The sequence below is a fragment of the Harpia harpyja genome, chromosome 11 (genome assembly GCF_026419915.1).
Source record: "Harpia harpyja isolate bHarHar1 chromosome 11, bHarHar1 primary haplotype, whole genome shotgun sequence".
Lineage (NCBI taxonomy): Eukaryota > Metazoa > Chordata > Aves > Accipitriformes > Accipitridae > Harpia > Harpia harpyja.
The window spans coordinates 45,103,631-45,680,346 of record NC_068950.1 but is presented as its reverse complement, the minus strand read 5'-3'; the positions used below and the strand labels follow the sequence as shown (position 1 = coordinate 45,680,346).

Genomic DNA, 576,716 nt, shown 5'->3' with positions numbered 1-576,716 from the left:
ATTGTATATGGCTGGGGAAAAAGCTAAAAAGGAAAAGGGGCTTGGATGACTCCAAAATCAAGTGTCCCCAAGGCAACATTGCTGTGGCTATTTTTCAGTTTGAAGTGTTTGGGAAGTGTTTCTTGACTGGCTGCTGCTGGCTACACTAATTGTGATAATCTGTTTTGTTGCCTGTTGGTCGTCCCCATCTGCTGTATCTCAATTTGTGCTCCGACCCTGTCCTGGGGAGTTTATGGTCCATCTTTCCGACACAGTGTAGAGTACGCGGTGGGGTCCTGGGTGCAGCTGGGACACTGGGGATGGGTGCAGGATGAATGATGATGGTCCTGGTGAGGATTGGGAAAACAGTGGCATCATATGGGATGCTTACAGACAAGCTGGTTATGTATTAATGAACGCACATGGATGGTTAGCAGAGTAGCAGCAGCCTGACTCACCTACGCACCCAGCACACCATGCCCTTACAAAACACAGCATGTCTTAACCTGCCTTTTTTCCTAAATAGTCTGCGATAAACTCTTGTTGCATAAACAAAACAGTGATGCCTGCTGACAGCCGTGTGTCTGTGCTCTCGTGAGGCTCTCTTTTCTGGGGCACAACGGGTATTTTCAGGACCCCCATTTGACCCTACGTAGACCAAGGTCTTCTGCGTTGGCTGCGACTCACCAGTCTCCGTAACCTTTAGACCTGCACTGCTGTGAGGGGAGGAAAACAAACTCTGGGTTTGCCTTCATTTTGTGAAAGAAATAACCACTTTGGCTCTCATGGTTTTAAGCAGAAATGTACTTTTTCTTTAGGGACATTTCTTTCTAAAACTAAGGGTAGCCGGGCTTTTAGGTCCCAGGAGGGATGGATGCAGCCAGGCTGGGAGCCATTCCCACCATCTGCCACTCCTCCGTGTGAGGGGGTGAAGATGGGATCGAGGGGTCCCTGGTGCCAGAGGCGGGCACAGGTTACAGCAGCACCCTATGAAAAAAGTGTCAGCATCGGTTACAGCCAGTGGATACCCTTTTTTAGCATTGCTGGCCTTAATCATGTAGGGATGTCTTTTAACACCCACGCTCATTTTACGGAAAAAAAGTTCTCCTCTCCCTGTTATTTGTCTCTTTGCTTTCAGTCCTCTCTGACCTACTGTTTTCTTCATGAAACTCAAGTATTTTCTCTCTGGAAGATCAAGGATGTGCTGATGATCTCCTGCCATGCCCACCGTCCTAGGTGCAGTCACACAGAATAATGGGGCTCCCTAGTTTCCGAGTGTTTCTGATCATCCTAATCCTGCATGGACAATAGTAAACAGCAAAATTAAATGTTCAGGATTAGCTGTCTAATGTTCATACATGGCTTTGAAAAGGCTAAATGTTCTTTCAACGTTTATAAGTAACTACTGTCATTGTATGGGTGTTTTACAAGTATAAAGTTTGGCTTTTGTGATGCCGTGATTCATCATCTTTAACTTTTATTTGTGAATAATCTTTTAAAAATGTCAAGATTCCTCTGTCGTCTTAAAAGGCAGAAAGCAATCAGAAAGCGAAAACTACAAGCAAAAGGATGTATTGCAATTTTTTAATGACATTTGAAGCAATTAGAAGTCCATTTAACTCCTTTCTTCGACAAACCCTTTGTCCTAGAATGTTATTGGGGGGGGGGGGGCGGGGGGGGAAATCCCATCTGCTTGAAAGCTGTTCCTTAAAACCCAGAGGCTTGGCCAGCCCTGGGGACAGAGGTGGTGTTGCCTCACACTCAGGGTAGTTATCTGTCCTTTGCTTGAAGAACCATCCAGAAATACATCGTGATTTGTGGGTTTTACCCTGATCCTCGCATACCATGGCATCCAAGGGTGGAAATGGTGGGGATGAACTGCATGAGGGGAATAAAGTGTTTTCTTCCCTGTCTCCAATCTGTAAAGCGAATGGTAAATTTTTCATCTAGTTTGTGATTGCCTGCCACACTCCAGTAGCTTAGCAGGTACATTAATAAAATGTATGAAACGTGACCTAGGTACAATTAAAACACCAAATGTGAAACTGGCATAAACTACATCGAGCCGGAAAGGTGCAGCAGTTGTTTGCTTTCTTGAGTCTTACCTCTATGCAGCCCACTCGGTATTTGTGTTGAAGTGACTTCTGAAACATTTACCAGTACTGTGTTTTAAGCTCAGTACTGAATTAATAAAAAGAGAAAGAGGTCATGCCCATAATTTGTGTTTGGCATTAGGGAACTTGCAGGTTGTCAATAGCATTTTAAATTTTTCTTTCCAATCTATTAAGGTGTTTAATTTCATTTTAACCTTAAACAGTTAGGGTTGGTAGTTGCCACCAACACTAAATTAATATTGCTGTTTTGCAAGTCATTAATTGCTATGGCTGAATTGCAACAGTAGCTCAATAAAATAAAATTCTGATTTTAATATCTCCCAGGTAGCGTATCTGGAGGAATGGATTATGAAGCTGTGTGAAGTCATCTGCAATTAGAACTGAGTGATCTTTATTAACTGGCCTGCGCCACACAAAGCGCAGCCAGTGTCGTTCTCAGGCCTCTGATTTACTGCACTTCATTTACTGAAGTGTGTACATCAAAGCAGAGGTAATTTCCCATAACAGGGGTAGGGTGTGAGCACAATGAAGCCCAGATCGTAAATAATTACAACCTCTTTGAGATGCTTTTGTGCAATGACGTTTTATTGATGTTTCTTCCCGATCGCTCTCTGTTGAGTACAAGAAAAATAAAATGGGCTACCAAATGCCTAGGAAACCATTTCAGAGAGATTATCTGAACATTTCCACGTTCTGTAAATTTGACAGGGTGGTGAATGTGTAAGGGATTGTTGCTTCCAAAGGGAAGGCATCACAGTAAATGATGCAAATTGGCAGGATTACAGAATATAATGAATCCAAAGAAGATTTTAAAATATAATTGGAAAGGGTGTCAAAGAAAAAAAAATGGTTAGTCTGTTTTATCTGTTATTGGGACTTGAGCTTACATCCTATTAAGAAATTTACCCATGCCAGAGAAAAAGATGAAATGTATCGCCGACTTTTGTGAGCGCTATTACTGAACAATAAACTGTGTGTAGGGGTGATTGCAGAATTGTTGTGGGGTTTTTTTATTATTCTTTAATTCCTAAGGGAAGAGAAAATCTGTTTCTTGGAAAATTCTTCTCTGCATTTTGATTTCTTCTGCATTTCCTTATGCTAATCAGCCTCGTGTGATGTGAAGTATGATTATGGAAAGCGAATTAACCATTTCAAGCTGCTGTGTCTTTTGCCTGCAGTAATAACTGCTAACGAGCACCGCTGTGTGCCGGGTCCAGCCTTTCCAGGGGCAGGGAGCCCAGCACCTTTCCTCGGGGCAGCGTGGGATGGGGCTGGGGACATGCTAGTGCGATTGTCAGCGTGTCACTGTGACCAGGGAATAACACATCATCTTTTTCGTTTGGTAGGGATAGACAGAAGCTGAGGATGCAAGTAGCTTCAGAAATCATCACGTTAACTGATGCTGTGCTGCAGAAATTAGCCAAAGTGTGTGTTGCCCATAACAGGCAGACCCTGCAGTCCCTGTGCCAGCTGGCAAAGCTCCTCTTCAACTTAGACATTGGGAGATGCAGATAAAACTGACTTCCAAGATCACCTCCACTGAAGAAAGAGACCCTGCATTTATTCATTTGAAAGGATAAGAGAAAAATCATTTTCTTGTAACAAGGAGACATGGTAAAGGGTAACTAAATGGAAATGCTGAAGGCACTTAAATAATAAAATGAAAATGAAGGCTAAAAAATGTGTCTTGGCGAATTGTGTACTGAATCACTCGGGTGCATGCAGTGTACATTGCTGCTTGCAGCACAAAAGCATTTTAACAGATTAACATGCCTCAGTGGTTTATTTTTAAACCCCTTGTTCTTTAGCTCAGGCCAGTTCTGTGATCTTGTCAGAGAAGAGGGAATAAATATGCAGGTTTTCACAGACAGTACTATTACAGAAGTTGCTGGGCTAGAGTAGAGAAATTGCAAAGTAATTCAAAGAGGGCTTAATCGACGCCTGTTGAGAGTAGCAGTTCCTCTAGACACAAACTCGGGTGCCTCATTCCCAGTAGGTTTGGAAATTGTGTTGGTAGTCCACAAAAGAGGCGGGTGATCAGCTCCTGTCGTGCCCACTGTTCCCTTCAGCACCAACCACACAACCCATCAAAGGTCTGAACGCTCACACTGGTCCTTCTCCAGCTTTGGAGAAGCTGACTGAAGCTTCTTGCTGATGGTTATAAACAAATATAATTCTGGAGAATAAAAGTGAGGCCTTTAGCATAAAAATAAAATATTTTGTGAAGTTTGAATTTATTCTTATTGTTGTTGGTTTTTTTCATCTCAAGTACAGACATGATGTTAAATGGACCTGTGGCCATCTCCATTTCGGCTATGATAATTGTTACATAGGAACTTTTATAGGAACTCTCTATTTTATAGGAGCTTTCCAGGGTTTCATGTTCCCTTTAAAGTTACATAGTTTAATCCAAACCGAGCAGGCAGACATGTGTCTAGTGTTAAAGCAATCAGACCTTTGAAAACCAAGGCAACTTTTTCTGAACATATTAAAACCTCCAAAATTTGTTGCCTGGTGCCACAAAAGTTCCAAAGCAGGGCAGTAGTGACTCAACATGGTTCAGCTGGGCTTCACGCGACCCCTCCCGCGGGTACCCTCCTGCAGCCTGGTGCGCCTGACGGTTCTGATGAGCGGTTTGGATGCTGCCCTACACACGGCGTAGGTGCTGACGGTGCTGTAATTCCCTGCGGCTGGGCTGTCCCTGCTCCGGCACGGGCCACGGCTCCCTGCGGGTGCCCGGCATCCCCCGGCACAGCCTCCCGCGGGGACCATCGCTGTCCGTGGCTGGCAGAGCTGCCTGCCGACACGGTGCTGCTCTCTGGGCTGTAAGGATTTTATTGAAGTCCATTTCCACTGGGAAATCTGGATGAGACTGAGATTTGTTTCATTAGGAAAATACAAATGGAAATAAGATAAACCTTTACAATGTGGATCTAAGTGAGAGATGAAGCACCCTGTGGTCACTGTGCTGGCAGCAGCTTTGACTTGCAGGGATCTTCACTCTCGTCATTTGCAGTCATTGAAATGATGAGTATAATTTATTTTTTAGGTCTGTAAAAATTAAGTATATCTTAAAAAAACATGCATACTATGAACTCAATATAGCAAGACCTGTACAGGGAAATGACACGACCCTAAAGCTGCCCTTTAGGGAGCTAATGCCACTGCAATCCAGTTTTGTTGGGTAGCTGCACCTCTTTAAACAACTGATATATTAGTTCCTTCTTACGTTAACTTCAGAAATATTTTCAGAAGTAATGTCTGTCAGAGTTTTGGTTTTATTCTGTCTGCTCATGGTGCCTAATTCCTCTTCCTTTCCAGCAAAAGTCTTGGGAGAAAGAGGGAGGAGAGGAATAAAGAGTTTTGAAAATCTGTCTGTAAAATTTCTGCTATTTGGCGAGAAGCCGACTATGCGCCCTATAAAAAGGAAGATTTGGATGATGTTCATCAGCTTTGGGGAACGTCGGACCTTTCGATGAGCGAAAGTCTTTCAATGACGTCGGTGGCAGAGTAATAGATAAGAGCTTAGCTTATGTAAAAGGATTTAGCCAATAAAATCAGCTTCGCGAGAGCGTTAATGAAGTAGAAGGGGTGGGGGGAAGCGGGGAATAGACCGAAGCTGGTGACAGCGAACACCGGCCCAGCCGGAGGGGACCAGCGCCCGGAGCCGCTGCAGCCCGGGGCCGTGGCGGTGGGCGAGCGGTGGGAGAGCACAGCCTGCGCCCGCCGGGCTGGGGGGCCAGCGGGGGCCCTGTCCTCGCACAGCGGCACGCCGTTCCCTTGTGTCGGACGGGGTAATTTTGACGAGAAAACGCGTATGTTGTAATGCCAAAAGGAGCTGGTATCAAAGAACAACTCTTTCCCTTTTTCTTAAATAGTTGGGTTGCAGATTGACTTGGGCCTGTTATTCCTGGTTAAGAGGCTGGAAAAATTGATGCCTTACAGCCAGCTTTGCCTTCAGTGCGTAACCTCTGAAGGCGATGTGTAAACCAATGTTTATGTGAAGAAGGAAAAAAAAATAGTGAAACTTGACCCGGCTGTTATTTGTTATGACTGACAGGTAACAGTATTGATAAACTGACAAATCTAAACGGTAATAATATTTATTCATTGTGTTTTCCTTTCTAAACCACCTACCACACCAGGGGTTTAACCCTGACTTGTCTTTGGCTGGGATCATTTCTACAGAGCACAGTAAACCACTTGGACCGTAATTAGCATTGTAACTGCTGCCTTGGAAAAGTTAAAGAAACAAGCACACCTTGTTGCTCTTTTTCAAACAGATCTGGAAAAATGATGTGATCTAGTTCAATTAGTTCTGCTTTTAGTGATTTAAAAGTAAATAATGAATCAAAAGATTATTGCAGGTATGCTGTCACACATTCTGTAGTACGGACTGTTAGCCACAGTGAGTCCCTGCTAGTAATTAGTAATAGTCCTGTTATGTCATTAAACAATGATAAGTAAAAAAATGGAAAACAAAACCCAAACAAAAGATGGAGGCTAATATTTGATCGTGGGGGGGAAGAAATGCTAAGTATAATTTCAAAATTAATTTCCAAGTGACATGTTTAGAATCTCTGTTTTTCCTGGAACCCTTAAAGCAATCCTGGAAACGCTGGGAACGTCCATGAAGCACAAATCCTCGCCTCCGATTAAGCGCTGAAGTAATTGAGAGGTTCAGCCAGGCCGTTCACCTTGCGAAGAGGCACGTACTCAAGCCGGCTCTGCACGAAGCCGCCGTGTCTCGGTGTGAGTCAAAGCCACCCGTGCCAAGGCGGATGGGTCTGCAGTTTGCAGAAGCCGGACGCTCGCCCCTGCGCAGCGTGCTGACTCAGCACTTTCCCCAGCTCTGCCCCGGCGCTGGGCTCCGAAATGGCATCGGGTCAGATCTGATTCAAACCGAGCGCTCGCTGCTATCTGCCTTCGCTCTCCTTTCCCGCACAGCGGCAGGGCTGAATATGCTAAACTGGGCTTAAATGTGCTGTTCATGCAGGGAGCGATGAGCAGCAGATGCCCATTGATAATGGCAACGTCGATGCAGACACTGTGTTGAAAATGTTTCTAAAGTTGCTGAAGAAGCAGAAAAATGTATGTTTCTTATTTGAATGAGTTTTACGTTTTTATCTAGAGATGGTGTATAGCTGAGGAGTCTCTCAAAAATGCCAGGAGCCTGAACGGCACCATAAATAGATTCCTGAATCAAATGTAAATTAAGCTTTCTGCTACATTTCTGTAATAATCCATCCAAAGAGGAGCAGAAGCTAAAAACCATAATAACAACGGGATAAATTATACAGTCCCACAATTTTTCTAGCACTGCTGTTAGCATAACACTAGATTGATGTTGTACCTATTTTTATTTTTGCTGCCGGAACAGTCTTTGTCACGGAGAAGAGGCATCCGAATTTCAATTTCTAATATATTTTGTGAAATATACGGAGTACTGCACTAATCTGACCTTTTCAGAATTTTTCATTTCAATTGGCTGGTCACCCCAGTCCTTTGCAACAGGTTAGGCTCCCCTTTTAATAGGAAGAGGAGGAGTGCAATGGTCAACCACTCAAAATACTGAATATTAAAAAGGTCAACAGAGTATGGCATGGCAATGTGAAAATGAGACAATACAATCCCAGTTACCTCATTGCAGTGACAAAAATTGTAGCAAGAAGAGAAAATGTCACAACATGAATCCATTTCCAGGAAGGGACGGGAGCATGGTGTAGAATGAATCTGTCCTTGCTGCAAAGTTAAGACTGCATTCCTGCAGACTGTAAAAAAACCTTCAGCAAATTGAAGTTGCATGTGTAATAGTCAAAGATATTTCCTCACGATAAAATTGTATTTGTGAAAACGATGCTGTTAAATGGCCACAGAAACACGGCAAATGTGCAAATTCTGTGTTATTCTGTATTTCCTTTTCTCCATGTGTTGTGCTATCCTGGGAACCTCTCTTTCCTAAAGAACAGAGGCAGATGAGCCTAACAGCTTGTCCTTTTCCTGTTTTCAGCCATGGGAGTGAAAATAAAAAAAGATAATAAAAAAAAAAACCAGAGAATAAATTTAAAAAAAACCTAGGTTTAGGGGGGAAAGAACAAATCTGAATGGTTGTAAAATGTAAAATTTTGACTGCAAATAAAGCATGAGCTTTTGCTTTCTGAATCATTCCTGCTCGGGGCACAGCTGGCACAGGCACCAGAGCCTGCTTGCCCCACATCGTACAGCATGTCGCTTGGTCCCAGTACGGCAGAGCTGAAGGCAGCTCCTTTGCTGGAGGCGGTGGCCAAACCCTGTGCTTGCAGGACTCTTCAGTTTAACACCTTTTTTGGTTCGCTTTCTTTTTTCTTTGTCAAAATTCAGCAGGTCTTCATTTTCCATTTAAAACATCTGAGAACCCAAATGATATTTATAAAAATTCACTTGTAAAATTTGTTGGGCTGATTGTAACTGCACAAACACCATTTCATGCATTTCCAGTGTCATAAAAAAGTACTTTGGTAACTATTTATTTTGCCTTGAAAAGATAAGTCAGTATATGATAAACACAGATCTGAGATAGCTGACTTGAGGCACCCTAGTTTGCAAATGCTAGCCGATGGCTACAAGGAATTGCTATTTTAAAAAATTCAAACCCCAGAATTAACATAAATAAGCTTCAATTGAAAATGGGATTTCTTCCCACCTGAGGCAGGAAGTATTAACTCACAGGAATCCTATCCAGCAATAAAAGCGCTTTTCTTTTGCATCCTCAGAGAAAGAGCGAGCATTACAGAGAAGTTAAAGGAAGATGTCCCAGCCATGTGGTTTTATTACAACCTAATGGGATTGCACTGCCAGGCTGTGACAGACCCATCATTTCTTTCAGAGCACTCTGAGCTTGGCTGCTTATATTTTTGCTTGGGCAATTATAGCTAGCAATCATTCTTGATGGAGGTCATATCTTGTCAACATTTGCACGCACAGCTCCTACTGTCATCGGTGAGGTCTGGGTAAAATGGATGGAACATAAAGCCCCAAATTTGGCCTGACTACCCAGCAAACTGGCATAAGCATAGCTCAGTTCATGCTTCTGATGAAGTGCCATATGCAGCAGCCTCTCAACAAAAAAACCCAACCAACAAAAAAGCCCGGCGACACAAGATGCCTCTCCGCTCCCACCGCTGGAAGCAGACCTGCCTGCGCACGCCCGGCGCGGGAGCCCAGGGCAGACCGAGAGAAGGGCGACAGCAACGTCGTTTGGCTGATCTGCTCTTTGTGCTTACAGAACGATTTTGCAAACGGTAAGATCAAAATCGCTGGCAGAAGAGCTCCTAAAAACTTCTCAGCTTTCCAAAGCCACGCTTATCTGACGCCGCGACAAGGAGCCCAGCGGGCCGTTGGTGGTGGCGGGGGTGCAAAACCCGGGAAGTTTGAGCCAGATGTCAGGTTGGGGCAGAGAAAGGGATTTCCTGACGCAAAAGCAAGGGGAAACTTTGTTGGGAAATGGGAATAAAGTAGTTTTGTAGAGATTTGGAATTTAAAATTATTCAGAAAAGGTGTGATAAAGATAAAATACGTGCGCGTGCACCCCGCAGAGAGTTAAACTCACTGCCAGGCTGAGGGGCTGGAAGCGGTCTCTGGATCACTGCCGTGTTGCCCGAGAGCTGGACCTGCAGGGAAGGGGCAGCTCCCGCTCTCCTGGAGTGGGAGCGGGTAACAATGAGTAATTCTGGGTCAATGCAGCTGTGGAAATAAAGAGCAGCGATTATACTTCAGAGTATGGCTAAACGGTGCCCTGCATCATCATCAGCAATAGGTGAAAATTGTACTTGAGCCTCTAATCCCCTTGCCAGTTTGGTTGTCATGAAAATTGGATCTGAAGTACTCTTGGTCATGGCTTTAAACAAGTAAAACTCCCACGAGGTGATTAGAGAAAGCCAAAATCAGATCTGAAACAGCCCGTGCCTGCCTTCACTCGTGTGAAAAATATTTCGGATGGGACACACGCATCCTGCCTGCTCAGGATGCAGAATAACACGGCACCAGGGAGAGAGGCCGGTGCGAGCAGTGCCTCGGGGTAAACGGTTTGAGATGTTTTAGGAATAATATTCCCAGCAAGTGCTGGTAAGTGCAGTAACACTAATCCTTCTTGCTGTTCCAGCCCATAATAGAGCAGCTTAGGTGCTTTTATATTAAATACACTTACCAGGGACTATAGGTTCTCCAACACAGTATTGATAAGTACTGTAAAATCCCCAAAGCATTAAAATAATGACTGAAAGGGGAACTTGGCTCATCACCTGCTGACGCCCCTCTCCCCAAAGGCATGCATGCAGGAGGTACCCTCCGCGCCCTCCCTGCGGGGCTGAGCAGGGACACGCTCCTCACCTGAATCGCTTTGGTCTCTTTAGTGTTTTATGGGACGTAACCAACACTTCAGGGTCCATTTGCCAACTAACGTTCAGAAAATGCACGTCCCCATCTCTCCCAGGCTGCAGCGAGGAGCCCTCCTGGCGAGTCGGATGGGTAATGGCACGGGTGTTTCCGAAACGCAGTCTTGAGAATACAAAACGGAGAGGTTTGCACCCAAAAATAAAGCTAACTAAATCTCTAATCAGATCCAGACACAAAAAAGCAAACGTATGGTGTTGCTAAAGATTGCTGCGTCATCGCTGCAGCAGTGGGGCGATCCCAAGCCAAGGCAGGGATGCGGGCCAGCGGAGCGGAGAGCTGGGCTCTGCCCGTCCCTCAGCCTGGGCTGTCCCCGGCTGCCCGGGCAGCCCCGCTCCCCGCCTTGCTGGCTGGGCAAGGCTGATGGCACAGGGCATCCCCATCATATCTGCTTTGGTACCGCTGCCTAGGGGAGCTGCTCTCTCTTCCTGCACGCATGCATGCGCGGATACAGAAATATAAATATATATATATATATATATGAGCTGACCCTCCCTCTCTCTGTCATATGTAACACAGCCTGCTACTTCACTCTGCCTGTGATGGCAGAACGTATCGCCCGTGTTGTGTTATGAGGGTATATTTCATTCATTTATCACTTATAGATCCTCTACTGTCCCAGGTGCTCCTCAATCCATTTTCAATCCCGTTTTCCAGACTCGGGGCTAACGTTAAACAAGTACTGTTATTTTTAAAACACAATTGCACTAAATGACTCGTCCTTCATTTCCTGTCATCATAATTTTTAATAGTTTTTTGTCTCCATGATAAATGTTACCTGGTAGGGTTTTTTTTTTCTCCCTTTTCAAATAAGGTATTTCAGGCTGCTTTTTTATTTTTTTGACTTTAAAACTCCCATGTCATCAGCCACCATTCAGCTCCCCCGAGAACACGCTGTCAGTTCAAGTAGCTTTGGGCAACTGGAGGAGATTAAGGAAAGCCAGAGGTGTCCCCAAGGAGGGATGACATTTGGGAGGAGCGATGCAGGTGGTGGCAGAGCTGGGGCTCGCGGTCCCACACAGCCCCTTGGCACAAGGGGCACCGGCTCTCCTGGGGGGAACCACCTCCCTGACCTTCTGCTAGCTAATGACGGGAGATTGGTCCAAGCTCTTCACGACTCACTTCACTTTAAAGTAAAATTCCCAGTAAGTGTAGTGGTAGCAGGAGGTACTCGTCACCTCTGAAGGATGCAGCTGTAGGACCTCAGGTTTAGGAATCCAGTTTGGAAGGGGTCATCTGGTTGCAGTGCTCTTATCTTTAATTATTAACAAAAACTCCTTTGAATGTTGCAGTTTAGTGCTGTCTCACGAAGACAAGGGTTGCTGTTAATGGTGACACCGGGGAGCATGGGCCGTGTGAGCCGGCAGCACCGCGGCCGTCCCCTGGCACTGGCGGTGCCGGACGGTTCCTCTTCTCTGTTCTCCTCTGCCTTGACGTGCCTTATATGCAGCTTCTGCTGAGCAGATGCACCCTCCTCGCTTTGCGGGTAGTTCCCAAATGATTGCTGATGGTGGTGGCGGCCACAATATTTGGCAGAGAGAGGCTTTATTTTTCTGCTTTTCAAAATGCAGGATGATGATGATGAATTTTTTGCAGAGTGGGTCTGATCCAAAGCCAAAAAAAGAGAGGAGAGGAGAGGCTTGAGAAGACTTTAGATCAGGCCTTTCTAAACCGTTCCCCCGCTTCTCTGCTGGATGTTAATTATTACAGCTTGCAACTCAAGAATTTTGTTCTCAGTCATATCCTAGTTTTATTCTCAGTATAGCTGAATGGCAAATTATTCATTTGCTCTAATCACAGTGGGGTTAGGATCTTTGGTATGCAAGTGACAATATTAATTGCCTGGCGTGTGGTCTTCTGAAGAACAGAAGTTAGAAAGAATGATTCCACAACCCAAGTCATTAGAAGAACAGTGCAATTCATTATCTGTGCGTTATTATTACTAATGACATAGTAACAGACTCCATACTAACAATAAATATCTTTTTATAAGCTCAGTGTCTTACTTAATAGACCTTTCAACTTGAAGGCAAAGGTTTGTGTCACCCTCAGCTGAAGCCCACTTGCTCTGCCTCTCGCGGGGAGCTGCCTAGAGCACCGTCTCGGGAGCAAACCCTTTATTCTGCAAGGGCTGTGCACCGCTGTCAGGCCACGCAGTGTGGGGTTTTGGCTGTTTCTGTGCTGTGAGAGTTTTGGCTGGTGGTGTGTGCTCAGGCCCTGGCAGGACAGGGAGGTAAAGCAGCCCAAGCCCAGGCTGGGGCGGAGGGGGGCTGCCTTCCCAGTGTCCCGTCCCCCATCCTACTGTCAGCTGGGGGAGCAAGGACCCACTCAGACATACACGTACCAGTAGGGAAAAAACCCTGTCCAGCCTTTGCTTCAGTATCTCCAGGAACAAGACCTAGTGAATAAATTTCTTCATAAATGTAGATATTAGATCTCCCTTGAAAACCCAGGGCGTCGCTGGTTAATCATCCCTTGGCAGTGGCGTTTGCAGCTGATCCGTCTTGAAAATGTTGGTCACCGCTGGCCAGAGCGGTGCTGTGAAATCTCACCGCGGTGGGAAGTCTCTCCTTCATCCAAAGGTGTTGAAAGGAATTAGTCACGACTCCTGTGGATGAGACGGCGCAGTTCATTGCTTCGGTGCTTCTTCTTGCCTGCCCTGGAAGTTTTTCCTACTCGAGAGGACGTATATCAAGATCTGGAGGGTGCAGCACTCATGTTGTGAACACGACGACTCACCAAACCAGCTCATAAATCAAGAGTCATTTCTAGAGGGAGGCACAGCATCTTTCCCCCCCCCGGCTATCTGAGGCTTATGCGAACAAGCTCCCAAGAGCAGGCTTTGGGGGTTGGTTTGGTTTTTTTAAATGACTAACTTCCTGCTTTTAGCACAATTGCGTTTGTATGTAGGGGTGGCATGAGCCTTTCAGAAAAATCATCTTGGGAAAGGTGCTGCCTCAGACACAGTCTACACAATGAAATCAAAGACTGTGCTAAAATTCACACGCTGTGCCAGCTTAGGGCACCGCACAGCTACGGAGCTGGTTGGCAGAGCCCAAATTCTCAAGCCTGTCTATGAGAAAGCTCTTCTGTAATGACATTGAACCTTGCCACTGTCTGAGCGACCTGAAAAAATAGCAGGGCACGAAGCAGACTTTTTTTTCTGGCCTTTTTGCACCGTACTTGGTTTTCCCTGGAGGGGGGGTGCTGGCTGCCACCTGCTCCGGGCGACCTCACGAAGCAAGGAGGGGGAATTTGTCCCCAACAGGGAAGTGAAAAATACAGACTTTATATAGTGAATATTGGTGGATGGTTTTGGTTAGATATGGAGTCATTCAAGGCCAGGACATGTACTTCTCATCTCCCCCACAAAACCCTTAGAGCACAGGACAGACTGCTACGGACACTTGCACTTCTTTCCAGTCTGTGCTGTTTTCAAGGGATCTAGACACCAGATCCTGGCGGAGCCCCAAGCTCACCCGTGGCTTTGCACTCCTGCATTTAAAAGGAGAGGGAGAAGGACAGAGATATTGCTGAAGTCAGGGGAAGAGGGTTAGGTCTATTTTGTTTCCACTGGCTATTTGGCAAGAGGTGAATTTCTCTCCCTTCTGGCATTTGGAAGTGCTTCATGTGGTAAAAGCCTCTGCCGCTGGTCTATCACCAGGGCTCCCAGCCCCGTGTCCAGGGGAGTGGGACACCGTCCTGCTGCTGAGAGCACTGACGAAGAGCAGACCACCGGATTCAAAACCTCTGTCCCAGTCTCAGAGGGAATCTGCTCTTGGAAAAACAATATTAAGAGACATTTCAGCTCTATATCCTTTTATTTCCAGTCACAGGTGTACCAAGACAATTCTGGTGGTGCAGTGGAATACAAAATGATTTATTAATGACAGGAAAATTTGCACCCTTGAATATATCCCAAAGCAAGTTTCAAGTTATTGAGGCAGGGTCATTACCATCTGCTCTATTAGCAAGACCTGGAAAATAGATATTTTAACTTTAATTTAATTTCATACAAGTTGCAACCCGGCCTTTAACAGAGAGGCTTCATTTTAATTTATCACAGACCCAGGCATTTGCTTTAGGCTCTTGGATTTAGTATCCAATGCTGTTGAAGACATTTTACCCCAATTGCATTCTGGCATTGAATGCAGAAACCTCAACTAGAAAATCAGCATGTTTTTACTTTGGTGTTTCCTAATTTAGATGTAATGGTGCCCAGCAGGGTCCAAATGTCTGATGTTTTTTGCCTGAAGTTGTTCAAATTGTCTAGCAGCTAAATTGGTTAAATTGGCTGTTCGACGCTGAGCAGAAGTGACGTCCTGGCGCCTGCCCACGGGTCGTGCTGCCTCGGGGACTGAGGGCCAGACCTTCCTCCAGCGGCCCGAGATCCTTTTCCTTAGGGAGGTGTCCTGTGGGATTCCTGCATGGGAGGACTGGGGTCACGGTGGAGAACGTGTGAGTCCCATCCGTTCCCCGTGCCCGAGCACTGGTCTGAATTTTGGGCGATTGACACGGCAGGTCTCCAGCGCACCGAACCCTGGTCCTGAGTGACTCCTGGATGCTGAGCGCAATTCTCTCTTCTAAATTTCTCAGTTTGCAGGAGGAGGATTCAGACAGGTCTGAGAAGAAATGGGTCAAACTCAGAGGAAATGTGTCGCTGTCACCTGCGGTCTCACAGCGAGCTCTCAGACCATTTTATTGGGGAAAAACATGTCAGAGAAAACAACAGTAAAGGCATGTTAATGCCTCCGTAGAACTATGTCCGGGTCAGCATCCCAAACCGCATTCCACATACCTGTTTATTAACTGTGCTGAAAGCTAGAGCAGGAGCATCCCTCCTTCTGGCCGGTGGTACCCAGCTCCTGGAATCGGGATCAATCCTCACCGCGCATCGGCATCAGCTTCCACTCAGCCTGAGTCCTGGGCTCCTCTACGGCAAGTCAACAGAAATGTTCAGTGTCCTAATAAATTAAAGGAGGAGAAAGGCATGATTCAAACTGAAATCACATGTGGAATTACAGGAGCCGACCGTGCATTTTTAATACACATTTTTAAATTTTGCCGTAGAAAAGCAAGTTAACATTTTAAACATAGCGGAACTGTTTTTAACTTGTTTGTTTAGAAAACAAATATCTATTTCATATTACATTACATTGTTGAATTATTTATTTACAGCTCAAAATACCTGTGTTATTTGTGCTAGCTGCTATTACAAATACTGAATTAATGTTCATTTATTTCTCCACTTATGTTGTGGAGATTGTATTATGACTTTATCAATTGGCTGGGTTTTTTTCAAAGAAACTTATTTCAATCCAATTTCTTATGTCATGTTACAGATAAATGAAAGCAAAGGCCCCCCATATTGTATGTGAAATCTGTAATACCATGGCTCTAGAGTAATGCCTTAAACAATCAAGCTAAATATGTCAAGGGACTTTTTAATACACTGCACTGATGAAGCAAGAGTATTAAATTTATTCAACCATGAAGAAGGCTTTGATTATCATACACCTCAGCTGTGCTGGTATGTGTTGACCATGAGAAAAAAAAAAAAAGAGAAAATGAAATCTGATTAGTTCTTGATGGGCTGAAATGTCTTTAATACGCATAACATGGAGGGAATTCATATTAAGAGCTTCCATCAAGAATTTTTTTTTTTCATATCTACTTCACAACACAATGAATCAGTGTCTCCAAAGTGTGATAACATTCTTATCAATATCTGAATGGAAACATATGGGATGGCGCAATAATTGCTTTTTTATTGTTTGCTCAGTTAAGTGGGACATGTATTGTGTCCATCTCTGAAGCCCTGTAAATAGCCATACCAATTTTTACTCTTGAAAACAGAAGTGATGATTGTTTTCTGCCATTTTTTTTGTCAGTAGATTTGATTGTGCAGATTTGGAAAATCGATTAAGTTACGAGATTTTTCAAAATTATTTTTGAGCTGAAGCTTAACAAAAGCCTATTTTTAAGACCTTAGTAAAAAAAAAAAAGCTGTAATGTATTTGAGTGAGACGTGATTGTAATATGCATAAGCCATTGTCAGTAGATGGAAAAATTGTGAGAAAGTTTAAAAGGCTAATTATTAATCACCTGGCTTTGGCAGCACTATAGTACTCATTTCCCTGTTTCCTAGGCAGATGCCAGATGTGCGGGGCTACAGCGGTGTATCTGAATTATTTTTAAGAAAGGGTGTAGTGCCCGCATGCACAGTACAGATGTTTACAACTGAATTACTACGTTTTGCTTCTCTGCTGCCTTCGCAGTTATTGCACATGTGCTCGTTGTGAGTACCTGTCGGTGAGGAAGCACAGAAATTCCGCAGAACTCGCGAAGAAGTGCGAAAATCGAGCTTAAAATGTTCAGCGTCGTTAATTTGCGGGCATCACTCGTACAGGTAAAAGTGGCGTGATGGTAGAAAAGAAAACAAAGTCCGCGCTGGGGGACACCGTACCGAGGTCCGGCCGCCCCGGGGTGGGGGGGCAGCTGCCCCCAGTGCCCCTGCTCTTCCCGGCCCCCGGCACCGGCGCGGGGTCTCCTTCACCCACCCGGGGCTAAGAGCACCCGTGCCCGCGGGGACCCGGGTCTGCCCCGCGTGGAGCACACCCCTCCTTGGGAGGGCACCCCAAACCCCGGGGAAGCGGAGGGGGAGCAGCTGAATTTAACCTGACCGCACGATCCCTCAGCAAATACGATGCTTTCCGCGCTCGAGGAGGCTCAGCGGGGAAGGAGCTGTGGTCCCCCCACGCTGCCGCAGAGGGTTAGGGGACTTCTTGGGAGCAGGCTCTGCCGTCCCCGCCGTCCCGTGCTGGAGCATCCTCCGGGACGGGATGGCAGCTGGCCAGCCACCCCGCCGCGCCTGGGCAGAGATGCTCTGCTTCTGCCGGCGCCGCGCTGACGCATCGGGCAAGAGCTGCGCTTCGTGAAACCTGCTCGGATCTCACGGCGGTGCCGACAGCAGACTTCACGATTTCTTCGGTTTCATCACCAAAACATCTGCCTTCTGCGAGGAAGGCAACATCCTTCTAGCGTGCTCTCCTATTAATAGCGATGCCTAGGGCAGCCTCTGGCAGAGCCGGGGCGAGCTGGGGCAGCGGGAAGAGCTGGGGGCTGCTGCGGCGGGGAGCAGGGTGCTCCGCGGAGACAGCGGGGTCTTACCACGCCGGGGGGATAAGCAACTGCAAGGGGCAGAAAGCCCTCAGCAGAGGTTGTGTGACAGCAAAAACGGGTTGAACGTGAAGCTGACTTTAAATTTCTGACTCTAGCTAAAAGCCAGAAGGAGCACTTATGAAGACAAACCGTTGGCTTCACCAGCAGAAAGTGTCCTGAGCAATTTGTGCAGAGCCTGCCTGGGAAACTTCCACCAAGGCTCTCCGCCGGGGTGAGCCGGGGCGGGCGGTGCGTGGACCACCGGGGCGGGCTCAGGGCAGCGAAACGGTGGGGTCCCGGCTGCGGGAGCCCCTCCAGCACCGGTAGAGCAGCGCCGTGACGGCGCCCGGGATTTACCATCTGTGATGTGGCGCCGTTCCGGAGGGATTTAGTGCTCCGGGAAACACGCGTGGTCAGTACAGTAAGGGTTTTGGCTGTATTACATTAAAATGTGAAAGTTTAGCTGGATGGGTGATGGGCTTTATGCAAATCATGTAACATCGAGCTGGCTGCTCTCTCTGAATCCCACGTATGACAGATGAGAGAGCTTGAGAACTTGTGTATTTTAATGGCGCTTGTGCTGAAGATGATAAATGCAGTCTTCATCCAGCAACTTCAAGGTTCGCTTTTTTTAAGAGGGACATGCATATGGTTAAAAACAGTTGCAACATTAATAATACTTCCTTGCAAGAAAGATTGATATACGCAGCATAAATACTCACACAGCGTACATAGCTTCTGGCAGACAAGTAGTATTGCTTTTGCCTTCAATATTTGGGCTGAAGATTGAAGTCCAAGTGAGCTTTTTTTTCTTTTCAGAGGAGTGTGCTCCAAAGCTATTATTTCACTTGCACGTTGCTGATGACTGCACAGACACCATGTAGCCCTGTTTCAGAAGACCAGCCCATGAGAATTGTGTCACAGTTTTAGGCCCCGCGGGTATAAAGTCATGGCACAAACTGCTCTTTGCAGCTCTTGAGACAGTGAGAAATTCGGAGGGGCTGGTCTCTCAACAGCGACAGTCCCACCTGCAAGTGCCCTCCGCACACGAGCAGCGGGGTTCAGCGGAGTGCAGAAGAGGAGCGGGTTTTGCAGGACTTACATTGTAGGTACTTTATTTTCCAACGACAACAAGAACTTTCTTTCTTGTGTTCGTGGGGAAGTCATTTAGGGTTTAACGAGGCTGCTGACCCCGGCACACAGTTCTCAATGAGCAGGGGAAGCTAGCACTTCGTTTACTTCTCTTGCCCCTGGGCCGTACTGTGCGCTGCACGAGTACAAACCGCAGCTGATGGCTATTTCAGCTTTGATGCTGAGCCTCGAGGACGAGCACTGGGGAGAGATGCAGGAGCAGAAACCTCCAGCCCCAGTGCCGTGGTGTCCCGCACCATCCCACCCTGACCATCTGGGTGGATGATGCACTCAGGGAAGCCCATACTAACAGTCCTGGCACAGAGACGCAGCCCTGTCACTGCTGGGGGGGATTTTCTCCTCTGAACAAGATATTTGGCCTTTAGTACGCAGGAGACGTTTTATCTCCCAATTTCTTCGGTAGACTTACAGAAGTTGTGAGTATAGAGCTGGAAAAAAACAGCACCACCCAAGGCAAGCATAAATGGAAGCCAAGTCATTACTAGCAAGTGAAATAAATTCTGGGTATTGGAAGGAAACCGGGAAAAGACAAGACACGCTGAGCATAAGACAGAAAAATGGCAAAACATACAAAATGAACAAACCTTGGAAGTGTGGCCTTTATGAAACACTTAGAGTTCTCTGTGCTTTCCGAGTTGAGTGCTGGCTGAAAAGGGCTGGAGCTGCAAGCAAATAAATGTTCTATTATTTGGTTTCTCCTGTGTTCATGGAAACAAAGATTGCATAAAAAAATACCTGACTTCACTATCAATTTTTATTCCCAGTGGAACCACAGGTAGGGCTCTCAGCTTTGGCCTGAACGGGCTTACTGTTTAGTGGTCTGTAAAACATTTCACAGCCTGTTCACTCATTTACCTCATCACTCAGATGCTGGATACCAGGTGAAATATGGGAGTCTTAGATTGTCATAGCTCTTCATGAGGTCCTTCCTCTTTTTCAAGGATTTTTTAAGCGAGAAAGAGTGTCATCCTCAGTGACATTATGAAGACATGCAAAGGAGATGCAAACCATAAGCATGGGAACATCCGTACTGGTTCCCACCAAGCCCCTCCGGCTTGGGACCTGCAGAGGAGCATAAGAGCAGAGCCATCCCTGCTGCCTTGGCATAAACTCCCCACACATCAGGAGCCTGTAGCTTCGAGGTCCTCTAGATCTAGGGCTTGTGTCTTCTTGTCAAACACATCTAATTTCTTTTCTCTAGATGGTTTAATTGCTCTTGGAGATCCCACAGCCTGTTGGCATCCTCCATGCTCTGTGGCTTTGAGTTCCACTGTTTGATCACGTTGCCTTCCCTCTTATTGATATTCAAATGAAACAGAAATATATTTTAAAATCTGTTCTGATTTAATACAGGGTTTTTTCATCTACATTTAAGACTTAGTCTTCATCTTCAGCTTTGTTACAACACAAGAGGAGGCAGAGATAGTTTCGAAGAGATGGTTATAGGTGTTTGCCTCTTTGAGAATGTTTCAAACAAGTACTTTTGAACAAAACCTTTGCAGGTAGTCATTACGTAAAGCTGGATGGCCCTGGTACTTAAAAGAGATGGACCTCTGACCAAGGAGGACACACCTTTATTTGCTTCAGCATGCAGAGTCTAAGGGGAGGAAATGTCAGGAGATGACCCCTTGGGCAGAGATAAAGTAGATCGCACGAACTGGGGAAAAAAAATATGGAAAGAGGATCAGTAGGAAATAGCCTCAAAGCAAAGGCTCAGGGATGGTCATGGTGCTGCTCCCTATTTGAGTAATTTTTATGTATGTAGTAGAACAGCATGAATCTCTTGATTCATGAGAGTGAAACCTCCATGATATTTCCTCCCAGTGCAACAGTAATTAAAGCTGGACGGAGCCAGGACGGCTGTTTCAGAAAACCTTCCAGTGCTCGGGACGGGTTCACGCAGGCGGGCGCGAGTGGGTGTCCTCCCAGGGTGGGCGCAGGAGCCTGGGGCGGGCGATGCCTGTTCTCCTGAAGTCCCCTTGGAATAAATATTAATAGCGATGTGCTGAGCAGATGCTGGATCGCGTGTCATCTGTAAGGAACCCAGTTAATATTTCAGTAGGATTCAGACAAAAGCAGAGATGAAAAAATGACAGATTCACAGTATCATGGAATAATATTTGCTGATTGAGAGGCATACAGCTTTTTTTTAAAAATATGGGGGACATCATTTGCAACTTGTTCTTGTGAAGAGAGAAGTCCCATGACAGATTTCAAATCTTTGGCACAGCTTTATAACTTTATCAAAGAGAAGCATCAAAGCGAGAACTTTGTTCTGAAAAAAAAAGGCAGAAAAATAATCAATAGAAACCACAACAAAATATAAGATCAGGATAATCATGTTGTACCATCAAAAAGGTACAGTTTTTGTGCCTTTTGTGATGTTTTCTTCATGACAGTTCGGTCTCAATGGCACAGTGAAAATAACTTGCTTGTCTTGTGATTGACAGGAAATTTAAATGCCAGGAAGCAAATGCCAGTAGGAAAAAAATCTTAGCTCACATATTGTACACCTTAATGCAATATTGGATCCAACCGGTTTCCTTGTAAGTTAATGGGTAATTGGACCCATATGGCACCCAAAAAAGTGCAAATTTGGGTTTTCAGTGTGAGGAGAAGTTACCTGGGAAACTGCCTACATTTAGTTACTTATCAATATTCAGTGCTATTGCTGAGACAAGATAAAGGAATAAGATGGAAACTTGAGAGCTTTAGATAAAATAGCCCAATAAATGCATCAAGAGAGGATCTAACTCTGCAGCAGTTTCTCCTGATATTGAACCTCAATCCTGACCACCACATCAAAAATAAATGTCAACTGTGTTTTCTGTGTTTTCTATTAAAGCAGCACTGAATAGTCCATATATGAATGCTATTAACATTGTTGCCTTTTTTAGTCTTTTTTTTCTCTCTACATGTTTGATTAAAGAACTTATAAGTATTTATCTTTCCACCCCACCTCTTCTTTTTTTTTTTTTTTTTTTTTTAGTAATCACCTTTCCATCAGTTTGTCTCTGGATGAATTGTCAATGAAGGAGTAAGTGCATCTTGGATGCTGCTGGGAGTTCAGCTGAAAATGTTTGGTACCATAAAGATAGCACAACTGAAGTATGGGCAGCTCTTCCTGCTTCAAGGGTCAGTAGCTCCAAGGAGACCTCCAAGAACTAGAAATGCCTGCTTGGCAACCAATATGTGACCCAAGTGCTGTGTGGGGAGCACTGCTGAACCAGCAAGGATCTAGTTAATGATAAATTGCAGAGGCTTGTACCCTGCGATGTTTTTAAACTGTGATTTTTAGGCAGCAGTGATCTCCGACGAGGGAGCGCACTGCGAGGTGTGCGATGGTGAGCGGATGGAGAGCCGGCACAGCCCGATAACCGCTGGGCTGAGCGCTGGGATGTTTGTCTGCCACGTGGCAGAGGGTCTTCAATCCCCCGGGGAATGCAACACTGGGCTTGCTTCAAAGCAAGTGGCAATGTTGCCAGGTAGGGTCATCGGTAATCCTTAGTTTGCTTAACACGAGAAGGGAAGAGGGAAGGAATAATGCCAAAGTCACAGTAACTTTTAGCTAGTTATCACCACCGAGTTTGGCATTCATTTCTGTGGCAGGCCTGTGAGTAGCAGAGATGGCACATTGCAATGGAGAACGTATACTTAACCTGCTTTCCTAAAAAACAATGATGTCATGCTTTAGAAAAGTGGAGCCAGATGCTCCTTTCCAGCTGCAGGAGTGGCCGAACGAGCCTTTGAGGCTGGATTGTGTACTGGTCACTGAGTTAATGGTGTGCGTCTATGGGATCCCGCATTCGGGTAGGTAGGCTTTTGAATGAGAGAAAAATAATTGTTTTCCTTGTGTATGTTTTGATGTGCTGCTTGCGTGTGCTGGCACAAGCCTCTCATTAGTGACAGACTGTCTGTGACTAAAAAGAATGGGCAAAAATACTTGCTTTCTGCCTACTTTATCTGTAAAACAATAAAAATCTTTAATCATAAAAAGGAAGGGCCAACAGCCTGCTTTTGTGATACAGACTTTTCTTTTTTATTAGGTCTGAGACTGAAAATGGCTCCTGTTAAGAAATACTGGTTTATTGCAGCGGGCTGGGAGATGAGATAAGAGTGAAATACCAAACGCGCACACACAAACACAGAACGTGTGAAAAATTGGAATGATAAGGTCTTTGGAGCGGGTTCCTGCTAAGGTGATTGAGGTGCGACGCTGCATCATATTTGCTGGAGAAGTTGAGGAAAATTGCAGTATAATCAATTAAAATTGGTGCCACTGTGCCTGGACAGAGCTGTCTAAAAGCAAAATATGATAAATAAATTTCTTCTTTACTTTTTGTCAAGGTTATGTGACTTTGCAAACAGACGATGCGGCTGCAGAAAACATACCACTGCCGGCAACCAGGAGGGTACGGCCCTGAAACGACCTGCGCGTGGATTAACCTTACGCCAGGATTAGAAAGAGACGATGCTCCCTTGCAGGGAAGGGATTTGCTCCCCGAGGGGATATTCCTGGAGCGTACACCTCCTCCCAGACGTCCTGAAGTCTTGGCTTGGGGGACGGACTTCCCACCCAGCCCCAGCCCAGCCCTGGGGGAGACCCTGTCCCCGGGCGGGCGGCAGCGACCGGACCCCTGGTGCCGCGGGACAGCCACCGTCGCAGGGAGCTCCGACAGACCCCGCTCCTCCGGCCGAGGACCACCTCACCTGAAGGCCCGGGACGGGTTGAAATATCTGCAACGTTGCCTTTGGGCAGCTCGCGTAGATGCCGGGCTGTGCCAGCCGAGCTGGTGGCACCGGCGGAGCGCGAACCCCGCTTCCCCGCGCCTGCACCCCGGCTTGTGCTCGCCCACAGGCGGTGGCCAGGCGGGCACTTAAATCACGTCTTTTCTCCTCTCTCTGTCTCTCTCATCAGGTGAACTGTCATCATAACTTGTGGGTTTTGTGGCGAGATGAATTGGGTACTTTAGTTAATACTCCCATTATGCCCACACAGAAATGCTGAACAAAGCCTCCCCGTCCCTGGCACTGCACTAATGTTATTTCTCAATTACTTTTTGTTAAGCAAATATGTAGTGTGCTTTAAGTACTGCATCCAATAATTATGTTGAACTCTTCAGTATTGCGTGATGGCTTTCTTACAAACCCTTTCATTATACCTGTCATATGAACTTTAAACACTTGGCAATGCAGTAAGATTGCATTTGAAAAACAGAGATTCTTTTTACACACGCCACCTGTTAGAGAACATTTGGGAGTGCAAAATTGAATGAAATTGAGGCATCCCACGTGGAGAAGATAGTATATGGAATGTCTTCATTAAATAACCTGTTGGGTTTGGTTTTTTTTTTTTAAAGAGACAGAAGTACAAATGTTTAATACATGTACATACATATGTTGTCTGGAAAGTTTTGTTGTTCACACACACAGCTGCAATTTATATGCCAGGAGCTGTTGATGTTAGAAAACCAGTATCTCGGCTCTCCTTATGTCAAGGCACAATTTTAGATAGAATTCTAACAAATAATGTCATTTCTCATTCTCATTTATTTTAGCAAATAATTTTAGGGATGACTGAATTCTTTCCACAGAATGCTGCTACTATATAATGGGACTAATTAAGAGATTTTGGATATAAAAAGTATTCAAATACTTTACAAGACCAACTTTAAGTATACACATGATTTTATGGAGAATTTTCTTCTCTTTTGCAGATACCCATATTACTCAAGGGCAACTCTTCTTCAGAACTCCCTTCCACCAAAGCTGGGAAGAAGTAAAATCCTGGTGTGGTGGGGTTGTAGCCCTTCCAAAGAGGATTGTTTAAGTCTCTGCACTAATGGCAAGGACAGGAGTTTAATTAGCATGGCAATTCTCTCTCATTCCTTTTGACTGTTAGGAAGAGCCCCGTTCCTTAGATAGACATCACTTATTTTTCTCTATGCAGCCTCTAAGTCCTCTGAAGTGCTGACAGATGCAAGGCTCTGTTTATGCCTCAGCTGCAGCTAATTCAGAAGATTCAGGTACTTCAAAGCTTTCAGCTGATTATTTTCTGTATGTTAGTTACATTTCCAAGTCAAATGATTTTTCAGTGAAAAATTCTATTGTCATTTAAATCAGGTTCGTTTTAAAACATCAAATAAAGTTCAATAAAATTTTGTTTTTAAAACACTGAAATCAAGTATTTCAGTAGAGTTGACATATTTCATTTCAACAGTTTTAATGGAACGTTTTTGATCTTCAGTTTCCAAAGAGCTTGTCCAAATGGAGTCATTAGTGCTTACACTTAAAAAAATTAAGACTTTTGAAGATTAACATCATGACATTTCAATTTCATGAAAGCAAAATATTTTTATTAATTCAAAATGACTTTAAAATGTGTTAGAAATGTTGATTTCTTTTAATTCAAATTTGACGATGGAAAATTAATTCATTGAAACAGAAAACCTAGATCTTGCACAGATATTATGTGAATTATCATTTATTAAGTCCAAACCAAATTTTGCTTTAAAGTCAGTGACTACTCAAAACATTAGCCTTAATTAGAGTAAAACACGGGTGATTGAAAACAAGATATGCTCAAATAATTTACTTTAAGTTACAATATTACTAAAATAATTCTGCTGATGATAAGTGGGAATCCAATGGGCATGCAAGTGGGAACAGGGAAACCACATTCTTCAGGTTTCAATAAATGCTTATAGGAAAGGTCATTCCTGTTTCCAGTTTTGAACTGCTTGCTGTTCACCAAAGAGAAACCTGCAGAAGGTCACGCTTTGCAACAGAGGGGTAGAGATGCTCTGCTCCCTTACGGGATGCACGGGCAGGGACACCACGCCACGAGGACGGCGTAAGGCATACCTGTATACAGCTAGGGAGCAGGAATAATAGACTCATACCTACTTGCTGCTGGAATTAAAAAGGACGGTGAAGCAGGCCAGGACGAATGAAGTCCTTTTTCCAGTCTGTATGCATCGAACCAAAAGCCAAACCCTCCTCCCTCTTGCTTGCACCCTGCCCACGCCGTGGCCTCCCGACTCCCCGGTGTGCCGGGGAAAGGGAATTCGGTGAAGGGTTCCCAGTGCACATCTCTCCGTGCTGCAGTCCCCGAACTTAATTTAAACAAGTGTTTCCAAGAAATTTCATAGCAGGAAGGGGCATTCCTCCAACTAAAGTGTTTACATTGGCAGTGTCTGAAATCAGTTAAGGGTTGCTTTGGGTCTTTACTGACCCAATCCACCATAAATCTGCTCCGTTGGGCAGGCAATTGCTGGGCAGAGCTGGAGGCAGGGACTGCTCAGCCTGCCCAACAACCTTGCCCAGGTCTGCTCAGATGAGGGGTGTCTCACTAAGCCTAATATTTTAAGAAAAGTCTTGTGTACACCTCAGGAGAGCACATCGGGCAGCAGAGCAATACCAGCACTGTGCACAAGTCATCCTGGGGTGGTAAGATATTCACAATAAGTGAATTAATTCCAGCAATCCAGTAAACACGATGTCATTTCAATATGATCTTCAAAATCTTGCGGCTGCTTAAATAATAAAAAATTCTTTTAAAATATTATGTCTGATATCTTTAAATAGAAGTTACCAGTATAAGCAAGCTTTTTTCAGGGTTTGGCCTGTGGTTTTTGCTGTTCAAGTGGTATATAAGGTTTATTGATAAAGGTGGGTTGTAAAATTTCAATCAAGAGTTTGTTTACTAAGGGTCTGACTTCTAGATGAAATAGTAGACAGTGTTTATTAACCTGAAATGCCTTTAAAACATTTTTTGTTTGAAAAGAAAGTCAACAGTTCCTCCAGGATTTTTTTTTTTTTCTGTTATTTTTTCTAGTGGAAATGTTGATAATGTTTTTTTTCTTCTTTTCTCAGAGTCACACTATCCCCACAAGGGGAATGTAGTCTTTTAAAATGTATGCTGTGTTCCTGTTAAATACATTTTAGGAACACTATGTGCACATGAAAACACTCCTCTGCACTGATATATGTCACTGTATTATAATCAAGGAAAGGCAATAGTCTCCAAAGTACTAGAACTTGCAACTTCAAACCCCGTTTTTCCGTATTTTAACATGCGTTCTCGTATGCCCAGCACAAACGGAAACACAACCATGCAACTGGTTGTTATATCTACAGAAGGAAGATGAGCACGTGCGTGCAATGGGAGCAGGGGTTGGAAATTTGCCGCGGAGGATGACTGCGCTGCGGGGCCTTCGGCTGTCGGCCGCGGGAGGCTGCAGCTCCCCATCGCCCGACGAGGAGCTGCCCCAGCACCGGTCTCGGCAGAAGCGCTCGTCGGAGTCGGGCTGATACTGGGAATTGATCCCCAGCTTTCCATTAAGGCATTTGTGCCATTATGTAGCTTCCTAACTTAATTAATGGCTTGAACTTTGAGTTCTCAGAACCTCATTGATTTGGGAAAATGTGCCCTCTCGGTTTACAGAATACAAATCACACCTGGCAATGGATTTTACTAGCTCTCAGCAACCTCAAAGCGTACCTTATGCCATGTAAGAAAGGGGAGTGATATGCACGCATCTGGGCTGAAGAGGTGGAAAAGAGCAGAGATTTGGCTAGCAGAAGTGGAGTCTGACCTTTCTCACACACCTGCTGTGTTTGGACAGGTCTGTGTCTCCTGCAGCGAGCAGGGTTTGAGAGATGCTGGAGGACCAGACCTCCTTGTCAACAGCAGCTTGCTGTTTTTGATGCCCAGCTGTTTTGAAAATAGTAATAGTTATCTAAAACGCACAAAGGAAAAAAGTGTCCTGAAAATACTTCAGAATATGATGTCTGTCTTGGTTTTCAGAAAGCCTGAAATAAAGACGTATGTTCTGTTCCTACTCGTCCCACTATATATAAGGTACCTCAGAGGCCTTGAGATTTTGATAGTCCCATAAATGCTGGTAAAGACTGTGGAACAAGTCAAATTTATGAGAAAGAGGCAGAGACCTGTGCAAACAGCTGTGGAAGACATCACTGTTTGCTGCGAATTTTTTCCCAAGGTGCAGCCGACTGCATCAAACTGACTAGAAACTGAGGGTGAGAGAGGACCACTGTCTGTCCCTGCATCCCCCAGCATCCCCCAGCTCCTGGTTTAAAGGTGGGAGAGCCGGCAGGCGTTCAGCTGGGTGCTGCTCCCCGGCATCGGGCTGAGGAAGGCAGGCTCTGCCTTGCCCTGGAATTAACTGACCCACGATCCAGATCTACCATGTACAAACTGTCACCACATCTGGAAAAATCAGTGGAGCTTCCAAAGAATAAAGGAAAAGTAAATTATCCAACTGAGTCTTCAAGTAGCCATGTTTTTGTCACTTGATTACAGCTATTCTGGAAAAAAATATCCAACGATCGCCCCACTTTAAAAATCTTTGACAGTAGTTTTATGAGGAAATTCATATATACTAATGACATCAACTGGATTGATCAGTTCGATAAGGACATGTTAATTATATCGCCATGATCATCAGGCTGACCAAGAGAAGGCCACACAGCCATCTCCCAGGGACAGTGGCAAGTGCAAGGAGGGATGCTCTGGTCCTCATGAGACCTGAGTGACCGGACTGGAGCAGAGCAGCATCCTCTGCATCGGGGCACGCAATGCCGCGGGGACAGAGGCTTCTCCCAGAAGTCGTGCGTTCCTCACCACAACTTCGGTGCCTACACATTCTCCTGCTCCCAGGTAATTCAGTTTGATTCAGTGTTCAGGAGGGGACGTGGTCTCATGTGCTCGCTTTAGTACCTGAGTGGCATGGAGATTTCGCCATGTAGAGTTTCCCATTGGCTGCTTATTTTTTCTACATCAGCATGGGGGAAAATAATGGAATTTGCTGCTGCATTTCATGTCCTGCATTTTTAGTATAATCTCATAGACTCCATTTGTCATGTTTGGCTGGAGCCTAATAGGCCAGGGGATTTATTTGAATGATCCAGACGTTCAGCGTTTTCTTGCAGCATGTTGCCAGTGTCCCTGGACCACGTCTCCATCACCTTCTACTGCTGACCTCCAGCCCCTCTCATAACAGCTCCCTTCTCCTGTCCTCTGTCACTGGCAGCCTCACATCATTCTCTCCCAGATCCAAACCGTTCCTCGTTTGGGGTGGGTGACTACTCAGATATGTCATACGTATAAGCCAGCTGTTGTGACTGAGGAACCACCGCGGATCCTGCAATGGAAGACGAGATCACACCGGAGGTGATGATGTCTAAAGTCCAGCTGTCCATGACACATTTACCTCAGTTTGTTTTAAAGGTCTCTAATGCCAGGGCTTCCCCTGCTTCCCTTTGCTGGAGGCACTATAGGCTGACCATTGGCCTGAAAATATATTCTCTACTAATTTCACCCTGTTACAACTAGTAATTTCTCTCTTGTACCAATGTAAACGAATCTCTCTCATCCTTCATGTTTATGCCCTTCCAATATATTTATATGCTGTTATGGCCCTTAAACATATTTTTCAAGTTGACGCAACTTTCAGGTTTTCACAGTTAAGAAAGAAATGAATGAGGAGTGAGAACAAAGCCTCCTATTATGAAGTAAACTGAAGCATCTGCTAATAATTACTGCACACAGGCATCATGATGGAAGAGGGTGTTAAGTGCCACAAACATGGTCTCCTGCAGCCCCACACGCCTGGTGAAGGAAGAGAGCTGAGGTGAATGTCCTGGTGTCTCCTGCATGGAGGATGAGCACTTGGATCAGTATGCTTTAAAAGAGGTGATGAGGTATAAATGACAGGCAGTAAGACATGCATTTGAAATGTGGTATGGCTAGCACAGTGAGGAAGAAAAAAAAAAGTGTGTCTTTTTGTAAAATTGCACCGCTATGAGAAAATATATTACCGCTTCCCCAATAGAGCACCCTGAGAAATAAATTTTCTCTTCCTCTTCCTCTCTTCCTCACCTCTCAAGGTGTTTTCGTGGCTACAGCTACTGATGTCTCCACTATCTGTTCTCGACGCAGGTGTGATTTTCCCCCCCGTCACACCTTCCCTTAAAGACAGGGGCTCTGACTCGCCTGTCCCTCGCCCCAGGGCGTTGTACCTGCAAAGAGAAAAAGACCCCCGGTTCCAATGTAAAGAAACTTTTGATACTGAGATTCCTTTGTTTGTGCACAGGACAATGCCCACGGGAGCAGCCGCTGCCGGTGTGGACGCAGACCGGTGACCAGTGACCGGAGCAGCGGGCGAGGGGCCAGGGTGCTGCCTGGGGGGGCCGGAGCAGGCAGCCCCCAGCTCCCCCCACCACGGGTGCCCCCAGCCCTCCCTCCATCCCTCTCGCCTCCCCTGCCCGCGGCGGCAGCGAGGGGCAGCCCCAGCCCACCCCACGCCTGCGCCCAGCGTCCGCAGGAATTTCCTCCTGTTTGGCAAATATTGACTCAGGCTTGAGAGAGCTCTCGTACACCTCCTCGGGCTGTGTACGTCCACCCGGGGGGGAGAAGAGGGAGGCAGAGTCAGGCAGCGGCACCCGGGCAATGCCGAGAGAGCTGCAGAGAACAAACACGGAGGACACGGACGTGGCCATGCACCAAGGGCTCAGCTTTCTTTGCGCTTGCACACGAACAAGCTTGCGTTCACCTGATGTGCAGTCAGAAGGGAGAAGTAGAGCTTCAAAATTAAAACTGGGAAAAACGATCCGCTCTTTTAAAGCAAATGGCAAAATTACCAGGTAACACGAAGAACTGAATGCGTGCTACATAACAACTGAGTTACATTTTTAGTGAGTGATGGCAAATACCAAATTATTATTATTTCAAGTAAAAAGAATATTGCAGAGGGAAGAGAGGCAAGTATTGGAAGCCATAGAAGAGAGGCTGTCTCCATTGCTGACAAAATGAAATCCCATCTCCGGGAAGGGCCTGAGAATCCTGTTTGATTTCCTGTTTTTTTTGTAAAACTCCAGGACCAAACAAGGCATGTTTTACCTGAGGGTGGATTTGTGAAGACCTCTGCACTAACACACCAGTCATGTCTGGGTCTCCCGGCTCCGGCCGCGGGGCAGCACCAGCCCTCGTCCCCCAGCTCCCCACTGACATTGGCTTCAGCTGGGGGAAAAAGAGGCGATGGATGCTGTGAGCCATTGGAGGGCGAGCATTTGGGGGGAAAAGACCCAGAGACCCCAGTCTGCCTTTTGCATCTGCACTGGGAGCTATCTATGAAAGGACTGGAGATGCCACCGCACCAACAGGCGAGGGGAAGGCAGGCTCCGCGCATGCTCTGCCAGCGCCGTGGGGGACGGCCGAGTGTCCTGGCAGCCCCGACAGAGCATGGTCCTTCAAAGGCTGGTTGTGCCACGTCCAAAGCCTCCTGCCGCAGCCTGCCTCAGCCTTGCCGTACTTCGGTTCACCCCGCCTGTTGCACACCCGCGTCCATCTCTCCGGAGAGCGCAGCAGCGTGCGGCGACTGGTCCCAGGCGGGAGGTGTCACCGTGGGGGGATGCTCTGACTTCAGGTGGGGTGTTCTGGCTTCTTGCAGCTTGCTGCTGCCAATCCTTACCCTGTAATTTGTTTTTACTGGGCAGCTGCCAAGAAAAAGTGTATCTTAAATGCCTTGTATAGTGCTTCTTGGCTTTATTATTAGCATTATTATTTACCGGCTTTCAGTGCTCTGTCTGCATTTTCCCCCTAGCAGAGTACTGTCCTGGACACTGCTGCCTTGCATAGGCAGGAAAGAACACTGACCTTATGAAATTTCTGTGGTGCCTAATTTATATTATGTTATCGTGACCATTTCACCATTATATTTGCAGATCAACCTTTGCTCACTTTCGATTTCTGTTCCTTGAGCCGGTTTTCTTAATCAATCACTAAGATTACTAACTCATCAAGAACAAAAAGCCCTTTAGTCAACAGCCTATTGACAAAAGATACATTTCATTTTTAATGTAGGCAAGGTCTATAACCAAAAATCACACGATCACTGAATCACAGACTGGTTGAGGTTGGAAGGGACCTCTCTGGACGTCACCTGGTCCAACCCCCTGCTCAGGCAGGGCCACCCAGAGCTGGTGGCCCAGGACCGTGTCCAGAGGGGTTCCGAGTTATCTCCAAGGATGGAGACTCCACCACCTCCCTGGTGGTACTCAGTCACCCTCACCGTGAGAACGTGTCTCCCGATGTCCAGAGGAACCCTCCCGCATGTCAGTGTGTGCCCGTGGCCTCTGGTCCTGGCACTGGGCACCACTGGAAGAGCCTGGCTCCGTCCTCTCGGCACCCTCCCCGCAGGTGTTTATCCACATGGATGAGATCCCCCTGAGCCTGCTCTGCTCCGGGCTGAGCAGTCCCAGCTCTCCCAGCCTCTCCTCGCGGGAGAGATGCTCCCGTCCCTTCAGCATCTTGGTGGCCCCTCGCTGGACTCTCTGCAGTGTGTCCATGTCTCTCTCGCACCGGGGAGCTCAGCACTGCCAGTCTGTAAGCAATTGTCCCAAAGTATACTCAGGGGAAGCAATAACACAGGAGTGGGGTTTTGGGGGGGCTTTTGGTTGGGTTTTTTTTCCTCCAAAAGTCCACACTGTAATTTATAAGGACCTACCATTTTTTTTAATAACTACAGTAAATTTATCATCCTTCAAGTAACTGAGCAAAGAGTAACAAGTTATTTCTTTTAGTATATTATTGGGAATACAGTTTCTATTTTGTTTCCCATTTGCTTAAAAAGTGAAAATAATGGTATAAATTTACTTTCTCTTATGACAGTTAAGTTTTGGATTTGAACCTGGGTTGATATAAGAGAAATGTTGCAATTAGTGCAAATCCAGAGTGCTAACTACATCTTGTCAGAAAGAAGGCAGCTGCCCCAAGCAACTTTTAGTTGGGTGTTTTGAAAAGCAGAAGGAAAAATATTTCTGAAATGAAGGGCAGAAGTTTCTTGCTGTGCCCAAGCCTTCACCAGGCATCAGAAGCACTTTGGGATCCGAGGCATTTGACCATGCTCCAGACAGCGTGTCCCACACAGAACCTCCCCTCCCTGTGTCCATACACTGCTGGAGAGCTTGTCCGAAGGTGCTGGTCTGCTGGGGGGACATCTGTCAGTTCAACATCCATGGCTGACACCTCACTTCATCTGCCTTTGACAGTCTGGCAGAAGATACAGATGCTCATTTGGGACCTTTTGCCTGGGGCTTGTTTTTTCGGGGATGACTTTCTTCCCAAGACTTTTAACTGACTGTGGAGTCAAGAGCTCCTTCCTTCTTGTGACGCTTCAAAACTGTAAGTTGATTGCTTGAATTCTTGGCTTTTATTTTCTTCTTGTACAGCTTCAGCAGGCCCCTTCTACAGACAAGTGCTTCTAGAGGGAGACAATACACATCCCATTTAATTCCCTAAATGGACTTGTTATGCACATTCTTTAACTCTGTCTTACGGATTTCAGTTTATACTCTTTTGATAGGACATTTAACCTTTCTTATTCACTTAGAGGAATTGAGATCAGTGTATTTCTCAAGGAAGGTCCATTTATAGCTTTTAATTTAGGGTGAATTATTTGTGGGTTTGGGGACAAAATGAGTTTGTTCCATTGAGTAGTTTCCCAAGTTTTGACAAGATACTGTTCACACGGATGCTGGATTTCGGATTTCCTTTGCCCCTTCCCACCCTAGTCGGTGATGGGGGTCCCTGCGGCTGCAGGGAGATGGGCATCGTGTCCCGCTGCCAATGGCGAGCGGCTCCCGTCCCTGTCCTGGGGGCACTTGGGGACGGGGGGGTTCAGCCAGGGCTCTCCGTGGGCCCCTAGCCAGGGTGATGCAGATCGGCCCATGCCGTGCGTGTCTGCCTCCCACGGCCTCTGCTCGCTCCGGGGGGAAGGAACACCCCAACAGCAGACTGCAGGGTCCTGGTGGTTGTGGTGAGGGGGCTGGGGCGGTCATTCCCTGAGTGGGCGAGCCCCGAGCGGGCTGACACTTGTCTTTGGCAATAGACATATTCAAAGCTTCTTTGACACGTAAACATGATGCTCTCACTGTTGGATGGCTCGTGCCGGAGCTGTTCATAGCACCTCCCACTCGTTATATGTTTTTCCTTGACAAATAATGAGACTGTCAAGCAATTATTTTGTTTTCAATATAACTACTAGTTAAAATAATTTGGGCAAACTCTGCATTTCTTATATCAGCAGATGATATCTGATGTAAATTTCCACCCATTGGTAGGCTTGGCTTTATTTTTTCCGATAATATTCTGTCTTCTTACGTTATTCAGGAGATCCTTTCTAGCCATTGCAGGTGGTCCCCTTACTGCTGGGACAGAGCACAAGGCAGTGTGCAGGGTTCACAGTCTCAAAGGCTCAGGTTAGGGTGTAACTGGTCCCCCATGCCCTGATGGATCTATAAACTGCTTGTTTCCTTCAAACACCTGAGACTTATGTCAAGAGATAATTCTTCCCTTATCCTTTAAATCCTTCTACCTACAAAAAGTGACAGCTGCTGATGAACTGACAATATGAGCCAACCAGCGATTGCTGCAGGCTGTCAGTTGGGATAACTGGAGGGCTCGGAAGGTTTAATTTCAATTTGAAATGATTTTATATGGGAAAACCATGAGTGATAGGGTTATAACAGCAGCTGACAAACACGACCACATCACTTCATGTTTGTTTCCCGTTAACTAACTCTTTGCCTTTCTTCCTTTTAATGTCACATACACTTTTGGAGTCATGTTTCAGTTTAGATCTTTAAACTTCCTGGGGAAGAGGTACTCCCAATGTTTTCTTTCTGCAGAGCAACAGATACAGAGGGTCACCAGCTGACACTGCTATCTGCAAACTATAATCCACTGGCTTGATTTAATCTCTGAGAAAATGGGTAAGCATGATTGCACACGACATCCAGATTCCCTCTGTTGTCAAATACACCCAGAACATGGTGCAGTTACAATTATCAGAAGGATAAAAGTGTACCAGGCTAGTCAACCTCACCATAAATTCTGTATTTTTCAAAGTTTAATAAAGTACCCTTTGACGATGTCTCATTCAGATGTCCAGGGATGCTTCTGGAAATCAGCAAGCACCACTTCAGCAGTCAGCTCAGGTCCCAGCAAAGCACCTCTGCCCTGATGGGGCCGGAGCGGAGGACAGCAGGACAGTCTGGTCAGGAGGCCAAGCAGCCGGGCTTCCATTTTCCAAGGGTCCTGCCTGTCCCCTCCCTGCCCGCAGCCAGCCGGCAGCGTCAGGAAAGACCTCCAACTCCAGGAGTGCTCCCACAAGGCTGCGATGGCAACGACCCCTGTGAAAGTTGCCTTTCCCGGCTGGTACTACTATGGAAAGGGGGTTTAGGTTTTTTTTTTTTCTTTTTCACTTGAAAGTTTGGTACAGCCACCAAAAAAATTTTCCCTAGATTTAAGTATTACTTGTTTCTGCCCTCTGACAGCAAGCTTCTGTTCTCTCCTTCTAGTTTGGAGAATCCTGCAGATTTTAAGGGTATCTATCTGGTTTCTTCAATTTTCCAAGAGAAGGATTTTGATTATATGGTAGTCTGAGCTCAGGAGGCTTTGGAAATGAGCAGTATTTCAGCCTTCACCACATTTCTGTTGCTTAGAGTGCACATCCCTTTATTTTTCACTTGTGATTCTTTAGCTAACATGACGTTAATTGTGATTGGAAAATGATTGAGTCTGTGAATTGTGAAACTGTTCTCTCTTAACAACATAGCAAGTATCGCTTTGATTAGATTGCTCTCTCCTTTCATTACCGAACAACTTTAAGCTTAAAAAGAAGTTAGAAGTGAATAATATTTGTGTTGAGAGACTCTTTCCCGCTCACTAGTGAATAGATGTATGAAAGACAAACCTGCTCTTACGCACAGCCAGAGCACTGTCTCCTCTGTGATTGCTTTTCAAGAAATAAAAGTAAGGATCTGCTCTCAGGGACTAAGCACAGTGTTTTCCATCAATCTGCCCATTAGGACTCTTCTGTTTGCAGACCCACCATACAACATCTTCCTATTTGAAATTACTTCAGTGGGAAGAAAATGGAAAAAAAAAAAAAAAAAAAAAAAAGCATTGCAGGAGAAAGGCGTTGTGGAGGTGCCGTCCCTGGAGAGAAATGTGGAGAAAAGAGCTGTGACCTGGGTGGGGAGAATGGACATCTCCCTTGCTGGAGAAGAGTGCTGGCTCCCCATTTCTACTGGACACCCAGGGAGAAGCATTCCCCTCTAGTGGAAAGTAACTTTCCTACTAAAAAATACCATCTATCAAGTAATAGCTGTGGAAATGTGTTGGTTTAAATTCTTATCAGTATCTTAATCCTTGTACATTATAGAGGAGCCTATTTAATTTCCTATTAAAGCCCGGGTATGAGATGTAAGACAGGCTTTATGCTGCTACATCTTTCTTACCTTCTGGAGGGATGCTCATCCCAAGCAGGCAATGGCCTTCTGGGGGTCCTCCTCATGCAAGAAGGCAGAATCAAACAATGATTAAGAAAAATCAATTAGAGAACTGTTTGTTCAATAATTTTCTTTCATAACCGTGTTACTTGCTTGTCTTTGTGTTCATCACATTTTCAAACAGTCACCAGTCAGTGCTGAAAGGGTGACCAGACATCTCCAGCGGGCTAGCGCCGAAACACACTCCCAGGGTGCCTCCTCTTACCGTACTTTAATTAGTGCAGATTCTATGTTTTGATGTATGTTATAGGGACTACGAGGGATCCCCTGGAGGCATATTTCTGACACCATAAGACAAACCTGTAGATCCATCCTATGATTTCTTTATCATGTGTAAACTAACAGTACTTGCGCATCTATACATCACCTGCGCAGTGAGCTCTCTTTTAAAGCATGTATTTATAACGAACAGTGATTTTGGAGTAAGATCCTGTAGTCTTTTCTGTTTCTCCAGGTAACATGAGAGTTAAATTATCACAAGCCCATTTGAAAAGATGAGGATCCACCTCTGCATGTTGCAGAGAGGGCTATTTGCTATTTTAAAACTAATTAATGTTAGATAACCACGATAATCTACTCTCCAGAGGGTAAAGATCAGTAAAGCTGTATTTTACTACAGAGCACTACACCAATTTACATCAGGTGACAAGGCAGTATATTGCATGTATATGAATTTGATTTTTTAAAACCATTTTTTTATTAGTGATAATGGTGTCAGTAAGGGAGAAGCTTTCAGGGGAGGACTTTCCTCTGAAGAAGTGTTGCATTATCGCCTTGGTTTCCAATGCATGATGTAGACTAGACACTGCTTTTAATAATAAGATGCATATTTGTGCCCTGTCCTTAATTTGGTGAAAAATCTTTGTAATCCTATAGAGTTCATAATTCATGACCTTGAGAGCTTACCTGCTTTATGGCTATGCATTTCAAAGAGGATAGAGCAGATGTCTTTATAGGGTAAATCCGTCCGAAGCCAATGCAATGCTACAGCTTCTTGCTTTTTAGCACAAGTACTCCTCAAAATAGAAATAATTAAAAATTATTTTTTGTCATACTAAGAGTGAGAGTCCTCATGAGAACTTGTGTGTATTTTCTTAGTGAACCTTCTGGAAAAAGAGTCTACACAGCTCTTCACAGTGTCTCATTACTCAAGGTAGGATTTGCAAGAAGAGGCCAATTCAAAAATAGATCATGGATCTGTGCTTGAACGATCTTTCCAAAAAGGAAAGAGTAGAGCCTCTGCTGCCCACCACAGACATCAAAGTAGATGCACCATATGAACAAACAACCTGTATATCCACCTCCAGTAATGTGGAATCAGCATCCTGAAATCTCTTGTTGTCCAGCCCCAGGAGCCTGGCAGCTGTGACAGGGTGGTCCCCAAAATTTGGCTCAGGCAAAAGAGACAAGTGTGCCAAGAACTAGAGCACAGTTTCCCAGTCAAATTAGTAGTTAATCCCAGTCTGGGGTAACATACAGAGAAATTAAAAAATACATTTCCAAACAATAAGAAAAATAATAATAATACAACAACAAAACCCTTTATTTTAAACCCACTTATAAATTAAGGTAATAAATGAAGAAGCTCATTAAAAATCAAATAATAGCCAATTATTTAGATAATTCCAATTAAAATATGTTTTCACATAAACTCTTAGTGCTAACCCAAAACCAACTTTCTAGTTTTCTCTGGAACGCCAAAACACAAATACAGAATCAATTGTTTCTCCACCATATTTTGCTTCATTGCAAATTAAGGAAAACCCATCAAATACAACATTATTATTAATACCTATGTTTGGCATTCTCCTCTGGAAGTCTACTTATCTCCAGAGCCTGGAGATGCCCACATGGTAGTGAAAGGAGCAATTACTGCTCATATAAATTTACTCAGCTAATTCTGAAGACGCCAGCAGGAGATGGGCAGCAGTGGGAAATTGCAGCAGCATGGGACTCACCACAGGCTGGAAAACCAAGGCATGGATCAGGATAAACACACTTGTGGCTGGCTTGCGTTGTGCCTGGGACGACCATGATGCTCACAGCTCTCAGTTGACTTAAATTAAGTTGGTTCAGTTTTGCTCATGAGCTCTAGGCACACGGTTACCTGCAAGGTATTAAGAGTTCAGAAATTTTGTGGAGGTCACCTCACCACGGATACTAGAGTCTGCAAAATATCTGCTCTGATGTAATCAAAGTTGTATGCTGCAGAATACTATGTAAAATACTTCTTCACAGTCTTGAGTCAAAGTAACTCAACCTTTTTTGCTCTGCCAAGATGAGCGAGAAGTAACACAGCAGCCATCCAGTAGGACTAAGCTAATGCATCCTCCTGCCTCGCCTTTAGAAGACGCGTATCTGTCGCAGTGATTCTCCCTCCGGTCCTCTCTGGATGTCTGAGGATGTGAGAGCCTTGCCTCTTCCTATTCCTGCTGCATGCTCCTGGCAAAACTGCTGCAGACGGAAAGGCATTTCCCGGCACCGTTGGCAGCTCCGAAGAGCACGCTGCCCAGTTAAACCTAAGCCGACACCACGGCCGGCGTCACCACCAGAGCCCCGGGCTCGGCTCGGCCCCAGCCCCGTCTTGCCGGCGCCGGACCAAGCCCTGGCACTGTGCACACACCCAAAAGGCTGAAAACTGGGTCGTGACTCCTGTGGGGGACCCTTAAAAACTCTTCCCACCTGATGTGGCTGAAGTGCAGGGTGGACACTGCTTGTCTTAGTAGATCTGCAGCTACTGCAGTATGGATTGCAAGGAATTGTTTTAAAACACTTTGCTTAGAAAAATTAATAACTTGCCTTTTAAGTCCCTTTTTTCAGAGTCTGCACAAATGCAATTGAAATGATAATTTTAGGAATTTAAATACAGCAGAGAAACAGCAATGACATTATCAAATTATAAGTAAAGATCGCTTATTTTGTTTCAACCTTTATAGTGAAAATTATTTTCTTATTAAAAAAAAATCAAAGTGCTATTACAATTTTCCTGGGTTTTTAAAGAAGTAATGAGCAGTAAACTCAAGCAATTATTCACGTACATTATTAAATGTCACTGTGAAACAACTGCATACTATGAAGAGGAAGAGACATCCATTCATGGAGGAAACGTTGGGCCGATTTCATACTCGCTGAATTCTCCTTCCTCAGTGTGATGCCTGAATAATTTTATGCACAGCATTTCAAATAAAGGTAGAATTTTCTTCATATCTATTTGACTATGAGTTTAATTGAAATGCTTCTTATACCATCTTGTGTGTTAATTCAACCAGCAAAACCCCCTTACATGCTCCTAAATGATAGAAAATTAGATTGCATATCACATTTTAAACATGATATATACTGACACTGAAGAATTTGTATTGCTTTTACCAATTCAATACCTCAGAGTTTGCAGTCGTCTTTATCCCCAACAACAATTACTCCAGCAAGGGCAGTTTTAATGAAATGTCACTCTTTAAAAGCAAGAAACAAGGTCAAATATCCAAGGTGAAACTGCCCGGACTCTTTGGAGGGGGAGGAGAAAAGACACCTTCAAAGTTTTCTGTCAAGTGCTTTATTACTTCTGATAGTACCTAAAGGATAATCAGAGTGGCATCATGTTTTATTTATATTTATTTCCTAGTTAACGTATTGTTATTACTACTTAGAATTTGACATGTTAAACTCCACATTAACAGGAAATAAAAAATGCAATAAAATGGGATGCAGTACAAAATCTTAGAAATCAACATACAACCCTATTTTTTTCTAATAAAAATACAGCATTTATTTTACTTCCAATTCCTAATTTTCTGCTATTTCAAGTCCATCTGTGCAAGAGGATGCGAACTGCTCTCACCCTGGCGCAGGTGTAAGCTCAAAGCCAGACAGCTGTGGAGCTGCTGGGGGAACAACCGAAAACCCGGGAGGGATCACGGGGTTCCTGATAGGGATTTTGCAATAATCGAGGAGAAGAATGGTTTCAAAGGTATGCAGACTTCATCAAGACAATGACACAAAATGTCCCCCCTAAACTGAGGTAAGTCTTAAAAACAAATAATCCACAATCTACGGGTGTGTTTGGTCTGTTTACCAGCAAGAGGTGATTCAGAGATGGAGGAAAGAAGGCGGCAGAATTGGAAGTCGCTGAGATGTCTCGATGGAAACAGAGGACAGAAAGCAGAAGAGTCTGGAATTGTTATTTTCTGAAGTCACTAATGACTCTGAAAAAAATTATGGCCTGAGAGACCACAGATACCAAATCACAAGTGTCTTCTGCTGAGGAACTTCGGTCTGAGGGACATAATTTGGAAATCTCCAGGTACAATTCTGGGCAATTCTAGTACCCCTGAGCAGAAGAGGGAGTTTTCCAAGTAATACAGGGAAAGTTTGTAACAGGCCTCATTTATCAATTAAGGAGAAATTTATAACAACACCTAGCTAGCTTAGATTCAAGTGATCACAGCCTGCTTGGTGCTAGCTTAGATTCAAGTGATCACAGCCTGCTTGCAATAACAAATGTTATTAAAATGAAGTCCAGACTTCATAATGTAAACAAATCATTAAAATTCTGAAAACAGTTATGATCAATTTTATAAAAACATCCTGAAGTCCTTCAAAAGGCCACCGTATGGTATGATCAAGAAAGAAGGCTATACTGCCTAAAGAAATATCAGCCAAAGAAACTGCAACTGACCTACAGGAAAACTGCAGACATTTGTATGAAAAGCAAATGGAATAAAGGGAAAGTGAACAGTAATGAATATGTATGAGGGGTAGAAATCCAGAATAATATTAAGGGAAGCGAAGGACAGAAGAAAAATCAGTATCGAGCAGGAGTGAGAACAGTACAAATGGCTTTTCTAATGAACATTATGAATAAAAATAATTCTAGTTATGGGATTAGTGTATTTTGAGATGGAAATGGAAACTTTTTCAAGCATAAAAGGCAGGAAAACCCAATAACTGTGGGAGGAAGCCATACCATAGGAAGATGAAGCACTTCTCTTTTGAGTATTAACTCATGGAGTATATTAGAAAGATGCTACTAAGCCTGGTCTTTAAAAGCCAGAACCTCCAAATAAATAAAAATATTTTAAAATATTTGGCCACGGGGCTCTCTGGACCCTCGGTGCTCCCTCAGGACTGGTACGGCTTGGGTTGTGCAGGCATGCAATGGGCACACGGCACGGCACAGGCAGCACAGGGCTAACGGACTGCCAGTGGTGCCAGGAAAAATAACGGGACAGCTGATAAGGGACTCAATTAATAAATTGAGGAAGAGTAATATAAATAATGCCAATCAAGTAGGGTGTACTGGTAATAGATCCTGTCAAACCAAATTGACGTCTTCTTTTAATGAGATTATGAGCTTGGTTGATAAAGGTAATAGTGTTGTTGTAATGGATGTCTGTACAGCATTTGAATTGGTACCACATAACATTTTAATTAAGAAACCAGAATAATATAAAGTGCACATAATAAACATGCAGTGCATTAACAACTAGCTAACTAGCGGTTCTCGACACGTAATTGTGTGCTTTCCAGATGAGGTGCTCTAATTCCAGATGCTATGGCTTGGTTGGTACAATAGATCACATTAGCTGCTGCATATGGTCCTTCCTGGCCTCTGATGTCTGTATCGCAGTATTTGGAAAATGTTTTTAAACTTGAGATAGTTGGAGAAGCTATTTAGAGAGGACTGTGCTCTTTCTATCTCAGATGTCATTATCGTACAGAGCTTTTTCTTTCTTTTTTTTTTTCAAAGAACTGTGTGTTCTCTACATCTTGTTGCTTAAACTGCATTATCCTGAGTCCACTAGGATTTCTGACGTATACTACCTGTTGATTTTAACAGCAGAGGATCCACTTTTTTATTCTTCCAGTCGTTGGTCTGCAGATCATTTTATGTCACAGTCACGCAAACGGGACCATCAGATAGTGTTGTGGAAGTAGAAATGGGATTCTGGAAGGAGGCTAGTAAACCAGGACAGAGGACGAGAGCACTGTGCTCTAGGACTGTTTTTCTGATCTGCTTCTAGCACGATTTCTTCATGTTTTCTTTGACCTTGGTGGTTTACCACCTGTCTTGACACCTGTACACACCATTTTTCTCTGAACTGCTGCAGTCTGGAGTCTTCAGCATCTCAGTCCTCTTCCCGTCATTTTTTATTTGCTTTTTGGTCAGGAGCCTAAAATTCCCTTCTCTTGCCAGCCTGCAGCACCCATCAGTGAGAGGGGGATTGTTAGGGTAGGAGTGTTAGTCTTGGTTTAGTTACCAGTGCTATAGGTTTGGTATCGGTAGCTTCCCACAACATAACTATGGGACCACTGCTGTACACCAGAGCCCATGCCTGAAAAACCCACAAATCCTAGACTGGTTGTAGCAATGATTATAGCCTTCAACTTGCTTTAGAAGCGTGAGAGAGAAATTAGCACTGAAGAGAGCACAGGCTCTGCTGGTTACTGAGAAACGCAGGTAAAAGGGGTGTTGTATTCTTTTCCTTGAGAGAAAAAATCTAGCATAGAATATAAAAAGAATACAACAGAGAGGAATGTGTGAGAAATGATAGCGTGGCTAATTTTTCTCTATTTGTTCTGTTTTGTTTTAGGCAGTGACCCTTATCGTACAACATTACGCTAACCATAAAAGGTATTGAATGCAGACAGCTCTTACACAGTTATTTTGATACTGTACAATATCCTTAATAACATATTCATTTAGAGTTTGATTGATGTAAAGTTATTTCATCTTCTGGCTGGATGTTTTCAGATGATGAGTATGAATCTGAATCTATTATTATGGCAATCCATTAGACATACCCCAGCCTTCTGTTTCTCAATTTCTGAATGCTTTTTAAAATATATATACACACACACACACATATATATATATATATATAAAAATACACATATAGCCTTACACACAAGTACTGATGTCAATGCTCAGTACCTGAGGAGCCCTAAGGACTTCAACATAAATACACAAAAAGCAAAGTTCACGGCAGAGCTAACTCTTTTGTCTCCATCTAATGCAATATAGCAAATAAACAAGGATGTATGGGAAGTCTTCTGAATATGTAGGAAGTCTTCATTACAACTACAGCGCATGTGACTCTGCAACAAAATAAAAGTGCTGTCACTTAATGTGGTGCTACAAAAGGTGGTTATGAAACTGGAATGTACATTGCTGTAAAAGGCATTAAATATCTGCCACTTTTCACCAAAATACAATTTACAGTATTTTGCTGCAATAAAAATAATCAGCCCAGGATTTCTAAAAGATGATTAGTAATTCTACCTCGGTGTTTGAGTGTCCAGCTCAAATCTCCTTTACGGTGGCTGATTTGCAGAGGCATTTCTGGAAATCTGAAGTCATTTCAAGCTCAGCATCTAAAAGCTGGAATACCCCAAACCACAGCTTATCTTCATAAATGTTGTCCTTAAGGACTGTGGCAAAAATTAAGCACAGTGTGAAGGTCTAATTTTCTGAATGACAGCATAAATCATAACTGGAGGCAGTTGCTTAATTAAAGCTGTGCAAATAAATGACTTTTCAATGTTCTGGCAGTTCCAAGAAATCCAGAAGTCATTTCAGGTCAAACAAAATGGTTCATTTAACCCTTTGATACTCTGACATATTTTGTTGCAGTTTTACGCTTTCCTTAAGCATTTACCTCTGAAACGAAAAGGTATATTGAAAGACATTTCTTAATCAAAATAATGAAAATATAAGCTGAAATTATTTAAAATCAGCAAACACACACATTTCATTGGTGACTCTGAAAATTAAGTTTTGAAGTTTTGGTCTAACTTTGTAATTTCCTAATGTAAAAATTCAGAAAAGCTGGAACAAGTTTATGACCATTTCATTGTCACCAATACATTTTCTCTGTCAAAACACCAAATGTTCCCATTTCCAGCTACAAGTGTGTGGGGCAGGATGGTGAGTGAGGCTGAACCAGAGTCAGGATGAACCATGGTTTCTGCCACACACTCGCAGAAGGGGAGGTCATCAAGACTCTTACTGGGTGAATAGATAGCAAGAAATAAGTTGAAATAAATTACTTTTTAGGAAGAAAAATGCATAAGGGCTTCTGCTTGAAATATTGAAAATAATTAAAGAAAGAACTGACAACAAGTTTTGGAATCCCTTAAAGTGTCAGTGATGCGGTGGGCTCTAGCACGTCTACCCACCACCCCTCCATCCTCCATCACTGACAGCGTGGCAGAAAATGGCTGCAACTGAAAACGGTGTTCGACCTACTCAGTAATGGCTTTATCATTAAAATGTTGAGATAAAACTGATTTGAAACTGATTGGCAACCTCATTGCACCTAAGTCAGAGAGCACTGGAAGTGGGAGCGAGGTCCCCAGCACTCCTCACTGAAGGTCTTAATGCCTGGCAGACGGGACGAGGACAGCCAGGTCTGTGCCAAGACCCTCCTGGTGTGCCCCGTCTTGCAGGGTCTAGACTTGCCTTTCAAACCTCTTCTTCCCATCTAAGTGCATTTCTGTTGGTGTCAACTATGACTACGCTGTAAAGAATAAAATAGAAACAAGGCAGATTGTCATATAAAAACGAACAGATGGGGAACCTATATTTAGAAAACAAACAAAAAGGGTAGGGAAGGAGGTGCTTGCATGTGAAAGGAGAGATTTTTGTGATGTCTGGCTTAGTAGCGCTAATTATTCCTGGGCAAATACAGTGGCCAGCTAATGTCAGTTGCCTACACTGGATAAAATCTGATTTTAAGATAAATGGTAAATCCTACAAAACCCAGAGACGGCAATAATGCCTCCAGAGAAAGGCCAAAGTGGGCAAGATTCACGTGTGACCCCAATAAACGTCTTGTGATGAAACTGTTGGTTTAGAGCGGTCACATTTCCAGGCTCAGCTGAATGCTTTACTGCCTCTTGGCTTCCTGATGTGCTGGAGAAGGCAGGAGGAATTCCCAAATAACACGCTATTCATTTCTTCCTGACATCGCAGCGCGATGTTTAGTGATCTATCAATCTCCTATTACAGAGCATTATTATATTCTACCCAGGCAGGCTTCCCCTTGCCTGTTATTTAGAGTGGACCTCTGTCCTCTGCTTCTCATAAAAAGCCTTAAAAGGAGCTGCAGTGCTATATTTAGAGCCAGCCCGCCTCCCAGCACCATCTTCACACATGAAAGCACAGTATGATTTGAAGAAAAGTGTTTTCATTTTAAACAGTTTCAGAATCAGAGTTACCAGAATGTGATATCATTTTACACTATAACAGCAGCACTGTGCCTGCTGCTCCTGCTGATGTTTGCTTATCTGGGTTTTATACTTCCATTGGACATGTTAAAAGTGAGGGGCTAATAGGCAGGCTTCTTGACATATAACTGCTGCTAAAATGAAAAGAAGGAAGAGAGGAAGAAAACCCGAATTAGAAAAACGAGAAGGGCTCTGCTTGTGGAGAATTAGCAATTATGCGCCAAGTTTCTGCTAACTACAGGGGATTACTTAATATTTTTCTGATCAGTGATGTTATAGGATTGACCTTGCCTCCAAGAAACTATGCTCCATCAGAAAAGCAGACACATTTTCATTGCCTTTTAAATAACTCTGAACATTTTACAAAAATTATATGCATTGCTATAAATACGTCATACCTTTCTAACATTCAAAGGCTCAATTTTTAAGAGCTTTACACTTTTTTTTCTCCAGAAATCAGTGATTTCAAGGTCAATTTTTATTTCCTGTACACGTTAAGTGAACTCATTCCCTATCAACTAGTTCACACGTGGCTTCACAGCTGACCAACATAATTTTGTTTTCACCTTAATTCAGCAAACTGATTTTTCATATACTTAAGTCTCATTGACTTCAGTGGACGCTAAGCACTACCTTATTAATTATTAATGTATTTAAGTCACAGACTGAAGTGAAACCCTAGTCAGTCAAAGGAGGACTATTGAGAGTCACTTGCACCCTTCAGTTTTGGAAGAATCAGTGCAAATCTGTGGATGTCATGGAAACAAAACTTTTTTTTTCAGGTTATTTTATAGGGGTGGGGTTTTTTGTTCCATTTGGAAAAAGAAGTACAGGGAAAAGTAAAAAGGGGTCTGAGAGATCAGGTCATGAGGCTAATTTTGTGAGATAGTCAACCAGTTTTGCAAAACAAAGAATTTCCAAGAAAAATTGAATGTACAGCCAGGAAGCAGCCAAAAAGCTGAAAGCTGAATTTGTGGTATGTAACAGAAATGTGATTTCTCAATATAAGGATAAATAAAATTTTAGAAAATTTCAGTATTTCTGAAATGTACCCCTACCAACTACACACATTTCATGTTTTCTGAAATCACATGTTGAATGTATACGCTTCAACAGCTAACACACAATTTTTTACTATTTTCATTTTTTACACATTCACGTGATAGCATTGAAATATAATTGCAAATTCATATATCTTTACTACGTCTAACTTGAAATTGCACCGAAAGGAATGACTGTGAAAGATTAATGGCACAAGCACTTGTGGTAAGAATATGAAAAGTGATATCCTTGCCTATATCCCATGTGCATATTTATATGGAGGATGCCATAAATATCCTGGGGAGATGCTGGCTTGTCTGCACAGGCTGCTGTTCCTGGGCCACACAAAATGGATTTACCTTACATCTCATTCACTCCCTCTACCCGCAACCCATGCAACAAAAGCTGACGAGACGCAGAGCCTGTGTGGCTGCACCCTACTCCCAGAGATTACTGTTGCTCCCTGGATTAGTGATTGTGGTTGATGTCTTGTGAACAACCCATGGTTATTCAGGATGAATGGCCAGAGCTGGAGGACACGAGCTCTTGTGCTCTTTATGATCTCAAGACAGCAATGGTGAAATGCAAAAACGCAACAGGAATTTGGCAGAAGTTATCCCACGTGGTGAGATTTTTCCCTGAGATGAACTTACATAGGAACATGAAGAGCAAGACAGACAATCTTGGTTAGCATGCAGTGGCAAGACTTCTTGATAACACAGTCACAGTACAACATTCAGGGCACCTCTCTTGCCTTTGGCCAAGACCTCTGATGAAATCTCAGTCTTCCTGCAGGTACGCTTCTGGTGTATGCTGTCTGTCATTATCCAACATTTCACTGCAACAAAAGAAATCAGCAAGCTGACAAAGGTATTATTATAACATTTATAATTATATCTATGTGCCAGGAAAACAGACACCAATGCTGACAGTGGCTGCCTGCTGTTGAGGTACCAGATTTTGATCTCCCACCCTGGCTGAAGCCTCAAGCCCAGACATTGTCCCTCTTCTGTCTCGCTAGCTTTGTTGACAGGAATCATCACCGACAGGAGCATTACCAGGCTCTGGAGAAGATGACTGCGAGGAATACTGCTCGTGGCAATCAAGCCATTTTCAATCCATTAGTATAAGCTTTTTTACTCTAAACCTCTTTAGCTCCTCTCAGGGAAGGAACTTTTTACTCACAGCCATTTTTTCCTCAAGATGCCTCAAGTTTCCATATTCCCATAAGCATCTGCTCCCTAATCACCCGTTTGCAGCTTGCTCGGCAGGTCCCTGCCCATGCCCCACTCCCAGAGGTCTGGGCGCACTGCTGTCACCTGCACCCCACGCTGCCCGAGGACGGCACGGCCAGCACAGCGGCCCTGGGATTGCTGTCAGCTTTCTCTTCTACACAGCAGGACCTAATATTAGTTAGGAACTGTGACTCTGGCCGGGGTGGGCTACTTTGAGAATTACCAGTGCAACAGAAGCTGCTGCCTGATGTAAACTCCAGGCAGACAACAGATTTGTCACCAAACTGAACACCACCTTACAGGACACTCGGTGCTAAATAGCTGTTTGTAGTGGCCTCTCCAGAGCCTGCTGCTAGTGCATCATCACAACTTTTGCCTTTGGTCTCTAATATTTCATGCTCAAAGCCATTACACAAATAGGGTAATGCTCCTGCTTTGCCCAGGGCTTACATTAAATCACAGTCTTCAAAGACACCTGGCAACTGATGTATGGGAAATACAGTGGGATCAACTGCTGACTTGGACAGGGAGGTGATTGCCCTCTTGGGGTACAGCTATGCTGTGGAGGTACAGAGCAGAGACCCTGCTTTCTGTGGGATGAATATCCACGCACCGAGCCGTGACATATGCCATCTTTAGTTCTTTCCTCTTCCCCACTGATACAGGCTGATGCAGGAGGATATTAAATAAAGACATTACATCTATTTGCTATTTCAGTGTCCAAACACAACAGCCTAAAACTCCAAATTTTCACTATTTTTACCTTTTACGTGAAAAAAATGGGCTGCTCAGCAATACGCAGGAAAAACGGACTGCTCAGAAGTAGGCAGAAAAGAACCTCAGGTTTTGTGCAGTACATGTTCTGGTCCTGTTCACATTGCAAGCAGCAGCATTTTGTCACAAATTCATTTTCCAAAGCATATATTTGCTCCCTATATATTAGTCTTAAATTTAACCTGCTGAATCTAAACCAGACTATTTTGATAAAATTCAGGGGCCAAAAAAAAGTAGTATGAAAAACAACTTCAAGGGGTGTGTGAGTTAACCTAAGCCATCTCCCACTTTAACTTACAACTTCATTTAGCTCCTAGACATGTAACATCAATTTGACCTCAATTAAACCCACTTATTCCTATTACAATTCACCTCTGCATTTGGCTCTTTGTTTTACAATGCAAGCAGATATATTATAAAGAATAACTCCAATTATTCTCTGTGTGTGCTGATGGATTAAAGATGACATATGGCCTGGTGGAGGGTGTTTGGAGGAAAAGGGCCAGATATGGGGAATCTGGAAAAACTCTCTCTATAGTTAAGCACTGTTATCGCTGCCAAGTTGCAGAGCCCAGGCATGCTGCTCTGACTTTAAATGAGCAAAGCGACTGCTGCAAACTCAAATGCGGTCTCAGAGACAAAGTCGGAACATTCATCATGGTGGTAAACATCTGCCAAGCCTCATGTCTTCAGTTGGTTGCAGGACTAGATCTGCACTGGGCAGGCATATACCCAATGTTCTTGTTCAAACTGCTACCAAAACCCAGCAGCACACTTTTATGAGGCCTCTGGGGCTGTGCCGCTTTAATGTATTTCACGTCGGTCTACTTTCACAAATGCGGCAGCAGAAGAGTTTCAGTTTCTTTGCCTACCAAAAAACAGTGATTAAATGCAGTGTCTGTTTGCAGCACCAGATACATAGCATACAGTCCATGATACTTAATTTTTAAACAGATTTCCTACATAAAAATATTTTACTTCTAATAATATATTTTTACACTGATTTCCTCATTAGGTCTTCTGAAATACAGTAACTCTGACATTGTCCTAGCTATAGAAGACATCTTAATGACACAAGCAAATGTAAATGGCTTTTAGAAAACCACCCCAAAGCAGCTTCTTTTGCATGATATAAAGCAGCACAGATCCACCAATAGAGTCATCTTGATTTATGCTGGCTGTAATTCTTGCCCACAATATTTAACAGCTTTTATTAAATATTTAATTATCTTTTTGAATACTTTCCTTGATCTCTGCCCTTTTCTCCTGGGACGGGCTCCCAGGCAGCCAGCACTGACACTACTTCTATAAGAATATTAAATGTTTATAGTGATTTTTATATCGAATGATCTCAAACCGCTTAACAGAGTGGAAAAGATTAGTCATCTTGCCTTTGAAACAGAATACGTCCTCCACTCTGCTCGGAAAACATTATTTACCGCAAGTTTTTCAGGGGAGAACTAAGAACACAGGGGAAATGTAGACAGAGCCAGAGGTTAATTATTCAAGCGTGAATCTGGCCAGGACAGTGAGATGAACCTCCCTCCTTACTTCAGGGAAGATGCCATGTGTACTGCAACTCATCCCAGCTCCTGTTTTACTTCTCAGCTAAAGAGGGTCATTTACATCATTATAGGTTGGACTCTGAGGCTAAACGATGCAATGATGCAACATGCTAAATGTGTGTTTATCCTCCTCCTTTTTCAGCTGGAATTTTCTACTTTGAGTTTAACTAAGTGAGGAGCTTTCTTTTTCTTACAATATAAGCCAACAACTTAGAACAGCACCCAATTAAAAGAAGAAATATTTTGCTGCACTGCAGCGCCTGTGTGCAAGTACAAATGGTGCTGGCAATTTTAAAGGCTGTAATAGACTTCTCTTACCAATGGTCTTTCTGGCTGTTGAGGGGAAACAGCTTAATGCTCTAAGGCAAATAACCAAATGTGTTTCTGATAATGACCCGGTTCTGAAGCTGTGAATCAAGGAGGCAGTTTGCCATGTGCTGTTCTTTCAATATACATGGATTGAGGGATCTCATGTTAAAGTAGTAATTTATTCTTGGCTTGTTTTAGACAGCCTCAGTTTTCCATAGAGTGTTCCAGCATCCCAAGGAGTCTCTTTAGGAACTGAAATGCAATTTGGCACCTGGAATGTCCTCATATTTTATTTAAACAACAAAATGTATCTTAATTTTTTATGTGTGCAATACATATTGATACGCCAGAATACTGAGAAGAAATTGCTTTCTGTTTTTCAGCAAGGAGACTTATGGGTAGGGTGTTTATGTGGGACTTTTTGAATGAGCACAAAACCCTCCCACAGCTATCGGGTAGGAACAATTTTTCATAGTGCCATTGCCAGTTCACCAGAGTTACCGTGGTCAGCCCCCCACATGGCCATGCTCACAAGAGAGAAATCACCACGAGCACTTGTCCTTGTCCTTCGAGATCTCTAGAACATGCCACCACAAAATGTCACAAGCTTTTGTTTTGAAAATGCTGTTGTTTTAGTTAATATATGCAGTTTGAAGCAGAAGAGTGAAATCCCAGCTGAGGTGGAGTCTAACAGCATGTCTACATCTGGATGGAGCCCTTACCGTCAGGTTACCATGGCATTACATGTTGACAACACGGAAATCAATTTTGACGAATGACTTGCTTTCCTAAACCTGTAGCAGTTTAACATTAAAAACATGGGGAAACAACACATGGTGTCAGTCAGAGCCTAACCAGAAGAAATCCAACCAACCATCGCTTCCTGCTCAGAAGCAAACTGATGTTGAATAGAGCAAATGGGTTTTACTTCCAGATAGAAAACACTGAAAGAATAAGAATCAGAGTTGCACAGTGAAGATCAATTGAAATATACTTATTTTCTTCTATGCAACCGTGAGTTTTGACTCTGTATGCATACATAAACACATATTTACTATGCTGAATAAACTCATAAATTATTCTTTAACTGCAAGAAACTATTAGATATGAAATCATGGGAAAGTTATTAAATGGGACCAGCTAATGTTTACAGAACGGGTAGAATGTGCCATTCTGTACTGGTCTGATGTATCAATAGATAAGATACTGATATATAGGAATCATAATAAAAAACTTCTACGTGGACAACAGCACAGCTGCAGTATTGGACCACAGAATGTAGTTTAAACTTCACTCCAGCTTCACTGAAGGGGGCTGATATGCCTTTAATTACTAAACCACAGCAAGCATGCTGATGAACCAAGGGCCTATCCACCCCCTCAGTTAAACTTGGAATTTACAGAGGAAATTAACTTCAATTTTCCCATCATTGAAAGTGATGGGATTATTTTCAGTAATCCCCTAACCTGACTTCCAGAGAGCCATGGTTCAGACCTGGCAAGGTATCTGACTGCCCATGCCTCGGGGTTGCATTATAAGCCCAGACTCTGCACACACGGAGGAGAGCCTAGAGCACCCAGCTGGCTGAGAAATGGGTGGATATTTCTACTTTTGAGGACGTGTTTTGGGTGAGGCTTCCAGAGTGGCTGAGGGGATCTACGTGCTGTGAGCCCCTTGGAAGGTGCCTGGGATGGGGCTCCAGTGGCTAGGAAAAATCCCACTGAGCAGTGTTGCTCCCCAGCTTTAATAAAAGTGGATTCTGAGTTTAAAATTACTTTGCAGTCATTACAATGCTGTTTCATGCGTTATCTTTGCCAGGTTTATACCAATAAATGACCTATACAAAGCTATACTATTCTGAGACAAGTTTCACTGAATTATTTTTAAAATTTAGACTCGCCACTCCATCCTGTGCATATACATGTAACACAATACACGTTACACAGTTCTTGGAGTCAATCAGGCAGGGAAAATACAGTTCAGTCAAGGACATGTTCTTGTGTTTTAACATCTCTCCTTTTCCCGATTCCCATCCTCTCCTCATGTTCTCTCTAATCTTTTTCCAACTCTTAAGCCTTTTGCTTTCAGGAAGGGCTAATTTAGCTCAGTAACGCTCTTGTAAAGTGAGGCAGAAGAAAAATGAAAAAGCCAGTCATAAAGATGGAGTTATATACATTCAATATGTAATGACTATACTTAAGATGTACTTAAAGACAATGGGCAGCACCTTCATTACTGTGTTATTGCTTCCTACAGCAAAGTTACCCCATTACCGACAAATAAATCCCAGAAGCCCATTGTATAACGATTGTGATTTTTCTTTCACGAATATCACAAAAATACCCTAAAAAGCTATGAAAAATTTTGACCAAAACTGCAAATAGCAAAGTGTCGCGGTTTCAGCCCCGCCGGTAACGGAGCACCGGGCAGCCGCTGGCCCACCGCCGCCTCCCCGGCCCGGCCACGCCGGGATGAGGAGAAAACGGGAAGAAAAGCTCGTGGGTCGAGACAAGGACAGGGAGGGATCACTCCCCACTGGCGGGCAACAGACCGGCTCAGCTCGGGGAAGAAGCGAGACCCGTTTACCTTGCTGCCAAGCGACTCAAAACGAGGAGAACGAGGAGTAAACCCCGACCTGCGAACCCCTTCCCCCCAGCCCTCCCTCCTTCCCGCCTCAACTCCGCTCCCGCTTCTCTCTCCCTCCTCCCCCCGGCGGCGGGCAATGGCGGCTGGGGTGCGCTCACCACACGTTGTCTCTGCCGCTCCTTCCTCCTCAGGGGGAGGACCCCTCGCTCGTCCCCTCCTCCGCCAACTTCTCCGGCGGGGGCTCCTCTCTCCCCGGGCTGCAGGTGGGCATCTGCTGCCCCGCTCCCCTCCACGGGCCGGGGGGGGACAGCCTGCCGCCTCCCCGCGGGCTGCGGGGGCGTCCCCTCCTCCTTCCCTCACCTCGGCAGCCGCAGAGGGCTTCTTCGTCCCAGTCATCCCCCGGCTCGCTGCAGGCTCCCCTCCCGAAATCCCTTCTCCCGGAGGGGCTTCTGAAACCCGCCCCTTCTCCCCCAGGTGTTCCCGCCGTCGCTGAGGGGCTCGGCCTGGGCCAGAGGCCGGGCCGGCCTGGAGCCGGGGCAGCTTCCAGCAGCTTCCAGCAGCAGCCGGCCCCGCCGCCAGAAAAACCCGCCACGCAGACCCGAAACACAAAGAAATTCTACATCCAAGACTAGTAACTTGTTCTTCTTGGAAATATCAAGAGATCTTGAAGGCTTTTACTCAGCACTAGAGTGTTTGTCACAGGACAGGGGGTTAGACATGGAGCAGTGGCTTAAGGATTTAGCATTTTTCTTTGATCTATTCCAGTTCATCCCCGTCTCTTATTTCAGTTTCTTTTTCATTTTTAATGTAAATGTGTGCTTGACAGAAGTGTTAAAAATGTCATAGAAATAAATTGTCACTGATACATTTTTAAATTTATGTTTTCTTTAGAAGAACTGTTGGCAGGCTCTGAGATGTTCTAACGCTCATCTCCCTCGTGAAATCCATCAGTGATCACAGTGAAAAGTTGGGACCTTCCATATCATCAGGAATTAGCCCAGCTCTGCTCTCACTGGGGAAGAACATTCACCTTGACTCTGGGGGCGGAGGTAGGATATCAATGGAGACTTCCGAAAACCTGAAGATTAGGGACTGTTGCATGGCATTTCCATGCAAGAAGCATCCGTCCTTCTCCAGGTGCTGGTGGGGTTTTGTCCCAGCAGAAAGGAGTGCAAGGCCAGCACAGAGCGGGTCTGTGGCTGCCGCTCAGGACCAGAGCCCTGCTCGGCCTGTGGCTGCAACTCGGGAGGAAGGTCCGTCCTTCCCAGTATTTCTATGCTTCCTGATGTAATTTTCTTCGTTGAATTTTCTCACTCACTTTCTGAATAAAACTTGTAACAATGACAGAATCCTGCAGTGACTTTAAATCTGCACTGAATACCAGTGGGACTTTTCATAGTAAAAGTTAAGTGCTGGGAGAGTAAGTCGGACGTTGTGTACGTGCGTTATCTAAAAGGCACAGGAACCTCATGAGTCAGGTTTGGGTGCCAGTAGGAACTGCAAAGCTCAGGTTACCCCTTAAGTCAGACATCCCCACCTTGGCAATGAGAGATGGGGACTGACCACAGGCGTGAGCATCTCTTCCCCTGGGGGAAATCTGGCTGACCGCTGCCCCCCCATCACTGTGGGATAGGCTGCTGAAAGTACTGGCACAGCACTGGGGCATGCTCTGATGATTAATGATCCAAAATCACTTCTCGCTACTCCTCTGCTGACTTTACTTCACTCACTGATCACTAATCTTCCATGATACTGCAAAAGCTTGCAAATTTCAAAGCCAATTTGATATTAAAAAAAAAAAAAAAGAGCGAGAAGGAAACAGATACAAAAGCACAGCACAGGAAGGATGATATTATGCTATGATGGATGAAACGAAGCTCCCGTTTTCATTGCAAATGGTTGGACATATGGACTATAATTGGGGGACTTTTAAGCAGAGATTTCAGCTATATCTCACCACAGCAGTTAGTATAGCTGAAATGCCTGACAAATGAAAAATAGCATTGCTTCTCACAACTGCAAGGTCACCAGCAATTGATAGTTTGAATATATTTACATACACTTTTCTCCTTCTCAGTGAAGAAAACGTATCAATACAGAGGTGATTTTTGTGAGGATTTGACGTGTGCTGCTCCTAGAGAGGGATGAGGCACAGGCAGAGATGTCTTCAGCAGCAGGGCAAGACGATGGGGAGGAAATCTGATGCTTTTGTCACAGACCAAAGGCAGAGCAAACTTTGGCCACAAAAACTTGGACAAGGCCATAAATCCAAAGGCAGAAGTAAAAGGCCCATCTTATGACCCCAGCAGGACCAGCAGCAGGGAAGACAGGCTGCAAGGCTGCCCGAGGTGGTGAGTCATGGGGGTCTGGGCAGCAGCTGAGCTGGGGCTCTCCTTCCAGCTTGGTTCAAATGGAACCAAATGCTCCCCATCCCTGGGCTCTGTACATCACTGTTTATCTTACTGCCACTGGGCCCTGCTCCAGTTACAGGCTAGGTGGGAAAGAGGACAAAAAGAAAGATGGGTTATGCCCTTATTATCTAAGGACACAGGGTGGGAAGTCAGGACCTGCCACTCGGTCTCCTGTAACTCCAACAGCTGCTGAACAGGACAAGAGATGTGATGGTCCTGCTCTCCCTTCCAGACCATATGAGGAAATAGAGAAAACATGACACCTGGCTCTAGGTAGGGTGTTATTTCACAGGCTTAAAACATGTGCATGTGTTCAGACTATGAAATCGTAAAGAGTCATGCACACTTGTTCACGCAGCAATAGCTCTGCAGGTGTCTGGGGGGACATGCTTTTGCTGACAGGAGTGTAACCCACCATATAGGCAGTATCTCATTGTCAGCATCTGCATATTTTGACTTAACTAATACAAATATGAGAAGGGTCCATGTCAGAAACAAAGCGAGCTTGTCAGATCTTGGCAAATGTCCTAAAATCTGGCTCTGAAGGCATACACAGGGGAATGGTCGATCTGCAGTTCGTGTGAGTCTTGTAGGCAGGGCTCCTGTGAAATGTGGTCTGGGGCATGCACTGCGGTGGAGCTAGGTCCTGCAGTGCACCCTCCCAGTGCCTGCCCCCACAGACGGCTGTTCCATCAAAAACCTCTCAAATCTGCAGGCCCAGATATGAGATTCTTCTTGTTTGCATGGGATCACAGATGCGATACCTCCCTAAAGTGTAGAAAGATACAGGGTGACATTTTGAAAGGTGGCTTGAATAAGAATTTTGAAAGTATTTGTATGCCTAAACTCATAAAGTGCCAGGGAAACGGCTGCCACGGTCTCTATCCAAACACTTTTTAGCCCAAATCATAATGAAATGTAAAAGAAAGGAAATGAGAAAATTTGAGGAGTGCAATTTGCCTATTGCTTTGTAGCTCATATCTACAAATTGCTTAGCACAATTTTGTTAGTTACACTGGGAATGTGAGTGTGCATGTATTTTACTTGGTTATTATTATTTCTAGCAGAAGAAAGCCCTGCCACATGCAGAACCTGCAAGTCCCAGACGATCATTATTAGTAGATCAAATCCCAGCACTATGAGGAGCATATTAACACCGCAATTTTCAGGTACAGCTCTAATAACACTTACTGAAAGACAGTGCAGTGCACAGAGCTATAAAGTGCTGCTGCTAATGCCCCGATAAACTGCTTCCCAAATTGTTTTATGGAATATTCATCACTCTGTGGAAATAATGCAGCTCTCTGAATATTATTACCCACCTTTTCCTTTTGACCTTCTCCAGGCAGGGTGGTTTGTTTACACCAGTCTGGATCTCAAGGCACCCCTATTGACCATAGACCAGCTGACCAGTTTTTGCAACACACTAAGCATCTCCAGGATATAGTGCATCTGAGTTTTAATGCCTGCAGCCTAATCAAAGAATGAGAGTTAAATGGCACCATTCGATATTTGGACATAGCCACATAGACAGCATGCCAAATATAAAGTAAAAGAAAAAAGTAAAGTGGAGCAGAGGTAGTAAAACAGGTATTAGATGCTATCTGACCTGGAAGCCGTTAAAATCAGACTTCTCCCCGTGTTCCCTTGCTGGAGAAGGGGAGAGGCTCTTTCCATTCATTGCAGCAGAGCCTCCCTCCGGCTGTGCATCCTTTCGGCTGCCTCACCTGCACTGTCCCCTCCTGCGCTCGCCCAGCTGATGCCAACTTTCACGGGCCAGGCTTAGCCCCAGGTGGTTGCTCGTTCCTGCTGTCCTGGCTGGGCGCAGTGGGAGCTACATCCCCGTCCCATCCCTCTCCCCTTCCCCATCCCCATCCCTTGCTCCGCAGCAGCATCCTGCCAGCAGCATTTCAGGCAGCGGAGGGATCCTTCTCCCACCCCTCCACAGCTGCCAGCCGGTCTCTCATTTCAAAATCTTTTTCTGGGCAGGGTTTTGTGTTAATGCGGATTTCCTCTCCAGCTAACAAGGCCCACACAGTGCCACGAGATGTCCTCAAGCTGTCATACCTTTCTCGGTGCCACAGACTGGTGTCCTCGCAGTTTTCATACACCCACCACCAACCCATGCACTGTGCCTGTCCATAAGGCTGCATGTGGGACCTCTGACACATGCTGTGATGCATTGTACTTCTTATTTTCTTTACCTTGAATTTCATTCACTTTAAAAGTTCAGTTTCTTGGCAACTCCTTCAGCTTCTGCAGTTTATGCTGTGGGTGAATTTAGTGCTAGCAGCAGAGACCCCCCAAGCTCTGCTTGCACCCGGGACGCGATGGGCAGGGGCCAGGAAGGCTTCCCACGCACTTCTGTGTGACGGAGCTGCTGCACGCCTGCGATTCAGCTCCCACAGCTCTCTGGTGCAGGGGCTGGCAACTGTGCTGGTAGTGCCAAACACTGCCAGTGGATGTGTGTTTAATCTGAGCAAAGGGGGGATGGATGAGGCCACCAAATGAATTTTCATTTGCAATCAAGATCAAGACCTGAACCCACCTTTTCAGAGACAAAGGACAACTGTCCGCAATCACTGTGGTATCCAGCCTCTGTCGCTTAGTAATTAATATTGTTCAACTGTCCATCAATTACTTGTTGCTAAATTGTTGTAGATTATTTGCATTCCATATCTGCAATCCAAAGCTAGTGACCTGCTACCATGCATTTTCTATACTTACACCCATTAACGTAAGTGGTCACAGAACTGGCAGAAAGGGCTGATTGACAGCTGCCCATCAAAGACGTTGCCCATAATTTGTCTGTTGCAGCAAATAGCTCATCCTGAAGTTCTTCTCCAGAGGTTTTCATAATGTACGAAAGGATTTTATTTTTACTAGATTACTTTTATGTGTCTATGAGAACAGCTTTCTAAAGTCATCAAAAGTCAGAACTGAAATAATCCCCCACCTTAAATAAACTTTGTGAAAAATTTGATTATTTCTCTCTGAAGTGCTGGCATGCCACTGTTGGAAACTGGAGTACTCATGGTGTGGTTATCAAATACAGTTGTCAGTGGAGGGGGGTGGTTTTTTTCTTGCAACACTAGCTGCTAGTTGAAGTACAATGGTCTACGATTCTCTGTTTTTTGTTAAACAGCAACTGAAAAGCAGTGCCTTTGTGACAATCAGAGAGTTTTTTCTTGAGCTGATTGAACATCTGAAGGGCTTTCCTATTAAACAGGATCAGGTAGTTCTTTCCAGAGCTGTAATATGGCACAGCATTACGTAAAGCACGAGTATTTTTGGCAGGGTATGTAATATTTTAGATACTATGGGCCATCAGAGATAGCTTTATAGATAATATCTGCATGTCTGGAGTGACAACTGGAGGATGGATGCTCCAAACAGCTGGGTTTTTACTTTCCCATTCCCACTGATTTATTCCAGTGTCTCTGGGCCTGCCACTGAGTACACTTTCCTTGACTTGTTGAACAGAAATCTGCCTTGACGGAAAATCTCATATGAAAGGAAAGTTGATACAATGTTAGTGGATTTGATCTCATATAAGCATTTGGAAACCCAAGAAGTATTAACATAGAGGCACTTTGAATTGTCTGTTTTGTTTTCTCTGGATACAGAGGCAAAAAATTTAAATAGCAAATGTTTGAGTTCACCGACAAATAATAAATCTACATGCTAGACAAAACCTCCCTTTCTTCCCAAAAGCTGTAGGTAGAGCATTTCATATGTTTTACACATCACTAGGTGACACCCGTTGAAGTCATTCAGAATGATGTGGCATTAGGCAATACACATTGTAATTTATTTATGCATATTTCCCTTGGTGCTAAGTTTCATAAGAGCCTTTACATAAAGTCTTGATCGAGACTTAGGTAAAAAAGCGAAGGGACAGCTCTGGAGGAGTTGCAGTGGGGGTCCCGGAGGGCACTGCTGGCCCCTGGAGCAGGGAAGGGACTCCCTGGTGCAACCACTGCTCACCTGGGCAGCTAAGAGATCAACCACAGAACCGTGGGGTGGTGGCAGGGAGGTTGGCCAAGGCCAAGATGAAATGGAGCTGAGGTGGTTTTACAGAAAATGTATATGAATGAGGAAGATGAAAAGGTACGGGCAGAGTGTGCGTTAGGAGGTGGACGTCCCGAGCGCTGCGGGGTCCCAGGGCATTGGGGAGCCATGGTGCAGGGCACAGTGACCTCCTCAGCACGACGTAAAGCACTGGAAATGCTAAACAGACCTTTGTGCCCCGGTTGGGCATCATTTCCTTGTGATCAGTGAGCCCGTAACTCAATTCTGGGCCGTTTCGGCTGCTCGTTATCCTGGCCAATCAGATCATAACACAGACGATTTGAATGCTTGTCCAGTCCATGCCATTATATAAATTATTTTCTAATATTATCCCAGACAGAAATACAGCGGCATAGAAGGAAACGTGGATGCTTTGTACGAGAGGGTCATGATAGATAAAAATGATAATGGGTACTGTAGTGCCATAATCAAAGTCTAATTGTCTCATTAATTAAGAGCAATATTCGGTTATGTATTGGGTCCTAGAGTGATTATGACTCAAATGCCTACTAAAACGCATGGATTTATCTTCTGGCTTGCAGTTTTCAGCCAGGCAAAGCATTTGGTGGAGGTCAAACAGTTCAATTGCTGCTTTAAAATGTAGTTGAACTTTAGGCATGAATAATCATTGATCTGCTGCTCGGCTCGCCAGCCCTCGGACGCCGCTGCAGCGCGGGGAAGTCGTCACGGAGGCTCTAATTGCTGTCAGCCAGTGCAGGGAAACCTCCTTGCTCCCGCGGCCACATCCCGGTGCCCAGTCACCAAAAAGCTGGCCCAGGGATGAACAACTGAGGCACCTCGAGGGGTCCCGGAGCACTCGCCGTTCATTTATCCACCATTCACAGAGAGTTGTTTAAGTGCAAACACCTAAAATGTCTCCCCCCTCCTCCAATTTTCTGACACCGATCAGGCTAATTTTCAAAAGTTCCCTGCCGAATATGAACCACTGGTAACACTGGCTGTTCTGGGGTAATTAGATCAAGATTCAAGCAATTTGCTGTAGGGCCTGAACTCAGATCATCCTTCATATGTCTCTGTGCTAGATCTGTCTTTAAATTAGATTATAATGAGCTTGGCAGCACTATTAATAATACAGCAAATCATGGGAGAGTATGGTTTTATTTCATTGGTATAATGTGCACAATTGTGCTGCTTTCACTCACACAAAGTAGGTGACTGCCGCAAGTTTCTATCTATCTTTTTTAATCATAAAAATCAAATAGTAGGATACACGAGTTTCTAAAAATTAAAAACACTTGAGGTCCTTTACAGTAATAAAATGGGTTTAACGCAGGAAGTTTATTAAATTATTTCGAGACGGCATTGCTTAGTTTAAATATCATTAGGGTCCTACCTCTGGAGGTTATTTTATGTAAACGTTGTCATTTCTGTCATTAATAAGTGAGCGTTTGCCTCACGTGAGGCAGGGCGAGGTGGCGGCTGGATGGTCTCCCCTGCCCGTGCAGCCCATGCCGGCCGGCCCCGGCCGTGGGTCAGGGCTCCTCGCTCCCGGCCCAGAGGCAGGCGATGTCTGCCGGCTCCCGAAGGAGCCTCGCAGGCCCGGCCGGGTCAGGGCGGCCGTGCCACGGAAGGGATGGGGATCGGGGTCCTGCTGCCCCTCGTCCTGCCGTCAGCACTGGCCGGTCTGGCGGGGCTGGGGGCTCAGCTGTGCCCTGGCCACACAGCTGTGGTGTTACTCTTACTTATTTTCCTCATGGTTCATCTCACACCAGGCGGAAAAAGGATTTTGATTTACATCTGCGTTTCTCTGAGGTTTCCCCCGCCGCAGGATGACAGGAGGGAGGAGGGGCAAAGAGAATAAAACCACTGCTCTGTGATTTTGTGACTATCGCCGCACTTCATGTCATTTTGGTGCCTGTAAGGAGTGCAGAGGTTGCACTCGCCGGCGTGTGGCCGTGCGAGTAGATACCCTGCTGCAAGGGAAATTGCTGGGGAGGATGGGGCTGGGACCGCTCACTTTTCATGAGAGACATCAGCAGTTTGGGGAGGACGTGTGCCAGGTTATGGAAAGCTACCGGGGACCTTCCTCGGGGCTCTTTAATGAGACTTCTTCAAAATTTTGATTAATGACTGGCATAGAAAGAGGGAGCACGCTGAGGAAATTTGCTGACGATGCAAAGTGGAGAGATCTTGTCAATACAGGAGGGGGCTGGTCTATTGCACAGAATTAACAAGATGACCTTAAGCACTGGAGTAACGTAATTGGGATGGAGCTTAGTAGTATGAAATGCAGGAACATGCACCTGGGGTCTGACCCCAGGCACCAGAGCTGCAAGCAGCAGGAGGAGAAGAGCGGGAGCACACCCGCCCTGTGCGAGGCTCTCATTGCGCTGGCCCCAGGCTGCAGGAGCTTGCTGCATCTGGAGGATGAGGGATACAGAGCTTTACTGGGAATAAATTTCTGTAGTTTGAAGAGGACAGGCTGCAGGCACATTGTTTGCAACATATGGCTTCATTAGCGACGATTGGCTTGACTAGCAGTGTAAGGTAAAGCACTAGCAGTCAATTGCAAATCCATAACCGATTCTGATTAGTATCATGCTTCTCAGTTTACATATTATATTCTATAGATAGAAGGGAAACATAAATTACATTGATTCTTCTTCTCTTATTTTATTTTAATTAAAAAAATTAAAAAGGTGTGAAGTTTCATTGAATTTCAACTTTCAGGAGCAGTTGAGAAGATGGTACCATTTCACAAGCTGTTTCAGTTAGCCTGAATCCATGTTGCTGCTGGAGACTGAATCCCACTTTCTAGTCCTTTTAGAGAATCCCCATTTCTCATTGCTTTTCTTCTGATAAAAATGTCAAAAAGAGAAATAGAACGTAAACAGAAATGCTCTTGGTTTTACCCTTCTGTAAAGAGCAAATGTAAATTAAAAAATCAAGAATTTGGATGTCGTGGAAGATAGACTTCACAAGCAGCTCTCTGTTTGTGCTAGGAGGTACGCATGGAGCAGTGGTTTTCAGTCAGGTGATGTGTCTGAACTGGGAGAGCCTGCAGAGAAGGAGCTGCAATTAGGTCAGTGAGGCTGCTCCGAATTTTGAACCCACAGCTGAAGAGAGAGGCTGAAGATGATGGACCTGTTTGTTAGTCTTGTGTTTCCAGTGATCTTCAGTGAGGGTCACAGGAAAGGCTCCATCAGCCTTCAGAACACATCCTTTGATATTGCATGTATTGGAATCAGAAACCTCCTCCTAAGTATCTGGAACAACATACATAAACACCAGCACAAGAGATCTTGCTGTTTCCTTTTTCTCACGTACAGGGATAAATATAGATTCAGTGAGGGTGAGAGACAGTAAATTAAAATTCTAAAAGAAAATGTTTCTTTGCAAGTTGTGCTGCTCATTGCTATGAGAAAACATTGACAGCATCCAATACACGAGACAGGATACTGATCCAAACAGATACGGGACCAGTTCAAGAGCTAGGGTTATTTCAAAAATAGAAAAGCTTCTCACAGCTAAGACACAATTCTGGGGCAAAGCAGGTGAAAGCCAGCAGCGACCCACCCCTCCGCGGAGTGAGGGGTTTGGTCCAGCGCGCAGGTCCAGCTGCCATCACTCCCCGCAGCAGCACAGCACTCGAATAAGGATGCGGCAGAGCGATGTCCTGATGCACACAGAGGGCAGCTTTCAGCTCTGTCCCTGCTATACTTTTATCTTACGTTTCATCATACAGCCAGTAAAAAGATAACTTGGTCTTTCACAGCTTGACGTGAATCTGCAAGACTGGCAGAAGTAAACATCTTCTGATTTCCACTCTGAACAATTTGATATGCAGCTCTGAGAGAGTCTAAAAAAAGAATCCTTTCATCTTAGTTTCCTGAAGTCTTTTTTTTTATCATATTCTAAACTCATAGATAAAACCCCAGACGATTTTATTGGATTAAGAATGACCACAAACAACACAGAGTGTCTCCCCATGACATTAATATGCTCATAATTGATATATTCATTCTGTGTTTTTCTCATGAGGTTGAGATCACTGTACTTACTCTGGTGCAGACTATCTCTTTATATCTCCCTACACGCATATGTGCACACGTATGTGTTTATGTCTAGTGGCAAAATCTAGCAGAACAGTAAACTATACTTCTTACTAGGGAAAAAATCCACCCATAGTATCGTGTTCTCTGATTGCTTTCCTGCAAAAGCAAAATGTGGCCCAAGCCCAAGTTGCTAAGATGATGTGAGACACCCAGTTGCACGAGGTGTCAATGGAGCAGTGCACCCACCATGTCCCCACAGCTGGTACTGGCTGCAGTGCATGTGCTGGAATGCAGCTGGGGGTGGTTCTGGCGCTAACCCAAATATTCATAAGTATTAATAAAAGCTGTTAATTGCAGTTCAGCTGCATAAGATATTTGTCAGCTCATTTTTGAAAAATCAACTGCTGTACTTAATTAAATGCAAAACTAACTCATAACAGTGTATGTTTCTTGACATATTTCTACTTTATTTTCAGAACTTTGAGAAAGTGCTGGTAAACTTTCCTGGCAGTACCAGACTCCTTGTCTACCCAAAATGGTCCTGAATAGCCAGTGATCCTCTGCCCAGCTAAAAATGTCATGTCCATCCCCTTCAGAATAAATAAATTACATATCTGAGGGAAAATTAAAACTCTGGGAAAAAGAGAAAGTATGATAAAAAGGAGAAAAGTATGATAAAATCAGGATAAAAAGTTCTTTATTCAACTCTGCCAGGCAGTAGGTGGATCTAATTTTCACTTTAAATAGACTCTGGCTCTAGCTTTTATTCTACTATTTAAAAACAAGAATAATTAGTATAGTAACCTCACAGCCTAATAGTACTCACTGCCTGCAAAAGGAATCAACCCTATAATTGGACAGGCTGGATCGATGGGCCGAGGCCAATTGTATGAGTTCAGCAAGGCTGAGTGTTGTGTCCTGCACTTGGGTCACAGCAACCCCATGCAGCGCTACAGGCTTGGGGAAGAGTGGCTGGAAAGCTGCCCGGCAGAAAAAGACCTGGGGGTGTTGGTCGACAGCCAGCTGAAGATGAGCCGGCAGTGTGCCCGGGTGGCCAAGAAGGCCAACGGCATCCTGGCCTCTATCAGAAATAGCGTGGCCGGCGGGACTAGGGCAGGGACCGTCCCCCTGTACTGGGCACTGGTGAGGCTGCGCCTTGAGTCCTGTGTTCAGTTTTGGGCCCCTCACTGCAGGAAGGACATGGAGGTGCTGGAGCGTGTCCAGAGAAGGGCAACGAAGCTGGTGAAGGGTCTGGAGCACAAGTCTTGTGAGGAGCGGCTGAGGGAACGGGCGTTCTTCAGCCTGGAGAAAAGGAGGCTGAGGGGAGACCTTGTCGCTCTCTACAGCTACCTGAAAGGGGGTTGTAGTGAGGTGGGGGTTTGTATCTTCTCCCAAGTAACAGGCAATGGGACGAGAGGAAACAGCCTGAAGTTGTGCCAGGGGAGGCTTAGATTGGATATTAGGAAAAATTTCTTCACCGAAAGGGCTGTCAAGCATTGGGACAGGCTGCCCATTTGAGTCACTAACCCTGGAGGTATTTAAAAGACGTGTAGATGTGGTGCTTAGGGACGTGGTTTAGTGGTGGACTTGGCAGTGCTAGGTTAATGGTTGGACTTGGTGATCTTAAAGGTCTTTTCCAGCCTGAACGATTCTATTCTACGATTCTAATTAGACCTGGGGTGGAATAAGGAACAACTTCTTACAAGTAAGTGTTCGATAGGTAGATTATTATTGCTACTTCAAGCAAGAAAAACTGGGAAGGTAAGTGTGATTTTTAATCAGTGACACATCTAGCAGGGTATAAAAAGAACCTTTTAAGAATACATTATTCTTGGGTTGCTTTAACGCGACCCAACTTAATGGCGCATACATCTTCTCAGTCATAACTCAGAGTAGAACACTCTGAAATCAAACTTACCTTGCCTAGGGATTGTTCCTCCTTCCTTTGCTCCCGCCAACACAAAGTGGAGTTCTGCACACGTAGGGGGACAGGAATACAATAACCTCATGAGTTTTCAGCATTATGCAAATATATTACACAACAGAGAAATCTTCTTTGAAGAACCTAAGAAGATCTTTCTCCGAAGCACGCGCAGTCTGATTCACGCATCATCTGCCTCAACGAGGTGACTGGATTTTCTCCAGGTTGAGAGGATAGCTATTGCTTCTCCTCTCGCGTCAAGTCTGCGGCTGAAGTCTGGATCCAGAGTTCCTCAGGGTGGAGAGAAATGCTCATGTTAACTGCAAGGGGGTTTTGGGTCATCTCTTATTCCCTCTAATGAGGGAAGGATTTGGGGATTAATCACAGTGCCTTCCTTGCTTGTCAGCTGTAGAAACAAGGACTTAGGGGAGGGGAGGGGAAAGAACTCCTTTCTGGCCTTTGCTGGTAATTAATCATAAAGTATGAGAATTTGTTTGCCTGCAACCTTGAACAGTGATTGCAAATGATCACCTAGAGATAGGCTTGGGGTTCTTTTTTCTTCATCTTTTTTTACTCAGTAGTAATTTTCCTGGCTAACTCTGGCAGTTGAAATTACATTTGACTTGAGCTTCTTGGATCTCCGCAGTACTGAAAACCAAAGAAAATTAAAGGATAGCAAATTTTGCATAATTTCACTCATACTAAGAATTTCCAATTAGCAAGGCATAAATTGATCCTCTTTGCTTTAATATCTTGGGCTTTTTCCCCCTGCATACAGATAACAGCTGAGTTTTAATTCATTTTAATTCTATTACCATACATAACCATCATGCACTGTGATAAGTATCTCTCCTGTACACAAATGCCTTTGAGAACTACCCATCAAGTACTTATTTAACCTCATTGTCAATGGAAATAATAGCATTTACTGTATGTGTTTATTTTGCCTCATTTATAGAGCAAATTAACTTTTTTACACAAACACACCAGTATTTCTTTTTCCGTTGACATTCTTCCCAGTGAGGCTCCACTTTCTAGGTTGCATTCCCTAAAGGTTTTCTGCATCTCTGTTAGTGTACCACTCAGTGCCTGTAACCAGATTTTTATTCTCAGTATTATTATTAAATATCATTAAAATGTGACAGAAAGTTTTACTGAGGTGAATGGGATTGTATTCTTACAGGAAATGCAGCATATTTAAATTATGATGTGGATGAAAATTCTATCTTTTAGAAAAGAAGTGTTAAGTTGCTACATATAAACGTGTGCTGCATTATATATGCTATATAATGCTGAAAAGAATAGAAGATTTTTTATTGTTATTTTCTGACTCCTTATGACAGCCTCTTTAGGTGTCTTGCTGAAAAATTATGCAAGCTAAACCAAAGTACACTAAAAAATCCTCCAGTGCGACTGGACATTTTTTACTATGGAAATAAATCTCCTGCAGTGGATAGCAATTATAGACTAATGATAAAAACAAGACCAAATTTCTCAGGGTAGAGGATATTCTTACTGTGGCATGAACTTGGAGTTCATGAGGCTGCAGGAGGACGGTAACCAAAGGTGTGATGAGTGTGATTTACACTGTTCCTCATGTCTAAAGGTAAAGAAATGGTCCTGAGCTGTGCCAGAGGCCTGTGGGGTCCTGGTGGGTATCCTGGCACCAACCAGCCATCATCACTGATGGGGCTCACCGCAGACATCCCCTTGAGACACTGCCACATCCAGGTGAGACCGGAGATAATCAAGTGTCTGAGCAGCAACCAGAGCATCAGAAGATGGCCAGCCACCTGCGTGTCCCCTATGGGTAGAAGCATCATCCAGCACAGCTGGGAAGGTGTTAGCCTGGGGGGGAAAGAAAGTCATTCTGAGTCTTTCTGAACAGGTGAAAACTGACGGGATGCTCCTCCGTCTGCCTTGCAATAGTCATTCCCCTCGGTGGCTTTTCGGGTGATGCTGCTCCTGTCTTGAAAGTCCCAGCCCGTTTCTTGCGGCCAGGCAGGATGATATCACCTCATTGCCCTGCGCTGTGGTGTGCAACGTTAAGTAAGGAGGGACCCTTTAGAAGAAAGTATTGTTTTCATTTACTCATGTATTCCACTCACATTCAGCAAAGTTCGTGTCTGTATTCAGGGAGATCATTACCGATCTTTGTGATTAATACCTTGCAATCACAGCACTAGCCTTGCCTAGCTGCCAAAGGAACTGACGACAGCAAATTAGTTAATTATAGATCTAATTAAAATATTAATATCTTCCATGTCAGTAGTGGATGCACTTGTGTTCTGTCTTCACCACCGTTATTGTCCCTGAGCCATGTGCAGCGCCGCGCGTACTCTAGGTGCCACAAACGGCACCTCTGAGGTGTGTGGCTGAAGGGCTCGGCCAAGGACACACCAGAAATGGACTATGTTTTATACCTTTTGGCAAAGAACATTTCCTCCACAGAGCTGGAATGTGCAGCTTGGGTGGCGGGATGAAAAATGCATCTCTGGGATTTGAGCTGTAATGGGAAAAGACTTAACAAATAAAAGTAGATTCTAGTTGTACCCGAAATAACACCTATAAACACTTAAATGCAGTTGAAGAAAAGTAGCATGAATGCAAATACTCAGAGCAGGTACATACCCACGCAATAGGAGGATATAATTCAACTAGCATCTTCTACACATGGAAATGGGAGAGATTGGGCAATCTGAATGTTTTCTTTTTTGGAGACCAAACCCATTAAGCTTTGTCTTGGTGGTGTAACTTTTTCTCAGCTTTTTCTCTGTGTTGTCACTAAGGGAAGAGACTGGAATATAGGTAAGAATAAAACACACTGTTCTTACAATGTGCATTTTTCCCTCTTTTGTTTTCCTACCCATTCTCTATGGCTTCTGAAACAGGGTGGTTTTTTTCCCTTTTCCATTTAAAATTTAAAAGTTTGAGAAGTTTTTGCTGCAAATAATTAAGCATGTTCATGCATTCTTGGGTCTTCACCTCTTGTCACAGAAAAAACAAAATGGAAAATATAACCATATGGAGAAGACGGTAATAACAGGATAAAATACTGTTGACCTCTTATCACTTTCACTTGAAATTAGCATTTATTTTTTTTCTCATTTGATGCACTGTCATTACAGGGTATGTGTGTGTTTTAGTATTTTTATTAATAAACATGGTAATTTAACAACCAGGTTAATGGCGGTTTTAATGAGAAAGAATATTAATTGGACAGGCTGGGGGATCTTTGGATGGCTGCGTTTTTTTCCTTAGAATCTCACTCACCCTGTCCTCGAAAATACACAGCATATGTGCCAAGGGTTGGGGGTTTGTTTAAATGTTGACAGTTAATGCACACAGCTTGTACTATTTTGTTTCATTTCACAGAGCCTTTTGCACAAATGCGGATTCATGCCACCCCAGCCATGGGATTTACAGATTGCTAAATCTTAAAAGGTTTGCATAAACAGGCGTCTTGCTATTGATAAGACAGACAATGTGACCATCTGTCATTCTTCTGCAGCCAAATGAAAATGACATAAAGTATGGGTCTTGTCATTTAAAAACTAGTAATTTCCCAGCTCTTGTTAGCATTAATTTAAGCTCTCGTGCTGCAGCGGGATGCTTGGCAGGCAGTTGCTCTCCCAGTGCAGGCGCACCGAGCCCTGGCACGGCCGTGCCCTGACTGTCCCGGGAGAAGGGCACCGGCACAGGGGCTCCATCCCTCGTCTGTCCCCCCCCAGCAGCGCAGACCGCCTGGCCTCTCCTCCTCGGCCTCCCCCAAACGACCATTGCTCAGCAGCTTTCTCCCACCAGTGCTAGCAGCCTCTCCAAAATGTTCCAGAAAAGCAATTGCTTGGAGCAAACCAGCGCACAGCATGCGGTGCCGATCGATCGGAGCGTGTGTTTTGACGAAAGGCTGAAGGTCAGCCTGCGTCTGTCCCTGTCCTTTTTCCTCCTGCTCCGCAGACAACTTCTTTGCTCATTAGCCGTCTTGCTCCCTGCGCTCATTTTCGACAACACGTGCTAATTGCTCTGGCTGCCATTCAAGAGCAGATCGGTGTGGCCAGGAGGACGATGCTGGTCTCTAGGAGGCACAAGCCCCAGCCTGGAGTTCCGCTCGCTGAGCCAGCAGCCAGCCCGTTTCACCCCAGAAACCTTTACATTCAAAAGGCAAAGAAAAGCAAACAAACAACCCCCCCCCCCCAGCAGATTTATGGAGCTGTTTGTACTTCAGAGATGCTGAACAGAGAGCAGCAAGTCAGATTTGCCATGGAGATACTCCGACAGAAAACAGGTTTTCTCCAGTGGAACAGGAAATCACCAGCTCTTTAAACCAGTTTGCAAAATGAGCAGATTTATGGTGATTGTGTGATAACAATCTACAGTTTATACTGTATAGCAGTTTTTACAATATCGTCTTAATGCAGCTGTCAGAACATCACAGACAATAATGGTGTTTTCAGGCTCTCCATAAATCTTGCATGGCTAATAAAGCAAAACTGAAAATTTACCACATACGCAGCAATTCCAAGCTTGCCTCTGAACTGGTAAGGGCTTTTTTATTATCCAAGTATTGCTGTGCATATGAAATACCAAGGGCCTGCGTTCAGACTACCTGTCATCACACAGGGGACATGGAAAGACCATCCTTCTCCTCCTCTGCCTCGTTATTAGCTGATCTATGTGTTTTGATGTGTAATTGCAGTAGGTGCATTGTGCTGACAAGTTACCCAAACACTAACTGCACCATTGCATGACACATTAGGAGTCTTCAAATTTTAATAACAGTAATAGAACTTTCTACAGGTCCTCTCTCATTCAGACTCATGATATCAGTGCTGGGGCTGACCAAGGGTGTGCAGGTCCCATCTGAGTCTATCCCCTACACACACTGAGCACCTGCAGCCCCTGTGCATTTAAGGGAGAGTTAGAGGGACTTGGAAGCAAAACTCCACAAAATTATTGTTATCTCCAGCTCCAAACGTCGAGAGCAATTGCTTTCCTGTACGCCCGGTGGTGCGTCACGGCTATGCCCGTAGCTCCTGTGGCAGCGATGGGGGTGAGCAGCAGACGTCTCCATAAAGCAGCAGGTAAGCAGTCTCTCATGACAGCAGCACATGAGGCTTTGGCACTGTGTGGCACCAGGCACTCCCTTCCAGACACCTGATTTATATCTTTAAAAACAGCCTTGAACAGTTTGCTAACTTGTCTTCTATCTCACAAACAAAACACAGCACACTGGTTTACTTGCTGTACCCCATGGGTGGCCACTTAGTGATTTATTCACATGCCAGCTCCTTTGGTTGCGTTCCTGAGGAAGAAAAGGTGCTTATCCCTGACACCGTACCCCATGGGCACCAGGCACTGCCCTCTGCCTCCCGCCACAGCGAGTCCCACCGGCCCTGGAATGGACAGAGGGTTTCTACAACAAGTGTTTGGGTTTTGACTGACTGGCCCTGGGATGATGAGGCTAGCACCATGGTCCCTGGGTGTCCTGTGCTCTTTGGGATGCTCACCAAGCACGGTGTGGCTGACAGCCCTTCAAAGGCACATTTTCAGCTTCAGTGTTGATGTTCTTGTTAAGTCCAAAGTAAATCTTATCTTCCTGGTTTTAAATGGTGATGTAACTTCTTGCTACCAGATGCCAGTCTCCCAATATCTTGTAGTACAAAATTCCTCTGTGCTGAAAATCCTTAGTGTAGCAGCTTTATAAAGCTGCAACCAGTAGGCAGGTGATTACATCTTTGGATAAGCAAGAGTAAGTGAGTGGAGCACATGCATTTCTACACAGATAGCAAAATAAATAAATGAATAAAACCAGAATCTTTGGATATGAAAAATTTTGTTATAAATGCAGTAAGGTTCCCAAATGACCAAGCTTAAAGTGGAAAGATCAGGTTTGTCCATGCCATACCAAGAATTCTTTCAAAATGACAGATTCCAGTGATGAGAAATTGCAGTCCCAGGCAATGCTGAGGGATGAATGCACTTCCAACCTTGCAAGGTTGCAGAGATTCAAAGCACTGATGAATAAGGCCGCTAGTTTTCATCCAAGTTCTGTTGAGACCTGTTTCCAGGGATTAATCTAATAGTCTTGCAAGTCTGATTAAGCTATTATGATTGCAGACAGGGCAATGAGAAGTTGTCCTGGAGGTCAGCCATCTGCCAGGAAAGGCAGAATGTGTGAGTTTTCTTCCCGTGGTCTCATGGGCTTCCCCTGCAAATGCAGGTAGTCCATGCCCACCTCTTGCTCATAGGAAATATTAAATAAAAAGATTTATCTTTGAGCTCCACCTGTTTCCCAAGCTAAGGTGCTGTCATTGCTTTGGGGTGCAGAGAACACAGTTTCAGGCAGAGCATGCACCGCTCCTCTAAAGCCAGCACCTTTGTCGTGGTCCTAGCAATGTGCTACCACCTTCCTTCACATTTCAGCCCAACGATTAGAAGACTCGGTCTAGAAAAGAGGTCTCTTAGTTTAACATCTTCATGAGCCCGAAGCTTGACCCACATCTTCCACTTCTGTGCACAGTGCCTGAGGCTGGACGCGAGGTTACCTGCCGTGCTAGGACTAGGGGTGGAACAGAACAAATCACAAGCTCTTCTCTTCTTGTTGAGGCCTGGAAAGAAAATTGGTGGGGCCAGAAAGAGAAGAAGCAAAAGGGAGAGCGGCTGTCAGCTGGCGGTTAGGTCACCCGTTGGGGAAGGAGAGAAAGGATGGGGGCAGCTCCGGGTGCCGGGCAGCAGTGGCTTTCCCCAGCTTCAAAGCCTCCCGCTCTGCGAGCATGAGTTGTGCACAAAGGAATAATGCAGAGGACTTGGAAGACATCCAATCATACCCTGATACTTGCCTCTCCACGCCAAGGGTGTATGAAGATTTCAATGCTTGAAGGCACCTGCTGTCTTGCATGTCTTTGTTTCTTTACACGTGCTTACATTTTCACTCTGAAATTTGTGTCTTTATGGCATCCCACTTTGTGTTTCTTCCCTGCTGGTTTCAGTCAGGTTTTAGAGGGGGCTGTGTGCTACAATGTGTTTCCCTTAACTGATTTTTAAAAGTAATATATGACTTTAATTGCCTAACTCATTCCAAATGGCATAAGACTAAAGGCAATTGTGAATGCAATCAGCTAGAATAATTTAGTTTACTTCAACCTTTTTTTACTCTTCCATTTTTAACCTGTTCTCTTCCCTTTTGAAAAGGCAAATGGTAAATTATATTAACAAAAAGCTGTATGGCACCGCAAAGGTGAGACAAGCACTGTCTCCATTGCAGCCACTCTCTCAAACAACCAGGTCCTGTTAACTGCACGAGGTCTGATTTTTTCAAAAGTAAGGGCCTGTGCAAACTTTTCAGACTGTGAGCTGGGAGGGTAAAGAAAGGATAGGAAAAGGTTTGAAACCTTGAAAAGTACTTCCAGATACCACGTGCAACATCTTAAATGGCAGTTCGTGTCCTCAGCGGGGAGCATGGTCCTGCTCGGGAAAGGGGTGGTGCATCGGCCAAGTTCCTTGTTCAAAGCCAACAGGATGGTAACAGGTCCAGTTTTCACCCTGAAAAAAAAGTCATCTGTCAAAAGCCCCTCCAGAGCCTGCAGACTGGCACCAAAAATACCAAAACAGGATCTAGTGCTTTGTAGGGCAAGCACTAGACCAGAGTTGCCGTGAAAACAGGCAAAACGGAGACAGAGGAGAGGACCCAGACACCCGGGGCAGGTAGGGACGTGCTGTGTCATCCACACCACAATGATAAGGAAAGACAAAAGTGCTAAATGTTGGTGGTGTTTTCTGCCCATAAACCAATGATGTTACCTAAATAAGTGTGTGGAGGGAAAGATACACATTTTTTTCTTCTTGAATAGATTTCTGTGCTCTGGGGGAAATTGTCCAGGGCTGCGCTGATCAAAACTGGGAGTGTTGTGGTGGGCTCAGGGAAAAACCCCAAACCTCTACAAGTGCCAACAAAGGCAGAATTTGGCTACTTTTCCAGGACTCCTGCTCCAGTGAGCCCCTGGGCAGTGCAAAGACATAGGTCATCGCCTAGTTATTCTGGGCAGGATCTGGTCATTTTAGGACAACTGACACAGAAAATGCCAGTTCATCTCCGCAATCTCTACAATTCCTGTACTCTGCGCTGACAGAAGAGCGCGATGGAAACCATGGGTACAAACCCACCTCCCATGCAAGGAGCTCTTGAATGCAGCAGCATGGGAGATACCTGTAATCAGGTAATCTATCAGGTTTTATGTTATAAGTGAATCTTTCTTTTCATCATGGAAGGTTTTTGCTGACTTTTCGCTGTGAATTAAAGCAAGAGAAAATGATTTAATCAAAAAGTAAATGATAAGAAGTCTTCTGAATTCATCCAAAGTGAAGCAGATCTATTTCACTTCAACCTAAACCACATTTTCTCATTTGGCTACAGAGCTGAAAAAACTACTGTTTGCTCAAAACTATTTTAGATCTATTTCTGTTTTCCCCCTCTGTTGAAGACTGCCTCCGTAGCACCCTACACATCTCCCAGGCAACCCAACCATCCTAAAGGAAATATGGAGAGAGAAACTTACTTCTCCAAGACACATTTACACTAGTGCACAAATAAGCGACTTCTTTTCTTCTTTCAGGTAGCAATCCCACACTCAGCATTTGGCATATTTTCCCAGCCAGAGCCTCCCCAGGCAACCCAGCCATGGAGAATCTGCAGGCGACCTCCTGACCGTGCAAACAGACCCGCAACTCAAACAGGAGGCTTGGAAGGTGCACGATCACTTCACCAGCAGAAGCACCAGAAATCCTCACAGCTACAGAAAGTCTTTTGGATATGTAAAAAAGACAAGAGAAGAAAAGGCAACTGTCGAAAAGAAGTTGGTTTTCTTTTTCGCAGGTTCAAATGGGACTTTCTCAGAAATCCGCATTTTAATCCAAAAGAGGATTCCCTTCAAAGCTTGGCTTTCTCTTGAGCTATGTTATCAAAGCAAACTCACAATTTCAGCTGATCAGAAGGCAAGAAAGAAGCTTCAAGTGAAATGCCCAGAAAATTAGATTAATCAGAGTTGATAAGAATCAAGTGAGACAATTCTGCAGCGGGAACACAACTGAAAACTGTAAGATAACTGATAAAGTATTCCAATGACAATATCTGATTAAAATAAACAAGTTATTATTTTCACAATAATTTGTTTAGCAGTGTCACACTATGCTCTGAATGAGAAAAGACAAAAGCATCTTTGTGATCTAATTACTTTAAAAAATCCTATTAACATAACAATTTGATCCAACTGTTTTTGAGGTGTCCCTGTTTAGAGCATTCATCCCTATGACAACAGAACATTTTTTAAATGCTTCAATTATTTTGGGACGGAACATCTTTTTAAGGAGATGTCCTGGTATGATATGCAAAAAATTCAAGAATAATTTAGGAGAAAAATGAAGTTCAGAAAATCCTCTAAAAATAGCTCTGAGCCTGGAACACAAATGTGAGAAATTCCTTCAAGTCTCGGTTACAAAATATGAAAGCATGAGGTACCAAAAAATCTAGTTTTAGCAAACCGTCAAGTGGAAATGTGGCTTTGGGCACTGCCCGATAGTAAATAATGTGACTTCCCTATTTCTCAAGTACATGCAAATTAAGGATGCCTAAGATTTTCTATTCTTATTTTTTCACTTACAACTTCCATGGATAGATATGCCATTGGAAATCTAAAATATGTTGATTTAACTCTTTATTTTGAGGATTTCTGAAGTAAAAGTTCAATTTTCAGGTAAAGATTAATCATGTCAACTCTTTTTTCCAGAAAGACAGAAGAAAAGGCCAAAGCAGCAAAATGCAATTTCCAGCCCTTCAAGTACAAATCCTAAAGCTCGTCAGCTTCATAAAGTGGTACCATAAAATATAATTTACTGTGGAATAAAATTAGGCTAAGCTAGACACAGACCACTCGCATGCTGAACAAAACTCAACGCAGAATTTAAATGACAGCTAGTTTGGCTTAAGAGATAGTTCGAACTAATTTTTCTGTGCATTTCTGTATGGACCAACCCCTAAGAACACGCTCCCCTGGGGCAGAGCACCAGCTGAAGGAAGGCTGACCCCTTCGAGTGTGCAGTGCAGCGGCAGGGTTTCCAACAATAGCTCTGGCAGCAAGGACGGGAGGGATGGAGCTTGGCTATTCGTGTCCTAATTCCAGCTGCAAAGGGGATGATGCTCCCGGCACTGCTGTGACCGACCTCCCCTTAACTCTCACGTTCGCAGGTGCGCAGCTGATGGGGAGTGAGAGCAGCAAACGCTAACGTCTTAATTTTATCCCTGAAGCAGTCACTTTCATAACACTGAAGATGATCATAATGTATATTCTTCCCGTGAAACGTCTGTCTTCTCCTCATGACCTTTTCCACAAATCAACTCTCATTAATTACCTGGAGTTATGATGTGATACAATCATTATTTGCTCTGTTTAGGTTCATGCAGCACATTTATTGTCCAGTCTGTTTTACCAACTAATAGCAAAAGACAGTTCAACTGTTTGCAGCTGAATGTGGAGTGGCATTGTCACATGCATGAAAGACGGTATGAGGGGAAACAGACAGAGAGATGTCAAGCAGTATGCAATCCTTGGGTTTGCATTCAGATTGGGAGATTGGATCCATATGAATTGAAAATAAAAATGTTTTATTTGTTCTTCAACGTAGAGAAAGACTTGTGAAGAGCAAACATAAAGTGAACTGTGAAAATGACCGTAAAATGACCAGGGAAATACCAGAACAAATTAGAGGAAATTCACCAATAAAATAAAATAACCTTTATGTGCATGTTAATATGTGCTACTTTCATTACATGGGCTTAGGAGTGATTTTGGAGCTGTGTTTGGAAACAGAAATTTAAAAACCATCGGACACCGAACACTTTGACCATACAAACCCAGAGTGGCAGAGGCAGAGCCTGCTGCCAGGTCAATGGGGGTCGCAGCCAGGTACCATCTGCAGTAAAAGCCTCTGCAGCTCTGGAAGTAGCAGCACTGTTTCGCTGAAATGTTTTACAGCTTTAATTGCTGTTTGACCTGATGACTAGGTACTGTCCATGATTGCTGTTTGACTCCTCTCTTGTATCTCCTGTATTCTGAACTGTTTGACTTAGAAAGAGACGAGTCTTTTCCTCCTTGTGCATGGGCCTATGACTTTTACGGCATCTCTCCACTTCTGTTTTCTGAATAATTCACAAAGAATTCCCAAAAATGTCAAATTCAAATGCAGGAAAGTATGTTGTTACTCATAAGAGGCTCTTGTAAGCAAACATCTGATTACGCAGGGTGAATCCGAAATAATGCAGAAAACTTAGTTTGTCAGGTTCTTATGGAAGCTCACATCCTCCGAGCACACAATCGTGGGCTTTAGTCCTGGATGAAAAACTGAAAGGAGAAGGGAGCATCATCTGGTACGAGCTGCTCTGGCTGTGGGACGGGGAGCAGGAGTTCAGCGGGTTTCATGCGCGCCTGGTCCGATGGGATCACCAAAACTTCCCCTGTGGGGCGAGCAGCAGCCGGCACGGGGGGATGAGGGGGAAAAGGATGGGCTGAGCAACAGGGGACAGGGGACAGCCACACCAGCACCCCGTCCCTGCATCTCCTTTCTGTGCGCTGCACAGCCTGAACAAGCATCCAGACAGCAGCAGCAGCATCTGCATTCCTCCCTCACTGTGTTCACTTGATGAGCATCTCTCAAATCCTGATGATTTCGCTGTGGCTTTGGGAGATGAACCCGAGTGAATCCCTGTTGCAAGTTTAAGGACCAGCACTATGTATTCACTTTTGCCAGATCAGGTTGATTTACAATGTGCTTTAATGAAGTGTGTTGCTATGGTGAGACTAGTTTCAAGGCCGTCTGTTAAAAAAAAAAAAAGCAGCAGAGGAGTAAATTGTCCGAATCAGATCAATGAGAAACCAGCTTCTAGTGTTGCACCATTTTTTTGCCAGTTTTGGCTTGGCTGAATCAAGAGCAACCCAAGCCGGGAGAGCGGAGAGGAATCCCTTCACAGATTACAGGGGAGGAAACGCAGTGCTCGTGCATCAGAGGGTCAGTAACGGAGCAATGTTAAACAGCCACAGAATGTGAAATTATGAAATATTAAGCCGTAAGGACCCTCCCTCATGGCATTTCTGAGGCACCACCAGCCACCCTGGAGCTGCCGTCAGCAGCCGCCCGGCACCGCAGCCAGTGGTTAATGCTGCAGATTAAGTAATTTCCTTTATCATAGAGTCATAGAATGGTTTGGGTTGGAAGGGACCTTTAAAGGTCACCTAGTCCAACCCCCCTGCAGTGAACAGGGACACCTTCAACTAGATCAGGTTGCTCAGAGCCCCGTCCAACACGATCTTGAATGTTTCCAGGGATGGGGCATCCACAACCTCTCTGGGCAACCTGTGCCAGTGTTTCACCACCCTCATTGCAAAAAAATTTCTTCCTTATATCTAGTCTAAACATACCCTGTTTTAGTTTAAAACCATTACCCCTTGTGCTACTGCAACAGGCCCTGCTAAAAAGTTTGTCCCCATCTTTCTTAGAGGCCCCATTCAAGTATTGAAAGGCCACAGTAAGGTCTCCCCGGAGCCTTCTCTTCTCCAGGCTGAACAAACCCAACTCTCTCAGCCTGTCCTCACAGGGGAGGTGTTTCATCCCTCTGGACATTTTCGTGTGTCCCCTCTGGACCCGCTCCAACAGGTCCGTGTCTCTCCTGTGCTGAGGACCCCAGAGCTGGACGCAGGACCGCAGGTGGGCTCTCACCCGATGGGAGCAGAGGGGCAGAATCCCTCCCTCGACCTGCTGGCCACGCTGCTTGGGATGCAGCCCAGGATACAGCTGGCTTTCTGGGCAGCGAGCGCACATTGTTGTCTCATGTCCAACTTTTCATCCACCAGTACCCCCACGTCCTTCTCCACAGGGCTCCTCTCGGTCCCGTCATCCCCCAGCCTCTATTGATACTGGGGGTTGCCCCCACCCAGGTGCAGGACTTTGCACTTGGCCTTGTTGAACCTCATGAGGTTCACATGGGCCCACTTCTCAAGCTTGTCCAGGACCCTCTGGATGGCATCCCGTCCCTCAGGCATGTCAGCTGCACCACTCAGCTTGGTGAGGGTGCGCTCGATCCCACTGTCCATGCCATTGATGAAGATATTAAACAGTACTTGTCCCAGTACAGACCCCTGAGGGACACCACTTGTCACCGATCTCCATCTGGACATTGAGCCGTTGACCGCTACCCTCTGGATGCGACCATCCAACCAATTCCTCATCCACCGAACAGTCCACCCATCAAATCCATACCTCTCCAATTTAGAGAGAAGGATGTTGGGGGAGGACCCTGTCACAGGCTTTACGGAAGTCCAGATAGATGACATCTCTAGCTCTTCCCTTGTCCACTGGTGTAGTCACCCCATCACAGAAGGCTACTAGGTCCAAGGCTCCTTAATTAATTTTTCTATTGTGTGCCTTGATTAGATTAGAAGTAGCCTCTAGGCTACTTCTCCCACTTTATAACCTCCTTAAAATGCGGTTGCATAGCATTCTAAGTCATATAGTATAATAAAAATTAGTTTTAACAGCTTCTTTCAAGATTTATAACACCTATCTTGCTATACATGACATAAGCAGAGGAAAAACAAGACCGGTTTGTGGTCAGGTCTTGCTGTGACCAGACGCCCTTCCTCATGCCTGCATGGAGGGGAATGTGCGCTCCCTGAAAGACAGGCTCAGCAGCCCTGTTCACGGAAGCCAGGATGAGACTGGTAATAGGATCAATCCCGCCTCACTGTCCCCCTTCCTCTGAATGCCGTAGCCTCTGCTTTTACCTGCACACCACAGCAGGTCTGCTACTTCAGGTGCGTTTATGTGTTGGCATCCAGGAAAGGTTGTAACAAGGAAACGACTGACAGCTGCAGTTAAACAGAGCATCAGCCTCATGACGTACGGAGCCGTAGCACAGCCGTCAGTGTACGTACAACCGATTCCTCACGGCAGGGGTGGAGGTCTCCTTGTCCCAAATCCAAATCATCCCTTCCTGCTCTTTCTCCCAGAGCTGTTGCTCAGTTTTCTCAAGCCAGTAAGAAGTGTTCCTGTGCTACAGGTTTTGGACAAAAAAAAATGTTCTCAACTACTATTTGTTCTGGAGGAGGAGTAGGAGAAGGAGGAGGAGGAAGAGGAGGAGGAGGAGGAAGAGGAGGAGGAAGGTTCTTGCCCCCTGTGCCAGCCAGTGGCACCTGGTTCCCATCTGAGGCACCCAGCCCAAAGGACCTGAGGAAGAGGCATCTCCAAGTTGATGGGTGAAGCTCAATGTCACAGCGCAAAGAAAGCAAAGAAGAGAAATAATGAGCACGGAGCAGTCAGGCAGCTCCCCTACCATGGCCCAAATTAGCTTGACCTTTTTTTTTTTTTAAAATCTTAACTGGATTGCTTTGTTTTCCTTTCAGTTATTTACAAGTTCCTAGAAGGCACTGTCAAGTCTGAAAGTGATTGATGTCTATTTGTTGGGTCTGGGGGGAAGAAAGACCAACTTTCCCAGCTCAAGAGCCAAAACAAAGGCTCTTGCTGTTCATAGCTCTGGCCCAAAACACTGGCCAGCCCTTGTTCTTTGTTGCTTCCCGCCTGCTGCCTGCTTGCCCCCACTCTGGCACAACAAATTCAACATAAATCGTTCCAAACGTGGTCAGGTCCCAAGCACTCTTCTGTGGCTTTAAGCCTAGGAATTTTAGCAAACAATGACACTGTAAAGACTAGGGAAAATGTGGGTGTAACGAATAAACAGAGTTGAAATAAGAAACAGACATTTAAGCAACAAAACTTTTTGCAATGTGATTGGCTTGTTTATTTAGTGATTCTTTGGGGGAAACTCCAGCTCTCTTCCCAGAGCCACTGGGGACACAACGTCTGCCATGACTTTGGCAAGGCAGATAGCAGCAGTGTGGTGCTGTTGTTAAGCCTGTCCTATTCATCTTCTGATGTGTATCTGCTTTTTTAGCAGGTATTTATGCCACCTCTTGATTCAGTGTTCAAACTTCCAGCAGAACTTTGTCACGTGATCAAACTAATTATAAAGATCAAGGCATTTGCAACATAAAAGAGCAAATATAAAGGTCCTTTTCTTCCTGTCACTGCTGTCAGGTAGAGGTCACAGTGCTGCCAAATGGATGCTGAGATTTCAAAGAAAGCGATGCAGCGTTGGTACGGCTGGGTTGAGGCATCTTCCCGGTGCACTTGAAAAAAAAAAAAAAAGAAAGAAAACAAAAGTCCCCAATCCCCTTAATAGTTTCCTTGATGGCTTTCGCTGTGTTGCAGACTTCACTCACCGCTCACACCATTAACAGCCTGGTTTAACCTATGCAAGGAGCAGCACTCAGTCATCGCTTTGGGGTATTTCTGTTATTAACGTTTACTTCTTTTGCTGTCGTTGAGACTTCAGTAATAGCCATATCCTTGACCAACTAATTTGGAAAGGTCAAGCCCAAACTCAGAAACACTCATTAAGGTTTTATTGGCTATCCACTCAGAGCAAAGACCAGGACGAAGCCAAAGAATTGCTCTTGAATGTGGGCACTTGCATGCTTCAGTTCAACCAGCCTCTCTCCTAGAGGCATTTGTTCTCTCCCAGCAATGTATGCAATTTCATCAGGTAAAATTGAAAATCCCACTGATGCATTTGCTACCTTGACAGTATAATTTCTCACTGTTTGATCGCAAATTCCATTTAATTCATTCTGGGCTCAGGGTGGCATGTAGTACACCATAACAGGGGCTGTTTCCAAATATGCCCTTAATACTTTTTTCCCTTACCCCACTGAAGAACTCGGACAGTTTTTACATATTCTCTCTCGTGCTTTCTTGCATAGTGGAACTATTAAAACAGGGCGGATCGGCCCCTATCTAACCTGAGCCTGCCCTGGTCCTCCAGGTGTACCGGGGACACTGCTCGGGGTCCTCAGCCTTTTGCCCTCCCGGTTTCGTTCAGCAGGTGGAAGGTTTCACAAGGCATGCCCGGCTCCTGGAGCAGCGAGAGCCGCTCGGTGACTCAGGGCTGCGTTTTCCGATGCCTTCCAAGGGTATCAGGTTCCTCGAGGTTCGCTTGGCTGCACAAACTGCCTAACGATGATGATTTTCACGTACAACACAATGAATGCACCAAACTGTCCTAAATATTACAAATTCAGGTGATGAATACTTCAAAGTTTATTTTAAGAAATATTAGAAATTGGTGGAGATAAATGGGTATAAAAATCGGGGAGCTCCTATGAGAAACAACATAGGCTCTGAGGATAAATTAAATACTTTATTTGAAATGTATTATCCACTCCTAAACAATGCATGATTTAGTCAGTTGGAGCCTGCGTGCCATGCTACAAAGCTTCCTGCCATGGGCTCAGTTTTTCCTTCGGCTCTCCCTCTGCCGCACGTGGCCGCCCTCTCCTCTCGGCATCACGGCTGTGGCCCCCCCGAGCGATGCTCTCACTCTTCCCCGCCTGATCCCCCTCGCTCCCCGCTCCAGCTGCCGTCCGCCCCGGCAGAGCATCCCAGCCCTGCCATGGGCACTCTTCCCTGGGCATCCCCCCCCAAGCCCCACACGCCTCTCCTCGTCCCCTCCTCAGCTAAAAGCCCCTGGGCTGAGCTGCCTCCGGATGGGTCCCCGGTGCAGCTGGGACTGGGAAGGGACAGATCCCCATGGCAAAAACTTTCTGGGAGAAGAACAGGTTTCCTCCCAATAACAGAGACATCCAAATGAGAGCAAGCGCATAGGAACCCTCTAACTTCTGTCCTTATTTATCTCTGTCATTTTACACAGTTGCACATACCCACTTCGGTGTTTTCGTTTACGATCAGCGTCTAACACAAATCGACACCTTGTTGTCCTGCAGATGCAAAATAGCGAGGCCTCTTGCTAGCTAGGAGTGTAAAATGGAGTGTGCCATTAACAATAAAGTAAGCACAACAAAGGAACAACAATTAAAAAAATGGTAAAACCCCAAAAGCTAATGTTTATTTGGAATGAGAAAATAAGAGCTACCGAACGAAGGTGTTTTCAAGTTCAAGAGCATGGCTTGGAAGTGGGAGCTGCTTTAGAAAACCAGTGTCAGATATCAAACTACTGGAATGAAAATCTGGAAGGTACAGATCTTGGAAAATACATCTCAAATTCAGTAAGAGACCTGCGTTTCCATAAAGCACAATGATTCCTTCACTTAGGGATAATAATCTACATTGTTCTCAGAAAGCAAGATGTCAGTATCATAAACCAAATAGGTAATAGACGCTTCTTAGGTATCATGAGGATAATGGCTCCCAAGACAAAATGAGGCAGGTTATTTATTATCATGAAATACTCCCGAGAGTTAGGCAGTCACCTGGTTTTTAATCCAGACATCGCAGACCCAAAGGAGTTTTGTTTGAGTGTTACAGGGAGTGGGAAAGGTTTCTGTCTCATGAAAATTCATTGGAAATTACATTAGTACTGCTGGGAAGGCAACAGCATCTAGCAATAGTGGACGCAGTGCCTCATCCATACATATCCCATTTACTAAAGTCTGAGTCTATACCGTACTAATGGTCCTAACCAGAAGACGACAGTACATCGAGGAGCTAGTGACCCACACAGCAGTTACGTGCGGGCCAGAGCGGTGCTGAGCACACCCCGTGGCTGCGGGATGGGCTCCCCCGGTTAATCCCGATGGAGGAACCTGCAGCAGATCCCGTGGGCACCGGTGCTTACACAGCCTGCCCAGCCGCGGCTTTATCTTACAGTGAAGCAGCATGTTCTCACAGGAACATCCTTGTCTGACAGTAGAGATGATGGATAGGGTTGTTTTCTCCTAGGAAAATCCTATAAGAGCTCGATAGACCAAAATGCCGAGGCACTTCTCCGCGGATGGGATCTCGCAGCCTGCCGTGCTCGGGTAGGATGTCTGTCCAATGCTGCGACACTCGGCGTCCCAGCTTCTGAAGGGACCTCAGATTACCGTACTATCATCTGCTCTTCCCTGCTAGTGTTAGCTCCAGTAAATAGTATCTTAATCCATACATGATGGAGTCTGAGTGCCTTTGCCAACACCACTGTAACAAACACCTGTACCAGCGTATTACAGGGACTTGCAATTATTAGCATGGAGTGACAGCAGAAAGCCTTGGAAAGCAGATAATCAATATCAATAAACTAGTATTTGAAAAATAGCTTGTACATGCTCGACTCATTTAATAGACCAATGATATTCATTTTTAAAATGCCCATAGTGTTTGATTTGCTGTATTTTCAGGAGAACAGAAGGGAAGGTGGGAGCTCCGGAGCCTGGAGAACGCAGCCTTTCCTCATCTTCCCTGTTGTGGTTCGTGGCTGCGTGCTCGCTGTGCTCTGCCTTCCCTCTGTCTTTACTTTGACCCACACGCTCCCAGTCCTTCCTCAGCCACACACGCTCCAGGCATTTCTGTGCCCGGCGGCAGAGAGGCTACAATCCGTCGGTCGGTACCCGCACAGCTCTCGCAGGAGACAAAAGAAAAATCTTCCCGGTGTGCAGGTCTTGGTGAAAGCATAGTTGGGGTCAACGTCCTTTCAGATCACTCACCATCACCTTTTGTGCCAGCCCTTTCTGAGCCCTGCTAGTCTAGTGGAGGTGAAAAGCTTCCTTTTCTTTCCAAGAAGGAGCCACAGACAAAACCCGCAGACATGCATTAAACTGCAATTCATCCCTATCATGATAGAGTTTATTCTGAACTGAGATAAGGAATTGAAGTAACACTTCCTTCCTTTTTTTTTTTCCCCTGCATTTCTTCACAAAAGACTTGTTTATACCAGACTTTGCTGATGAGATATAGAAAACAATAATCTATTTTTAACCAATGCATTTAAAATTGTATTTGCAACATCCTGCTTAATCACTAGCTTTGTGCCTACCTTAAAAGAAACCCAAACACCATCTGCATATTTAAAGCGTAAGCCAGGCAGCACTCCCATCACACAATGCCACTGGTGACCACTGGTGACCACTGGTGACTACTGGTGACCACTGGTCAGCAGTAGTGGCTCCTTCCCCAACCCCAGGGCTGGGAAAGCGGCAGAACGGGCTGGTGCTGGTGTCCCGCCTTTCTCTGGCCACGTTGTGTCACCCCGCAAAGGGACACAGTGCAAATGAGCAATACGGTGACAAAATCAGCCTTTTAAAAGTAATTATCATTTCCTCTCAAGAGTATGAACAAATGTAAGAAGTGAGGACTTTTGCCCCAGGTTTATGGTAGCGCAGGCACTTCAGCATCTGCTGACCCAGCACCCCGTCCCCCCAGCACCACACAACCCATCCTGCGTCTCGGAGGCTGCCGGCTCTTGGTGTGACACGCTGCAGGCAGGCTCTTCTGCTTGGCCACGGGACCCCAGCCAACTGAGATAGTGCTTGAAGGTCTAATCTTAATCTTAATTTATTTTTTCCTATCATCTACTTAAATTTAAAAAAAAAGTCATATTTTACTATATGAGAATGCATACTTTATTTAAATCAGTACATATATATTTTTTATATAAAGGAAGACAAAAAAATTGAGGGGCTGTACTGCAGATGTCAAGTAAAAACAATCACTAAGCTAAATGCCGTCCAAACGTGCCGTGATTGATAGTGATAAGTCCCAGCATCATCTGATTTCTTGATAAACGAGGCCAATCTCCAAGTGCCGAAGTTTCCAAAGGCAGCGGGTTTGCCCAGCTGTGCAGCCAGCTGGAGACGGCCCCGGCAGAGCATCCAAGGGCTGCACCAGCACAGGAGGGAGGGCGCCGTCCCCACCCAAACCTTCGTCACAGCCAATTAACTCCAGCGATGATTAATACGTATTGGCAAGAGGTTCGAGGGAATTCTCATTGCTGATGCCCAGGCTGTATTTATTCTGTTGATAAAGATGATTCTTCATCCCCCAAGACTATCCATTTGACATCTGTTATGTCTACAAGGAACTTCTGCCTTCACTGCTGCAATAAAAAGCAGCTTTATAATTGACTTCAGTAGAAGTCAGATCACCCTATATCCGCACACACGAATAAAAGATCGAAAAGAGAAGCAATGACCTCAATCTATTCTCCAAACTTTCATCATTACCCTCTACGGCTCGAGTCCTCTTCTTTCAAAGCTTGCCCTGAATTTAAAATTCACAGCATGTGTACAGAAAAAAAACCCCACAAAACCTTAAATGGCAGAAATCAACAAATACAGTGATGCATTATCAAATTAAAGATTAGAAATAGAAATGTTTCTTGTAAAGTATAATCCTCGCCTTGATCCATGCGTTTTAAAAAATCAATAAAATAATGTGCAACAGCCATGCAAGGCTTCTTTTAATGACTTGTGTCTTAATAAATACCATATTCATTACAAACCTACATCAAAATATATTATCTACACTTGCCCATGCTACTTTTCCTTGATTAGAAAGCTTCACCTTGCTAAAGCATGAAAAATGGATAAGAATGGAACGGAATACAAAAGGGCCACTTATTATTTGTCAGCTCGCAGGGTTTGCCCTTTTAAAGCAGATATCAAAATTTTAAATGTGATCTTATAATAGCAGCAGATTTCTTCTGGAGCCATCTGTGACAGATGCTGGGGAACTGCAGAATATTTGGACACTACTGTATTAATATTAGAAATGTTGCATCTGTCTTTCTGGTTTGAGCAGCGACTGCACTGCTGGCTCAAGGAAGACAATAAGGAACACATCTGCAGGAACTAAAACCAAGAGAGGGTAATTAATGCCTTTCTCCAGACCTTTAAAGGTGCAGGCAACAAACCGCTTGAAATTACAAATTACGCACATATGCTTCTACCCTTGGAGAAAACAACAACAACAACAACAAAGCAGCTATGATTTGAGAAGTGGGCTGGAAGTGCCGAGGTGGTTGTCAGGGGATCACGGAGGACCCCCATCCAGGGGGATCCTGTTAAATCTCATCCTTGGGGATCCTGTTAACTTAAGGGAAGAGCTCGTAGGACGTACTGCCTCGTGGCCGGACTCAGTGCACGTGCCTCAGCTCCCCGTGCCCCACGCCCAGACGCCATGCCCGCTGCCATTCCGCCCACACGGCACAGTGTGCAAACCCGTCCTTGCACGGCGGCTGCACTGGGAGTGAGGCGTGAATCAGAGTGGTTCGTGTGCTGGAGACCTCGGGAGACGGCGAGAAGCTGCCAGCCTGGCTGTGCCCTAACGTGCTCCACCACGTCTAGTGTCCCCAGGGGACATCCCCTCCTGGCACCTCTCCCAACACATATTTGGGATCCCTGAACATCTCACCATGTTTCAGGCGCTACGCAGATAAGCTGAGAAAGACATGTCCATATCCAGCAGAAATTCATACAGGATTGCAATATTTGCTGTACAATCTTCGGGATTATCTTCAACCATCAGTCTCGAAGCTTGATGGCAGAGCAGAGCATCCAAGGTTTAAACGTGCCTCCCAAGGGGTGTCCTGGTGATGTCTGGAAGGGAGACAGCTCCCTGTATGTATCCCGTACAGCCCCTTGTGTCAGGGCTGGTGCATGCTTTCCCCATATAGCCAAATCTCTCAGCAGAAAGTTTTTTCTTCAGCAGAAAGTTGTCCCCAAGGGCTGGGCAACTGCAGGCGTGGCATGCAGCCCCATCCCATGCGAGCACCGATGCGATGGTCCTGTCCCCCCGTGCCCCAGCAAGGAGGGTGACGGTGCTGTCCCAGCGACGAGGGTGGCTGTCCCGGGTGAGGGCTCCCTCCCTGCCGCGGCATGGCTCTGATCCAGCACCTTCTCGCAGGGTGACGATAAATTGCCAGGTTTGTGTTTTCACACCGTGCACGAGGTGTTTCTGCACAGCTCCAGGAGTGCCTGGAGCATTTCTCGCTTAGCGTGGTACCTGGGAAAAAATGTGTGTGTACGTGGCTTTTATTTATATTGTTTTATGTGACTGTAGGTAGCGCACTATCCATTACTTGAAATAACAAACTCTCCCTGTTTGATTACCTGAAAACCATCTGACTCTATCTTTCTCTCCTTGATCCATGAGCACAAACACTAGGAGACCTAATTTCTTCAAGATATTTACCAAAAGATTTAATAATGATTGGATTGGATTTATTGAAGAGACAGCTTTTTTTTATCTTAAACAGTACCAGAGACCCTTCTCCCCAGATGCCTAAACCAATTGATCTGATAATAAATTCCACAAAATGAGCAAACAGCCAATATCAACTATGTAAAAAACCCAAACTGCCCTCCTGAAATACTACCATCTAATTAAAATTAAACATTATTGCTACCCACATGATTATTCTGACTTCATAAGCAAGGTCTTTCAGATATGTTCTTCTCCTCCCTGCCCAGAGGACTGCCCATTTTTTCTACAGAAAGAAAACACCCAAGTTTACTATCTGATATCAAATCACTGCCTGACAGCTGAGCCCTGCCTGATCAAGGACCAGACGTTGCTGCTTTGACCTTCGCATCTTGACCACAGCAGGGACGGGGCCCATTTTCTCGCTGCAGTACAAGCTCAGCTGAAATATCTTGAGAAGCGAAAAACGGCTATCTCCTTTGATACCTCATCCCAAAGAGATGAATTTAAATGAATAAATAAGCAGAATATGCATATTTCAATGAAAGCACACAGTTGGCTGTTTGCAAGGAACTACGCGCAAATTCAGTGGAAAATGCAAAATTTAACCTTCAGCCTGCTTTTCGCTTTGAGCAGATTACCCCTTTCATCGGCAGATTACCGCTCCCGTATCAGAGACAGCTACAAAAGTGCGACCGACGATGTGCTGGGGCAGCGTTATCGGCGCTGCAAGGTGAGCGGCTCCGTCGTGCCCACCGAGCAGCACCGGGCGGCCGGCGGGGAGGCTGTGATCCAGACGGGTCTCCCTTAGATCCCCAAACACAAAGCCTCCTAGCACCGCCTCTGAGAGAGAAAAAAACACGCTCAGATCTGTGAGGACGTGCTCTCGATACATATCTGGCTTAAACCTTCTCTAAGGCGTTTTTGAAAAATCTGAAGAAGTCTCCAAAAAAGAAAATGCAAATAAATAAAGGGGTTTTTTAAAGGCAGTGAAGGGGATTAGTGAGAGTCACACCCCCCTTGCTCGCATTTGCATTCAGCATTCTGATGGCACTTGACTCTGAAATCATTCCAGTAAAGCGGAAAATTAATATTCTAATACGTCTGCTTCTCCAGCAACTAGAAATAAGTAAACTGGAAGTAGTAGAGAAGAAATGTTTTAGTATTAACTATGTATATGAATATTTATTGTAATCATTTGCCATCAGACATCTGCCTATCGGGGTGCCTGTTCAGTCGTATGTATTGTGAAACACTGTGGGAGCCACAGCAGCAATTATTTTCATATTGTATAGAAAAGAGGTGAACAATTAATTTCTGATAGTCTTTTGAGTAGCTTTTACCACCATTTCTTGCTTGGGTAAAGTGCACTGCGGGAGGGAGTCCTGCCAGACACCTTTGCTTCCCCCAGGAGCGTGTGTGGCTGCGGGCACGGGCGGGCAGGGCACGGGGGTCTGGGGCTGGGACCCCCCCAGAGCCACAGCCCGGACAAAGCAAGGGGTTTCGCAGACCATGTGCGCCCAGAGCCAGGACCCCATGGGAGCAGACCCCCGTGTCCCTGGCCAAGGCACGGCCATGGGGATGGATGTGGAGACGGGGACAGCCACAGGGACAAGGATGGTCATGGGGACAGCCGTGGGGGTCGGGACAGCCACAGGGACAGCCATGGAGATGTGGACAGCCACGGGGACAGCCATGGGGACGTTTATGGTGATGACCACGGAGATGGAGACAGCCATGAGGACAGCCACAGGTAGAGCCACAGGGATAGGGACAGCCACAAGGATGGCCACAGGGATGGGGACAGCCATGGGGATGACCACAGGGGTGGTCATGGGGAAGGCTGCAGAGATGGGGACAGGAGTGGGGATGGCCACAGAACAGGGACAGCCATGGGGAAAGCCACGGGGACGGCAAAGGAGATGTGGATGGCCACAAGGATGGCCACGGTTAGGGGGACAGCCATGAGGACAGCCACAGGGATGCCACAGGCATCGCGTCCAGGCTCCGAGCTGCCAACTGCCCCAACATCCTACGCCGCCGTGTCTCCTCGGGCTGCGCTTACCTTTAACTTCTGCTATTTGTAGATATAAACGTCTCCAGCAGCAGAGGCATAAACAGAGCGACAAGACCCACCTGCACCGCATCTGTGTTTGCTCAGACAGGAAACCCTGGCAGAGGTCTTCAAACTGCAGTTTGTTACTTGGAAACTTACAGCTACTTGGAAAACACATGAAGTCTCACTTTTCTGTAGGAAAACCAGATGTTTATAAATTAATAAGAATACATAAATTTAAATTTTCACTGATATTTATAAATATTTATGTTTGTTTAGAGCAGTCCTTTTTCTATAACTTTGCTTGCTACTCTTCCAGTACACCCAAAAGCCTAAATATTAACAGTGCTGGTTTGTGTCTTTAAAATTAAGTTTAATGTTCATTTAATGATTTATGGTAAACATGCCATGGGTGTAAATGCTTTCTTACTCATTTTCTTTATAGAGTATTGACTCTGCCTACCTGGTATACGGGTAAGATTGCAGACCTGTTTCTGCACTGGTCTAATTGGACGCTGTTCCATGCAGCCCCTTCTCCACTGGGATGGTGCTGGGGGTGTTTCCTCGCGTGGCCAGGGATCGGGCCAGCTCTTACCTGGGGGTTACTGAGACACCCTGCCCCTCCACAGGGAGTCTGTCCCTGTTGTGTTGTAAGAGAGGAAAGAAAGGGAAAAGTGGAAGAAATATTGGGTACGGTTCGCAAAAAGTCCACGGTAGTGATGGTCAGACTGGGCTCCAGCGGGTACCAGAACCGGCACCGTCTGCTGGGTGGTGGAGCACTGGCTGCCGTGCGCTGATTTCAGATCCCTCTCTGCACTTTTTGGAAGGCAATGGTAGTACGGGAAGAATCTTTAGCAGATGGTGGGAACGCCAACAGCCACCGGTGCCTGGTGCGCGGGCTGCGGGCTCGGACGCCTTGGCAGCGCCAGGGATGATGCTGTACGGGAGCAGGGGTCTGCAGAGCATCGCCGCTGGGTCCGCTCCTGGGGAAGTATTTTTGCAGCTCACCAGCTAAAAGTTAACTCAGCATAAATGCATCAGCGTAGTTCACCTATGTCCATATTTTTGTGTGTTGAGAGAGAGAATTTTGTAAGTAAACAAAATCAGGGATTCACGCAGAAGGAGGGCTGCCATCCAAAGCGCACAGGATGAATAGCAGTGGAGGAGCTGGAGCCCCAGGTAACCCCGCAGCACTGCAGCCTCCTTCGGAGAGCGCTGGGGCTGGTGGTAGGTTTCTGTTATTCATAATACTAAAATCGTACATTGTAGGTGTAGTGTCAAGCACAATGTATTATTTCTCTGTTCAGAAAAGACAAAATCTGCTGGGCGTTCCAAGGCGTCAATGTGCTTTTCTTCTTTTTGCTGCAGCGATCTCAACCGCCCCGGGAAGGACCGTGTCCCGCAGGGCCCGGAGACCTCCTGCAGGACAAACCTTGGTCGCCCTCAGGGCCCTGCCTTTGAATGCACCCCAGCCCCAAACTGCATTTTCATTACAGGACAAAGGCAGAAATTCAGAAGGTACAGAAGCAAAAGGAATTTTACCAAATCTAGAAAATGCTGGAATCTAAAAAATTTTTGGTTGCAGGAGCGGACTTACACCTCCGGGTCAATAAGGCCAGAGAGGAAGTTTTCACACTTTTTTCTTTCCCCAGAGGTTTCAGAGAGCATGGAGAGGTGTGGATGACGGAGAGCAGAGCAGCGGTGCCTCCACCAGGTCCTGTCCACACCTCAGCGGCCGCAGAGTCGGGCACCCAGCCGCCGGCAGAGATGAAGACCTCGAGTGCCGCCGGCAGCGAGTCTGCTTCGCCCGCCGAGCGGGCACGGGCAGCCTGCCCGCGCCCCTTACACCGCAACGCGCAGACCACCGCCCTGCAGCTCCCGCTGGCAAACACCTGCGCTGCATGCAATGTCAAATCTCCTGCCCGGCAGCAGGGAATCCATACGCGGTCCCGCGAGAGAGCCCTGACCCACTTAAGGCAGACTGGCAAACGCATCGCTCACGGCGAGCCGGCACCAGGCACTCTCTTGTTTTGAAGTGAGCTGGCTCTTTTATAAACTCAGGACGTACAATTCACACTGTAAGGTACGTTATAACTAAAATACAATCTAAAAAATTCTGATCTTGCGATGCCATTAAATAATTATGGCTTATTCACATTTTTTTCCATATTTTAATGTCTGCACTTTGTGATGACTGAATATACAGTAGGAGTGAATCACTCATTTCCAAGTATAAAACTTGCATATTGTAAGGCTGAATTATTCATATTATTCCTGTTTGGCCCTATTTCTATTTACATTCTTGATACTGAAAAATATTCTTCAAAGATGAGTTCTAGCAATTAAAATTTAAAGACAGAATTTGACGACACACATTATTAAATCATCACAAACCAGGACAGTAAAAATTAAAAATGTGACTGGTGTCAGCTGGCGGTGATGTTGTGAGTTGGTTTGAAGTGGGTCACCGTTTTCCAAAGTAGACTTAATATAAGGTTTGGCTTTTTTTTTTTTTTTTTTAGTGTCTATTACCTTTTTCGTGTCTATTAGGTGCTTGAGACCATGCATTCACTGCTGCTTGCTATGAGCTGCATCCTGACACTTGCTCTGCACTGCCTGCACCCACCCTGCCCTCGGAGGCAGTCTCTGGAGCTGCTGCAAGCTCCCTCCCTGGCACACTTTTTACATAGTCATTTTCCCCTTGTTTTTCTTGTCCATTTAGATACGTATCCATGCAATAAATCCAGGGGTAGGAATGAAATTATGTTAGCATGCGGAATGTGATCACTATCTGCTGCATTGTCCCGTATTTGTAAATGAAGAGAAAATGCCTGAAATAATGAAGGCATTCCTGTTTAAATGTGCGTTACAACGTGTGCATAAATTATTTTAAAGTTATCCTGGAATATGTAAAACTTTTAAAGTCAAAAACTATCTTTAAAGGCAAAGACTTGAAGAAAGTGTCAGTGTGCTATAGCTCTGATCCCGAGCAGAGCAATGCAGGGCGGTGAGCGAGCACGGCAGTTTGGCCACTCTTGTAACTGTGTTTTCAGGAACTCAAAGTCCCTGACATTGCAGGTACCATGCAGATTTTCCCGCCGAGTCTCTTCTGCCTTTACCAATTCTATGCTAACTGCAGCCATAGCTTCATTTTTAAAGTTGAAGGGCTAAAGATGGTGGGGTTTGATTTTCACAAAAAAGGCAAGTTGACACCCAGATTCCAACATTCATGTTTTGCCCAGAAAGGATGTTGACATGGGGCTGACGCAGAGCTGCGAAAATCAGCGTGTGCACGTTCAACAGTGATCGAACCAGCCGTCTCAGCCCCGCTGAGGAGCTGGATGCTGGTCTGATGGATTTTTAAGGCTAGAAGGGATCATTATGTTCATGTAACCAGACAGCCTGATTAGCATGGGCAAAATAGAATAGCAGGATTAAAAAATGATGGGAAATGATTATATTATGTAAATTCAATCCATATTTAAATTGTGAATGCACAGTTTAAAAAAAAAAGTGGGAAAAGGTAAAGCAGAGCCTGAGACAAGCAGGTTACGTTTTGTTTGTCAGCTACGGAGTTGTGCATGCTTTGGGTTAACAGCTGCTTTTACAACCAAGTGCTCTGAACTGGAACGGGGGCTGCTGAAGCAGGACCGCGGGTCTCCTCCATTCCTGCAGAGCCCTGCTCACAGCGTTGGGGTCAGAGCATTACTGCTTTGCTTTCTAATATACTTCCCTTGCTTCACAGTACTGAAAAATCTTTTCTATATGAACTGCCCTACTGCCATGGGGAAAAACAATGCTGTAGATTGTTCCTTTACATCTGTATTTCTGCCCTGATGATGCAGAGGTGATTTAACCAGTTCTTACCCCTCAGTGCCTCCACACAATCTTGTAGGCTCATGCAAACCTCTGTCTCACTTTAACTTGGAGCACCAGGGCTTGACCCGTCTCAGGACCCTACCCGAGCCCACCAGCCTGGAGCCCAGCACGCCGCACCATCGGGCTGGAGAGGAAACAGGGACTCGGACACTGAGCAGCAGCAGCAGGATCTCACCACGTTCGTGTGATGCAGGCATACATGAACCTGCTGAAATCTTACGTAGATCTCCAAATCCTGCCAGTGTGCCTTGCTCTAGCTTTAATCTCTTCTCTCAAAGAGGAATAAAACCATTCGGAAGTTACATGCCTCTAAAATAACAATAACAATGGTTCACCGCAAAGACTGTGACCTCTAAATCCACTTGGATGAGGGGGAAACCCGGGACCTTGCCATCCTCAAGTGCTTTCTCACGGGCTTTTCGAAGGCTTGCTGGAGGCAAGGCAAGTTCCTCTGCAGCTGGAGATGATCCCTGCTCCCAGAAAGGGTTGTGCAAGAAACAGTAATAATACAGCAGTTATAAAAAGCCATAGAGGGAAGGAGGGTACATTTTATGTAAATTCAATCAAAAACTCCTCAGAAGTAATTGGCTGAAGTGATTGGGAAAATTGATGGTGCATAATAACCCTGGAGACTTTCTGCCCGCTCCTCTCCGGGCGCGAGCGGCCGGTGTGCCCGTGGTGCAGCCACGCTGGGTGCCCGTGCTGGGACGGCACGCTGCCGAAATGCCTCGTCTTCCCTCACGTGAGGCAGTGCCGAGGAAGGGGCTATGTAATTAATCCCCTTCAAGGTGAGCCTTACATTTGCCCGGCTCCTTGCTTATATGTTACCGTGCAGGTGAACAACTTCTGCAATGTCGTGTTGCAGCTTTAAACCCAAAGCTGTAGCTCCCACAGCAGGCTCCGTGTGCGTGGTCTGTGCAGTAAATTGTTGCTTTGTGGACACCTTTAAACTCTCTGGTTTTGAAAGTAACCGGTGCTTGCCAGGAGCACGGATGGAATGGTGCATGAGTCTGCCTCTTAACTGAACATGGAACCTGCTGTACCAGAAATCATTCAGAGCCAGGGAGTCCGAAAACAGATGGATTTTTGGTTTTGTGTGTTTAGTCATATGTGGAGATGCAGAATCTTGTAACTAAGGTTATCCCAGGGAAGAAACTAAGCTTTCTGCAAGCTGAACACAGAGATCTGAGGTGATGCTTCTCAAGAAGGCCAAGTACATCTCTCCAGACCCTCTGTAGCTCTCCTAATACAGCAAAATGAAGCTTGCCACACACTTTATCTCAACAGCAGATACACTTTTCCTTATTACAGAGTGGGGTTTTCCCATGTTTTAGGCGTGCTTTTATTTTACATACACCCCCAGCAAGCCTATGACCACCGTTATATCCTGGGTATTATTCATCTGCAGTCTCTGTGGCCCTAGCTTTTCTTTCAATGCTGATACTAGTACTTCGGACACTCTTCTGTTCGTAAACGCTAAACTGCCCATTCTGTTAGGTTTGGCCGTAACTGGATAACTTTCCTTGACTGGCAATAGCTTGTCAAGGGCTGATGCAGAATTTTTCACCAGGCTGAGTCTCTTCCAGTGTTGGTTTTTTTTGCAGACCCCAGTTATGAGCAGAGTTAGTACCAAACGTGGGCAGTCAGAGCCACACCGCAGCCTTCCTCACCAGCTCTTCCCATACTGCACGGTCAGCTCCTCTCTGCATGAATTAGCTGCCAATTTTTACCAAACAGTAAGTGTTTGTGAACCAACACTTGTCAGCATAGTACAGGTGCCCTTCCCACCCATCCCTGCAGGAGCTGCTGCCTCAGGGGTCCTCTCCGGGTGCGAACACCAGTGGGGCAGCGCCGGGCTCTCCCGGGCGGCTCTGCCCATCTCCCGGTTTTCCCCTGCATCCTGGCCAGGAAAAAACAAATGAAGTTTTCCTGGGGCCTGCACCCAAAAGAAATTGGGTGAAAGGAATAAAAGTGGATTCACTTTACCTGTGCAGGGCCATTGTGAGCCGTATGTGTTGTGACCCGTGGTACCCAAGTGAGCCAGCACACCATCGCTGATACGGACGTGGCTGCTTTCACTTCATTATCTCGCTTCATCTGCCAGACTGACCTTAATATGAAGTGAAGGCTGGGGTTTTTTTCTTTTTTTTTTTTTCCAGAAGTTCAGATCTGAAAAACCTCACTGACATTGTCCCCGCTGTTCTGGGTGGATGGGAACAGGGTGCAGAGGAGGACGGCATGCTGGGGACCGAAGGGTGGGAGCCCTGCGTCCTGTGGCCAGGCTGTGAAGGGGATCAGCTCAGGGCTGCTTTCATGATATATAAAAATACATGTGTATATGTAGGTAGGTAAGTATATAGCATATACCTATATATACACATATGTAATTAATTATGCTTCTCTTCAAAAAAATCGGTCAATGTCATGGTTAACTCTATTAACCTTTTCAGTTGCTGTGAAATACATGTATTCATGCAAGAACAGATTCAAACCAGGAGTGTAGATGGGATTTGGGCAGCAGACAGCAATGCTGGGTGGCAGAGCCCAAAGCCCTTGGTGTGTGACAAGTGGAATACTGCAAACAAGTCCCTGGGGTTTTCTAGTCTCCTCCTCTTCTCACCCAAATAGACTCACTGTTGCGTTAAAGGGTAAAGTAGTTTGGCAGAAAATAAGCCCCCTTGCATTCCAGCTTATCCTCAGATGTCAGAGGGGCTGGGGGCAGCTAGGTTTAAATTCTGAGGGATGTCCAATTCAACGCTCCAAGTCTGGTCATGTTCAATATGTTGAACTATCACGATGACGGATGCACTAATAGCTTGCTACACTCTCAGCTTAGCCACGTTCAACACACGAGAATTACCAGGCTTAGGGAGTTTGGTTGCGTTAACGAAGTATCACGACTAGATTAATGAGCAGTGCAGTTTATTAAAGCAACAGTACAGGTTCTTTTGGATTGATGATAAATACACTGTCTGCAAAGCACGTGCAAATAATAATACAGTCGACTACAAGCACACTAAATTATGGAAAAACTCTATAAAGATTTCTAAGTTTCCCAGGGAAGCACTCGGTATAACTGAGGGTTCAAATCTCACCCAATAGGTGTCCCTGTGGGGTGGAAGAAAGGTTCAGCCCATCAACTGATCCCAGAAGTCAGCGATGTCCTCCTGACTTGTCTATGATGGTGTCTTCCCTCACATTCCTCCTCTCTTAAGCCCTTTTATATTTTCTTATTTTTAAGGTGGAGCTTGAATGACTCCAGTCATACATACCTTTACTTTGATTGGTATAAAGTTCTCTCGCTTTGCTTTTAAAGGTATATGCTAGAGAAAATTCAGAGTGCATGCTCAGTGGGGGGGGGGGTGGTCGCACCTTGGAGGCGAGTAGCTTTTGGGATGGAGGTGTATTTTGGTATTATAATAAGATTAAAATGAGCAAAGTTCACCCAGAGAACATGATTTAGCATGTCACTACTCCAGAACTGGGCACCTACAATATAAATCAGAAGTAAGACCCTAGTGTTGACAGAACCCCCATTGTTTCACCTCCTTGCTTCAGTGGACTCAATGCAGGGACCAACTGTTCTTGTTCCTATCGTTCCAGTGCCCACCCCTGCGATCGCGGAGCCTGGCTGCAGCGTCTCCACTGTGCTCCACCTTCCGTATTACTTCTCAGAGTCAGCATACCAAGCTCCCCTGGTGTTGCTAAGATCTAAGGTTGCAGGTTATGTTGCTTAGGGAATTATTATGGAACAGATTTCATGTATACCCACCACATTCCACCCTGCAGGTTTACCTTCCCTTAAGAGCAGGGGACATATCAATGTCACCTCCAGCAATCATTCCACACTCTCCTACATGCTCCACCTGGTTATTAGCAGCAGGTATTTGCTGCTAATGCTTTTTTTACATCTCCATAATAATGTTAAGAAATACTGAAATCTCTATATTTAAATTGCTCTGGTAAAGTATAATACATTAATCATAAATAATTTATATGAATCTGTCCTTTTTTTCAGCACATCTCAGCAGTGTCATAGTAACATCCTTTCCATATAACATTACTCTGTATTCTCTTAGAAGAGAAAAAGGAAGGGAAAAAAAAAAGAAAAAGAAAACTAGGTGAATATTTCTTTTCTCTCTCCTACTCGATAGGAACAATCCCCAGTAGATTTCCTCAAGCCAGTCTTTTAATTTTACGTAACACTACCAGGTGAAGTAGGGAGAGCTGCTGCGGGCAATTTCAGCTACTGTCAGAAGCATTGCCATTAGTGTATCTTGGTTTATGCTGTTCAGCTTACAAGAATAATGACAGCAAATGCACTCCTGCTTTCAAGCGCAGAGTTGTACCGTACATAGCATTCTACTCCATTTCATGGAAATGACCAGGTGTAATTTTAATTCATTTTCTGCCATTATATCTTTTTTGCTGGATTGTTTATAATTCACTGCTTCTCTACCCCTTATCTAGCCGCCCGTACCGAACAAGGCTTTGCCACTGACACGCCAGCCCTCAGGAACCCATTTGGTCAAGCAATGGAAGAACGCTATCAACTTTAATGATGATTTTCCTGCTATATAAACACCTGTTTTCTTGGCGCACCACGTTAAACCACTCACATCAAGGTCAGTGATAGCGTTTTATCTTCCATCACTGCAAGGCAGAGACATCAATCTGTATGAGCAGTGAAGAGCTGCGAACACCGAGCGGTTGCAGGTAGCAGGACTGGCCACGTCTGCAAAGGCAGAGCTGCCAGGAGAGCCGAGCTGAGGAGCCCTGCTGCCCCCAGCACCCTGAAAGAGATGCTCCCTATCCTGGAAATAAAGTCATTTATAACCCCCCCCCCCCCCCCCCCCCCCAAACCCACAAGACATTCCCTTTCCCTCAAATGCAATCAAAGGTTTTATTCTGGCGTGGGACATTTTCATGGATTGAGAATATTTCTGAAAGCTAGCCCTTCCTTCAGAGAAAAAAATCCAGGTTTTGGCAAGCTGTAATTGCAAAGCATCTACTGCCTTTATTTCACAAAACCTTTGGTGACAATGAGCCCCTGTAGAGAAGACAGGGATGGAAATTTCCAGCAGAGCTGTGGGAAGGGCTGATTTTTTTGTGCTTGTGACTTTCAGAGGCACTTTGACAGACCCTAAGTTGGAAAGCTAAACTTTGTTTTCTTTTTATGCTACCCACAGGAAAAAAAAAAAAAAAATCCAGTCTTCAAATTTTAGGAACTTTTTTTTTTACCAGCAATAGTGGGAGTTGCATACCGAGGTGAAGAATAGTGTATGATCTTACAGTACATTTTAAATAGCTTCTGAAACATAAGCAACCCTAATTAACATTCTTATGGTACTGGAATTATAACAAGAAAAGCAATTTAATCTGTAAAACTCTATTTGTCACAATGACAATGATGAACAGAGGAAGAAAATGTTACGGGGAAAATAGAAGAAGGAATGAAAAAGAAGGAAGGGTAGAGGGGATGCATCTCCAACAGTTATTAAGTGGGTGATAAAAATATTTTTGGAGAATGATGAAGACAAAGCAAAACCAACTGACCGTTGAACTAAGCCAGACAGTTGGGGAATTCCTCTTTCTCCAAGTCCTTTCTTCTGTGAAACGCTTTAATTCAGGTCTGCTTTCCCTTCATCTTCACAGAAACTGAAATAGATAAGAGAACAATAACATCACGATGCAAGCAAACTAAAACAATTCTTTAATCCTCTGGCTCACCTAAATTAATGAACATCTTTGTGTGTCTGTTTATGAAATGGCAGAGTTCACAGCACAGATTTCCTTTATTGGTTTTGAACAGCTTCAAGGACACCGATGGCACTCAAAAAATAGGGAACTGTATCTAAATAGTGATCGTTTCTTCGAACCTCTATCAAGCTTGGCTCCAGTCAGAAAGCCCCGGAGGTGGAGGGTGCGGAGCAGTGGGCTGCAATGATCAAAGCAGCAATCTGAGGGAGGCACGGGCAATTGGAGATCAATTTTTCAACCCCAAGAGGCAGGAATTATAAAAAGAGTTTCTTTTTTTTTTTGTTTTCCCTGAACATGACTTCAATTACTTTTTGCTCTCAGGCTTCTCTGTCCTGAACTTTTTCTCACCTTCTAACTTTTTGGGTTAGACTCCAAAAGGAAAAGCAGGGGTTCTTACATAGACTTTGGAACATTTATCTTAAGTCCAGCTGTAAAAATATACTGAAATAAGCTACCACCTTGGCAGACTTGCAACAGCAGGTGTAGAAAACCAAGCAACTATTGCAGAGCTTTCCCTTAGAGGGGTGTTTCGGGTCTGCGTGGCGGGTTTTTCTGGCGGCGGGGCCGGCTGCTGCTGGAAGCTGCTGGAAGCTGCTGGAAGCTGCCCCGGCTCCAGGCCGGCCCGGCCTCTGGCCCAGGCCGAGCCCCTCAGCGACGGCGGGAACACCTGGGGGAGAAGGGGCGGGTTTCAGAAGCCCCTCCGGGAGAAGGGATTTCGGGAGGGGAGCCTGCAGCGAGCCGGGGGATGACTGGGACGAAGAAGCCCTCTGCGGCTGCCGAGGTGAGGGAAGGAGGAGGGGACGCCCCCGCAGCCCGCGGGGAGGCGGCAGGCTGTCCCCCCCCGGCCCGTGGAGGGGAGCGGGGCAGCAGATGCCCACCTGCAGCCCGGGGAGAGAGGAGCCCCCGCCGGAGAAGTTGGCGGAGGAGGGGACGAGCGAGGGGTCCTCCCCCTGAGGAGGAAGGAGCGGCAGAGACAACGTGTGGTGAGCGCACCCCAGCCGCCATTGCCCGCCGCCGGGGGGAGGAGGGAGAGAGAAGCGGGAGCGGAGTTGAGGCGGGAAGGAGGGAGGGCTGGGGGGAAGGGGTTCGCAGGTCGGGGTTTACTCCTCGTTCTCCTCGTTTTGAGTCGCTTGGCAGCAAGGTAAACGGGTCTCGCTTCTTCCCCGAGCTGAGCCGGTCTGTTGCCCGCCAGTGGGGAGTGATCCCTCCCTGTCCTTGTCTCGACCCGCGAGCTTTTCTTCCCGTTTTCTCCTCATCCCGGCGTGGCCGGGCCGGGGAGGCGGCGGTGGGCCAGCGGCTGCCCGGTGCTCCGTTACCGGCGGGGCTGAAACCGCGACAAGGGGGTTCAGAATGAAGTCGTTAAGGTGCAGATGGCACTTGGTACCTGAAACCAGGGCGGCTTGTCTCATGGTTTGCCGATCTTACGGGTCCATAAACTGGACGTCAGTGTCCCAAAGTTTCAATTTCTATTGCGCCGTCACTGTCAGCGTATGAAGTTGTTATTGAACTGGAGAGTTCTGCAGTCCCTGGAGTTCAGCGGCAAAGGCGAAAAGCCCAGCGAGCGCCTGCTGCACACCTGCAGAGCCGCACGCGCGGTGGGAACGGGCGAACGTACACCGGCAACTTTGGTTTTCTTTTGATTTTGGCTTCTTTGGGCTGTAGTGTTTGTAACACCCCCATCTCCCGTACAACTTCAGCTCACCTTGCAGCTGCTCGGAGATGGGTGGCTTGCTTGGCTACTTTCTTTTTATTTCCCCATGAAACACTTTCTCTGCTTTCCATAAAAACTCCACAGCAGCAGGCTCCGGCTGCGTGCTCCCGTGCTGCCAGGCTGTGTGTCATGCGTCGGATCGGGAGGCCTTTCCTGATCGATGGGAACATCTTGCTGGAGCGCCTGGCTCCGTGTTTACATAGCTTTCTTATTTACTTACCTAGTCTCAATTTGTATTTTATGCATTGAGGTATTCTGCTCAGTTAACGTCGCTCCCCAAGGGCTCTTTGTTCAGGCTCTTTAGCATTCCTACCACCCCGATAGCTTCAGTTTTTCCAGCAACAGGGACTCAGTTTTCACCACTTGCTGATACTGATCCTCTCTGCCCACCTTTATTTATTTATTTATCTGGTTTTGCTTAGCCTATCTGATGGAAACTCACAGATGTAAATGTCCCAATATTTATTTTTAAACTTAATGCTCCACAGAAGGATTTCTTATTAACGGGAGCACCTGGCCATAGAGGCATTGCTCATTCTTCTGAAATACAGATTGATGATGATCACATTGCTTTTGCAGATGCTGCTGCAATGTTTATTCAAGGGATGTCTTCCATGCTCCATGCATCATCTCTAGATAGAAAACTATATTACTCGTTAATAAATATTTTGCCTCTAATGTCTCGGTGTGAGGAGATTTATGCACTGATTATTTCTTTCATCTTATTTGTTTAAGGAGCTCTTGTTTACAGAGCCCCTGACAGAGCTTCACAGATTGCAAACTGCGCGAAACACTCCAGGGTCTTTTATCTCCAGCAGACATCACCTGCACCCGCTCCCCCGGCTCCGCAGCCATCATCCAAGTGCGGAGGGGGCTCCTGTTCCAATACCTGTGCTGGGAAACCTCCTCCGGGGGCTTCGGTGGTGCTGGAGAACCTCCCTTCCCTTCCGTAGGGTCATTTGTGACTTACAGAACTGCCAGCAATAGGAAACACGCATCAGTCAACAGGCAGGTTCTCACCCTGTCTGACATAACACTGTCCCTCTAAATACAGGAATTAACCACTGTATTTCTCTGCAGACAGAAATTGCTTTTAACAGCTACCCTAGTCTGAAAAATGCCTTCCTGTCCACCGGCGGTGGTCTCGTGGTGAGGTCTGTCTCCTGCAAGCTCATGCCGTTATTTCAGCACTTTGTATTTGTTGATTTTACTGCAGATTCAGAAACCTGTTTATTCTTCAATGACAAAACTCTTCAGACTTTGCAAAGGTGTTTAGCCTAAATAAGGAGCGGGGAGCTTGATTTGGAGAGCGACTCCAAAAATGCAGTCTGATCATCTGTATGATTTCCTTGAACATTTGACCTGTTGATTTCATAGAAGTACATGAGATTCATTTCTGAAATGGCAGTCTTTAAATTTCTTCATTAAATCGAGTAAGATGAAGTGTTTAATTATTACAGAAACTTTCGAACATGTTAATCTTCATTATATCCTGTTTCTTTCAATAATGGAGTAGATATTGTATTTCCTATTTTAGATATAATTAAACAGCAAGTGTAACATCTTGTTATGGAACGTAAAGCACAGGCTATACTCATGACACTATGAAAGATGAAATAATTTATTATCAATATTTTTAAATGTACTGTCACATTTAAGCAGTTTTTTTTTAATCCTAACTGATGAAAATTGTTTTGAAGTACAGCAAACAGACAATACGGTACTCTAACATTGAACACAATGAAGAAAAATAAGTTTGTCTTCTGTCATCTGCACATGCCTTCATGGCCTTTGTTGCCTGCTACAGTAGTTGCTGTCCCTACATCTTGGACAGAGGCAATACACAGGGCAGGGATATGGACACACGACTGTGTGTGAAAAACGAATCGGGACCTTTAAAAGCAATCCCCGATACGGCAGTCTGCCAGGGCACTAGGTGCGGTGGGTTTGTGGGTGGTCACACCTTCCAAAGTAAGTCTTCAACCTCTAGCTGCAACGCATGTGAGATAAAAGAGCAGCCTGGCTGCACCCTGGTTGTCAAAGGCTCGGGGGGCCAGACGGTGCTGTGCCGGGGTGGGACGCCCTGCGTGGGGCATGAGACGATGCTGCTGACCCCGCATCAGTGCTTGGCCTTCTTAATTAGCTCTGATGGAAAACAGCCTCTGCTTCACATTTCTGCACTTGGTTACTAGCATGGACTCTGTGTCTCGTGGTTGACTGCGTTTGAGCCATAAACGCGGCATTTCGGCAGAGGAAACGTCCCTCTCTGCTCAGGCTGAGCAGTGCTAGCAATGAGGTCTCGGGGATGAGTGGCAGTGGGACCAGCTCAGCTGTGAAATGGTTGGGGGAGAAAGAACCCCACCTTTATTTGTCCCCCCCTTTTACATCTTTGCTGTCTGGTGGGGTTTGCATTCCCCACCACTTGCAAGCAGGAGAACGCCACAGTCACATTGATGTATTTGGGGAAAGCTGTTCTGACTGAAGCAGCCCCAAGTGCCGTTTAGCCAAGAGGATGCTAGAGTAGAGAGCCCGGGGTCCCGCTCAAGCTACGGCCCAGCTCCCTCAGATACTGCTGTGCCTGGTTTCTGCGAAACCCGCGGGAGGTGGAATCCTGAGGTCCCCGAGGCTCAGGAACGACCTGCGTCCCTGGGCAGTTCATCTTCAGTTTCATCTTCGTCTTCCTGCGATGTCCCCAGAGCACGGGAAGTCTTCCTGCCCCCTCCCTGGGCCGGTCCCCCCCCACCATGGGGGACCCCCGGGCTGGGCAGCCGGTGCCTGGGGATGCTGCTCAGAGAAGGGGCAGTGCGAGATGGTGGGTTGTTGGTGCTCAGCCTCCTCCCCACGCTGCTTATTCCAAGGAGACCACTTTTATTTCTTGGAGCTATTTCAAAGTGGGAGTAGTTTTTTTAGGGGATAAAGCAGACAGGGTAAATCCTGTGCATTTACCACCTCCGAGCAACAGCTCAGCCCCAGCTTATGCTGCAGTTCTCCTCTGAAGTGCAGCGAATGCCACAGCTACTCCGATAAGGAAAAATAACCTGCTTTCCCGTTTCTGCTGGGCAGTGGCAAGCTGTGTGTCTGATAAGGCAGTGGATGATGCAGCTGCAGATCGACTGGCCAAGGCTGCCTCTGGTTTTCTGTCCCCGCGTGTTCTCAGCAGAGTGGAACTACAGGACTCGTGCTTTGAAAAACGGGAATGAATTTTAAGTGTCCGTTGCTAAAACGATAACATTTGTTTCAAAAAGCACCGATCAGTTTGATGATTGCATCATGAGAGAAGGTTTGGTGCTCCATGGGTTAATTACTCAGAGTTTCAGGTTTCATTTAGTGACCACTGATTTTTCTTTCTCATTTACATGTATTGAATAATGTTTGGCAGCGTAAAGTTAAAAGAAAAATGAAAAATTTGGGATATTTTTAGTTTGGCTAACCATGCACTACAGGCGTGATAAGAGCTCTAAACATGCAAGTAATCCCAGGTTAAAGATCTCATTCTCACCTTTGGGTTAATCACATAGACAAAGAGCAAGGCAAATCCTGGAATACTTACTCACTGCTGAAATAGTAGAGGAGTGACAGAGTCGGCTGCCCAGAAAGCCCGGTACAAAATAAAGTCTTCTATGGTGGCACTTTAAAGCGGTACTGCCTTTTTCGTTGGTTTTTCATTATTCATATTTTACTGCAGAATAGGTATCTTAAAAGATTCTTATTTATTGTTTTGTAGGTTGGAAATTAATTTACATATATTACTGCAAGGAAGTCCCTATTGGTAAGGCTCTTGCTAGGAAAAGGTTATTTGTAATGACCAAATTTGTCACTGTTTGGAATCTCATAAAGGTCACAATAGAAGGTTTTCACTTGCTTTAAATAAAATTCTGTATTTTAAAAAGAAATGTGCTTAACTTTCATTTCATAGAAATATCAAACCTGTTTGCACTATAATTTACTTTTTGAGCTCTTGACATTTACCCAGCTGCCTGTCTTTGGAGAACAATCTCTTGATTTGGCTGGGAAGCACTCACAAGAAAACTGTCAATTACAAATTAGAGCGCGATGCTGTGCAAAGCACCCAGATCCTCCCCGGCACGCAGTGACCCGGGGTAGTGCTCGGCCTGTCGTGCGTGGCCGAAGCTGGGGCTGCTCCCTGTGAGGATGACACCTGCACTGGGCAAACACGGGGTCCTTCTGGTGGGCACTGCCTTCCTGCGTAGGAGGAAGGGAGAAAAGGGTGTGTAAACGGGTGAAAAGCCTGGAAGACCTCGTGTTACGTTTCATCTGGGGAACAGCAGCTTCTGTTCACCCCCCAGTGCCAGAGGGACACCCTCGGGAGGGACACGAGCCACCGTCATCTCCCCCTGCCTGGGAAGTCGCTGGCCCAGGGGTGGCTTTTAAAATAATACTTTCTTTTCGTGGCAGACGCATAAAATGCAATGCATTTTACATCTTGTACCAGGTGGAATTCAATCCTCTACAAGTCATCAACTTTGGAGAACTACCGTTTGCTACTTTTGTTATCCAGCTGTTAGGGTCAAGTTTAAATTACAGCTTTTTGCGATAACTGGTGGGTTTACAGCAGATTAAGCATTTTATTTACCTGCCATCATTATCTTAATGGGATACTCACACACTTTGATAGGCCCCTGCTGCATGTAACTCCTGGTAGCGGAGCGGGGGTGCCTCTGGGGGGGGCAGCACCAGCATCCCACCGAGGGGACCAGAGCCAGCGGCTGCTGAGGTGACTTGAGCTGCTCTGCAGCAGCACTTTGCTGTTGGAAAAGATTGCTCTTCACCTGTTGACTGAATTATTTTTCCAGCAACCTGAGCCTTTTAAGTAACAGCCTTTCAAACTGCATATCAGGGTATTGGAGGTGCATGTGTCAGGGTTTAAATCGCATTATCGATAAAGTAATGTGCCTAGGGAGCAGAGCCGTTCACAGTGGAGTCAGTGCTGTGTTAGGAGTAACAGTATTTCAAAGACTAGTGCTGGATTAAGAAAGTGACCGAGTTAATGGGAGGCTTATTTAAACGGCACAAGCAAGTTGAGAGAATGGGCTCAGTCCAATCAGTTCCAGAAATACAACATCTGGTTTCCATCAGCTAAGGAAGGAGAAGACGGAAGCACAATGTCACCACCCTGCAACTTCGGTGCCAAAATACTAGTTATTTTATCAGGATACGTATTGGAGGGTAACTACCAGCAGCTGCTAATTAACCCTTTCACATGCCTACACACTCCGCTCGCTCCCGCCCTGCTCCCCAAAGAGGGGCCCTGCCGCTGCCTGGATGGGCCTCTGCCCTTCCTCCTCCTCCTCCTCCTCCTCCCCCCCCCCCCAGCAAAGCCGCTGACCCAGAGCCACCCCCCCACGCTCGCTCCTGCAAGAGGTGGTGGCACCTCCTCGCCTTTGCTCTGACCCCCTGCCCACCCCGCTCCGCCGGGCGTTACAGCGGAGACCCGGGAGTGCTGGGCAAGGGCCGTGAGAAGGGACAGCCCTGGCCGCGGCGAGCTGCAGCCGGGCAGGCGGAGCTGCCCCACGCTCTGCCCTTGCCTTGTAGCCCCGGCCCACCGAGGAGGGGTCCCTGCCGAAGGGGCAGTATCCCGTGTGTGGCCCCCCCCGGGCCCGGGAAGCCCCGGCTGGCCCCAGGTGCTGTGCATCATGTGCCGGGGCGGGGGGGCTGCCCCTCCCCGGGAGCGAGGAGGTGGGGAGGGGGGCTCGGAGCGTGGTCTGTGCTTTGGGGATCTCAGCCCCAGAGGGGAAGTGGCTGCGGGACATTAATGCTGGTAAAGGGTGGAAGAAGTTGGGGAGGGGTGCGCTGGAGCAGAATGCAACTGTGGAAATGAAGGATGTAAAGTGATGAAACTTGCTCAGAACTTCTGGAGGGTGAGTGCTGTATGTGCTTCTATTTTTTTGTGCTGGCTGGACTGGTCTGGGGCCTCAAAAGGATTCTAAATAATGAATACTGTTCAAACTTTTCCTTGCTTAAAGGAAACTTTTGCCAATGTGCGTGAATGAGAGATGCGAGTAAAATGAAAGCTATCACTTCTTGTTAAAAAAAAAAAAAGGTAGGAGCGAGGCTGTGTTTTAGAATATAGTTGTATTCCATAAACATGTGAGGGACGTGCGTGCTGGCTGAAACGTTGCTCATTTTGCTGGAAGGATTATAAAACGCCCATCTGTTCCTCTCCCGGTTTAACCTGGTGGCATTCAGAGAGATATATTGATTTGAATTTAGGTGATATATAGTCTGGGAGTCACATACACATGTGCTATAATCGCAATTTAGTCATTACGGTGAACATGTCATAACGGATAAATACCTAACGTCAAGCAGATGTATTCAGGATTGATTTGGAGTTGGGTGCAACAAGTGATCCCCCAGTGTTTCATTCACAGTTACTGATGGGTCTCGGTGCAAAACAGGACAGCGCCAGCGTGTTGAAATGAAAACATTGGACACGAACCGATTTTCTGCTTATACTTTCATTGCCTCAGACGATTTTTTTATTCCCCCCCCGCCCGTTCATTGATACAAGTAAAATTCAGGCCGCTCTTCGGCCGCAGGTCCGTGGGAGACCGCAGCCGGGACCCGCGGGGATGCTCCCGGGTGGGCGACCCGGCCCCGGGCGCAGAGAGCAGCCCTGCTGCTGCCCGGGGGGGGGGGGGGGGGGGGGGGAAAGCAGGGAGAAGTGGGTTAGCCATTAACGAGTTATTTACTGAAAGCATGTGGTCGGTTCTGAGGCGGTACGCTTGTTTGTAGCAAAGGTATTTGTAATCTCTGATTGCCGTCGCATAACTCTTTCTGGTTTGATACGTGGTGCTTATGGTCCTCTTCCTTTTGATAATAGAAACAAACAGAGGATGATTTCTGCTCTACCCTTCTTTGTGAGTGTGCTTCCCATTCAAACGGGTATTCGCAATCTCTCTGCTGCAAAGATATTTTTCTCAGCTGAGTCTAATCCTCCCCACTTGACTTTTTGAAATGCCACGCGTCTCGGTGATTGAAGACAAAGCAGCTAGAGGTGCAGGAACCGCTTCTCACGGCTGTGCTTTACCAGCTAATGAGGGACTGTTGCACTATGTATGTTTAAAGATGCATGGGGCAGGGCAGGACTGCTTGGCTGCGCTCGGGTCCTGCTTTTCTGAACGCTTGAAACCGCGCTGCGGCGGGATACAGCAAACCCCGTCCAAACCAGCTATGCAAATGGCCCTACTTATCAACCACAGGCTTCGTGAATAGAGCTATAAAAATAATAGCAAAAAAATGTCAGGAACTTGTTCTTCAGCAAGCTGGCTCAACAAATGAGCAATCTGTTTTCCACCTGGGAGATACAATCTACATCTAAAGAGAGCTCACAATAACGTTTTGAATGTATATCTAATTAGCTTATTCTTTCTCCTAAAATGCTCTCATTTGGGATGGGAGAGATAAACTTTGACAATTCATTTGCTGTTAGCTAATTCTGTGCGTTATCTACCTTTCGCAGATGGTGAGAGAGTGCTGAGGGGAAAATAGTCCTTCCTGGGCTTGCTGTGGGGATCACTGGATGGAAGTCCATGGGTTGGGAAGGTCGAGCGTGGTCTGTTTTGCCTAATTCTAGGAATGGGGCTGAAGCCCTGCGGGGCTGGCAGCCAGCCGTTCCAGTGTGGTTCTGGCAATGCTGGTTTCTGTCCGGAGCTATGGGAGGGGGGAGTGAGAATTGGTGGCTAAACTTGGTGCTTTTAGATGCATTTCTCCATAAACTTTCGTTTGTTGGCAAACAGACTCCACGTTGTTTCTTACAATGCCTGGAAGATGTTGGAAGACCTCAAAGCGTGCTTTGAGAGAAAGGAAACTTTTTTTTTTTGCCCCTGGATTTGGAGCGTGTGTTGTCCACTGCTTGTTCCAGTTAGTTCCTTGGGTTTCTGGCACCTGCCATGGCCGGGAGAGGCAGTCAGTGGGTCAGGTCTAACATACCACCTAAACATTTATCTTTAAAGCCTTACAAATGTTCTCTCTGCTTACCTCTGCAGCAAACTATCAAGCATAGGCACTTGGCTTAAAAAAAGTCTCTGTGTGTGTGTATGCGTAATATACAGAGTGTGTGTTTGTGTGTATTAAAATTATGGCCCCAAAGGTTTTCAGGCACTTGGGAATTTCAGTATAAATATTTAGCAAGTATTTCTCCACTCAGATAAAACAGGAGACGATTCTTGCCACATCACACCCTTGCGTGCGCTGTTATTTTATTTTATATGAGCTGTTAGGCGTCATTTTGATGATAATGAAAACTCTTTTGGAAAAGGTGGGCTTGCTTGTTTTACGGCAAAGAGTTCCTGTGTTCACCTTGATACGCACCAGGAACAAAAGCAAAAGCAAGCTAGCTTCTAACAGAGGAAACCAGCAAGGTTTTTACCATTAGTTTTACTTCTGAGCACCATACACCAGTGAATGGGGGGGGAGAACGGAGACCGGCCTGCCCTCCGCCTCCAGGGCTGATGGTGGGTGATGGTGGGGGCTGATGGACTCTTTTTACCTGTGGTTCCTTGTTATGCAGAGCTCGTCCTTAGGCAGAACCTGCCCCACCACAGTGTTTGAGACATTAACTCTTTTGGTCTCCCACACCAAACCCTGAAGCATTTGAGGGGCTCAGCCTTGGCAGAGCTCTGCCCAGGGCTCTGCTCCATCCATGAGGAAAGCAGCATTTTTAAGAAGACACAATGCACTGATGCAGGGCTGTCAAGCGCACTTAAGACTTTTTTTTTTCCTCTCTAAATTGATATGAAAATCTGGGCTGTTTATAACTACCAAACTATATCTACAAAAAATCTTGACAACTTTTTAATGACATCCTTAATCTAATAATTGTAGGAACAAAGCCAATAAAGAAGAGCTGCTTATTGTTTTGAACAACACAAATTTAATATATTGGGAATTAAAGTTTGAGCTTAATGAAGAAAAGTAATTTAGATGTAAACAACTGGTCTGAGTCAAAAGCCTGGGGATTTCAACAGACCATCATACATCACAGTGAGTGCTTTTAAAACCGACTGAGTTGTCTAAAGGCTTCACAGCAGTTCCCGAAATGACCAAACTGATCTACTTTAGGCTGTGTGCACCTCAACACAGGGAAGCAGAGTGCAGCCTTCCGAAAAGACACCATGCCCTCTGATCTTTGGGCTTTCACCTGATAAACTTCATAGGCTACTTTATTTAATTAGCATAATTAACATAAAATATATAGGGGTATAAATATTCACGACAAAACAAATATAACGTGCTGCTACATTTATGGATCCCTTTTATTTTCAGACAGCCTGTCAAGAGATTGTATTAGCTATTAACGCATGAGCAGCTCCACTTTCCTCTCTCCTTCCAGAGAGGTCTCCTGTGCAGTACAGCTGATAGCAGAGGGACATGGAGGAAGGCCTGTTTTTTCTACAAAGCAATTAAAACAAGAGCAAGGTGAAAAGGTGAATGTTCTGTGCTTAATTACTGTGGGCTGGCATGGGCCTTGTCCAGAGCGGGTTGGAGGTCGATGATCCCGAGCTCCTGTGTCTCTGCGCTGTTGCATCCTGAAGGTGCTGCAGGAGCAGCAGCGCTGGGCGGGTCCTCTGCAGCTCTCGGGTCCTCTGCAGCTCTCGGGTCCTCTGCAGCTCTCGGGTCCTCTGCAGCTCTCGGGTCCTCTGCAGCTCTCGGGTCCTCTGCTTTGAAACAGCACCGGAGTCTGTGCTGCGACGCTGGTCTTACGCGAGCATGTCAGGCTTAACCCGAGCCGTCGCAGGCACCCATGGTGGAAAACACCGCTGCGAGCCTACTAATTCACGCTGCCTTCCCAAATTCCTGGTCCACAAATGCAGGAGTAGACCTGCACTACAGCCGGCAGCCTGACCAAGGTTATTCAGGAGCTCTTCTCTATCCCTTCTGTCAGTCCAGCAGTTTTTCCATCTGTGTACCTCATTATTTTGGAACAGGAAGTTTAGAGCAAATTATGTGCTAATTATAACACTGCTTAGCATCTATGTCTTCAGACTGTTGCACTCAGGAATAAGACTGTCAAAATTATGTTAACAAATGAGAACATGTCACAGGAAAAGAGCTCTTCCTCGTACACATTTTATATAAAATGTGTATCTTCTAAGTCATTATTTTGGCTAAGAAAATGATTCCTTAATACTTTACCCTAAGGAAAAACATGTAAAGATTTATGGCTGAAGTCAATAACAAAAATCTGGATGCCAGGGTGAGATGCATGGTTTCATTAAGTGCAATTCACTGCTGCGTGAATAGCCATCATAAAGCCCGTTTAAAGAATCGCTTCAGAGGAAAGGTGTGAAAACATTGTGTTAATAGTTAAATGGGTCAAGCTGAGCTCATGGTCAACCATGTATTATTCTCCTGGTCACATATGGTCATAATTACAAGGTCAAGGGACACTGGTTCCTGGCATGATGAGATTTTTATTCTTTGGTATAAAGATTGTTTTCTTCCCATCTAGTCAATTGGTTTTAAATTACAAAGTAATCTAGCGAAGAGAAATAGATCTGCATGAAAGTATTAAGATACCTTCAGAACAAGTTAAACTTTTTTTTTTTTTTGTTGAAGTATTTAGACACTGCTGTGGAGCACAGAATTAAATGAGAGATGCTTAATATTGCTCGTGCTTTGAGGTGTTAATATCCACTTCTGATTATGGCTGGTGACTGTCCTGGCAGAGAGAACACGTTAGCCCCAGGGCAGATATCGGAACGGGGATAGCTGTGTTTGTAGCTGGATGTCGACCGGCTCTGCGTCTTGCACTCGAGTCTGTTCCATGGGCAAGAGTCTGCTTGGGGATCACTAACAGTTGCTTTTGGATGAGGGACGTGCTGATTAGGTGGCAGCTCAGTGGGTCCTCTTTACTGCCTGCAGCTGCTTTCCCGCAGCCCACCCCACAGCCATGCAGGTGGGACCTCTGGGTTCCCCCTTCGGAGCAAAGCTGGGAGGTGAGGGGCAGGAGGGAGGTTGGGGAAAGCAGCAGCAGCAGCTCGCCCGAGTATTGATCCCGTCGTGACGACTGAGCCTCTGTCTGTGATCTGGGAAACAAGGAGGTGCAACCTTTACGTGGGTGCCAATACGTTAGACACAAGGGAGCTCGATTTGCCTGCTCGTGCAGGACACCCTAAACTGTAATTCCTTCACGTCTATCGTGGTTTTACACACAAAACCCAGAAACTGTCATGTGAACCAGTTACGCCTTTGCAAATGTTTTCAGCACAGAACGGTGGCATCCAGGGAAAAAGGAGCAGTGTTGCACAGTAACTCCTGACGAGGAGAGTTGCTATCAGTGCAGACGCAGGCGTTTCCCTCTACGAGAACAGGGCAAGGGGGAGCTTTGTACCTGCTACACTTTGTAATGGGAAAGTTGTTTGCTGAGTCACAAAGACAGACCTGAAAAATGTGGATGTTGTAGGCCAGCCTGCCTAAACTTAGTACCAAAGCACATTCTTAGCTGGGTGGTGGATTTCTCAGAATAGAGACACTTATTTTTAATGGGCTCTGATCCCTGCCTGGGACACTACAATGAGAACTAATAGGAAAATGTAATGGTGAAGCTGGGCTGAATATCTCAACTTCTATAGGCTTAAAGTTATGAATTAATATGAAGATGGAAGTTTGCCAGCTGTCTTAAGTTTTAAAGGAGTTTACTTTTTCCTTTTTTTTTTTTTCAATAAGGTGTGTGTGTATGTAATTCCTTCTTTTGCAGACTGAGCACTTGACCAAGACTGGGTCAGGTCTTCTAAATTTCTGCTCGTGTTAATGAGCGAGAATACTATCGGATTGCATAAGCTTTACATAATAAACACAGAAAATAAGCCTGAAGTCATCTAGTCTAGCCCTAAGGCACAATCAAATATAACAAAGCTATTGCGGAGTGATGTCTCCCTAAAAATCTCCAGGTATTATACAAAATCCTTCAGTCCTCCATATCCTTGCAATTTATGCTAGCTACCTTTTTTTTAGAGGACTTTGGAAAAGCATGTATATGATTGGACATTTTCATGTACTTTTGGGGTTGTTTTTTGTAAATATAAATATATTTTTATACCAAAGAAATAATTTGCACGCATTATCAGTATTTTTTATGAAGGCACGTATATGCTATTCAACTCTATGCCGGCGTAATTCCCACCACTGGTGCAAGAAGCAGAGGGTTTCAATTTCCGTTTTTGTGTTTATGGATTAGTATATATGGCTTTCCAGGGGACTGTTTTTATGTAAGTAGAATAAATCTGTACAAATGAGAGCTCTGAATACTTGAAAGACTAAAATATCTTACTTTTCTAAGAGTAGTTTCTCTCTCTGTAAATGCATTTTTAGCGTGTACGCATTCTCCCTGTTGACTTTCATCACATGGCACACATCTCCATTTGCGCAGAGGAGGAGAAGGGTTAATACCCCAGAACACTGCTTGCATAATGCAACTGGGAGCTCACTTAGGATATATGGGTTTGGTTTTTTTTTTTTTTTTTCCCAAGGTAAAGTAAGTACTGCAAAAGGCTTTTATGACTCAATCCCTAGCTCAGCAATCTCATCGTGCACTTAATATTAGTTTACAAGCTGCAGGTAGTAAGTGCTGGAGGCAAAACAAACAGGCACTGCATTAGAGCAGGTGGGAGGGAGCACGAGCCGAGACATCTTCTGAAAGCCACAGAGAGCTTTGCCCTAAACCCAGCATTAACTGGGCACAGCCCCACTCCCTGAGCCTTTGGCAGCTCGTCTGCTGCTAAGTGATGAAAGGAATGATATCTCTGAGCAAAATTCCATCTCCCCTTCTCTATATGAATTTAGAAGAAGATTTCTATCAGGTTTATTGCATCTGATTATAATAGCGAAACTTATTCAAACCAATTCCACGGAATAATTGCAGCAATCATTACTTATTTTGTAAGGCAGGGCTTTGGCACACACAAAACTTTAGGCTGAGCTCTCTTGGTCTTTAGGGAGACAGATAATGCTTGCTCTCGTACAAGTATCTTGCAACTGCGGGTCAAAAGGATGTTAAAACAGCAAAACCCACCGCCAAAGTGGGCCTGGCTGGCTGGGGTGGCCCCGTTGGCCCCACGAGGCCGTGGTCGGCAGTGGGGGTGCTCCACGGCACCCCCCCTAACCCTCCCACGCCGCCCCGCGGGATGCTCGGCCTGAGGGATGTGGATATCACGTGTCGTGCCCCAAAACAAGAACTAAGAGGTTGTTTTACGTAAAGCAAGCATCTGCCTCTTCAGACCTGATATGCCCTGAGAGTTTTGCCATGGTCTGTTTAACTTATTAAAAGCTCATTGCTTTTCATTAGTTTGTTTAAGGCTGCAGTAATCTTCAGCCACTGGGCAGAGAAAACTAACGTCGTATCGGCTCATTTTCCTGAAAGGTGTTAAAGTGCCTTCTAGATACTGAATAAATTTTTTCTGTTCTGACTTATGCCTCATACTGATCCCAGCTTGTACCTGTGTTGCTCAGCTCCCGAGCTTGAAGTTCATAAAAATATTATTCCAAACAGAAATTTTATTTATATACAAATCTGTGTGTGTGTGTATACTTAGACAGGCACAGAAGAGGGTGTCTCTTCAGGCTGTGATGGGTTCTGGAGGCAGCTGAGGGCTGTGATGGCAGCAGCTGGAGATGAGAAAGATGGTGCTGGGAGAGAGGGAGAACAACGCTGCCCGTTCCCCGAAGCGCTCGTGCAGCCTGGGAAGAGAGGAGCTCCAGGAGGGACATGGGTGGACAATGCTGCTCTTCCTTCAGATGCATCACTCCTGATGTTTCTAATGTCCAGGACTGCAGAAAATTGGGGATCGTGGCTCAAAAAGAGTCACGTTGTGTCGTGGCAGTGCCCTGGAGGGTGCTGGGGCAGGGCAGGGCTGGCACACACCAAGCGTCGTTGGCCAGTTACCCCTGGCTGAAGCCATCTCCATCCGCATCAGCAAACGCTGAACCTGCGGAAAAGTTTAAAACAGAATCGAACCTCCAGCAAATGACAAAACGTACAAATTAAACCTTGGGAAAACCAATGCACTTAGAGCTGTTTGCCTAATTCCACAGGCTTTGTTCACAGATGGTTTTATTTAGATCTATGAGTTAGTGTAAAGTGATAAAAGAGAAACACTTGCAGGATAAATCACAGCACCAGAGCTGGGACTGTGTGAACCCTCCAATTAAACTTGACAACTTAAAAAATTTAATCCCACAGATGCAATATGACAATTCCCAAAGTGTAGAATGAACGTGGTATGTTATATTCAGCTGTTTCTTTGTAGGGTTGCCGAGTCGGCATTGTGCTTAAATAGTAGAAGGTGGAGAAAATTCAGTTAACACATTGATACCATATGTGAAAGCCTGTGTGTGTCACTAGGGTGTAAATTAAAATAATTTGGAACTTAAGTGTTTACCAGTGGGCTTTAGTCTCCTTCCATTTTCCTACTCAATAAGGCCAGCATCAGCAAGACTCAAAAAGCCTTGCAGTAACTGACAAACAACTTCTCCTCTTAGCAGAAAATTTCAAGGGAAAAAAAAAAAAAGAAAAAGGAGATTAGTTCTTATCTGATACTGGACAACTGCCACCATTTTTTAAAAGTACTCCTTAATTTATCTCAAGTGTTTAATTTAAACTTTCTAGTAGCTGTGGTTTTGCATTCTCCCCAGGTATTCGAGATGTTCAGTACTGTGATTAATTGGGCAGGCATCATTTCTTGTATTCAGAGACCACTTGAATGTGGAAGTGAGAAATGAATTGCGCCAGAAGGGTTCAGCCTACTTTTATTAATAGAGCAGATTAGATAGATCATGAAAACAGTCTTCTAATTTATGAGAGTCAACCTCGCCTCTTGCTCACCAGGAGTTGTGACCGTTGAACTCGCACCCCTGAAGCGCGCTGTCCTGAGGACCGCCGGGAGGGTGGGCGTGCTGACCGCGTGCTGGTGGGCTTCCAGCGGCGGGTCCCCTACGGAGCATCTCTCCCTGTGCAGGTCGTACCCCAGCCAGCCGGCGCGGCTGCCGGCGACGCCAGCTCTTCTGTCCTGCAGCTGGATCCCAGCCCTCGCCCGTGCCGTGGAGAGGGAGAGGAGGGTTTCCCACAGGGAAGCGGCCCCGAGCCCCGTTAAACTCTTGTCTGGCCCAGCATCAGCATCTCTCGTGCCTGCTGGTGTTCGTCTCGATGAGTGGGACTTGCTCCCCAGACAGACAGAAAAGCAGGTGGAGGCTCCCAGCGTTGTTCTCTTGCTAACATGGGCGTTAGAGTGACACTAATTTTAGTTCACTTCTACATAGACAGGAAAAAAAAAAAAACGGGAAAAGGCACAAAACACCTAGGCGATTATACCATTTATGTGATAAAACCACTTGGGCTGTGCTTGTCAGAGTATTCTAGTACAATTTCTATGGGAAAGCTTTTTTTTATTCTGCATAATACTTGAATATATGTAAAAATAACTTAACTAGTCTTCCCCCCCTCCTCCATCCTGTGTGTGAAGGTTTTGCTCAATGGGAAAAATCAGAGGGGAGATGAAATGAAAGTGTTTAGGAAAAAAAAAGGCGGGGGGGCAGGAACTGTTTCCTGTTATCTAAGTATTATTAATGGGAAGGAATTTGACTCTGTCATTAGAGAGCTGTTCCAGATGCCTGAAAGAGACCACATTGTGAAGGAGTCAACATACCTCTGTGCTGAAAAGCAAAGTGATACCAAAGGCAGGAAAAAGGACCATAGTTTGGTTTTTTATTTTATTTATTTATTTTTTAATGGTTAAGCTACTTCATCTGAAAGTCAAGTATGACAATAAATCACCCCCAAATCATGTATTCAATAGGCAAACGCCTCTAATTTTTCTTTCCTTGTTACATCTTCTCTTCTGTGCTCATCCACTGACTTTGACTTAAATGTAAATATCTTGCAGTTGTTATAAGAAAGGTGTGAGGTCTATTACAAATGCAGACGAGTTAAGCAAGCAGCACTGAAATCTGTATTCAGATTAACATTTAATTTACAGTGAGAAGTGTTGTGAGATACCTGGAGCCCTGTCTCTCTTTTTTCTGTACATTTATTTTAAATCTCATTTGGGTTAAATGATAAGGATATACTTGCTACTGGAAGTCAAGCATAGCAACTGTGTGTCAAAATGAGACATAAAGTAATAATTATGATTTTGCATACTGCTGCAATCTCAAAAATAGTTGCTGAATGCATATCACAACTTGTCCTTTGCATTTTCTGAAACAGCCACTGCTCCATAAAGTAAATATGTGTAACTTGGATAGTATTAGCTTGTTCATCCATCTCTTTATTATAATTTAATTGACGTAGGAATGTTTTACAAATCTCAGATTTAATGACTTAGTAGTAATCAGGATAATTTGCATATTTGGCATGGAGAAACTAAGCTGGAGAACTTTTAAGGTATCCTGGGTTTAAAAAAAAAAAGTTGTATACTTCAAGTGTTTCTAGGCCCACCTTTGGCAGCAAGCAGAGGCTGACTCCTTGTCCCCCAGTTGTGGTTTGGGCTGAGATTAAAATGAGCCAGATGTTATTTACATTTAGCAGAGATGATACTTGTTACATGACCCACTTTCTGTGGGTCTGGCTCAGAGCATCCTCTAAAGCCCAGGCATTAGGGCAGGGCTTCATCTGGTTTTAACTCTTGCAATGCACTAATCCTCTTGCTGAGAGAGCGCCGAGGGAGGAGGTGCCTGCTGCCGTCGCATTTGCTGTGGTTTCTTGAAACTTCATTTCCCGTGCCAGAGCAGACCCGTAATTTGGGTTGGCTTCGGTAATGGGACATTTATCCTCTGGCCAGATAGACTGTTTATTGTAACCAACACCATGTCTTAAAACGGGGCCATGAAGTGATAAATTACATTAATGTAAGGTTATTATGACATCTAAAAATGTTCTGCAATTTTTCATGCTTATTAAATAACTGCAAGAAGTGTACTTTTAAAATTAGTTATTTATCAGTACTTGCCAACTATTTCGAATAACACCAACTAGAGAGTTGTTTTCATTGGAATAAGATGTGCGTGTTTTTTTGGGTAGTGTTTGACAGCATTGTGAAGGTGTCCAGAAATTGGCTTTATTCCTTTCCCTACAGTAATATTTATAGGGGGGAAAAAAACCCCTCTGCTACACAATTTAACAACAAATGCTTAAAAGTAGCAGTAGATGGGGACGTGACACGGCAGAAGAGCACGGTGACAGTGAGGAGGGCAGACCCGAGTACGGGTTCGCCTCGCTCGCTGGTTAGATGAGCTGTAGTCCGGTGGTGTCAGGAGGCAGCGCGCTGCGGCAGGGCACGGCCCCGGCGCTGGGGACGGGGACGGGGACCCCACCGCCGCTTCGCTCTTTCGCCTCCCCCAAAGGGGTGAGGGGGGTCCCAGCGAGCGTCGGCAGCAGAAGGTGATGTCGTTTCGTGGGGTGACTTTGCACGCTTACAAGAGCAGTCTTGTGTGTGCGAGAACGAGCAAGGAGAATGAACTCGGAGGTTAGCCGTGCCCAGGGGGGTCACTCCTCGTTACCCGTGTAAGTACTTGGAGGACACGGCCTCTGGAGGGACTGCTGCCTTTCCTCTTCACTGACGGCAAAAGGAGGAGTAGGGAACCGTTAACTGGTTTGTGAAAGTAAGCCTTTTTATAGGTCACAATGTGTACCGTTTGTTGCAAATCGTAATGAAAAATAGGGAAAATATTGTATATTAGAAAAGAAAATGCTGCTGGATTAATTTCCTCGTGTAATCGTGCTTCCATAGAATCATAGAATGGTTTGGGTTGGAAGGGACCTTAGAGATCATCTCGTTCCAACCCCCCTGCCATGGGCAGGGATGCCTTCCACTAGACCAGGTTGCTCAAAGCCCCATCCAGCCTGGCCTCGAACACCATCTCCAGAAGCCCATTGCTGTGTTTTTGATGGGTATCCAGGGCTGGCAAAGGGCTGCAGCCCGGGTTATGCACCTGAACACGGGTGAGTGACCCTCAGCTCTGTGTAGGGCAGGGACAGGGCTTTAGCATGGTTTGCATGGCTTGGGTAGTGACAGATAATTAAAAAGTAGTTAGAAAAAATGGAGGGCCACAGAGATGCCAGGTAGGTATTAAACCTTGTTGAGGAAGCTCCTGAGGAGAAGCTGCTCACGTAATTGGTTTCTTTCAAACACTTACTGAACTTGCTGGAAGGCTTTGAGGTCTGGATGGGGGACTGTCCGCAGGAGGATGCTACGGCAGTCACGGCTGCTCAGCAGACGGCTGAGCTCCACCTCCGGCGATGGCTGGCATTCCTCACAGGCATTTGCGTGTGCACGTATCTTATGTTCCTCAAGGATGCCACTCAACGCTTACATGACAAATGTCACCGTACCTCGTTTCAGACTTTTAAATCTAAATGTGAGGTTCCACGTTAACCTTGCTCTAAAATCTCCTTACGTCTTCCTGCGGCGCGCTGAAGAGCACGCTGACACACTCTGCGTCACCGGGACATTTTCATGTCTACGCTCAGAGTGATTAATTGCTGTAACCTACACTTTTAAAATGCAAAGGCAATTAAATAAATCTTTTTATGTACACTCCTTTTCATATGAATCAATAGATGTTAAAGTGTCTCTAAAGCCTTATTTATCTTGCATTAAATCAACTGTAATTGTAAAAATATTCTACAGCATCTGTGATCCAAATGTTGTTGCCTGTTTGATCCTTTTCAGTCACTGTTAGGGTGCAAGGCTCTCATTCGGGCATAGTTCTAATTTTCGTGAACCTTATGGATGTATAGCTATAATAGCTGTCTATGTAGCCATTAGCCAAGAAACCAGTGAATAGGAGAGAGGAAAGCCTGAAAATATGCTTTCCCCATTGCATTTTTAAGACCTCATGAAATGTCGTTTATTTGTTTGGACCGTTGATCTAAGTTTTGAGCCTTGCTTCTAGGTTCTTCCCTTTTTATTATCCATCTACCCAGAGCGTGAGGAGGACTAACAGCTTTCATCGAACTGGAGGGTCCTGCTGGGGTCTAGCAGCTTCTCTGAAATACCTGTGTGTTGTACTTCACAACCCATGAAGATGGTGAGGCCAAAAAAAAAACCCCCAAACCTAATTCTCATGTCCTTAGAGCAGAAGGGTGGGTTCATCTCCTATTAGAGCTGTTTAACAGTGCACAACAACTGCCAGAGATGCTGAAAAGGGTGAAATGTCCATGTCTGTGAGCTCTTCGCCTCTCGCAGTGAAGCAGCTGCATTAAAAATATACGGACCCATTTCTTTCCCTGAAGAAGCACGTACTGAAAAGCCCCAGCTTACATGATAGTTTTTTAGAATACGTTCAACCGTTTTGCAAAAGAAAGAGCATGCGTTGGCTTTGACAGCATTAATCGCTATTGGAAAAAAAAATTAACTCTCTGAGTAATTACAGTTAACACCTCCATTACAGCCAGCTTGGTGCACAGGACACACGGAAAGCAGTGCAGAAAGAGAAGGAGAGCCAAAAACTGCTCTGATGGGACGAGGGGATGACAAGAACCAAGACCTGGTGTCCTTGATCCTGTGAAAAATGAAAATGACGTAGTCTTCTCGACTCTGGGGTTTTTTTCCCAGAATACCATGAATGCACTGATAGGCGGGTACCTCACAGGAGGGTGAACTGGCTCTTAACCTGGGAAGGAATATTAAGAACAGTGGGTGAAAGGTGCCACGCAATAATTATTTTATGAGCGCGGCCGTTTGCTGAGCAGCAGCCTGGCGTCGCTCCGGCGAGCGGTGGGAGCGCAGGGCAGCCGGGTGGGACGAGCTGCTCCTTCCCCCGGGCGAGCGTGCCTGCGGGGGCCGGGCCGGCGTGCGGATCGGATCCTGGCTGCAGTGAGGGTCCCTGGGAGCGCGGCCAGCAGGGATCTGCTCCGGTCATCTCTTGAAGTCGGTAGCCATTAGGATGTAAAGGGCGATATATAGCAGCGTCGGCTGCCTCTCTTCCTTCGCCATCTCTGAAAGCGAGGCGTGAAAGCTGGTGAAGATGGTATTGCCCTCAAGACAGAAATGCAAGAGATTTCACATAGCCGGAGGGATTTATACACAGTCAGCTGTTAAAAGGTTGAAATCTTCGGCAGAGCTGTTGCTTCCCAGCTCTGTTCATTTGCACTTTGCATAGCTGAACGCCTCTCCTCCTCGCCCGTGGCTGGTGAAGGCAGCGCAGGACGAGGTGGGGCTCTGGGTGCTGGTTTGCAGATCTGCAGCAGGGCTGCGCCGGCGGCAGCATCTCCTCCGGCTGTGCCCGGGCCGTGCCGCCCTCGTCGGCTGCGCCAGACCCTGCTTTGCTGACCCGGGGTCTCATCTCTGCCGCTATGGCTCGCTGGCCCTGCCCCGGGGCGGCGGGAGCTGGTGCGCTGCTTCGGTGGTGGCTTCTTAAATAACTTGTAGGTAGGGGATATGGGTTTCCTCTTTTTTCTTTTGAACAATATTTTAACGCAAAGTAGCATTTAAGTGAGAGTTTAGTCTGTGAACCGATCTTGGGAAAATCAACACAAGCAGTAACAAGTCCTCCTTTACTTTCCACCCGTCTGTCTTTGGAGACAGGGCTGGGGTTTCAGAAACAAGTACAACAGTATCGAATCCATTTGCCAAATTTTGCTGATGACTCCCTGTTGCTGTTCAACGAGAACCAGCGGGTGTTTCCAAACCAATTGATTAACTCCTGGCCTTCTTCCAGTGTTGAGTGTTGGTCTGACCAGTCTCTAGCTTTCTAGAGTCCCCTTTCTCCACCCCCTGATCACAGATATTTTTGTCTTTCAGTCCTTTATGACCTTCCTTGTCCTCTGCAATTGCTTGTCTACTTCGTGACTCACTCAGGATGAATTTCATTAGGCTCCAAAAGGTGCTTAGTGTGTTTCAAACCTTTATTTATCAAATTCGGCCTTGGGGCTGAATCTCTGCAGTTAAAATTAATTGCATTATGCATCTGGTCATCATCGACAATTCTTTTAAGACGAGTTACCTTTAAAAAAAAAAAAGTACAGATTATTTTGACCCTCTCTGGGCCATCATCCAGGAAACAGTGGACCTACATTTTGCTTCATGATTCTCTTCTAATATGTTCATAGTTCCCAGATAAGTGAGTTTAGGCACCAGAAGCAAAACAGCCACAGCAGTATGGAGCTTAGTATGAGCTGACTCGCTTCCCTTGGCAGGCACGCTGCTCAGACACGATGCCTGCTTATACACACCCCCTATTGTTAAAAGGTAACAAATATTACTATCTAATATCATGCTTATTTTAGGAAAAAAAAAGTCTTAGATAGAAAATACATAGCACTGCCTAGGTCTTAGCAATGATTGACTTCTTCATGTGACACCTACGAATTGATGCATTAAAGATTTTATGAAGAAGAGACACAAATAAGGGCTTTGAGGAGAAAACTGATGGGTTTATTTTATATATGGCTTTCAAATTCAGATTCATTCATGTCTTCCTGCCTGCCTGCTCCCAGCAAGCACTTTAAGGCAGGAGGTTTGAGCTTCTGCTGGGCTCCAGAGCAGAGGTCAGTGTTTAGAAACTGGTATACACATTTTTATATATAGATAGAGCTAATAACTTCAAATGTTATAGGAATGAGGTAATTGCTTTCACATCTTTCCTGATGTTCTTCTCCCAATGAAGGCATGTAGGAAGCTTAGTGAGTGAATTATATAAAAATCTCTAAAATTTGCATAGGCTGACTCATCAAATGCTTCATTTCTTTACTAACGAAACCACTCTGTGTTTCCATGAAAAAGTAAAGAACTCTAATCTGGCCCAGCCAGAAGGTCCAAGTGGCCTTCTTATTAAGCAGTTAATGAGCAAATAATTTGTGGTTAATAATTTACTCAATTTAACCTGAACAAATTATACCAGTGGAACTTAAATGCCCCTTTGAGCGTAGCCACTGCTAAAAGTTACTCAAACCTTTCCTACAAGTAACTGCACATCTGGCAGATGAGTTGGCCTGGTTATTGGAATGTACTGGGTGATTTTTTCCTTTTAATTTGAAGAGAACCATCTGGGAAAAAAACAGTCAGGAGAGAACCGGAATGGCCATGGCTAGCGCACTCTCAGCGGACACCAGTCACTTGGTAAGGGACAATTTTGGATGGATTTTGGAATTTAACTCGCCCTCACCCAGGCTTGCACAACTGGAGGGGCTGAAGGTCATAAACCAAGAGGGGGAAAATCACATTAGCAGGACTAACGTACTGGCTTCCTCCCTCCTTGGGGGTGGACCTTCACACGACGGGAAGAAGCCAGTTAGGGAAATCGGGCTGAAATATCTAGGACACTGCTGCAGAACTGCCCAAACTCTACTGCAGCTGATGACACACAGCAAACTTGCCTGGGTTACCCTACTCTGAAGAAAAGTCCCTATATGAAGGATAACTCTGCACGCAGAACGCTTTGAAATAGCTCTTCCATGTTGCTATCATGTTGCTTTGATAAACAATTCTTTGTTTTTAGGAAATTGTCTGATAACTTTGTATCTCTAGCCTTTAAATCCTGCCAGAGTGGGCTGCGAACTCCTAAGCCTGTTGGAAATGGGGTTAACGTGCAAGACCAGCCAAGAGCTTAAGTCTGAGAGTGTGTGAATTTACTCCATGACAGTAAGATGTTATGTCTTACAGCTTTAGGATGAACATCAGAGAAAGAGGACTGAGCTATAGCAATAGGAATGTCCTATGCAATTTTTCCATGTCTGATTTGCATGAGGGTGTGACAAGACCATAAATTATTTGGGCATGACTTTTCAACCTATGGTTTATGGGATTTAGATCATGAATTCAGCAAGAAACCCAGAAAAGTTTGATTTCTTTGCAGTTCAAACTCTCGGGGGAGTTCTGCTTTGCATTATCATATGCAGTTGTGTACTTGAGGCAGCTGAGTCTGTTTGCACTCTCAACATACATCAAAAATCCTTCAAGTCTGAAATTGGAACCGATAGAAATATCAATGGCTTAAAAAAGCTGCTTATATGTCTGCACTGCTCCATCCTAGATAATAAGTAGGGTCTTGGTAGCAGGAGAGGAATACATGAATATCATGTTCAAATATGCTTTAAAAACGCAGAACCAGAAGACAAAGAAGCCTTTGGGTCCCCACCTCCATTGTGAGAATGCCTAGGCTGGACTGTAGCTGCCCAGATTTCTCCAGTTTATCAGGGATTCTGAAAAATCCTGCTGGATTTCAACCCTCGTGTCCTCCCCGTACATCGCGATAAGCATTCCCAGAGCAGGATGCTTCTCTCCAGTGTTTACTAAAATACTAGGTTTGCCTACATATGGGTGAAAGGATTTGTATCTGTGATCATCATTTCATCTTCCTGGCTAATAAAATTCCAGTTGTTGTTTTTCCCATGCAGTAACCAGTACCTGTGCTTATCATATGCAGTGTCTATTGCTCTCTAGCCAGGCGTCCCTGGGAATATCCCAGGGTCCCTCTGCATGTACGAGCTAGTGCCATCTGTGTTCATCAGGTGAAGGCTTTTTCCTCCTACGTGTGGAAGTAGCGATGCGACAAGGAGGAAGGACGCATGGTCCTGCTGGTGTTCCCACAGGAATGCCGGGGCGGTTTTAGCAGCTGTTCTGGCCCCCGTGAGAGCTGACGGAGTTGTCTGGGAACCGGCGCTGTGCGGGTCCTGGCTCGCAGGAGGGCTGGGCAGGGTGAATGGTGGTGGTACTGCTCTTCTGTTGGACTGACCGGCACACGGACAAGCAAAGGCGGCCGAGGCCGCCTGTACCTCTGCCTGCCTGTGCTCAGCGCTTCTGAACGTCTGGTTGCCTCCGCTCTCACCCTGCCACTGCGTGCTGGTAAGGAGGAGGTCATGAAGTGGTTTCATACATGGCTTCTCACACGGTACATCAACACTCGTTTAGTTTTTGAGGAAACTTTCATCGTTTGATTACGTAAAAGCTGTGCTGAGCAGCATGAGAGATTTGGATAGATTTAAAAAGTCTTCCTACTCCCTGCCTGGGGCAGAGCTGCATCCTGGGGACCAGGTGCCGATGTACCCGCCACCACAAACTGAGATCTCTAGGGGAAGAGATGCTCCACCACCTCTGGACAAGCCCTGTGTTGAGGTGGAACAAACCGTACCTGTGCTGTGCCCAGCCTGGACAGGAGCATTTCTGCTGCTGGAGAGCCAGTCCTTGAGGCTGGGCTCTGCTCGCGCCATCCCTGCTCAGTCACAGCAAGGCACGTAGCTGGGTCGGAGGTCCATGCCAAAGGGAGCAGCACCATACCCGGTACCTCGTGGGTGTTAGTATCAGCCTTCCAACAGCTCCCGTGTCCTCTGTCATGGCGCATTTCCTATAGGAATAAACCCAGCTCCCTCACACTTTGCTGTCTTGCCTAAGTACTTGTAAGACCAGAACTTGATCCTTCAGATTTCAGCAGGTTTTGATGCCTTGAGCCATGGTCTTCACATGGACGATAAAGAATGATTTAACTACACAACACTCCAGCTGGGAGGTAACAGCTGCCTGCCAAGAGAAGATAGGGTCTCATGTGTAGGTCCCTATTGTTTTTTTTTTTTTAATAATGTAGCTAATTAAAAAGCTCATTTTGGCCTTCACAGGTTTAAAAAAAAATAATTGCATGTCTTACTTTAAGAAAAAAAAAAAAAAGTAGTAGAGAGCGCTAAAACTTTTCCAAAAGTTGTTACGTTTAGCCTGTAGACTCTCATCTGTACTGATGGTCACATTATATCATCTTTTTCGAACAATTTATGTAAATGTGACAAGATGCAAATTGTTGCCTTACAGTGCCAGTATAATTCTACTGTATTTCCCCAATTGCATGTTATTCTATACTCTTCTGGAGTATTTTTGTTTGATCTCTTGAATGATAATTACTATCACTTCTTCGTATGTTGTTCATCATTCATATGTGTTTCTTCTTCAAATTTATTTCAGGCTGCAGAAGGAAAAGAGTCTTTTCCCTCCAAAGCTGATGTTAACTAAAAGCCTTATTTAGCTGTCTAAAGCTAAACTGCGTTCTGTGAACCAGTTAAAATCTTTTTTTCTCTTTAAACCAATTTTGAGGAATAAATAATACTTATCTATTGCTAGATACTTATTTTTTTTTCAAACCAACTTGTCAGCTTTCTGCTTTTAGATGTATTTTCCTTGGCTGAAAATTCTGGAGGATGCTCAGATGATTCTGCTGATGTTGTCTTAAACAGTCTTGTTAAAAGCTCACTTCGTATTACAAAAGTGAAAATGCAAGTTAATCTTGCTAACAGTGTAATGTGAAATGGAAGTATTTTGCATTTTACTGAAATTATATGCAACTCCCCAAAACAGTATAGGAAAATAACTGCTCACATTTGAAGAACTTGTTCTTTTCAGCAACTCTGATTCCAAGCCAGGAGTCTAAACTTGTGGTGGCATTGGTTATCTTTTTGGCAAGAGGTGCAACAGTCTGCTAGGAGTTGTCCTCCTCTCCCTCACCCCGAGCGCTTCCCCTTTGCCCCACCCTGCTAAAAAGTCGTTAGCAGGTTCCTGCAATTTTGGGGTGCAGGCGTCCTGGGCTCTGTGTTACTGACTTCGACAACCCCTGCTCAACCTCTATGCAAACTGAAAACAAAATATATTTTTTTCCCTGAAGTGCTATGAAGCTAACTTTAATGCGTACAGACTGTTCTCAGGTTCTCAGGAAGACAAAACCACATTTTGCACTGAAGTGCCTTTTCTTTCTCTTCATCTGTGGTAGGGAGATTGCCGATTAATGAAGGAGAATCCAGACCCAATCCATCCTGCATTCGTGGTCTGATTGTACCGCAGCTTCTACACTTATCTCCGTAGATACAGCTAGCAGCCTGGTTTTTTGGAGAAGGAGGAGGTAGTAAATCTAGCAGGGCTGTCACAACACTAAATCAATTCTGCATTTGGTAAAATAGATCAAACTCTCCGTATGCCTTCTCAAGACTCTGTGCAATGCTGCTCTGGACTGTGTTTCAATACTCGTTGTCCTCTGTTCCTCTCAGTCCCGCTCTCTGCCAGTGTTTGCTGTGCTGGCTCCATCGCTGGCTTCACATGTTTCAAAGGCACCTCTTTCTCTCATGCCTCTGCTCTGCCTTAAACTGTATTCTTTGAGCAGCCCTGCAGCTAGTGCTGGGTTTTCTAAGCAGTTATTGCCAGTGTTTTTGTGGGTTCAACAAAGCAGCATATCTGATGTAAAAGACACGTTGGATTTAAGGTGGATTCTTTCGGGGTCTTTTTTTTTTTTTTTAACCACAGCTCAAGCCAGCGCATTTAACTGCACACTCTTTTGTTGGAGAACAGATGCCCAGCTCGTCACTCCGTTTCACTATGCTCCATGTAACCCTCACTATTGCTTAAGTAGAGTTAACCGTGCAATGTTTCTGTTGGGCTCGAGCCTTCCATGGGACCTGCTGATACTGCACCAGGCAGCTGGGGAGCCTGCTGCCTCTTCCTTCCCGCATCCTCTTCCTTCCCGCATCCTCTTCCTTCCCGCATCCTCTTCCTTCCCGCATCCTCTTCCTTCCCGCATCCTCTTCCTTCCCGCATCCTCTTCCTTCCCGCATCCTCTTCCTTCCCGCATCCTCTTCCTTCCCGCATCCTCTTCCTTCCCGCATCCTCTTCCTTCCCGCATCCTCTTCCTTCCCGCATCCTCTTCCTTCCCGCATCCTCCCCTGTGGCAGCATCACTGGTTAGAGTACGCTGGCTGCTACGCTGTCAGCAGGAGGATGGGGAGAAAAACAGGAGGTGCAAGTGGGCTGCTACTCCTTCCTGGTGTAACAGTGGCATTGCACGAGCACACACGCATGCAAAACCGGGCACGGTAACGGAGTGACACTTGGGCGCAGGGAGAGGTGTGGGAAGAAGGTCGGTGGTGATGTGCTAGGGTAGAGCTGGCTGGCACAAGCATCCAGGACATGTGGGGAAGGTCAGAATGAAATGGTGCAATAAATGAAAACGAGGGCAGGAAGAAGAAAATTGCATTTCTAAGACAAACGTGGGAGCAAAATAAAGGATCTTCCTGTGGGTGGTTTCCAAATCCTCTCAGCAGCCGTCCCATCCAGTCCCCGCTGCCTTTAACAGTAGACCCACCATTGATGTGAATGGGAACAATCTTAGTAATAAGTGAAGACTTCTGCAAATAGCACTTCTTGAAGAGGGATTTGGACAAGAAGAAAGACTCCCCAGCCCATTTGAAGGTCACAGCTCAGACGGGTGGTTTCAATGCCGGGGTTGTGCAGGTCAAACCTGCCTGCACTCCTCTCCAGGGAGCGTTATTGCCCCCAGCCCTGATCTCCAAATCGCTGGACTGCTCCCTGCATCCATTTTCTCTTCCACTGTCCTGTTCCAGAACCTTGCTTTTCTGATCATTTTAAAAATCTCCTAATTCTCAGCCCGAACATGTTCTTGTCTGCCTGTGGCTGTCAGGCTTGTGCCAGTGATATCTCCTCACTTCTCCTTTTCCCTGGGGTTACCTCTGCTGCATCTCAAGAGAGCAAATCCCTTCTCTCTTCCATCCCTCACCTTTTTGTTTGGTTGTCTAAAGAGAGATAGGTTTTTCCTCCTTGCGTACCAGTCATCCCAGTCACCCCATCCCTGCAACCAGGGCCAGGCTCCGGCGCGGGCGGGTGCACCCCCGGGTTTTGCACCGCATGAAGTCGGGGCAGCACCCGGCTCCCACGCTCTGGACGTGCATTTCTGTAAGTCCTGTCTTAAAATGGCTGTAAGGGGTGTTTCCAACAGCCCGCCTGTGGAGGAATCCCTGGCATAGGGAAACACGTAAGGAGTGTGTGATTCCTTTTAAAGGTATCTGTAGTCGTTGAGCAACCTCACATACGGATCGGTAGAAAACAAAAGCAGGTTTGTACTTGCCTATATAAATATAGATCATTTATGAATGTGTTGTTCTTAATCCACGTGGGAGGGACCATGAAAACCAAAAAAAGACAAAGCAAAGCAACCAGGAATGTATAGCAATAAACCAGAAAGTAAATAATTCGTTTACTCCTCTTGGAAATAGATTTATTGTTTTTAAAATGGCTTTTAATCTTGCTTTCAATAAGAAAAACTAATGCTAGCAGTATATGATGTCTGCTGCTCAAAATCTGGACTTGGGGGGCATGGGGCGGGGCGGGGAGAAAGCCATTCATAGGCTTATATTTTATGCTTAAGATATCCCTTGCTGCTGTTAACAATCAAGCCAAATTATAGCCTCGACCAGCTGAAGGAATATTCTGAGGAATATAAGTTTCTCTGCTCTGTATGCATTCTTTGGGCTTTATTTTAAACACTGAGAGCAAACCAGTAACAAGCTAACCCTGTTTTCTCCTGCAAATCTTTACTCTATATAAGTAATTCTTGTTTTCTTTCTCCTTCTTCTGAACATCTAGTATAAAATCATATTTATTTATTTATTTTCACCTCTCGTATCCCTATGATTGTTTTGTAGGGCAGCATTTAAACCTTGAACATGAATAGCTGAATTATGTAAATTAGATAGCACAGTTGTACTCTAGCTCTTCTACTCATGCTTTATAGAAAAGCAGGCTGTCTTCAGCTGAAAATACTGTCCAAACTTTCATATATTTAAATGCTTTCATTTTTCTTATCTAGCATGCTAATTTTTTTGGCCAAGGACAGAACTTATTTTAGTGTGGATCTTTACTTGGTCTATTTTGTGGCCATTTTAGGTCAGTAACCATTATCAGAGTCTATGACTAGTTACTTGGCTTTTTAAAAAATATATATTGTAAAAGTGCATTTTTATGTCTGTGCCAGGGTTCATTGGTAGCCTTAGTGATTATTTGCTGCGAAGTACAAAACAGTAAGATAAAATTTATGCTAAGCCACCTCCAAAGTCTGAAGGCTAATAGCAAGACAGAGCTGTCACAGTAGAAATGGTGTGAATAAACTTGCTGAACTCAGCAGCGGGCTTATTGCATCTGTTTTAGACATTGACCACAAGTAAGGAACACAGCAATTTATTTTCAAAGAGATTTGGGTTCTTTTTTCCCCTAATTAAAATAACTAAATGGTATTTAATTACAAGATTTCAACTGAGTCTTTGCTATACCTCATTAACCGATTTATTTGGATTATCACATATTGTTTCCACCTATGACGCCATGCATAACCAAAATAGATGTGGATCCTGAATTCCAGTGTGCGGTATATAGTTGCGCACACCAAGAAGCTGCTGAGCAAAACCAGTAGCTTGATAGTAAATACAAGAATAGGTGGCATCTTTCAGTGTTCATTATATAACCTACCATCTGTCTAGCATCCTTATGCTTTTTACCTTTTCCATTTGCGTCTGAGCTATATTCAATAATTTTACAAGCATCTGTAGTTATAAACGTTATTTTGAGTTTTACATTCAATATATGTATTTAAGCATATAGACGTCCTCACCTTCAGCTGTGTGCTAAGAAATAGTATCAATTTTCTCTCCTTAGAGGCTTGGTGCCAATGTACTCGCAAGTTTTCACACTGCAGAAATGTTCCTTTTGTAGAAATGGGCCTCAGACATTTTGGAAATGCTTCTCTGCCTGTAGCATCCTGCACATGGGTGAGGAGGAAGATCCAGAGCCTGTCCCTCGCTGGAAAGGTGGCTTCTCTAGAGAGCAAAAATGACCCTTGTTTTATTAATCAGGGTCAACAGAATCTAGTGTAGATGTTGATGAGGAGCCCCTGGCCATCCCCTCGAGTTAAAGACAAGCACCGTGACTGCAAGGGTCATCTCTTCCTCCCGTGAGTCCTCCTCCCCCTGAGAGATGGCAGAATAGAGGCGCGACTGAGCGGAGCCCAACAGAGCTCCACGTTCCTGGGTAACGCTCCACCATCCGTGTGCACAGCGGGGCAAGGGGATCAAGATCTTGCCACTATCTGAATCCGAGAGATTCATGGGTAAATGTATGAGGGAGGTCATCCTAGGGGACTCTGAGCACTTGTTTTTTTAAGGCTGAATTCTTTTCAGAAGCTTCCTTGCCCCCATCACTGTTTGACACCAGTATCTCTCCTCTGAGCTTCCTTACTATGTTTTCCCTCACAATCCCCCTTCTATTTTCTTCCGTGCTGTGGACATCACAGAGAATAAAGTCATCCTTTGAGAGATGTATTACCATCTCCCTCACGTATATTGCTTCTTTTCAGGCTGGAAATTATGGATAAAGGAGAAAGAACTATGCATGTAAACACAGGTACATTTTTTGTTTCCTATTTTAAAGGATAGGGTTTTTTTTTCAGGACTCACATTGTGTTTTGAGAAGATAAGGCTGAAGTGCCTGGTAAAGGCTCAGACGGAACTGAGAACTCACAGCAAGCCTTCTTGGGATTAAGAATAGCTTGAATGATGGAGTTAGGGTCAGAGATGGAGACAATTTTCCATATAGTCTGTCCAAGTTCTTTGCAGGAAGCCTGAGGATGGACAATTTTAGGTTTTCATCTCACTGGTTGGTTGGCTGCTCCTCCTGAAAAATTTCTGGCACTGAGTTACTGTGGCTCATTTGCTACCCGGGACCCGCAGGTTGAAGTTTTTGGATTGTTATTTTATATATACTGCACCTCTGCTATTGCTTTCCTGTTGCTTTGGAGCATCTCTTTATCCAAGATGAATTTAAAGTATTAGTAGTTGAGCTCAGATGACCTCTTCTGTGGTTTGTGTGTGTATGAGTATGTTCAGATGAGAAATGCAGTCAGTATTTGATTCCCCCCCCCCCCCCCCCCCCCCGAAACCTAAGGATAGAGTCTGTCGGTGCCTCAGCCCACCAGTGTTTCTGGGTAGAAACCATATGCCATCCCAGGTATGGGAACTAGCTAACTGCGTACATTTGTAAATTGGAGGCATGCTACTAAACTATTCCCTTCTCTTCAGTATGAAAGGTGCTCAGAAATCTCTTTCAATACCTGTATTTAAGACAAAATCTAAATATATCTGTATCTGTGCATGTATATACATATGTACACATACGCACACGAAAATAGGTATATCAACATTCAAAAAACTATTGCAAATGGATAATCAGTAAAGACTGCTAGAAAAAGGATATGTTCTGATCCTTTAAATCGAGTTCCGATTAGAGTTCATAAAGCAGGAAGGAGTTGAAAGATAATGTCGTAGGAAAAGCGTAACTATGCTCAGGGCTTTAAATGATCAAAGCGCTCTCTTGAAAAGTCTGTTGTCAAATTTTGATGCTGTGTCACAACTCTTTGCGTCAGTGCTGAAGTAAAAACAAAACATTGATGAATTTTGGAGATATGAACAAAATAATCTAAATCTAGAAGTTAGAAACACAGCTGTTTATTAGGAGGTTTTTTCCCTTAAAATATGTATTTTAACTGTCTAGATACAGTGTTCATTACTGCAGGCAAAATGAAATCTGCACATATTGAATTGCCTCTGGCTAGCAAATGTATTTCTGGGGTACATAATATTTTAAGCAGGTAGCACAGAACAAGTCTGCAAGTCAATCTGTCTACAGCTAATCAAGTATTCACAGCATACTTCTAGCAAAATAATTTTAAAGGAAGAGTCACTTGCCAGTCACTAACAAGCATACAGATAAATTAAAGAAGGGATGTCTATAGCAAACCCAAGAGGTTTACAGTGTGATTTCTAATAAAAAATCTAATCTAGCTTGTTAAAAAGATCTCTAGTCCATGCGCCTGCTTGCTAAAAAATCCATCAATTGATTATATTTTTAATAAGGTTATAGATTTGATGACTAGAACTACGGTTTGTAAAGAGTTTTAGTTTCAGCTGACCTAGACTGCGTCTGAATCTGGTCAGGATAAGCATTTTGCTTCATTTCACCACCTGCAGAGTGGGCTTGGTGAAAAATGTTTCTCTTCTGTCAAGAGTTTTGAGATTTTCACAAGAAGTGTTAACAAATACACCTGTGTTTATGAGGGCTGAGCCTTAAATAATGGTTTCTTTCATCCTTCACAAGGACCTTCTTTGAAATCTATTGCACGACAGAACAATAGAGACTAATCTTGCTGTAGTGTGCAGTCCTTCTAAAAGTGCAAATCTTTACCTGTTGTTACAAATCTGTTTTTTTACAATGTGTTAGTCAGCATGACTCTGTGCCAGAAACACATTTGTATGTCCTGGTAACTTCAGAAAATCTCCTGTTTTCCCTGCTTGGGATGTGAAGCTGACATGCCATGTCTGAGTATCATTTGTAAGGTTGAAGAGTGATCCCAATAAATATGGGGGATATTTCTAAACTCACAGAGGGTAGAAGATTAAGTGCAAGAAAAGGGAGTGAATACACAGTATTTGCCTCACGTATGGAGGCATCTCTTCATTCCCTGATGTTCAGATTTCTAAGCTCAGCTCATGGTTCCTTTTCTTGGATGATCATGTAGAAGTGTCTAAAAAGATTTTCTTAAGTATTTAACATACTAAAAAAGGTCTGATCTTCATGGATGGTTGTTGTTTGCAAACTCAGTTATACAACTTCTACAGACTAGTATTTTTGAGATTGTTTGACAACAGCATACACTGCTGTTGGACTGGAGGTTACAGGAGGAAAGTAGATGATGTTGGAGTGTCTTCTGCTCTTATTGTGTAATGTATTCCAGCCATTGACCTGATGCAGCAGACTGCGATCATCTTCAGGGTTTGCTGTATAAGGCAGTAACTTGGTGTTGAAACAATTTTCCTTCACAAACTCTCTGTGCAGGAAGTTTGGATATATCAAGCAAAGCCTCATTTAACTTGTTTTCAAGCTGCTAGTGATCGGGTTTATTGCTACAATCCCTGCATTATAGTGGTTATTTGGCATAACCTAAAGGAAGCCATCAATTACTCCTCTCTGAATATGAGTGCATTTGAATGTCCAGATAGAGCTCCTGGGTGGCAGAAGAGTGATAGGTTTGTCCTCTAGCAAATTTCTTAGATTCAACAGGGGGCTAAAATCCGGAATGAATGAAAACGTCTAGAACTACTGATGCTGAAAACCAACTCTTCTATTCCTCCCCTCCAACTCTTGATGTTCTGATATGGTTCTTGTGACTTCTCATTTATTCTAAATTTAAAGTGAATGTCATTAGAGAATTAAGCTGCAGACGCAGCTCCATGATTTGCTTTCTCCTTGAAGAGGAGCTGATGTCCCCCTCTGGCTCGCCGCGTACACACATGCCAATGGTCCTCTCACAGCTGCACTGAGGGCAACTCTATCTCCTGCGAGCGCTCACTGGAGGTGCTAAGGCACTGAAATAATAAAAGCATAACTTAGCAACATAGAGGTTACCATGCTGGCCATAGCCATGAACACTTCAAAATGCTCAAAATACTCTGGGCTTGAAAAAAAGCCATTATTGTTACCAACTGTTATCCAGCTGCATGAAGGCAGTTGAAAAATGTGTACATTTCTGTTCATTTTAATAAGGATATATTAAAATACTTAGAGGAGACATGCCTTTAACCTGAAGCAATGCAATAAGCTGTGCAGATAGTTTGGTTTTAAATTTAATTGATGTGGCTTCAGTATTGGAATGGGTCAACATTAAAGGCATCTAGAGTTATTAATGTTTCTGGTAAATATATAAGCTTTTCTGCTTTTATCCACACAGACACCGAATATGAAGGCAATCTGTTTTCTAATGCTCTCTTCTCCTGATCTGTTAGTACTCTGCTAAGTACTGGTAGCATCAGAGCAGGTAATGAACTCGACTTCTGAGAGAGAATACTATTTATCATATTGACAAATGCATAGACTTTATGAATAGGTTTTTGTATTACTGCACAACAGCAAAAACATCTTGTGGAAGATCTACTGAATGTTACGCTTGACACCAGAAACAGATGAGTATTAGGGCAATTGGGATGACAGGCTCTTTAGTATTTTGAGAGTTAGAAACGGAGAAAAGCAGGAACATGGAGACACAGCCAACGTGTTTCAAATGACAGCATACTCAAAGAGTAGCAGGAAACACGTGGACTTAGGCTGAGACACGTTTTCAGTTGGCTAAGGGGCAGAAGAGGTGCATTTTCCCCTCATGTCCAGATCCTCAAAGTCTTGCCGAGTTACGGCTGGTGGAGGGTCTGCATTACCTTTACCAGCCCTGGTCCTGGCAGAAGCTCACTTGGTCAGTGCAGTGAAGGTCTGTCTGTGCCTCCTGAGCAGCAGCCTGAGCCCAAAGGATGCTCGAGGAGCCCACGCTGACCCTCTCCCGCTGTTCTGCGCCATCGGAGGGGTGCATTGCTGGGATACACCCCACAGCTCCAACTCTCGTGAGGTCAGCCAAAACCTATTAAAGTATTAATGCACGTCCAGTAACTTGTAAATGGCTGTGCCTAAAGTAGATGCGTTTTACCGTACGACATCCATCGCACAGCAGTGTACACAAGAGCATTTTGTCTGAACCGTTGGTGCGATGCACCAGGGCATCTAGATGTCTAAATACCAATGGGATGTAGTGTCACCAAGTATGTTTCTATAATCCTGTAGTAATAACCTTTCCTTTCACAGTAAACTAAATGGTTAAACTGTTGTTAATTACTATTTAAAGGCATTATTACCAGTATAAATCTGGCTATTATGTAGGCAGTACCTTGCCAAGAGATTATTATCTTCTTCCCCCCTCCCCGCCCCATGCCTCTAGTATAGATAAGGAGATGTTTGTTGCCTCCTTGCCTTCTGAAAGATAGTATTACTGACAAGAAGTCGTTTGTGCAATGCTCCACCTAACACCGAGTTGTTGATCAATAAAAGCCAACAAACCAGATTTGAATTTTATGGAATTAATTTCTAACACCTAATATTAACTGTGCTACTAGATCAGGTCCCAACTTGATTGTTCTGACTGCATCCAAGCTGCTTCTAAGGAAAACAATCTGTGACAGTATTCTGAAGTGATCTTATTTTATTTATCTGCTGTTTTTAATGGTGAAAGAAGTGTTTCTCTGTTCTTTTCTACATTGTTCTCCCCTGTGCAGCTGCGGAAATTAACCTGATCTCTTTGTACAGTTTCTGCAAAGATTCTCTTCATACTCCATAAAGAAATATGATTACTGCAGCGTTCCTTAGAAGGGCTGTCCTGCTGCTGTTGAAAATAATACTCAAAATACAGCAAAGTGGTTTGCTCAGAGAAGCTAAGATTGGCTTTAGTGTAACCAGTGAGAGATCCCCGATCAACATGGTAAATTTCTGGTGTTAGAAATGTAGTATCTAGTACTAGGAATCCAGTGGTTTTCCTTTTTTCTTCTGGGACTGTTTGCGAGCTGCCAAGGTCTCTCTGGCCCTGCCGCCGTGGGAGGGAGGAGATGCTCAAGCACCTTCTGTCCCTTCCTGTGCTCTGCTCTAGGATTGATGCTGCTGCCTTTCTGGTGGGTCAGCCTGGAAAAGAAAGGCACAGCAATTAGGAGAATGCAGTACCTAATCCATTCTAATTAGAAGCAGTTAACTATGTTTACCTCCCCACCGTTGTGCATAGCCTCCTAAAGAAGACTTCAGGAACTTTGATCTAGCTATCGCCTGTCACACAAGTAAGGTGCCGTGTACCCGGTGCTGAGCAGAGAACGTGGCCATGTGCAAAGGCGTGTTCATCTTTGCAAAAGTGATTCTTTCAAAACAAAAAAATAAATTAAACAAAAATTAATTACAATTCCATATTGATTGCTTTCATTTTATTTATTGGATGTCCCTGCAATGAAAATATCATCAATCAAAGTGCTGAACCGAATATAGTATTGGGCTTAATTCCACTATTTTTAGTTTTGCCTCATGAGGATACTTCCCACGTAAGATGGTACACAGTATTACTGAAAAGTCACTCTGATTCTTTCCTAGCTTTTTATAGAAATAATCAAAATCACTGGATTAGATCCTTTATTACCTTTTTTTTTTGTAAAACACTTCCTGTATAAGTTCTCCATCAAAAGAAAGGAAATAACTTGTCACTTAGCTTATTAAATGATGGATTTTTTAAATGGATTTTGCCACTTACTCATGTTTGAAATATATATTGATGCCAAAGATCAAAATCTTTCTGGAATTTGAGGGGGCAAAAAATCCATTTTGAAATTCACTTGTTAAGCATTCATACCTGGTGGGATCTTGAAAACTTAAGAAATTTTCATTTGATATTACATAAACGGCACCTGGGAGAGGCAGGAGCAACCCCCACTGAATCCCAGATGCATTTGGGCATCTCTCCCTCTAGATTTCGAGAGCTGTGGGGTTTTATCCAGGTATCCTGTATCATGATCTTGACATCCAAAGGTATATTCAAAAGGATGATCATATACTCCTTAATGTTTCAGACAGGAAACATGTATGACCTATTCAGGAACAGTAGAACATTTTCTTGATGTCAATCCCAAATTAATGAATGTGAGAAGACAATTATAACAAGATTTAAAAAAAAAAAAAAAAAAAGCATGTTTTTTCTGTTTAGAGACCTCTGGCAAGGATCTCTTGCAAGAAGAGAAATAAGACCAATGGAGCGTAAAGCCAGCAAAATACAATGTTGACTGTATGGAAGAAAACCCTATTCACAGGTTCATAATACAGCTTAGTAAACAAGATTACAGCCAAAAAATATCATTCAAGAACAGAATAAAATTAAATAAATAAAACACCATTTATGCTGGAAGCTGCTAACCTACAGCAAATTAAATTGGCCAACAGAAATCACAATGCATCGAACATGTTGAAATTCTGTCCGTAGCCAATAACGTGTCCCTTAGTGTTTGTATGCCACTGGTGATATACGGTGCGATGCATACAAACTATACGGTCTAACCAATGCAGTGCATGATCAGCATTTATAACAACTGTCCAAAACATTTTTTTTACTTGGAATTATTACATTTTTCCTGTAAGTGCCACTAAAATTTTCAACAATCTTCATCAAAATGTCATTTTTTGTTAAAAATCATTTTCCATAAAAGTGCAAGCCACCTCTATTTTATGTTGGACCTGCTTTTCATTTCTGTAAATTGTTCCCATTGATTTACCCTCTGTGCTCTTCGGAAAAGAGATTTTATTTTTTGTATGTCTGTAACACTGGCTGCTAGTAGTCATAGTTGGGTTTAGCATTTCATAAATACACTGCAGTGATTATATTGCGCTAAGGGTTAGCTACACATTCACAAATGGTAGATTTAAATATCTCATATCAAATATGCTTGAGATTTATTCAGCTGAAATATTAAACAACTACATTTCAGTTTTTAACTGAAATAATGAGAAAAGTAAGAGGTCTAGGTTTTCTCCGGCCATAAAAATCATAGTTAGACCTCTTTTCTTTTTTCCCGTCACTTTGCTTTGGTATTTATATTTGCTTTTTTTAAGTAGTACAACACCCTAAATTAAGGGTTGACAACTTAATTATATGTGATTGATATGCTTATTTTGAGTGAGTCATTACCAGAATGTAAACTGCAAATGCTATTCTTTTTTGCATTTTCTATTTGCAAGTAGAGGCAGGGAAGGAACGCGCTCTGGTTCCAGAGCATCTGACAGGCTCCTGCAGAGAAAAAATGTGAGATGGAATCTTCCTGCAGCAACACCAAAAATGTCACTGGCAAAGTGGCATACCTGGAGACCTCCTCACGCAGCAGAGTCTCTGAACGCGAGTTACTCCGAGCATTATGCTTCTTAGGAACGAAAGTAAATTGGCCTCATAGACATGGGTATGGAAGTTGGGCAGGAGGAACTTGCTGCTTTCCCTAGAAACGTTAGCAGATGGAAACCAGAGCGGAAGGAACAACGTGAGCATTGGTCCTCTGGCAGGGTCTGGAAGCAGCTTGCTACTTCTGAATCATAAACCCAACCCAGTCAGAAGCCCGTCCCGTTTCAGAGAAACGGTGCACAGCGAATGCCAACAGTCCCAAACAGATAAAAAACCCCAAAGTTATCAGCAAACATCTTCCAGCTTTAGTTGAGTGAGCTTCACTGAAACACATTTAACTCCTACCTTTCCGTAAATTCATGCTGTCTACCCAGATTTGTTCAGAAGCTTGTAACTTTTGTTAGATGGTGTTTGTCAGCGGGAGGGTTTTCCATGAAGATTTTTCTCAAATATTTGCAATGTTGTCAGTAAGCAGTAACAGTAAAGACAATACTTCTGCTGAAGGAGAAATGCCACTTCAGAGAAGGGCTGTAACATAATTCTGTAACAAGCTGTATAATGTCTACAGAGCTTTTCCTAATGTTACTGCTTTAAATGTTTCACAGTTTGGAGGGAGACCAAACTACCTGGTCGCTTTAAACTTCACTCATGTCTACTTTAAAATTAACGGATGAAATGTGTGTAGTGGTTGCTGTGGCAGAGTTACAGGGATGAAATTTGGTTTTAAAGTTGATTTGAATGCTCAGTCCACTCTGAAGGCATGTCACTCCTTATCCATCTGATGTCACACGTGGGATAATGTTTGTGACATGGGCTTTATCTTCCCCTGGGAGCAGAGCAGCCAACACTGAAATTTTAGGCATTGTTCCTTCCAATAAATGAAATAGTTCATAAAAAATTAAGTAGCTGCCGCTAAATTGTAAAGACGTTCATGCTTTCCAAGTCTTTCAAAAGGCCTGGAACAAATTTTGGTACCCTGTTTGATCTTCCTTCTAGCCGTCACAAACACAAGAATGAAACGTGTGCCTTTCTCCATAATTCAGGGCAGAATTATTATGTTTCTCACTAAAGATGTACATTATCGTGCAGAGCTGCTGCAGTGTAAAGGGTCACACAACTACTGAGACCAACCGAAGTATGCGTTTCCAGAAAAAGGCTGTGCTAAGTAGACTGTTGCTGTAGGTCACATAGCTTAAATCTGCTTTAAAATTTTCTGTGAAACAGTTTTTGCACTGAAGAGGTTTTTTTTGAATAATATGGTTCTTTGAACAAAAACAACTCAAGCACTTGTTAAGAAAAAAACCTCTTTGACCAAAAATGCTCAGTTGTCAAATGATGCCTTGGATTTCTTTTTACAATAACATTTTCTTTTCATAAATACCAGCAGCACCGCTCACCTACTAGATAAACCGCTGCATGTATAAAGTTAAGACTTCTCTGCGTCAGCCTGTTTTGACTAAAATCAGCAACAATATTCTGATTTCCAGGCCTCAAGAACCACATGCAGGCAGGAGTGGTACTTCTAGAGTTTATAGTTCTTGTGTTCTTTGTAATGATTAATTCAGGCTTCATTTGGGGTGGGTGTGTGTGCTTCACTTGTCTGATGAAAGCATGATAAAAGGTGTCTGATTCCTCCGTCTTCCTTACGCAGCACAGCTGCCGAATATTCTTACTTTCAGTGGGACTTATACCAGCGCGGGAGCAGCTTTCCCTTTGGCATTTTCTGTCTCAGATGTAGAAGTGAGACTCCTTTTTATTTTAACGCAACAAAGGTTAAATTGTCCTAGGGTTAAGCGAAGAGAAATTTCTAGTTGATCAATTTTCATTTCATCACATGACTGGATAGCCGCTGACTATTTGGAGGATGCTAGAATATTAACCTAAATTCCTCTCCTTGCTCAGCCCTCAGTTGTATGCCAAAAGCAGAGCTATTTTTACACGTGCTGCTTAAACTCTCTGTGAAGATGAAACACCCCTTCCATGTGTTTACTCGCTTAGAGCACAGACTGTGTGTAAATTTTCATCAGTTCAATATAAGAAAATACAATGACTGTACAGCTACAAGTGTGTTCCCCTCTGATTTGTTTTTTTCCCCAAATTTATTTAAGTTTCAGAAGTGACCGGAACCGAATCTGAGGGGTAAAAGATGATGTTTTCTGAAGCAACGTACAACTAAATTAACGAAGGTGCCTACTTTAGATGTCCGGTTGCTTTAGGGTCAGTGCTCTCCTCGTGTTTCGGGTCTGTGTGGCGGGGCCGGCTGCTGCTGGAAGCTGCTGGAAGCTGCTGGAAGCTGCCCCGGCTCCAGGCCGGCCCGGCCTCTGGCCCAGGCCGAGCCCCTCAGCGACGGCGGGAACACCTGGGGGAGAAGGGGCGGGTTTCAGAAGCCCCTCCGGGAGAAGGGATTTCGGGAGGGGAGCCTGCAGCGAGCCGGGGGATGACTGGGACGAAGAAGCCCTCTGCGGCTGCCGAGGTGAGGGAAGGAGGAGGGGACGCCCCCGCAGCCCGCGGGGAGGCGGCAGGCTGTCCCCCCCCGGCCCGTGGAGGGGAGCGGGGCAGCAGATGCCCACCTGCAGCCCGGGGAGAGAGGAGCCCCCGCCGGAGAAGTTGGCGGAGGAGGGGACGAGCGAGGGGTCCTCCCCCTGAGGAGGAAGGAGCGGCAGAGACAACGTGTGGTGAGCGCACCCCAGCCGCCATTGCCCGCCGCCGGGGGGAGGAGGGAGAGAGAAGCGGGAGCGGAGTTGAGGCGGGAAGGAGGGAGGGCTGGGGGGAAGGGGTTCGCAGGTCGGGGTTTACTCCTCGTTCTCCTCGTTTTGAGTCGCTTGGCAGCAAGGTAAACGGGTCTCGCTTCTTCCCCGAGCTGAGCCGGTCTGTTGCCCGCCAGTGGGGAGTGATCCCTCCCTGTCCTTGTCTCGACCCACGAGCTTTTCTTCCCGTTTTCTCCTCATCCCGGCGTGGCCGGGCCGGGGAGGCGGCGGTGGGCCAGCGGCTGCCCGGTGCTCCGTTACCGGCGGGGCTGAAACCGCGACATCGTGATACCTGGCTCTGTAAATACGGCTATATTAACAAAGGCTTCTTAAAGGGGTCTGGGTAATCGCTTACTCTATCACTTCTGGATTTACACACTGAAAATAAACTTTGAAAATTTTTCCTACTCGGTGTTACTTATATGACTAAGACAGTAGAAATTTAAGAATTGCAGTCATCTTCAAGTACACGGAAAGACATAAGCAAAGTTAAATGTATGCCAGGGAGGAGTGGAGGCCATAATCAGATAAGAAAAGGTTTCTCTAAAAACTGAAATAAACATATATATATATATATGTATATGAAACTGTGGTGTTTAAGAAAACTTTTGAAAATGTATTAGTGAAATTGTATGTCTGTTGACATTATTTTCTCAAGCTAGTTTCTATTAAAATGCAGGTTGGGTTTTTTTTTTGCTTTTGATGTCAATAAACACTAAAGATTTAGTTTGTATACAGTAATTACAGGAATACATGTATCATACATAACCTAATAGGCTTTATTTTCTTTCCTAGGTGTCCCAGCATATTTTAAATTGGGAAGTGCTTCAATATTCCTTTCCTGGTTTAATTATCTGCTTACCCTTGAGGATAACCTGTAGTGGGGGATGTAAGAAGTGACCCTCCTATTGAGGAAAGGAAAAAATGTTCAATGATGTCTTTCAATACCTGGCTCCAAGGAGGGACTCCCATTCTCAAGGGTCATGGGGTGCTCCTCGGGACCCCTCGTTGGAGAGGCTGTGGATGGCCAACAGCTCTGGGCACAAGCAAGTTCATGCATCTATAAGGTCATGTTCCTAGCAAGATCTGGCACTCTGTGCGTGTCTGCAACATGGAAGAGACGATGGACCAAGACTTTCCATCCCAGCTCATCAACAGCTCCGGGCATGCTGTGGCACACAACTGGAGAGCATGCTGGGGTGCACCAGCATAACTCTGGGCTTAATCTGGAAAGGCCATTTGGTTACTCTGTAGTGCTTAGAAAGCAAACACCTCTTGGAGGAACAGACTGGGAAAGGGAATGTGCATGGCCCACTAATGAATGGAAAGCAACTGTGCGTGGGCCCTTCTTCCGTGGATGTTGCTTGCACAGATAATAAAGAGGAAAAGAAGGAGAGAGCTGGTCCTTCCTGGGCTGTGCAGTGTGAGATGGTGTTGCTCTGTGCAGGTTACACAAGAACACCAAATCTGCTGCCAGAGGACTGCTATCTGATGGACTGGCCAAAGTTACACTGGGAAGGCTACCGAATGGGATGCATAATGGCAAAAAATGTTCAACCCTACGGCAAAGAGAGAAAGATTGGTTCCTGGCTCCAGAGAGGCTGCTGTACTCTGCTTCACTTCTCGCGTCATCGGAAAGGAGACAACGATCGCTATGACTGGCGTTGTGGTAAGGAGGCTTATTTTACTTTCTTATAAACAAAGTATTTCAGTAATGTATAATCACTGCACAGTAGGAAAAGAGCACTGGCAGTACTTCCAGGGAACGCTTTTCTATCCTTGTGCTACTTGTGGGAAAACCTTCAGGGCTGTGCTGCTGGTGTAAACCATTGTTATGTTATTGAACCTCCCTGGGGTCTGCTGAAGCCAGCAGCTTTCGGGAAGCTCCAGCCCAGCCCAGGCTTTTACTCAGCAGTTTCACAACAATTCCTGCTACGGACCAGTATGACGCTGTGAACAGTGCTATCTTCCATACAGTGCTTCCTGGGCTTGTTAAGGAGTTGCTCTGCCGTTTAGTAGTCTACTGAAACTATACCCTGAGGAAAGGTTGTGTTCCTTCTTGGTAGTTGCACAGAATGGAGTTACTGAATAATATGTCCCTCAGAAGAAACAGTCCCTTCTCATAAGTAGAAATGTGGCAGTGCAGTTATGTGGTAGGCCTTTCCTGTAGAAAAATGAAATTTATCCTTCAAGACAATCATCTCTCTTGATTTTTTTTTTTTTTTTTAAACCTTTTAAGAAAAGGGAAAGGGAACAACTTAACTCATAGCAAAACTGTAAAAAAGGAACAAATATGCAGACAACTAGTATACTAGTATAGTTTCATAGTGTGAATGAATTAGTTTTTTGATGGAGTTTTTTGAATTGCAAAAGGAGATTCTGTGTTTTAATTAAAATACAGGTGTGTCAGGAAATCCCAGCCACAGGTTCTTTGGCCATACTCGTATCCAAGCCTGATACACTCATGAGACCTCATAACAAACAACAATTTGTGCATTATTGTATTTCTTTGAGGAAGGGAAATCTTTTGTGGCATTTTATGTCGCCTGTTTTACGTTGTTGTGTGTTGAGGCAGGGGTTTTGCAACCTCTGTGTTTTATCCACATGTACAGTTAACTTCTTTATGTTTCCATTGTTGAAACTTGTTATTTCCTGGTTTTGTGAGATAAATCATTTTGGTAGCATTATTTAGTAGCATGCTATGTTTATTCTAGTGTCTAACATTCCTATTTAGATATTCTCCACTGTCCCCCATGGTTTTGTACCCCATTTCATTACTATCGTTTCTTTGTCCACCAGCTAGTGCACCTGAGTACTGTACCTCCAGATTTTTTGATTATGCATTGATACAGAATGTTTCATTTCTGTAAGAGTAGCAATTTTGTCTACCAGCTAAATTGGTTATTTCATTAATATAGTTACACCCATTTGTTGCAATCCTGGGTTTGGTTTTGTTGTATTGACTTCATTCGATCCACCATTTTAAGTGGAAATGAGTACTCTGATGCCAGCATAGAGAAATCTTGTTTAATGTTTCTTGTTTGCCTGTACCTGGTGGGGTGAGCTGCAGACAGCTGTTGGTAAGCCTTATGCACTGTCAGGAGCCATCATCTCCACTGGCTTTCGTGTTCTCCCTTGCCATGTGCATTAATTTCTCTTCTCTACCTGCATGACAGTTTGTGGGTTTCTCAGTGAAATGGTACTTTCTATTTGAATTTCACTAATAAACATCTTTAGACTTCATGCCAATACATTAGGATTCCTGTACTTCTGGTACACCATAACCTCTGGGAATTGTGTGTGAATGACACATCATTACTTCTGTACTAGAGGTGTTATTTCAAACCGCTATGACTAATTATTAACAAATGATGAGAATTGGAACATCAATTCCCAGTTTTTGCTCTGGGCAAACCCACTTTTCATAAATCTTCTGTGGTTTGTTTCCTGGAGGGGGTCAAATGCTGCCGGCATTCACTGTGGTTGCTCATTGTTCTGCCTTTCCGTGTATACAGATGAGCCACAATTGGTTCTAAGATTTCCAGTAAGCGTTGAAATTATGTCCCAGATTATTTAAAATAATAATTTTTACATTGTTTAAAATGGTTCTGTTCTTGTTGATCTGACTCAAACATTTCAACCTTGTGCACGCACACAAGTAGAATGTCTCTGCCTATACACCAGAAAACTGTATTACTGCTTAAAGTTTACCATTGTCATCACTGTCTGTGATTTATTCTTGACTAGGCTTAGTTCACCTACATATTAGAGTTTACTGTTTATGCTGTAAGTTCATCCTCCTGTTGTGATGCTTTCCAAAAACACTAGTCATGAAAGCCAGTAATACTTCCTTAGAGCCAAACAGGTTAAGTGAATGCTGAATTTCAATATCCCTTCTAATTTAAGTTCATAAACCTATGAAAAAAGTAAGTTGCTGCTGGTTTTGTACCTGAAGACATCCATTCTTGGAATGTATGGGTGGGAAATAAGAAGCACCAAGAGGTGATGCAGCAGTATTGAGACTGCTGCTATAGTACTGATTGCTGTGCCATGTTGCTGGGTTTTATGCTTTAAAATAGATACCAAAAAATTGGAAAGATTTAAGAAAAATTATGACAAAGAATGGTTCAAGGTCTGAAAAACATGCCTTTACAATTACAAGCTTAAAGGTAAAGGTGAAGGGTTGATCATTGCCTACCAGCACCTTCATGGGAAAGATTTCTGATGGTATCATGATTCTTTTAATGAAAGACATACCAGGAATAACAGCAGCAGCAAAGATGCCCCAGCAAAATTTTGAAAATGTTTGACGTTTCCCATTCGAGTGACCTACCTAGGGGCATCTTAGGTTCTCAGACATGCAAGTTCTGTTTGTTTATTTTAAATCGAGATTTAATTTCTTTGTAGGCAAGCCCAGTTTCCCATGACTTTGCATTTCAAGATTGAATTCTTGGTGTCTAATAAAGGATAAGCTCATGTTGCATTTTTCCTCTCAAGTGGAACAGTAATAGAGTGTCTCTGGTTACTTAATTTCATAATGTTGGTAGGAACATATTATCATTTAGACCTTTGTCTTTATGTCAAATCTGATTGAAGTCAGTCAGCCAGTTTCAATGCTGTTCATGGTAGATAGGCACTCAAATACAAACATATCTGATGACGTAAGCCTCATTTTCATTAAAAAAAAGGATAAAAAAAAATCTGCTAAAGCTTAAACAGGTTTATGCTTGATGTAAAACATTTTGCAGTGCTGTGGTCAGGGTTTTTATCGATATTTCATTTTGAAAAAATAGTAATTTAAAAAATTCTAGGTAAGTCAAGAGAGATGTTCACTTTTAGGACAATAATATCTGACTCAGTCTTTTAAAGTTCCTCTGATTTTGAATTTAGATTTACTATTTCAAAATGTGCAAATGAGTCTGTTTCATTGGCAGGTGGTACAGAGGTGATCTTGGAGGGTTTTTTGGAATACGTAAAAATTATTATTTTTAATTGATGTTGAAAAGCTGCTCTTCAAAATTCAGCCTTTCAGACAGATTGCTTTATCTATATCGCCTTCAGTAGTAGTCTCCACGTTACATTGGAACAAAATTTGTTAAGATTACGTCTTTTCAATCTTTCTGCATGAAGCGTATATTTATGTATATACAGATAAGTTATGCACAAGAAATAAGAAGTATGTGCACTGGCAAGGTATACTTTTTTGATGAATTAAGCTTATTTTGTAAGTCTACTGTATCCTAGCAGATTGTGGTTCATTTCTTGTGGTTATTTCAATTTATTTGACAAATACAGTATCTTTTTAAAATGCCACACTGAGGATGGAGTGTGAATATTCAAAATATGAGCCATACTGCTTGCTTGAGATTGGTGAGATAAATCATGCTTCTTAGTGGTTAGTTTGTGGCTCTGTTTGTTCTACTGTTACATCTCCTCTCATACAGATTCTTTAATATTCAGAAGGATAATTGGTCTCTGATAATGTGACCATGAAATTCCATTTCCGTTCTTGACCATAAGCATGGCCAAAGTTGACTTCATTTTCATTGTTTTATTCATGTGTTTTTCCTAATAATGTCATAACTCTGTTCTTATTATTGAATCCAAATGGCGCAGGTGTGTTTTCACTTAACAACCCTGTGAGAAGCGGAGATTGATTTTTCGGGAAAGTGATCAACCTTTCTGATGGCTGGTTTATATCCACCACAGCACTCCTCGCAGATTCTGAAACCCCTGTTGTTAGTGAAAAGAAATGACTGATATGCAAATATTGTTTCCTATAGACTCCAGCAGTGCTGTGATTCAAGCATCAATTATGGAAGTGCTATAAGGCATTTCTTTGTGCCATCGCTCAGAGATTTACAAAGTCACTGTCTGGAGATTCCTCGGGTTTTTAATCTTAATACCTGGGGAGAAAACATGCAATCCACACAGACTTCCAATCTGATATTTTATTAACGAGATTAAATGAGTAAGCTAAATTATACATGTAAATCAAATAGACACTAGAGTAGGATAATATGAAGTCAGCACATTAATCAATTTATCAGGTTGGTTTATTTGATATGGTGTGATCAGTGGTCTTCATATTCTCCATCCAGTATGCTGCATACCAAAAAAAAAAAAAAAAAAATTCCTCCCTACCCCCTTTAAGAACTCATTTCATATCGTATCCCTTCCCCTTTTGCTGCAGGGTAACAGACCGTGTGAATAAAGAAATAGCATTATGGAAATCTACTTGATTTTAGGAAGGTTGGTATTTTCCTGCAAAACATTTTTGTAAAGAAAGCTATTACAAAAGCTAGGGAGATAAAGCTACTCTGGAATGGATGCATGATGGTTCAGAAAATCCTATTCAGTGCAGTTACTGGTGGTCACTGTCAAAACGGCATGATACACTGACTACGTGCTGCACCTTCGGTGTCTGGCTTGCGCTGGTACTGGTCTGAATTTTAGAAACACAGAATGATGATGACTCAGAGGAACCTTTCCAGGCCATCTAGTACAACTTGCTGCTCAGAGCAGGGCCAGATCTGAAGTTGGATCAGGTTGCTTAGGGTTATGGGCTTGCAGTGGTCTCAGTGGTAGAGTAAATTGTACCCAAGTGGCCCCAAGCTCGCAGGGACAATAAGCACTGCCAAGCAGCTAGAGATGTTCCAGAAGACATCAACAAGAATGATTGGTGGGGTATGAGTATAGACTGGAAGAATTTGGTTTGATTAGCCTAAAGAATTAAAGAATAATGCTTTTAGATGAGCAATTTGAATGTGACAAGGTCTCACGTTTCCAGACAACTAGTGTGTACTCTTCAGTGTGCTTTAAAAAGAAAAAACCAAGAGATCCCATAATATTATACCAGAGATGACTGTGTCCCAAAGGAAAGTGTGTGAGTCATGCTCTGGGACAGACACCCCCCCCCCCTTTTTTTTTTTTCTTTCTTTCTTCTGTTTTCTTACTCATAAAATGGTGGGGAGGAGGGTCCCCTTACAGTAATAATAAGGGTAGGGTTGATGTTTGTAATCCTGGTGGAGGCTTTTTGCCCTGCCATCAGGTCTACAACAGGGCTGTTGATCATTGGGCAAGAAAAGGAGAGTGTGCCGAGTTCTGATCCCTCCTGCTTTGCATACGCAGTCCCCGTCCTTCCGTCCTGCGAGGCACATGAGCGTACGGTGCTTTTCTCCCAAGGTTGAAACATTTGCGTGAGATGTCAGAGGTTATTTAGACAAAATGCTCCCTGATGAATAAATGAAATCCTAACATGAAAGAATGATTTGGGCTGCTGAGCACAGATTCACAGATTGTCCACACTTGTTAAGTTTTGACATGTAGCACATCCTGTCTTGTCCAAGTTATAAACTCTGACTGTAATAGTGAGGGATCCCCATACAAGCCATTGTAAAATATGAATGTCTCGGTTAGGAAATGTGATTTAAAATCTGATTGTTTCGGTAAGGACTGTTCTGCACATCTCCAGTCTGAAAAATACCAAAGGAACAACAACGTTTTGCTTTATAAGTTTGAAATACACTGCATACATAATCCTTAGGCTCATAAAATGGTCTCATATTTGCAGCAAGGATACTTGAAAAAACATTTGTGCACTTTCTTAACACTAAAAAAGCATTTTGTTTACAAGCACTACACCACACTATTAAAGTAAGTGTCTTGACTTGTCTCCAGTGTGGAGAGTTGCAAATTGTTGTACCACAAACTCCAGGTTTCCTTCCTCTGCTCCACTTCCAGACCCAACAAGGAAGATATTTCCTCACTATAGAACAGTAACCACAAGAAGATGTTATTTCTAGTAAGGCAGGATGCTTGTGTCTTGTCACTTACTGTTTTTTTCCTCAAATTTATTTAAAGCTACCTCTTTGCATAGCAAACTCTGCTCTTTACCTTTGTGAATCAAAGAGTTCTGAACAATTAAAAAAACCCAACACTTTCCATGCATGTTGGGAATCTGTGTCTTTGCAGAGTTCTTCAGTCTGAGGCTTCTTGGGGATGTTTTCAAACTGCACTCGCTTGTATGTCTTAAAATAGGAAAATGTAGGCTGATCACAAGTTGACAGTATTATCTATGTATTTGGCATCAATATTAGTGAGCTTCTGTCATTCGGCAATTATTTCCATAGTATACCATACGGTGAAGAAAATGTTTTCATTCACCCACATATGACTAAAGTTTTATTGATAGCCTTGTACTGTGTGCAGTCTTATCCCACAGGGGGTTGGTTAAGCCAACCAAGAACCTAAAGACACACGTGCGCTTCTGTCAGGCAGAAGGGCCTAGATTTCAGAAGGAATATCATGCATAAACGTGGCATTTCCATGGTTCTCTGGGGTTAAGAAAGCTAATTTACAAGGTGCTGGGTCAGCACTGCTCTTCCTGATGCCTCTGTAGATGCTAAAGAAGAAATTGTTCCACCTTTTTTTTTTTTTTTTTTTTTTTCCTGCGCCATTGAGTATTCCTGCTCGAATGTTGGACATAAGATGGAAATGACTCCTGCCTCGTGGCTTTCAGTGTGTATCACTGCACGTGTGGCATGTCTGTCTGTCTGCTGTGGTGGAGGGATGCAGCACAAGTCAAGTCTTCTCAAACATGAGAGACTCCAGAGAAGTGACATTATGAATGCCTTGTGTCTGAGAAAGGTATAATTAGAGCTTGTGTTTTATAAATAGGCACCCATGGATTCACTCCTCCTTTGAGAATTCTTTATTATGTGCGTTTTCTGATGTCTAATATGGGTTGGGCTTGTTCTGCAGCCTTGTTCTGTCAATTTAAAAACTCAAATAAGACGACTCAAATCTATGGAAATTAGAGTCCATTCGTTCTGGTGCTAATAGAACTACTGGCTTACAGCTCGTAGGTGCTAGCTTAGGTGATAGCACACCAGGATTCTTCCAGTTTTTGAAGTATGGGAAATAATTTTGTAAAGTATTTTACTGAGCACTTCTGTACATAGTCATGTAATAGACTATGCAGAAAATGGAAAATGCATTTTATGGAGATTTCAGCATTTGCTTTCAATCCTGTTAGCAAAAAAAACCCCACCATAGTGCCATGAATTCTGAAGTTATCTGTGAAAGAGGTACTTATTTAAAAGGAAATTTCTGTTGATTTCAATACTTGACAAAATCACTATTTCCATTTTTCATGTATAAGAGATATAAAAAATAAAATGTAGATATTGGAAAGGAGACATACAAAACCTTTTATTTAAAAATGTGAAAGTGCTGGGTCTGTGTTTTCTGAGATTTATCCCTTCCTCGCCTTTTTCTGCACCCCCCCCATCCCTTTTCAAATGAAATTTTCAGGGAATGCATTTTGTGAAGCCTTTTCATACTGTAACTGATGATCCAGTGGGATTGATCTAGATGAGCTCTTTCACACAGTAGTTCTGCAGAAACATCAGAAATTGCTCTTTGAGAACTAAAGCTGACAAATTCTTTGGGTGCCTTGGGTTGTTCCCATTTTGGGAAACTTGAGACATGTTTTAAGAACATTGAGCAACGGCTGGATGCTTCTTGGAAGAGTTTGCACTACAGCATAGTAATAAAGTGTCGTCCTTACTTATGTGATGTTTTTGCTACAGGAGAGAAAGGCAGAAAGCAGATATATTAGAGAATATTACCTGAGAATGTTAATTACCTGAGAATTCCTAAGCTAATAGAAATTTTTACTTTTTTTTTTTCTTCTTAAAGATTTTCAATTAAAACTGAAAAACTAGTTTTACATCCAGGAATGTTTTATTCATTACCTCTAAGTTTCTGCTGTTCTTTGGCCATTGAAAAAATGTTTCAAAATGCCAAAGTTTTTGTGAATTTGGACACAAAACATGACTCTGAAAATTCAGTGTAGAAGTTTTTTTGTTCTTTGTTTTTTTTTTGGTTGTGTCCCATCTGTGTCCTGTCATCCCGTATGACCTTCCCTCCGCTGTCCCTTCCCAGTTTAAAATGCCTATCATCTGTTTAGGAAGTGGAAACAAAGTTTTTATTATCAGGGACGGTATCATGACAAACCTCAGGTTGTGATTCAGATGCTGTGGATGATGCTAACCAAAGTTACTTGGCAACTAGGTGGAAGTACTTGAACGCTTTCAGAAATATATGTCTCAAAAGCAAACAAATGTATATATGGAAATTGCCCATTTGATTCTCACAGAGCTCTGTACAAAAAGATTTTGATTAGAGCCATTAACAAAATTACAGGACAGAATGCCTTCCATCACCACAGCATGATTGTTTTAGAAGACGAGACATACTTTGAAAATGCTGCTGCCATAGATGATGTTGGGAACTAGACTGCACATGTGCATGTCGTATTTCAATGTTAAAACATGTAGAAACAGAGCCAATTCCTTGACCAACTCTAACGTAGGGGTAATTAGCAGTTGGTAAGCACTGTCCAAAGTACATGGAAAAATGAAACTAACTGGAACTCGACAAGACCAGGAATTAAAAGGAACGTGACTAAAACTGAGGAGCTCATTGAAAATCAGCAATCCAACAACCAACGGTCACGTCAGTGAGAGGGGTTCCCTGAGCAGATTATTCCACCAGAGTCCTGCGCCTGGATGCAGGCAGGACAGGCAGTGTGCCACGGAGCTCTGCCCGCAGGCTGTCAACGACCCATGGGTGTGCTGTGTGCATTGCCTGTTACCTCTTCCCGTGTTGAATGCTGCTGATACGATGCAGATCAAAAGTACCAATTCTCTAAGAGTTTATTCTAGTCATTCAACTTCCATATTTCGTTGCTAGAATGAAGGAACAGTTACAGTAGAGGTAAACACACAGAAGGAAACGAAGCAAAAAGCCAAATGTGAATCAGTCTTGAATATTTGTGCAAACTGTTAAACGGATACTTGCAAACAACAAATAAATTTAGCTTTTCTAAATGGCTCTAAACAAAAAGGTGGTTGAATCGCAAGAAATATCATATGACCTTACCATTGCTATGTTAGAAGTACCTAGCTCTTTCAGGTGAAATGAACGTGCTAAAATAGCCAAATGCAATTCGTAGTAAGCTAGCTAATGTGAAAGAATTCTGTCTTCCCTCCATGGAAGTAATTTTTCTATGTGTGTACACATCTGGTGTGAGTTTTTTTTCCTTCTCTCTTCTTTTTTTTTTTTTTTTTTTTCCACCCTGCAAGCTTCCTAGGCTTGGGAGGAGGTGGGGAAGATTCAGATGAAAGAATTCAGTCTCTAGAGCAACACTGATTGGCATAACTGCTATTGACTCCTGACCTGCTCTTTTTTCCATTGATCTGCAAATAGCATGAAAGCCAGGGATATGAATCTAAAAATGAGCAAAACAAAATAAAAAGCTTTATCTTGGCTATTGTCGACTGAGACTTAGACAGTCTTTTGCAAAATTAACAGAATGTTGCTGAGGAAATGTCTTTTGTCCTTCTTATTCAAAGAGGAGCAAATTATTTGATTGTTCGTTAAGGTCAAGTAAAAACAACATCATATGACTCATTAAAGGTTAGGGAGAGCTCTCCCTAAAATTAGATCTCAGCTATTATATCACATCTCTCTCTGGATGATCTGCGTACTTAATGTGCCAGAACATTCAAAGGGCTTCTTACATGAGACAGCTGTGTGAAGTTTTTCACTTCTAAAAACCGATTCCCATGTGGTTACGTGTCTTCCTCCTCTTGATACCAACACAACATACTAGCAAAAATTGCATCATAGCTTGGAAAGGTTTTTCCCCCAAAGGCTAAGAAATAGCACTGAACATCACAAACACATTCATAAATGTTCTGCCTCAAAAATTAATTGATTTGGCAAATGCTGTCTGACCAGCTGTAATAGAAATACTTTGCATGTCCGTTACAGGAGGAACCACATTTCACTCTAGACTGCAAGTCTGCAAGACGAGAGACTGATCTGATGGATCTGAACTCTCCTTTTTTTTTTTTTTTTTTTGTTATAAAAGAATGGCATTATCTAGTTTGGGTACATAGCATGGTTAAGATAAAAGGAAGAGCAGAAAGCCTTGAGAAACGTGTGGGGTTTTTTGTTTCTTTTGTTTTGTTTTTTTAACTTCACCTACCCAAAAAGTTTAACATGAAAAATAGTGAAGTGTGGACTGATTTGGGCAGAGAGGAAGGACTGCACTACTTATTAGCTTGGCTAAGCCAGTCTGCTGTTATCAGAGGGAAGGTAAGGCAAGTATCAGTTGTTTTGGCAAATGAAAAAAACATCCTGGGAAAAAAAGAAGGAAGATGAAGCCCTTGAGATGCTCTTCTCGGAGCAATGGAATAGAAGCTGTGCAAAGGAGATGGCTATTTCGTTGAATGCAACCTTGGAAGGAAGAAGTGTGGGGAAAAGTGATAGAAGGGTCTTCAGGACCCACTGAAGTAGGATTGGTGCTGGTGTGTTTGTCATCTGTGTGTTGTATACAAAACCTTCTCAACAAATACTTCTCCAAACTTTACTCCTTTGTCTTGCTGCTGTTGTGACAAGGGTATGTTGATGTGTCAGTGCAGGTAGGTAAGCATTTGTTGTCAGGTTGAGCTGGCTGATTTTTCAGACCAAGCTTCCCTTAAACACATGATTTGGGAGAGCATTCAGAGATCTAAACACAGCATCTCAGCTTAGGAGGCCAATGATTTGAAAAGGAGGCAAAGGTTTTGATGACCCTATCTGAGAAGTACAGCATCCACTCCTGCGTAACAGTGATGATGGGAAATGGGTGTCTGGCCTGGAGTCCTAAGGCTGAGTGACAGGAGGCATTTTTTACTGGGTTCTTGTTGAAGAATTACTGCAGTACTTCTCGCTTCGTTTCCAGCTTATACAGACAGCATAAGTCTGTACAGCAGCATACTACAACAGTAGCCGGAAGAGCAGTTTGGTACATTAAGTGTGATAGAAGAAAAGTCCAATATACCTGAGCACTTGAATGGGAGAGATACTATCCTAGGATCCAAAGCAGAGCAGTGTTGTATGTTTGGCTGTAAGACAAACCAGTTGCAAACCCAGTAACCCAGCTGGCAGGGAATGCATCAAAGATGTTGTGGAGTCTCCATCTCTGGAGATACTCAAAAGCTGACTAGTCATGGTCCAGGGCAACCAGCTCTAGGTGGCCCTTTTTGAGGAGGAGGGTTGGACAAGGTGACCTCTGGGTCCCTGCCAACCTCAACCGTGCTGTGATTCTGGATAGTAATACAGAAGATGGAAAATGGCTCTTGAAGCTGCGATAGTGCCACAGGTGAAATGTCAGAGAAGAAGTGAAGACCAAAACCACTGGGCTACTGAGGTTCCTCTGGAAACAAACGTTCTGAGGATGCAGTGTTTGGAGAAGCGCTCTGACACTGCTGACAACAGAACTTGATGCGTGATGGTAAAAGTGATAGCCGAGAGCTACGCAGACAGGACATTTACAACTCTTTGGCATGTGATGTTTTGTGGTTGTTAAGTGCAGGAAGCATACATGTCTGGAAAGGTCCTACAGGAGATTATTGTATATCTTTGAATGTGGAATGGTGACAGTGTGAGATGTGGGACGGCTCCACCTGCTATTAACAACTCCCTGTTGGTGAAAGCGACTGAGGCTTACAGCTGGGGTCTGTCCTGTTGGCAAGCCCGTTTCAAAATGTGTGGCATTGCCTCAGAAATATTCCTAAATGTATTCTTGGTACTAGATGTTCAACAACTTCTTGCAGCAAGTTCCTACTGTTGTGGTCCCAATGGATGGGTACTGCATACTACGGCAGTTGCACGTGTGCTAACGGAGAGAATTGTCTCACTGTGGAGTTGTGTTTAACATTAAAAAGGCATTACTGTGTTATAGTGGTAATACTGACAGCGAGTCTTCCACATCCAAGATTTGGGAACCAATCTCTCTCTCTCTCGTCCCCCCTCTCTTTCCTTATCAAGGAAACTCTGTAGTATTATGTGCTGCAGAAGTAGAGGAAGAATTCCCTTTCGTGTACGCTAGAATTTCTTTCGGCAGCTGAAAAGATCTTATGCAATGGGATGCAGTAAAGAAGGGTAGAGATTACAGGAGAAGGAATACAGGTCTAGCAAAAGAGCAAGCATTGGAAGTATCACGGTTATTAAAGATTTTTTTACTTGGAACGTGCTACTCTCAAATCCTTCTGATGCAAATTGGTGCACCAGCAAAATACGTACTCTGGCAGCTGATGAAAGGGGAAGTACCGCGGGAAAATCGGTGCACCACGTTGCACCACGGGCCGGCAGCGTGGGGTGGCAGAGCTGCTGTGAAGGAACAATTATAACATCGTATGGGCCAGATATGCATGAATTAGTGTGAGAACGTTTCAAACCTGCCCTTAATGTCATAGCAGTCATGCAATTCTTGTTACATAACAGCGCATCGCGTACGCAACTTCTCTCGAACCGACGGGAGGAGAGTGATTCCTGCACCAGATTCAGCTGGGGCCGGAGAGGTGCAACCTGGTGTCCTGTGGGGAGCGGTTGGGCTGGAAGGTGGGCGTTTGGGTAAACAAGCCGAGCAGAGAGAATTCCTCACTTAGTGGCGTTTGTCAGAGGCTGACAACGTTTTGGGTGTGTGTTTAACAGGCTGGAGAAGGCCACAGGAGGAAAAAAGGCTGCTAATTTTTGTGTGTCTGTAGGGAAGTAGTCTGTCAGTGGTTTTTTGCTCCTTTTTCCCTGCTGTCGGTGAGCGTCTGTAGCTATCCCGGTAGAATGTTAGGAAACGGAACTCCCCAAATATCGGAGTGGCCGACCTTACGTTCCAGAAAGGACGGGATCGTTTCTCTGGAAATTCTAGCAGCTCCCGAGGGAGGAGGAAGCCTCACCGTGGAGCTGTTGGTGCGATTTCCAGCACTGCTGCCTTAAGGCCCTGTTTGACTCGCTGGCTTTTGGCAAAGTGGTCCATTTTTATTAAACCTTAGGGGGAGAGCGCGGTACCGAGGAGCGATTTCTGACGAGATGTGGCACACCGCGCTAGGCCCGCGGCGGGGACGGGGACGGTTCTGCCGGTGCCGGACGGCCCTGCGCGCCCCGCGGGCGGCGGCGGGGGGGGGGGGGGGTGTGTGTTCTGCCAGCCGGGATGCTGCCGAGGGGCGGGGACGGCGGAGCGGGAAGCCCGGGAGCAGCGGCGGGGGAGGGCTGGGAAACGGGAGACCGGCCCCGCGGAGCGGCGGGGAGGGCGGCGCGCATCCCTCCGCCGCCGGGACGGTTGCCAGGGCGACGGCTGCGTGGCAACGGGCTGGCAGCGGGGGCCGCCCGCCGCCGCCGCCGAGCCGCCGCCGAGCCGCCGCCGCGGCGCGCAGAGCGGGCGCGCTGCCCTCCTCGCTAGATGCTGCGGCGGCCGCCCGGGAGCAGCCACGCTCCGCGGACGGGCAGCGGCCGAGGGTACCAGGCGGGAGCCGGCGTTAACGGGGAAAACGCTCGGCCGCCGCCGGGCCCAGGAGCAGCGAGGAGCGGCGCGGAGATGGTACCGCTGGTGCGGAGCGCCGGGGGCTCCCACCAGTGGCTGGCGATCGTCTTCCTCGGCCTTTGCTGGCTCCTGGCACCCGGGAGACTCGCCGCTCCGGGTGGAGATTTCCCCGGGGCCACCGTGGACAATCTGGTGGTCAGGAAGGGGGACACGGCGGTGCTTAGGTAGGAGGCGATGGCGGCCGCGGTGGAGGGGGGGGAAGGTTTAGGGGTGCACGGAGCGGACCCCCCCGCCGCCGCCGCCCCGAGAGCGGTCGGGGCGGCGGTGGCGGCTCGGAGATGCCCCGGCGGTGCGGTGAAGTTGTTGCCGACAGCCCCCGGTACCCTGCATCCCCGGAGCTGGAGCGGTCCGTTGGGGTCCCGCTGGGTGGTGGGAAAGTCGTTTCCCGGTTTTAACTCTTTTTTTTTGTTTGTTTTTTTTTGTTTAGTAAAGGACGGTCCGGTGATGGAAAGTTTGCAAATGGGCTGCTGGGTTGAAATGATGCGGTTTGGGTTGCTGGCATCGGGGGCTTTGGGTTCTGCAGCCCGAGCATCGCTGGCAGGGGACTGCTGGGCTGGAACGGGGTGCTGAGGATTACGCCCTGTCAGAAGTATTCGCCTTGTTATTTATTTATTTATTTCTCCTTCTATATTTTCGTATTTCTCAATGGTTACCGTGGAAAGCTAGCTTTTTACGCTATTAGGAGATTCCACGCTTGCCGTAGCTCTGTTACGGCTTTTCCTGAGGATCCTTGCTCTCCCTGTGCTTACGGTATCTCCCTTCAGTCCAGTTGACTGGAGCAGAATTTGTTTACCAGCAGTCGTACACCGTGCTTAATCTACTTGACTCCTTTCTGATTTGTGTTTGTTAATCCTCTGGCTCGATTAGATTATTTTTTTTCCCCGATTCTAACTTTTTATTCATGCGTTGTACTTTTGTCATGATCTTGCTGTACTTCAAGAAAAATACGTTTCCTCCTTATCTGGAATGCGATTGCGGTGGGTTGAACCTCCTTGGTTGTGATAAATCTCCAATTCAATTGGCAGTAGTTTTAAGCTATGAAGTATCTGGCTATATTATTTTTTGTTGGGGTGTCACTCACTTAGGTCTCCAGATTACAAAGTATTTTAGCCACATGCATTTTTAATTATCCTACAATCTGCTGTAAAATACTGCATGAGGTATCTTCAGCAGGAATTTGGAATCATTTCGAGCAAGTCAGCCTGCTTCTGGTGTAGTAGCTACTGAAAATACAGTAGATGTCTATGTAGGGCAGCTGACAAGTAGTTTTTATGTGTACCCCAATTATACTCTGTATTTTGAGCTGTCCTAAGGTCCTCGTGCTTTCTGTTTGCAGATTTGGAGAATCAAAGGCAATTTAAAAAAAAAAAAAAAGTCTATTTTATTTGTACTGTTTCAGACTTAAAGGTTGCAGAGAAGGTAACTTGGTGAGTTTGCGGGCAGTTAAGACAGATACTCAGCCAGTACTAAACGTTATTAGGACGTAAACAAAAATATGTTTAGAACTACCTTATTAAAACATTGTGGAATTACTCTAAAGTTTACCTCCTGGTGGGTTTCAGCTGGCATACGTTCAGTTTCCTAGGCCTAAGATTGTGTTTGAAACTCAGTGTCTGTGCAGCTGGATAGGTTACATAAATGAAATGAGAGCTTTAAGATTAAAACAATACTTTTATCTCACAGGGGAGGGAGAGTATCTGTTTTGTAAAGAGATGCTGCTAAAGGAAGCATTAACAGCGCTACTGAACTCTGGAACAAAGCAATTAGATGGTGAAATAACATGCGTTACATCTGTTTTTTCATTCTTCTTGCTCTATGATTAACTTCTTTCATTTCATGTGCCTTTTGTAGGCTTTCTTTCAAATCAGAGTTTATTTTGTTTTCGGCTGGTATTGCAACTTGAAAGGGGAAATGTAGGATCACTATGAAAGAAAACACTTTCAAAAGAGTATGCAGAAGATGGGTAGAGCTGTTTATCTTGAGTCTCGCTGCACATCGTCACTGCTCCTCCTGAATTTTTCTTCACTGGGTATTTGTAACATAAGTATATTTCACTATACATTAAAATAATGGCTATTGGTATCCGAAGTATCGGAAGCTGGCTATTTATTTAAATACAAATTCCAGTCAGCTGGATAAAGCAATTTGGGCGTTAGTAAAGCAGTTTTTTTCCTTCCAGCTGTGTATCCGTCTGAATTTAGCTCTTCTCAGTTACTGTACATTGCAGCACCCAAAGTTGGCTGTGTGCTGTAGTTCCCAGCCTCTTACGGCAAGATGGCCATCGGCTCCCTTCTGCTGGCACGTGTTGATTCACCTTTCAGCACCAGGCTTCTCCAGTTTTGTCTGTTCTCCGGCAAGGAGGGCTTCAAAAGTTACCTCCTTGCTTTGCTACAAAGACAGCACCGTGCCGAAAGCATCTAGCGTTCCTTGTTTTAATAATTAATGCTAGAATATGGGAGTAATTTTCATGGCTTTGAGTCAGCATTTTCTTGGCTGCAAGAAGACGAGGGTGATTTATGTGATGCGCGTTTGGGTGGAGGCATCCCCTAATGAGAGGGCGTCGCGGGCGCTGCGGGAGCGCTCGCTCGGCACACACCCTGCGCCGGCTCCCAGGGCTGCGGTGACGCTGCCCAGGGCTCTTCCTCAGCTGTGCAGCCCCGTTATGTATCGACCCACGTTTTGAGGTCTGCCAGGAGTGTGAATAAACGGGGTTACCTGTGTTGAACTGAGGATAAACTTTTACTTGCAAGTCTCATTTTGAGCTAAAGTATTCGGGAAGAAAGCACGTAGCCTCTTTCATTGAATAAGGTGGCAGACTGAGCGAGCCAAGTTCCGGTCTCAGTTCTCACATTAAGTTTTCATTGTCTTTAGTAAAGATGAGGAATAAAGCCTCCTTTAACTGCTGAGGTTTTCCAGTAAAAGCCTCTAAGTGTTAACACAAAGTAAAATAAGTAGTACAGCTCCCTCATTTTAAAATAGTTAATTCACATGAAAGTGTAGTTAATCCATTTAGCGTCAAACGCGTGCAGTGTTTTTCTAGTGCTGTAGAAGCAAAGCTGCGAGCATCACTCCCTGCCCGGTGCTCTTGCTTGGCGGGGCCCCCCCGAAGCCCCTCGCTCTCACTGCACAGTGCAGGGTGGGCACACTCCCCGTCCTCGCCGCCTGGACCACTGCGGGGCTGTGCCACGCTTCCCTGCTGCCCGGGCAGCGCTGGGATGCTCCTGGTTGTCCCACGGCCTCCCTGGCCAGCGCTCCCCAGCACTGGCAGAGGGCATGGCACCCTGTGCTTCGCACCTCCGGAGGGACCAGGCGAACAGACGGTTTTGTAAGAATGTCACTTAGCACCTGTTTTGGTACGGAAAGCATCTTAGCAATTCTTTTTTAAAGAAAATATCTCGGTTGCCAAGGTGTTCTTTCTGAGGATGAGTTATTTCTGTAGTCTCGATAATTAAAACCATGTACCTTTTGTTTGTTTTCAATCAGTGATTGATCCGTGCAGTCCCAACGCTATTTGTGTCACTGTTTATTGAAGTTACAAGAAATTATATCAGTAATGCGTTGTTTTGTATGGCAAAATAATTTTGGGAAGCCACTTATTTTCAGAAGTATAATTCTGACCTGCATCTTTTCTATGTTCTTCCCAGTCAACCATTCAAGATTGAATGAGAATGCCCAAGGAAGGAGAGAGCGAGTTATAAAAACGTTATTTTACTGGAAGAATAAATTGCTACATCGTAAACTGCTAGAAATACAGGAAACAGTCTGTATTTTCAGAACTGGATTTCTCTAGTGACCCTTTTCAAGACCTCCTATAAGGAGAGGGATCACCGTAGGTTTGCAGCGTATCCGTAACGCTGACAGCAGAAGCGGCAGTTTTGGAACAGGAGCGTTTTAAGAGAGGTGACAAATGCAGAGCAATTTGCTCAGAGCAGGCACGGGTAACCTATTCTGTTTCCCCCACTGTCCCGTGAGCAGTCCTGGTGCTTGAGGGTTGGGTGCTCAGGGAGTCGAAGGCCACCTCCACCGGGGTGGGGGCTGCTCCGTCCCCTTCCCGCTGGCCGTGCGCAGGGTGACGCAGGGAGGGCAGCCGGAGAGCTCGCCGCTGGGATTGCAGCAAGAGGCGTTTCTGCTTCCGGGAGAAATAAAAGAGAATTTCTCTCTGAGTTTCTGTGCTGATGCTTATCTAGGTTACAGCTGATTTGAGTGTGTGGCCCTCGGCTTTATATATCCAAGAAAACAGGTATATGTTTCTTAACAGTTCCTACATACCTCAGCTGCAATTCGTAAACAAAATCCCCTTAGATATCTAAATGTACAAATCTGAAGATGATCAAAATGGCTTTCTCTAGCAAGCAGGGTTTTTTATCCTGCATTTTATTTTCCTTAAAGCTCATGGATAGTAAAAGCTAGTTTACCTGATGGTACTTCTACATTGTGTAATCACAGTAAATTAAGTTTTAGAAGTTGACACATTTTTAAAAAGAGCAAAAGATTTTTTTACCGCTGTGTGATTATGGGGTAATTTATGAAATACATGTTCTGTAATACGTAGAATAACGTGAATTCTTCGCTGCAAAGACTTAGACCTCAAGCTGGGATCCTTTGGATCAAGGTTCCCAAAGGCTGCCAGTGAAGAGTAGGAGTGGTGGAAGCTGTAAAGCAGATAGCCGGGTCCGGTTGTGATTACAGAGCGGATGTCGGTGCTTGTCAAACCTGGCTGGGAAAACCAGGGATCAGTTCTAGGCCAGCCTTGTTAAGAGGTAGATTGAACTTTATCCACGTGTTTTTGACCACAGTTGTCACTTTTGGCAGTCCCGTGTGAATTTTGTCTGAGGTTTAGGGCAGCCAACAGTCATCTGAGAAGGGTGATTATAGGAGATTTTTTTTTTTTCATCATCAGTAAGGAGGTTTGGGGTTTTTTGGTTTGTTTTCTAAATTTGAAATTCTTTGCATGTAGCCTGGCTGCTTCTCTTTCCACCTCAGAGAGTTTCAGGTCTACATGCTGTCCCCTACCTCGGAGACTTGAGGTAGTCATCAAACTCTTTGTATGAACCAACAGGTAACACAGGATGGGCTGCGGTAAGCAGCCACAGGTGAACGCTGTCTACAAGTATGTTTTACTGGTATGCTTTTACTGGTATTAAAAGCTTTGGGGACGTGGCACACAGCTGATCTGAACCACCATCCATCTCTTTCGGTGGCTGCTTTTAGAGTTACTCAGCTGCTGCTCTTCCATAAGTTTTTCCGCTGGTGGCAGAAGTTGCCATCTGGGGAACGGGAAGAGCAGCTCCTGGTGTCCTCCGTGTCTCTCAGAGTCCTTGTCTGGGAGAGCCGCTGCTTCAGCCCCAAAGGCAGCGAGCGTGACTTCTGCCTCCCCGGAGAGGTACGGGGCTTTTCGACTGTGACACCCCCGGGGTGGCACAGGAGGCATGCAAGGCAGCGCGTCAGAGAAATGCTGTTCCTTGTGCAGCACTGGTGACTCAGTGCTTCACTGTGGCTCCCTTGAGCTTCGCAGAGATCACAGTTCTCACCGTCTATTGAAAACGACTTTCCCAGCTGAGTGTTGTCTTCTTTGCTCCTATTGGAAAATGGGATGCTCCCTGTTCTGCACTGCGGCTCTCCTCTGATGAACATTGATGGTTCAGGGGAGAGATGTCTACTTAACATTATTTTTCTAAACTAGGTCCTTCTAGGGGTACCAAATGCAAGGTCTCTGAAATCAGAGTCTGATATGGGGATGAACTCTGTTTTGGCAGGAGAAGTCTGGCAGCAGCAGCCAAACCTGTGTCTCCTGCTTCTCTGGCTTTCAAAACATGCTGATTTTCAGACCGGACTTTCCCTTTCCTAGTAAAGCACATCAGTGCCCAACCACGGGCGCAGGGGAGTCCTGGCCAAACGAAACCTTGCTGGGACCATATCCAGTTCCTGCTTCTGCTTCCCCTGACTCCAGGCGCTCCAGAATAAAACTACAGCATTATGGTCATCATCATGGATTTTATTTTGTGGGGGCTCCTTGCCAACACTTCTCGAGCTATGAAATCCCATGGATTCCCAGATCAATGGTCCTGAGGAACATCCAGCTGCTCTGGTCAAAATCACTGAAGGTGCCTGTGTGGCTTGAGTGCCTGTGTCACACTGAAGGTCAAGCAGGCTTCAACTCTGAAGCTGTTCAGGTCCTCAGGGATGTAGGTACCTAATTATTATTTAAATTGGGGATTGGGACTTATTGACAGTTTTGCCTTCTCTTCCAAGAAGAACTGCCCTTTATAGCCAATAGTCTTTGCCAAAGGAGCAACAGTGCTCGTGGAAAGCTGATGACACATCTGCCAAATGTTCTCTGTCTGTTGTCATTCGTATTACTGAGAATTGGGCATTTGGAATTGAAGTTTTGCAGTATGAATAGCAGGAGAATATCAAGTGTATATAGCATATTTAAATTTTAAGATACTTTATATATTCTAGCATTACAGTCCTTCTGATGCATGTCCACACACCAGTGGTGGACACAGCTGTGTGCACCCATATATAAATGCAGACATGTCTATGAGAGGGACGGGTGGTGTAATAAATATAAAAAATTTCTTCTTTCCTTTATGATTTTAAAAGGTACATTTCTTGACTTCCATACTCTTTTGGTATTCTTGTGCAGTTCAGGATCATAAATTATTTGACTATGTGAAGCTTTGTTCCTATCTCTCTGAAATGTGACTGTGGTACGTGTAGACATATGTGCACACTTCCCCATAAAATGAAGTTGTTGTTTGGGTAAGACTTTCACATTCCAAATCCCTGCCAATTATTAAACAAGCACATTATGGCGCTTGCCTCTTGTCTGTGCAGTAATAATAAATAAATTCAGAGTAAATTAAAATAATTTATCATTTTAAACGATCATGAATGTTTCAGATGTTATGCAGAGGAACTAACAAAACAAGGAATCAGTAAGGAACGACAAACAGAATTTGTTCCAAAGGGCTGTTCGGTTGAGGAAAAAACAGAGACTTAAATTACTTTCTTCTTGTCATCTTGCGTAAGAGTTGACTGCAGCCGATATCCCAGGGAAACAAGTCTCCGGGGTTCAGGCTGACTCGTTTCACAGGCCAATCAGCGATATGCAGTACTGGCTTGCCACTGTCTCTCCTGGCAGAAATTTGACCCAAGGTTGTGCTTGGAAACTAAAATCTGTGCTGCAGCAGGCTCAAGGAATCAATTTGGAGACGTTTCAGCTCTTTTCGAGACGTGCGGAGATGGGTGGGTACAGTGAAGCTTGCACTCCTCTGATGAAGGCAGGCAGGTCCCAGACGTCGACTGGCATGTCCTGGCTTGGCCAGGCAGGGTTGGGGAGCACTCACGTGCTGGCAGGCTATTGCCCACGTTGTTCCTTCTCCCTGGCGTGGCTTTGGCCCATGCCAACTGCTGATCCTGCACATGTACTGTAGTTTTTTAATACCGCAGGCCATCCTTTCGAAGGATCCTCTCTTGCAGCCCTCCATAATGGAGCCATCACTTTTTGTGGCATGAGAATGAGAAGAGCGGAATAGGTGATGCACAGCATCCTCCCTGCTGCTGAGCCGCTGAGCAACCCACCGCCCCCTTCAGATAGCCCCGGTGCAGCGCGAGGAGCTGCGTGGCCTGGGAATAAACGTGATTTTTTTCAGAACTAGAGGGGTTCAAGCCAGCAGCTGAGTGAAGGCAGGGGCAGGTTAATCCCGCTGGCCACAGCTCTGGATAAATTCAGTGAGATTTTGCAGGTGACAGCAGCGGTAGTGGACTTGCCTGTGATGAGGTAACGCTGCACTAATCGATCAGGTAATTGATCGTATCCATCCGCAGGCTGATGGTACCAGAGCTGCCGGCTCCTTTACGCTGCTTCATCTGTGAGTCAAAATGATCCGCAAAGATAACTTTGAAAGACAAACCTTTGTCTCCCTGTGAGAATGCTGTTCCTCAAGAGCTACATGGGGAGAAATGTTTCTTAAATACGCCCCTGCTAAGGCACTGCCTGTTGGCAGAGGTGGGGGTTTCAGAGTCCTCTTCAGCTCTGGATCTCCTTCAGCCTTTGAGCAGAGATGATCAGTACAAAATCCATGTACTGGCGAGAGCAGAAAGGTCCCACCTGGAAGCAGAGGAAGGAACTCTTCAAATTTGCAAAATTTCCATTTCCCTCGACTCAACCCAGGTGTCAGCTCAAGGTTCATGCTAACTCAGTGACATGCTTCCTTAAGTTTGTAATCATCGCGGCAGTCCCTCCTCTGCCTTTTGTCAGTAGTTGTGCCTCCACCACGCAGTTAGCGTGGTGCGGCCAACCCAAGCCCTCACCGTCGAGCCAGCTCTGGAGCAAAGACCGTGTAGGGGGGCCATGGTGACCCTTTGCTGGGGCTAAATACCTCTGCCGGGCATCTGGGTATTGGCGTGCCATCGCAGCCCGCGTCGCTGGGCTGCTGGGTGCAGGAATGCCATCGCACTGTGTTTGCAGCGTGGTAGAGTACGGCCCGAGCAGACTGCCGCCCTTGGAGCTGGCTGAGGTTGTGGTGCTCTGGTGTTCTGCACAGGCATACCAAATCCCGCTCACCTTTGTCCTACCCCATCGGAAACTATCAGGCTATTTTCTTTTTACTTTTTTCAGATGTTTTTCAACTCGGCAGAAAAAAAATTTCTTCCTCTGACTAGAAGCAGGTTTTTTCCCAACATTACAGCTGCCAGAGACCCCAGAGCAGGCTGGATTCATTAGTGCACCTGCATTTGCATGTAGGTGGATGTGTAAAATAGGCCCAATAAAACGTTCAGCTGTTGCAGTAGTTGTTTCTTGGTACTCTTGCTGTATACGTAACAGCACATGGAGCCAGTAGATGCCTGCAGTAACTCTAGCTGTAGGTCTGGTTTAGTGCAGTGTATTATTTATAACGCCGGTAGAGATTTGGTGGTGACTTACACACAAGAAAAGCCCGCCAGTGGGTTCAACTCCAGTTTTGATTTTTATACCTGCAAAACTGTTGAAAAATATAAGATGAAGTAGAACATGCTTTGTTTTATAACAGAAAAACAGTAAATTTATTTTAAAAGATTTTCCCTTGGCAACGGCAGACAATCTGGTGGTCAGACAGCCAAACAGCTATCATTAGTCATGCATAATTAAAACAAAGAGAGTATCCAACTGTTAGCAGTAACAGTTTTGTCTTGGAAAAAATCTCATTAGCATACAATACTTCTTGCAGAAATCTCCGGTAGTTTTTCTCATGCAAATGTCAATGTAAATGAGGGAAGTTCTATATATTTTTGTATATATGCTGTATTTTTTCTATACTTATATAAATATACAGGAATACGATAACTGTCCAGTTTAGTATAGCATCTGTGATATGCCTGCTAAATTTACATAATGCAGTTCTGTCAAAAGTAGGCAGGAACCTTATTCCCTCTACAAAACATAGGCATACATAATTTACTGTACTGTTGTATGCCTTTGATATTTCACTGCCTTCATGTTAAAAATGTTTTTAAACTGAATGTAATTCACCATCATAAAACAACACTGTAGACTGAAGTCCTCCCTTTCTGACCACCTGGTTTTCACTTGATGCAAATGATTCTGTTAAATTTATTCTGGGTGTGAAGAAGATGATGCAGAAATTTGCGCTTTATTTCCTTGGAAAGGACTGACTGACAGGTTTGTTGTGTTGCACTGCACAACTGTTCAGGCTTGCTTTAGATGCCGTTAAGTACGGAGGAGGTAGGTTTCTTTAGAGCATGGTCCCAGTAAGGAGTTCCAGAGCTTCCTACATCGGTGGCACGGTCCTGCCGTCAGTGGAGAGCCGAGAGGCTCGCAGGCAGGTTAACGGTAGGAACCGGTGGGAAGCAGGCCCAGGTAAGAGTTATAAATAACCAGTTAGAGAAGAAAACAAGGCTTTGAAGCCACGCTCCCGTTTCTTACTAATTGGCGAGGGGAGCATCTGTAAACCGCAGGTCTAGAGGCGCACTGTGGCTTTGCTACCGGCTACAGATTTAGTGTACTTAATTAAGCAAGAATGACACGGAGGACAGTTCTCTCCAAGGAAGCATGATTGAAGAAGGGAAGGGGAAGTTCAAACGAAGCGCTGGTTGATTTAGCGTAGTTAAGGTGCATGTGATTATGCAAAAATAGATGGCGGTTACATCCCGCCTCGCCCCAGCAGCAGAGAGCTGCCAGCTCCTCGGGGAGGCTGGGCTGGGCGCCTGCGGAGGGACCTGCCCTAACCCGCCGTGCAGACCGGCCCTTGCCGGGAGTCCAGGAGCATGCACAGTAGCACGCAGTAGGAAGCTGCGATTCAGTGTATTTATTTTGTTACATTTCTGATACGTGGTGAAAAAGGGTACTTCATCCATCCATCCATCCATCCATCATCCATCCATCATCCATCACTTCATCCATCTGCGTAGTAGCTATTGACTTAGAGGAAAATCATTACTTTTTCTTCAGCACAGTAGCTGAATTTCTGACTAAAATAATATATATAGGCACACATAATGTATTTTTTTATAGACTTAGTGCTGTTTTTTTTTTTTTATATTAAAGCTGTTAATTTTATGTAGAAGTTGTAGAAGAACATTTAAAATAGAACAAACTCCTTACTCTGGCATGCTGGCGTGCCTCCTCAGCAGTACCTTCGGTACCTGCTCTGAAAATGTGCTTCCTTCGGGTTTGGTTGTGGCTGCACGCTGTGTGCGGGAAAGTGATGCTCTTAGCAGCCACAGAGAGCTCCACCAGCTTCTGGGTTATGGTGAGGGTAGATGCCATGTGAAAACAGGAAAGTGTTGCAGAAGACATTGTTTTGTGCTGCTGTGGAACAAAAAATTTGCTGGAGTAAATGAAGCAGTATTTTTCTAAACCATTTCTTCCCCCTTTTTCCCCTCTCTTTCTGCTTGTCCATGCTGGTTGCCTAGAACTTTGTCTTCCACTTGTCTTTCTACCCTGTTGTAAAAAAATGGTCAATGTGCCAGTAGGCTTTCTATGTGGAAAAATAAAGTTCATTGGGATAGCTAAGCTTATTTAAAATCTGAGCAGGTAGTCCGGTACAACCCTTGTGTGAAAACTCCAATAATTTTTTTAGCAGGTTTTAATAAGCTACCAGCTTAAGTGCTGAAATATCTATGAAGAGGTTTTACTTCTATTTTACTGGCTCAGGGTTTTGATAACACCGGTAGAAGTTTGCAGAGACAACATGTCAGAGCACTTCATTCACTCAGGATCAGGAGCAGAGGAACAATATGCACGTGCTTGTTCTCTGCAATTTTTGGTTTGTTTTAGTTCAGGGAAGCTTACTCTCCTCTTTCAAACCAAGAGACCTGTTAGCAGCAGAAGCACTTTCAGGAAGGGTGCACCAGCACAAAGGGTAATTGCTCTGAATCAGCCCGTCCTGCTTCACCATCCCCAGTGCATCTGCAGGTCTGAACTTGGGGCAGCTCCTTCAGCGAGCCAGAAGGAGAGCACCAACCTTCAAAACCAGTGCAGAGCTTTTTCAGCTCTCAGACAGGCTCTGACCAGGACAGGTGGGTACCACTGCTTGCGTACGTGTGGGTGGCTGGGTGGGCACAGGGCGCAGAGTCCCGGGGGCTGCCCAGCGCCGGCGTTTCCAGAGCAAAGGCTGGCATTGCCGCAGAGTGGTGCCCAGGAACCAAAATGCTGCCCTAGGCCCTTGCCTCCTCTGGTCATTTTGGCACGTGTGCCCAAAATTTTAGCCTGCACTCTAGATGTTCATCAGAGGCGCGGTCACTGTTCATGTTGTATGAAGCCATGAAGGGCTCTGATCTGGGGCGTTCAACTGGGCGGCTCTAGTCTCTGCATCTTCTGACGTTTCTTCATGGTCTCCTGCTGGTCTGGAAAGCTCTTTGTAGCTATGAATTACCAGCTGGTGGGCACTCCTCCACTGGAAGGTGAAACCCTGTGTGAAATGTGTAGTGTGTGATAATGAGGCGCGGCGGCAGCGCTGCTGGGAGCAGGGTGCGAGGAGCTGGCTGGGATGCAGCCTTCGGGGGAAATGGTGCTTCCGCGGGCTGGCTTCCTGATACTGAAACGCCAATTTACTAGTTACAATTATCAGAAAGAAGTTTAATGGGGGAGGGTGTAACTGAACGCATTATGTTTGCCCGTTCTTTGTGACTGAGATGCTGCCCACTAGAAATGTTTAACTTGACACAGGAGCTCCAGACATAACCTTAGCTTTCAGTAAATTGTGGTGTCACTTTATTTTAAAATAAAGCTGTAAATGCATGATGGAAAAATGAAAACGTTAAATATTGCAGCCAATACTTCTGGTACATGGTACATTGCAGTCTTGGAATAAACACATTGTGTGTTTGTGACGCAGTTCAAAATGAACTGTATATTATTACTGATGTAATTTAATATCGGATCAGATTCTCTGTATCATGTGTTATAGAAGAGCATGCTGGTCGGAACCTCCCATGATCAGCGGTGGGTGTGAGAGCTGGGGAGGTGCCTGTGCATGGGCAGAGAGCGAGGTCTGTGCTAAGAGCAGTGCTGTGCTCGCTAACAAATAGAAATTGTCGTCACAGCTGTGTACTGCATTTTGGAAGCACGGTACTAGCCTCAGCCCCTTCCCAGTGAAAGACTGGGATGGTTAATGCCTCCACAGTTGCTGCTTCTGCTTTTCTAGCCCTGGACCTGCCAACACTGAGACTCCTCTGAGAGAATATGTGTCCGGGATGCATCTCCTAGGTCTGCAACGCATCACCCAGCCAGTGTCCTGGCTCAGTGTCCTTCACATCAGTGGTACCTGGCTTGTGAAATGGGCTCACAGGTTCTCTGGTGAGGCTTCAGAAAGGTACAGGTGAAGCAGACTGTGAAGTCCAAAATCATGGGCTATGCTCCACTGAAGACTCAGCAAGATGTGGAACTGCTGGTTTTCTCTGAATTGGCTGAATAAAGGTCAAGAACTTCTTCCTGCCAGCAGGTGAGAGAAAGAGAATAACTCCCATGCTGTGACCTATGGGAGCATGAACGAGAACAGCAGAGGTTCGCATGCCTCGGAGGGTGAAGGGATGGATAATTTTCCATATAGCCTTTCTGCCAGTTTCAGGAAAACCAGAACTGAAGACAGCAGAAGTGAGTGATCGCACCGAGCTGCTGGGTTGTCCACCGTGAGGGGACAGCAGGCTGCAGGGCTCTGATGCCTTTGGACTAACAGAGTGCGTGTGGAAGCATTGACGTCTGCCAATGTGATGTTCACCCAATGACCGCTGCAAAAGCTGGAATAGCCTTTTGGTACCCCGTGTTTGGTGTTGGGACTGGTGCTTTGACGCTGAGAGGAAAACGTGGAGTTTAACCAAAGATAAACATTTAAGTAACACAGCTTTCAAAGAGTTTGTTGGTTGTTTTTTTTTTAAATTCTGGAAGTTGCATTGACTCATCTTTGTGTCAGTCCCTCAAATCATGCTTGTGTAAGCATTTCATAATGACTTTTTGGTTTCTCGCATATAAGTGAAGGTAAACTTAAGGAGTAGAAGAAGACTTGCTCTACCAGATTTTTAGATTGACACAACACTTTTAGCTTAATTATAACAGAAATTGGGAAGTGGTCCTAAAAGTGGTTGAACAGTGTCAACACACTTTGAAATAAATTACAGGAGAGGTAGTCCCAGACTTTGAATGCTTAAAGGCTTGAGCAGATTGAATGCAAGTCTCGGTGAAATCCCCAAATAATTTGATATCCTGAGCTGAGGCAATAATAAGTTTCCAAAGGCAGTGAGAAGAATGGATGTCTTGGCAAAAATAAACAGAGAAATAAAAGCACTGTCTTCTGTGTTTGTCTACTGTGTCACAAAATCTGAAAGGCTGAGGTCTTTTCTGCAGGATGAATGAACCCAGCTTTATTGAAAGCATGATTTCAAATAGGTAATTCTATCAGGTCTAAAAGCAATTATTTCAGTTACTCTGTTCCTAACCATCATAATATAGCAGTTTTTAATGAGGGATTTGGATCAGATGAACTAAATTAGTTAAAAAATGAGCGCAACTGCATATGAAGGTCTCAGAAAGGACTTAAATTATTAAATTGACTTATTTTAGGATCTGTGCTTATGAAGTATTGAGTTAGCTTGGTTATGTACTTCGGTGCATGGTGGTATAATATAATATTTACAAAATTACATGCTAATTCATTAAAAGTTGATGTGTTATGTCGTAATTATCTTGAACTTATCATAGGAATTAAATCAGTAAACTGGCAAAATCATGTACTTTTAAATGTGTTATATAGAGAGAAGCGTTGAAGTGTTTCACTGTCTAGCTACTACTTCAGGTCATCTCGATATAAGTTAAATGGTATTGCAACACTTAAGGCACACTTCTAATGATTGAACTCACCAGGCCACTTCTAACTTCCAGTTACACTCCCACTTCAGCAGTGTAATTCTCTTATAATTCTTGTTCAAGACAGTTATTAAGTAAATCTAAAACGAAATATTAAAAATGTCATTGAAATGCTAATGTAAACAGTGAAAAAAAGACTGATTAGTCTGAAGTTTTATTTCGAGTATTAAGGGTCTCTCATAGCGCAGTTTTTGTTTTATGATGTGTAAATAGATTTTTAGGTGCTGTGGGCAGGGATTGTAGGAAGCCACTGTGACCTTCAAAATCTTTTAAGTGTGCTATAACAACGTGTGAAAGCTAACTTGCATACCTCTGCTATAGAAATTACCATTATATTCCTCTCCACAAAGAAAATCCCAACCTTTGCCATTCAAGTTACTTTAATTCTTCAGGATTTTTTCTTTTTGTAAGGCATTTCGGGCTGTAAATTTACATAATGGCTTGAGAAACGTAGCGTACACTGTCCAAATAATCCTGAAAAATTCTTCAGAAGATGTTGGTGTGTTGAATTACACCATGCCCCATTAACTCTGGAAGTCCTTTAGGGCTGTTTCTGGAGAAAGAGGGGCCATGAAGTAAACTGCTGAGTTGACAATTCAACCAGAAATGAGAAGATTACCATTCTGTCCCAACCTATACGAGAATATCACCCTCCAGGATTTTGGGTGCGTCCTAGAAAAAAATGAAAACTTAACCTACTAGTAAGACATTTACCTAGCACTCACCCGGTCTTTCATAGAGAGGGGCTGATTGTTCTTTTTTTATTCATTAACCTCACAGTTAAAGCACTGCCGGGCTGGGGACATGGAGTGAGGGGCTGGAGCGGCTCCGGGTGGGAGGCACCTGGCAGCGCCAGATCCGGCTGCCGCAGGGACCCGCTGCCGGCTCCGCACCAGCAGCGCTTCTCCTGGGTGGGTGTGCGAGTTGGGGCCAGGTCAAACATTGTAGTTGTTTCTGGATAATTACTCAAACATACTCAATTAAATATTTCACATCCTCTGTATAAAGCAATGTTTCAAATTCTTATAGAATCATAGAATGGTTTGGGTTGGAAGGGACCTTAAAGATAATCTCGTTCCAACCCCCCTGCCATGGGCAGGGACACCTTCCACTAGACCAGGTTGCTCAAAGCCCCATCCAACCTGGCCTTGAACACTTCCAGGGATGAGGCATCCACAGCCTCTCTGGGCAACCTGTTCCAGTGCCTTACCACCCTCACAGTGAAGAATACAGAATCGTAGAAAGATCATCTGAAGGACTTTCTGTTATTGGAGAGCTCCATTTGCTTTCTACAGTATTCACGTATGAGACAATTTTGTGTATATATTTACTTTTTTTAAAAAAGTAATGAAATTTGTGTTACTTCAGGGAAGCAATCAAAAAAACGGCTTCAAACTGGCAGCAGTGGTCCAGCTGCTCCTTGCCCCACAATCAAGATTGGATTGCAACTTCTGCTTTTGACAGAACTTTGATTCTCTGCCTGGCAGATGAAAAGAAGGGCACATCTATCTGAAAAGAATATTTACCAATAAATAATCGATACACCGGGCATATTAAGTACACTGGAAGGAGTAAGTCCCCAATGCTGTGAAAGAGAACGGGCTTCTGATGACCGAGTAGCCTGTAGCTGCAATGGCAGGGCGCTGGGTTAGTCCTTCCCTCCTCTTCTGCAGGTCCGTCACCAAGCCTTGCACCACTCCAGCCCTGCGGGTCCGATGGGCAAGCGGGTCCTGGGGCTTCCCACCCGGACCCAAGGCGTCATCCCATGTCACCCAGCACGCACCAGCAAAGCCCCCTCAGGAAAACCGCATATACAGGTTCCATGGTCATGAAAAGCAAACCATCTTTTACATACTTTTCTCTGTAGTTGGTGAACTTTGCTTTTCTGCCTGTGACCTGTGAACAAGTGCGTAGTGGGATCAAAATCAGGTGAGAGGAGAGAAGGTGATGGGAAAATGACCAGTGGTGAAGGAATAGGTCGCCAGTTCACAGGTGCGGAGCGTTGGTGACATTCACAGGAGACCGGGTGATGAGTAAATACGTTATGAAAGTGGCCTAATTATGACGAGCAATTTTCCCCCCTGGCTGGAACAATTGGACTAGAAAATTGTACTAGACTTTTCATTCTGAGACTATTAAATAGCAGAGGAAGAGAGAACAAAATATATCTTTTGTCACAGCTACTTTTTTTTTTTAGTATAGAGTCTTGTACATGGCTAGAAATTAGTTTAAAATTAATTTAATTAATTGTATTTAATTTGTGACTTTTTTTTACCTGCATAAACCTTCTTTATGGTACATTTCTGGTAGTATGAAGGTGTATGTGCTAAAGATAAAACATAGCCTGCAAATTAAATTTGGATAACCCGGTCATATGGGGTGGGCTGCAACTGGGGGCCGCCCCAGGCTGGGGGGGACGCGTTGGGCTGAGCCTCCCGCAGGACCTTCTGGGGAGCCATGCGTGCGGTGCTGCTTGGCTCTGCCTCTTACAGTCCAGCTATGACAGAAGATGGGGGGATTAGCGCAAAGCAAAGGGGGGATAAATTTTGCTTATAACCCCCAAAAAGAGGCGGAGCAGTCAGTGAAAGGGCGAGGGCCGAGGATGAGGAGGCGAGGCATCGCGAGCGCCCCTGAGCCTGTACGTGAGTATCTATCAAACGCCAAAACCTGTTCAAAATCTAAATTAAACTTGGGGCACAGGCGTGGAGTGGAGAAGATCCGAGAGTTTTTAGCATAGATACAGTAGTTGAATTTTCAGATTTTTTTTTTTTTTATATAGAGCTGCATGCTTTTGTTAGGAGGTTATAAAACCTGCAGCTTTCACCCAGGCTGCGATAGCCAGCGGAGCGTGGTCAGAGCGGCGGCGCTGGCAGTGCTGGTGCGACTGCGTTGGGCAGCCCGGCGTGGTCCAGCCCCGCATGTGGGTGACAGTCTGGTGATCTGGGGTATGCCCAGGGTGCTGCGATCATTTCCTACAAATTGCAGAATTGTGTTGGGATTTTTTTTCTTCCTCTTTCATGTATTATATCCAAATACCTGATCATGATTTTTTTTTTTTTGTCTTTGTAATACATTTGTGAATGATTCATACTGATTTTATCAACAGGTGATGGATTTAAAATGCGACTTGATTTTGGAGGTGTAAAGAGTACTTTCTGTGATATTCATCTCATTGAGTGTGGTAGTTCTGTGTAAATATTTCAAGTTAACATGCAGTCTTTGATAAATACCAATAAGGCTTAAGTGGTAATATAAATAATTGATATATTAGGATGCCTTGCCTTTCTAAATATAGGTACCTGGCATACCAGAATAGTTTTACTACCTGCATGTTATTTTTTCCTGTACCTATGGCCTTCTCTCCCCAGCAGTAGTTCACTTTTCCCTCCCTACAATCTATTTTAGCATTAATGTTTACTGCAGTGAAGCTGTTCATGCCCAGGGAACACATTATTCTGTTTATGAAAATAGTAATAACCCCAAACGCTGCATACGTATTTGGGACTTAATTCAAATAACGCTTGAAACATCAGATTTCCAATGGACTGTGCTGATTCCTGCTTTTTTTTAGACTAGCTAGGTAAAGTGAACAGTGAAGGAGATTTTTTATAACAAAATTTATTTCTAATTCAAATTTTGTACTTCTGGAATGACTGTCTTGAAAAGCATACTTTTTGATATTTTAGACACATCCAAATACATTTTCTTTTTAAAAGATTAACCAAGTGAAGGATCAGAAGGAATACTGTTTTGAAGTGTTCATGAAATTAATGCTTGTGTAGAAAAGAAGAATATAATATTAAGGGTGTTTCAGTGCATTTGTCTCTGTGACTTGAGGAAGTCGTAACTCACAGAAGAGCCAAGTCAGTCCAGGAGCCAAGACTGGAGTACTGACTCAGTGGGAGGAGACACTCAGTTGTCCATGGAGTCTAGATGGTATTTTGATGTCAAATGTATGGATAGTTGACCTGCTTACTATAGCTACAATAAATCGTGAGGAGACTCCACTATCTCACTAGGATTACAGCTCATGATAAAATATTTTTGGGATGCAATGCTTAGAATTATAAGTGCATAAACCAAACCCATCCACCAAACAAAACATAGGCATAAAGCTTTAGATGTTCACTAAATATGAATGTGTTTGAAATTCCTGTGATTCTTTTTGGGGAGGCAGGGGGGAAGTGGATAAGCTTAGATTCTTAACATTTTTTGCAAACATTTTGAATTCTTAGATGGAAGATAATACATTGTAATAGTACAAAGTAATATTTTTTATACTAGCAAATGATGTGCAGTATTTATTGTTGATCAAAGTTTATGTTACCTAGAATACAGTTTCTGTGCAAATGTTTGCTGTCTTTGGAGAGGACTTGACACATTATTCATAAGTTAGAAGCAGATACATTACAATATCCAAAGCGTATCTGCTAGTAAAAAGTTTGACTGGGTGCAGAAGAGCAATACAAATATATTCATAGCAGAATAAAGGATTTCTTTTTCTATTTAAGAATATTAATTTGACTACATACGTATGCTGTTTAGTAGTATACATCTTATACCTGTCTGATGGCAGAATCAAGAATGTTCTTTCTTTTGCTTCATCTGGATGAGAATCAGTAGTCTCCATCTAAAATAACAACAGGAATACAGCACACTGATTACTGAAGTTGTCAACCCTTTTATAAAGTTACAGCATCTTGTACATCAGTTAGCGTAATCAGTTGATAATAAAGAGCACCACTCAATTAACAAATAAGGGTCGTTGGCAGTACTGAAGTACAATTTTGGCCATTTTTAATAGGTGATGCCTTTGCAGGACTGGTTGTAGTTATTAGAGGATAATAAGTCTTGGGAAGGAGTGCTGTCAGGAATGTGCAGCTTGAGGGCCTGCTGCTGATTATTCACCGCTGGCGCTTGTCGAGCACCTGACCCGAGTGGCAGCAAGTGCCCTGGGGTGGCTGGGAGACAAGCCTGGGAGCCCAGGCTGACGTGCTGGTGGAAGGCGTGATATTTGGGAGGGACTTTTCCTTCTTACAGCTTCATTTCCTGCATTTCTCTTCCTGTAAGAATCATGTGCTTATATAATTTTTTTTGTTTGTTTGGATGGTTTGGTTGTGGGGGTTTTTTTGGTTTTTTTTTTTGTTTTTTTTTTTTTTTTTACTTGGGGTGGTTTGTTTGTTTGTCTGTTCTGGCAGCAGTGTATAGCATTGCAGATTAAGAGTTATTTTCTGAAAATACTTACTGTAGCTGACCCCCCGCCCCCAGCGGACTGATGTGGATTTTTCCTGTCTAGCAAAGCTTTGTGATATTGTAATTATGAACCTGGTACTGGGGGAGCTGTACTTTTTAGCATTCATCTGTCTTTAACAAAAAGTAGATAGTTCCTGTAATGGTTCCAAAAACATTTTCACTAACAAAGAAGTTCTTTAAATAGTACTCACTGAGTGAAGCCGCTAATTTGCATGACAGCTTGATTAAATGTAACCTAGTTCCACACTTAATTTATTTTGAAACTGTCCAACATTTTCATTCCATCCCATTAATTTTAAATTAGGAGACTAGCTTGATTAGATTATTTAAGAAAAAAGGTAATTTTATTATCTTCATTTGTGTAAGTTCAAATCCATACTGGAAAGTCATCTGAAAGTAGTTATAAATAACAAAACTGTTCGCACCACCATAAAGATCTGTTGAACCTGTTAGTGGTGCATACTGAAATGTGGAATCAGGTCTTTTCATGGTCATCTTTAAGTACAGAAAAAGGTGGGTTGCAAATTTGTCTCCATATTACAGTATATATTCCTGAGTATGTGGGTTTTGGGAGAAATGAACCTGAAAAGATAATAGTTAAGAGTGCATTTTACACAGATCTTCAAGAGGACTCCATTTTCAACAGAAAGTGATTTTTCAGCTACAGGAAGTGCTTTAGAGCTGGTTTTTAATTGCACGTGAGATTGCAAGCAAGAATTGTTTTGAACAGTTAATGATACTGACACAAAGGCTCATATTAGTATTTGTTACTCAGTTGGCTGTCATCTTAATACCAAGTTTTATGATGGCAAACCAATTTGTGTCTGTTCTGCCTGAAGACTAGCAAAACCGCTGCCCTTCATCCTACTGTTTCCAACTTGAGGTTTTCAAATACTCCCTCTTCTCTGCTGCCATGTGGGGGTTTTGTGGATGAAGAATATGCAGGTGTTGAATAGAGAGTCTCAGATATTCTTTGAGTGGTGTAATACTTAACCTTTTGCAGTGGATCTGTTAGAGAAATTGGCTACAGCTCTTTGCTTTCCCTTACGCTGGAGGTGGGATTCATCATGTTCGTACCAAGTCCTGCAGAAAAGGGTCCAGGCAAGATCTTTTAAAATTTATTTCTACATTCATTTAATTAGCTTCTCTTTCCACGGCAGGACTTGTACCACAGTTAAAAGAATATTTCATATTTCTTATGAAAATGGACCCAATAATTTAGGTTATCTACCATCTGTTCCAAAAGGATGTTTTCATGAGTACGGCTGTGAATACTTTTCCTGGGTAAAGATTATATTAGACATAATAAAATATATTCTGATCACTGGTTAGAGTGCTATTGTCATTATTAGTGTCTCAGCACAAGAACAAATAAGTGTTATAAATTATGCTTTCAGAGTATTGGAAACAATAGAGAAGTTTCAGTTTGCAGTATGGCTAAGGATTCATGGACAGTGCTAAATACTTATTTTTTACTTCTTTCCTTCTTTCCATACTAAAATTGTTTTGATTATTCATTGACTATATTAATTTTAAAGGCTTTTTTAGAAGTGTCTTTTAGTTATAGCTTGAAAATAGAATCTAAATGCCATGGGAGCCTACAGTTTATTTTCCAAAGTAATTTTAGCAATTAGGAGCCTAAATATTTTTTATTTTCCTGTGTCCGAGTAATTTCTGAAAACAGGGAAGGAGGGTTGTGAAACTTGTAACCTGCTGATCGGTCAAACGTGCTGAGTCTCTGGCATTGCCATGGAGTGTGGATTGAGCAGGAAGGAAGAACAGCATTCCCAAAGCCAGTGATGGCACTCCAGTTTCTGTCTTCATCCAGCTCATGTCTGTAACTGTAGCAAGTTCGATTTCCAACGTGCAGGACATTTTTCCTAAAAATATTTGTGAACGTACATGTATTTGTTTACTTTGCAAACTGATCCTTGGGATTTTTAGTTGTACAAGACGTCTGTCTAAAAGATTTTTGCAGTTCTTCAAGGCAGCGATGATTTTTAGGTTGGTTAAAGTAAACTTGGTATGTCAAGCGCTGATTGTTGGCTTTTTTTTTCAGTGCATAGTAATTTTCTGTCAGAAACAGTGAAAGTAACAACAAAATATAAAGACCAGATGTGCTGTGAAATATGATTGATATTCATGCTAATGTGTTATATGAAATACTTGATCAGGGTGGGTTCACCTTGCTTCACTGCTGGAGATTAATTAAATTTCCTAGATTAGGACCTTAATCTACTGCTTTAGCTACACTAAAAAAAGAAAAAAAAGAGCAGGTAATGCTTTCAGAGGGTGATCTGGCTGCCTGAAATCTGACTGTGAATGTCTTGCAATGGGTAGGATGGTCTGTATCATTAAACTGAAATAATTTGTAACCCAAGAAAGTCTTTGTTAATTTATGGCCTCTGGGATTGGTGGTCTAAACAAGATGAACCAATCCTAAACCCATAAAAACACTTCGGAGGCAATCATATCCTCCTCGAGTGATGTATGGCAGACATGAAAATCTAAGATCCAGTGAATATTATCTGGGCAAGTAGGTCAGCATATTTCATGGTAACATTAAACCTGAATATGTAGAGGAGAGACATGAGTTTTGCCAAAACATAGTCGGTTTTCTTTTTTTATGATCCGTCATCCAGCCTTAATATCACTAGCTGTGCTCATCTTGAAATCTTCTTCACTCGTGGGTTTCTGTCCTCTTTTGGTTATTTTTTTAAAATTATTATTATTTTTTCCTTTTGAAGAGTCCTATTCCACACTTTTGCTATGTGGGCAGGCTTTGGATCCCCTTGGTTACTCCCTCATTTCCTATCTCTCTGCTCTTAAAAAATTTAACTTCTATCTCCATGAAGATGACACACAGATACACTTTTATTTCAGATTTGCATCCTAGATTTGCAACCTAAAATCTCCATTTTATGCTGTGAAATCTCCTTGTAGATACCTACCAAGGACCTCAAGCATGACATCTTTTAAAAAAGGTCACATATCTTTCATTTCTGCCTGTCTCCAATAAATGCCTTTTCAACTAACCATCACGCTTGTAAACCAGCAGCCTGGTTGTCTGGTACCCCTCTCTTGGTTCTCCTGTCCATGCTCGCTCTAAATCTTGATGATTCTTGCTGCGTAACATCCCTGGGAAATGAAAAGTCCTATTCGGGCTTTTTCATCTTGATTAATGAGTTAGTTTTCCTTCTGATTTTTAAGAAACACAATCTTGCGTTGTGACATTTCTTCAGACCTCTGTAACAAATATTTTTTCAGACTGTCCTCTTGGTATCCTGCTTCAGTTTCCTCTGGTTCCAGCTTCTCCAGCTCATCAGGGATAATGTATTTGTCTTAACATTCAGGTTATCAGGTAGTAATAACCAGCCATGAAAATGAATGTCTTTAATTTGGCCACTGCCCTGGATGTGACAGTGACAAAGACAGCTCATTGCCTGTGCTGGGGAGCAGAGCACTCCATAGGTCTTCATTTGCAGCTCTGACTGCAAAGTTTACGATTACGGAATGGAAAACAATGAAGACAGAGAGGAGAACATTTTACATTTGAATGAGAGGACCAAGACATATGACACTAAATATACTTCTTAAAGATAATTTATTTCCTAAATCACTTTCACTTTTGAATTTGAATGGTAGTTATGGGTGAAAACCACCTGCATTTAATCAGGAAGTGAGTGAGTGTTGAAGAAAATACTATGGGCATGCTAGTAAATATTTATTTGCGATAGATGTGCATAAGTGAAAGATAGAATTCAGCATTCACTAGGGCTGAATCCATCTCATGATGTAATTTACAATTTCCAAATTTATGAATGTATGTATGAATGGCTGAATATAGACTCTGTTGTGAATAGTAGTAGTTGAAGGTCATGCCATATTTCACTGGAAAGCTAATTTTCCTGATGTATATAATAAGGTTTCACATTTGATCTTTATGTAATGATTACTGGAGCATTTTAACATTCTATTATTGTGTAAATAAATGTAAGTACGTAAATATTTTTCTTACACTTGATGAAGCAAGTACTGTTTCTGTTATGTGTCTGAAAGCAGAAGATGTAGCTGATCCCAGTGATGTTCATGTCTATGAAACCATAACAATGGGACAGGCTCATGCCAGAAAGAAACAGTAAGTTGCCTGTCTTTGCATCATTGCTAACATTTTTCAATAACTTCTCTACTTTTGGAAAGAAGTGGATTAATGTCGCTTGGGAATCATTAAATGCTTTCTGAGGCAGATGTTGTATACTTGTCTATGAAGGGTGACCATCTGTGAGCCAGTAGATTTGGATGCTCTGAACCTTGGAGTGCTACAAGACTTGGTTGAGAAGATGACCAGTCCGCAGCTGTTATTCCATAGTAATATACAGTCTAAAATACTTCAGTGAAAAATCCAACAGATTCAAGTAGTTAACAAAACCAATTCAATATATTTTTTTGCATTCCTTTGTGAGGAAGGAACTATTTCAAATCTATCACAATCTTTTGAGATTCGTCTGAAAGGCTATATGTAATAAGCACTGCCTATTGCTGCTGTTTGATTTAGTACTATAAAACCTCGTGTTTCTTAAAAAAAACAAAAGGCAAGCCGCAAGTTCAGTAAGGCTATGTTAAATGGATTAAGATCTGGATAGTTAACAGACCTGAGAAAAATCATCAATGTGGAGTCAGCACCGGGTGGGGTTGGAAAGGGTATTTCTGGTGAGATTCTTCAGTAGTGAGCAAGGGGAGCAGTTCTGTTTGGTGTTTGCATGAATGTTTTGAAATTTGATATAAAATTATTGACGATAAAATTTGCAAATGACTCAGTGATGAGTGGAATAGGATATAATGAAGAGGAAAGCTGCTCAAAGGGAGTATCTTGGTAAGCTGGATCCATTCCAAAAATAGAGTTTACGTTGCATCCTAATATAACACTATGGCAAACCCCGCACTAACAGGGTCCAGAGGTGTACACATTTGGAGTAACGAATAGGAATACAAATGCCTTGCTGAGAAAGGTAGTGAAATATGATGTATAGTTCTGGTGCATATTTTCTCAAAGATGCTGAAATAACAGAAAGATGGCAGAATAGAGTGAAAAATATTATATGGGAAATAAAAAATATTTACAGGGAAAAGCTTAAAGAGCTCAGTCTAATTAGTTTAGCAGAATAGAAATAGGCAACCTCATTGTGTTGAAGAATGTTTTTATGTCAAAAAAATTCAGAAAATTCAGTCTTGGCAAAAAACCCATAATGAAAACTAATGACTAAAAGCTGAAACTGAACAATTTTAACATAAATGCAAAGCAAGTGTTTTATAGGCAATTAACTACTGGAATCGGCTATCAAAGAAATAGAGGAGTTCTTATCTATTGTGGCTGGTTGCCTCTCCAGAAGACACATTTAGGCCCTTTGTTGAGCTGAATAATGTCAGAAAGGTGGCTCTTTCCTTTAACATAGTTATGGGAGATATTCCCTTCTACCCAGGCAAAAGGGGGTGAAGTGTTCTGTTGAACCTCAGCTCCCTTCACTGGCACCATTGTGTATCAGTTAGAGCAGAGAACTGCCATTTGCTAATTTGAAAATTTCCTGCATCTAAACCTTTTTTCAGAGTGTGGCTGGGTGTCTCTGTGAAATTAATTCAGTTCTTTAAGATATATTAAATTAACATTTAATTTTCATTTTAAAAACCTGATTTCTTTAATGACCTAAATAAAATCTGTTGTGTGTAGGAGTGTGATTGAGAATATTTTAATGTAGGTTGTAAGCATGGGAAAAAATACAAAACACGTTCGAGAGAGACTTGACCTTTGCCTTGTCTTCGTCACACCTGTGGCACAGGGTTGCAAAGTGCAACTGTACTGATTCAAGCTGCCTGTGGAGTCAACCTAGGAAACTAAAAGCATTTCTGTGCCTTTTTTCCCCCACAGTTATTTAGCAAACAATTTATTCCTGTGTCCTCTGTTCATAAACCATGAATCTTTTCTATAAGTAAACAGTTCAATTTATCTTTAATAGTCAATTTTATCTTTAGATTGTGGAAGGCAGTACTTTTTAGAACCAGTGATTTCTGCCAGCAAAAAAAATGATGCCTTTATATTCCCATGTGATGGGTTCCTGTTTCATTCCGGAAACCCAGCAGTGTGGACATTTCCCTGCTCCACTGATGCAGCATTCCTGAAGAGTGTTTGTGTAAATTACTTCACTGACATCTTTCAATCCCGTAAGCGTATTAAAATATTGCAAGGAAAAAAAAAACCCGCCTGGAGCAGCAACCACTGCTCTGTTTTTATATTCTTTTTGGGCTCTTCTTTAGCTAGGCTTTGACTTTGTCACCTACCTGGATAATGAACACGGGAAGAGCAGGCTGCTGCTGCCGGTTAGCTGAGCGGGCTAATTGGAGGGGACTGCATTGGTGACAATTAGGAGGAAGAACAGCAGAGCAGATCAATATCCTTGAGAGCAGACTTGCTGTCCTTTGGGAATCTGTGCCATAACAGGGCTGCCATCTTGCAGAGAGATTAGGATATAGCTGATTGCTGTTGGTGATTTATTTGCTTTAACTTATATAACTATCAAGTATCAGATATATAGTTGATACAATAAACGGCATTAAAGGTTCAAGTACCGAATTTTGACTGATAGTCTGCCAGCAGTTTCAAGATGCTACAGTGATTATGCATTTGTATATTATTTTCCTCTGTAGGAGTCTAACATTTACACGCTGGATGTGCTGCTGAGTAGCGTAATTGTTGTGAAGGTGATTGTACATCTGCTTTCGGAGCTTTGGGGATAAGCAGTATGCTGATGTGAGACGGCACCTTCCCGTTTCCCGGGGGGTCTGAGAGGATCCTCCTGGCCTGTGCCGTCACACGGGGGGACAGGTCCGGAGCAGAGGGAGGTGTCCCGGCCGGCAGCACGGGTCAGCACCTGGGCAGGAGGGGTGCTGGTACGGTGCGGTGCGGTGCTGGTGCAGTGCGGTGGTGCTCTCGGAGCAGGGCACAGCCTGCCCGCCCTGGCCCCGGGAAGATGTGGCTGATGACCCCACCGCAGATGAAGCATGCAGGTCCCTGTCCTTGGCTCTGGACCCCGGAGAAGTCCTGCACTCGGTATGTGCAGCAGCTCCATGCTGTGCTCCTCTCCATCTCTTTTATCTTACAGAGCGCCAGCCTTTTGGCTTCTGCGTGAGATGGCTTTTCCCCCTGTTAGGTGGAGCTAGCTCACTTGGTACCCCTTTTTCCCTGCGGTGCCATCTCACACTAGCTAACTGCAGTCCTTCGTTATGGTATCGAATATATAAAATTAGTTAAGTTTGTGTAGAAGCACTCATGTCGTCTGTTCAGGCAGAGACTGCAGGAAGACGCATCTTTCTGCTAACTCCACTGTGATGGATTCACTGTCTTTGAGGCTGTTGGAGATGTATATGAAGCTCTGTTTTTACTGATCTGGTCTTGTTAAAATGCTGGTCGAGAACTGGTTTTCATGGCTAGCAAATTGCTGCTGTGAAGATGAACTAGCTGGGCTGATGGAGGGCAGATTCTTACGTAGTCTGGCACAGAGTGTCAGGTAAAACAGGCTTGAAGCATATTTTCAGAGGTAAAAATATTGCTAAAAGTTTTCAGAAAGTTTCAGCTAATATACCAAGAAGTCTGTAGTGGTAGTGATAAATCACATTGTGGGATCCTGACAAGCAACGCTGGGGTATTTCAAGAGTGATAAAATCTGTCTGCTTAACCGTTCCTAGCATTACCCAGGTTTCATGAAGATATCCTATAATCTTGAGGATCCAATTTACTAACTGTCACTGTTAATGTAATCTCTATAGAAGTAAAACTCCAGCTTTGACATTAACATGGACATAGACAGAATCCATTTCAGGTGAGAGTAAAAATTCAGACTGTGAGGTACCTGTGACTGTCACAGGTGAAAATATTTGCTAATGAAGTGTGTATTAGTCTTAGACAGGTAGAGAACTCCCTTAGTCTCTTAATTTACTTTGAATAATTCATTAGCTAGCACTCTTCATCCATGACAGTCATAGGTAAATCCCAGAGTGGAGCTGCTAATTAAAGTTGCAGGATGAAGGGAAGCTACTAACAAGATCCTAGACAAGTCCTCGAACAATACAGAGGTAATTTTAAGCGCATAAAGTTTTATTGTTGGTTTTCACACGAGGGTAAGGAAATGCTGAAGAATTTACACTTGTTACAACAAATGATTAGGAATGTGTGTGAATGTGGATGTGAGGCTGCATGAGGGGAGCATGCTTCCCCAGGAGCAGCAAGTACCTGTGGCACGTAAATGGGTCCTTAGGGGTCATTCAACATATTGATATGAAAAATGGTTAAATATTTCACATTTAGCTTTTTTTTAAAAAAGGATAAACAACGAATCTATGTGGATTTTATCAGACACATTTATGGATAAATATATCGCAAAAATATGACCTATGTCTGCTTAACAAAAACTTGTTACCTATGTGGTGATCTGTACATGCACTGTTGTCAAGTGGACCTAAATAGTGAGCTTATGGAATGAAAACATATAGATACAGTTTTGGATAGTAAAAATTAATTTTTCTTGTTGTTTCTTCTACAATGTGAAATTTAGAAATTTCCAAATTAATGTTTTGTTGAAGACTACAGAAGATTGCATATATGTTGCTCCTGTTGGCTGGCTGGTTCAGTACACAGAAATATCTGATGTTGCAATACATTTAAATATGTTTTATGTTAAGAATGAGATATCTAGAAATCTGTATGGGGGATATGGAAGAGGATAAAAACACACTTTTAATGATTATTTTCAATATACAAAACACAGCATGCTATTCAGACAAAATCAAATGTGTTAAAGCAGTTTATCTTATTAAAGAAAATGTCTAATAGGAAAATCTGTATTATCAGAGCTTCACTGAACATGGGAAAAGTGTGTGTGTGGAGTGCCTTGTCTAAAGGGAAAATAAATGTAGTCAGTTAGATGCGTTTGCTAATCCTGCTTACTGCATGGCCACAGCAGCAGCTCTGGCACTGCGAGTGGTGGGGCAGGAGTCTGCAGGTTTCAGTCTTTGGTTTCAGTCGTTGCAGACCCAGGTACTGGATGGGTCATAACGTCACGAGACTCTGTCTCTGACAGCAAAACCCACTAAAGGTGATCCTAGTCCCCCCTCTTCTTCTCACCCTACACAGCTTGTGCAGCCGTGTTGTGGTTTGAACTGGGAGCCTGTCTGGCTTTAAAGAAAGAGCAGCGTGTGTCACCTGCCCTGCTAGGTTCTTCCTAAACTGGTTGTTTCTCTAATTCACTGTTCAGCCACCCAAGACGCGATGGCTGGCTTGCAATAAGGCAAGAGCAGAGACAAAGCCTTGGAGTTTGTGCAAGGGCAGGACTGTATTCAGATGCTGCTGTGGCTGAGGACTGCATTTCAGAACACCACGTGCATTTATAAGGGTAAGATCAAAAAGTAACGTGCTACAAGTGTAGTACATGAAGTGTTTGACATAGAAAAGTGCAGTGGCAGTAGTAAGGATGTTAAGATTACCAAAAAGTGCATCTTGTCTTGGTGAAATACTTGGTAAAGCAAACAGAGTTTTAAAGCACTTCAGTTTACCAGCCACAGCAAACACCGTGTTTGGGGCGGCAGGGGGGGGGAGAAACATAAACTACCATATAATTGCACTTAGATCACATGCATTAAAAAGTAAACCTCTCCATGAATTCTCTCTCATTTAGTGCATTCGTGGTTTGCTGGAGGGATTCTGGCTGGTTGTGTTGGCAGCTCCTCACTGAACCCGCCTGTGCCATGCACTGTCCCAAATTATTACAGCTGAGGAGCAAATACACTCCTGATGTGTTTTGTTTTCATCCAAAATCGATGGCCCACTGTGAGGCTCCTGCAGTTGCTAATGAAACTTGGAGTTTGGAGAAGTTGAGCAGATAATATATTTTCATCATTTTTCTGTGTGATACCAGCAGATATAGAAAGTATGATTTTAAAACCAGCATCCTGATGCTATATAATATTTCGGTTTGGGGCTCTCTGCTAGTTACTGTTCGCTAAGTTTGCAAGGTGGTCCAGGAAGGCTTCCTGCTCTGAGCAGTGCCCCAGTGCTCTGCGTGCAGGTGTTTGCTCAGGGTCTAAGGCAGCAATATTCTTTCCAGTTGCACATGAATTTCTCATTTCTTTTGGGCGGCAGGTGATTTTGTACTGACTGAAAGTGCTTTCGACCAAAGCCAAGTTATGATTCATTTCCCGTCTGTATTCCAGCAGGCTCTATTTTTATGCTTACATAAAGAATGGGGTGACTACGGAGAATCTGCATGTTCTCCTGAGAGTGTTTCCAACTGCAGGTGATGGAGATGAAACAACACCACGTCTATCCAATAATGAGACGGCATCCATTTCCCTACCTCAGAAGAATCAACAACACATCTAAAAAGGTGAACAAAATATAGCATCTTCTAAAAAAAGACAAAAAAAAAATCCAGGGTTTGCTTTATATGGAATATTACTCGGGTATTTCAGAGTGTTTGTGCATGAGGGAGTTAAAAATGAGTTTGTTTTCTGCTGCAGTTTTTGCTATGCAGAAAGTTAAGAGAGAAATTCAGTGAATTAAAGAGGAAATTAGCAACAGTTACTTCATGAACAGTGTCAGCAATGCACGATACGTTCATGATCTGGATCTCTGCTGTCTCTAAGTGCTGAGCATCCACTCAGCTTTTATGTTTGACCTAGAAAACTTAAAAAAAAAAAAAGCTCTTGCTAGTCACAAAGATGGTGCGCCCTCTGGTCATTTTAATTCTGGTAAAGATTCAAGAGTTAAAAGCAATGAGTTAAATTTATTACTTTGGGGTTTGTTTGCTTGGTGTAGCTGTAGCTGTGGCAGATTGTTGATTGACAGCAGGGATGTGCCCCACTACTTATTTATAAAGAGATCCCAGAGTTTAGTGAGACCACAGAATAGCTTCTTCCGTCATGGAGATAAATCTGCTTTTCATATGTCCTCCTACTGTTCTCCCACTTCCTCTACAGAAAGTACTGATTTTAAGACATTTCGTATTTTCCAGATTCAGATAATTGTCACACAGAGTATTCTAATAGAAAGAGCAAAGGAAGTTCAACGCCTATAAACTTAGAAAATTATAAAGTACAGTTGTAATTACGAAATGGTCCCAAAAGCAAAGGGAGCCAGATACCTCATGGTGTGTGTAAATGCGTACCTGTGCAAAGCCCTGTCATTGGTCTGAGTGCAAAACTATGACATCAAAACCATTTATTTTGCACCAGTTTCCATGCCTAAAGCCTGAAGTGGTAAAGAAGCAAACTTCCCCACAGATCCCCTTTGGCTTGATGACTAAATTCCCTTTCAACAGAGAGACATGTTGTGGAAACGTTTAAATCATAGAATTGATAGCAATTTGTTCAGGGTTATTATAGCTTTCTTGGATCGCCTAAAAGATGCTGAAATGTTTTCTTTCACTTCAGTCTGACTTTGACTTTGAAGAGGATGAAATGTGGCTGTATGCTTCAGTGGTGACACTGCTTAAAAAGAATCTTTGTATGTAAAGTACTTAATATACAGGGAACGGAGGAACAGTAAAAGGTTTATAAGCATTTAATGGTTTGATGCTGCATGCTTCCCTAAGTCGGAATCAGAGCTGTTAGGAAGGAGCCTCCAGGAGAATTTGTCATCCAGCCACGGCTCTCAGCAAAGCTCCTTGGCATCCCCTTCCCACGGCCCCCCGCTCCGGAGGCTGGGAGCCGGCAGCAGAGCCAGCCTGCGTGCAGGGTCCGGGCCACGGCTGCCTTCTCAGCTGCGGGTAGCAAAATGCCCAGTTCTCGGTCTTGGGAGGTAAAGGCTTCGAGTTCAAACCCACGTGACGTATTTAGCACATGTTACTCTATAAGCTCAAAACACGTGGAAGTTAAGTACAGTGGTGAATGATTCCTCGTAGCATCCCCTTGATGCTGATGGAGTAACTATTAGTTTTCTCTTGTTCATGAAGAGGTTGGCAAAGTCCCAGTGGATGAGGGATATTACTCTTATTTTAAGCCTTGTTTTAGTTCCTCTAGATCACTTATTTTCCAAAAGTAATATTTAGAGGATGTACAAACTCATTGCCTTTTCATCCTACAGCCCTACTTTCCATTTAAACGATGTCTCATCTGCTGAACCCCAGTATTAATGTCTAGTTCCACTTAAGTTGCATGAATTATGTTGTTAAACAGTGAAATAATTCAAACGAGTGCACAGTGCAGTGGTTCTTTATGGCACAGCCTGATGGTATGGACTGGCTTTAACCGTGCCCATCGGTTTTAAAAGTCAGTTTGTAACTTATCAGTTTAAACTGTGCTGTCCCCTGGCAGACAGGGCTCGGGGTAGCAAACTTGGGAAACATCTTGTGCAAACGCTTATTTCCTGTGAAAATGAGAAAACATTAGCATTACACTTTTGTAATAAAGTACATTGAATTGTAAATGAAAAGCACATAGTTGTGATTTAAAATGCAAGCAGCTCCTGCAAATCAATACTAGCTGTAAAAAAAGAGTTCAAAATGATAATACAAATTAATCCTAGAGAGAAATATTCATAGTAGTCATGATACACTGATTTCTGCCAGTCACAGCTTGATTGCATTTACAGTTACATTTGTGGTACTTTTGATAAATCCTTGATTGGAAGATAATGCTTGCATTTGAACCAAGTACATCTTTAAAAAAGCCTTAAGACTATGAAATACAAAGTAAACCCCACGCCTTGCCTCTTTGCTCAGTTCCAGTTTTAGGGATGAGGGTTTTTCCGGGCCTGGCCCAGCAGTGACTTTGCGCTGGAGCAGCGTGCTTCAGCAAATCAATTCCAGCCCAGGGGGAGGGCTGGACCTCTAGCTTCATCTTCCCCAAGGCTTTTAGCCTGCCTTGACCTTGGCAATCCATAAGCGTCTGCTTCAGTTTCCCAGCAGTATATTAAAAAATAATAAAGTCAATAGCTGGAGCTGTCGATGGGAAGGCACTCTGGTGCTGGGAGCAGAGCGGGCTCCTCTGGCCAGCATCCTTGGCCGGGAGAAAAAGCAGGGCTGGGGCGGAGGGAGGGGGCGGCATCCCGGGGAGCCGGGGGTCCAGGCAGCAGCACCCCATGCTCTGCAGGGTGTACCGAATGGCTAGGAGAGCAGCCGTGGGAGTGCTTTGGGTTTCCATCTCCAGAGCTACACAAGCCGTTTTTCACCGATATCCTGTGATGGCAATTTATTTACCTGGGGCTGATCTGAATCGTAACTTCATCAGAGAGAGGATCCTCTCCATAGGGCTCCTAAATCTATTCCACAGGAGAGAGGGACGGCATATATGTTCCTTTCCCATGCCAAAATACAGTAAGGCAACATTTTGATGTGCAGGCAATTTATGAGGCTGTCTCTGCAGTCTGAAAGAGGTAGGGCTGCTTATTTTAGTCAGCTGGTTGCATTACATTGTCACCCATAAGAGCCTTTTAAGGACTGTGCAATCATTCTCATTTCTTCTTGGCACGGAATGGTTTGGTTCATGATCTGCTGCTCTCATGTGAAAAGGAACAGATCTCTGCCTCAGGTACCCCAGGAAGAAACAGTTTTCCTTAATCTGAAATTGCAGTCTTTGAGAGTGTGCCTCTCACTTTCCATGGGCTGTAACTCTCCTGATTTTCTCCTGTTACCTAGAAAAGGAGGTTTTCTATTGGTATTCGTGCATCAAGGGCCCATATTTTCTGCACGTCCCTTAGGACAGCTTCCCTGCCTGTGCATCTAGGGGAGGTAGCGCTTTCATCAGGTGCACATTCTCAGTTTTCACCAAACTGGCATTATTCATGGTAGAAGAAGCAACTTTTAACTTCCCTGCTTCCCGCTGGGATCCCAGTGAGAGTAAAGGCAGAGCGCCCAGCCCGCGGGAGCCGTGAGAGCCCTTCTGCCGGCCGCAGCCTGCGGAGCGGTGCAGGGGAGGAGGTGTTTTTCTGACAGCTCAGTATTATGCATTTTCTTCTTTTCTCACTGTATTTGTTTCATGTGGTTTTAGAAATTTGAACTCTTCTGTGTGGAAGCCACTCTTGTCCTGAAGGTCCACTGATGTCAGCTGTCCATGTACACGTGAATGGGCTGTTACTGTTTATGATTTCTAAATTACCTTTGAAGCACAGAATAGATTTTAAACAACGAAATTGCTTCTTTTTCTTTCTTTAAAGCAAACAAATGATGTTTGGACAATGAATTAAATACTTGCAGAAACCTTAGAAAAGTGTATGAAACTTTGCAGGTGTTTTCTTAAGGGGCTTTTTTGATACGTGTTTTGATATGTAGCATGTTACTAAATTTACACGACAACCTTAAGTGATTTGTAAATCCAGGTTTCACTGCAAAACATGTGCCTATACCAGTACATCTACGAAATTCAACCTCTAGTGAGTATTTTCTATCACATTCTCTTTTTATCACATCCTTCGAAATTACTTCAGCTTACCTCTTACTACGATCTCCATCTAGACCCGTGCTAACATGCTTTCATGTACCTGTGTTTCTGGGGGCATATTTTGCTTTTTTCTCAAGGTCGGTATGTGGATGCAGTAGATCTTGGCTGGCCGTGGCTGCAGGTGGCAGGATGCTCTACTGCAGCAGCCCCTGGTCCACGGGCCCCAGGGCATCACGCTCTGCGGGGCGAGCGCATCCCTGTGCTGCACCTAGTGCTGGGGGTGAAGCAGGGACACCTTTGCCTGGACCGAGCGCGTTGGTCTGTGCTCCTGCCTGCGAGGGCGGTTGCACGGGCTGGGGCATGGTGGGGTTCAGTGTCCATGCAAAAGGAGAGCTGGGAAACAGCTTCCCGTATGTAAGTGCTGCTAATGGTTTTAAAAAGATGAAGTCAGTATCTTCTCGTTCTTCTGTTCTTCTTCTTAATATGAGGATTTTTATTTTGTTGATTCATAGGTTATCTAAATATGAATAAGTTCACATCAATCAGCAATGCTAGTACCACAAAATGAATATAAATGTTGTGTTCAGTACTTCCCTAAAAGAATGAATGTGTGTCTGAAATGTAAATCCACATTCTGCAGTCTTTTCTCATGACTCCTTGAAGCCTAACTCTTTAGGGTTTTTTTTTGAACATTAATCAATTATTTTGCTCTAGACTTCTAAATCGGTTTGCAAGAATTTATGTTATCTGTGGCATTATGTTAATTTCCAGCGGATGGTAACAATCAAGTATTATACAAAGCGTAGAAGTTAGAAATGAGAAATCTTTGCTCATTCCTCCAGATGAACGTTGGAAATGTATACAGTCTGTTAAGATTTTCTATTTATTCAGTGACCAAGCTTTAAATTGCACATGGCAATTTCTCAGTGTTTTTCACACTAACATACTCTGGAGCACTGAGGGAAAATTATGGTGCACTCTTGATAGTTTTAGAAAATGAACGGAAGCAAGATCCAGTGCCATTTTGCACCGTGCGGAGGCTCCAGGCAGAAAAAGAGCCCGCATGCTGGTGCATGTACAAAAAAAAAAAAAAAAATCATGCTGATTTGTAGCAGCTACCATTGTCATTAAGATATCGAAGGTGAAATTAAAAGTTTCCTACAATTCCTAGTTGCAAAAACAGAAAAAAAAAAATGACTCCTTGAACCTAAAACCCTTCCCTTACAAGTCAGGGCTGCTAAGTGCTAATTCAAAAGAAAAAAACAACTGCTAATTCCAGCTTGGCCCAAAGTAGCACCAGATTTACCCCCTCCTGCTCAGATGCCTGCTGTGGTGTCAGTGGGAGATTTCCCTCGGTGACCGGTTGCGGCACAATCCCATGCTTTCTCATTCACCAGCAGAAACCCTCGATTTGGGTTTGGGGGTCACATGCATGCCTGGGGTGCTGCTGTGCCGCGGGTCGGCCCCACCTGCCTGGGCAAAAACGTGGCCTTGATTTCCCAAGACATACTGCATGTGTGTATCACTATGCCAGGAGAGATACTGCCTGAGGAAAATCATCTTGCTACAGCATCTTGTTTATTTTTTGCAATATCTTTACAAATATTTGTATTTAAAGCTTTCTCATTAGAACTAATGACAAGTAATATGCACAGGGAATCATTAGCAGGAAATGTGACTATTGCATCTTACATTTAAAATTATTTAAGTCAGTATTACTTGGCAAATACAGCAGCTGACCTTTTATTAAAAAGGATGATTGGTGTTAGTAATTAAAGTAAGACACACTAAACATAATACGTCTTCAAAGTATCCCTGTATAGTTTGTCTTTTCTTGCCTCATTTGAGGCAAACCTTTTTTGAGGTTGCTCTTCTAAGGGTTCTGAGTAACTGAATTGAAAGAATATTTTCCTAACCTTAACCATAAAAGTTCTTGGAGATACGTGGGCTTCCTTACAATGTGAGAAGTTCACTTTATTGCAGCACTTTTGTCCTTTAAAGATTTTTTTTTCCCTTGGTGTTGTTGGAAAGAAAACTGGTCATAGATGGTATTCTAGAAGTCCAAGAGCTGACACACCGGACTTCCATCACTGTAAAAAAGTGTATTTTCATCTCTCTTGAGCTGTCCCTTCTCTCCAGGACACAGCAGCTGTGTTATGTATGTGGGCAAGTGAGATGCTGCAGAAATCCCTATTTCCAATTAAAGAAAAAGAAAACATGGCTCAATAAGCTGTGTGCACTCTAGGACAAGGAGCTGTACAGCTGATACTATAACTTCACAGATATTTGTTAATTCTAGTTACAAAGCTGTAATATATTTTTAATCAATTCGGCAGTTTGAAAATCTGAAGTGTTTTGACTTCTGCTTCCAAAAGATGGAAAGTCACTGTGATATTTTACTTTTGTGGTATTTGTATGTAAACTTATTTTTCCCATTAGGTAATTTAACTTGTCATAGGTAGAAGAAAGTGTCACTGATACACACTTACTTTACTGATTCTCAAATGATTCTCATTTTGTAAACCAAATACACTTAAATGCGTTTGTGTTCATGAATTAATTCATTTCTATCATAGGCTTATGACAGTGTTATAAAATCAGTATTCCATAAAGTCTTCTCACTTTCTGAAGTTTAAGACGGTCAAGTCTTGATGTCACGGAAGTCAGAGGGGACAGGATTCTGACATCTGATTTTATAAGTAGTGGATGTCTCTGTTATTTGACTTAGAAACCCATGGTCTCTCAGTCTTTAAACAAAAAGGAAAAGTTTTTCCCCTCCTCCTTGTCATCCTTACTGTGAATACACAAGAGCAGTATAATATATGTGCAGTATACGACAAAAAAATGCTAAACATTTTCCTGCCTTCTTCAAGAAAAAACAAATATAAAATGATACAGCTTTAATGCAGACCAGTAATTTTCTTCACATACGAAAGAACTGAATATTTTTTTTGGCTGTCGGAAATTTCTGCTTCCACAACTTTCCCTGCTCTGATGGTCAGGAAGGTAACATGGTGATGAAATCGTGTTATCACCACGTAATTGCTGTAGTTCTGGTGCGGCTTTCCCAGGAGTTCTGTGACACCCCTCTTGCCTTCACGATGGGCAGGAGATGGTCGCACGTCTGCTGGCACGACAGCTCTGGGCTTGTTCAGTAACCAGAGTCAGAGCTCCAGCCGTGACTCTGGCTTTTTAGGGCTCTTCAACTACTCTGCCCTTCATAGATGGAGGCTGATCTCCAGTGGTGTCTTCCATTCTCTCCTTTCTGCCTTCACTTTCATATAGAAATAAGTCTAATTGTTATGGGCATCGATTTAGTCTATAGGAAGGGGAAGCTGGACTAGATGACCTTCAGAGCTCCCTTCCAACCTAAATTATTCAGTGTTCCTAATCCACGTAGCTTTCTATTCCAGCAAACTGCAGCAAATTACTTAGTTTTCTTTTCATGCAGTAGATGCTTATTAAGGTGTTAGAAGTATGAACTCATATTCTGCTTTCATGCTGATGTCCAGGCCTGCTCAGAGTCAGTCACAACATCCGTATGATGTTTCATCAACTGAGATCAAATGTTGTTGCTGCCCTTGGTTAAGTGTTAAAATTCACAGTGCTTTTTTCCAAGAAATGTCCAGAAGACTTTGTCGAGTGCTCTGCCTTTCTGGAAGAGGCCAGTCCTTACCATGGGCAGCAGGAGACCTCCAACGGGTATCAGCAGAGCTGGGATATGCTTCTCAGAGTTATTGTCAGTGGAAATATTAAGCAAGTCCAGAACAGGAAGAAAAACTTTCTTTTGTAACCACATTGAAAACAGTGCAATGAATTATTGAGGAGACTGTGGAAGTTCAGTCATGAAAGTCTTTCAGAGAGTTGGTACATCTTTCAGTGATGCATTATGGTTGGTTTTGATTTTGGACAGGAAAAGAGATCTCTGAGTTACCTCTTGCACTATTTCTGATGAGTTTTCACTCATTCTATGTGTTGATATGAGAACAACATATGGTGAGCACCCTGTATTATGAGTGGCTTTCTATAAATTGAGATTGATTTTCATAGCCTTTGACTTAGAGCTCTTAAAGCCCTAGTTCTCACTGACTTGCCTTTCTGTGGTCCTGCACAGGTAGTAGTGGCCAGAGTTTAAGTTATTTCAGAGTGCCTAAAGATGAAGACAGATGCCTGAGTGACTTTTATGTCTTATTTCAATGAGAATTAAGTCAATATTGCTGAGTGGCCACTTCTTAAATTCAGTGTTTGTCTTTAGGCACTTTAGGTGTCATTTTTAACCTTGCCACTCACGTACTTCACGCAACAAAAAATTTCAGCAGTGAGACTAGCTCTTCTCTCACTTAAAATTTACTGAAATTTGTTCCTGTTTTCCTTGCCACCTGAATTTTCCATTTCCTTCATAGAAATTATGATAGTAAATGTTGGTAATAGAAGTGAAAGTTTTTACTTGTGTCAGAATTAAAGAGAATAGATTCAACTGATCCTTATAATCTGAGCTCAAAAGCAGACTCTTTCTGTATTGTGCAGTGTTAGTGAACCAGCACATCTGACTTTATATTTTCATATTTTCTTGGATTAATTTCTCAAGCAATACTTGAAAGTCCGAAGCTTAGTGCATTTTTGTTTAAGGTAGTAGCTTTTGACATGCACATAAACATTCACCAAAGATCTTGCTCAGTCTAGAGGTGATTGCATTGAATGAGGAACATTGGGTGAATACATATTAAGAGCAGACTCTAAGGGAACTTGATATAGCTTCACTGATGTCAATGAAACTATGGCAATTGAGGTGATTTAGAGGGAGAATAAGTCTAAAACATAAAATAAAGATATGGATGCACCCGCAAATATGAGTAAATATAATTTCTGTTCAGGAAAGTCCTGCCTACTTAGCTGTATAACTACAGCTAGGTCAGATGCTCACATGTTAAACATTGTAAGGTGAAACTTGTGTGTGCCAGTTCCTAAGCAAACTGAAAATGATACATTCAGGTCCTTGGGCTTTGTGTGAGGGGATGGGAGGAGAAGGTGCCCGAGATGCAGTGTGGGAATTTGGTGTGCAGAGCGGAGAGATGCTCGTCACTCAGGCATCTGCTGACAGCTTGGCACAAGGTAGAGGAAGAGATAGCTGCTCCGTTGCAGTTTGGGGGTTTGGCATCCAAATTCACCACCTACACACTCATTTATTTTTGTATAATATGTTTTAAAATATTGCCATTTGAATTTGCTAGCATTTTTAAACCATATTATCTGCATATAAATACATGGGTTGTGGCTAAGATGAAGGGTCCTCAGACACGTTTGCAAGTCTGAAAAAAGACACAGTTTTATTATTGCCTGTTAATATGTTCTGTGTATATCTAAAACCAAGGTATTTGTGCACTTGTGTAGCTTTAAGTACAACATGGGGGCAAAGTTACATTTGGAGATATTACCATGTTGTTTTGAGAGAATCTAAGACTAGCTTGTTTTGCAGTATTTTGGAAATCAAATTACTTCTCTCGTCATATGAACAAAATCCTACTCTTCCTTCTCTTCTTCAAAAGATACATGTGATATGAAGTATAACGGAGTTAACATGTTCACACTTAGAATTACGTATTACAGTTAGCAGCTGGTTTTGCTTATGAAAGTATGCACTCAAGCTTACTTTTACACTCTTAATGAGAAAATCATTCATTTTGCTACAATGAGCTGTAACAGAGCATACCTTTATAGTCCTAAAGGAGGATGAGCTTTTTGTCATGAACAAGAAACGAAGATACAGCAATATTAGGGCAGTGCATTCTGTGTAAAGAAACAGTTAGGTCTTGTGTGCTGCATCTAATGCAGCAGTGCCCAGCTGTCTAACACAACTCTGTCCTGCAGACTAGATTTCTCAAGGCTGTGTGCTGAAGTGTCTAATTTTTAGGCAGTTCAGTTCTGAACTGGGCCTTGTACTTAATTGTGATATTTATCAATCAAGCACCACCAGATATTTTTATAATCTTTTATATGCCTCTCAGCTGAATCTGGAGAGGAATTATTTTTTAAAATAATTTAGGTTCTTCATTAGGTTTCTGCTAAGTTTATCAAATAACAGAGAGCACTGAGAAACTTTGGGGTGTTTTCCTGTAACCAGATCTCCACTTTAAAATGCTGCAATTGTGTTCAACTTCTGCTCACCTTCTGTCTTTGTGCAGCATCTCCCTTGGGTGTGGATGCCTGTGGCATATGGGGACTGTTGTAAGGACTCTCCTTCGATGACTCATTGGATGGGAACGTTGAGCATTCCTGCTGTGCAAATTCAAGTCCTTTCTGAATAGAGTTTGATCAGGAAAAGAAAATGTCATGTTTCGCTGTAGCACAAATGCTGCATTGACTGTCATTTACAAACCAGTTCAGAAATGAGTAGTAACTGTTCATTTGGGGTGACTAGCTGTACTTACACAGCCTTGTGAAAGCACTAGGGAAACAAATCCCTCAATAAATGATTGAGCACTGGATTTTCTGCAGTGAAGGCTTCCCATAAGTATTTTGTGAGATCTTGCATTTGTTTACTTTAATTTTTCCCCACTCAGACACAGATACTTATGATGAGTAAAGGGAGGAGAGCAAGTGATAGCAAGACTATTAATGAGAAAACAGATTTAATTCTGTAACTCTTGCAGCAATGACAGGAGAAACAGAGCAGAGGGGCCATGGCAATCAACAAGGCAGGGCTGAAGTGGAACCACCTTTCACCTGGGCAAGTGCATGAGGAAGCCTGTGTGGGACAGCCCTGGGGAAAGGTCCCTTGTCCTTTCTGGGGAGTCGGCATGCTGGGTGCCTCTGAAATGCCTCGACACTAACCGACACAGCATGGGGATTGGACAGGAGGAGCTGGAAGTCTATGCAGGTGCAAGGCTATGACTTCGCTGGGATCGCAGAGGTATGGTGGGACAGCTCTCACAACTGGGGTGCCACCATGGGGATTCTTCCCCTCTACCCAGCACTGGTGAGGCCACGCCTGGAGTGCTGGCTCTGGTGCTGGGCTCCTCAATACGAGAGACATGGACATACTGGAGAGAGTCCAGCAAAGGGCCACCAAGATGATAAAGGGACTGGAGCATCATCTCCTATGAGGAAAATCAAATATGCAAGACAATGTCTACCTTTACTTGCATTGCAGTCAGTGAAACTGCAGAAGTTTAAAAGGCAGAATTTTGCTTATACAGCTGGATTTTATTTACACAAAGCACAAAGACGTGCATTATATATTACACCAGGACAGACCATCCTTTTCCTGGGCAGAAATCTGGATAGTTTTCACCAAGTCCATCTGTATCAGAACTCAAAAGAAAAAATGCAGTAAGATATACGTCCTTGTGAAAGGCATGCGCCGTGAAGCTTGGAGCACGAAGGAATGTTTTTTCTAGTTGCAGGAGGTACTGTTTTTCCTCCCTCCAGCTTAGCGCTCTGCCTCTTGTGACTTTTGTCTTTTCCCATCACATGGTGTTCGCAGCAAGTATGAATTCAGATGGTGAAGTGTGCTGTGAGGCAGCCGCAGTCTTTGTCTTTTTCAGCTGGCTGGAATAGGAGCATGCTCAAGAACGATTTATCTTAAGAGCAAGTTTTTAAATTACTTTTTGTATTTTCAGACCTTCATCCATCTGATCCTTTTGGATTTGAGGTGCTGCCCGTTTCGCGTGCCTGTTAACAGAGCTGCAGCAGGTTGCTGGTGGGAGCTTTGTGCATGGGCAGGCATGATGTGGGCCCTGAGATAAGGTTTTTGGCTGACACAATGCTTTTTTCACTGTATTGTTGCATCTTTTCCCTTTTCTTCATGAGCACAATTAGTAGATTTCCAAGAGCTTTTCAGATTATTAACGTCATTTGGATCAGTTTTCCTTTTCTGATTGTCAGTCTTGTTTTTCATACCTCCTACTTTGACCCAGGTTTTCACTTATTGCCTAATCATTATTACAAGATGACAACAAAAATGTCTTGTGTTATCTTCCTCCTCTCAGTGTGAGCTCTCTTTAGCTTTGAAGTATTATATAAAAAATAAGGTAAGTTTGTAATTGGGCATCTTTTCTTTATGTGAGACATCTTTTTCTCTTAACAAGATTTGCTCTGCAGTTGTTAGGCATTGCGAGATCCTTTCTAGTTGAACTGGTGATGTTTTCTAATAGTAACCTCTGGATGCCAAAGCTGGTTGCTTCCTAAGGCGTCACTTACACAACCAAGACGAAGGGCAGAAATTCAGAATCTCATAGCTTGTCAGTATTACTACATGTTTTAAAACTCTCTGAAGTTGAGTCGTCTTGTATCAACATTACATTATTGGTCTGGGACTGTGAAATTCCATAAGAAACGGTGTAACTAAGGCTGCTGGAAATGTTTGTGGTCAGGGTTAGGTGGGATGCAGGTGGAGGTGACCTAAGAGCACGCAGAATAAGCCTCTGAGACTAGGGGCCCTCGTCCTAGAGAAAATCGAAACGAATGCTAAGACGGAGTCCTTCTTCCAGGAGGTTTGCAGTGCAAAGGAAAAGACAAGGATACGCCGGAGATGAGAGGGGAAGCAGAGGCACGGGGGGTGAATTGATTGCTCCCGGTGATCAGAAGACGGGAGGGCGAAGCCCTGAGCAGAGCTAACTGCAGAGTCCACGCAGTGGCGGTGGATGGAGGAGAGCAGAGCGGGGACACGGTGGGTGGGCGCTTTGTGTCCTGCCCCGGCGGGATGCGGGGAGGGGGCAGCCGCAAGGGCCTGGGCCGAGCAGCTCCCTCTGGGTGGCTGTGGAAGGTGGCCACGGGGCTGAGGTTTCCCTTCTCCTTCGTTGTCATTCTCTTCAGTTCATCGAGATGCAGAGGTGCTCCCGAGTTGCTCATTTAGTAAGAGCGGGCAAATTTCTGGAAAGAGAGGGGCTCAGACCGCAGGAAGGTTCTGCGCTAGACCCTCCCCTCCCACCGCCTGAAAGGCATGTCGCAGGGACATTGAGTAGGTACAAATATGTGTGTTTAGCTGCAGTTTCTATCTGCTTTCAGTGGTGGGATCCGTGGGGAAGGCAGGAGTGCAAACATTATTTGCTCTCCACAGGGTAAATAGCTTTTGTGTTGCAGGCAGTGGTGGAAAGTTTGTGTGTGCCTTGCACTTACCAGCGAGTGCTTAAATCATGAATGCTGTTAGATTGCCTCTAATTGCCTCAGAGATGCCGTGACTTGTCTCGTTACTGCCAGCTCCTGTTTCCATGGGAGACGGTGACTTCTGATCCCGAGAACTTGAGCTTAGACATATTAATGGTGTTTGGTTATCGTGCAGTAACAACTCCATTAATGCACGCCGGTGCCGCCTGGGTGCAGAGCGGGTGCACGTGCCGGCCGGCCGCGGGAGGGTCGGGCTGTGCAGGACCCTCACCACCCTGGGACGGTGCTGCACCAGGAGATCAGCAATGGAAAAGGTAATATATGCCCTAGGTTGCAGCATTTTTTGGAAAAAAAAGTGGGTTTGTTTCATTTCCACAACAAAGAAAAACAAATAGTTTAAAACTGTCCAACGCTTTCCACGACCATTTCCATAGTTACATTTGGATAATCTGTTTTCTTGGTAGTAGGTCCCAAATATCACAAGCTTTCCTACGCTAGTCAGCTGCATTTTGTTTCCAGCATGCTGTTAATAAGCTTTTTCTTCAAAATTAATGGCCCACCAAAGGAAGTCTGCAGCTACCTGGCTGCAGTGGTGTGTTGGATTTGTCGAGTTTTGATGTACTGAAATTCAGGATTAAAAAGCACCCATAGACTAGCTTTCTGTAAGGGATTTTTTCTCAAGGAGCAAATATTTTTGTGTATTTTTAGAAGAAATTGAAATTTATCTTTTCTACATATTTTTTATTTTCTTCTTTGCTTAAAGCATGATTGATTTTTAAAAACAAAATGCTTTTCCTAGCCTTTTTTTTTTTTTTTTTTAGTTGTTTTAATAAAGCCATATGAAAGAGATGTATTTGAGCTTTCACTATTTGGGAAAGGAAAGCTCCTAATTTATGTGCATGTTTAACGAATGTGCTCCTTCGTAAGGTATGTGAACACCTTATCTATAATTGTTCCACTATAAGTAAAAGAAAGAAATCAAGGAAGAAACCAAACAAATCATATGTAGTATTGTATGCAGAAGTTGTAGGAGCAGAAGTCCTACAACCGTCCCAGTGGTACGTGATCCCTTGGTCTCCGTGGGGCTCTTGGGCAGCAGCTGTTTTATAGCTGGGGTAGGATGTCAGGCTTCAGAAATGGACCAGAGAAAGAGATTTGCTGTTTCTCTTTCGTACTGCAGATGATGAAAATCAGGTTATCCCCACATCCAGTGATGATGTTGCGGGTAAAATTACCTTTTCCGGTTTGTAATAGCAGGCATTACATGTTTGTTCTGACTTTGCGAGATTCCACCATCGCTGAGAAATGACGTGTGAGCGGCTACGGGACAGTTCAGAATCGCTGCCCGCCTCCCCTGCCCGCAGGCAGACGCTCTCTTTCGCGGGCGCCTGGTTCCATGTACAGCCACGGCAAGCCGTGTTTGGGGATCGCAGCTGCTGAGCAGGTGTCGCATGAAGGCAAACCAGCCAGATTTCTGGTGATTTTCCTTCTTCTCAGCAAATAGAAAAAAAAACAAAGGGGAAATTCCTCCCCCCCCCCCAAAGCTGGGGGAATCTGAGGGCATTCTTCAATGATGCATCTCTTAAAGGCTTTCTGGATCCTTCCCTCCCTCCCTCCTTTTCTTGGTGCCAGCAAAAGGAAGCCCAAGCCAAGTGGATGCTCATGGCCTTCACCATCCCGTCTGTTTGCTTTTTTCATCATTAGGCATTATCATTTCTAGGCAAAAACTGCTCCTACCATTCCTAGTGCTGCTGGGTTTGGTCTAGTTCCCAACTTTTCCCAGTGAAAAACTTCAGAGAAGTTTGAACTACCCAAGCAAGCCTGGGGACAGCTAGCAATTAATTAAGGCAGCTGGTGGTTTTACATGAAACTTAGCATAAGGTCAGGTGCATTTTGGTGGTGGTGATTGAGTTCGGCTTTCTGAGTCAGAATTTGATGCAATCTGAATATTGGTTTAAAACCACAAGTGAGAAGTATCTATGCAAACGCCTCTGACACCGCGGCAGAGACACGCACATGTCTGCTGAGCATGGCTCTGCAGCCGGCAATGCGCCCGGCGCTGCTTTGGTAATGCACGGGGAGACATTTGGTGCGTGTGTTTGCCCTTAGATATACACAGCAGGGAGGCCTTTATCAGATGAAGTCTGTACAAGCAAGAACAGAGATATCTAATAAATAAACAGCCAAATGTCTAAAAGCTAAATGTGTCACTGAACTTTTCCGTATGGTTATTTCCTTCTACAAGTCTAGTATTTGACCCGTGATTGTCAGTGCTCACAGCTTCACCAAGAGATGCTGTAGTGCTGGCTCTCCTGTCCTCATTTTTAAATCTTTAGAATGCACTCATTTCCAAAAGTATTTCCAAGTCTGTTACCAAAACAAAGGGAAGAACCACCCGAGCCCGATTTGCTCTTGGATGTGCGGATGCTACGGAGCCCAGCCCCAGGCACAGCCGTGTGCCCTGGGGGGCTGAAGCCCACGGGAACGCTGCAGCTTCTCTCACTTCTGGTTTGTACTGTTGGGAGATGGGTTTCTGACTCCCAAACCACTGAGGAGAACAGCCGTGCCGTTGCCATCCAGCCTGGCGTCAAGTAAAACAGTTCCCTTGCTTCCACATGCACCCCAAATTAATTACAGCTTTGGAAGAACCACAGTGGAATGAAGGCGAGCAAGAAAACCATTTCTTTCTCTCCTTTTCTGTCTCAAAATATTTTTTTTTTGTTTAACTTCCTTTCCCAGCTGAACACTTTAGGAAATTTAAAAGTATTTTCGATATGGTATTCTAGTGAGAAAAGTTATCACCAAATAGCCTGTTCTTTTAGCAGTAATATCGTTCATGCATCAGCACCTGCCTCTCCATCCGTGGTAGCAGCTGTTTGAGATGAAAACAGGAATGAAACCTTGATGGTTTCATACCCTGGACTATTGCGCCTTGCACTAGCACAGCCACTGCCGCCTGACTTTGCTCCCGGGGGCAGCTCCAAGCGCTGGGTAGCTTTCCAGAGGTGGGATAGCCTGTGTTTGTGAGGACTTTGAGCTGCCTTTGCTTAGAGAAGGCAGAGAAGGCTGATTTTTATGTAAAGATTTCAGTGCAAAATTTCTCTAAAATGAATGAACTATCAAGCTGCAATGAGATCATATCATAGCGGGTGTTACTCCGAGCTGTCGGTCTCATGCGGGATGCTGCACAAGCAGCATGTGCTGTGGAGTTTTGTCTTCCAGCTCCATGTGAGACGAGTTGAATGCACAAATCCCTTAGCTGCAGTGCAGTTCAAAAATCATCACATCCCTGTACTTTACAGGCTGTGGTTAGTGCTATCAAAGTACAGTTAAACACTCCCCTGAATGGCTTTGCAACTTTGTTTTCCCTCCTAAAACCCCATAGTTTTATTTTGAAAGAACTCTGATATGCACAGATATAGCCAAAGTGATTTTTCCTCGTTACGGTGAAACCTCATTCCTTTTCCGTTGCTTTTTCATGTTAGTTTTTATAGCTTGCTTTGAGAAGGTTCAGTTATTTTATTCCTACTCCATTAAAAAATAAAACAATGGTGCAAACTAAATATTATTTTGAAAAATAAGATGTGAGGAATTGACTGTGATTGCACAGTGGTGAAAAAACTTTCTATTTTATTGGAAAAATAGTAAGTATGGATTGGTTCTGCTGTAAGGAGCAAGCTAGTCTTATTAAAGCAAACTAACTACATATATAAAAAGGGCAAATATTTGTTGAAATGCTGCAAAGAGGAACTGAGCTTACATTGCCCATTGCTGGCAAAATGTAATTTTTAAGCTTAATCTAAATTCTCTCTCTCTCTCCGAAAAGTGTTTAGTATTCCTTGGAAGCTCTATTGATCAAGGAACCCTACTTAGAGTTGAAAACCGTCTGAGCTGTTTTTATAGACGGGTTTTGTAAATGACAGATGAAATTGGGATGTTGGCTGCCGCCACAGCCACCGTGTCAGCCCATCCGCACCGTTACAGATTTTCCTTCACTTCTGCATTTGCTCACTTATTCATCTTGTGCTGGGGTGGGGGAATGAACAAAATAAATGGTAGTAATCAGTATAGTACAATTTTTTCTACATGTAGCAAAGAATTAAATCTGGCTTGGCGAACAAAGATTTGGATTTTTTTTCTTTTGACAAAGATTTTGCCCGTTTGCTGTCGGCGTTGGGCAGCAGCCCATGCTCCCTGTGCCCTGTCTTTAAATTATAGAGAAGTAGTCATTAAGAACAATACACGTCAGTTAACGTGTGTTAAGCTTCAAGGCTGCGTTCTCGGCAGCGGGTTTCAGTGGTGCCCCAGCAGCGTGGAGCAGCTCCTTAGGTGGGCTTATGTCACCTGCGCACGTGGCTGGGCATGACTCTGCACGTCACTCTGTACCTACCCTGCTAGTAGTTACAATGAAGATATATTTATGAATGAGACATGCAGTTCTTCTGGCAGTTTGCCTAACTCCCTCAATATAAAATATAAGTTTTAAAAGCTAGCGTATTTGCCAAGTGTTAATTATTAAAAATAAAATCTGACTGTCTTTGGATTGTTGACTAAGCCACTAATTACTGATTTAGCTGCTCTTGAAATAATGTCCTTTAAATAAATGGTGGTTTGAATGTGTTCAATAAATCATTGTCCTTTACTGAAAGGTATTATTAATCTCCCATCACCATTTAAATATCAGAATTAGCAGTGAGCCATTCTTGGTATTAAAGATACCGTTCACTTAGTTAAATCTTAAAGCAGGATTTTCTGTTGTGAATACCTAATGTATATATTTATCAATATTTCTATAGTACGTGGCCCTGAAGAACAAAAGCCTGTTGCTGCCTATCGTCCATGTATCCTCCACAAATCCATGACTCGGTATCTTTTTGGAATTCAGTTGTTAGAAATTTGAGAGGAATAGAAAATGGAGACAGAAAATCAGCCCTTGAGAGCATTGTACTTTGAGAATCTATGAAAGGAAAAAGAGAAGTTTGACAGGAGGAGTCAAATTTATTAGACAGATATTAAAAGAAATTAAGACATCCTCTTTGACACAGAAAGGTGTGTGAAGTGTGAAACAGATGATCAGATGCAAGGACTAAATCTGCCAAGCATTGGTGATGGTGTAAGATACTGTCCGTCTGAAAGTGAAAATGCAACATGGTGGTGAACCTGGGTAGCTAAAAGCTTAAATTTCCAATCCAGGCTTGCACTGAATCCTCTTCAAATTGTATTCAATGTTTAGATTTGTCTTTATAATATAGAGTATTCTGCCCTTTTAATTTATAACTTCTTTTTGCCTAAGGTATATGGGCTTTTTCTGTTCTTGCTATACTGTTTATACTATCCCTGACTATGCAAGATAGGGTAACCTACTCATCTATCTGTATTTTACCTATGTGAAAGACATACAGCTGCTAATATAGATTAGTCTTAGAAATTTAGAAATGGTATTATGTTGCCAAAAACGGGGAAGGATCCAGCAATGTGGTAGTTAAAATATTGCGCTGTATTTAGGGGAATTGCTTTATTGTTTCTGCATAGCTTATAACTAATTTTAGTGGAGTTACTGATGTGCTGCATTTGAGGATTTGGTCCTATATAAGTTTGATTATGGCACTAAGATTATGATAATTAAAATACAATGGCTTATTCCTTTAATATAGAAGATTAAAAAGATTTTTTAAACAATAACTTTCTTGATAGACCATACTGTTTCATGCAACGTAACTTTTTAATATGTTTCTATGCTGTATATTTTTAAACCTCAGATTCTTGAAGAAGTTAAATTCTGATGTTGATCTTGTGTCACTATACTTAATGATACCTCTTAGACTTCAGACACATTGTAAGACATGGGCTGAATGGAACTGTGTTGTCTCAGAGCCGGTTTTTACTCTATGTCTTGACCATAGTTGTATGTTGTTCTTACTTGCACGTGCTCTGATAAAAGCAAATTTAGAAGCACTCAATATTTAGATACTTCCCAAAGGTCCACTGGATTTCTCACATAAGACTAAAATACAATGTATGTGCTTTGAAGTATTATATTTAACATCAGAAAAAGAAATCCTGGACTGGGAAATTTGCAATGATCAAGCAGCTCACTCAAATGTGACCTAAAATTTGCCTCATAGAGTCTCAGAAAATTCTGTCCTTTTAATCCAGTTCCCTTTCTCTGCAATTACTTTTAAACAAGGTTAGTGCAAAGATTTTCTATTGCAGTCACTTAAACCACCATCATTAATGGAGAAAGCTCAGCCAGGATTCTTTTTTCATTATGCATTCCTTTAAAAAAAAATAATAAATTGCTTTTTCTTCCCAAGTCAAAGTGTGTCAGTTACAAATTCATGGTATCTTTCCAGGTTGAAAGGCTTGTTCTTCCTGACAGGTGTCAGGTTCACTGGTGATGCAAATTAATATTAAAGGACCATAAATGAATGACAGAGGAAATCTTGAAAACCTTCTCAGCCTGAGACACTCAGCTGTGGACTTTTAATGCCTATAAAATATGAATTGCAACTAGGCAAATTATTGAAGGATTCAGAGCATTGATATGTGACGAGAACAAGAAGATGCAGCTGACAGGCTCATAGAAGATGAACCAAAGCATTTTAGATGCCACCTGGACATGTAAATAGCTTCCATACAAGAGTGGTACTGGTGGTACTTGGGTAGTTTAGTGCAAGCAATAAAATTTCAGTTGTTATTACTCAGTTATTACTTATTACACTTCACAGCTAAATTATTTTATGAACACGTACCTTTAAATGCTACTGTTTGGAAATACAACTTTTCATCATAAAAAACATGGATGTGTATTTAGGACTGCAATTAAACAGAGAAAACTGTGCTAATTACCGAGGGCAATCTAGCATTTTGAGAATGTTTCTGTTGCCCAAATAATTTTTAGCATTATTTTTTATATTTAACATTGCATTTTCACTTTAGCTGAATGGTTTCCTTTACTGTGCTGAGATGAGACAGTGTCACAGGCTTCAAATTCCCTCTTGACCTGCGTGAGGAGTCTCTGCTAGTTAGTCTCAGAGGAGAGTGCTCCCGCAGGAGCAGTCTTTTGCTGTGAAGGCAATGTTTCCTTCATGTGAAATGGTTCCCTCATGTAAGACGTCTGATGCGTTATTGCTTCAAGAGTGTAATAAATACACAGGTTGAATCAGGCTGCGTATACATGCAGGTTATAAATGTGACAGTAAGTGACTCTCCATGATAACTGTAAGACAGGACAGAAGGAAGTACTCATTGCTGGCAGTTATTGTACTCATTGAATTGCTGAGCTCTTATTTATATTTTCTGAAATGTCTTTCCAAGGTGTGGAGAAGGCAGGAGCCATTCCCTGTGTATGTGTGTACGTGTGTACCTGAAATGTGAAAGCAGATTCGTAGGGCTCCCAGATTTCTGCGTGGGACATCATGCAGAGAAATGCAGGAGGGGATTCAGAGGGGTGATGCACAATGTCTGATGCCGTTGGGATGCTGGTTGCCGCCCGGAGGTGCTGGGCTCATTGGACGTGCACAGCTCGCTCTGTCAAAGCGTATGTTTCTTCAGGACTGCCAGGCATCTGGTCTTCTGCCTGACATCAGAAACTGTCAGACATCCACATAGTCAAATTGTGGGTTTGTTTTATTTATCCAAGGCAGATTTTTCCAAGTCCGAAAGGGAAGTTTTTCCATGGAAATCCATATTTATGATGGTTTTAAGACACGATCAAATATCCCATCTTCAACAATTTCTTTTTTTATATGTTCGTAACAAGGACTCATGCTGTACAGATAGCTCTTGTTCCTGGCCACAGGGTGTTTTAAGAAGATTATGAGCCAGGAGTATTGATGATGTTATTCGTGTAATGTTCATAACTGCTGAGCTTTTGGTTCAGTTTAATAACAATGGTAACATAACCTGTTAGATCTTTTACGGATCTAAATGCTGACAACTAAAGCATCTTAAAAAATGGCATGTGTCTTGCTACATTTCCCTCTATGCCATCTCAGAAAAAACAAGTGCAAGTCACAAGAGTGACATGGTCAACAGCCTATGTCATTTTTCAGGAGAAAGGAAGGGTTCATCATCTAGTCTCATCAGACCTTGTTTCACAAATAGATTCAGAAGATCCTCTTAAACTCAGATAATATTTCCTGTACAACCGTGTCATCTCATAAACAGTGTTTGCCTGCACTGCCTCCAGGCTGTCTCACTTGTGTCTGTTCATATTGCCCTGTGCACTTTCCCCAGGGCTGAAGAAAACCAGTGTAACCCAGAGGATTCCAAAAAGTTTTTACGGCACTGCCTTTTTTTCGGTTACAATCCTCAATGTCCAGCAAAGGGAAGTGAATGTTGATTCAGGGAGTGCCAACTGCCACTGGCACAGCTTTTCTTCAGCCCTGCAATGAAAGGGAGCTTCTCTACTACATGTTTCTTCCCTCCTCTGTCTGCCAAAGAGCAAGGACTGAACCCAGCCCTACCTCTGCACGGTGCACAGCTTCAGGAGACCCACTGGTGGTCCTGGTCCACCTTCCAGAAATAAATCTGAGAAGCGGTAATGTGATGTCTGTGTGAAATCCTCCTTCATGGGAAGGTGCAAAATTGCTCCTTGACCTGGCGAGGAGGGTATCAGAGGAATTACTGACTAGGGGGATTAAAACAGACATTTTCAAATTAGAAATTGAACAGACTTTTGGAATGGCAAAGGTAATTATCCATGGAAACAGAGCTCCAGAGAAGAACATTCTCCATCTCTGATTGCCTGCTGTCCAAGCGTAGGTGCTTTTCTGAGTGGTGTGGCAGGGGTTGCCTGAATTCATGTAGAGAGGACTGGGCTAATCCAGTGTCCTGGTTATGAGATGCTCCCTGGAACTGCTTTGATGGTAGTAGTTTAATTTACAGACTACTCCAGTGCTGGTAGCATACATACTTTCATAACAGGGTCACAGCGGTCCTTGTATCCTCACCCATAATTTTGCTCGACGCTGAGCCCAAGTGTGGCCGCAGGCCCGGGATCTCCATCCTGGATAACGCTGGAAGGACAGAGGGATGCCACACTAGTCCACTTTGAACTCTTTCATCATCACCTGCAAGGTATCTCAGCTCTTTTGTGAGCTTTTTTGGTGTGTTTACACCTCTATAGGTTCACAGCCCTTCTTTCATGTACACAAATTCAAGTATTTCCCATCACTTGCTTGCTGTTCACCAGACTGATTACTTGCATTATACCAATAAAGTCATAAGTTAAGGGTCTGTGTGCTGCAACAAAGCATGGAAACAGTGTGGGGAGCAAAAGTAAAGACTTGCATTTAATAATTTGCTATAGTTCACTCCTGGTATTAGACTTAATTGTTCTTTGACTCTTTAATGCAGAGATGCTTTAAAAAGATGGCTCTATATCTCTTACAAAGATGGCTGTCCAAAACCCATTCACAGAGACAGTTGTTACAGTCTTTACATTGATTTGTCCTTTTTTTGTGAGGCACTAGCTGTTTTATGGTCCCATTCACCTTTTTTTTTTTCCTGTGAATTTTTAATTATTACCTCAGTGTCGCTGGGAAAAGCTGTAATTGTCTGAGTATTGGTTATAAAGATTTACTTTTTCTGGAGTCCTGTGGTACTTTACTGCTATAAAATGCAGTATTGTAGAATAGCACAGGGAAATTCAGGTTGAGTAATTTTTTAGAATCAATAAATGCATACATGACTGCAGCTGCAGATATGTTTGAAGGCTTACGTACCACATCCATCATTTATACTGAAACTCAGTCAGATATACAGAGCTTTGTTATCTCAGCTCTCATTGTGGGGACAGGACTGCTCTTGCTTACAGAAAATAAATTTATTGACATCTTAGTCTGTATTGATTAAAGCACAGCTCTTCTTTGGGCATGCATTTTCCTGTATTTTAACAGGAAAATACTATGGATAGTAACCTGAAACAGTGGAGAGATTTATTTAAGTGACAGCCCTGGGCACCTTGCAAATTCATAGGTCCGTAGTGAGCATACTTGCAGGTTTTCATTTAACTCACACTATATAGGTGAGACCAATAAATAATAAGTAACGGGAAGGGTCCCTGTCTGCTGACAGGCTCTGTGACTTGTCCATGGCTATTCCCATACTCTTCCCATACAACAGCTCCCTGTTACAGTGCAGCCCTGTGGGTACTGTGAAACAGAGTACTAGTTTGGTGCATAAATTTCTGTTTCTGTTCTACAAAAGTAATCAATTTTCAAGAAGTCAGTTTTTACACAGTATTACCTATGAGTGTTCTGTTTAGTTTTTCCTTACCTGTTTTTAGTGGCATAACTCTTGAATTGCTTCTGGTTATTAACCCCTTTTCATTGTTGGTTATCTTTTATATGTAATACAATGAATTAGTTATAACAGGCAAAAAGGTCTTTTGAATACAGTTTCTGTATGTGTTTCTCAAACATACCTGTTTAGTGAGACAAAATAAAATAAAGTAAAATGTAATATAAAATCAAATCAAATCTCCCTGAGGGGAGTGCTTTGTTTCCTGGGAAGCTCAACATGAATATGTACACAACTAATCCCAAATGTTAAGAAATAAACAAAAGTAAAAATTATTACTATTCACCATACCCCTCATTCTGCTTTAACAGAATGATACCGGCTGGACCACATTTTGTTTTGGGAATAGTAAAGACCATGGTGGTGAAGTGAGGGGTGCTGCCGTGTGGGCTATGTTCTCATTCTTCTGCTTGGGTAGGTCAGGGTGAAGTTCTTGTTACATACAGAGTACTTCTAGGTATTTGGAAGCACGGTGGTAATGTATATTTGATGCCCACAGGGCGAGCAGTTGTTTGGCTCAGGAAGGCTCCCAAAAGACATCTTAGGTCTGCCTGTTTATCACACCTTCTGGTACAAAAATGAATTATTTTCTCATCCTTATATGTTAATCACACCCAATTTAAAAAGCTTGAGATCTGGATTGTGAGAGGTGAGAGATCAGGATATTGTATTAGCCACATTTCTTCAGCAACAAACTGGTATTCCCAGACAGGCCAGTGAACATATCACTGGGACTTTTGTATGGCTCCTGCCCAGGCTTCGAATAAATATTTGATCTCCACGGCCTTCTTTTGGGGTCCTTTTCTGAGCACTGCATTTATGTTAAACTTTGAGAAGATGAGAGCCTAACGTTCATTCCCTTTCTGCAGTGGACAGACTCTTCAAAATGACACTGAAATTCTTACTGAAGTGATGGCCTCATATTTCATTACACATGCAAATCAGGTAATTACTTGGTGGTATGCAGTTGCATGCACATTTTTGCATGGGTAATTCTGAAAATTGTGCCTCAGGTGTTAAATGTTAATCTTTTTCCACACATGCCACTCATTTATTTTAATGCATTTTTTCACATACAAAAAACTATGTATGCCTTCACACAAGCAAAAAATTACATCCCTTGAAAATTCAACACTGTGTTAGATTGCAATTTCCTATAGGAGGGAAGAATACTTATTTTTATTTTTATTTTTTGATCCATAGTTTGTTTTATAATAGGAATAAGCTCTTAGTAGAATATTTGCAATAAAAAAGCTTTGAGATTGATTAAATGCCTTAGGTTCCTCTTGGCCATTAACCAAACTTGGCAGCCATTTATTGCTTTGAACAGTGCAAGGCAGTAGAGATAATCCTTTAAATATAATAAGTCCCTTCAATATAATGAAGTGTAAATACTAGCGTGGTGATTTAAAAGTTATGTCTTTTAGTAATGACATAGTAATAACATATTACTAGTAACCGATACTCCTAGTTTTTAAATTTCTGACAAGCATAAATTGTTTACCATTTATGTGCAAACAATTTTTCTCAAAAAAGATCTACCCTTTTACCTCTAGTTAGTTAACAAAAAAAAAGAAAGAAATTATTGGATAAAAGGAAAGAGGAAAAAACCAAATCTGCTAGTAGGGGGCCTCCCTCCCCACAGCCCCAGGGACAGGACTTTTATTCAGATCACTGCAAATCTTCTTATGACATTGTTTCCCTCACCAATTTCAGAGAACAGCCCTTTATTTTAAATACTGCAGAGTCTCTGGGATTAGTCATGATTTCCTTTCTGAGCACAGAGGTGCAGCTCAGCAGCTGACTGAATTCTGGCCCTTTGGTAATGGCCAAGACCTACAGTCCCACAAGCAAAAGGTGCCAAGAAACACCATGCAGTGAGCGTGGAGTAATGAGCAGAGCACCGTGATTCATGTGGATGAGTGATATTTTGTGTTGTGTTGTATTGCATTACAGCAAAATGCTACAGAATATTCTTAAGTATGTGTGAGGCTGCATAACAAACAAATTTAAATGCAGATATCCCCAGAAGCTGTTCCCATTGCAGTGTGACAGCGGACCACTTTCTGGGCTCCCCAGATACCTGCGCAGCATCTTACCTTCCTGTTGCAAACTGCCCCAAACTGTCCAGTTTCTTATTAATTGTAGACAAAAAAGGCCTTTGTGGAACATGCACCAGAATTTATTTTTTACTAGAGCTTTGGGTTTTTCTAGTCCACTTGCTTACCCTAAATATTTTTCCTTTCTAGTCTCTGCCTGTTTACTGATAGACCCAATTAGTCAGATTTCAATCAGTGCTGAGCTCTTGGCCCCAGGTTTAATGATGGCTTTCTTTGAAGCCTGCGTTGTTACGTCTGAGACTCAGGCAACTGGTCTCTGTTGCCTGCTTGAAAGAGCTATACAAATTGCTTTACACAAGTGTTTGTTCTCTGTTGTGTTTTATTTGACATCTGAAGGATCCCGCTTCTTGTCCAAGGCATTGGTATGGGGGCTGGAGTCTTGGCGCTGGAGGTCAGACCCTCCGATGGAGTTCAGAGCAAAGGGTAGTTCATGTTGGTACCGGACAGAGGTTGTCCATGACAGCAATTTAATCTGCTTCTGAATGCCTGAAGCGTACTGCACTTCCCAGTGTGACCCCCTGCGTTACAAGAGCGTGGTGGTGAGGTCTGAGCGAGGCAGGCATGGCCGGTGATGGAGATGCCAGTCCCAACGTGGCACCTCAGGCCACGTGGACTTCAGTAGCAGCCAGGACTCAGGTTTTGAGTAGAAGACTTTCCTAGTTTCGATGTGTGCTCGTGGAAGTCAGGTTTGGAAGCCCCAGTGATGTCCACAAATGCTCCACAAGAACTTCTTAAAACTTTACTCCTGGAGTTCTGCTGATTTTTTATTATTATTGGTTTTGGTCTACTTATCTTGATCTGTATGTCTATTGATAAGTATGTTTTTCATTTTGCTCAAACAGGGCCTAAAAGTACAAAATTTTGCCCACTTCCCAAGCATCCTTCTGTGTATGGACACAGGAGACCTCTGAGGACAAAGCACTTGCCATTCACGTTGTTACAGAAGTGCACGTTTCCTTTTCCTGATTACGGGAGTTGCTGCTCCCATGAAACCCCTGGAGCCTGCAGGAGGGCTGCCATGCTGTGTTTCACCACTCACCCCTGAGAGTGCAAGCTAAAAAAACAGCCAAAAGTGACAAGAAGGAGGATGCAAGGATCCATTTTATGTAAATTCAGTCCCAAAGATCATGGCTAACTGCTTGCAGTGGTCAGCAATGCCAGCAGAGTATAACGGCCAAGGAGACTTTGCTGCTGCTGCTTGGCGGAGGCAGCTCTGGCTGGCTGTCACTTCTCAATGCTGGATTATGTCTTGTTCCATAGCTGGGCTGATCACAGACTGAAGTGACTTGCAGGAACCCAAATTTGGCGTGCTCAGCAGCCAAGAGCAGGCTCAAGGGAGATCTCTGCCCAGAGTGGCAAGCCTGCAAGCCATTCCTTTGGTGTCACGTACCTCGTTTATTCTTAGAAGGCACTACAACTTGAAATATGCAGGCTGAGGAATGAAACAAAAAAAGGAAAAAATACCCTCCTCTGGTTCCATATTGTGTAAATATTGCAAATCAGGGTGAGCAAGCAGCGGGGGGTGTGTGATGGCCCTGGCTCTGCAGGAGGTGGGCACCGCTGGTTGACCAGGCTGGCAGGGATGTTTTTGGGGACGCGGTGGTCCCCGTTTGCGGCTCCACACCCCTCACTGGAGGCTGGAGCAGAGCTGCAGCCCCTGAGACCAGCCATGCACAACTTGTCTTGGGCTCTCGGGTAAGGTCACTCGTTTTAGGCACAGTGTAAAATCCTTAATGTAATGGTTAGACAGATAATATGGACAGCGCAAGGGATTAACTCTCCATTAACTGCGTCTGCCCTTGCGCCAAACAGGGGACTCCCTAACAACCTCTGCTTTCGCTGTGAGATCCCTGTAGCAGCACGAAAAGGGCTGCATCTCCCAGCTTGTTTCCCATTGACTTGTGAGTTTATTTTGCCATCCTGATGCCCTCCGAGCTGTAAATTACGCATACCTTGGCTAGCGCCGAGGGTGCGTGCAGCGCTGCTGCGGTGCCGCCGGTGAGCACCGACTGCCTCCCCCAGAGAGACGCCATCACCATCTGTCCAAAATACACGCCTCGCCCTCGCCCCTCCCCGCATGTCATTTGTGGTGCTTTGTCTCACGGCTCAATCTATTTTTTCATATTATGTTTAATTTTGGCTTGACTTTTAGGGACCATAACAATCTTGATTATTTATGGTAGCAGACTGAGCATGTGAGATGTGCAGCAGTTTCAGTGCAGATACATTCCTGCTCTAACAGACAATTTTGCACATTTAACATAAAACTTTCTCCAAATATTTATAACGTTACCAATGAAATGCAAGTCTGAGCAATAATAATTAGGCTGGAAAAAATCATAGCCCTGTGGCATAGATAAACTTACCTGTATTGAACTAAACTTGAAAAGCAAGATATATCAAAGTGATACTTTATTTCTTTGCAGTTATATATTGACAATGGTTGAAATACTGGATAAAATTTTGCATGTTGCAGTTTAGTTTTGCATATAGCAATCTAGGTTCCTCCCTGAAGCTTCTTGTATAAGCTGAGTGATTTCATTTAAGACAAATACAAGAAGAACATGGACCTGCTCGAGCGAGTCCAGAGGAGGGCCACGAAGACGATCAGAGGGCTGGAGCACCTCTCCTGTGAAGACAGGCTGAGAGAGTTGGGGTTGTTCAGCCTGGAGAAGGGAAGGCTCCAGGGAGACCGTAGAGCAGCCTTCCAGTACCTAAAGGGGTCCTACAAGAAAGCAGCAGAGGGACTTTTTACAAGGGCATGTAGTGATAGGACAAGGGGTAACGGCTTTAAACTGAAAGAGGGTAGCTTTAGATTAGACGTAAGGAAGAAACTCTTCACTGTGAGGGTGGTGAGGCACTGGAACATGTTGCCCAGAGAGGCTGTGGATGCCCCATCCCTGGAAGTGTCCAAGACCAGGTTGGGTGGGGCTTGGAGCAACCTGGTCTAGTGGAAGGTGTCCCTGCCCATGGCAGGGGGGTTGGAATGAGATGACCTTTAACATCCCTTCCAACCCAAACCGTTCTACAATGCCATGAAATACTACCTTGAGTAGGAACAGTAACAAGGTTTCTGTTTTCTGAAGATGTTGTGTTCAGGCTTCCTGTATTGTATGTCATCATGGCACCACTGCAAGATGTCAGACAGCACAAGCCTCTTACGAGGATCCATCAACTTTTGAAGATGGTACATATTCCCTCTTCTTTCCCCAAACTAGAGGCGGGTTGTCTGCACACGTCTGCTGTGGTCCAGCGGTTGGAGGGGCTCAGCTGCTGCACCAGCATCCCTTTCTCTCCCTGAACAGATGCAGGGTGTGTGGTGTAGATTTCAGTTGGTTCAGCAAGAGGAACGATGGGTGTGATGGTGCACACTGGGTTTTTTTCCAGCAGCGGTGTCTTCGTGATGGCTGGCGTTGGACTTGGCATGGCTGGGCAGTCCCTAGTCAGCTCTGGGCGAGCAGCTGCCTCTGCTCTTGGGAGGGCTTTGCCTTGCCCATGGCTTTCTTCTCCAAGGTTTAACATGGGAATAACCTGTCCTTTTTAGATAAGTTTTCATAATTCATTTTTTACTCATTATTTCATTGTCAAATACGTTGTTCCCTTCAAAACTTAGTGGTGGCCACTGGCCGGAAGCATGTGTATTATTTTGAAACTTCAGAGATAGAAAATGTCTTGGTTGCAGGTCCAGAAAATACATGGGAAACCTTAGAAGTTATTTGTCTGGCAAATTAAAGTCATCATCTGGAATGGACAATATTTACAGTATCACTCTAGTTTTATTTCACAGCTTCAGTGTAAATCCTTACTTCCACATAAATTTATTATTTACCTTTGTCGCTGGAGACCTTGTCTCATGTTATTTATCATATATATTGTGTATGATTATATTTCAACTTCAAATTATTACTGGCAGATATGACTATTTCTTGGCACCTCTCTTTATTACACTTTGTACTCAGCAATTCATTTTTCCCGATCAAGTCAGTGTGTCAGACATGCAGGTTTCATGATTTATTACTATGCTTCAATACTTTTTGTCTTGAGTATCCAGCTGTTACCCAGCTGTTACTTTAGCATGTGTCTTACTTTTAGAAGGTTTTAACTGTACTGTAAAAGCTCTAATGTAATTCATCTCCATAATCAAATGTGATTATATTATATACTGGTAGTCTTTTTTGCTCCTCTTTTTTGTTTTGGATATGTATATAACCTATAGCAAATGGCAAATATTTCTTGCTCTACTTAGTTGGGAACATCAAAGAAAACTCTAATTTTAGTTCAGGTAGTTTGGAGGTCTAAACAGACAGTACTTAAATATATAGTAAACAGTGAGCAACAGCATTATGTCTGTCATCGGGGAAATTATGTTCATACATAGCACTAGTGCTGGTAGAGGTTTAATAGCAATTGTTTGAAGACATATTAATTGTTATCAGCATTATCAGATATATTTATTTAAGTACGTCTACTTAATTTGGGGTATAATTTTAAAATTTGACTGTAACTTTAGTTGGACATCCTGATTCAACCTGTGATACATTCAAGGAAATTCTTCTATATGAGGAAGGGTATTTTTCCCCTCTCAAAACATTTAATAACTCTGATTACATCATTTCATACACAGTTAAATGCTGCCTAATTTGTGCCTTCACTGAAAACACTGCATCAGAATAATTGCAGATGTCATTTTTTTCTGCCATATTTGATCAAAAAGGTAATTTAATTTTATCTAGGGGCTTTCTGTTAGTTTGTCCCCATGATACTGTTTTGTGGTGTGGTTTTTTTTTTTTTCAGGAAAGTGGGCTTACTTTATGCAATAAAAGAAAACAACCTGTTTTGCAGTGAGGATGCTTGAACAGCAGAACAAGCATCCTAGGTTGCAGTAACCATTTAATGATGTTGGTATTTGGGTTACATGACTGCACGTAGCAAGCAAGGATTTATGTAACGTTACCTATTCATCTTCATAACTTTTTCTGTTCATAACAGTAATGCTAATTAGTTTCAACCATGCAGTCTTTAAAAAAACAAAGTGAGTTTTTTCAGATAGTTTCAGGTCTTGTTGTGAGCCAGTAGGTCTGCACTGGTGTGTCCGGCTGGGCAGGTGCCGGTCTAGCCACAGTTTTTCATTTTTGTGTAGTCCTATGCTGGTCACTGAGTTGGTGGGGAGCGATGTGAGCTGAGCCGCAGCCTGCAGCTGGACACTCGGCCCTTCTTAATGAGATTTGTCCTTGAAGCAGGTACAATGGCCTCACTTACATTTTGGAAAATGGGTTTAAATGCAAATTTATTACATTTTCTATTAGGCAGTAAAAGGTGATTGTGTCCCTTTTCACATGTCATGTAGAATACTCTGTGTTTAACAAAGAAGTCTTCTACAGACTGTTGTGTAAAATTCCCATAGTTCTTTTAAAGTATTTTCTTTAGAATATTTACTATTGACAGATTTTATTTCTACAGCTAGCGTGAAAAAAAATTCCCCCTGTGCGCGATGGTGGGGCTGACCTGGAGGCTGAGCGGGGTGAGCTCTGCCGACTCTGCAGCCGGGAGCCGTGACTTACCGCTGGGTCAGCCAGCAAAGCTGGGTACTGCTGCGGCAGATTTTAGGGGGAAACAACTTTGGCCAAGTTGCATCTGTTGAGACTGTCCTGAGGACCTGATCCGTGGAGTCTGTTCTCAGAAGAGTCAGAGCTCCCTCTGCTTGCAGGCAATTTATGTATCGCGTTAGTTACGTTTACATTCGTATGTAAAGGCATTCGACATGAGTTATGTTTAGATTTGTATCTATTTTAAAGATGGTTACTCTGAATAATAGTGAAAGCAGTGAGAAACCAGAATGCATGTGATCTTTGGAACTGGATGTAAGTATGAAGGTTTCCAGTATATATTAAGGTTTCTAGTAAATTTGAAAAAAAAAAAAGAGAAAGGTACGTAACTATCTGCATTGCAAATTACGATTAATTTCTAGTTTGTAAAAAAGTAATCTATTACTTTGATCAATTTAAATTAGTAGGTGGGGCAAATTCTAGTCTAATGTTAGTTAATGACTTTGGTGATACGATGCTTGATATCATCTTAGGGTACTGTCCAAAATTTCCCATGTTAGGGGCTTTTTCTTTATCTCAAAGCATAAGAGAAAAATATCATGTGGAAACAATCTTCCTGTACCAGATTGGAACTGACTCGTGTATTAAACTTATAAGAGGAGTCTTTCTTGTGCTTTAATTATACAAAGACAATATGTCTGCAGTGCTGTCACATTGTGTTCAGTGCAATGACTTGTCTGGATTGCTATTCCAGTAAATTGGAAGTAATTGAGCAGGGATTATCCATGGCAGTGGAAACACAGCCATTCCCTTTGTTAAGCCAGCTCCACAAAGACTTTTTTTGTGAATAAGCATAAAGTTTTTTAAAAGGACTGAGACTCAAATCCGTAGCCTCTCTGCCAAGCGCTCAAACTGCGTCGTTTTGCATGTGCATGCAAAGGCCCTTCCGTTACAAATAGGGTCCTAAGGGATTGTTAGCTGGAGATGAAGGTTTCTGTATATTCACCAGCTCTGGGATTTCCCATTTGCCAACACTATGAGAGCATTGTATTATAAATGAGAACAGCTTGCCGAGAGCTGTGGGTTCTTCTTGTCTGGGAACAGATGAAGTCAACACGTTCTGATAAATTTGCAATGATATCTAAGAGTGGGTTTATTTCAAATGCAATGCTGCTTCCATGCAGAGAGGAATCCTTCTTTAATTATTACTTTCTTCCTGAGGTAGAGAGATTTGTAAATGTGTTCTTGTGAGATTCTTTGCAGCAACGTGTCGACATCTGAATTTTGAAATACTTTTATGGGGGTGTGTGACAGCTTCAACAAGTTACTAAAAAAGTGCACCTGTGTTCACAATAACCAGCCAGTTTCTCTATTTTGAGAAAGATTAAATAAAATCCTTATAATTATATCATTCTGTGCTTCCCCCCACTAGGACTGTTTGGGGGTGGCACCATCTCCAAAGTTATAAGTCTGTAGAACACCAGTCATTCACGGGGAGAAAACACATGTCCCTTGTTATTATTGTTATTACACACAAAAGAAAAAAAAACCACCAACCCCCAAATGAAAACAAACAAGCAAGTAAAAAAACAAACAAACAAAAAACCCCAAACAAACCAAACCATACCAGACCAACCAACTAGGTTGCTGCAAGCCTGGAGGGGCATGCAGCACACTTTGCGCTCTGCCACTGATGCTGCGTTCCTGTGGCTTCTCTCCGAGAGGGTAACGTGGATCTGCAATGGGACGGGCCGTGTTAAATTAGGGTCATCCGAATCCCTATTTCACAGCATTGAAGTGTTCTGAAAAGTCTGTCAAACAGCACATGGCACCTCATTTAAAGGATACCGTGGGGAATTTGGAAGCAAAATTGGGTCTAAATGTAGGTAAACTGTTGTCTCTGGCTTGAATCTGCTGGGCTTGTGTCAGTCTGCTAGGCTAAGGATCTACGTTCAGTGAGTAAGGAAAGAAACTGCAGTAAATGAATGAAATACTACATGCAAAAGGAAAGTCAAAGTAAATTCATATCTTCAGGCTTAGGAAATAAATACTGTTGAGTTAAATATATCCTTGATTTTCAAAATACACAGTAAGAATGCAAAATACTGATGTACGGTTATGTAAAAGATTTGTGTGATCTGAATAGGTATTTTCCATAAAAGCTGAAACCAGCAGCCAGCATACTGGTAGTGAACTGAGGGGAAACGCCATGCAGTGCCAGTAGGCAGTGCTTCCCTTTCCTATTGGAATTCAGGTCAGGAGTCTGCAAAATAATGGGAATGGGGCATGGTCCAGCGCTGCCGAGCACCACAGGGTGGGAGAGCCGCTCCCTGGCCAGAAAAGGAGAGGGACTGCCTGCAACTCATACCAAAATGTGGAATGCCAATTTATATTCGTATTTATAATGGTTATTAATTGCTCAGTTTATAACCCAATTTACAAAATCTCAGTGGAGTGGTCAGCTTAATTAATCAGGTTATAACTGCTCTGTACTGAGAAAGATTAAAAAGGGAGAGACAGAGGAAAAGAAAAGAAAATGAACAGAAAGATATGTCTTTCAAATGTTGCTGCCTGTAAGTGTTTGAACATTCAGGTTAATGGTGTTGTGCAGCCATGGTGAGCGAGGGCTGTGAGAGGATGCTCATAGAAGTGGCAGTATCTTAATGAGAGACCTGCCAGTAAACCTCCAAAAAAGGACAAGCTTCCCAAATCATCATCCATTCCAGTTAGAAACAGATACTCATATCTGTATAATAAACTAATTAAATACAAGTATTTGGGGCAAAATGTTACCTCTCCTTTTATCTCTGCGTATTCCAAAATTGGTGTGGTGTGCTCTAACTAAAGGGCTTTCCCAGTGCATTCAATTAAGTTTCAATAAACTGAAATTTTGGGAGATTCATCTGGTCTTTGCTCTTCACAGCTCATGGCTCATGTGTGACTGCCTGGACCGAGGTGCTGCCAGGGCTGTGTGTGTACCTACAGCCCTCCAAAGCGAATTTGGGAAGTTTTCGGTGCAGGGCCCAGAGTGACCCTTGTTCCAGGGTGCTGAAGCAGCTTGATCTTGGCAGGATGTTATTGCACGCGGTTCCACCGCCAGGCCAATCACGGGCTGTCAGCTAATGAATCTTTGATGCGTTATCCATTTCTCATTCATCAAACACTGCTGTTCATGGAAAAAGCCCACCTGCTGGAGGGCAGCTTCAGATGTGAAGGCTGAGGGGAAATGAAGTCCTCCATGTCCATTCCCGCTTTGTTGGGTGAAGCCCAGATAGATACGCCTGTTACTACTGAATTATTTTCAGACAGTAAACGCTGTATGCTTTCTAATTTCTGTGGTCTGTGTACCTCAGAGCTGCAGTGTCTTTCTACATCCAGCTGTTGGTTTCTTCAGTCTAAAATACTTTTGCATGCTGGTAGAAACAAGCTGTTAGATTTATCATTGGCTTTTTGCCATCATGCTAAAAGTGACATACATAATAGTAGAAAATATAAGTCTCTTGGAAATGCTGTTTAATTTCCAGCCGCTCTATTGTGACTTCTGCATATTGCATAGATGATTATCCTTTGCTGTGGTGGATTGCAAGAGGGCTTGAAGAAGGCTTGCTCACCCAAAGTACCCCGGCCAGCCTTTCAGGGCAAAGCACAGCTCCTTCGAGAACTTAATGATATTTAACCACTAAGGCCGTAAGTAAGAAAATCATGTAATAGAATGCAAGTGCCTGTAGCCTTTTTTGTAGATATAATGGCTTTTGACCTCAGGTGGCCTTTCTCCTTGTCATATAAGGTTGCTGTATTTTAAGGAGAGCTCCAAGACTTGCATATGGCAGGTCTGCGGGAGGACTTTAAGTGTATTATGCAGGGTACTTCCCTCCCAATGAACGACCTCGAGGGCACTGTGCACCATCTGTATTTCCTCGGCAGACTAATAGAGATCTCACCGATAATCATGAAGAATATCTGATGTGGATCATTCTACTGCTGTTTCCTTGCACTTCTCCTGAGCATGTGGGTTCCTGCGCTCCAGGCGAGCTGTCAGTAGGTTTCAGAGTTGGCTGTAGCTGCCGATGGAGCGTGTGGCAGGTGTGGGCAGAGCAGGGGCTTCCAGGCAAATATGCTCAGTGGTCTGATGAGGAATAAGGTACAGTAACCTAACTAGGTAGGGCTGGTTTTAGGATACAAAGTCAAAATTGCTGAATGAATGTCTGTACATAGAAGAGTGGGAGTTAAAAGAAATACATTGCCTGCACTTTCAGAGTGTTTCTGGCCACTGGCTTTGCAGAATTTCTGATCAGCTCCATGTTTGTTGGTTTGCTCAGTTCATCCATAAGGCTACTCAGCACCTGCTAGGGTGTAGGAAGCCGTGGTGCTGCTCACCCGTGTAAAAGCAACCGATATTCCTCTGTTTAGGAAAGAATGAGAGAAAATGTAATCTACACAGGCTTTGCTGAGCTCAGAAAAGATACGATTCAGGAAACAGTATAGTGCCACACAATAGCATTCATGTTTTCAGTATTTGTAGAACTTAGAGAATTTGTTTTCTATTGTGAATTAAGGAATACATAACCTAAGGCAGTGCCACCTTAGGTTTTTACTTTTGAAATTGCTGTAAAAAATCGAAACGGAGAAGAAAACAACCAAAACAGGAACTTCCATGAAGCCAGGCTGGCTCTGGTGGATGGGTTACTGCTCCACCTTCAGTGAATCTCCTCAGTAAATCATCCCTTCTTCTCTTAATTTTCCTTATACATTAAACATGGTTTTCCAAGAGGAGAGGAGTGTTGCAAGGAGAAATATTAATTGCTTGATATTTCTTAAATAAAAAGGGTTTTGGAAGATAAAATATTTTATGTGCTTTTCCATTTTACAATTATTTTTCAGTAAATTACCTAAACAATTTTTTTCTACTTTCAATTCTCAAATATCTCTGCATGCATTATATAGGATTCAGCCATATTTATTAAAAGATACAGCCTTTGTGTTTATGACCCTTTTGTGGTTCAGCTTCATTTTTCAAAGGCAGAAATAGCAAACACGGTATGCTCAGTATGCATCTAATTTACAGGTGGCTTGTGTCCTCTGTAACTTCAGTCTGGTAAATCCATCCTGATTGCTACTAGGGTTTCGGTTTCTACATCGCACTGCACAAATTTAGATGTATGATGCTGAAGGATGCGGATATCATTTCTGATTTCCAAGCTTAGATACGTTTATGAGAGTCATTTGTGAGGTGCAAAAATGAAATTGTACCAGAACCAAAAGTTCAGGAGTTCCTGAGAAGTAACTTGCTTTGGGTGATGTGAGAGACGGTTTTCTCCCTTATCGTACAAATTACGAAGGAAACGAGATTGAACAATGAAACGCAGCAACAGCAAAGTCAGAAAAGTTTATTGTATCTGCTGCTTCCACAGAAGTCAAAGCTTTCCTTGCATAAAAGCAGTATATTCTGGATATAAATAGTATACCCTGACAGTGATATGGTGTCTGCACAAATACAGAGTTTGATTATGGCACAGTTTGTCGCTCTGGATCTATAAACAGTCTCCCTGCATGCATGCAGAGGTGATAAAAAAATCAGGTTTATATATATATATATATATATATTTAAAATCCCGCTGGAAGATAAATCTGCTGTAAGGAAGCAAAAGGAAGGCCGTACCCTGCAGCTCTGCTGGCCTCTTGCCCAATACACTTGGCGATGGTGCAATACAGGTGTTCCCACGAGCCCGAGCCTCTTGCACGCTTGTACACACTCGTGCACTGGTGCCGCGGGGGAGCAGCAGGCACCCATCGGAGCACTGGGGGCAGGAGGACTTTACCCAACTTGCCAAAAATTGTCTGATTTCTCTCTGATTTGCTGGAAGCATTTAAAAAAAAAATAGCAGGGGGTGAGGATTTTCTATTTTTTGATTTAATAACAAAAGGCACACTGAGGAGCAGGCTCCTGTGGCTGTGTGTTAATTAAGTTTCTCAGGATCTGATTTCACCGGATTCCTTCCTTTTCTTTGCAATAAAAGAGGAGAGTCCTGTGTCTGGGAGAGTTCATTTTTAAACATAGGGGAGCGGTTTTGGGGAGGACTGTTTGGGTGGATGGCATCTTCTAGTGTCCACAGACCTGACCTGCTGCCCCTGTTTCACTATGCCCTTTCCGAATGGGTCAACCCACTTTGTATCTGGCATTTTTTTTTCTTCTGTTATTGGATCTAATTTTAATAAAATATAATTTTGTGTGAGTAGTGGTGACCACTGGTATTTGCCGCACAAGCAAAGAAAGAATTCCTGGGAAAACTTGAAAAATGTCATTAACGTGCTGTATCCTAAACCTTTCTGAGGAGAAAAATCCCATTTTTATGATAGTTTAATTGTTCGCAAACAGGTTGTTTGTGAGAAGGTAGTTCAGCATCAGGAATGACTAATGCAAGCGAATTGCTGTGCTGAGCACAGAGCACTTATTTACCATGGTTACCCCGGGAGATGAAGAAAGGTACAATTATTCTGAGGTACTGTAGATCCTGTTTACTTTTTTATTCTTACCGTCTTTCAAAGGTGCTTTTTCCCTATCTTTGTACAAACAAACAAAAAAACAATGAGGTGTATTTATCCAATTTTGGAGCATAGCGTTTGTAATTAAAAAGCTTACTGCTGGCCCGGGCTCGGCCAGGGAGGGGTGGAAGGTGATGTCTGTGACCGGCCGGGCCGCCTTCTCCCCGGCTCAAGGTCGCGTGAAAGCTCTTCTGCTTTCATCCCGTATGTTCTACTAAACTGAGGAGGATGCAGGTTCTGATCTGGTATTGCAATCTTTATTCCCTTACCAGTTTGCATACGTTGGTTCCCCCGAAACGTGGTGTATTTCAGTGGTGGAGGAACCTTTGGGGTGTTTGGCTGAGAGCTTGCTTTGGAAAATAACAGCTAGTTGGGAGGAAACACATCTTAACCCATTAATACAAAAAAAACCCCCACACCCCAAACATAATGAATCAATTCCGAATTGCTGTCATAAATGATGATAATATGTATTTTTGCTTGGACACTTTCTCAAATTACTCTGAGGTTTAGAGACCCCCAGCGTCAGTTCTTGTATGTTTTCAGGTCTCCCTTTTTGTGTCCAGCCCTTCCACATGGAAGCTTAATGTCTTCTGCTGGAAAGAGCAGCATTTCTGTTCCTTATACCGTCAGCTTGGTGTTAACTGGCAGCCTGGTGTTTCTCCTGTCTTTTGCCTGCCTCTCCCTCCCCTTTCTCTCTCCCTTCCCCTTTCCATTCCCTATGCCATTAAAATCTGCAGACACCTGCCTGGTGCTTCTCATGAAGAGCGGTCTGTCAGCTTCTGGGTGCTCATGGCTGCCATGAGAGAGGCACATAGAAATGCAATAATCCCATAAAAGCTCTCCTATGTGACCTATGTACTTCTTGCTGTTGAATGTACAGCCTTCATTTTGGGCAAAGGCTTCCTAGACTTTAGCTTTCTTTGTCTTGCGCCCTCATTTAGTAGTTATGGGTTTGATCAGTCTCACTAAACATACAGAAATAAAAAGATGCTTTTTTCCCTGAAAGAGAAGAAAAACGTCACCGCATAGGAGCAGGTTAGTGGCAGAACTTCAAAGGAGTTGCTCTCTTTGGTGCCCCTTCTCGTTTGTCCTGAGCATGTTATAGTCAGCAGAACAGAGAAAAGGAAGATAAATTTGTCAAGCAAATAAAAATTATTGGGTCCTGTCTTCTGTTCAGTCAACAGGATGTCGATGGTTAACGCTCTAATTAAGTGACAGTTGTTATCCTTTGGTGTTTCTAAGTGCCTAGGCCATTTCTGTTACAAAATACTTTGAGACAGAATTAAGTAAAATAATAGAATAGGTTGTGACTTTTGCTTCGCTTTTATCTTTTAGAAGTTTTGTTTTAATATTTAACAATATTTTAATATTTAATATAACTTGAGCTTTTATATAAGCTTGTTATTCTAGACCCTCTGGTGTGATGCTAAGAAGCTGCCCAGCTAATGGGATTATTAAAATGCTTGATATGTTGTTGTTTGGCTAGTTAGTAATATACCTGTCTGTGAACAAAGCAAGTCAGACACAGCCAGGTGTCTGCTCTTGCTTCACAAAGTTCCTTTGTCAGTTACCCTTTAAAAAGTTTGGGCTTTTGACAAGAGTCATTTAGCTAGTTATTGTAAGTAAAGATAGGGCATATTATTTTCTTGCTTATCGAAGGCCACTGATGAAATATGCTTCCAGTTGCCCTGTAAAAACTGTAGATGCATGTGGATATTGTCTGCCTGTAAAATGATGAGGACTTGTTCTTCCAAGTATTTTCTGAGCTATATTTCTTCCTGTGCAAAACTCAGACCCGCATATGGAGTTCTACCATCTTTTCCTCCTTAGGAAAAAAGCCCAAGCCCCCTCCCCAAATAACGAAATTTTTGTGACAAGAATAAATGAATTATTAGTAGTTTTGTAGCCATGTTACTCTGGGTATTTACTGGAGTCATGAGATACAGTTCTGCAGCGCCAAACTACACTCAGCTTAGGAGAAGCTAATCTCCAGCTGCTGGCTTTTTGTGGTGGTAAATTTATGGATGAAAGTAACTATGCATCCAAGAGATGGAGCTTAATGAAAATCTTCTTGGCTTTCTTGGTGTAATGTCTTCTGTCAGGTTGTGTTCACACCGATAGGCTTGGTTTGAGGGGGTTGTGGATTTTGTGGGGCTCTTTGCAAGCCGGGTTTTCACACTCCTACCGACTGCTTTTCTCCGTCCTGGTGCCACGGTGGTTTGTAAGTCTGGGCAGACACAGTGAGAGAAAAAAAACCTGAAATCAAATAAGGAAACTCAACCCAGATTTTGTGAAGGATCTATGCATTCCACAAATACTCTCACATTTTAATTTCACAGAGGTATTTAAGTCACCGAGGTATTGAATATTTCTTCAGCTGTATGCTTGAAGGGCAATGCATATTGGCAGGAAGTAGATCTTAGCATCCATATTCTCTGCTCTTCGGCCACCCATACTATGAGCCAGGCAAAACTGGGGATATCCCTCACCCGCGTGGGCAGGCGCAGACGCAGCGAGGTGCAGGACGCAGCGAGGGAGCTTGTTGTTTCTCCCTCCGCACACTCCAGGCTATTTCTGTCCTCCTTCCCCAGAGGATCTTCATGAGTTCCTGTCCTGGTTGCTCCACTGATTCCCCCACTCCCTTTTCCTGTTTTGTTTTCAGAAGCTGCAGGGAGGAGTAGAGTGATCATTCCTTCTGAGACAGACTTTCTAAAAATTTCACCTTCAGGAGCTGGAGTACATTTTTTGGTCCTATTATTTCATGTTTGGTGGAAATGAAAGATAAGCAAAAGCCAATGTGAGCATATATTAAATAAGTATATATGGGGAGGCTTTCCGAGTACCCATCACAACATGTTCCATCAGTAGAGCCTTCTAAAGAATTGTATGGTGATATTTTCACATTGGATGTATTTGCATCACTGCTTGCTGAAATTGAATCTGAGTGGCTGAGCACATTTCTGCTTTTTACTGTGACAGAGCACAACATTTGAAAAATGTGGTATAAAAGTATTCAGGCCTGTTATAGTATATAAAAGATGCATTTTTCTCCTGTGCCAGACCATCTTTGATTTTTCATAGCTTTTCTAATAACTATGACTTTTTTCCATTAATTTATATAGCTAGTGGAGTTCATGCTTTCAAGTGCTGTTGGTCCTTACACTGCCTCCAGTCTAGTATTAGCAAAGCCATGAGCCATTTAAGTATACTTTACTACAGGAAACTCCAGGACCCATCTCCATCTGACATTTTCAGGCTTAACTAATTTCAAATAGTTTAAGCATACATTTTACTCCCCAGCTATGGAAAATAGAGAAAACTACAAACGGTTGTTATTTCAAATGCAACTGAAAACAAAGCTAAAAAAAAAAAAGGAAAGGTAATAGTTACTGTTCACTCTTTGTAAGTATTATGTGCATAGTAGCAAAATAATCTTTCTTTTTAGATAGTTTGCTCATCTTTTCTGACTTAATATTATTGATACTTTGTTGGAAAAATATATACATGGACATACAGATATATACATAGGATAGCATATATAAACACATACATACCTATGAATATATATGATACAGTTTTTAATCTGAGCCTGTTTAAGCAAAAAGGAATGCTTTCCAACATACCTGTGTGCAGGTTGTCTTTAGGGAAGAGTACAGTATGTATATTCCCCTTAGCTGAAGCTGATCTAGCCCAGATGCTGGAAGCAGAGCTCAGCATGGGCTGATTTTATTTTCCATGCAGCAGTAACTAGGTTGCTTCTAAGCCCAAAGCTAGCATGCTCTCCGAACAGGACACACACTCTGCAGCACATCGTATCCCATATGGCAGACAGACTAACTCTCAATATTAGAGGAATATATGTATATCCAGGCAGGTTGTAAGAAGGCTGATGTCTAATGATGATATTAAGGCAGCTAATTGTATCTGGACTCAGAAAAGAGTAACAGCATCAATTCCCAGTGATTCTGGAAAAACATCCCTAAGACCAAGACGGTCCTTTTAGAGCTCTGGAGGTCACCAACTCACCACGAGTTTCCAGTGGCTAAGCATGCCAGCTTCAGGGATGCTCAGGACCCTGGCAGATATAGGAAGGTGCTCTTCTTACCTGAAGAACTGTTTCCAAGATTTGAAAAATTCTTTATGAATCCATCCAATTTTGCTAGAACTCCCCTTATTTTGCATGTCTTACTGGCTTTAATTTTGATAAATTTTTCTTTGCAAAAATTACAATTGTTAATGACTCTCCTATATCTTCTTAGGTTTTGGCACCAGATACAGACTGGTAGTGGCTCCACCCTACTGTTTTCCATTGCATACTCTCTTTGCTTCTCCTCTCCCAAATACAAAATGGTTCTCCTACTTGACTTGTAAAAAGCCATTCTTAAATCTCCCTTCCAGTCAATTAAATTCATTAATTAAAAGAAGATAAAGATCAATGAGTAAAGGCTGAGCTAATATATGCTTGATGCATTGTTATATCATGCTTTGTCAAACATACTAGTAATTGCTCATTTAATTTATTCATTTCAGCATTACTGATTTTTGGAGACAGTTGTCATTTTTTTAATGTCTGCTGTTTGCATATCAAAACGTCAGTTTATTATGCTCAATACATTATCTATGACTTCAGTTTCCTTAAAACCTCTAATTGATATGACAGTTCTCACAAAAATTTAGTCCTGATCTGAGAATTATTTCAATCTTAATATGAAAAGGCAGCTCTTTTTGCCTAGGGGTTTTATTTATATGTCACCTTTGCATAATTGCAATGTCATGGGGACTCTTCCTCTCTCAGCTACTTCACTTTTCAAAGCATTGTTGAAGATAGTCACAGCCTTTATAATATGAGGTCAAGTTGTGAAGTCCTTCAGATAACTTCTCCTGGCATGTCATATCAAGTCATTTGCTTCTTTTGCTCATTATTTGTGTGCAAAGGAACATGAATCACCACACAGCAAAGTAACCTGGTAGGCTTCAACAGCTCCTACTGCATCCAGAGAAGCTAATAAATCTCAAGGGCTATATATACGTTTGGCCATGGGAGAGAGAAATAGAAAGTTTCATGAATGATTTGAATCCTCATGCAACTTGAAAGCAAGCAGAATTGCACTGGCAACTGTTGAATAATAATAATTTGAAAAGCTTTAATTAAATATATAAATTGGGGAAAGATCTGCCTAGTGCTGGAAGAAGAATGTAGGCTACTGAACAAAGAATTAGCTCAAATGCCAAATCTTATCCCGTCTTCAGAAAAAATCCAGCAAAAGCCTAGTCCACAGCAAAAGACTTTACATAAAATGTTAAAACAATTATTTTCACAGGAGATAAAAAAAAAGATGATATATTTGATAAAATGTCAATTTCTTAAAGGTCTTCGGACAAATCGATCGTTGGAGACCAGTGAGTTCAATGTCAGGAGCCAATGGTGAGGAGAGTTAGAAAGGAGGTTTATAACTACAGTCAATCTGAATTACGTATTTTCTCATAAGGTTTTTATAAAAGGATTTGATTATAAACTTCCAGCAATAGGTTACAGAAATTGTATGTGTGTGTACATATCATGTATATATACCTATATTTAAATATGTACAGAAATTATATTTCCACCCTACTTTTTTCTTTAAGAGGATCTGGGGGACTCAAAGGTCTGTACACAGAAGGTTTTGCTGTAAACAACAGTGCACTGAGATGGAGAATATACAGAGAATTTCATCACTATTCTATGCATAGGGTGGCTCTAGAACACTTTCGGTTTTGGTGTTCTGTGAATATTCATCATTTTCTTAGTCTCCTTTCTGTAGGTCATTAATGAAGCTCAAAAAACAAGTGTCTAAACAGCATTCCCTTTGACAAAACAATCAGTTCTTTCAATTGTTTCTCACCGGTCAGGTTTCTAATAATTTTTGCTCTCCTCCAGGTTCTTTCTCATTCATTTTCCTGGAAGCGCAGTGATGCTTGAGCAGCGCAGGCGTGAGCTAGCTCATTGTCAGCCCACTGCAGCTGGTGAGTGGTTCCTAGCAGCTGCAGAGGAGCACATCTGCCCATAGTCTCCCTGGTCCAAAATTAAAGGCCTGATTCCAGAATAACCAAATTATTGAAACATATTGGCCTTTTTTATAATGAGGACACAGACTGTCATATAGTCTTTGACGTCTCTTACAGTACATGCACGTACTATAATACATGAGTAACAAGAAAAGGGTAGGAGCCTTCCCTCTCATTCAGAACAAAATAACAGCAAAACTAGACTGGACCTTTGTTTGTACGCCGTAGAAATGACATTCAAACCAAACTGCACTCTGGTTTACAAGGGGAAACCAGGAACATCTTCCAAACTTGTCTTATTGGTGCTCCCACACTTGCTTGACAGAATTTTGGGGTTTGTGTGAACATGTACCAGCTCCTTTTCTGTACAGCCTGGAAGGGTGGAATGGGGAAAGAGGGGTCAGTTTGATGGATGTGGTTCAGAAAGCTAGAGCAAGTGAAGGGCAGGGAATCAGAAGACAGAAAAAAATGGAGGAATAAACGTAAACTTGAGTTAAATGACAGTCAAAGGGAAGATACTTGTATCTCATCTTCATTTCTATTAATCTATTTTTTCTCCCGTGATTTATATAGTCTGTCTCTATAGCTTTACCTTATTATTTAGATACTGATTTTAGCCTATAAACTTACCTGTCTGATGTTTTTGTATAGCTATATGAAGCTGTAAACCAACCGTTTCCTGATACGGAAAATACCTGATATTCAGTCATTAGGCATGGCTAAATATTTTAATATTTGGAACTAATTAACTATTGAGCAAGGGATTTTTTTTAATAGTGAATGTTGGTGGTTTATTCATTTTCCATTTTTTAAAAGATTTTTTTTTTTCAAAGTACCAAACAAGTCTGGATAAAACAGTTACCAATAAAGACACATATGAGTAACGGTTTGGAAGACTGTCAGTTTTGCTAAAATGCCATATGCCTAGTCGGCTGTGCCTTGTAATCCTCTCTAGCTTTCATCAAAAATTACTTGAGCTGAGCTGTCTTGTTTTGGATATTTACTGATGAATGGACTTGATTTTGTTTATAACTGGCAATGGTAGCAATCAGGAGAGAAACGACAGTCCGGTGCTGAAGATGCTATCCCAAGACTAAATATTATTTTGCAAATGTTTATGACAGAAAAACAAGAAAATTCATATTAAAAGTAGTCTGTGGTGGCGAGAGAAGTACTTGAAATAAGCTTAACCTGAGGTTACCCTGCTTAAGAGCATCGTGTTTCGTAGAGACTGTTAGAGAACAGCAACTTGTGATGATGTTATAAGGGAAGGAACAAACCACTGTCTTGCACTAATTATCACCAGTATCTCCTGCTCCATGCACTGACCAAAGTAGGGACAACACAAGATGTCATGAGACAGTAGCTTTTTGGAGGAGGAATCACTGTATGTCATCCCTTCATGGAAGCTGATGTAGTTGTAAGAAGTTGATATTTATACCCTTATTCTTAACAAATGTAAAAATCCTTTTCCTTTTATCTGTGTTCCTTCCCTTTCTCTTCAAGCCGAGGAAGCTGCTCACAGCAGAGACGGCGAGTGGCAGCAGGGGCAGCCCATGGGGCTTTCTCTTCGGCTGGGCCTGCCTTTGTCTTTTGATAGAGACCACAGGCTAGAAGAGAGGAACGTGAGAGAATGATCAACTGTTACTAAGAACTGTGGTATTAGAGGAGAGTCTATGTATTGATGAAGTTGAACATCAAAATTACTTCTGGTTTTGCTGTTTCTTGTAATACATTTTTGTGTGATGTCAGGTTATGGACAAAGGCAATTCTTATCCAAATGGCTAAAATTTTATATGAAATCTGAGAGAAAAGTTAAGAAGGGGTCACAGGTATATCTAAAAATAGATTGTCCCATGATTGCCTTTGGTTGGATTCCATTAACCTCAGCAATTTTAATTTTTACTTTGAAATTTTCAATTCACTTCTAAGCTTTTTATCATCAACTGTGGGCTTTTTAAAGAAAGAAAACAGTAAGAATAGTGTAAGTGTTCTGCATAATAGTGGTAAGAGTAGTTTAATAAGTTTTGAAAAAACACAGGATAGAAATAAGGGATCGCCATAAAATGCAGAAGGACATTCACAGGTAAAATGCAGGCGGCACTGCTGGTACCCTCTCTTCAAGAAAGTGCAGAGTCTAATTGCTGTGGCTGTAACTCAGGCTGGTAAAGAGACTGTCCCTGTCAAGGTCGCTGATATTTTGCTCTGAATGTCAGGCTTTGATTTATCTTCCACTGCAATATTACTTGAACCTGGGATCGTAAACAATAATTACATCCCGCCCTCTTGGCCACTGTCACGGTAGTCTATGCATATCAGCGTCTTGCAGATTCTTCAGCCATTTGTGATCCACCTCCCATAGCTTTTCATAGTTTGTTTTGTAATAAAAATGACTGATACACTACTTTTATACAGTATTCTTGTTTTTTATATCTTGGAGGTGGATTGCATCCAAGGTCACCCTAGCACTGAAGACTTCATTCTGAGGGAATTCTCTTTTTCTGTTTTACCGTTGGTCTTTTTAATCTGTTTTCTATTAAACCAAAGCATGCTTCCTCTATTGTTGCTTTTTTTGTGGTATAGGTATTGAACTGACGCTGGAAAAATAAGAACATTGAAACATCAACTTAGAAATGTGTACGCTTTGTTCTCTCATCTGCAAACACAATGTGTGTGTTATTTTTGTTCTAATTCTCACTTCACTTCTATTAAGGAACAATTTAAGTGCTATTGCTTTATGTTGCTGACAATTTTCATGGCATTTAAAAAAACCCAAACAGGTGCAAAACCTTGCAGGAGCCATCGTAGTTGGCTAGTGGTTTAAATAAGCTACATGAAGCCTCTACTTATTTCTGGAAATTTTGTTAGTAGTCTTAGAAACTTGGAGAGTCATCCTTCCGACATACGAGGAACCTTTCCTATTGCAGTATTATATTTCTGCTGTGATCATGTTGCTGGATTTGAGCTAATAGTGAATGTATGAGAAAGCTGATTTTCTGATACTAAATTTGCAGTGAACGGCGAAGTGGATACTTTCACACTTCTTCCCTATTTCAGGGATACATTTTGCCAAGTAAGGCTGGTTTCTTACAAAATGGGGTCCTGTGTCCTCTGCCCCTCTTTTTCCCACCCATTGAAACATTCTCAGTTTCTTCCTTGTGATCGTCCTCACCCCCCTTTCCATGAGACTTGCCCGCCGGGAGGAGATGCTGGGACCAGCCTGGAGCTGCTTACCTGCATTGAGTTTTCGGAAAGCCGGACCGTGTTTGCAGCTGGACGCCATCTGTCCAAAGGAGATGGCGAAGGCTGAGTTGCTCCTGCCTTTCGCAGTTTGGAAGCATTGATAGGGTCTCTTTTCTCCTTTCCATGGAGTTCTCTTCCTTGAACCTCCCATCCTTCAGTTGGATTTGATGCAAATGGGCCAGCGGGTTCAAAGGTAACTGAGAGGGATGGGCAGACGGGTATAGCACAATTACCTGCAACCTCATTTTGTCAGGAAATGAGGTGGAAAGGATTCCTACAGTCAGTTTATGTGAACACTATAAAAAAAAAATCAGTTTCTATGGAAATGGGGACAGTTGCAGCATTTCTCCGTTGAGTTTCAGAAAGCTCTTAATTTGTGTTGCAAATTCTTCTGCTTGCAGGATCATGCTCTTCCTTGGTCCACATCTCCGCACAGTAGGATTTGTGCCAGTTCGTGGAAAGAAGAAACGCAGGTCTGACAGTCACTAGATTTGTCTTTTATCTGAAGCCAAGCCATGTGGCCCTCCATTTCCATTCCTTAAAATAGAGAAAAATTGGGTTTATCATCTGAACACAAAGCACCTGAAGAAAGATGCTTCTTAAAGCAATAATGTTTCCGTTGCTACAGAGGTGTGGCAAGCCCTAACCTGTTAATACGGTGCTGCAGCAGTCTGAGATGCTCTGCTAACCTGCACCAATTGCTGGTAATTACTGTTCTTCTGATTCATTTACTGATATTGGATTTATAAGACAGATTGTCTTTGGTCCCCATAATGAATTGTAAAGTGATGCCAATGTCTTTTCAAAAAGATGTGAGGCTACTAATTATATTTAGCCAGTGAGCTGAAATTACTGGAGTGTCTGTTTGGGACCATTTTGGCAAGTTGCTTATTTGTAAGTAATGAGAAATGTGTGTTACTGGAATTTTTCTTTTAAGTTATTCCATTAGAAAGAGAAGTTGTTATAGGATAAAGTTGTTATGTAGGAAAAAAATGAACATGACAGCAGTATTGCAAGCTTAGTGATTGCTATAGATTCGAGGAAATGATAAATGATAGGATGCAGAGTAGCAATTCAAACATTTGACAGTTTTTGTAATAAAGAAGCAGTTCATCTTATATTGAAAGTCTCTGGTAAAATTTTTAAAAGTTCTGGAAGCAAGCCAAGCAGCGTCCTTAAAAAGGAGTGAAGTATCCAATTCATTTGGACGAGGACAGCCATGAAATAAAAGGCAGATGCTGAAAGGTCCATAACACCACCTGCTGCAGATGACATTTTTGTAATGCGAGCACAGAGAGCGCTGGATTTGATGGACCTAGACATAGATTGATGGGGAAAGGGCGCAGTGTTTGGAGATGCAGACAGAGGGCTGCTGTAAGGGATATTTTAGTTCCCACTTAAATTAATGTTGGCCAGTTTGCGTCTGTGCCCTGCCACGGAGACCACGACCGTGCAATCCATTATGTCTTGCTGCAGGACAGGTACAGGGTCTCGTCCTGGCTGTTCGTGAGCCTTGGAGGAGCGCTGCTGCTCCAGCGCTGCACTCGGAGGAGATGGCCATCTTTCACTGACGGCTCTCCCTGCGGAGTTTCACCGTCAGCCATAAAACTCTGTCGCGGACTAGAGAAAAGGATTGGATTTGTTAAGTGGAGCGGGAGGCATCTAAGGCGCCACAAGCCGGTGACGGTGGGACTGCAGGAGCAGCAGCCGCTGGACCAGCAGAGCCTGGGACAGCATCTTCCCGCGCTCCACATCCGCCCCAGCCGCCCCAGCCCCGGGGAGCAGGGCCGTGGCCAGGGCAGCCGGCGTCGTGGGCAGGAGGGGGTCTGTGGCAGCCTGAATTTCAGGCACACGTGGTTAATGAGACTGGAACGAGGGCATGGAAAGGCCAGGTGTGGATTCAGTCTCACTCTGCTTTTCTGGATAAGTGGATGTTTGGGAGCGTGACCAAAACACTGTCAATATTTTTTGTCAATGTTTCTATACTGAAAGAAAATTATTATCTAAGTGCAAAAATATACTTCCGTAAGTCATAACGTGATTTCTGTAGATATTTTGCAAGGTGTGTTTGGATTAGGCCATCCAATCCCGATCAAATAAAACGTGATGTAATTTTGGTGAAATATTTATGACCAGTGAATAACATTTTACATGCTTACATGGAAAAGTTCATCTACAATCCATGGGTTTAAATCACCATGCCAAAGACCTGAATAGAGCGCAAGTTTTTAAACATTACAGCTTGCTCATGGATCATTCATAACCACAGAATAATTGTGGAATTCATTCTCTGATTTGAAATGTTTGCCTAGTTAGCCACATAGTGAGTGAAGTTTAGTATTTCAGATTGAATTGCATGGAGGAATTAAAGATTTAATCCAAAGCAATGTGAAAAATCACACTTATTTCGCCAGACTAGTTTTTAGTATAGTTAGCTAAATGGCTTTCCTTCGGTGTTACAGGCGGTCAAATAATGCATTAAGTGTTTCAATCTACTCATTTTTAAATGAATTACTCTTGACTGAAAATGAGTCTTTTTTGTGTTACACTAAAACAACAAAAAACTGCCTGAGTCTAGTTAATGGAGAGCAAAGCTTGGATTCATCATAGCTGTTAGTTCTAGAATTCATAATTACAGCATTACAGTTATCTTCTCGGGAAACAAAAGCGTCCCTGTGACCAGAGTGCCCAGTCCAAACAGCCTGGCGATCGAAACAGTGACAACCTTTGATGCTGTGAGTTACTTGGTTCTGGAGAGGAGATCACTCTGTGTCAGCCCTTCATGAGCGCTAACAGAGGCTTAACAAGTTAATCTTTTATACCCTTATTCTTAAAGTGTGTCTAAATCCTTTTCTTTTGTCTTTGTACTGCTTTTAGATAGATCTGATGGTTCAAAAATATCTGAAATTTCTTTCTTACAAAGGCACAAGACTTTTAGATTTTTTTTATGTTCTTAGATGATTCTTCTAGAAATGTCATTCTCACCTTCAAGAGGTACAACGAATGGCATGTATATCTCAATTTAAGAAGTAATCCTCAAAAAAGGAGAAGGGCAGACTGAAAAAAATAAGCTTACGATGAACTTGCACAGGTCTTAGCAAAAGAAAATGCCTGATTTGATTTTACACCAAACATGCCTTTGGTCTCAAAGTTGGAAACACACAAAGAGATTGTTGGTGGATGGGCAGAAATCTACGTGATGGTGACAGTCTAGGTTTTAAAAGAGAAAAGATGAAAATATGATAGCCCAGGTCCTGGTAGAGATATGGGTATGAGACACTGGAAGTAGGCTTAGAGAAAAGCTAGTTGGAAAATAGGGGTTTAGGTATTATTTGCTTTAGATACTATTTGATGACTGTTCTTTCCAGGAAAAAAAAACAGATAAAGAGAAAAACAACCCCCAAACTAGTAAGTGCAGTGGTGCAATAGGAAACCAGGTTCACCAGATTTGTAAGAATTTCATCTGTTTACATGGGGGCCGTACAGGCCGACACGGTTATTTCCTTCAACACTGCACTGTTCTGTTACAAAACCCTGGATCCTGGAAACATCAGTGTGCAATTCATTAACAGCTGTGTAAATTTAGTGTGATTGCTTTTGTTTAATTTCAGTGAGACAACATGCTCAGACCTGGCCCAAACACAGGGCAATTATGCTAATGACATACATTAGAAACAAATTTAAAACATAAATAATGTATTATTGACCATAAGATTACACTGAAGCTTAGATTTGATTCCTTCTTCATCATTTTGCTGCTGGGGCAAATTAGCCTTGTGGGAGGTTTAATTTGGGTCCCTTGGGGATCCTGGACTCTGGCAGCAGAAATGAATCAGGCTCCTCAATACCACATTCCCATGCAACTTCATGCATATTTGGTTCGACATAAAGTTTTAGACAAACGCCTTACCCCGCTTGCTAGCCTCAGCAGTGCCGTAACTGCAGAGAGATGCTGAGCTCCAGCTCCGCCGTGGCGTGTCCACACCTCTGTTACGAAGTGGCTGCTTCTGAGTCAAGTTCGCTGAAAACCATCCTCGCTCTCACGTCATCTGGGCCCGTGCCCCCAGGGCTGTGACAGGTGAAATAAGGGTTGAAATTCTCTGATAACACGGTTGATGCACCAGCTCCGTGGGTGTCAGCGTGACGAGTGGACATCGAGACGTGGGTGCAGCCAGTGACAGACCTGGCACCTGGAGGTGGGAATTGCAAATTTAGAATTGAACTAATATCCAGACTTTTGAGAACGTGAAGTCTTGGGGTAAATACCAGGAGTTTGTAGATTTAAGTTGCCTAACAGCCTTGTAAGAAGTTATTTCATCTTTATTATCAGAGGCTCAATCATTTCCATTGGTTTCGGTGGAAGAGCGGTGTTTTCAGCACTCACAGTCCCCAGCTGGAGGTCAGACTTCTGTTTGTCCTGGGCATTACTTGCAAACAAGAGTCTAACTCATGGGCAAAACCACTCTCCTGCTCACGCCAGCGTTGCCCGCGGCTGCCTGGCATGGATAGCCTGTCTTTCAGCAGACAAGGAGAGCGCAAGACTTTTTTTCTGCTTGCTTTTCCTCTTGGTGACAAGGCCAGATTCCTCACCTTTCCTTTGCTTAAGAGCATTAAAATAGTACCAAAACTTAACAGGGGGCATGTGCTTAGCAGGTGGCAACTGGAAGTGGTTTGCTCTGGACCATACAAAATGTTGTTTTTCTGTGTAGGAATTATTTTTTTAAATAACTGATAGGGGAAAAGGTATTACGTTCACACACTCGCAGCATTGTTTTGTTTTGTATAAAAATGTTTATTGGGTTGTATTTCAGTGTTTTCTGTCCTAAGAACAGCATACCTGTGGTGAGTTGCCTCATGACATAAAATTAATGTTCCTTCCTCACTTAGCATTTATTCATTTCTATCGATTACTTGCTGTAAATGAGATGATTAATTTGGTGCTCTTGCCCTGCTGCACAATGTGAGAAGGACACATGAGGTGTTTTATTCTGCCATGATGAGAAAGTTAAGTGTCCATCGTGCAGAGTCAAAAGTTTAAAAATAAGAGGGTGTTCCTTGGTTTTCAGGGAATAGGGAATTAAAATGTGTGTGTGTCTGTGTGCAATGCTTACCCCCCACTTGTATTGCAGTGTCTGCATGCCAGTGGCTCTTATAGTCAACAACTTTACAGTTCGTAATTTTGGATAATATTTTAGTTAAAGAATAATAAATTAGTCTTCATGTTTGATCTCAGGAGTGAGGAACAGCCAATTAATGGACAGGATTGTCAGCGTAATCCTCCCAGAACCGGTGTTTTGTTAGTTCCAAGCTAATGAACACAGAAAGTACATCCCTGCTGCATTGTATTGTTTATTAGAATTGTAATTTTTTTTGCTAATAATTGTAATTATTTATCACAGCTATTTACTTCTGCTACATAGAAATGCACAGACAATCGACTACTTCAGACCGTCAGCCAGGGAGAAAGGGAAAGTGCTCAGGGTGGCTGGGTTCCCCTGTCCAGTAATCTGTGTAATTCTATTTAATTTCATAAAATGCCTGGCATGTACCATGTGAGGGTGTATAATCACGTTACGGAGTCCACTGCTGAAGTGGTGCTTATAACTTAGTCCTGGTTTAGACACGTTTAATTTCAGAGTCTTTTGAAGATGAAAGGTCATGGCTAACTGAGCATCGCAGGCTTTACAAGGCTTCTCCCAGTGTCCTGCATCAAGAAGCGTCTCAGTTGACATCGGTCAGGTCGTCACATTGGCGTTGCTGAGTCTTGTTGAGCCCACCGTAATGCTGAATATTCTGCCAGGAGTATTGGAAATATAAGTTGCTAATTTGTATCAGGAGCACAGAATAGGTCCAAGCTGTTGTCGTCTCTGCCATGGTGGATTCAGAACAGAATTCAGGTGATTTCTCTCAGAGACTTTCTTGGAATGAGAGTTCAGGTTTAGGTGTTACATTTCTGCATCCAAGGAATATTTCAACTTTTCTTGGCTTTCTGAAACTTCTGCTAATAATCTGAAAAGACTTGCCAGTCTTTTCAAATTGTTTGATAATTTCTCCCTACCAAATTGCTTGCTAACAGTATGACCAGTTGAAAGAAAAAGATGAAATTGCAACAAAGATAATTTTCAAAGGCAGTGATAATTTACCCCATCTCTTCCAGGTCTGACTGGAAATCAGATTGTCAGCTGCCATCAACATGCAAAGTCCTCAGGCTGTAAAGCTCACGTGCTGGAATTTGTGCATTTGAAATCAAGGCTTTGCAGTTCTAGAAATGTCATTCTAAACTCCTCTTTTTTGATATTTTCTTTAGGAAAAAGTTCTATTCAAACAGAAATGTTCCAGAGAACAAAAATGAAATGTCATCTTTTATATCTCTTAAAGCCTTATATTGTGAGGATGTACTACAGGCAGTATAACCCTTTAGACCGAGAAGGTTTCTGCACGTCAAGAATTTTACCATGGAACATTGTATATTGTCTTCTGTAAATGTCACTCTTTTTGCACTCTTGCTGGACTGAAAATGGAAATACGAACTTGCATGAAAATGCCTGCGTATTAATATTTCATTTGATGTTCATAGTAATTATAATCAGGATTAATTCATTCAGTCTGAGAGCAGATACTATGCACTTTGGGAATTCTAAATTATTGATTTTTGAGTGTGAGGATGAACACAGCCATGCCATACTGCTTCAGTAAAATCCGGAAAGGGAGTGAAGGTGAGGAAAGACATCTCCACTCCCAGTATCAGGAAGGACATCTCTAGTCCCAGTATTGGGACCATGTGCACTTCCAGTGCTGCTTCCCAGCACAGGGTGCATCCTCCTCCTCCTCCTGCCCTCCATTCCTTATTAGAGCAGTTTGGACCTCACTAACTCTTCCCAGCCCTCCAGCCTCCTGGGAGCTGGCTCCAAAACTGTGTGTCTCTGGCCCCAAGGGAGAGGGCAAGGAAAATGAAATGAGTGCAGCCTTCTCCTCAGGCAGGGCAGGAGCCTCTGAAAATGTTTTGGCTCTCCAGAAAATGCCCTTTTCCGTTGATTAACTAGCAGAGACTGGACTCCCAGCTCGGGCACACAAATGTAGATGTCTGTAATAGGTTATAAGGACATTTTCTTAGCAGGTCTGCGCTTTGGCAAGACATCAGGAAAATGTTGTATTGCACAAAACTCTTCCTGCTTGAGTCACGGCTGATGGGTTGCAACTTCACGGCTTTCTGTGAGTGTTTTGGGAAAAAAAGAAAGACTGAATATGAAATACAGCCATTACAAGAGAAATTTCAATTTTGCAAGGGCTAGAAAGCAGCATTAAGCTATAATTAAAAAGTTATTGGAAAACTCCACAAGGCTCCAATTCAATTTAATTAATGCAGCTCTTCCTCCATCAGAAAGGCAGTAATCATTACAGTAGCATTTCAGAGGTTGCACAAATCTGGATTTTACCTATTTTGAATGCTAGATGTAATTATAATTTTCTCATATCCATCCCACTTTTCTTAGCAGAAGTTAAAATTCTGCAAAACTGGACTTTATAGTGGGTTCAGCATTACTCATTATTGCACTACCCTAATGATGTCAAGGAAGAAAATTTTAAGGCATTATGCACAAAAAAGTTCTGCTAAAAACAGGAGACAACACAACTAGTGCTGGTCTGCATATTAATAAAAAAGAGAAGAAAATGGGCTGTTGAAGCCAAGAATTAAAAAGCACTGTTGATTAGCTTCATCATTAGCAATCAGTGTGTGTTATTTTTCTGTCAGACCTCTTTCTTTTACAGACTTTCAGAGAGTGTTTAATAATTAGAAGAGCAAAGATGGAAAGAGTTTTGAAGGTCTGTGGATAGAAGCACTGTAGCTTTCATGTTGCATGTACTTTTCACGTTCACCTTTGGGCTGTGATTCGCAAAGTGGTCCTTGAGCAAACTTAGCAGCTTCTTTATGCTTAAGTAAAGTAGGTTTTTTGGAGGATTGCGTGAAATTCGGAAGGGTTGCAGTGGCCAGTCCAGAAGGCTGGGGAGCTCCCCCTTTTGGACAATAAGGTTTTGGGTCTCTTTCGTAAAGACATAAAGGTGAATTCTTATCATATCATGGGCTGAGGATGGAGAACAGCATTCTAAAAAAAAGAGCATGCAGGGCTAGCCTTTGTAGGGACTTCGACTTTGAGCCCTTTGTCCGCATAACTGCATTTCACTCTGCAGCTACAGACCCTGGTTAATTTGACACTAGGTCCCAGTTTTCCCCAGTGTCAACATCAGGATACCCCAGATTCCTCCTGGAATCGCCCGAGGCACGGCCAGCTCGTGCCATGAAGCCCACGAGCGCAGAGCTGTGCTTTGCGTCCCTCCTCCTCCTCCCGGGCGTGCGGTGGGTCGTGGTGGGAGGCATCATGCAGGGTGTTTTGCAGACTTCCACTCGGAGCATCTTCTGCCCTGTGGCACCAGCCCGCTGGTGTTCTTTTCCCAGTGTTTGCATTAAGGTGTAAATATGACCTCCTTGCTGAGCCCACACAACAGGACTCTTGCATTAAGCTGAAGGAAAACAAGTCCACAATCAATCTAGTATTTCACTACGACTGGACAGCGTAACATTAAAACAGTATAGAAAGCTTTCGTCCAAAGGTTAGGTCTGTATTGTCTAAAACACCTTTCCTGTCACTGTGAGATATAAAATAAACCTTATTATTTTTTCTTTCAAAAATACTTGCTTTTTGATCTTTTCTATGCAGAAGATCCAATTAATACCCTTTTAATAGGACATTTGTTTGGTTGTTGAGAAAATTTTCCTGGTATGATATTTGTTAAATGCTTCAGAAATAGCAGTTGCGGTTGTTCTAGCAATCTCCTTGCAAATCAGTTGATTTTAACTGAGTTTATCTAAATTACAATAAATTTTTTCAGATCTGGGTCTTGTACAGTTTGTGGTTTTACTTTGCATATTTTTCAAATCAATAATATATGCAATTCAAAGTTGGCAACATTCTCAATAATGAGGTGTGGTTTTAGTAGAATAGATTTTGCTTAAGACCAGCAAATTGATTAAATGGATTCACACTCAGCCTAGGAAGTATTTTAGCTTACTAGGGAAGTGTGGCACAATCCCATATACACTGAATTTAGTGGGAGCATTTTTTATTTATTTTTAATCAGCATTACATTGATGTTAGAAAAAAACTACCTAAAATTTTTATGTGCCAGATCTATGAAAAAGTAATTTTCACTTTACATTATTAATTTATACATATATATGTATACAATCAATGTAACTGTTCAGAAAGTCAGACATAATATTGTGAGAACAAAAAACCTAATCAGAAATATAAACTTTTGTTTAGTTGAAATTGTCAATAAACCTTAGTGAATAAAGTTATTGGGCTTCTTTTTGCATTTGTATTTTTTTATAAACCCGGAAGACCTTATGGCATTTTCCTCCTACAGCTTTCCAAGTTACAAAACTGGGAATACGATCGTAACTTATAAATGGTGCAAAGTACATCTGTTGTGATATGTTTACGCAAGCAATAGGTTTGCCAAGTAGCATACATTTTGGATTTCACATCTTAATTTTTTAGCTTAGCGCATGTCTCGGAGTCATATCCTACTGCTGGAATTTATAAATTAAGATAAAAGTGTCCAATAGTCAATATGTTTTAATAAAAAATATTCACTTACACAGGTGAGCATTTCCTGGAACTGTAACTTTTCTTTCCCTATGCTATTCCTTTGCAGATTTTGTTTTGAAATGGCTATGTTTAGAGTAGTTTGCATTCGGCTCTCCTCACTTTGGTATAACACAGAGTGTCAGTAATCCAGGGCTGATACTTGCTGTCATTTTATTCCCGTCTAGATTCTAAATTACAAGAAAAACACTTTTCAATCCAGCATGATTTTTTAAATCTGGCAAAATAACCCTAGCTGTAATTTTTTTTCCAAAGTAAAAACCTATCAGCATAATAAGAATTTGCAGTACGTTCAGTCTGTACTAAATAGGTAGGTGTATCTCAATGTAATCAGGAGAAGATTTAAAACTTAGCAAACGAATGCTCTATCCTCAGCTAACAGGCGTACAGCATTAACTTTCTCCCTGAGCTCTCTGCACGTGCAGGCGCGTTCCCTCGCAGCAGTGCAACACATGGGGAGCAGGACCAGCCTTGCACTGGTGTGAGCAGGAGCTGTGATACCCGCTTGTGAAGGACCGGTCTGCGGCTTACCATCGCCAAAGCAAATGAAGCTATTGAAAGTGCCAATTCCACAGTATCTTCCTATTGCGATACCGTACAGAAATTCCTTTCTTTAATAAGAAAATGCAAACAGCATTTATTGTACCGCATAAAAAACATCAGTAAGCAGCCCTCGGGTTGTATTTCCCAACATAATAAAGATAGATACATGTTGTTGCTGGCCTCCAGGTACTGGTATAGACTTTCCTAATTGGCAAACCTGAACTATTGGAAGTTCATCTGAGGTTAGTAACAGTCAGCAAAGGTTTTCGTTTTTTTCCAAGTATTGGTATTTCCCAAGCCTAGCACTGCTGGTATTTCCAGTGTTTTTTATGAGTGTGTGTAATTAATTTATAAGTACTTTGGTGCTTCAGTGAAGGTTTTATTTTCTTTTGTGGTAAAACCCTACTCTGTTAGCAAGCGGAAGGTCTCTCTGCAGTAACTCGGAGAGGAGAGAAGAGCCCCGTGCCCGGCCGTGCCGGCACTGGGCTGCAGCTGCAGAGGAGGTGCTGCCTTCGCCGCCGGGGCTGGGAAACAACGTTTGCAGGATAAATGTAGTAGGATAGAAGTGCTGCGTGACTGATGATGAATGTTGTGTCAATAGTTGTATCCACGTCTTTGTGTTTAATAGGCTTTGATGGACTTTTCTTCCATTAATTTGTCTAATTGCTTTTCAGATCCATTTATGTGTTTGGCTCCCACAGCATCCTGTGGTAATGAGTTCCACAGTTTAATTATACACTGTGTGAAAAATACTTTCTTGTCTTTGTTTTGCACCTACTGTCTAATTCTTTTCTGACAACCCTTTGTTCTTCCATTTTGAGAAACAACAAATAATTGTTTGCCATTTTGCACTTTTGCTGCCATACATGATTTTCTGTACATCTGCTACGCCGTCCTCTCTTTCCCAAATTGAATAGTGCTTTATTTTATCTTCCTTTGAACAGAACCTCTCCCAATTAGTTAACCATTCTTGTCACATTTTTCATACCTTTTCTAGGTCTTCTAAAACCTTTTTGAGATAGGATGCCAGATATGCAAACTGTGGCTCTTCCATGGGAGTTTTATTGGCATAATGACATTTTCCATTGTTGTCTACGCCTTTCTGCATGATTCCTGCCTGTACCTTCGCTTCCCTTCTCCCCTCCTGAGCACTAAGCTGCTGTTGAAAAGCACCCATAAAGACTTTTTGCTTTGTGTGTGTCATTAGGGCTGGCTTGCTCAACCTGGAGTTACCTTGCATTTATCTGTAACGGCAGCTTCCTCCGGCCGTTGCAGCAGTGCTCCGTACTGTGAGGCTGGGCTGGAGCTCCTCGCAGCCGGATTGCCTTTATGTTGCTCCACATAGTTGTGCATTGCCGATGAACGGGACTGAGAGTCCTGTGCTGGTGGGCAGTGGTGGGTGGTCTCTGCTCTGCGCTCCGTCGGGGCGGGGTGCTCCCCATCCCTCTTTTCCGCGCACAGCTCCGCTCCTCTGTGTGGCTTCTCCTCCTCAGTCGGGATGGTGTCTGTTTGGGTTTGCTTCCTTCTGAAAGAAGGTTTATTGGTAAATTGTGTGATGGTCAGTCATGACTGGAGCTCCTTTGTTGTGGGTCTTGGCTTGATGGCTGAAACTGAACAAATCCTCATCATGTGCATTGTGTGCTGAGTACAAGCAGCAGATTCAGCTGTCAGAGTGTGTGCAATGTAACAATATGGTTTTTTTCTAGATAAATATAACCCTGCATGTTTATCAGTGCAAATCCACCCCTTTTCCTATGTTTATCAGGTGATTTACTTCCTGCAGGTATCCTTGGTGAAACAGGACCTCAGGGAAGAAAAAAAAGAAACTGGTAGCCACTGTGAGAGTCAGTTTAGGGGAAAAGGCTTAAAGGGAATGATCTGGGGAGGCAAAAAGCTGGAGGGTACCGGGGGGCTGAGAGCGGGGGTGCCCAGGGGGACCGCTGCTGGTGGGAAGCAGCCCCATGCCCACCGGCACGGCCAGCCTGTGCCCTGCTGCGGCAGCAGCCGTGTCCTCCCTCCCATTACCTCCCTTGGAAAGAGAAAAGAAGGATGACTCTGAAACCCGCCTCCGTTGAATGAGATTGTAATCCTTCAGTTACACAGCTCTTCAGCAGGGAGGTGAAACTGTCTCATGCTTTGCTTTAGAAAATACCACCTTGTATCACAGGGAAACAGATCATGAGAATGATTACTTGCTAACAGAATAAACTCTGTCTGTGTTCATATATATACATGCATATATATACCCAGACAGATAAAATAATAGCTATCTATTGTAAGAAATACGAGTAATGCAAAATCTTTAACAGAAATTAATCCTCTCAGATGACAAAGAAATTAAGATCAGGTCACCTAAAATGATGGGATTTCTGCCAAAGCCCTTTAAATGCAGTGTATTGTCCCTAATGCGCAGGCAGGGTCAGTATGTGGCTCTTAGACAGTAAGTGCTAAGAGGTAAGAAGATACCTCTTATGACTGATAAATATTGAAATTATTGTAATGGGATTCATAATGAAATAATTGGCAGTTTTCTTCTTTTCTGTCACTTCTTAGGTGAAAAGTACTTTGTAGAGTTTCCTGTCCATTTTCTAGGGTTAACAGATGGAGTGGAAAACCAGAAGCCTCAAAGCATGGGCTCTGAGGCTCTACATCCAGTTAAAATATTTCAGCATGATGAACTTCAGAGTCTTTCTTTATATTTTTCAAGAAATGTCGACATTTCTATATATTCTGAAACTAAGTTCCTTCTTTAATTTGATGAACTTGCTGCATAATGATAATTGTGAATTTGGTTGAAAATTCTCATCAGTTTAATGACTCACCAAGAGGGACATGATTATCTTAGGAAACCACATAATCTGTTATTTTAACTCAAGGATGCCTTTTAGCTGATTTGTTCCTATACCTGTTTTCTCTTACTCATCTATTACATCTTCATATGTTCCAGCTAATCTAAAAGAAACCATAAACATCGTTAAGGTTCCCGTTTGTGCTTTGAATACAAAGGGAAGCAGGGTAAAAGCGGACCGTGCCTATCCCTGGGTGTAAGCGCTCCGCCTGCCCTCCTTCTCCCGGTCCTCAGCAGGGGCTCAGCCGCAGCTGCTGGCTGCAGCCGGGCTCCTGGGAGGGTGGCTGTGGGAGAGCGGGCGTGAGGGTTGTGGACACCCTCTTCATCCCATTGTTTAACTCTTCCATGAGCTGGAGCACCGCTCCGTTTCACAGGTGTCTCCAGTTCTGGAGTGCTGCTGTAAGCAAAGAGTTAACTGGGTTAACTCCTATTCCTAACTAGACAACCATAAAGAAAAAGTTTATTAAAACTGACTGTAAATGATGCAAATCTCTCATTAAATGTTCCCAGGCAAGCAGCAATATGTAGGCTTACCTCATAAAGATTAGAGACTAAGGTAGAGGGTAATTGTGGTTTGCATCCAAATGTAATAAACTTCTACTGTTGGGGTGGGTGCAGACTGCTGAGCTCTGTGGGAAAGGCAGCTGTTTCTTCTTTCTGCTGTAGTTGAAATGCTTGGATTTACCTATACATCCTATCAGCTAACCTTAGTTTAAAGCTTGAACTTTTAATCTTTTTACCCAACTAGTATCATGAAACACGGCAAAGGAGAGAGCCCCAACTACACTGTAAGCGCTGATGGCTGGAGTCTGCAAGACACTTCTGACATCTGCACCACTGAGAAAACCTGCTTTATTTTGTCTTCCCCCCCTGTTTTTATTTTCTGGTTTTCATAGTTCTTCTTCATTTGACTTAAACCTGAGATAGCAAACGTTGAGAGAGAAAAGGAGGCAGGACAAGTCAATAGTACTCAGAACTAACTTTTTCTTCCCATCCTTTCTTCTAATGATAGTACAGAGAGAAGCTGGCAGACGTACAGGTAATTTCCAACTCTTTGCCTTGAAATCTGAAGTTTCAAAAGGACATCGAGGTTGTTAAGGCTCATATAGTAAAAAACAATTAGTAAAGTAAACTCCATTCTATAACCTAGTCAATATAGGGAAAATCTTTTCGCCTTATATCTGCAGAGGGACAGGGTATCCTTCTGCACTATTTCTAATCCGTATGTTAATCCTTCGCTACAGTTTGATCCTAATGAGATTAGAGACTTAAAACAATGCAGTATTACATTATTTAACATACAAGACAACTTCTGTAACCATGGTTTCATTTGCGTGCCTTTTTCACAAGAAGAGGAGCTTTCTTTTCAATTGGGATAAATATATTTGTCAGGAAATTCTGATAAAGCCTGAATCTCATCTTGTTTGTATTACTGTAAAAACAACCTAAATCCATCAACAAAACCAACAGACTTTTTGTATTCCAATGTCATTTTGAAGCACTGTTTGGTCCATAGTGAAGGCTGAGAACTATTATTCAGAGGGTAGTTACAAAAATAGCATATCCATTGTCATTGAGGGTTTTAGATGTTTAGTATCATTTCTCGAGACAATTAAGCAGTGCGCGGAGATGTGCTGAACTTTGGAAATATTTTTGCTAGACGCAAGCCTGGAGTACCAAATGCAGATGAGGGTAGGAGAGTGGCTTTGGCAGGCTGATGATCAGGGGCCTGGACTTCAGCAGGGAGCACCGTGGCCCCGCTCCTGGGAGCATGCACCATCTTCTGCTTTGGGGTCTCTCTCAGAAGATGGGGGAGATGTCACCCAGTACAAAGGTATCATAATCCGCTCTTCAGTGATTAAAGTGGCTTACAATCCAAGTAGGTAGGTTTAACCCAGGATTGAAAGGCAAGCAGAAGCACACAGAAGCAAAGAATACCATTTTCAAAAAGCCCCATTGACTTAAAAGGTAAATGCATTAGTGCATGAAAATTTTCTCTGTCAGTGCCAGGAAGAGAAGCAAGCCTCGTGCTTCGTGTACCTGACTGCCTGCTCCAGGCTACCTGTGCAGCTAACACACTCATGGAAATTAATGCCATTGTACCTTTTGTAGGGACTGTATTTTGCTCTTCATCTTTCATTCTTCTGTGTTAATGGAATTGCCATTTTCACATTTAATGCATATTTTTACAACCAGAAAAGCACTTCTGGTCATTTCAGAATAACTTTATTTTGCTTTGCTCTTGCAGAGGAGAAAAACATTGCAACTTCTTCCCTTCTAAATTTAAGATCAAGTCACTGTGAAATTGTCTCTTATATTGTTTTCAGCTGTTTACATACAGTCTATATAGCGTAACATAATAGCCTGTTTATCAGCTTGGGAAGCAGGAAGGAGAACAGAGAGCACATTTATCTTGCAGAATTTAGACCAGCAAACTGAAGAAGCTATTTTAACCATACGCGGGAGAAGGTTTAAAAGCACTGTAGAAGATAGGCGAGCAATTATTTTCCAGTACAGGCAAAAGTGCTTCATCCCATCAGATTATGTGAGACAAGCAGAACCTGGCATGGGCTTGTAAAAGCTTAGCTAAGCTTGTTAAGGACAAGGATAGCGCCTTTGCCAAAATCTTAAGTAAATATGGTTGGAAGCTACACAGCTCAGCGAAGACAACATCGAGTAAAAGCTCCCTGGCTGCTGTGCCCCTGTGCAAACAAAGATCCCTGATGCTATGAACCTCGTAAGCCTATCCACATCTGCAAGAGGCAATTCTGTCTGATATGTGAAGTGCACATTTGATTTGTATTGCTTTGATGATCAGAGGGCTGGAGCACCTCTCCTGTGAAGACAGGCTGAGAGAGTTGGGGTTGTTCAGCCTGGAGAAGAGAAGGCTCCAGGGAGACCTTAGAGCAGCCTGCCAGTACCTAAAGAGGTCCTACAAGAAAGCAGCAGAGGGACTTTTTACAAGGGCATGTAGTGACAGGACAAGGGGTAATGGCTTTAAACTGAAAGAGGGTAGCTTTAGATTAGATGTAAGGAAGAAATTCTTCACTGTGAGGGTGGTGAGGCACTGGAACAGGTTGCCCAGAGAGGCTGTGGATGCCCCATCCCTGGAAGTGTCCAAGGCCAGGTTGGATGGGGCTTGGAGCAACCTGGTCTAGTGGAAGGTGTCCCTGCCCATGGCAGGGGGGTTGGAACGAGATTATCTTTAAGGTCCCTTCCAACCCAAACCATTCTATGATTTTATGATGATTCTGTGATATCTAAGTTTCACCATGTGAATTTACTGAAAGGCAAAAATATATTTTTTTCGGTGTTGGAGTAATCTTTGACAGTGGCTACCCATGGATGATAATAGATCATTAACTCAGACTCCAGAGCTTTCAGGTGCACTAACTGCAGTTGGAGCCTGCTCTAACAAGGAATAGGCTAGTTTCGGAGACATTTGTAGTATGTACATTTTCAATGTGTGAAAGACAAACTGGTTAAAATGGCACCTCTCCCCCCCCCCCCCCCCCCCCAAACTACAATGTATTCTGTATCTAAGCTTGAGCTGGAAAATTGAAGAGATGTAGTTAAGTAACGTAGAATGAGAAATACCCAAGAGACACAAAAATGGAAGAAAAGGATATGTACAAGCGAGCTGGTGATCACATGGCTGTTTGGTGGCATTGACCCCGTGTTCACGCAGTGCCGTGGTACCTGCTGCTGCTGGTGGTTGACTTGGGACGTGAAAATCTGAACTTGTGATCTACCTGATCACTGCAACCGCTAAGCCACTTCTGGTACGTGCTTAAGATCAATATGGAGTTTGCCTATTGCCTTCACAGAAATCAACATGGGCATTTGACTGGGGCTTAGGTGTATTTACTTATTGTAGCAGTATTTTTAGACTGCAGTTGATGCCTTATTCCTGATTCTTTTCAATTTATTTATTTATTGAGGGATGTTTAAATGAGAAATACATACACTTGAACGTAAAACTGAAACCAGCCAAAATATTTTTTCCTGAGAAGGATCTCTACCAAATGTTCCCCTCCTAGCGCTGGGTATTTCAGTGTCTGGCTGTTGCAGTCCTGGGGGCTGCTCGGTGGTCTCAGGTTGGGAGGATGCTGTGAGAAAGGCACCCAAAGGCATCCTCTCCCAAGAACCACCACCGCACCCAGCTGCCACTCTTTCCTCATGTCCCGTGAGGAGCACCGCTGCCACCCTCCTCACATTGAGCATAATCATCTCAATGCAGTAAATTTTCTTTCTCTCTTGTTGAAGGAAATATCAAATTACCTGCAGATTAAAATCTGTGGTTGTGGTTCTGTAATTACTGCTGTTGGCCTCTGTTTGGAAGACCTCATCTTTCAAATGAAATGTCAAGAGGCGTCATTTTTTTGTCCCTTATTACCCACAGAGTTCACATGGTTATGGTTGGTACCCTGGGAAGTTTTAAAAGCTTTACGTGTCCATTCTCTAATTTTCTCTACTTCTCTCATTTCGTTTTTTCTCTAGAAAACAAAATTTCACTTGACTAAGCTATAATACCCTTTCTTGTCTAGGTGGTTGTCCTACTACGGCTGTGTATCACTTCATTTAGATTATTGCTTCTCTTTAGAAGGCTTTTAAAATTGTTTTTAGTCTCCAGAAATTGCACTTAAAGACTGTTAAGGACTAATGTCCCTGGAGATTTCAGGACTCCCAACTCCTGTTGTTTGTGGCTCTCCACATGAAGTGTTTATTTCTTCGTAGTGCAGCATAATTTAAGAAGAACAACAGATTCTGAAATATTTACATGTAGACATTTTCTGAAGATGAAAATGTATAACAAAGACTGATCATCCGTGTATCTGACAACTTTCTGTTCCTAAAGCGTATAAGAGAACATGGTAGATCTGGCCAGAGCTGTCAGATGCTATAGTCTTTGTTAATGAATTTTTCATCACTGACATGTCAGCCAAACATTAAGGCTGGATTTCTGAAATAGTTGCAGTAGCTCTCTGGCATATTTTAGGATGCTCTCTTGCATCCTCCTTGTCGTTCCTGGGGCCGTGCTGCTCTCCTGCCCATGCCTGTTTCTCAGAACTTGTGCCATCCCACTACTGTCCTGCTCTTGGGGCTCCCCAGGGTTTCTGATGGCCTTGGCTGCCTTAGCAAGGCCTGGGGCACGTAGGAAGGGAACTGGGGAGCAGAACAGCTGGCCCAAAGGATCTGCTATCCACAGCATACTTCTTTGAGGTGCCGTATTTTGGGTGGTGGTGGTGGTGCAGTCCCACGTGCTCTTGCCCATTAGCTGGTGGGGTGCAGCGCATGCCGTCCTTGAGCACCGTGTCCAGCTTAGTTTCTTCTGGAAGCCACCAGTTCAGGTGCTCCATGACCTCTCTGTGGTGTAAACCAAGAGACAATAAAGAGCTGTCTCCAGGAGATCCTCTTGAATTCACACCTGCTCCAAACTAGACATCTAATGTGGACACGTGAAATATACCGTGTAGTATTGTCATGGAATTGATTTATAGATTTTAAGCCTGGAAGAAACCATTAATGATCATCTAATCTGATGTGCCGCATAATCTGACTGTGTAATTTTTGTATCCAGTCCGCAATTTCTTTTTCAGCTAAAACACATCTTATGGAAAAGAAATCCATCTACCTGAAGACTCACATGTGACACGGGAAACCTAGGATGGACTCTTCCAGTGTTAATTAAAACTGACTTCAAAATCTGTATTGAAACTTCAGTCATTGTATCTGTACATATTTTGGTAGTTTAAAGAGTCATCTCCTTTCAAAAATATTTTCCCTCAAGTGGGTACTTTTTAGGTCAAGTTATATCAGCCCATTCTAATGACAGATTGGGTAAAAGCTGACATATCCATTTTAGATAGGAGATCGTAGGAGTGTTTTTATCAGTGTGATACCACTTTAGCTTAGTAGGCCATCCAAATATACCTAATAACTTTGTGTGTTACCATGATATTCTTATCTGTATACTTGAAAAGAAAGAAGAAACATGGATTAACTGAAGAAAAGCTAAGATAGAGCAAAAATATTAATAATAAGCTGGAAGATTTAAAGTTCTTGAACTTAGTCTTTAGCCTTAAACAAAACAAAATCAAAAATCTGTCTTGATGTGTTGACATTCCTGAGTGGGAGACCTGGAACTGTAAGTGTTTGGCTGGCACAGGCACCAGGAGAGAGAAGTAGATGAGGCATAGTGTCCATTTATATTGGAAAGGATACTGCCCACCTTTTTTTCACCCTGCAAATACTAAGTGATAAATGACATTCCTGTAATAATAGCTGCAAGATACTGGTTTCCGTTAAGAATTAGTGGTTATGAAGTGCCCACTTCTAGTTACTGAGAATTTTTCAGCAGAGCTGGAAACAGAAACTCTAGCATGCTGTATGCTATAGGGGCCATACTTACACTGTTGGAGATTAATTTGATTACCTAATCTAATCAAGTTGTTTGCATAGCTACCTAATTTCTATTATTCTATTAGCATTAGAATAAGACAAAAAATATGCATAAATAAAAAGTTACGTTCAAATAAAATGAAGCCAGCAACTATTCTTTCTCAGTGATCAAAGCCAATTAAAAAGTTAGTCACATGTATTGCTGTATTTTCATACAAGAACTATCTAAAATACCTTTAAAAGTCTTATTTCAGTTCCAGTTTATGTGTTATATTAATTCATTATAAAGCCTTTTAGTTAATTCACTTTATCCTTAAAGGTTTAGGACTTTACAATTTTAATTAAATTTCATTTCATATACTACATTCATTAATATATTCCTTTCAAAGCATTTATAATTCATTGTCTTTATCCATTTTACAGTTAAAAATGTTACTGTAGTTTATATCTCAATAATAAGCAGCAGCTGCCTCTCCAAGCAACACTAAAAAGACACTGAAAAACCTCCAACCTTATCTCAACATTTCTTTTTACTCCTTGCATCCTAATAGTGCTTCCAGAGTTGTCAGTGACTCAACAGAAGAGTTTCTTCATAGCAGGCAGCATCCCTGACCTTGCTAATTCTTCCCATTACCGTAAGCTGAAGTACATTTGGTAAAGCCATCAATAGTCATGCAGCAATGGGAGGTCATGTTTTTTCCAAGCAAAGAATTTATTTAGAGGATTACTTCAAAATTCTGCTTTTTTGCTGAAACAGAAGTGACTATTTTTGAACTAGGTACATTCATGGGAAGCTCTGCTATGTTTGGGGTGGCTGTACAATTGGTCAGGTCCTTACTAGGACTCTATTTGCATTATTAATGTGTTTTTAACAACTGATGTGTAAAGAGCAAGCTGAGAATATTTAGCACAATTACCATTCAAATGAGAGTTATAAAATTTCAGCATCTGGTAGTATTGCCAATGGCCAGCTAAAGACCTCCCACTAAGGCAAATCTGTGCAAACAACCAGAATTCTTTCAGTGGAAAATTAAGTAGAAAAGAAAGAAAGGATGTGCAAGTCTTATGTTCGGTTTAGAAACAAATACCAGAAAGAGAGGATGTGCAAGTCTCATGTTGGGTATAGAAACAAATACCAGAATTTATAGGTAAATTTAAGTGGCCAGATAAAAATATTCTGGTTTTAATTCAGAATTTCATGTTCAAAGGAAAAAGAAAACCAACATGCTTATTTTAGTTTGTCTTAGGGATGCATAAAATCTCCGTACAGATGTTCCCAGTAGATTAGTTATGCCGAGATGGAAAGGCTGATTGACGTCTTTGGAAAATAAAGGAAGTATGAACTACAGAACACAATTAATAACTCCAAATCCCATTTGAGACTGCCTCTGTGTATCAGTTTTATTGAGGGAGTGTGGAGTATGAGCTCCTGAGTTACAGACCAGGTCATGGTGCAGCGTTGCGGTCGGGGTTCTCACTGGCGGTGCAGTACTGGCATGCAAAGCGCAACGTTTAATGCATCACTACTCGGATTTGCCATCAGAAGCACAATCAAGACCTGTAGATTTGTATCCCTGTACTTGAGGGGTAAGTGGGCAAGATGGATTTCCCACAGCCTTTGGAGGAGTGGTTCTTCTGGGCTGTGCCCCCCTTTGCTGGCAGCCCCCTCTCCCCAAGGCTCAGGCAGCAGCCGAGGTTAACAGCTCTGCAGGAGCCTCTGCCACGCTGGGCTCCTCATCCCCTCCAGGATCCCCTTGGGAGCAGGGACCCCCGCTCCCCGCCTGGGGATGTAAACTCCCTCCGCTCTGCCTCAGCTAGCAGTCTCCATCCCCACTGCAGGATTTTCGCGTAGCCTTTCCTTTCCCACCAGTTAGTTCGTTTCTGATGGTCTAGGGTGGGCTTCTATATGGACAAGTGGGGATTAATCTTGATTAATCTTTATGTCTCTCATGATGTTCAGAATCTCGTGATCCCACTCCACGTCTTGCTGCTGTGAAGATACAAAGCTGGGTGTTTCTGTGGCTTGCAGCGGCTCTCGCCGACCTGTGCTCAGCTGCAGAGCCGAGGGACACGGGCTCAGTGGACGTTATCCTGACGAAGGAGGCAGAGACTGGGCTTGGTGGTGGGAAGCTGGGGCAGAGGGGTGCATGATTCTCAAATGTCCCTGGGAAAATATATTCAGCAAACAGTACCATTTTAAGGTAGTCCTTTTTTAAAAAAGATTCACTTTCTTGTCACTTCTGATTATCTCGGCATATAAACAAATGTTGATGTCATGTTAGACTCGCACATTGCCTTAGGTTGCAGTGCTGAAAGCCTAAGAAGATAATTGAATTCCAACAGTGGCATCAATTTGATCAGTGCTCTAAATGGACATTCAAATTAGCATCTTTCCTAACATAGAATAATTATGCCAGAAATTAGAGATGAGATGCTGGCAAGTATTTGCATCATATTTTCAGCCTAAAGGGCATAGCTTTTCTAATGCTAATATTCTACCTTGCTGCATTTGTAAAGGTTTTGTTTCTTACAAGTTTTGGGTATCAACATACACGCACGCTGGCTCTGAATGCTCAGCAGATCCCAACTGAGTATCGAGTAGCACCACTCCACTCCATCAGCGGTGGGAGCACTGTGCTGATTTATACCACTGAGAATCTGTTTTCTGTTTTCTTACATTTCCACCGTATCTTTTATTTCTGAAAAGCCACGAGAGCTTCATAAGCTATTTTTCTTTCACATACCTATCTAGGTAACACTTTCATCATTGCACTTCATAATTTCTCTGTTTCCCTCTGTATTCATGTAACTGTAGAGGAGGGTCTACACCCCGGTATAGTGTAGGTACTCATAGCATATGCTCATAATTGCCCTGATCTGGGTCTCGCTCATGCTGAGGACCACTGCAGTCAACATCAGAATTCATGCAGACATGGATGACCCGGTCTTCGACACTTCTGCATTCGTGTCCCCATGGGAGTGGAGTAAAATGAGCAGATTGAGTTTTCGACAGCAGTAGGGTGCAGCGATGTCAGACAACATGCATGATCTGCTCTTCCTCTTCATGGGCTTGTAGGGTCTGTGATGTTTAGGGACAGCAATTATACTAAAACCTTTCAAGAGAGAGTAATATGCACTCACACTCACCCACTGACCATGAAGAAGTCATCTCAAACACAGTCTAATCTTTTATTATAGAATTGCAATCAATATTGAATAACAAGTAGTTTTGATTTGTGTTAATGTTGGTAAATTCTTCAATGTTAGAGAAAATGCTTTTAAACAGGTTAGAATTTGCTTGTCCTGTAATAAGATGTTTAATAGCAAATAAGTGGTTGCAGTAGCAACAAAGTAAATTTATTTGTATATCTCCAACTGCCTCGTGCCTCTTAGTGTTCTGTATTCTACTCAAAACCGATAAACATCTATTTCTTACTTACATTGGCCTTTCAGCATTATTATGGCTGTAAAATTTTAGGCTAATTTTGTTAGCTAACCCTCTTTCTTCTTCTTTGCAGTTAGATACTTGGAGCTAAGGGATCTATTTCTACAGAAGGAAATTCATAAAATGACAAAATAAAGAGATCAGAATTCCGAATGTCAAAATTCCATGTACCCAAAATACATAGCCTTGTTTCTTACATTTATAGCTGTGAACATGTGATAGTGGCTATAAAAGGAAGTGGATTTTGAGGTATAAAAAGGCTAGCATTGTGTGGTTCTTGATGAAAGTAAAAAGTTACAATTTTGATGTCAATAACTTTTTTTTATTTTACTTTGAGTCGATGATATTGGACAAGTCTGACTTCATCTGCTTCTGAGAAGTGTAATAATCCCATGAAAATTCATTGGCTGGCATGTCTTATTGGTATTATGTAATAGAATGTATGAATAAAATTATGTAGTGAACTATAGGAATAAATATAGGAAAAATGTGGTTCTGTCATCATAGATACCATCCTGAGAGCAGTGACAGATCACGGAGAGCTCTAGCTGTGTTTGCAGCTCGGAGGACATTTCATTAAGGTGCAGCGTTGCCAGAGGTGCTGATGCTTGTTGTTGTTGGGCGGTGCTGGGGTTGTCCTTGGCTCATGTAAAAATAATGGCCACTTCTGGGAAATAATGATCCTTACTTTTTTGAACAAACCATTTCTTTGTCTTTCATGCTTGATGTTTTAAAATATTGTTTACCTTTTCACAGCCTGCTAATTTTCCTTTGTTAAAGAACCAAGGCTCTTTCAAGCTCTGTAAATATTATTTTATTAGTGTGCCTAATGTTCATCTGATTTGAATGCAAAAGTAGGCTGAAGGATGTTCAATAAAATATATGATTACAGGAGAAAGCAGCGCATCCTATGCTATTACAGATTTGCACTGGAATAGAGTAATAACTAAATCAGTGCCATTTTTCAGACTTAACCCTTCAGGAAATAGCGTTTCTTCACCTTAGTTCTAAACTTCTCCATTGTTCTGCCTCTGCTTGGTAAAAACCCAGTCTAAGCCTTTGTTGTTTTGGGGTTGCTGCACTACCTTCGAACTGTAAAAAATACTCATCTTCCTTTTCTAAGCTTCATTATTGCTCAAATTCATTCATTGTTGCTTTTAACAACAATCTCTTGGGTGGAAGCAGGACCAAAGGGTACATCCCTGGAGGTGCCCGTGGCACCGTGAGCCAGGATCTCCCACGCGGCTGAGGCTGGAGCTGTCGGAGCGTGGGGGAAGCCAGCAGTCCGGGACAGCCCCCCCCAGCACGCCCTGTCCTCCACCACCCAGTGCCTCCTCGAGTGCATCGTGTCTTTAACGCTGTGCCTTACCGTGCGGGTTAGCTGGTTATTTCTGTGCATCACTGCAAATGTTTTATATTTTACAGTGCAGAGCAAAGCTGTATGACTTTAGTCCAGGGTGGCCCACTGGTTCCTTGCTCTTGAAGCCAGACATTCAAAAGGAAAATTAGAAAAGGTTCTATGTTATTAGGGTCAGCTAAGGAAAACCTCTCCCTTTCTTTAAAATGGGATTGCAATTCAGCTGTTCCTATGTATCTAATTAGAGAAAAGGTCCACTAAAGTGTGATATCACCTTGCTGGTGATGTCGTGCTTTTGTTTAAATGGGGGTGTGCGATCATGAGTACTGGCTGCTGCCTGCACTGTTGGGCTCAGCTTCACTTACTTGGGTAATTGCTATTCACATAACTAATTCCACAAATCCAGTGATACTTCTTATAAAAGTGGGCAACTCACATAAACAGGATTGTGCGGTGTAGGCTCCCTGCTGCAAATCGTGTAAGTGGAGACCATGGAGGAGGTTGTCTTCTCAGACTGTAGAGTATTTGCTGGAAGACTGATAGACTTCATGACTCTGACTTAATTCTTTTTGTAGCAAAGCAGCATTGAATTGTTTTACTATAACTCTCAAGTGGCAAATTATTTCAACAATTCCATGAGCAACCACATTTGCACAGTCTGATTGGCTACCCTAAAGGCAGAACCAATTTAGTTATGCTAGTATGCTAATACAGAAATATGGACTCACCTTTCAAGACACCAGAGTACATAGTCCTTTTAAAGCAATGAGGTCGGTGTGGTCAGATCTTATGTTAAAAGTGGTGGGTGACAGGTCTGTAATTGTCAGATTTAGCAAGTTAGCAACATTGAGATGCTTCCTAATAGTGATGAAGCATTTCATGTGACAATAAATACCATGCTGAGTATAGCGATCACCATGATGGAGTGTAGTGCAGCTCTGGAAGCTTTCCAGAAGATCAGATTTTGCATCATTATGTGCAATTCCTAGTAACCTACGGAAAATGATCTGAAAATCTGTTGATTAGAAATTCAGTATAAGAACATCTTGCTTGCATCGCTAATAAAATGTACCTGTGAATATACACTTTTTCCCAGGGTGTGTATTTTATTGCTTAAAATGTTTTGGTAGCTTTGTGGCACACCTTGCTGAGAGGTGTTATTTTGTGTCACAATATTCTGGTCAAAAGGAAGATTTGCTCCTAAGATTGCATAAAGAACTATGAGTGCACTAGTGATTAGAACTCACTTCAATTGTTTAACAGTTTTATTTAAAATAAAATTGATCACTACCGTTTATTATTGTATACAGGTGCTTAAGAGTCTTGAGTGCTCACTGAAAAAATGCTTAGCTGTTACTAGTTTTGACATTTACGTGCCTGCGCAGGATTACCCCATTGCCTTTGGCACACATACAGCCCCCCCCCCCCCGCAATTAGTGCTTTTGCCTATTGAGATTTGAAGACAGACCATAAGATTCGAGATGTGGGTATTTAAATGAACCGCTATGGAAGGAGTGGCTGGTTTGTGTTCACGCTACAACTACCGATTTCTTGTGTAACCTCGGCTGTGAGCAAATCACTGTTCCTCTGTTCTGCTAGTGGTGAGAGGACAGGAGAAGCCATAAAGTGAAGTTGTATTAGTATGTGTCACGTTTCTCAGTAAAGCCGTACCATCCACTAAACCCTAATAGTCCTTACTAAATTCTGCAGTGTACCGAACAATATTTTATTACAACTTTTATTCTCACATGAAGCATTTTAAGAAAATTATGGGTTGAACTATCCCAGAGCACATTTAGGGTTTTGAAACTTTCAAGCAAACAGTTCAGAACTGCTTCTGTGAAGCCTGTTCTGAAGTTTGTGGTGTTGCCCGTGGCAGTGACCTGGGTGGACAGACACCTCCTCAGCTTAGCTGTTGCTCTGCTCAGAAACTGTCTCAGCATCCCGCTCCAAAAAGTAGACGTGGTGACACTTACGTCCTCTGCAAGCTGCCAACCTCTATGGAAAACGCTGTGGTTTAGATTATTGATAACAACAACAATAGCATGGCGAGAAGTGGTGCTCGTGCATGCTCACCATGCCTGTACTGCTCCCTTTACTGTAAATGTGACCTTGAGCTGCCTCCACTATTCTTCGTAATGGAAACTATTCCAGTGCCTTTAATCCTTTTGTTTCCATGTTTGTTTTTTTTTTTATTTTTCTGCTTCCCCTTCCTATATTCCCTTTGTCTATCTGTGGTCAGCTGGTGAGCAGAACTGGTATTCTGCGGCGTAGGTGTTGATTGTGAAAGAGAAGCTGTAGCATCCATGAAAACATCCCTTTTCGAGTACCACATCACCGTCTAATAGTTAACATCTGGAGGATGAGAGGCAGCCCCACTGGACTCCTGCTTTCCATGAAATCCTGTCTGACATGGCCCTGTTTTATCTTCGTTATCCCTCTGCTAATCTTTCTCCATGCTCTAAGAAGTGCTGCTCGTGGAGTGTCACCCACTCATTCACCCGCTGAGCAGCATTTCTGTTTGAAGACCCCCAAAATGGCTGTGGGTGTTTTCTGTAATCTCAGCGCTTTTCCTCCCTCTCCTTCCCCATGAACACCATCGCTCCCGCTGGCTACTGGCTCGCTGTCTGCCTGGCGCCTTGTGCGGGGCTGGCTAGCAGTAGCCTTCACAGATGTACTGCGCACACCAGTATTTCCTTCAGCTCTTGTATTATTTCTCATCCCGTTCTTCTCTGCGGCGTCTGAATTCTCATCAGCACCTGCTGAGCCAAGATTGGTGTTTGCCGAGTTGATCCAGATCACCTGAAGGGGATTTGTGATAGAGCCGTAGAACTTATTGGTAGAAAATTGCACCTCTTTACCCTCTTTGTCTTCCTTTTAAAATCTGCTGTTTTGCAAGATGTGTGACACACCTTCCATTGTTTTACCTGTCTGCTTTTAGTGTACTTAAGAAAGACTTACCATAATTGCTATCCCAAATTTGGAGCTGAAGCAATTCTACTAAACCCATCTCTACAAGATCCCCCTCACCCTCATTAAAGATGACTCCTCAAAGGATTCAAGGGAGAAGAGTCAGAGAGCGCAATTAAATAGGAGATTTCTTCTGTGCAGAAGTCACACCATGCCAAATGCCAGCACCAGTGGACCTTGCAGGAAGCCCTTCCCAAGGATGCACTCTGAACAAATGCATCTTTGTGGGAAAGCTGTGAAGTGTAAAGCTGGTCTGTGAGCTCTCTTAGATCCTAGATACCTTACAAGAGAGCTTTTGGATTTATAAAGACTCTCTGACCAGAAGTGAATTGGCATTTGTTGCTGAAGGGTTGGTACAATGATCTCGTGTCTCTGCACATGCTAAAAGATAAGATAAGTACGAGCAGCCTGCGAGCGAAGGAGCAGAGCAGATTGCAGAAGACTGTCTTTCAAAGTGACAAGGTTATTGATGACTTTGAGCAAGTCCAGATGTCAAAGAAAAGCGTCCAGTCTCTTGATTACTTGAACTTGAAAAACATACTTCTGCCAACTGCAGCTAGATGCAATTCCATAATTAGAGACTAATCTTAAATAAATATTTCCATATTTATTCTTATCATCATCCCTGGGGATGAGTGTATCAGCCAGCTGAGGTGTTACTTGTTTTTTGTCAGTGATGGGTTGTCTGTCCATTGCTGAGAAGACCAGATGTGGCAACAAACACATTTTGTATGACTGAAGGTAATACTCTGCTGCCAGAGCTAACCACACTGGAGAATCCTTTTCTAAAACAGGTCAAATTTGCATTTTTTCTCTTGTTTGTAAGCAGATGCAGAACTTTACTCCCTGCACTGGCTGGCTACATTTCACCTGAATTTGTAGTCTTCACTGGAAGTCATGGAACCTGCACTGCTGCTATTTACTCTAATTTGTTTTCATGAACCAAACCTAGCTCTGGGCCCCAGGCTTTCAGTGCACCGCATTTTCCAAAACTGACTTGCATTATGTGGCTCTCTTTTTCTTCAAACCAGCTATTTTATCCTCACTGTGGAAACCTGTGATAACATAGCACGTAGGAAAAATTCTCAGAACAAGCTGTGTACAAGAAGAGCAGCTAGAAATAATGTTATTTTTCTTAGCTTAGTAATTTTCTGTATGGTGCTGATGGTGTTGGAGCTGTGTGTATGTATGTTTAGTGAGCCCATCTGTAAGTATGTCACGGGAATTTTGGCTGAATGAGGAATGGAAGCTTTGGCAATCTTACCTACCTTCGTTTTTAGCCTGCTATGAGTGATTTCTGTGTCTCTGGGGTTTTTTCTCCCCCCCCCCCCCCCCCCGATTTTGTTTTGTTTTGGTTTTTGTTTTCACTATCATCAAACCCCCAGTTTTATAACACTTTTCCCCAGTCTTTTTTGTTATTTTTTCCTTTGCTGCATTAAGATGCAATTATGTACTTTAGCTAATTGCTAGTTACTTAATGTCAAAATGCATAATGTGTCTGAAATGTCCTCTATTTTTCTCTGTCAAAATCATATGTAGCGCAGGAAAAAATGCAAGCTATTAAGGTTATGTCTTGTCGAGAATTTACCTAAAAAGCTAATTTTTTCCTGATGGAACATATATCACATTTTTGGGTAGAATGTTATGATTATAGGCATTTAAAATGTATAAACTATTCCTATTACATATCCTTAGTTCTGGAGGGACTTGATGTGTTGGACTTATTTACTCAGAATTATAAATTCACATTTGGTTTGGCACATACTGAGGGCCTGATAAAACTAGAAACATTTTTACAGACTAATGTAACTGGACAGCAGCAAGTGCCAAAAAGCATTAGGAAAATGGAAATCTGTTCTGTTTCACAGCTGAATTTACCCTTTTATAGACACTGAATGTGGTTGAATATTTTATTTCAAATATGTGTGAGGTAAGTGGAAAAAAGTTTAAATCAATAAATGACATAATTAATGGCAGATATAGTAATGGCACACCTGGTTGAAGTATGTTTTCTTCTAAAAAAAAAAAAAGAGTTTTTATCAATTCGCATTGGAAGACTTGTATTTTTATTTAAGAGCTCTTAATTCACATCATTTTTGGCGCACAAAAAATTATTCTAAAAGAAAATTAGGAAAGATACAGAGTCAGTATTTGGATGAGGGAATGCTGGGAAGAGTGGTCCTGGAGCAGTTTGACATGGACTATTGTGCCAAGAATACATGAAGAATAGTTTTGAGCTTAACTGGAGAAATATTAGTTCTTCATTTAAATAAACTGTATTTCATAGTCCAGGTAACAGGAGGCCAATTTGAGGCTGTGAGGAAAAAGGCAACTTAATCCTGTCATTTTCCTCATTTTTGGAAACATGACTTTGACCCTTAATAATGCAGTCCAAATATTTTTGTGGGAGAACTCAATAGACTGAGTATCTCAAACAGCAGGTTGAGGAGCTCCTGCTCTCACAGCGGGGCTCACCTGCACTATGGTTCGAGAAAAAAAATCAGAGATGGGCAAAAAAGCATCATTAAGAGCCTGTGCACCTGCCGTTCCGCCAGAGGCTGGTGGGCTTTGTTCAAGATTTCTGTTTCAGCATCTTCATGAGGACGATGAAGTTCATACTGGTGACATGCCTGAGCTGCCTCTCTAGACAAATTCTTTGATGGTTTTGATGGGTTTGGGGTGGGGAAAGGTGGCTTTGGGCTGGTGCTCAGCCTTGCAGAGGGGCTGCTTTTGAGGAGGACCAAAAGCTTCTCTCTCCATGGGTTGGAGTTCAGCAACTTGTGGGACTTTGAAAACAAAAGAATTCCCTTTTCTGGCAGTTTACTTCCTACCAGCTGTAAAATCTGAGTCTTAGACAGTAGGGCTGGCTAGAGGTGGTTTTTGTGATGTTCTTTGACTTGGTTTCTCTATAGAAAGAGCAGTCCCTCAGAGAAAATCTGTTTAATTCTGTGGCTTAATAAAAAATTACAGGAAATCTTCAGAATTTGGCATTCCACAGCTTTTTCCATCTGGATTACGTTCATGGGAATTTTAATGAGCAACTTACCTAAAAACATAAACCAAATTAAAAGCACTCAGGGAGTATATTGTGCGTCATACCTCCCTCCATTCAGCTATACAATATTTGCTAATTTTGATAATGTTTGACATCAGAAAATAATAATAAAATGTAGTTTTGTCTACAGCTTTCTGTTATAACCATTATGTAAAGGAAGTATTGAAAGTACAGCTAAGTAGTAACATGAGAGAAAATACTAAAAATATTCACAGATCTTACAATTTGCCTCCTCCCCTTGGTTTCCTCTCACTAAATGTGCCAGTGGGACTGTTTCTGTCCCCTCTAATTTCATGATCTCTAACTGCAGAGAGAAGCCATCCACGCAGGGTATGACAAATCTCTGGTCTGTAGGGGCACATTTCGAGGCTGGTGTGTCATGGGCACAGTGCAGCACCCTCTCAAACTTCCCTGCAAAGTACTTGGGCAGCCCCCGCCACTGCAGGACAGGGTCAGCCCTGTCCTGAACCGTCCTGTTAAATGTTCTCTTTTTACAGCGAGACATTGGCCAGTTAACTTCCATGCAAGCCCACGTCTGGGCCGGGTTTGGGAAGACCATGACTGCATGTCCATTGGAATAAAGGGCAGCCACGAAATAAATAACACACAAGTTCAATTTCTTCAATTTTGTAGGATTTTTCAATCCAAAACATTACTTAATGAGACCAACATATGCACTTTGTCATAGACAGGCAAGTAGGATTTAGCTAAAATAATCAGAAAATGAGAAGACTAACAGCCTACTTCTCCAGTCCTGGTGGCTCTCCCTGCTGTCCCTATGGCTGTCTTCTCCCTTTTCCCAATCTTACTTATTTCTCTTTCAGGCTTGGCATGCCCCCAGAGTGTGTTTGCAGTTTCTCTGCCTACCTTTCCTCTATTTCACTTGAGCTCTCATCTCATCCTCCACGGCTTATTTTCTATTTCCAAGCTCTTTTTCTTCCTGTCTGTTTTACTTTCTCATTAAACTTGTCTTGGCTCTCTCCAGACTGACCCGGCATGTTTGGTTGGCAGGGTACATTTCACTATGCTGCTTTTCGTCTGCTTGAAGTACAAAAATATTGATATTTACAGAGCTTGTTGTAAAAATCAATATTGCACTAGGCAGAGCAGAACAGCTGCTGTGTTGTAAAGCCAGTCCTGTCAGCCTCAAAAACTGATAGGGTTTTAAGAAATCAGGAAAAGAGTGAGCAAACCTACATTTGTGAGAGTTTGGTCTGAAAGCACTGCAGTAGTATGACGCGATTTCTTGTCTTGCTTGCAAAAAGACATGTTGATTATGAAAAAAAAACATTCTGCAAGTATCATTTTTGGCTAATGCTGGAGCACTGGTATACGTCACCTGCAGTTCAAACTTCCTCAGTATATATTCTCTTGAAATTGTGGATGTTAACTGTCTGGTAATTCACACAGGAGAAAATATTAGTAAATTAATTAGCTCATGGGTAAAGCTGGTAGTAGCTACTTCTTTGCTTCAGAGAGTAAAAATTTTCACTTTTACTGTTTTGAAAGCAGGAGTATTGGCTCTTACAGAGCACATCTGGACCTTGGACTATCAATAGTCCAGCAGATTATTACTATTATCAACAGGATAATGCTAACAGCTTGGACACCACTGGCTAAAATAATTCAAAGTGATTTTTTGCCAAACAGAACAAGACAATGACTGGGAGGTGCTGGTCGGTTCCTCAAGCCCTTTCTCCAGCTGCTGCCTTTGATAGCCATGAAGTTCCCTCTTTGCACTTTGGAGTACTCTGGGGATGATGGAGAAACTGAATTGGTTGGCATTCAGTTCACAAGAAATAAACTAGATTTTTCTGGTTGCAAACAAGCTGCCTTTTCAATGTGGCAGAGAAGAGACAAATCGTTTTTGCAAGTGTTATTATCCAGTTCAGACAGGAGTTTAAGCATTTGCTTGGCCCCATGCAGCTGAATAGTCTCTAAACCAAACTACGTGTAATTAAGTACCTTAATGAAATGTAATATTGAGACTGAGATGATTTCACATAATTTTGAATTATTAAATAGCTTAAAAATTAATCTGGGGGGAGGGCGTGTTTGCCTCTAAGAAGCATTTCTTAAGTAATTTTCTAACTTCAGGAGTCTGTTTTCAAAAACATTCTTTTTACATGCCAGAGGAAAAAAGCCAGTAGTAAACAAATCTGGGAATTGATACTAATGCAAATTCCTCATGAATTTCACGGCCTTGTGAACCTCTTAGCTCTTAATAGCCTTTGGAAACTTCTTCATCCTGGTTTTATGTGGCAAATTGTAGTCAATTGTATCTCGTGAATTTCTATTTTCCTAAGCACTAGCTTGCTGTCCACAGATGTAATTATACTAACTTCCTTTCCTTTGGAATTTGAAAACTTTATCCATCATTTCTGTTCCTTGCAAAATGTGTTGATGTTTTCAGTAGAATATGGGTTTTGGTCTTTAAGCTTAAGTTTGGTCAAAACAACAAAAAATTGTCTTTCTTCCCCTTCTGTATTATTAATAATTATCTAATTTTCTGTTTTCTCAAGTAGCTTTTTTGTTATTTAGTGAGGAAATTAGTTTAGGCTTTATTTCTAAGTATCATTTAATAAAACTTAGGAAGTCAATTCTAATGAAACACAGGAGGGTGCCTCTGAACATCAGGAAACACGTTTTCACTGTGAGGCCAACGGAGCACCGTGGAGCTGGTGGAGGCTCCATCTTTGGAGATATCCAGAACCCAGCCGGACACGGTCCTGGGCCCCCTGCTCCAGGGGGCTGGGCCAGGTGAGCTCCAGAGGTCCCTGCCAACCTCAGCAGGTCGGTGATGCAGTGAAACTGCTTTACAAGATTTTTAGCTCATGAGGATGTCAGCAGTGGATGAGAGCAGAGTGCCATTAGTAGAAGTTAGTGAAAACTAGATTACTAACTTCAGTGATGTTGATTTTTCCCAATTTATTTTAACAAAAAGCTTTACGAAAGGAGCTAAGAATTTACATGGGAAATGATTCATTTACTTTTCATCCATATGGGAAAAGGTTAATTGTTGATGAAACATGCTTTTTTTTCCCATTCATATCCTAGAATTTAAAAGGGGAGTGAGAGCCTGGCCTCTGAGCAAATCCTTAATAATTACTAGTATCACAGTATATATAAAATTCAGCCTTCATAATTTGCTAAATAAGTCTGTATTTCTCCACTTGAAGCTGCCTTAGGGAAGCTTGAACTAAGACATCATTTTTTTGTTAATTTTTCTGAAATATCTATATTCAGGGATAGGTACTTGCTCATTTGAGATACCTTATGAAAATTAGATGAAAGTGCTCTAGCCACACTTTCCAGTCTACATTATGAAAATATGATTTATATAGAACTGTTGCCTTAGGAATCAAGTCTTTAAAGTAATAGAAACTGGTTTAGCATTTTACCTTTCTAGACACGCTGTCACCTTGTGGTTGGATCTTGTTAATGCAGGAGCCTCTCTGAGATATTTCACCTATTCCCTTGATTAACTCTATAAAATTTGTTTGCAACTGTAAAATATTTGCTGCAAATTCTAAGCACTTCAAAAAATCTTAAATATTCACCAGTTATGTGCTACCGTATTCTCTATGAAGCCTCCACAACTGGGATTTTTAAATCCTGAAGCAACTTGAATGTCTAAAGTCTGATTAATTCCTCTCTGTCTAAGGTATACACTTGGTAGCTTGCATATTACTGTCAAGGAGCTCTGTGTTTGGTACTTAAAAGCAAGATTTTTTACATCCTTGGCTAGACTTCCAAAAGTAAGTGGTGACAGTAGAGCTTGGCAAGCTCGGAAGTGCTGCGGGAGCTACCAGCTCCACCAGTAAATGCCAGGGTGCTACAGGGATGAATGAGATGTGCCTCCACATAGTACACAGATTTTTGTTTAACTGGATGTATGAAGGACCAATAGATCAGGATTAAGATGAGGATTCTTGGTGGACTCATGTGGCACTTCTGGAGCACATAATTTGAATAATTATGAATTCTAAATGAGCTTAAATTAAAGAAAAAACAGTCAAAATGTAGATAATAGTTAAGTGCTATAAAAATACTACCATATGTTTGGAAACGGCTTTTCTGATTTGTTCATATTTTCTCCTCTCTATTTGGAGCCAAACTATTCTATTCTATTCCGTTCTGTTCTGTTCTATTCTATTCTATTCTATTCTATTCTATTCTATTCTGTTCTCTGTGCTTTATTCTTTTTTCTGATAAATGACCATGCTGTATACAATGGAGCTAGCTTCTGTCTAATAACTGTAATGCATTATTCTAGTGATTTCCATTCATTCAATATTGTTGATGAAGGATTGCTTGGCTTTTTATAGTCCTAAGTACTTGCTAGGAATAGAGTCACTTTGAAATCATCATGGACTTACAGTTCCTGTTGCAGTAAGAAGTACAGGTTAGGTATGAGACATAGCGTGATCATCTACAGCAAAAGGAATTTAGGAGGTTTTGGTTTGTTTGGTTGTTTTCCTCTGTTGATCTTTGAGTCTTGAGAGAGAAGAGGGATGATGGAAGGGTCATCTCTCTGTGTCCACTAACACGACCCTTTGGCCACTAGGCATGATATCTTCTGATATCTTCCTTATACATCACATAGGAATCCAGTAACATAACATGAGAATGGAAGGACTTTTAAATTATCATCATCTCTCCTATTTCAGACAATAACGCGCTTGGAAGAAGTCTGGTAGTAAAAATACAGAGATCCAGCACTGACTGTCAAATGCGGGGCAATACTTCCAAGTAGGCTGTGGGCATATGTCACTACAGCCTTGTTGGGTATTGGATGGGCATCTAACTTTACAAAAAGAAGGTTTGCAAGGGCCAGAGCAAGTTGGCCCAGTGTTGAAGTCACCCCTGCTCCGCGCAGGAGGGTGCTCTGGGGAGCTCCAGTCCCCTCCAGCCCGACTTAGTCTCTGGCTCTGGGACTTGGGCGATTCTGCCAAATAGGAGCTCTCTATTTAATACACGCCGTCCGTCGGGCTGCTTCAGGCAGATGCCTGCAACAAAAGGAGATTGCTCATGTAGGCAAGATTCTGTTTTCTCCTCTCACTTGGGGTTGCCCCCTCTTCCCCTTGCCTTACCCTGTGTAGCACGAGGGCTGCTTCTGCTTCAGCTGGCTCTGCGCTGAGGGGGGGACGGGGCCGCGAGCACACCCTTTGCTCCTCGCCAGTTTTCACCACCTCCTTTTTAACTGTGGAAGTGCGCTTAGATCTCTCTGCAGCTATCCTTTGCCTTTTCCCTGTGGTCCATCCTGTAAGTTTTGAGTGCCAGTGAAGGCAGCGTCTCTTCCCTTTTTAGAGCAATTTCGGTTAGCGGGTGTGAGAAGTCGAGTGGGTCTCAGCCAAGGAGCTGCCAAGTCTGACGGGCTGGCATGGCTAAGGGAGCTAAATGAGACTTGCTTGCAAAAACAGTTTAAATTGTGAACTGGCAGAGTTCTTTGCAGAAAACTCCTGGAAATGGAGAATCCATTACTCCCTTTGGCTTGAAAGGACTTTAAATTTGTGAGAAAGGCAGGTAAATACTACTACGTTAGTGGAAATGGGTGACAGGAGGAAATAAAATTTTGTGACAGTTCAGGTAAAAAAGTTTGACATTTGTATGGTTTTATGCAGAGAAAACTTTTTGATGTGCTGGCGCTATTTGAGAATTTGTGGAATTGCATTTTTAATTATTTGTCAAGGGCACCTAGAGTGTGGAAATGTATTATTTTATGTTTTATAGGTTGAAATCTAAATAAATAAATGTGGTTGAGAGCTCAAATGACTGTCTGCACAGTGTGCAACAGCAGTTAAAATGCTTTGGTGCATTAAAAGTATGGAATATATTACAGCAGCATATTGAACAATGGTACCTCTCATCTGGAGTGATGCATTCAATTTTGTTTGCCTACCCTAAGCTATAATTAAGATTGACAAGGTTATTCAGAGAAGGAGAATAAATATTACAGGAATTTTAGATATGTTGACACATGACTAAAGAACTATAAGAAATTAAATTTCTGGACAACAAATATGAACACAATTAAGACAAGGCTACTTCAGAAAATGTAGGGAATATTAGTGAAGAAATACTTGGACTCTAAGCTCTTCAGCTGATTTTCGTGCCAGTGTGGCAGGGTCTTTGTCAACGCCGGTTCAGCGGCTCCTGCAGCTGAGCGGGGTCCTGAGGAGCAGCCCCAGTGCAGATACCAGTAGCAGCAATAATGGAACTGGTGTCAACTGGGACAGGAGAGCAGATAGACGAGCACTATGAATAGGTTATAGAAGGGCTGGATTTTTTTATTTGTTGCTCTCCATGAGAAAGAACACTTTTTGGTCAAAAATATTACTGTTATAAATATTACCATTACAAATACTTTCGGTGTTTGCAGCTGCCTCCCTGCCCACCTTGCTGGCGAGGCGTTTGGCCACTGCACAGTGATGTCTATGCGAAAGTGCATCCCAGAGCCCGTTGTCAGTCCTGCTGGCACCGTGGTCAAGCAGGCGCAGTGACTGGTAATTGTAGGATAAAATATTCTCCAGCTGTAGCAATTTCAATCTCTGCTCCTCCTGATACTCTCTCTGCGGAGCAATATGTTTCTATTATTTTTTTGCATTAGCCACCTCTGCAGCCATGCTAGGGTTTCCCCAGATTTCGGTGGCAGCTATTCCCAGGTGCGTGTACATGGGCTGATACTGCTCAGCCTTTTAGACAGCGGCCGGCACTTATCAGGTGGATGTGGAAATGTAGCTCCCCATATAACTACAGCTTCTCTTTTCCCCATCTGCTCCTAACTTGTGTCTCTAGCTTATCTGCTGCTGCTTTTTTTTGAACATAGCCAGCATCACAGACTAAATCTTTCATTCCTCTTTTCCCCTGGGGCTAACCACCTACATCCTATTTTAAGATCTATTTTCAGCTCACTCTAGCAATTAACATGTGATATTGCAATAAGTCTGGGCAGCAAAATTATTGGGTCATTTCACTGAAATGCCCATTATAGACAAATATGCAATCAGGCATCTGTGGTGGTGCACGAAGTCAGCCCTCTATTATCCTCCAGTACATGGATAGCCATAAACACAATTCTATATGCACAAACAGAATTTGTATTAAAAATACTGGAAATAATTAAGTCAAATTCTTCCATGCATATAAACACGGGGCTTTCACCGGAGTTAATGTGAGCTGAGTACGTGTAACAGTTAAAAGCTAGGTCATTATTTTTTACAATGGTCTGCAAATATGTAATTTATGTGCAATTATGTACATAAATTCTCTATCTTCTACTAACAAAACCAACAAAGGCCAAACATGCTTACTGTTAAAAAATATGAGGATCCAATTCTCCACTCCTTTTGCAAGTGATGCCATCCCTTTAAATTGGTAATGTAAATCTTCGTAATCAGGCCCATCGATTTTATTCCCACAATATGTGTAAATTTATTGTCAGCATGTGTCAGCGTCCCATCAACACTCACACTTCCCTCTCATCCAACATGTGCGGTGATTTGGAGCGGTTGTCACTTGGATAGTTAAAGCAGGAGGATGTGAAGTGAGGTTTAATCCTCTCCCGCGCGGTCCCGGGCTGGACCAAGCCTCCCGTGCCTCCTGCCAGCCGGGCAGGACCGCCGCCAGCCTTCCCTCCTTCTGCATACGTGGCCAGCTCAAACGCTGGAACACAGCCGCTCCTGAAGTTTGACTATGCTGTCAAAATAATAGCATGGTTTTCCTGAAACGCAGTTCTGCCGCTCTGCGTTTCGTGTTTCGGGTCTCTTCCTCTTACTCGTGGTTTTTCCTTCAACTCCTCCCTGTAACTGAAACAGGGGCTTTGGGGGAATGGGACTGACCTACATTTTTGCCCAGAGAAGGCAAGCCAGCTCTGAAATTTGCAGGATGGCAGTCTCTTTTGCTTTATATGATATTTATTACTTTATTTAATAAATGAAAAAGCCCAACCTTATTGCAGGTACCTCTATATCATCACAGTGAAATTGATAAAGATTTTGACCTCTGAAAAACACCAATTGTCTAGCAGAGCACCATCCTGAAAATGTATATAGCTAAATGAAAATAAATTTTGTATGTGGTAGTAACAAGTGGGTTTGGTCCATTTTCTTGATGTTTTCTTATCCTTTTAGGCAAAAAAATGTACAGTACTCAGGGTATGACCACCTGTAGCTTCAGTCCCATACAAGTTTGAAGATTACTATGGCGGCTTTTAAGTCACCAGCTTAGACAGCGGTGGCAGGTTAGCTGGGGGAACTTGGAGCTTGGCACAGGCAATTTTACCCTGTTTCAGAAAAAGGATGATTTTCCCCAGGGGGTTGTGCAGTGCCATGCCCGGCACAGCCACTGTCCCAGTTTAAAGCTCCCTCGGGTGCCCCGACACCCTGCAGCGCTGGGGCAGCAACGTAGACCTCTCCCTGCTCGCTTTTCTGTTCACATGCTCTTTCTTAATAAGCCAGTAAATTTCACTTAATTAGCTCTCCTATGTTATAAATCAGACTAAATTATTGATGTTTGCCTAGTTGTCCTAAAAAAGAAACTGTATTTTAAAATTTTGTGATGAAGATGTGACTTTAAGGTATGGAAAAGAGGTTAATGCCTCTGTGTGTTCTTTATGGAAATGTTTCTTATTCTGGAGTTGCAGATATTGCTTATGAGAGACAAGCTGATTAATCTCAGTTGTATGTGGCTCTCAAAGATTAATAACCTCATTCTGATTCATGCTATTTATGGTGCAGCTTAAATGTTTGGGGTTTTTTAAATACTGAAAAGATGTAGAGCAAATGTTTTCCAACCATCCCAGCTCACCTCCTAGACTGACTGTATTCCACCTGTTCTTGGAATAGTTGCTTAAAAACATGTATTGATTTCTGGTGCACTCAGCAACAGCACTAACAGCGCTAAGAGTGCATAGGTAGATGTGTTATTGCCTGTGGGGATCAGTCTTTTTTCCTTGCTTTTTTAATGCCATTGCTAGAGTAAGGTCTTTGACCCTAGTCCTTATATAAAAATATGTTTGCTTATAATACATTGCTTATAATAGGGTGGAGCCTTTGTTCCTATTCAGTACTTGTCGAAGCAAAAACGTTAGCTGATGCGAGTCTCCTGGAGGACGAGTTGTGATGTGGGACTGATGTTGGTGCTTCTCCCACGTCCATGTGTACCTGAGGACAACCATTCCTCAATGGCTCTGTGTCTGAGTAGTTGTGTGTTATCTGTGTGTGGCTACTGCATTAATGAAACCAACAGAAAAAAGGAAACCCAGAAATCTAAAAATAGCTCAAAGTGAGTGAGCAGCTGAAACCTCTCTAAGCTCTCTGGCAAGCAGCATTTAAAGTATTTGTCTGGGAGAGAGTAGGAAAGGTGGATTAGCAATCATAGGAAATGTAGTTGTTTTTAATGAAATCACTCTTTGCAAATGTCATGGTTAGGTTCCACCTGTAGTTTCAATTATTTCTGCCCAAAACATGGTCAGGTTTGGGGTTTGTTTGGTTGATTTCTTCTCTTTCCCAGGACTCTAAATTCAGCTTAGCTCTGAGAGTCAAGCTGAATTCTTTCCAGTTGCATTTAATAAAAAAAAAAAAAAAAAAAAAAGCTGCTTTTTATGCTCTGCAGGTCTATAACCCACTGGCATTCAGCAAACACTTCTGTTCATGCTCAGGGTGTAGCAGAGCTGTGCTTGCTGACTGACTCTTGCCTGGCTCAGGGAATTGGAGAAGGAAACATATTTTTGCCGTTAATTTAAATAAACACTGATAAATAGATGTGTTTGTATGTGGGGGATGAATTATTAAGCAAGATAATGTTGCTGTATAGTTCTTTTCAGAGCAGTATTCCCTTTTCTCATCCGAGTTGTTCAAATCCACCAAGAACAGACCAGGTTAGGGTGGTTTAGAGGATAGCAGGCTTTGCAGGCATGAAATCCTGATTACAAACTGCCTTACCTTCCCTTCCACCCTGACCTGATTTCGCTGGCTGCTCCCTTGCAGACTGTAAAACCCAAGTCCACGCAGCGTGCTGCTAAGCTACCCAGGGCTGGGTTTCGGATGAAGCACAGCGTTAATCTCTGCTCGGAGCAGGAGGGGAAAACGGTGGGTTGTGCTGATGCTGGGGAGGGACGGGCCCGCTGCACGGCATGGCCTGGCGGGCAGCTCATTCATCCCCAACTCATCAACTCGTCAAGTGTCGTTGTTCAGCAGCTACCTTTCCATCATTCACAATATATTACCCTTTAATGTTTGTGCTTTGGCCGTAATTGATTTTAGCCTTAATTTAAACACCTTTCTGAAAAGGCATGTGAATCCTACGAGTTTCTAGATGATGATTACACAGTGATTGATATACAGAACATAGAGTCACATAGTTACCGAATGAGTTATGAATTTATATATACATACGTATACATAATGATACGGTTTTATAAACTGGATAGTCACACAGTGATTGTATAGCAGACCATTTTATACTGTTTTGCATAACGCCATATTGACTGGAGTGGAGAAGGGTAGGAAACGAGAGGAGCAATTATTCAGCTACCCAATCTAATTATTTCTCGTGGATTTTTTCTGTGCAATCCAAGCACCTCCCAATATTGGTGAATGCAAATGCTCGCATCACCTGTGAGGAACCAGCTCTCCCTGCTCTACACGAGGGAAAGGGGGGGCAGAGGGCTGCCCCCCAGCAGGACCAAGCTGACCCCCGCTGCTCAGCCCTCCTCATCTCTCCGGGATGTTCAGCATCTTCTTCATTGGTCCCAGATGCCCTTCACGGGAAATAGGCTAAACTTGCATGGGTGGAATATATGCCCAATGTGATTGTAAATACTTTTAATACTATTCCTTCAGCTATTGTTTATAAGACAAATGTGTATTCACTCATCCATTCTCTGGCCAAGAATTATTTTACTTGTCAAAACTGCATAATAAGATACCATTTAATCTAAAAACATACGGAGAAAAGTTTGCAGCTATTCTATCTAAATATGAATTTTGATGGGCACTGTAAGTTTTCCAGTGTGATTACCTCACCTGTTAATACACTCATGTCACAGTAGAGTGACTTAGATCTCTTAAAGAATCACCATCAAAAATATTAGCAAAAGGTGATTTTAATGTGACTTTGTAAAAGTGCGACTTAACAAAGTTCAATGGCAAGGTTCACTCTATTACTTGTTATATGGGAGAAACTTAGAAAGGAAAATTGAATTAGAATCAAGTTAGAATGATTCAGGGACCAGAGATCCAAAAGGGTAAGGGAGACCCTCCCGTTGGGTCACGAGGTTCAGAATGGACCCCCTTGCTTTCTAAACTCCTGATGGAGCTTAGGTGCGGCTAGATCCAATCTTAGTCCCAGGCTTGGTCAATGGTTTATGTCTAATGGAATTAATACAAGGGTAAGGAAAATCTGCTGTTGAATTACTCAGCCAGTTTGTCGGGGAATGAGTGATTATGGATCCTACATGAATTTGAGGTAGCAGCAATTTAAGATTTATTAACACTATTACAGTAAATCACAAGATTAGGTTATATGATTTTTCACAATACTTAATCATCAGCCAATTATCAGAGTGATTTAATAGAATTTGCTATAATCAACACTACGAAGTTTCCTAAATCAAATCACACACACACACAAACACACACACAGATATAGAGGTTAACCTATGATCAAGATTTTTCTCTTTGCCAATTGTAGTAAATAATTGGTATCAAATGATCTTTGAAACTTCGTGAAATCTAACTTTAGTGAATTACTCACTATTCTCCTTCATCAGCATTTGTCAGCAGACAATCTTTGACCCCTTCTTCTTCGTCAGCATCTATCAGCAGATGATCTTGGAAATCCTCATGAAATCTACTCTTTGCAATCCTTGTGAAACTACCCTTAAAAATCCTCACAAAATCTACTATTTAAAATCCTCGCGAAATCTACCCTGAGAGGCATCCCAACTCTGGGGGAGATGCTGGGTCACAGCCTGCTGCGATCCCGGAGAGCTCAAAGAGTCTCACTTAGGATCGCTATCTATAAGATCGCGAGATGACTGACTTTGGTCAGTATATTTCCATTCCGGCCACGATTCGTGTCAGGTAATTCTGGCACCTTCCAGGGCGGGCCATGATCCAGGCAGCAGGAGTTTCAGGTGCAGTTAGGGAGTGCCGAATCGTCCTAACTCACTGCACTGTAGGCAGGACAAGAAGGTACCAGATTGTCCCAGCTCACTGCACTTGCAGCCAAAACAAGAACACAACGTTGGCTGGTCCTGACATCGCAAGGTGGCCCAGGGGGTCTGCACCACCTCAACTCAGCATCTTAATACACCGCATGCAGAGGTTATTAATCATTGATTCATTTTATAAAAGTCTGTTTGTTCTGATGTGAAATTGTTAACTTTCAAAAGATATGATTCTATCTTTCCACCTCTTTTACAAGTAAAATGAACAGGCAACATATTTTGAACATGAATAAGGCAGCTAGATATTTTTTTCAAAGGGAAAACATAAAGGGAAAAGAAAAAAGGAATTCCCACTAGTTGTTACTATTAAAAAGCTTGTTTATAGGTGATGTACTAAAGGAAACTACTCAAGAGCAGTTCCTTGTTACACACAGGTTATGCAAATGTTGTCAGGCTATATGAAACTTTGCCTTAGAGCAGTCGTGCAAGCTGAAGTCATCTCTGAAGAGATTCAGATGGCACAAATGGATTTCCTAATAATTATAGAAATAGTTGCATATAGGTAGTCAGTGAATGTTCGTTTGGATAGGTTGTTCATCCTTCCTCTGTGAGCACTATCACTTATTTCTTCAGAAAACAGCTTCTGCTGAGAAGTGCCATTTTTCTGCACCCAGTAAAGGGTACATATAATTTCTCCGAAATTAAATGAAAACTGAAACTTCAAATATAGGCTCCCTTTCCCATGAAAGGTTGGACCAATCCATCTTTCAAGGTTCCTCCCAACCTGGGCTGTTCATGGTTCTGTGACGTGACTTGCAGTGTCACTATTTAAACTGGTTCGGGACTATGTTGTAAGACAGGCACCAATCCAATGACCCGATACTGCATGTAGGCATCAGGCAGTGTAGTGTTCAGGTGATGGGTTTCACTCTCCCCATAGGCAAGGTGGTTGTACATCTGGGGTGAAATCCTGTCCTTGCTGAAATCAACTGGAGCCTAGGAAAACAGGAAGAAAGATTGAATCTTTTGTTGTTTCCCTTCCAGCAGAAGAGTAATGTAAATCTGGTTTTCCCATGTACAGGAACTCCAGACAGTGCCGATGTGATACTGTCCGCTCTAGTCTTTGTTGGGGTTTTGGTTTAGAGCAGTCCAGGTGAACAACTGCATATTTAAAAGTAATCATCATTCACATCTGCTACAAATCGTTTGCTATAAATTGCATCACCATTTCAAAGACGGGACTTGAATACAGTCAGCGCAATGTAATTATTTACTGCGTGTGCCAGCTACACGTATCTGACAGAGCAGGCCTATGGAGTATGCAGACATAGGTAAGTCGGGTTTTGTGCTGCTTTCCTCAAAGCTAGTCAAATGAGAGGTAGTTGATTCTTTTTAGGTTATAAATAAGAATCCACAGCAACAATTAGGAGCAGACAAAAACTTGGCTACGTGCTTGTTCAGTGGATGTGCTCTAGGACCGGCTCCACAATATAGTGGAAAATAGTGGGAGATTTTGCAGAAAAATCAGCATGTCAGAATCAATAGCTGTGATTATCCCGCAGTAACTACGCTTAATGGTCGTGGGCCATGTTCTTCAGACTGGATTACGGAGGCAAGCATGTGAGTGTCTGCTGCGAGAAGATAAAGAGCACCAGTTGAGTGGAGATGGCGGTTTTGCTAAGTAATCGACTTCTTGGCTGCCTTCTGTAAAAAGCTGAATTCCTCCGGTAAAATTTCTTTTCACAATGAGTGAGTCAAGTGGAAATACAGCATGAGAAATGAGAATAGGCTTCTAAGGTGCGCAAAAAAATGTTCATCCTATTAGCAGTTCAGGGACAAAAAAATAACAAGTCTAGGCACAACATTTGAAGATGTGTAATATCTTTAAGGCATCCTCTCAGGTTTATAACAGCCCATTCGTGTCTTAAAGACAACCATAGACCAGTTCTTATTGTTTTACTTTCTTTGTGACAGTGGAGAGCTTCACATTGCTGTTAGTCTTCCTTTGCTGTCCATGTTGGTCAGGTATGGCATCCTGCACGTACATATGGCAACATATCTGTCTTGGTCTCAACCCAAAGATACAGCAAATGCTGCTTTTGCTGAGACAATTAAAGCACACGGAATTGTCCTTACATTTGGCACCTCTGAATAATAGGAAGATACTGTTTCAGATTATACATGGTTTTCTTCTATAAAAACTAGAAAACTAAGCACCACGTGAACCAGGAACTCAGTCGGGTTTATTATCTTCCAGTGATTTCAAAGCCTTTTTGTTGTAATTTGCCATTCTAAAAGCAAACACTTTATCTGAATCTTTTCCATTATCCTGCACAGTGAGACTTACTTAAATCTTAAATGTGAGTAATATGGAAGGGATTGGATCCAGGATATATCCTTCAAGTGATGGAAATATAGAATATATGAAATGAAATATGAAGACATGAAATTCTTTGGAATGCCACTGTAGCGAAGTGTGTCCTTTATCTGCCTTTTCCTTGCATCTCCATTGGTACTAGTACATAAGCAGAGAGACCAGGACCGCCAAGAGGGAGCTATCAAATGCAGGAGGCCTTGGAGTGGTTATCTAAAATTATTCCATTAGATGCTATTACAAAATACTTGAGACATCAACGCATTGCTTGAGATGCGAAGGTGTGCTGTACACCTGGCAGTGTATAGTGCAGCTGAGGGCCGCCATGGAGCAACCCCTTTGCATTTCAGTTGAGATGTGCAGATCTTGTTCCTGGGAAACTCCAGTAAGGACTGGGTGGATTTTACAGTCCTTTCGAGCGATAAACCCAGCCCAGCATCAGCAGAAGTGTTTCCTGAGCTGCGAGTTCTTTTCCCAAGGTATAGCTCGTTTTCTTGTTACACCAGCACCGTAGAAGCAGCGTGAGGACGGGAAGGACGGCGTCAGCCTCCCGTGACCCCTCTCAGGTGCTGCGCTGGTGGGGTGGCCTGGGGTGGCTGCACCACGCCGAGATCTCCCCCCGGGGAGATGTTTAATAATATTATTAATAACGTATTAGTAGTGGTACTATGGAGCAAGCAGCTGTGAGGTTCGTCCAAAAATCTGGCTATTGCTGGCAAGTGCAACGTGAGACATCTCTGTGCCAAGTTCGTGTATTTACATCAGCTAGCGCAGCTCCATCTGTAACCTTTTCTTCTTCTTTTAAATAAAGAGGTCATTCTTATTTCTCCTGAAAGATTCATTATAGTGAAGGACTGCAGCACAATGAGATTTGCCTGTTTTCTAATTTATTACTAATATTCCAAACAGTAGTATATCAGCAAGCTAAATGTTCTAGGTGATAGGCACAGATGAAATCATGTACCAGCCCTGGTAGCAGTCATATGAAATGAGTTCTTTAGTTATTAGTTTGGGTGGAGCATTCTATTTCATGAAAGCCTTTGAGATTTTTAAATTTTATTTTCATTCTGCAGAGAGATGAAGGTAACTTCTCAAATATTTTCACAAAAATGGAATTGTTGAAATGGCCTTGTCTGCCAGCTGCACTTTCCTAAATGTACTATGTACTGACCTGAAATGTGGTACCACTCCGTGTAATCTGTGTTCTGCCTGACAAAGAGCAGAGATCTCAGCCATAGATCATTCTGAGTTTGGAGTAGGAACTAAACCTGGGTCTAAGGTAATGTCAGAAACTTCAGAGAAATAGGATTCTTCTCTTGTTCTGCCTTGTGGCTTATTTTCATCATGATAAAAAAAGCAACAGTGGCTGGTCACACACAGCACGCTGCCAGGCTGCAGAGGAATTGCTGCAAGGAAATGTGTTATTTGTAAAAATGCCAAAATACCTTACGGAATGCCAGAATATTTTCATTCGGATTTTTTCATAAGTTTTAACATACTTACTTCATTTAAAAGAGCAAGTCAGTACTCAAATTCCTCCAAACACACAAATACTAACCCGTGGCGCCGATCTGCTGACCCGGGCAGGGTACGAGTTAGCAGCTCAAGGACCAAAGGGGAACAACACTGACACCAAAATGTGCCAAGCCCTCAGCGGCGTTGGCTGGGGGTCAGAGCGCGGCCGCTCAGCCCCCCCCGGGACACAACCGTCCCAGGGGCAGAGGGGGCGGCCGGGGGGGCACGGGGTGCAGAGCGTGCTGCGGCTCAGCCCTGAGCCCCGCTCGGCTGCGGATCAGCCGATGAGCAGTTGCTTTGTGCTTTCAAGTCACATACTCCTTTTTGTTTGATTTATACTTGGTTTCTGCTTGCTTTTTTTGCATGCATTTTCCTTCTCTGAAATGCTAACAATTACTCCTGTCTTTAGCGTGCAAAGAAAAGCAAAAGAAACCCCCCTGAAGGGGGGTTGTAGGGAGGTGGGTGCTGGTCTCTTCTGTCAGGTGGCTGGAGATAGGACGAGAGGAAATGGCCTCAAGTTGCGGCAAGGGAGATTTAGGTTAGATATTAGGAAAAATTTCTTTACCGAGAGGGTTGTCAGACATTGGAACAGGCTGCCCAGGGAAGCAGTTGAGTCACCATCCCTGGAGGTATTAAAAAAGTGCGTAGACGAGGTACTCCGTAACATGGTTTAGTGGGCATGGATGATGGTTGGACTTGATGATCTTGAAGGTCTTTTCCAACCTAAATGATTCTATGATTCTAAATCAAAATAAAACCAAGTTGTGTGTGTGGGGCTCTGAGCAGTAGCTGCGCTGGCAGAGATGTTTGAGGTGGTGCTCATGAAATACTTCTCCACAGGGAACAGGAGGCTGGACCCAGTTGGCCTCTACTGCAATCACTGAAAAAGCTCATTCACACCAGCAAGTGCAGGGTTGATCTCTCTCCATCCATGTCTTCACCCTCAGTGTTCACTGGTTTGTACTGGGTGGCTGTGGGAGGAGGTGAGCCCCCAGAAACGGGGCTCGCGGAGCTCCCCCCAGCACCGCCGGTGCCACCTGCCCTCCTCTGCCATCGCTCCTCTTGTCCCGGAGAGGAGGGAGAAGCCCCAAAGGGATGTTACTATTTTTTGTTGTCAGATAAAAGCATTTTCTGATGGTGAGTGTTGCAGAGGAAGAAGAGATTCAAAACTGCATTTTGAATGGGGTTTTGCTGGGGTTTGCGACGAGTACAGGGTCACGGCGGCACTGTACGGTCTCTGCCAGATTTGGTCCCTGCTCTGCCGCCAGCCCTCGCGGCTGCAAGGGCTAACCCTAACCAGTGACACGAAAGAGCTCTTTACTTTGGGCAACACCTTATTTATACTGTAAAGGAGCATTATTGCTTTTCATTATTTTGGGGGGGTGTGATGCTTTTCCATGAGAAACGATGCTGAAGTTTGTTTTTCTGTTGAGAATACACCAACAGTGCGTCTCTTGCCAAGTGGTGGCAAAACAGTGTGTGGATACCCATGGATGCAGGTGTTTGGGTGGGACTTTTGTTTTCTTTGTTTTGCTTTGCTTTGTTTTCACCAAGCTTTAAAATGTTTTTGTATAAGAGGCTGGTTAAACTGCAGGCTAATAACTTAGTTGTCTTGGTTAGACGTGCAGGTACCTCTGTGGCTGGTTATTTATTTATAAACTTGCCGTCTCTGCTATGAAAAGATTTGTAATACCCCAATAATAAATGCATTCATCACCACATCTTCTGTAATCATTACAGTTCCTGAGCTGCTATTTGGCACTCATTAGCTGAAACTCCCATTCACCTATAATTTATGAGAAGCATACAATTATGTGTTATCACTACTTCAAGTGATTACTACACTGTATGTTTTTAAGATAATGGCATGAAACACTCCATGATGAATTACACCTCTCTAGGTAGCTTTGCTTCTGTCATTAACTCTATTATTTTACTTACACCAACCTGGAGAGGATTGCGTTGCAGGGTTGGTATTACCTTCTCAGAGAAGAGTCCCAGGTCAATACTGATCCAATAAAGGACATGACACAGCACACAATTATCTCCTGCCTTGCGTGTCCTATCTACTCGTAGTGTAGATATTTTTATAAGGAAATCCTAAAATCCAACCTGTTTTCACTTGGAAAGAATGTTTTTTTCATTAAGCCTTGTTAGTGAAAAAAGCCTATTCAGGAAGAATATGTGAAACATAAAACCTGAATATGAAGAAATCCCCAGAGCCCAGGCAGCTGCAGCCGGTGTCATTGGTCTGCCTGGGGAAAGGAGAGGTGAAGTTATCACAGCTCCGCTCTGGAGCAGGAGCACCCGCGCCTTTGCCTGTAGACATTTTTTTTCTCGCTATGTTTAATGTGTTTTGTACTTAACAGTTAAGCAGGTAGAGAGGACCTCACCGTTGCACTGATTCTGCAGGCAGACAACATAAAATTTCCCGATGGTAGGAGGCAGCGCAGAAGTTAGCAGGTTCACCGCACTGCATTGTCCCAGCGGCCAACCTGGCAGCAGAAGGGAGACTGCGGTACGGGGAGAAACAGCCGGGGCAGCCAGGACAGCCTCCTCGCCAGCACAAGGGCATCATCTCCCGTCCCTCGGCAGGCTGCCGATAACGGGGTCTCCGGGCAGCGCGACGTGGAGAATCGCCCAACGGAGCACAGGTCTAGGGCGTTTTCCCATAGCGTTTGCCCTCCGTCCCTATCACACCTGCCTTTTGGTTTAGTCTTCTAAAATATTACAGGGGCAAGCGCAGAAATGCAAACAGAGCAAGTTTCTACCAAGGAGGTCCATGCACGTGGGAGCCCGCGTTTCCTTGCCCGGCCGCACGGCTTTCTCCCGGGGACGAAGTCCCGCGGGGCCACCGGGCGACCCCGGGCCCTTCTCCTGGGGTGGAAGCTCAAACTCGGGCAGATATTTGCATTTGGTGTGGTGATTCTCCAGTTTTCTCCTAGACGAAGGGGGTCGGGGCTGCTCTCCGCTCCCCGGGTGCCCGCGGTATCTGCTGCCCGCAAGCCTGTCTCGCTCTTTCCTGTAATGTGCTGCAGCTGGCGTGAGCCCCGCATTGCCATGGTGCTGTATTCATTATCAAATTACAGCATTTGTGTGGATGTTGAGTATAACAGCCATCCGACACTCATTATTTTATCCTGAGTGTCCGTTACTGTAACAGTCTCCCGTTGTAAGCCCTCATTTTTTTGTCAGAGCTTATTGCATCAGTGAAGAAACCTTTGTTTCATTTTAGCATTAAAAATAAAAGACTAAAGTAACTGTTCTGAAACTGAAATAAATGCACTTAATTAGTATCATGGCTGTTTTAATTCGGTTATATATTTCTGGATGCTAAAATCCTTCAATAACATGCTGTGATATTGAAAATTTGGAAAGTAACACTGTATGTTAACGGACCCGATGTTTTCTCATTCTCTAGGCATGATCCTTTGCCTTGCCATGGTCTCAGAGCTTATGTTGCTTTTTATTCCTTTAATTTGTGTTTCAGTGTTGTGTGGCAAAAAAGCAGGGCGAAAAAAATTGCCATCTGGGTTGGCTTTCACCGTCAGAAGAAACAGCTGACTTATCTATTCCTATAAAATAAACATGATTGGCTCTCAAATTTTCAAAGGCCCCTCTCCCTTAAAAGTGCAAAATAATAAAAATAAAACCGTGCGGTGAAATGTTGCCTTACTTTTCTGCACTGGCAATTTCTTCTTCATAATTTCTGGAAGACAGTGTTCCTATATCATAAATCTTTAGAAATTAATAAATATCAAATGCAGCAGCCAGCCCCTTTTTAATATTTCAAATAGTATGATTAAGCTGGGAGTTACTCTCTGAAAATGAAACTAAGACTGTCAGAACAAATAATGTTGTGTGATATTGTTTCTGAGCCTTCAAAGAGAAAATATTGTGTGCTTCCATGAAATAATTAATTAATAGCTAATAATTCTTAGCTTTACACTATACTGTTTTGTTCATTTTAATATGAAAATATATCTGTGGAAAGGGGTGGGAATATTTTCGTATAAATAAAAACAACAAATGAATTTATTGCAGTCGTGATACTAACAGTTTCTCTGTCCCTGCCACGGAAAAAAGCCACTTCTTTGTGGCAGGAGGGAAATACACATTATGGTCATGGCTGGTGGTTATGATGAACGTTAGAGGCCAGGAAACCCCTGTGAAAGTGGGCTTTCACCTGGCTTGGATGGACTGGCAGGACCTGAGGACAAAACCCATGCAGATTAAAGTTCAAATAACGTCAGCTGTAGAGCAAATTACATTTAACATCTGGTAGAAGTAGAACAGTAAACGCTTTTACTATTAATTACTCATATTCTACTGATTTTCCATTTAAAATGTTTCAGATTCAGGGACTAATCCATGTTTTATCTGGAGACAGATTTCCTAGAATAACTTAAAGCATCTCAAGGCAGACGAGTTTATAAAATCAAGAAACTGGAGATGTGTAATGAAGAAGATATATTCCGCTTTCTCTCCCAGTCGTTTTGTCCTGCTTTCTCCCTCTGCCTTGTCTTTTGTTTCATCCGCAGGCTGGCAGGTATCTGGCAACTTTGTCATGGCCAGCTATAGAGCAGAAAATCTGACGTGTTCTCATGGTTAATAAACAACACGTCGATTCTCTGGAGCCGTGGAAGTGGCACAGGAGCAGAGCAGGGAGGTTAATTATGCTAATTACTCATGAAAATTCAGGTAGCACACATCCCCATTTATTTCAGGCAGTTTGCCAAATAAAAAGCTCATACTGTTATCTGCTCCTTTTGGAAGAGTCCACGGGTCAGCAAATATTTAAAGAATTATCTTGGTTTCTCCTTAAGTTTGCAGATCTCCAGTTCTGAGCTGCTATTTTAGAAAGCAATGTAATGGACTGCTGAGAGTCGCAGAAAATAGAGGGTAGTAGGTTTGGAAGAATGTCTTTATTTAAAGGAGGTAATTACGAATAAGTGTATTGATACGGTGCTAAATGAATTATTTGACTGCAAACACTGGGTAGAATGTCTCAGGCGTGGTTAGTCTGTTCAGGTTGGAAGGGGAGGAGATGCTACGACATCGTTAGCTCCTTTGCTGTCAGTGCAAGAGGTTAGTCTGCTGTTTGCCCCAAGGTGCCTTGGAGCAGAGGCTGCGGGAGGGACGAGGCGAGGCTGGAGACGCGGTCGTACCCCCGCGCTGTGCCGGTCAGAGCAAGGAAGGTTTTCCTGGAGGGATCCCCCCTGGGTAGCTCTCCCCTGCCCGAGCAGCGGCAGAGGGACCCGTCTTCTGTGGCATCTCCTGCCTGATGCTTGGAGGGAGACTGGCTTTGGAGACTCTCCAACCTCTACAGGGGAGACACGCTGCATCTTTGAACCTGAAGGGAAAACTTGCTCTGAAAAAGGATTTGGTACCAACTACGGTTTATGGTGCTTAAAAAGCAGAATGCACGCAGAGCAAAGCTCAAAGGAAAAAGGCTCATTTGTGCATGTTAACACCTCAATGTATAATCAGAGCTCTTTCCACCACTGACATGAAAAGAAAAAGAACAACGGAAACGTTGGGACTCGCTGGTTGTGGAGAAGGAAAACTGGTACGAGGGTGCGAGGAAGGAGAAAGGGTTTGACGCTGCAGGGGGTTCATAGGGCAACAAAACAGAGTTTGTGGTGTTTGCAGGACCTACATTAAACGCTGCAAAGTTCACAAATGTTTGCTGTCAACTGGTGGCTGTGCAGAGAGAAAGAAACTGAAATCTGTATTTGATCCATTAGCACCACTTTTCTTTAATCCTGACTGGCCTGGTGCCGTTTCAGAAACGCAGCGCACAGGAATTCACGGTGGGTTTGGTATTTGCCACGAGCAGGAGGGGGCAGGCGGCTCGGCACCTGGCGGGAGTTGGTGCTGGAAAGGTGCACGTTCAATATAAAGAAACCTCATCACATCTCAGCCGAGTGCTGCTGTCATTTTTTAAGCAGAAGGCATTTTTAGATGTAGATCTAAGGACTTTGACATACAAAGGAGATGCCAGGCAAAGCAAAGCTGGTTATTTGTTTTAGGTCTGTTTTGGCTGCTGTGAGACAGAGTTTTGGGGTTCTGATTTTAAACTGTTTTAAAACAACTGCTTGTCTCCCCTGTTTTACATAACTCCTGTTTATCAGACTTTCCAGAAAGCGCCTGTGCAGGTTTCTGTCCCATTCACAACAGAACAGTCTCCCTCTGCAGGATAATTTAACATTTGCATGTTTCATAAATAGTGTTGCTTCTTGGGGAAAAAAGAAAAGGTCTTCCTAAGATTAAGATTTTTAAACTCTATTAAGTCTTTCTTGTTATTAATATCCTATATGCCTGTCTTCCCAGGTGCAATTCCTCTGTAATATTTAATGCTTGCTACACTTCGGAGATAATTTAGCTCCAGCGGCTGCAGCTGAGCGCTGGCCAAGTCTGCTCCCCAGGCGACCTCCCCATCCTTGTGTTCACTCTTCCAGGCCTGGCAGCGGGTAGCACAGGTTAACTCCCTGAGAAAATGGTGAAATTGGGGCTGCAGCATCTTTACACTCCGGATAGACTGAGCTTGTACCGGCGCACGCGCTGCTGGGGGCACATCTCGAGCTTGGGGCACGGAGGGAGCCGGGGCTCGGCGTGCACCAGCCCCGTCACCAGCCATCGATGCATCAGCTCCCTGACGGTCTGAGACTGTTCTGTAAATAAAATCAGAAAAAAGCTGTGATGATAATGAGCAGCTGCACAGTTTTTTTATGCAGAATTCCAAGCTTCGGGCTATAGCAGACATGAGAAAACTCATTTTGATCACAAAAGTAAAAGGAACACCTATAATTGCACCTGAGTTATTTTTATTGTTTGGAGAAGTTTCCTTAGCGTAACAAACTTTTAAGATGTTATTCGTAAGAATCCATGGAGAACCTGGAGAAGACATTTATCAGATCATCAGTAAAAGGGCTTTGCAAAAGTTCTTAGCAGGTTTCTGCTGTGATTTTCTGGTTCTGGAGCTTGGATGTATCATTTTATGTTCTGTGCTTCTAGGTATTTTTCTAGGCTGAACCCTGACCCTGGTGTTTCTCTCTCCCCTTGCTACTTAGCTCAAAGCCAGTCTCCTTTAAAGCAGAAAAATTTTAGCGACACTGTTTTTGCAAAGGTCTTCTATGTTCTGAGGAAAGTGGCTGTAAGTCAATGCCAAAACCAATTTCACTGGAAAAAAAGTTGCTGTAGTAAGCAATAACAACTCTGTTAAGTGCTTCACATCTGCTTCGGTGAACACTCACCCACTGCAGGGCGATAGAAAGGGGATGCTGTCATCCCTTGTGGGTGTTACAGTCAGCTCCTCCAGCACCCAAAGCACCAGCTATATAAAACTGTAAAAATTTTCAAGTCAAATTCTCCTAGGTTTTCAGGGAAAAGAAAGGGATTCCAGGACTTTCTGTAAATGAGATGGAACTTTTAACCTGAACTGCAACAGGATTACTGGTTTTGGAGACACAGCCTACACAGAAATGAGTCATATTCTGACCTGGAATATGTGTCCTACCATTTAGGGGACGTGTTCTACGGAGGAAGCGTCTCACAGTTTGTCACTTGGTGTCTCCTCTCAGTCATGGATGTGTTTTGAACGACTCTGAAGCTGGGCGGCCCAATAGCCCCGGGTGGCCTTTCCCGAACGTTCGGCTCTCCCGCAGCCCCTCGTGCTCACCTCCCACAGTCCCGCCTGGGGAGGGAGCGGAGCAGAAACCGATGAGGTGGGAGCACAAAATGGAGTCTCGTGGGGCTGAACGGGTGTATTTAAAGGGTTGCGTGGCTTGAATTTGCCTACAGATTTATAAGACAGTTTTTAACTTGCTTACCCTTTTGGCTTTGCAATCTGGGTCAAGTGAGTAGTTGCACAAGAAGTGAGGATAATGGTAGCTTTCGGTCCTACTTGAATGAAGATTTTTTTCATTTTAAGTACTGCCCAAGTACTATGCGGATGTAACCCCAGAGAGTGTATTGAAGGCTGTTTGGAGATAGGCATGTGTCAAAAATTCATGCGATATATGGAACATCAGAAAGCTTTGCGTGCAATCCCGTGCGGTTTGTTTCAAGGGCAGTGAGGTGGGCGCTCCAGCCCTGGCTGCACTAGGAAGGCTCTTGTAGAAAGAGACCGTGTGCAGTTTTAATTAAGCAACTGAGAAGAACTGTTTTTTACTAAGATTAATAGGTCTATGTTTTAATTATGGGGAAATAATAGACTAGAGAACTAGGAAAGTGGGAGGTATCAAAAAGAGAGGATTAAAAACTTTAAGGAAGCTGTGTGAGACTATATTTTTCTGTACTTACAAATTACAGAAGATCATCCCCATTAATAATGATCAGAAAAATAATAAAATACCTTCAGCCATATATGACAGCTAACATTAAAATCTATTTTTTATGCTTGTTGGGTAGAGAATTTCTGATTACAATCATCAGTTAAAAAATAAATGGTTCTTTTTTCCAATCTTCTAAGTTTAAAAATAGAATTATCTTCTGACTTCAGCTATAGTTTAATCAATACATTTCCAAGCAATGTAAAGGTGAAAAGAGCAAAAGTCACTTTTATTTAATGATTGTTATGCTTTCTTTAATTGTCCTGCGGTGTTATTATTAACTTCTAAAAATAATTGGTCCTATGCATAGATTTTAAAAATTCCATTGGAGAAAAGGCTGCCATGATGCGCAGGAAGTTTAAAAATAAACAAAATTTAAGGAAAGAGAATAAAGGGGGAAGAGAGGGAAGGCCACTAATATTTGCAGTTTCTACTAGTTGTCATCTTTTCAATAAATTATTTCCCATATATTTCTGTAAGACGTGTTCTGTTGTTGGACTTTATTAAACATCAGCATGCTTTGGCTTGAATTGTCCGCCAGCGATGGGTGTTGACCGACCACGGCTCCCTCAGGAGACTCCTGGCAAGAGCAACTCTGCACTTTCAGTAATGTGATCCCATGGGGATTTGTGTGCGCTGGTCTAGAACTGTGCATTGATCTGGCGTCGTTATTCGATGTATTTACAGCACTTAAAACTGGGAGAAGTTGAGGAGTTGCGCTCTTAGCTTGAGGCTCAGGCTCATCCTGAGGGAACTGTGGTGGAAGGCTGCCTGTTCCTCATGTTCACATGAAATCAAAACTCTGCTCAAACTCACTTCTCAGGTTTGCCGGAAAGTTGTGTTTAAGTTTCCTGAAATGTTTGCAAGACTTAACGGGCAAATCTTTCTGGAGCGCAAACCCAAATTTTAGGTTTTTAGTAAAACTTAGCTTGGCGACTCCTGTTTTAGGATTTGTAACGTACTTTGCTCAGCTAGACTGCTGCAGTCTTAAGGAAACAGAGGTTCTCACAGAGGGCTTTGGTCGTCCTGGGCACGCACACCCCGGGCGCAGAGCGTGGGCATCGCACCGCCCGGCGGAGCTGCGCCCCGTTCCGCTGGGCTCCCGGTGGTTCTCACTGGTCTGCTTTGCGAGGTCTTGCTGGTTTTCCCCCCAGCCCTCGCTCGCGAGATGCCTGGGTTGTCACTGAGGGTGCCCCGATCCCTGCCGGCGCAGCGGGGTGGAGAGGGGCACGGACGGGGAGAGCGTGCATGTGCAGCGAGGCAATTTGTCTTCTCGTCGGAGCGGAACTGTTGGGGGGTTTCCGTCAAAAGAGCCGTTATGTTTCTAGATATGTTCATGTTCGTGCAGTGAAAACAATATAGGGTTATCTGTTATTATCTGTAGCTTAAAAAATAATGTTAAAATACTGTTCTTAGTTAAAATGAAAAAGTGCATCCAGAGGTCGAGTATGTGAGAAATGCAATTGTAGGGAGAAATGCAGAGGTTGCGTACGAGGTCGGTTGTGGTATTGCAGTCTGAGTCCACGCGCACCGGTCAGATCCCGCAGGCTTGCTTGGGGTTCGTATTTTTGTTGTTCTCGGTGTTTATCCTTTGCAAATGTTCATCCATACAAAATTGGTTGGTTAAGTCACACAAAACATATGTGGAAAGACTGCTCTTTCATAGAAAATTATAAAGGTATGGGGGAAAACAAGACCCAGCCTTCATTTAAAGGGCAAAAAATCCTTATTTGTCCTTATTTCTGTTCCTCTGCAATAACTACAGTGCAGAAGCGTTGCCTCCAATGGCCAGTCAACACACATGGGTGAATGTGTAGTCCAAGCTGCCTGCAGAATACTTCTGAGCAACAAATGCATTTTCAGAAATGAGAAGTGATTTGCAAACAGCAAGGGATTAAATTTGTTAGATTAGAAAACATTTCTGAGGTGAATCATTTGATTGCTTCTTCCATGGAGTAAATATGCACTTTATCTGTTGCATCTCATGTGCGTAATGGGAAAATACAGCATCTTGGCTGCTATTTAATTTGAAGGCTATCCTGTGCAAAATATTTCAGTCAAATTCTGCAACATTTTCAAATCAGTTCAGTTCCACAGTGTTAGGGAACTTGCACAGCTTTTGAGTAAATGTAGAGAAAAGACTGCTTTGGGCTATTGAAGGAGCCTGTCTGAGGTAAAATATTTAACCTATTTTCAAAGAACCTTATTTGGAATATCATTTTTAGTTTGAAGCCAATGTGCTTCCACAATACAACATTCTTCTTCAGGGTCTGAACAAGACTGAAATGTTTTCTGCTAGTTACATTTTTAGAAATACCTTTTGTGACTTATTTTTTCATCAAACTTGAAAATCCTCCTCAACAACTAAACATATGTTCCATTTTTAGTCCTTGGTTTTCATGTTTTATACGGCAATTGTAGACTGCATACTTTTTGCTAATTAGTGGGACATAGAAGAAAGTTGGCTTTTGCAGGTTTTCATCTCTGTCCATGATAACCATGCACCTACAAATTAATAAAACAAAATTTATTTGTTTTAGAAAGTTATTTTGAGAAAATACCTTTGTATATCAAATAAAACAGCAAGAAGTCTCGTGTTCGTTTCAGCACTGGTGTATCTTGCCTTTTCTCAGGAGGAAAGCCTTGATATCAAAAGGGCTGTGTTTATATGGGAAGTTTTCGGCAGCCTTTGGGGCTTTCGGAGCAGGTGCCGTGAGGAGGTTGTGAGGATGCTTTGGAGCTGCCGCGACGGCATCCCTGAGCATTGCCCTTCTCAGCATGCTTTTCATGTGCTTCGCTTCACATCTGATAAGAATTGCACTTTTGTCTTTTAATTAATAACCAAAAATTTCAACTTTCATTCTGTCTTTTTTTTTTTTTCTTTAAGCAAGGCTAATTTTCTTTCTTACAAGCTGCACAGACAGCAGGGAATTGGAGGCTGGTTTTGTGTGCTGGGAGAGGAGGAGGCTGGTTTTCTCTTCTGTGGGAAGAAGCCATAGTGCTAAAGCTTTCTTGCATGTTTTTGGATCCATACGTGTGTAAAAACAACAAGGGAGTTAAGGAAAATGGTAAACAGTCACTGAAACTACAGGCTACCTTCAAAAATATTCGTTTATAACTGACTCTATCCAGCTGCTGCAGAAATACCAGTAGAAAAGAAATGCACTGTAGAAAAATGTCAGTGAATCTGAGGTTTCTCTGCTTCTCCCCAGTCTTCTGTTCATTAGAATCAATTTGAAAATGTTCATAAGACTTTGAAAGCGGCTCCTTGGCTTCTCCAAATGGGACCAGACCCCACAAAACTCCTCCTGCAGGGATTCACAGATGTCAGCTGTGCTCTCTGTCCTCAAAGTGATGCTTCCCCATGACATCCCAATTCTCTGCTATATAAACTATGATTTTTTATCCTGTATCGTATGCAGCTTCTTGCAGAATTCTTTCAGATGTCATGTTGAGACCATTAATTAAATGAATGGTTATATTCATGATCCATTTCCGAAGAATTTCAGCCTGATGCTTCTAGTTTCTTATTCCTGAAGGGAATGTCATTTTTCCCCTTAAACAATACCACCGTATGCTTCAGCTATGAAATCGCCATTTTCTCCCACCTGACAGTTTCCATAGTTGTGCTATTTTAATGTTTTATCAAAGAGATGAGATCTATTGCATTCTCTTCTGCTGTTGGATTTTGTTCATGTAAAAAAATGCTTTATCAAATAAAAATGTCTCATTAGTCTGTTGCGCTTTGTATTACCTTCCTTCAACTTCTGAAGTTGTTTTAAAGCCTTAAATTCTATTGTGGGCTTGGTGGTTAGCCTAAAATTTGCCTGATTCACTCTCCACATTTCCTTAAATGTAGATAATACATTTATGATTTCCCAGTCACATAGCATCACTTTCAGTTTGTTTAAAAAAACCCCACATGCTCCTGGATTTGCAGTTTCATGCTCTCAAACGTGACTCCATTAAGGTTCTTCTCTGCCCTTGACTCCATTAGCTGCTCTGCCTTTTCCCACATGCTGGATGTCACCTTCTTTATGGAAAACTGGAGTATAATGCTCATTTAGTTTTTGAGCCATAGTTAAATATCCTTAACCTCAGTCCAGACAGGGTCTGTCTTTATCAGCTCATAGAAATAAAGCTCCTTCTGCACGCTCTGTCTGTTCTTTCATCCCCTCACATCTCAGCCACCGAGAGGGACTCTCCTTGCTGGCCGTTCCTCCTGGACACCCTTCTCCCAGCTCTGTTTTCCCATGCTCTCTACCCAGACTATCACTGTTTTCTTTTGCTCAGGTCTCATCTGTCTCCAGTCCTTCTCTTTTTATGACAAATATTTCTGGGTCTGTGGCAAGGTGGTACTTGAAGTATCTCCAGTGTTTGTATTCTTGTTGTATTCTCATACTTCACACAGTCCTCTGCTGTTTACTGGTTTTCTTCCCATCATTATGTTTTCTTTCCTCACTTGCTACTCTTTCATGAGTTTTCCTGGCTGCTGTCGTGCTTTAACCCCAGCCAGCAACTAAGCACCACGCAGCCACTCGCTTGCTCGCTCCCCACCCTGCCACAGTGGGATGGGGGAGAGAATCGGGGGAGAAAAAAGAAGTAAAACTTGTGGGTTGACATAAGAACAGTTTAATAGGACAGAAAGGAAGAAAATAATAATGATAATAATAACATCAATAAAATGACAATAATAATAATAAAAGAATTGGAATATACAAACCAAGCGATGCACAATGCAATTGCTCACCACTCGCCGACTGATGCCCAGTTAGTTACTGAGCAGAGATTCAACTGGCCAGGCCAACTCCCCCCAGTTTATATACTGGACATGACATCACACGGTATGGAATACGCCTTTGGCCAGTTTGGGTCAGCTGCCCTGGCCGTGTCCCCTCCCAACTTCTTGTGCCCCTCCGGCCTTCTTGCTGGCTGGGCATGAGAAGCTGAAAAATCCTTGACTTAGTCTAAACATTACTTAGCAACAACTGAAAACATCAGTGTGTTATCAACATTCTTCTCATACTGAATCCAAAAGGTAACACTCTACCAGCTACTAGGAAGAAAATTAACTCTATCCCAGCTGAAACCAGGGCAGCTGCTCACAAAAATCATTGCTGTGGCTGAAGTTCAAGAGGGCATCCCAAGGCTGTCGTGCCTAGCAATTGCTTTCACTGTCAACCACCGCAAAGTAGAATACAGGCTGCATCGTCCAAGCATCAGTTGAACGCAGTTAAAATGCCCATGGGATTGAGAAGTGGTCTTTAGCGTCCTTTCTGTCTCCTGCTCTCCCACCTGTCACCAGTGTCACTCCGCTCTTTCCAGACGACAGAGAAGTTTGATGGCTACTCCAAAGCTATCAGTTGCATTAAAAATTAGAGCATCTCCTGGGACCGTTTTTCTCTTACCAGCCTGCGTGCCGCTGAGTGGCCGCTCCTTCAGCTCCAGCAGCGCGCGGGGTTCCTCAGCGCCGGTGCAGCTTTGCACCCTCCGGCATCAGCCCGCTCCCCCCAGCCACCGCTCTGCCCGTCCGAGGCTCAGGAGCACTGCACAGCTCGCCTCTGCGGGGATCCCACCCCCACAAACATCTGCTTTCCTTCTTATTTACTTCGCTGTGCTAAGAAGTGCTGTCAAAATTATTCACCGGCTTCTTACCGCATTTTCCACAAAGTTTTAGTAATTGCGCTTGATGCCAATGCTGTTCTTAGGACTTGTCAGTGACATTTCATAGTAACCTTCGCAGTGCAGTTCTCCCCATCCCAGTGTGCAAGTGAGCAACTTAAGATAGAAAGCTATTTTAGAGAGAAATTACAAATGTTGCCTAATACGCAATGCAAAATATTGACAACAGCAGCATATTGCAGTGCCTAATTACCTTAGTAGAAGGTTATGCTTCTGTTATGCCTGGGTGGCTTTTTTTTTGGTTGCATATCTACAGAAAAGATTTTCAATTAACATTGACCTTTAATACTGCTACTGGTTTTTGATTCTACAGATGGTGAAACGGACTACAAATTAGATTTTGCAATATACCTTGTTCTTTATATTTCTCAACAGATTAGTTTCAGTTTGCAGTACCTACACCGGTGCCTTCAGCTCGCAATTCCCTCGCAATCTACAGTGCCATGTTCAAACCCCCAAGACGTTGTGTAGAAATGCTGTCAAACTCTTCTGATATACATGTTTTCATTCTCCAGCTGTACTTTGTACTCATTTTAAAAAAAACAAAGTCTTTATGGAGGAATATTTTTGAACTAAAATTTAGAAGGAAAGGAATCTGTCTGGGGTGCATTCGCTTCGGATTGTAGGGGTGTTGTTTTTCACCAAGCTCCAATTAAAGTAGCTATTACACCCCAAAGAACACTATTTTTTGTTATTGTTCTGATAATAACTGAAAAAAAGCTAAAGTATGGCATAATAAACAAATCACATTCATTTGAGTCACTACCATACCAAAGATATTTTAAAAAATAGTTAGTAGAACTATGCTATATTTCATTGTTGGCAGAAGGGAAATCCATGCTAATTGAGTGTATGTTTGCTTTAAACGTATGTTGAATGTCTTGAGTATAAGATTAGCAATGACAAATATAATAACCTTTTGAAAAGCAAAAATATTGTTTTGGATACTAAGTTGTCATTAGAGATTTTGGTGGAAAAAGTCCCTTGGTTCCTTAACTAAGCAAGCAGAAGTTTAATGTCTTAGGAAAAGGGTGGTACTTTTGCACAGGCACACATGCCGACTCTTGATCCTTATGAGCTGAAACTGGAGCAGAAGGGGCTGCTCCGATGAAGTCATTGAGTCCAGTCCAGAAATAGCTGAGACTTTCTACTTACTGCTCCACTGACCACTCACAGCAGGAAAATCAGACAGGAAGAACATAGCAGAAAAATATATCTATGTTTGTTGTGTGTTTGTAAGATAGGCTTTTGGTGTTATGATGATTTGTGAATTAACAAATGATTCATGTTTTGAGGTTCAACTCCAATATATTATAGCTGTATTCAGTCTAAAAATCAATAGCAAGTTAATGGTATTTAAAAGCTCCTACATTTTCGTACTTACGGTTTCACCTTTTTTCCCAGGTGTTACTTGGAAGATGGAGCTTCAAAAGGTGCCTGGCTGAATCGGTCGAGTATTATTTTTGCTGGAAGTGATAAGTGGTCAGTAGATCCTCGAGTTTCAATCGCAACAGCAAATAGAAGAGAATATAGCCTGCAGATACAGGACGTAGACGTGACAGATGACGGTCCATACACTTGTTCTGTGCAAACTCAACACACTCCTAGAACGATGCAGGTGCACTTAACTGTACAAGGTATGTGTTTAAACCAATTGCAAATTGTTATTGGAGATGTACTAGAAAAGCCTGTGTTTGTAGATGGGAAACATCAGCTAAGCACGTTTTAAGGCTTTTTTTTCTTTCTTTTCTCTTGGATGTATGTAGCCATAGACTCTATATGCCATTGGCTCTGGGCCCCTGCAAATAGATAATTAGCCCAGAAGGGTCTCCAACTTGCCAAAATCAGCTTTAAATCCTCACTCCTACTCTTCTGGCAATTGAACAAGATGTAAAAATATAAGAGGAAAATAGTCCAGTTCCCGGCAATGGTACTGTGCAGTTATCTGTCAGCGTGGTACAGGTCTCCTGCATGGCTCAGAATTTGGTTGTTTTGCATGGTAATTCAGCCTAGTCACCATGTAAAAGTGAATACTCAGGTGCTGAGTTCACAGAAGGTTACCAAATATTGCCAGAAACATCCTCGTTTCCTTTATGATGCCAAGATGCGTTCAGAAATAGCCAGTGCCGCTACTGCAGCAGGCCATGGAAGGGTCACTGTGGATCAGGACCCAACTGTCCTTGGGGACGGAACATGGCCACCAGACATGCTTTGAAGATCATGCAATAAAAGTATCACATAAAAGACGCCTGATGGATGCAGTGAGATAGATGCCAGAGCACAATCTGTCATACACAGTTTGCAGGTAGCACGGCCATCATCTGCCCCAACAGCCTGGCTCCAAATTTCCTACAGGACTATTTTGATGAGAGTTTTAAAGGAGGAAAATGAATTGGTTTGTGGGCTCCTTCTGAGGCAGTTCCTCAAGGGCAGCCTGGGAGAAAGCACAAAACCGCTTCACCCCACGGTGCTCCTGCGTCGGCGGGCAGGGTGGCAGGTCACTCCTCGGAGAGCTCGTCCCCTTCCCGGCACAGCTCAGCTGCAGGGAGGGATTCACCAGAGCGCTTTATACCCCATCAGCAGCCCCACAGCCCCGAAGGTCTTCTTGCTGTTCCCATGGCGCTCAGCTTACCTGCCCACGTGGATGTGTCCTACCCCCATGAAGCTTTAAGCATGAAGTTTTCTGTAAATTTTAGTGGCATTTAAAAGACGCAGTATTTGAGCACCGCAAGTGTCTTCTCTGGTGTGTGCCATCGCAAGCGTTGTCATAAAAACAAGAATTAACTCATCAGCTTAAAAAAAGCAAAGCTAGAATGCATAAACCAATTTTTCAAACATAGAAATTCTATTAGATTCAGAAATTTAATATAAATTCATTAAAACCAAAATAAACAAGTGAAGACAAAGTAAGCTGATTTTGCATTAAAATCCATAGGTTTTGTTTCTTCCAGAGCAGTTTTCTCACAGAAATAACTAAGATCCCAATATTGTTACTAAGAACAGTCCATTTATTTCCGTGAGACAGTTTTTGTTATAAGCGCTACAGAACAACAGTGCCAGTTTTACATGCGTGGAGGTAATATTTATTGTATTGTTCCAGGGTGAACAATTCTTAGTTTTGATTGTCTTTTTAATAGTTAATGCCCTCGTGCAAGGGGCTAAAAAAAAAGTTGGAAATTAATTGCACGTATAAAACATATAAACAGGAGCTTAAAATTAATTAGGCTAACTACAAGCGTATAGAGAAATAATAACTCAATAGTTAAAAATATGCATAATTATTAAGCGATTGCAGTTATATCTTCAGAAATGCAAAGTATAACCTAAGGCTTTAACTTATTAGTCTTTGGTGTAATCATCATTAACATTTTCTTTTGCATTTTTATGAGTAATAAAGCAATGAATATAAAACAGAAGAATTCAAATGGCAATCTCTATTAATCCATATGGCACACCAAAATCCCTTACAAATAACGTGTATGAAATGCTTCTCAAACTAATTATTCTTAACCACTGAACCTTTAGACCCCAATGGTTTGCAAGAATGTTAGGCTGTTGCTTTGTAAGAGCTAAGTGTATTTGTTGTATAAAGAACGTTATTTTATTAGTATAGCCAAAAAGCCATCACTTAGTCATTTTTATAACCTTCCTCAGAGGCGGCTGTTGCGTGAAGACCCATAAACGTACTCTTTACTTGCGGGGGTTCTTCGGGGATTGCAGAAGTATTTGTATGCTATCGGGCTGGGAAGCTGGAATGAAGAAGCTGTGACAGTATCAATTATTATTTCAATTGGGGGGTGGGGAGGGAGGTAGAGTGTTACACCAATATTATTTCAGTTATATTCTATGTAGGAAGTAGGGACTAGCTCCGTGAAGCATAGCCAGAAGTGAGCCATTTTCAAGATAAAGTTAAAAAAAATCACTCTTCCTGTATTTTTTCCTGTGTAGTTCTCTTAGCACTTAGCAAGAAGGGCAAGCCGCTGAGCTCCCTGCTTGTAGAGAGAGGTCCTGCATCCACTGAGCAGCAGAGCGGGATCAACAGCTCTGGAGGATGCCCCATCCCATCTCGGTGATGATTGTGGCCATTTCTTTCCATCCCAGCTCATATCTTTATGTACATGCTACTACAGATACTAATAATTATCAGCCGTGCAGTGGTTGCTCAGCGGATCGGATGTGAGTCACACCAACCGCTCATCCCACACAGGTGGGATCCCGCCTTGAATCAACATTGGGGTTTGCGCGGTAATTTAGAGCGACCTGCATCACACTTACTACTGTCGTTATCTGTCCAGTGGACCTGAATGGGACTTGTGCGTGTAAGCACTTCTAATCGGGTCGCTTCATACTTACTCTGCTAATAAAGCCATCGCTTCACCTTCCCTGTGCTGAGACTCGGGAGGTAAGGATGCAAGATTCATGCATCCTTTGAGATGGAGATTGACCTGTCTGAGAGTAACCGAGACTGTAAAGGCAACATCAAACAGCTAATTGGTGCTATAAGCTTATATATCCTTTCCTGCTGAATAGGGTTCATAGGGATGATATAATAACATTTTATGGAAGCAGTTTTATGTCTCCTTTCAATATTGTTCATGGCTTTGTATTTCAAGATTAGAAACAACTTCTGCTATTGGGGAGAAATAAATGAAAGGAAAAGCAGATCTTTTGCCAAAGTAAAATCGTTCAGTCAAAGGGCTGGGTTTCCTTTTACATTGTGAATAAATGATCAGCAGCAGACCTAGAGCAGCAGATGAAATAATAGGAGGAAAAGAAAATTTAAAAGCAAAGTCTTAGCCCTTTAAAATTCATCTGCCCTACAGGCTGTATTCTGTCGAGTAACGTTGAAAGAAGACGTTCTCCTGCTGAAAACAGCAGAGCTGGAAGAGCCAGGGGTGTGTGCATTGTGTCACAAATTAAATGAATAAAGACTTACATCTGATCATAAGCTCCCGAATAGGTTCAAACTCCAGACTGCAAAATTATCTGCTGTGAAACTCCACTTTAAAAGCTGTGTAAATCCAACTCCCTCGCTTTATTTCTTTTTTTTGTGTGTGTGTGAGGTCTTTCTATACACACAGATCCAGTAGCTGTCATTTTGAATGTCCTCTTCTCTGCTATTTGGGCTGACAATTTCTGAACATATTCATGTGTTTCAGAGAATAAATACATCTTAATGGGTTAAAGATGCCTTAATTTCCATGAGTAAAACATAGAAAGGAAACATGATCAGTAAATAACCAAGGCTGAAGGGAAGCAGCAGCCTCTCCATCACTGTCCCATGCACAGATACAGGGAACAGTGAGACCTACTGGGGTTTGGCCACAGTCCATCAGGAATCTCTGGCAGAGCTCGAAGCTGAGTTTCAGTCTCCCAAATCCCGGCTCAACACCTTAACAAGACCGCCAAGTTGAGTCTAGATCACTGTTACTTATTACATAGTCACACCTTTTTGTACCAAGAAAATTAATCAAGATAGTTGTTAAAAAAGAAAAAAGCCTAATGTGTCTTTGGCCCACATTTACATCAGTGAAAGAAAAATCACATGAAAGAGAGGAAGATAATCCAGTTAACTTTATTTCAGTGACCTTATTAAAAAGAAGTGAGAATTATGGTGTAATTAATTAAAGTTTAGAAGGTAGGAGTTTGTAATCAACTCAGTCTACCTCAGTGCCAGATGCTTGATCTGCAAAGTCATGAAGTGCAGATGATTTAAACATCAGATGTTTGCCACAGTAAAGTAAAAAAATGAAATACCTCTTACCACACACTGTTGCTCATAATTTTTCTAGCAAAAGGTTGCAATTTCTGCCATTTCTAATATGACATTTATTCTACCAAAGTTTAAATTGCATCCTCCAAGCTGTGTTTCCCTTTCAATTTGCAAAAATATTAAGACATGTTTACCAATGTCCTTGAGAATTAATTTTGCCACAGGGCAGAGCGACAGGTCACAGCCCAAAGTCTCCAGCTCTCTCCGTGTGTCAGGACGCAGTAATGATGTTACTGCACCGTGCGGGGAAAGGGCAGGTCAGGCTGCTTGTTTGTGACTGCAGGGAGATAGGGGCCAGAACAGGGTCTTCAAAGGGACCTCGGCCGCCAGGAGAGGGCTACCAGGATGATTAGGAGAATAAAGAACACGTCTGAAGGAGATTGCTTTGTTTAACCTAGCAAAATGAGGGCTCGGGAAGAATTTTGTTATGCTTTATTAATACTATTGGTGGGGGTCCAAGGAAGGGAGAACAAACATGCTGGCTAAGGGAGAGCACTTTTACAAGATTAGCCAAATATAACTTAGCCATGCGTGAATTTTAATGTGAGGTGAGGGGAAGGTGCTGGTCCCCATCGCGTCGTGGATGGGCTGTCGAGGGAGAGTGGCCCGGGTTCGGGGCAGCGGTTCCCACGGGGGCTGGTGGGGCAGGGGTGACCATGATGCTGCTGAGCGAGGTTTGTGACCGTGGTCTTCCTAATGACGGGATTAAGGATCTGACAGCTCTGTTTGTCTCCTTAAACACGAACAAGGAGCCTGGCGATGCTCCCGGCGACAGCAGTGCCGGGATCTGCGGGCACAGTCTGGGTCGAGGCGGGTTTTTTCAAGGCTGTATTTTGGTCTGTCAGGGATGCACGGCTAAAATAGGTCCATGGTTTAGGCTTTGAGGTGTAGATAACGGGTCTGATTCCCTTTGCCACCCTCTGTCTCCGATTCCCCACCGTCTCTGCTGCCCTTGCTGACCCCCACTGCACCCTCTGCCTTCCCCGTCCCGCAGGGACCTGGCTCCTGCTTACAGCAGCGCTTTCCATCAGTACCAAAACGCTGATACTGGGGAGTTGGTGACACGACAACTTCCTTACGTTAGCTACTTGGCATCGTAATTTTTATTTTCATCTAGCCCGTGCCAGGCACCTTTGGGGCTCCTCCCGGGACAGACCCTGTGCGTGTGAGACGCGGCACTTGCTCCTGTCCTGCCCTCTCTGCGTCGTCTCATTTCTGTACGTACTCTGCACTTGACATGGTGTGCATGTAAATAATTCAGTTATTTATGTAAATGTGATTTATAGATTCAGTCAGAAACTGCAACCTATATTTTTTATTTAAACATGGGTAATATTTCCAAAGTAATACTCAAGGCCCTTTTTCTGTTTAATAAACCGCCTTAATGTCCCCTAAATATTAATGTATTGATTTAGTCTTTGCAATGTTTGCAAAGTCTAATTTGTTTCCTCAATCAGGCCAAGAGGGACTTGCATTTGGAGCTAACGAGATAAATGTTACCCAAATTTATTTAAAGTGGGACAAAATAAATATGCAGAAGACTTCTAAAATCATGTAACAACCACTTTCCAGCTAAAACTGACAATCCATTACTCTTTTAAATTGCTAGCACTCGAGTAGTATGTCAGTTTTCGTTATAAAATTAACTCGCTAGTGCCAGCCACTGTTATCATCTTGTTCCTGCTCAGCACAAGAAGAAAAAGACTTAGAAAAATTGTTCCGGAGCTGGAGGTGGCTGAGTGAGATTTGCTCAATGATAGAGACCCCTCAGTCGAACAAACGACCCGCTCCAGCAGACAGCATACTTGGACTTGCCGTTACCAAGGGCTGCATCCACAATCATTAATGCATCATTAATGACCGATCAGAATGTTTTCTCCAGGATTTGTATTTTTTATCCATTCATTAAATTCCTCCCACATTTGTACCTCTCACGGCATTCAAAAGAGCTGCAGGGGATCTCTCCCTCTAAAATATGTATGAATGGCTTTTCCCCTTCTTTAATGCACTTAAATCATGGAAAATGTTTGCATTAGCAGGTGATCTCATTTACAAGGATGTAAATTAGGAATAGTTTATCTGAAGTAGAACAGGCCTGTACTAATCTGAAAGTCATAATTCTGCAGTGTTCGAGGTGCTTTACAGTCATGGCTGCAACTGAATGTCCATTATAAGCCTGAAATTTCCATCTTCTGAAATCTGCAGGCAAAGGATAATCTCCACAAAATAATCATTTGCTCTCTGGCCCGAAGTATATTAGTTCTGTTACATTTGAATTAAGTTGAACGAGATGTTTTGTGACCTGTGAGAGTCTTGCAAAAGGTGTGTTCAGCAGAGTCCAAAGTGTCTTTCAGCAACTTCTTGCATTATACGGCAACACCAGAAGCAGAAGTAAGGAAGAAAAAATAAGGGGCAAAGCAAAAAAACCCAACAACGTAGGTTAAAGAACATAATAATCTAATGCAACGGGCAAAAATGTAGATTATTAAATTCTGAGCTTTGCATTTGTTAGGTTAGTTAGGTTCTTCATCTCCTCCTCTACCAAGCTAGAGAGGTGCATAAGCTTCCTGCTGGGCACAGCATCTTTGACTTTCTAAAACATTGGTCTGGTAAGCTCCCGCCTTACAAACAGGAGAGCTCCCTCAAATAAAACAAAAAACCTGTTGGAAACGTTGTGTGAAACCCAAGTTGTAAAAAGGATTATGAAACTTTTAGAAAGAAAAAATTTAAAAATTATTTTGGAAAGAAAGCCAATTCAGAATGAGAATTTATCAAAGAGTGAGCTGGCGGCTGCGTCTGATCTGTGCAGTGGGTCTCTTCTGGTTTTTACTGCCATTAAGGCAGATACAGGTCAAATCTATTACTCTGCATTAGAATGATCTAAAGTGGATGATATGAATAAAAACTCTTGGGCCAGCTTTTTTTTTTTAAATTTTATTCCTTTTTAATTAAAGTGCAGATAACCTCCGTAGTCTTTCACATCTCAACGAAAAGGCTTCTGTTAAGGAATTTAAAATCAGGAGTGTTTGACTTGGAAATGTGAAAATAATTTCATGGTTAGTACCACTCGGTGAGGGTTGTGGGTCACCTTACCAAGCGTTTCTAGAGCTCCGACAGCATCCCCCCTGCCTGAGCCTTAGCACTGCGCTGGCCACTAGCAGAGGGAAGGTGCTGACTCCCCGACGTCGTGTGTCTGGCTGCGTTTGTGGAGCTATGGGAGTCCAGTAGCAAAAACTCACTCATAGCAGAATGTGATGTGCGATTGCGTCGTGTAACGCAAGAAATTATCAAGGCTGCCAAACCTACTCCTTTTTAAAGATTTTGTATTTATTGAATATGACTTTTTTAAGATTTCATATCTATTGAATATGCTGCTCCCACCGAACTCAATAGCAAATATCCTGATAATTTCACTCAAGAAAGAGTCAACACTCATTGCAAGACTTGCTTGGAAGACTAAAACTGAAATGCTGTTTTTTCCGTTGTACTACTTCAGAAATACAATTGTCACCTGAAAAGACAGTGTGGCAATGCAGAGATCTTAATTACAATTACTTTATCCAAATGCAATTTTATTTGAACCGATCCTCCAAAATGTTATTTTGTAACTGTAACAAACTGCAGGAGTATTATTTTAAAGACATAAAATTTGGCTTATAGCATTTTTAAGGGTTTGGTTACATGTAAGTACGTGTTCTTCTGACTGCGTCTTCACCATCCTGTTCATTCAATTAAAGGCAATTGGGCTGGCCTGGAAAAACTGAGATAGTAATTATTTTGTTATTCATTGCCATCATTTCCACATTGCAAGTGTTTTTGGAACTCTGTACCCTGAGTAAGCAGTATATTTTATTGAGCTTTCTGCTGCCTGTCACTGTGATCACTGTGATTACTGTGATTTATCTGATTTTTTTTTTCATTGGATTTCCTGTTATTTCCACTTCTGTAGTGTTAGACTGTCAGTTGTCAGGAGAAAAAAAGGTGTCCCATGTTTCAAAGTTTAATTTTTGCTTGGAGTGATGTTAACAAAGACAGTCACTTGGAGTGTGATGGAGACCAATCTCTGCAACTCTTACTCAGAGTGTCATCTTTTTCATCACCTAGATTTAAAAGAGGATGTCAAAAATATCGTACCTGTTGCAGAGTAGATCTAGAACATGGTGGTTTTATCTTGCAAAAAGGGTTTTAATCTAAGTATTTAGTGAAGTCTTGTGAAGGAGGTGCAAAACCACTGTTCATCCTCAAATGAATTCCCAACATATTTGAAAATCCTTATCTTCTGTTTCTCTACGATTGAGGAGAAAACACTATGAAAGTATTTTAGGGTCAAAACTTTGGCACGTTAAGATTTTTAGTAAATTCTTCCTCACAAGATTCTAATTAAGGCAATTCAAACATGGCCTATCAGGAATTCTATTCATTGTAATCAATGAAAAAATAGATCCGTATATGAAAACCGTTGCTATAAAAACGGAATGGAAAGAAACTAGGGAATAAAACAAAAGGACACATCAAACGTTCTGAAGTGGCACGGCTGTGTCCCTTCATCGCGTGACTGAAAGCAGCACGTCTGCTGTGTCTCTGCATGAAAGACTGAGGTCAGCATCTTGCTTTTAGCCTGATTAAAACTAATAACATCTGACGTACTAAATATCCTAGTTGAAATACTATAATCTCATAAAAACCTTTTGTCAAGTCCAGTTAATGTTTAAAAAGCGAGACAAATGGAAACTCTGCTGAATTTAAAGGTTTCCCAAAGAGTGAAACTTTCCCTGCAGCATCCCTTGTCTGCTGATGCCGCTGAAGATGTGGCATCATAACTATGTCTGTATGTACTTTTAGAATCGGTCACGTATTTAAAGTAATAAATATCTTATTCAAGGCTCCAGAGTGCCAGTGATAAACAATTTTACCATATATACAATTAAATGGCACCTCTATAGCATTACCATTTGTTCTGTGGGAATTTTGATGCTTGACTAGCCATCCTTCCACCTCCGCATCGTTAGCAAAAAGCCGTCAGCCCTTTCCTCTCAGGTGCAGGAGCTGTGCGGTGTGCCCCATGCTCACGGTCCTGTTGCTCACTCAGCTGCCACTTATTTTCACTTTGCTTTGGTGTTGGGTGCTGATACTGAATGTGGGAATATCCCTGCTTACTTGCAAGGGATGGTGGAGATCCATGGACATTTGTGGAATTACTGGTCTCCTCATCTCTGGCATGGGAAAGGTGACTATAGAGGCGAATGGAAGGGAAAGTGTTTGAAATATTTATTGATGCTAAGTTCCTTTTTTAAAGAGGTGATGCAACAATGAGATTACAAGGGGATCCAAGCTATCCGACCAGCAAATGCCATGCAAGCTCCTTGACAAAGCTGAAGAGGAAACCTGTCTTGGGCAAGCCACTGTCCTTGCTGCTGCTTGCTCGTCTGTGAATATTTGTTTTCTGCAGTTATTTACAGGGGAAAAGGAGCAATGCTTTGAACATAAACATCTAGTAATTAAAAATTACTTTTTAGGGCAACTCTTTTAGACATTAGAATAATTTCTCAGGGAAAAAAAGGGAGACATACCTTCCATGAACTCCTTGAAACTAGAGAGAAGAGCATCATGGAAACTTCAGGACAGAACCAGTTCTGTGTGTTCTGTTGTGTGACATGGCCTTGCTTGGTTAACAGCAAAGACTTTGAGAATTACACATTCCTTTGCTACAATAATGAAATTCCAAATTACTTTTAAACTGCTTCTCTGGCTATATTGCAGGTTAAGTAACTGTAATTATAAACACTGGAAATATTGCTCCAAGTATCAGTACATGCAGTTATAAGCATATGAATATAATAAAAATGACTCTATAAAAACAATAAATATAACATTTCACCTTTTGAAATTATTAAAAAATAAGTGCAAGTTTTTACAAACTATTTTATTGAAGTGGGATGTGGAATTAGAATGATGTCCTGCAAACCAGGAGTGAGCTAGCCTAACTTCTATTCTGGTTTTGCTTCTGCATCTTTGTCCAGTTCCCGTGACCTGGTTTCCTGGAGGTGTGGCGATCATATTCACCTGCCTGTAAAGGATAATGCCAGCCAGCCTAAATTCACTGATGCCCACAAAATGCTTTAAAAATGCTCAAGCTGGAAATGCTTTATGTTGCTACAACATGATGCATTCTGAGAACAAATAGAAAAAGGAGATAGAGTTAATTATAAATCACAGTGACATGATACTTTCCAGGAAAATTTGCAATAACCAAGATGCAATCCTTAGACGTTTTGTTACTCAAAAGTTTTAACAACTTGGGAAATAGCTTCTGCACATTGACAATGGCTGTTGCTGTGTACCAGCTGTCTCTGTGCTGGCAGGCACGGCGGCACTGAAGCAGGAGGATGGAGCTGCGCTAATGCCTTCCTCCCTGCATCTCCCATCCCCTCTTGCCTTCCACCTCCAGTTTTGCTTCCCATTTTTTATTGCAGCCCTAGAGAGGTGGGTTGGTAATGGGGTAAAAATAAAGAAGCTGGCAGTAATTTCTTCTATGGAAACACTGCTAGAACAATGCAATGCAACAGCAGTAATATCCAAATTTTTTGCTACTTCATCATCAAAGAGAGGGCGGTTTGCTACTGGCTGTAGGTTCCTGTACTCCCAGCTCATGGTGCTCCTTGCTGGACATTGTGACCTTTCTGAATTGCTTGCAATTCATTCTAAATTTAGTCTCTTGCACTGTAGTATTCATACAAGGAATAGTTCATTTATGTTAGCTATAGACTAAAAGCAATGCATTGAAAATAAGTAAATAATGATTTTCCTATTATAACTGTATTCTTTTTAAACTTAAATTAATTTTTTGGAACTATTGCTAAATAGAGAAAAGTATTACCTTCCATTTTGCAAGTGGGGAGCCTGGCAGACTTGAGAGGATAAAGTCAGACTTATTTACGGTCTGAAATGGCCCTTCTGATGTTCAGCAATACGAAAATCCATCCAGTAGGCATTAGTGGAGAGAAATAAAACTGGTGGATGGTCTCACCCACATTTATTTTTAAGTAAAACGTCCATGATCGTATAGCAGATAACTGGCAGGAATAGAAGAGACTTTAGAGTTCTTGTCTGTTTATACTGGCTATCAATAATGTATATGCTGGGGTACACAAGCACATACATGTGGATGTGTATATGCAATTTCCTTGTTGTATATATTCATATTATGGGTCAAACTGTGGCATAATTCAGTATGAATATGCTGAATGTGGAGGCTGAATATGGAGAGATAGTTCATAGTTTGCCTTTTCTTACAGATGACAGCATTCTGTAATTGCAAAGAAGCACTGTTAGCAGTATAGATCTGTAAATGAACAACCATTTATAACTGATAGGAAAAAGATTTGGATCTGTTCACCGCTGTCCGTATATTTTTTGAAGGTAATTCTGCACATATGTTGACCTTTATCTAACAGGTAAAAACTCTGTGCCATAAATCCAACCAGTTGTAAATGTCAATATTACATACTTAAAAAACCTAAAAACATTGAAATTAGCATCTAGAATTTTGAAACCCCATTAAGCATTAGTCTTATTGGAATAATTAGAGAGTAGCATCTGTAGAAGTGTGAAATGTCATTTGGGCTCTTCAGAAACCTGTTGACAAACCTGTTCTAGATTTTCCTTTCTATGAAATTTAAACAGTCGAGCTGTCTTCTTTGAGTAGCAGTGCTGTAATTAGTCTCTAACATTTTATTCTTCCATGTACAGCCTTTGCCTATGTACTTTACTTTGCTTCTCTTTCTGTGCACTCCTACAGAAGCAGAATTGTGTATGCTAACATTTTAAATGGTACTAAAGCAAGGAAAAGCAAAGGCTGAATACAACAGAAAAATGGGACTGGGCAATCGTCTTGCTTTTGAGGGAGCAGTGTCCCTCACTCCTGTGATGGTCTAAACCACTTCTCAGAATTCCTCCCTCCTGCTTACATGGGGGCTTCATAAGCACAGACTGTCTCAAATCCACTATGGCAGCATCATGCTGCAGCTTGTCAAGGGAATACATTATATATCGCATACTCTCCTGCGTGCTTTGTACTGTGAGCTCTAAGGGGAACGCTCCGCACATCTCCCTGAGTCCTGGGTAAATTTGGGCAAGTCATATGCAATACACACAGAAGCTCTGGGGAGCGTTGTTTGCAGCGATCACAAGTGTAAGCCAGGCTAAAAGGGTCTGTCACCCAAAAATGCAAATTCGAAACATCATGTAATTTATGCTGTAACTCTCTGGATTGTTCAGGGTGCCTTGATAAAGTATTGGCAAAGCTCTTACTTTTAATGAGTTAGATCTGCATTCGCAGCATTCTGTTTTAAACTGGACTTATTTAAAAATTCCATTGTCAGCCTTTTCATGCATGCTTTATTTCAGTTGCGCCAAGCCAGATTTTACTGTTCGGACAACATTTATTTATCCCCTCCCACCCCTCCTCCCCATCCCGGTGTCGAGTTGGGAGCTCGATGCTCTCCAGGTGATAAAGCTGAGCTTTTCCCGGCCCGTGCCATGCCACGGAGGACGGGGACCTCGGCGGGCGGGTGCTGCCTTCCTCCCCTCCCATCACCACCGTTTGGCGGGGGCAGAAGCCCACCAGCAGCGGAGCAGACCGGGCACGGGTTTGCAGAGTTGCTGGTGATGAACGTCCAAGGCCAGAGGTTGTGTCAGCCCTGTGTGCCAGCGGGCATAAATCCTCTTAAGAGGCTGTTTGTGTCTAAACTATAAGTAAGATACTGCTTTTCTGGTAAGATTGAGCTTTTCCATACGGTGTGAACCCAAATATCGGGTCTTATTTTGCTTTCATGCCTGTGCTCTAACACAGTCTCACTCTAGAAAAGTGATGAGAAGAAAGCAGAAACCCAACCAAGCCTCACATCTTGCTGCCCATCTCTCTCTGCTCCCGCTGGAAGTTTTTCAAGCCTGTGTTATTAGTGTTAATTACACAAAAATCGGCCCGCTTTCAGGTCACTTAAAGTGTTCTCTGGCTGGGGTAAGGGCTGCCTGGCCCAATAAATGAAAACAAGACAGCAAGGTAGAAAATGTAAGATTATTTGTCTTCTTTATGGCTCATCACTGGGAAAAGATGTTTATTTTCGTAGATGAGAGAAGGTGTTGGGAGAAGTCAGTGGGAAAATGTGAGTTCTCATCAGTGGAGGCTAAATCAAGTCCATAGTTTACCAAATGTCATTACGTGAAACAGGGTGGTTAAATGTAAGTTTGAAGTACCAAAAAAAGAAGAGGAAAATCTCTGTCCAATAAAGGGAGATAGTATTAGGCAATATTTTACGTTGCATTTTAACCACTAAGGGAAAGATTAGTATCTGCATGATGGATCTCCATTGCTGGTCCACTGATTCTGTATTTTTAGGACAGTCATTCAGCATGAATGTCCCCAGAATGAATGTCCCATTCAAGCATCCTGTTCTGCCAGCACGTTTTTTATCCCACAGAATAGAAGGAAGGGGAAAAAAGTCCACTCCAGACTGAAATTTCAACTTTATTGGTCTTGGGTTTTTGTTTTGTTGCTCATGTTTAAAAAGAGAGAAATCCTGAGTGCTGGTGTAGTCGGTAAGAGGCACAGAGTCCTGGGGGAAGCCAAGCTGAGGCATGTTAAAACGGTTCTCAAAAGAGTCAAGAGGAAATACAGAAACAAAGCAGTTCCATGTTAAATTTCATGATAAATGTTTGGTGACAGCTAAAGCAAAAGATTTTTTATACTTTTAGCAGGCAGTTGATGGACCTTTTTAAATAAAATAAAAAGCATTTTGAGTGCACAAGCAAGATAGAGGGGACAATTCCTGGTTACTGTCTGAGGGTGCATTTTCATTTACGATATGACCTTGGTCACTGAAGATGTTCCAGGATGAAGCATAATGACTGGTGATTGAAAAGCTAAACACGAAAGCAAATGAAGTAAAATTAAATGAGGAGGAAATTGTAAGGAACATTCCCCATGTGTCTTTTTACCAGTAAGAAATGGCTAAGTCTAATAATGAAATGTAAAATGACATTAATGCAGAGCATGTCCTTTTTTTTGGTTTTGTTTTAAATGCTTTGCTATTCATTTTTCTACATCAGTCTCTTCCCACACTTTTTTTTTTTCTTTGAAGAAGCATCAGTTATAGGAGTGAAACTAGGCCAAGCACAAGTAGAACTGAAGTTGGAGTTATAAGCAGAGAGAGTAGTAAACTTTGGAGGACTTTGATAGAATATTTGCAATAAAACAAGCTGTATGCTTCGTGCTACATTTCCATATTTAATGCTGGAGAAGCTGATAGCATAGAGTATTTGTTTTGTCTTTTATTTCCTTATATGATGCATAATACTTATATCTGCATTGCATGCTGCTGCTTTGCTTCTAGTCGTAATCTGCTCTGAAGAAATTGTGAAGTAAGCTTGTATACTTGATTTTAAATTAATGACATCCTTGAGAGATGGCATTATTATCCAGAACAGTGTAAAGGACTGTGATTTATATCCTCTGTAGGTAGCTCTGCTTTAGCAAAAGCTGATGCATGACCTCTTAGCATGCCAGACTATTTCATAAAGCTAAATTATACATGGGTAGAAATATTCTACCTCCAGTGACCAGTCCATTAATAAAAATCCATAAACAGGAAGGGATAGAAAGATCTCATTAGGAAAACCAGATGAAAGAGTGAAATGCACAAACTTGAAGTACTTTAAGAACTGGAGACTCCGTTAGAGAAACTGAATATTTGGTCTAAGAAAGAGGAGTTCCCTTTGCCTCAGAAGCAGCCATAGGTTGTACTGGAAAACATGCAGCAGTTTTCTGGAAATACATAGGACTCTCAATCTAGTCTCTTTTATAGTTTACTAACTAAGTGAATATATACACACACAAAATACTAAATGAAGATGGGACCTTTTTTCCATTCATACCAGGGGCAGCATCTCTAGATATTTATGGAAGATTGTATTTGCAAGAGAATCAGTCTTGAAATAAATACCTATATTCACTACAGTCTTCCTTGTAAGGTTTTTATATTGAGACTGTCTCTTCTATCACCGATGCCCAAGGGTGATTCCCATTCATAGTGAAGCCCATTAGGAGAAAAAAAAATTGCCTATGCAACTGAACAACTCACAGACGGTAGTCCATTGCTAAGGATTTTACTGTGTCTGGGTACTGTTTCACGTTGGCATGTCTTCTACTGAGCTATGGCAAACTTTATCTGCATTGCATAGGTGATTTAATTAAAGGAAAAGTAAGAATCGTACATTAGCTCTTTCAATCCCACCTCCAGTGTATGAAGATGTGATTCTTCCCTTTGAATTTAGTAGATGGTACATCTTGTCTTGTTTTTATGAGCTGGGAACTTGCAGAAGGAAAATATTTTGTACTATAAGCTGTGTTGGATTCATGGTTATGGGAGAATTACCAAGAATGAACAAGCATGGGGATGGATTTATTAAAGCAGTTCCTTCTCATATACTGTCTTCTTTTTTGGAATCCTCTACAGCTTAATTTTGATTTTATACCTTAAGAGAGGGTAAGAGAGCATGATGACAATATCTGATACTCGCAAGCAGCCAAATCCACCAGTTGGAAAGAGCAAAATCAAATACGTATCTTTAAAAAGAACTCATAGTGCTAATTTAGGAAAATTTCTGGGAAGGGCTGGAAACAACTGAAAAGTAAAGTCGCAGATTCACACTGTAATATTGAAGTGTAAGAAATCTGAAAGAAAGCTTTAAAGGATATGGATTAAATCTTTCCTGCCTGGAAAATCTCCATTTGAAAAAGCCCATGTTTGATTGTACAGCTTTCATAAAGATGTAAAGAAAAAGATTGTAGGGCAGCAAATGCAGAGGTTACCTAACCTGAGGCATCTGGCAAGGATGGAGGGGTGCATTCTCTATAGGGGAAATAAAGATGCTGCTGTTCTCCATTTTAGCATTTGAAATACCTTCATGCTGAGGTTTAATTTAGGAGGCTCTAGTTTTCTAAATTGGGCCTCCAAAAGAGGAAGCTTCTGCTCCTCTCCTCTCCAGCTGGGAGTAATAAGAGGATTTCACCATCTCCCCCCCGAAGCACGGCAGTCGGGGCAGGCTGTGGCCCCGAGCATCCCCCTCCTCTCGGGGCTGCGCACTCCCACCTCCCCTGCCTCTTGCCCCGTGTCGGGTGCTCGGGTGTCTTCTGCATCTTCATGGCCTCGAATATGGGTTATTCCGTAGTATTTTATCTGAAAATATCCGAGTAGCAGTAATAGGAATAGTGAATTATTTCGGGGAATGGTCTCATAGTCTGGGCAAGTCTCAGTGTTTAGGTAACACAGGAGCCGTTAGATATGGAATAGTGGCCAGAATGTCCTATTTCTGGTGGCTGACCTGGTGTAATCAAATAGCTGCAAATTTGATCTGGAAATTGCCCGCGTGTGGTATGTGAAGCAATAATTACAATATCATTAACAAGTTGTAAAAAACACTTCAGTGGCGACTGAAAGTGTGATTTAATTTGAAATGCCTTAACAGAAGGAACAAAGTAAAAAAAAAATTTAATATCTAACTATGTATTGACATGTGGTAATACTTCGATTTCATTATATCCCATCCAGTAGGCATGAGCAACCAAAACCTACAAAGTGGGTCTCATTGGCCAGGAGTCACTGGTCTTCAATAAGCACATTCATCAGTGGTTTATTAATATCACTAGGCTAGGTTCAATTAGCTCTTGTTTTGTAAGTAAAACTGAAAAAAAAAAAAAAATCACCCAAGTATCTTTCAAGTTGATGGCACAACTTTAAGCAACTCTTGGAGCCGTCCTAGAACTATGTTCCTCTCTTCACTTTTAGAAAAACACAACATTTATGGTAGAGGGTAATCCAAATTATTCTTCTCTTTTCTGTTTGATAATTACAGTGATGATTCAGATTGTTAGGATACATTAACTAAGAAAATATTTTTGGTTTTCCCACCAAGAGATGTTGTCATGTCAAAGGCCAGTATGTCTAAGTCTTCGTCTAATGCAAGGTATTGAGTCCGATCTACAAAGACATAAACCATCTCACACAACGAACTGAATGAATGAATTTCAGAAGAACAGCTCAATGAGCCCCAAACATCACCATACTCAAACACAGCTGCAGACTCACAGGGTAAACTAAATTAGGATACTGTTTGTAGCAAACAGTAAATCGAAGCCCTCTTTGAGGCAATTAGCAAAATCAGAGCATCCTTTGAAGCAAACAGCCATGAAAATGCTGTTCTTGCCCTGATTTTTCAAATGCTTAATTTTACAGCTTTCTGGAGTGTCTTACAGTTTGTGCAAAGAGCAGCAGAACTGAATAACACAACAATGAGTTTCGTGAGTTGGTGGTGGTTTGGTTTTTTCTATGAACTATTTATCCAGCTATACAAGCATATTTTCAGTAACAGCAGTGATGAATGAGAATTATTAAAATAATCCTCACTTATGGGTGAGTTGTAATTGCAGCCAGACACCCATTTGGATTTCCACCTTGCATCCAGTGAGGAGCAATGATGACAAGTGGAAATCACCGTGGGGAGTGGAGAGGAACTGCCAACTGGGAAAAAAGGGGCAAAAGGCGGAAGGATAAAGCCATGGTTTTCATCCACATCCAAAGAAGCCTATAGGTAGTTGTTGTTCTTCTGTGATACTTGCTTCCATTTAAAATATCCAGCAAAACACCTGGTTGCAAAGCAAAAATTCAGAGTGTCCTTTTCCCTCAAGTCATGGTTCATGTGTTCATCCCTCAACACTTTAGTAGAACTTTTTAATTTTTAAAGGGTTTCTCTTCACATTTATGTTTTCATCAGACAATGCTCAGGATTTGAATATATCCAAGTCTTGTGAGGAGCGGCTGAGGGAACGGGCGTTCTTCAGCCTGGAGAAAAGGAGGCTGAGGGGAGACCTTGTCGCTCTCTACAGCTACCTGAAAGGGGGTTGTAGTGAGGGGGGGGTTTGTATCTTCTCCCAAGTAACAGGCAATGGGACGAGAGGAAACGGCCTGAAGTTGTGCCAGGGGAGGCTTAGATTGGATATTGGGAAAAATTTCTTCACCGAAAGGGCTGTCAAGCATTGGAACAGGCTGCCCATTTGAGTCACCACCCTGGAGGTATTTAAAAGACGTGTAGATGTGGTGCTTAGGGACGTGGTTTAGTGGTGGACTTGGCAGTGCTACGTTAATGGTTGGACTTGGTGATCTTAAAGGTCTTTTCCAGCCTGAACGATTCTGTGATTCTATGATTTTATCTTCCTTTGTCCTGTGTGAATAAGAGATATGTTGTTTTCTTTAAAGAACAAGTCATATAACACTAACTGTTCATTTATAGGAACAAATCTTTCACAGAAATGTTCTGAAGAGTTTCCTTAAAGGAATCATACAATGAAAACTGTATGACTTAAATTACTGGGGCTGTATTTCTTGCATATTATAATTTATGAAGCAGTAACAAGGATAATAAATGGTACAAGATCTTTTGCACCACACAAGAAAACCCCATAGCTAAATGAAAACCTTATAGCATTGATTCTTAATACAATCCTATAATATGACTCTAACTTCTATTATACCTACTTATCACAGATCTTTTATCCTAGCTATTCAGATAAAAGCGTAGGAATTTTTGCAAACAGAATAGCCTAGCCCCATAGGTAAATTTTGAAAGCTGTCCTCAAGGAGATGCACATACAAAAACTTCATTTACTACATTTTTTGGCATTCTTTTTTTCCGTGTGATGTTTTGAACATTTGTCCCTTCAGGTTAATATGTTCATTTAAAAGGAAAAAATTAAACAAAAATCTCACAAGAGAGATGTGAACTTGAATTTCAGTGCCCAGATTTGAATGGATAAAGAGGCACTTCAGGAGCTGGATAAAACAGGTGCATTCATAAGCCTGTGATTTTCAAACCTGCCTCAAGGCCAAGAGTGCTGAAGACATTACAGTGAGACAAAATAAATAGCTAAATTTTCGCTTACTTGTAAGGCTTTACAATACTAAGGGCTAAAGTATAGACTTGTAAGATAGTTATTACATTGTCCCCAGCAGATTACTCATTTTGTTGTCTTTAGGATTCAGAAATGTTCTTCTTTTATTTAGGCTGAAATTTTAATCATCCCCACTTTGCATTTAAAATATGATATTATTTCCTCTTCCATCATCTGTAAGAGAAAACTGAAAAATTTCCTTAATAGTTGGCAGATTTGCTTTGTTATGTAAAATAGATCCTTGGCAAAAAAAAATTACAATTAACACAACAGTTCCATTATACAATAAAAGGGTTGTTTTAGAAAAAAAATTCTTCTGTTTGAAATACTTCAAAGGAAAGTCATTGTTTTGTTTTCATAGTGAATTCGATGTAGTTAGCACACTAAAATATTTTGCCCATAAATATTTCAAAATCTCTGTACGTGGTAACAGCAATCGCTAGGTGTAGCGTGCCTCTCTGCTTGTTTGCAGGTAATGCCCCAGGTTTTGCGGTTTAAAAGTATTTGCCATAAGTCTCGTCCTATATCTCTTTTCAGGTAATAGCCTCTCCTTAAGTTAAACTGTTTTCTGCAGAGACACTGCTATATCACTGAAATGTAAACATCGCATTAAATAATATGGCTCTAATTGCTTCTGCCTTTCGGACTTCTCTGCTGACTTTCAGAACGCTGATACAAAGGTGTCCAATTGAATCAGTGTATTTCAGTAAGATATATTTTAAATATAAGACCACTATAGTATTGGTATTGTCCTAAACAGCTTATTCTCTTTGTTGTGAAAAAGGTTGAACAGATTTGAGGAATAGGATCAGTACATAAATATTATAATTAATACTTAATGTAGTAATATTGATATTATGCTATAATTAATATAGATATTCAATGCAAGTCAGTTGAAAAATGCCTACAATTCTAGGTTTATAATAATTGCTCTCTATCATACATACAATATTTTAGTGCTAATGTAGTTTACTTCCTGAGGTTTTATTTAACTCAGGCTTTGTAAGGTGCTGGTTTTCTTCTAATTCACTGTGGACTGTACAATTTGCTTAGGCAAATACACTCTTTTCTCACTGTGACTCAAAACCCAGGAATATTAGAGACTGCAAATTTCAGTTATTTCTAATATCAGACTTCCCCAGCCTATAGAATCTTGGTTTAAAATAAAAATGAATGTATGTGGTATATGTCTTATATCTAACAAGCTTTCCTACTAAAACCAGCTTTGTAGATGAAGTGTTTTTAAACATTAAATGTCTGTGTCTGGTACACTACAGGGAATATTTTAATAATATTGGTGAAAAAACTACAGGTGTGTCTTTTAGCCCAAATTAGGGAGTTGGAAAGGTAAGAACTAAGTTTGGGGTTCACACATATATGATGAAGCCAGGAAGGTTTCACACACAGACATTTGGTCCTTTTTGTCAGAAATAATGTAGTTTTAAAGCAGTTTCTGAAATCCCGATCCCATAAAAGTAAGTATCAAGATTTAAAAGCCATCATCTGAACAGGATCTTACTCATCATTTACTTATCACACGATATAGCCTGAGGGGTGTATCAGGGATAAGAGACCCCTACATGATAATTAGAATAACTCTTTAGAAATCAGCGTCTCATGCCTCAGCTTTTCAGCTGTCCTTTTCTAAACAGCCTTTTTTTTGAGCTAGACAGGATTCTGTAACCTGGAAAAGAAACACAGTGTTTGGGGTTAGATTGAACAAAACATTCATATTTCCCCAAGGAAATTTTATTTTTTTTTTCATTTCAATCCTCAAAACCCAAACTTTCCTTTCTCAGTTCTATGTGAACTGATTTTTTTTTTTTTTTCAAACTTAGGAATTCAGCTGCTCATTAAAAAAAAATCCATTATTCATCTGGACTTACCGTATGAGTTTCCAGATCTATAATGCAATGTTCAGGTAGATTTCAAGTGAGATAAAATGTGACCACAGTGTAAATTCTCAGCCTGCTTTGTGTTCTGACATTGCATATTTTAAATAAAAATTTACAGAAAACTTAAATTACAGCAATAAATGCATCCAATATAACATTGTGGTTAAATTTTCATCAGGTTTCCTTGACTATGTCTGAAGTATTTGAGTGCACACTGAGTTTGAGAGCCCAAAATGAATAACCACACACGTAAACACTGGTTTTGCATCTCTGCGTTCACCCATGCATGCACCCATTCTATGAGTATAATTACATACAGCAGGGATGTTTATACATATAAGTCTGATTCCAGGAAGCAGATGCAAAAATATTTAATTTTATAATAGAATTTCTGTGATAATTTTTTCCAAGGCATTTCCACGTGTGCAGATTTGAAAGGACTCTGGTTTATGCTTCGCAGTCGTGGTTTGGCCTGTTTGTCGGAGGAGTTGCCCCATTTCTGATCATCTCTCCAAAATGCATCTGTTTGGTTCCTCTCATCTGACTTTTCCTTTTTAATTTCCATTTCTAATAGCGACTGAGGCGCTCCGGGAAGTGTGTGCCCAGCAGATTGCTGCACTTCACTGGTGTTTGAAAGCTCTTGGAGCAACCTCCAGAAACACGCTGCCTGTCGTGTTTTATGGCTTAATTTTCCAGACTGCCTTAAATCCCATTCCAGTCATAGTGCATGAGCTATGGTGAATTATTTCCTTCATAACTCTACTTAGAACAGATACACAGAGTCTTTTATGAACAAGAAGTAATTTCTTATTCAAAGTTTCCATTAATTTATGTAAACAAGCAGTTTACTGCTAACTTTCTGTATGGAGATATTCCTCTCTCATTACAAAAGGCAAGATTTTCTTTCCCAGTCACTGGGGTGCTCGGAAGGAGCTCGTTACACCCCAGCGGCAGCTCAGCAAGCAGAATTTGCATTTTACATTAAAAAGGCATAATGTGAGAGGAAGCTATCTCCCTTCCCGTGGTGATGTATGGGAAAGCCATATGACCTGACGTGGGGAACAACTTAACCACAGGGAAAATGATGAAGTTTCCTTCTTAAGACAGGTCAGGTGCTGTTTGGTTGGCAATTCAAGTGTTTCTCTCTTCTTCTGTAGTCCGGTATGGTGGGAAACAATATCCCATATGCATTCTTGGCATCCATGAGATCTTGTAGAAATTGTTGTTTATGTGCTGCATGTTTTTAACTTCCTAAACGCATTTTGATTGGCTTTATTATTTGGGGGGATTTTTTTTTAATAATAATATCATAATAACATGAGAAGAGGAAAATAGTAAAACTATCTGCCTTTCTCTACGTTACGTATTGGTTCATGTATTTCCTCAAAAAATTTTTTCTACAATAATCTGTTCTGGTCCTTTTAAAGTCAACTTTTCTGTCTTTCCACTCTTCATCACAGATGTAAGAAACCCAGTCGCTTCATTATTACTTTATGTCTCATTCGTTATTTGACGGAGCTAAGCTTTCCCTGGGCCATCCTCACTGGCACACATTGGTGTCTGATCCTGTATTTCTTAGCACTGGTCTCATCAGTAACACAGCGACGCTTACTCCTCCAACATTTCCTCTGGCCATAACTAGAGACTTTTGTCATTTTGCCATGTGCTAATTTGGAAACATCACTCATAATTCCTTATCCTTCTGTGGCCAGAAGAATAATCTGTTTGTCTGGCCTGAGTCTTCTGCCCCTGCAAACGTGGCTCCCCTTGGTGTTAGGTGTGAGCTCAGCATCTTCCCTGCCACAACACTGGTTGTCAGCCCAACTTACTGCATTTACGACTGGCCACTGCAGCCAGGAGTATCAGAACTAGACCACCGCATCGCACACTCAAAAATCAAATATTGATTTATTCCTGGGTCCTCACAGGAAGCTATTGAGAGTCCTAGTGAGGTCAACTGATTTCTTCATGTGCTTCATTTAGCGCAGACCCTTTGTGCCAGGGCAAGGAGCCAAGGAGCTCAAAGCTGTGGTTAACTTATTATCTTTTGCTTTAGCCATGATCCCATACTCTTTCCTAAATGAGTTTTAAAAATTAATTCTGTCACAAATAAAAAGTTCCCCAATTAATTCACAATTTTACACTACTATAATTATATCTGCTCCTGAACTGCAGTTGTACAGATAAAAAGGCCTCAACTGGTGAAGAGGTCTTAACTCTGTCAGTCTTCAGTATTTCCAGCATGGAGAAATTGATTAACGTGGAGTCCCAAAACTAATATTTTACAGGATGCTCTTAATAACCTCTGTTGCTATGCAGTGGAAAGAATAAAAACAATGTTGAGTAAATCCTCCAACCCCACATTGCAAATACCTATTTCACCCTGACAGCAGTATACATTGATGATAATGTTTTGTCACGAGGCTTTCACATTGCAAAGGCACCTTTTAACAGCTGGAAAAGTCTCACTATGGCTCGTTGTTGATTAAAATTTAAAACTATGATAGCAACCTCCCAACTCTGAAATGTCCTAACTGTGGAAGGCTTCCTCAGGCACTGGCATCGCCGCTGCTAATTTTTATTTTCATAGGAACAGGCATGTTGATGGGTAGGAGAAACAAGAGCTTTGCCCACTCCATGTTTTTTATCTTTTGAAAAAAGATGAATGGCAGAGACATCGGTAAACGGGATATCATGAATGGCCACAGGGATTTCATTCTGCACACACCCATGATTTCCCTTGAAAATACCACTGAGTGCGACATTTTCCAAGCAGTACTTTCAAGGCTGTAGAACATCAGCAGCTATCTTCTGACTGCATGCTACCGTGTGTGTCCCCCCCACCAATTTCTCCAGCTCCAGTATTCGTCTTGCTCCCAGATCTCACTTTCCTCTTGCTCTTCCACATGCCATCTGCCCTGGGTGACCCTGCTGTGAGCAGGGGTTGGACCGGACCATCTCCAGAGCTCCCTGCCAGCCCAGCTCTTCTGAGCTCCTGTGGTCCCGTAACGTGCTCTGCTCTTCGGCGTTCCTCCTCCTCCTCCCCTGCGGGTACGTCACCGACTCCTGCCAGCACCCCTTTTCTCTGTGGGTACTGCAGGCTCCGGTACAGCATCCAGAGCAGCACCCGGAGCAAACACAGGCTGATCTTGCAGCAGAGCATGGAGTGCATGACCCAGGTTCCTGCTGGTCATCTCTTGAGGGTCCCAAGCAAGGTCTCCGTATGTTCTTTGGTTGAACGTCGAGGACTTGCTCCAGTGCCAGTCTGAGCCGTGCCTCCTACACCTCTCGTGTGTGCAGCGTGAACTCGTGACGGGCGATCGACACTGATGGGCACGCAGTGAAATTCAGAGCAGCGCAGCCACGCTGCTGGAGACGAGCGTCAAGCTGCTAATGGCAAGGGTAATTTCAGATTGTTTCCAGTTTCCCATCTCTGCTGAGTCAAGTTTATGTATTTCTCAGCCTGGGCGAATCAGGTACATGGCAGTGGAGAGCTGTGTCGGCACACCTCCCAGAACGGTATGTGCCTTCCCTTCTGCCTTTGACAAAAAGTTATCTTGAAAAACACAAACACATAAACAAACCCCCCACGCTTTCCCAATTCTCAAATCCGTGCTAAGCCCGGAGCTGGGGTTATTTCCAGGGAGGTGTGTGAGGCAGCAGATCAGTGTGCCTGGCTGGGTCTGTCTGGGCTTTTTTGTGGCTCTCTCCTTATGGAAACACGCTCATCTCCCAATGGAAATACTGGCCAGCTAGGGTAGCAAAGGACACCTATGCGGTTTAACCATGTCTACTGATGTTCAGCCATTCTGCCACTGTGCCTTCTCCCAAAGGGAAACCGGCCTTGCCTTCATCATTGGCTACGCCAACAGAATATGCTTAGTCTTTTTTAACTTTGAAGTACTATAAATTAATCTAGATGCTCGTTCACACTAAGAAATGGTTATTTATTTATGAATCTAGTATGTCACGTAGTTACTCAGCATGGACAAGCTACTGCTGTAATTTTAACCTAAGATGGAAAGTGGTGCTCTGTAATATCAAAGCAAAGTCATTAGCTAGGTGTTGAAATCCTAATTAAACAGGATTTTGAGTACGCAGCTCTGGAAGTCCGTATTAACTGGAGTAAGCTACCTACTTTGAATGGTTATGATCCTTGTGATACTTTTGCATAGTAGGACAGATTTGATTTATTCATTGTTATTGGAGTCTTTAATAATTAGTGTAATTTGTAGGGACAAGTGCATAGAATCCTTTTACATTTTTCATTTTTATTGATTTCTGTAAGCAGAGGCATTCAGGATGGTAATTGTATATTGCAACATAGTGTATATGTCACTGTAACAGTGGAAACAGAAATTGAATCTATTGCTGTGATTCCATGATGAAATTACGGTAAAATTTCCACTTGGACCTTTCTTAGTCAAGTTAAATACCTTAACTGGGAGCTGGCATTCTTTTGGCACTCAAATACTTGCTGGCCTAGCGATTATACTTGAGGCAATACTGTAGGACTTTGCTTTAAAACATTATAAATTTAATTAGGACAATGCTCCTTTCAAAGTGCTGTTTCTCTTAATGAAAAGGCACAGGGTGATCCTGTCATCATCTCAAGGTTATGCTGGACTGAGCATGTTGGTAAAGCCAGAAAACTCACTGCATTTTTCTCTGAAGAGATCTTCTAGTTTACAGGTAATACAGCAAAGGGTGAGAGGCTCAGTACATGAATACTTCAGAACTATAAATGTTGTATAGAGCAGTTCTGTAACGATTTCAGAAATAAAACATCGCCTACTTCTGTTTAGGTTGAACAAACAGTTGTTGGCTGAAGCCTGTAAGATCATTTGGAGTTGGAATAGTTCTAGCAGTGAGGTCAGAACACTTACTTGTTGTTGATACGTTTTCAAAAGCCGCATCAAAATAGTATTAAAGTTGCAAAGTTAGGAGCTTGGAGCAAACTTATTTTTCCCTTTTTGTGCGTGAATGTCAAAATAGTCTCGAACTCACGGTAACAGTGGGCGCCGTGAGCAGGATCCTGCTCCGGGCAGGGTCGCAGCCGGCAGTGCACATCTGCCGGTCCTCCCTGGCCTCGCCCGCAGCAGCTGGAAACTGAAATTCTGTTAGAAGATGCTGCGTGCACTGTCTCTGGTCAGGTATCCAAAACTGTTGGGCAGGTAACAATTTAATTTTAATTTGGTGTTAACTGTCTGTAAAATGTGAATATTAATAATCCCATTAATCCCCATTAATACTAATGCTTCCCGTGTCATTGGAGCATCACGAAGATTGAATCATACCGCTCGCAACACACTTACGTGCAAAGGGGGCAGTTCTGCAGAAACTCGAGAGAAGAAATGAATAATGTGGAAAGCAATTCCAAGTTTAAATGTTAGATAATCATTACTAATTTCTAGGCTATGTAGTAAGAACAAAAATAAATACTGAATAAATACCTACCGACTCACTCAATTCAGGGAACAAGCCTTTATTCATTTGAATTGAGTCAATTCATTTGAAACTTGCTCAGTATATATTTGCATTCAGTATAACTAGACAACCATTTTCCTGAGCAAAAATAGTATGCGAGTGGATAATGAGAGGCATCCCTCGGTGCAAGGAACACGCGGAGGAGTCAGGATGGCACTTGTGATCTAACCTGTCCCAGAGCTGCAGGAAGAAATGTGAGTTGAGCACGATGCTTGGATGGGGCACCTGGGGGTCACCTCCCTGGTGGGTCCCCCATCCTTCCTCTCATCCTCCTATGGTGATGCATCCTCCTCCTCCTCCAACTATGGAGACTGGAGCCAAAAGCAAAGCAGATGTTTTCTCCGCTGGTCCATGTGTGCAGAGACCAGACCTCCCTCTGACCCACCTCCATCAGGGAGCTGGAGAGCGTAACTCCTCAGGAGGGAGAGCCAAAATAAGGAAAGGTCAACTTAAATGCTGAGATGCATCACACAAGCTGGTATAATCACAAACTGGTAGCATTCCTCCTCAAACTTCTGAAAGCAGTCTCCGAGTCCTGACATAATGTTTGGGAAATCTGAGGGGAAGATGAAACCCAGTATTTCGTTTTAAAAAAGCAATCAACACAAGACCCCAGAAAATATAAAAAAGTGAGCTTAACTTTTGACCTGAAAAAAATCTGGAATTAACACATTAAAAAAAGGGAATCTCATAAACAATAAAATGTTAATAGGTGATAAACGAGCAACATTAATTTTTAAAGCAGGCACTGTGAAAGACCAGTCTAATTTCCTCCTCTGAGAAGGTAATTCACCTTCTGGGAAAGGTCAGGCAGTAGATGGGAATCGCATCTTTATGTTACAGTGATGTTCACACCATCAGTCCTGGCTTTCTCTTCCAAAAATTAAAGAAAGACAGCCCAGATCAAATTGCTGTAAGGTGGGTACACAGCTTGTTAAAAATAATACTGAAGGAATGATTGTCAGTAATTCACTGTCTAGCGGGAAGCACATATCGAATGGGTCTGTCGTGATTCCAGAATGATTTAATACTGATTTCAACAGATGAATTAGGTGATATACTAGAGAATACATCTATATAATTTGCAGGTGACATCAAAGTGCAAGTACTTGTGACAACAAGCTTCAAATTCAAAATGATGGATTTCAGAAATGGCCTGGAATCAATAAGATGAAATTCAATAAGGACAGTGCAAGACAACAGTCTTAGGGAGAAATCAAATACACAAATGAGTGAAAACTACATGGGCAGCAGTGCTTCAGAAGAGTTACAGTGGGCCATGTATTAAATCTGAGACAACAACATAAATACTGCAGGAAAAGGGCAGATGTCGCCTGGAGATGCAGTACCTGGATTGGAAATGCTTTGTACCTGTTCTGCTTTATCTGTCCCCGATGAAGTCTTAGCTGGAATGGGTTGCCCAGTTTGGGGAAGAATAATTTTAAAGTTTTACACAAGGTAAAGAAAGTTCAAAGGAGAATAAAAATGAAATGCATAAAAATAAATAATAGTAGGAAATATAACACCCAACAGAAACGTGAAAGATTTCATATCTGTAGACAGGGAATTCTAGCAGGTTAAAACAAATTTTCAAATAGTTGCATAGTTATTACAAAGAGGACACAAAGGGCAGAACAAGTGTTTAAGAAAACCTCCTAGCAAAGAGGTTCAGAGTAGGAGGAAATTTCCAGTTCTGTGGGCAGACAAGAGCCAGAACAGGTCACCTGGGGAGATCTCTGCCATAAGCTACCAACCCAAGGTGGGACTGACACGTCAGAGATGTCTCTGATACTCTTGATCTTCTCTCGGCGCAAACGGTTGAAGTTGATTGATTCTGTTCCTTTCAGCCCCATTTTTAAGATGCTGTTTGACAAGGTACAGAATTTTTTCCTAAGCACCACTGGCCCATTGAAGTCACCCTGACCTTTGAAAGGTTTGACTTTCAGCTTCCCAAGAGTCAACACTTGACAGCATCTTTGAAGTGGTATGACTATGGATGACGGTGTTTGTTATCACTGGGTGAGGTACATCAGCTCTGCAGGCGGCAGGATTCATCTGCTTCAATGTGGAAATTGCATCAGTGGTGGGGCGCGAGGGGTCCCGGCGGTGGTGGTGTCCTTTCCGTGGGGCTCTCCGGTGTGGATGAGGGGAAGGGGAAGATGATGCCGTCCGAGCGGGTGGCCGTGGACACTATCGAAATGCACGTCCGTGTCATAATGAGCGAGAGTGGACGTGTACTGAGGAGTAAAGGACAATGAATTGCTTTTCAGATAAGAACAAGATACTTAAAATGCAAAGTAAGCAGAGACATATGGTTGGGATTCAAAGAAGGGGGAGTGATGCAGTCAGAGAACTGTCAAGGGAAATTATTTTAATAACTATATTGGGAATACAATGTAAATCTGTCATCTAGCCTTACTGGAGAAAAATCGAACCCATAAAATTCTCCAAAAGAAAAAATGCACAGTTACAAGAAAGCATCTTGAATCATTGCAGATCTTTTATATAGTTCATGTGATAGCAAGAGTGGCAACAAGTATATTATTGTTTATCTGCCAAAAACTTCAAATATTCTCATTTGCCTGTAAGGATTACTGATGGTGTTTACCTCTAATTTTCTATTCTAGATTTTTTTTTCTTGGTACTTAGTATGTTGCATAAAATATTTCAGTGGAAAGCTCTATGCCCACTTATGTTTTAATTAATCTTTAAAATCTATGCATACCAAATTTCTGCATCTTACCTGTTTCTCACTTCTCTATGTCCTCTATTTACACATACATATATAAATGTGCACAGCAACTTCAGCGGTCTACAGCCTGCACCCCTCAGATAAGCAGCCTCTCCATTTCACTAAGACTGAACACAACTCTTGCTTTATCTACAATGATATAGAATACGAAATATAAGTTTACTCTGAATTGTTACATGACGTTGCTTTTCTGGCTTGACCAAACTATAATTTTCTCTCTGTTGGTTTTAAATTGAACCTTGCAGTATTTAGCTTATTGTCTGAAAAGAGGAATAGTGGGGTTTTAAGGGAATAATATGTGTATGTCCTCATATAATAACTAGCAACTTATTGACACCTTCTGGAGAAATGAGGACAGCGTAGCTTATACCTAATGGCACAGGAAGAAAGAAAGGATTTTTTGGCAGATTATAATGACTAGGAAACAGGCCGCTTACAGGTAAGACGTTAAGCCATCATACCTTGCACTTTAATGACAGGGAAGGGAACGGAGGGCAGCAGCCCCAGTCGGTTGGCACGGTGCTGCTGACGTAAAGCATTCCCACGTTAGACCTGTGATCTGACTAAGCTGCCTTCGGGCTGGGAAGTAAGCTGCTTGTTTAGGACGCCTTGGAAGGTGTTTAATGGTACTTGACAGATGGAAGAGGGCTATATGCAGATCTATTTATACTTTTTTGCTTGTATGTTATTGTCCTCTTCCAGTCTAAGTCTGCTGAATCACAGAGTTGGGTCTTCAGAAATTTCCTATGGACCATGAGATTTTTGAAGTGTTCTGGCTGTTTTATGCAAATTTATTCAGACTTATTTTAACTGACAAATGTTTATCCTGCTCCACCCCGTTGTTCCTTTCTTACCCTGTGTAAACAATTCCCTTCTTGTCTTTTCTGAGTGATTGTTCCCCTGGAATGCTGGCATATGAAATTAATATGGGGGAGTCAATTTTTAACGAGATAGAATGTTGTATTATTTTTACCTTTGACCATTTTCCTATTTTTAATCATTCTTCTTTTTGGGGGGTGCCTCTTTTCTGTAAAAATGTACCATTAAAATCACAGTATATTCCAGTTGTAGATATACTAAATGTTTGAATTCACTAAATTGGAAAGGATTTTCAAGAATAACCATTGTGTATAATTTTTTTATATATTTTTCATGAATTGGAATAACTTCATTAATCAAACAATATCACTGCTACTGGATATAAGACTTTTGCACTGATTATCTGAGATAGTGCTTTGCAGAATCCTTCCTAAGATTATATTTAGTTCTTACACAGAAGCAGTTGCATGACACGAGTCTCCAGTGCTGGACAGAGGGTTGGGGGTGTTGGGACGTGCGGTAGGATCTGAAGCAGAGAAGAATCCCTCTTAGAATCAAAATGAGAAGTAAATTTGACATAATTTGCCTAGGAAATAATGAAATAAATTGCATATTTAGTGGTCTGTAACATACACAGAAAGAATCCCTGATTTTTCAGAGTACTTTCATATCAGTGTGTGCTAAATTAGCTTAAACAATGCAACTAAAATAGAATATCGTCTGTGGCTCAGACCTTTTACTTAGACAGCAATCAGTCACCAACTGGGAAAACTTTAGTTTTAGCCAGTAGGTTATTGCTTTTTTTTTTTTCCCCTTTTTTTCTTTTTTTTTACATTTACATGATTGAATCCTTAGCAGAGGTTTGATTAAAGAGCATTGCTTACTGAAAGTAGCTTATGATATGTCTGAAAGCTTTTCCAAGTAGTGGGAAAAACAGTGTGAAAGATGGAAGATGGGAGTCCTACTCTGCATCTTCTGTATGCCCAAGGGATGTTTCACCGTCACAGTTCACCTTCTCTTTAAGAAGAAAAGACCATAAAGGCATAATCCCACAGATACAAATCTCATCCCCATTTGCACAGAAATAATTTCCAAATAAAATAATTCTTTTTCTATCTATACTCTTGACAATCTTTATTTTGGACGAGGGATTCTCTCTGAAGCTGGAAGGCATCCCATTCGTACCTGCACAAGGCATGCGTGTATGCTGGTTTATGGGACATGATTGCTTTGAGGACTTTATGGCTTGCAGAAACTTGTTTTCTCATTTCCTTTTATTTCAGTTTTTCATACCAGAAAGACATAACACCGCACCATCCCATTACAGTGCTATTAGTAGCAGGAAACAGTTAGGGGTTTTTTGTAAATCATGTGATTCACTTTTCTTTTTAACCAATTTCAGTGTGCTTAAAAAAGTTAAGAAGAATAATTAGACAGTTAACAAAAAAGTACCTAATTACTCCTAGCTTGCTAAGTACACTGAAATTGTGGTTAAAAAAGCAAGTGTGCTGGTGTTAGAGGAAAATGTACTCAGCCAAAATCAACATCCCTTACACAGGCTGTGCAACTGAGTGAGCATTTAACCAGTCTTTGGAAGATGCTGAACGAGGCAGAGAGCTGCAGTCACCGTAACGCTGGGTGGTTGGAGCCAGCACCCCAGCACCTCTGCTGATCTCCCCCAGCCTAAACGGGGCTTATCCTTCAGGATTGATGGTCAGTGTTTATTTAGCCAGCAAGATTAGGATGGCATTGCTCATCCTAATTGTACCTGTTGCTGGAAACCCAAGACCTGTCAAAGGGGAATATGCTGTTTGGGGACCCAGCGATCTGGCGATGTCAATGTGCCTGAGAATGGCTTTCCACTTAAGGGAGAAAGATGGAAAGCTTTGAAAGAAAAATAAAATATTGCTAGATTTTTGGTTCAGTAAGGTTTTTCTGATTTACAACTCGATTTTTGCAAATCAATTAACAGAAATGGCAACTTTATTTTCTACATTGCTTCTGCTTTACAAAGCATCAAACTGCTGAGAACAAATCCATCTCGAGGCAAAGAATATAGCTTTTCTATTTCTGTATTTTCTCAGTGATAAATTGAGTACAGTAATGAAAAAATGTAGGAGAGTGATGAAAGGGCTGCAGAGAGAACAAGTGCTCGTCCTTTCCCTTCTCTCTGCATTTACCAAGTGAACAAGATGAGTCATAGAAAATAGGGAAAATCTATGGCATCAGAAATTGAAGAATGATTATCTGCAGAGAGTCTGCTTCTTCATTGATGGAGAAATGGTTGCATGGCAAAATAACTGTCGGTAAGAGATGAAGATCCTTCGATTTGCTTGGAAAAAAGAAAGCTGTCATGTTCGTCTTTCAAAGAACTTTCAGCATCATAACAAATTTTGCCCGTCAGCCTTCATTCAGAGCGCATCCTACCCGCCTCGCAGAGCAGGCTCTGGTTGCGAGGTGAAACTTGGGGGCTGCTCTCTGCCTCCCCTCCTGCGGTAACTTTGGGTTTAGGCCAGTGTGCTTGTTCCAGAAGCACCGCGCTTGGAGACACATCTCCATCCCTCCTCAGAGAAGTGGTGGTTTGCTTCCAGTTTGGGGCCGACCTCTCTCATACATGAGATATATATTATTTTGCTGAGCTCTTTTACTTTCAGTCTTTAAAGAACGTGGATGGACCATAAGCATTGGAGGTATTAGCTTAACAGTGTAAAAACAGTCCCTGAAAATCACTGTTAGTATTTAATAACAGAAAAACCCACCTGATATTTTAGCCTGGTTTTTGTTAAACTTTCTAGGATTTACTAAAACATTTATGAAAGAAATACTCAATTTAAGTAGTTCTTAGTTAAATGTTTAGATATTCTAAGTGAAGATCAATCACAGTGATACGATTGATATATAGTTGGTAACATTTTCTTAACCTTTTTTGCTCGTTAATTTTAGTAATAAATTTAGCCCTTTGGTAGTGGCTTCCATTACTTGAAGTTTTACGCAGTGGTACTCTCTGAATTAGAAATTCATTCCAATGCGCATGTTATGAATGGCTTCTTGGCTTGATAACAGTCCTCCACGTATGTTGGAAGCAGCCTGCCCCGCTGCCGGCCTCTGCTCACGTGCAGCTCCACTTCTGCTGGGGCCGTTGCTCACAAAACCTGGGTGAAAGGCTGAACCTGCAAGAAGCGGCGTGTGGTGAGCACGTAGCTGGAAGCACCACGTGTGTTTGGTGTAGTGGCACAGAGAGAACTCCTTGCTTCGATGAATCAATAGCCGAACCCTCACTGACTTCAGCAAACCTCTTAAGTATAAATTCACTTTTTGTTCAGTTCCCATATTCAAGGCACGGCTCATTTTAAGTTGGTTTTGATGAATCCGAATAGATTTACTTATTTGAGATATTGCTGCTGAGGATAAATAAACTATTTTACTGTGACCCTCCCAGAGTCCACAGACTGTCGGCGCACACCGCTGTCGTTAGCAGCTGGGCGGGTGACGAGGCAGCAGGAGGGATGGCACCCATGCAGGTGACACATCTGCCACTGCTGACGTCCTTCCAAGTCTCTCATGCCTTCATAAACTTTTACTGAGGTTAAAATAGATCATTACCTTTGAGAAGTGACGCTGCCACAAGTAGAGCAGGTAAAGACCAGTATTTCTGTGCTGAAATGAATGATTTAGGAAGAATCTTGTAGATGTGAATCCAGCTGTGTCAGCCTTTAACCAGCCAGAGACCGCTTCTAGGAAACCTTCCTGCCCCTGTGACTCCAGGATACTGTTGATAGAAATACAATAGATACAACAGAGAGAATATTTGCTTACACATTTTCACTTTGATTTTTCCTTCAAATTCTGCATTAGCATGTTCCTGTGGCAATGTGGGGGTTTTTTTCTTTAATTTAAGACTGATATTCAAGTTGGTGTAAAATAAATTGGTCACTGATAACAGATAATACATGATAATAAATTTCTGTTTAAAACATAAAGGATATTACATTCGTTTATACAAATTATGGTTATATTGCTAATTATATGAAAGAGGTAAGAGGAAAAGAGATTAATCAAAAACTTACAAAAGTACTACTTTTATGAGGTTTTCCTCACGCTTTAGCATTGACATGAATTGGAAATAAATGCAGAATCAAGATACAGCCATTTTTCTTCACAGCCCACCCATAATTTTTATCAGAACCAGTGTGACGATGCTTCTTCTGCATACAAGACAAAGTGTGTTTAATAAGCAAGAGGTGGAGACATTTAGGCAATGCTCTTCAATCAAACTGCTGTTAAGGAACTAATCATGTAAATGCAAAAAAGAAAAAAAGTATTCTTAGTTTTCCCAGTTGGTGACTGATTGCCACGTAAATGAAGATTTGTGCCACACTAGCACAGGCTGTTGTCTGTTTCTTTATATTATTTACTCTACTGATTTAAAAACTGTATTAACTATACTCTAAAAATCATACACATTTTGGGGGTATTTTGCAACTCACTAAATATTGAGCTCATCTTACTATTTTATTTTGTCAAACGTGAAAAAAATCTTTGTGCAATATCTGATTACAATGGGGGAGCTTCAGCTGGACGAAAAATGATGCTACATGGAGAGTCACCTAGATGGTTACCTACTTTTTTATGCATTCATAAACAGTTAAATTAACCATAGTGGGTGCAGGTAGGGTGGAAGGAGCTTCACTTTGCACGTTATTTCTGCTGGGCTGCACTGAGCTGCTGCAGACAGTGAGCCAGTGCTGCTGCCTACAGTGTCTTGGGAGACTGTCCCACGATCTCAGGTCATGCATTTCACCAAGGTTAATAATCTGTGAGCTGCCCTTGGAGTTACACTTACAACACATGTCTGAAATGCTCCAGAAAATGCAAACTCTTTCTCTTCCTTCCATTAACTCTTCTCAGTAGCCATAAGGAGGTGAGATGCCGTGGGTCAAGACTGGCACAGTAATACAGTTCATAGGCATCGATGTTTAGGAGCGGTAAAATGTTGCTGGGCACGTGGGCAATTAACTGGTTCTGCAGATGAATATGGCTTGAAAAATTCTGAACATCTGTTTTTCTGTAACTTGCAGTTTCCACTTACCCTGGCTTTCAAGGCATTTCCTTCCAAAAGAAAAACCTTATTTGCCCTTGCCTCAAGCTGGGAATTTGGGATGGGACTTCATTCATGAAGGGTTTCTTCTCTGAAACCCAGACCCCTTAAAATGTAGAAATTTGAAATAATTTTAAATGTTTTAAACTCAACAAACTGCATGCCAGTTTAAATATTTGCTGTTGATTTACTCTTGCTTATCTACTCCTGTTTGACAATCTTCGTGTTCGTGGCTACTGTTTCCTGGGACGTGCCCTTCATCGCCTTCACAGCCCTTGCCTGGACTCGCTCCGCTCTCCGTGCTTCTCTTTTCCAAGGGGACCCAGCCCTACAGATGTGTTTCACCAGGGCTGAGCAGAGGAGGATATAATAATATTTCTTGTGTGGCAACTCTAATGCATTCTGAAAAAAAAGTACATAAAAGTGGAGCAAGGTGGTTTTTTTAAGTGTTGACAAATGATTCTACAACTCTAAAAAGCACAATTATCCTTTTTATGATAGATACTGTGGTGCAATATGTTCAACTATAAAAATGATTTTGTTGGAAAGAGTTTTTTTGTGATGTTTATGGTTGGTTTTTATTTTAAAATAAGGTATTTTAGATGTGGCATTTAGAGGTGTTTAGGGGATCAAAGTTGTTTACAGGTCTGAGGATGAAAATGGTGTACATGTTTGCCAGAGAGGTGGAGGATTTATGTAGATATAAATAATTTAAAGATCTTGACAAAATTAAGGGTGTTTTAAAACAATGAAATAGTTTCTTGCTTCTTGGGGCATTCGAAGCAGGCTGATTTATGAGAACTTATGAATTTTGCATTGTAATACCACGACTTTCGTTCACTAACCACTTGACTGATAGTAATCTGCGCAAAGTCCGGCCTTTAAGAGGATTCTTTGCAATCCTGCCCTTTTTAGTCTGAGGTCACAAATATTTGGCATCATCTACTTTCTGTACAAAGCCACTGGTTGGAGGGTGTCCTCTCCCAAACCACACGGAAGCAGGCTTGGGTTTATAGCTGGGCTGGGGACCAAGAGCAAGTGATGAAGCTTCACGAGCACATACAGACACCTCACTGGCTAATTAGCCACTGCGCTGGATTAGCTGCATTAGCTGCTGCGTGGGACGTCAGCCTGTGTAATCTCCTGGAAATAAGTTACATCTGTTTCTGCTAATTAATGCACCTCACAGTAGTCACAGCGGTTTGCGGTTGGCAATATTATTACTTTTTTGTTGCTTGGTGATGGTTATTGATGAGCTCTGCAGACAGTTGAACACGCTGTTGAAGGCTGTGCTAGCTGTTAATGCGGTCACCCTCTTCTCATTCACATACGGTTTAAACGTATTACTTATTCCTAATAACCACATTTTAACCTGGGATTATTTTATCTTTTTCTCACAAAAACTTTCCTTTGATTAACTGTCCTTTTTTTATTCTTCTTTTTTCCCCACATTTGAGTGTTATGGTTGCGTCTGGTTATTTGGTCACTAGTTGCTTCGTCCTTCTGACTAAAATGGGAAGATTAAGAGAAGGAAAGAATAGGAAGTTAGGGTTTTCTTACAAGAAATCTTCGTGCAAGTGCATATGCTAAAATTTATGAAAAGTTTTGGAAGACAAAATAATTTGTAAAGCGGAAGGTTTTCCAGATGCCGGGAGATCTGATGATTGCAAACTGAAAAGTCGTATAGATTCTCAATTAGTGGCAAATGGAGTTCATCGCTGGTTTTAATAACCCTCATAAGCACATTTTAATTTTTCTATGTATTTGTCATAAAAACTAATTATTATGTCCAAGCCGTAAAAAGAAGAACAATAATCTATTTCTTATGTCATGTTAGTGATTTCTAGATATTATACAAGTTAATGAAATCAATATGCATATTAGGAAAGCAAAGCAATAAGTTATTCTGTCTGCAGAGAGGAATCAATGTTTCCCCTTATTTTTTTCAGTAGCTACAGCAGACAGCTGAGGTCACGAAGGTCCCTAGCCTGTCGTTCCCGCAGCGTGGGGTTCGGAGATGCAGCTGGTGGTGACCCCCCGGTGAAGTGCAGCATCCTTGCCCGCCACGGGCAAGCTGTCCCGTTGCCAAAGGGGCGAGACGCCTCGGGGGGCTGTGCCGCTGGCCCTGCCTGCGTTGGCCGCCTCAGAGGAAACGTTGTTTTTCGTGGCAGAGAGGTCTGTCCCGTGCTCCCATCACTGCCAGCCCTGGGGGCGAGTGGGGAACCGAGCCAGGGACCTGCTGCCGTCTGTTTGTGGAGGGAATTGCTAGAGATTATGAGCCCAAGTCAAGACCTGATGAGTTTTGACCACTGATAAACATCTCAAAAAAACCCAAACCAGCCACGTATTTTGCATTTCCACAGCTAAATTTAGATTTTTTTTGAAATTTTAAAGGGTGTCCTGGCTTCAGCTGCAATAGAGTTAATTTTCTTCCTAGTAGCTGGTATAGTGTTATGTTTTGGGTTCGGTACAGAAGAATGTTGATAACACACTGATGTTTTCAGTTGTTGCTAAGTAATGTTTAGACTAAGTCAAGGATTTTTTTAGCTTCTCATGCCCAGCCAGCAAGAAGGCTGGAGGGGCACAAGAAGTTGGGAGGAGACACAGCCAGGACAGCTGACCCAAACTGGCCAAAGGGGTATTCCATACCGTGTGACGTCATGGCCAGTATATAAACTGGGGGGAGCGGGGCTGGTGAGGGGGCTCAGGAACTAGCCGGGCACCAGTCGGTGAGTGGTGAGCAACTGCATTGTACATCACTTGTTTTGTGTATTCCAATCCTTTTATTATTATTGTCATTTTATTATTGTTGTTATTATCATTATTAGCTTCTTCCTTTCTGTTCTGCTAAACTGTTCTTATCTCAACCCACGAGTTTTACCTTTTTTTTTTTCCTGATTCTCTCCCCCATCCCACTGGGGGCAGGGGAGTGAGTGAGCAGCTGCGTGGTGCTTAGTTGCCGGCTGGGGTTAAACCACGACAAAAGGCAGGTGTACAGAAAATATGACAAAATCCGGGTGTGCAGGGAAAAAAGCTGTCTATTCAAAGATGGGCTCTGGGAAGATCTGGAGAGGGTCGTGCCCCTCACCGTGGGGCGGTGCGTGCTGTGGGAGCAGGAGCGTGGTGTCCCCACCGCCTTCTGCTGAGGACGTGCTGCCCACCCTGCCCTGGGGGTCGGCGCCCGCCGTGCCCCCCGCCGCCCCGGGGCTGGGAAGGGCTGCGCAGGCTGCGGGAGCCTCGTGGGATTCATCAGGTCGGTGGGACCACAGGGTCATCTGCTCCCAGTGGCAGATCCGATCAGGAAATTAAAACGCAGGGAGCCTGAGAAGATAATAATCCCCTCCTCTTCTGAGCTCTTTTTTTAGATCTTGGCTGCGAGTGCAGCACAGCTAGTGTTTCCTGACTACTGGTGCTAACAAATTACATTGAGATAGCAGTTTTTGCGCTCGCCGGGGAGTCCCCAGGGCTTTACAAGCTCGTCCGTACATCACGAACAATCGTTCCCCCCCGCAACGATGCGCAGCGAGGTCTCGGCGGCTCACAGCAGCATCGCACCGTCAGGGCGGGGGGCACGAGGGCAAAGCCCACTTTGAGTGCAAAAACCCGTTTGGGCAGCGTTCGGCAGTTCGTGGCAGTTTTTGTGAAGATGGCTGTGGGGTCCTTCACGATGGGAAATGCCGAGTGCCTCCGTTTTATTTGTCTTCAGGGCCTTGAGATTGGGACCGCGGGTTGTTACCACTTACAAGCTGGTTTGGAGCTGATGGACTGGTTCCAATGGATTAGTGCCACCAGGGTGGAATAAAATTGTTATTATTAACGTTATCATTATTATTGCACACTTGGTTTTATAGTAGCTCGCTATTAAGGCTTGTCTGAACTTCGTTCTCATGCCGTTTGTTTTAATTGCTTTTGGAAACAGAAACAAATTTATTTCTCTCTCTTATAAACAGCCCAAGGGAAAATAAACATGTCACTGTGTCCCTCATGCCACACTCTATTGGTATGCACTTCTAATATAGGTGATTAATTTATTTAACGCTGTAGTGGACATAAGCTTTGGTAAATATTTAAATAAAACACTGTGCAAACCAAGTAGGTAAACAACTTTTTTGAGTATGTTCCCTGGTTTTTTGCTATCCTATAATGTTGACAAATTACTTATTAAAGCGGAGTACAATAACTATTCTCAACAAAGAATTGGAGAAGGGAAATAATGCAAAATGCTGAAATTGTCCTACTATTGGTCATCCACAGAAACCTTTTAGAGACTGTGTTCATCCAGACATATGAAGGAAGGGGATGGCGGAGATTTCAAACCGCGTAAGGATGGGTTTGCACATTAGGATCATACTGTAACACTGGAGATGTCGCATTGCCTGCATGACTACTTGTGAGGTCGAATTATCAATTGCTCCTCCATGTTCCTCTTTTGCTCCATATTTTAACCTCAATCAAATTTAAGTAGAGCAATGTAATAAACTGCTTTCTGAACAGAAATGAAGCTTCACTGAAATGTAAATCTTTTTCCAAAATGTTTAGCATCGCCTTAAATTTTCATCAGCAAAACAAAAAATAATCATTTCATTTTTCTCATTTGTTTTAGATAACAAAAAACTTTGGCTTTGATTTTGATTTATTTTGACTCCCAGGAAATGATCAAAGGCTAACATGCATTTAATATTTGATGTGGCACGGGCAACTCTTTACTTCGAAATTTGCAAATGGAGAATCGGTCCCAAATCACTCAAAATATTTAATTGGAAAATCAGACCCTCAGGTGAGTTACAGCAAATCAGTTCTGCGACCTCGCAGCTGTTTGGCCGCCACGTAGCAATGACTCTGCAGTGGTTTCCGTCCGTTGCTCTCCCGCTCCGCTGATGCTGTGCCTGCCACCGGCATTTGGCAGCACCAGGGATCCTGTACCGGGCTGTATCTTGCGGTAACACCCTGGCACACCTGGCACGTTGCACGATTGCACTTCCAGCCCCGTTTGTGCTGCCTCCTGGCAAGGGAGGGATTCCGCCGCTGGGGCCGCCCCCCCAGGCTCCTCGCTCAGTCCCTTCACCCCACTGTCCCCGCAGTAGGGCGGCCTGATAAAACTACAGAAAGCAGAAGATTAGTTTTGATTGCCTCCTCTATTTAATTTCTACAAACAGTCTATGTACCTTGTTCTAAATCAGAAGGTATTCATTTAAAAGCATTTTAAGAAAAAATGTCAGATGACTGTAAAGTGCTTTTCATTTTGGAACCCTGTACAAAATTTATTTGGGATTTTAATTTGTTGTCCATCCTTGCTCATTAGCTTGTTTCTTATGCATTTCATTAATCCGTATACTGCATAAATGTTTATTCGCTGCTATATTTAATTTTTTTTCTGACCTTCACAGTTGCCATGTGGGATGGGTGAAAGGCTGTAGCTGTTGAAATGGAGAGTAGCTCTGCAATGGATTTAGTCTGCACTCGAAGCTCAGCATAGCAGATATTAAAAGATAAATCTGCTCGTAGATCAGAGCCTTTAGAGGCATCGTAAGAAGTATGTATGCAAAATAGTAATTTTTAATTCTTATTAAATATTAACTTTCCATTGTGATTATGCATATATATTCTAGTCATAATTAATAAATTCCACAGGTTTTAGTGATCTGAATGTAATGATCCCTATCAGTCAGTAAATAGAAAAATTAGCAGCATACCAATATACCAGAAATCATTATTTGTCTCAAACTGTGAGGCTCCAGAAACACTTACTGTGGAAGCCAGTTTCTATCATGGGAAAGAAGATCTTCCTAGGAAATCACTGATAAAAAGAAAATCTACATTTTTTCATGAGTACCAGTAGGACGAGAGGAAACGGCCTCAAGTTGTGCCAGGGGAGGTTTAGATTCGATATTAGGAAAAATTTCTTTACTGAAAGGGTTGTCAGGCATTGGAACAGGCTGCCCAGGGAAGTGGTGGAGTCACCATCCCTGGAAGTGTTCAGAAAACACATAGATCTGGCACTTCAGGGCACGGTTTAGTGGGCATGGTGGTGTTGGGTTACAGTTGGACTCGATGGTCTTAAAGGTCTTTTCCAACCTAAATGATTCTATGATTCATGTTGTATCATTTCTGTAATTCTACAGAATTACATTATACAGCAGGACTACACTTCTGTGCTTACCTGTGTGTTATTTTAGTTAATGTATGGCCTGTATTCCTTTATTTTTTAATTCTATTTTGGAAATGCATAAATGATGCAACCTGCTCAGTGTCATTGTAGTAAGACTTACAGATATCTTCTACTTGATTTTATTTAATTTCCCCACTATAAAACCCAGATTAAAGAAGAGCTCAGTCAATTAGAAAATGAACAAAGCATGTACTTAAGAGAAAATCACTTAATCTGCACTCTGTAAGTCTGGAAAATTCTCCATCTTCTACCATGTCACAGTTCAACTCTTCCCTTAGAAAGACTGCAAAATTCCTTGTAAGACTCAAAAAGAAACAAAAGCATGCACACTTCTTCTGGATCAGACGTTCCAGTCTTTAGCAAAATCTGGAGAGGGTTTGTCCACTGGGATCTTGTGTCCCTTGAGGCACGGATGATGGGGTCTGTGTTCTGTACAACGCTGAGTACAGAAAATAACTGGGTATAAAAATAGGGCTCAAACACTGTGCTGTACTCACACAGCTTCCTGCCTGCGATTTCTTCTTTTTTTTCGTATTTAAAGCTCAGCTGTAGTTCTGTAACAGATCATCTAACAGGGCCTGGGGAAAAAGAGTTCACTGAGATACAGACGCAAATACTAAAGTCAGAGAGGAAAGGGCTGGAGTGGGCGGTTGGCAATTACATCAGGAGTCTCTGTGGTGCTGTAATGAAACGCGGTCGCCTTCCAGGGAGTGCCCCGTGCCTGCTGCTGTCGGGAAAACTGTCGTGGAGCATGGCATCAGGGAAGAATCATTACACCAGAGAGTTTCTGTCTCCCTGATGAAAATGCAATAGACCTTACGGGTTTATAACCGTAGTCTCATATGTAGTATAAATGCTATTCTAAAATATCGTACATTTGAAAATTACATACAGCCATTGTGTATTTTGGATATAATGGATGGGGGTGTGAAGTACTGCCAGCGAGGACTGTGTGCACTCACATCCCACAGGCGCCAAACAGCTGCAGGAAGAGAATTGATGGTGGTGATTTGCCCTTTGGGTGAAAATGTCCAGCTCCTGGGATTCCTGGGAAGGAGTACGAAAAATTATTTGGAGGAGCAAATTCTGCATGAAGCAGGTGATTCCTTAGATTCTGGTGGTAAAATCTCTCTTGCCAAACTCCCAGACGTAACACTTCTGAACTTATAATCCAATTCCTCTCTCAGTTTTTGTATGTTCTATTGGGATTGGCTATATTCTGCATATAAAATGGGATTGATAACATTTTAATCTGAAAAGGGAGTTGGCTACCATATGATTTAATAAATGTTACTGGAAAAAATTGTAGTTCATAACTCGTCATCACCTTTATCTGGGCAAACCTTCAGAAGAAACAGAGCTGTATGTCCAGCCACATGTGTTGTAATCTTGATACTACGTAGACTTTGAGTGGATATTTCAACAGGGGGAGACAGTAAGGCAGTGCACATTTTAAGAAACAAGATGGGTGCACTTATGCTGAGGCCCCAGATCTTTTACCTGATAACTCTAAATTGTGATGAAAATAAGACATCCTTTCCCACATTCAAAAAAGCAACAGCAACTTAAAAAGCAGCCCTAAAGTCATTCCCACTACACTAGTAAGCTTTATTATGCTGCATCATCTATGTGCACGCAAATGTAACTAAGAGTACAACTCCAGTCCTTGAAAATGAGAAATGAGACCCTGCAATGATCTATAGATTCAGTGTCAGTCCCCTGCAAAATAATGGCACACATAATTCTGGAGTCCAGGGAGAAGTAGGAGCCAGAGACTCGATTCCTATTAGTATCAACCAGTCAGGCTTCAGGGGTAGCGGATCTGGTCAGACAAAGCAGCTCCTCCAACCAGCCAGGAGAAAAAGCAGGTCTTTGTCAGCCACCGGTGGGGAAGCTGGATTTGGGAAAGCCTGAACAGAGCTGCCCGAAGGTAGAACAGAGGATGCTGTTAGACGGAGCAGGCAGGTCCCTGCTGCGGCAGAGCCCCGGAGACACCGCCTCTCTCCCTCCTCCTGCCGGGGACACCAGTTTTTACCTACAAGATACGCAATTTTAAAGAGGAAATTAAGAGCAGGTTCCCATAGTACTGCTCAGGAGGGACTCACGGGCGGACGTGCAATGGGACCAGGAGGAGCCTCCGGGTATTTACATTGTTGTAGTAGCATACTTAACTGGTATTTTTAACCATGCAGGAGATCCGTGCAGCGAGCCATCCTCATCCCTCCAGTGCCTCCTGCCCCCTCCCTCCACAGCTGGCCATGGCAGGAGCTGGGGGGATAATAGGAATAATGGTCCAGGTGATAATAACTGCAGAGGGAAAGAGGAAATAAAGCTGAGATAAAGTAGTGGGTTTATCTCTATACGCAGTGTTGGTAAGGCTCTTGCTAGGCTATTATGCCCTGTTCCACTGTTCACATTTCGGGATGATTCAGGTATTCCTCAAAAGAGAGACACAAATATTATCTAGGAAGCCTTACAAAAATTAAGCTTGTGGTGCTCAAATCATCTGCAGAGAAAGATGAAGAGGTGATTTATCACGTTGTTCAGGTCCTTAGTCATAGGAAAGCTACTTGATAGTAAGGGGGATGTTCAGTCTTGCAGACAAAAACATCATAAGATCTGATTTCTGAAAGCTGAATTTAGTGGAATGCAATTTTGAACTAAGATGCTATTTCCCGGCAGCGAGGGGGTATTTAGTCACTGAAAGTGCTTACCAGATGTGGCAGTGTGAGCATCACCTGGAATTGCCAGGATAAGACTAGACAGCTTTCTAAAACATATACTTTAGTCAGGCTTCTGGGAAAATTTCTAGAGCCTGTGACTATCTGAGCTCAGACTAAATTATCCTAGTGACCCCTCTGGCCACATATTCCACAAATATGTTAATACAGTTGAATTTTGTTCATATCAAATTCTGTGCTCCATAACCATGGCTTACATGTAGAATCACCAGGGAAAGATTTTCAAATTGTTGGCCATTAGAACATACGGTTTTATCAAAATTAAAATATTTGACAAAATACTATAGATTTGGGGTTTGAACACGGTAGGCAAAACCTACAACAAAGAAGGTGAGACTGACAGCCAAAGTCAGTGGCTATCCTAAAACAAGGAGGAGAGGGAAAGAGCTGGAGTGCAGGAGGAAATCCAGGGCTGGGAGCCTGAGCATTAGGGAAATATGCTGCTTTTTGTGAGAAGAGGACACTTGAAAAGGAGGTGAGTGATAAAGAACAAGTAAAACCTTACGAGGAAAGGCACAGGAGGATGAAGACAACGCTTGCTTTAAGCCGCAGAGTAGACCATGTTGATCTTTGTCTTGGAAAAGAAATCTTGCTCGTCTGTGTGAACGGAATTAAATCCTATTACTTCAGTTCTAGATTCTTGCCTATGGCAGGACTATCAGTGTGTTTTCTTCGGAAATTTGTATTTTTGGAGATTTGATTACAATTGCTTGTATGATCCAGCTTTTCTGCTGGATCCTCATGCCACTGGGCTCACAGGACCTACAGGAGTTGAGCAGAAGGACCAGCAATAGAGCGTGCCAAGAGCTCCTCATTCCCACTGAAATTAATGTTATCGTATTTCTAATCTGGTTTTATCAGTGACACTAGTTAAATCAGTATACTGAACAGTGAGCAGATATTTCACCCACCCATTTTGTGGTGGTGGATGCAGGGGAGAGACTGGACTAAACCTAATCCCGACCCTGGCGCAGCCTGAGCCCCAGGAGACCGCCTTTAGCTTGCTTTTGTTTGTACTGGCCACCCAGTGCCATTGTGGCAGCACAGCAGGCTCCAGCCACCTCCTTTATGCTTAGTGACAAGTTTAAGGCAAATAAAAATCACCTGGATAAATAGCATTAGGTGTCAGGTGTGAAAAATCCCTCTACGGTACTGCTTCAGTGGTGGTAGAACATGAGCAAATCTCTCTCTTTTTCTACCTTCAAAGGTGCAGAACCTCAAATAAGAAGCTTAATGCTGTTGGAAGTCTTACACCGTAACATTTACTTAATCTGGAAGATATTTCCACAGTTCCAAATAGATACTGCGTCAGTCAGTTGTATACATTTACTTGTGAGAAGAACTGGTTTGAGTTATTTGATTCCTTTACTTGACTTTCTGGAAGTGCATTCATTCTTGAAGGATAAAGAAATAAGTGGCTCAGATTTAGGAAGATATTTTTAAAATATTGTGGACTGAATAAAGGCACTGCATATGCCCCATTACTCATGATATCCTGCTCTCAGATGGATTTCTACATTTCAGCTAGAATGATCCCTCACCAGCTGCCTTTAGGAGGTAGCTTTATTTTTCATACTCTGTACACATAAATAAGAATTCCTTTCAATGTTTTCTCTATTGATGAGCTGAAACGTTAATGATATTTAACTTGGCCTGGGACAGGGGAGTGGGGGAGACCTGTATTAACAATGCCCTGTATCAGGGCATGGGGGACCCCGAGGAGGGGTCATGTCATGGCACAGCTGGCGTGGGGTGACGGTACGTCGGTGACGGCTGTTCACGGTCTCCTTTAGGATGGGAGAGACTTCTGCAGGAGGAGGTTGAGTAACGGGTTCATTGCAGGGATTTGCAAAGAAATTTGATTAATAAATTAACCCTTTACGTGGAACTAACTCTTCTGTATGTTTCAGTTCCCAAAAATTGTCTGTAATGACTGCATGCTTTTTCAGGTCATCAACTAAAGTAGGGAGGAGTGGATTGTCCCCTTTGCGAGTTAGACTATGGCCAATTCAGAAGTATATCTCTGTTCAAGTGATTGTGTAAACCTGCTTGAACTTCAAAGGCAGGTAATACTGACCTTCACTGCTTTAAGAATTGGGGAGGGTTCAGCCTTCCCCAGACCTTCGTTTTCCCTAAAGACAAAGTTTCTCTGCTAATTAAAAAAACCCTCTACATAGACTTTTCATTTTCTTTGCTTTCAAATGCATAGCCGCAAGCAAGCACTGAGAATTTCCAGCTTTTTTAAGTCTGCCTGACCCCAAGTCATTTCTACTACTGAAATACTTCCCGTCACTGGACCGGGGAAAGGGCTGGAGAGCATCTGCAGGTGGAGATCCCAAAGCACACAAAACCAGTCTGTGCATATGAAAAAGCTCTGTACTTTCAATGTACGTTGAAGGGATGCTAACAATGTATTCCCGGTTGCAAAGGTGTATGTATGGGCTTAGATGGGGGGATTTTGGCTGTGACAAATTGGAGCAAACCGGTAAGACAAGACTGCAGCATTCAGGAGAGTAAAGCTCCAGTTGGACAGACTTTGGTTAGGAGAATGGAAGATGATGAACATTTTTTTTCCTCATTTTATTGGTACCCATTTACCTTGCAGAGCACTTTGATTTTAAAGCAGTCGTTACAGAAGGTTCTGAAACACCCACATGCAAGATCTGTATCTTTTACAGATATTTGTACAAAATTTGTTATTTATCATATAGAGAATAGTGCTTTTCAGAAACATCATTTAGGGTATGCCTTCTTACTGCGTTGATTTGATTTCTGTATCAAATGTAACAATAAGACTGTAAAGAAATACATATTTCTTTAGAAAGAAAGAATCATTCTGAAATCCAGAATTCCTGCCTTCATTGCTGGGACCCTGAGTTCCTTTCCTCCCTGTGTAACATTACAAGTAAAGCATTCCCTTAAGGGTAGGCCATTTAATGCTTTCCATCCATGTGGAACTCGGTTCTCTTATGCCCAGTTGTATAAATAGTACAGTAAATGTAGTCTAGTGAAGAATTCTGCTGATGAAATGAAAGAAAAAAAAATCTAGCTTATTTTTTCTTAGCCATGTTGCTACTGCAAGCCTAAAAGCAATACAAAGCAACAGAAATAAAGGTAGTTTAGTCTTCTCCATGAACAGATATGACTCTCCAAGTGCACATGGAGTAGATGTAATAGGCATCATTATTTTTAAAAGTACAAGCAAAATTTAATTTCATCTTCTTTTCAAACTGTCACGAGCAAGCTGAACCTTATCTTAAACAAGAGCATCCATCAGTAGCAGTTTACTGGGAACTCGATAACAATACCTGCTTTGCACAAAATAGAGGAAATTGCTGCTTTCTTATTTATAGCATTTCCAATCCATGGCTGAGCTTCTGCAAACGTGATGGAAATAGCTGTGGTCACGCCTAAACGATGTTTTTGCATAGCTATATTTCAACAGCTGAATGTATTTTTATCAATAATGGCAAGGTGGATATCCCAGCTCTCCTCAGGTGTCGGTGCTCTGGCAGGATTGCACTGATGCAGCAGCTTCCCATTACAACTTTCTCCTTGTTTCATTCCAGTTTCTCCGAAGATATTTCGTATTTCGAGTGACATCGTTGTGAATGAAGGAAGCAATGTTACTCTGGTGTGCCTGGCCACGGGGAAGCCAGAGCCTTCCATTTCTTGGAGACACATCTCTCCGTCTGGTAAGTACAACTATCTGTCACCTGGAGCTGTCTGCAACATCTCACCAGTAACAGGCTTTGCTTTTTCAGTTTTCGGAAGCGTGACAGCATCACCTTTGTATGCCTTAAAAAGCGTGTGCCTAACTAGACTTTTAGAAAATAAAAGCTTCCTCAGATTTCAGCTGAGATCAGTGAAAACAGTAATACTACTGTAACAAAGGAACGTAGAAATAAAGGCACCCTAAACATGAGTATATTTTTAAGCCTGTTTTAACAGGCTGCAGACATTTATCAAACAATTCCAATTAAAACCAAAGCAAGGAAATAATCAAGAACACACACAGCTCTCTAGAAGTGGGCATGAAAGTTAAAAACGTTAACACATTGTGCAGTAGGTTTAATTTAATGTAACTACCATTGAACCATTATGCCATGATACAGCATAGTTTATTAGAATGGTTTTATTGAACAAATTAAATTACCTGGGTGAAAAATTGCAAACAAAATGACCTCTAAAAGCATAGTTTCTATTTAATATTTCCATGTATACTTTTAATTCCTCATAATATACTTAAAGGAAACTCTTAGCTAACATTACAGGCATCTGTACACTGGTTGACTTGGTGCAGAGCCACCAAAGCTGGCTCCCTGCCAGCAAAGCAGGATCTGTCTCACTCGGAGGCGGGGGGATCCCCGCTCCGTGTCCCAGACCTACCGGCTTTGGAAATCCTGGTGGGTTTTGTGTTTCTGAAAGGAGATACTCCCTGCTTCCAGCTGCCTGTTGCATGCAAGACTGGTATTGCACTGGTTCTTTTGTAGGGACTCTACAATGATAATTGATTTTGCAGTGAAGGTCTTTCTGTTTGCTCACACAACTTTTATAAAATCCATGTAATTGCAGGGAAGAACAGTTTCATGGACTGTCACAGCTTACCGCAGTGTCTCATAATCCTGAGTAACAGTTTGCTTTACAAAGCAAGATCTGAAAAAAAAAAAAAAACCCAAAACTTTTGACCTTTAAGACAATGACAATGAATTCTGCTTGAAGTGTCCATCAAGGGACTAGGGAAAAAAATTCAGTTGTAGCAGAAAATGGATTTTAACTAAATGTCAAATAAAATTTTATTGGAAACCGTGGTGATACTTTAGAGTAATAGCTTAAAGCATTAGATTGTCTGCCGAAAGGAGCTGTTACAATTTTCCTGGAGAGGAAAAAAGCAGAAAAGGAGAATTAGCGCACTCAGGCTGGAGAAGGGGTCTGAGGAGGAATTAGATCCTCCTCATCTTGAATTCAGACAAAATTAGTGGACATAATCAAAAGGAAGGGCTTTCAGTGAACCCGCTGATTTTGTATCTTGACCAAAGGAGTGAGAATGAGGACTGAGAGGAAAAATGTGATCATTCAACTGCAGACGCATTACATTTACCACAATGAGAACTGAAAATGAAATTTGAGGAAAAGACTACTCAAAGATATCATGGTACAGGGAGAGTCAATCAGAGTGCTCATGGTGCAATGATGATGTGCTCTTGCTGAGCGCCTAGCACAGCAGACTGCGGGCGGACAGGTATGTTTTCCCACCACGGAGGATTTAAGGGCAGGCAGTTACAGCCTCTGCTTTGTTTCCCTTCCCTTGCCCGATACCTGCTTTGTTCTGCATTCTCGGCCCTCTCCGAAGCCTATATGAATAGCGCCCGTAGGAGACAGCAGCGTTCATTTACCATGTGCTTGCTCTTTCATCCTCTCTGCTGGAGCATCTTGACCAAGTAGCTGGCAGGTAATCCTGCAAATCCCATACACCTTCTCGTTTTAGGATTTTCTTTGGGGAAGGGTGGCTTGTTGGATTGGTTTTTCCCTATCCCTTACTCTCTCACCAGGAAGCAGTAGGTTAGATGAAACACAAACATAGGCTTAACAAATTTGGTACTTTAAAAAAAAAAAGGAAAATCACAGAATTGAACCATAGACTGGCTGAGGTGGGCAGGGGCCTCTGGAGATCAGCTGGTCCAACTCCTGTTCAGAACATGTCCAGTTGGGTTTGAATATCTCCACGAATGGAGATGCCACAGCGTCTCTGGGCAACCTCTGCCAGTGTTTGGTCACACTCACAGCAAGAAAGCTTTTTTTTCATGTTTAAATGGAATTTCCTGTGTCTCAGTGAGAGCCCATTGCCTCTTGTCCTGTCACCAGCACCTCTGCGGAGAGGCTGGATGCATCTCCTTTACATCCCCATCAGGTATAGGACCCCCGGAGCCCTCTCTTCCCAGGCTGAGACCCCACCTCCCTCAGCTGCTCTCCAGTTCAGGTACTGTGGTCCCTTCATCACCCCCATGGCCTTCCGCTGGATTCCTTCCAGGATGTCCATGTCTCTCTAGTCCGGGGGGGCCCTCAGTACGTGCATGCATAATTCATTGTAAAACCACTGGGATGTGCACCTACCGCAGGCTTGCTGTCTGGGGTGGCACTGGAAGCATCTTCTCACGGCATGACTGGTCCACTTCACCTCCAGAGGCACTTACACTGCTGCTCATGAACTGCTCAAGCTTGTTTATGGGCAAAGAGGAGGTACACCTGATACAATCACAATAAATGCTTGGTTTATATATGTATATTTGAACTTTTAATTCAAGGATCATTATTAGCCTAGATCTAATATTCCCTGCCCATGGCAGGGGTGTTGGACTAGATGATGTTTGAAGGTCCCTTCCAACCCAAACCATTCTGTGATTTATGACTTACCAAAACAGAAAAAATACTGATGCAGTTAAAGTTTTTACAGACGGACTTAGTTTCTATCCCTTCTGATTCAGCCCCCTCCTGTGGGGGCTGAAGGTTGGTGGCTTCATTCTGCTGGGGGCAGTTTTGGCGAGTTGTCAGCACCCAGGATCCTTCAGGGGGAGGAATGCGATGTTCATGATGGTGGTTTCTTCTTCCTCCATTTAGGAGCTTTTCGGGGTCATTTTGAAGTGTTTGCTAGCATGCTTTTACTCCTTTGCTCTTTCTTCATTGCTCTGCAGCTCCATGTTTCATCCTAATTTACTGTATGTGGTGCCTTCTACGTATGCCCAATATCATTCCTTTGTTCTCCGATACCCCTAAAGACCACTTTGTCCAGCTCCAAATCTGCATTTCTTTAATGGACCATGGGTGAGCTGTTCATAGCCGTGGCAGTCCCTGCCCATCTCTATCCACCCCGTGCCTGCCCTCCTCTACACCATGTCCTGTGTCCCCGCTTCTCAAGCCCCTGCTCCCACACCAGCTTGTGTTTCTCTGCATTGCATCATTGTGTCACAGTCATAAAAACGTCATTGCACACAGAATCACGTCTCGCTACCGCTGGCTCTATAAAACCATGGTTGTACCAAAGGTAAAACAGATTAGCCAGGGACGCCTGCTCAGTTGGAGGAAACGCTGCCCCAGCTGAAGCAGGCGCGACAAAGCTGCAGGCAGGGCAGGACAAGTGCAGGCAGAGATGCTCTGACAAGCCTCAGTGCTGAGGCCTGGCAAACTCATTGCAAACGCTGCATTACAGGGCTGCATCGTTACAAAACCCATTTCTTCCAAGAGGTGGGCGCTGACGCGGCTGTTGCAGAGCACTGGGACGTGCCTTGGGTGTCCCATGGTTGATTTATGGACAGAACTCTGTCCGGAGTGGGAGAACACAGGATCCAAATAACTTTTCGCTCAGAAATCTTCTAAAATGGGATGGAAGCAGACATATAATTTACAGAACATATTCTGTCTGCTAGTCTACCAAATAAAGAAGAATTTTTCCATTTCAGTAACACGGTACCACTCCTGTGCTCAGGTGTATGTTCTGGTGTACAGACTGTTATAAATGGCACTCAAATCCAATTAAATATCAGTCTAGCAAACAAGAAGCCTGGATTTATTAGAAAACAAAATGCAAGAGAGTTGAAAACACCAGATTTCTGTAACGGCTTATATTCTCTCTGCAGCAAATTACCTTTATCTAAACATAAGCTTCATCTGCACTTTATAATTTCTACCAGTTTTCTCCTGTAATTCCCAGTGGCACTAATGAGGCTTACATGCAAGCATCACATCTAGAATACAACACTAAATTATATTAATGAATCATATTTAGAATATTCTGAAATTGTTTGTCAAAGCTGCTACTAAAAGATAAGAAACTGAAATCTCTGAATACAAATGATTCAATGTAGACTAATTCCAAAATATTATCATGATTTGCATCAATGCAGCCTTTACTTGGATAAGGTCGGATTCAATTTTTTTGAACAACAGATAAAATGAACCTTTCGTAGGAATAAAAATAAAATGTATTTAGAGGTGATTTTTAACTTAGTACATAAATTATTGGCCTGGAATCTTTATTGTGCATGTTTAACTTGCAGTCATTATGTAAATGCTTTCATTATATAAATATTCATTATACAAAGCCATTATGTAAATCCACAAAAGCTACACATTCAGTGTAACACTGTAAGAAACATGGGGCTGTAGTTTGTAATCTGAAAATCTCGTATTGTTGAAGTGTCATCTGAATAAATTGCCGGTATTACTTATTTTGTTCTGACATTTAAGAGCAAAGTGCAGCACCAATAGTTTAAGAATGAAACCAGAATTTTAAAGAATTAAGGTCTGCCTGAAACGTAACTCCAGCTTTTGACACTCGTCTGCGCTGTTTGTGTGTGTGTGTTACATTGCCGGTTCTGAAAAGCAAGCTCTGCCAGTGTTGCCAGGAGCAGTAACAACAAAAGCCATTCAGAAATCTTCGGATAAAACGTTACTGCCTTGCAAAATTCGGGTGCTCTGTGTCAAAACTCTTTTCCAGTTTGGTTTTGCAAAACTTTCCGCAGGCGTTTTCCCAGCCTCAGAGGAACCGACGACCCGGGATGCTCGGGTGATGTCCGGCAGAGCAGCCATGCTCAGACCGCTGAGCCGAGCAGGGGCCAGCAGCAGAAGCATGCACCGCCTGAGCGCTTTGCTGCTTAGGACAGGCTTCCCAGGAAAGCCTGACATTTCCTGGGCTTATCGAAATGCAAAATAGGTTAAATTCCATAGTTTCAAAAAGTCTTATGGAAAAACCAAAACTTTTTCTACCTAACTCCCTTAAAACAAAATGACACTTCTTGAAAATTCACACTGTAGTCTAATGTTCGGGATATAGAGGTATTTCATTTGTCTATATTTGAATTAAGCAAATGGAGAGAAGTGGGGTATCTCTCCACATCCCAGCAGGTTGTTTTGGCAGTTGCTGCTACAGCACATGCACGGAGGCATCGGAGCAGCTGCTTTCTCTCCTGGGAAGGACACAGTGAGAGCTAGCAGAGCTAGCAGAGCAGATGGGGCGATCGGTCAGACATGTACGGTTGTGTTTTGCCAAACTAGCTAAATAGCTGGGTGGATGCTGGGGGAAACGAAGTGCTTCAAACGAAGCACAGCTGCATTTAGACAACAGTGACCAGGATGGGTCTGTATCAAATGTAGAGAGAGAGAGACACACATAAAAATAGCGCAAGACTAGCCACACCTTCGGCTTTGTTCAGAGTGCTTGACTTTGCAATCATAATATTTACCACAAGTGTTGTTAGATGAAGTTTCATATGTTTCAAACAAATATTTTCACTCTAGTCGGTTCGTGTTGGCATTGTGTTGTTACCCAGCGGACTCACACGCGAGGCTGGGCTCCGCGCATGTGCTCTGCAGCACCAAGCGTGGTGCAAGAAGTGAGGGCAACCAAGAGGTTCACCTCTAAAGTGCACTGCTGGTCCAAACTAAAACACTGATACGGACGTGCCCAAAGTGCCCGAACTCCATCCCCTCAAATGAAGGAAACCTGGTGGATGCTCTCCTGGAGTGAACCTCGCGTGGTCTTGCCACGAGCAGGAGTTCAGCCCGCACAACCAGGGCAGATCTGCTCTGAAGCGAAACCACCCCAGACCCCCCCACGGTGCACGTTAGGTCCTCAGCGCTGTTTCGATCTCCACATCCACCCCTATTATGCTGTATTACCTGCTAGCGTCGAGACTGAGCATCACGGGCTCAACAAGGAGACAGATGTGTTGATGTACGTTTTGATAGCGGGTTTCACAGCCACTGGCTGGAGGCAAAAAAAAGAAAAAAAATAAGACTGAGACATAGGAATCTCCTGGTTTATTTGTAGTTTTGCGTAGTGTGTGGCAGTGTTTCCTGATCATACCTTCCCGGCTTCTCTGGTTGTTCATATTGAACAGTCCCCCTCTGCCTTTGTAACAGCTCAGCCTGGATCCTCGGCATCATCTCCGGTGACTTCTGGTTTCGTGTTTTGCAGTTCTTCCCCGCTTTCTCGCCCTTTTCTCACAGTTTTATCCCCATCGCTTCCAGTCTAGTTTCTAGTTATTTTCCTAAAACATGAGGATAAACTGGATGTATGTATATGCATGCATTTGGGAGGGCAGATTTTCAGAAATTACGAATTTAGCTGGATGAAGGCAGATTTTCCCGTGTTGAGTGAAAGGCAAATACCTAGCACCAGGACACTCTCGTTGTTCATTCAGTCCTGTTTCCAGAGAATGGTAACACTGAAACATTTCCAAAATAACCCAACAACCCCCCAGAAAAGCTCTGTGAGAACTGTTTAACACATGCAAAATAACAGATTTTTCACTAACACTGAGGAAAGCTACACTTACCCAGAAATTAGCCTGAATTTAGATTTGAACATACTCACATGATGACTCCTCTCCTTCTGTAACACATTTTGTTTGCTGCCGGGGCATGTGTGCATGAGTGTGATATGACTGAACTGAATCTAACGCCCGTCCTATTGTTTCTGGACAGCCCTAAAGCTGTGAAGATGTATTGCATTAATGTATCATCATAGCAATGTCGTTCTGACGATATATTAGTGTAATACATCTTCAGAGCACTCCAGTGAGGGCTGTCTGGGAAGAAGGAGTCTAAGAGCCGATTCAATTCAATTACAGGACAAAAGGCAATGCTAGTCCCTGAACAGGCAGAGTGTGATTCCTGCAAGACCCTTCGTGAAGCAGACTGCTAGAGAAAGCTGATCCTGGGGGTGGGGAGGAGCAAAGAGGCTTTTTTAAAACTTCTGGCTAAATCCTAAGAAACAAACAAAGCTTGATATGAGCACAGATAATGTCAAATATTTTGTTCCACTTGCACTTCTGCTAGAGAACCACGGTTTTTCAGATGTTATCCACAGGTGACAGAAATAAGAAGTATTTTGTTGAAGTCAAGTACTCTGAACCTGTATTTCCAGGCTGAAAATACTTAACTGACATGAATTATTATCAGATTTCCAGGGCTTTGTGTGTCTACAAAGTGTGAGCTCGTCTTTTAAAATGCCCCGTCTCTTGCTTTGAAAATGGTTTTAAAACTGAAAGTTTTAGAAACAAAAGTCTCTGGCTTGTGCTTTTGTCCTACTAGATGCTAAAAATCTAACAGATATCATTGCTGGTGAGGGTTATTTCACACCACTGTTGCCCTCCAGTATATCTGCAATTGTGCATTAGGAAATTTTTGATCTATGAGAAGCTGCTCTCATCCACCCTCTGCTTAGCTGCTGCTTCTGCACAGTGAAGTTGCTCCCAGCACTAATCAAGTTGTGTGAAGGATCTTGCCATTGAAGTACATTTTCCCAACTTCGTAATTCAAAGTCCAATTAGCAGGTACTTCAAACAGCCTGGCAATACTGCCATCCGAAAAGACCTCTTTCACTTGGGCTGCTTTGTCCCAGACAGCTTAAAATCAGTGATTACTGTTTCCTGGTTCATGGGTTTGGGTTTGCAATGCCTGGAGTCACTCTTCTGTAAGAGCCCTAAAGGTAACGGAGGGTTTTCTCATACGGAGCTATCGCTTTGTCAAGGTGACATCCTGCAGGAGACGAACTTTGAGGCCGGAGCCGGTGATGTGCTCACGGAGATCCTGCCCCACTCGAGCTGCGGCGTCCTGAGCGGCAGTGACGTGCAGCCACCTTTCCTAAATGGAGGTAGATTTATTGCTGCATTAGACCAAAAGGGAAGCTAGTTCCCTTTAGGTGTCTAAGAAGCAGAATGTAAAATAATTCAGTGATTTAACCTGATCAGCAATGACAGTGATATGCCTCCCTTATGCCATCATTACTCATCTTGCAGGCAATAGCTTCATTACGGTGCTAGCGCCGTGCTCCTCGGTCAAGTGAAGCATTACCGGACTGAGCCAAAACATCTGTTTCTTGCAACCGAGCTGGAAGTGTTTGGAGTCGAGCCAGGAAACCTTCAGAGATAGACCAAGGCAGGAACCATCAGCGGTGACGGGCTAAGACTGACTGCGATCAGGGAGGTTTTGCTTGTGCAGCAGAGGAGAGAAGATAAGCAGGAGAGTCCTGCACATAGCCGTCTGCTCCTCTGCCACTCCACTTAGCCCCTGGCATCTGCTAACATTGTCTGTCCTGGCTTCGGGAGGAAGGAAGGACAGGGATGTGCTCTCAGCTGTCCTGAGCCACCAGAGAAACCTGCAAATTGCCTCTTGGCTGTGCATTGTGCGTGTTGGCACCAGCTGGTTCCAGAAACAATGCCTTCAATGCCAGCATATTACGCTGACAAAGATAACGTTAATTTAGGGCTCACATGCCTTGGGGCTTTACAAAGCTTTTGTGTCCCGCTCCTAGGCTGGGTTTATGGAGAACACCCCTTCTTTTTCTGCCTTGACATAAACTCCTAATTCTGTGCCATTTGAAGAAGCGGCTCAGCTCTCAGCTCTAGGTTTACAGCTCCATGTTGCAGGACTTTACACAAGCCCACTGCTTTGCGGTTTTTTATTGAACGGGGATGCCTGCTTCTCCCAGCCGTCAGCTCTGGCTGGGACCTCCGGGAGTCAGTAAATCTTCCAGCCCAGTGGGTTGACACGTTTCGCTGTTTGCACCGAAGGCACAGCACCAAGGCTTTGGGCTGCTGCTCCCACCCGCCGGGGCTGGGCGCCTGAGCAATTAGTTCGGTTGCAGAAATCCGTGCTACCCATGCAGCAGAGGATGAGCTACCGCAACACACCCCTCTTGGCGTACAAAGCTGGTTGGGTGGTTGTACGCCCTAAATGCAACAGCTTGCACTGCTGCCTCTTACCCAAGCGCTTCCTCAGCTGCAGACGTGCTTCAAGGAGCTGCTCCTGTGCTCATCCTTGGATGAGCAAGGCCTCCCTGGAAAACACCCAAAGCACGCATCCCCCGCGACACGGGATGGCTCGTGGGGGGCTCGGGGTCTTCCATCAGCCCTTACATGAGAAAAACTATGTGCATGGGACGGCTAAATACCACACCGATGGGCACATCGTGATTGCATAGATGGATTGGTCCATGCTACAACTGTTTGGGGACCTGAAGTTTTGCGATTAATATTTTATATGAATTTAATGGCCTGGCTCATGATCCTGAAGGGAAGTTTTTCAGTTGGTAAAGGCATCGCATGTCATTAAATCAATGGTTCCCTGATATCAAACACACCGCTGGCAGCTTCCCAAGAACTCAAGGGGAAATGGTGTGGAGCTCTACCCAGAGTAAATGAGGGGATTAATTAACATTTGAAGACAGCAGTGCAGCCGCTAGTACCCAATACAAACTGCTGGTTGTGATTCTTTTCTTTGCCTTTGAATAAACAAAAAATAAGGAACTTCCAAAATCACACCTCTCCCGTACAAAAGACGGTGTCTTTTGGTTTCAGATTATGGGACCTTTGGCTTTTTTTTTTTTAACAATACTTGTAAGTACCATTCTTGGGACATTTAGTATTAGGACCTTATTAAGTGACATTCAGTATCACGATCCCTTGCTCTGGGGTCAAGTGACATTACACTGTCTGTGGTCAGGGGGTTTCTGAGGAAGACTTCTCAGAAAAATGTCATTTTTATCAGGACCATCCCAGAAGTTTGAGCATCCCTTCAGGAACAATTAAAGGTACTCCTAGAAATCCTTATGCCTTCTTAAAATCTTTAAACAAGCTGGAAAAAAAAATTCTTGTTAAAATACAGTTGTCAGGAGAAGAATATTTAAACTAAGATGGTCAAATAATTGGGTCTTTGTGAAGGAACTGAGAAACGAGAGTAAGATTACAATCTTAGCGAAATACAGAGTTTCAAACTAAAACCGTACAAAAGCATTGCACAGAAATAAGTATGACTTTTTTGACGATTTTATAACAAATGGAAAGTATTTCTTGCTTTTCAATAAAAGCAGATGAACTCATTAATAACTCATAAAATGCTATGAAAATTAGAATTTTAATACATGCTTAGTTTATTCCCTCAGATATTAGTTCATTTTTATTTGAGAAATACTGCGCTTTCGAGTGAGCAATTTATGAATCATAGAAGATATTTCAGTGAAACAAAATCTTTAATGTTCAAAACCAAACCGAGGAACTGTAGATTTCACCCTCTTTCCCCTTCCTTTGGTATAGTGTCCCTCATGGCTATTTTGGGAGATACTGGTCTTTTTGAAGACAGTGTGCCAATTTTGGGACTTGCACAAATTTTTAGAGAAAAGTAACAGATGACCTCAAAAATCCAATGAGATGCTCCTTTTTTTCTATTTTACTTTTGAAATACTTTTTTTTTAATTCTTTATTATTTTGCTACTATTATTTCTATCTTGCCCCACTGTAGTGGTGGGTGTTGGTACCGAGGCGGTGGCTGGAGCACTTTGTGGCAAGGGTCTTTCAGCCTCTGGGGACGTCCCCTCCAGGAGGGCTGCAGGCAGGCAGGCAGGCAGGCAGAAAACCCCGGCTGGGCAGGCTGGTGAAGGCAGACGCTCCAGGGAGGTGGCAGCGAGCGAACAGCAGATGCCACATTCATCCTGACCATACCTGCAGTACCTCCTGTTTCATTTCCGAGAATCATTTCTTCTGGGCGTTTTTATGAATAAGTCATATTTTAAATGTATTAAGAATTCTTTTTAAGATGCACGTTTTACAAAAAAAATGGTGTTGCTTTTGAGGGATATGAAGAAATATGAAAAAAATAGTCGTCAATGATTCGTTTAACTCTAGTAATGCGTCCAGTTTCAAACTGCAGACAGAAGAGTCATATAAAATGGGAGGGATCAACAAATAAATGTATTTGAGCCAAATAGATAATCAGCAGATAAATAATAGGCTGTCATTTTCAGTGCATCATTTTGAGACAGCAACAGGAGGAAGGGATGTTGTAAAGCCATCAGACAAGCTGTAAGCACTGTCCTTTACCGTGGGGCAAATGCCTGGCTGGCACTGCCTGGGCTCCTCCTGCCCCCCATCCCTCCTGCCCCCATCCCTCCTGCCCCCCATCCCTCCTGCTCCCCATCCCTCCTGCTCCCCATCCCTCCTGCCCCCATCCCTCCTGCTCCCCATCCCTCCTGCCCCCCATCCCTCCTGCCCCCCATCCCTCCGGCTCCCCAGCCCCACAGCTCCCGCACCCGCCGGCTGACCAACGGACCACGTCTCTTCCGAAAGCCGCCACAGGCATGGGGCTTTATTGGGAATAATTAGCCTCTTCCCCAGAGCCAGATCCCCACATTAAGTGCCATGAATTATAAATAAGCTCAAGTGAGATTTAATCATGTAGCTTTCTTATTAATAAGATCATTGCCCTGTTCTTCCCTACACGGTTTTCATTTTTGTTTTGCAGAGAAAGGTGTTTTAGGCTTTTTTCAGACTGAAGATGTTCATGTTTAGCTATTTGCCACAGAAGACGCAGCAGCCTCTGTGTAAGAGGATCCCTTGCAAACCCCTCTCCTGCCGAAGGGCGCTTTGGATGTCAGGATGCAGAGAGATGATCTCCCTGCTATGGGTTGTGGTCTTCCAGTGAAAAAAACTGGCATTTGCAGCAGACTGCACTTACACCCCTGCCTTCCGCAGGCAGCACAGAGTTTTGAAGAGATCCACAAAAATCAGAGTGCAGTCTGATATGCATAAAACTAAATATCCAGAAGACATAACATGCAGATGAACCCACTATCTCAAGTGGGGTTTTTTTCTTCCAGAGTAACATCTGGTGGACCGTATCTTCTCCTCAAGTATTAAAATGGAGCTGGCTCTCCTTTATATTAATACTCAGCTGCTAAGGCAGAAAAGTCAGTCCATATTCTGGAGTATGCGCTGACCCTGTGTTGCCTGGTATGAAGCCTGCAAAGAGAAAATTCAAACTTGCTCCAAAACATCGTAACTCCATGAATCTCAGACACATACTGCAGCATGGCAGCGGTTCTGCGCAGGGACAGAAACTGATGTAACTTTAGAGAATGAGGAAAACGTAACTGTGACGGCTTCTTTTGTAGGGCCAACCTCTACCCTCTACACACAACATCTCTTGATAACTGGCTGAGATTTACATTGCCCCCACTATGAGCATGCACACAGCCAGCTCTCCAAACGCTTCTCTCCGTACCTATATATTTCACATATAGATGTACCCCTGTTTGTCTCCACCTCTGAAACTTTCAACTTTGTCAGTCTATGTTCACATCTCTTTTATCAGCATGCCTTTCTTACAGAATTGCTCCACTTGCTTTTCTTGTTTCTTGTCGTCAGCTGGGAGATCTCCTCCAGCCCTCAATTTATCTGTCAGTTTTGGATATTTATTTTCTTTACATTTTATCTGATTTTTCTTTTCAAACATGGAGTGTGGCTTCTCTAAGGCTAAATGGCCTTCAGCGATCAATGTTTAAACGGTCCCTAATGTGATAGGGCCATTCTCCTAATAGACAACGAGCTGTTCAGATTACCTGCAGTTCCTCTGAGAGGACTATCCAATTACAGCACCTGGTGTAACTTTAAACCCAGAATCCGTAATGAGTAGTAGAAATGGCTTCAGATCATTTTTCTGGGTGAATCCAATTGTTTAGATTGCTCTCGGCATCCCATGGCAAGGCGTCTGCAGGAAAGAAAGGTGCCTCCTTGCGCCCTTGATCCTGTACCTCCACCCAGCCTCTGAGATCAAGAAGGACCTTATGGATAACTTAAAGCATCTGTGGATAGTCAGATGGCATCATGATGACATCGTCGTTGGAGACCGCCTTCTGTTCTCTCATCCTGAGCCCAGTTCTCATCGCCGAGGCAGTATAAGTAAGGATGAGCTGGGATCTCTGCACCTCCTCTCTGCGGGGAGACAGCTCGCTCGGCTCTGCACAGTCTCTCCCGTGCACCATCGAAATGCCCTGAGTCCGCGGCGAACCAGGGCTGGCGTCAGCTCAGCCGTGTGCTCTCCGCGCTCCCAGCCCTACGAGGGTTTTCACTCTCTGCTGAAGGATGAGGTATCTCAAAGATTGGGTCATAAAAGCCAGTCCTGAGCACTGAACAGGTTTTACAGTTCATAAACTGGGGCTATATTGTAGTTATTTAATAGCCTAGTGAATAAGGAAAAAAAAAAAAAAAATCCCCCTTGGCTCAGATGAAGTCCTCAGAGTTTTTCAGAGCTACCCTGGACTTGCACCAGATTTTTCTTCTTACGGGCTTATGTTTAACACCAGGGGAGGAAAATGCTACCCTTGCAAAACTCATCTGTCCAAGCCTTTGAGAACTGGTCCATATGGCAATGCGTACGTGTGCTACACCTGATGCCAGGTACCATATGTGTGGTAAGAAACCACAGTTTTAATTGTGTACTCTCCTGAGGAATAACAAGTGTGATGATTTATCAGGCATCATATCACAAGGCAGTAGCAGAAAACAGGCATTCAAGCTTAGTTTCACAGGTGTTTCCCTTCCTGGCTAGAGAACCTGGTCCTATAATCTAAGATATATCCAGAGCAGATTACTGACATATCATGTCAGTACTGTGTATCAGTAAGTCTAGTTAAGAGATCTTCTGAAATACCCATCAGGAATGGCCTTGGACATGAGGCACTCTCATGTTTATGTTTCTTTTACTTCAGCTTACAGTTTTTTCCCCATCTTTGATCAAAGATCTTAGCTGACACGACCTCAGGCTGATGGACTGGTGCTAATGAACTTTCCAGATTTCTTTTTCTCACATACCAAGTCTGCTAAGTCTTTTGGCTCTACAGCCAGAAAAGACAGCCAGACGTGTTCCTGATATCTTGAAAGGCCCGTAAAATGCACATGGTCTGCAGAAGGGCAGAGCAAGGTGCAGTTACCCCGGGCTGTAAGACACCACAGAAAAAAACAGTGAGAAAACTGAGCTGTCTCCTGAAACTCGTCTTCATTCAGCAATGTCTTCATACACAATTTATTCTCCCTGCTGCTTATGAATGTCCTTTTTTGAGCTGGATGTGCATGCAATGTAACATAAATACACTTACATATACTTACGCATGTATCTTTCACATAACACTATTTAAGTTCTCCCACACAGCCATAGGACGTCTCTAGAACAAAAAACAAGCCGAAGAAGATGAAATACTGTGCAGACAAATAGGAAAGATGAAGTGTGGTATCTCTGTATTCCCTAAGAAAAATATTTATCTCTAATATTTACTAAAAGCTTTCTTATGTGAGCCAGATGCAAAATTTCTGGGGACATGAGGGTTTAAAAATGACTTAATATTTTCAAATGTGTATGTGAGTTGCATAAAATACATGGGGTTTACAGCACTATAAAAATGCATGCATAGTTTGCAGCATAAATTAGGTTAATAGCTCAGCATAAGGTCCCTGTTTGGGGGGGATTTATTGTGGGAACTCCCACCAGGTTTCCCCCCAGCAGCACTGATGCATTTGAGCGGTAGCAATCTGTTGTGCTGCTGCCCTCTCAGTCCTGGCTGGTGTCAGCGCCTGAACGCGCGTTCGCTTTCCCGGCAGACATCGCTCCTGTTGGTATTTTGCAGCCGGACGGATGACTGCTTGCCAGACCTGAGAAGTGATGTTGCTCATGCCGTAGCGGAATTGTGCCGAATACGTAAACCTGTCACTTCTGTCAGTACGGAGTGGCGGCTGTATTGACCCCGGCTGAGGCTGAACCTCATCCCATTCAGGTGGCAAAAGCAGTGCCAGAAGCACAGCTACAATCCAGGAATTGTTAAGAAAGCAAAAGCTGGGCGGCAAGAAACTAGGTTATCCCCTGGTGTTATGTTTGTATTAAAAGTTTAAAGCAGAGAATGTTTGGGTTTAGCTTAACTCCAAAACACAAATAATTCTTACGAAATTCCAGGTACTTGGAGATAATATGTTTTTCTTCTTTTTTTCTAAATTTATGTTGGGAATTGGGATAGGATACATCATAAATAATTCCCAGAATTCAGTATACAGTATTGTGGTACATACCATATATCCAGGGAAGTACTGACATTGGAGAGCATTACAATCTCATAATTTAAAAGTAATTTTTAACCTGACACACAGGAAAATTTTGCATTTTATATCATTTTCTTGGTATTAGAAGCAAAGCAGAAGTCTTGTTGGAAGGTCTCTCCTCTGCCCAGGCAGATGCCCCTGTGCAGGCAGGGGCTTTGCATCCTTCGCTGCTGTTCAAAGCAATAGTAAATAAAATTTTCCTAGAAATTGATTCAACCTGGCCAAAGCGGAGCAGGACAAGGGCCGCGAAGTGAACAGTAACAGAGCTGGTTTGTTTGCAGAAGGGGTTTTTTTGTAATTTATTCCTATGAACAACATGGAAGAGAAAAAAATTCATTCTCATGCAATTTCTGATATCCACAAATTATTTCATTGCATTTTATGAATGTTCACTTCAATTCACAATAATTTTCCAATTTCAGTCTTATCTTTCTACTTTACATAACCAGTGCTTACTTGGGCTCTTTTGCGTGACAGGCATGGTATATTGTGCTTATTAATGAGTGCTATCTTGCTAAGCGATGCACTGTTATAATTGATGTTTTGAACCTTGCACACTTTAAAAGATTAATCCGTGAACAGACAAGCAAATGAAATTCACTGCTGTGATGGACATGAACATAATACTTCTACTTAGTTCTCACTACCTAGTTCAGATTTTTGTCATTGCTCCATAAGTTGCAAAGTTATTAACAGTCAATTAAAAGCTTGTCTGTCTGGGAAAACACTTTCAGCAAATCTTTTTAACCTTTAGGCCTATAATTTCCAGCGTCTGTAGTCATGACTGCTATGATATATTGTTTTAAGATAAAAGTTACATTTAACATTTTTTGGTTTATTATGTGGTGAATGCCTTGTGAGGAGTCTAAAAGAATTAATTTGCTCCCCACCTAGAGTGCACTTCTCAAAAGACACAGAAAGACAAACTTTGACCCAGGTAGCAGTTTTCATCCGAAGGACATCAGAGGGCTCTCTGCAGGGCAGGAACCACAGTAGGGAAAAGCTGGGAGGTGCTGGGATTTAGAAAACTACAAAAATTTCTGTGTATGCTATGACTCCATGTCAAGTGGAGATAAACTAGCTCTCGAATCATATAATTGTTCTTGCTCTCTAAAACAATTAATGTTCTCAGTTACGATGCACTAAGGAGTTACGTACGCAAATATTTCAGTTTGGCCTTCGTTTTGTTTTAGTCAGATAGACCTCTGCCTATTTTCAGTAGCGCTCACGCTGGCTGTCCTTATTTCTGCGTAACAGGGCAAACACTGAGGACCTTATTTCTTGGGTTCTGGTCCTCTGGGAGAGGAGAGCTATTATTTAATTATTAATTAATATGACGGAGTGTTTATTAGGGCACAGGATGAAAGCACCGAGTGGTGTGGCGAGCAAGCCCGAAAGGGCTTTTTCCCCGGAGGTGGGATGCGGGGTGACCCGTAGGGCGCCCACGAGAGGTGGTCCCCTCCGGGACAGGTCTGGCTGTGGCAGCCCTGGGGGTGCAGGGGACCCCAGCTGATGAGGTTTACCATCCTCCACGTCCAGCTGGTGTAGATACAAGGGCGAAGGGTCCCTGGAAAGTGAGGGCACCTGTGATGGGAAGGTGGTGCCGGGGCCAGGGCAGCAGCGCTGGGTCAGCTGCCCCAGGGCTGGGCTCCTTGTCCCTTTGGCTCGCCCTGGTAGCTGGCTTTGCTTCCGATTGCTGCCGGGGAGCGGGTCTCCTCCCAGGTGCAAACCGTAAGCCCTAATGGACGGTGAGACTCTTAAGGCAAGGTTTTGGCTGAGGACTGTGCATTATGTTCTGTGAAGCCCATCAGGTATGGAGCTGGGCTAGCAAATGGCTTCTTGTGGCTCTGGAGGCTGCTGAGCCCGACTGCGGGGCAGGAGAAGACTCTTGGCCAACCCGGGAGTTTGGGGGGTGTTGCAGCCCAGCTTGGAGCTGGGGTTTCTTAGCAAAAGCTGGAGGAGCTGCCCGGCTCCCCTTGGCTGTGTATTATCTGCAGCAGCCAGCAAAACCCTCCTGTTCACGTGTTGGTGAGGTTTCGGGTGTTTTGTGCTCAGCTCCCAGTGATTTCTTTCTCTGATTATTTCATTTCAGCAAAACCCTTTGAGAGCGGGCAGTACCTGGACATCTACGGAATTACAAGAGACCAGGCTGGGGAATATGAATGCAGTGCAGAAAACGATGTCTCAGTCCCAGATGTGAAAAAAGTAAAAGTCACAGTAAACTGTAAGTCGTGTTGTTTTTTAATCACTAAATCCAATGGAGAAGAGGGATGCGGCTGAGAAGAAAAGTCTAATGCAGTGAACTGCTGCTTGTGGTGAAATTGTAGTGTGTTTGGGTATTGTATGACAGTAACAAAATGACCTGTGCTATTTGATGTACGAGTTAGTCTCACCAAAGGAAGGTAAAATGAGATTAAGGTTCAAATCCTCCTTTTGTCTGTCAGGAGGACAGCAGCGCTGGCATGCTGTCACAAGCTTTATAGCAGGTGCTCTCGCTGGGCTGTGGTGTTGAGACTCAGTTTTTGGAGTAATTTTCTGAGTAATTACCTGAGTAACTTCTAAGGACTGCTGTGGTTGTGGGACAGAAGCGTTTCTGATTTAATTTGTTATGGCTGTGCAATAACATAAGGAGATGAGAATTTTTTTTGAAATTATTTGGGAGATTAAATGGCAGTTGATCTCTGTGGAAATTTGAGGTCCTCCCAGGAGAGGCAACAAATAGTTTCATGCGGTTGCCCAAGTGTGAAGGCAAGATGGACTTTGCTGCTGCCCAGTTCTGCTACAGTGATCCCAGATGGAACCGCCAAGGTAGCCTGTTACTGTCCCTGCAGCCCGTCAGGTCAGGTCTGACCTTCTGGGATTCTCACACTGAGGAGGTGTTTCTGACTTGGGACTGAATTTGGTTTAGCACTTGGTATGATGTGAAACATTCAGAACAGTGTTCTTTCTCCCTCCAACCTGTTTAAAAAACAAACAAACAAAACCAAAAAAAAAAGGGAATAACTACTCTGATTCATTTTAACTATGAATTTAAGTGCGATTACCCAGCTTGTAATTTGTAATTGTTCCTGGTTTGAAAATTGCTGTGGTGTCTGTATTGGCCACAATTTTTTGAGATCTCAGCTTTGTGTGTCTCTCCACAGATGTTGTCTCTATCGATACGCTGTAGGTAGCAAAGCCCCTTGTCCCCTGGTCGCTGCAGAGCTGGAGGCAGCAGTCGGGGAGGTGGGTTGCTGATGGGGCTGCCTGTGCTACCGTGGCATTTATGGGATGTTCCCACATTCAAAGCTAACCAGGCTCTCCACATCTATATGGCACCAGGGTACTTGCAGTTTGTGCTGTCCTGGGACGTGGTGGGTCAATGCACTAACGCTTATAGAATAGCTGGATCATACACTGGGTCTCGCAGGCAGTTTTCTGTACTGCTTGGTCACACAGGCTGGTGGTTCTGGCTGCAGGTCTGTGGCCGTCAGTCCTTGCTTCACAAGTCACAAGGACAGACTTCAACTGCAGAGCAGCTCGAGGAGGCTCGTGCAGAGTGCATCGCTGTTCTTGCTCCTTCTTTGCCCTCATTGACATGTTTCCACCTACATCAGCTTTGCTGAATTTCTGAAAGCAGACAGTGCTCTAAAACTATAGACTATGTGGGAGGAAAAACCACAGTGGATGGTGTCTTATGGAACAAACATCCTGGCTTGTATCAGAAATCGTGTGGCCAGCAGGACTAGGGCAGGGATCGTCCCCCTGTACTGGGCACTGGTGAGGCTGCACCTCGAGTCCTGTGTTCAGTTTTGGGCCCCTCACTACAGGAAAGACATGGAGGGGCTGGAGCGTGTCCAGAGAAGGGCAACGAAGGGGCTAATGGGAGAAATAGTGTGTCTGTGTCGAGGGATGTGCAGGCTCAGAGGGTCACACTCCTGTTTGGTGCAGACTGCAAGCAAGGGTTGCTCAGGTTTGACTGCAGCACGCAGTGTAAGGGTACTTCTGTCTGCAGTAAGAAACATGTTACAGGCTGCTAAAGCAACCAACAAGCTCGGTAAATACTTGAATAAAGTGTCCAAGCTGATCTTTGTCCCGATTTGGCTATCTGGGCTAAGCTGGATGTGCCCTTGGCCATAGCGTTATGTCATATTCAGGCAAACTTTGAAGCCTGCAATGGGGACATGCAGAGTGTTTCTTTTTTTGTTTGTTTCTTACAACTGAAGAAGAAAATGGAGGGGACAAAAATAAAATTGAAGCAGTGTAAAACTAGGATCTCACTGCAGCATGAAACAGTTTGTATATGTGAATGGTTTGTCGTAGTCAGCTAATTGCTAATGCACTTCTGTTTGGATTTGTATGTTGTCCCCTAGCCAGTTAAGCGAAATGCAAAAGCGCTCTGAACATCTGCTCGCTGCTGCTGATGCTCATCTGTTCTGACCAGGCAGAAAAATGGCTTGTTGTGTTCGGGAGAGGGTCCTGCCGGAGCTGGGTGATGCTGGGAGAGCTCGCCCTGCTGCCATCGGCCCCGTGGGCGCCGCGTCGGCAGCGGGTGGGACGTGCCGCGGTGGCCGGTGCTGCCGGGGTGAGCTTCGCTTCCCGGCACTTTGGTGTGGGCAGCCCTGTTCAAAAAGGGACGTCGTGCGCGTGATCAAACCGGCAGAACGATGCCTGTTTGCTGTCTGTTGACCTGCCCTGGCAGGCCAGCTTTCCATCAGTAAAAGCCAAGTATTTCATTTAGGAGAGCTGTGGTTTTTCTGCTGGTCACTGTTTACAAGAAATTTTTATCAAATTTATTTTCAAGTTTAAGTCTGGGAAGATCTTAATGAAAGAAATATAAAAGAAGAGAGGAAGCCTTCAGGTCATTTTGTTACCCTGGGTCAGGCGGTTTCCTTTGTCAAGTGTTCTTCAGTCCCGTTTCTTAAGTTGTCTGTTCATTTGTCTAGCAAAGAGCAATGCTTTCTCCCTCCACCCCCCCAAAACAAATCCCATTCCTTTATTTTCTGTGGTTTTGCAAACTTACTTAATTCTCCTGCTGACGCCCTGTTGCGTGGGCTCAGCACCAGCTCCGCAGCCTCTGCTGCTCCTCACCCACGCTGGTGTTACTCCGTGGTTGTACTTCTGGTGCAGGGATGTTGTGCCCATCTGCCAGGTACTTCCACCATGTCTTTAATTGCACTTACTCACGACTCGTTCCTTGGTGAGCGTCACCGAAGCCGTGACCAGCACACCAAACTCTCCTCCTTTAGTCTTACGGGGATCCCGTAACTTCACAAAACGTCTATCGCCTTTCCCACCAGTAGTTCCCACCTGTAGAAAATACTCTTGGAAGTAATGTGTGTGGCTTACGCTTCAAGTCCTGCTTTTGCACCCTTACGATCTGATCGGGTATGGATGGCCGTGTGCTGCAGAAGCATCACTTCATCGCAGAGTCTGAGCAGTCCCTGTTTCATCTCTGTCCCTCCACCATGTGTCATACAGTGACGTCTTGACATACGATCTCCAGCACGCAGAATGATGACGGTACCGCACTACATTTGCATGAATATGATCGCTTAACTGCTGCTTCTGACAATTTTTAATACTGTTTCACTGTTATTAAAAGGAACGTTCTTTACTGCAGACCTGATAACTGTAGAATAAATCAAGGTTTTATTGTGCCCAGTTAATAGAATGTATCAATGAGCCCTGAGCGGTTACGGTGGATATAAGCATAATTTTGAATATGGATATTCATCGCATATAGCGGTTGTTCAGTCATCCAAGCATGTACAAGAAAATTACCAGGTCTAAATTACTTTCTGAATTTCAAGTTTCTTAGCTGGGCAACTTCCAACCATACATAAACAACCAGCTTGCGCTCTGCCTTACAGCACATATATTATAACTCTAATGACTTTACAGGGGTTTTTTTCTTTATACTGCTTCATATTGCATAATTTACATTTCCTACTTTAATTTATGTCTGTCCCCCATAATTTCCCTTTCAAAAATGGTGGCTTGAGAATCCATGGTGCATTTGTCTGCCTGAATTCTGAGGGAGGAAGGCGGGGGGGGGGGGTGAGAAAAAAGAAATTGGAGCTGCAGGTTTATGAAGAAGGAATACTATACCAAATCGAGTTAAAATAGATAAGATATAATCCAATTTCATTTCACAAGTAAATCTTATTAGCATTTTCCATTACATTTTATAAAGCAAATACTGATTTATAGATGATAATATTAAACCCTACTTTGAACGAACCAGTGTCTGGATTAGCAAGACTTTAATATGTCATCTGAAAGCTGGTCTGAAACTATCCATGTGGTGCTATAGCTTTCCTGACTGTCTTCTGGTTTATTAGTGCCATACTTAAAAAGTACTAAAGGCAGCTGCTAAACGCAAGATTCTCTAGAAGTGTTGAGGCTATGCTGAGATGATGCAGAATGGGATGTGTGCATCATGGAACTGGCATTAATTTTAATTTATGCAAAATTGTCAGCTACCTAAATAAATAGCAAACATGGACTTTCAAAGTGGAGCTGTATTGCAGTATTCCTTTCTTCAGACAATATACACTAAGGGTCTGGTCTTCTGTAACAGTATCTTGAACAGCTCTGTTGAAGCTGGATCTTGCAGACTTTACTGAATTAAGATCAGGTGCCTTTGGAGAGGAAAAAAGCCATTCAGTTGAAATTAAAAGACAATAATTTAATTTCAGCCTTTATGAACCCCATCATGCTGCAAATTGAAGGCCAGACTCATCGGTGCTTACCAGGGAGGTGAAAATTAGAGTTCCTGTGCCGAGGAAGCCCAGCTGGCACCAGGAAGCACTGGTGTGGTGTGGTCCCGTCGGGTCTGTCGGTTTGGCTGTCTTGGGGTCTTCCTGGCAGCGCAGGAGGGAGGACAGGTCTTAATTTCTGAGCCAGGACTCCCAAGTAGTTTTTCTGGCACAAGTTGCTTCGAAGGAAATGATGCCTAGTGCAGCCTGGGCTCAACCTCCAGCAGGTCTCCTGCCTCCGATGTGCTGCAGGCTACAGAAGAGAAAGCTAGTCTGCCAAATCTTGTAGACAGTAAATACAAACAATATAAAGATAACTCAAAATATTCTAGCTACCGAGCCATGTCTGCTTGCAACAGCATTTCTTTGTACAGATATTTTTCATTGGATCTCGAAAATATTGAAAGAGGAAAATGGAAGTGAATAGACTAGATGATAACCTGTAAAAACTGTATTAACCTTGTAAGTTGTGCTCCTGAATCGGTGTTGCCAATAGATGTTCGCCCAGTCCCTCCGTAAGGCATCTCCGGTGATGGCAGCTCCATGGGTAACATACTCTAATCTACTTAATCACAGTCCTTAACTGAACATTCGTCACAGTGTCTAATGTGATCCTTCCTTGCAGAATTACAACCCCGTTCCTCACCTGTCCTCCGAGGAAAGGAGAACAGATCAGTCTCACTGTTGGAGACGGTGGACTTGTGCTCCCCATGTTTACCTCCTGATGTTCACCAGCCCTGATTCAGATCAATTGATCAGGGTTGTTTTCAGGGTTCTCGTCTCTGATAATGGTATTAATGACACCCACCACCACCAGTAGCAGGCCCAGGACTGGTGTCCAGCGGAGCAGAGCCTCCCAGACAACACGCGCTGGTGTCGAACGGAGCTTTTAGCCAAGCCCGGCTCGCTTGTGCGTGGGAGATGCGGTCAAGCGCTTGCTGCGGTGAAGCTGTGGCATCCACTGCCGTCCCTTGCAGGAACTGATGACCTGAAACAATCTATTCTTAACAAACCTGTGGGTGATTGCTCATCTTCTTGTTATCTTCCAGGTGCTTTCACATCTTTGATTGCTTGAACAGCATTTATAGGGGGATTGGAGGTAAATGGACTGGCTTGTAATTCCCTGGCTCCTGTTGCTCCCTCCTTTTCTGAAAAAGGTCCGTGAAGGCTGTGTTAGGTACTTGCCCCCCACTTCAGAAGTAACACTGTAGCTCTGCATTTGCTTAATCCAGCTCTTGAATATATTTTTGAAGTTCAGTAGGCCAGCTGGTTTTGTATCAGTTTGGTTTCTTCAGTTACTTGCTGCATTATACTTTCCTTAACCTGAAATATAAAACAATTAATTATGGTCATTGAACTGGTCAAATTCTGTGTCTGGAACAATTCTGCCTCCCTTACCCTTTCCTTTTTGTGCACGTGTTTCATGTTCTTCAGTGAATCATCTAAGTTTTGGTTTGGGGTTGGGTTTTTTTGCTCCTTTCGCCAAGTTTTCCCCTGCCCTGGAGCCCGGGGCTGTGTGCTCAGAGCAGGCGCTGCATCACCCGGGTTGCGGTGGTCCCGCTCGGGTCCAGAGCAGAGGGACCCTGGGCTGCTGCCCACCCCGCCAGGCTCTGGCGTCCGAATTCTGCTGCTGGTTTTCAGCCGGAGCAGTGTCAGTCCTGTGGGATTGGGTTTTCAGGGAGCAGCGAGCCGGTCACGAAAGGTGTCTGCTGTGCAGACCTTGTGCCCCCTTCCTGCTGTGATGGCTTGATAAGATATTTTATGCTGTGGGGGTTTTTTATAGAAGGAATGTGTGAGTTTTTCTTGTATGAATTTTAAGTAATGTGTTTGTTTTTTGCTTGGACAGGTTAGGGTTTTTGCAGAACAGCTTATCTCATTAGCATTTCTTAGAAGTCTGCCTTACTGTTGCTATGGTGCTTTGCATAATATTATGCATAATACTCTGATTTTACTTTGAAATCAGACATACTGTACAAGCCACTCTAACCTAATTATATCTGTAACCTTAAACCTATTGAGGAAAAACATTATAGGACTTCAGTGTTTGTTGGGGCTCCTAATACCTGCACACGTTGCTGTGACTTCATTTTCCCAGAAAGTGTCTTTGCTGTAAACGGTTGCTGACCTACGAAAAACATTTCCTTGGCAAGGGTGTTTATTTTGGATTCAACAAAGACAATTCCCCTCAATCAAGGTGAATGTGTTGTTAAATTAAAAAGCAAAGCCCAAATATTTTCCAAAGATCTCTGTCCTCCTCTGCTTTGGTACCAAGTATGAAATTATTCAGAGCAATTTGTAGTTTTAATTTCCACTTTCTTCTAACATAAGAGAGGGGAGGAGGGGGACTTCTGTGTAAGCATAAACAAATAACTCTGATTCTTTCAGGTTTTAATAGCTACAGGTGTGCAGCTTCATATTTATATCCCTGACTAAATTTAGGACCTGGAGGTTATGGTCAGCATTGGCTTTAGGAGACCAGGAGTCATTTTGTTGGAGAGACCAGTGAGTCTACATAAATGTATTTTGATCCATAAGTGCAACTACTTTTTTTTTTCTTAAAACAGCATGGACAATGTATTGAACAGTTGTATGCATTTGTGTCAGTCTTTGGTTTTGCAGTATTGTTTGTTTGTTGGCCAGCCTGAGAAGGAACATCCTTCCTGTCTGTTGTACCAGAAGTTTACAATAGCAACTGCACTCAGGGGTGCTACATCTCGCAGCCTTAGAGGACCTGAAACTTAATCACAAATGTTTACTGTTGGTGAGGTCACTTCCATCCAATTACAGAGTTCTTTCTTTTAAACCAGCTAAAACCAGTTCTCTGAAAGAACAAAACTGTGGAGGAGAAGTTACTGCTTTTCTTTACGGTGTCATTTATATCAAGTAAATTCGGTCGTGTCAACTCTTCAAACAGAATTGCACCCACATGAGATGAAGTCATATGTTCATATTTGACCGTGGAACAGAAAGACCTTATCTTGGTGTTGCAGTGGTTGATATTCTCCATCTGGCTGAAATTCACACATTTAAAACTGCATCATGTAGGTCGGTCTCTCTTTAATTGCAAAGTATTTCCTGATATTGTAACGACAGAGAGCAATTTGCAGGTACTGAGCAGCCACAATTCCCACCGACTGTTTCAAGAGGTGTATGGAGCCTTGGAAGATTGAACTTTGCAATACCCTTCTGAAGTATCAAAATTACACTCCGAAAAGCTAAAAGCACTCCGGAGTGCGGTTTCACTGGCTTCTGTGAAACATGTTTTCCTAAATTCTCAGGTTACCATTCAAAAATGGGGTTTTGGCTTCAAAGTCACACTGGGGACTCCTGGAAATCTGACTACTGGTTCATATTTGATTCTGTTAATGGATCAGTGGGGCTTATTGCAGTGTGAGCTTTCCAGAACGTGACTCTGTTCTGTTCGAGCCTTCTTGGTCTCGGACGTGTGGGTGAGTGTAATGCTGGTGCACACCACGGACTTGCGTGGTGGGTCAGAGTCTGCAAGTGTAAGAGATGACCCTGGCCAGGCGTCAGCTGTGTCCAAAGCATGACTTCAGGCTGCCCCCTTTTCCACAAATTTTCTGGTTTCTTTGGGAAGAAGGCTGCAAGGATTGGTCCCCTTTTGTTTTGCCCTACCTGGGGAATAGGGGTTGTCCTCCCTTCACTTTTTTCATCTGAAAACTGTTGCAAAAGTTAGAGTTGTGCTAACATTTTGAATTGTGAGAATAGTGCTGCTCCGTGATGTGCTGCTGGGGGACTGTGGACTGACTTCTCAAAGGACGTGTTGGCAGTCAGCAACGCAGGCAGGTCAGGAGTGACGTGGGTGTGGAGGTTCGTGTATTAGTCCATCAGGACCATCTCTTGACTTGTTTTTCCTGTTATTGTTAAATATTACCTAATTCTAAAAATTGGATTCTCTGTGCTGTACGGATGTTGTAGTTCAGTAGTTATAACTTTTACATCTGAGCTACTATTTCAATGAAAAAGACGTAGGAAGGCCTTCAGAGGAACAAGGGAGAGGAGGTCTTTCCTGCAGCACATAATACACAGCCGAGAGCAAGGAAATAACAGTGTAATTAGTTTCTATATCAGTGGGTCAAATATATGAGAATACAAAGCCACCCGCTCTAGCTGAAGGAGATTAGGTGCTAGCACAGCTAAGATGAAAACTTCACTCATGGTTTAAGTCAATAATAGCGGAGCTTGTCTTTGGGTCCAGTCAGCCAGACAAGGAGCTGCTAGCAAAATACTTCAGGTGAAACTAGTGCAAGTAAGAACAGGGATTTTTGCATAAGGTAAAGATCTTTGAAGAATTTTCTGCTATCCTGTAAAATGGAGCTTTTGATCATGCACAATGTAATCAGAGTTGGGGTTTTCTTACTTTGGGGGTTTTTTTGTTATTTTTGGTCAACATTAGGATTAAATTCTTATTTACTTAATTTGCAAGCTATTCTCATCACCAAGATCACTTGTATGAGTTACGTGATGTCCTGTCTCATAGTAACACTTCATGAAAAATGACTTATACCAATTCAGTAAAAACTGGTCATATATTTCAAACCACCTCATTTGGTGGGGTGGGAAAGAATGTAGTTGATTTGAAGAAAATATCTTTCCCCTCACTGGTAGGGAAGGAAGCCTCTTATGAAAGTAATGTTTGCCATTTTATGTCCTTCAGGTATTTTTATTAACATTTCAGAATTCAGATTAAAACAATATAGTTCAAGTTTCTGACTTGAGTGCAATTTGGCTCCTAAATTAACATTGATTTCTTTCTGCGGTGTAATAGTTTACTATTAGGTTCTGCAAACTACTGCACAGTTACTGCACGTTTCTGAAAAACGTTGCTCATATTGAAGCGTGACAAAATTGATTATAATGTTCCTTCATGTAGATGGCATTCTGCTGCCACAGCACATAATCAAGGGCTTTGGCAACATGAAATGACGTCTTGTATTTGAAGAAGTTGGAGTATTAGTACTCAAGATACCCCTCCAACAGATAAGGAGTACATTTGTCATCATCTTAAAATCTCTGCTTAACTCTGCCAAGTGATTTTTTTTTTTCCTCTTTTTTTGGGGGGGGTGGTATTTAGGGGGGAGCGGGCGGCTGCACCCTGTGTTTGCCAGTGGTGTGATGCAGATGTGTAAGGACAGCAGCCTGTTGAGTGGGCTGCCTCTTCTCTCCATGAAGATCTTGGGTTGACCAGCGGCACATGAGGCTGCAGCACAAGGATATAACTTGGCCTTGGAAGAGGAGACGATGCTACAGCATAACACCAACATTGCTGCTGCAATGGCCCAGCTTTTGGCTGCGAAGGCAAATTAAGAGTTTAAGACACCAAAAAACACCTCACTATGGGAGGAGCATCTCCAACACCAGTCTGTGAACCACATTGAGGAGTTAGAGAGCTATTAAAGCATGTGCAAACAAATCCTTTTTCAAGCACTGTTTTCTGGGGAAGCAGCACGTCTGACCTAGCTATTAAAAGGTTTTTTCTATTATTCAAATCTGGATTTTATTGTTTCAGAAGCCTATGGGTGCTGATTATTTGTAATTTCTGCAGTGGTTAATTCTGAGGACTGTCATGATTACCCATTTGAAAGTAATCTCTGCTCCTTGTCCCCAGGAAAACAAGTCCTTGAAATAAAAATAACTGTACTAATTTGCACATATTTACACTCTGCCAGTAGTTACAGGTCCACATATTGTATAATTACGGTATACCAGTAAATGCTGTTCATTATGTTTATGCATCTCTGGGAGACTGTGCTGTAACAAATAATAAAGCATCCATGACACGCTCTCCTAATATCAGTGAAAAATATTATCAACAATATGTTGTTGATGGTTGTTGCGAAGGCACAATGTAAAGGCTTCAGGCTGTTGTTGGTGAAAGTGTGGGGACCAGCTCATGAATTAGTGGGCAAAAAAATTTAATTAAGGTTGGGGTTTTTTTTTTTTTTATAGCTTTGGTGTACTTTTCCACTTCTGCTGCCATTTTAAAGTCAAAATAAGGTTACAGCAGGATTCTGCACATCTCTGTGCATTCACCTCTGAAGCTGCCCTTCTTGCAGTGATCTCTCCTGGCATCGGCAGGAGCAGAAGCGTGCTCCTCTCCACAGGGCTGCCTGCCCAGGGCGCAGTCCTGGCTCCCCGTGGGTCGGTCTCCCGAGGTGCTAGAATTCCACATCTGCAGGGGACGTTAACCCCCTCAAACCTGGTGGGATGGAGAGCGAGGAAGGGCTTGTAGCGACTGAGGAAAAGCACTCCTGGGAAGGCAGTCCTGCCTGGGGTGAAGGCTTTCTCCCAGCTCTGAACTGCTGCTAGCTCTTCAGCCTCCAGGTGATCCCACTTTAAATACCAGCTAAAATACTGTTCGGGAAAATTGAAGTCTTAATAGAAGATGACTCATCTCTAAAGAGCTTATGTGTTTCAAGAAGCAATTTGAAGTATACAGCAGGCTGTGTTAGACTCCAAACTAGAGCCAAAATTAATGGAGAGCTCTTCAGCTTCCAGGAGCGTTCACTTGCCCAGATTGCTCTTCAGCAAAAACAATTACTTAAAATATTTCTGGTAATAGTCAACATGTTGTAAAGCAATATTTCTCCTAGTAATTGTAGTATTCCTTGTTGCTGTTGGTCTAAGTCTTAGTCTTCCCTGTCCCTTACGAGCGCAGTGCCTTCGAGGTGATAGTCTACAGGGGTTTTGAGCACAGCTGGGGATGTCAACCGGGGCCATGAGAAGACAAGTCTGAACAGTGTGTCAGGCTTGCAAAATTCTCAGTCCCCTGATTCTTTTTTTTTTATTATTTTTTCCAGCAGCAGTCATTGCTGCTTTGAAATGGTTCTGCAGAAGAAATCTGTTTAGCATCACTTGTGAGTGTATGGGTATGGCTGTGATGCCATGCAGCGACGGTCCCCGTTGGCTCCTACCCTGACTACACTTGGCATTTCAACGCGACATCCAGTCCCTGATAAGACTGTAATGATATTGTTACAACTTGTTTGTCCCCTGGTGAGATTGCTAAATTAGGTTTTAATAACTTCTGCCGTTTGGCTAGTGTTAGCAAGTGTGTGGTGTAGGCACTAGATCTGAGCTAGGGGAGCTTTGAGAAGTAATATTTCTGCTTTTATAGTTTAAAACAAAGCAGCGCTGTTGACACAAAAGAAAGGAAAAATTGCCAGCATCATTCTTCAGGCATTATAATTTATAAAGCTGGTTCTCTTCATATTTTCTGCCTCTTCTCAAATCAAAACAAACTGTTTTGAGGCTGATGTGACCTTTTTTGGACCTGGGAGTTGTAGAGCAAACACAAGCTCTTGCGGTGAAAGCTCTGACACCTCGCAGGCATGGCTGCACTCAGTGCTGCTTCCCGAGGACAAGTAACATTATGGACCATATTGTTTCAGTTGCTTTGATACCTGTTGCACGCTGTGCACAAAGATCGCAATAGTCATTTATAGACTGAAAGAACTCAGTTCGAGCATCCAGAAAAATTCACTTCAAAATGCTCTGTCGCCAGTGTATTTTGAACAAAACTCTGTTTAGTATCAAATGTCTCAAAATTCAGGTGCTCGCTGCTTCTGCGCATGGTATTACTAATGGTTAAAGAGAATCTCAAGAAATAGAGCAAATCAGGAATTACCTTTCAAAATGGCAAATAAACATTTAAGCGGGGAAACCCCAGTATTCCAGACTTCTCATGTAAAGTCAGGTCTGCATCCAAGTGCTGATTTGTGATCTATTGTCTCTTCTTGAAAAATATGTGACATTCTTTGGAAATGAGCAGTTGTAACAAGAATATTAAACGATCATCAGGGACAAATTGCAAAGCCTGGGATGTTTCTGGTGTTTATAAATGGCTCTCACTTTTTGGCTTTGGTCTTCCTCAGCACAGCATCATGTGTGCTTTGTTTTAAGCAATGATCTCAGAATAAAAGGTGACACCCGTTGTACACAGTTCATTGGCTTTTGTCTGTTGAAATACCATAAAGCTGAGGAGGAGGAAATTACTTTATATGGACAATCTTATAAATAAATACAGACTGGGTGGGGGGGAGGCACCTGAGGTGCATTTGCTTCAATACAATACCTCCTTTACCACAGCCAGCTAATTCTTTGGTGCCACAAGTACGCCGATGGCAGGTGTTCAGCGAAGAGCCCAGGGCACCGCAGAGCCGCTGGCTGTGACCCGAGATGCTCGCAGAAGCCTGCGCCGTGCTTGGCCGTGCAGCGGTGGTGGTGGTTTTGCACAGGTATTTTGAGGGTGCTGCAGAAAGCAGAGGCCAAGGTGTCCTGTCCCGTGGAGCTGCCAGCTGAAACCATTGACACAGATGGAGCGTATAAGAGAAAAGTAAAATGTGACTCAAAGGAAGCGGGTTCTTTTTTCAATTAATATGGATATATCTACCCCAGCAGATCCCCCCTTAGGGCTAGCAGGAGGCCTGGTAAGCCCCTGTCAGAGTTGCACTGGGTTTTATTTCTGTAATTTTATTTCTAAACTTTGTTTTCAATTACACAAGCTTTTCCTGAGAGTGTTTGGAAGCAACTAGTATTTCTGTGGCTTTATTGCTTTTAGCTAGAAAACCCACTTTGGACTTGACTCTGCGTGCGTGTGCGCTTGTCACATATCAGTATAGATTGTCCTGTTTCTATCAACTTAACATCTGCTGCAGATTGCTGGGGAGGGGGGAGAAACCAAAAAACCCTTTATGTAAACTTCACTTCTTTTTAATATAGAGCAATAGCTTCTAGACCTTTTATGGCTCTTTCTCATTCTTCATGAGATACATATGTATATCAGCTATAACACACTGTCAGTGAACAGTGGTTTTCAATCAAAAAGACTGTCAGTAAAGCTGATTCACTAACAAGAAAGCTGTCAAGCTGTGACAGCTGCTGTCTTTGCAACCCCAAACAATCTGTTCAGTGCTAACTCCGACTTATGCTTCCATTTATTATACAGTAGTAATGAGTTCTGTCCTTAGAAATATCATTTTGGTGAGTTCACCTAGCTACTTTGTTATGTATGTAGAATATATCAAATCAGATCCAAGGTGTACGTGATAAGTTTTCTGCAAAAAAGTTTTACTTCTGTCTTTTGAATTATTTTTTTGAATTCCAAATCCAGTTTCAGTACTTACTTCACTTTTGTAGTTAAGCATGAACCTGGAGATTTCATTACTATTGTAAGCTGAGAAGAGTATAATTTATTTTTTTTGCCATTGTGTTGAAAAATGGCATATAACCTTAAACACAATGCTAGTATCTACAGAAGTGAGTAAAGGAATTTGCTGTTATAGGAACTGTTCTGATGCTTAATAATCCCAGGATCTCTGAGACCACAAAAATTCAACCCAGAGGAGGAACTGAGGAGTCAGGCTGATGCTGCTGTCCAGATGCAGGTGCCAGTATTTGAATTGTCAACCTTTTCTTTTAAAATAAAAAAAGAGAAAGAACACCTTGACAGTTTCCTTAAACAATCTCTTCCAGCACTAGCTTACCAGACCTAAATCTCCCTTGCTTCAATTTTGCTTGATTATTGCTTGCCTGGCCCCTAAAGGAGATAGGGAAGAGCTGATTCCTTTTTACTTCTGTCTTGCATATTTAGTGATGCAATGCATCCCTAGTAAATCATCTTTTCCAGCTCCGCCAATCCCAATTCCTTCTGCTTTTCTGGACTTCTGGTACTTCAGCTGAGACCACACTAGTGCCCCATAAGGCAGGTGCTTTGCACTAGGTAATGGGTCCGTCGAGCATCTCTGGGAGGTACTGGCCTCTCTTCCCAGCACTGCGTGTTGCCGGCTGCCTCCCCCTGCTTTTCTGCTCCACCATCTCGGAAAAAGGGAAGGTTGGTCACCTGTGAGCCACCAGGACTGTACGCCAAGAGCAGACAAATAAAGCTTCACCTACAGTAGATAGAGAACAGCCTTCTATAAGCTAATTGTGGTCTCAAGTCATCAGATGAGTATAATAAACTTCTTCAAAGGTCTACATAAAGCAAACAATGATGAAACTGGTATTTCTGAGACCTTAGAAATGCTGGACGAGGTCCTGGGGACCAAGGCCCCACGTGCCTGTTGTTCAGAGGGAACTGGCAGTCGCCTGGCATGTCTCCAGTCCCCAGAGATGTGCTGGAACTGTAACAAGATGTGTTTGTACCTGGGACATAACCTGAGGAGGGTAACAGCTACCATGGATTCATCAACAACAAATCACGCCGTCTCACTAATTCCCATTTATCGCCGGGGAAGGCAGAAGATGTCATGTGGTGACATTCATAAGCTTTTGACATGTGGCGCTTAAGAGGTGCAAGTGTGAGAAACATGGATGAGAAAAAAACGTCCCTGGTGAGGATGCAAAATTATTTAGAAAACTGTCATCAAAAGGGTTCTTGCCAGGCCAAAGGGATGTGGGTCCCCAGGGTTTGGTCTGGGTCCAGCGTTCAGGTTTTTGATTAGTGATCGTGTCGCATTTCCAGGTAGGGTCAAACTGCGATGGCGGTGGTACAGAAATGCACCACCGCGAGTGTTTTGGTGGTCTGGGCACCACACAGGGGTAGCACTGAGCAGCAGGGTAACCTTTTTTCTTTAATACTGATAATGTGCATATGGTATGGCTTCTCATTGCCCTTGATGTCTCATGCCTGCCTTACCTGCTTTTGTGCTTTGGCTTCCTGGATGTGCTCGGGTGGGACTCGAGCAGGACTCTTGCTGCATTTCTGACCTACTCTGAGATGTTTTGCATTTTTGTTGCAAACTTTCTTTCCTTGGAAAACTACCAGCTTTCTTTAATTCACTTTCTCCTCAGCTTTACTGCCAAAAGATCTACTTAGTAATTCCTGGAATTTGTTGAAGTCCATTGCTTTTATCTTCCTTAGAGGGAGAGAAATAGCAAAGTAAAAGCGCTCGTGTTTGTTCACACCCAGGCTGCCGGCCAACTCTTCCTTCTGGATTGGCATCAGATGTAAGAAAGCATCCCCTTTCCTCCTCCTCCTTCCTTAGTACCACTCCAGGATGCTGATACTCACTTTTCCACTTTCACCTCCACACACACGTTTGAATAAATTGCTGAGATAAAGGAACCGCAGCAGAGTGCGAGGGCACGTTAATTGTGCAGAAGCTTTTCCAGTAGGAGCTGCCGAGGGAGGGAGGTTTGCTGACACGGGCGCCTGCCGGGGCAGCTGGTCAGCGTGGCTCAGGTAGGATGCCCGGCTCCCCCGGGCAAACAGACATGACAGCACATCATCCTTCTTCCCTCGTCGTCCTGCCACGTTGGTGCTCCTGTCCCCTGCGGAAACGTCCCTTTCCCAAGCTAGCTCTGGTCCGCTGGCATTACCCAGAGATGTACATTTGCTCCTGTACATGGAGCGCCGCAATATTTAACAGTGAGCTTGCACGGAGTAAAATATCTTTCTTTCCCACTACTTAAGCCTCACAGTTGTTACTTGAGGAGACGGTGCCCTGCCTTTCAGCACAAAGCTCCCCATTGCTGGGCTTTCCTTGCTGCCTGCATGGGGCCGTGTAGTCCCTCTCAACATGCAGAGAAATGTAACTTCATAGAGTGAATGAAAATTATACCAGTGTGCCTGCTGCATGGGAAAAGCTAACCCCAGCCGTTCCCGAGACACCTTCTCCTGGGGGAGATGTGGTCTTGAATTTCAGAGAGATGCCCTTCACCTTGAAATCCCTCAGCCAGCACTTGCAAACGACTCGTTAGGGGTGTCATGCTCAGTTACAGGTTGCTGAGGCTCTGCAACGATTTTCTCGGGCTCTGCCACCTCTCCTCTAGCAGGAGACCTGCCCCCCGTTACAGACCCACGCACCCTCCGCAGCAGCCGCTGCCCCTTGGTGCCGCAGTGCCCGGCTGTCACCCGCATCCCAGCAAAGATGCAGCGGGTGCAGTGTCAGGACTCAGAAGTTGTGCCTCTCGATCTCCCTGCGTACCACGCTGACAGTTTTAAACCCTTTTCTAACAGATCCCCTTCATGTATTTCAAAAAAGACCACCAGTGGTTCTGCTGGGTCCTGTCGATACCATCTTTCATGCCATGAGACATAAAAGTTTGTTCTTTCGGCTTGGGTAATTACAGATGGTTGGCCACCCTTTGCTAATGAGAAAGTATCGATGGCAACTTTTCCCTCAAATTACAGCAGTAAGAGCAATAGCGTATAAACAGAGGGATTACATGACAAGAGTTGTCTTTGTTATGCTAGTGCTCTTTCAAGTTGTGGGGTTCTTTTACTTTTTTTTGTTTTGAAAACTGTGAAATTCTCTTTTATTGTAGATCTTTCTGGGCCTCATTCAAAGCCCACTGAAGTCAATATAAAGACTTTGACTTCAGTTAAATTTGAATCAAGCTGCACTGGCCAATGAAAGATTAAAACCAACTCCACCGTATCAAACAACGCCAAACGCTGAACATTTATATCCCTATTTACGTTTTGGGCATCTGTTCCTTCTAAATTGCCAACAAGTCTCGTATGCAAATGCAGGATTTGTTTCGTGTTTGTTCATCGTGGTTTCAATTACACCCACGGAAAGGGCGAGTGCGATGCTGTCGGACAAACGCAGACACGAGATGCTCCTGACCTGGCTGTCCTCCCCAGCTGCTCTGATGTACGTTACGAGGTCCCCGACCGCAGGGAGCCGGCGGAGCTGAGGTTTTTGTTCGTATCGTGAATTCCTGTACGGTGGCAGGACTTGTTCTGTCGAATGGGACAGAGCTGTTAGCAAAAAGATGGAGAGCTGCGCCAGCTGGGGTGAGCAAAGAGAGCAGGGGAGCATCCTCCGCCGGGGCCAGCGCCCTGCTCTGGAAGTCCAGGGGCTGTTCCCATCCAGGTCAGCGGCCGAAGGGCGTTTGACGTGACGCCGTCACGGCTCACGCGCAAATATTTGTCGGTGTAGTAACCGCGGGGAGCCCAGACCCAGATGCTGGTGCCTGCGCGGAGCTGCCGGCCCCTCGGACGCTGTCGGCCGCAGCGCGAGCCGCTGGAGAGAAGGGTTTGTGTTCCCGCGCTGGACCAACTCTTCTGGCGGGGGATAAAAATACATCTACTGAGCTACCTTAAAGGGAATACAATTAGAAAAAGGCTTTGTTGGCAAACTGAAGGATTAAATAGATGAAGCAGTAAGATAAAATCTGATGGACAGAGACACAAAGCAGTCCTTCCACCTGCGTGCTAACTTGCGTTTTCTTATGTAGCTCCCCAGAGGTCTTTGTTTGCTTTGCTGGTTCGGGGAGGTTTTGTTAAGTTTCCTCCTCTTCTTTCTTGTCACTCAAACACTTGTAAAACACATTGTTAAGAATTCCTGTCTGCTGGCCTAGTATTTATTAAGTATTTTGTGTGTCTGATTTTTTTTTTTTTCCTCCCACATAACAATTACTTGCGGATTTTAAGCTTTCCTCTCAGCGCTGGGAGGTCTTATTCAAAAACATAAATTGCACAGCAGCCAGTGATTTTGATGGTCTGCTATAATGCAATCCATTAGACGGAGCTGAGGGAGATGCATGTTTCATGAAATTCTGATGCACCCTACAACATGCCAAATGACACGCAGGGAGTGCTTGGGAATCCACTCATTTTCTGATGGCTAGCACAAGGTATTTACACAATTGTTTAATTAATCAACATTTAAAGTATACTGGTTTGTAAAGTTAAATTCTGAAAAGGAAAAGCGCAAAAGAGATGCTGGGTTACATCTAGAAATGCAGGAGTTGAATTGAATTCTTACTGATGCCTTGTATGTTTGCATATAAAATTTATGTACATGTACATGTCAAGATCCCACCGAATTCAGTGTTTTTTGATAAGTCATCAAGAAAAGATGGGGGGGGGAGAAAAAGCTTATTAGTTGCTGAGCCCAGTGATTGTTAAAGGCATGTCTCAAATGTTGCCACACACTGGAGAAGTTTCTGATATGAAGAGGCATTTATTAAACCACTCCATTAATTTGGGAATGGGTAGGGTTGCTGCTCTGAGTAAGTTAGAAAAATTAAATAGTCTAGACTACTGGAAGACCATCCTAATTATATAAAGTACAATGAATACTGTTTCACTTGTAAAGATTTGTTGCTTTATTGGTAAAACACTATGTGTGTGTATATATACATATAAATGAATATAGTTGAATATTGCTCATATCTGTTTTTCTGAGGCAGAAAACGGATCTCAGAAAACCTGTTCTCTTACCTGATAGTCTTTATCTTAACACACTGGAGAGCAATTTCACTAACAAAAGACTATGTTAGGATGCCAAATTAAAATCTGATGAAAACTGGAAAAATAAAAGACTTTTTTGACATTTACAATTAATGCCACAAAAATGTTAGTTTAATCAGACAATATGGTTAATCACAAAGGTGAAATTGGAAGTTGCCAGCCCTGAATGCTAGTGTAAAAGTTAATAAATTCAGCTCATAATCATTATGCACATGCTAGTTATAATAATTTACTGTCCATACCAAATCTTTATAAGCATTGTAATTAAATATAAAATGCACATTAGAATTATAATGAGTAATTAGGGCAACATAACTAATATGCATAAAAGTCCCGAAGCTCATTAAAATGTTAAAAGATGAAACCTGTTCTAGCTGGAGCTTTTTTGCATGCTTTCTGTGCCTGTCTGAATGCTGGTGTATTGCATGCATTGTTTTAACTGTTCCTTTAGACATATAAAAGCAAAATGAAAATATTTGGGTAGGAAACCAGATTCAGCAGTACTTTGCATCCTCTCCGTATGGAACATAAGTTGTAAAATTTGGTTTCCCAGCACAAACGCCTGACTCATGTGAACACGCTGGTGATATCAGACGAGCAGAAACTGAGCAGAAAGTAATTATAGAGCTCTTTTAGCGCAGAAGTGGGAGACAAAGATGATAGTTTTCACGTCTTTCTCATTAACACGCTGGGAGAGAGATGGAGTGCAGCGAGTACTCAGCATCATCACATGAGACTTTAATAGGGGTATTTATTGAAACTTCAATTGTTTCACTAAAATTAAAGAGGATGGGCACACATCGGAGTGTGCGTAAGCACTTGATGTAGCGCTCACCCATCCTGAAATCTCTAACAGGTCCCCCCGAGGCTCTCACACTGAACCGAGCAAATTGCCTCATGAACTCGCGTCGTATTTGGTTGTGGGACAGGAATAACTCGACCGTCGCATCGCTGTTCTTGCTGATGCGATGGTGTGCTCCTGTCCTGCCTGGTGCTTTTTTCTGTTACTCCTAAATAAGAAGGAGAGGAGGTAGCTGTGCTTTTCCCATGCTGTTTCAGCAATAGCTGACATACCCCGGACGTGTGCCGGTGTGAGTTGGTGTAGAAGCACGTTGCGCTTTGCTGGGTAAGGCTGGTGACTCCCGTGAAATGATGCCAAACCCGCAGCGAGCAGCTGGGGCAGCTTACATCGCGTCCCGGTGCGCGGCGGGTCCGGTTTGCCTCCTCGCTCGCACGCTTCTCGTGTCAAATCCCTCCGGTGGGGATACATAAATATGTATTTGGTGGGGATAATAAATATGTATTTTGGGTCAAGAGCTGCCTTACCTCCTGAGCCATCTCAGGCAGGGACAAACGCGAAAGGGCGTTAGTAAAACTCCAGTTAAGCCGAGTCTCTGAGCACCCACTTGAAAAAGCCTTTCCCAGCAAAGCACTTACAAGTATTTGAGAAATTGATATTAAGTAAGTTCCAGTAATTTATTTTCAAGTCAGAAATGAAGCATTTATTTTAAGTGCTCTGCTCCACAGGGATGAACTGTGGGAGAGGATTGAACAAGGATCCATCGTAGGGAGAGTAAACCTACAAATATGAGGCACAAAAGCCAAGTGCTGCTGACAGATATATCTAATCTTTTTTTTTTCTATGTTATTTTGTATAACCATTATTTAGGCGATATAAAAATGACAAATACATTTAAAATTATTAGTCCTACATGAGGTTTTTCTGGTTAACATCCCTGTTATATTTTACTGCAGCATCTTCTGTCAGACCACTAACTTTTCTATTTTATTCTCCCCCTTGGGAGCTCTCTGTGGCTCTCGCCCCCTTCCCTCCTCCTGTAGGCTCTTCCAGGTGAACGCTTCCACTCTCTACTGATGCGCTGTACCTTTGAGACAAGTTGTTATTTTCTTGCTCGCTTGTGTGTTTATTATTATTTCTAACGAAGTGCTCTGCACGCACTCAGAAGCACATCTGTGTCTCTAACACAACTGGAATCTCTTCCCACATAACCTGGGGGGGGAAACCTGGTAAAGCCTTCAGTCGTGGAGGCTGCGGAGTTTGAGGGAAGGCTTGCTGGAGCGCTGCCTGCCCCGTACCTCCCTTCAGCCTCTTTCGTGTTGAATCTTTAACCAAATTTTTTCTTGGTTTTCCACTATTTTTCCGGCTGTAATTACTTTGTTTAATGTTTATTAAAGCTGCTCTTTCTTTTGACCTTTTTAAACTTTCATCAGGCCTTTAAGCTTGTGTCCATCTGTATTTATCCCTTGCCTTCTATTGCCCACTCAGGACTTTCGCTAGCATCTGTTTGATCAATCCGCTGAATAGAGCAGGATTGCATTGTTAACGATACTAAACGATATTCTGTAATAGTTTAAGTCATCATTATTAAACTCCTGAATGAAAACATTTTCCTAGATGGCCAAGATTTATCCTTGCTATTGATTCCCTAAGCAGCTGTAAAAACCCGACAGCAGCCGCCCGCTGCCAGGGCGGTGGGTGACGGGGGGATTACCTGCTGCAACGTGGGCAGCGATGCTGGTGTCACTGGGAGCGCTCCTAATGGCCTTGCAGGAAGCCTGCCAGGGGATTTGGAAAGCATCTAATTGCCGTTGGGATTGAGCAGGATTTAAATCCTCCCCCTCAGTAATTCGAGAGGGTCAGATTCCCCCCTCCCTGGGTCTCTCCGCGGGGAGCGGAGCACGCTGCAAGCCCCCTCTGTGCTGCTCATAACACCCCATAAAAGGGTGTCAGCAGAGGTTTGGCAAGTTTATTGGCGATAAAAAGAAAATAAAGCAAGCTGTAAAGAGCTGCGGGAGGATCTAATGAGGTGGGTGGAGGTGATCAGGCAGGGATGATCAGTGCTGCGAAATGCAGAGCCCTGTCGCAGGGGGGTGGAACGGGTGGGGGAAGCGTCGCTGCATCTGTTTCAGGAATTTTCTAAATTCTTGACGTGCTACCTGGGAGGAGAAATCCCGTTATTTTCTGTATGTTTATTACAGCCTCTCCCAAAGGCCTGCCCGTCAGCCCTGGCTGGAGGCGGGATGTTGTTATCCTCCATCCCTCTCTTCTCCTGGGTGGTTTGGCTGATCTTGCACATCCCCGCTGTACTGGGCAGCGCTGGTGTTGGGGAGATTGCTCACCAAAAAACCAATGTATATTGGATCCGGTGAAGGCAGAATTGAACTGAACCTTGTGAGCACTTGTTAACACAACGTATGAGCTTTCCTCTTGCTAATTTATATGTATTTAGATCAATATAGTATTCTTTCTGGTTGTTATAACCTCAAAAGCTTTTACATAGGAGAAAACACATACAGCCCCAGCAGCGTAAGAATGCAGACAACCGCAGCATGACTGACAGCAACAAGACCAAATCACGAATGTCCTCTCAAAAATGAGTCTTTGCTGACTACGTGGAAAAACATTTTAAAAATAGATGAAATAGTGGAGGCCCAAGAATCTCTTCCCATGTCTTTGTCTCCTTCCTTTCCAAAACAAACCTTGGCAGTGAGAGCAGCAGGTATTTAGGTGTGCAGTTTCATCTGGAGTCACTCAGTCTTCCACACCGATGGGAGCAGTAGGGTCTGATGGATTTTTGGCTCAGCACATTACTAATCAGTGCACCAGAAATGTGCGTGCATCACAGAATTTGTCTTTATACTAAAAACAAGAAAATAACCTGACAATGAAAAATCTAAGCGAATGGTGACTCTAAGCTATCTTTGGTTTGTGTCTTCATACCGCTATTAACCAGGGATTTCCTAGAGCAGAGAATATTGATTTTAATTTTTATTCTGAACAAACAGAAGCTGAAAACCTTCTGAAAGCGAGACCCAAGAAAACTCCCTTTTCAGAAGTTTTCCAGTATTTTCCAAACAAAACTCTGCCTCACCAGACAGCAAAGCCCCGAATTGTGATTTGTAGCTGGGATCCAGCTGGCATCCCCTTCCCAGCTGCACCGGGAGCATGGTGCCTGGGGCTCCTGCCTGAAAAAGCATCGGCAAGCTGTGCGTTTTTATGGATCATTTAATTTTAGAATTTATTACTAGTGATGTTCAGCATTTAGTTAAAAAACAAACAGCCAAACAAAACTAAACAACAACAAAAAAAATCCCCCAAAACCACAAAACACCGAGCTAAAGGTGAGCAGGCCACATTGAGAAGCATGAAGGTGGTACTTTTTAGAAGAAAACTTTCCACGTGACTCGGGCTGTTGCTAGTCTTTTATTTGCTCTTTCTGCTTAGCTCATGAGAATTAGATATTGTCAGTGTAGTGTGCACACAGTGTGGTACATTAATTTCAAACTCGGGTTTTTTGCTAATAATCCTACCCACTCTGAATTAGAAAAAAACCAAATATTTTCACTCCCTTTGCATAACATGGAAAAATATTTGCCTCTTACTACAAAGCTTTGCAAGGAGCCATTGCATGGTGATGTGGAGAAGGGGCCAGATAAAGTACTCTTTCCTGCTATTTAAGGGCTTGCAGACCCCGTGGAACCTGCAGGGCCATCACGGCTCTTGTCTTGCACAGGACAAAATCCACGGTCACGATAAATCTTCCCAGTGTCTGTCAGTGCCTGAAAGACAAAACCTGTGGTCGCTGAAGATCTTCCCAGCGTCTTTCAGTGGTGATGGAAATACAGATGTCAATAGCTTAAACTCCCAGCTCATGAAAGCTTGCCCAATGTACAGATCCAGTGCGTTATTCTGGTACCTCTCCCAGAATTTCTCTCCGGTGTCCCCAAAAATAGATTATATCTACTTACGCCTGCCATGTTCAGTTTATTCCAGGTGTGCAGCAAATCTCCGTCCCTCCCTAGGGCAGGTTTCCCAGCTCTGCCAGGAGACTGCCTGCGCAGCAGGCACGGCTGGAGATTGTCTCGACACACAGGAGAGCTGTGACAAAAATAAAAGGTGACCAGTAAAGGAGAAGCGTGGGGTGGCATCCGCCCGCAGGTGAGGGCTTGCACAGATGTAAGATGGGTAATTGGGCTAATGCCACAGAAATCCCAAGGGGCGATGGGGAAAGGAACGCCGTGTTAAGTCATCACTGGGCAGATATCATCGCGTGCAGACGATGCCGTTCCACTTGGCAACGTCTCCCTGGCAGTACTGCATCTCGTGGTGGGCACGCTCGCTCAAGCAAAGTGTGGGTGAACTGGAGGACTTCCAGGCACCACAAAAACCATGCACATTTTGGGGGAAATGTGATGTCTGACGTGAGGGAGAATGAACCGAGTTTCTTTTAGGCTGAGTTTGTTTAGACAAACGAGGACTGAGAGAATGAGTGCGCAAGTCTTTAAAAGGGTAAGAGCTTTCTTCAAAGAGAAATTTAGACCTACTCTTCATATCACCAGGGACAAAATAAGTAATGGTTTAAAACCGCAGCAAGGTGCATACCTGTAACTACGTGGATAAGTGAGTGCCGGTGCGTGTCCGTCCAGGCAGGCTGTGGCTCTCCCTGGAGCTTTGGAACCTTGAGGATGGAGGGGGCCATCGGGACCACCTGGGTTGGGCTGGCTCTGCCTTGGGCAGGCGGGTGGATCAGGTCCCCCAGCAATCCAGAACCACAGCGTCAGACAGGTAAACGGGGAGGCGAGCTGGTATTTCTCCAAACGCTGGGGGTCTGGGGGTGCTCCCCAGGAGCTCAGCAGCACCTTGGGACCAGCCGCAAACCCACCGGCCGCACGTGAACTAGCGGTGGAGAAATGTCCCAGGGGTTCTGTTGCAAGTGTTCACGTCTCTCGTACAACTTGACGGAAGCGGTGGGAACCCCGGCAGGCAGTCCCCGGTCCCGGGGCAGGTGGAAACCCTGTGGGAGAGGTAGACTCCTCCCAGCCATAGATCGGCTTTTGGCAACCTCCATTGATCGTGTGCCCATGCGATAGACTTTCATTGTCTTCCATCATTCAAGTGATGCTTTCGTATGGTTTGTCTCGCACAAGTTTTGCTTTTGTATGGTTCATCTTGGACATTTTCAGTTGTTATTCTTTTGAACGCTTCAGAAGCACAAGCTGAGCTATGAGCTTTGTGGTGCTCCAAGTAGCTGCTGGTGCTACGCGGTGCTGTAGGAGCAAAGGCAAAATGTGACCAATTCACAGCTCTTCACATGTTCAGTCTCACTCAAAGTTTTTTTTTTTTTTAAAGTCTTGACTTCACTTGACGAACTGCTTCATTTCTCAGGGAGGAGTAAGCTTTATATGTTCCTGTTATTTTTATGGAGTAACAAAAAAATCTGATTTTTTTTTTTCCCCCATGCAGATTATGGAGAAGTAGTCATGCAAATTGATTATACGTTTATTATCCACTTGAAATTTTAATGTTACTGGTTGAAAGTTAATGAATTTATGGATGGGTTTGATGTTACCATTGGGAAGAGAAAGTTGAAGGCAGAGGGTGTGTTTGCCGGCTGTGGGAAATTGTAGTCTGTCTGCCTGACTTGGGGTAGGATGTGAGCGATAGGCGAGAGAGAACCAGTTCTGTTTAATCCCACCCGAAATGCACTCGGCCGGTTTTGTTAAACATCGAGACGTGTGTGTAAGTGCTAAGAGTGCGCGTTTGCTTTCCCTGGGCTGTGACAGCAGGACTCCTGTGTGAAGTCCTACGCGTCTGGAAAAGCAGCCGTGGACGGTGCTGGTGAAGGACGGGTGTGCGATGGAGCTGACCCGCCTGTGCGGCGAACCTGGTGTCACCCTGCTCTTTCGTATATCTGACGCTTCTTTAGTGTGGCTGGTTCCCACAAAGGGTTACGGTCTCTTAAAGTGGCGTGCTGAGCGATGGATGAGATGGTGAAAGAAGCAGACAAGAGGCAGTCAGCATTTTACATGTACATAAACACCTTAAAGCAACATCTGGAAAACTGCTTGGGAAAAAATAAACAGATTTTTATTTATAAGTTCTGTGTTTTGGTTTTCATAGTGGTTTTATGATGCACATAAATTACTGTTTAAAAACAGAAAATGTAAAAGAAATTCCAGGGAGAAGGCAATTGTTCAGCCTTTCCTTTGATAATCTCTTTCCTGAGGAATTTGTTGTGTTTTATTTTCAGCTTACGGTGGCCCTTCGCTGGCAACTGGAAAAACTGACAATCACTTTTTACCTTTATTTGTACCTGTTTGTAGTTCTTGGCTTAAAATGTTTATTGCTATTTACAATGTTTACTATTTAAAAAGACAAAATATATTTACTAAAACAAATCTATATCCAGTGTAATACTGGAAAAGTCATGCTGTTACATGGCATTTACAGTTGGCTCGTAATTGCGAAGGTAAGTTTGTTGTTCTTTTAATATGCAAAATGAGATCTCAAAGGCCACCTAAGCCTCTAGGGTTTATGGGGCATTTGCAGAAGACACGATGCAGAAGATAAGTGGTGCTGGCCCTGTCTTTGCTTGGGACCCTGGGCGCTGCCGTACCCCTCCCCAGCCGAGCCCAGCGGGACCCCGCAGCCTCTCAGCCGGCACCAGTGTTGGGGCTTCATGTGCTTTTTTTCCGATTCTCAGGTTCTAAATACATCTTGTACGACGCTAATGCTTATAAGTAGTTATACTTTGTGTTGAGTAACTGAGTTGGAAAAACAGCTTTTTTCAATATGGGATTGATATCTCTCCATGTCTCAGTTGTGTTTTTTACAGCAGATACACAGAATATATATCAGAATCTGCTATGTGGGATAATTTTTACACTGCTGGAAGAAAACGTGATTGAATGTGAATCAAGCTGGAAAACACGCACCAGGCTGAGAGTAACATAGAGCGTGCTGAAGAAAAGCGGCGTTAAACAATTTGCGTATCGAGATGCAAATATCCATTTTACAATTCTTTTTTTTCAGTTGCCCCCACAATTCAGGAACTTAAATCCAGCGGTGTGATGCTTGGAGGGAACGGACTGATACGGTGCGAAGGTGCAGGAGTTCCTGCCCCGGTCTTTGAGTGGTACAAAGGAGAGAGGAAGTAAGTAGCCGGCCCTCGCCGACCCCCTCGTGCCGCTGGGGATGCTGCCCGCCCGCGGGGACCCGGGTGGAAGAGAGAGGAGACCACCGGGCTGGGTTTGTCCCCCGCGATGACAAGTCCGGCAGGCTGTCCTGAAATTAACGCCGAGCTTTAAAGAGCGGGCGCTCGGAGGCGTCGGCTACCGACGGCCGTGCCGCGCGGCTTTTGGGGAGCGTCTCGGTTTCCCTGCGGTTGTAGTTTCTGTGCTCAAAAGTGAGGCGTAAGCAGGCTGGCGGTGGCTGGGCTGTGATAGTGATAATTGCAATAATGAGCCTAACGTTTAAACATGCTTTAGTAATTACAGCCTTTTAACTGTAATAACCAGAAAGGCACTGAAAAAGTCTACTGAAAGGATTTCTTTTTTTTTTTAAATTCATCACCATAGGTTCCCCACTGAGGGTTTTGTGGGTGAGAAGGTTGTTTCACGAACAAGACTTTCAACCAAACCTTAATGTGTGTGAATTTTCACCCGGTTGTGCCATTAGTGGTCTAGGCCACGGGTTTATAGTCCACAGACTTTAGCAGAGCTGCTGCACGTCACAGCATCCGAGAGGGGCTCAGGGGAGCGTGCTCTGCTCGAACCCTAAAAACTGACTGTGTGCTTTGCTTTTGTTTACAGTCAGCTTCCCTTTCAGGTCCTTAGTGCTATGTAATGGTAACAGGCATCTCTGTAGGGTCATCTTTATTTTAAAAAGCAGCTCATTGAACAGGTAGATATTTTTCTTTTTGAATAGGAAATTTAGTTTTACAGCTCTTAGCTTACCTAAAAGCTTATTTCTGTTAGGTTTGCATATTGGCGCAAAAGCAAGCAGATATTGTCCCTTGCAAGCGACTGTCCGTACGCACCTTCTAGCTTCTGGAATTTCCTAGCTTCCAACCATTGGGTTTCTCAGCTTGAACATCCCATTAAACCTGGGAGTTGACATGAGAATATTAATGACTATTTTTCATAGAAAGCCATCTGTCAGCTCATTTCTCACTGGCCAGCTGCTCCCCCTCAGGAGCATTAGCTGCTCATCTTCCTTGGTGACTTTTCAGAGCAGTCATAACTATTGCACTTTGACCATATCCTGAAGCATCCTCTAAAACAATATAATTGATCTTTACTATATGTAATGGTAAATGTTTTTCTTCTGTCGGCAAAATTCATCTGCATCCTGTTTCCAGAGATGCATATTAAATTGTATACGTGTTGGGGGGAGTTGCAGCAGAAACATACTTTATGTAGAAAGTATTGTAGCGCAGGTTTTAGCACTCTGGATTCAATTAGCCGTTTCCAGCGTGATAATCACCTTTCTATTTATAACATTGACCAATTCCTTTCTTCATGAGCACATTCAGTGCCACAGCAGCAGCAGGAGAGACTAAGCAGAGCATTTCAGGACACCAAAGTTGTGCCTTCTGTTTCCTGTTTCAGTTGGTGTGTCAGCTGAGGCTTGCTATAATCAGCAAGAAATGTACTGTCCTGTCGTGTCTTACTGCTCAAGTATTACGTTAGATGTAATGGTCCGTCCTTTTTTGTTAAACTGTTGTTGGCAGATATGCCAGACATATATGACTACAAAGGTACTGGGGATCCCTGAACCTTCACCACTTGCAGGAAAGAGGAAAATACATACACATTGGTTTTTTTCTTCCAGTATATCCCCTTTACCTCTGGATGGTGGAAAGCCAGCACAGAATGAGCTTTGGGCAGCTCAGTCATTGTTTTAATGCAAAACTGAGAAGAGTCAGCTCTCATAGGTAGTTCAGAGTAGCATGTACATTATCCTGCAGATAATTTGCAGATACACTACAAGACTAAATTCATATACTGGGAGTGCCCACCCTGCTATATTTTCTGCTAATAGAATAGAGAGAATCCCATTTTCTTCAGCAAGTCTTGGATTGGGACTTTTTTGTTTTTTTTCATAGATCTGGATGAATTGTTGAATAAATGAACAGAGGGAGCTAGATCTGAAACCCTAAGTGTATGTTCAGTGTCTGAAACAAGCCTTTTGGGCCTGTAAACTGTATTGTTGTTACTTAGAATAATGTAAATCCAAACCCACAGTTTCCAGACTCCAGGGATCATCTCATCATAAAACAGCCATTAAAACTAAACATAAAAGCAGTCGCAGACTACATCCAGTTAAAACTACTGGTCTTCAAGGCAGAGAGCTTGCAGGACTAATTCTACCTAATCACCAAGCTCACAAGAGTCGCCGTTCGTTAACTTCCCGTAAGCGCTGGTGCACAAGCGTGCTTTGCAATATTCTCCCCTGGCCGAGCACAAGGCAAGGAGCCCGAAGCCCGAGAGCTGCTGCCGACGGGAGGCTGGGTGGCTTTCCAGGGCAGGGAGCGGGCAGGCTGAACGCCTCCTGTTGTAGTGGGGAAAGGCGAGAAGAGGTCTCACGGGCGGGTTTCAGATGATATAGCACTTTATCTGTCAAAAGCGGTGCCTTGAACTCCACGCGAGAGCTGTCCGGTGGTGCACGGACCCTGAGCTGAGGTTACCCTGAGACAGGGAGGGTGGGGTGAGCTGGGAAAGGACTGGAAATCTGGGGGAAAAGTTAGTAAAAGCATCTTCAAATTGTAAAAGTGTATGGCTTCTAAAACTGTAGACGGATTCCCTGCAGAGAGGAGAATGGCTTCACTGTGCCGAGTCCTGGTTTCTGAAATTCACAACTGTTCAAGTATGTTATGTTTCGGGGTTACGCAGAAATTAGATCTCAGACATTAAACAGCCACAGGGAAGAAGCCCAAAAGTCACCTATCTAAAAATATTAATTCCCTTATCCTTGACAAAGCAAAGAAGACTTACATTTTAAATAACAAAACTCATTATAATGGCTTAATATATTATAATAATGTGAAGGTATTCAAAAATGAAACCAAAGGTAGGTACCCCTCGGGGCTGGCACTGATGCATGATCTTCTTTGGATGCATAGGCATGTTCTCTGGAATAAAACGGAGATCACTCTTCCCTTTATAACCAGTGGTACAAAGCAGCGAGGTGAAGAAAAGTGTAGGGTGGCTGCACACAACTTAAAATGCTGTTCCAGCCCAAGAAGTAACTTGGTAAAACCCAGACGAGTAATGAACGCTGTGCTCAGTCAATAAGCCAGGCAGAGCAGCACACGGGAGTAATTAATTTAAAAGTAAAAGCATCTGGTTCTTACAACTGCAAATGGAAATCCTCAAAACTGCTGAGTTTATGCTAACTAATGCCAACTCCTCGGTCTGTTGATTACGTAGCTTATTGATATGCGTATCTGTCCGATTCCATTTACTCCACTTCCAGTTCTGGCCCCCCAGTGTCAGCCAGTTCCTAGCAGGGACATGGAGGGAAGGTGATGCCGTGCAAGCTGCGCTGGTGGGAGCGGAGGGAGAGGAGGGAGGGCGAGAGGAAGAAGGGAAGGGGTCTGCGCTGGCACCCACAGCGCTCGTCCTTTTGGCAGCCTGGGGAAGGCAGCAGGTCACACGCATCAAGCAGACACAGTTAATTTTTTGATACAAACATCACCTCTGATGGGGCACAGGGACGGCAGAAATCCCAATGCCCCATTGTTGTCTGGGGGAAGAAAAAAAAGAAAGAGTTAAAACCTTACAGCTGTAACATAGAAATGCTGTACTTCAAGCTGTAGTTACGGGCCAAAAGGATGGAGGTGGCTCGGAAACGGCTGGTAGAAATAAGCTGTGGGTGGAAGCGGAGCCATCGCTCCGGTACGCCGAGGTCCCCGGGACAGGGGCAGGAGAGGGGACGGGGGGGGTTCAAATCCCGAAAGGCATCGGGAAGGGAGGGTGGCCGTGGCTGCAGGCTGTGGCCTCTCCGCTGGGAAGGGGCATCCCGAGGGAAGCGTCTGCCCTGGGGCTGGAGCGAGGACCTGGGGCGTGCTGCCGACGGCTGCCTGCTCTGCCCGCCGAGCATCACCTCCACGGCACCCGCTGCTGCCGCGCCGGTAACGCCGTCGCCGGCTTCGTGTGCTGGCAGGGGAGAGTCGTAGCAGGGTGTGTGTTTTGGAGCGGAGGAGGCTCTCGGGTTTTTCCGTGGGAGAGGCAGAAAGAGGAGGGACAGGCATGGGCAGTTTTAGGAGAACATCCGCCTGCAGAAGCACGTGCGTAGGTTGAAAGGACAAGCTTCTGACTTTCACGAGTCTGGAGAAAAGATGAATCTTCTGACTGGAGTGTTCACCCCAAACCAGGCGTTTCAATCCCATTTTTTTGTTTCTTGCGAAACCGCGTGTGTCCATGGGGTGTGCTATGTCCTCTCCTGGACGATGGGCTGCGCAGAGCAGACCGGAGTCCTTCACAGCAACACAGACTGCACAGGGAAGAGAATCCCCCTGACTGTGCACCAGCATGTAGTGATTAAATGGGAACAGAGGCACTCCTGTACCCATGAGAAGTATTCAGTCCACAATATGCAGAAGTGGAATTAATGATAGACTTGAAATGTTTTTAGACGGAATGCTAAGAGATTGTTTAGACAGAATGCTAAAAGATTGCATTCATTCCCAGGATATATGATTATATCTTTCAATATATCAAACAAAAATTGTATACTTAATCTGGAACTGTGCTCCTTATGTGAAATATAAGGAATTATGACTAATCAACTGTAGCTAGTATTTTAATAATGTGGTTACCCTTCTCGTCTCCTTGTTTGACCAGACATGGTTTACCTACAACAGCAACATTTAAATCGGTCATCTTTCTTTGCCCCAGTGCAGCAGGGGTGCTTCTGACATGGCTTTGTAAGCAACATCAGACGACCTGCAGAGTTCCTATGAAATTTGGGGTGGGAAGCTCAAAGCCAGGGAAACAGAGCTGGGGGAAAAGAGCCCTGATTTGGCTTTTTCCTACGCTTCATTACCTGGTTTCTGTTCAGGTTGCTGTCTCAGGATGCGGTGCTGCTGTAGCACACCTTTGCTAATTGCCAGTCTAATTTGTAACTGTAGAGGCCTGTAAAATAAACTGTGGTCACAACCCTGCGTAGTTGCATTTCTGGCTGCCTAATCCTCACCTGCCATCAGCTGGAGGTGTGTGAGGACACAAGCAATCTCCAGAGTCTGAAAAAACACTCTGAAAGACTTACCATGATATTTTTCTGCCCCAAATAGGGCATTTGCATTTTTAGTGGGGTTTGCCCAATTTAAAATCTAAGCTCTCCATCTGAGAGTTTATATCCTGTCCTGTGGCCAGGCAGGCGGGGCCACAGGTGTCAGTCTTTATTTTCTTTCGACTGTAGGACACAGAGGCAGAAACTGTCCCCTCAACACCCCACAACTCCAGTGTTGCCCATGGCCTCTCTGATCTGGTGCTATGCTAATTTTGCTCGACAGACTACATCGGCAGCTTGCAAACAGCTTTCTGTGCTACCAGTTATGCCTGCAAAGAAAGAAAAAAAAAAAATTTTTTGCTTATGGTATATGAGTTACAGAAATTTTCTTTTTGCTTTCTAGACTGATCAATGGTCAACAAGGAATTACTATTAAAAATTATAGTACAAGATCACTTCTTACTGTTACCAATGTGACAGAAGAGCATTTTGGCAACTATACATGTGTCGCTGCCAACAAGCTAGGGACGACCAATGCCAGCCTGCCTCTCAACCGTAAGTAACGTGGACATGTGGCAAATGTTCATGGTTGTTTGTTTCCACATACATGGATTCAAAAGCCAAAAAATAGTAGTGTGCTTTTTTCCCCTGGTTCTTTCGCAAGTCATATAAATACCATTGTGTTCCTCAGTACTGGGAAATAATACACCTGGTTATTTATTCTGTACTGCAAATGGGTTTCTGTTCTGAAAGTGAAGGCACATTTTGGGGATATCAATGAGTTATGAATCTACAAAAACCCCACAACTAAACCCAACCTGCCATCGTGGTATAGAGGCAGAATTAGCGTGACAGAATCTTCCTGCTCAGAATAGCAATAACAGATCCCTAAGGTACCACTGTAAACAAAAACTTTTCCAGCAAGTTTCAAGGAGTATACAAGCTGAATAACTGGGGTGTGCCAGAGCCCTGCTCACAGGTCAGTTTGTCGGTCGTTGGCCTCTGGTACGGTGATGTCGTGGAGGACTTGAAGTTAAATCTTTTGGAAAAGACAATAAGCATTGTAATAGGTAAAGCAAAGCATTGAGATTTTTAGCATGAAGGTTACCTAAAATGGGTCTCAAATGTCATGCTCAAAAGATATTTTTATCTGTGAATTTGTAGTATTTCACATTTGTTGAATATCTAGCCATCTGTTAGTGGCATCCGAAGATGTTCATAGTTGAACTTTGGTGCTAATCTGTTGCAATAGTGATAAAACTGAAAGACAAAACTTAGAATATATCCTACACACTTTTCTCTACATAAAGATATTCCTTATTGAGTGGAAATGTGGATTTTCAGTTGCTTAAATCCTAGGGTTATTGCCTTCTAGCCGTGAAACTTCCTTCTGAATATACTTTCTATATGACATGTATTGTCAGGGTATTCTAAATTACTGCAGAAGAGACATAATAAGCAGAAAACAGCATGAAGCCTTTGCTGCCATTTTATTTAATACTTGAGAAATCATTAACAAAGTGGAAACAATGTTATGCTTATTTTAAACAGCAAATGCAAGAAGTGAAAACAAAGGAATATTATGCCAGAAGCAGATAGTATTTGGTGTATTTGCAATTCAGAGAAGGTAAAATGAAGGTTTGGTTTAATTTTGAACAGAGCAGAGCTGAATCTGTCTCTTAGCTGCTGCCAGGATTTTATCAGTTTTGTATTGTTGAGATACCATGTAGCCACCCTGAAAAAGCACTTTGAGATGCAGAGGTTGAAAATGTCATATAAGTACCAAGTACATTGTTACAAATTATAAAAATAGGTGTTCTCCATAAGTAAAGAGATGGGATGTGTGAAGAAGAACAGTGTAAGAGAAAATACTGAAAACTGGGTCTGATCCTGACCTCACAGAATGGAATATGGGGGTGATGTTAGCTCAGAGGTTTGACTTCAAGATGAAATGTCTTATTTTATACTATGATTTTTTTGATCGAATCGAAACAAGGAGAGGTTTCCAAAAGGTGGTGATCTAGATTTCAGTTGGGAATGAAGATCATTTGGTGGAGTATTTTCCTTGCTCATAGTCTGCATTAATGTTATCTAGAAAGAGTATCACTTTAAAAAAAAAATAAAATAAAACCAGACCATCACAGGCTAGCAACTTAAGTACGGACTCCTTAATCCTTCAGAGAGAATTTTCTCTTGTGAAACACTACTTACATTTTATTTTGTTGGCAATGATAGCTGAACATATGCGCTGGTTCAGGTATGTGTGGGGGAAGTGTTAGCAGTTAATGGCTGGCTGCAACATTTGATAGCCAAATACAGGGTTAAGTATAATTTGATCATCATGTTACTTGACAAATGTTAAAAATTAGATGTCGATGTCTTATTTCAGTGTGTATTTTAAACTGTTAATTGCATTGGTGCAACACAGTCCGAGATGCAGAGAGGTCGGAAGAGCATCATTAGCACAGCTGCCAGTAACGGCCGCGATTCAGGAGCCCTGCCACGTGCCCCGCTGCATTCCCGTGCACTATCACAACGGGTGCACAGAGACACAGGGTTTTTTATCAAAATGCTGTCACAACGCGCAGCTACAGCGTGGATGCCTGCACACCTCCGCTGTTAGGTATTGGCACCTTGCCCAATATTGCTAAGTAATTGCTAATTGGCTGTTTCTGTCTGCTGTTGGGTTTTTTTAAGAAAAATGTGTATAGTAGAGTTAGAAAAACTGTATTTTCTTTATTTGCACATCCCCGTATAATATATAAATGACATCGTAGCTGTGCACAGCTGGGAGTCTTTCTCAGGGACAGAGCTAAGAATATTCTCCATTATTGGTGTCTGCATCCTTGTACACATATAAAACTCAAGGGTACCAGAAAAAGGATTATTTCTTCTACTACAGAGAGGGCCCTGGCTTTCTGTGATCCATAAAGGCAACCTTGAGCTAATAGGAAGTCATGAAGCGGGTAAAGGGATGTCAGGACAAGGTAAAAGCTGACTTTGTGTGGCTGCGACATGGACTGAGCAAGGGAGAGGGTAGATGAATGGACCTGTACCTGACGGTGCCCGCGGGGTGGATGGGGTAGGAGGAGAACTTGTCTGGGGTATGGCTGATCACCCATGGCCGGAGGACAACCCTACTGCTGCTGTGAGCTGGGGACGCCCAGCAGAAGGTCACCCAGAGCCGCTTCTGTCCTGGGGACAGACAGCCAGATCAGTTTGCAGAAGAACCTCACGTCTGGGGAGTTACGAACATCCCAGATCCCGCAAACGTAAGGAAATTTATCATACCCCTAACGGAAGACTTGTTGGCCATGTCTAAGATCTAGCTATTAATAATAAATTCAGCAGCTGTAAAATAGAAAGACTGAGCCTTGCGGGAAAAATACAGAGAAGCAGTGGTTCCAATAAATTAATAATGAATGGCAATTTACTAATTATTCATGGCTAAGTCCTCTGTATCATCCAAATGTGTTGTGTTTTGTGGGTAAGCGTATGAAGTACGTGATCCTCCCAGAGCACCCGTGTGAGGAGTGCTTGTTGGACAGTCCCATCCTGCCATCTACGGGCCTAATTGATCAGATGTTTAGCACTGCCTACGCTGGCTTTTCCCAGAATTTCTGGTACTTAAGAAGAAGAAGAATGTAGTCCTTCCCTGTAAATAAAGCATGGATTTGCTGATTCATTAAACCCAGGAGATGAGGTGTTACGGTGTGTACCCAGGGTAAGAGGTTCCATCTTCAGGGGCGAGGAGCCAACGGGGAATGGAATTGCCCTTTTTTAATTAAGCAGATTTTGCTCTTAAATTAGCACAACCTTAATTCAAGACAAAAGGCATTTTCCTACAAACAAATTTGCAAGGCCATTGCAAGGGGAGGGAGTTATCATTAACCATTAGCACCGAGGTAGGTTTATTCAACCGTTTTTCTCAAGCAGCCAAAACTGAGATGGTCTCTATTGCTGCTAAAGCGGCAACGTCCTTACCGAGATGTCTCCTGACCTTGTGCTTTCCCGGCCAGAAGCCACGGTTGGTAGTGGATTTCTTGCTTCCTCTGACCAAAGCTGGGTCGTGGCAGAAGGTTTTTCCTACCTTTCATCTGTGAGGATAAAGGAGGAGCCGTTGGTCAGCCCCTGCTCCCGCAGCGGGACGTGGGGTGAGGTGGTCCCACCACAAACCCTTGATGAGCTGCTGGAGATCCTGGGCCGGGCACTGGGCTCTTAGCTCCGCTCCGTGGCACTGAAGGTCCAGGCTGTGTAAGTCGGGTTGTAGGGTGCATCATTTTAGCATCCTGGCTCGGTCAGGGGTGCAATGCCAACCCCACACCTCTGCAAGCCCAGCAGGCACAACTGTCCTCATCTCCTCTGCCTGAGCACTCGTTGAATTAGGGCAGGAAACTGAGCAGCGGTTGAAATCCTGCGTTTTTAATCTGCATGTAGATTTAATCTATACATCTATAGAAACGATAAATCTAGTTAAGAGACTGTTCATAAAGGCATTAAATTCACCACTACGTGTGTGATCTCTGTGTGTCCCCTGAAGATACGTCATCCACAAAAGTCTGGATTCATGTCAGCCATCACCTCGCAGAAGACGGAAATAATCATTACTTCTCTAGTAGGTATGTGTGTGTTTATTCTTAAGTAAAGGTATTATTTTTATTTTCTAAAGAGCACCTCCTATACATTCCCTAGTATTTTTAGGAATGCTATAAATAACTTGTCAGGCAAGTGGTACCTTTCTTAAGAAAACTTGCAATACAGAGGAAACATCCATGTCCATTACTAACAGCTGCCAAAGAGATTACTTCCTTTAAATGGCTGGTTATATGATCCACAGGTGTTACTGATGTTCAGGTTTATACAGAAATCTTAGATATATTGTCAGTAATTATTCAAAAACACAATTGTGAAGAGCTGCAGAAAAGGTCAGTAGTGACATTTGGAAGGAGAAGGAGCATAGCAAGGTGTGTGAGAGATGTGGTAGTATTTTCTGTGCTAAATTAATTGCTGCAGCTAAACAGAACTACTTTATTGCATAAGCATCCAACTGTGAACTTATGGTTAGTGCAACATGCTTGTAATCTTGTCTCAGACATTTCTACGTTCCAGGAAGTGCCAGACCGTGCCCTCAATTTATATGTGTTGATTGCATTGTGTCCTGGTTCCTACATAGAGATTCCTAATTAAACTGCTGTATTAATATTTTTAATACATTGGGTTTCACGTCTGAAATGCAAAAAAAAATCAATATTCTTCCAGAAATTTAAATTAACTTATTGTAAATTGCACATAACATGTAATAATATGCATGTTCCTCAGTGGCACTATGTGTAGTTAGCGTGGCGTTGGCTACATCTGCTGGAACGTCAAAGACACAGAGGTATTGCGGGTATCTGCAGAGTGGTATAATGGCCTTGCCATAACACATCTTTGAAATAAGGGGACAGGCAACCACTTCCCGTGGTAATTTCCTAGCAGTGCCAAGTCATGAAAATCAGAGAAAAACTAGGCTTAAGGGGACTTTGGAGATCACCTCAGTCATCTGACCGAGGGCACGCTCGTGATGCTGGTCGTCATTCCTGGCAGTTGTTGGACTGGCTCCCCTTGATCCCTAGTGACCCTCCACCATTGCCGTCGTTTTATAGACATGCTTCTTTCCTACATTAGTAGCTTTTCCTTTGTATTTAAACCAAACATTTTCTTACTGCAGCTGAAGCCTGTTTCCCCCCCGTCACAGTCACCAGGGGAAGAAGAGAGAGCAGGGTTTCTCAGGAGTAAGAAGAAATGCAATCTGGGCAGAGGGAGGGAAGAGCAGTGCCATGGCACAATAATTGGCTCCAGGTCCATAAAAGCTGTTCCTGAAATGAGCAAGGGAATGACCCAAAATTAGTAACTTCATGTACCAATGCACATATGTGTTTGCACTACCATCGTCAATAATAGTGGGGCCAAGCAGGCTTGCTGCTGGGACAGGTACCCTTCCCTTGCCGTTTTGCAACAGTGGTTTAATGTCTGATGCCGAGGCTGCAGTCATGTTCCTGAAGTGACTCTTCTTAAACCTTAAAGGTTTCTGCATGCACTTATGCCTGCTTTAGCAAGCTTGCTTCCTTTCCTTCTTTCCTCTCCCCTTCCTTCTTTCCTCTCCCCTTCCTTCTTTCCTCTCCCCTTCCTTCTTTCCTCTCCCCTTCCTTCTTTCCTCTCCCCTTCCTTCTTTCCTCTCCCCTTCCTTCTTTCCTCTCCCCTTCCTTCTTTCCTCTCCCCTTCCTTCTTTCCTCTCCCCTTCCTTCTTTCCTCTCCCCTACACGTCTGGGAGCTGGGATGTGAAGTTGTTAAGCTCAGCCGCTCTGGAGCTGTGTTTCGAGCAAAGGCGCTGTGCAGCGCACGTGTGCTGCAGGGACTCGGTGGCAGCGGCTGCACTGCTCGTGTTACCAGTGCCGCGGGTCCGGTGTGCCTGTCAGGCGCTTGGTGTGCCGTGCTCCCCTCGTGCGCGGTGCATGGCCCCGGCTGCAGCCCAAGACCCCCTTCAGGATGAGCGTTTGTTATTCTGCCTGGAATAAAGTTCTCCTGATGCAGACAAGGTCTGGGCTGCATCGCTGGCCGTGCTCCCCTCTCCCTGGGACTGAGCTCCAGCCCTCCTGTGGGAGTTCTCCCACATTACCCTGGTGCGAGGCTGGTGCTGCCAGAGGCGGTCCTTATTATCAGTAATTTACAGAGCTTTTAGTTATCCTGCAAGGACTGCTTGGGTCATCTTCTGTTCAGATAGTTTGGTGTCATCGTTAAACTCGGCAGTTTTGTTTTATTGACTGAGAAATCGTATTTTAGTGTATTTGCATATGTGACAGATTTCTGTTAAGTTTTAGCTCGATAGCTTTGCCTGGCCTACCGAATTTGACATTTCTAGAAAGCAATACGCTATCCAGGGAAATTCCCTTTGTGTCCACAGTTTCAGCTGTTGTCCAGTTACCTAAGAAAGATTTTACTGTTTTGTCTCTCAAATACCAGCTTGCAAAGCAAATCAAACTTAAATTTGCATAGTTTCAGCCAGGCAGGCTGGTCTGCACCAAAAAAAAAAAAGTATATAGATATATCTATATACATTAAAAAATTTAAATGAAAATTCCTGTACACATTAGGAGCCTATTCGAAGACTGCTGCAGTCAGTCAAAAGACATTTATTGATTTAATAAGGTTTGGATCAAGCCCAAAGTCTCCTGTAGACATCAGTGTACAGAGAACTGGTGCCATGAACCTAATTTTTCATGGGGGGCATCCCTTCCAGTCCTGGCCCCGGGGGTGCAGTCATTGCCCTGACCTGCTCCTGCTGAGCATGCAGGGAAGGTCTCTCCCTCCATGTCTCAGAAGGGGTGATGGACAGGGAGCAGATTTAAAATCCATTCTGGGAACTTCCAAATCATTTGTAAAGCGATTGTCACACGTCTGAGCCATCATGCTTTCTTATGGTTTCTGACCGGCTGCGAGGGACCCAGGTCTGCACCTATAGGGTTTCATGGTATATACCCTTTATAAAGGCAAAGACAATCTTTGCTTGATGCATTGTCCCATCTGGAAGCTCAGAAGGTCTGTGGTATACCTCTTCTGTTACGGACTGAAGGTGATTTTGCTTCCCCCCCCCCCCAGCCACATGTGTGCTCTGTTTTCACTGATGGGGTTTCTGGCCTAAGTCCTTGGTTTTGCTTACCACATCCAAGTTGGCCTAATAGGACCGGCTGCTACGGGAGTGGTGATCCATCACGGAAAGGACCTGTCCTGGAGATGGAGACTGGGACAGACACCCAGCTCCTGATCGGTGTGCTGAAATTCAGGGAATTAGAGAAGCAGGATTATAAATCTGGGAGTCGGTTCCTCAGGGACCTTTCTTAAAGATCAAGGTATATTCATCCAGGGCATTTTAATTGAGTGATCATGTTCCCAAGGGAAAACAGCTCTCTGAAAACTTTAAACCATCCCCAATGGCATTCATAGGCAAGGTAAAAACCTTTCTTCTCTCCCTGTTCTCGCACAGGGTGAAATGCAGGTGTACAATGAGGCTGAACAGCACACAACACGGCTGAACAGCACACGACTAAAACAGAGAGTTTTCTTTGCATCACAAGTGCACCTGGGGGACTAATTTCATGAGATATTGCTGAGACAAGGAGCCCGGCAGAGTTAAAAACTCAGCACCTTAAAGTCATACATTCATACAGAGTGAGATAAATGGCCAAATCCTCCATTTATGTAAGTTGTAATAATTCTGTTAGATGCTGGGTTTGAGATCCTTCCATATGGATGCCAACCGCTGCTCCAGGTAGCAATTACTGAGAGTTAAGGAGAAATTTTCTCTAAATCCCTTTTCCAGCTTGAGCTTTATTATGAATTATATGACAATAAGTGACTGAGATGGGACGAGGTAGAAATAACCTGTCTGAGCAAGGCCAGTAACATGTGTTTCTCCTTGACATTTAGAAGAAACTTTAAAGGCCTGAGAGCGTATCTGTGTTTGAGGGCAAAAAAAAAAACCCCAAACAAAAACCCCAGTGATCTTTGCTATGGATCCTTACCGAAGTTGCCTTTATGTTCTGTTTCGTTACATGTTTATATTCTCAAATTGTGCAATTATAACCATAGCTAACAATGTTTAGACACATATTCTTACTGAACTGGATAAGTCAGAGAGGTTGAAGCATGTCTAGAAGCATGTCTAAATGTTCATCTTAATCATCATAATTAACTGATACCTAAAACATTCAAGGTCATCTGTGGAACTTATTTATAGTGTGCCGCTGAAGGCAGCGGCTGCCCCTGCCCTGACCAGCATGAGGAGCACTGGTGGTCAGAGCTTTTCTTGAAATTGTGTTTCTTTTCAAGGGGTAGAATACCTTGAAGTAAATTTAACTTTTTAGAAAAACTGAAAATCCAAAAATACCATGCGTAACAAATGGGATGAAAACTAGAAGTGCTATAATGTGATGATATAAATATATTTTACAACTCCATCTGGAATGCAGACTTCAGCCTTGGCCTCAAAAATTTTGCAGAATGAAGGGGGAGGTTCATAAGGGGGTGATAGGAAACAAAAAATGAAAAAATTCCCATGTCAAGAGATTAAAGATGATTACTGTCTCTCTTCTAAAGGAAAAGGGGCTTATTGAAATATTGGCTAGTCTAGAGAAGGTGTATTAGGAAGTTTTCTCATAAAACAAGCCCAAGAGAGCTTTCACTTACACTAATCAGTGGCAAATTTTAAACTTAATGCAAAGCACTTCTTCATTAAAATATTATTAAGTGTAGAACTTATTTTCATAACAAGTTGTTGAGACCAAAGCTCATGGAGCTTTAAAAAGGAATTAGCTATTGATCGAGGATATCAAGAATTTTCATGAAGATCATAGAATAGATTATACACCCAAGACTTCAGTCCAACAGGTTGGAAAATGCCGTAACTGACATAATTTACCAAATAAATTCTAGGTTATTTAACAGAAGCAGTTGCTTGAAACCAAACAATATTTATCCGAAAAGCGTGTGTGCTTCTATTGTGTCAAGTGTCCTCTAGTTTAGAGATTATATAAAAAAATAGAGATAGAGATGGTCTCCACAGCTTCTATTTACATTTTCCTGAGAGCTGCTACATGTTCTTAAGGATCTGAACAGTTTGTGAACTGAAGAAAATTGGAAAGAAAAAAAGATTTCTTTTTTTGGCTGCAAGAAAGCTAAAAATAGATTCAGAGATTTAAAAATGAGAGCTTTTTCAGCGAGCCCACACTATAAACACTAATTAACCTCTGTACTGAATCACATAATTAACAAAATGCTGAGGCATTTCAATAAGCATCTAAAATAGAGAACTCAATGTTATCTTTAATTCCACCTACAGGTTTATATGTTGAGATTTTGACTGGATTTTAAATAATAAATTGAGTATAAAAGCTTACTCTTCCCAGGGCTTTTCCAAACCTCAGGCGAAAAACATTAGCATCGGATGCTTAGATATTGCTTGCAGTATTAGAAATACTTAGTGAAAAAGACCTATGATTAATTTTTCAGAAATGTACTTTTTTTCCAAACATATTATCACAAGTAACAAAGCTGGTATCTTGACTTTAAAATGTTCTGCTATGAAGCATCTCTAACTGTAATCTAAGTTTTACTGTGCGGTGAGGTGCTATTGCTGTTATAGACCTTTTCTTATAAATTGGTCTGTAAAAAGATATTCAGTTTTTTAAACTAGGCAATATTTAGATTTACTAACTTTATTCAAAGATAAAACACAAACCTGAGAACTTGGTAATTTCAATTCTGTTAATTTACTCAGTTAAAATGCTATTCTGAGAAAAAAGAATAAAATGTTTATAAATTACTGGGGATGTCAGGAAGAAAGCAACAAATCTCATGAAGTAACCACAAAGCAAACTAGGACCCATCACAATATAGCAGTCACGTACAGCTGTTTTTATTTAGCCAATAAAATGTACATCAGGTACCGGTCCCTTTTCTTTGCTAATGCTATTGCTGAGCTTTCCAGAGTGCTGCAAGTAGATGAGAAGATGTCTGTCAGACTGGAGAAACTAACTTTGGAGTCAGGATGTTTTATCTAAATCAATAGAGATGTTAATGTTTTTCAAACTATGATTTTTGCAGCTAAAGGTAGTTCTGTGCATTTCTTCTTCTTCAACGAGGTAATTCACCATTCTTCTTAATCTAGAGCTGAGTTTAAAAAATAGATTCCTGCTAATATCAGAGCAGTATATTGTATAAAGTATGGCTGGTTTAAAAAAGTACTTTTAAATTAATGACTAAGTGGTTGATATTTTGAAGCAAAATAGCACTTTTTGCAAGATAACACAATGCTTTCCCTGAACGCAGATTTCTAAATTAGGATGCAATGTGAAAAAAGGATTAAAGTTTCCCTGCACTGCTTGTCATCATCCTGTCTGAATTTCAGTGTGTCACCCATCAGACACATGGTTTCCTACTACAGAATTTTGCAGCCGGTCCATTTTTGTTTGCAAACAAAAGGCTTACTCTTGACCTTTCAGCATTTACTCCCAACCAGCAGCTGCTGAAACTGCTCCTGGGCTCTGTAAATATTGTTCCACAGTTCAGTGTGCAACCTGAGCAGATAGATCATCATGTCCACAACATGCAAGTGTCAATGCAAGTGAGAAAGGTAGTTCAGCTCTTTACGGTCCTTGTTAATAGTTGTTATATAAAATACCCTGCAAAATTTGCGTTACTTTAAATGAAATTCCTAGTCCAGGGACTGGAACCATCATTCCTCCATTTATAAAAAGTTTTTCCCAGAGTGCCTGGGACTTTTCTTGAACATAAAAATACTTTCCCATGTTTTCTCCTAGCATGTCCGTAGTTACTGACACTGTCATTTCGGAAGGAGGGGAGCGAGGAGGAGCGCGGCGTGTCTGACCCCGTCTCCTCGGTCTGACGCCAGCCAGAGCTGCGGCCGCCCCGGCACAGCAGAACGGGAAGGAGCTCTGGTTGGAGCTCATTACAGAGCTCTTAACGACTCCTGATTCTTTCTGGGTTTGCCCAGGGTTTTTTGGAACTGGTGCCTGGCTGTGGGAGGACAGAGTGAAAGGAAATTGCCCTTGAATAAACAGTTGCGCAGTACCAGTCGAGCAAAGCAAAGGCTGGGAGAGAGTTGTTTCTACACATAAATCAATGCAATAAAGCGCTGCTTGGGAGAATAACGGCTTAGGCTAAGGGATGAAGCTGGCCCAAAAATGAACGGGTGTGAATTCGTCATGCATAAATCCAGGCTGAGAGGAGGATTTCTAACCCTTAGAACAGGTGGGTTCTGCAGCAGTCTTCAATACAGAGCGGTGGGGCAAGCAACCGAAATTTTCTGCAATGAATCTTAGTGAGTTTATCAAAGGGATTTGTCCTCAGCATTAAAGATATGAACCGAAAGCCTCAGGTCGCCATACAAAAAAAAGTCAAAAAAGATGATGTGGCTCTTCGTGTAAAATTCCCTTTCCGCTGTTCCAATGAACTCTGTACTGCAAAGCTAAACAAAACCCAATTTCACCCAGGGATTTAGTGCTGGTTTGAGTTTATTATCCTGTTTAACAAGTAGGGTATGTGGTTGGCATTAATGAAAACAATTGGCCTGGGTCTAACCCTACCTAATGTCCCCTTTCTAGCTACTCATGCTTCTAGATTTCTACAAGGTGATTTTTATTGTTTTGCATTCAAGAAAAGAAGTCCTGTTTGTCTTTTTTTTTGCATGTGAAGATTTATTTCATTCTCCACACATTAGAAGTAGCCAGTTTGTTGTGCATGTTATTAAAGCAGTGAAAGGATGATGTCGAGAGGGTCAGGGCAGGCATCCTCGGTGCTGAGGCGGGACTGCAGGAGGAGCTGGGGCCAGTCCAGGGTTATCTCTGCCAGGTTTAGGTGAATTTGGTATCCAGAAGGATGGAGAAGATATTTCTATTTCCAGAAATAATATGTTCAGTTCTTGTATGCTAATAGTACGTTTATAATATGCTAATAGTAGTTCATCTGTGCAATAAGATTCTAAGCTGTAGCATAACACTTACCTTAATGAGTTGTGCTGATTCTGCATTGGAAGCAGCAGCAGAAGAGCCGGTCTGCCTCTGACCTTGGCAGGGAGTCATCCTTGGTTTAGGTGTAATCTCCTGAGGCAGGATCCCAATACGTAAATAATAGGTGATCTAATATTTTAAATTTCACTACCTTGACCGGGAAAAAGTTACTGGGTCTAACAACAGCTATCACAGCCTGATATATCTAAATCCCTTGCAGGAGATAAGTGAATCCTTTGAGAAGCACATTTGTTGTTTATTTTAACCCACTGATGGTGTGCTTGGAGCCCCTGTTTTCTTGTAGGCTATTTGCAGCACATTTCTGTTCCTTGATCTTAGCTTTTAATAGCTCCCCAGGCAATAAATGCATTTCCTTCCTCTGAGTGTTTGCACAATGACTTGTTCTATAGATTAGCCAGGCACTGTTCGTCTCCTGTTCTGCCTATTTTCCAACACACATCTGTACCAAATGAAAAACAGTTGTACTTCTCTATGACTCATTTGTAACTGGAATAATCCACATTAAGGTTCACTGTTGTGTTGTTCCTCTTTTTTTCTCTGACTTGTAGCATTATGTGGCACTCTATTTCTCTTGGAAAGTTCAAAGTCAAATCTTATAATATGCTCCTTCTTTAATTCTAGATAGAGATGAGCAGCCATAATTCCAGCTTAATTAAGTCTCCTTTTACAGAAACTGTAGACTTTTTATGAATTTCATCATGACATTGGCACATTTCACCATGTAATTTATAAAGATTTGTAATGATTCATTTGATAGGCATTGTCTGTGGATTTCAGTTCATCAGGGATCAGCAGAACTATAATTACACAGTAATTATTAAATAACTTATTCACAAATTGCTGTGCCAGTGAAAGCAAATATCAGAGCAGTTGAACAGCATCTAGTTCTTCGAGGCATGTGTTATATACGTACAAGGATTGCAGAGGTGGGGATGCTTACTCTAAACACAGCAGTAATGCATAGATCGGGCAAGAATGGCATTAAATGAGAATGAGACTGCTATTCTGGGAAGAGTTGGCTGTGCCCGTATTGCCAGAGCCGCAAGCAGCAGGAGAAGACTTTCACCCGGGAAACCCTAAAGGAGGTTGACCTGGAGGTGGTTGGGTCAGGAGCCCAGGTTCCCCCCGCTCAGGGGGAGCATCTCTGCGGGCTGACCCAGGGCATGGTGGACCCTGATGGCACAGGTACTGTCTGTCGGCCCAGATACCGACTACAAACTTTAGCATTTTGGTTAGGTACCTGAAGTCGGTACGAACTCTTCCCAGTCGGCTCCCTGCCTCCAAGCTGCCGCTCCATTGTAACTCAGCCACGTTCCCCTGTTTTCTGATAAACGGGGCGATGAGTTGCCTGGCTGCCCGCTGCTGTTGGGACTTTTCCTTCGCCCAAGGCAGCCCTGTGGGACACGGGGGTCCCGGCCCCAAGTCACTGCTCTGAGTCGGTGAAAGGAGAACAGGCAGAAACGTGGCTCCCGTGTACCGGGACTTGCATCCTTACAGGTGGACTCCCTGTCTGACCCCACGTTAATAATATTTATTCAGAAATTGTGCTCTGCTGCAATGAAATGAACTATTTGTGTTAGCCAAAGCATAAATGCATGATGCAATTTTAGTACGTGTGTGGCTGAGCGGTACCTCTGACTGCACCAGAATAGTGGAATTGGCATTTCTGCACGTGCAGAGCTTTATAGAAAAAAACAGCTTTATCATATAAGTATAATTTGGTGTGGCAAGATATCCCATGGAAAAAACTGGAAAAAATAGAATTACTCTTGCTGGTTACGGAGCACAACATTTTATAGTGTTTCTAGCCCACAGATCTTTAATACAGCCCAGATCAAATGTGCATGTGTCAGAGCAAATGCTGCTGGGCATATTGATCAAAGGTCTTAAATATTGAGGTCAGCTCTCTCTCCTACAGGCTGCATATAGCTTCCACTGCGTGCCAGAAAGAAAACAAGTCTGCCTCTTTTCAAGCTCCAGGTAAAGTGCAGTCAGCCAGCAAGCAGAAGCATTTTTATATGTCACTTGGCCTTTCCAAGAGAAGCCAAAGCGTGGCTTAACAATATACTCCAGCCTTGCGCAGGATGAATGAAAACATGCTGGTGCTGGCAGAGGGTTTAACTGGGCTGCAGGGCCGTGTGGGAGAGGAAGGTGTCTCCTGGAAGATTGCCCTGCACCTAGGCTATGTTTCTTGGAGTTGTGCATGTTCAGCAGTGGGAGAAAATTAACAAACCTGCCTATTATCATGAACCTGGCAAAAACATTTGTTTAACAGTATTCAGTCACAGGCATACCGCTGTACACCCAGGAAGGAGGTACTCCCGTGGCATGCGTCGTATTGCATCCCTAATGTATATTTTGCCTTATTTACTTCCAGAAATATAGCGACAGTTGTGCAGATGTAAAGAATGACCTCTGAGAACAAGAATATAATTATTGGGAGTCAGAGCAGTGCTAATCATATGTTTCTGAACAGCAAAAATGCTAACGGATTTCTAGATCTACATTATTCATGAGCTTCCTATTTATACATATGAATGAAAGACCAAGCTAAAAGGATGCAGACTATTTTGTCACTCTTTCTTCATTTTGTTATAGTCTCAACAGCTGTAAAAATCATTAAAGCAGCAGTTTTTTCTGGAAAATCTGAAATAGGAAATGAGGAGTAATGAGCAAATATTGTTTATCCTTTATAATACTATAACTTGAACAACTAAATAAAAACATTGTATTTCATGTAACTTTTGTGATGTAGACAAAATAAAAATGTTGATAGGAAATAGAAATTCAATAGTTTTCTCTATTTGCTTCACCCTGGTTTTGTTGCCTAAGGCACAGACAGCACACAGGTGACACGGCACCAGGAAAGGGACAGACTCATTAGCAGCCTCGTTAGACCTTTGACAGTAACAGGAGGTCATATTCAGTGTAGCGCCCCTGACAATTGGGTTATCTGTCTTGTCTTTGTCCATTTTGCAGCTCTGTTCTATAAACTTGGTGTAGAAGAGCAACAGGTTGGGAAGGGTTGAGTAAGCATTTAGAGATCACTTTCAGAAAACTCCTAAAATGTTCTTTTTTCTCTTCCATGAAAAAAGGCATTCTTCTTCCTCCATTCATTTTAATTAAAAACATGCAATTTATTTTTAAGGCTTTTTCTTTTACAAGAATCTCCATGATGAGTTACTATGTGCTGATTGATGATCCCTCGACATTCAGGTGTGCTCTCTGCTTTGCAGGGAGCCTGCGTGTCGCATAGAGGGAACCATGGCAGATGCTTACATTTATGGATTGACAGGCAAACCACAACATACCAGTTGAAATGGATGGTCAGGCAACTCAGGGACAGGTTAGATTACAACAGGACACTTTCAAAAAATTTCCCTTAACTGATTGTGGTTAAAACAACGGCTTCTTCTTTTCCTTTTTGGCAGACAGTCTGCTGTGGGTCTGGCTGCAGCCGCTTATTGAGAAATTGAGATGCTTCAAGTGTGCAGGGGAAGGGAATTTCATAAATCATATCCTCAATACTGCTTTTCTGATAAAAGTTATAGGAAAACAAATTGTAAACCATGTGGAAGACTTCATAAATGCAGGTCCTCAACAGAGATTGCAAACTGGTTGTGCCTTTTATTATGTTTTACTTTTGGTAATACTCAACAGTGTCTTGTAACTGGATACACAGTGCTGAGAGAAACGCTTTTCGATTTGACATCAAACGAGCCCTATTGATGTATCTTCTTAGAATGCAAAAGTGCTGTCTGAGGTGTTCTTCGTTTGCAAAAGTTATTGTTATATTTCATAAACTGCCATGGGTGTCCCTAGGCTTTTCTCTGCATCTGCAGGGGTCTCGGTTTCTTTGGAAAAAAACCATCTTATGTGGCTTTAGACAGAGTAAGTAGCATGTCCCTAATACGGGGGTGTCTGCACCGTTTTGATCTCCGTGGCATTTCGGCAGGAAAGCAGAGCCCCCACTGACCAGCAGCTGCTGGTTCCTTTCCCTCTCTTTAAATCCCGAGCATCACTTCTCTCTCGGGGGACGTATTTGCTGAGTTGCGCCTCTTCCCCCGGCACAGGTCATTCAGAAGGCTGTGGAGAGCCCTCCGCGCCCGGGGCATGCGTGGGACTCGCCATAGAGCAAAATATTTCTACTGGTTTGAGAGTTCTTTGCCTTTTCTTGGCTTCTCTCTACACGTAACCTTCGCCACTTCCAAACTACCCGTAACCGTATTTTCTTTGCAATTAATGAATTAATACTTTTTCCTGTCCTGATGTAAGCGACCCTTTGCGCCGTTTGTTTTACGTTTTTCTCTTAGACCCGCTTTGCAGGAGTTTCTTGAGCCACACGTTGCGTGGGACTGCTGAAGGCTGCAAGTGCTGAGGTCCATTCTGAAATCTGTACAGATTTCATTGTTCAAATATATTTAAAATTTTAATTATTCATTTATTCAAATTTATTTTTGTTCCTTGAAATTTGTTGCACTTTTTCATTTTTTAATAGTTTAGTGCTTGCAAATACTGGTGCAAAGATGTACTAGTGATGGGACTGTAGACTAGTGGGTATATTTTTGCGATACTCAAAAAGTAGACTGCAATATGAATGGGTGCTTTGGCCAAAATCCCATTGCTCAGGATAAGTTTCCCTGATTTATTAAATTCCTCAAAGCACAGGTAAAGCCTTGAGCATATACCACCGTGTCATAGATGCAAAATCGTTGTGGTAGCTGGGGATGGAAACTGCATGCTCTTTGTGGCAAGGAGATCAAATGAATGATCTTTATTTCAAATATTATTTTGAATGTTCTTAATGGAAATAGGAGTTTTGCTTGTTAGTGGTTCACAACCCCCTCAGTCAAATTAAATTTAAAACATTTTTTTTCACACTATAAAATAGTTCATTTGACATAAAGTATGATGATTCATTCTGGAATTTATTAAAAATTAAATAAATAAATAAAAACTTTAATAGACTCCAGAAGTAAAACAATGTGTTATTTTAGTATCTATCTTTGATTTTTTCATAAGAAAATCAAATTCCATTAGAATTTTAGGTAAAACTTTAAATTCATCCCATTACTTTTTGTCTGCCAGCTAAGAACATGTGTGGTGCTCAGGCCTGGTACTCCACAGAAATGGATTTACAAGAATACACTAAAAGGTGTCATTAACGTGGTTTTTTACAGGCCTCAAAATATTTGAATATTTATTGAAAAACTCCTGCTATGAAGCAAACCAAACTACTGTAGGTGTAGGGCAGTGAGGATTGCTGAAGGATGGAGTGAATAAACTACCTGGTAATTTCAGGTCTCAAACTCAAGGTTAATAATTATTTTTTTTTATTGCCTCATAGACGTTGAACTATTAAATACTTATCATCCTGTAATAAAAGAACAAACCATTTAAATAAAATAAACCATTACTAGGCAATTAAGGTGTAATAACTCAAACCTGTAAAAGACCTTAAATTGCAATTGCAAAATATTAATGGTGAGTAAAAGACACAGAATAAATTAAGGTCATGTCTCCACCCAATCCACTTACACTTTCCATCCAAAAGATTTATTATTAAATATGTTTTTCTATTTACCCTTGTACTCAAACAGTCTCTGGCTTACCTAGGCTTAAGGACCTTTATTTCAAAATAAACCATTAATCTTCAACATAGCTGATAAAGCCCAGGGGAGATTAGATTAAATAAGCCTGGTTAATTATCAAAAGTCATAAATAAAAGTAGTTATGAGGGAGGGGTTTTTTTTTATTAATTAATGTGTTTGTATTTAATTGTCAGTTGTATTTTGTACCAGTTATTGATTCCTCCAATACATAGGAAGTCTAAATATCATTACAGCAAAATCCAACAATTTTACTGATGCAGACTGAAATGAAACAAGATTTTTGTATTCTCTTGCTAGAAAATATTCTCCTTATGATCTGTAAATGTGCTAGTCTGGTAGCATCATGTTTTGACACTTTCTCAGATCTAGAATTTGAACTCTCATTAGATAGGCTGTTACTGATACTGAGTAAGCACCTACCCCCATCCTATAATAAATGTTGTGCTTTCTCTTACACGGTGTATGTAAATGCCATTCTATAGTAAATATGAATATTTAATCATACCTTTTCAAATCATTTGTATTTAGCTTAAGAAAACTCATGGGATTTTAAACCAAATACATCGAAACCGTTTGGAGTGTTGATGATTAATATCTAAGACTGCAAAATACTAGAAAAAACTAGAACAACGTTAGAAAGAAAAAACTAGAATATCTCCCAATGCTATGGTTTTGTCAAATTAAGTATGTATCTTCTCTTGATTGTGTATCTGAATTCTCAGTCTTCCTAAGAAAATATTATTGAGCAGAATGGATTTCTATGCTCTTGTGTGTGTCATATCCTGAAACGAGATTTCAAGAAACGTAAGTTCTTAGCTCAAGGCAACCTGAGTTTGTTCCAGTAATTATTTCACACTTGGGATCAAAATACCTGAAGAATGGCAGAAACCGATGTTACAATGTTGAGGGCTACAGAAATCAATTAAAATACTTCATAGTTTCTGTTCATCATAGTTATTCCCACTGTAACAGTGAAGAATATAGAGAATTAAATTATATCTCAGACTTGTATAGCGTTGCTTTTTATTCTGAAAAATAGAATTTGAGTGTGGCATATGGCTTTACTCATAATAAAAAACATTTTTCATTTTTAAAAAATGGTATCCTCCTAACATTATCAATTGCGCAGCCAAAACAATTTCATTTTGGACCAGCTGCAGAGTGATAAAATACGCTATCTTTGTAATAGAAAATTGGATCTGTAGCTGTAACTCAAGACTTCTTCTGTAATGGTCCCAGTGACGGGCCGGTGCTGAGCTCCTGCTGGGAGGGTGCTCCAGAGGACTGGAAAAGAGCATCGTCATTTTTATATTGCTGAAGAATTCTCTTTCCCTAATGGATCGAAATGGCCTTTACGGTGGCATCAGCACCCACTGCGAGCTACAGACAAACGCTGTGCGCTGGCTCCAGCATCAGCAGGAACGTGCTCCCACCTCTGCAGCTGAGGAGCGCGGGGAGAAGGCGGCTGGGCAGGCTGGCTGGTAAGTGGGAATGGAACGGTGAAGGCTGTTCCTGTCTTAATGTGGAGCAGTATTGGATTGGTTCCGTGTCGATGAAAGTCTGTGTTTTGTGATTTGTGGTTTTTAAAGACCTTGATTTGCCATGGACATCCTTACAGTCTTCATATACTGGAAAAAAAAAAAAAAATATATATATGGTATGTTTTAAATATTGTTAATATGAAATTAATCACAATATTTAGAGCAGAACTGGGCTTCAGAAGTGATATCCGCAGAGACGCTTTGTTTTCTGTTACCTCGAAGGAGATACTTTTTTCAGAGGCAAAACTATCTCAATAGACTAAGAATGCCAAGTGCTGAGTCCAGTTGCTTGATGTGTCTTGTCATTTCAAATATATTTTTAGAAAAATTAGTAAATTCACTGTATAAAATGCAGAGACAAAAAACAGCAGATGAAGACTGAGGGGTTTGGCAAGGTACCAGAAATGGGAATGTTGTCAAAAGCTCTGTATTTTCTTTATAGATAAAACACAGAAAGCTGACGTGGGGGCACGGGGGAAGGAAGGGGAATGGGAATAAATAATGAGCGCTCTTCTCTCCTTTGTGTTTGTGCCAGGACAAGGCATGGAAAGAAGAGAGAGGAGAACGAAGGTGTACATCTGGCATGGTCCCGTGGCATTCCAGTTTTCTCCAAATGTCACATTTTTTGTATCTTCACCATTGCCTTCCGTTCTTGGATTTAATAAATCTTGAATGAAAGTCCTACCAGTCTGTGAGCTGCGGCTCCAAGGGGGCTGTGTTAGAGACCCTCACCCGCAGCCCGGACTGTGGCAGTGCTAGTGCCGTGCAAATAATAAATTAATTTGCAACACGAAAGTGGTTTCAGTTACTACATCTTCATTAAACACTATGAGCAATTTTTGGTTTTACCAGATTTTTTTTAAGATAAGTTTTATCTTAAACTTGCAAGGTGGGAAAACTTGCAGTATTTGCAAGTGCAGACTGAGATTTTGGTAGTTTTTCTCTTCTTTCCTTCATCGGCAGACCCCTCTGTACGAGACTGCAACATTTTGTAACTGGAAGCATCATGCACCGGTTTGAGATCTGTTACATCTCTTGAATTCTTTTCACAGGCTGCAGTTTAATAATGAAATTGTTCACGTTACTGAAGTAGTAAATTCCACAGGAGAAACTGTATTCTGGAAAATACTGAGCATACTCTTCTTTGCGAGATGTCGTAACGGTTATGTTTCAAAATAATTACACAGAGCCGAGTGTGAGAGTCGCTATACTCTGTCCTAAATGGCTGATGAACTCAGGTCTGTGAGCAGCAGACAGGGAAATGTGGCTTCGTTAGCAGCAGAGAGTAAGGGATTAGTCACAACTTGTGACAAAGGGTGTTTGAACTGAAGTGTGCCGGTATAAGTAGTAACAATGCATCCGTCACTATAATGTCTGTGTATTTTTATGTGGAAAGATAGGAAAAATTTCCGGCACGTGTACCGTGGGCAATTCTGTGTCTGCTTTTCGTTGCTGATGGGTTTGGGAGACGGGAAGAGGAGGTGGGGTGCTTGCCTGCGGGGTTGGTATGTCTTTTATCTGAGAGTCAGAGGCTCGTAGGCTGGTTTTCTGCAGGCAACAGACTGAAAAACATACTGTTTACTTCTGCTGAGTTTTTCGTATTCTCTTGGGGAAAAAAAAGGATGGTTTATGCCATTAAGACGCTGGGACTGGGAGGATGCCTGGGTCAGTGAATCTAATCCCCTTATACTGCAGGCTGCTCCGTCGTGTAATCCCTTCCATAAACTAATCGAGTTTCCTCCTTGAAGGAGTTGGTTTTCTGTTGCACAAGCTCTGATGAGGAGTCAGCGTGAGGACAGCAAGGCTATAAAGGCTGCAGACCCACTTTGGATTTCTGAATGCATTCGCGCTCGGTCTGTATCTATTTGTTCATGCAAACAGGGGTTGATGAATTACTCAGTTCCTTAATCATATACTAGGAAATTTTCTAGGCAAATAATTAAAAGTAATTGGCCTCTAGTAAACTAATAGCCAGTTTTTATTTACTTGCTTATTTTTACCTGCCTATATCCTTTAATTGCTCCTCCCACCTCATATTTTTCTAAAGCCTTGAATGCCATGAAGTTGTAGTTGTTTGTGCTTAACCTCCTTGAACATATCTTTAATTCTCAGTCCTGATGTACCTGCTGTCCCACCCTCCCCCATGAATTTACTGTTGTTTTGGTAATTTTATGCGCAAACGTATTTAAATCCCTCTGACCTGAGTATCTTGAGCTGATTGAATTTTGCTCTAACCTTGGTCTGGCAATTTCCATTTCCATTTTGTTATTCAGATTGCCATCTTTTAAGCTTTTGCTAAAACTGAAGAAAAGAAATTATTTTTAGGTCCATGCTTAGTTTTTCTACTTTACCTTTGTGAACAGAGGCACTTTCATTTTTCTTTGGTATCTATGGGGCTAAAGAGTGTTTTGCAGCAGGTTGGCTGTGGTTTCCTTTCCAAGGCACTGTTCAGCTGGGCATCTGGGCAACTCCCACTTCATCCCTGCCCAGCTGGGTTTCCCGGACATTGCTTCTTTACGGCCAATTCCTTTTGTTCCTTGTAATTTTCCTCCTTGTGCTGTGTAGCCTTTCATGGGGTGGTTTCCCATTTTGTTAAGAGGTTTTCTCTGCAAGCTTTTTTTTCTGCCTGGGATCAGAAAGGAATTTCTAGATACTATCTCTTTCCTTTTGGTAAAAGGCAACATTAAATGTCCTTGATGTTAAACTGCACCTCCTTGTCCCAGCTGTCTTTAGTAGCTTATATTCTCCAAAGATTTCTCTTTTGAGGATTAGAGCTGTAGTTAAAGTCTGCGGGGTTTATTCTTCCACTTTATTTAAACTCACTCAACTGCTGATTCTCTAACACCAGATTATTTCCAGCAGTCAGCTCTAGCATACACTCACCACCACTAACCCAAACTGATTTTAAAAGAACATAATGTTTTACTTCTTTCCCTGACAATGTGGTACAAATACCTACACACCTTTTCCCACATTCCCCCTTCCTTACCTCCGCGAAGTCAGGCTGTTACACCAGGACCTGTAGGTGCATTTCTCTCTTTAAAAACTCTCCAGTCGTCTTTATCAAAATTTGACTTTGCAGATAAATAGATTTCCTTGTGTTGTCCCAAGGAGACTTTTCTCTACCTTCCTCAAAGTAATAGTAACCCAGACACTTTGTTTTACCCATGGTATCATCTTTTGCATGTCTCTACTCCATCATGACGCGGGTGTAGGACACAGCACTCTTCTCGGGGTGCTCTCTACCCCATTCCGCCCCGGCTCCAGCCACAGCTACTGCTCTGCACTGTGCTGCGTTTGGTCACCCTTGCCCCCTTCCAGGACTCTTTGCATTGTTTACAGGCAGGTTTGTTATTTCTCCCTGGCCGTGTTCGGTGTCAGGCTGTGATTTGTACACGCCTTCTGACAGCATCACTTAGCTGACCGCTGTTCTCAGCGGCATTCCTACTTCTTCCATGCACTTAATCCATCTGCCATCAAATACTTTATTTGCTGTCTTGTCTACGTTTACTTTGTTTTCTTTCTCCTCCTACGCACAGTTGCAGAGATCTCTTGAGCGTCTCCTTACCTTCCCCCTTTTTCTTCTTAAAGCTGCCCAAGTCAGGGATGCGGCCTCGACCTCAGAGGGCAGCTGTCACCGGTCCTCGGGTGTACCAGCCCTTCTCCAAAAGCTGCTTCATGACTTCCACCGATTTGCAGTGCGTGGCAGCGCCTCTGAAATGACAGGACAGGGGCTTCTAACTCCAGACTCATTTGTCCCAAACCATCGCTATGAAATTCTGCTTTCTATGGTGACATCTCTGACAGCATCCCCAAGCATTCAACATCTGGTTGGTACGGTATTTGTAAAGAGAGCTGAACCTTAAAAGGCAGTAAAAGGTACACTTGTACACGCTTTAGAAAAAATTAAACTGTCATTTTTCATCAGCTTTTCCCAAAGCATGCTACTCTGTTTTGGCTGAATCTGTTCTGGCCTGCCTTCCCAGAGGAGTCTGGGTTCCTCGAGGGACTGAGCTCTGCCTCTGCAGCATGGTCGCTGCAGAAGCCCTGTTTGAGCATCCCTGGAGCCTTGTGGCCTGGGAGAGATGCCCACCATGAGTTTTGACCTTCTCGCTTGCACGTCCACCAGGTGTTTGAAGTTGATGATGGGAATTTGCCCCGTTATCCCAAACTGGTGGCAGCAGTCAATCTGCGAGTGCAGCCACAGGACTGAAAAGCAGGCAGCCTTCCCAGCTGGGCAGTGAGGATGAAGAGAAGTACAGGCCAGCAGGTAACATTAAGTGGTTTGGGGCATTAGTACATTTAGACCTTGACAGAAATTACCAGTTTTCCATGTATGTTTAGCAGCCAGTGATGCTATGCCAGTAAGCCTATGCCCAGGATGCTCCCATTTCTATCTTTTTGGTCCCAGCTTGAATTAAAGCTCTGCTTTAAAATAACGAGATGCTTTTGGCTCATGCCTGCCTCACCAGAATAGGCGATTCTGAGGATAAAAACAAGGATCCTGCACGCAGCAATTCAGACGGCACCAAGTCTGTAAAGGGCAAACTAGGAGGTGGTGTGAACACATTGCTTTTCCTCTGGTTTATGAAACAAATCTAAAAAGTTCTGCTCAAGGAGAATTCTTCACTGAAGTCACAGAAATGGCACAGAATATCACGTTCTTCCATTATACTTCCATATTTTTTTCCACAACCACCCTCGAAAATTTGAGCAGTCCTGATATTGCAGGATTGGGGTCCCAGCAAAATGAAGTACAGATACTACCACTCTTTCCTACACATCCCTGCCTCCCAGTGTTACTAAGAAGTCATTAATATATTTTAATTTTAATGAACCAGCCTAGCGTGCTTATAGGAAAACCAGCTGGTTTTGTTTTCTCTCTATAGACCTGAACAAATTCATGAATAAAGATTTGCAAAGAGTTTTAGAACTTGAAACTAGAAATATATCCATCTCTCCAATTCCTTGATCTAATAATGTATTTAAAAAATGAGATTTTTGCAAGAATAATACATGATATTACCGCCTTCGCTTCCAGCCTCAATGATGCTACGATTCTGTGACTTTATGCTACCGTAAGCACCTACAATTAAGTCTAGCTCCAACGTTTCCAAAAGAGGCACGATCCTAGTAAAATCCCTGCTGCTTTGGGTATGGTATTTTGCCTTTTATTGAAATATTGTTCTCATTGAGTATGTTGATTTACTTGATTGTTGCAAAGAACGTTGTTGTTCTGCAGCAAGAGGAACCTTTTCCTTTATAAGGAAGCCATAGCAACAAGAAGGATTGACTCCTAAATTCAGAAGAAAAAGATCCTGTTATTTTAGGGTAGCCAGAAAAATAACTTTTGCCATCATTGTACAATGCATTTGAAGCAAAGCTGATAATTATATATGAGAAGCAGGATGTAATTTCTCAGAACATAAAGATTTGGAAGGAATTAAAGACCACTAAATCAAAGCATTATAAAACTTATAAAACAGTTATTAAAACACAAAATTGAGGAATTCTTGATAATTCTTCGTTTTTTCTGAGTCTCTTGTTTTAACACCATTTCTTTTTGTCCTGCTAAAATCATGTTTGCTCTATGCAGGAGTACAACCTTATTTCATAGAGGACGTCTTTTTTCTCTCGGCGGCTGGAAACACTTTGTTGTCTTGCATTTCCCTTTTCCCCTCGCTTTAAGCCTAAGCAGTGCTCCTTGGCTGGGGGCGGCCCCCAAGAGCCCAGCAGTGCTGCCCTACCTGCAGGCTCTACCCCGGCAGGGTCTCGCAGGTTCCCCACGCAATGGGATGTCAGCCAGGACCTTCACTGGGCCTCTCACCTAAGCAAGCAGCATCGGTGTCTTAAGCAGATTGAGTCAAAACCCACAAATACATCGCTATGGCTATTGTGCAGTTTCCTAATCCATGCCAGTGTAGCAAAGTCCACGGATTTTTAAGAATTAGACATTGCTGAAATCAATTTAGTTCATCAGTCTTCACTGCACAGTCATCATTTCTGTAGCTTTGTGTAATTTGCTTTATATCTGTTAAATATGCTGGGAAAAAACCCTGTTTGCGCCGCAGTCGGTTAAGCAGGAACCTTCGTCTGAAGCACAACACAGCCCCTAGAGAATCCTCCACCATCGTTTATGTCCTTCACCGACTTTGTGTCAGGCTCGCTGGAAGCAGCCAGCTCTTGCTGTCCTGCAGCCCAGCACCTGAGTGCCGTGGCATGGTATACAAACTGTACGTCCCCTGGGATGCTCCCAGCTGGAGAGCACCCTCACCTCCACCTTTCCTTTCCCGCTGCCCCAGTTGGCATGGTGGGAACTGGTGAGGGACGTCTGGGGACTGACTGACTGACCGACCCGTCTGTCCACAGTTCTCCCTCTTTCCACTGCCGCATACATAAACTACCCCTATACGGGGGTAGGAAACCTCGATACTAGACTTTAAATCCTTTTTATGTTAAAGACTACTCAAGATGTCAACAACTTTCATGGATTTTAAATCTCAAATGAAATTGTAAAGTTGGAGTAATACAGTTCAAATCCATTTTATTTAAAAAATGTGATTTGAATTTATCAGCAACGATGATGTATTTGTCAAGATGTCAAATAAATATTTTTAAGATTGGAAACATTCATCTGTATTAGCAGAATTCTTAGCATCAGTAATTTGGTATCAAAACTTCATAACTGTTTGTTTGGGAAAATATTTGTCTGTTATTTCACTTGGAATCATTTTTGCATTGTATTAACCTGAAGAGTAATTATAGGGGGGAAAATGCAAAATTGGACAAGTGGAGAGTGTGTTCAGCTATTACCTGCACATCCATTGTTATCAACTGGCTCACATTTTTTTTCGTTAGTTTCTTGTTATAGTCAAGATACGGTCAATGATCTTTTGAGCTTGGTAATTTTGTTAAATCTTTTTTATTGAGAGTATTGAATTGCTACATTGAGATGGTAGCTTGCTTCTGTGCAAGATTGATTGGGAATGGTATTTCATTTTGCATAGCACTATTCAAAGCTAATAAAAAGGCACAGAATAATGAATTTTGAAGCAAAATTATAATGAAAAGCCACAGGTGGTTGTTTCATTAGACTGAATGCTGAAGAATTGTGCTCTTCTCTTAACTTTTTCTATTGTTTGTATTGGTTGCCCCAGATGAAGTAAACATCTTCAAAATGTGTTTGATGTTTTTGAGAAATATTTTCTTCTGGAAAGACTTCAATAATTAAAAAGATGTGCATTTTTAAAAGTTCACTAAAGCACAAAACTATTACTTTAAAACATTCTTTGTTCAAAATTGTTACTTTGACTTATATTCATCATAGGAAATTACCTTCAATAAAATGAGCAAAACCCCCTTTTTCTAGCCAGGTTTCAGTAATTCCCAGGAGAAATGTTTCTGAGCTTGAGAACTCCAAGGGTGGCTTTGCCAAGGTGGCAGGCAAAAATATTTGCATATTCGGAGTGTGGTGGTCCTGATGTTGTATACTGGTGACACATAAATAATGTAGCTGGGAAGAGAAAGACACTGATGTATAGGTCATAGGCACAGAAGTCTGACTGACTGCGTGTTTGTCACAGGCCTGTGATGGCCAGCCCGATCTTTGAATAAAATTGCCGTGTCTGTTGCATGACTGTTTGCTGTCTCATTCTGTATTTGTCTTCCATGTGTGATTAACTCCCAAATGTTCTCTTTTTTTTTTTTCCTTTTCCCTTTTTGTAGAAATTATTGAGCCTACTACCTCTAGTCCTGTCTCAAGCCCAGGTCAGTATCCACATACATTCATGAAGTATGTTTGGGTACTTTTTCTCAGGGACTCATAACTGATGCATTGCCATATCAATAACTGGAATTGATTACGGGCAGCTTTGTTGTGGTAGTGCTGGACTGTCTCCTTCCTGTCTTTGTGCATTCATTGGTTTGTCTTCCCTCCAGGCTTCATATGTTGTCCTCTTCTTAAATTTCCCCTGTTGAGAAAACCCCTCCCTGCATCTCTGTTTTTCTCCCATTCATTCTCTGCCCCAGGGCGATGCAGTGGATGTGCACAGGGCAATGTAGCTGCGCAGTGTAATTACTGTGATTTCTCTTTGTGATAACCTGACTCTTCTCTGGTGTTGCTGTAAACGTGGACACTGGTTTGAGGCTTACAGATTTCTTGCTGTCTCATCGCTGAATGACTCGTAGGATGGATCTAAGACCCCGTTGTGAGGTTCTCCTCATTTTAGGTGCCAGAAAGTGTTCCCGGAGAGCTGAAAAGCCTGCCCTTGTGCTTGGCAGGCGGCAGGAGGTCCTGACCACTTGTGGTGACTCCCCGTTTTCTCGGGGGTTTCCCATTGCCGCTCCCCAGTAGGACACCCTCAGTGGAGCTGGTCAGCCCAGAGCTCGTTAAAAGGTGGCTTCAGGTCAGCCTGTAACAATATTCCCAGCCAGTTCCCAAAGGGTTTGGAAGGGGTAGGTCATGAGTCTCATGTACCATGCTCTAGCTCCCATTGCTCTGTGTTAAACACCTTCCCCGGGACGCAGTTACAGCATCAGACCCAACAGGTTGAAATTATTTCCATGTGCATAATGTGGTAAGATGTGCAATGCTCATGTCTCCTCTAAGGAGGACTCTGGGAAGCGTTCTCAGGATTATCTGGGAGACAAACACAAGCAGAATTTTCCTCTGGCAAAGCCTACACATGAAGTATACTTTTATTTCCAAATTAAGATAAAAAGATTAGAAAGGCTGCACCAGAAAGCCGTAGCAATAGAGGTAATCTACTCCCCAGTTAAAATGCAGATTAAACAGAGATTTACAAAAGAAAAACGAGGAAGCAAACTGATCCACCCACCTTAAAACTTACAGGAGCAGAAAGACAAGTGTATAAATCTTCAGTGCTTTTAATTAAAAGGCTTAGGAAGGGCAATCTCCGGTGTCCTCTGCGGAGATGCTCACTGTGCACAGGCGCTGCCTGTCTGTCTTCCTGCCTGCCCTTCTTCAGCAGGGAGTTTTCCAAAGCACTATGTCGTCTTTACGTGCAAAGGATCTACTGCGTCTGTAGTGCAAAGCCGTTCACAAAAGCAACTGAGCAATTTATGCATCACCACCATTCATCTCAAAACACAGCAGCAGAAGGAGTAGGAGGGAGGGATGGACTCATCCTGCAAAAAGCTGATAGTGCTTGTAATAAAAGTTCCTATCCTTGTGATTTTTCACAGTTGCTTTGGACTACCGAGCAGTTGTAAATAAGCTAAGAAATTTTTTTTATAGCTAACAGAAGCCAGGAAGAAGAAAAGAGTCGCAGATGATATGGCAATCGTGTAAAGTAGTGATAGGAGAACCTCAGTCTATGTGTCGTTTAATGCTGGGTTTTGTAATTGGTTGAAAAGTCCCCTTAGCCTGATACTATCCCAAGCTCTGTTCAGGGAATGATGGTTTATGATGTATGGTTATGGTTGGAATTGACTCTAGTAACATTTTGGTTTTTAATCTCCATAGGTAAGCACTACAACACAGAAGCAGAGTCTTTTCTCACTTTAAAAAATTGATGTTCAAGTAATACAGCTTTGAGGTGTGTTTGAATCCTTACTGTCTGCAGAAATTTATGACAAATGAGCAAAATTATACATGGGGGGGGGGCAGGATGGAGATGGGGAATGGAAGAGAATAGTGTCCTCTTATAACAATCCCTGCCTTAATTCTGAGAGCACAGTGTTAAATAGAGAGGTATTTTTCCAAAGTACAGTACAAAATTGAGAACATGAAAGCCTTTGAACACAACAGAGGAAAAATTTAGAAGAAGCTAAAGTTACAATATATGAAACTACATGAGCTAATCCAACTTTAAATGACTGAGGAAAGGACTCTGAGGTCAGTTTGCAGATGAAAAACAACATCTGTTCCCCTGAAAGACAACAGGAAGGGTCTTTTTTTAAAGAAAAGCTCTCGAAATGGATTAAAATTTAGGATTGAGTTGTTCCTCCTGGAAACCGGCACTGGTATCAGCAGTGGCATTGCTATTGAAATGTTCTGTTTGCCTTACATAATTAAATAAAGCTGTGATAGTCCCTCTACTTTTCTAATTTTAGTCTGGTAAATAGCTAGATAATACCATCACTATTGCTACGAAGTTATACAGCTGCAGAGGCAATTAAAAAGTTTCCAGAGTGTCAAAAACGAGTCCCTCATGTGCTGCAGCATCAGCAGAAAAGACAGTAGGTTGGGTTGGGAGATCGTGGCAAAAAACAGGTTTATTTGTCTGTAGCTGCTTATGACACGACAATAAGATTTGTGATTTTGTTAAAGTCAGCCCAGGAAGTTTTAGCCAGCAGCGCCCATTGGATCTCTGTCCTTCTACCGTGCTTTCCCTCATGTGGAATACAAAATGTGGATAATCCTGTAGAAACTCGTTTTCCTCGTGTCTTGCATCAGTGAGAATACAGAGCATCAGCCTCCTTCTTACTTAATCTAGGCTTTGCAGCTAGTTGGTTAATTGCTACTCTTATTTAAAAGTTCACTTCATTGCAGCTTCAATGGATGTTTTTCCTGGAGAAGGTTTTGCTGCTGGAAGGACACAGATCCTTCTCCAGTGTTTCAATATTGAGCCAAAGGTTATGAAAAAAACCCCAAACTGAGTCAATATTTAACTGCAGATAGATGAGGGAGAATTGCAGGCCAAGGATCTCCCATAAATCAAGGTAAATGACTGATGGGATGTTCAACATTATCATCACTAGTAGAGTTTTCCAGGATCTTTCTTAAAGCCCAAACTAGGAAGTTACTTTTTGTAGAAAGTGAAGAATCTGTAGTAATCCTGAAGATCTTGAAACCACTTTCTGTTGAGATTTTAGTCCAACTCTGAATACACAGTAATTATCCTATTCTCAAAACATCTTGGAAAATTCTTTTCATTGTTACTAGTGTATATGAGTATATGTGTATGTATTTTTGTACATGGAAGGAGTAGTGAAAAGGAAAAGGTCACAGACATCTTAAGATGCTTAAGCCTGGAATTGCTACTGCCTCCGACTCCCACAGGTCACCTTTCTTATCAGCCATGTATTTTCTCAGTGTTGCTTAAGCACTAGTTAGCCAAAGAATACTGTTAATAACTCCTGTCTAAACAGGTGAAGTACTGCACTGATGGTGAGGTTCCAAAGTTTTCTACTCCTCTTACAGTGTGCAAACTCTGTCAGCATTGAAATTGGTACATACAAAAGACCTTTCATCTCACCAATTTTTCTTCTCATATTCAGTATAATTAATCAACTGTTTTGACCTTCTGTTGTTAAAAATTATTTATAAGATGCACGTGTAAAATTTCAGCACAGAAGTTTTGTGACATTTTCTAGATGTTCATAAGCCACGTGACAACATGCCCAAAATGTCTTTCAATGATTATGTATAAAAAACATTTTGATTTAAAAAAAGAAATCCTTAAGGATTCCTTACAGTTCTAAACAATAGGAGACAAACCGTTTAAAACATTTATAAGTAATGCAAAACCGACACTGTGTTTGAAAGCCGTAGTGATATACTTGTGCATTCCTCTGCTGGAGCCTCTTTTTACATTTGGGGGTTTTCTTGCTCAATTTTAAGCAACAATGCTTAAAGCATGTAGAATTAGCTGAAAAAGTTAAAACAGTGGGGCCACAGTTAGTATCTATTTTGTCAGCCGCTGCCAAGAGCTGTAGTTACTTAAAAATCTTTCATCCTTTAGTGTAATTAGTTCACAGGTGGTGTCCTGAAAAGCCTTTGAAGATGCTGCTGAATTCTTAACACTGACTAAACAAGTAAGTGACAGGTCAGAGAGAATAATTGAGGAGTCTTCTTTAATTAAAGATTTCACATGTTATGAGGCACTTTTATAAAAATTGGAGTTGGTGAGAGAAGGACTTTAACTTACTTAATTTTCTCAGGAACAAAGGCATATCTTTAAATGAGCACTCTGGGCAGGTTGGACAGCTCCTTGAACTTCAGTTACTTCTCCCTAATCTGCCTTACTGCATATTTATTACGTTTAATATGCCAGAATACCAAATAATACCTAATTTCAAGCAGGCTCTATTTGTTTCATAGGAAACATGTCACACACACACACCCCCCCATTTTTTGTCTTCTTATGCAGTTGCAGTTCCCATTTTAATCAATAAATGTTTTGCGTAAGGAAAATCTATAGGGTTGGACTCTGAATCTCAGAATTTATGGCATTCTTTCTTGCCATTAATTTTGTCTTTATGTGATGAAAGCACCACGTACCTCAAGCTAGAGATGTTTGCATGTGGGCAGGAGACACGTTGGTACAGCAAATTCTGGAGTAGAGATGAACCCTGAGGCACAAGAGGATGACTGACCAGCCTTGAGAAACAGCCGGTCATTCATCAGCCGACACCCAAACTGTTTTCTTTCTTTTCCCAGTTTGTGGAATTTCTTCCAAAAAACTAAACAAGTATGAAACGATGACCAAGATCTAGGATAACAGAGGCTGGATCATTGCAAGTTTAGTGTCTAAATCACGTTAGAAACAGAACTCTGTTTGTTAAAAGAGCTTTTGACTCTCAGTGGCCACTTCACTGCCTCCCAAATAATCCCACCGTGGGAAGGAAGGCAGGGTCTCCCAGGCCGCCCTCCATCTCCTTCATCTGATGGTTGAATCACCCTCCAACACCCAGTAGAAGAACACCATAGGTTCTTTTGTCCCAGTTAACAGATATGAGAGCATATATAAGGTTACCAAGATTTACTATGAGTAGGTTGGCATCAAACAGGTAAACAGTCTCTAAAGAAAAAAAGATCAATATATTAATCTTATTTGTTAATTATTTTAAAGCTTTATGTTCATAACATATTATGGACATTTCTGTTGCATTTCAGAACTCCAGGCAGATGTGAAATTCCAGCATAGTTCTCTCTGCCAGAAAAAATTAGTTTATATATTCACCCAGCATTATGCATCTACACCCTTTATCCAGTGTGTAACATGTTACTGTAGGAACACGCAGCAGAGCAAGGCAGGTTCTTAAACCAGGAACACTTAGAACTATATACCAGCTGCACTATGGGAAATAACTGCCTTTAAAGTATTCTATTCATCTGCTGTTACAAACAAGTGAACTTTACGTTTCTAAATCATTCTGTGAGAGCTGCATCCTCAAAGTAAAATCTGTGGAATTAGGTAAATGTTTCTGTTTAAGTAAAATGCATGTTTCAAATAACTCACAGTGTGTGCTCAGTGACATTCTGCAATATTTAAAGACTGCATCATTTCAGAAGACTGTTTGAATACAGTAAATCATAAGTATATTATTCACTGCTTGCTGAATAGATGCATCATTTAATATCAAAAGAGCTACTTTCTATCAGCTGAAAAATAGGATTAGAAATAGGTCATTTTTAGTCCATTGATTCCTACTCTCTAAACCAGTATGCAAACTGCAAGAATACTTTTTCTGATACTGTGTTGCCTACATGCCTTCTGTCACGGGGGATTTCAGTCAGCATTAATGAGTTTTTCCACAAATATGAGAAGCCCACTTAAGAGGAGAAGCTGCTCTGACACTCACCGATTTGTTTAACCAACAAAATCCAGGGTTTCCCACAGAAACGAGAGTGCCTGAATATTTCAGAATACAATAAATTGCACAGTTTGCTGATATTTCGCATTTTAACCAAGAAGTGCTCTTGAGAAATGCCAGGAGCACAGTGCAGGGACATCTGTGAAATAATTCCTGTAGTCTGTGGAAAGGGTAGAGGATGTGGAAGGTGGACAGCGATGTTGCTGCTTCGATGCTGACCCTTTCTCCTGCCCAAGTGTTTCTGATGCCGAGTGACGAGCCGCATCGCGCAGGCTTCCTTGGCAGTCTGAGCCCGAGGCTTCTCCGTGTTTCTGGGGGACGCTCGCTGCTGTACGTGATTCCTTGGCTCCAAGGGATCTGTGTCATTAGTGTCGGTGGTTTATCGTTACACAGATTCATTTATGTTACTGTAAATGGCATCAGCATGTGCCGTATGGAAGTGTATGCTGTGTAGGAACTACCGCAGGGGAACGAGCACACCCCTGAGACACGGGGAAAGCTCTTCTCAGCAGAGCACTAACTTCCCCAGTTAATGGGACATTAGAAGATAGATATTGTTCGTTATAGCTCTGGCATCTGTTTATTAACTCTTAATATAGATAAAACATGCATGGCCATCTCAGTCCACGTCCTCAAGACGTCTCCCCATCTCAGTCACGCGGTGGTACCTGATGCCATATGGGTGGTGGGGGAACCCTGGCAGGGATGGACTCCTGGGGACGGCGTGGAGGCACACGGCTGGAAATGTCTGCTCTGAAGGCAGGCTGGGGGTAGCGATCCATATATCTAAATTTTGTTCTTCGACTACAGACGTGATTTAGACCTACGCTCCCAAAGTATGCCAGGAAATGAGATGTTTGCATATCTAGCTTGTAACACAGTAAGTGTGACTCCATTCAGGCTAATCTGAACTGCGACCAAAGCCGTGTCTTATTGTGCTCTTGCAGCAGTGTAGCGTGTTGTGTGTGCAGGCAGCGGTGCCAGTCTGCAGTCCTGCACCAGCTCTGAAAGGGCAAGAAAAATGCCCAGTGCAAATCTTCCAGCTTGCAACGCTGCAAGACATGGTAAAGCTGCTCTGAAAGACCGCGCATATAAGGACATGTTCTGATTGAGAAAAGAGAAGCAGGAGATTCCAGAATGTGATTCATTAGCAGAAAGAGAGCAGTCTTTGTTTTTATTTATCACATAAGGGTATGTTTTATGTGAAGGTTTTATCAGCCAGAATTGGCTGACTACAGTAATTCTTACAGGAATAAATATGCATATATCCATCTAGATGAGATGTGTAGCCATGTGCAGAAATTTAAAATGTATATATAACTATGTATCTATAACTTCAGGGAGGGTCCCAACTCTGTGCAGAATATAAAAGAGCCTACAGCTACAGCTGGTGGGAAAGGATCTGACAAACTTGGGTTGTTAAGAGAGGGAAGGCTCGGGGGAATAGGGGACTTGTCAGAAAATGCCTATTTGAAATCTCCATGAATATGTCAGTTTTAAAGAAATTCAAATAAAAGCCTGTTGAGTTTTGAGTGGAAAAAACATACTGGCTTCCTTCCAGGCTACCCGTCTCATTCCAGGCAACACTTCTTTTCTTGTCTTTTCACTGTCTGAATTTCTCACCAAATGGAAATTTCAGTTTCTTGCCAGCTGCATCTAGAGTATCTACGCAACATGGACATTTTGATGCAGTTGCCAGCAATATCTCCAGCTAGGGAGGAAAACCAACATCCAGAGATAATACCGGATCAGCTATTTCCTTATTCTGAACTTAATGTTTAAAAGCGTATCTTTGCAGCTTTACCTTTTCCTTATTATATACCAGTCGCAAGGCCCAGTCTACCAAACTGGTCTTTAAACTGGTTTTGGTCCTTCTTGAAACTTTCCAGAGGAGCTCTTACGCATGCCATCAGGCAACCCAAGAAAGACTGTATGATGTGGTTTTCTTCCGATAGTCTCTTCAGTGTTAAATGAAATAGAACAAAAATGTGTAGGTAAAAGTATGATAGTTGGGCCAAGCCCATGTCTTTCAAAGAGCGTGGCCATAAAAGGTTTACACAGCAGCTCTGAACAATTAAACAAACATTGTTTTATCACAAGTTGTCACTGCTCCCAGGAGCGATGCCGTCTTGGTTTTAGCCTGCTTTTGTGCAGGGCTCTACAACTACTGGAGACAGACCTTCCTCAGAACAGGAGATGCTTTTGCAGGCACAAATACACCAGTGAGGGCAGTGCAGCAGTCCCTGAACATTCAGGGGGGCTTCAGCAGTCTGAGCAGACAGAGGTCTTTCGCTTCTGGAGTTGAGAGTAACAAATAAAAAAAATGGTTTGCTCAGAGCTGGACCAGAGCTCAGAGTCTAGGCTGTATACTTTATATTATAGACTCAAGCCCCTTGCACAGTGTCCTGCTACACCGTGACCTTTGTCTTCTTCCAGGCCCAGCTGCTAATGAGAATTTGTGACCCGAATACCAAAATTTAAAACCAAACAATCACTTGTCAAGGATATAGGGCAATCCTCAATGTGAGCGTGGCAGGACCAGAAGTTTGTATCTCTGAACAGCAAGTCTTTATATGAACCTCACATCTATTTAGGACACACTATATAGGTGGAAGGAAACAAGTTAAGAACTCAGGCCCAGTTTACTGTATGCTACTCCATCAATCCAGTAAGGTTTACAAGGAAGATTCACTTTGTAGTTGTTCCTGTGCTTTGGCACCTGTTCCTGTACATGATTTTCATTAAGTCCAGATTTTAACTGAGCCTCTGAGTTTTACAGTGCCACAAAAAACTGTGGAGCCATCTGGTTAAAGTTTTATAGATTGTTTTCATTAAGATGAAAGTTTTGCAAAATATTTTACCATTTTTCAGCTGCTGAGTCAGACATTTCCATAAGAAAAAGCTGTTGGCATTAGGCAGCAGAAGACTAACCCAATGGATGAGTGGCAGCTTGCTGCCTCCCACCCACCCGCCTCCATATTGTACCACACTGGGATCGGTGACGTCGGGTGATGCCGGGATATTCGGTGATGCCTGTCATTCCAAACACCGAGACAAAATGATTGACCTTGACATCTTTTGTACGTCTGTCTTCTCATTTTCGAGATACACGCCTCAGCTTGCATTTCTCTCTCAATCGTATTCCACAATGGCAGGGATGCATCTCTTTGACTTTGAAAAAAAAATTGATAGAACTTATCCTTCTTAATATCTCTGATTGCAACAGAAATGATTGCCTGCCATTCAGCCTCCTTATTCAACAAGCACAGTATATAAAACCACACTGAATGAGTTTTCTGCCAAACTGAGGCAATTCAGAGAACAACTTGGTTTTGAAAGCTGAAGAGCATGTTCACTTGAATGAACGGGGTATGGATTTTATAATAGGAAAAGAGCAAATAATTTGAATACTCTGCAGTAAATTGTCAAAGCAAAGCACTCTGGTTATAGAGACATTTCAGGATGTTGTTTGTAAGGCTTCCATACCTACAGTCTCCTATGTCCTCCCCTCCTGCAATGTACAGTCCCGTTTAGTGTTTCATTTTAAACAAAGGAGCTGCATTTTACAGAGAGGTAGAAATCCTACCCAGTTAAATGCAGATTATCACTATCGAGCTCTCATTCAGTTATTCGGAAAGTTCCTTTTGTAGAAACTTGAAGTATTTCAGTAGTTAAGGGGTTATACACAGTACAAACTAGGAAAAAAATTAATTGGTTTTGGAGCAAAATATGTCTTTCTCCCACATGTCTCAAAGACTATCAGAGGCAGTTTTAAAGGCATCCAAGTCCATCTCTGTCTTCCCAAAAGCACAGCTCTTCAGATAGGCATGACGTAGGATACATATTCAAAACAAAGTATCTTTCATTCCCAGAGAGGTTAGAAAAAGGGAAAGGTGAAAAAGGTTTCATCACTGACTGCCAAACTTTACCTACTACCCGGAGGGGAATATATATATCATTGCCCCTTCTGTTACTATTTTTTAAGAATACGACATCCATAACTACTTTGAAAGTTGCTAACATTCCTGCCAAGTGCCACGTACTGTTTTCTGTCTTGTCTTTCTAAATCCTGATTTTGAGCCAAAATCAATGGCAGAAAGAAATTGCCCATTGCCTGACTGGGAAACATTTCTGACAGTCTGTGTGTGCTGCTTTCTCATGAACAGAGGGACACACACGATGTCGAGTTTATCTGATTGCAACCCACAAATACAGCGCTGCGCTAAGAAGAGCTGAGCCGCAGCTCACCTGCAAGGTGATCACTGAGAATATGAAAGAACCTTTTTTTGGTGCTTTTTGTTCTCTGTTTCAAAGTGCATTTTAATGGTGAGTGTAGGGTATTTCTACTGAAGAGACCAAATTCCTGACTTCACAAGGGTGATGAGAAAGGGGATGGAAAGTAACACGCAGAAGAGACTTTCTGCAGCTGTCCTCAGCCACCCAATGGCTCGGCAACTGGTGACAGGGTCAGTACGGCATTGCAGTCGAGGGGCCCTTTGCAGCATGAGCTCACACAGCAGTGCTTGAGCATCGTCCCTGAGTGGTCTCTCTAACCTTCTTTCTTAAAAAATACATCTGTTGAAGTTAACTCATTTTTCACCAGCACGTTTCCTTGCAGTCATGTCGTGTTTCCTCCCATCAGTATCCGTGGTCCTCCCCAGGCAAGGGATGGAGAGGGCACGGTGACACTGGGCATCTGCACAGCAAGTGTTCAAAAGGTGCAGGTAGTGGGAGAGCTGTCCTGAGGATAATGCACTCCACGCACTCATCCCCTACCATTAATCAGCATTGATTGGGAAGGGGCCTCCCACAGAGGCACCAACGCTTGCTTTTTTTTTTTTTGCTACTCCACCAAAATAGCGTACTAATTGATAGAGATTTTCAAAGCCATGAATCTTACCAGGAGTTTCATGCCTAAAGCTCCCAGTTAGCTTTGAAAAATCTCAACTGTTGGGTTTTTTTTTTTTTCTCTTTTGCATAATAACATATGCAAAGCTGAGCCATAATGTCTCCAAAATCCTCCGGATTAAGCTGAAAAGCGGGTGGGGAAGACTGGTGCATGAAAAGCCTCCTGATGCAAAATCCTCCACTGGCAGTAAAAGCTGCAGAGGAGCAGCAGCATCAGCCAGGGAGGTTGGGGGTCTCTGCAAAGGGGCCCCCACCAGCCCCCCGGTTTGGGGAGGCCCAGCAGAAAGCCAACCCAAAGCCTCTCTGGAGGTGAGGGGTTTTATTCCCCTTCGCACATGCAGGAGGTAGCTGCAAAAGCTCAGAGTCGTCCCAACGGCCACGCCAGCTCCTGCTGCAATCCTTCATCAGAAAAGCCCCAAATAATTCATCATAGGGAACAGCGAATAAAGATAGATTGGATGGCGTATTCTAACACGATACCCTTGGTTAAAGGGTGGAAATCTGAAAGTACTTTGGGAAAAAGAAAATCCGCACATTAATGAAGAGTCACAAGTACTTGATTAGATTATATGCGCTTTCTCTATATTCTGTGGATGGACTTTACGTGATGTTTGTTAAGTTCCCTTAGCTCACAAATGGTGAACCCCAGAATTAAAGCAACAGCTTTAAAGCAACAGCTTGTGTCCCTGCACAAGCAAGAGGCCCTCTGCCTCAAAGGATTAAGCCTTGCCACAGATAGAGGAGGATGTACATGAAATTCATATGCTTGCATCAGTGTTGTATAACGTGCACATGCAGAAGACCTATTTAAATTCATTGAAATGAGGACTCCATAGCTAGTCACACAGAAAGGAGGTTAAGAGCTATACAGTCACAAAAAACCAATTAAAATAAACCATCCTTTCTAGAGTCAGTCAACAGATTTACACGGTTTATAAGCTTCTCTTTACTGTCTCCTAGAATCAACATCCTGCGAGTAAGGATAACTGTAGGCACAGAAAAGGTACTTGGGTAGCTGAGTAAGAATATCTACAGGTGTCACTTGTACACAAAAAAGGAAAAAGTAAGTTATTGGAAGGAAAAAATGTGTTTTGCTAAGTGCTGCTGGGAAAAGGGTTTGTTAGAAAGTTAAGCATAAGTTAATGACAAAAGGAAGAAATTGTATTTTTATAATGTGCATGACAGACTTGTTCATAGGAAGCACAGTCTGTTTCACAGAGCTGCACGTACTGCGCAACAGCCAAATTATCTTAATGGGGGGCAAAGTGACAGAGGAGATGGATGCCTTCCCCTTGAGACATTCTCTGATAAAGACACATCGCTTAGCTGCACGATGACAAACTATATGTTCAAAGTGACAAATCATTTAATTAAAATTTACAAGCGGTTAAATACTGTTTGACCCAAATGGAGGCAGTTATCATGAATCAATTTTGGAGGAGGAACTCGACTTTTTAGCAAATCGATAGCTCACAGCTACAGTACCTGGACACTCTCTGCATTTCTTATGTGTGTAGAGCCCTTTTACTGGCTGCTGTAGAGTCTGGTTCAGAAAAGATCTCAATCAAGTTGCAAAGTAGTAACAATTTTACTTAGGCAGTGTTTGAACACTCTCAAGTTTCATGAATAGTTAATGTCACGTCAAGTGTTCGGGAAAAATGCTCTTGTATCTTAAGAGCAAATAGCTCAGATTTTGATGAGTTATGTTTTTTCATTGCATATACAGGCCGGTGGAAATTGCAATCATCTTTCATGAAAAGGCTCAGCAGTTTTTATTATAGGAAAGTAAGGGTGGCCATTGCATTTACTAACTAATGTAGTAAATGTAAAATTGCCAGGGTAACACGCTTTTTTATTTATGCTGCTGAGCACATAATGTGCTGGTAGTTTCATAAAAATATATATTGGAGGAATTTCACATGCCAGCAAGCTGTAGATCTCTTTTATATATATGACTTATCCAGTGTCCTTCTATTTAAGACGTACCCCATTACAAAGAACAAGATTAAGCAGTATTGACATGCAAGGCAAACTCAAGAGATAATGCCGGTCTAGTCAGTTATAATTCAAGGTGGCACTATACTTTAACTCTTCTGGAATTTGTAAACAGTTCGACTTTGTTACTTATTCCATCCATCACCTAATTACAATAAAAGCACTATTGATGATTAATTGATTGGCTATTAGTGCGGTTCAGCAGTAGAATTCCATGGATTATGGCTTTTTTAATACACCTATAAAACGAGAGCAATATATACACTATGCAGAAATATGACCAAGAGAAACCCCAAAGAAGTGCTTAAGAAAATCAGCAGAATAGCTGAATAAAAAACTCATCTTTAGAAATCATCTGACAACCACCTCCATGGAAGATTTGTTTAAAGGTTGTCAGCTCCTCCAGCAGAAAAAGTTCCTTTCTTATACACAGTCATCAAAAAAAGGCAAGAAATCATGTACTAACCTGCTTAACTCTATATCCTTTGTCAAGATCAGAAGAATGATGTTGAAACTGTCCAGAAACTGTAAAGTTCAGTATAAAAAATTATCATTCACAATGCTATATGACATTGCCTCAATGTAGCAGAACCAACAAAATCTTCATGATATATGAGAACTATCAAAGGTTGCCACGGAATACATAGATTTAATATGCTGCTTAATTCAAGAGCTTATTTACAATGTCACACTTCATTTTGAGGAAAATGATTCTGACAACCGATCATTTAAAATATAGAAAGAATGTTTTACAAAAGGTCAGAAGTACAAATATTTTACATATTAACTACTAATAAATTCATTTTCCCTAAAAGTTAGAAGGATCAGCAAATGTCTTCAAAGGTATTTACAGTATTTCAGCACAAGACCCAACCTCTAATTACCAATGTAAGTTGTAAATAATTGTCGAGCATGCAGATGAGCCAAAAACTCTATCAAATTAAAGTAATTAGCTCCCAAGTCAAATTTTTCTGTCACATTAAAATGCTTTTCCTTTTCTCAAATGTGACACTTACAAATGAGGGCAACATTGTCAGAGAAGCAGTTATTGTAGGCTGCCAAAATTATGTGCATAAGTACCCCATGGCACACACCACGCATATTACTTTCTAAACAACCTGTGTTTCTCAGCATTTGACTTCATAACTCCATAGTTTTGCTACAGCATCACACTTCTGAATTGGGCAAATTTATCAAACTCGACCCCTTGCAGGCGACTGCAAGTTACACACTTTGTACGGAAATCTGAGCATGGTTATCTGTCATGGAGAGCCTTGGTTCTTGGCTCTTCTTGGTTCTTCTTCACTGAAGAACATTTCCAGACTTCATGGTTTGGGATACAGATGAGAACTGGGCTACATACTACAACACAGGCGTGGGGGGACGGGAATGGGCGGCTGGCTTGCTTGTCCCAGTGCTTTCTCTAGCACTTCCATGGTCTTATTCTCGATGTCCTCTTAACTAAAGCTCTGTTTACCATGTCCAGTGGAAGATCATGACCCATCCTCCTCTGTTTAATTTTGGACTTCTATGCAGAACCCAGCATCAGCCTGTTCTAGACTTGATGTCTTTATCCTTTGTATATTCTTTTCTATTTAATTTTAAGCTAAACAAGTGATGATTGGTTTTGTTGATTGCTATTGCTACAGATGATAACAAAATCAGGCCTAGATGTGTACTATAGATATGTAGGTAAGAAGGTAGTTCCAGCCTTGAACACATCCCATCCGAAACCAGCAGTATGAGCGGAAAACTGCATAATGTCATGAGATAATACATTATTTATTTGGTCCTTGCCTACAAGTTTGCTTTAAAATGATCCCTTTCTATTGGTATTGCCCTCTGTCTCTACAGTTGTCACTATACCACATCTTCCAGACAAGACAAAAGGGTTTAGACTCAAAAATACAAGCTGGCTTTGTGGTTTTCTTTACCCTGACTGTGCCAAGAACAACGCAGGTGAAGCATGGCTCCTGGAGTGGAGCACATGCATGGGAGGGAAGGGATTTTACAGGGTGAGGGATTCTCTGGTAAGACCTGTAGCTGAAAGCTATAGTATGTCTCTTATGACATAGAGATGTATTCTACTTACCACATTAGCAAGCACATCTGTCTGCCAAGTACTTCTGCAAAATAAGTAAGGATTTTTTACTTTTGACTAATGAAAAATAGGTATGCTACAGCATTTAAATACATTTTTGCAAATCTAAAATGGTCTAGAAAATTGAAAGTTGCAAATAGCCTGTCAACAACAAAAAAATAGTGTACATAAGTGCTTCAGAAACAGTGTGTATATCACACTGCAGATATACAAAAAGTCATCTTTCTAGAGGCAAAGCTTCGAAGATGAATGTGACATCCGTATTTACTCACCGTAGTGTAGCTCCAGGGTTAGGTAGCCATACATATCATGTAAGCCTACAGTACGTGGGACCTGCAATTGCCTAACATGCTAAGATTTCCCATAAATAAGCTCAATATAAATTAGTTCTGATACCAGTTATAAAGAAACATTTTAAAGAAATGGAGGGCTTCAGTAGCTACATCATTTAGAAAACTATCTGAAAGTGATTTCATGGTTCATTCTCAACAGAAGAGCTTTTTTTCTCTTTTCTACAAATTTTGAGGTTTTCCATACATAAACTCAGAAAAAAACCAGTTTTCTCACGAAATCTGGGACAAGAAGGACAGCTTGGGAGTTGTACATTTGTCTTTTGGATCACAGCTTAAAATAGACAATAATTAAGAATAGCCCCAATTCAGTATCTGTTCAGAACTTGTGTCTGAGTCCATGTATGTCTTAGAACTAGGATACCTTTACTGAGCTCCTGGGAAATATGCTGCATCATAGAGTAGCCCAGGTTGGAAGGAACCTCGAAAGATCGCCTGGTTCAACCTTTCATGGGAAGTTGGACTAGAGGAAGTTGTCAATCCTGTCTGCAATTACCATGCACCATCCCATAGAAATACAGTGCAAAGTATTCTTGCATCCGACCGCTCAGACTCTGGTGCACAGTGATGCAGTACCTCCCTAGGGACATAGAACTAGCACATTTTAAATCTCAGGTCGTGATGTTTTACCATATCCTTTCATATCAGAACTAGAATGTGTTACTCGGCGTGATCAACAGCATTCTTTTAAGTGGGAGCAAACATAAGCTGCATTACCTGGCTTTGCTGACTACACTGGTGTTATTAAATAATTTTTCTGCTGGTAGGTAATAGGATCCTCTATATTGTGCTGTCCAGTTTACACAACTCTGTACTGAGGTGTTGCCTTTCTTTTATAAAGCATTGGTAATTCTGAAATCCAATGGCAAAAATAATCAGTTGTGTCCAGTTCTCAGTTCAAGGAATTAATGCTTCAGCCAGTAAATTCAGCAGGCTTCAGATGCCTATAGAAATGTCTTGCTGGTGAAACTCAGGATATTTTCTCTAGGCTGCTGCTTCCTTTTTTTTCTGGCAATGACCAGGAGGTCAGGCCCCCCAGCACACATCACTAGATGGAACAGGCTGGTTACACAAAATGGCCCATCTATTTTAGCAGAAAGATCCAACACCATGTTATTTATTGCATCACCATGTTATCTATCAGCCAGGTTACACAGATGTTGTAATTTTTCTTTCAGTACTATGCAGTTGTGTTCCAGCCTACTAAGCACAGTATTAATGGAAACATCTGCAATTAGGCTAGAGTTTTGGGTTTTCAGCGGGGGGGGGGGGGGGGGGGGGGGGGGATTTGGTTTTAATTTGGGGGTTTTTGCCTAGAGGTGCTTACAGACAGATTGCATTTCTGAAGCCAGCCCTGTAACTTTGCCTGTGTAACCAAGCGGGGGAGACAGCAATATGATAATCTCCCTTGACTTTTGTTAGAATTTTGAGTAGGAATTTTCACCATTTCATGGACTATTTTTATTAAAGAGGCCTTATTTTGCTTATGAAAACCTAGACAGTGTTTCTAGCTCATTAATACATAGTAGTAGATCATATAACTCTGACTATCAAGCTATGCTAGGTTTGCATTTATTCAACTTTTCTCATATATGCTCCAAAGAGGCAGAGTGGTTCTGATTCCAGAAAGCACTCTCTGCTTGGCCTTTGGGCTAAGTAATAACTTTTATTTGAAGGCAAAGTTATTTGACTCACTGAAGATAACCTTACCAAAGAAATTACTGCTGCAATAAAACACAAAATAATATTCAAAAAAATCTTTACTTTTTTTTAGTAATCCTTGGGTAAATTATTTTTAGCACAGCTAAAGAAGGAGAGGAAGGCTTGGCAAACTCAAAGAAAATGGAACTCGGGTTTTATTTCAAGCCTTAGAAACAAGAGTGCCCTTTAACTTATTAATAGCTCTAATGTGGGAACATTAGTGATAATTACAGCCCTTCAGATCTGATCCCACAAAGAAATGGGTTAAAACTGCAAGTTTATGTAAAGTATTTGAATCTGTTGTTGTTCCTATTACACAAAGAGAAAGAAGAGAAAGAGGAAGGAGACTAGAACACGGTGCTTAGTCTAACGAAGGGAAACCACACACAAGCAGCGCCAGTAGAAACCAGGCGGTGAGATCCAGGAGGAGACAGAGCTCATCCAAAGATAAATATGTCCTGGGAATAAGAAAATTCCTACCCATTCAGAAGTGTAGAGAAACCTTCCACTGATTGCTCCCAGTGGAAGACAAGTAACTGCTTTTAAGATAGATCTTAAGATATTTATGAGGGAAATCACAAGGCATGATGCAACAGCAGAACTGGGTTTGATAAGCCAAGAGGCATATGCTAATTATAGGTTCCACAGCTGCGTTCGTTTTTCTGCGAGAATTAAAGATCTGTTTAAAGTTTTCTGTGCAGTCTGCATAAAACAAGCATGTCCTTAAGCCATCAGAAAGAACTGAGAGCCAGTTTCTAGGAGAGGGAGAGGGAGCTGCAGCCCGTGCTATGGATGGGGCAGTTGCTCCAGGAGCTGCAGGCTGAGGTGACTGATGTTTGTCTCTGCCACGAGCTACCCTCCCTTTCCTCCTCTGGAACCTCTTGTACCTCCGGTTCCAGAAAGAAATTCAATGTTTCAGTCACTGCTAATTACGATGCATGCCTGGATTATTATTTTTTAAAGGCCCAAAGAGAACATCTAGAAAGGCCTCTTCCCACAGGCAAGAGAGGTGGTGTCTACTGCTATTTTTGACAGATATTTGTACACACTGCTCTTAAAACTCTGCAGTGACGCAGGTTCCTCGTCCTTTCTGTGCAACCCAGGGCCAAGTTTGCCTTCATAGCTGTTCTGGGTCCTGCCTGCTGCAGACACAAGCAGACCATTCCCTTACCTTCTCCAGGGGCAATCTTTATGGGTATCCCTCAGCCGTTATCGGGACTCCCTCTCCCCCTCGGGTTTTGAACTGTCCTGCTGTTCCAAGCTTTCCTCCCAGGTGAGATGTTCTCGTCGTTCTTCCCTGGGCTGCGTCCAGCCAGTCTGCGCATCTCCTGCCGTGACCCCCCCACGCCAGACACAGCCCTCCCGCGCCGGGGAGAGCAGCAGCACTCCTTCATAGGCTGCACTTCTGTTTACACACCCCAGAAACGTGTTTCTCCTTTCATAGCAGGATAGGATGGGCGATCCACTGTAATCACAGATGCTTCCCTGAGGAATTGTCACAGGGTCAATTCTTGTTCTTCCAGTACATGTGCAGTTGGCTATTTTTGTTAAAGAGCAGGACTTTTGGCCTTATTGAATTGAATTTTTTTTTTTCCTGATCAGAAGATTTCTCTTAGTCACTAAGTTTATTTTGACTTGTAATCTGCCCTCTGAAATGCATGCAGCTCCTTCTCATTACAGCACATCCAGCTTTGAGGTTCTTGCATTAAAATCCCAGCTCGGGTCACCTTGGTACGGTCCCTGTATTGCTTGTCAGTGCTAGAGGACTTGCGGGAGATGGTTTGGGATTGTCGGTGACTCGGTGCACGCTGCTCTTTGTTCTGAGCAGCTATGTTCGGGCTCAGTCTGCTTTGACGGACAGTGCGATGTCTGTCCAGTGCCATCGATGACCTGCTCTGCTTTACTCTCCAGACACAGCGCGTGGCTGCTTTCTCCTGCCTCCTTCACCGGTTACAGGTGGGGATCAGGTGGTGATCAGGTTAAGCATGGGTTCATCCCAGGACTGGGGCTGGTATCTCCTCCGTCTGTTAAAAGTCATCTCAGATGTTCGAGGCTGGTACACATCCGCAGCTCTGAAGTTCCTAAAATATACTTTATTTGTTCCAATATGACCGCTCTTCCCAGCTGTACAAAGAAATTTGAGATAACTTGAGTATAAATGATGATATATAAAGCCAAATTTTATTCTATTCCTTCACAGTAATTTTCCTCATAAATACTTCTTGGGATTATGAAATATTCCTTGCTGTTGAAACCGGGTATGTCAGGGCTGTACTATTTTATCCTGTTAAAACACTAAGGCACTCTGTGTTCAGTGCCTGCTTCATTTATCCTATTAATGTATTAGAAGGATTCTTTTCCTTTGCATTATTTAATGGAAGGGGGTTTTATTTGATATGATCAAGTTTATCTGTGTCTAAATGAAATTCCATTAAAGATATACTGTACAACAATGCATAAGGGTTTAAAATTGTTTTTGTTTTTGCAGCTGCAACAAAAGCAGGTCTGCACTATCTGAAAGATTAGCGTGAGCCTGCTTTGTCTGAGCACCACTATTTTTCTGATTTTATGATACCCAGAGACATTTGCTTGAAGAAATAACTTGACAGACAGCAGCATGTGGGGAATCTATTATTTACACTGATTATCTACAAAACAGGCTTTTGTGTTAGGGCTGCTATTGTTAAGAGTTTCTCCAAATCACCATTGCCCATTTTTCATGTTACTTGAATCCATTGTAAATACAGAAATATGGAGTAACTAAAACAGTGCGTGCCTGGCCCCCACTGAAAAGCCCACACTTACAAACACTACTGAGTAAGAACAACAGCAAGACCATATAATTAGAGTGAGCAATAACTACAGGGATTTTTAGGTACCACCGTGTGATAACTGCCTGCAAATGGGGACTTTTCTACTGGCAACCATATGCTAAAATTTAAAATGCAAGTTTGGAAACAAATCACACCTAGGTAATAAAGTTTTAACAATACCTTTTCGTTGTGAAAACAGTAGCAATATAAAGCACTTACATTCAGATGTATTCAAATGCAGTAATTTGGGTTATACACGTTTTTTAACAACTCAAGGGTGTACGTATACTGAATAGAAAATGTTAATAGCTTTGTAGGTCTCTAACTATCATATCACTAATAATTAGATGCTGAACTCCTTCAAAAAGCACACATTGACACTGAGAACCACAGCAATTCCTTTAGCACGTGAAGTGAAAATGTCCAAAATCAAGATTTTTGAGTTACCAGGATCTTGTGCCTAAGTATAAGATAGCCCATGTGCCTCCCTTCTTGGAGAGGACTTTTTTTTCTGGTATCTTAAACACTGTAACTTTATATATGATCAAATTACCATGATTTTTTTGGAAGTATAAATTAGCTGGAAAAGTTATTCACCATTTATAAGCTTGAAAAATTAGAGAAGTTTGTTTCTTTAAAATAACACCCTTTTTTTTTTTTTTAACATTAAATGTTTTGCTGTGAACAATAACAGTCAGATTTAAAGGTGGCTTTCTACGAGAGGAGTCAGTGACAATTTGGAAAGTAAAACAGTAGATGTTGGAGCTGACAGGAAGGAGGAATGAGTTTTAGGAAAAAAACCCTACAATTGTAGGGTTCCATTTGTTAGCACAGCTTTTGAAAGTGGGAGAGAGGCTGCCGAGAGGTGGTTGACTCAGGCGGGTCTCAAGGCAGCGAAACCGGGGAAAAGCAAACAGGACACAGCAAAAATCTTAAAGGTGACCTGATCCAACAACGCCTTGGCACCGCCACCGCCCCGGAGCACGGCTGCTCCTCGCTGCTGCTCGCCAAAGCTCTTCCCAGCCCCAGGACCGCATTCCCAAATGCAACTCTGCCGAATTGATGGCTAGATCCGTAACTGCATCCTCTTCAGCCTGAGCGTGGGATGCTCTCCTTAGAACAGGGAACGATTCTGTTTGCAAGATAACAGGTTGCCAGGTGAGCCAGCCTAAGGGGGTTGGGGGTGCTTCCATATCCATACCAGATATCTTGAGACGCCTGCACTAAGTACTTTTGAGAAGTTGCTGACTTTGGAAATGCTTTGTTCCAGAGAGTTATTTGAGAACAGAAATTAAGACACTTAAAAACCTTTTGCATATAGTTAACAACCTCCATCAGTTATGGTTTTGCTTTCTCTATAAGCTTAATGAAATGCAGCTGTTAAGCGTTCACTAAGTAGGTCTAGTTTGAACAACTGCAAAATGTGTCTGGCATGCCCCATCACATTAATAAGCAGGCAAAAATCATCTTACTTAAAATTTACATTACTGTGTGTATTTTTAGCTGGTTTTAAATTAGTACTTAGCTGTTTACAATATTCAGCATGAGTTATTTGTCGGTGTGTGAGTGGGTGGAACGGGAAGGGTGACTCTGTTGCGGAGGGCAGAGAGAGAAACATGTCTCTTCTGCTGTCTCCTTGGACGTGTGTTTCCACAGCCAGGGAACCCAAATTCCCAGGCAAAGATCCCCTCAATTATGAAATTACAATGCTGGGTGGCTGAGCTAGTTATCATATTTTGATTGCTTGACTTTCTTTTTAGTCCTGTAAAGATCATATTTTATATTTGAACTCAGTCAGAATCAGAATCAAGAACCAGTTTGGAATTAGACACAGAGAATATCACAACCGGGGTCTTTATGACTGAAACAAGAAATGCTTCTTTCTTATTTTCTGTGCATACACAGAGATACACACAAACACGCACTGGGATAATATTTCATTTTAAAACATTGCTGATGGCATACATATCTCAAGAATTTAAAATACTAAGCTTTAATATTTTAGTGCAACAAATAGTTGGTTTTTGCTTCTGCAGTTATAGCAATAATCTTTTGTTCTCTGTATTCCTATTTTAAGACTCAAAAAATGCTACTTTACTCATTTGAATTAGAAATAAGAAACAAATCAGCATAAGCCACTCATTTTACAGTTTGTGCATCTCACAGCAGCCTTGTGTGAATGCCGGTGAATAGGACCTGACAATACGCCTCTCTTATCAATTCCATTGGTCTATGGGGGGGCTCATCTTCCAAATCTTTCTGCCAGCACTCACATTTCAGAGAACGCTAAAGCCACTCTTTGTCCCTATGGTTTTGTGAGCAAGGACTGGGGAGACAAATGAACACTGCGCGCAGGTGAGGACACGTCCAGTGGCATTGAGCTACCTCGTCTAACAGTTTGTTATACTCAGTGAAAATGTTTTTCAGTGCCCTGTGAGCCATCACATAAAATGTGTTTCACTTTTCCAAAAGCCAGGGCTACATAGCTCTGCACTGGTTTCTTCACTTGGCTGTCTTCGCTGGGATGAGCAAAACATTTTGACCATACATCACTTACAATAATCTCTTGCAAATGTAATCCTTTATTTAAAACATAAGCATTTTGCATTTCAGATGCGCTCTGGGGATGTTGGCCTGGCCAGTGCCTCACGTTTCTCTGTCATTAAAAGGAATTTCAGTGATTCATACCAATAACAGAGGAACATCAGACTGGAGAGAACCTTCTGAGTCACCACATCCAGCTCTCGGCTACCACAGACACAGACCAAACGCCTTTCAACATTACTTAAATTATTAGCATTTTCCAAGTGTTACTATCATGGTCAAAGCTCTGTTTAATTAAAGTCTCCATCTAGCACACACTTCAAAAGGACCTTCTCGTTCAGATTTATCTATTTAACTTCACTAGTGAATTTTCCATCACTGTATATTTCCTGTCTCAGGCACTTAGCCTTGAGGATGATTGCATTTGCATAAGACTAAACAAATCGGTGTCTTTGCTGATTCATTTTTACACAAGATTTTAGGGTTTTGTTCTCCCAAGGTCAAGCTCTCTACAATCCTGCCTGGCCTCCGAGGCACAGAGTGAGGTTTCTTTTCTTGACAAACTTTCCTTTGGTCAAAACACTTGTAAGCCTGTTCTAGCACTCTCCAAGCAGATTAGCTCTCCTATCACAAGCCATTGCTTTCTAATTCAGTCTTTTATAGACTGTCGACCTGCTCCTCCAAAGCCATAAATCCTCAACTAACTTCAAGTGTAACAATATTTAGAGATGTTATCTGTAGGACTCCACTGAGCCTTCAGAGTCCCATTATCTTACAATCTTTTCTTCTAAAAAAACATTTTTGACAGCCCAGTCTTTTTAATCTTTTTTTTTCTTACTGCTTTGACCTTGAGTTAGTTTATTCCTTCCACCTCTGTATATTTTAAATGTTGCACAAAAAACTATTTATTAAGGCTTTCCTATAATAAATCATTAATCTGAATATAGTTAAATGAAATGCTTATTAACATCTCCCTGCATAATCCATTTAACAGAATTAGTCTTGCTTATTCAGACAACCTAAAGAGGTCCGTGCTTTTGTCTACAAGGCATCAGCATTAAAGCTTGTAATTATTTCTGGTTAATGCAGTGCTTGGTGTTAGGAAATGTTGGTTTGCACGTTTCAGCATAGTACTTTTCCTAATCTCTTGTATTAATTAGAGATAGTGATATAATATTACTTTGTTCCTTTCTATTCACCACCAGGAGAGATCTCTGAATATAATCCTATCTGTGCTAAGAGTGTGCTTAAATATTTTCACAACTGCTAACTGTTATAAAACATTAGGATTATGTAGAATAATCATTAAATTAGAAGAAAGGAGAGCTTGATAAGAGCACGTGGACTTCAGAGGCATGCACGCAGGGACCTTGGCTGGCGGTCGTGCTGTGACGGCGGTGGAGGACGCGGCAAGTGCTGACCTTAGCAGGGGTTTCTCCTTCCTCAGGACTGTGACACCGTATAAAGGGCTCCCAGGAAAGATGCTAGATACGGTCTTGTCGAAAGTGAGAAACAGACCTGCTTTTTTCAATAAATAATAACACAGGGAGTTACAAAGCAAAGGGGGGAATGGGAGCAGAAACTTTGCGTGTCTCCGTCCCTGCTGCAACAAGAGCACCCGCTCGCACAGATCTAGAGATAGTTTTGATGTATTAAGGGAGATTAGACAAGCCTGATAACGCTTATGAGGACACGGTGCAATACATGCACACAAACCCCACTTCGGTGACCTACTGCTGTGTGTCAATATTGAGGGTTACTCTCAGCGGGCAGGTGTTGATTGCAAATCCCAAGGAGCACGGGGCTCCCCGCAGAGCTCCCGGGGGAAGGACCATCTGCATGGAGAGGGCATGCCCAGGGACCTGCCAAACCCCGCCGGGTCCCTTCGCCGCTCTTCTGCGACGCCGCCGTGAGCGCGGCTCAGCCGGACGCCCTGCCTCTGCCCTGCCAGACGGGACGCTGCTTGTCGGGCTCTGAGGAAAATTTAACAACTTATCCACTAGCAAGAAAGTAAATTATTATCACACAGTGACTGAAGCTGATATATTTTAAACCTATTGCATCTTCTAAATCCTAGGTCATTTTATATTTCAAACGTCAGTCTTTTCATCAAGCTCATTTTAATCTTCTTCTATATGGAAATTCACTTTCTTTTAAGGTATCCCTACCATGGCTCTGAACTGAATTTGCACTGCCAGATCAGCACAAGGGGAGTCAAATGATTTGACCTTGGTTTCCATTTCAGATAGTTACCAAGACATTGTTCTGGAGGAGAATCTTTAGCCAGATAAATATCTCTCTGCGGCCCAACCACTGTTCTCCTTCCCCTCTCCGTGTACCAAAAGCTTCACATGCTGTAAAATCAGTTATAAACAGCGTGCCTCATTATAATGGTGGTGATAGGTATTATGGAAATGCCCAGGATAGCTGCAGATGTAATCACAGAGTCAAATAATTCATGCTTTTATTTAATGCCTAATCATACATACCTCCACCATTATCTTGCTGTACCAATATTAAGACTGCAAGTGCAAGTGTGTGTGTCTGTATAAAACAATGACATTCAATGCTAAGATCTTACTAGGGAAGAAAAAAGAAGCTGTGAGTTTTATGCTATTTTCAAACATTTAAACCTTTTCATTCATTCCTAAGCTAAGGTTTTTAGTCTGACATAGAGAACCATCAAAAAAAACCCTATGAAAGCTTATTAATTTTTAAGAACTTTTAAGAGCCAAGCACAACATTTTAAACTGTATGCCATCCAGTAGACTTACTGTGACATTGTAATTGATGCAACCCATTTGCCACTAACAGTGAAGGAGGGACATCTGCTTATAAATTCACTTTGGAGACTAGAAACACTTGGAGATTTCCAGAAGTCAAATTGGAGTTAGGAGGCATAATGATCTGGCAAGACTTTCCCAATCATTAAGTCACCATCCATCGTACCTGAGACAACCGGGTGTTCCCCAGCTAAAAGCACAGGCAGCGTCCTGCCCATCTCTGCCAGCCGAGCTTCCCAAAGGGTGCTCTAATTCAGGCTGCTAATTGTAAAAGGAGACTATTAAAACAACCCCCAAAACAGTCAGGCTTTTTCCACCGCCGGATGAATTTGAGGGTTGAAGAAGCGCACTATGATGCACATGCTGAATTGCTGGTCCTGTCAGGCATATGGCAAATGTTTTCCAGCTACCAGTTCCTGTTTGAATTAAATCAGCATGTCTTTTTAAACCTGCAGCATACAGTTCCAAAAAAGCCCTTTAAAGCCAACTTCTGATCAGTTTGCCTGTTGGCATGCCATAGATTTTGGGGACATTTCCACAATGACAGCAATTTCCTTGTTCGGGGGGACTCTTGGGGGCATGTGGACGCAAATGTGAATAGCTTCGGGTTTATTTTGGTTTTCTATAACAAATGCCACTGCAGGTCTCACTAAGTGAAACTATACCCAGCGGACATTAATCAGCAGACCCCAATGGCAGCAGGCTCGCACCGGTTTGCCCTCTTTAAAGGAATCTGAGGAAATGGAACAGGTAGTAGAGGGGCTGGAGAATAATTTTAAATTTCGGCTCAAGATCTTTCAGAGCATCAGTCCCAGTGAACCTGGGAGCCATGCAGCACAGCTGGATTTCATTCATTATTGTAATGCCAAAGACCAGTTTAAAGAAACTCAGGAGCTTATTAAATGAAAATCTTGTTTATCAGACCCGGACATAGCTCCAAAACCCTTGCTCCACAGTGGGGGAGGCGTGGGACAGGGTGGGATCAGGGATATGGCCCATGGACCAGCAAAACCAGCCCCTGCACTTGCTTGGCATCCTGCACCTCCCTATACCACATGAACTCAGCCCTCAGGGCAGTTTATTCAAACCCAGCAGAGTCCAGTGGCTTAAACTTCTCCGGATTTGCTTCTCCTTCAGGTTTCTTTCACATCAAATTCTTCTGGTTAGCCAGCTTTGGGAACCATAACTCTTTTCTATTATCTACCCAAGTCTATGTATTTTCCCCCATTAATTCACCTAGTACCTTTGTGCTGAAACAATCCAGATATGATTTAATAAGCTTTAGAAAGATAGTACTGGTTCATATGCAGGAAATCAGATTTACATAATTTTCCACTCGCTTTTATAGCCACCATAGTTCAAATTATCTTTACGTTGGGGAAATTCTTTTAATATGATAAAATGGAATACCACCTACGCTATGCTTCAGCTTGCTAGCCTGTTTTTTGTAATAAATTAAATGTTGATTTGTCATACCAACTTACCACAGAAAGTTCCTTTTTAATGAGAAGAGAGTGCCCTGTCCTGCAGTTAGTCATGGTTATAAGTAAGTCACTAAACTAAGCTTCAAAATCAAGCTTCATCTTGTAATTTTTTTTTCATTACCTGAGCCTTTCTGCAGGGGGGGGAAATGAATGATTTTTGGTTTTATCACACACTCTGCGCCAAATAAAATGTCATACATTGAAAATGGACCCGGTAGCACATAGCACAGATTTCTGTATAGAAAGAAAAGGGATGTTTATGTTTCAGTATTTGGACTGAACAAAACTTGAAATTCAGGAGACTGCGTCTTACAAAAGCAAACAGGATTTGGTGAAACCCTGAGGTTTACTTTATTTTCTTGGGTGATTGCTGCAGTCTCTCCTACTCGTCCAGACAGGCTGTGATTGTAGTGAAATCCCCCCTGTTGCTTTATTGGCATCGTTCATCTCGGCGTGGGGGGGCTTCCCGTGCAAGCCAAGTGCTGGGTACCAACCCCACGGAGCGAGATCCTGCTCTCCTCCCTGGGCTCCATCCTGCCCGCACCAGGCAACCCTCCTGGACACCCCGGCAGCACGGCTCACGCCTGCCATCAGGGATGCTTTACTTCTCTGCCCAAAAGGGAAGCACGTGGGGATTTGGAGAAGTTTGCTTACTCCGAAGCACGGCATGCGCCGTAGCCTGGTGTCTCCCCTGCCAGAGGTGGACTTGGCACCGGTGAGGGGCAGCGGTGCTGTTGGAGGCGGCTCATTCCTGGGCAAGGCGGTGGGACAAGCTTTGGCTTGGTCCCAGGAAAACTGTCTTCTGCACCGTTGGTACCTGTTCTGTGTAGCCATCTCCCGTGTATCTGCGGAGTAGAGCTGTTGGCTGAAGTCTCGTCTTCAGACAGTCTCTTGGTGTTCTTGGTCCAGATAGCCCCATGCCTTGAGGACACCTCAAGACAGCAGTGTAATGGGGTGGAAGGAGAGACCCTGCAGAAGAGGGAGGATCCTCCACATGGTATCCACCCCCACACCAACCCAAGGCTCCCAGGCAACCTCTCCTCTTCGTTCACACATGGCTCCCCTGTTTTTCGCAGTAGCCACATTAGTGGCTTCTCCCTTTTGCAGTGCAGACTTTGGGTTGAGCATCCCCAGCTCAAGAAGGGTCATCAGGAATGAGCTTCCCCTCCTGCCTTTCCAACACCTCTGTCCTCTGCGAGGAGAGAGCCTTGAGCACGAGGATGCGGGCACCAAGCTGGCTCAGTCTTGCTCAGCATCCACCAGCTAATCTCCATCCATGTTTCTGGCAGACATTGTCCAGTCAAAAAAGCAAATTCTGCAACTTGTATCTAAATAAAGCGCCATTAACATAAGCGATGCCTGCTTGTAGAAACAGCACTCGATACAAGACTTGCATAGATTTTATGTTTTAGAATGATCAATAGTATATTCATATAGTCTGGAAAGCAAAACCTTTGATACCAGTGTTCAACCAAAGAGCACAGGATGCTGCGTACGACTATAAGAGGTCGGGGTTTCATGCACTTTCTAAAAGAAAAACATTTGATTTGAGAGAAATTTTTTACACAAATCTGCCAGCCAAAGTGAGCCTGCAGTGCTTAATTAGCAGCTGAACATTCCAATAGCATCATCCTGCTAGCTTCAGCTCAGCGCAGGGTGAGGTAACAGGTCCTTTTCATTCCTCCTGCCTGTGGCTCTACAAGACCCGAATCGTCGGTTTGTGCCCGGGGTGCGTTCCCGTGCCGCAGGCAGGATAGCCTGCAGACAGCCTGCTCGCCACTGCTGCACACGATTGTCTCCTCACTTGTTTCTCAGCACTGTTTTCTTGTATTTTAACTCTCTTCGCATGCACTTACTGTAATATTTACTTACGAATTTGAGAAAGACTTTGTATTAAAGCAAGTAAATACAATTTCTTCAAAGAGAGTGAAAATAAATATGAATGTCTTTGGCTAAGCAAAATTGTCAAACTTGGACTTCTAAAGTTAGGCAGAAAGTTGTTTTCCAACGGAGGCAAATATATTCACCTCTCATTGATTTCAGTGAAGATCTTAACCCTCAGTAACTTAAAAACAGATAAATTATTCAGATGTTTAACCATGAAGCGCTCATCTGATGTTAAGTACTCACATTTTTAAATGCTTGCCTTAATGACGATTTATCCTCTCTAAAACAAAAAGTAATATTCACTGAGCGGTGTAGCAGGAGGGCTTGGTTACTTTTGCAGCATTTTCTCCAGTTTTCAGAAGAATGCTTTTGCTGCTCTAAGAGTTATCTTAGAAGAATTAATGAAAACTAAGAATTTGGGGGTCTAAGAGTGGAAATTTTCACTTAAGCCCTTTTTCTTCTCTTTGCAGCTCCCAGTACAGCCCAGTATGGGATCACCGGTGATGCTGAAGTCCTCTTCTCCTGCTGGTACCTTGTGTTGACACTGTCCTCCCTCACCAGCATATTCTACCTGAAGAACATCATTCTGCACTAAATGTAAAGACCCATAAAAGGCTTTTAAGGATTCTCTGAAAGTGCTGATGACTGGATCCAATCTGGTAGAGTTTGTTAAAAGCAGCGTGGGATATAATCAGCAGTGCTTACATGGGGATGATCGCCTTCTGTAGAATTGCTCATTATGTAAATACTTTAATTCTACTCCTTTTTTTGATTAGCTGCATTACCTTGTGAAGCAGTACACATTGTCCTTTTTTTAAGACGTGAAAGCTCTGAAATTACTTTTAGAGGATATTAATTGTGATTTCATGTTTGTAATCTACAAGTTTTCAAAAGCATTCAGTCATGGTCTGCTGAGTTGCAGACCGTAGTTTACAAAAAAAAAAAATATTGCAGTAAAAATGTGCTTCTTTAAGGCTGCAATACAAATATTCAGTTCCCTTCATAAATAGCATTCTATCCACATTTACACAGAAACATTTTTCTTTTTTGATAAAAAAAATCAAATAATATTGCCTTCAAAATATTTCTTCAAAATATTACACATATCTAGATTTTCTTCTAGCATGATATTCAGGTTTCAAGAATGAGCCTTGTATTATAACTGCATTGTGCAGTACTGCTTTCTGTTTTCTTTCCTTTTTCCTGCAAATTCAGCATGGGTGTGCCTTCATAAAACACTACTTTCCTCTTCCTCTCCAACAAATCTGGAATGTGTTTTGGGAAATGCTAAGGCATCCTTTTGAGCATAAGGAGTCTCTAGTCGAGGGCAAAGGTGCTATTGGCTAAAAGGAAAACCTCCTCTCCCATCTCCAGGGGGTCATCGACCTGCTTCAGACTTAGGTTTTCAGGCAATTAGTCAAGGATAGCACCAACTCCTTTTTATGTTTTCCATCTACCACCACTAACCAGTAGGTGATCTCTGTAAAAACTAGTTTTCCCATTACAAAAGAGAACGCAAATTATTTTGAGACATCTTCTGAATGTAGGAATGTTTCCCTTAGTCATTCTAAATCAAAATTCCTAAATGGCTGTAAATGTGAGAAGCTGAATAGTCCCTTTTGTATTACTGGCAAAAACTATGTGAATTGGTATTTTTCTTGCACTTAATTTTGTACTGGTTTGGCTAATTTAGCAATGATAAAGGATGCTTTTAAATACTAGATATCTGAAAATACATGAAGTATCAAGCAGAATTTTATATATATACATATATATATAAAATACATATATATATTAAAACGAGGTTGCTCCAATAACTGTACTGAAGTGCATGTTGCCGTCCATGATAGAATCATCTTTACAGACAGGACTTCATTACCAATATACTAACACTGTACAAATATCTTACCACAGCAGTTAAGTCCTCACACACAATTTCCTAGTACTGCAGTCTATCAAGATAATACTCTCATTTCACCCAGTGAAGGATCAAGTTTCAAAATAGCATATAATGCTACTAACTTTTTTTTTTTTTTTTTTTTAAACAGCCCCGGACAGCATTAACACAAAACATTGCTCACAGTTTACAGCTGAATTTAAAAATGCCATCTGTGAAAACTGCTGCGGCATGAGTCTGGCCAACAGCCCTTGAATGCAAGATCTCCTGGTGACCCCAATAGATCTTGACTTGCTTACAAAACAGCGATTGATGACAAGAATAATAAAACCATTATCGACATTATTATTCCCCTGTTTTGTATATGACCTCCAGTAGGCGACACAATTATTATACTATAACATTTTTTCCTCCTAACAATAGGTTTTCTTAGCGAGCAATACCAGCTGAGCGCTCTGCATACTCAGCAGTTCCAAATTCAGTTCAGATACCCCAGGTTTTGAAAAGGCAGGCTCCGAGTTTCGCTAGTCCCAAGATACACTATCCCATGCTAATGTGTAGACAGAGTATGCAGTGAATCTGTTGTAGTTACTGATAAGCTCAGACGCAGGGTATAAACAGAAATATGTTGAATCCGAAGTATGGCAATAAAACCTCCTAGGTCACTCTGCGCATGTTCAGTGACAGATTGTACTATTCCTATCATATTATTTACAGCCATGTGCTAAGCAGTTACTCTTTTCAGAAATGTGGCATTTTTTAAAACCTTGAATAACATGACAAAATTCATTCTTTAAGGAAATAGTATAAACCCAATTCAAATTATACTATACACAGTCCTGATGTTCTGATCTCTCTTGTATTGCAGCTTTAAAGTGCTATATTTTAGAATCCATTCGCTAGAAACAGTGGTGCTGCAGAAAGTATCATGTCAGTACAGTTTTTTGAAGAAAGGAAAAAAGGATACGCATAGCCCAACTCATATGCCTTGTCTCATGTAAAATTGAGAGATGTTTCTATCCTGTGGCTGGATCAAATTGTATGTTTCAATGATATGTTTCATTTCAGTGATTCCTGATATCTGGATCCTGATATTTCCAGCAACAGAATAGAATGAACAGCAGCTTTATTAAATACAAAACCATAAATGAAGTATGGCCTGTTTGCATTTGTACCAGACAGAGCCACCGGATAACATGGACAAGATGCTCAGTCCCATCTCTGAATTTTCACTTAAATTTGGGGGGACGTAATTATTGTCAAGTCAAAAAATTAAACAAACAAACAAAATCCCCAAACATTTCTAGGTGCCAGTGGCGTTTCCTTAGATGAAATAGGTATTTAATATCAGTCAGACCTGCGTGTTCAGCAGTGGACATGTGTGTATGTGTGCGTGTGTGCGAAGCGCAGGGCGAGGCGCGCTGGGGCTGCGCACATGCTGCTGTGTGCTCTCGGTGTCTGTAGGGTTAGTCTCCCGAAGGCTGCGTATGAGACTCTGCCCTCTCAGCCCTCCAGTCCTACAAAGAGGTACAGCCGTGCTTAACTTTATGCACCGATTAATTCAACAGACATAGTACATACAGCCAAATGACCTTAATTTTTGCAGGATTGGAGCTGTAGGCGGTGTTGATCAAATAAAGAAACTTGGTTCTTGGTGAATCTGTTCCATGCGGTAAACTGGTAATTGTACAGATTGGGACTTATTGGGGCGTTCTTCCAAAACGGACGGTGCAGACTGCTGCAAATTGAACACAACCACATTTTACGAAATCCACCCACCCTGTAATTTGTGGGGTGTATTTGCTTTAGGCAACTGTTTGAAGGTATGTTCTATGCTTCTTCAAAGGATTAACCCATACTGTTCATATCTGTCGGGCAAATATTATTATATTTATTCCTACCTTTCAAACGTGAAAAATAAATGGCTTAGCTCCAAGCAGTATAACTGAATATTTATATCAAGATTGTTGTCCACATTGGAAACCCCAAAGTCTGTAACACCGTAAGTTCCTACTTGTGCAATAACTCAGGTCTGCAATTACCATTGCATCGGTGACGTACATAGAAGCAATGATGCTCCAATTATACAGTTGCTGATCGTGATATTATACTAATACTGAATTAAAGGATGTCTCACAACTTCTTGAACAAATGCAGTTTCTCAAGGGTTTATAACTTGGCAGGAAATGTGTCCTTCATAGCTAGACAGCTTTTTTTAAACTTTTCAATATATATATTTTTTTTTTAGAAACTATGCTGTTTTTAAGACACAGGAGTGTTAAAAACCATCACCAGTAAAAGCTGCTTTTTTGCACGTTTTCAGAGCTAGCGTTCTAGACAAACAATGATAAATGTTATGGCTACCAAAATCTCCGCTTAGTCCACATGACTGTGTTATAAAGAATGTGTATACCAAAATATGTATTTACATGGACAAACAATATGCCTTAAAGACTAAATACACATTTACTTCTAAGACTGGATCAGACTTGTGCCCAGTCTGGAGGTAAATAATACATATTTCATAGCCTGCCATGGAAGGTTTTGTTTCTTTGGAGAAAAAAGAAAAAAAAAAAAAAAGCGTTTCTTTTAAAAGAATCTTAAATAATTTTGAAATTCTTGCATAAACTGACATATGTGAGGAAGTTTAGGAAAAGGATAAATTTTAGCCCGACACTTCAGCACTGGCAGTGCATCACCTCGCTCACGGGGTTTGCTGGGGGGGGGGCTGGCAGTGCTGCGGTTCTGCCAAAGGCTCATCACCTCCCCTTCCACGTCCCCTTGTACGCTTCACGGCCTCGGGTGGCCCTGAGCCCGGGCAGAGCAGGGTGTCTGGGTGCCCCCTCCTCCCGCAGCACTGCGGGAAGGGGGGGCCACACACCCGCACCCCTCCAGCCACGCTACAGCTCATGCCGCGAAATTCTTTAAAAATTCTTAAAAAAAAAAAAAAAATCTTAAAAAACAGGAATTAAAAATTCTCCATTCAGCCTTAATATTGAGAGTAGGTAAAGAAGCATTGACATCAAAGGGAGGAATTTACTTTCAATTTGGCCGACCTTAAGGACCGCCGTTGCACATGCAGGGATGCTGCAAACACGCTTAGTTTGGGTTGGCTCTGGTTTTTGGTCCTGGTTTATGTTTCTCTGCTGAGCATTGAGGGCAAGGGAGGGAATTTATTCTGTGATCAGAAAAGTCCCTAACATAACTGAAAACAGCCAGATCAAGGTAACGGCACAAGGGTCTCAGGATGATTTGGAAAGGATTCTCAATAAATCCTGCTCCAAAAATTTTGTAGCAGCAAGGGCAGGGGAGATTTTTACCAGGGCACTTTCAGTGCTGAGCACATACCTATTTGTTCCTATTGCTTTCTGCCCACTTTATGCCTAATTCATTAAGTGCTCGAAGGTTCCTTTATATTAAAAGATTCCCATGTTTAAAAATGTAGAGATCAGCATATTTGCCACCTCCCACAAACTTAGGATTCAGTCATTCATATTTTAGGGCATATTAGGCTTTCCCATCACTTGGTAGGATATAAATCTGCGTTATAGGACAAGCTGAGGGCCCAATTCCCACCTGCTCTGGCTGCTTCATTCTTGTCTCAGACGGAGGTGCGGTGAGGCCATCAGGTCTCTGCACAGGAAGGCTGCTCCATGATGCATAATGGTCATCACCCGCTCCGCATCACCTACATCCTGATGTCTCCGTAACTGCTGGCTGGAATTATCCCTGAAGGCTTGCTTTAATTTATGCCGACAGCCATCCCGGTGACTGGAGAAATGCAGGAGGGACCTTCTCCTTTGTTCTCACTCCACACATACCCGGGGAAGAGCAGAGGACTCGGTTGTCCCACTCAATGAACTTTGAACCCACCTGCAAACAGCAATGAAAAATAGCACAGCTGAAAGTCATTTTACTTGCAGTCCCTTTCCTTGCCTCAGCCCCCGGGGCAGCTGGACAGCAGGTAAACCTTAGCCCCCATTAGCAGAATAAATTACATCTGTGCAGCAAGCCAGAATGTAAAGGTGGGGGAGGAGGAGGAGATGGTACAGTGCTACTCTGGCCACTGCGGCCACAGGAATTTCCCCTCTTATCTGCCAAATGTGAAAGTACTCATTATTCCTCCAGTACCCTTTTTTTTTTTTTTTTATGCTGCCAGATAAAAAAATGTCTGTAATGATGATCTATATTATATTTGGTATCTAGAGGGCAAAATCTGTTCTTTCCTAATGCACATCCATCCTTCTCTTTATTATTTTTCAGCCAAAACCAAAACACAATTCGCACATTACATGATGCGATTTATGTGCAATAACATCAGCTTTTCCACTTATCAAAACCATTATAGTCATAAGCACATAACTCCCATTAACCTCAACGACAGCAACTTAAATGTGAACCACAAGTGAGAATAAACCTTAAAGATGTGATTGAGCAGTAGCAGCCTTGTTTTCTGGTAGGTGTCTAATGGTGAGATGGCAGGACCATTTCTTCCCTCCCCCCACCTTATTTTTTTTTCTTTTTCGTATAGGAAAATAGACTTTCCTCTTCTACATGGCAGTTAATTTAGGCTGGGAGGTGCAGCCATTTAGATGTGCTTAACATTTTTGACGTGTCACTTCAGGTGGAGATACTTCATCAGGGGCGGCAGAGGCAAAGCATCCCGGGGAGCCGCAGCGAGCTGGGCAGGCTGCTCCCACTTCATGCTAATGAGACAGTTTCTTGCAGGAATTTCGGCTCTGTAGAAGCTGCAGGAGGTAGCATGGTTCATTAGGCTACAAAAGCTTTAAAATGTTAAAGGAACTGGTTTTCCTCTCTAATTTAAGTGAATTGCTAAAAGCACTGGGTTGTTCTTCCACGGAACTTCAAATTCACTATTTTCTTCATTAACCTTGACCTTTTTACATTTATTACGATAAGGGAAAAAAAAGTTAACTTTGGAGTAAGCTGCTGCAAATTCACTCCCCCCCAGGCTTTTAAAAACAGAGAGCCTGGGAGTTGGAGCCAGGGGAGCAACAAATCTCGTTTGCCACTATTTTCTGTATAAAGAGGATTTAATGTTTGCCAAAAATTAAGGATCAGAAGTCCCTGTGAATAATTTCTAAATTATTTTTAGCAAGCTAGGTGCACGTATCCTTCCTAGCTATGTGTTTATTAGTAGCAGAAAGACAGAGTGAGGGGACGGGACACCTTCCTGTGAGCTGCTCCCCGGAGCCTCGGCTGTCGGGCTGCTTTGCTGGGGCCAGGCGAGGGTTCCTGTATTGCTCTCAGTGAGCTGGAAAATAAGCTAGTGAGGCATCCAGGTGGAGTTAGAGGTGGTGCAGAGCTAAATTAGACAACATGCTTGATGCAGGCTTTGGAAGTTTAGTTCTGGGATATTTGCATCAATCTTTTGAAACCGCCACAGATGCAGCCTCGTGCTTTAGCCATTGGTGAGCAACAAGCCTGAGTCGGGAAAGTGGTAATTCCATCCACCCTCCTCCAGGTATCCCTGGAAAAGCGATCAAGTAGCATCCTCCTCTGCTTGTGCGTTTTCTAGTCTCGTAAGGGTTTTTTTCTCCTATTCATTTAATTGCAAGGCTGCCAAACTATGCTCTTAGAGCCCACAGCAGCTATGCTGTCTAAGAGGAGACGCTGGGCATTCTGTTTCAGGCTCAGCTGTCAGCGGAGGGCTGCTCTCCCCACGCACCAGCCACGCTCGGCATCATCTCCCCTCCCTGGGGAAGGGGCTGCAGCACGGCGGGGGCTGGCACACTGCTGGCCCCAGCTCTTGGTCCCCTTCTCTTGGTCCCCTTGTCTTGGTCCGCTTCTATCCCCAGTCCCAGGCAAGGGTGAGGCAGGGGAGTGGGAGGAGGAGGCTGCAGCTTTCAGACTGAGCTCCTAACCCATAAGACGGACCTTAAAAACAAAGTGTCAGACGCATGGTCAGCTAAAAATACAAAGATAGAGCGTTATGCCTTGCACGCTGGGGTCTGAGCTCCCATCTTCTTCTCTAGCAGGGCTCTGATTTCAACTTAAAACAAACCTGAAAGCTCCGTGATGTTTTTCCAATTCAGCAAAACCTCCTCCTCAACTTGGACATGCACGTGCTGCTGTCCTTGAGCGTGGGGTTCAGTGGTAGAGTCTTTCCGTGCAGGCATAGCTTTATATAGACACAGCAGAGCGGAAATGTCTCAATGCCGGTTTGCCTCCCCTGCTGATGAGACACGTAGTGGAAAAGATACCTGAGTTTTTACAGTATATTCATTTTTGTCATGGGAGTTTCGATAAGTGTCTCGGTCTTTGTTTCAGTGCCTTAAGCACCTTTTTGCAAAAGGCCGCGATGTAAGAGAGTACATTTAAAAAATTAATTTCCCAAAGTTAATCACCGTTAGTAACTTGGCTCCCCAGCACAGTCGTTCCCATGTCAGATGTACCACCGGCTCCTCAGGAAGCGAGACGGCAGCAGCGCCAGTCAAGAGGCACTGATGAGTGCTTCTGGCGTGGTATTTCTCTCCAGAAGATTTTAGATAAGACACTTAGTTCTTCTGAAAAAAAATTCAGCTAAGGGCTTTGACCTTATATTTGAATACAGAATTAGCACTCCGGTAAAGGTTAATGAACAGAAGAAGGGAGTAGAGAATTTTTGACCAAAATACTTCTGAAATGGGTTTAAACACATGCAGGTCTCCGGGCAGGTCTGCTACTGCAGAAGGACCTGCTCCCCTCGCCCCAGTGCTGCGGCCACCGGGAAGACCTGCTCTGAAAGGGGGACGAGGAGGAGGAGGAGGAGCAGGTCTGCTGGTGCTTGGTGTGCAAAGGCACACCAGTGATGAGGCATTGGGCTCAACTGGCTCCAAGGCCAAGAGACAAAGCAGCTCCCCCCATGGCAGGGCTTGTTCTGGCTTTCCTGGCGTAGGATGGAAAGGCTCGGGGTTTGACTGCAGGTCTTGCATGCAGCTGGCGTGGCTTGGGCCTTGGCTGAGACCCCTAAGGAGACCACAGGATCTTCCTCTGAGTGTTTAAAATGTGTTCGTTTTTCTGACAAACTGTGATCTTGAAATACAATTTTTTCCTTTGCTTCCTCATCAAGTTGATGCTTGTGAAAAGTAATTATTTTACCATATGGTGAAATGTGCAATGATTACTGTTAGGCTCTTCGTCTAAGACTAGCTCCTTTAGCATGGATCTCCTTCATGAGCACTGACAACCAGGGATTTGGCCAATTCAGGCAAAAACCAAACCAACCTTCCCCCCCGCCCCAACACTGTCTCAATTTCTAATTCCTCTCCCACCCAAAAATCATGGCAGCATTGCTGTAAATGGCAAATAATAATGGTAAATACTGGGATGGGGTCTTAAAATGAATTGCAAGAATTAGGGCTATTATGATTTAATAATCACTTTAAATTATTGAGTTAATGACTTCTGTCATCAAAGCATTTTACCTATAGTTAATGCTGACACTATTAGCAAAACCTGGGAGTTGTGGAAGTGCTTTAATATTCCAATAAATTAAAAATATTTTGGAAAGAAATCCCTTCCCACCTTCCACAGGCTGAGCCAGAAAGGCAAAAACTGAAACACACCCCACCAGTTTGTGGTGGAGGTACTATTCAGTACCAGGCCAGCTACTTAACACAGCGCCAGCACTTTTGGAAGGGTTAATAGGAGTAAAACAAGTATAGGAAAAAAAAAAAATAACAAGGAGTCATTTGTGTTTGTTAAATGTAGAGAGACACCATCTGAAAACAAAAGCCAAGCCTCTTGGAGGTAGTGAGCCAAATCTGTGTGTAATTATCCTTCTACTATTCAAAATATTGTTATTAAAATAACTCTCAGCTCAAATTCCAGCGCAGCTATCACACCCAATGTGGAAGACTTCTAAAGAATATGTATTCGGTCTATAGCGGAACGTGTTTGCACTGCTCTGTGGAATGACGACAGCTCCTCTGTCAGCAGCCGTAGCTGCGGTGAGGTCCCTTTTCGGAGGCTGGTGGGGCAGCTCCTGCCCCCGTGCCGGGGGGTTTGCTCTGTCCCTGCACCTGCTCTTTGCCACCACGCACAGGGGAGACACACCGTTTTTTCTGCAGAACCACATCCCTTGGCAGAGCTTAGGTTTGAGCATTGGTGACCAAGGGGCAAAGAGCCACACTGCACCTCAAGGATGGCTCAGCCTGGACCATAGCGAGCCTCAAGAATGAGCCTAAGGAAAAATGCTGTCTGCACTGGGAAGGGCTGGGATTGCCCATGCAGCTCAGCTCCTGCCCTCCACCTATGTCACCGGGGCTTCTTCCCCTTTTTTCCCCCCTCCAGGATAAGTACCTGGGAATAACAGGAATAAGATCCTGTTACAGGGAACATCCTGTATAGGAATAACATCCTGAATAAGGAATAACATCCAAGTGTCAAATCCATGTTTAAGGATAGGTATCCCATGCCACTGGAGGCTGGAAATATATCTGATGAATTTGCATGTCCCTCAAACTGATGGGCTGAAGCCCACTGGTTGCCCCTTCTGCCAGCACAGGGCTCTGCAGCAGCAGAGTGTCCCTGCAAACACAGCTTGTCTTGTCCCCTACCTTCTCAGAGAGGAGGGGGTGACTGCTCTCCAAGACGCAGCACCCAGCTCTAAGTCAATAATATATGCAAATGCACTTAGCAAAGCACTCCTGCAGATGTTCTTAATTAAACCAACCTAACCCAAGCCCAGATAAAGTAATAACCCCCAAAAATGCCTTCCCGCTCTCATATGTTCTGAATCACTGCTGCAGAATACAACAGGAATATTATTTTTATAAGAGTAAACCATTTGCTAAATAAGCCACCTGTTAAATAAACACTCCCACTCTCCAAATATTGTTATTTTGTTTTCCAGACTATGCACAATCTGGATTTATTTTAGATGAAAAAAGATAATCACTAAAGTAAAAAAAACAACAAAAACCAGTATTTTGACTCTTTGAAACTATCCATCTTGTGTGCACATCTGCTCCTTTGCAAGCTGGCAGAGCTCTTACATTCAAAGAGAATCATGGTTACTTATTTAGCCAGGAGCTAATGAATTTCCATCATCAGACCTCGGCAGTCTTCACTTTTTTAACTTTTTCAAGCCTTGAATTATTCCTTATTCACCCGGCTTCACTTTCTATGAGGTATATCTTCTCACAGGGACAAATCCCAATCCAAGATTGTGTTAGCAAAGTTGACACAGGAGCAAAAACAGAGTTCGCCTCAGGTTTCGTTATACAATCACTTTTTCTGTGCTTTAAAAGCCAGGTTCCCCATTGTCCCACGTCAGGCCTGTCTGTACAGGAACATGCTGCTGCACACACCTAACGCAGTCAGTTTAGTCTTTAGGACCCCTCTTTCCCCACCCACTTCAGCCCCTGGAAAACATCGGATTAGTTCTACAGGATGGACATCCTCTCAAAAACAAGCCACACAAAAAATAGAATAGAATAGAACAGAACGGAACAGAACAGAATAATAGATTTCAGTTGGAAGGGACCTACAACAATCAACTCATCCAGCTGCAAGATGTTAAATAGCTAACACTGCCATTTAAGATCATGTCTGGCCTCTTTTCTCCATTGTAATGAATAAGCTAGATCATATCCCTGAGCCCTCTCGCCCCCCTGCAATCCCCAGGTACAGCTCTTGAGCTCAGCAAGAGCCAGCAAGAAGCCGAGGTCACGGCGTGGCAGCCCCCAGCCCTGCATTTCTGCCCCCTCTGGCGGGTCTCTTGCTGCACCTTCACGGGCCCTGTGAGAAACCAGAGCACTGGAACTATTCAGATTAATCATAGAATCGTTCAGGCTGGAAAAGACCTTTAAGATCATCAAGTCCAACCGCTAACCTAGCACTGCCAAGCCCACCACTAACCCATGTCCCTAAGCACCACATCTACACGTCTTTTAAATACCTCCAGGGATGATGACTGAGCCCCTTCCCTGGACAGCCTGTTCCAATGCTTGACAGCCCTTTCGGTGAAGAAATTTTTCCTAATATCCAATCTAAACCTCCCCTGGTGCAACTTGAGGCCATTGCCTCTTGTCCTATCACTTGTTACTTGGGAGAAGAGACCGACCCCCGACCTCGCTACAACCTCCTTCCAGGTAGTTGTAGAGAGCGACAAGGGGCCCAACACTGAACACAGTATTAAAGAGAGAGAGAATAATTTGATGTCAGACCCCAGGGTTCTGTGTAGAGCATGACCACAAAAGTTTAAGGTGATTAAGTGAAGGGAGCAAAACCAAGTATAAACGAGGAGGCTCTGAGATGGGGAGAGTGGTGAAGCACTCGAGCTGGCTTTGCTGCTTGTGCCAGATTATCCTGGGCAGCAGCTCATGCAGTCTCTGAATCAGTGAGCTAATGTTTAGAGGGTTTGGCGTTTACTTTTGAAGGGCTTCTCAGAAACTGTAAGACTCAGAATATGCAAAGCTGCAGCTGAAGAACAATGTTCTCCAGGCGCTTTGCTGCGTCCTTCTGCCATCCCAGATGAGCACTTCTACACTGGAAAGTAACGCTTTAGAGATGCTCATGCCCTGTTATCCAGCCTGACATGAACACTAGTGCTATCGACCAGACCCGACAGAGTGCAAATTTCTATGGTGTGTCATTTTTTTAGAGTTGGGGCTCAAATAGAGACCCCAACGACACACAAAACACTCCCACCAAACATTTCTCCAGGGTTCATCAATAAATGTGGGGGCCACAAAGAACACTTAAAATCTATTGCTAATGCCAAGGACCAGTTACAAGCAGCCACAAACATCATCTGAGCGTGAGTGTGCAGACTTTTAACAGGGATTTTAAATGGCTTTACTGATTTTATGCCCTCATATCTGAAAATAATATCTTGTTGTCACAAATAAGAACGCAGCACAGACAGAGGCTTGGAGATCAGTGGCGGCATCCTCATCCTTGCCATGTTATACTCGCACATGAAGTCCGGTTAACATGGGGAGACTACTTGTGCATGCTATTATACTTTGTGAATAACGGTACATGATACCAGGCCCATGGAAATCAAACTGATTGGCAGTAAAATCTGGGTAGGTGAGCATCTAAGTGCATAAAATGTGGCCATAAAGATGCACCGGTATTACAAGTTCATATAAAATTGCAAGCACAATACTGGACAAAACTGCTTTTCAAAATCAGCCCCATTATATCCTGTTCTCTTTCACAGAAAGCCTTTGTGATAATAATTTTGCATGCTGCTATTTTACATGTTCACACATATTGTCTTGCTCTTTGACACTCAGCACCTAGCAACTTGGCTCCATCGCCTTTAGATGATATTTTTCCTGTGCCTTCTGAATAGGGCAGCCGCAAAATCCTCCATGCAAGTCTCATACCCTGTTCTTAAAAAGAACCCTTTTTTTTTATCCAAGACAAATTCAGTTTTCATCCAGCTACAGGCTTGCCTATATCTTTTAAACACTAAACCACATCAGCTTGTGATTTTTTTTCCAAGTGCTTTTATGCATCTTGACTCTAATGTAGATTCTTAGGAAATTTCACAAAGCCTGTATTACTCATTTCACTTTAAATGCAGTTCACAAATTAATGGTGTCTGTTAATTAGGCAGCTAACCACCACCCCCACCCCACCCCCCCAAAAAAAACCCTAAAAAAATTGTAAGGCTTCTAATTTGAAGGTACTGTGCTGTAAAACATATTAAAGATATTTTAATAATTGAGACACTTTAGAGCTGATATATGAACTGAGTAAGCCCTACAGTGCCCAATATATTCACATACATATAATACGTGTTTTGAAAACAACAATAATCTGGAATTCATACATGAATTAGCCTCGTGGATGAACCAAAACAAATGGCACCTTATGTCCTTGTGCAGGGAGGACGCAGACACAGCCCTTGCTCCAGGCAGCTCCCCTGGACCCACCACCACTCGCTAACTAGCTGGTGTTGCACAGGAGTGACCTGTTTTGCATCAGATCGGTAAACAAACTGTGCAAAGATAACGTGTTCATTCTTCACCCGCAAAGCACCCAAGTAACACAGACTTCTGTCCAATTTACTGCCCAGATCTATGTGTCTTTTGTATTCTGTGGAGCGCCAAAGAAAACAGTCAGCACTTCCTCAGCATCACATCTAATTGAAAAATGGTACAGAGCCTGGGACACAGCGCAGTCCTGGTACTGCTTGATGGATGAGCATGATGCAGAAGACCCAAAACAGTCTGCTGCTTTGGAGAGACTGTGGTCTTTGATAATTAGCAGAAGGGAAAGAAAAGTATTTTGCATGCCTGAGCCTATGTTACTTTAACAACACCAGTGCAAAAAGAACATTTTGATTTGGAAATATTGCAGTGCCCAAACATCAATAGGAAAAAAAGAGAGTTGCATCCTTTTAAGATAGACCCTTTCCTCACCTCTCCATCTCAGCCTCTTCCATAAAGAAATCCAGGACTCATTTTATTCAAAGAATAGACTTTAAATTCCTATACTCATGTCAGGGTAGCATTAAATATTAAAGCAAGATATTAAAATTTCAAAGAACCTAAATTAAACCTGAGGTATTCAAAAATAAGTGTTCCTGAATATTTAATACTAAAGATTTCATAATTAACTTTAGAAATCTCTCACATTAAGAAAATGAGGGGCTACTTAAAAAAAGGTGACCATCCCAGCGACCTTCCAGAGGGCTGCAGCAGATGCTGTCAGTCCACAGAAAGACATAGGTTTTCTTGGGCCCCGTTCTCCACTTTCGCCCAGCAGACAGGGCTGGCGGGGGATGCTCCGTCCCCAGGACAGCGCCCGCGGTGCCATCCTCCTTCCATCGCCCTCCACCACCACCTCGGGCTGGGGATGAGCTTCAGTGTGAGCCGGGCGGCTGCCTTGCTGGGGCCGGAGGACCACTCTGTGTCTCCTCTGACACGTGCCACTGGCAACCGTGGCCCTTTTGTGTAAAATTTTTTCAGTTTCTTTCCTCCTCAACTGGTTAAAGGAGTTTCTTGGGCTCCATGACATCTTTGTGGCTTCCTGTAGAAGCCTTGCCAGCCCTTCATCTTCTCTAAGCGGGGACACCATCGCAGCATCACAACTGTCCTGTCCCTCATGCAATAAATAGACTTGCATGCAGGACCGAAAGGGCCATGACTAACTAGAGCAGTTCACCAACCTGAGATTTAAGAAGTGCGATGAGATGTTATTACGGTTCTTTTAACATCAAATGTACTATGAAGGACACATGATTTACTAGGGAGGAAAAGCAAAACAAACCAAAACTAAATTGGATTTGTATGCCTCTGTAAGCAGGTGTTCCTCTGTTATTCGTAAGGACAGGCTGACTTCTGAGGAGCAGTTAAAGGTGGCTTTCCTGTTAGTGTCCTCCAAAGATATTCCAGCTGGACCACTCTCAGTTTCCCACCATCATATGATTGTAACCTGCCTGTCCGCTAATACTTATAACATCTGCTCCTGTATGCACATAAAGATTTGGGAGAGAGGTCCGTACCAGCACAGGATCTGGCCCAATTTTTCAGTGTAATCAGGAGGAAAAAATCTAAAAAAAACCCCAACAGATAATATAACAATTCAAATGAGGATGTCTGAGCTGGAGAAATTATTCTGTACTAAAATGGTCCGAGAAGATCTAAAAAAATAGCAATTAAAAGAGGTCCTCTTGATTTAGCTCTAAAATCAGTGCAGCAGCAGCCTGCCTCTCCTCCCCGAGCATCCCCTCTCCTCCTGCCAGCCCTCACCCGCTTCCTCTCCCCTCCCCAGAGGGGCTCTCCGCACCCCCTCCCTTGGTCAGCATGCCAGGCTGCGGGGAGAAACGGCCACGTGAAGCCCCATCCTCGGGCTCAGCCATGAGCAGAAGCGCCCCAAGGGTGGAGGGACGGTGCCCACGCAGCGGCCCATCACCGTGCCGTCCCTCGGCGGTGTCCTCCCACCCGTGGGAAGGGCAGGTCCCCGCACCCCGCAGCTGCAGGGACCACTACTTCATGGTTCTCACACCAGCCAGGTGGGGCGAGGGATGCTTAGAGCCCTAGGTGCGCAAAATGGATGGGTGGCAGTGGTGGTGATGGTGATGATGGTGATGGTGACGGTGGGGACAAGGCCAGAGCCAGTGGGATGGAGAAGGGCTCAGTCTCCTTTGCTGACCAAGAGCACCTCCTCCATGGGGCAGCCAGCTGTCTCTCACAGGTGGATTTCAGAACAGCTCGTTAATTAAGCTGAGTCCTGAGTCAGCAGGGACCTGCGAGGGGTCCTCTGCCCAGCCAAGCCCCGTGCCCAGGGCAGGGCATTAGGGTATTTTTTCCTCCCTTCACCCAAGTTCTCAGGGCTGTGAAATAGCTCTAGTTATAATGTGCTTCATAGAAATTGAAAGCATTATATAAGCATTAGAATTTATTATTCTAATGACTCCATCCCACGTGCATTTTTATAAATGGAAAGTTGCTTTAAATCGACAGTATGCCAAATTTTTAGCGCGCTCAGAAAATTTGAGTACAGCAAATAAGGCCAGTGATGTACAGCGCAGCTTGTACGCAGTGAGACATCTCTAGGTACTGTCACAAGTAGCCAGCTGATAGTCTGCATGTGTTAAGGCTGTGGACTAAGCCTCAACTACTGTTTAAAACTGCATAACTAATCATACACAATTAGGAATACTCTTCGAGGAGCCTGCTCCCTGGCTTACGAGCACTGTGCTGCCTCTATACAGCCTACATCAACAGATAAGGCTGATCCTACAATAGGAGCCTCTTATATCAGTGGAAATCAAATAGAGATCAGTGTAAATAGAATATAAAAAGTTGGTTGTTGCCTTCAATCACTGTGAAGAGGTTTAAATGCCTTCCCAAAGTAGAATATTGGTCTACAATAACGGGCAGAAGAAAAATAGCAGATTCAATGGTACAGACTGTAATTTAACATTCACAATTTGTCTAACCAAAGTAAACATGCCTTTTTGTACGCACATACAAAAGTCACTGAATTAATACGGTAAAGAGAAAGAAAGTCATCAACTTTGTCAATGGTGACACAAAATAACTACCAACCTTCAGCAGTTAACAAGTATAACGCTGCGTATTACTGGGGCTTGAAGCCATCCCTGAAGGAAATTGCAGTTTGAGCTGCAGCTCAGGGCATACCTGGGAGCACCCTGAGGCCCCGGGGAGAGGCGAGCACCTCTGCCCGCCTTTGTGCCACCTCTCTAACAGTGCCTTGAGGACACGGCTGCAATTCTAGTTACCACTCCTGGACCTTCTCTAATATGCTTGTTCTCACAAAATGTCTCGTGGCTCCCATAGAAAAGGCTTAGCTAAGCCAAAAGCAGGAGGTGGGGTGCCTGGGGAGTGCCAGACCCAAGGAAAGGGGAGCAGGCTTGTATGGTCAGGGCATGCTGTGCCTTGCAGGCTGTTATTTTTTATGATGTCTGCTAATTTGCAGGACTCATTTTTAGAGCTTCGCTCAGTAACGTACAATAGACATCACAACATTCGCTTCAGCAAAATGTCAGCTTATGGATGGAAAGGAAGAGAAGGGGCCTGAAGAGATAAAACCATATACTGACAAAACAATAAAAGAAAAATCAATCTTTATGACAGATGAGCGAGTGAGATTTACAGTGTAATCAGAAAGCACAGAGATTCATGGTTTGCCGGGAAGGGTATCCAGGCAGCATTATTCTATAGATGGAAACACAATCGCGCTTGCAGGATCTGTTTGCTTATTTCTGAGCAAATCTTCCAGCACATTTTGTTGAAGTGGATAGCTAAAATGCACAGATCTTAGCACTCCATCTGTATTGCTGCACCTCTCCTTTCACCAAGCGCCTGAACTTCTCAATCCTTTGGCTTTTTTGATGCGATCAGCCAGTACAGAACATGCACTCAGAAAATTGCTGGAGATAAGACACAGCCCCAGAGAAAGAAGCAGTGCCACGCAGTCCCCGCTTCCCCAGTCAGAGCATCAATTAGAATAACAATCTAGGCAGATCTGCTCTAAGAATGAGCTTCTGGCTATCAAATGATTTTATTAATTTCTGTTCAGTGTTATATAGTGTCTTTTATATATGGTCAAAATGACCAGCCAGCTCGTGTTTAAAAAATTACCAGTCTATGACTTTAATACCATGTAAAGCTTAATACATACTTCAACCTGAACCAGTTTAGATCACTTGGTGCTTTTTTATCTAAAAAGTGAGAATCACACAGCAAGACCCTCAGGTGGTTTAATCATCCATTTACTCCAGTGGAAAAACAAACCCTTTCTCCTTTTTTTCTGTTTTTGTAAAGTCTCTTCTGTCCTGTGATGGCTATCCATTCCTCCTCCTCAACAAAATCAATGGTGATCACTTACAACGGGTAAATCTAATCTCATCATCTCTGCATATCCCAACCCATGGAAAGGGTCCACAGCACTTCAAAAGCCTGGGCTCAGACAACACAAGTTCACAAGACCTATTACTGGGTTGGATAAGCTATTGTAGGAACTGTGATCAGATCTCTTCCCAGGGCATTGTTTAGTTTTGTTGATGTCTTTTACTTTGCATTGTTAAACTGAAGCCAAGCAAGGCAGAATGGCATCTCCCGTTGGCTTCTGCCTTCCACCTTGGGGAGGTACAGCAGACTGGGCTGTTTCCCTAATGACCTGAGAAATGTTGATTGAATTAATTAGTTCAGCCACATACTTCAGAATAGTTCCTGAAGACAGCCTTTCAGGACCTAAGGTTTCTCAGGGAGGTGCAGCTATCCCCCTCCCTACCTAGGGACCTCGACACCCTCGAGGCTGAGCAGTTCGGTGGAGCAGGGACATGAAAGCTTTGTTTGGTCATGGTTGTGTTCCCCTGAGATGTGGTCTCCTTCCTGGCTGTAGCATCCTGTGTGCTGTTGCTCATGGCTCCACCTGTAACATTGAACAGGCAGCCCAGGTGCTACTGGCCAACACCTGGAAAAAAACAGAGCAGAGCTCGCCAGCTCTGACTTCGGGAAGGGAGACTTCTCCTCTGCCTTCATCCACTCTGTCTTCAGATTTCCACAGCATCAACTGCAGTGCCTCCTACACCTACAAATTAAATCCATTTCACACTCCTGCCCCTCACTCCCAACCCTTAAATCAGGGTCATCAGGAGATGACGGTGAAGAACATTAATCAGCTCAAGCTGGGCGTTTTCAGAAGCAGAGCAGATCCCCCACGAACCAGCATCCCCTTTGTGTCCTCCCACAAGCTGCCAGGTCATGGCCAGTGCGGGACTCGGTCCCTTCCCCAAGCTCCACAGCTTGCTTCTCCTCGGTCACACGGAAAACGTTGGCATTAAAGCCCCAACAGCACCTGCCAGACCACCTTTGCCCACCATACTAAAACATTCTTTATGGCTTTTTTTTGTTGGTGATGGTGGTTTTGTTGTCGTGCCACCTAGGTGAAATTCACAGTCAGCTCAGGATTTGTGGCAAACCCAACAAGATGAGAATTAGTAGTGAGACCTGCAAAGACCAGCTCAGACTCAGGCAGGAGAAAACATGATGCAGAAGCTTTTTTTCCCAACATCTCTTAAAAGATCTCAGAGGGAGGTTTCAAGAGCAGCCCTATAGGGAATTTGCAAACCCACACACAAGAGTCCCCTGGCCCATCCAACTCCAAAACAAGGCATGCACAAGAGTTAAACACAGGGACCAGTCCATGGCATACATGTAGTTTGCATAACGCTATCACCCAGTCAATAATTTAAAGAGAAATTGATGTAGAGCACCAGAAAAGATCAAAGTAAACCAGCGACCCAGCAGGCTGGTGGTGAATCTTCCAGACCAGTCCCAGTTTGTCACCAATAACATCACCACAGAGCCTTGGCTGTAATATAATGACACAAATTATAAATTATATGAATGTTAACAAAATAGTGTAGCGCTATGGCAATGCCCAGCATTGCACATGGGACAAAAGTGACTATGATATCCAATATGCTAATATCGGATCGATGAATTAATTCATTGTTCATGCAGGTCTGCGCCATGACAGCAATAAATCAGTTGTCTGATAAAGGCAGCGGCACTAAAAAATTACGTGATCTTTTGCCCTACTGTCTCAGTCAAGAAAATTACACAGGCTGGAAAATGTATCACACACTCTTGGTCTCTGTCTCCCTCCAGTCCTCCGAAGCCCTGGTTAGTGCTTGCAGTGCTGCCTTTAGAAAGGGGCAGGGGCAGAAATCAGAGCAGAGAAAAACCTTGAAGGCATCAGGTTTATGCCACGCTGCAACAAGTAACAGACGACTGAATACGCTCCTTAATTTTCCTAAGATAGTTTCAAAACAATGAGTTTATCATTTGCAAGTCAAGCCATTTGTTTATGCCCTTTTCTCCTTCATTCTCAGATGGTGGGCAACTATGGTTTTATTTTACACAAAGTTCTTTTGCTAATATTCATCCATAATCATCAACAAAATAATATATGTAGGCGACTATAATGACAGTAAATGCTGTGTAGGAGGCATAATATATGCTTCATTGTCAATGCTTGCATGCTGAATTAAATACCCTGTTCTGGTCAAATGCTAATACATTCTATGAGCACTTTTTCATAAACAGATTTTTAAAATGCAGTAGAATAAAAAGGTGATATGAATAATATATTGAAATAATCTGATAGGCGCGAGTTTAAGAACCAGTGTTTTTCTGTAGCATCTTGCTTGATATTGGCACTGAAATGATCTACATGAAAAAAATATTCAGGATAGCATCACTGCCGCCCTAAATATGGTACGCCCGTCAGGACTGAAGTAGCATCAAACCTCATTTGTAAACAATATGTTCTTTTTTAAATGGACTTTGCCACAGCTGGCTGCCCTGGTGGAGCCAGAGTCGTGGAACGCATCACACTTTGACTGCTGATGAAAAATTAGGTGAAGTACGAAACAGGTAGGATTTAACTTTCTACAGATCCTTAGCATTTAAAGCAGCTTCAAGCTCAGCAGCAATTCTGTCTCAAAAATGGCTTTAAAATCAATGGCAGCCTCCGTGCCTAACTGCATTTTGTGTAGTTGGTGCTATACTGGTGTTCTGTGTCGGAGCATGGGACAAAAAAGGCACTGCAATAACATGGTTTGTTCAGCAGGCCAAAACCACAGCAGCTGTAAAGACTTTGGATTGAACCTTTTATTGGCTTCAGCAGCAGCACTGAGGGGTCGTGCCAGGGAAGGGCCACTAGCTTCAGGGGACATGGAGCATCCAGTGCCTTCTGGTTGCAGCCTGGAGCCATGCTTCTGCTTGCCCAAGCATTGCAGCAGCGATGCGGTGGTCTCCGCAAATTATAAGCAGTGGCCAAGCGCTTTGGAAGCACTTACCCCTGTGAAGGACAACCCTCGTGTCAGAACCTGTGGGACAGAGCAGGGGCAGTGGAGCAGGTTGTGCCTCCTCAGCCCCCAGAGACAAGCGCAGCCGGGCACACGCACCAGGGACTGGGCTGCCCTCATCTTTCTGGTTTCCTTGGGATGTGTTTCCCATCTTCCTGAGACATAGGCCAATGTTTGAGAAGCGAACAGGAAAGAAAAAGTTAAGGCAGAGTGCAAAACAACCCCACGATGCTGTGCAAAGGCAAAGGGACCACTCTGTCTGAGTTCACTGGGCTGTCTGGTAGCACCGTGTGGTACCAACAGAAGACAAACATGCAGACCTGCCAGAGCATCATATGAAGCGAGGCAGACTTGGTTTGCCTTGGAGCAGTGCTAGTGACGACCCCACCAGACCAGATTCACACCTTTTTCTGTCTGCAGGAGCAAGGTGTGCCTCTCATCTGTCACCAGTCCGCTGGCCACCGCGTGCTTCAGAAGGATGCCAAGCATGCCGGCGCTCTGGGTGCCTTCACGTGTCCCAGCCATGCTCGGTCTGGGCAGGCTTTAGCCGTTAGCAATCTAACTAGGGTTGAGGGAAAGCTTTAGCAGAGCTAATGGTAGTTCTTCCAGCATTATCGTCGGGTATGGGACCGACAGCCAGACGAACAATGCCACAGACCAGTCGGCTTGATTATTTATTCAGTTCTTCTAGATCAGCAGTTGCAAGATACATTGCTCCTCATTACAGGCTTTTCAATTAAAATGTATAAAGCACTGAACTGGGAGTATATGTATTCCGTACAATCAAACTCGGTTCCCCAGGCAATAAAAGGTTAGCAGGGTTAGCTTGGTTCAGCCAAATGTTCCTGTACGGCACGGCCCCGTGCAGCCCTGCCTGGCTGAATAGGATACTGCAGCGCAGAGCAGGGCTGAGCATGCCCCTTGGTTTTAATAAGTACTGCTTTACCTTTGATAGCTTGTAACTATTGATTATTCCTCTTCCCTGACAGACTTGTGATTTTTCTCTCCTGTTTTACGTTGCAGCAATTGGGAAGCCTAGGAATGCAATGTCATATTGAGCCCTGAGCAAAAATGCCCCAGGTACTAGTGCATCTGGCTTGTATTACCCTACTAATACAGGGAGGATTTTACAGAGCAGTAAACAAACAGCAGTACCCTGAATAATGCCTTGGTTCAGCGCCATCTGTTCTTCATTCCACAAATATATTTTCCTTGGTGATCCAGAGCAAAAGGCTTAGCTCATTATCATATGATAAGACAATTTAAAAGAACAAATAAGTCCTGCAACACAAAGCTCAGTATTAAAAAGCCAACATGACAATCATACCTGAATGATACTACGTATATTAGAGCTAAAAATAGATTAGAAAAACAAATATTTCCAGACAAGTAATGAAATCCTGTTTTTAAGGTGATTTATTAGGAACTGTGAAGCAGTCCTGGCTTTGTGCTGAGCTGTGAACAGTGAAATTGGAATAAATAAAATAATCTTCCTGCATTAATAACTTGCTCTAAAACCACACGTATGTATAATATGCTCACTGGTTGCCAAGTGAGGACCATGACTTAAATGATAGATTTTGTTTAAAATCTCTATCTATCTAGAAGAAGAAATGAGTCAAGATACAGACCCTGACATGCAGGGAGAGGAGGGGTGCCGTGGCAGCTACTTGGGGCTCCAGGCATGGTGCTGCAGGAGAGAGGTCCCCCTCTCTGGGGCAGGAGCTGGCCATCCTGATTTGGAGAGAGTGAAACGCAGGTGATGAGATTACTGAGGGTACAACAGCAGTATCAGGGAATACATTTCTGGAGGGCAAAATTATAAATCAGAACTTTCTACCATGTGAAATATATGGTATTTGCACAACTGAGGGAATAAAGCTCCATTTTTCATCCTTCTCTTTTCAAGTAGATCCCTGCCTGTCACACCACAGAGAGCCAAATTGTGTATTAGTGATCTGTAGCTTCAGCAGCTGTCAGTGGAGTTGCTTTATGCAATAGAAGGACCTGGCTCATTGGTTTGAAATAAAATAAAATATATAAAATGAAATAAACAAAAAACCCTCTCTGCCCAAGATCAGGTTTAATGTGCTGGTGGATTTCCACAGATCACATGGCTAACGCCCAAATAATGACACTTTGGAGTATTTCAAAGGTGCTTACTCTTAGTTACAAGCTTTTGCTTTACTTGCAAAGTATGCCACGCTTAATGACATGTCTTTCTAATACCTCTTGGTCAGAAAAATGAACCAAATGCTAATCTGCTAGACCTAAAACTTAATGTTTCACTGGTGGAATTTAGTAACAGAAAGCAACTACAGCGTAGGTCTACTTCTTGGCTGAGGACCTGCGGTCCATCGCAGCCCCGAGACTCGGCTGGGCACAGGAACCAACTGAACAACACAAACTGGGGATGGCCCCAAATTTCAGGGCCTCACTTGTTTCAGAATCAGCTTTCCTTTCAATCTAATGTCAATACTTCATGTTTGAACTCTGATGGCTCTTTGCCAATTACCATCAGTGTCTTTTGTGAAGCAGCTTACCCAGGCTTTTAAAGCGCGGTTACAAGTGTGCTTTAGCAGACAGGATGCCTGCTACATTTTTATATGCTGAAAATAAATACATAAATATGACAAAGTAAGACTTTTATTAGTAACGCAGTTTTAGGGAAGAGTATAAAACATCCCTTAGAAATCCTGTTAACAGCATTGGTCATTATGACAAGAGGGAAAACAGCTTTCCTAGGGATTTGATGCCTTTTTTTTCTTCTTAATGGGTACTACTCTTTCACCATCATCAGCAGACAATGTTGTCTATTAACATTTACTCAGCAGTTATCATTTTGATATTTCTTCATAACCATAGCGATTTAAATAGTGTTGTTGCTCCACTCTTGTATCTTTCCTTTGATAACTATGGATAATGATCCAGCACCAAAGAAGCCTCTGCTCTCAATGATGTTGCAAAAGTTGCCAGGTAGGGTAATTTGGCTAACTCAATCCTGTACCGTACTCAAGAAAAACTATGTTTCAGCATCATCAGCTAGGAGTTTGCAAAACAGTTGTTTCTCAATTTTTCTTCAACAACAAAATCCAGTATTTTGAGAACCTCCAATGTGTTTGCACAGTGTAGCTCCTCCCCAAGAATAATATAGCTGTGTCTACAGCAGACTCAGCTGAGCAAGGTTGTTTATAATACAGTTTCACTCTGTAAGGACAGAGCTGAAAGACAAAAGTTGTAGTAACAGGAGACTCAAGTATATCTGTTTAATACCTACATATTGTATTTAATTTACCCCCTGTGTGCAGTGCAAAATCAATTACAGTGAAACACCAGATTTAAATATGTCAATCCAACTATGCTATTGCAGTTTGATTTGACCTCTGTGAACCAGGGTCAAATGGTATTAGAAGGGAATGAAGCAAGAACCAGCCTAGACATTTCCAACTAAAACTGGAGTAGCAAATTATTAAAAAGGGTCTGAATTATTTTTACCTGTGCAAAACGAACAGCAGATAGGATGAGTTCCGTAAGAGACAGACTAAAGCTCATTTCTAGGACAAGAGGAATGAATTACGAACACTTATGGACACAGTAAAGCTACTGTGACCCACTTATTCTTTTTTCTCACAGAGCAGGTCTAATATATAATAGTATGGTCTATTTTGTATTACACCCAGGGAGCAGAGTGTTGTCATATCTGTTAAACTTATTTGCATAAGGGGTTAGGATATGAAGCCCATATTCAAAACCTAATCTCCCTGTTAGCTTCTAAAAGCTTAAAAAAGCTTGACAGATAAAACCCAATCTTAGCTATCAAGCACCAGCTCTTGATTACACGTCTCGAAAAACAAGATCAAAGCAAACATATAAGCAAAGTTACTGTGTTGTTAATGCCTCTCTTTCAAAAAATTAGTGCATACGAGAGAGGAATTGACACAGGTTACAAAGCTAAAGCCCATTTTAAGCCACGTGCATGAGCTTCATCACTGCAGTACACTCTCACGCAGCACATCTACAGCAAATAATTTGCTTACCATGGCAAGTCCTAATTTCTAAGCTAATGAATGGATACCGTATATATGCTGACTTTGGTCTTCTATCTCCTGAGTCCCACACACATGTGGCCTTTGTTTTGACAGGTTTGATACGTTTGACCTTTACACGGCATGAGTTCGCTATTTAATTATGAGATGGTACTAGCTGGACTGCAAAATGGAATCACTCAGTAGTAAACCCTGCATGTAATGTAATGCTGCACACTGTGAGATCTGGCAAGTATTACACAGTAGGACTCCTCTTGCATTTGGGAAATCACTCAGCAGAATTACAGCTTTTGATGGCAAAGCTACTTACAGGCAAATAAGGTCAAAAAAGCATTAAGGAGCATGAAGGGAAAGCCTAGCATTATTCACCAGTTCAGAACATAAAGCTTCCATGTCAACTGCTAGAGGTTAAAGTAAACATTTGTACAATCCTTCACCCACGTAAATCTAATCAATGCTAGAGAATTATTGCTGGTTTGTAATGCGATGACTTCTCTGCAAACAATGACCGATGAAAGGCCAGGTGGGATGCAGTGCCTTCTCGGGCGACACTTTCCCTGTGTGGCAAAACAAGCGGTATCGCTGTTTCACCCGTTCAGGGATGTATGGAGTCTAGATTCTCGTTTTCACCATCTAATCCCTTGCAGGCAAATGAAAGAGTTTTCTGGTGTTCTTAATTGATAAAGCGTAGTGACAGTCCCTGGCACACTGACAGAGGGAGTCTTTAGCTTTCCTATTAATGCAGCGTAGCCTGTGAGATTCCCACGTGGAATAATCTGAGTAAATGTGAATTGAAATAGTGTTTATGAAAATGAACCTTAAAAAAAAGAAAAAACACGTGGAAAGAATTCAGTATGGGGATAGTTGCCCCTTTGTTTTTTCATGGGACCCCACTACATCATGGTGCCTCTGAAAATCTGAGAGGGGGGTCCATTTTACATAAAGTTGATGAATGAAAACAAATGTTTTTCCATTCATTTTAATATCTTAAAAAGAACTTTTTGCAAAAGACTGGTATTCTTTTTATTGCAGAATAAATTCCTGAGGTGAATCCTCGGTGTTATTTAGCAAGTATAAAACTATTCTTTCAAAAAGAATATTTTAAATGGAACTTGCCAGGTTTGACACGTATGATGTAAGAACTAATGACCCACAATAACAAAATGCTCTTATTAAAATAAATACAAAATCAAAAAGATTTAATGAAAGTACAAACCCCTTTATCCTAAGACCAAAAGAAAGGAAGATCCAGCTTTTGGGAGCTTACATGTAAAATTATGATGCATATGGCAGAGGGGTTCTAGAAAGCATCTTCATGTTATTTTCTCAGTACAGCTCTTCCTCTGTAGATCTGTATATAACATATTTTCTCTGAGAAAACAAAATCCATTTCCTTAATGGATTTTCCATTGGAAAGCAAATTTTGCTTTTATCGTGTCAGTGCTGACTTCCCCATGACAAATTTTGTCACCTTTGAGCTAGGTACGTGTTTTTGTGCAGCAGGCATTTTTACCTGGCAGCATACACCTGGCACCCAGCGGGGTTATTCTGCAGAGCTGCTCTACCATCTCTGCACGTGCAGAGGAGCTATATGCAATGGATTTATGATACATGCTACATTCTGCCATGGCTTCAGCTTTGCAGTCAAGTAACAGCAGTGGTTTAAATGAAGTAAACCATTCTGAGATTAGCAGAACAGAAAGTGAAAGTTTGCCCAGTGTATTTACTTATGAATCTCCATAATGCATTCATGGTAAATCCTGGACTTCCCTTCTCATTTCCACTCTACAGAACGTGCAGTAGAACCATTACATTAAAACATGTAAAAGAACAAAAGTCAACCTACAAACGGAGGTGTATGACTGTCATTCAGGGGCACAGTAAATTAGACAAGTTAATACTAAGCAATTATAAAATGTTTCCCACAGTTGACCTTACTGAATGAAACGCACACTACTAATCCAAAGAAACCAAGCATGCACTGTGTGTTCATATACTCAGACACAAAACATGAATATAAAAAACTACAGATATGATTATATGTACAAAGGATATCCCATACACACACCTTAACTGTAAAAGAAATCATTTTTTTTATACAGTTCCCCAAACCTCAGTTTAATTTAGATTAAGTAAATTTGTTCTAGTTTTATTTATGATCAGCCTGAGCAAAAATCAACCATGACAACCTGCCTAATGAATTTCAGGACTGTAAACATTTAGCTGAGGTATTGGCAAATGTCAGCAAATAATGCTGTGTTTTATTCCAGGACAAATAAAGTAGCATACAGATAAAAGAAAAGCCAACTTCTGCCCCTATTTGTGCATGGGCAGCTTCCTCACAAGTAAATTGTTGCCTAAATTACATAGTAAATCTAAGAATAATGCCGAGTGCAACTTGGAAGTGCTTCTGTATAATGTGCAATTCACATAATTTCAGAGCCAGATTTCACATTATGGATGATACCCCTCACACTTTTATCTGTCTTCTGCTGATGAAATTTCTGCTTTGAGCCCAATGTACAGTATCTGTGTCAAAAGATCAGATATTGTATTTGTTTGTTTTCTAGCTTGCTTATAGCTGATAACAGTATAAGCCAAGCAAATCCAAGGAAATATAATTCATCACAGTACACTGGTCACCCTTGCACTGCTGCAAAAATGTATTCCCATGACTAGTGTGAATCCAACTGCATCAAATTCTGCTTAAACATCATCAATCAGCAGCACAGAAAGCACTTTCCTAAAGCTCCTACAAGGGTTGATTGAGTGAAACCAGACTGCCTGCGTTGGCTCAAGCAGCAGCCAGGTCAATGCATTTCTCAGCTACCAAACCCAACGCCAAGAGCACGTTCCTGTTGCGTCCATCCCTCTCTTAACCTGACAAAGCCACCATGTGGATCCTCAGTTACAGTAAGGATTTCGTCCTACAGCAGAGTTGCGGCGCTGTGGTGTGAGGCTGGGGGTAGTGCAAAAACGCGGCGTTTCCTCTCTCTGCGTGACCACTAGCCACAGAGAAGATAAAGCCATCTTAATATGGTAAATGCACAAATAATGGGAGATGATTGAATTACTTTTCCCTACATTCACACTGCTTCTGTTAAGGATTGTATTTTATTCCAGAATCAGGTTGCAGATTGTACATTGTGTTACGATTAGAAAAGGATACTTATATATATATATATTACTCTTTTTTATTCATTTCTAAATAAATCATCTCAAGATGACAGGATACAGTGAGGATTTTAGTTTTTAAAAAGTGGTTTACAGTAACTAAATTAAACAGATGCCTTATTTATGAGGATTGAAGGATTTTTTTGAAGAGAAACAATCCCCTATCCAAAGGTACCTGAAGAAATCCTGGCAGGGGATGTTCTCCCCGGCGAAGAGCTAAGGTAGGAAGGGTGTTTCTGTGTAAAGCTGGCCTGGCAGCAGGAGGGGAACAACCTGTGCAAAAAGAGAAGCTGATGTCTGAAAGGCGCCTTGAGATACCAGGCTTGGGTTGACGGTTCCCAGACTCTAGCCCTAGCCCGACTCCTCTGAAACCTCGGGCACACCAGCCGCAGCCGCGCCGCGGCAGCTCACACATCCCACGGGAGCTGTGGGGCTCAGCGCCGGGAAGCGGCCGGTGCCTTTTGGGAGGGACTCAAGCCGAGAAAGAACATTACAAGAACAATGCTACAGTACATAGAGTATCTGTCTCAGTAACCAGGCAGATCTTCCTATTTGCAATTAAAGAAAAAGCCTCTTTAAAATACATGGAAAAATTTTTCCAAAGCCACTCAGTAACTTCCTTGCAATCTTACTGCTGTACAATGGGTAGGGAGAAAACCGCTTTTCCATAACTCATTTGTTAGGTTAACAACAGAACTTCTCCCAGGATTAAAATATAGTGACATTTTCTTTTTCTATGTTTTTTTAATTAGTTTAACCTGAAGTTAACAGAGTCCCTAATTCTTTCCAAATCTCAGCAGGAGCCTGTAGGGATGAGTGTATTTATTTCCTGCATCTGTTCTCCAAATTAAATCAGAAAATGATTATGAAAGAACAGTTCTTGGTAGTCCCCGGGGAAGCTCTTATGGAAACCTTACATTATAGAGATGCTTGCTGCCAGTGATCTCTCTATTGCAGCATGGCTGGAGTCTTTCTTCACGGAACTTTTTTCCCCTCCTTTTATATTGTACTAATTGTAAGGGAAATATAACACCACTGCAGGGTTAAAATCTGGTTCCACTGAAGTCAATGGCAAGATTCCATTTATTTCAATGGATCAAGGATTTCATTTCAGATGTTTATTATGCTGTCAGAAGACTGAGCAGACTGTGTGTCTGCAAGGCACACGGGGCATCAAATGATCAGCCGTGGTGTTATATTGCAAAATCATTTGCGTTTGCTCTGGCATTAGGAACATCATTCGAGGGGTTTTTAATTGCAGATGTGAACAGAAAGGAAGAGTCAGTGTGCCATTAATATAAAGTCAATGTTTAACACTCACTACAAAGAAGTACCGTGTGGAACTAGGATCAAATCTGACAAGTCCAAACTTTAAACGATGTACAGCATTTTATGATGCATGTAGTATTTTTAGTAGCAACAGACTATGACATTTGAGGGCTGCAGCCTAGTAGGATATACCAGTGTTTCTCGCTTCTATGTAATATTTTGTATGGGTTTAGAGAAGATGGCCTCTGTTGTGCATTGTTTGTGAAATGTTTCTTATCCCAGAGAGGTGTATGATGTAAAATACGTCAGTGAAAAGTGTATATTTTATGTGAGAGGAAAATACATTTTAATAAAGGTAAAGCTTTGTTAGCTGTAAAAATGGCAACTGTTCAAGTGTACAGTAACTTCTTACTAATGTATGAAAATCTGTGATATTTTTGATTTGATTGTATTTGTATTGCCCAAATAAAACATTTTGGCTGTATTGTTCCTAACTGTTACTATTTTTAAGGGGGAAAGTGCATTTATTTCACAAGAATGTACATTATACCGAAAAAAATCCAAGGAATTAACAAATTTTCTGGATGGTGCCTGTACTGAATTAGCCAGTTGCCCTGAGTGAAAGTCCATCTTGTATTGTAACATGCAAAATGAATTTCTAGATGTATTCTTCTGCACATTGCTATTTAATGGTAAGAAAGAAATAATTCTTCAGCACATGCTTTCAACAGAGAGCTATTGGTAGAATAAGGCTAAGAGTCCTCAGAGGACTCTGTGAAGGGACCCCTGCAGAGCCAGAACTTGAGATGAGAGGCAATATATATGGTGATGGTGGCATTTAAGCCATCATGGCCTTTTTCTCTTTCTTACTTTTTTTTCTTTAAGGGAAGGTATAAATTAAAAAGATTCAACTAGAACTCCAGGCAGCACAAGTGAGCTGTATCCAAACCTAAAACCATGAAAATGTCCATGCCAGGGAAAAAAAAAAAAAAAAGAAAGGAGTTACCATTATCTTATTAGCATATCAGAAAACTAAGCTCCTTTCAAAAACACAAACAAAAATCTGATGCGTCGCCTGTCTAGCATGTCTGTTTGGGTGCAAGTTTAATGCTGAGGTTTCATTTGTCTGCCCATCTCCTTGCAAAATTGAGTAGGGCGAGAGGAAGGAACAAAATGAGCTATATCGATTAAATGCTCCTGTTGTATGTTGGGATGTGTAGCTACAAAACTGTTCTACAATTTTCAGCATCCTTGTAAAAGCACCCTGTGAACTGAAACTGTGAAATGCTTGTTGATGAGGAGAAAGGTACACCAGCAAAGGCAAAGGGAAATATTTAGCAGTGCACAGGAGTACAAAAACTGTCCGGAGAAAGAGAGCAGGCAGGTATAAAGAGTATAAAGAACTGCTGCTACTGAGCCAACCAGATTGCTAGCACTGGCAGCTAGATCAGCAAGCAAACACAACTTGATAAAAGTTCAGAAGAAAACAAGTTGACCTGAGGTTGCCTGGTTATCAGTAAACCATAACATGACAGTTTCTGGGAGGCAGCAGGGAGATAGAGGCAAGAGAGGCAGCAAGCTAAGGAAGACGGGACCCCATGAGAAAGCAGCTGCCTTCCAAATGAAACGGAGCTGATGAAGTGTCTCCGCTGGTAACCTACCAAATAGCGAACTGCAATCGTCTGACACAAAGGTACTTTTTGTAAAGCATCAACTACATCAAGCATCTTTCCGAGCCAACCCTGCCAAGACAATACTCATGCTTTAAATGTTTCCGTGGAAGTAGAATAATAATATAATAATAGGTCTTGTAAAGCCTCTTTCGTTTCAAAAGTGTCTAAAAACATTTTAGAAACATTTGCACACTCAAGAATTGTTTCACCTGATGCTGAACTGCAGCTGCCTGTGGGGTGAAACACGGTGACCAGGGAAGAGCACAGAGCACGCAGTGGCAGTTCAGAAGACGAGATGAAGAATATCACAATAACTGCATGCTGCTTTAGTAGGAGCTTACGGCAGGGATGTGGGAATGAGGTTGCACGCTGAGATCTGTAAGACCCCAGGAGACGCAGAGCAGCTGCATCCCAAATGAGTCTAGCTTGATAAATTGATAGTTCAGAGGGAACTGAGGCAGACTGAATACAAAATCTCGTAGGAATTAGCACAGGATCTGAAGATCCTGATGTTACACTTTCCCAAGCAGCTGTACCTTTGATAGACTGCACAATACATCATAGCATTAATTATGTCTAGAAAATGCTACACAAAAATAGTGAGCATTACTTTCTGCAGCATCTTTGGTTTTCCCATTGAAGGCTGTGGGGTTCCTGCATCTAGTCCGGTGGCAGCACAGCTCCAAATATGATGACTCTCCCACTGTCTTAAAGAGATTTATCAAAAGCTGAGTGAGATATTAATCATGGCAATGCCAGTGGGCGTTTCCTTAAAATTTTCTTGATCTGCTGAAAAGAATCTTCTCTGTATCAAATTGCCTGGTTTCTGCCCAAAGTCACCAAGTTAGAGGTGCATATATAAGCTTAGGTTATGTGTAATAGCCAAGGGTTGGCATTAGCAGACAACTGAGGTACCCACTGGACTCTTGCTTACCTGCCCTGAATTCCTGCTGAAGACAGCAGCAGTTGATTCTGTCCCTGCTGAGCGTGGCCACTACCAAAAGGAGAATTAAGCTTTAGAAGAGGATTAAAAAAAATAAGGCCAGGGATACATTTTCAAAGCAGGGGAGGTAGCCCCTTAAGTGCAGAGCTACTAATGGCACTTCAGAGTATACATAACTTTGAAAGTCTCTTTTGAAAATATGCCTACTCCCGCAGCCCCACGTGTCCACTGCAGAGACCGACGGGCCCGTCCTGCTGCCAGCCGGTGGGGTCCCACACAGTCAGTCTGAGCGTGACAGTCTGAATAAGACAGCTTCCTCACAGGACAAAAGCATCCTTGCCACTACAGTACCAGCTCATATTTGTATATTATACATACAAATGTATGTAAGCATTATTGCTAAGTGTTGGGGAAATGAATTGCATTGAGTACTGAACCTTAAAACACTCCTAGTAATGACATTACAGCAATCCCAAGAATTAATTTCTTTCTGTCTTCAGGTTAATGAGTTGAAAACAAAAATATATGGTCTCAAGCAACAACAACAAAAATATTTGTCTAAAATGCCCAATCCTTCCAATTGTCGGATATATTTTACTCTTTTTACAATGCTAATGTGTAACGTCAGGCTGTTTATTTCAGGGAGAAGCACAAGGTCTATTTTTCCAGGTCTGAATCGGATGATGTCTTCATTTAATTCTGTTTGTTTTTCCCAGAGTGCATTCACCCTTACCTGCTGAATGGAGTCTTCTAAACTACGGAAAGGGAAACAAATTGAATTTTAATCAGTGGGTTTCTATTCTGATCACTGCTGGTCTACTTTCACTTTATAGTTACCAATAAAATGTTAAAGAGAGTATCACCGATGGATTTATTTTGATTGATTGCATCTGCCCACTCTCTTGCATTTTAAGGTACCTCATTACTGTATGTTCAAGAATTTCATTTCTTAGCATGTGTAATAAGCCTTAAACTTTAGATAGCTAATTGGTTCAGCTGGCGTTTCTGTCCCTTAGCTGAAAAGCCAATAAAAAGAAGCACGAAAAAGAAGAGTATTAATAGTTCCTACTTTGTAAAGATAAGCTTAGCAGCCGGTTTATGCTTTAATTAATACATGGAAAGCAAAGAATGCTGCCTTAAAAATAGAGATTACCATCAGATTAAAGACTAGCTTGCAATCTTCTTTTTTTTTTATCCCACACACATTTAGCTATTCATGTCCCTTATAGATTCTTTACCTCTGAGCTTGCGCGCTGTGAGAAAAAGTCAACTTGTACATTAATTCTGTAGGAGTGAAAAATGTACAAGAACACTTTAATCATCATCTTTTACTAGAGGATCCTCTCTAACAATTATCCTTACTAAAAGTAAAATTTATTGTTCAATTTCTCTCGCCAAAGATATTCACAATTGGAGAAAAAATAAGGCAGTGTGGGTTTTGACGTTCTGAGGATTTTAGTGGCAGTAACTAAAATATAGTAGTTTGAATACCTTGGTCTACAGCAAGTTAAATGTTGATAATACACCACCAAAATATAAGAGAGAATTTTGCTGTAAGATACTTTTAGGCATTTTTTGCTTCTCGCAGGTAGTGATTCAAATGAGCATCTGGCCTGGAGTCAGCAGCTCTTCTTGCTACTTCTCCACACACCGGGAATTTCGGTCTGGGTATGTGCTCTGCAGTCAGAAATACTACTGCACCTCATCAAGCTACCGATAATCTAAACGGCGCTGGGTAGGAAGAGAGAGCATGTGCAGATGGGCAGAAATCCAACTCCTGGTATTCATGGACCATCTTACACGAGAGACCAAGCAACAGATACAGACATGTCAATCTCACACAGTATACGTACGAACCATATATCTGCACCCTCTCTGATGCTCCCATGTCATGCCACAAGCAATTTACACATTCCCAAACCCATGTTTTCTCTTTTCCTCCCTGGACACTCTGCCAGGCACAGATGATGAAGCCTGCTGACAAGTTTTATCTGGCATGTGGACTCACAAAGCAGGAATCATTAGCTGTGCACCATTCCCTCGCTCCAGCCGCCGCCGCACGTCACATAACCCTGGTGAAAGGAAACATACACCCCTCTGCATGACCAGCCATGGAGGGAGGAGGACGCTCTCCTAAAACACAACCCATGCGACATTTGGGCTAAAACACAATTCCCACCCCCACGCCTCCCAGAAAAACAAACCGCCCCTGCCTCTGCTGCCGATTCCTGTCCTGGCCATAGGAACCATACATCCAGCACTGCAAAGGCACTGTGCCACAGGCATGCCACTGCCTGCTCAGAGCCGGGACAGTTTTCTATTGGGACTCCTGCCTGGAGCACCTCCAGGGAGCTGAGATTTTGGGGAGGAAAGCATTTCTTCTCCTATTAGAAGTAAGAAAATATTATTATCTGGATTGGAAGTGGCGCAATGACCCACACTAGCCTGTGACCATCCTGGGTGGCTAAGGCCAGTCCTCCACACCCCAACACCTCGCAGATGAGGCAGTCAGCATCAGGAGCTTGCTGGTTAGGCCACTGGGGAAAAGCTTCTGTTAGATTTGTTTCTAACAAACAACCCCTCTGGAAAACATATTTTCTTGGTTTTCCTACCTGGAAATGCTAACTAGGATTTTTAATGGGATATTTGACTTGCTTGAACAAATGCAGGCTTCATTAGTTGTTATTTTTTCCCACAGATAGGCAGTGGTAAATCCCACACTAGACTTCTGTGACTGTGTCTGATAAATGTTGCCTAGAGCCCTAGTGCTACCTTTTAATAAGCACAAATCTTGCTGCTACACTGTTTTCTTGTTCTTTCTTCCAAAAAAGAAATATCTGCTGATGTCTTATGCTTCCCCCCATCTTTCCTTTGTTGGTGGAAAGGCTCATTTTTCTAAGATACCTGAGCTGAACAGATATTATTTTCTGTGCTTTAAAAAAAGGAACCAAAACAACACAAAACAAACTTTGTCTTTATTAGCTGACTCGTTTCTTAAGACACCATAGTGACAGTAACTGTAACACTGGTGTAGCCCAGAAACCCTGCTCTCAACACAATAGGCATAAAATGTTGCTTTGCAGTGTCTGTGGATCATTATACCTTCTTACATGCTGCAGGGTGGAAGTTACTGATGATTCCTGTCTACCACCTAACGTCAGAGATCACCTCTTGAAAGCATATTTCTTTCTCTAGTGCTCTATAGTTTTATGGACTGATACACACTGGGAAAGTTCCAGAGGGCAAATCTGCAATATTGTACCACTTCACAACTGAACAAAAATGTGCCTTTTCCCTCTTCCTGCTACGGAAGTGTTAGAGAACTGTCTTTTAAAAATGTGAGCTCTCCAGAGCAGGTTTATAGGACAAAGATGAGAAGGATGAAAGTTCTTATTGACTGCAAATAGTCTTCTGGGTCCGTTTTGCAAAGAACGTGAATTTTTTGTACATTTACGTCATCCCTCAGAACACAAGAGAGAAATAAAACTTTGGAGAAAAGTGGTGAGTCCCATCCCTCTAGGCAGCATTAGTGAGACAGTCCTTACAGTAAATTGGGCATGTTCCTTGCCTTTCACTGACCCTTTCACTTTGGCTTTTCAGTGGCACTCAGTTATGCTCAACCATAGTGCAAGGCTTACAAGTTCAGCTTTTCCTTGGTTGGGAGAAAAAGAAGGCAAGCCTATCTCCAAATGTCACTTACCTGTGGCACTAAAATGAAGCATCTGTTAAAGTAGACGATACAACGATGGCCCTTGCTATGATTTAACTTATCACCACCTGGCATTTTTGTTGACACCTGCCTGGGAGGCGAAAGGAGGCTCAGGTACTGCCTGCAGCCTTAGGGTGGCACTGACATCCACACGCTGCTCCTCCGCAGCACAAGCAAGACCCCGCGGGGGTCTCTTCTGCACGGCGGGTCTCTCTGAGCTAACTCAGGAATCACAACACCCAACAGTACCTGGGTACCCGCCTGCGCACCTGAGCTTTTCTGAATGTGAATAACAACCACATATATATAGATTCTTCGCCTTACAGGTCAGCATTGACTAAACAGAAAAGCAAACAATCGAGCTATCTGGGAATATCTAAGGAATATAACTTTACAAATGGATTAGCTTTTGTACCTCAAGTATTGACATTTTGTGCTTCGTACCGGCACTGCCAGATGTCAGCAGGTATTTCGTTGAAGCGAAGTGTCAGGCGATGACGCACGGCCCCACACCCCACAAAGCGGGTAAATACGCCCAGAGGAGGTGAATGTTAACTCACCATGCTAACTAGCATTTGCATCTCGTTTACAGCTGGCTTAGGCATCGCTGCACAACCCTGCACTACGCTGTGCAGCCGTGCCCCTGATCTTCTCCAGGGTTCCTTTTGCAGCTCCTGGGGCTTATGCTGGCAGAGACAGCAGGAACCGGTCGCCAGTGAACTCCACCAGGTACCAGTGCCTCTGCACTGAACTACAACTATGGTTACGCGCTTTTTGCTACCTTATTTCCTAATGGAGGCTGGTTTATGTCATCAGAGGGCGGGGGTGTGCCTGTCTTCATGCAACAGGTGAACACTCTGAGTGCATTCAGGGAGCTCCAGCAGAGGTTGGAGCCTCCCGCCACAGCCGCCACAGCCAGCGGACATGGCAGCCCCGCTCCCCTCAGCCAGCCAGGGCGCCGTCCCGCCCAGCCGCCGGGGAGCGGTCACCGTTGGCCAATCCCAGGCCCTACCTGGCCACCCAATCCGAACGGACACCACGGCCACCCAATCAGAACACAGGCGGGAACGCTGTGGCCATCCAATCGGAGCAGGCGACGCTGCCTGGGAGGCAGCGCAGGGGCGGCAGGGCAGTTCCCTCAGCAGGCCGAGGCGGGGAGGAAAATCCTCGTCTCCTCAGCTCTCGGTACGTTTGTAGGTCGGGATTTTATGCCAGCGCCACTCAAGTCTTGCGAGAGTTTTTGGCATCTGCTGTGACCACCACTTCCATTTCATCTTTGCTTCACAGCCTATAGAGGACCACAGAGGGCAACAGATCAACACGGCTGCGATAAACAGCGAGTCACACTGACGTGACTGTCATGATTCACACAACAGGGTAGTTTTATAACAGATCTTAATTCATTACCGTTCTTTTTAAAATTAAAACAAGACTATTACTGGGTAATCTGACTATTACTCATTGTTGATAGCCTTTGAGAAATCTTCACTTCCTAGATTGAGGAGCCTAAAAGAATAGCCCGTGATTCAGATGTGGCGAGCTGAGGTAAACACACACTGTCACCGTTCAGCACCTTTGGGAGAAATCAAGGTAAGTCAGGCTCTAGCATCCTCTGAGCAGCCTGCCTGATCACCCCGGAGGGGCAGGTCTCTGCCTAGTGCTCACCTGCACTGCTTCTTGACAAAAACAATTTTTAATCACCTACCTGTCCTGCATTAGTAATTATTCATAACAACTGCTCAGCTGAAGTTGGTAGGACTACAAAAGCTGTAGGTATTCACCACGTATCTTAAAGGAAGTAACATTTGGAAGAAAGTAATGCATCCTCATATTGGCTTCGCTTGTCTCGTAACTTCCACGAACCTACTTCATGCTCTTTCTTGCTTTTTATGCAACCTTTTTTGCAAAAAAACAAAGTTCAAGCACAAGGTCATCCAAGCAGCTGTCTTTATAAATGCGTTCTCTGGACACACTGGAGCAGAAGCTACCTCCAGTGAAATCTAATTTAATACATTAATGTGGATCCATAAAACAAGAAGTCACACGTTGTGCAAGCAAAGTTATTTATGGCACTGGAATCTTACTGATTACAGCAATAAATAATACAATATGTATCACTGGAAAATAATATAAAATCAGTTAATCCACAGGAGCAATGAAGAGAATTGGAACAATTCTGCTATTACTCTAATGCAGTGATTTCATAACGGCAGCCTTCACAGTTTCACGTTTCAAAGCATTAAGTCTCTACTCATTTGGTGATAATTTGGGGAAGATTCCCTCCTGCTATTTATCATGTGAGTGAAGCTGCCCCTTGCTAGTTCAAACCAATGGGATTATAACTCCTCAATAGTCCCACCATGACACTAGCAAGATTTCAGCTTAATCTGGGGCCACAGTTCAGTCAGTACTGACCGCTCCAATTTCCATTGCAGTTTACTCAGGCTTAACACTGGCAAAATGCCGCACCCTCGCTGCCTGAACCTGATTACACCACTTTGGCAGCATTACATGGAAAGCAAATTCCACAGCTCTCCCTTACATGACTGTTTTACATAACACAAGCATAAATCAGAAGGGACAAAACTGCTACTACTTAAGAAGAAAAAAAAATAAAAAGCCTCTCAGAGTGCTTGCTGGCCAGCTCATTTATCGCCACTGCAGCTACAGACATTTTCCTAAATTTGAGAGGAAAAACCTCTCAAAATACATATTTATGTAATTTCTGGGCACAGGCATAACTGGACCAGGTCCTCTACCTCTCCCCACCTCTTGTCATTGATGTAGGATCCAGGCTGTTTTCCCCTAATTTAGAGCTGGATTATGACACTGATGTGCAGGCAGGTTTTGGATTATCAGTAGCCTGGAAAAAAACTGCAAAACATTATGCTCAATGTGCTAATTACTTTCCCAGGATCTGTAATGTGCAGGTGAACAGTTCCCCCTGCTGCATTGAGCTATGCTTATGTCTCCTCTAACCAAACACTTCTCCGGTTTAATAGGCTATCTGGTAGAAGTACTGGTCTGGGAATGTCTTTGCATTAACTTATGGCAGTCTACTCTAAAGATACAGCTGTACCTAGTGACATTTAGATAGTCAAGGGGATAGTTTCCTTGCATTTATTCCCTTCAGTCCTGCATTGCTAGGCTAAGACCAAACATGATCTAGAAGATAATATATAGTATGCCAGCATTCAGTGTATCTTGCCAGGAAATGATCACATATAAAAATATTCTCTAATGTTTTAGGAATCTGTTCAGTGAATACTAAATTTAGAATTTCTAGAAGCAGCTTTTGTGCTCACACTGAGAGGTGAACTTAGCAACATGAAAAGATGTGGCTGCAGCTGTTCTTTTCAGGTTCTGCAGTAGTTCTGCAGTATCTGCCTCAAACTCAGATCAGTTTAGGAGCTCAAATATGCAGCATTTGAATTTGGAAAATTTTCCCAATTGTCAAGCTCAGAATAATAGGACAACTGTTTCTAGTACTAGGTACCTTGTTACTTCAAAATATTCTGTATATTCACAGTGAGCTGTGTGATTGTGGCAAGAGCTGTGGGACTTAAGTTACAAGTGAGCGGTAGGTATAAAAATCAAGTTTGCTCTTCAGGTATAATTGTGCTGCAGCTGGTTATCAGGGCTGCACCCATATGCACATCCAGTGCTCTTCAGTCGTCAGGCAGTCCAGGAACTCCCCAGCCAGGCATCTGCACTATGTCCAAGTTTTTGTGCAATGTGATGAGGGGCAATGAGGAAATAAAGGTAGACTTTCCTCATCTCCTGGTACTTTGAATGCTCTTCTAATGCTCTACTGACTCTGTTGTTGTTCCTCTCTAAATTCAGCAGCCATTTCTCACTTACATTCCCTTGTGGAAGCAAAGCACCAAGGAGAATGACGTTTTGTGGTGGGCTCATGCAGTTATTTCTATTTTTTTAATGTCTGAATACAAATTCAGCAGAGATATTAAGCAGATGTATAAACAATGCCACTCATTTTACACAAATGTGTGCAGTTTTGGCACTCTCTCATTGGAGCAGTTACTATTTGTAGTGATAGAAATAAAAAGAGCTCAGTTTGCATTCAACAACGGTTTATATTTCCTCTTTAAATAGTGAGGCTACATAAGGGCTTTTCTAATGCCATTTTTTCTTAGTGAATCATATTGCTTTTGTTTTCTCTCTCAGGGCCACTGTCATTACGTGCTTGACGAACAGGATTTGCTTTAACCATCCTGATAAAACTTCATAGAGTAATAAATGCCATTCTTGCAAATAACCAACAAATCTGAACTGTTCAGAAAGCAAAACCCTTCATGGACTGGAAGCACGTAACCCAAAATTTACACCGACATTGGTTAGTAGAATAATCAGATACTTATCAGTAGTTTCAGAAGCCTGATTGTTGCTGTCTCAAGTTCTCCTCCTTCTGACCTTCAGAACTCCCAATGTCAAAACCTCTCATCACTAGTATCAGCATTTTTCTGTTTACCTGTATCATCTGCAACTGCCTGGACCTTCTAATTTGGCTAATTGTCCTCAGCTGGGAAAAAAAAAACCAGCTACTAAAAACCCCTTTTGATAGCAGCCTGCCTGTTCATCTCTCAGAGGTTTTTTTATGCATCTTCTCAAATAATTGTATTTCATTTAAGGAACAGAGAGGAGTGCTTAGGGCCATGGTGAGACAAATAGGCACCCATGGGAGGATATTAATTTGATTTTCCTCACCTGCTGAAAGAAGCTAGAACAGGTAAGTGAAAAGGCCCCCCACTGCAAGCTTTGGATTAAGCAGAGGATTTGCCCTGTTGAGAAGGCCTCGCTTTGATCAGATCCTCATATTTATACTGTATTTCCTGCCCTTTGGTATCCCTACGTTGCGCTTGCTGTGGTCTGTGTGCTCTCTCAGCTTTAACAGCTAGCTTCCAGTATGGAATACAGCTACTCTGCTACAGTAGAAATGTGAAGAGAGCATGTTTGATCTAAAAAAGTTAAAGTTCTGTTATCCAAATAAAAGTGTATTGTTTAGAAAAAACTTTGAGAGCTTCAAGGAGAAAAATACCTGGAATTTTATTCCTTCTCTCTCCTGCTGTGGATTAAGTTTTATACTCTATAAATTGTCTAAGAATTGGCCAAAATAAAAATGCAGCTATTTCTGTTAGTATAGAACTGAAGATAAGGGGAATGTGTGGAAAGCAGAAGGGGTTGTATACTATATTATGAGAGCTACCTAAACTTATAAAAGGAATGTTTGTTAGTCACACTTTGTCAATGGAGTAAGGGAAATGGAGTTTGTTGGATGCACACTTCCAGAAAGTGTGAGAATGCGTGTGGCTGCTGCACACCTAGGTGTGCTTCCGAGCCCACAAATGCACCAGCAGAAGTGTAATTTGCTACTGTGGTTTGCTTGCTGATTTCAAATGGGCTACACTAGCTGCTATTCCATAATCACGTTAAACCACTATTGCCACTGAAAAAAATGTACTTCCTTTCTTCCAGCACCAGATATTTGTTCCTGCTCTGTTTCTTACTTGTGGTGGTATAACCATTTTTCTGGCTATCTAGGGAATTAACCTGGAGAACTAATCCTGGTTAAAAGTAACCCTTTTTTTCCCAGGTAATTTTAATCAGTCCCATTTGCTCAATCCAGTTTAATGTTACAAAAATACTGGTCTGTATTTGCATGATCAGAATTTGTCTTTTGCAACATGAAGTAATGGAAATGCTTCAATAATTATTAGTAATGTGTATCCTGAGATATTTTTCAGGGAGCGAAATTTCAAAGGTGGAGGAACATGACAGATGTTTCAGTTCATATCTGATTCTCAGGCTTCATCAGAGGGTTTCAGGTGGGGCTGCCATCATTAAGGAACCTGCAAACTCTAGAATCCTTCTGAAAATGCAGAGTAAACTTTGCTTTACTATTAAGTAAATTTAAATGCACGTTTACCTAATTAAAGGTTGGCAGCGGAGTCAAAAAGAAAGTTCGCTGTCACTAGAAACAATTTTAGAAGGAGACAAAACTGGATTCAGAGCTCATGCAGACATTTGTAACTCCACTGCCATTGATTAAGAACCATCTCAAGCTGTTTCTTCGAATAGTAAAGATTAATGTGATCAGAGCGATGTTTACTTGCAACCCAAGATGAGAGCAGCAAGAAGCAGTCTCAGACTGATAAAGACTATGACTGACACTTGTCAGGAAATGTCTCCCACAATTAAGAATGCACATTTTATGCCTGGTTCATAATTTTGGAGGATTGTTTTAATGCATAGGTATATGCTTTTCCTCCAATTATTTTTTCTTCCTTTTTTAATCAATATATTTTGCTTTAGCAATCTGAAACTCCTGTTTTTATCTTTTACAAACAGCCTTACAGAGACATGCTGGATTCTGAGTGAAAATGATAAAACCACAGAAATTCATAGATAATGGTAAAATTTGCCTTATGTATTTTTATTCTTCTCCCTCTGCCAAGTTTGAAATGCAAATTATGGGAACGTGTACAGTGTAGTGCTTAAAGATAAACAAATGCAGTTTCAAGTACAAAATCTCATAAGAGACAAAACATGCTACAAGGATTCCTGGGCTCAGTCCATGCGTCTTGAGCTCTGAAATGCCAGAGAAGGCACAGCTCTTACATTTTGTCCAGAGTGTGACATGTCAGAACAATCTATGCAGCGAATTAATGCACGTACTTGCTACGTGACATTTATCTGAAGTGCCTAGTTGCTAACTGGCACTTTCTCCCCCTTATTATTTTCTGTATTCAGCATTAATGAAATTCCCGATGTTTTTGACATTATGCATCTCATTTTATTTCAGCCACTAGTCTAGGAATTTCTGTTAGTGATTTTTTTCTCAAGATTCCATATGCCAAAAGGTTAAAGGTGAAATGAAAGCCATCACCTTGCTTTCCAAACCACATCCACTGCTTCATGAGAGGCAAGAGGAATTGCCTGGCTTGCCTGGGTCTACCCCTTTTGGCAGACTGTTGAGAAAAGTTGCAATTTTTCTCATTTCAAAACTTGGAATAGTTTTCTTCAGAGGAGCAATTCAAACTTTTTTATCTGTTGCTGAGTTCTCTGAACAATTTGCCGAACTCGAGTGTAAGGGAGAGGGGAAAGTTCAGGACAATGCCTGCTGCAACAGGTAGGTCTCACCTTGCAGAGTCGGGATGGCAGAGTGCAGAATCATTTTGTCCCTCTCCTGGCACGTTCATGTCCTAAGACTGCGAAGATCTTGAGCGTGGCCTAGGATCACTGGGAAGTTATTGCCTCTGGCAATCCCTCTGTTACAGAGGTGCTGCTCTCACCAGGGAAACGTGCTGAGGATTTGCATGGTTCCATTCATCTTCTCTCTGCTCAGACATCACTTGCTCTGGCAGAGTCCCAAGTAGATTTTTAGGCTTTTCTCTACAGTGAAAGTCCCTGATATTGCCTGCCCTTCCCTCTCTCACATCATTTGAAGTTTTCAGCAAGTTGGCCAGAAAGCTGCTCGTGAACTGGGGAGCGTAACGCAGCTCTTTCCCGAGTTGCGTGCCTACGCTGCCCTCAGGAGCGGGGACTGCAGCATATGCAGAGACAGCAGCAAAGCTGGGGCAGCAAAGCTTGTTGTGGTGCTGGGTGGGTGAATTCTGTGCTTCTTGTCACTTTGCTGCTGACAGCAGGTGAGTGAGCTAACTGCGAGTGCAGATACCTCCTGTACGTGCATTTCAGAGGATGGGCATACGCAGGAGCTTGGTGCCTTTGAGAGCAGTTACATACCATGAGCTGAAAGGATTCTGAAGTTGGCTGTTACATACAGAGCTGCTTGTGAATACTCAGTATGTTAGTGGGCAACATGCAAAACGGAGTCATTGCTTTAGGTATTGCTGCTATACAGGGCATAAGGTCAATAATCTTGACAATATGTACTTCAGACTTGCTTTTGTCTTCTTTCTCTCAGGTGGCTGTATTGCCCTAAGGGCCCTCTTGTCTGGGTGGGTTTTTTGCAAGTACACAGGCTGTAAGTGTATGCTTGCATTTTCAGAATGTTAATAGGTCAGGGACAATTGGTTTCATTAGATTACTGTATCTGAACAGCTACTCGATGCTTGTTGGACTTGCTTTCTTTTTTGTATGTGTTATATTTAGCTGTGACCTTGAATTTTGTTTTCTTTTGTTCATTTGTTCCAGAAAAGGATTTTCTCTCTCTCCCTATCTTGACAGTGACTAGAAATGGTTTGGTTTTTTTTTAAAGCTCATACATGAGCATAATACATTTCCTAACAAAATGTTACGAGTGTACAGCACTGGGCTGTCCATCAAGGAGTGTTATCCTCTTTCTTATACTGGCTACCTAATATTCACTTTTTCCTTTAGATGGACTGGTCCTTGAACACGATTTTATGTTAAACAGGGTTGCTCTAAAAAGCCACAACTGAGAAAGTATAGAGTTCCCTTTTCCTTTACTGACTTTCTTTGTATTTTGCATTCTTTTCGTTAAGGACTCGGTAAGTGCAGCAAGACAGACTTGTAGGGTCCCAGGCCTCAGCCATGAGACTGGCTCCACATCTGCACAGTGAAGTCAGGAAATGCAAGTCTGCCGAGGACCTGTAAGAGACTATTTCCAGTAGTGCGGGGTGGGCCGCAGCAGCTCTCACTGCACCGGTGTTCCACCTGCCAAGGGGCTAAAATGCTTCTTAACACTCCAGTGTCATCTTCGGATAGCAACTATAACATAGAAAATGTTTACTCGCTGTCCAGCTTTGCTTCTCAGACTTGCCCTGAAAGGTGGCTTCTTCTGGAAGGCACTCCAAGGTTGGTGTCAGGCTGAGTGGGCTGTGAGGATTTTCTGCTCCCACCTGCTCTATATTGGGTCAGACTTTACACGTTCAGTCTCCAAACACAAGAGAGCTCAGAGTCCGTGGTCAGGGCCCAGAGCTCTTGCTGCTCTGCATCCCAACTCCCCAGTGGCGAGGGAGCAGTTTTCACCCTCTGCTCCTGGCTCACCTTCCCCGCTGACCTCCCCAACCACTGTTCTTGCACTGCAGAGAAAGATGGTTCCCAAAGCTCTGCACAGCCTTCCTGACCCAGGGGCATAAATCAACTCAATATATTTTCTTGATTGAATAAACTCCAGAATTTTTATTTGAGTGAATGGGCTTAGTGCTTGCATCAATGATTATGATGGTCTATAAAATTAACTTCCAGTATTTTATTTCCACTAATGTAAATAAGAAATCATGTGAGACACCCAGAAGACATAGTGAGAGCTCAGCTACAATCTGCCTGCCCAGTCTGCTTGGGAAAACGCAGAGCAGACCCCAGCTGTGACTGTATACGACAGTGCTTGTCCTCCTTTGCCCCAAGGAGAAGTGAGCTTGTTAACCTGTTGCTGGCCCTTCTTCAGCAGCATGGTGGTTAATACTCAGTCTGCTACTGGAACAAGCAAATTCAGGTACTGGAAACAGTCTGAATGTGGAGGCCAAAGCTCCGTACAGGTTAGATTTCCCTGCTAATTTTCTTGCTGTCTGGCAGTCAGTCACCTGTAGCTCAGGTATCTCTGCACTCCCTTGCTGTGTGCGGTGAAACACGTCCCAACACAAGCAGCCTGAAGATTCTAATAAAAATCACTCTCATAGTGTATGTATAAATATATACAGTAATAGTCTTTATTTCTTGATACTCTAAAGTTGGAGGTTTTGATAATCATCTACATACTCCAGAGGAAACCTCAGTAATTTCCATCACTGATTGCAAAGCTTTTTCATCACTGAATTTCTTATTTTCCTTAACAAGTCTTATACATTTTTAACTTGTTGGTAGACTATAAGCCTGGTATGACCATATACATCAAGGCAAAGGATACAGTATGAATCTTTATGCTTCTTTCCCTTCCTAGCATAGTGGAATAGATATTGGGGATGTGCTTCAAAATCTCCGCAAATCCCAGGATGTCTGTCACCATCTAAACTGAAGTGAGGAACCCCCTTCGCTACGGGGGTTCAAACACTCAGCAAGAGATGCGGATGCCTTACAGTCTGCATAGATAAAACCAGAGCAAGCGCAGGTGGAGGCCAGACAGATAAAACAGCTCGCCTGAGGTCAGCCGGAGCAGCACACAGCTGCAAGAGCCGGGGTCCTCCCCCCCGCCAGCACCCTGGGAAGCGTTCTCCTCTCCCGCTCAACAAGCAGACTGGGGCCGTGGGTCCAGCCTTTAGCCACTGGTGCTTTGCTTGGAGGGGAAAATGTTTAACCTGCTGCTGCCAAGAAAATGCATATAACGTCAGGCTAAATGACAGGCTTTGAACAAGAATTTACGTCTGACTTCCAATCCTGGATTCTGTTTCAAAACTGTGATGGCATAAAGGTCAAAAACACAGCTCTTATTTTCAGCAGACTTTTGTTTTCCTTTAGAGATGTAATAGTTCAACCTTAAAGCTTTCCCCACACCTATATGATTCCATCTCCTTTTATAATGTGCATATACTTATGTTCAATAAAAACAAATCAAATTTCTCTTAGTCAGCCTACAAGGTACTGCTATTTAGAAATACTTAAGAAGAAAGGAATCATAAAGTATTGAATATATCACACAAAAACTGTGTGTAGGACTCCAATCACTCTGAAATATACTTAATTTTTTTTCTCTCGAACAGAAACTCATAGTAAGCAATAAGAACATAAAAGGAGCAGCAATAGATAACACAGAGCTGAAAAATTGTTTCTCTGCATATTACAAGAATGTACCTATGATAAATGATCCCTCCCTAGTATTGTCTGCCCCAGAAAAATGGTATACCAAAGCCGGTTAAGTTACTTCTAAGATTTTTCTTATCCAGCCTTTTCTCTAAACCAGAGCTCCATGAAGATACTGCCAGTCATGTTTCTCTGCATCCTGTTTATACTGCAAGATATGGATACTTTGGTGGTGCCCGCTATTTTAAGATTCTTCAACAAAAAAGCGTAATGGAAATGTAGCGTCAGTAGCTGTTGTTGTTACACATATGTAGCGTAAGGAAGTGGAGCGATGCCACTCTGCTGGCTTCAGGTACAGTGTGAGTCCTGGGCACCTAAGTACGACAGAAGACATGTGAGGTACTTCACACAAGGATGACAATCACACGTATCCTGACCAACCAGCATAGCTATGTCAGCTCAGGGATGTTCTGCAATCTATTAAATCCAGTAGTGGACCATCAACCACATCAATGTCCGTCGGAGCAGCCATGAAAGTGCTGTGCTCTCACACTCTCTTCGCATGAGTGAAGGCTTACAGCTGAGAGTTAGCTACAGGTATTATTTTTTTTCTCTGAGTATCTTTGGCTTGGTTGTAAGTGCAGAGAGCTGGAGGCAGATCCTGATGAAGAATTCCTGCAGCCCTGTGGCACCTGATTATCTGACACAGTGCCATCAATGAATCTGTAAAAAGCATCATTTGTCTCCCATCACCATAGCAACCAATAATTTTGATTCATGTGCATTCATGTGCATGCGTGTGTTTGGCACCCGTGCTTCCGTGGCAAGCCCACCACCTCGCCTCATGCAGCAACGGGAAGCACCCCGCTCTGATCCCGTTCACCCACTCCGCCGTGCTGAAGCAGCCAGGCAGCAGGTTTCTGAGAAACACGGCGCTGTCAGGCTGATGGGAGATCTTCAGATCTCCTGCATTATCTCACCCAAAACTGAGGAGTAGTCTGACATTTTGCTAATCTTCGGTGCATGGTGCAAAATATACGGAGCAGAGGTCCGCAGAAAGTCAAGATTCTTCTTCAGTGTGAACACAAGTCCAGGAGAAAAAAAAAATGCATAAACCTCAGGATAAAGAAAAAATAATTCTAAAAAGATCAGACAATTCTTCCTTCCTCTTTCTTTCCTTTTCTTGCTCTATAAATCATTTTATTTATGTAATGGAGAACAATAAAGCAAGCCAGATTTAGAAAACATTTTTTCCTGTCAAAGAGTAGAATGATTGATGCTGTGCAAAAACAGTATCTAAGTAAAAAAAAAAAAAGCTTTCAGGGATGATTTACCGAAATCCACTGAAAGATTGTATGTGGATGCTGAAAAATACCAACTATTCAGACTAAATTAATTAATTAAATATTTGGGACTGGCCTTGAATAGTTAGAACTGAAGAAAAAAAATAGCATAAGATTGTCTTCAGTTTAGACCCACTCTCTGTATTATAAATAGAAATGATTTGAGAATAACAATGTAGCCCAAATATCTCAAGACAGAACAGAAGCCTTCAACTTAAACAGTGGAACTCTTATCAGGCTGCCTCGGCATTTGTATGACAATGTATTAGCACGGCACCAGAATAATAATTCTTTGCTGATTGTAAGCAAACCATTTTTCTAAGTCTTGTGTTCCATTCTCTTTTTAAGATAAAGCCCTGGTGAAGTACCGTACAATGAACATGTATTGCATGAAGTGTCTAATAGAATTTGGATTTATACAGTGCCTTTCGTACTCACGTTGTCCCCAAGTACATTGCTTTAATGCAGTAAGTCAGAAACCGGTGGTGCTGTGAGCATGTAGGCAAGCATCGACTGTCATTATGTACCAGCTATGGCTCACACGGAGGATTGAGTATCTTTTTAAAAATGAAAATGAATAAATAAACACCAGCTTTGGAGCTGGCACTGGAAAGGTGCTCATGAGTTGATATTTCCATATAAAGAATCAATTCTGTAGACAGTTACTCCCCCGAGTCAGTGTTACCCGTGTAGGCAAGAAGAGGCAGCGTTAGATCCTGGGACTGGCACGTCCCGTCTCTGCTGAAGGACATAGCCAGGTTTTGAGCTCTCATCTGCTGAGGGACTGAAGTGTAAATCTGAGCTTTCCCTTTAAACAATTTGTTCAACTACATTCATGTCAGCTTTTGCTGTCCCAGTTTAGGGTCTTCCTGCGGTACTGGGACTCGCTTGGTCTGACTTCGAAGCCAGAGCTAGCCTGAGCTCTGCTGAAATCCTCAGCTTAAGGTCTTCTTCCATCAGGGTGCAAATGATGGAAGAGGGAGTGGGTAGCAGTGGTCAGCTACGTAATAAGGGACAAACCTGTGAAATGCCTTCTTCTGGCTTCTCTCTTCATCAGGCATTTCTGAGTATATTTGTTACGTCCCTCACCCTCCCACCTGAGCAAGTTGTATCATATTGGTTTAAATGTGATATAGATTAAATCCTGAACATGATTAGATTGACTGTTGCTGCTGTGATGGAGTGGAGGTTTTCCTTAAAAAAAAAAAAAAAAAGAGATCGAGAGTGGTATTTTTATTTTAAATGCCAAGTCTTGTGCTCAAAGGTCTGTAACGCTGGCACTCACTGGCAGCATGGGCAAAAGGCATGGAGGAATGGAGACGGAAAGGCTGGCCAGAAGCTGCACGTCCTGTGGCAGGGCAAGGGCTGTCCCCTCACTCAGCCAGGCAAAGGGGAGAGGCAGTTTTGCCTTTCCTGAGAACTGGTAGGGATGCTTATTGAGATATTTCTCCTTGGCCGGTTGAAGTATAGATGAGAAATGTGTGCCTTACCACTTTGCTGTGAATATTTTGGGACTTGCCTAGCCTGAAATATTTTTTCTTTTTCTTGCTCAGATTTGAAGCCTTGGCAACACACAAACACTGCATTTATTTCCATGGATCTTGCCTAGTTGAAAATATGTTTCATAGGTTAAAACATAAACTAATTCAAAGTTGCCAGCTCTCTGTTTGTTGTGACCCAAATCATTCTGTGATGCTCCTACTGCAACAGATCACACAGATCAGCACACTTCCAGCAGGAACAATGCAAGCACGCCTGTTCAGCATGTTGCTGCATGCTTTTTGCATTAAACCCCATCCGTCCTTACTTTGAATCGTCTGTCTCTGATCTTCGCACATTTCTTGCTTTGAATCCAGCCTCAGAGGTGGTGGCAACTCTGTCGTGCCGAACACAGCAGAATGATTTCAGAAAAGTCTGGGTGAGTTGCAAGGTGGTGAAGTAAAATATTGTAAACATGTTTTCCATTTTTCTCTGTTGTAAATCATCACATCGAATTATATTTCTATGTGGAGTGAGGCGCTCCTGTTCTTCGAGATACTCAGCTATGCCTCATTCTAGTGAGAAAAAAAGCATGAGATGTGATCAAATGCAATGCTGTTGGTGTAGAACATCAGAAAGCGCTTACAAAACTGAGGGGGCACAAAGATGGTGAATAAGCTTCAGTGTAGATAAATGCAAGCTAAGGAATATAAAGAAGAAAACTCTGGACATGGTGACAGTATGGTGCTGAGCTCAGAACCGGCAGTTACAATTAGAACAAACCCTTACAGCCATCTCTGCAGTGCTCTGAAATCACTGCCTGGCAATATCAGATAAAAAAGCCAATAAAATGTTGAATGTCATCACAACGGCTGTGGCAAACATGGCAAATGCATCCTTTGCCATTATATGTCTCCTCAGTGCACCCACTTCTCGCGCACTATGTGTAGAGCTGGTCTCTACATTTTAAGGCTGTAGAGGACTTTGGGAAGGCACAAAGAAGGGCAGCAGAAAACATCAGCAGAGTAGAACAGGGCACTAAAAGGCTGGGGGTCTTAGTCTGCCTCAGGAGAAGGCAGGAGGAGGATGTAGCTGAGGTTTACAAACACTGGCAGGCAGTGAATAAACTGAACGTGGAGCTGTTGTTGAGTCATACACAACGAGGACTTGGAAGCAGCCAGTGGGACTACGAGGAGGTTGCTTTAAAATAGATGAAAGAACATTTTTCTTCAGGCAGCAGGTCATGAACCTCTGGAACCTGGTGCCACAGGAGACTCTGGAGGCCAACAGGTGACTCTGGAAAAGATTAGACAAATTCATGAACAGCAGGTCAATGGCTACTAAAGATATCAGGAAGGGATTTAACTTCTATCATCCCTAATACAGCTCTTCTGTATGCTGGAAGAGTACAAGGCAAATGGGCAGCAAAAATTGGTAAGACTCAGATGCTCTTTTTGACTAGCACTGCCCATTGCCACTGCAATAGACAATATACTTGGCTAGACAGACTGACCCAGAAAAGCATTTCTAACAGTGTTAAGTTTTTATCTGATTGCTTAAGGACTGGCTGAGCCTAAATTTTAAATGCAGGTCCATCCTACCCAACTTCAGACACTGATCTTAGGTAAGGAAGAATCACCTGCCACAAGCACCTATTTCTCTTCACTGACTACAATGCTCATGTAGACTAGACAACCAACTTTCAGATGGTTAAAGTTAAATGAGATAAATCCTACTAATTGCACCAGTTCCAATGTATGTGAACCCATCAATCAGTCCCTAAAGATCATTAGATTAGTTCCCAAATTGTCCCATACTTTCCCAGTCGTATACCTCCACCTCTTCCCATCACCCAACATGTTAAATCTCCTGTGCCAGGTTTTCTGGTGTCTCTCGCATTACATGACTTTACTTGCAGGAGTGAGGTCAGACAGCTCCATGCCTTACTGTCTACATCTTACTGCACATCTACCAGGACATCATCCTTGCAGACCTGCCTCTCACATTTCACCCCGGGTAACCTCTAAATTGTCAATAGACTTAAATTGTTCATAGAAAGCTCCACACGTTGACTAGAGAAATTTTAGGTATCTGCAAACTCAAAAATTTTAAGACGTTACTCTTGGTCATTGGTTGGGTAAAAAGGGATGGGACAGTAGGAGCACTGCACTGCAGAATTTCAAATCCATTATTGTTGACTTTGAGCTTTGGGTAAGGTACGTACTGTCCTTTCCAGGCTGCAAAAGGCAATGTGACATGTTCCATCCAGCAAGGTAGGGGAACGGTTTTGAGTTGTTCCGCATTTGGCACAGAAGGTCACAACATGAGTAAAATTACAAGCTGCTGTTCTAAAGCATTCACTGTAGTGGAACGTGATAACCTTATTAGAAAAATCCGGTAGTCTCCTATTAAAAGGAGAAATAAAAAAAGGTATTCGCTGTTAAATGCCATGTATTTTTAAGCTCTTTATTGATTTTTGTAGGAGTTTCTAAAAGCTATTGGAACTACAGCTTTAAAGGAATGAGGCGTTAACTTGCATAATCAAAACAATAATTTTCTGAGAGTCCATACCTCCTATGTTCACTTTATGTAATTCAGAGAGTTTGGTCAAAAAGAAGGGGAAGGTGGAAAGGAACAGCTGAAGTTGATATGGGACTGGATGCAGATTATTACTCAGCATTTCAATATGCAAAATGCATACTGTAAACTGCTTCTAATGCAGATTACTCAGCATTTCTATATGCAAAAGGCATACTGTAAACTGCTTCTAATGATAGCTAATGAACCAGGTTGAGAGAGGTAATGCAAACAGTAAACAATGCTGTTACAGCAATTTATAAATACCTTTTATTAAACATTAAAAGCAGCTATTTAATGATAACATTATTATGAAGTGAGTTGGAAGATGAATTCCCAGTTCAGTTAGTTTGCAGCTTTTCTTCTGAGGATCTTCCCGGGCATTCCCAAAAGCATAGGAGTGTGGATTTTCTTCAGAAAAAACTCTTTTCTCATCCTACATTAGCCTTAGAATCATAGTATCATAGAATGGCTTGGGTAGGAAGGGACATTTAAAGATCATCTAGTCCAACCCCCCTGCTAAGGGCAGGGGCATCTTTCACTAGAGCATCTTTTACAATACAACTGTACAGTACGGTTGCTGGACAACTGTAAATATATACAGTCAAATTCCACTGTGATTTGTGCTCCATGGGATTCTACCAAATATCTCTCAGACTGCATGATTATAGAATCCTAGAATGGTTTGGGTTGGAAGGGACCCTAAAGATCATCTCGTTCCAACCCCCCTGCCATGGGCAGGGACACCTTCCACTAGACCAGGTTGCTCCAAGCCCCATCCAGCCTGGCCTTGGACACTTCCAGGGATGGGGCATCCACAGCCTCTCTGGGCAACCTGTTCCAGTGCCTCACCACCCTCACAATGAAGAATTTCTTCCTCACGTCTAATCTAAAACTACCCTCTTTCAGTTTAAAACTGTTACCCCTTGTCCTGTCACTACACTCCCTGATAAAGAGTCCCTCCCCATCTTTCCTGTAAGCCTCCTTTAGGTACTGGAAGGCTGCTGTAATGTCTCCAAGAGCCTTCTCTTCTCCAGGCTGAACAACCCCAACTCTCTCAGCCTGTCCTCATAGGAGAGGCTCTCCAGCCCTCTGGTCATCTTCGTGGACCTCCTCTGGACTCACTCGAGCAGGTCCATGTCCTTCTGATGCTGGGGGCCTCAAGAGCTGAATGCAGGACTGCGGGTGGGGTCTCACGAGGGCAGAGTAGGTGGGGAAAGTCACCTACCTCGACCTGCTAGCCACACTTCTTCTGATGCAGCCCAGGATACAATTGGCTTTCTGGGCTGTGAGCGCACATTGCTGGCTCAGATTCAGTTTTCCATCCACTAGTACAAATGATACAAACAATACAAATCTGCAGCTGCTGAGCAGTAACTGTGTTTTCTTTATAGCATGGCATGAGGATCCAACAGACCTGGAAGTCACTGCATTGAGAGGAAGAGAGTGAACAGAGACTCCAGCTCACCTTCCTCTGTGTGTTACTTTAAGATCTTTAGAAGAATATGCTATAGAAGCAGCACACATTATTGTTTCTGTGATAAACTCCTTACTTCGGCCCTTACAAGCCATGTTCGTCCACTAGACTTGCTCTTCTAGAGCAGGGTTTCACACTGTATTTTTACTTTCAGATGCCCAGGGAGGGGCTTTTCCCTATCACGAAACGGTCACTTGGAAGAACGCCACAACGCTTCGGCCGTAGGGAGGAATCGCTCCTCGGCAGGCCTGCCTCTCAAATGCAAAAGGCGCGTTAGCGAGCTCCACGCCGACGGCAGCTCCGACATGGGCACCACTGGAACACTAACGATCCCTTAGATTCACCTTGGACTGCAAGGGTTTGGTTTTTTTCCTCCTTAGCGTGTGTTTTAGAAAAGGATTACGTGCTGTTTTTCCATAAGATTTATACACAATCTCTATCTCTTCTAGGTAAAAAGAAATAGCTTTGCTTTACCTATATTATCTGATGTGGATATTAATCTCCAGAAGTATCCACACAGAGTCTATCACCTCCAGGTATCTACTGTTAATATACAGAGCATTGAATCATAAGCGGCTAAAATCAAAACACACTGAAAATAATCCTTTTTTCCCTTCTCATTCATTCCTTTCCTCCTCAAGCTCAGAACTTTGTAAGGCGTTATGTGTCATGCCTTTGAGGAGGACTTTTTTGTTTCTTATAGGTCTCCAATTTTCAGATTTGTATCTTCTGACTTCTGTGAGAATGAAGCTTGAAATATAAAGATTTCTTAAAGGGAGGATTTATATTTTTTAACTAAGACCCAAAGAATAAAACCTACAGTTTCTTGGGGATAAATGACCTCTAACTTAAATAATTCATCAGGCTACATTTGAAGAACGTACAAACATTTTCCAGAAAACTATTCTTGTGGATAACTGCCACGCCTAGCAGAAGTCTTTGGATTTTGTTGAAACACATTCATATTTCATTGCCACAGATGCCCAGGCAGCTGTGTAGAAATCCATCAGCGGTTGAAGCTGTTGAAATATAACTGACAATCAGTCTGCTGGGAAAATAAAATAAAAAGAGCTAATCCTGGAATAAAGGATATGCAGATGACTTTCATTTTAATGAAAAAATACAGCTAAAATGAAACAACAAAAATATAATACATAGCAAAGAGAATTAATAAACGTTCTGAGACATCTTTTCAGAAGTCCAAAGGAGCAGATTTAGTCTAGGAAATGGATTTACTACTGATTACTTACTCTTCAGAGGTGTTTTATCCAGTGAGATAAGAAGGTTTCTCTCAGCATGACGGGACAGAAGTATTCATTCTCCAGCAGTCGTCCGGCTTGGCCATTGGTATTGCCTTAGCCTGAAAGGAGAACTTCCAACCTTTCTCTCTTCAGCTGCAATGATACTCCGGTGAGTATCCAAATGGAAAGAGAGGTTGGATTTAAAATAGTATATAAGTCTCAAAGATCCAAGTTGGACTAACCTGTTCGTATATAAATTGATCACTGACTGGGAATTTTCACGTTGGAAGCTTGTTCATCGTAATTCTGACCTGATTCTCTTAAAACAGTCTGAGCAGGAATACCGCCCTCTCCGTTCTCCTCAGCATTACACTGTGCATCTCTTGGGGATGGAAACGGAATCACAGGAGGGCCGGGGGGGGCAGGGACCTCTGGAGATCGTCTGGTCCAAGCCCTGCTCGGGCTGCCCGGGACCACCTCCAGTCGGGCTCGAGTATCTCCAACGATGGAGACCCCAGAGCTGATCTGGGCAACCCTTTCCAGTGTCTGACTACCCTCACGGTAAAAAATGTGTTTTCTAAACTTTAAGTCTCACATTTAAGCCACACACACAGAGCCATACAACAGAATAATGCTTTATATGATGAAAAATACAGATTTTCTTCATGTATCTCTCATTCCTATATTTGAATGCCCTCAGTTTATGATAAATTTCAATGCATTATTTAAAAATAGATTCATTATTCATTTTAACTCCTTTCAACACATCCTGGGACTTTTTTTAATTAATTACTAAAACACTTTCCCTGTACAACTGAAATGTGCTCATATTTGAAGCTCACCCATAATACAATCAACATACAGCAGATTGTTGCAAGCAGCTTATACAAAGAAAATGGCTCTTCTAGTGCTGTGTTTGAGGTAGGACTGACAATAATAAATTTGCCAAGTTTTAAAAAACTAAGAAGGTAGCAGTACAGGTCTCTCTTGTTACATGCATTCACACATGCACACATCCACATGCACAGTATTAAAACTTGTGCTACGCAGTCTTTTTCAGACAAACAGTTCATAAACTTGACAATTTATTTATCAATTTCCACCCTTTCAGTTATGCTTAGGATCTTCTGGAAACAACATTTATTTTCATTTTTTATTAATTTCTAGGCAATATAATGTTTCCCAAAGTTAACACTAGCAGTAGCAACTGCAAATGATGATGCATAGTAAAAGTTCAACCCATCTGATTTCTGTACATTGAATACATTTTCCTGTTCTCAGTCATGACTCAGCCCATCACTGCCTTGACCATAATCAAGTAGCTAATGGATTAGCAATGCAGTAACAGCCAATTACTGGAACATCAGTATTTTCATGCTTTGAAATATTAGAGGTCAGAGAGAAAACACAGAGAAATATATGTGCTTTTAAATCAAGGCTTTGATTGTTATCTCATTTGAAAGAGTAATTAATTATCAGTATGTGTTAGTATACATAATAATAGTTAATTATGGTGTATGTATCCGTAAAACTTCTGTTACATCAAGACAGTTCACTTTAACCATGCAGCACTTTGCTACTGCAATCAAGTGATCTTTCTGAACAATTGTAGCTAATACTGTGGTACATATTTATTGCTTCCACAACAGCTACTGTATCATTTTCTGTATTTTCTTCTTAGTAAGATAAATATTTCTGGGAGTTCTGCTCTAGCCATACGAGAATTATTTCTGAGATTCACTCCATTTGCATGATGTCTTACATCTGACAGCCCACAATGAATAACAGAAATTTCTTCTGCATAAGCAACAGTAAGCCCATGGCAATTATTGCTGTCTTTATTGATACACACTAGATCGTTTCCTCAAACATGCCAGAAAATACAAAGCTTTCTGTGGGGGATAAGAGGGACATATTTTCATTATTGATGAAAAGTGACTGTAATACAATAAGAATGTAAGTCAGCCTACAAAAAAGTACCTAAATAATAGGTAAGCTTGTCCATAAATCATGATTGTGCTCTTTGCCCACATTAGTATACTGAGCCACTGTACCCCAGCTTTACCCCACAAAAACCTATATGGGTTAAAATAAGCGTACACAACAAAATATAAAAAATAAAAAGTAAAATTTACACAGCAAAAGGGCTGAGTATGTAGGATATTTCTAGCTGAAAATACTTTACTTAGACTAGAGTTATTCTGAAAATAACTCTTTTCAAACTTATCTTTGCATTTCAATGGCATTGAAGTCATTTGCATATAAAGTTTGTAGAAAAATCTGTGACAATTTGACTTTTAAAGTGTTGGTTATTGTTGTTTGAGATCAAGTATACAGGGTTTGATCTTAAGAAGCAGATGGTTTGGGGAAATGCAACAGCTTTTATCAAAGATGGGTCAGGGTCAGGTCTGAAGTTCCTTCCAAATGTGAATAGTATTTCTCTGTCGCTCCCAGTTCTTTGCCTCACTCGAGCCAGATCTTCTGTCTTCCCTGAGTCATTCCACAGACCTTCTCAGTGAATCTCTGCCCCCTGTTTAGCAGGAGTCATCTTCTGCCTTGGTTCTCCTCCAAAACTCTCCGTCCTCGGAGCTGTTCATATGGAGGCCACTACCTTCCCTAGCATCACCGCATCAATCAGAAGCTCTTCCCACAGTCTCTTCAGCAGCACGGTCACCTCCAGAAGGCTGAAGTCCTCCTTTAGACCACTGACCTCAGGTTAAAATTTCCAGAGAGCTCTGTAAACCCCACCTAAATACATCTTTACCTGAGACTGTCAGACCCTGCCAGAAGACCCTGCTCTGCACACAGTACTCACTGCACCTTGACAATAAAATATATTCCTGACCATTTCTGTGAAGTGTCTGTTGCACATAACCATTAATGACTTCTTCAGAAAAAATCCATGCCGAGAGCATCTCACCCGGGGGTACCAGCAGGTAACATCTTCACAGGCAGAGTCTGGGATGTGGCACCATGTCCCCGATCCTCACTCTGATTAAGCAGTTCAGTACGTTCCAATCAAGCCAGAGCGTTGGCGCGAGAGCGCACAAGATTTCCTCTTTAAGCTTTATAATTAGCTTCTGTTAACTTCACTCTGAGAACAAGGTTTAATCAACTGTATCACTGCTTTGTGTGGCTCTTCATAAGTATGGCTGATTGATTGACTGATTCATCCTTTTCTTTATTCATCTGACAAATAAATGAAACAGGCACAGCCGCCGTAATGAGAGATGGAGGATTATCCTACAGGACCAACCAGAGATGTTGGGTAGGGTTGACCATCTCATGTGGAACCAACCTCCAGTTCCCACAGTCCTTCTCTTCCAGGCCACCGTCCTCCAGCTGGGCAGGAGGCTGTTCCACCGAGCTGCTCTGCAGGACTCCACCGTCTGACGATCAGATGTCAGCGTATGACTGCCCAGCAGATAAGGACAATCTCCCACCGGGTCTTGTTCAGTACTTGTTGTGGTTTACAACAGTTCTGACATTAATCTCAGTGGAACCGGATCAGGGTCAGGAAATTGTCCAGCCACGGGAGACATGGAGGTTCCTGTTGGAGTAGGAGAGGAACCCAATCCCACCCCACAACTGCCTTTTGTCCCCAGCGGCCCTTGACACAGGCAGTGGCATCAGCAGCTCTTCGGGCAGCGTGCAGGCTAAACTGCTGCACGCACAGTCATCTTCTCCACAGAGAACTGAAATATTCACTTGCACCCTGCAGACTGACTGCATATGGCATCTATTTGATGGGAGGTTTGGACAAACAAGGCTCATCGGGGGATTCTGCAGAGGAGACAGAGCATCACCATTTTCCAGCAGCCATAGAGGTGAGAAAGGCTGGATGCATATTTCCCAGTAATCACCGTATAAACCAGGGCAGACGCTGCCCAGTGCAGACAAGGGAGGACGTAAGGCCTTGACCAGTATTGTGTCCAGCAGCTGGCTGCTGGCTCTGTGCCCATACAGCCTCATATGCACCATATATTCCACATGATGTCACCTGCGACTTAAGGTAAATGGGGTAAATTCATCTTTGCTTTCCAGTAAGTTTCGCCCACTTATACTAGCTTTGAACTGGGAATGCTGCATTAGCTACAGATACAATTATTTCAGAGAGCAGCTAATCAAATTATCTTTATTAAGTAGCTTTTGATCAAAATACATTTGTTTATAAAATCTCAGCTATCACAAATGTGAAGGAGCGGAAGATCTGGTCAGCGTGAAAGTTTCTGGTAGAAGTCAAGACATCCGTTGATTTCATTGGTAATTGAATCAGATCTGTAAAGCACAAATTGATCTAAATATTGGAATTTTACTGTATAAATGTCAAGACTGCTACAAATGGTAGCCAATGAAAGATAAGATGAGGACTGGGGGGTGTTGTAGAGGCATTATGGGGAAATAAATGGAAATACTTGGCATTGTTTTCCAGTAAACTATACTGAGGGAAGCTGATGAGGTACTTGGCTCACATGGAGATGTGGCAGCATTTCCCTTGAAATCAAGAGCTGCTCTTGAAGCATAAGGAGCTATAGGAGCTAGGGGAAAAGAGAGGGGGGAAATGGAAACAAAGGAAGAATAGGCCAAAAGAAAAAGCGTAATTGCTAGCAAGAATTTTACTGTAGGGAATGGAACATGAAGAACTGCACGGGACAAGTGTTTTTGTTCTGAATGTACTCAGATGAAACCTAAAATTACTCAAATATTTACATTTTTATCAATGCCTTTAATCCATTTTTCCATTTAATTGTACAAAGCCATCTTCCACAACAAGAGTATCTGTACTTTTTAAAATAAATTGTGGTTTTAAATTAAAAAAACCCAACATTCATAAAAAGCTACAGATGGAGTTTTTATATGCAATTATTTGCTCAGTAGATAGAATATTGAATCCTTCACCCATTAAACATATCCTCACCACAGATTTGTTGCACCTGCTATTTTACATCTCAGTGTATCCGGTACTGAATATTTATGGTCCATCCCCAAGAAGTGCAGGCAGGGCTGGAGGGGACCGTCACAGCCCAGCAATGACACCTGCTGGAAGTGGTCACCAGTGCCCGGCCTCAGCCGCATCCCCACCAGTGGCAACAACTGCATCCCACCTGCACATGCCCAAGGGGTAACAGACATACGGAAGACATTTTTTACGATGAGGGTGGTGGAACACTGGCACAGGTTGCCCAGAAGAGGTGGTGGATGCCCCATCCCTGGAAACCTTCCAGGTCAGGTCGGACGGGGCTCTGAGCAATCTGGTCCAGTGGAAGGTGTCCCTGCTCATTGCAGGGGGGCTGGACTAGATGACCTTTAAAGGTCCCTTCCAACCCAAACCATTCTATGATTCTATGACATACAGCAAGACATGCTGCAGGTGCTTATAACCATTTTAACAGGTCTTTATTCACAACCCAAGTAATCAAAGACACTTTGACATTGTACCAAGGAGACACAAAGTCCTCCATGGACCCACTCAAACACTCTGCTTTCACCTGATCTTCCCAGGCTGGAAGCTGGGGACAGTAATGCAAACCTACGATGAGCTTGATTTGCTTAAAGCCCCTCGTTTGCAATAGGCAGGAATTTCTCATGCCCACGTGGACATCAACTGGCACGGGTCTGTCCCTCCGGGAGGCTGCTGAAGTGACTGCCCTTGGCTAGCTGAGTCCCTGGGGATGGCATCACCCAAGCTGCATCTGTACGTTCACCCTTGCCCCTCACCATGGTGGGATCAAGATCTGATTCCTGGACCCACACTTTCCCCTCCCTGTGAGCCACTGTGTCTTCTTGCTTGAGGAGCAAACTGTAAAAGGACAATAACAGGCATTTTTATAGTTGTTTGCCCAAAGACAATTCCAAGTAGTAAGCAAAGATGATTCATAGTTCTTACGCCTGGCAGCCTGCAGCATCTCGGGCACTGGAGTCCTTTGTAGCACACAATCAGCTCACGTTTGTGTGAGGGGACATTTTTCCTGGTTTCCTTCTGCAGCACAAGCTGCAGTAACCAACCTGGCTTTGTTCTGAGAAATGTGTCAGCATCAGCAGAGTCTGCAAGGCAAGACCAATGCCCTGAGACTCCCACTCTACAGGAATGACTTGAGGTGGTGTTCTCCATCAATTAAAAAAATTCAGAATAAAAAAAAAATTGTTTAAAAAAACCCCAGGAGTTGGAAGAACAACTTAAAAAAGGAAATTGTCAAGATCAGCCAAAGCTGAGAAGGAACTGGTCAAGTGCAGAGCAGAGCAGATGAAGAGGCAGTGAGAATGGGAGTGCACAATACATAGGAATCCTTGAAAAATTCAAAACTTGGTAACATTTTCCAGTGTCAGCGGACTTACTCGTTTCACTCAGGAGACTTTAACCTTAAAGAAACAAAAACCCCACTATTTTACCTCAGAAATGAATCAGATTTTCAAAGCCATATGGGTGTTTTATTTTTGTCTTGAGCGTGTTGCCATGCAACTTAGAGAGGCATCAGCTCCCTCGCAATGATTGCCATGAAACTTCCATCCAATTCACTTCATTGTGTTACTTGATATGAGTTTTGAATGACCTCATATCCATCTGCCTATATTCCATTTAGTTGTCTACTTTTAAACAAGCAAACCATAACATCCTGGCCTTTCTTCTATAGTCACTTCTCCTCAGCAGTGCTATTGAAGGCAATGGAGTTAGACTAGTACTTACAGTGGCTATTAAATCTCAAGAGCACTCTTGGTTCTTATTTTATTGACATTATAGCAGCCTGCCACATAAACCAAAGAAGAGACCCACAGGGTCTTTGGGTATAAAAATTGGTTTTCTGAGATATTTGGATCTAACAAACAAAGAATAAAGACCCAGTAATTAAAATATATATATGACAGCATGCACTTCTGAAAAAAAAGATAACCATTGAAACAGATTAGCAGATGTCATTCTCCATCCTCAGAGGCCTGTAAGTCAGAACTGGATATCTTCTTACAAACAACTGCACCCCCAAAGACAGTGTTTCGATCGGACGCAGAAATCTGTGGACATCTGTTTGAACCCTCTGGGTCAGGAGTAAGGCTGGAGAACAGAGCGGTAGAGCGAGAGGGGTGAATAGTCATTAATAAAATGGAATTATATGCAGCACCCAAGCAAAGACAGACTACTGAAGTTTACATGAGAAAAATATTTGCAGGAAAAATATTCTTCAAAGTTAAAAGTATAGGAGAAAAGGAAAGCTAATTCTCTGGTAAAGCCTTTCTGCAATGATCTGAGATCAAAGGGCAAACTGCAGCGCATTAAGCCCTGCTGATCGTTGCCATTACGCTCCTGAATGGGATCTGTACCACTTCATTCAGCAGTTGTGAAGAGAAAGACATAAGCAGCTATCAATTTGTTAATTGGGGCTTTAAATGAACAGGTTCAAGCACAATATGTTTTGTTTCATAAAGGACTCATTGGGGACCTGCTATAACAATTTATGTTTGTGGTCCCATGCAGAATACTAATTCTTCTGCATATAGCCAATCTATGTAAACAGGTACAACCGACACTTTTTTCCCTCCTACATTTTAGGGGCAGAAGGGAAAGCTGTAGTCCTGCTGAAGGTAGAAAGCGGCTCCATAGTATCCCAACCACCTCACCCCACTGTCCCACCAATACTTGAGCAATTGCTGCAATCGAGCAGAACTTGAATTTGGGGAGGAAAAGGGCTTGCAAAATAAGGTGCATGAAGGAAAAGGAACTTTTGCCTTGCAGTAAAGAGATTTACCAAAATTAATAGCAGGGTTTTGCTCACATATCCGATGTCTTGGCTTTCTTACCATGGGGATGTGGTAAGAGATGCAGAACAAACTAGTCTATAGTGAAAGCCAATGGAGGCTCAGGACTTCGCTGCTAGAGACGGTGCTGGACTGTCCATGGCAGGGGATGGCACAGAGGACAGCTGTGCAGCTGAGGGAGCTAAAAGGAACGTCCCCCATGTCCCGGACAGAAATACAGGTGAACGACTGAAGTAGTTTAGGGAACTGGCACTGCCAGGCGAGTGCAGACCAGCAGCCCCTGGCAAAGCAGACTGAAACTGGAAATCTGCATTACTGCAGCTAGTTGGTGCGGTCTGAGAGCAGGCTTTGGGGAGAGATCTCAAAGCCCTGCAGCCCAGGGGCTTCTGTTTCTGGGCCATGCAATAATTGGCAGATATAAGGGCGATGCCCCTTCTCTGTATTACTTTTGGGGGACAAATGAGGTAGAACAGAAGGCAGCAAACATGCCATGCATCAGCTCTTGGCACTGCCACTGCTTATGCTTTGTTTCTCGGGTTTGTCTGAGCACCTTTCCCCAGTAAATCTGGGACAGCGTTGCTAGGTTTTCTGCTTCACTTGCACCTTGGAAGAGCATGGTGTTATGCTTAATAACCAAACACTCCCGAGTTATGAAAAACATGTCATGAATATACAGAGTGTGTAGCTTAGAACTACAGTGACTCGGTGATGATGCACTGCTGCTTTCCCAGTGGAGAGAAGTCATGGGTCACACCATTGATACTACTGCCTTTGTCTTTTTCTAGGGAAGAAGGCACACGAACAATGCCACCTCCTGGAGCCTTCACTTCTTCTATTTCAGTAATTTTTTTTAATATGAGATGAAAGTCAGACTTAACTGTCTCTCTAAAACATTTGTATGGGAGCAACATCACAGAGTGATTTTCAGGATGGTGGGCAGCCAAGTGAAGCCTGTATACAAGTGTGGTGCATCTGCAGAAAGGACATGCATACAAGAGAATAAATCTCCGGGTTGTCATTTATTATAAATTCTAATGAAAATATAGAGAGGAATTTTTATTTCTTCCTTCTGAGCATATGTAGAATTTTAACATGAGCATTTTATTAAAAAGCAGCCTGAGTTATGAATCATTCATAGCAAACGACTGACTCCCACACGTTGGCAGAATGACCCGTGGTTAGCTTATTCGCTGGCAACAAATAAAGCTGTTCTTAATGAACCCAGACAGGTTATTCTGAAGGCACCGAAGAAGCAAAATCAGGTGCATTTTTAGGATTCAAAAAAAGTTATGTATTTTGTCAGGATCTCACTGGGGTTTTTTTCCTTTTTTGAATAATGAATGAAGTTGTTTTAACGTAGTGTTAATGCTGGGAGTGCTGGGTGAAGAAATTCAATTGAAAGCCTGTCACAGGACTTTCTTGTTTCACTGACAAGAGTTGTCATGTTCCTGTGACACCTGATGTGCAGAGCACCAACTGATAAATAGCTTAAAGATGAAATTGTCAGTCTCCATTACCTCGCAGCAGCAATTACCCAGCGCGGTGGGCTGGGGTGCCGGGTCGGAGACCCACGGGTCCTCCAGATGAAGAGGGAGGGTGGGAGCGCGTGGGTGCAACATCTCCTCACCCGAGGGACCAGAGCAGCAACTTCACAGCCTGGTGCAGAGGGACTCTTCGCAGGTTTGTTGGTAAGGATGATTCTGGGGATCGTTCTTCCTGCTGCGCTTACAGCAGAGAAAGAGCCAGAGAAGACTATGAACATGCAGGGTAAAAACCAGTGAAGGAAAGAGGGGAGATAAGAGAATATGTGGATAGCTTTAGCTTCGGGGAGAAAAAACTGCACATGCTTGTAGAAATTAGCCCCAAAGTTTTAAGTTGGATACCTCCCGGGAGGTAATTTAAATTGAAAAGTTTCCAGCTGTAAATGAATTTTGTACTACTTACTTAGAACTAAGACGATGGCACTAACCTAGTTTGCCACCTTCATTCCCCACTGACAGCAGGAGAAACATCTGAAAACCCCATGCTATTGGGAATTGCTTTCATAGTGTCCCTTGGATTTTTTTGATTTCTGGCTACTTCAGGGAGAGTCTTGGAATGGCTGTGCTATAACCATAGCAACGCAGAGATTTTGCACAGCACTCAAAATTTCTGTCATTAACAAAAAAGCATAGCTGCTAACACAATAAGGACAAAATTCATTTCTACTTGCATTAAATGGAGCCAGATGTGTTGAACCAGCACCATTTTGCTTTTGGCCGAGGCAGGGTTTAGAGCTGCAGGAGCAAGGAGAGGAGGCTGGGTGGGACCGGTGCGAGCCTGGGAGCGTGGCTCATGCATGCTGCCAGGGCTCATTTTGGGGGAAACACATTCAGGCTTTGGCAGCATTCATAAGGCAAGACTAGCGGTCTGTGGTGAGGACTGCACCTTCCCCGAGGTCCCCGGGAGGGACCGGTGGGGTTTTATTTCTTCTGGGGGGAAGGGGACGTACTGGGCTTTGCTGTAGGGTTTGGGATGAAGCTAGACAAAGCCATGGCTGGCCTGATCCCATGCTGGCGATAGACCTGCTTCAGGTGGGAGACCTCAGAAAGCCCTTCTGCATACCCCTCTGCTTCACTCAGCATTTGGATTGTCCACTTGACAGCAGTTTGCCCTGAATTCAGGATCTGATCCAACCTCATGGAAAAGCATGATGAATACATCTCAGAAAGCTTTGGGGAAAAAAAGTTCTGTCTTGTGGAGGTGCAGAGCACTTATCTGTTGAGTTGTCAGCCCACTGACATCTCTCTAGCTTCCGACCAGGAGACCCAGCGCATCTCCGGAGTGGGCTCTGAGTCTGGATTCACTTGACTTCATTTGGTTTGGTGTGGCACGTTGGTTTGAAGCACGACGTGAACTGAAATTGTACTTCGAACTCCTTATTCTATTTATAATTGCAGTTTAAGGAAAAACAAAGTTTACTCAAGAGTTTTCTTCTACAATAAAAGAAAGAAGAGGGGGGAAAAAAAAAAGAATTCTTCTCCTTTGTGGCCATTCATTTCTCTGTAAATAGGACACTTGTCAAAATGACTTTGTGTGTCTGATGTTACTGTAATTGAATGTTCTGGAAAAAGAGAGACTGTCTTCACTGAAATGTGCAAATTTGTAGCAGAATTGGCTGTAAAAATGAGGACACAAAATTGCTTTTGCATCCTGGCTGGTAAGCAGCAATGTATGAGAATTCACAAATTCTCTGGCAGTGAAGGAACACTCATGGTTGTCCTTGGACATCCTGAGAATCAGGTCACAGAGATGCACCTCTAGGAAATGACAGAGCAAACCATGGAGGACCCTCCTGATAATTCACTCTTTGGGTTTGTTCAGTTCCTTACCTAAACCAAATTGTTAAATTTTTTTGTTTCATTTTCTCAAAACAGAATTTGGAGAAGCAGCAAAATATTTCATGTCAGTAAGATGCAAAAATCAAAGCAACAGCAATGAACTACAAGTGTAAGGACACCATTGAGAAACTGGAGGAGAAGTCAGCAGCCTAACTCTGACTTCAGAGTCCTAAAAAGGTACAATTCAATGTTCAAAAATATAGCTCAAAATAGTAATATTGTAGCTAAAATTAGTACAAAAACTTTTAGGTGCAGTTTCTTTTGGAACTTTTCCCTACTCTTTAAATGTACTACTGGCACATTTCCATCAACTGGGACACATGTGAACAGACTGTATTACTTGTGTTTAGAGACAGATTGCCAAAGTAAGTGATACTTTGCCAAATACATTTTACTTACATGTACACAGTAGAAAATAATGATTAAAATTGACTGGTACAAAAGGGGTTAATTATTTCTGTGACCAAGTTACACTTTTGTCTACTTAACATGAAATTTCTAGGAGTAAACACTGATCTGCAAAATCTTCCACGCAGTGCTGTTGATTTCAACAAGGGCAGAATCTGCGAAAAGACAAATGGAAGATTTTGACGAAGCAAAGAAACACCCCCACAAAGAGCTGGAAACTTCTGAAGCCCTCCAGGTACATCTGAGCGAAATATCCCTGCTGTGCTGCTGCAGACGGGTGCTTTCGCAGCAGCAAGGTGCTCAGATGCCATGGTGATGAATGTTCCTCGAGAGGGTGAGCAGAGGAAATCTAACAGATCCTCCTATCGCACCGATTCCAGCCGCACGCTAATTAGTGGTGATACCATGCAGCGTAAGAAAAGCAGGGGAGGACAAGCATGGGAAAGGTTAATCACATCTTGTTTTGCTTGACAATGACTCCTTAAATGATGAACCCTTTCCAACCTGGCTTTTAAAAAATGTATATTAGGTCTTCTTTTTACATGCCTCACCTTTCTTTCTACTGCAGTTGCCCATTAAATGCTTTTGCTCAAACAAATTTGTCTTCAAAATACGCTTTTTTGAACCGCAGCAATTATAGCTGTCACTTAGCGCATTATTTATTCTGCATGTCACCTACATGGTGTTCAAATATACCTTTTGAAAATTATAAATATTGGCCTATTTATGTATATTTTTCTTAAACGCATCTCCTTCCTTTAAGCAGCAGGTTTAGAGAGTGTGTCTTCTGCTTTTCCTGCTGGGAGTCTTAATCCTTCAGTGACACAGGAGCACAGAGCCACTACTTGCGCAGAGCCCTTCAGACATCATCCTTCTCAAACATGACACACGTGTCATCATTATAACCAGTCCACCGCTCACTTACACCGTCAGGTTTGAATACTGGAAATGCCTTTTGTGTTTTCCGGAGACACTGAGATACCAGAGGAAAGAGGCTGCGGTGTCCTCATGTAATGATCTGCAGAGACCATGGTGCACCAGCAACTTGCTGAAAAAGGAACAAAGGACAAGTCTTCAGGTTTTTTCTTGTGTGACAGACTACTCTGATTCCAGAGAGAAATCCTTCAGTCCTTTCCTGAAAGACGTTGAAGTGGGTCAGTAAAAAGAGGAGCGGACCAGGAGAAAAAGTGAGAGAAACCCAGCAACTAGCAGCCACAGAGCAGTTTCTTGGGTAACCATGGGGTAAGCCACCCTCATGAGAAGCTGTTGCTGTCACACAGCATGTCCCCTGCAGAAAACAGAGAGAGTCGTGGCAGAACGAATTCGGTGGTGGACTTTTTGGTGCATTGACTAAAGATTTCCTAATTCCTCTAAACTTACAAGCAAATATGCAAAACATGCGCTATGAAATACAAAGTTATGGAAGTTGCAAGAACTTTTGCAATTGATCCAAAACCAAAAAACATAGGGTGGAATATAGATATGCTGGCTATTCAACCATGTCAAATCCTGAAGGCTTTACTCTGTGAAAGCAACCAAAGCAATCCTCCAAAACTAAAAGCAAATTGAGCAACTTTTCCTGCTGACTCCAGATCTCATCATCATCAGTTAGTTCTTCAGAGAAAGCTGGGAGAAGCAGCAGCCACAAAGCCTCCTGCCAAGGAGGAAAAAAATACTCTGGGACCTCCACAGGTGACTAAGGGGAACCCTGAGCATCACGCTGATACAGCACCATGTAGTGAAAACAATGATCCAGTCACCATTCCAATTCCCGGGATAAGCCAGTGTATGAGATGCTCAGAAACTCTCATACCACAGACAGAGCTCCCCCTGTCCAGTAAGTATTCTGTCAAATCAAATAACCCTCTCCTTATGTTTACCAAGCTCCATCTTAAGTTATTTAGAACTCTTCTTCCCCAATTTTATTTGGAAAACCATTACAGACCTTCATTCTTGGATGGCTAGACTCTGTTTCCTAATTTCTATCTAAGTGTATTCATGATTAATTCATAACTATTTGATCCTGTCATTTATCCTCCAAGTCAGAGAATCCTTATCCTTCATTGACATTTACCATCTCTGAATGTATTAACAAGGAATCATCACTGGTCCTCTCAACCTGTACTTGGCTAGGGCATGGCAACTGGTGTTCTTCCAAACTGGCTCCTTTTTAAAAGAAAGTCTTGGGAAAAAAATGTATAAATTTTAAATTTAAAGAACATCTATCTTAGTTGCTCTTAGAAAAAAAACTATATCCCTGGATTACATCAGCTATGACATCTACTTGTCAGATCTAGCTAGCCACAGAATATTTAGCTGCTGCATTAAAAAGTAAGTCTTCCAATGTTTTGGAGATGATACAGTGTAAGCTCTTGGATGGCGTCACTTTTAAATGTACCCTTTCACGTACCCAGAAATACACCTTTGCTGGATAGGTTACTTCTCCTAAATGATGATGAAAACGTTACTTTATTTTACATCTGCTTTGGAGATTAAGATTAAAAACCTAAACCAGACCTCCTGTGGCTCTAAAAGAAAATCCTAACCTGTAGTGCAAATGTCAACTAAACTGTGGGCAAATACATGTTTGGATTTTCCTGTCAAAAGAGTGAAGTGTATCATGACTCCTCATTTATTTCTGAGAAGAAGCACTAGAACTAAAACAACTGCCTGACAGGTAAAATTTGCTGGAGAAAATAATGCATCTGTATCACAATTCTGATTGCAGGAAAGGCTGTTGTCAACAACAGAGAAATCTCGGTTAGAGAATATATTGTCATTGTTTTGGAGTAAAAATTTAATGATAAAATATGATCCATCTTCATTGTCCCTGCACATTTGACTATTGAAACTCCATGTTATTTCTATATTACATGTTGATGGTGGATGTGAAGGCTCATACGCAAAGCACATCAAGGCAATGAACATGCACGCTTTTCCTTTTAAAGCTGAGGTGGTTTCACACACACTGTTCAGGCAGAGTATTTCCCACTACTGGCTTACTAATGACATGTAAAAATGTTTAATATGTGGCAGAACAGCAAATAACATACCTAGTACCAAAAAATATACAAGGTTTATGTGAAAACAAAACTTCCATATCCAACCTAAATGATCCAATGACTCTGTGATTCTATGTCATTTCACTCCGTTCAGCATCTCCACCAAGCAGGAGGAAATATCCAGGTATGATCTACCTTCACTTGAGAAAAGCCTGTGACCTAGGCTGTGTGACATGCATGTGCACAGGTTAAGGAAATGCAATCCAGATTGAATCAAAAATGAAAATCAAAAGAAATTTGAAAGACCGGTTAAGTATTCGGAATTACCTTGGTATTTGGAGAATTGATCTGAAATTAATAAAAAATAAATTCAACTCAGACCACATGTAAAGTACCAGACTTCAGAGGGAGAAATCAAACATACAAGTCTCAAATAGCGAACAAGTGGAAGAGCAACTGTACTGCAAAAGACATTGGCCTATGGTGAATCATAAACTGAGCATGTATTCATGATATGATACTCTTGGGAAAAAAACTAAGTATGATTTTAACATGCACAAATATTAGCACTGCACAAAAGCAAAATGAAATAGTTCTTCTACTGCACTCACAGTCCTCAGCCAGAGCGCGGTACGCATCTGTATCCTCACACTGCACCAAGGGAGCGGGGTCCGTCGGTTGGGGATAGCCAAGAGCTCAGCAACAGCAATGATCAAAGATCTAGAAAATAATGCCAAGGAGGAAAGTTTTAAAAATCCGTGGTTTAAGTACGGAGAAGAGTAACAGTCTCTTCACATGTTCCAGAGAATGTTAATAAAAGAGAACAGTATCAGGCCTTTTCTATATCAGCTGATGGAAAGACAAAAAGTAGTCCCCTTAATCTGCAGAAAGAAAGATTTAGGTCAGAAGTATCTCTGATTGCTACTTGTTGCTTGGCTATAAAGGACAGAGGCTGGATTACAGGGCGGCTTACAGAGCACGGACGGGGAGTGCCTGGTCTGGGATTAAACCGGCAGCTGTCATCACTGGTCTCTTGAACTGACTTTGCCGCTGAACAAGGGCAGAGGACTAAGCGACCTCTTCAAGGCCCTTTTAGCCCCCTGTTTAAGTGATTTAGTAAGTATTTGCCAACTCTACTCTTATTAAACCAAACACATTTAAACTATTATTTAAAACATTTATTTTGTGATTTTATGTACTCTCTGGAGGCTTGAATCATACTTTAACTATTAAATTATTAAATGACAAGCAATGTCTAACCTTCTGTAAAGGTCACATGTTGAAGAAAATCTTTCCTCCAAACGCATGTCAGTTTGAGTGACATGTCAGTACCCATCACTTGCTTGAAAAACTCTATTACCAAACGTCTGTCACACTTGAAAATTGAAACAAACTTTGAAAGACCAACTCTCCAAATGCTATGGTACATCCTAAAACTGCTTTCCAGCACAGCAGTCCTTGTATTTCATGGTAAATCACAAACCTGTGAGTGTCTTGAATGGTTTATGGCATTTGCACTTTCTAACATAGGCACCACATTTTCACTATTTCTTGTTTAAACAAGTATCTGTCAAGTTGTGATGCGCTTTGAAAAACGAACAGTCAAACACTATTTTGCAGTATAATTTAGTGTATTTCAACAGAAATAGGTTTTCATAATAGTTAGATTTCACCTGATGGAAGCATGCTGCACTCTTTTAACTCATAGATCTGAAATTATTATTATTATTATTATTATTATGTCTTGGAAAGCATCAACAAAGTATTAAGTGCTTTAAAGTGATGCTTAAAAATGTAGGTGCCCCAAGTTGCTTAATAAAGAGCATGGCATGCAGACATCATACCAGGAAGGGACATGAAAACCAGAGTGAAAGAGCTATGAAGCACAGGCAACCTTCATTTAATTACCTGACTTAGATCTTGCTGGCCTTTGTACCATTTAGTTTTTCTTCAGGAAAACTGATTTTCAGGGCTTGTTGGTAGGAATTGGCTGTCTAGAGACAGGCCAATTAAATAGTTTTCTGTACATTTTTTCATTCTCAACTGTTCGGTTTCATTATGTTAAAATGATGGGTGATGTATTTCTCATTTACTCGGTTATTATCAATTCCTTACCCACATTTGAAGCCAGAATGTATTGTGATAGAAACAGGAATCCAATAAAATTGTTCACAAGCTATTCTAAAATGGGGAGTAGATATTTAAATGAAACTTTGTGTAAGAAACACAGGAAAAGAAGATCAGCATATCAAAAATCTTTAAGTAAAGCTAACTGTTTATTAAATAAAGGGAATATCCTGTATAGTCACTGAGTTGAACACCAGATTGTGTCTGGTCACAGCGTCCCTCCAGACTGTAGAAGATCTTGTCTGCTTGGGCCTTGCTTTTATTCATAAATTAAAAGATAAATAATTTTTTTTTTCAGTCCCCAGTTGGCTTTTCAGCTTTTAATATATCTGTTTTTTGAAGTAAATTGAACAAACGGAAGTTACAGAAACACCCCCTCTGCACATACAGGGAAAGGTCCTGGTTTCAAAATGCAGTTGATCACTTCAAACTTCTGGCTGCAGGTGCCTGGCCAGAGACTCCTCTGGGAAGTTTCCTTTAGCAGAAAACAAATGCCACTTAAATATTCTTCTCATTATATTTTAGTAACTTTTAAAATATTTAAGCCTGAAATTATTATCAGGTGAATTGCAGTTTTGCCTGCGCTTATTTTTAAAATGATGTGTATTCTGTTTCATTTCTTAATGTAGAAAGTAAGTTTTGCATGCCTTGATTTCCCTGAAGGGAAATCCAGGGATTGTGAACAAATTCCTCTCCTTGAAATGACTGTTAAGGGGTTTTTCTTCTGACCTGAACAGCATGAGGATTTTATCATTCAAGGTAAAGAGAGGTATCCTCCAAGCTCATTTTAAATTTTGTTCTGTAGAAGTCGACCCTTGTATCTGCACAGAAGCCACGCGAAGGCTGTGACTTCTTCTGCACAGGCTCTGACCCTTCTTCGGTGTTTCTGCAGACACCAGCATGAGAGAGACCCAAATTCTGAGAGTATTGTAACGAATTCACAAGCCATGATTTCCATAGGAACCGGGGATTTCAGAACAATGCCTCTCCTCAGTGCGCTGAAGTTCAATCCAATTCTTACTAAAGTCAACAGATACCGATTTTCTTCTAACATGCTAGCTTTGGACAATATTTTTTAATAAGCAGAAGGATATTAAAGATGAAGAAAACCTTCCCTCACACATTAATTTGTGCTGTAGGTCTGGGTGGTTTTTGTCTCCCTGATATTACACTTTATGATTGATATTCCTGTTACTTATGAAAGGTTTCCTGAAGGTACACAGGAATGAATTAACTTTCAGGGCCAACTTCTGGTATTGGTTACTCCCTATAATCCTACTGACATAAGCAGAGCCTCCCCCAAGCAAATCAAGGGAGCAGCTGGGTAGTGCCTATTTCTCAGGAAAAGGCAGGTGATAGTGGAAAAATCCTGCTTGTAGGAGGTCTGAACGGAGATGCATACTACAGGACCTTGATGCACTTTGCCAACTTCATGTTCTGTATCATGTGCAACTCAAAGATAATCTTGCACTCAATTTCCAGTGCCAATCATACATGGTGACAGTGATGCTTTTTTTTTTTTGAGTTATCAATACGTCGATATTTAAAATATCTCCGCTGAATTCCATAAAAAAGCAGGCTTTTACTCTGCAGTAACAACAGTACCTGGAAAAATGTATGTTACTGAAGTGCCACCTGCTGTACTGACTAAAACATGGTACAATGGCAGGAGTGGATTGTACCAGGCACTCTGGGCTGCAACTGGATCCTCCAGCTTTTTTCAAGCTCTTTTTTATTTACCTCATTTTAAAGATCGGCGCTGACAAAGTGACCAAAGATTTGTTGCCATCTACTACAGCGCTAAGAAGCTGGTATCTCGTTTAAGCTTACATTGATTATTCAGTGCCATAAAGGAATGTCGATTGGAGAAAAAAATTACTAATCGAGGTTTTAAATTTTGCAGGCTGCACTGCCTGTCTGTGAAGCACCACTTCTTAAATAGGCTGTGTACACAAACACCAGTGCAGCGCAGGACCTGCCGCTGGTGTACGGGCAGTCCTGACCGGTGAGCTCTGCAGCAGCTGCCCTGCCACCGCCTCCTTTTCATCTGGTACTTTCCCCTTGTTCTTCTAATTCTGGGGTAGAGAAAAGCAAGACTTTTCACAGCCCTTGTTCAAAATTCCAGCACAGCCCTTCGCCTGGGACCTTCTCCGGCTGCAGGAAAGTGCAGGTTTAGTCCTCCCTGATTATTATGGGCATTTTTTAAGTGGGAATTTGTACACAGCCTTCTGCGGCAGACAAGCCAGATGCCCCAACACATCTTTCCAGTGCACCCACGCTGTTTTATACTTTTATAAATAACTAGCAATAACACTGTCATCTTGCCTCATGACCTGGAGAGTGGATGTGATAAAAACCAGTCCCGTAACCAGATTCCAGATAATTTTTCCACAGGATGTGGCTACAGCACGGGAGGGAAAGGGATTAAAAACTGCCAGGAAAATAACATTTGCTATAAATATTGCATGTACTTAATTAGGTAATGCCGGTCAACCTAAGCGCGGCAGATCTTGCCAGATCATTTCCAGTCCAAAAAGAAAAGCGAAAGGGGATCGGAGGCAGTTTGAAAGAGGAGTCACCAAGAGAAGAGCCGTGCCAGCACTGCTCTGAGGCAGCTGCACTCAGCCGGCACAGCCACGGCCACGGCCACGACCACGGCCACAACCACGGCCACGGCCACAACCACAGCCACAGCCACGGCCACGGCCACAACCATGGCCATGGCCATGGGCACCCCGGTCACTGAGCAGGAAATGGAGGGCGAAACACAGCCACCAGCAAACCATGGAGTGGTTTTGTAATCCTAATTTAAAAAGTGGGGTTTTTTTTAAATAATGGATTTACTTGAACACTCTAACATTAATATTCATACCGGTGCTCTGTCTTGTTCATATTTAAAACGCTCTGTGTGTTCTTATGAGGATTTCCTTGAGGCCGTCACACCGAGAAGCCAGTCTGAACCTTGCATGCTCTCTCATCTGTGAAAGTGAGACCCTATTTACTTTCTTTTTCATTCTATACCCGCAACTGACAGTTTCTCAGTTTGTTTTACTGAAGTGAAGGTGTACACGCTGGCATTCTCCGGCTCCCGAGGAGGAGCCTGGGCAGTTCTGTCCCCAGGATGTCGGGGTGACAGAGCCACAGCAACAGCTGGAGGAAAAGAAACTGCCACGAACAAATGAGCTCATCCACGAGCGGTCACCACCCTTCCAGGGCTGACGAAGGCTCCCTCGCCCCGCCGGGCCGGTTCCCCGGCACCCATGGCGGCTCCCTGCCCGACTCCCGCCCTTTCCCCTCAGGCACACAGCCCGCCCATGGCGGCCGCCGACACCGGCGCCCCGCACTGCGCATGCGCCGCCACCTCCTCGCCGCCGCAGGCGGCCCTCCAGCCCGCTGGGGGGCGCGCTTCCTTCCCCATCCCCGCCCCTTTCCCGCGGCCGGGCTGAGGCGTCCGAGCCGCTGCCTGACCAAAATCCCCCCCCCCCCGGCGGGCGGCCCCGCTCGTTGAGGCGGCAGGGCGCAGGCGCGGCGGACAGCCCTCCCAGCGTAGGACCCCGGTCCTCTTCCGCGGCGGCGGCGGCGGCGCTGGGCGCTGGGCTCGGCGGGGCCCAAGATGTCGACCAAGAATTTCCGAGTGAGCGACGGGGACTGGATCTGCCCCGACAAGAAGTGAGTGTGGGCGGCGGAGGGGGGGTGTCCGTGTGTCTGTCCGCCGTGGGGTCCGGGGCAGGACAGTCCCGCGGGACAGCACCAGCTCCGGGCCGTCCCGGGGGAACCGCGGCCGCCGGGTCTCCGGGGGCGGCCGCCCTCCCTCCCTCCCTCCTTCCCTCCCTCCCTCCCACCCGAGCTTCCCTGCAGGGTCTCACAGCTCCTGGCCCCCACCGCCCAGCGGGTCCGGCACCGGCCGTCTCCCCCCCCCCCCCCCCCCCCCCCCCGCCGCCTCGGGCACGGCCTGAGAAACTTCGTGTTTTAATTTGGAACAAGTTCAGTTCGCAATATAAAGGTGTTTTTCTTTAAGTCTGGTGTGTGTGCGCTTTCCAGCGTTAACTAGCGTCTCCGTTCTCTTTCTGTTCTTATTTTCAGGTGTGGGAATGTTAACTTTGCTAGAAGAACCAGCTGTAACAGATGTGGAAGAGGTGAGTATCTGAGAGGATCTATCTCTTTCATTTTACAACAAAAGAATATTAAATCTCTTTAATTAATCGTGAAGCAAGATGTTTGAGAACTGTTTGTTTTTTGTCGTTGTGTTTGTTTTTTTTTCTTTTCCAGAAAAAACGACAGAAGCCAAAATGATGAAAGCTGGAGGGACTGAAATAGGAAAGACACTTGCTGAAAAGAGTCGTGGCCTCTTCAGTGCTAACGACTGGCAGTGTAAAACGTACGCCCTTTTAAAAAATGCAGAGTGTTTTCTTAGAGCTGCACAACACCACCACACCTACAATACGATACTTAATTTTGTCAGTATAAATTTACTTGTGCTGATGAGGGGAGTGATAAAAACTCACACCTGTTCCACTAGTAGTGTGTTGCTGTGAGGATAGCATTCATTTTTGTTTGCTGGACAGCAGTTACTTAATTAACATGACTGGAAAAAGATTGAAAAAAATCAAGAATAGACAGGTAAAAGTTCACGTTCTGATAAGCTGAGACACTTCTGAAGTTTGGAAGAAACGCGTAGATGGAAGTAACACCTTCATTGCAGTATATTTTATTGCTAATGTTCACTAAATATTTAACGAGTAAAGTTTAGCACATAGCTAAATTCTTAGCTGTTTCCCCAGGCCATCAATTGAGAACATGAAGATCTAAATTAGGAAAGAACTACTTCAATGATATGCTTGGATTTTTGAAAGGTGCTTTCAGATTTTCTGGAGCACTTTTAAGGTTTTCCATTTTTGCCAATTGAGTAAGCTGTCTGACCGGTGAAATCTGGGGGGGGGGGGTTTATTTTTATCTGTCAGAACTTAGCTTCATTCAGCCTGATGGGTTTCCATTTGCACTGTTCTGCAGCACGAGACAGGCAGGTTTCCCAGGCAGCGCCATGGGTCCCAGTGTCTGAGGGAATCCACTTGATGCCACGCTTCAGGATTGTCGCGTCTTTCCAAGTTCATAGCTAGGCTGTGTCTTGTGGACCTCCTCCTCTCCTCTTTGGGACTGAGCAGCATTCTGATGATAGTGTTACAGATGGATGAAGTACGAGTGGCCTTTTAGGATGCTGTAAGATAGAAATACAGCATATGCGGAAGCATATAACTAGCTGTGCATCAGTGGATGACGGTGACTGCTCATGAGCATTATTCCCGTGGTAGCTTCTTTGTTAACTCCCCTGAACTGTGAATGCCACTAGTGGAGAGTAGTGAGGAATTATAACACTTCTTGTGTAGTCTTACTTCTGTTAACTTCTCTGCCTACCTGCCTATTACTTTTACTTCTTTCCCCTTGATTTATACAGTATGGTCCTCTTCCCATCATCCTCGTGCTGGTGAAATACCCATAGACTCTCTTGCAGTTCTTTGTGTCTTGGTGACTGTTGGCCTTGGAGTTAATTGTGTTGTACTGGTGACTGCAGATCACGGCTAAAACTCGGCAAATACATTTTTATGATTTTTTTTTTTAAGTGTTGCCTCAACACAAACTTTTTTATTTGAATGAAATGTTTCTTATTTCTGTTTTCTTTTTTTTGCCTCTGAAGATGTGGTAACGTGAACTGGGCCAGAAGATCAGAATGTAATATGTGTAATACTCCAAAGTATGCTAAATTGGAGGAAAGGACAGGTAAGGTGTATATGGTTTTAAAATACTGAAATTACTGTACGAAAACTTATTTTTATAAATCACAATGTAATTTAATTAAAGGGATTGTTTCCGCAGCAGAACTAGCAAAGTTGAATGATCTTCCATATGTAAATAAATCTGTAGGTTCTTAGACTTGATTACTTTTAGTAGTGTGTAAAATATGTGATGGTTTCATTTGGAAAGTCAATGAATATCCGGCTTAAATTGCCTCTGTGTTTGATTTTTATACTAAGGCATTTGGAAGGAGTAATGCAGTGTTTTATTAAACTCCAAAAGGTCTCGTGTATATATTGTGTCTGACTACGGAGGACTGAGCAGTCACAAGAACAGCATTAAGGGCTGTATAGATTAGACTGTTATCTCTTAATGAGGTTTGAGGTTTGGTCACACTGTGACACGTTTAAAGTTCCTCCTGCATTAGCAATGAACCCGGTGGTAACTAGAACAGAAGATATCCTTACAGGGCGGTCGTAGCTATTTATACTGTTACCTCTGCAAACGGGATCAGGCAGAGAATGTAATGCATAGAGTGTAACACTAATGCATAGAAAAAAAGCAGCATGGAGAAGAGCACAGAGCTTATTATTCAAAAGGAAAAAGAATATTTTTAAATATTTTTATTTAATATTTGGATAATATTGAAGAATAATTGTATTTCCTATAATATTTCATAAATTGAATATTTTTTATAATTAATTTTTCAAGTTCTCGTGTCCTTCAGAGTAAATTTACAGTCATGTGCAGGACACCTAGCATGTTGCACACGCTTGCAGTAAATTACAAAGTCAGCTGACATTAAAATGAGCCATTCAAGTTTTCCACTTACGTTAGGAATAGAAAGATTCTGAAGGCAGATCTTGGCAGTTGTACAATTCAGTGCAACTACAGGATGCTTTTATTCCTATTGCTCCCTGAGGATATATACGTGACTTGTATGTCACAGAACAATTACGATATGGGAGCAGACTGGCATGCCCAGAAGCCACCAAGGAGGCTGCGTGCACGTAGGACCTGGCTGTGGCAAAGAGGCTGCAGCAACACCAGCAGCTGGGAAAGCAGTTTGCCGGTGTTGCCCTCACCTCACGTTTCATTGCCTGCTTTCCCCAATTGGCTACTGGCTGCTCTCAGAGGTGGGAATTTGGTCTTCAAGGGCAGTAGCCTTTACTCTAGCCCTTTGGAGACGTTCTTGTGTTTATCCACACCAAGGCAATTGTCAGGCACTGCAGCCCCGCCAGAGCTCTTCTGGGAAGCTGGTTGCTCAGCACGGCTGTAATCCTGAATTTTTTTCTTTTTTTTTTTTTCCCATTCTTTTAAAAGCTATTGCTTCTGGGTTGTTTATGTGTCTTAATCCATTTTCTCAATTAGGTTTCTGAAGAACTATGTTTAATAAACATCTGTGGGAACAATTCATGTTCCTCTTGAGATCGTGTTACATTCTTATGGCATATATTTATAAATCTACTGAAGGCTTCCAGAACCTGTGTGAAACTTTATTCTAAACTTTGTGCTTAATGTAGCTGAATTCGGTGCAGCTCAAGTGATTGTCTTGTTTTACCCCTTTTTAAAGGATACGGAGGAGGATTTAATGAACGAGAGAATGTTGAATATATAGAACGTGAAGAATCAGATGGGGAGTATGATGAGGTAAGATTAGGTACAGGTGTTACTCTGGAGAGACGCATGTTGTGTGATTTGTGTTTAGGATGTGTGCATTTGCATTTCCTTAAAGGGAAGAGCGTGAGTCAGGAATACATTGTGATGCATCTTTTTGTCAAATGCTCAAGTGTGAAAGTTTTGAACTGAAAGTGAATGCATCTGTTTTGTCTTTTTGGGGGTTAAAAACTTAAGAATGAGTTCAAATTAAAGTGGTACAAGCTGAGTTCATTAAACTTCTTAGGGAGCTGGCTTCAGGGTCATGCATGTTGTTTGCAGCCAGATGTTCAACACTTTTATAAAGATAACCCATAGACATGAGTATGAAATACTCTTTTGTTAAATTCAGATTTCCATTAATCTTGTCTGTGGGTACTAATTGTATCTAAGATAAGTATGTCTTTAGGAAGTTTCTTGTTGCTAATTGGTTTCATGATACATTTCCTTCCCTTTGAGCAGTACCTTGTTTGAAGTTGATGTATATTTATTTTTCTCATAGAAGTTTTATCAAAAAATACAGTTAGAAGTTACTTTTGATTAAATTGTATTCTAATGGAATAAAATTTCTTAGTTTGGACGCAAAAAGAAAAAGTACAGAGGGAAGCCGGTTGGTCCTGCATCTATCCTGAAGGAAGTAGAAGATAAGGAATCTGAAGGGGAAGATGAGGAGGATGAGGATGAAGATCTCTCTAAATATAAATTGGATGAGGTAGCATGTTCTGTTTTTTTCCTAGAAATTATTTTTTAATTATTATTACAGTGCTGTTTAGTATTAGTAGGTAAGGTTTCGTCTGTATTTTGAGCTGCCTTTAGAGCAATGTAAAGGAGTAGCTATCAGAGTATTGCAGTCTACAGCTTCTGTAAAGTTTGTGCACAAACTTCGTTTTGTTCTAAATACCTGCATTCAAAGATGTATAATTTTTTTTAAACCATAAAAAATTAAAAGCTTATCTGAGATCAGAATCAAAAATTTTGAGATCTTTATTTGGAGCCTGTATGTATGGTTACCATATAAAGGGAATGTTCTTGAATTTTATTCTTAGCCTTTTAAAACCACATCAGATTTGTTTTTTATAAAAGGGAATAAAATATTCAGAGATTATTTTCATCTTTCCTGAAATACATGATCATCACGTACTGGATTGTCCACATCTTTGGACAACAGTCCTGCAGAGACATGCATATGTGCTTATTTTTAACGCAGCAGTCACCAAATTCTGCATATGAAACATGTCTCTGCAGAGTTATGCTATGGTTATAGAGTTTGAGCCTGAAAATTCTTCCAGGCACTCATTTAAAATAACTGGTAAAAATGAATGTCTGTATTTTCATTAACGTCATTAAGTATCAGAAAATGGGACTTCAGATGGGGGGTTTGCAAGCTTTTTAATAGTTTGCTTTGAAAGACAAATTTTCAGTCACTCTTTACTCTTAAAGTTTTTGGATCTCATTAAATGCAATAACAACAGTATTTTCAAAGGTTGAAAAAAAAACACAAAATAAACCACAGAATAAGTAAAAAACACTAACTGAAGAAAACAATCAAAATATTTCTGAAGTATTTTTTTATATCTGCATTTTTTCAGGATGAGGATGAAGATGATGCTGACCTTTCAAAATATAATCTTGATGCCAGTGAAGAAGAGGACACTAATAAGAAAAAGAAATCCAATAGGCGCAGTCGTTCTAAGTCTCGATCTTCCCACTCACGATCTTCATCGCGCTCATCCTCTCATTCAAGCTCAAGGTCTAGGTCCAGGTAAACGGGTACAGGTCACGGGTAACGCCAGGCAAAATGTCAGTATCTAACTTCTTTATTTACTTTTTTTTCTTGATTGCCTTACAGTTTTAGTTTCATAATGTTAACAATTCAATGTACAGAATTTACACAGGTAGATAATGTTCTTTTCTGACCTTCTGTGGGCCCTCAGTAGGGAGGCTTCATATGTCTTGTTGCTTGTTTTAGTAAATTTAAGTTGGTATTTCAATTGAGTCCTTCAAAAAAATGTAAAAATATAACTTATTTTCAATTTTATTTTTAGGCTTGTTGGCCATATGTGATTCAATGGGTGAACTTTTTTTAGCAATGTTAAGTAGAGTTGTTGAACAGAGAAGCAGAAGGGTGGTATTGTTCAAGTGGGAGGAGGTGGCAGAAGAGGGCAGTGATGATGCAGTTCGGACAGATTCAGTGAAAGGACAGAATGGAAAATATCCTGGAAATAAAGACAAGAAACTTGAACTTAGTTTGTTGGCAAGCAACAAAGCTTTAAGTACAGTGGCAATGTTGTCAGAATAACACTAAAGGTTTATACTGATCATGGAGCCACAAAAAAGTTTACTGGGTAGATTTAAGATCTCGCATTATTATTTAAATTCAGTAATATATGAACAGTTCAATAAATGTGTTGTAATCACGTGATATAAATCATGTAGCTTTTTAGCTGCCTTACAACTAATACAAGGATGATACTGATAAGTTTAAAACCTCAAATTGGTACTAGCTCATAGGGTTATACATAGAGTTCATATACATAAAGTTCAAGTTTCTTCTAATCTTCCTAGCTGTGTAACCGCCCCTCTCTGCTCTCACCGCTGGGATCACTGCCCTCATTCTTCAGACCCTCATACTAACCAGATGTCAGCCTCTGTCTCGGTTTTGTCTTTCTCCCCATTGCTGTCATGCTTTTTTTCATGCTGCCTCTTCTATGAAAAATTATGTTCTTCACCATATGTATTGTCAGCCTCCCCACTCCTTCAAATGCCGTCTTGAGATGTATATTTGCGGCCTGGTTCCAAGGAGCAGCACTAAGTGAATAATAGTGACTAAGCTGACCGGCTCTCAGCATTTTTTGTAAATGAAGTGAGATGTGGAGCAAGATCTTTGAGGAAGTGGCTGTATTGTCCTGTGTGAGGACAGTATGCTGCCAGTATGGGCTGCATTTGAGTATAATTCTTAGGTTTAGGGGTGGGAAGGTCAAAGACGACAGAACTTCATCTGGCCCTAACTTTGTTTGTTAATTCACAAATGTTAACAGGGAGGTAAAAAGTAGCTCATCATAACTGACATTTGCTAGGGATCTTTCAACTTTCTGTTGAACTTTTTGCTTCTAGCTACAGATAATTAATTGGAAATATCAGTTGCCATTTGTGGATACTTCTTTGTGTTTTTTAAAAAAGTTTAAATATATTTTCTGATTAGCATGTGTTCATACCACTTCTGTTTTGCACAGAAGAGTGCAAAGTGAGAAAGACATGGTAACAATATAACTGAGAGATTGACAGCACGTATAATACATTTTTCCTGGAAAGACTATTAGAATTTGATTGCAATGCCTTCTTTTTACAATGGTTACTGCAAGTCCGCTACCGTTTTTGCATATCTTTTGTGGTTTGTGCTTTAAAGAAAAACCATCAACATGAAAAATTTGAAAATTATTTTGACTAGTTACAAGTAGTGTTAGATATGTCTGTATTTTAGCTAAGAATTAACTACTACTAAATTTTTAATGCAGGGGGAAGTCTTTACGAAAACTTGAAACTGCTTACAAAATGCTTGTGAGAACTGACTTGGGGAAAATTTGAGCTAGCTAGTCCTAATACTCTTACCTACTCTGCTTTTCAAAGAAACTGATGGTTTTCAAGTTAAGGCACAAATTAAAAGCTAAGGCATTGATTTCATGAAATAGTTAATAGATATGCAGTTGTTTCATTTTGCCAAATAACTGCAATACTGTTTAATTTTTGTGCTTTGTTTTAGGAAACATAATAAAAAGCTGACTATAAATTTTTTTTAATGCACCATCTTAGTATGTTAAAGTTTCTGTTTTAAAATGTACTGTGGTGATAGTGGGGGAGTAGGAGGAAATTGTCACTTCTTTAGTGACTCTAGGCCAAATCGTATTGATGCATCGTTGCCTCTACTCCTAACAGTAGTAGTTACTCTGCTAAATAAAGTCAGACACTGGAAAAAAAATCTTCCATGTTGTTTCAGGTCCCATTCAAGAAGTTCTTCCAGTTCCAGATCAAGATCTCGTTCCAGTTCCAGAGAACACTCTAGATCTCGTGGGTCGAAATCAAGGTGAATGAGGTAGCACTCTCTCCTTGCAGAGAGAAAAAAGGGCAGAAGAACCAACCGCTTGTTGATTTCATCGTAAAATTATGCTGGTCAAAAAACATTAACTCATTTTTATCTTGGAAGTCAGAATTCCTGGGGTCTCTGCACGAGGTTGTTGCCACTACAGATGTGTTTCTTGAGAATGCGAGGTTTTGGTTGAAGAGTTTAAGTCTGATCTAAGCTAGACAAGTGGACGCCACAGATCTTCACTTTGAAGGAAGAAGAAATTGAATGCATGTTTACTTGCTTCAGTAATTTTTGCTGTTTTTACTATTTCCACTTTGGCTACTTGATGTGGAAGAACGTTAGAAAATACGCTAGACTGCTGGTTTTGTGTTTAGTGATAACTTATTTAACATATCTAACTTCCACTAGATAGTGCTGCCATTGTCTTTATAAATGTGGGGGGGAACGTATAAAAATGTTGATAGCACATCATGCGAGAAGCTGACAGGAGTTTGAGCTAGCTGACCTTTTCTGTATAGCAGTTACTGACCTGTGTGGGGAAAAGTAACAAAAGCACCAAGTTCCTTGAGGTGTCCTTTGCACAGGCATCCTGTTGGCAGGACTTTTCCTTTTGCGATGGAATGAAGAACTGTCCCATCTCCATGCATGCAGAGAATCTTAAAACTGTAAATAAGGAAGTTTGAGTTGGGAAGACCAATCACAAGTGGTGCTACTGCCCTTTGGCGGCAGAAATGTGCTATGGATTGCTACATGAGGGTCAGTGCGAGATGGAATCGATACTTTTAGGAAGAGAAAAAGGGTGCCTGTGCCCCCACTAGATGCTGAAGTGACTCGTCAGCTGAGCTGGGTTATTTGCTTGTGCCACACAGCATCCACCGAGAGTCCTCGGTGTATTAGCTTATGTGAAATAAGACTGCTTTGTTATTTACAATGAGAACCCTGAAAATATTTTACCAACAACATGCACTGTGTTGTTGGGGTTTTTTTAATGTTTTATCCAGTTTACTGGGAAAAAAAAAAAAATTCCTGTTGGGTGTTTTTATATAATTTTGGAATTAGAGTTTAGGAATTTCTAGCTCTATTACTTTTTCCACAAGTCTTTTTTTTCTTGGTTTTTTTAGATAACCAAAGTGATCTTTGAGTGCTTGTAAGTGAAGCTGGTTCATTTTCTTTTTAAATGCCAAAATGACTGTATTCTAAGAGATTTTTTTAAAATACTTTGTTGTAGAAGGTCTCACTCTCTACACAGATTTATTTTAAGATTTGAAATTTATCTTCTGAGGGTTTTTACTATTCTAGTAAGATGAACATTACTTTACAACTCTCCAGTGTGAAATAGCCATTAATATAAAGTGAAACATTGTTAAATCAGCATTACGTCTGTGGTTTTCAAGCCATTTTGCTTTGTGAATTTAACTGCTGAGGAAGGTCCTCATATAGGCTACTTCCTGTCCCAGTCTCCCATCGCTTCTTTGTCAAAATGTGTCATTCTGGTGAATGCTGGAAAGAGGTTTCCAAAACATTGGCGGTCTGTATATCAAGAAACATTATTTAGCAAAATTTATTAAGAAAACTACCACGGCAGTAGAAGTCTTTATTGGCAGATAACTAAGGAGTAAGTATTAAAGCATCCACACATTTATTTGACAAAACACTGACGTAACTAGAGTAGCGAGTGTTCATGAGAACTGTCTCTTTTTGTTCTTTCTTTGTTCTTTCTATATTATACCAGAATTAAATCTGATTTATTTCTTGATCAATAAAGATCCAGCTCCAGGTCCTACAGGGGGTCTTCCACCCCAAGAAAAAGATCTTACTCAAGCTCTCGTTCATCATCTTCCCCTGAGAGAAGCAAGAAGCGAAGTCGTTCTAGATCTTCTTCATCTGGTGATCGCAAAAAAAGACGATCGAGATCACGGTCACCCGAAAGGTTTGGGTTTATGTAGAATAAGAATGGGTGTATTTAAATGTGTGATTTTTTTTTTTTCCTGAAGGACTGAGATTCACTGGGAAAGAATTGAATCTGATCAGTTATTCTGATATTAAAAGTAGTTTTCTCACTTCCCCTACTCTTACTTCCTATTAAAACCTCTGTAATTGCTTTTTTCCTGCCCCCCACCCCAATGAAACTTCCTCCTGGTAGGAGCATGTTCCTTAGAAAGACCTGGGTCACCATTCTTTTCAGTGTGTGGAAGTGTTAATGTGTACATTATTGATTTATTTTCATAAGTAAATATTGCATTTAGAAATTGTATTCTGCTTTCAGTCTTAAACTTACATTTTTAGTACTAAATTCACATTCATGAGCTTAAAGTGGTTTTAAAGTTATTTCTATATTCTTATAAGGCCCCTATCAGATATACTTGGCTTCCAGCTATTATAGGATACAGACTACTCAAAGTGGATGCTAAAATTAATTTCAACTTATTTCTTTGCATGCTTTCTCCATTTATATCTTGCAGACGCCGCAGATCGTCATCTGGATCTTCCCATTCTGGTTCCCGTACAAGTTCTAAAAAGAAATAATGTATTAAATCTCACATTTAAAAAAAAAAAAAAAAATTCCAGTCAGTGCATGAGACATTTTTAAGAAGTTGGTGTCTTACTTGGTCAGAAGTGCTAAATCTGCTAGTAGAGATGCATGTCTGTCCTTGCTTTCTGGAAAACTGCAGCTTTGTTCATTCATGAAACAAAAAGTGAGGTAGCATTTTAAGCCATAAACTCCCCAGAGCAGGTGTGAAGTTTTATTATTTGAGTAAGGGGCAGGTTTATTTTTAAAGACTCAGTTACTCGATTCCTGGCTCTCTTACATGTATGAGCAGGCACAGGTTGGATATGTTCTAATACAACTCTGCTCTTTGTGTGACAATTACGAAGCAGCATCTGAGGAATACAGGAAGAACCCATGAGCTTTCTGCATCCAACGCCTGAGCTTGTTTGATGTAGCTCGTATGGGACCACAAAAGATTAGCGTAGCTGTAGGGCTGGTGTTACCCATTGGATGACAGTAGTGAGTACTTGGGTCTAATTATTTTTTGTTTTTCTGTGTTGAAGTAAAAGTATAGATGGATGCCCCTCTCTTTAGCTATGCTCAGTGCGAAATAGCTGTTAAATACCCAGTCCATCATATGATTTGGTAGAGAGTGAATTAGACTTCATTCCGTCGAAGCGAGGATGTTTGAGACATTGGGCGCTATCCTCTCCATTGCTCGAGTCTCATAGCTGCCAGTGCCTGTCACTAGAAATTATTTGCTGCAGTCAGCAAAGTGCCCTTTCTGCAGTGGGTACTGGCTATGGTATTTTCACATGCATGGACCCGGGACTCTGCGATCCTTTCTTGCAAAAGGATCATTTAGGAACTGCTCTCGAGATGGAGGAATATGGAACTAGCTTCTCGGAATCAAGTGAAGCTTCTGCAGGCCATCTGTAAAATTCATTTGGGGCTGACTAAAATTTTCAAGGTATCTGAATTTTATTTATATTTAAAAATGAGAATTAATAAACTGTAGAAAGTTCTGACATCCTAAATGTGTTCTTCATCAGTCATTCTTTTTCCCTTAAATATAATTTATGGCTTAAAATGCTTTATTGAATCTATTTTACTAGCAATATCACATTAAAACTTGGTCTCTCTTGAGCTCCGTTTGGTTAAGAAAAGTTTAAGTATCTTCAGTGCCATGACAAGGTAAGTATGTTAAGGAAAATTCTTCTTTTTAAGCAAGTAAACAGCAATATATCTGCATTTATTTCAGTAATAAAACTTCCAAGCCCATATTTGACCACTTTCTTTAAATGAACTGCACAAAAACAAACGGAGCAAAATTTAAAAACTACATTCTGCTTTCTTTTATTTTTTTATTTTTTTTTAAGACACTTCTTTTGGACTGGTATATAAGCAAAATGTTTTTGTTGTAGAAATATTTTGATAATCTTTTTGCAGAAAAAAATGCTCTGCAGTTTCTTCTTCAATGCTTTCTTTTATATCTAATTTCAATGCTAAATGTGTGTAGATTGCACAAGAGCAGGTTAGTCTTGTAACTGTGCCTCTGACGACTTCAAAGTCCAACTACTAAATTGTAAAGATCAGATCAAATAGATGCTATGTTGTTAGCCTTTGGGTTTTTTCTTGTGCTTTGTATTAAAATTGTTGCTGTACTTAACAGATGAAAGTTTTTAAATTTAGCAAATGATAGGCTACAGACAAAGGAAAATTATGGTTTCTTTTGGCTTAGATAAAATGTAAGGCAAAATGATTCTGTAGACAAGTGTAAATAAAACCTGTGAGTCAACTGTGCAGTGAGTGCTTTATCTTGGAAACATAAGCAAATCTTTCTTTATACTAACAGTTATTTTGTTGTTATTCTCTGTTACAGCAGTGCAAGAAGGGCAGTATGTGCACTTACCTGGCCATATGTATCATACATTTTCAGATTGTTTCAGTTCTTTAAGTACTGAAAATATTTGTGGATTTAAGCAGCAGCATGTTTAAAATGAGCTTTTACAAAACTTCCAGGTATTTTCTTCTGTATGTGTTCCATATCTCCTTTTCAGAAAGTTTTTAGAGGAAGCAGTATGTTTAAATTATTTTGATTTCTACATTTTAAAATACAACAGCACATCAACTATGGTAGTCTTTGCATGCCTGTTATAAGTGACACACAAACCCCTCTTTGTAGTTACTGGATCGCAAATAAATTAGAACCAAGCTATTAGAACTAAACATGGTCCACCTCTGTTAAGACACAAAGCTAGATTAAGCTCAGGCAGCAAAAAGGTGTGGGTTTACTGTAGTAGGGGGGTTGTGTGGGTTGGGGTGGGTAGAATTATCTCCAGTGGCCTAGCAGGAAATTACTGTTTCACTAGAAAATATTTCCCTTGCTGTCAGTTTAGCCATTGGGGGCAGATAAATTGCTGCCTATAGAAATAAACTGGTATTTCTGTGCAGCTTTATCAAGGATCAGTGAAATTGGTCATGGCAAAGGAGGAAGTGTTGATTAGGTTAAGTTTAGGGCTAATGTGCTTTTCTAAGGAAAATTAAATGCATTCGTGAATAGTGATGGTGGGTTTGCATAAGCATTTTTCTGTAGTAATTGACATTTAGAAAGTGATTCTAAATAAAGGCAGACTAGCCTTTAATTTTATACAAGAGTGAAATCCACTGCTGAAAAATGCTTCTTTTTTCTTCAGATAGGTAGCCAATTAATAATAAAAAGCATTAAAATGTACATGTTGGTACATCTTAAAACAAGATTGCTTCATTTCCACACCAGGTAACTTCTGTATGCTGTTGTCTGATAGAAGCAACTGTGGTGAATGACCGGAGATTAAATGGACACTGTGTTAGGTCTTGCTTCTCACTAACCCCCCGAAACTTAAATTTAGTTGTAATGAACTACTGCAAGTTGGTTGTTATGCCTAGGACTCTGCAACATTTTCATCCTTTTTGGTGCATTAGGCATTTGCTCATTTGCCATGACTTATTATATTGGGGGGGGGGGGGGATGTTGCAGCATGGGCTTGTATTGATGATTAGCAGGCCAGTGTTTTGAATGTTGTCATTTTAAATTCAGTGGCCTATCATCAGTCACCTTTAGGGAATAATTAAGTGTAAATAACATTTCAAGAGGGTTGTGGCTTAACCCCAGCCTGCAACTAAGCCCTACACAGCTGCTTGCCCAATCCTGCCCAGTTGGGTTGGGGGGAGAATTGGAAGAGTAAAAGTGAGAAAACTCATGGGCTGAGATGAATACAGTTTAACAGGGAAAGCAAAAGCCTTGCACGCAAGCAAAGCAAAACAAGGAATTCACCACTTCTCGTGGGCATGCAGGTGTTCAGCCATCTCCAGGAAAGCAGGGCTGCACGGTGCGTAGTGGTGACTTGGGAAGACAAATGCCATCACTCCGAACATCCCCCCCCCTTCCTTCTTCCCCCAGCTTTATATGCTGAGTGTGATGTCATATGGTCTGGGATATCCCTTGGGTCACTTGGGGTCAGCTGTCCTGGCTGTGTCCCCTCCCAACTTCTTGTGCCCCCCCCAGCCTGCTCGCTGGTGGGGTGAGGAGCAGAAAAGGCCTTGGCTCTGTGTAAGCGCTGCTCAGCGATAACAAAAATATCTCTTCCTCATCAACACTGTTTACAGCACAAATCCAAAACATAGCCCTGTACCAGCTACTGTGAAGAAAATTAACTCTCTCTCAGCCAAAACCAGCATAGAGAGTAATGAAAAATATAAACATTGATGAAGATGCTTACTTGAAACCTTTCCAATTTCAATGTAGCGCTGCTAGACAAATGTTGAAAAACAATTCTCAAGTATGGCAGGATAACTTTAAATAGTAATAGTGTATTAGACCTGGTGCCTTTCATTCAGGTGTCAGAAAAGGCTTCTTAAAAGTAAATTTTGAAAATCAAGAGCTGACCAATGGAGTTTGGCATTCCCGGGACGGTACAGGATGTGAAAGGAGGGGTTTAGAGCCGAAGTTTTGTTCTCTGTAACCACCTCACTTTAGCTGGTAACCGTGATGTTTTGCTGTTGTCTTCCGAAAGACTTAATGCTTGAGTCCTTTCCAAGTCAGATATCAGCTGAGTTACTAAGATCCTAAAGTGAATATTCTTGGGCAGTATGAAAAAGATATTTTAAATGGGAAAAGGGTTTGACTGAAGCTGGTGGAAGTTTTAAGGGGCAGGCTTGTCGCACATCCCCTCCAGTCCCGGTAACACTTCCTTCACTCTTCTCAGTCAGTGGCAACACCTGAGGATCAGCCTGTCTTTACAATTCCCTCCTGTGTGAGGAGTTTCCCTGCTAGGGATGCTACCTCTGCTTGAGTCCCTACACTATAGCTTTCACAGGCTTCTGGGGAAGAAACTCCAGCTACTGTTTCTAATTGATTCTGTAGTTTGTTCTTGGAGCATTAATCAAAATGTATCACTGGCTATAGAATTTTCTGTCTAGAATTCCTTTAACAAAAAGGAGGTTTCTGTTCTTTATTCAGAAATAACATGAGCTAATAGGGTGTTTGTTTTGGGTTGGGGTTTTGTTTTTTTTTTTAAAGTATGAAAGTATAGATATTTGTGCAATCTTTTGCAAAATTTGGGCAAGGGAGCAACAGGAGGGAGTAATGCTCCTGTGACAGTTCAATTATGATGACAGCTTTGAGCAAAGTCCTGCACAATTTACTAACTTTACCTGTCCTCCCATTATCAAAATGAGTAGTCTTTTTATTGGAAAAAGAGGTTGCTTACACATGCATTTAAGGAAAAAAAAAAAAAAAAAGCCTGTAGAGTGCTTCGTACTTCGTTTGGAAAATGGAACTAATAAATTGATGCTTTCTCTCATAGGCTGGTTATGGACCCCATCCAGAAATAACCCACAACCAAGCTAACAGGGAGCATTCCTGCTGAAAAACTGTGGGGCACAAATATCAAGCACAGTACCAAACGATGGCACACAAACTTTCCAAATGGCAGAGGGGGGGCACAGAAGATGTGTGCTCAACTCACAGTAGCTCCAAATCAACGACTCAATGTCAGAATTGGAAAGGGGGGGGGGGGGGAGGAGAGGAAAGGATATTTTCCCCTCACACTTTCCAGACTTTCTACTTTAAGCTGTGTACATCTGAGTTTGGTGTGAATATTGTTCCCAGCAGTGGACTTGCTCCGCAGATGGCATCCTGCTGTACATCTGCAAGGTTAAAGTCTGGATTCCTTTGTTTAAGGACAGGTTGTTATACATGTTCTAGAAAGCCGAGCATTAACAAAGAAGCCACAGCTCAATAACTTATAAAGCAGGCTGTAACTTCTACTATGGTTCTTAATTATGAGAAATGTGGCTTTTTCCATTTCATGATGTAGCGTGCGCACACTCGGTCATACAAAGTAAAACCTGAGCAGGGCAGCATTTTAAACTAGACTTTGTTAATAGCACTTTGAACCCATAAAACTGTTAAAACTTTTTAAAACTGTTAACTCTGCTTTCACAGGAAAAACGACTTAAATCCCTAGCGGTAGCTGACTCCATAGAGCAAGCCTGGAAGTTCCTGCTCATAAGCAAAGAAATTATTGTAGCACGAAACAAGGATTTGTAATGATAATTAGCGTGGGTTCTCGGACTCGTCGTTACCTGTGCCGGCGGCAAAGCCGGGTCCCACCAAACTCCCGAGACGGTGAGGACGTGGGAACGGCACAAAGCTAAAGGTGCTCCAGTGCGGTGGGTGTCGTGGCTGCTCAGGAGCTCTCCCCCCTAACAGCTGGCGGGGGGGGGTTCATTTATTTATTCCCGGTTAACCAAGCCAGTTTCTGCCCGAGGTCAGAGACACCGCTTGGTTGAGCCTGAACCGTGCTAAAACTCAGCCGTGGGAGTTAGAGCGGGAGAAGAAAGGAGAAAAAGAGAGCAGCCGTCGCCTGCGTTGCCCCCTCAGGGGACGAGGAAGGCGGCGGAGCTGCCGCGCAAGGCCGCCGGCATTCCCAGGGCCGCGGCCGCCGCCGGCACCTCACGCCGCCCGCCCCGGCTCGGCAGCGGTTCAGCTTCCAGCGGAACACCCGGGGTCGGGGGCCGGGGACAGCCCCGGTGCCGCCCGGGGGCAGCAGAGCTCACGGACCGGGCTCGGCCAGCGCCCGCCGCCGCCATGGCGCTGGGGGACCGGCCGGCAGCGTCCCCGTCCCGCCTCCCTGAGGGAGCCATCCCCGCGGGGCCCGTCCTGAGGCGCGGCAGCGTCCCCCAGCTCCGCGGCTGGCTGAGGGCGGCGGGGCGCCGGCAACGCTCCGCGGCCGGGCCGGGCCGTGCCGTTCCGCGCCGCCTCCCCGTTCCCCTCAGGGCGGGAAGGGCCGTCCCCCTCCCGCCCGCCCGCCCCCCGCCTTATAGCGGCCGCCGGCCGCGCCTCGCCTCGCCTCGCCTCGCCTGGCCGCCGCGCTCCTCAGCGCCATGGGCCGGCCGCTCGGCTCCCCGCCGCCGCCGTAGTCCGCCGGGATGAGCCGCTGGCCGCAGTGCCAGGACGACCCCAACGGCACCGAGGCCGGCGCCATGGGGCAGCGGGACAACGGGACGGGGCGGGCGGCGGAGGGCTGCAGCGCCGTCTCGGTGGCGTTCCCGCTGACCATGATGATCACCGGCATCGTGGGCAATGCCCTGGCCATGCTGCTGGTCTCTCGCAGCTACCGGGCCAAGGAGAGCCGGCGGAAGCGATCCTTCCTGCTGTGCATCGGCTCCCTGGCGCTCACCGACCTGCTGGGGCAGCTGCTGACCAGCCCCATCGTCATCTCCGTCTACCTGTCCGACCGCGCCTGGGACGCCGTCGACCCCTCGGGCCACCTCTGCGCCTTCTTCGGCTTCAGCATGACCTTCTTCGGCCTCTGCCCGCTCTTCATCGCCAGCGCCATGGCCGTGGAGAGGACGCTGGCCATCCGCGCGCCCCACTGGTACGCCAGCCACATGAAGACGCGGGTGACGAAGGCGGTGCTGCTCGGCATCTGGCTGGCCGTGTTCGCCTTCGCCCTCCTGCCCGTCGCCGGCCTGGGCCAGTACACGCTGCAGTGGCCCGGCACCTGGTGCTTCATCGGCACCGGCGACAGCCAGCTCACCGGGAGCCTCTTCTTCGCCTCCACCTTCGCCGTCCTGGGGCTCCTCTCCCTCGTGGTGACGGTGGCCTGCAACCTGGCCACCATCGAGGCCTTGGTGTCTCGTTGTCGGACCAAAGCGACTGCGTCCCGCTCCAGCAAGCAGTGGGGGCGAATCGCCATGGAGACACTGATCCAGCTCTTGGGGATCATGTGTGTCCTTTCGGCCTGCTGGTCACCGCTGCTGGTAGGTCGCCTTGCCGCCCGCCGTGGGTCAACCCCAGGCTTCCTCCCTCCCTTCGGGCAGGAGGCAGGATGGCCCCCGGAGAGAGCCGCCGGCCCGGGCAGGGTGGGAGGCTGCGGCGGTTGAGGTTCCTCACGGGCAGTATGGCCGCGAATGGCCTCTGAGGAGAGAAGGCAGGGACAGGGACGGAGCCTGGGGGGTGTCGGGTGTGGAAAGCCGGTAGGAGAGAGGCTGGGAGAGGGTAGCCCGAGTGCAGCATAGTTGGAAAAAATAAAGACGGAGGAACTGGAGTCGTAAGGAGGGACCCTGAGGACAACAAGGGTCTTGTACAGAGGGGAAGGGCAGGACGCGAGGAGACCCTGGGTCTGGGAGCGGGAGGCTGGAGTCGGCACTGCTCGTGGCACGGAGCCACGGGCAGATCGAGGGGGGAGCGGGAGCGGCTGGCGCCGGCAGCGGGCTCCAGCGGCAGGGAGGGCACGCTCTGCTCCTGCCCGGCACGGCGTACCTGCTCGACAGCACCGTCGGGGTCTGAGGGTGAGGGGACGAGGGGAACCAGAACCTGCTTGTTCCTCGTGTAGGGGAACCTGGGAGGAAGTTCATCGAGACCCTGCTGCCGTGGAGCCCTCTGCTCATGGGAGACAGCCGTTTACGGGTTTTTACTTGCCCCCACCTTGCAGCAAAACTTACTTCAGTGCTTTATGAGGAAAGGTACGACTTGAGGCTTCGCGAGTGCCTTCTGGTTTTCAGCAGATTGCTCACTGTATCGTGTTTTCGGCAGCATTCTGGGCTTTTTGTTTCTGGCTTTTTAAAGGACCCTTGCATTTCTTTCTACCATTTTGTCATTCCTCGCTTAGGCCCTTTCTTTCTTGTCAAGCTGGGGTAAACCCCTTCTCGTGATGTAGGAGTGGAGGAGGCTGAATCCACATCTCCTTCTGCCATGTGGGACAAGGACACTACCCCATCTAAAAAGGCCAGCGTATTCTGCTGTCAGAGGATAGTATGATTTTTGGAAAGTTTGTACTTGGGGTCCATAAGCAGGAAAGGGCTGAAGCTAGCTATGGTGATTTTGATGTTATGTGAAAGGTGCTTTATGGCTGGACAAGGATTTTTCTTCCTTCTTGTGCACAGAGAACTTGAGCTCTCGTAAATGGGGGTGTGACAAGAGGAATGGCTGACAAAGCTAACGGCTGATGGGGATGAGGTAAAAATAGAAAACAAATTAATTTAATTTAGTAATGTTATCCTTGTAAATTAATTAAAATCCATCAAATCTCCAAAATAACCCGGCCCGAAAACAAATCAGAGGCTGTAAGTTAGCTTTCTGGAGATCATTAACAGCTTGTGACAGAAGTAAAATATGAAACCACACTGAAAATTTAGTGAGAACTTGAGAGCAGGGAATAACGTTCTGCTCCTCAAACCCCAAGGAACGTTAGATTTGGTAAGTTAAACCAGGAGACTGCCCTGTCACTGTTCCCGTGTCTCCATGCGTTGATTGCCTGCAGTCCCAGCCACCTTGGCTAGCCATTAACATTGCTGTGGCACATTCTGCCGTCCCCCTGATGTCTGCAGTTGAGTCCCAAGGGGAGACACTAGGATTTCTTTATTTTACAGAAGTTAACTGTTGCACGCTTGTCCATAATTAAACGTGAAAAAATTAGAAGGCATTTATTAAATGAAGGAAGTATGTTTGCTTCTCAGCCCTTGCTTTTGTAGCCTTTCTGTTGGGTGCAGGTTCTGCCCTCTGCAGCCAAGCCGGCAGGACCCATGATGCTCCCTCGATGAGCTCCAAGGGGACCATGGAGCTGTTGCACCTGAGGGTTTAACCAGCCTTGTAGCATCGAGAGAAAATCCCCGAGATGAGGGACACTTTTTCTCTTCCTTCAGAACCTGAGTACTCAGAAAAATCAGTGAGGATGCAGGGATTCCCCTTGGTGGTTTGCTTCCCGTGGCATTTTTGCAGGTTTAACAGTCAGAAGTCAAATTGATACAGCTGCCCCCTGCTCTACTGAATGGATCTGTGGGAAGTGTTACTGTGATGAGTTAACGGAGCAGAGCCCGGGTCAGAAAGCCTGTTGTAAACAATGCTAAGATCTCCAGAAAACACTCAGGGAGCTGGTAAGGGAGAGCAAGGCTTCTCGGAGTTTTGGCCGTGGAAGGTGAACTGACTCCCTGGCGAGGAGCCTGATGCTCCGAGTCAGAGGCAGGGCCAGTTGAAGAGCTACTGGTTGGCAATGCTTTGCGTGCTTTTTACGATCCTGTGGAGGACTGCTGCCCCACTGGGTGACACAGCCGTAAGCCAGAGTGAATTTGGAAATAGTATGGCAGCAACACGTGAAAGCATATAACTTGTTCTGTGGAGTTCTGCAAAACTTCGCTGTCTAGTCAGCATATTCTCCAGTCTTCATATTCTCAAAATCAAGAGTCATGACCACAGAAGCATTTTTATACATACACTTCAACTTTTTCTGTACAGCTACAAAGTACGATTTAGGAATAAGAGGCCAGATTTTAGGAAGAGTGACCCTGGGGTAATGCAAGTGCATTTTCAGTGAAAGCCAGATCATAGAACTCATTTAACCTATAGCTGCATCATTTAGCAGTTGTAAGAAATTTAGCTGAAACAGGAATCCAGGGATTTTCAGAGGAGATCTTTGGTTTTTTAAAAAAAGAAATCTGAGTTTTAGAACTGAGAATTAACGGATTCTGACAACTATTTCTATTAGGTAAACACTGCCCTTTTACACAGACAGTATTTTTAGACTTGATCTGTTGATGAAAATGACAAAATCAAATGTGATTAAACAGAAAAGTGAAACTTCTGATGATAGTGGCTGTGCTCTTAACAGCTTAATGAAGTGTCCCGTCTTTTCTCGATTTGTGCTGGATTTGGTAGAAGAAAGGAAGTGCATACATAATGCAGGCATTGTCTCCTTTTGTCGTGCACTCAGATTCTGACTTGAATTCAGCATGGAGAACCTGGGAAAACAGTCCACTTAAGTAAGATACTGCTTTATTGTAAGTGGTTTCCAGTTCACGCTAATCTTCTATTTATTTTGGTGCTCAACTGTGGAGCATAACCATTGACCTAAGCTGACAGCAGATTGAAATGAGTCTGAGGTAAAACAGAGGAAGCTGTTCTTTGATTGCACAGAAACATTGGTGCAGTACAGAGTGGAATTCTCATAATAATTCTTTTAGAGCTCTAGGCTACAAAACTATTCACTCAGAGAGTTGTTTCAAGGCTATTTAAAGCCAAAATGCTCAGGTATTCTGCTGCTTTTCCTATGAAAATACTTCTCCTTAACCCTCCTGTCGGACAGAAATTAAATACACTCTCCTTTACAGGTATTTTTATTAAAAATATGTTGTTTTGTAATATTTTTAGATGTGCAAAACATAGTTATGGAAAGCACCTTTACTTAGAGAGAAAAAAAGACAGTGATATCACTGAGCTGCAAGGAAACTAGATGGCTCCTTTTCTATGAGTCAGTAACCCTTCCCACTAATGCTCCGCTTCCATCTGAGGCTGAAATAGCCACCTGTTTCAAAACTGCCCCAGCGTACTGACCATTTCAGTTTGGCCAAAAGGCTGGATTTTCCTGGACTGTATTTGTCTAGATAAGGTCACAACCGAATGGTAGAAATTAGAGCACATTTGTTGGAATCCCGCTAGACTTTGGTGGGACCTTGTCACGATTCCCTGCATCACTATCCTTCTGCAAACAAGTTCTTATGAAAATCCTCAGCCTTCTCCAGTAATTCTCCAAGAGGATTGCAAATGATTTCACTATCACATGTTTCTGAGAAACAGAGAAGTGATTTGCTTGAGGTTGCTCGTGCCAGCTGTGCGGTGCTGCCCTGCAGAAAGCAGCACGGCCTCAATGCAGAGCCGGCTCCGAGAAGCAGTTCTTCCCAGGACATGTTGGTACGTCTGTGGTCCGGGCACGCCGGGAGGTGTTGCGTTGCCCTCCTGCAAGAAGGTTGCTAATAAAGATAGGTCATCAGATGCCCTATAACTTAGATCCTTTCTGGGTTACTGTCAATCTGATGGATGAGCAGCTACAGTGAGGGGTGAACTGAGGTTAGAGTGGTGCGGATGCCAAACATGCCCCTCTGTAGTCTACTTGGCTGGACGTGTCTTAGCTTTGCCTATGACAGGCAGTATTTCTACTTCAAAAAAGAAATCCACGTCCATGCTAGGCAATGGGAAGTTCTCCTTCAAGGGTCCACAGGCAGAGTCTGTCTTGGCAGTTGGCCTGCTCGAACTAAAGTCTTTCATTCTGCCTCAGCTTCAGCAGAGGCAGCAGAAGAGTCCTAAAAATTTAGTGAGACAAAATTACAATTTTGGTTTTAAAACAAGATGGTACATGACTATAGGTATTGTTAGTCACCACAAGGGAAAATCATACCCTGTCCATCGTGGCTTTCCATGGTTTACTCACGACAGCTGCTATTTGTATCTCGTCAGGAGAACCCTCTCTTCCTCCCACGGCTTGCTTCTTTATGAGAGAATTGTTTAAGCAACAGATTAGGGCTAATGGGAGAGGAGAAGCAGTGTAAGAGGATGAATCCTCCTGTCTTCATGATGCATAGAAAACATGGGGGTTTTTTTGGAAGCTATCTCAAGAAAAGATTTTGCAGTCTGGGACCAGGAATTTCCCATCAGATTCTTACCCCGTGTTCCAGACCAGCTACTCAGCGCGTGCTTGGCTGAAAAATGTGCACCTTTAAGCACATCAACTGTTTTATTCTCCCATCTTTTACTGCAGATAGCAGCAGTTTCCAACATAGTTTCTAAAACTGGAAAAATATCTTTGGGAAAGTTTTCATCTCTTTTTTTTTCCTTTTTTTTCCCCTAACTACAATGGAAGTTCATTCTAAACTTATTGCAATTTAATAGTAAGCTGCCTGGGAGTCCCTGAGGTAACACAGACTGCCGATGTAAAGTTAAGCTGGTGGCAATATATCACAGTGATGGTTGCCAGCTGGGGAGCCCATGAAACAACCGTGAAAAGTTCTTGTGTACTACAATCCAACGTTATTCAAAACACTGTAAAGATATCTCACAAAATGCATCTTGTCTTTGGTTGTAAGTTTGAAAACCAGAGCAGTGGAGGTTTAATGTTATTATAAAACTACATTCAGTGATAACAGCAAAGTTTTATCTACTCAGATTGAATAAATACAATTATCAGCTATATTATTATATGCATTTTGAGCCAAATTGTTTTATTGGCATAAATTGTGTAGTTCCATTGACTTTATTCCACCTGATGTTGTTCCTCTACCTTTTGCAGTCTTTCTTTTAATTCATTTAGAAGACCAGTACAGGCCATGATAAACAACCTCTAAGGACATCAAACAAATAAAATTTCCAGTAGAGCAATTGTTGGTCCAACAAATATTCCAGTAAAGGAATATTATGTAATAACAACAAAAATAAGCAGCAGTTGTCTTCTTGGGAAATGTATTTTATTGGCCTGATATTTTTGTAGCTCCATGGCTTCACTAACAAAAGAGCAAGACAACAAGGTCTGCAGAACAAGGGTCATTGCAGAGTTCCCAAAGGACGAGCTAGAAGATCTGATCTGGGAGAAAGTAATCCGAATACTGGGAATGACAAATGCGGTGTGGTTTCCATTGGCTGTAACGTGGGCACAGCATATTTACATACTCTTTACTGCTGCTCTTTATGGCATGGTAATGCTGCGGTCCCCGTCAGGAGGTGGGTTGTGCTGGACTCTGGTGGGCACAGGAGGCAGATGCTGCAGGCAGCGTGGACGGAGTTGTGACAGTGACAGTGTCCTAAACAGCCGGAGGTGGCAGAGAAAGTGTTAGGATTGCCGTTGTGTGGGTCTGGTGCGCAAGTGGCGGTTTGATGTGTTCTGGGCCTGTATCTCTCTGTATTTTTAAAAAGCTCTACCAATGGCTACTTATTTTCACTTTTATTTAAATTAAATGTAGTAGATGGAATCCTCAACTGCTTCTATTTAAAGAAACAAAAACAATTCTACTTTGCTGTCCGAGCTGCCCTGCCTTCCAAAGTCATCTAAGTCTTTCCAAGGTCAACACATGGTTATTGATCTGGCACCCAGAATATCCCTTTGAATGGAAAAAGCCTCCCCCGTAGCCTCTGCTCCTGGTCACTCTTGTTCTGACTGTCCCAGTTTATGAGGACAGCAGCAGTCCAGATGTGACCTTTCTGGGTGACACTCCACTCTGAAGACAGCCTTCTGTGGGAAAACCTTGGCTGGGATCACTCGGCTTGCGGTGCTGCTGGTGCGGGTTGTCTTGGTTCTTTCGAAAGGCTGAAGTCAAGATGTTGGACAGGGCTGTGAATGATTGACTGCGAGTCTCGTCCCTCGGGCTGTTCCCTGCGTTTTCAGGACTGGCTGCCAGTTTATTTAGTGTATGGTACACCCAGCCTTTGCAAAGACAGTGAATTAGGTGTGCATCAGAGCCGTTGTGCATGGGTATCCATCTCCTTGACATACACAGTAGACACATCAAAATATGCGGACCTACTGCATCTCGGTTCCGCAGGATTTCCAGACAGTAAATTCCGACAGTCAAAAGTCTTCCAGTCAGGGCCAGAAGAGCTTTGCAAGCAAAAAAAGGACCCGTCCAGGAAAAGTTAGGTGTTCAGTAGCGCTGTCCTTGGAGTACGGAGTGCGGCACGCGGGCCCTACCCCTGGCTTCCCAAGTGTCAGGTCACTTGGCACTGCCACACTTCGGTCCATGGTAGGAGCCGGTACCCAGCTTGTTACCTGACGTACACTGGGAAGCGTGCCCCGTCCCCACATCAGCTCTGCTTTTTTCCTTGCTCTAAAGCACCCGAGAGCTTCACTGTGCATCACAGCCAGGGGTAAGAGCACGGGTATTTTCCCCATTATACCGCTGACGCACACGTCGTTTGGCAGCGAGTTGCATGGCAAGTGCCTGCTCAGAAGGCGTTTCGATCCCCGTGTTTATGGGCTCCTGGAAAAAACATCGCAATACAAAATCTAATGTAGCTTATCTGTAGAGAGGCAACTAAAAGCCTCTGAAGTGATATATTTTTAAGCAGCTGTAGTTGGTACAGAAAACTTCAGACAACTGACACTGACTAAACGGTGGAAAATTATATCTATCTGACATCTCTCAAAATGTGATTCATATTTCCCATGGTTATGTATTAGTGTGTGAGAGCATAACAATGCCAGCTCTGGTGAGCTCTCTCACCAGCTTTAAAAAAAACCCAAACAAAAAAGGCTTCTCACCATTTTTACCTGAATAAGCCGCAGCCTGATAACAAACCCAGTGCTCGTGTGGCTGGAGCACTGCACTGGAGATCCCAAGCCAGGTTCTTTTTCAGTCACAGGTTTTCTGCGCAGCCTGTAGCAGCCCTTGGCAGTGTCTTGCCTTTCTAGTCTGTAACATGAGAGTAATGGTGTCCTTGTGTTTCAAGGCTCATGGTGTTGATAGCTGTAAAGCAAGTTTACGTCTTAATTTGGAAAATGAGGATGTACAAAGTATAGTTATTTTACTTGTACAAAGTATAGTTATTTTACTTGATTGAATCATTATAGTGCAGTTTTCAGTTTATAAGTCTTTTAAAGATTGTAAGCCTTGTGGCAACCCATAAGAAAAATGGATCCTCTCTGCTGCCTGTACCCTACCAACAGCAGATACCTTCACTGACACGTTGAAATACGAGTGATAAAATTACCTTAAAGTACAGATTTTGGGGTGAAAGTATTAATCAAAGCTGCCTCTTCTTTGGCTTTTCAGAATAAATGAGTGACTATTGCTGACCAGTGCTTATGTTCTGACATGTGCCATGCACATAATACCTGGCAGGACCCCCATAGCCCTATGCTGCATAACTAGTATTGCAAATCGAGATGCTGCCATGCCTGATGGCATTTAATCCCCCAAAAATCAACCGGCTTGTTGCTTTTGGCTCCCAGGCCAGAGCTTGCTGATCTGTGCTGTGAGGTATGGGAGACATCAGTTACGGAAACTTCTACTTGTGTGAAACATTTTGCAGTGTAAATAGTGTCTCTCGGTCATACCAGTTCGGATGCTGTGGGAAACAGATTCCTAAATATATCATATAATCACTGGGGGAGTAGAACTGAGGGGGGAAAGGAGGAAATACAGGTCAGGTTAATGCAAAATTTAGTCTGTGGCTTTTGACAAAAGAAAAAGATTTTTTTTTTCTTTTGACTTGAAATGTTTTCTTGACTCCTAGCCCAAAACACCTTTATTAATACTTTTAATTTGGCTCAGTTCATAATCAGAAGAGTTTACCTTAAAATCAAATTCTAAAATTTAGAAGTCATAGAATAAAACATCTTAGCTTTAAAATAAGAAGACATTTTTGTATTTGAAATTCTTTTTTCCTGACTTTTACTGTTCATAACATGATTTCGAAGAGCTCTACTCATCATGAGTTATTCAGCTGTTCCTTGTAATTGTGATAATATGATAATGATAAAATGAATCCCTTTAAGTCAATTTTGCAAGGTCAGTAATTTCCCTTTCTAGCCAAGGCCATCTTGAACCTCTAGGATTTAGCACACAGCTTTCTGTTGTGTCTCAAGCAGGAAAGCAGCATGTGCTGCCTTGGTTTAGCATGAGATCTGTAAGACTGATAGCTGAAAGGTGTGATGTTTATCACTCATTTTACACACACACACAAACTGAGCTGCTCTCTCAATGCTTATTTGCTCTGATCACAGTTTGAATTGGGTGAGGGAGGAAAAAAATTTGACAGGATTTTGTCTTTAGGGATATTTGCATATAGTGATACACAGATAACAGTCTCCTAACATATATCACTTTCTCCTCCTAATTTTCCTTAGATAACGATGTTGAAGATGATCTTCAGCCACACATCGTTTGAACACTGCAAGGGATTCTCCGGTGAAGCCCCAAGCTCAGAACTGCGCAAAGAATGCAATTTCTTCTTGACAGCTGTGCGTTTGGCCTCACTAAACCAGATACTGGATCCATGGGTTTACCTGCTACTCAGAAAGATCCTCCTCCAGAAGTTCTGTCAAGCAGCCAACGCTGTCTCCAAGTGCTCTAACAATGAGTGGAAAGAGAGATCAATCACCTTGTCAGAAGAAATCCGACGGACAACGGCATGAAGGAGCATCGATCCATTTGCATGGAAACTACTTTTGCCAACGAGTACTCTTAAAATTTACTGTGAATAGGGGTATCTGTAACATGTTAGCAGCTGCATAAATAGCTGAAAATGGTATTACTGAGTGGACTTACAGTGCCAAACACTTATTTATCCAATGTGTCAAAAATTCTCAAATATGGAAGAAGGAATTGGGTTTGTTTCTACATTTTGTTGTTATTGCCATTCATAACTGAGCTGCAGAACATGACGTTTTCTGTGCCTAAAATAGAGTTTGAAGAGAATTTTCTTGGGTTAAAGTAGAAAAAGTGGTTTTCCTATCAGGGGACACTTGGAACAGGTTCAACAGATTAAATTACTGAAGAGACCCACTCCTATATATATTGTAATACTGAGATTATCTACTTCAGAGAGTCCTTCTTCCTCTTTTTTTTTTTTAAGGGACAGGGGGAGAAAGGGGCAAAAAATATAGGAATTAAAGGAACACCAAATTAGGAGACTTTATTTGGATGTCAGTGGCTTAAAACTGAAAAGGTTGTGTTGTAGCAACGATGGTACATCATCTCTTTTGAGAACTGAAGGTAGCACGAGTCTCATGACACATGGATTTGTCCTGATAAATACTCATTCTGCATGGATGCTAAAGTAAGCTCATCTGCTGAGGAGGATGTAGCATTGGGACAAACAGCACAAGTGAGAAATCTATGATATTTTTTGAAATAGCAGCCTGTGAAATACCCAGGCATAACAAGAATTGCTGTTTGCAAAGCACACTATAAAACTACTTCGAGCAGATGGAGAGAGTGATAAACAGGTTGTAAGAGACAGTAAATGTTCTTCTTCCTGTAGATTAATGGCAAAGGTTTACAACGCCAAAAATACTGTTTCCATATGAGTTGTTTTATTTGGAAAAGCACATGTCGAGGAAGAAAAGGAACATCAAATGATTTTTAAGTAATGGGCATGCCACTCAAAACTTCTTCATTACTAAAATGTCCTACAAAGTGGCCAAAATAGTACCCCAAAATAGTTTATTTTTTCTTTGCTCCAAAAAGACAAAGTTGAGAGATATGACAGCTTTGGGAATTTTTTAAATAAAGCAAACTGGAAGAGGTGGGTAGAAGTGTGTGCATCAGTCAGATCTTTCCCCCAGGTAACTTTCAGGTTTTATTAGAAAACAGTTCTAATCCATTTGTGTCACATCTGAAGTTTATTTTTAAAAGGGCTACATTTTTGTCTCATTTTCTTCACCATTTTGTAGATAACAGCCTCTAATATCTCCTGTTTTGTGGCCTCTTGGGTGAAATTAGATGCAAATACAATAAAATACAATATATCATATAGTTGTACACCATATAGTATGTGCCATATAGTGTCAAATTCAGGGGCCTTAAAGGCAAATTAATCCTGCATCTGCTAGGAATTTCTTGTACAGAACCTTTATTTTTACTTCTCTTCCTTTGTTTATAAAAGTAAGTACTCAAAACAGAAACTGGCTACTCACTTTTCTTGTTCTGCTGCTGTGTTGTCTAATTCCTTATCTTTGTATCAGTCAAACAAAACTAATTAATCTGACAGCAGCAGCCACTGTCTACATAAATCTGATTTTTATCTGGGTGGTGTTCGGGTGCAACCTAAAAGCTAATGTCTTAACGTTGATTCAAGAGCCAGCCTAAAACCACGGAGGCACATTTTGTAAGGTACTGCCTTTCTTTTATCAGTACTCATCATCTTCTTCAGTTTAATGAAATAAATTCCCTTTTCAGTTATGAGTCGACAGCATCTTTCCAGCCGTGGGACCCCACGCTCGGAGCCGCGTGGCCCTGGCGAGCTGCTGCGCTGTGCCTGAGTCGGTGTTGAGCGTAACAATTGCACGTGCCTGCGTGTTGGTGGTGCTGCTAGCCCCGGTTCATTTACTAATCAGCAATTTGGGGAACACGGTGAAATAAAAATTTTACTTATTCTCTTTGAAAAAGTGCCCTGCAGGATTCATACTTTTTTTAAAAAAATTATTTTGGAATATAAAAAGCCTGTTCTTCTGTCCAGAGGATTCGTATTGTTCAGTTATGTACATTACCTTTTAAAAACATATAAGCAATCCCAGTCGCTGGTGAAATATGTCAGGATGACCTTAACAATTAGACCGAATCATTCTTTGTCAAGACAGTTCTGAGCAGCAGCACTTACAGAGCATACAGCTTATCTGGGATCCTAAGTGGGATAGCGAGGGAGAGGTTCTGCAAGGAAGAGTGAATCAATTCCCCTTTTATCAGCTTTTTTATAGTGACAAGAAGGGAGTGCTGTTTTTTCCTGTACACGATCAATCAAATACGTGGTCATGAGAGAGTGGCTCAAACGTGACATTGCCTTAAATTGGCTGTGGGAAGGGACCCTTGTGCATTTGTAGAGGAACTGGACGTGGGCTTGTTGTTCTTACGTGTCAGGGGTGGTTTCACTTCAGTTCATTTAAAATAATTTTGTTACGCCATGCCTTTTTTTAGTGAAATAGGACACTCACTTTTATATTTGGAAAAAGGCAGTTCTGTCCATCTTTGGGTGCGGTAATATGAAGCTACTTTAAATATTAGAAAATGGGAAAGAATGTCTGCTTTTAATTTGTTTACAGAAAAGGAGTTTAAGCACTATTTGCCAGCCATGGCTGCCTTAACGGGACATGGCTGGAGGAACGCACTTTCAAAAATGACTTCAAAGAGCTTAAGCGTAAATGAAAGCTTTTATTTCCCATTTACTTGTTTGAGTGGGAAGGTGTATCTTTGTTGCATTTCTTTAAAGATGCCTTTTATGTGATGTATTTAAATTCCACTACAGTAGTATTTCTAATACTGGTTTTAATATGTTGTACTTCTGTCCACGTTGTTACAGGAACTGTAGTGTATGGAAAAATGATGTTGAGATCATTGCCTTAAAACCTAGCTTGTTTGTGTACCAAATCAATGTGTGTTGTATCAGTCAGAATTAAAGTTCGGCAGAATAACCCGTCTCTGTTTCCTCGATTCCTCTTGCCCGGGACACAATGTCACAACAATTTCCAACAGCCTAGACAGAGCTGGAGGTGGAAGCGGAGCCGCAGGGTGCTCGCCCACCTTCCTCCCCGCTGCCCGCTCCCGGTGAGCTGTGCACAAAAGCGGTAGGCGATGGAGAACGGTCGATCCTAATGCGTAAAGCATTGTTTAGTAACGGGCCTTCCAATAAAACATTGAGTTTTGCAAAAGCACCACCTGCTGATAGGAGCCAACAGGTCTTGACAGGTTTACGTAGATCAGATTTTATCTGCACAGTCTTCCAGCTAGTGACCTTCTCCTGCGGGAAGCGTGCTGCGCCGCTGAGGAAGGCTGGTTGGGTTTGCTGCGTCAGTACAGGCTTTGCGGTTCCTAACTCGCTGTACGCCAAGCTCATGCCTCTCGAGTGCGGGGTGAGGAAAGCACACAGGACCGGGACTCTGGGCACCCCCGAATCTGAGACCCGGCTTGGTGTCTGAAGTGTTTTCAGCCATCCGCAGCCCCTCTTGCCAAGGGCGTTCCCACTTTTTTTTACATTATTTACATTATTTTACTTCCTTTTTTTTTACATTTTGTAATTTTAACACAAACTTTTTGAGCTTCTAAAGCAGATTTATACAGAAGAGCAGTGACTGCACTAATGTGCTGGAAGCATCATTAGGATGGGCAAACCCAGCCCACCACCACAACAGAATTCGGCGTGGTCCTCCGGCAAGCCAGTGCAATGTCACCATGTATTTCTCCTGAGTTAAATGACCTTCAGAAGAGAAACAGCAAATGACTGTACACAATTTTCCCTCATTTCATATGCCCTGCCTGTTCCCTTACTGCTCTGTGGATTTATGGCGATTGCCGTGCGGCAGTACCGCCGGACTGGCACCCCAGAGAAACGGCCGCTGGCTAATACGTGGAGGAAAGAGACGCAGGGAAGCTCATCTTTCAAATCACAGCTTGTCTTGGCTACTGTCCTGAAAGGAGATTCTCCTGCAAAAAGTCCTTCACAAAGGACTTACTGAAGTGGCCCATGGGTGGGTGCCCCAGGGCAGAAGCCTGTTGATCCTGTAAACCTCTCCTGCAGCTGGGGCAGAGCCTGAGCGCCGGGTGCTGGAGTTAATGTCAACAGTCACAGGCTGATGGGAGCCTTGAAATCAGTGCTCTGCAGCTAATAACATCAGAAGCACCTTTATTTAAATTTTCTCAACCTAGCACGTCACTATGTCACTGCAGAACTGGAAATACTGACTGTCACCTAATTTTTATCTATTGGTGTGCACATGTGAGCAGCTGGCAATCGACAGCGATTGCCGCGTTGAAATCTTTCTCTTCTGGAGACCAGAAGGGAGCGTGAACAACTTCACACGTGGACGCTTCAGCCTAAAAAGGGACGCTCTTTGTACCAAACAGACCGAAACCAAATTATGGCCGGAGCACCTCTTGCGACATACCCGAAGAGCCGTGCAGGGCCGCGGCGGGTACCGAGCACGGTGGTTTGGGCTGCGGCCACTTCGCAGTGTCGCGCATCGCTCTGCGGCCCCACGTTGGGTCCTATCGGGCGAGAGCAAATGAAGATATCTGCTACCCGTGGTCTGCCAGCCCCAGGTGTCGGGGGGGGGGGTTCTGCTGCCCTTGTCTTCAGCTTCTTCCCATCGGCAGCCACCCCTTGCCTCAGGAACAAGCATCTCCTGCACTAACACATCAGCCCGGCTTAGCAGAGCCGGAGCAACCCTGCGATCCCAGAGTGACCGACAGCCGTACCGCCTGCCGCTCGCGCTCTTGCGAACGGGCTTCAACGCGTCGATGGGTGATCTCGGCGCTGATCGCTATCGCTCTGAGCACCGTGAGTTTGAAAGCAAACAGGTTGCACAGCTGCAGCATTACCCAAGATGTTTATTTGCAAAACAAGCGTGTAAAAGGAGGCCCGAATCTTGCACGTAAAGTAATTGTGAGAAATGGATGTGTTTGCTGCACAGTGGGAGGATATGGAAGTTGAATAGTGCTCAGTGGTAAAGCATGAATCACTCCCCAAAAGAGCAAGACAAAATTGGTGAGAAGGAAATGTCAGGCACCCAAACTGGCCCCATGTGCTGAAGTAAAACCTCAGATACCTGAGAGATCCCCTGCTAAGTGCCACATTTTCTAAATTAAAACATAAGCTTTAGACAGCAAGAAATCCCAAATTATATTTTGTTCATTCACTTGACATTTGTAGATAACATTAAATCATTTAGAACAGAAACTTCCTAGCATGCTGGTCAAGGTCTGAAGGCTTGTAAAGGCGACAGCAGTTGAGCATGAGACCTCTTCTGCCATGGTCAGCACCATTTTATTTAACTGTTTTTTGGCTTAGTTACAGTTTCCTCCTTCGGGCTTATCGGTTCAGAGTAGCAGCTCAGATGCCTCGATAAGTGGGAGGATTTGGGGGTCTGGTCCGTGGCAGGGCTGCCTGCGGCGCTCAGACACAGGGGCTGGACCCCGGCGCGATCCCTCGCCGGGATGCGGGGCTGTTCGGCAGCATCGCTGGGTCTGTGGCACCAGAAAGTCACCCGGGAACCCGCAGCGCTCGGCCTCCGGCTTAAAGTGTGAGTTTTTAGGCAGAATACAGAAAGAAGGAGCCTATTTCAAAGTCAGAGGGCAGCGCAAAACCGGGGCTGACTCACAACCAGCCCCGTTAGTCATGAAAAGGCAAACGCAGGGAAAGGCGAAGGGGTACCCGAGGGGACGGTGGGGCGATGCTGGGTCTCCGCTCCGCTGCCTCGGGGCCGGCTCAGCCCTTCGGCCCCACCACCGGCGCGGGCTTTCCGAGGCGCTTGCCCTTGCTGCAGCCCCGCTCTCGGCGCAAGTCCCACGTGTGGTGGCAGGAACAGCTCACCACCCAGCCCTGGCACCCACAGAGCGTCTAGTTTTAAGTTACTTTTTATCAGCTAAGTTGATCTCAGTTTAAAAAAAACAACAAAAAACCCCCACTGAAACTATGTCAAAAAAAAGCAAAGTGCAAGACAGCATTAAAGGCTGCGAAACGAAAGAGAGGGGAACCACAAAAAGCAAATCTATCTAATCTTGAACAGCAGCAGGAACAATGACAGCCGATAGGTCTGGTTGCCCAGAGACAGCAGAAAGCTCCCCAAAAGCGCGCTCTGCGAGGATGAACAGCTTTTTCAAAGATGCGCAAGCCTCTGCCCAGAGTTGCAGGAACTCTGGTGGGATGTAAAGTGTGTTTTACAGGCTCAAATCCTGCTCGGGCTCCCTTGATGAAGTTTTCACCCAGAGGAAGGGCTGACCCCGAGCACAGCCCTCCCCACCAGCTCACTTCGGCTCCAGCCCCCCCCGGCCACGATCTCTCCGGACTCTCTGCCCAGCAGGGCCGAGCAAGCCCCGGGAAAGCCGGCAGTGGTTTCCCACATGGATTCCTCCATCCATGGCTCATCCTGAGTCTCCGTGCAGAGCCAGAGCCGGTGCTCGGTCTCGCGGGGGGGCACGTCCCGGTTCTCGGGGCGCAGGCGCTGCCCCGTTTTTGTTTAACAGATCTCTCAACACAATTAAAAAAATGAAATGATGGCTGTATTTTTCATGATGTGGGAATGAGTATTTTAAGAACACTGTTTTGACAAATTATAAACACAGTGACAAAGGCAGAAGATAACAATTTTCAAATAAATGTGTGATACTGAGTTACCAGAGGCGTCGACAAAATGCACTTAGGGGTGAGCTGATCTCTGTCAGAAGTGGGATCATCTGCCTGCCTGCAGGTAAAATGTTGTAGAGTCCATGGAGTATTTTAGATCACACCAATGCAGTAAAAGATTTGGAACCAGGGATGAATAACCTGCATGTACACCCACAGCCACTTTCCATGAAGGACTGAGGCGATCCCCTGGCTCGCAGCGACCCTCGGACCCCCAGTCCTCCACATCCCCTGTGCCCAGGACGTTCCCAGCTCCCTCCAGTAGTGCTGGGCTTTGCTAAACCTGGGATCTGACCTTGGCTGAGGGTGAATACATGAAATGCCCGTTTATTTCATACACATGTGCATGACTACCTGTGCACTGTACAGACACGCTAGTGTACTGTTACACTTGTTCCTATTGAATCCCAACTGCAAATCAAGCGATTGCGAGGGGGAAAGGAAGGAGTATCTGCAGCTGGGGGTGCAAAGGGAAAAAGAGTCATCCCCCAGCTGCCTGCTAGCACCAGGAATCCTCAAGGACTTTCAAATAAGCAATAACCCAAACTTGGCTCGTGAAACCGCAGCTTGCAATCCACAGGCTTCTCATGTCCAGCAAGCCTGGGTCTGGTGGATCTTTTCCAAAAACTGTTGGCAAGAGCGACGGGACCGGAAAGGTGTTTACAGGCTGCGTCCCGCGGATCGCCGCCGATTTATGGGGACTCAAGTCACCGTGCAGCTCGCTGGCGTAAATGTTCCCAAGATTCCTACTTTGAGATCGCTGGCTGAGTCCCAGCTCCTTTCTGTGCATTATTAATCTGCAGCCATTTCATTTGAGAACAACAGGTTATAAATTAACCAGCTGCTACTTTTATGGTTTCCCAGTTTTTTCTCGGCGGAAGCGTGGGCACGGCAGCGAGCACCATCCCGGGGGCTTGTGCTGAAAAGGGTCAGAGCTTGGCCCTGCTTCAGCAAGCAGCGGTGAGTTATTCCCCCAGGACCCGGGCAGCAGCACGCCCCAGCGCCCGCAGCCCCGGGGACTGTCCATGCTCCCTGCGGGGATGAATTCAGCCCTTTCCCAGCACCACTGCCATCCAAACTGAGCTTATGCTTGATGGTTATCCCGCCCCTGGGCTGCACACACTGCAAAACTAATGCTGGGTATCTTTTAGCCAAACACCTTCCCTCTGAACAATTCAGATTTTTCAGCAGTGAAGTCAAAAGGAGAATTAATTCTGAGTTCACCCAGGCACATCCCTGCTGGCATCACCCTAAAGCACAGAGCAGTCTCAGCGGGCCCCGACGCTGATGCTAACGGGGGATGCGCGGAAATTCAGCCCTCACTTCAGTCTGCTGCAGAACATAGAAGAACCGCTTTGAATATAAAATATCTTAAATATGTTCAAATGCATTTTGTTGAAGACAATGTATTTATATTTTGGGCCGCTTTGTTTTGATAATAAATTGTAGCAAAGGATAGAAGCCCCAGCTATTATGACTTTTTGTAAACATACTGATATAACAAACCTTGTCCACTCCTCAACATAGAGGCTGTTTGCAGAGAAGGGAGCCACAGTTATTGCATGCATCCATTAGGAAAAATAAATTCAGCGTTTATAAAGGCTCTAGAGCTTGCAGATGAAAACCAGTATGCACCCTGTTTTACGGTGACTTTACAGCATGAAGATGTAATTTCCAACAATTTGCTGTTTATATGACAGGTTGGAGTCAGCTGGATTTTGCCTGATGTATTTGCAATTCACTGGCTCTGAACGTGAACAGGCTTTAAAGAACAGAGGCAACAACATGCCTAGAAACCCTTTGGGCAAGGTTTTGTCCCATCCCGCCAACTTCAGGAAAGGTCGTAGCCCGTCTCTCCCGCCGTGAGAGCTGTGCGACGCACAAACACCTCCAGTCCCCCTCCCAGGGAGCTCGCCCATCGCGAGTCTGGACCGGTGTCCGTGGCGAAGTACTGCGCGACAGCCCGAGACCCGAGAGATGTTCCACCGGAGCTGGGATGAAGTCCGTGTGCCGAGGGCGAGAGCACGTACGGGCAGGGTCGGGGTGGGAAGTGGCCCGTGCCGCAGAGCTGGCCCAGCCCGGGACATCGCAGGCTGGTGATGCTTCGGAGCCGCCTGGACCACGGCATCCCTCCGTCCCTGCCCTGGCACGGGCGGACCACACGCCGGGAGCCTCTTCCCCGCAGGGGAGAGCTGGCTCCTGTAACTCAGGGGTAAGGGATCTTAAACCTTTACATACTGATTCTTCAGATCTTTAAAACTAAAGGGATCTTTGAGCTATTAACCTCTTTTATGGTACACAAAGGTCATGAAGGCAAGGAAATAACAGCTTTTGTAGGGCATCTCATTTAGCAGAATAAAAGGCAACAAGGTGCAGCGGCTCAAGACTAAAACCAGAGTTTCAAATTAGAATTAGGTGCTATGTATGTAGAACAGTGAATGTGGCCTTAGACTGAAACCGCCAGATGTGACAGGGTTTCTGTCTCCTGGAGCCGCCGAATCATGAGTCTTCCTCAGAAGAGGACAGGGAAAGCCTCCACTGGCGCGTTCGCCAGGCCCTTGCACTAAACCACCTCGCTGCCCTTTCTGGTCTTCAGAAGCTGCTCGTTTTTCTGTTATATCTGTGCTATTACCCTGCATCTAATGAAGAGGGGGAAAGTCACTAATTTACAGGGCTTGGATGTGTCGAAACACTCTGGAAATAAATGATTTAGCCTCAGAATAATCAGGTTTCTCCCCCTCCTGCCCGTTTCACGCTGCTGCTCTTGATCTTTTGAAGACCCTTGAAAGGAAGATGAGATGAGACTACAGACTCCGCAAATTACTGTTCTCTCCAACTGGAGCCTTGCCTTCATCAGCCATCCCTGCAGTCAGTCCTCTCCTTGAGCCAGCGCAGCAGAAGAAAGCCTCGCTACTTGCACAGTGACAAACTTCAGCTGGAGCCTTTTAATGACAATGTTTTATCCAAACCATAACAATAATAAAACGATCTCCGCTTCGCTGAAGAACGTCCTTTTAGCTTGGCTGGCCGCTGGCTTCAGAAGCAGTCCACGTTGCCGGCGATGCCAGTCCGGTGTCACGGTCAGAGCGGCGATAAAACAACCCGGCGGGTTAAACCTCCAGATAAATTTACCTTACGAAGGGCAAGAATTTATTGTCCTTTTTGTCCTCTGCCAAGGCTGCCGTGTCCTCCCCGAAGGTGACAGAGCAGGACACGTCCTCATTGACGGCAGAAGGACGCTGTGTTTGCAGAGGCGGCTGCCAGCGGTGCCCAGCCTGGAGGTGCCACCGGCGGGACAGGGGACCTTCGGGTTGCTGCACGCAGGGTGACATCTCCCACGCAGAGGGCAGGCAGGCACCGTCCTGAAGTTAAAGCAGAAAAAAGAAAAAAAAAGTGCCTCTCCAAAGCTAAAGGATGAGGAGCGAAAGGTTTCCTCCAGAAACACGCAAGTCCCACATTTGCAGGGTTCCTGCTCTTTCCTAAACCCCCTGAGGTGGGCACCGGCCCGTGGTTCATCGAACCCCAGGTCAGTTCAGTCCCTACAAAGCCCAGCAGCGTAAGTGCGTGCTGCCTTACCGTGATGTTACCCACCTTTGTCTCTGCTGCAGCGGTTATTTGAGCGCAGGTCAAAAATCCTCCACATCGGCGTAAATCCCTCTTCCAGCTCAGCCCCCAGCAAAAGCTTCGGAAACCCTCCACGTCGTGCAGCATCCCGACAAGTGGCTCGTGCCAGCGCCCATCCCCGTACACAGCACACCCACGCTGGTAAGCGAAGGAGACGGGTACCCGAAATTCCTGCCGTGCCCGGGGCTTTCTGCTGCGTGAGGACACGGTGCCAGGGTCGCCGTGGCTGGACAGGCAGGTGGCCGGGCAGACCTGTCACCGGTGCCACCGCTGTCCCCAGCCATCCTGCTGGGACGGGAGCCGGCGCCGAGCTGTGCCCCGCTGGCGGTGACTGGGGGTAGGTGCAAAACGGGTGCTGCGGGACGCTGGGAAGCCATCTCTTTCTTTGGATTTTTCACTCCAAATTAGGTTAAAAATAGTAGATGACTCTTTGTAAAGCCTTTAGTGGCTCCAGCAGTGACATTCAATAATAACTACAAACCACCCACTTTTTGGTTATGGCAGGTCAATCTGACATTCTGAAATGGTCCAAAGAGCAAGACAAACCGCTTTGTTTATTTGGGAACGTGTCTGCTAACCAGTCCGGCACCGCTTCGTTCCTACACCACACCTTCTGCCACTCTGCACAGAAATCCACCCACAGATCCCCGTGCCGGGCACAAGGGCTCTGCTCCGGCACCGGCACGGGAGGGCACGAGATTAGATCTGGTCGCACGGGCTGGAAGTTGCACAGAAACCTGTGCAGCAATCCGGGAAATGCCGGTTAATAATTTGCAGACCGTTTTACGGGGATGTTGCCGTGTGTCAGGTGGAAGGTCTCGTTGCAGGAAGGGTCTGTGTCCCCACCTTCCCCCTCTGGCCTCCGCTCCGTGCGGAGGGTTGCAGCGGCTGCCCCCCCAAATGGGGTCCCCCTTCCCATGGGAGCATTTTAACTCGAGCTTTCCTCGATCGAAAGGCTACCGAACCACCCGGGCCTGAGTTATCCTTGGGTTATGCCGTCTTGCAATGTAATTCTGAAATAAAGCCACTTACACAAGGCACGCTAGCCGAACCCCAGCTCCTGAGGTTAAAAGCCGTTTCTGCAAGCGGCCGCACCGCCGACACGCCGCAGCGGAGGGCTGGGGGGAGCACGGTGACAGGGGGTCCCAGCAATCCTGATAAATAAATAAGGAAAGGCAGCACCGGTCTCCCCCAGAGCCCTTGACCCGGGGGCTGTGCTCTTCTTGGGGCTGCGCTGGGCACTCCCGCTGCTCCCCGGCTCTGCAGAAATACAGCTTTAAATCCATAAAGCCATTAGGATTTCCTAAGAAAGCGCTCCGGGTTCATAAAACCAAAAAGCAAACAGACCGTTTCCTTGTGTACCCCCCCAGAGCAGAAGACCGGTTGCATCGCTCATTTGCTGCAGTCCTGAGCCTGCAGAAACTGGGTGTTTTATTGCGCTTCCGCAAATCGCAAAGCGAGGCCAGGGGTCACAGCGGCACGGTGAAACGCAGCAAACCCTCGGGTTTGCACGTGAGCGTGCAACTGCAACTGCTCAGCGTGCACCCGCGGTCCTGGCAGAGATGGAGAAGGCCAGGGTCTGCTGAGTCTGGGCAAAGCCGTCCTCCCAGAAAAAGTACCTGACTTCAAAGAAATAATGAAGATTTTTTGTAATTTAGTGAATATAAGTGGGTTTGAGTGAGCCCTGAAAGCTGCAGCGCCGGTGAAATCGTGATGTGCTTTGGGCCGCAAGCATACAGTTGGCACGATTCAGATGAAGCATATGCTTCTGTACTATTTATAAACAGCCAGCGGGCCAAACTCCCCCCTGGTTTTATACAGAACATTACGAGAGCATTTTAATTAGCATATAAAACAAAACAAGGGTGTTAGTTTCACCTTGCCATCTGACTTCAGCTGCACTGACAATGTTTTTTCCCCATCCCTAAACTCTGAGCCCAGCATCCCGTGGGGAGGTAGATGAAGGCAAACCCAAGAGACCCCCCCCGGCTCCTCTCCCCCCTCCCCGCGTCCTGCCGCTCCGGGGGCATCTGGGCAGGCGTCGCATATCACGGACAAACCCTGCCTGCGTCCAGACCGCTCGCCTGCCAGCAGATCTGAACATCGTTGCCAGAAGGTGTTCCTCATCGTGCTGGCATTCCTGCTGTAAAATCAGAGGTCTGCTGGGTTTTAGGGTTGTCTTTTTCCTTGACAGGAATCTAAATTCAAATTTTTATTGGATTTTGGCCTGGAAAGCTTTTCTTATGATTAACCCTCATTTTGAATAAATAGATCTAAGGACATACTTATGGAGCTGCTGCTCTCTCGTTTCTCATTCGTTGCTGTTCAGGCAGCAAGAAGCAAAGGTACCCATTAGCTCACACGCACAGCTCATCACCCAACAGCCGCAGGAAATGCTCAGTGACAGCCGCATGTGTCAAAACGCTGTTTAAAAGCAGAAGGAAGTGACAGGTTTGGAAAATATTTTCCTCTACAAGTCGTGTCCCCCCCCCCACCCCGTGCGTGCCCCCCTTTGCTGTTCCCATCCCCACCTTCGGAGCAGAAGGTGAGCGGACGCCAGCGCACGCGTGGGAGGAAGGTGATGGTTCTCCAGGCAGACACGGAGGAGGGCAGGCGGAGCAGCACACCGCTGCAGCATCACGCGCTGCTCCACCGGCTTCCCACAGGCTGGGAACGAAAGGGTAGGAAGCCCGGAGGAAAGAAGAATAATGAAAAAAACAAAGTTTTCCTTTGTGTGTTTCCCTGGCATCACCCAACAAAGTTTCAGGGAAAGCTGGTGGCCAAAAGCAGGTGCGACACCACGCATTGCGATATCGGATTTTTCCACTGGAAATCTGGGGTCTAATTCACAGCAGGCAGCCCAAGGCTTTAGAAACACCGGCCATCACATCATCCAAGCACAGAGGTGGTGACTTCAAATGCTTCTGACCCTCAGTATCGCGTACCCGTCACTGTGCAAAGGATGAGCAGAGGCGAGACCTGCGCCTGAAAACGCTCTGCAAAGTTCAGGCTCGGTCCCAAACACTTCAGTGTCACAGGGGTAGCAGAATTGGCATCAAATTCATACGCAAACCTCAGAATTAAGTCATTTTAAAGCTTCAAGCGTGCTAAATTAAAAAGCCCTTGTGCTGAAGAAGGAATCCAGAGCCGGGCTGTGGAGCAGAGGGCAGAGCCGGGGCAGCGTCACCGCCAGGGCTCGGGGGCCCCTTGTACCCCCCCAAAAAACACATAGGAGAGTCACTCGGAGTTTCTGTTTCCATCATGCCAGGACACAGGAGAGGGCGGCTGACGAGCGGCGAGGCAGGGGAACAGACCAGCACTGTCGACGGCTGCGGCGTGCCAGGCTGGGGGGGCATCGGCCAGGCTCTACCCCCGGCACCCGAATGAGTTTCGGCTCTAGATCTTCATAAGAACTTCAGTTTCTGTAATGCCTTTCCCCGGTCACGTGCAGCCCCGCAGAGGCTCAGTTTCCTATCGCTGTGTACCACGCGCAGTCACTTATTCTAGTGCCAGGGGGGGATCAGCAGCTTTTTACCGTCACTGCCGGGATGTGAGCAAAGCACAAGGTGCAAGTATGGGAACTGAGCCCAGTCCCAGGCGCCCCGAGGGAAGACGGCTGCTGCATCAGATATCGGCTCCGAAACCGCCCGAGAGCCTGCTCGGCCCCGAAAACTGCAGTGGGAGCTATACAGCCTTTGGAAAACCAACTGCTCTTTACTGACAAAATAAACATCTAGAAATACCGTGGCATCCTGTTGTCCTTTTCTTTCCTGAAATAACTGGGGCAAGCAATAGCCCAGAAAATAAAAGCCATTAACCCAAATAAGAGAGGTTTTGTGCAAGCGTGACCTTGAGATTTCATGTCGCCAGCAGCAGACGAGGGGTGAAGCCCGCTCAGACTCCCCATTAGACATTCCCCATCTGCATTCCCGGTCCTGCATCCCTCGAGACTCACCCTGGCTTTGCACCAGGCACGACCTTTCCCGGACTGGGAGCTCACCGGCACCGCTGCCAGCGTTGAGAAAGGGCGGTGAGAGTGCAAGAGCCGGCGTGCCAAGACCCGGCGTGCCAAGGGCTGGCGTGCCACGGCAGACAGCGAGGTTTCGCCACGGTCCCCAGCCACGGGAGCACCCGCGCTTGCCCTCGTGGCTGTCACTGTCACCACCTGGTTGCAGCGCAGCAGCCAGTTTTATTCCCAAAACATTTTGCTTTAGCCGTGCAAAGATACCTAAGTTTGGACCCGATTATAACTATGTGTTATATACAGCCAGACAGCTGGAAACGCCAGTGCTGGAGTGCCAGGTATTGCCTTCCCACCGGTTTTCTCCCATTTTTGTATCCGGCAGCCACGGGAATCCAGCAAGAGCCCCACAGCCAGATAAGGCACCATCAGATCCCACCTGAAGCTGTCCAGGACGTGCTTCAAGTGTCCCAATTCTTTGCTTTGAAAGTGAACTTTATTTGTGCTTATATTCACTGTCAAAAGCCTTTGAGGCTTATTTTGCTGGTGGTTTAGCTGATACAGGTGACATATGGGAGAAGATTCAGGCATGTCAGCAAGGTTAGACAAAATACAGCTGGAAGAATAACCTCTGTATACCTTTCGTGGACATTTGCTGGATGCTGGTAAAGCTTGTTTTTAATTTTAGTTGTTTGTCAGCAATCCTTTTTCTTTAGGACGCAATGTTACTTTGGCAACGCTCCTCAGAGGGATCTTTGCTGAAATACTGAACACATTTCATAACAGCCTGGCAAGCTCAGTGAGACACTGGTTGTGTAATGAGAAGGGCAATTACTAATTACCATCCCGTGTACCATCCAAGGTAAGAGCAGAGCTTTGCTCCTCCAGACATCTCCTGTACGTGGGTTGGTGAGCGGGGGGGGACAAGGTGACCTGAGATCTGTTACCTGTGCCCAGCAGCAGGACCTGCCCCCCCATCCTTCCCCCCAAATTCCCTCTGCAAGGAGCATGGCTCAGCAGCGGGAGCGGAGGGCAGGAGCAGCTTCGTGCCACCCGGCAGCACAGTGGTGCTCAGCAGCAATGCCCCAGCAGCTCTAAAGCCAAGGGGTCTGGCTCGCTGGTGCTTTTGCTTCATTATTTCCCATTAAAAAGAGCTCTCCTTCCTAGAAAGCTGCTGCTCTATGGTAGAGTGGGGGAAAAAACACTGAAAAAAGCATTAACGGGAAAAGAACTTTGAAAATGTCTGGATAGCACCGACGTTTCAGATCTTGATTTAAATATTGAGCATGTGGGAGTTCAGTCAGTGCTACCTGCAAAGAAAAAGAAATGCAATAGCTAATAGAGACAGAGGCAGAGCACAAGCAGCAGCCCTCACTTTAGTGCAGCGGGAAGCATCTGAAATGCAACCCAGCTGCCCGTACAAATTATCAAGGTAGAAAAAGTTCTCCAGAACAGCCGTAAAGGGGATCACAGCAAAGCACTTCAAAGAACTGTACTCTTCATTAGCAAGCCCAAAATTGAAAAGGTTTGAAGTAGTACGGTGAGCTGTAACAACAGCTATATCAGTTTTCACTCAAGGGGACCTTGGCAAGTTCCTGAGGGTCTAGTTAATTTTCCTCCCCTCTCCTCCCAGCCTCTCCAGTTAACACCAGAGGTCAGGTAAAAGATGCCCCAAAGCACCGGGGTGGTGGCCGAGCGCACCCAGAGACGCGGAGCGGAGCAAAGGGAGCCGAGCGGGTCCCCGGGTCTGTGCTGATGAACCACCGCCTCCACCCGCCGCCGCTCCCGGCCAAAACCCACCACGCTTCTCGTTTCATAGAGGTGATCGCCACCAGCGCTTTCCAACTTGGAAAAAAGCAAGAAAGGCCACAGAGGCAGCATGTGGCCCCGCTGTCGTTCCCATCTCCGCAGGCTGCTTTTGGCCCAGCAGCTGGAATTCTCTTCCAGATGCAGTAAAAGCAGGCTCCTCCGGGCCCTGCGGAGAAAGGCAGCATCACGGCTGCGTGAATGAGGGGTTTAACGAGCGCCGGAGCAAGCTCATCAGTGCCTGCAACAGGGAGGTCTTCGTTAGCACAGACAGCGGAGCTGGACCACGGCAAGGGCATCAGCTGCAGGCGGCTTCCAGGGAAGTACTGCTCCCTGTTTCCATCCCTGCTCCTTTCTTCCTCCAACTGCGAAAGCTCAGTATTGGGTTCACAGGATTTGAGGATTATTTTTCTTTTGACAACAGATTTTACAATTACGAAGAACAAGCTCATCTCGTTCGTGAAGCATGTACGCCAGTTCTGCTGTTTCAGAGCTTATAATAAAATCTGTATAGCCCGTCCCAGCTATACTAAGTGAAAATGGACAGCTGTTTGCTTTCTCCTGGCTGACACTGAAATACCACTTTGTACGGCTGGCTGAGCGGTGCCATTTTTGCCTGCAAAACACACAGAAGTTGAGCAGAAGCAGAGACCCTGGCCAGGGTTCAAAAGACGTTTCCTTGCCCATCCAGGGTCCCACCTGCAGCGATACAGCTCCGTGCCGCGCTGGTGCGGCCACGGGCAGGATCCCACCGCTCGGCTCCGCCGAGGAGGGCACTGGTAGGGAGTGCAGGGCTTCGGGAGCAACGGGAACAAAGCAGAGAGGCGAAAATTGAAGCTGAGCGTAAAGGGAGGGCTGTTTACAGGGAAACAGCAAAGAATGATGATGGCCCCAACCCTTGAGCAAGAACAGGGCTGCTGCCAACTTTTCGTGGCGGATAACGCACGGCTGAGCCGGAGGGAGGGGAGCCAGCCGCGGCGGGCAGCCAGCGCCGAGCACACGGCGTGGGGGGACCCGCAGACCCCAGCCCCACAGGTCGCTGCCCAGCAGGCTCTGGGGAGGCAGGGAATGGCACCGGGACAACAGCAGGAATGGGAAAAGACCGGGTTTGTCTTCCTCCGGGCACGCATCAGCTCTTAGCCACAGCAGTTTGACAGCCCCTCACTCACAGACCCGCAGCAGGGTCTTTGCTGCCGCTGTTGCTTTCCAGCAGAGGAATGCCTGCCCCGGCAAGGCGATCCTGGGGCTCCAGTTCCCTTCTCTGCCCTTTTCCCCAGCTCCCCCGCAGCCCCCCTCGCCCCAACCAGCCCCCGGGCAGCTCCTCACCACCTTCCCCTCCGGGATGCAGTGTCAGCGACTAGGGAAACACGAGGTGCCATCTAAAATTACATCAGTGGCCATTGTAATAATAACAGCGTATTTTTGTAATCAGACGTTTGCCCCAGAAAAGTACCAGAGCCATTTACAGAATTTTGTTATTACCGGGTTACTGAAAGTACGAGACAGGAGCACTGAGAACGGGTCCTGAAACCTCCCCTGGCTTTGTGCCGCAACTCGCAGCTCTCACAGGGCGAAGGAGTCGCTTTTAAACCTGTGGGTAAGGCATCACGCACCCCCGATTCAAATGACATCAAGCCCCTGTGTGAGAAGCTTCTCTGGATAAAACGCAGATGCTAGGAAATGTGTCCTTTATTAATTGTTTGAGCCATTCTGTGTATGAAAGGAAGCTAGACAAAAGCTACGGAGGCGTTCAGCTGCCCATAAGCCGTACCTCAGCCCATGTTTTAACTTGTCAGGGAGAGGCCGGGTCACTTCGTAACTCCCCACTTCTCCCCCCATCAAGAGCATATCCCCGACTCTCCTTCGGTGAGTGAGACCTTGGAAAGGATCCTCGGGCGTCTGTCTGATGGGACCGCTATAGAACGTGCCAGCAGGCAACACCTTCCACCTTTTAATTTAATTGCTCCTTTCTAACGTTTCCACCCAGGCTGCCGCAGACGGTCTTCTGTGGGTGGGCACAGGCAACGCGGAGGGGTCTGCTAGCCGTTGAGCTTGAGGTTTGCAACGCTTTTTGAGTATTGAAGACGTTAAGGATCTCTCGGGACCTGGTGCAGGTTCATGTCCAAGCTCAGTGGGGGCAAGGCAGGGAGGCTTGGCCGTAAGCCCCGGGTTTCTGAAGGCACCCGTGAACCCTCCTGCGTGGTCCCGTTTGGCCCTGAACCCCCCCCAGAGCTCCAGAGAGCCGACGGGCTGACAGCCAAGAAACTGCGCCTGGGAGTTAGCTGGGTAGGACTCGACTCAGTGCAATACACTGCCCATCTCTATTGCATTTTAAGGTATGACTTAAACAGCGATTCTTATTTTCCGGTAAAAAATGGAATACCATACACCGTATTGCAACACGCTGGTCCTCTTGGAAACCTTCTCTTTTCTCCCTTTGGCACCGACACTGGGCTGTCGTAGCCTGGGACAAGCCGAGCTGCAGGGGCTGCACCTTGGGTTTTCCCAGAAGACTTATTGAGCACCGTAAATTAAGCACAAGAGCAACAATTTATTCCTTTTTTGGGAAGCTTTGAAGGAAGGATTTTTTTTATATCTCCTTCAAAATCTCTCTGCTGCTCACCGGTCAGTAACAATTCCTCCCCCTCCAAAGGCAGAGGAGAACCCAACCCGCAAAGGCTGAGGCTGAGTCAGCAGAGAATTTATTTGTACGTGGCTCACTATTTATGTTTTTTTTAATTAAGTTTTCTAATGTTACTTAATGACCAAGTACCTTTCATTTTCTTAAGTGCATCAATGTGCAAGTAATGAGGATTTCCAAGGCAGAACAAGCCAGCGGTGCCCAGTCCGAAGCACGGCTGCAAAACGCCATTCTCTGACGCACTGTACGGTCACACTGAAAAAATGTGTGAACGTTTTCTTCCCAACCTCATCTTGCTTTTTTCCTTTTTTCTTTGTCATGCATTGTGAAGGTTGCTCTGACTTTTTTCACTCGAGTGTCTATTAAGAACTGTCTGAGCTCGTTACCCATTTCATTTCCCTGGGTGCTGGCAGAAGAAAGCTGCCAGCGGTGGAGAGGAGCAGCTGGGGCACCCAGCCGTCACCCGGTCACTGGAGCAGAAGGTTTCTCCCTTGCACAATGTCCCGCAGACTCAAAGCCACCCAGAAAACAAAACAACTCAAGGGTCTGAATTTCAGGGAAACTTGAGTACCTGGAAAGAGCATTATCTGGCTGTGGCTGAGAGGCACTAAATCATTAGGAGCTGGCTCTTCATGTCAGAACACCTCAAGAGGCTGCAGCATTCAGCTGGGGACTGATTTGATCACAGGAAGGATGAAAACACCCTTAAAAAAAAAGGAGAAAAAAACCAAACCCAAAACCCCAAAACAACAGCAACAAAAAAATCCCCCAAATCAGAAAAGCTACTTATTTCACAGCTGTGTCTGACTTCCAACTCCAACTTTTATTTTACATCCCCCCCACCCCTCGGAGAAGAAGAAATGCTGAGAGTTGGTGAGGCATTTTCCAGGGGCCCGGAGGGGATGAACCAGCAATTTCATGGCATAGGAGAGATGAGGCTTCTGCGGCAGCCGCTCCAGCCATTATCTTCACCATCTGCTTGCACGTAACTCAGGTGCAGCACTGCCACGTCTGTCATGTATTTTAACACACACATTGTTTATTTTGGTTTCCATGTCCCTCATTAGAGCGTCACACAGATTTTTTGCAGTATTATTCAATGGTTAACATTTTCTGTCTGTCTATTGTTTTTCTGAACTTTCTTCAAAGACTTTTAACGAGGGAGAGCTGGACTGGAGGGCCTGGGAAAAGCTGCTGACTTTTCCCGAGGGCCGGAGCTGGGTGCTGGCGCTGGTCCCGTGCTCAGCGAGGGCAGCGGTCGGGACCGGGCAGACCCCCCGACCCTCCATCCCGGGGTGATGCTCCTGGTCCCCCATCCCAGGCTACCTGCGGTGGGACGGGCACCGGGATGCTCCGCAGGGATCCCTGCCCTGCTCCTCCCCACCTCGCGTCGCTTTGGGAGAGAGGGCAGACTAACTCAAGGGAGGGCTGCAGAGGGCGGCTTTTAAATTTTAACACTCGCATGTTTTCAAAGTAACCTAATGCATCTGACGGAGGGAAATTCAGACACTGCTAAGCTGAATTATTGATTTCTACAGCTTCAGAGAACATACATAGTACATTTACCCATATAAAGCTGTTACTAATTCCAAAGAAAGCAAGCTGAAAGGTGTTTCTTTTATTCTAAGTGTTTGCCGACTGAAATTAAACCAGTGTTGTAAGCACCAAAGAAAGATAAATTAATACCTCTTTTTAATTTTCACTTTCAAACACGGCATTAAATATTAACCGAAGTGTATTTTACAAAACACATCTATTCATTTCCTGTGCAGTGCAGAAAGGAATGGCCTTTCGTGTACAAGAGAAGCTTTGATGTGTTAACGAAACGCTGCACGAAGAAGAGGAATGGAGCAGCACCGTGCGGGACCCCCAGGCGAGGACCCTGCCCGCAGCAGACGCCGGCAGACCCAGGCTTACACCACCAGCACCCAGCACTTCCCCAGAGTTTCTCTCCTCCCTTTCTCAAAAGCTCATCGCTTCGCTAACTTGCCCCTCGCGGTAGGGGCTGCTCTGTGCATGGCCAGGAAAGAGCCATTATTTATGAGTTTATTCAGTTTCTCTCTAGAGAAGAGGGGGGATGTGAGCTGCTGCTCCCTTTGCTCCTCAGGGCTCAGTCCCACCTGGGCGACTGACCCCATGGGCACCATCAGCTTCGACAACCATCGTGTTTGTAACTGGCACTTGACCGTCCGATGCTCTCCATCCCCGGCACCCACGCACATGCCCCGGGAGGAGAGGGGTGGCTGCCCGCACCTGGTAATCACCTGCTGGACCCTGTTTTCTAAGCTTTCAGAGACTTGCTGTGCACCCCGGTGCCTCTGCTCATTAAACCACAGCCTGGAAATGCTGCTAACTTAACTCACCACAAACTTGTTAGCCTATGCAAACAATAAATGAGCCAGTAACGCCCATCCACCCTGACTCTCTGAAGCAACCCTCAGTAGCAGCTGCTCCTGTCTGTACACTACATTTATTTGTGAAGACGCACGGGAGAAGAAAAAAGAAAAAAAATCAGCTCCTGCCATGGGGAAACTCATTATGGGGCTGGGGCTGTGCGCCTGTAGCAAACCTGCTGCTGCAGGGGAACTGCAGCTGGGGGTCGGGGGGGACCAGACCCTGCCCCGACAGCCTGCGGGGCTGCCCGGCACCCGGCGTGCCCTGCCAGGCGGCAAGGGACAGCGGGGAGTTTTGGGGGAGACGGTGAGGGCTGTCACAGGGAGGAGCAGGAGCAGGACTCAAGAACGTTTCTACAAGCACTGTGAGCGCTGCCCGTCACGACCGCTCTGCACGACCAGGAGCTTTCCCTTCAAAGGGAAGAAATCGTTTTGAACAGGGGAAGTTTTCAAGATACTCTCTGTACAAGAATACTATCAGTCAGTGCTTTTTGCAGGAAAAAAAATAGTTTAAAGTATAAGTGTTCGTTTTTGTTAATGCGAAGTAGCATGTAGCTCTGCTATACCAATATTTCAGTGATGTATATGAAAATGTACACGTACATGGTTATAGGTAAGGCCTAAATATCAACTAGAACAAGAATGGGTCAATTAACAGATTCTTTCTTATTGTTTCTTATAAAAGCAATAATGATTTCTCACGTATTCTCCACATGCACACCACATCAGAGTGTATGCTGTAATTCAGGCAGGATATGTTGCACCTTCAGACAGTCACAGTCGTTGAATCCCTCCTGGAAGCGCAAAAGATCATCTCAAAGGGTCGAGGCAAGACTCACTTCTTTCACTCGCTTGCCACAGCTTTTGCTAGGAAACTAACAAGTGCGGAAACAGCAATGGCTTTGGCACGGCATGGTCCTGGGCTACGGAAAACAAGCCTGGCTGTAATTTGGTGATCTGGCAGCCCTTCTGCTATGAAATGCATGCTCTAACACCACTCCGTCTTCTCCCTTGCATTTGTGATGCAATGCTGCGGTTCCGAGGCAGCATCAGTCAGAGCAGTAGCTGGATCCAGATGCTTCATCTCATAATTTAGCTCATTTTCGTCCTGGGTGAGTGATCCTACTGGTGCAAACATAAAGCGCTTGCAAACAGCAGCCGTGCTTCTAACGCCATGGCCAACAGCCTTTAACAAGCAGCTCAGCCACCAGCACGGCACTCGCAGCGGTTGCTCGGGGACAAAAGACGCATTGGCCATTACCACTACGCTGGGCTCGAGGTTTGCTTCTTTTAAAAAAAAAAAAAAAAAAATCGAACCATGAAGATATAAATAGGAGAGCCAATCTGGCCAACTAGCCCTAGAAATATGAATTATAAAGGCCATAGCGTAATATACTGAGGGCAGTATGTTACGCTATGGCCAGCAGCACCTGGTTTGGAGAGCAGGACAGTGAAAAATGCCTTGATACTGCTTCCCCTCATAACGAGAACGAGGTGCTGTGTCTTAAGCAATTAACATAAAATTAAGAGCGATAACTTTGAAGAAGAACACTTATACTCCTGAAAGTTGTTGACTGGGGCAGACCAAGCCCCCCCCAGCTCAAGCCTGGCCTGCAGCCCACAAAATGCCCATTTCAGCAGAGCTTCCCTCTGTTTCCAAAACACAGACCCACAGCGATGGGCAGGGGAGATGAGCGACAGAGTCGTGCTGGCGAGACAAACCGTGCTTTCTGGAGATAAGACGGTTATCGATACTGACGCTAGGCAGGAGAGGTCGTTGCCCAAGCACGACTAGAGGAAGGGGCTCTTTGGCGGCAGCTCCCTTTCGCTGTAAGCGGCAGCGATGCACACCGGAGCGCTCACACCGGAGCGAGTACTCTCACCGAAGCGCTCGTCCCGGCTGAACGCCTTCTGGGGCCGAGATCCCTGCGGGAAGAAACCCAGGCGTCATCACAGATGCTCCAGTGAGAATTTCTGAAGACACAGCTAGCATGACACTTAGTTATTTCCACGTACAAAAGGTATGCATAGAAAATACTGAAAATTTATAGTGCGTGTACAAAAGCCCGAGGAACAACTTGACCTGGGCTGCTACTGTGGTCCTCCAAAGCGGCAGACATGGAAGGGTCTGGAAACAAGCACAACGATGATTAACTGGATGGAGGACTCCCATGGCAGAAGGGTGGAGGAATGTTTCCTTGGGATCACCCTTCCTTTTTAAGAAACGTGAAAACCACAAGACTCTCCAGCGTCACTGCTGTGCCTCTTCCCACGAGGTTTCTTCTGGAGCCGATCAGACAGGGAGCCCGCAGCTTTGGTACTCGCTGCAGGCGGCGAAGGCAGCTCCTTGGGGAAGAGCTTCCCGGCGAGGAGGGACCCGTTTAACAGGAAACATTCCTGTTCAACCAGCCGAAGAAAAGAGGAGAGAGGCCATTCCGCCACGAAGCAGAGTCCGAGCTGTGACTGCCACACGGAAACCTGGGCCAGCCGGAGATGTTTGGCGCATTGGGGAGGGAATGTAGCAGTGTTACTAGGCACTCTGACTTTCCACCCTTCATTCTAACATCCGAAGCAATTAACGGAATTTAACACCATTTTATGATTTTTTTAAAAAGAATTTTTAGGAAACAGTCATAATTTTTTTTTTTTCCCCAAAGAGCTCAGACTGCTTTAGCCATGTTTTATTGCTGCAGAACCTGACCATAAATGTTTAAAATGAGTCTCCTGAGGTTAAGGAGTTACCCTAGTGTGCATGGGCAAATACCGAATCCAGATATTGCCACCGCTAAATAAGGGGTTAATTACATTTGGGGCCTCTGGTGCTCACCCATCCCGCTCGCACCCATGTGTCCCGATCGCCCCCGCCATGGGCCAGGGGACGGAGGTTTGCCCACACCACGGGCTCTCCTGCGGGCAGGTCCTGGGTACCAACACACAAACCATCACTCCTCAGGGTGCCCGAGCCCTGCCCGCGGGGAGCAGTCCGACACCCATCGCTGCTCCACGCGCTCTTAATCAGCTGTCTTTAAAATTAGAGAGCGTGAGCTGTCCCACAAAACACCAATGTTTGTGGTCACATCTGAAGCTACGGGCACTTTGAATGTGCATTCAGAATTTAAAATATTAAAGACTCTAAAAAACAGCTGTCGGGAGTTGCCGTGTGAATATATCAGCCTAACATCAATTCATGCAGGTTCCACAGCTATGGAAATATAAACAGATGTAACAGAATTCTAACTCCCTGTCACAGTTATGCTGTGTATTTGTTTTTATGCAGTTTTATTTACCTCTTTGCACAATAGCACTTAAACCTAAGAAGAGAGCTCAAGCAGGAACAAGTTACCCACACATCTATGCGTTTATTTATATGCGCGAGTATTGATTATTTAGCAGTTAGCCAGTTGCTATGACACCAAACATCACCGATCTACGAGCAAACAAGCGCTCTCTCCTGTAGTTCATAAATACCAATTATGGTAGAGCAGCTCAAAATTTTCCATTCGGATAATCTCATCCAATTTCTCCCCCATCTTCTCTCTATATGACATTTTTTGCTTTCTGTTAAAAGTTTACCTATTTAAACTACCTTTTTCCATTTTACTCAATTTCCAAAAAGCAGCCCAGGTACAAATGTGTCCCCATCTCATCTCCTGCCCCGGCCGCGGGGAGATGCAGAGCCAGCATCTCACAGGAGGTGCCTTCCAGCTCGCCATACGAGCCCCGGTCCTGCCGAGCACAGCAAGGGAATTTGGGAGGGTGGGTAGGGGAGTGGGGGTAGAAAGGGGAGCTGAAGCTGCAGTGCTGTTGAAACCTTTTAGCAATTTTCAAAAAGAGTAAATTACCCAGAAATCAAAATAACGGTGCTTGGGTTAAAATACTGCTGCAGCGATCTGAACCAAAGCTGCTACGCCCTCAGACTTAAAGCTTGCAGGAGTCTGTGCCACCAGCGTAAAGCCAATAAAACAACAAAAGCGACTAAAAACGTTAATTAGGGCATGCGTAACCTGACTAGTGCTCCATCTGCCTGGACACCTTGCACAGCCCAACCCAGCCCAGCAGCCTGGGGAGAGACGGGGCTGCTGGCAGGGCAGGGTCACGGTGCTGGAAGTTCCCCAGGAACGAGGGCACGGAGCATTACGATGCTTTTTTAAGCCAGAAAGAAACAAGACGCACATGTGCTTTTCTTCAGAGATCTTAAAGCTATGCCCAGCGTGCAAGGTCAAACTCGGCTGAAGGGAGCTGGCTGGTGGAGTGTCACGTCTTTGTGATCAGAGAGGTCAAGAGAAAGAGGAAAACAGATGAAAGACCGTCTCTAGAGTCCCAGGAGCACAAGACCAGGTGCCTGAGAGCATCATCAGAGACACAGGAGCTGCAGGGAGACGCGGGCAGAAGGCGCATTTGGGAGATGAACACACAGCACGCTGATTAGCACAAGCACCCAGTGCTTTGAATGCATCCAAGATGATGAGCTCAGACTTCAGCGGTACAAGGACACTAATAGCGGCGTCTGGTGAAGATCAAGTCAGCTCTACATCTTCTAGCCACTGATCTGTAGGTCTGTGTTTTCCTCAGCTCCTGGTCAAAGCAGAATTGTCTGATGAACCTAACTTCAGTCTGGGTCAGGTAGAGAGTGGAAACTCAATAAATAAATGAATAAATAAAACCCCACCAACCGATGGCAGCTGCATTGTCATTTCCAAATTCATTTGCTCCCACTTCCTTTCCACTTCACTTCATGACACTGACGCCATCTCACAGATCTGACTCCATCACCGTGCTCGGACTGCGATCGCGGTCCTCGTGGGCTGGAAAACGCCGGGTTTTGAAGTGCAAGACTGTCTTTCAAGATCACTCAGCCACACAAAAATAGCAAGTTGGCAGATAGCTGTCCTTCCCCAACATTAGGGACCGAAAAACCATCAGGCGAATAATCACATCAATATTGGACTCCAACAGTATCTCATAGAAGCACCCCCTACACCTTTTAACCTCAAACCTCCATTAAATAGTCTAACTTAAACTCAGTAACTTGAGATATCCTTTAGAGTTTATTTCTTCTGTCCAGGCTGGAAGGTCATTTCTTCTGATTTTACAAGATGCAGGATGGAGGAGGGGACGTGAAGAGTCTGTTGACATGGGAATAGTTTTAAAGCTATTCCAGAGCTGTGTTCTGGTGAGATTCAGCTTATTTTTTAAGCACCAGTAGATTGTTTTTGTCATTA

At 43.2% G+C, this 576,716-nt stretch overlaps 3 protein-coding genes across 3 annotated transcripts; all 3 read left to right on the top strand.

Moving 5' to 3' along the window:
* The first annotated feature begins 156,305 nt into the window (after positions 1 to 156,305).
* On the top strand, positions 156,306 to 452,474 carry NEGR1 (neuronal growth regulator 1). Its single transcript, XM_052801771.1, has 7 exons — positions 156,306 to 156,749; positions 295,306 to 295,538; positions 343,209 to 343,334; positions 360,652 to 360,783; positions 387,358 to 387,478; positions 392,963 to 393,114; positions 448,896 to 452,474. Exons 1-7 carry the CDS (start codon positions 156,445 to 156,447, stop codon positions 449,018 to 449,020), a joined length of 1,194 nt encoding a protein of 397 aa, XP_052657731.1. The 5' UTR covers positions 156,306 to 156,444; the 3' UTR covers positions 449,021 to 452,474.
* A 70,960-nt stretch (positions 452,475 to 523,434) lies between these two features.
* On the top strand, positions 523,435 to 535,729 carry ZRANB2 (zinc finger RANBP2-type containing 2). The gene is made up of 10 exons (XM_052801773.1): positions 523,435 to 523,574; positions 523,989 to 524,041; positions 524,175 to 524,283; positions 525,598 to 525,680; positions 527,269 to 527,345; positions 527,926 to 528,063; positions 528,941 to 529,113; positions 531,346 to 531,432; positions 533,201 to 533,365; positions 533,898 to 535,729. The coding sequence occupies exons 1-10, from the start codon at positions 523,519 to 523,521 to the stop codon at positions 533,959 to 533,961; spliced, it is 1,005 nt and encodes a 334-aa protein (XP_052657733.1). The 5' UTR covers positions 523,435 to 523,518; the 3' UTR covers positions 533,962 to 535,729.
* A 4,618-nt stretch (positions 535,730 to 540,347) lies between these two features.
* Positions 540,348 to 553,362, top strand: PTGER3 (prostaglandin E receptor 3). The gene is made up of 2 exons (XM_052801772.1): positions 540,348 to 541,234; positions 550,081 to 553,362. The coding sequence occupies exons 1-2, from the start codon at positions 540,401 to 540,403 to the stop codon at positions 550,366 to 550,368; spliced, it is 1,122 nt and encodes a 373-aa protein (XP_052657732.1). The 5' UTR covers positions 540,348 to 540,400; the 3' UTR covers positions 550,369 to 553,362.
* Positions 553,363 to 576,716: the final 23,354 nt, after the last annotated feature.

Bases quoted from the DNA above. Each gene is read 5' to 3' on its own strand.
- NEGR1 (XM_052801771.1), top strand. From the start codon at position 156,445: ATGCTGCGGCGGCCGCCCGGGAGCAGCCACGCTCCGCGGACGGGCAGC. The intron at 295,539-343,208 runs GTATGTGTTTAA...GTTTCATTCCAG, and splicing joins GGTGCACTTAACTGTACAAG to TTTCTCCGAAGATATTTCGT. The intron at 360,784-387,357 runs GTAAGTCGTGTT...CTTTTTTTTCAG, and splicing joins AGTAAAAGTCACAGTAAACT to TTGCCCCCACAATTCAGGAA.
- ZRANB2 (XM_052801773.1), top strand. From the start codon at position 523,519: ATGTCGACCAAGAATTTCCGAGTGAGCGACGGGGACTGGATCTGCCCC. The intron at 531,433-533,200 runs GTGAATGAGGTA...TGATCAATAAAG, and splicing joins TCTCGTGGGTCGAAATCAAG to ATCCAGCTCCAGGTCCTACA. The intron at 533,366-533,897 runs GTTTGGGTTTAT...TATATCTTGCAG, and splicing joins AGATCACGGTCACCCGAAAG to ACGCCGCAGATCGTCATCTG.
- PTGER3 (XM_052801772.1), top strand. From the start codon at position 540,401: ATGAGCCGCTGGCCGCAGTGCCAGGACGACCCCAACGGCACCGAGGCC. The intron at 541,235-550,080 runs GTAGGTCGCCTT...AATTTTCCTTAG, and splicing joins CCTGCTGGTCACCGCTGCTG to ATAACGATGTTGAAGATGAT.